We start from the raw sequence: 510,810 nt of genomic DNA on the forward strand, positions 1-510,810 counted from the left end.
TGTTCATTGTTTGGGGGGGGGGGAGTTCTAAGTGGCGCTGATTCGGGTGTTCGCTTAACTCTGAAAAATTCCTAGAACCGGCCCTGCCACAATACAACTATTATACACAATTTCCAGTAGGTCTGAATAGAAACTACCTAAAATAAAACGATAGTATCCAATAAAATTCACAGTACACATAATTTAACTTTCGTGTCCTAACATCAAAACTAATCGTCACACCTATCCTTTATATCAATTTCACTGCATTAATTGCTAAATAAATAAGCGTAAACAAAGAAAAGTAAAAACAATAACGGTTTGTTTTGAAACAGCTGTTTGGTTGAAATAACATTCATTTGAAAAAAAGAACTGGTCACATGTAGCAGGAATATAAAAAGTAAACACGCTACGCTAGTAAAGCTCTAATGACGTAATTGTCAATGTTTACTATCCATACCGTTATCAGTTCTATCCTTGATAATTACCCACCCTCATTGAATAAATGTAAATCGTAATTTCCCATATTAGTTAACTACAATATATTCATAGTTGAAATAAAAGTGATATTTTCACGTTTGGGGGCGCTGATATAGGCACCCCCCCAAACGATACCACAACTGAACACGATTTCATAAAAGGATGGTTTGTCTAACTGCAGTATCCTAGGTCAATGTTGATGTTGTATAAAACCCGGCTGAGGTTGTGGTGGTAATTTCAAATCGTGATTCCTGATTATTCTTGATCTTTTTATGACATCAATATTTCTGGGCCTAATCCAAACAGCAGACAAACATTAATTGTAAACAAAAAGCTACCATGAAGAATTAAAACATGTAAACTTTGTTATTTTTCTAATCTTTCCTTGAAAATTGGAACAGTATAATAATTTGCATTTATCCTTTTTTATTAGGATTCGTGTAACAGAGCCTCGATTTGTACTGTGGTTTAATTAATTTTGGCCTAAACTATTTTAAACTGTGGTCAAATTATCTCCACTAATCTTACTTATTTCCTATAATCAATGACAAAATAAGAGTAAATAAAATAACGTCATAGTTCCATAGTTTATATTTAACCAGCTGTTAGCTAAAACAAATTATATTGCTCTAAAACAAATCGAAGAATACAAAGATTGTTTTAAAAAACCATTTTAACATCCTATTATTTTACTATGTATATTTAATTAATCTGTCATCCTCTTACAGAAGAATTGAACGTAACAATGATTAGCATTACACATAGTATAAATAAGTCAACCCTAAGTATGTCTTTACATTTTTATCCAAATGCTGAATTTCTGACACAAAAGCTGAATGTTTACAGCTGTTATGTTAAGCAAATTATTTTATGCCAAAAGATAGTTTAGAATCTTAGCGTCGGCTGCTAGACTTTTTAAAAATTAATTCGACATTCCCTAGCTCTCAAAATTATCTTTCTTTCAACACAAAAATCATGAAAATCCGTCGAGTGGTTGATTCAGAATCGTGAAATAAAAAAACACTGTTTCGTTTTAATATTATAGATAAAAAGGGGTAAAAAAGGCAAGGGGGCAAAAGGCAAAGGGTAAAGGGGCAAAGGGTAAAAAAGATACAGAGTTTCAATGGTATCAAATAAACTTTAATACATAAATAATTTGTTGAACTTTTAAACAAAGCAGACTAGACATAACGATGGTATGGCAAAAATAAAATCACAAATGAATGTCTTTTATACATAGTTATCTTAAGTAAAAACTAAATCTGTAACTAAACTCTACATAACAAACTACTAATTCAAATATAACAAAATAAATTTGGCCATTAATTCAAATACTCTATATTAGAGTGTTCATGTTCCTGAAGCTAGAAACATCTAAAATATATTCTATTCCTCAAATCTGGGAATAACTGTTTTACTAAGTCTTCAAAAAGGTTGGTGAACCCTGCTTGGTACTCAATGTAACTTGTGGATAATTTTGTTGGTTTCCGTAACTTTTAATTAGGTTGACAAACATACCGGAGAACCCATATGTACAGGTTAAGTTTGCAAGGCGCGTTTGGCAAGATTTCTCTGGGTAACTCTGTCCAAAAATTTGGACAACCATTTAGACGATTATTATAGGTTACCGGTGTTTACAAGATAACCAAGTTTTTAAGTTTTAAACTCAGGGGCGGCTCCAGGAATAATTTTTTGGGTAGGCCTGACAACGATAATCAAGAAAGGGTTTGATCGGGGGACGAGAGGTTTGAACGGCTTTCCCGCAAAAAGAGGGGAATTTTAAAATTTAAATGCAAAAAAATTTGTTTGAATGCTCTCCCTTTACATATGATTAAATTTCTTTATTTATTTATAATTTTGAAATATCTACCAAAATTTTGGGTAGGCACTGGCCTACCCTCTGGAGCCGCCCCTGTTTAAACTTGATGAAAAACGCAAATAAGTTCTGAAATATTAATCGTATACAATAAAATAATTTTATACAATAAAATTACTATAATAAAATAATGTACTAGGTAACTTTCAATAAATTGATTTTTGTAAAACATTAAAAACAGTGTATGTGTTTGGTGTATACTAATAATAAACAAACCTTTCTTTGGTGAAATAAAGTGCTGTTAAAAATTTTAGTGTAGTGACTTATAAAACAAAATAAAAGATATACAAACCTTAACTAATATTAACACAAAGCTAAACTAACATACACAAGCATTCTAATGATCAGTCAATGATCGGTGATGTACAAAAACATGTAAACTTAAAAAGATATAGGAAAATTATTTTTACAAGTGATATTGAGTCTGTGATGTTGCTACAGGATTTTTCTATAAGTGACGTATCAAAGATGTATAAAACTATAGCTAAAATATACAACCATGCAAAATATGCGTAAAATACAGGATGGTTTAAAATTGATATCATGGTTTCAACACTACAGGGTGTTTTTTTAAAAACTTGCATCTTTATTTATGTAAAAACCGCAATAGATAGAAATATGCAGTTTGCGGGAATCATCTATTGACGTAGGGGGCCCAATTGTTTTGAATTCAACGTTACAATCACATTCCCCCCCTTTCCCCCCCTGCCCCCAACTAATTTTTTTTAAATAGCAAGGTACCGCTCGTGACATATCAAATGAAAGAGCATAAAAAAAGAAAATGTTTGATGAAAAAAAATTAAAAATCGGTTCATAAATTTGCGAGATATTCCCCCCCCCTTCCCCGGAACTTGATTTTTTTTTATAGCAAAGTACCCCTTGTGACATATCAAATGAAAGAGCATGAAAAAAGAAAATTTTTGGTGAAATTTATTTGTCATTTGATATGTCACAAGGGCGGGTACCTTGCTATTAAAAAACAAGTTATGGGTAGGGGAAAAAGGGGGGGATTATCACACAAATTCATTAGCCAATTTTAAATTTTTTTCCACCAAAAATTTTCTTTTTTCATGCTCTTTCATTTGATATGTCACAAGGGGTACTTTGCTATTAAAAAAAATCAAGTTCCGGGGAAGGGGGGGGGGGAAATATCTCGCAAATTTATTAACCGATTTTTAATTTTTTTTCATCAAACATTTTCTTTTTTCATGCTCTTTCATTTGATATGTCACAAGGGGTACCTTGCTATTTAAAAAAAATAAGTTGGGGGCAGGGGGGGAAAGGGGGGGAATGTGAATGTAATGTTGAATTCAAAACAATTTGGCCCCCTACTTCAATAGATGATTCCCGCAAATTGCATATTCCTATCTATTGCGGTTTTCACATAAATAAAGATGCAAGTTTTTAAAAAAACACCCTGTATATAAAACCTATTATCAAACTTACAGTATGAATAAAATGTTACTAAGGAAAGATCAGCACAACAGTTTTGAAAGGATGGCGCTGTGGGTTGTCTTCCTTAAAAATCAAGCGTCTACAAAAAGAGATAAGGAGTTTCTTTCGATTCCTGGCAAGGCAAAGGGCAGTTGTCAGTCACTTCTTCTATGGGGGGCCAATTTTTAATTGGGACCACAAGGAATTTGGAAAGGGTTACACCCTATATCGGTGTAGGTGGTCTCGTTTAACCATAATAAAGGTGCCAAAAAGAAAAATTACCATTTAAATTCCCAAAAAGGCAGTCTTGTTTTTAGGGGGTCAAATCCTGACTAAAGGGCACTCACTCTCTAGCTGTGTTGCCCCTAAAAGATGCACTAACAAAAATTTACCATTTCATTTGAATCTCAAGAGATTTGTTGTCCAAACCCTTAGATTCAATAACAAGAAACACTTCAAACCACATTAATAAAATCACAGAACGTGTATAATACTTTTTGGGAGAGTTGATTTTCCCTCACATTGGTTTTTTGCTAGCATAGACTCACCACATAACGGTGGGATGAATCTAGAATGATAGTGGATGAAGCAACGAATACAGGCTACTGAAGCTAGATAAGATTTGTTCTATCTTGCTTGGCGAAGACTGTATCGCAATGGAGACTTTAATTTATGGACAACCCTGGTATACTTGGAGTTTATAAAGAATCAAATAGACATGCTGCCACACTAGCTGAAAAATAATTGATGTAGACACTGCAGATTCTGTAGTGTATCTCTGAAATAATTATTCAAGAGTAACTCAATAAACAATACTCAGTACATAATTATTTGCTTATTGTCTTAAATTTAGACCCTATGAGACAATATACTAACAAATAGAACACTTAAAAGCCTTTAGGCAAAATTGTTTGTGTTGATTTTTCATTCAATCTTTTAGTGATAAAGTGTTGAAATTCTGTTATTCATTTTTAAACACCGTTTACTGTATTTGAGGGTTTAAGTCTTACTTTTACAGTGAATCACGGTTTGGGTAATAGCTTCTTCCTCATAAGGAAATTTGTTAACAATTTATGTTGCAGTCTTGCACGTTTCTTGTACAGAGCCTTTGGTAACTAGATTAACAATGTTTATCTATAAAAGGCTACAGTTAGCTACTTCTACATAGGTAAATTTTCTAAAATATATTCGTATTCAAGTCTTATAAAAATTTGCTCACCCTTTGGAAACTAGACAAATGAGTTTTACCTAATATAAAAATTGGTATAACTGGCTGATCCAAGACAAAATCTCTAAAATTATCAACCATACATGCAAATGTACAGTATTCAAAGATAACCTAACAATCGTGGATGACTGATAGATAAGGTTAGTCACTGAAAAAAGTCAGTCTCATAAAATTCACATTCATAATAAATGATTTAGCTACCTGATGGTGCATTACTAGTGCGCTCAATAGTTTAGAATTATTGCAATTGCTATGATATAACAATATAGTAGGTACATCATTAGCATACAATTACAAATTATAACATTTGGTATCTTGGTAATAGGAAACAATGTTTTACAACAAAAACAAGTAAATTCTTTTCACAGTAACAGCCACATTGAGGGATGAAGTTACTTTTGTGAAGAACAAAAGAGAACACAAGCAGCAGTAGATACTGCCTCAAAAAACTTAAAAATAAAAATGGATCAGAAAGAAGATCTGTAAATCATAATGGATTAGTAGTGGTCTGTAGATATATTGTATGGTGGTTTTAATTATTTGATTGTTCTTGTAAAACTTCATACACCTATATACTTTGTCATGACAGTTTTTAGAGAAGTAGTTTTGAAAGGTACCGTACTCAACAAGTTATATTTTGGTTGATAAAATTCAGTTTTTGGATAGAAAAAACTGACTATAAAATTTTACAGGATCTATACTAAAAAAACCAGGCAGACTTTGAAATACCGGACAATATAGCACTTGTGAGGGCAACTCTATGATGTCAAAAGATACCAAGAGGCCTAATTGTCTACAAAGTTCTGTGTCTTAGCCGATAAAATTAAGTAGCCTAAATTATATAGAAATATACATTCCATTTCCATGTCTAAGTTGCCCCCAGTTTAAACAAATCAAAATGGTCTTAGATTAATTGAGTCACTGACAGATTGTGCTGATATAAATAATTACTGATAACTGTAGGATATGCAGAGTTTTTAACCAAGTCAAGTGATAAGACAATTTAATATAAGCTCTGTGGCATATTTTATGTCATTTAACTATCTCAATAAAGTAGTTGCTCATTCAACTATATCCCTTTTTTGAATAAAAATTGGCAACAGCTGGTTCATTTAGATAGGATCAGGATATCTACTTCAGTATTCAATAAATAGTCAATGGTTGTATCACAATCACAGTTACACTATACAGTTTTAGGCTATGGCAAAGTTTAGAGTCAAACCTTATAAATCATTAGCGAGTTTTTGCATCCCTGTAAAAATCACGTTTAAGTTTAACGCTATCAAAATAGAGCTGATGTGTTGTATTTTCCAATGCTTAGATGTTAGGATTGTTTAATATGGTTGCGAATTGATTTTGTAGCTATGGAGGACTAATTTGTTGTAGTTATATTATAGTAATAAGTTGTAGTTAACTTTATCAGGTTCAGGAGCTATAACTGATCAAGGTTCTATGGGTTTTTACATACAACTTCTTTTAATAACGATATTTCATCATTTAGGGTGAATCTCAAACTGGTTTTCTATATTGAAGAAAATCTAAGCAAAAATTGAATAACGCTTTAAAAATAAACTGAGCATAAACGTCCAACTTAGGTTATGTTTAATTATTTACACTTAACAGCTGGTTTTTAACGGTACGATAAAACACTACCTTAAATCCCGTTAAATATCGGGCCTGCTATACATTATTGAGCTCGGTAAACGCTATTCACTAAAAAATAACGTTTAACACTTAGCGTATTTAGTTTAAGTATGTTGCAAAAACTCTCTATTATCATAGAATCACTTCACAACCCATCGTTAGATTTTCGGTTGTATAACAGGAGACACAAACTTTGCAGTATTTTGGAGCCTATTATGAACAAATAGCAGTTAGTGAACAATTAAAATGTTTGACAACAAACTGCTTTGTTCAAACATTGCTTAGACAAAGACAATTTTAAAGGATAAACTTGGAACACAGTTTGGCATATACCTTGTATGATTCAGTAACTACATAACACCTGAGAAAGGTCAAATATCACCAGAGTTGGTGTAAAGCTTGTATCATCTGTAGCAGTGAGTGAGACGGTATCGCAGAATGTAGTAAGTTACAACTTTGACTATGAGGTAGAGAGATGCTATAACTGAAAGACAGACCCAGTAGTTGGCTTCATGCATGGACAGTTGCTTCAAAAACTTCTCTGGAGCTCGGAAATGGCAATAGTCTACTGAACAGGGAATTTTGTCCCTGTCGTAACTGAAACATTGAGATAAAAGTTTACGTTGGACGAGGCTCAGAAACTATTATACTGTATAGCATTAAAGAAAATTAAGAGACATTTTCCAAAAAGGAATATTATGCGATCATTCCTTATCATTGAAGACTAATTCAACATTGAATTTGAAATAGAATATACATATATGAAACATTACAATTAAGGCAGTGAGTGTAACATCTTATAATTTCTAAATAATGTTTGTTTAAGAGTGTAGTGGGTTTTAAAATTTATTTCTCACATCATTGAAGACTAGTTCGATAGGTATTTTATTTTTAATAGTTAACTTTTACATCTGCCATATTGGCATGAACGTAATTTTCTGTAACATGAGTGCGGGGTGTTGATAGGCTACTACTTTTATTTCTAAGTAATTTTTTAGAGAAACGCAGTTTCATCATTTCATAAATTTTTATTACGTAATATACGTTTCTTCATAAAACTTTTGTGTAAAAATGCAAGAAACGTTATTTGAAGTGGTATTTCAAAACAATTCAGAGATTATATGCGGATGTCAAAGAGGTTTCCTTTTTTTATACTGCTGCCAAAGAACAGCTGACAAAGTTATTGTCAGAATAGTGCTTAGGATATTTAAATCCGTCCTTGACAGTGAAGCTTTGTTACTGACAGAGACAATTTTTTCCTTTAGCCAGGACCACTATAAATGTATTTAATACTTTACCAAACCAATCCAAAATTTAATATGCAGCATTGTTTAGAGCCTATTAAAGATTACAGTATTATATGATGAATTTTTTTAAAGTTTCTTGCATAAGTGATCAATAATTTTACCGTACTGCAGCTAATTTTACAATCACTATAAAGTTATTTCTATAAACTTTCTTGTTGACAAAGAGACCAGAAACCAACTTCTTATTATGTAGTGTGACGAAAAGACTAAGTAATGTATAAGAAACATTACAATGAAGGCAGTGAGTGCATCATCTTACAATTTCTAAGTAATGTTTAACCCTAGCAGTGGCCAATGTTAGAAGTGGGGAATGGCCAACCCATTTTGGCGATTTTGCAGACCTTTTTTTGAAAATTCGTAAAAATTCAACCGTACAAGTAAACCTAGCCAACCTCATATTCATTTTGTTCGGAAAGAACAGGAGAATCTAGAAATAGTAATATCATAATGATTTAGACAGTGTATTTTATCGATAAAGTGAAAAAAATAAAAAAATTTGAATTTTTTTTTTTGAAATTTCAAAAGCGGCCTTGGTATTTTTTTTCTACGGATTTCTTTATGGGAAATTCATTATATACATTTTGTAGAAAATCTAATTCCCTACATAGAAATATATAACATGTTAGGAAAATATTTTTTTTTATAAGTTTTTGGGGCGAAATATAATGACAAACGGAGAACCGAAAAAATTGAGAACCGTACAGTGTTAGTTTATGTTGTAAAAAGTTCTATAATACATGTGTATACTAATAATGATATATACATGTTTGTAAAGCTAATGAAGTAAGGAATCAAAAAAGTCATAAAGTTTATGGTAAAAATAATTTTTTACCTATAAACATACGTATATAAAATAATGTTTATATATTTTAGCGATTTCTCGAAAAACAAAATTCACAGTACTTAGTATACAACTTTTGTACCAAATTTTTTTACTTCAAACCAACATAATAATCTTGTAGTGTATTCAATTACCAACATAAAAATGTATAACATGTTAGAAATATTTTTTTTGTAGGTACGTAATAGGGACATAATAATACAATAACCGCAAAACCGCAAATAAGTGTAAACTATAGCCTACAGTGTTTGCTTGTGTTGTGAAACATTATGTAGGCTGATGATATGTAGCCTACATATTTGTAAAGCCAATGAAGTAAGGAATCCAAAAAAGTCATAAGTGTGATGGTAAAAAGTTATTTTCACCTATGATTATGTAGGCCTATCAATTTGAGAACGTTTTGAATTTTTTGCGCATTTCGAGAAAATGGAGTGTACAGTATTTAGTAGCCTATATAATTTTTTACCAAATTTTTTACACCCAAACCAATATAAACATGTTGTAGTGTATTCATTTACCTTTATAAAAATGTATAACACCTTGGGTAAATCATTATAACCCCTCTGAATGTCAGAATCGTCATTTTTGGACATGATGCTAACAAAATAGCCTACAGTAGTAGGCCTATTTAGTATAGGCTATAACTTTTTTACAAAATTGTTTACCCCCGAACCATTATAAACATGTTGTAGTGTATTCATTTACCTTTATAAAAATGTATAACACCTTGGGTATATCATTATATAGGTACAACAATCTCTGAATGTCAGAATCGTCATTTTAGGACATGATGCTAACAAAATACAACCTTTTATGAACACTATTCCACACAATTCAGTAATATTTATGCATGAAGATAACTGTTATACACACACACAACACTTCACTTACACTAACACTACGAACTAATAACATATTTAGTAATAAATCGCGGATAAAACTATTACAGCAACAACACAAACAAACAATGGCAATACAAGACAGCTGACAGACTGTGGCAGTAATGACTCACTTCCGTCGTCTACATCACTGTCTACATGCGAGCATACAGAAATAACCCTGAGTGCAGGGCTGCCACTCTCTGAATCTAAATTTCTTCCTCTTCAAAATGATATACTATATGACTAGTAATAATAACTTTCACTGTATATAATTCGTATTTTCCATACTGTCACCAGACGACTGTTGGCCATTTGTTAGAAATTTCGAAAACAGCTGTTTTCATAAAATCGTACCGATTGTGCAATCAATATTTAGTTATAAATATCACTACCACAATGAAGATAAAATCAATGGCTATCCAGTGGTATCACCCGCAACATCCCAAGACGAAAATTACCCGAGCAGGGTAATGCCAAACAAGACGTGTTTTGCCAGTTCCCAAGTGTCGGCTGCAAAAGTCGTACCGCGCCAAAATTTCATTTGATTTCTAATCGTCGTGACATTGTTATATACCTGCTACAGGGTTTGTTTATGTAATCAAATGAAAGTTCAGAATGTGATCTTTCGAATGGTATATATATTATTCTAATCTGAATTGATTGTAAGTGTTTTTTTTACCGTTAAAAAAATTTCGGCCCATACCGTAACCAGACGACTTTGGCCATTCTAAGCATCAACGTCATACCGTAACCAGACGACGGTTGGCCACTGCTAGGGTTAAGAGTGTAGGCCAACAAACGTACCCGTATATAGCTTGCATGAGCCCCTCTATAGCATACTTGAGGTAACTGATGTGAAACAACCACTGCAAGTAGTGAGGAGCGTCTGGCAAGAGCAGGAAAAACCCTGAGAATATCAGCCAAGGCAAAATTGCCAACGGTCCGAAGATCACACCCAGCTGAAACAAAAAGTAAATAGTTTTTCAAAACCAACAAGTTATCTACAGTTACCGTTCGTAAAAAGTCACAGAATTGTTAAAAAGGGAAGTAGTAAATCTTCTACAAAAACAAACACTACCTAAGAAATATGCCCAATGAGATTTCATGGTAAAATATAATTGTATTGAATTTCAAAGTTTTACTACTATTTTTTACAGAAATATAATATGAATATACAACTGGGCAGTTTATTAATCAAAATCTTGTGGTTAGCTTTCAAATATATGTTTCATTTCAATAGGTTTATTCAATGAAATGAGTGGTTTGATATAATGGAAGATTTTTTTCCTTTATTCTAAATTCTTTACAAGGACCATTAGGTGATATATGTTACAATTGATTTTGAGTAAAGTAAAATCCTGACATTGACTACAGGATGAGGAAAGGAAATGTGTTTGAATAGAACCATTTGCTAAGATTGTTATTGCTTACCTGCCATTATTTTTTTCAAAAACATGCGTGAAATGGACTATGGAGTTCATTTTGGTTCCATGAGAAATGGCAGGAATAGTCCAATCCGAATTTAAAAAAATCAAACTGTAAGAACTCACCTTGACTGACAGCGTGGCTCCAACCAACACACCGACAGCTTGAGAGAACAGGGTGACAGTGATGAACATGAGCAGTAACATGTTGAACCTGAACATCTCCAGGGGTTGTTCAGACATCACATACACTATGATACAGTATATGGACGTACACACCACCTGGATAACACACTATTAATAGTAATAAGTTGGTTGCAATTTTTTTCGGTTTGATTTTTAATTTATCAGACAGTTAGTTTCGGTTTCAAATACAGTAGATAGAACGACCACACACTTATATTTTAGCCTTAGTCACACTAGTTATAGGTTGTTTTGTGTAATTTGCTGTTGGTAATGATAGATTTTAGGATTTTTTTATAGAAAAGTTTTTATTTTAATGATAGTTCTTTATTATTAGGACTTGGTGTTGGATTTTTTTAAGATATGTTTGAAATAGTGTGAACACCTAGAGCAAAAGTGATCTGCAAGCTTAAGATGATTTCCAGTTCTTCATATTGGTGAATGGCGGTCGACTTTCACTTTTTTGACCATATTTTATCAATCGTGTGAAATACAGAGGTTGTGTTTGAACAAAAGTTAAAGAACACAAAGAAATACATCTTTTTAGTAGTGACAATATTCACCCTATCTCTAACGGTTATTGAAGAAAATTGAAATTATTATTTAATTTAAATTCCCATGTTATTCTTATGGAGAATAAGTAAACTTTTGTAGTTTGCTCGTTTGTGGGTATATTTCAATTGGCAAATTTATTAATTTTGTACTAAGCTTAATATTTTACCAAAAACACAATTTATTACCCTCCATCATGTAGCAGCAAACCTAGGTATTCACTAAACCTAATGTTATTTAAATAGATTTAATTGAAAATCCAATCAGGCAAATGGCAAGTAGCTTAGTCTGCATGTTTGCTGCAGCGGGTATATTTTATAGATGTTTTAGATAAAATTTTTCAAATTTACTTATTTATGCTTCCCGCCAATGCTCTTGCTACGTCCCTGCTGAAATGGTAAGCATAATAAGGTAGATATTTTAAGCCAAGTGTGAACGAAGTTGAGTATAGGATGAGTGGCGTGATCTTGTAGTTTTGTTAGTGACTAAAAGCCGACATGTTCTGTAGACACAGCTGGTTATTAATAGCCCATACAGCCAATGGCAACTAATGGACCTACAGTTTATAGTGGATTCCTAACCACATTTTTGCCTTGTAATTTACGAATTGGTCTGATTTTCAGGATAGTACTGTGGATAGTCGTAGTACTCACTAGATAACATAGGCAGGTACATTTTCATTGATATTGGGGTCTACATCTGCCAAATTTGAAATTCCAATATAAAATTATGTATTATTTCAACCAGGATCTCATCTAAGTATAATAGCAGGGCCGGTTTAACCCATACGCAAACTACACGGCCGCATATGGCGCCACAAAAAAGTGGCGCCGTGGTGCCAACGGAACATTTTTTTTTACGTGAACAACGTAATTTTGTTTATTTTTGCTCAGAGTTCAAGTATTCAAAGCACCACAATAAAGGCATTTATTCTGTTTGTACCAACAGCACTTGAAAATTTTGTATATTTGTACAGCACTACAACTCAAGGACTCAATGCCATTTGCAGTTTCGATTTGAACTGAGCTGACGCTCGGCAGTCGGCAGCGTCAGCGCCAGCGCGGCACCTATGGGTTTCATTTCACGAATCACTCATGCTCGAGATAAGCAAGCGCAGCACCACTTGTCTTGTCACAACAAGAAACTTCCCCTTTCTTTCACTCCTTTCTGCCTCTGATCCTAGAGCAGAGCACTACGTTGTATTCACGATTACTAGAAAAATACCGGTATGGATCATAAACATAAACAAATGACGTTGTTGGCCCGAATCCTATACTAATAGCATTGAACATATGTTTTGGCAGTTCCATTTAAGCAATGTTAAATAATGTTTATTTTCGGGCCAAAAACGTCATTTGTTTATGTTTATGATCCATACCGGTATTTTTCTAGTAATCGTGGTTGTATTGCACTCTATTAGTTGTATACGTAGGCCCACGATTACTAGAAAAATACCGGTATGGATCATAAACATAAACAAATGACGTTGTTGGCCCGAATCCTATACTAATAGCATTGAACATATGTTTTGGCAGTTCCATTTAAGCAATGTTAAATAATGTTTATTTTCGGGCCAAAAACGTCATTAGTTTATGTTTATGATCCATACCGGTATTTTTCTAGTAATCGTGCGTAGGCCTATACCGTATCGGTATCGTATTGGCATTGTTTTGATGATTCATGATTGTTGATAAGTAAATAAATAAATAAATAAATCTTTATTGTCACATAACGTTTACAAAATATAGCAATGCTATAAAACAGGTGACATTGTCAATACAGTATACAAATGCCTTAAAACTAAGGAGTTATAAAAGAATAAAATAAACTAACGTTATGAAAATAGAAATAATTGTTATAGACAAAATAGATAAACTTAAACATTGCATTTAAAATACCAAATAATTACACATCTTGATCACATAAAAACTCATCTATACTATAATATGTTTTCCTTAAAAGAAAATTAGTAAGGCTGCTCTTGAAATGCTTAGACTGTATTCTGTTTTTGAGCTCTTGAGACAATTTATTAAAAAACTTTTTGCCCATGTATGTCGGAGTTTTTTCTACTAATGAAAGACGATGCCGCGGATATTGAAAATTATATTTAAACCTAGTATCGTACTTATGCTTGACATTTTCACTAGATAATTTTTCAAAATTTCCCTCCACCATCAAAAGTGTTTAAAAAATGGTTAAACTCGGAACAGTCATTATCCCTAATTCTTTAAAAATAGGTTAACATGATGTTCTCCAAGGAGCAAATATCATTATTCTTAAAAACCTTTTCTGTATCTTAAAAATTAAATCAATGTTTGATGCAAAGCCCCAGAATTCAATTCCATACTGAAGAATTGAATAGAAGTATGCATAATATAACATCAAACGAGTTTTTAAGTCAATTGTGTTTCTTAAACATATCATTTGATAACATGCCGAATTCAGTCTACTAATCAAATTTTCAATGCTTTTGTTCCAATTTAAATTTGAGTCTACGTACAATCCGAGAAATTTTGCATAATCTTGAACACATAAATTTTGGTCACTAAACTCTCTTGCCTGAGCAGTACAAAACTTTACCAATTGGGTTTTATCTTGATTCATTTTTAAACCGTTAATATTGAACCACCGTTCCAATTCCGATAGGGCTTGTTTAACTTTGAGAGATAGTTCTGAATCATTTTTAGATTTGACAACTGCAGTTGTATCGTCGGCATATAAAACAAGGTTGTTGGAAACATTTTTAGGCAAGTCATTTATATATAAAATAAAGAGTAAAGGTCCGAGAATTGACCCTTGGGGAACACCAACTGTAATTTTTTCCCATTCTGATATTGATTTTTCATTATTTTTAAAAATTACTGTTCTTTGAAATCGATTTGTCAAGTATGAAGTCAACCATAAAACAGATTCTTTTGAAAAGTTATAAATTTTTAGCTTTTTTAAAAGTATATCATGGTTGACACAGTCAAATGCCTTGGATAGGTCACAAAACACTCCCATTGTGCTCTGTGACCCATCCAAAGCCCATGAAACCTCACTAATAAAATCTGATAAAGCTTTCATTGTGCTTAAGCGCTTTCTAAAACCAAATTGTTCATTAGCCAAAATATTGTTATTCTCGAGAAAGTTTGAGATTTGTTTGGATGCTAATTTTTCAAACACTTTTGAAAATGATGGTAAAAGGGAAACTGGTCGATAATTGTCCGGATTTTGTCTCTCGCCCTTCTCGAAGAGTGGTTTGAGCTCTGCATATTTTAAATGGTCTGGAAAAGTTTTTTTTTTAAAAGACTGATTAATAAATAGAGATAAAGGTTCAGCTATGAAATTAGAGACAGTTTTCATCAGATCGATAGGAATACCGTCCCAGCCCGCAGATTTTTTACTTTTGAGAGATTTTATATTATTAATAACTTCTTCTATACTTACAAAACTAAATTCAAATTGGTTAGGTTGATTTCCTGCCAATGCCTTGTCATTTTTAGCGCATCCTCTTCATGAGGTATTATGCCAATTTCTTTTGTGATATTTTTAAATTTTTTATTAAAGAATTCAGAAATTTCCTTGCCATTTTTTAGATGATTGTCATTAACCTTAATATCAGGAAAGTTTAAGTCACTTTTTTTACAACCGAGTTCAGATTTAATGATAAGCCAAGCAGCCTTACTCTTGTTACATGATTCTTTTATAAATTTAGCATTATACAATTTTTTAGCTTCATTGCATACCTTGTTGAAAGTTAACTTATACCTTTTAACATAATTAATGAAATTATTATCATTTGATTTCTTTACTAGTCTGCTTAGTTCCCTTTTTCTAATACTAAAAGGTACTACTAATACTAATACTAAAAGTCATTGAATAGTCATTTATTCAGTCTTTAAACAATACATAATTGTAATTGACATCGTCATTATTATTGTAAAGATATAAGATGCGATACTTATAGAATTAATAAAATTAACATGAAAATTCCAAAATATAGGCTGCCCTTAGTTTAACATTTAACAGGTTTAAAATATTTTAAAATAGGCAAACTTAACAAACTTAAATTATGAATGACAGTGGGTCTTTCTTAAAAAAAGCTAATGGTTATCACAGGTGTAACAATGAACATAGATTGACAAAATTTCTAACATTAGGCCATCACAGATGGAATATGGTAAAAAACATATCAAAATAAGTGAACATGAAGTATATGAAAATTAATTACAGTAATACAAAATCCTATGGTAAAATCCTAGCCTAACTTAAAAACATTTAACATTAGCAAAAAATGAGATCATATTCAAAAAATTCCTCAATTTTGTAAAATGGGTGAGATGAAAGCCACATAGTTAATTTTCTTTTAAAGACACTTAACGGCAAGGACTTGACTTGGGGATGAAGCTTATTAAATAATTTTATACCTAAAACAAAATGACTGTTTGCAGTTTTCTGTAGCCTACAGTGAGGTACGGTGTACATGTAGGGAGGTACAGTGAGGTAAGCGAATTATTACGAGTGTTTTAAGTTTAATTTATAATTAGCGCATTAAATAAAAAGAAAGTATAAACTGAATGAATGAGTAAAACATATTGCGAGTCAAAACTATGAAAACAATGTCAGAAAAAAGAAACCGTCTGGCACTTATCATAGAAAGCGTAAGGCGAATTTGGAAGAGGAAGAAAAAAAGCCAAATCAATGAGTAGACTTTTGTAGAAATCATCTGGTGGCGAGTCCAGTCAGCCCAAAGAAGCCACGATAGAAGACGGCAATGACGTAGGTATTTATTTATTGATTTTCCAAGGAAAGATTAAAACAAGCAGCTGATCACAAACGGCAAACATTACGTCATTGCCGTCTTCTATCGTGACGTCATGCTTGACGAGCATTACATTACGGCCTGTTTTTTTTAGTGTCCTTGGTTTTGCTATAGCTTATATGATGAGTAAAAGTGTATAAATGTCACATTTCTGCGAATAATAAACAGCCTTTTATTGCAAGTTAGTATTCTTCTACCTAAACTTATAAAAAAAATTCTTCCCAAAATTATTGGGGAAAAATTCACAAACGGTTAAGTTATGTTCATGGGTTTGGGGGGGGGGGGGATTCTAAGTGGCGCTGATTCGGGTGTTCGCTTAACTCTGAAAAATTCCTAGAACCGGCCCTGTATAATAGAATAAACACAAATATTTAGCACTCACCTGTATTGGTATATCAGTCACAGTCAATGCTATATAGTAGGATTTGGGGGAGTACCAACGGTTGAAGTGTTCTCGAACTATAATCGGCATTTCCAAAGGAACTGTAAACCAATCATTTAATTTAGTTAATGAGTAATAAAATCTGCTGTTTAGTAATACAAAGCGTCCATCTAGCAATCATTCAGTGGTCAGTGTAGAAGATTGGTACTTCTAATATTAACTGAAATTGCTGAGCCTAATTCCTTCTAAATAGACACTACAAGAAAAAAAATAAACTATACACCCAACAGTTTTACTTGACTATAATACTAGCTTAGCTAATGGTAATAAATTACAAATACATAAAATACACTTACAAGAAATGATCATGGTTGAGAGGGCAGTATACATGAGGAACATCAGAGAGAAAAATAACAACCGGAAGTTGTCAAAGACAAAGGCAGCGTCATTTCCGATGCCTAAGTAGAAGAAACCCAGCAGAGATCCAACAGCAAGATGGATACTGATGCGGAAATTTGTGTAGAACTAAAACACAAATCAACATCTTGTATCATTCCCATAAATACCAAAGGAGGTTAGGCTTCAATTAAAATATGGTGTAGATATGACTAAAATACTGAATTTCACACTGCTATGATTTACCTTGTCCCGAGAGATTATTTTGAGCATTCTCAGCACAAGAACTGAAAAGTGGCTGAAGCAAGAGCCTGAGTAGGAACTGATCTTCACCTCTCCTTTATCTTGCTGGCAGTCCAAGCTGTGACCTGTAAATGTAAAAACAATAGTGGACAATTTAAAAAAAAAAAACATTGATGTATTTGTTTATCCACGCTTAACTAACTTTGCCCCAAATATGTGTGATTTAGAAGAATATACATTCATAGTGGTATAAATTTCTAAAGGTTCAGGCTTTTGTTGGTTTTTACAAGAGTCCTAAAGCCTACAGACAAACATACTTATGGCAATGGTGATAAAGCATACAAAAAAACAAACAAGAGTAGCAAATTTAAAACATACCACTGGTCTGCAAAGCTGTCCTCCTCCAGTCCTTACTTTTACCGTTGTTGATTTTGTCTACTAACTTGTCCATGTAAGGGCCATACTCCCCCACTGACACATCCAGAACTGAAAACAAACATATACCCTTAAAACATTTACTTATACGAAAAAATGAGCAGGGAAGGACTTCACAGAGCTTGACTTCAAAAGGTTGTTAATACTTGTGCGTTTGAATTTATGTAGGTGAAAAAGTTTACCTTTTATAGAATTTTAGTTTAAACACATAGTCCAGTGGCTGAGTGAGATACAGACTTCTAAAATATCTACAACAAAATCCTTTGCATATTAAATCTGGTTTCTGGTCTAGCATGTCAAACATACATTACCAACTCACCGTGGTCAGCTAGATTGTGATACTCTGGACATGCGAGACCGAGGTCATCAAGGAATGCCGTCAGTCCCTTGGTGCCACCCTGGTAGACACAGCAGCCCCCGGCTATCACATACACGTGGTCTAACAGGTCAAACATGGACGCTGACGGCTGATGTAGCGTACACACGATGTTGTAGCCACTTGCTGTCAGCTGTTTTAGATACTGAAGACACTTCTTGGCAGTGAAGTAGTCTAGCCCACTGCAACACCAATTTTACTAACTCATATCTACTCTTACGTAATGTGGCTAAGTAATGTTTTAAAATAAACAGATTTTTTCAAATGTTAGTCAATAATAAATATACAGTTATGTAGATTTTGCATAGTGTGAAATCAGGGAATTTTATAGCATAATGGGATACTAGGAACTCTAATAGCATGTTACAGCAATATACAATTTAATAAGTTAAGTGTACAACTGAATACACAGAAAAAAGTCATATTATTAAGCAAGCACTATTTCTGTAATTAATTTACTTAAGTTTCCTTTTAGTGGGTTCATGACTAAAGGCCAATGAGAAAGTCTCTCACCTCGTGGGTTCATCAAAGAACATCAACGGAGGGTTGTTGACGAGTTCCAAAGCAATAGCTAGCCTCTTCTTCTCTCCGCCTGACAGAGTTCTCGTGAGGGAGTCTGACTTGTGAGACAGATGCAACGTTATCAAGATATCCTCAACCTGGCCAACAAATGGATGAGTTATACTTGCCAGGGTAGGAAGTTTGTAAAACAATCGATCAGAGAAGACATTATATCAAAATGCCAATATTACTAGCAACATGGAAATGAGAATCCGCGGAGGAAAGCTATAATTACTGACCTTTTTCTGTCATGAGGAAGTTGTCATATAAATCCTTGAGCTTAAGAAGGGTTACCAACTATCATTATTGATGGTACTTGCAGGATTGTAAATAGATATTTTGCAGAGTGCCACAGGATAGCACAACATAAGATGAATTGGCAAGGGTACCATAAAATAATAGGTTCAGATAGATTGTAGATTGTGTCAATCAGGATGGTGTGTATTAAAAGATTAGAGAAAGGCTCCCAAAAACACTGAGAGTCACACCACTAGATGCTAGATGTATTAAAATAATCCAACAGCATTCAACAGTTGAAACAACAGTCAGCAATCTGACACATACTTTCTCCCATTAGCTTGTCTACAAAGCTTATCAAGGGCAAGCAGTGGGAGTAACTATGTTATTTTAGAAAACTCAAAGAGTAACAAAAAGTCTTAAACACAATGCCCACAATACATAATAAAAAATGAAAATTGAAATTGCTTACAATAGCAAGTTTTTCCTCGAGTGTGTAGTCATTGCCCAATTTCAGATGGGCCGAGGTGACCATCGCTTCTGTGATAGTTAGCAGCGGCTGTAGGTTGCAGTCCTGCATGATGTATGCCACTTGCTTGCGGGATTGGCGCAGATCTCTAGCGCAGCCATTGTGTTCAATTTGGCCCGTAAAATCTAGTCTGGGGACAAAAAATGCACAGACTAAGTAGAGTCAGTTGGAACTACAACAGTGATTAAATGAAGAATTACTCATAAGCTTATAACCTATAAACACTTATGATTCTTTTACTCAGCGTTTTTTGAGGCCACTGCCTCAGAGTATTTCAATTTAAACGAGGCCTCAGAGTATTCCAATTAACACGAGGTAGGTCAACCGGCTTCCCGTGAATGCGACTTTGAAGCTAGGTACCAGTTGCTGTTAAACTCTGCAAAAAAATTGGACAAAACTTGTCTTTCTTTTAATCAATCTGTCTAACATTCTTCACAAAAAAATTAATAAAATTAGAATTATTCTTAAGTGACTAGGAAATCTACAAATTAATAGATACATAAGCAAAACAAAATGGGTATGAAAATTAGTTTTTAGATTAGTTTTTATAGTGTAGAATGTGACAATCGCGTTTGAACACATAATTAATATATACAAGGAAAAATTTAAAAACAGAAATAAGCTCATTAATGAACGAGTAAATTTTGACTCCAGTTGCACTTATAGAAACTTTATTGGCCAGTACTTCCGGTAGCCAATAGTATATAAGGGACACTATTGAGATTCTTGTCATTTGCCTATTAGGCCTGATTTTAGTCCAATCAAAATCGAGCACCACTTACCATCTTTTATATGTATTTACTGTCTTGTGAGTCAACATAATAAGTGTAAATACATTATTACAAATTTTATTAGACGTATAGCGGTGTATTTTTTTTCAATATATTACTTACGAATATCCAGACAAGATGTCCAATAGAGAACTTTTACCAGAACCTGACGGTCCAATGATTCCTGTAAGTTCATAAGCTCGAAAGTCTCCAGATATCGCCTTTAAGATTGTCTTTCGCTCTAAACAAATAAAAAATAAATTGTTACAGAATAAATTATCAAAATATCTGATATGTCTTTGAAACTAATCCATGCGCTTGTTTATAGGGTAAATGGCATAGTGTAAAATGCAATACATAGTTATATTTAGAGATGTCTGATAGCAATTGTTGTTTTGGTATTTAAAAAATATATATATTTAATAGTGTTTTAAGAATGGAAGATTGTTGTATCAGACAAATTTTATATTCTTAATAGTTTTTAAGGAGGGTTGAACAACACAAATCAAAAAGTGCCCTTTACCTAAACCGGGCATAAGATCTTGATATTGTATTTAGCTGATACATAAGAATGAGAAATTATAACTAGGCTATGTTTAATCTATATTTATAAAAGAGGAAGTTTGTATATATATATCCTATACTCTAATACGAGCAATGTTTGCTTGTATGTATGTACGTATGTATGTATGTATGCTTGCTTGCACCAAGATCTCGGAAACGGTTCCGACGATTTTCTTCAATTGTTGTAAATAGTTTATTTCTGGCCTAAATCCTATACTCTTAATACGAGCAATGTTTGCTTGTATGTATGTATGTATGTATGCTTGCTTGCACCAAGATCTCGGAAACGGTTCCGACGATTTTCTTCAATTGTTGTAAATAGTTTATTTCTGGCCTAAATCCTATACTCTAATACGAGCAATGTTTGCTTGTATGTATGTATGTATGTATGCTTGCTTGCACCAAGATCTCGGAAACGGTTCCGACGATTTTCTTCAATTGTTATAAATAGTTTATTTCTGGCCTAAAAACGAGTTTACTGCAGTTAGAACTGCCAACAAAAATCTAATTACGTAGAAAAATGAAAATGAAAATCACATTTTTTTAACATTAGTTTTATGGGTTGCTAGGTAACCATGTTGGCTGAATTAAATAACAAGTAAAAAGTAAACAAAAGACTTGAAGTTGTAGCATGTGTTCATAATAAGCCAACTACCCACAGTATACTAGCAAATTACAAATACAGTACAAAAGGATAAACATAAATTATTAGCAAAAATTATACTGTAGATTACTCGATACACTGTAGTCAAGGGTAGCAGTGAGAAGTCTGGGAACTGTTTATGACAATTAGTTTAAGGTATCTGCAATCCTAAAATGCTATGGGAAGGGAAGGAAACAGGTCCGCGACGGAGGAAGTGGTGAAGGAAGTAGTAAAGACAATCATAAAATGCTATGGGAATAGAGGGAAACAGGTCCGTGACGTAGGGAGTGATGAAGGAAGTAGTCAAGGCAAGTAGTCCGGAGTGTGGGAACTGTTTATGACGATTAGATTAAGGTATCTGCAATCCTAAAATGCTATGAGAAGGGAGGGAAACAGGTCCGTGATGTAGGAAGTGGTGAAGGAAATAGTCAAGGTGAGCTGTCTGGAGCGTTGGAACTGTGTATATTCAATCCTAAAATGCTACGGAAAGGGAGGAAAACAGGTCCGCGACGTAGGAAGTGGTGAAGGAAGTAGTCAAGGCGAGTAGTCCTGAGTGTGGAAACTGTTTATTACGATTAGATTAAGGTATCTGCAATCCTAAAATGCTATGGGAAGGGAGGGAAACAGGTCCGTGACGGAGGAAGTGGTGAAGGAAGTAGTCAAGGCAAACTGTCTGGAGCGTGGGAACTGTTTATGATGATTAGATTAAGGTATTTGCAATCCTAAAATGCTATAGAAAGGGAGGAAAAAAGGTCCGTGACGTAGGAAGTGGTGAAAGAAGTAGTCAAAGCGAGTAGTCCAGAGTTTCGGAACTGCTTATGACGATTAGATTAAGGTATCTGCAATCCTAAAATGCTATGGGAAGGGAGGGAAACAGGTCCGCGACGTAGGAAGTGGTGAGGGAAGTAGTCAAGGCAAGTAGTCCGGAGTGTGGGAACTGTTTATGACGATTAGATTAAGGTATCTGCAATCCTAAAATGCTATGGGAAGGAAGGAAAAAAGGTCCGCGACGTAGGGAGTGATGAAGGAAGTAGTCAAGGCAAGTAGTCCGGAGTGTGGGAACTGTTTATGACGATTAGATTAAGGTATCTGCAATCCTAAAATGCTATGAGAAGGGAGGGAAACAGGTCCGTGATGTAGGAAGTGGTGAAGGAAATAGTCAAGGTGAGCTGTCTGGAGCGTTGGAACTGTTTATGATGATTAGATTAAGGTATTTTCAATCCTAAAATGCTACGGAAAGGGAGGAAAACAGGTCCGCGACGTAGGAAGTGGTGAAGGAAGTAGTCAAGGCGAGTAGTCCTGAGTGTGGAAACTGTTTATTACGATTAGATTAAGGTATCTGCAATCCTAAAATGCTATGGGAAGGGAGGGAAACAGGTCCGTGACGTAGGAAGTGGTGAAGGAAGTAGTCAAGGCAAACTGTCTGGAGCGTGGGAACTGTTAATGATGATTAGATTAAGGTATTTGCAATCCTAAAATGCTATAGAAAGGGAGGAAAAAAGGTCCGTGACGTAGGAAGTGGTGAAAGAAGTAGTCAAAGCGAGTAGTCTGGAGTTTCGGAACTGCTTATGACGATTAGATTAAGGTATCTGCAATCCTAAAATGCTATGGGAAGGGAGGAAAACAGGTCCGCGACATAGGAAGTGGTGAAGGAAGTAGTCAAGACGAGCTGTACGGAGTGTGGGAATTGTTTATGACGATTAGATTAAGGTATCTACAATCCTAAAGTGCTATGGAAATGGGGGAAACAGGTCCATGACGTAGGAAATGGTGTAGGACGTAGTAAAGGCGAGCCGAGTGTAGTTTGGGAATGGATTTTTGTATCTCCAATACAGTACTAAGACTGCTTTCAGAGAGGACTAATGATTTCCCCCGAGCAAAGCTCGGTCCCCAGGCACTGTATATAATATATTTGAACGTTATGGACTCCGAAATCGCACGACAGATTGTAATGAAACTTTTAGGCATTATTAAGCATTATTAAAGGAAGGTTTGTGTGAAATTTGGTGCAGATCCGTCAAAAGGGCTTCGCCCCAGTGGCTCTGGAGTTTCCCATGTTGAGTACTTATATTTAAATGGAATTAAAGAATCTTAACAGCTGGTTCAACTAAACAATTTGAATCTGTGATGTTCAATAGCATTAAAAAGTTAATAGGCTTACCAACAGGGTGCAGCACTATTTTTTTTAATTCACGACAACAGCTAATTTGCAACTAAAAGGTGAGTGAGCGTAGCGAACGAACTTCAACCTGGGGGCGAGTTAGCGTAGTGAAAGAATTAAACCTGAAGGCAAGTGAGCGCAGTGAATGAGCTCCAACCTAAAGGTGAGTAAGCATAGCTAAGGAGCTTCAACCAGGACGTGATTGAGCGATCCGAATGAGCTCATCTTGAAAATGAAGGAGCATTTGACATAAAACCACATTAGGACAGGACAACGTCTGTCGGGCCAGCTAGTCTATGATAAAAATGTTGTAAGAACTAATGAATTTTAATTTGTTTTCAATGTAGGGAAGACCGCTTTTTTAAATTTAAGTAAAATTGTGCAGACAATAATTACTCAGGCAGATAATTGTACAGCTATTTAATATTACATAACCACTGTATGTTGGCTTGTAATAAAAGCTTAGGCTTTCTATTAGTGGTTTTGGCATCATACTTTTTCAAACATTAACCATCGATTACAATTTACCAAAAACTATTTGAGTGACTCTCTAAATCTACCTACAAAAAAACTATTGTTATTTTTTATGTTCAACACACTTTTAAGCTGTAAAAACAGTTTAGTTTTTTGTATATTATATTTCTACTTTAGTCAAACGGTTTTATTGACCACCGACCGGCACTAAAACTTTTTCTCGGCCTAAATTTGACCACCGCGCGGAGTTGGGCTGTCCCCCCGTAAATAATTGATTGATTGATAATTGAAACTAAATAAGTTAACAAACAATTACTGATAAATACAAAAATTCAAAATTGTTTATTTCAATGGAAGGTGTTTCACTGTTACAGTAAACTGAGTAAAACACTTGAAAGGCTGAAATAACCTTCATTCTATGACCTTGAAGTCATTGAGCAATTAATCATAGTTCATTGACATTAAGTAACAGTTACAGACTAGCATCAGAGTTTATTCCACTACAGAGTAGTAATGTTAACCGTTAACTAACTTATTTTTATTCGAAAACTAAACCAGCTATTCGTAATAAGCCGACGTTTTAACTAGTTTTTTAATAGAGATGATTCAGAAATGTTACTGTCAATAACAATGTTTAATTGTATATTCTGCATTATTGTTTTCTTTGGAATCAAATATTTTTGATTTTATTTTATAACAAGGACCTTAAGTTAATTACCTACCTTAAGTTAAGTTAATGGAGACGTTTTTTGTTTAGGATTTAGCACTAAAATACTCCTCAACATGCAAAAATAAAAATGTATTTACAATTTACTGCTGAATGTCAAATAAGTCCAACGAGATATTTGAAGTAAATGTGGGGTTTAAGAACAAGCTTTGTGAAGTGTTTGTGAGAACATTTTAGTTTCACAGTTTGTAGTACCTCTAAGACTGAATAACAAAGTCAAACACTTTATGGTTTTTCATACTTAGCATAATGATTAGGAGGGATGCTACCCTACAATAAAATTTGCATGAGTCATTGTTGGACAATTTTTGCAGGGGTCCAAACAAATGTAAATTTAAGCTGATTGCTGAACAGTGTAAAGTCTGAATATGAGTGATGTGAGTCATCAAGTCAACAACAAACCTTTCAACAAAAGTAATTGTTTGTAGCCTCAGCCTGTCAGTGTCAGCTATCTTATCTACTGTTGGCATTAGTCCATTAGATGACTTTGTGGAAGCCAATAACTATTGTTTGGAATCAGAATCTCATAACAAAACAGTGCTAAAGTAAAGGCCTAGTTTGCAATTTTAAGTAACCTCATAAGGAAATAATTTCAAGATAGAATAAAACTATAAAAATTTGTTTTAAAAGTTAGGGAAATCAAGAGATTTTTTTTTAAAGTAGACACATTAACTTAAGATAAATGATAAGATAGTTAAGCTATTATCAGTTTAGGACTATCATCTGTTTACTTCTGAAAAGCTCAAGGTCACATGTTTCAAAGATAGAAAGGACAAAACAGATTATTTTCCTTTTAGCGAATTTCCCATACAGGGAATAAGCTATTACCGTAGGTCTCATGGTAAGACCTGGACCTGGACCGATTTACTTTTTCGCTTTGATGTCCCTAGAGGCCAAAAACACCATCCGTTCAAATTCATATTTATATATATATATGTCGGTTAGCACGATATAACTCGAGCAAAAACAAGCCGATTTTGATGAAATTTGGCACAAACGTGTAAACCTACATTTAAATTGCGTAATCAGACTATGAGACCGGGGGGTTTATGGGGTAGACATTGATTTTTCCCTTTTTTAGCTTGAGGGAAATACAAAATTTTCCAAATTCTCTTCAAACCATTTTAAAGAGCTAAAAAAAATCAGTATATTGAAGTGTTTTGTGCAGTTATCAGTTAAATAGAAAATCTTAAAAAATTAAATTCCTGTGTTATTATTATGGAGAATAAGTAACCTGTTGTAGTTTGCTTATAAATGGATATATGTTGATCAAACCTGGCCAATTTCTTTATTTTATACTAAGCTATTAATATTTTACAAAAAAACACACTTTATTACTCCATTCCGATATTGGGTAGCAGCAAACCTAGGTACCTCTACTCGTCAAACCTAAGTTATTTAAATAGATTTACGTGAGGATGAAATCAGGCAAATGGAAATTCCCTTAATCTGCAGGTTTGCTACGGCAGGGTATATTATATTTTAGTCAAAATTAAAATCTATCTTATAAAGCCAAACCAGTTTCAATTGAACATTTACACTCTGCAGATGAATCTCTCAAATGGCAACTCTACTCTGTTGAACTAAATGCATAAAATATAAACTACCCAAACATCAATACTTGGCCACTAACTTCAGCATGTTAATGTCTCTCAAGCATTTTACTTTTGTAGTGGTGGTGTTTGGGCATTCTATATTTTGTTTCAATTTAAAATTATCATAAGACAATTTTGGTTTAGTAATACAAGTAGTTGTATGAAGAGTTTGTAGCTTTATTCCACAGTTATCAAAGATAACAAGCCCTCAGGAGGATTTAAATTAGAATTAATGATTAACATTGGAAGGTTGAGAGATTGTAGAGAGGTTACAGGGTAACAGATAAAAACTAATACAGTAATAGATTTGTACTTGTTCAACGAATAAAACTTTAAACAAATTATACTATTTTAAGGTTTGTTTAAAAAAAAAACCAGGCTTGAGTTCTATTATTTGCTTTTGCCATTATAAATATTATTATTTAATTACTCTTGTTTCAAACAAACAGTATTGATGACCATACTCATACAATGTTGTAGCCTATAAATATTGATTTCTAATGCATGCAGATACCGTAGGCCTACTCATAAAAAGTGTTAAGAAATAAATTATTACGACTAACGAATTACGAGATTTGCATATTGCAGAAACCATAGAGAAGTAGTGTAAAGTCCTGTAACATTTACCTATGAGTAACTAACTTATGAAACGAGCATGAACTTTCAAATCTGGTAAGTTTATGTTGTGCCAGAAATATAGGCCTACTTGTGATGAGCAAGTACGAGCTCGATAACAAATCACTGATAGAAATCTGCCATGAGTAGTTTAATTGAAATCCATTTTTGAATTGGTAACTGGAATTTATTTAGACTAGGCCTGCTTCATATGTATTAAATAAAATCATTTAATGTCACAAAACTTTAGTTAAGCCTGGTTTTTTTACGGGTTTAGTAAGAGATAGGCAGTAAGTTGCTGAATTGACTACGCCAAAGTAACTTACAGTTTCAAGTTAGACCTAGTTGTTTTAAGAACAGTTTTTTTTTTCACACAGATTTGAAACTGCTTAAATGAGCACAGTTTGCGGGCTGGTTTAAAACAAAGCCATTATTTAGCTTACCTTGAAAGTCTACTTATATGGTACAATAGTAGGTACCACACCCGCTAAAAATACTTAAAATCTATGCTACAAAGCTCCGACTTACCTTGGATTTTTAATTAATTTCTGCTAAAACCATTCTCAGAATAGGGTAGCCTACAAAATAATAATTAAGAGAGAAAATCTAATGGCCTAAGTTATATTTTTTTCTTTATCAGATTTTGAGTATTAATAAATTAAGGGGAATACATTGTTGGATTATGTTTCATTATTACTAGGTCTATTTGTGCTGATTCAGCTACATCTTGTCCCAACTATCATCCGCAGCCTAATGATTGTTCAAGCTAAATACAAAATAGTTTTATTTAACTTGACAGCAACGTTGCAAAAATGTTACAGGTGCATCACACGCAGGACTAACTTACATAGGCCTAATTGTTTTCATAGCCCCCTAGAGACCTATTTGTTGCGATTTTCTGAGTTAAAAGAGAGGTTAAATAAGCTTATTTTAAGTTGAGACTAATTTATTTCTTTGATGGTTGGATCCACAATCAAACTTTGACATCCAACTCTATAGAAGGTACGGTAACGTAACTTATTTTCAAACAATATAAGTACAGTATCGATTTAATCGAACCAAACTTAGTCTAACCAAAACTCTAAGGTTTGGTTACCGGTACTTAATCTATATCAATTCAATTGCAACAATTGTTACTTACTGAAATTGAGCCAGATATCATCTGTTTTACCGGATCCACTTAAATAAAACCATTTGTTTTTGTACTGTACTTTGAATCGTAATTTTCAAAGAGTAGATAACTTAGGCCTTAGTTTACCTAGCCTAGGCTATAAATCCAGAAAAATTCTGAAAACTTATTGCACACACTTGGTTGATATGACAAAAAAAGGATCTCCAAAAATCGTGTTTAAATGTTAAGCTTACCTCGGGTACAGTTTCTTAACTGGGCTATGCTAATATCGATTGAAACTATCGATTCGATTAGTAAACTTTCATGCGATTTTTTCACCATCAGCAAGTTTGGTTGGTTAGGTTAGGTTATGATAGTTAATTTTTATAATAGATATATTAAAAAATATCAATTATTAAGTTAATCAATATTTTCAATTCGATAGTTTCAATCGATATTAGTAGGCCTATAGCCCAGTTAAGACACTGTACCCCTTACCTCTTTTTATGGGAAATCCTCGATCACTAAGAGTCCATGAAGTAACAGTGTAATTAATGTCACTAAAATTAATACTAATATTGCTTGGTTTTCTTAATTTCAATAACAGTTTACTATCACAACTTGGTGTCTGATCTAATATTGATCCTGAAGAATCATTAAACTCCGATAAATCATTTAACTGAATAGGGGACGGATCAATGGCTTCTCCGGACATCTTAGAATATTTAATGAAAGAACACTATGAGAATTAATTATAGCTTATTTCAATTTTAGATCTTAAAACACAATACAAATCCATCCTTATCACTCAACTAGCCTAAGACACGTTCAAAATCAAAACAAACATCTTTCAGACGACACTATCCTAATCAGGTAAACATTAAACAAAGAGCAGCGATTGGAGACTGTGGATTGTGGAAGCAAAGAGTACGTTTGCGATTGGCTATTGCGCCCTGACTGGGAGCCATTTGGTAACAGATAACAGATGTTTTCAAGGCTGCAATGTTGCCAACAGTACCACACCTAACAACACTCTTGTGTTTTATCGTTTTATACCTTTAAACGGGACTATAAACACATAATACAAATCTGTTCAATTGAGGATCCTGGTTAGTGTGAGAATAAAAGTGAACAATACAGTACTTTGTTTGGGGCACCTCCACAGAGATTTTTACTTCTAAATTGTAATATTCACTCGCGTCATTGAATGTCCCATAGCCCATTGCCTCTTTACAGCCCCGAAGAACTAGGCAACGAGCCACATTTTAGCCGTTGCCACAGTGTAATAAGTAAGTACAGCCAGCATTAAGCTTACTGAAAGGGGTCCTGCGAAAAGTAAATAGTTTTTTGAATGTTTGAAACTGGGTCCAGCTATTCCTGATCATATGGCTAATAAAACAGCTGACATTACCACATTACTCAGTAACATAGCTACACGGATCATCACACTTCATTCTACACTCATTCTTCGCTCATATTTGGGTCAAAATACGCACCTAAATGGTGTCCCCATCAAATCGATAATGATAATATGTGACAGAGTTAAACGAGGGAGATCTATTCATGGTTTAACTTTTAGTTCATGACAAGTATTGGCTATTGAAATGGCCAAAATTAATATACTACTGCCTAGTCTAGTATTAATGTGAATTCACCAGTTCGCAATGTTGATATTCCATCAATGACTGGACACAGGAACTATCTTGCTCGAAGAATTTTTAAGTACTGCTGTAGCTTACTGGTATTGACAATAATAGCCCGCACTGAGGGTGAGGAAGGAACCTACAACTTTTTTTCGTGGTTGTAGCACATCTTTATAGGACCAGTCGTGACAGAGAGCAATACAGAACCTAAAAATAATACCCTTTTTCGTAGCTTTTTTAATAAAAGATACTCGCATCTTTGGGTCATAGAAGAGTGCTACGTTAATCAGGACTCAGGTGTGTCTAACAACTCCGTTGGAAATAACATGCCTCTACGTGAGTCATTGCAAAGTTCTATTTTGACTGAGACAACCTATTTCCCCACCATGGATTGTATTTAGGTTTGTCTGACGACTGAGTACGGTACCTGGTACCCTTTCTACTCACTTTGCTCCATTCTGCTTACAAACCTTGGCCGATTAATTCCAGTAGTCTCAGATAAATACCTACCTTAATAGCTAATACACACGGGTCACAACGGTTCTTTACACCTAAATGCTATTTTTTCTAGCTGATGTTATTAATATCATCCGATATCTAATTATATCTTACCATTGACTATTTGTTGCATGAATAGTCAAAGATCTTACTGATCAGAGTTGTTTTCATCAGTGCCAGTGAGCATCTGTTGACATCTAGTGTCAGTGTGTTTTTGGTCAATTATATCTTTCTGATCAGCTGTTTCTACTGAGCTTCTGTGGGACTCTTGCTTGTTGACAACTATGACAGTGTCAGTGGTCGGCCCTCGCATCCTCATCACGTACAAGGTCAGATGTCAAGTGGCGAGCTATCAGCTGATCAATTATATCTTACTCATCAGCTGTTTCAGCTAGCTTCTGTGAGACTTTGTTGACACCTGGCAGTGTCACTGTGTCAGCGGTCAGCCCTCGCATCCTCATCACTTACAAGGTCAGATGTAAAGTGGCGAGCTATCAGCTGATCAATTATATCTTACTCATCAGCTGTTTCAGCTAGCTTCTGTGAGACTTTGTTGACACCTGGCAGTGTCACTGTGTCAGCGGTCAGCCCTCGCATCCTCATCACGTACAAGGTCAGATGTCAAGTGGCGAGCTATCAGCTGATCAATTATATCTTACTCATCAGCTGTTTCAGCTAGCTTCTGTGAGACTTTGTTGACACCTGGCAGTGTCACTGTGTCAGCGGTCAGCCCTCGCATCCTCATCACTTACAAGGTCAGATGTCAAGTGGCGAGCTATCAGCTGATCAATTATATCTTACTCATCAGCTGTTTCAGCTAGCTTCTGTGAGACTTTGTTGACACCTGGCAGTGTCACTGTGTCAGCGGTCAGCCCTCGCATCCTCATCACGTACAAGGTCAGATGTCAAGTGGCGAGCTATCAGCTGATCAATTATATCTTACTCATCAGCTGTTTCAGCTAGCTTCTGTGAGACTTTGTTGACACCTGGCAGTGTCACTGTGTCAGCGGACAGCCCTCGCATCCTCATCACTTACAAGGTCAGATGTCAAGTGGCGAGCTATCAGCTGATCAATTATATCTTACTCATCAGCTGTTTCAGCTAGCTTCTGTGAGACTTTGTTGACACCTGGTAGTTTCACTGTGTCAGCGGTCAGCCCTCGCATCCTCATCACGTACAAGGTCAGATGTCAAGTGGCGAGCTATCAGCTGATCAATTATATCTTATTCATCAGCTGTTTCAGCTAATTTCTGTGAGACTTTGTTGACACCTGGCAGTGTCACTGTGTCAGCGGTCAGCCCTCGCATCCTCATCACGTACAAGGTCAGATGTCAAGTGGCGAGCTATCAGCTGATCAATTATATCTTATTCATCAGCTGTTTCAGCTAATTTCTGAGAGACTTTGTTGACACCTGGCAGTGTCACTGTGTCAGCGGTCAGCCCTCGCATCCTCATCACGTACAAGGTCAGATGTCAAGTGGCGAGCTATCAGCTGATCAATTATATCTTATTCATCAGCTGTTTCAGCTAATTTCTGTGAGACTTTGTTGACACCTGGCAGTGTCACTGTGTCAGCGGTCAGCCCTCGCATCCTCATCACGTACAAGGTCAGATGTCAAGTGGCGAGCTATCAGCTGATCAATTATATCTTACTCATCAGCTGTTTCAGCTAGCTTCTGTGAGACTTTGTTGACACCTGGCAGTGTCACTGTGTCAGCGGTCAGCCCTCGCATCCTCATCACTTACAAGGTCAGATGTCAAGTGGCGAGCTATCAGCTGATCAATTATATCTTACTCATCAGCTGTTTCAGCTAGCTTCTGTGAGACTTTGTTGACACCTGGCAGTGTCACTGTGTCAGCGGTCAGCCCTCGCATCCTCATCACGTACAAGGTCAGATGTCAAGTGGCGAGCTATCAGCTGATCAATTATATCTTACTCATCAGCTGTTTCAGCTAGCTTCTGTGAGACTTTGTTGACACCTGGCAGTGTCACTGTGTCAGCGGTCAGCCCTCGCATCCTCATCACTTACAAGGTCAGATGTCAAGTGGCGAGCTATCAGCTGATCAATTATATCTTACTCATCAGCTGTTTCAGCTAGCTTCTGTGAGACTTTGTTGACACCTGGCAGTGTCACTGTGTCAGCGGTCAGCCCTCGCATCCTCATCACGTACAAGGTCAGATGTCAAGTGGCGAGCTATCAGCTGATCAATTATATCTTACTCATCAGCTGTTTCAGCTAGCTTCTGTGAGACTTTGTTGACACCTGGCAGTGTCACTGTGTCAGCGGACAGCCCTCGCATCCTCATCACTTACAAGGTCAGATGTCAAGTGGCGAGCTATCAGCTGATCAATTATATCTTACTCATCAGCTGTTTCAGCTAGCTTCTGTGAGACTTTGTTGACACCTGGTAGTTTCACTGTGTCAGCGGTCAGCCCTCGCATCCTCATCACGTACAAGGTCAGATGTCAAGTGGCGAGCTATCAGCTGATCAATTATATCTTATTCATCAGCTGTTTCAGCTAATTTCTGTGAGACTTTGTTGACACCTGGCAGTGTCACTGTGTCAGCGGTCAGCCCTCGCATCCTCATCACGTACAAGGTCAGATGTCAAGTGGCGAGCTATCAGCTGATCAATTATATCTTATTCATCAGCTGTTTCAGCTAATTTCTGAGAGACTTTGTTGACACCTGGCAGTGTCACTGTGTCAGCGGTCAGCCCTCGCATCCTCATCACGTACAAGGTCAGATGTCAAGTGGCGAGCTATCAGCTGATCAATTATATCTTATTCATCAGCTGTTTCAGCTAATTTCTGTGAGACTTTGTTGACACCTGGCAGTGTCACTGTGTCAGCGGTCAGCCCTCGCATCCTCATCACGTACAAGGTCAGATGTCAAGTGGCGAGCTATCAGCTGATCAATTATATCTTACTCATCAGCTGTTTCAGCTAGCTTCTGTGAGACTTTGTTGACACCTGGCAGTGTCACTGTGTCAGCGGTCAGCCCTCGCATCCTCATCACTTACAAGGTCAGATGTCAAGTGGCGAGCTATCAGCTGATCAATTATATCTTACTCATCAGCTGTTTCAGCTAGCTTCTGTGAGACTTTGTTGACACCTGGCAGTGTCACTGTGTCAGCGGTCAGCCCTCGCATCCTCATCACGTACAAGGTCAGATGTCAAGTGGCGAGCTATCAGCTGATCAATTATATCTTACTCATCAGCTGTTTCAGCTAGCTTCTGTGAGACTTTGTTGACACCTGGCAGTGTCACTGTGTCAGCGGTCAGCCCTCGCATCCTCATCACTTACAAGGTCAGATGTCAAGTGGCGAGCTATCAGCTGATCAATTATATCTTACTCATCAGCTGTTTCAGCTAGCTTCTGTGAGACTTTGTTGACACCTGGCAGTGTCACTGTGTCAGCGGTCAGCCCTCGCATCCTCATCACGTACAAGGTCAGATGTCAAGTGGCGAGCTATCAGCTGATCAATTATATCTTACTCATCAGCTGTTTCAGCTAGCTTCTGTGAGACTTTGTTGACACCTGGCAGTGTCACTGTGTCAGCGGACAGCCCTCGCATCCTCATCACTTACAAGGTCAGATGTCAAGTGGCGAGCTATCAGCTGATCAATTATATCTTACTCATCAGCTGTTTCAGCTAGCTTCTGTGAGACTTTGTTGACACCTGGTAGTTTCACTGTGTCAGCGGTCAGCCCTCGCATCCTCATCACGTACAAGGTCAGATGTCAAGTGGCGAGCTATCAGCTGATCAATTATATCTTATTCATCAGCTGTTTCAGCTAATTTCTGTGAGACTTTGTTGACACCTGGCAGTGTCACTGTGTCAGCGGTCAGCCCTCGCATCCTCATCACGTACAAGGTCAGATGTCAAGTGGCGAGCTATCAGCTGATCAATTATATCTTATTCATCAGCTGTTTCAGCTAATTTCTGTGAGACTTTGTTGACACCTGGCAGTGTCACTGTGTCAGCGGTCAGCCCTCGCATCCTCATCACGTACAAGGTCAGATGTCAAGTGGCGAGCTATCAGCTGATCAATTATATCTTATTCATCAGCTGTTTCAGCTAATTTCTGTGAGACTTTGTTGACACCTGGCAGTGTCACTGTGTCAGCGGTCAGCCCTCGCATCCTCATCACGTACAAGGTCAGATGTCAAGTGGCGAGCTATCAGCTGATCAATTATATCTTATTCATCAGCTGTTTCAGCTAATTTCTGAGAGACTTTGTTGACACCTGGCAGTGTCACTGTGTCAGCGGTCAGCCCTCGCATCCTCATCACGTACAAGGTCAGATGTCAAGTGGCGAGCTATCAGCTGATCAATTATATCTTATTCATCAGCTGTTTCAGCTAATTTCTGTGAGACTTTGTTGACACCTGGCAGTGTCACTGTGTCAGCGGTCAGCCCTCGCATCCTCATCACGTACAAGGTCAGATGTCAAGTGGCGAGCTATCAGCTGATCAATTATATCTTACTCATCAGCTGTTTCAGCTAGCTTCTGTGAGACTTTGTTGACACCTGGCAGTGTCACTGTGTCAGCGGTCAGCCCTCGCATCCTCATCACTTACAAGGTCAGATGTCAAGTGGCGAGCTATCAGCTGATCAATTATATCTTACTCATCAGCTGTTTCAGCTAGCTTCTGTGAGACTTTGTTGACACCTGGCAGTGTCACTGTGTCAGCGGTCAGCCCTCGCATCCTCATCACGTACAAGGTCAGATGTCAAGTGGCGAGCTATCAGCTGATCAATTATATCTTACTCATCAGCTGTTTCAGCTAGCTTCTGTGAGACTTTGTTGACACCTGGCAGTGTCACTGTGTCAGCGGTCAGCCCTCGCATCCTCATCACTTACAAGGTCAGATGTCAAGTGGCGAGCTATCAGCTGATCAATTATATCTTACTCATCAGCTGTTTCAGCTAGCTTCTGTGAGACTTTGTTGACACCTGGCAGTGTCACTGTGTCAGCGGTCAGCCCTCGCATCCTCATCACGTACAAGGTCAGATGTCAAGTGGCGAGCTATCAGCTGATCAATTATATCTTACTCATCAGCTGTTTCAGCTAGCTTCTGTGAGACTTTGTTGACACCTGGCAGTGTCACTGTGTCAGCGGACAGCCCTCGCATCCTCATCACTTACAAGGTCAGATGTCAAGTGGCGAGCTATCAGCTGATCAATTATATCTTACTCATCAGCTGTTTCAGCTAGCTTCTGTGAGACTTTGTTGACACCTGGTAGTTTCACTGTGTCAGCGGTCAGCCCTCGCATCCTCATCACGTACAAGGTCAGATGTCAAGTGGCGAGCTATCAGCTGATCAATTATATCTTATTCATCAGCTGTTTCAGCTAATTTCTGTGAGACTTTGTTGACACCTGGCAGTGTCACTGTGTCAGCGGTCAGCCCTCGCATCCTCATCACGTACAAGGTCAGATGTCAAGTGGCGAGCTATCAGCTGATCAATTATATCTTATTCATCAGCTGTTTCAGCTAATTTCTGAGAGACTTTGTTGACACCTGGCAGTGTCACTGTGTCAGCGGTCAGCCCTCGCATCCTCATCACGTACAAGGTCAGATGTCAAGTGGCGAGCTATCAGCTGATCAATTATATCTTATTCATCAGCTGTTTCAGCTAATTTCTGTGAGACTTTGTTGACACCTGGCAGTGTCACTGTGTCAGCGGTCAGCCCTCGCATCCTCATCACGTACAAGGTCAGATGTCAAGTGGCGAGCTATCAGCTGATCAATTATATCTTACTCATCAGCTGTTTCAGCTAGCTTCTGTGAGACTTTGTTGACACCTGGCAGTGTCACTGTGTCAGCGGTCAGCCCTCGCATCCTCATCACTTACAAGGTCAGATGTCAAGTGGCGAGCTATCAGCTGATCAATTATATCTTACTCATCAGCTGTTTCAGCTAGCTTCTGTGAGACTTTGTTGACACCTGGCAGTGTCACTGTGTCAGCGGTCAGCCCTCGCATCCTCATCACGTACAAGGTCAGATGTCAAGTGGCGAGCTATCAGCTGATCAATTATATCTTACTCATCAGCTGTTTCAGCTAGCTTCTGTGAGACTTTGTTGACACCTGGCAGTGTCACTGTGTCAGCGGTCAGCCCTCGCATCCTCATCACTTACAAGGTCAGATGTCAAGTGGCGAGCTATCAGCTGATCAATTATATCTTACTCATCAGCTGTTTCAGCTAGCTTCTGTGAGACTTTGTTGACACCTGGCAGTGTCACTGTGTCAGCGGTCAGCCCTCGCATCCTCATCACGTACAAGGTCAGATGTCAAGTGGCGAGCTATCAGCTGATCAATTATATCTTACTCATCAGCTGTTTCAGCTAGCTTCTGTGAGACTTTGTTGACACCTGGCAGTGTCACTGTGTCAGCGGACAGCCCTCGCATCCTCATCACTTACAAGGTCAGATGTCAAGTGGCGAGCTATCAGCTGATCAATTATATCTTACTCATCAGCTGTTTCAGCTAGCTTCTGTGAGACTTTGTTGACACCTGGTAGTTTCACTGTGTCAGCGGTCAGCCCTCGCATCCTCATCACGTACAAGGTCAGATGTCAAGTGGCGAGCTATCAGCTGATCAATTATATCTTATTCATCAGCTGTTTCAGCTAATTTCTGTGAGACTTTGTTGACACCTGGCAGTGTCACTGTGTCAGCGGTCAGCCCTCGCATCCTCATCACGTACAAGGTCAGATGTCAAGTGGCGAGCTATCAGCTGATCAATTATATCTTACTCATCAGCTGTTTCAGCTAATTTCTGTGAGACTTTGTTGACACCTGGCAGTGTCACTGTGTCAGCGGTCAGCCCTCGCATCCTCATCACGTACAAGGTCAGATGTCAAGTGGCGAGCTATCAGCTGATCAATTATATCTTATTCATCAGCTGTTTCAGCTAATTTCTGTGAGACTTTGTTGACACCTGGCAGTGTCACTGTGTCAGCGGTCAGCCCTCGCATCCTCATCACGTACAAGGTCAGATGTCAAGTGGCGAGCTATCAGCTGATCAATTATATCTTACTCATCAGCTGTTTCAGCTAGCTTCTGTGAGACTTTGTTGACACCTGGCAGTGTCACTGTGTCAGCGGTCAGCCCTCGCATCCTCATCACTTACAAGGTCAGATGTCAAGTGGCGAGCTATCAGCTGATCAATTATATCTTACTCATCAGCTGTTTCAGCTAGCTTCTGTGAGACTTTGTTGACACCTGGCAGTGTCACTGTGTCAGCGGTCAGCCCTCGCATCCTCATCACGTACAAGGTCAGATGTCAAGTGGCGAGCTATCAGCTGATCAATTATATCTTACTCATCAGCTGTTTCAGCTAGCTTCTGTGAGACTTTGTTGACACCTGGCAGTGTCACTGTGTCAGCGGTCAGCCCTCGCATCCTCATCACTTACAAGGTCAGATGTCAAGTGGCGAGCTATCAGCTGATCAATTATATCTTACTCATCAGCTGTTTCAGCTAATTTCTGTGAGACTTTGTTGACACCTGGCAGTGTCACTGTGTCAGCGGTCAGCCCTCGCATCCTCATCACGTACAAGGTCAGATGTCAAGTGGCGAGCTATCAGCTGATCAATTATATCTTACTCATCAGCTGTTTCAGCTAATTTCTGTGAGACTTTGTTGACACCTGGCAGTGTCACTGTGTCAGCGGTCAGCCCTCGCATCCTCATCACATACAAGGTCAGATGTCAAGTGGCGAGCTATCGGCTAATTGATTAAGTCAATTTTGGAATGTGACTGTGCTAACTTTATGATCATGTATCGATGTAATTGCTCACTAAACATGCCGATAAAAATGTCGTATTATTTTTAAATGAATAGTTGTTAAAATAATCTTTTGCGACTCAGGCTTACTAAAGTATTTCATATAATAAATCAACTTATGTTGTTGTTGGACAATAAAGAGGAAAGGTACGAAAACAATAAATGTAATGAAAAATAAAAACACACCAATTTAAATTCTGTACTTAACTTTTGCAGTTTTCGGGGTTATCTTTGCGATTACTCCATTTGGGCAATATTCGTACCACGAAACATATTCATTTTCGAAGCCCGACGGTTTTATTGTTGTATTTTACCATAACGCTACTATAACACTACTATATATAACACTACTAGTGTAACTAGTGTAGTGTATTTATAACACTTCTAGTGTTATATAGTCAATAGTCAATGATTTTACATTTAAATCACAAAGAGAGCACACTATTTCCTAAATGATGTCTAGGGGCGGTGTGAGAAACTCTGTGTGAAATATAAAGGCCATAAACAAATCTGAACCGGCTGAGTAATTAACTTACTTATACTTTTAATTGAAATGGCGACCATACAAAATAGGTATTTTAAGCCAAGTAAGTTCATGAGCGAGTAAAGTTTGTTATGGTGAATGTTCCTCAACACCTCGTAGTTATGAAATTTATAACCTTGCAATTCAACAAGACCATTGGACTATTTTCATGCATTGAGGACCGAAAGAATTATTAGCATGGATTGAATAAGTTGGCGTAATGCTGTAATTGAAATGTTATCATTCAACACACTGCTCGTGATGAAACCCGATATGTCGTTTGACCAGTCACCACAAGCAATACAATAAAACACTTGCAATTTACACTACGAGTGGTTGGAAGCTGATTATAATTTGTTATGTGAATAACCCTTCAAGGATAAAAGATGGAAACTTTAGTAAATCGTAAATGTCTCTTAAGCTGCACACAATCCGAAAAATATATGATAATCAACAATGGTTTATTTTAATTTCAGTTTGAATGGTTAAAATTTAAGACGGTGGATTAATTTGGATTTAAATGTCACGTACCGTAACTGTTCAATTTAGTAATTTACAAGTGATTTCAACACCAGATTATGGGTTTAGAACGAAATTAGAATATAAAGAATACATTTTCTCCTCACATGAGAATATAACTCACAAGTCCTTCTGCCTCATCCTCGTGGTTAAAAAAATAATTAAATGTAAGCAATACATACAAAAGTTTTAGCTCATTTTTTTATTGAAGTGAAATGTTGAAAATTATTTTTAAAAAACTCCCAATGAAATAGGAAATATTAAGACACCTCTAGCAGCATATTGTGGATAAAAACTATAATAGGCTTATGCAACTACAAGTTTTGTGACTAGAGTCTCTTGTATTTTGACAACCCTAGGGATTGAAGGGTTGCAATTTAAAAGAAATGATTTAATATACAGTACATTAAATGTTCATTTTAACCATTTAACTTTAGAAATTGATATAGGCAAATCTGTTCACAGTTGTTCAGATACAATCAGGAGTATCACGAAAAATTCCAAATGGAATAAACAAAACCACCAATCACGCCAAGACCGTACCTCATGGTATTTTAAAGCAGAGAGCTTCTCCGAGTGAGGTCGAAAAACATTCAAAGAATTTAAGAGTATTTTCAGTTCAGGATTCAAAGTCTATGAATCATTATTACAATTTAACCAATAAGTAGCATTTGAAGGTTAGTAAGGGTCATCACGTTAGAACGCCCATAGGAATCACGATATAGGAACGCGTTTAGGAATCTATCGTTTAGGAAAACTTTACTTAGGTAATCAAAACGAGTAATTATAATGTATTTTTTGCTGTTACTATTATTTGTCGAAAATAACTAGGAAGTAAAAAAAATGTTCAAAGATTTCAAAACGCTGATGGAAACACGACAAAAATCAACAATAACGACGAATTTCTTAACAATAACACACTTGTCACAATAAAACCTTCCGATAAACCCTCCCTTGAAATTGGCGTAATCATGGTGTCAGCTGACCACTACAAAAACTTCAAAACTTATCTGAAAGATCAAAAAACGGTCAGTTGGCCGTGATTACGGGCACAATAGCCGTACGGGCTAGACTGAACAGCAGCAGGGTATTGCTGTGGCTGTGACGCAAGAATGGCGGTATACAATTGGTTAATGGGTGGTGTTATTGGGGCACTGTGGTCGAGGCGGAGTGCAGTGGGTAGTGTGTTTCGCGCCATGGTCACCGCCGCCACCCTGCTCGTCTTCTTCCTCTCTTCCGGTGAGTCCAGCTGGTTTTGACATTTGTAAATAATTACTAGATTCGAAAAATACCGATAAAATTCGTCTTTAACAGGTAATAGGTGTTATGGTGTAATTCACCATTCAAAGGGTCGTGATTTGTATTAACTATATAAATATAGACTGTTATTGTAATAACAGTTTTAAATACACCTGCTCAAAACTGTATTAAAGGCTGTTCAACTAAAATAGTTTGAAAATTAAAGTCTCTATACATTTTTTCCTTCAAATTTTGTGTGATTGTTAAAAAGTAAAAACTATTTTTATTTATTAGTAGGCCTACACACAACTTGGTATTTTTCGTCATAAGTTAAGTGGATTATATAAATTAAAAAAATTACATTAACTTAATCTACGAGTATTTTGGATTTTTTTATGGTAACACTAAGTGCTAAACCGAAATGGGAGAATTCGTTTGAATAAGAAACATACACCAATAACAGTCGGTCTTTAAATAGTAGGTTGGAAAACATATGTTATTGAAATAAACCAGGGTTTCTAATTCACTCGTAATCTTTTTCAATATTTACACTTGTAAAATACAATAGACTTGTTTATTGTAGTTCAAATAATGTTCTCTGTGTATACTTGAATTATTTACTATGCATCGTTGGATTATTTCAAGTGAATGTCATTTGCGTACATGGCTGCGTAGGCTAATAGTAACTTTCATATGTATAGCCTTCAAAAATAAAAACTAAGTTAAATTTCCAATGCAAGTGATAACGACAGCTATTAGTGTATAATTTATATATTTTATATCATGCTTACAATGGTACAATTATAAAATGTACATGTACAGTAAAACTACAATTATAATGCAGCTCGTGATTTTCTACAAAAGCTAAAAGAACTATATAAAGTGTCTAAACATCAACTACCGTAACGTAACATAGGTATAGCCACCTTAGGAGAGATTTGGTCTCGGGTCTTAGGATAGAAATGTAGATATCTAATCAGTGCTTTAAAAAAGGTTCAATACCAGCAACTAAGCAATCCAACGCTGTTGTAAACACAGCTAGTTTCGCCGCCTGTGTGGCTCCATCATCAGGTTGTACAAGGACGGTTTTCTTTCTTCACACGAAGAGCGTCATATTTTTTACACGAAAAATAATAAATAGACATTTAAACATCACACAAAAACTAATACGAGACATTTATGGTAACTTGTCAGATAAGCAAACAGACGACGCTTGTCCGGCAAAGTTTGACTCCAGACTCAAACTTGAACTTTTTTATTTTTTTTTTACTATTGAACTTTTTTAATATTATTTGGCAATCCGGAGGCTAACTCCTTGAATGAAGATATGCTTTATTTTTATCGTTTATTTAAGTGTTAAACTAACTAGACTACTTTACTAAAGTTTATTTCAACTGTACATATGATCAGAAAGTGGAAAACGAGCAATACCGAGCCAATTCTGTAAATTCTGTAGACTCTAATAAAATCTGATTTTTAAAAAATAGTTGAAATTATTTACGATGCATCACATTTGTTAATTACAGGTTCGTCGAGTGGAATTACAGTTAGCCTACATGTAACAAAAACGCGTGTTTCAGCTAGTACCTACATTAATGTACATTAACCATAGAATTGCATGCTAACATTGGCCTTGAGTAAAAAGTCAACGTCTCATCTCATGTCATGGGGTCATCGTGTTAATATTAATGGTGTGAATATTTGAAAATACCATAATTGACGTGAATGTTGTTTTATCACCAACTTAATCTACTTTAGTAACCGAAGTTAACTGTTAAACCGCATAAATGCCCTAAGTAATGTATTATTTAGGTCCAATCATTGCATTGATCACAAAAGTTGGCTATGGACTGCTTTGAACCAAATAACAATTCAATCAATTCCCGTGTTGAACCATATGTTTTCGGCATTTATCGGTGTTAATTATTGGTGGGGACATTGTTAGTTTGGTCTGTGAGTGAATTATCTCAGTCTTGAAAAGTTGTTCAAAAACTAGTCAACCACTATTTGACTGACTGACTTGCTACAATCGTTTAGACATGTCCCTTAGATCAAATATCCGACGGCATAAAAAATGTATGGTCCATTTTCCACATGAGGCGTCCGAACGCAACCATAAAGGTGACAATAATTTTCTCCAAAAAGTAAAACTTAAAGTTCCGTTTTGTTTTTTAAGGAAAAAGAAAATTACACGAACTTCAAGTGTGTAACATAACAATGAAGTGCTAAAAAGAAAATAATTAACAGAAATATAGAAATAACATGATACAAACGTGGTAGCCTAAGACACACAACCCATACAGCATCACTAGAAGAAGCATATATTTTTTCTATACTCTTATAAGAACAATGTTTGCGTGTATGTATGTATGCTCGCTTGTGCAAAGGTCTCAAAAACTGTGTTTTAAAGACTATCAAGTACAGTACCTCTCTGGAAAATGTCGGCTGAATCAGTCCAGTAGTTTTCATGTGATGGAACTTCAGAGTTATACACAAACACCCATACTTCGCATCATCGATGTATAAGTTATTATACATCGATGATTCGCATTTAGTTTACTCTGAAAGCAGTCTTGTATTGCATATTAGTATTGCAGATACATTAATCCATTCACACACTCCACACTGCTCGCCTTTACTACATCTTTCACCACTCCCTTCGTCGTAGACCTGTTTCCCTCACTTCCCATAGCATTTAGGATTGCAGATACATTAATGTAATTGCCACAGACAGTTCCCACACTCTGCACTGCTAGCCTTATTACTTCCTTCACCATTCCCTACGTCATGGACCTGTTTCCTTCCCTTCTCATATCATTAGGATTGCAGATACCTTAATCTATATTATTATACGCTTACTCCTCAGGAGGCACAGCCCTAGGAATCGGAAGAAAATTGTTAACGTAAGCATAGGTCGATATGCACATCAAATTAAAGGTCTTCACTAGTAGATTATAATGCCGTAAATTCAAGCTCAATCAATGGCAGTCGTTCAAAGATTCAAAATGGCAGATTCAAGAAATTTTTGAACGGCTGCCATTTTGCGCAGGATCAACCTTTTGAAGTGCGGTTTGCGGCATTGTATTCTACTAAAAAAGACCTTTCATTTGATGTGCATATTGACCTATGCTTCCAATTAAGATTTTCTTCCGACTTCTTGTGGACCGTTCCCCTGAAGAGTTATTGGATCACTGAATATGTGTTAAAATACAGTTTTATGCTCTGTAACTTTGTACCAAGTATTGTCGCTCTATCTACATTATTTTTTAAAATATTTAACCGTCTTCGGACTTTATTACCTCCCTGTATATTAAATATGGCCGTTAGTAACGATTCTGCAAACCCTTCCATTGTTGGTGGCATTGCCTATAGACTAGTAAAATTGTTGGTTAACCTAGAAGTAATTGTAATATAATTTATATCAATGGATTATTATGTAACTAGGTGTACAATGCAGTTGTCTGCTTGCAATATTGAGCGGAGCCAGCATATTCAATATCAATGATTTTTTTGCATTTTAAATAGAATGCCTATTTGCAGAGGTATCCAAAGTCAATCATAAGTCAGGATTAAGTGAATGAATCGTCTACTTGCAGGAACCGTATTCTATGTTTCATCTGGTTCTCCTAAATTAAATGTCTACTTGCAGTATCCAATGCCAATGATATATTTGGTTCGCATAAATGGAATGCCTATTTACAGATTCTAAAGTCAATAGTACATATGGTTCACGTAGACGGATTGTTTACTTGTAGTATCCAAACCCAATGGTACATGTAAATGAATAGTCTACTTGCAGTATCCTTAATAAATCAATGGTCCATTTATTTTGTTCACATAAATAAAATGCCTAATTGCAGTATCCGAAGTCAATGGTAGGCTTAGGCCTACTTCTGCTTCACTTATATGGGATGTCTATGTGCAGTATTCAAAGTCAATGATACGTCGGGTTCAAGTCAACGAATTGTGTTATATTTGGTTCACATTAGTGGAATTCCTATTTGTAGACTGCAAATAGGAATTGAACATGTTCCAATCAGATAGATATTCAAAGTCTACATTAATTGCACGTCTTGCTCACATAAAATGCTGTAAGTTATTTACAGATTCCAAACGCAATATGGTGCATCAGCCTAATTCCGGCAACCCTTATTATTGGTTTAAGTCCTATGTGGTCCGAATATTATTCAGATTTATACCTTCCCATATGGTTAATTACATGACTGTGCCAAATTTCCTGCAGATCGCTTAAGCCTGTCAGGTGGAGCCTGACCTGTATTTGTAAAACAAAGGCAGTGAGTGTAGTATAAGAGCTTCGCTTCACTCCGCTCAATAATTTCGATACTGCAAATGAATCATGGTAGGCCTAAGCAATACCTGTATTATTAAAAGGCAATAACGATTATTATTATATTATTATTACCCATTGTATGTAGAATTTGCTTTTCTTTATTTTTTTTTTCAATGTCTTCTTTCTTCATTATTAAAAAAAGAATCATTTATTTGTACAGAAGACTTATTTGCATTGAACATTCATAAAACTCACCAATTCAATTACCTCAATAACTGTTTACCAGTATTATTGTTGTGAGGGATTGGGGTTAGCCTCACTTAGTATAGGCCTATAACTTAGGTCTAGTTTTATTTTAGCAGTTAAAAGTAAGAAATTGTCGTCAACCACTTTCAAAATTTCCCTATTGTGCAATAAAATTTATCAATACAACTATTTTATTGTCTAAGTTACACCATTTAGTCTTAAACCTTACCTGTAAACCACGTGGTTGTGATTTCATTTCGTAAAACGATTTTGTATTTTTAGCTACAAGAACATTTTTTACAAAGTTTCTTGCAAATCAAGGGCGGTGTGATTTTTGTTGGTATAATTATGTTGTAGTGTTTTTTTAATGACCTCGTTTTATCTTCTCCTTCTCCAAGCAACATAAACTTAGGCCTAATTAGTTAACTATTCATTGTTGTTAAAAAGAACAGAACCATCTATATATTAATAGGCAAGCATGTTTCTTTAAAACCTTTTTTCTCAGCTCGTGTGCATCGTAGGGAAAATCTACGCATACCGTTAGAAAGCTATTTTCCTGTAGGTGTGCACAATCCCTTTATAAATTAAAATAGGCTCAAAGATAAGCACAAAAAATTAGTTTAAAAATTTGAAAAAATTAACATGGATTTTATGGGTTGCCATGCTGGTTACGAAATAACAACGAAATATAAACAGAAAATCAAAACAAATGGAAGAAACTCAAATCACATGTTTTATTTACAGTGTGGGGAGAAAATAGAGAAGTCTGTACATTACATATTTTTGGTCGAGTTTCGACCACTGGACGACCTCTCGTTTTACAATTAAATATAAACGGCATGGAGTTTAATCACTCAATATAGAACTGATTGTTAATCATTTCGTATTACATACAATATACTATAATATGCTCTTTAGTATTATCCAATTTTTTCTTTTGTACTGTATTTATCATGTGGTAGATTTGTTGACTAATGTTGAGGCTCTTGTTTACTTTTTAGTGTTTACTCGCAAATAATGACATGGCGACCAATTAACCCATAAGGCCCATGTTAAATTTCCAAAAGTTTGCATTCAAAATCTATACCACAACAATTAGTGACATAAGCTCTGCCAGGTCGCCCATTCTGCTGCTGCACATAGAGGTACAAGTATGCCTGATCACAATCCACATCTCCTGAGTGTTTTATTCAATATTCTGCTGACAACATTGGCCACAATATAATTAGACTAGATGGTAATGGAACTTTCCATGGCATGGGTATTATAGCTAGCGTAGTTCCAGCAGGGGCATTTTCTGAGGTTATCAAGAAACGTAATGTTTCCTATGAAGAGAGCTTAAGGACGTGGAAGATTTCCATTAGGCTACAGTGTATTCTTCTCAGGCTAGTAGAATGCGGTTTCTGAAGTTAAAGTATACATATCGTTTAATGTGCCTATGAGGTAATTGATCTAAACATGTGCTTGGTCATGAAAAATAAATAGTTTCCATGGTAATCATGAAAATAAATAAATTGGAATAAGAATTAACACTAAAATTTTATGGCCAATGGGGTGGAGCCCCAAGACATCGGATTTTCGAAACATGATTAGTCATTTTTGTGTTGTCCAAATTACTACCTACTCTTATGAAAAGTTTCAGCCCAAATGGTTCTCGAGTTTTGCGTTCTTACTGAAAATATATCATTGCCACACAATCTCGTTTGTGATATATATAGTATAAGTATTATACTACTAGCAGAGTACCCGTCCTTCGTGGGGGTTGGCAAATAAGTACATAAAATGCTTATTGCAGTTATACTCAATCTTTGCGTTTAAAATGTGAGAAGACACGGTTTGAGAAAATTTGCTCCCTTAAATTTACGGTATGCAATAGTATTACACATCTACCATAGTCACAATGCTCTACCACTTCACCTACACAATAGAGAAAAATAGTTATTAAGTATTGGCAAAATATCACAAATTATTCATGAAATTAAAAACATAATCATAACTGTAAACAATCCTACTTTTACAGTTCTCATTTGTATCACAGGTTTTTTTTGCTGCTTAGTTCAAATTAGCTTTTTTCATAAAATGCACTGAAATTGAATTAAAAACATCACTACTGAACAAGAAAGAAACATGTAGAAATATTAACAACAACAATAAGAACTCTCAGCTGGTACAAAACAATCATTGTTGCCAACTTAAAATCCATAACTCAACATTTCTCTGAATAACAATAAACTATTAAAATTTACTGACTACATTATTTTCTTTAAGAATGTAAGGACTTGTAACTTATTATATACCAAAAGTTGCGCAATTTAATTCTTTAAAATTTACTCATTTACTTATTTAAGCTACCTGTAATAGTTTAGGACTTATTGGCTAAAAACATAAATATTTACGGTAGCCATTTTGAAAAACCTTTCATACAAGGCCAACGCACCTCCGTAGAGTGGTAGACTTTTCACCATCGTTTTTTTCCAGCCATTTTTACATACAAATCCATTTACAGAAATTATATTACAATTACTTCTAGGTACAGGTAAATTTTAAGCTATTTTTACTAGTCTACTAATCGTGGTTCCTGTTATTAAGATGATTTATTGTCATAAAATGCAAGATTTGCACGTTCTAACACGACGTTGTTTGCAGCATGGGCGCAGATGGAGGAGGAGAAGAAACCAACCTACCTAACGGCCTCCGTAGGTGACTCTGTGGTCTTCAATTGTCCACTAGACTTCCCTCACGACGTGGAAATACCTTACGTGCTGCGGTGGAACAAAGAGGTAAACAACAGCTGATGTATGTGTTTTCAATAGACCTCATTCAACACTACGAGACCCATTGCGTGTTGTTGTCTACGCTGTATTTTTATTTCAGGATTAGTTTTGCCAACAGTGTCATTTGGAGGCTTCTGATTGGCCGTGGGAACACCATAACCAAAACGATACGATGGAACGACATCGGCCTCGGGGGTCTAGTGCAGTGGCGGTTCTAGGACCTTGTCAAGGGGGGGTCTTCCGGGGGTTCTCCCCCGGGAAAATTTGTAATTTTCAAAGCCGTTTGGTGACTTTCTAAAGCCATTTTTAACACCTAAAACCTTGCCTAATTGTCCATAAACTCCGCATTTCACCTGTTGTTTGTCATGAGCAAATAGACATTTTAAAATTTTAACCATGGCGATTGCATTCATGAATTTCAAAACACTGTAGACTACGGCCATATCCTCATAAAAAAGCCGTTGGGTGACTTTCTACAGCCAGTTTTAACGTCTAGAACTGTGTGCAAAACCTCCCATTTCCCCATTTTTATTTGTCATGAATAAGTAGACATATTTAAAACTAACTATGACGATTGCATTCATAAAATCTCAAAACATATTGTAGGCTACGGCAATATCGTCCTAAAAGCTGTTTACTGACTTTCTAAAGCCATTATTAATGTCTATATTTGTGTCTAACTGTCCAAAAACCTGCCATTCCACCTGTTATTTGTCTTTGTCATGAGCAAGTAAGTAGACATTTTAAAAATCAAACTATGACGAACTTGTATTCATGAATTTAAAAACATAGGCCTACTGTAGACTACGAAGCCATATCTCCTAAAAATAAGCCGTTTAGTCACTTTTATATGGTCATTTCTAACGGCTAGAACTGTACTCAATAATTATCCTAAAACCTTCCATTTCACCTATTATATGCTGTTTATATGTCACGCAAGCAAGTAGATACGTTTTTCAAACTTATGTTTTCTACTGTCCATTTCATAGATCTGTCACAATATGTACAGTATCGAATTCAGTACCAGTAATAGCATTGACTATACAAAACTTTAACATTAGTGTTTATATAGTAAATGGTAAAAGGCTACTGGTGCTACTGCTACCGCTGATTGCTGATTGATGCCTGTGGCCTGTGTAAAGTTAGTGGCTAGCAGACAATTTGACAGCTATGGAACATCAGGAAATCAGCTGTTTCCCCGTCCTTGCTCGCGCGCTCGGCGCTCGCCTTTGCCCTAGCATGTCAACAGCTGACTGCTGTAAAAATTGGATGATGCGTATAACTATAGTTCGGCCGCTTAGAAAACGACCTGCGCGCTAATGTTAAACCAATGCTGGAGGAGGTCGCTTTCTAAGCGGCCGAACTATAACTTTCCATTGTGTAATATTGTTTTATTTGCTGTGCTATTGTCCACAAATTTGATCTATGTGGAACTTAATACTACTCCTGCCATCGCTTATTAAGTTTAATAAAATCTACATTGATGTCTGTTTTATGACATTGCGTGTTTTAAGGACGAAATGTACGTTTAAATTTATTTTTCCAGGGTCCAAGGGGGGAACTTAAGCCCCTGTAGCCCCCCCCCCTTGGAACCGCCACTGGTCTAGTGGATAACGTGCCGGGCTGATAATCTGAAGGGGCCGGATATGAATCCTGCTGGTTGCACTAACTTTTTTTGTCTAACATTTTTTTCATTATCAGCAAGTTTTGTTGGTTTGGTAAGGTTATGACAGTTTAATTTTATAATTAAAACATTATAAAATTGAATTTGAGGCATTTATAATTTTATTTTATGAACATAACTATTTTTTCGATTAGTTAACCTTCAATATAGTCAATCAGAAGCCTCCAAATGATACTGTAGGCAAAACTAATCCTGAAATAAAAGTGGTGCGTTATCTACAGTAACGCCAAACACATGGTTTTTCCATATTATTGTTGACTACATGTAATAACATTGTTAAACCTGGCAGGTTCTCCCGTAATCATCAAATTAGTGGATTCACTTTGGCATCCACACTCCAAGCAACATTCACTGTCAATATAATTTTCATCCATCCACAGACAGACCTGACGGTGACGAGGAGTTGTGATAAATCGTAGTTAGTGTGAAGGATCAACAACTTCCTGTTTAAGTACTTGATACACGCGTGATTACCGTGTCATACATCATTAGCGTTAAAAATGGTCTTCTTTAAACCGGAGGAGATAGAACGAAAGGTTAGAGATTTTGAGAGGGGGAGGGGGGATTTGTCCAACTCCGTCACACCTTAAAGTATTACACCAGGGTTCGTATTTTAAGGCATTAGTGAACTATGAGTGATGAATGAATGAGGCGACAGCTTTACTGACAAATCAGCTGGTTATTTGGCCAGGATTATATAATACCCCCGCAGTAGCAAACCTACCATCTAAGCGAATTTCCATTTCATCCTGAATTGCTGAATATTTTCGATAAAATCGATTTAAATAACACTAGTGGAACCCCGTCGAAATCGACGGTTAATCTTGAGGTTTTATGTAAATTCAGCTAACTGAGATGGATAGAGTGAAGTCATCAAAATCTTAGTTAAATGAAGGGAGGATAAGCATTAATAAGTATGACGATTGTGTTTCCTAAAAAACGTGATTGATGAATTCGTTTAACTCAATATTTCCTACCTTTTTATCGGCTTTAGGTTGCCCTAAGGGTTTTTTAGGAGTCTTATAATTGTTTGTTCATGAGTTTGTTTCATACCAAAGCCACTTTCACTATATGGGAGAATGAGTTCATATAATTAATTAGTCTATCATGTTACGGAAAGAGTCAATTTTATTACTAACCACTAATTCCATCTGCTTTAGGAAAATCATTCAGATTGTATCCTGATCTATAAGTAATCTTCATCTTTGGTCATAAAAATACAGAATTCTATCAGCATATTAAATCAGTTTTTTGTTTGATAAAAATATCTGATTCTCTAGAAAGCAGTAACATTCTTACTTCGATCTCAGCAATTTTAATTCCTTCTCTTGCCACATCGACCCATGTATTTAATCATCCTGTTCTTACTTGATAATTCATTAACTTGTGGGGTAGTTTTTCCTTGGCCTTATAGATCACATAAAGCTGTGCATGTATTTCGTGGATAGGAATTAACCATAACTGTAGGAAATTTTATCACAAATCTTGAACATTTGCGGAACCAAATCCATAACCTAGTCCAGCCTTGGTAACAAATTATGCAAATGCGATGAGATGTGATGACACTGTTGTGTTTCCGAATGTGTTGTATGTAGTGAGGTTTAGATGCGTTGTTCGACCTAGCTACATGTGTACATCAAAGTAAAAACTGTGTACACATTTTTTTTAATACCTGAATTGACATTAGTTCACCTACTTTATCAAAACCATAGACTCCGTAGTTAGTCTATTCCAAAACTTGAACACAGCTCTCATCCTCAACGTACTCATCTATGACACAATTTTCAACCCGATTATCAAAAACTTGTATACCAATAAATGGATCTCAGGTCTTCTTGATAAATGAGTCTCAGGGTTTTCTTGAATTTAAAAATAAATGATAATTGAAAGTAGGAAAAAAAGGCAAGTGCCAACCTTACAATATATATAAGCTAACCCGATAAGGAATAGTTATATGTTCCTTTGAAATTGATATATCACACTTATTTCATAATTTAAAATTTTCTAAGAGCAATAAAGCATAGATTTTTGAACAAAACATTTAAAGCGTATCATAAATTCATAATTTTGTTGAAACTATAAAAAACTTGCCATGCAGTGGAGAATCCATTTAAAATCATAAATAATAATGTAAACATTTAAATTTGACAGTTTCAGTAGACCTTTGCATACAATTTTAATATTAACAGCTGGTTCATTAAAAGTAGTGTAAAATTATCCATATGGTCGAAATGTAAACAAAATTGCAGAGTGAACTTTAAAGGCCTCTGGGGCAGAGCCCCAAGGAAATTTACATCGTTTATCTTTTGAGGGCTCACCTACTGACCAATACATTTCTTTAGACACCCCTACCAAGTTTCTACACCCAGCCGTTCTCTCAAATTAGCTGTGACAAAACCCTCGTTTTCCTCCATAAGAATAACATGGGATGGGAATTTAAAGGCCACTGGGGCAGAGCCCCGAGGGAATTCTCCATGTTTCTCTTTTGATGGCTCATCTACAGACCGGGACCTTTCTTTAGACACCTCTACCGAGTTTCTACGCCCAGCCGTTCTCTCAAAATAGCTGTCACAAAGAAAAACAGTTTCAAATTAATATATAGATTAGGTTTAACGAGTACATAGGTTTGCTGCTACAGGGAAACTAATAAAGTGTGTTTTTGGTAAAACTTTGTAAAATGAATAAAGTTGCCAAGTTTGATCAAAATATATCCATAAACAAGCAAACTACAACATTTTACAATATCTTCCATAAGAATAAGATGGGAATTGTATTTTTTTTCTCAATAATAACATATTGTAAATACTGTATCACGATGATTGGCTGCCACAAAGGTGATAAAGTTCACAACACTTCACTACATTTCACGATTGCATTCGGGAGCAATAAGTTAATAAATTGCGACCTTTCTAGAGTAATCCTACCACCAGCACGCTTTATTTGTTCAATTGACAACACTTAATTTCATATTATCAAATTACTTAATGAGGGGTTGTCAGTCAGTCAGTCATAGTAATTACAGTTGTCTATTACCACAAGTGCACTCGCCCTCTCCTACATGCTCAGACTTACACATGTTTGCTGTGGCTAAATCCACCCCCAAACCCCTGTATAACCATGAGAAAGTTATTGCAATTGGTAGATAGCTACCGTAGAGTCAAAGACTTAAAAACAAACCTATCTCAGTATGTTTTTAGCGAATTTCCCTATAGGGAAGTAGCTATTACCGTAGGTGGCACGGTAAGACCTAGGCCCGGGACCGGTTTACTTTTTCATTTTGATGTCCCCAGAGGCTAAAAACACCATTCGTTAAAATTTTTATATATGTATGTATATATATATATATATATATATATACGTCCGTGAACGTGATAACTTGAGTAATTTTTGTCCAATTTTGATGAAATTTGGTTTAAAGGTGTAACGCTGGATAAACTTGAATGAGTCCGCGAACCAGCATGATCGGACCATGGGAACGGGATTTTACGGGGGGTTTTATAAAGTAAAAAATGGTTTTTCTCATTTTTGACCCTCAAAATACAAAATTCCCCAATTTCTCTCTAGATCTTTTTAAAGAGCTTAAAAAAACAAATAATTTAGTATATTATAGTGTTTTTGTACGGTTATTGGTAACGGAGACAATTCAAAAAATTGTAAATTTAAAATTCCCATGTTATTCTTATGGAGAATATTGTAAAATGTTGTTGTTTGCTTGTTCATGGATATATTTTGATAAAACTTGGAAAACTTATTTATTTTATAATAAGCTAGGAATATTTTACTAAAAATTACATTTTATTAGTTTCCTTGTAGAAGCAAACCTACTCAATCTTATGTTATTTAAATAGATTTAATTAAAAATCAACTCAGACAAATGGAAATTCGCTTAGTATACAGGTTTGCTGCTGCGGGGGTATTTTATTCCTATTTGACTTGTGGTAATACCGAACTTTCATGAGAAATACATAAAACAGCTGAACAACAACAACAACAACACAACACTGACATTTTACGTCCCCATCAAAAGCAACATTCGGAAACACTACGCGTGCATAATTTCTAGTCTATGGGTTTCTCAAGGTTGGATTTGACTTTAGACTCGCGTGAGGAGATAAGATGTAAAGTAAAATTTCAACATGTAATAAAGAAAACTCTTCCAAAAATTCACTTTTCCAAGGACGAGGCGGAGGCTCTGTTGATCGTTTACTACAAACTGACCAAGAGAAGACCCATGGACCGCAAATACTTCAGGGACGTCATGTTCAAGTTGTTTGACTATTCCAACGACGTGTTGATAGAGAGGATATACTCCGTCTTTGGAGATGCTGCGAATAAAACGGAGCTAACGATGGAGTCTTGGGTGCTCGGGCTGTCCGTCATCTGCCGCGGCACTCTCGAGGAGAAGATCAAATACTGCTTCACCGTCTACGACATGATGGGCGACGGAATGCTGAGGAAAGACTTCATGCTGATCGCGCTCAAGAATAACTTTCGTGACGACGAGAGCAAAGAACTCTTGTTGGACTTGATAGAAACTCTCGTGAAGAAAATGGACGTCGACATGGATGGAGTAATCAGTTACGAAGACTACAGAAATTCCGTGTTGAAGAACAACTTCCTGCTGGAGCCGTTTGGCTACTGTGTGCCTTCTAGAGCCGCGATATACACATTCCTGACCACCATGACTAGTCTGGTGACGACCATGCATTCAAACAAGACCAGCCGTAGCAACCTCGAACTGGTACCCTCTAAAACCAAGTTTACTAAAATGTAAAACACGAAGATGCGGAATTTCGTTTAGGCTACGTACAAAAGTTCAAAAACATCGGCGCTATGAGCTTCGTCACAATTGTTCTCTCCGTCCAGTGAAAATTGTTAAAATCCTCTACCTACTCTAAAAAATGCAAGCCTTTTTGCAATGACAAGAATTTTACTTTACCATTTCAACCACTAATCTTAGCTACCTAATTTATTATGTTTAGCAGATTAAGGTTATGATAGTCATCTTCTGATAATCAAAACCGTGCAATCCGAGTTTACTATAAAGTTGGTGGATGTGCCCTGCGATTGTAGAAAAATCATTTTTTGTTTACACTTATAGACTAATGTTGAATATGCCGAAGGAGCTAGGTTTGGTCTGGAAGATGGGACGATACTCGGGTAAAACCTGCTTTTGACTAAGAGCATAAATTTTGTTAAAAGAATCTAGAAATAGCAGATTATACAGTACCGGCATTGCTACCTGTCTCGTTTACAAGTACCATACAATTGTCTGACTACGTAGGCTAGTTAAAATTTGAAAATGTGACTTCATCGCAAACAAATTTCGATATCCCAACCACTCCAAAGGTATTGTGACAGCTTCTTACACAAACCATTAAAATCCACGTAAAATTATTCTTGAAGAGCTTGCGGCCACGAGTGAAGTGTTTTTGTGTCTCGGGAGCTATTTACCTATTTGGTTATTCTTCCCGCTTCTCCCCGCCTACGCTGTCAATCTAACCTAATCAGCTGCTTCCATGTGCGACCACTTCACTCTCTCACTCGCTCTCCTCTTTCTCTGTCTTCCTCCCCTGCCAAACTGTCACGGGCTAATCAAATCTGTCGCATGCCACGTTTGATTGACCCCCCCGGATATCATAATCTTGATCTTGCAGCGTTGTGTGGGCATTTGTGACTGATTTGCAGCCATAGACGATCTTTCTTGAGTCGGTAGGTTTTTAAAAAACTGGCCATGCAACAAAGATTTCTTATGCAGGGTGTGCTCACGCAATTTTAAGGAATAGGTGAAGGGACTTAATGATAATTTAAAAAAAAAAAAAAAAACAGATAATTTGAAGAGTGGCTCTGTTTTGCTGATTAGGCATACTACTATTCAAACTCCAGAGACCATTTTAGGTGTTTAGAAGAAAACATCCCATTTTATTGTAAAAATTCGTAGCCAGTGAATCAAAATGATTGTAGTTACACAGAGCGCTGATTAAATTGCCGGTTTTCTCAAATACACCATGCTTTAAAAACGCAAATGATAACTTATTGTGAACTATCGCATCTTTTAATATGTCGTATTCAACCATCAAAGTATCAATAAAGGAATAGATTTATAATTTCGACAGCAGCGCTTTTTAAGAGTGATGGTTGGATAAAAAATATTTATTTGAGTCAAAAATTGGCTATAGCTTTATATACGAAGATTGGATTTTTTTGTTCAATATCCATAGTCAACCATTTTATGCGTTATTATTTTTTATGTTAATACCTCTGTTGCAACAAAACCAGAGGCGTCAAACAATAGGCTATTTAAATTAATTTATTGAATATTTAATAATTTTTGTCTTAATAAATACCACTTACAAATTAACGCTCAATATCTAATATCTCAATATCTCTAATTGGCTAATTAAAAACAAACCATTTACAGTAGAGCAATAAGTCATCGCGTCATAGTGATAACAATAAAGTTGACTATGGTACGACGTTTAAGGTACATTTTTAAGTTCGAATACTACTTCGACTTTGGTACTTTGATAAAAATACTCATATGATAATGTGAGATCTATAATGAATTTTATTACTAGGTTAATTTCCATAAAAATTGCCTGTACAACGTCCAGCGCTCATCAACACTTCATTGTCATATATTTTCAATTTTAATCTTCATGGAGCCAACTATTTTTGATAAATTAATAATATATAGTAAACACAACAATTTTTTCCCTAAAAAGCAACTATAGTCAGACAGCGGAATGGATAGTGAAATCATTCAAACATATTTAAATAAGTTAACGCACCTTTTTTCAAATTTCATCAAAATCTGATAAGACAGTATCTAAAGGAGTTGTCGTACACACATTATTTATTAATTACCCTATGCCTTTTTGCAAAATCTATTATAGACTATTAAGTCTGGAGGAATTACCACAAATTCAGGAAACTGTCTTTAGCCGGCAAAATAATGTTTAACTGTGATGTTTTTTTATTGGTTTACGTATATGACCGGCGTTTTATGATTCTATGATTGTAAAGTCCGTGAGACAGGCGAAGGACTCTAAGGGATTACAGCCCTCCTTAAAAATTATCTAATATATACAAATTAGTTTTTTATAAAACTAATTCCCCCAGCTTTTATTGCATGTACCAGTTCAACTAGGGGTTTGCCAGCAGTTGACAGTTAGTCGGTGTACATTGTACAATACTGTACAATCGTCAGTTCATCTGCTTGGGGCTACAAAGCCTTTATTGAGGGCGTACACAACCATTGTACCATTGTACGTAACAATGGTCCCTCATGGTTGTTGCTTAATCTAGACGTTTCCGATCCAGCGTCCATCGATGTTTTTGATTACCAATTAGCTCAATCGTTATTTTTAAATTACAATTCCGACTGACGGAAATTAAAAGTGGGCACGAGAGGGTGCGGTGAAGTAGGCCTAGTGATGCAGATGGTCCATTATATGCAGATCATCGTAATATTAATGGGTCACTTACTGTGTATGCCAGAGAGAACGTAGATAACTCTTAAGTAATGGTTGATAATTATAACCTTTAACACAATTTTGTCACAAAGATTTTCTAGACGAGATAAAAAATATACATTTTATTTTGTTAGTGTCATCATACCATCTCCTAACCACGAGATAAAGCTTCATTTTGATTACTATGAAGACTTCCTTCATTTTTATGGGGTAAAAATAGGGTTTTCCCATTTTTGACCCTTAAAACACAAAATTTCACAATTTCTTTCCAGCCCTTTTTGTAGAGCTTAAAAAACTAATAATTTAGTATTTTGAAGCGTTATTATGCGCCTAATGGTTACGTAGAAAATTTCAAAAAACTGTAAATTTACAATTCCCATGTTATTCTTGGGATATAACAAGTAAACTGTTGTAGTTTGCTTGTTAATGAGCATATTTTGATCAAATTTGGAAAATGCATTCATTTTATACTAAACTATTAACATTTTACAAAAAAAAACAACTTTTTACCCTCCCTGTTGCAGCAAACCTAAGTACGTGTTAAATTAATGTTATTTAAATAGGGAATAAATGTGATATATTTAGAGAGGCATTTTAGTGTAAATCCAATCAGGCAAATGGAAATTCGCTTAGTCTGCAGGTTTGCTGCGGTGGGGGTATTTACTTGCATAATTGTAGTTTCCGTCCGTAGTCTAGGCAGGAATTGGACAGGTCAATAGGTTAGGTATAATAATAATAGAAACAATTTTAGTTGTGTGATTTTATCAAGTGAAATAAAACACAATAGCTAGTTTTGAATCATCTATACTATTATATAAAAATCTAATGGTGTCTGTCTGTATGTGTATTACTAATAGGTACAAAAACTACTGAACCAACTGGGCTTAAATTATACAAAAGTATAGCTACCATACCAAGGACCATTATAGGACTATTCACATTTCGATACTGACCGTAGGCTTTGTATTGCCCCTTTGGCTTTAAAAGTTACGAGGTGAACAATTTAAAAGTAAACATTGATTGGTCTCCATGGCTGTGATGAGAACACTAACAATGTTTGTTAACATTTGCTTTGACATTTAAATGTAAACAAGAAGAACTGCTAAACTGCATATTTCACAATTTCAGACAGCTGATACAAAGAAATTAAATATAATATTTTCCATAACTATGAGGTAGCCTACGTTTATTTTAATCTAACCTTTTATCACGGATTATTTATTCATTATATAAAAATCTAATGGTGTCTGTCTGTATGTGTATTACTAATAGGTACAAAAACTACTGAACCAACTGGGCTTAAATTATACAAAAGTATAGCTACCATACCAAGGACCATTATAGGACTATTCACATTTCGATACTGACCGTAGGCTTTGTATTGCCCCTTTGGCTTTAAAAGTTACGAGGTGAACAATTTAAAAGTAAACATTGATTGGTCTCCATGGCTGTGATGAGAACACTAACAATGTTTGTTAACATTTGCTTTGACATTTAAATGTAAACAAGAAGAACTGCTAAACTGCATATTTCACAATTTCAGACAGCTGATACAAAGAAATTAAATATAATATTTTCCATAACTATGAGGTAGCCTACGTTTATTTTAATCTAACCTTTTATCACGGATTATTTATTCTAAAACTATGTCAATGATTATAGAAAAAAAAATCTATAACCGTTGCTGTATCAACTCCGGCTCTGCTTTGGATTTTTTAAAGCGTCTAAGTTATGAAAATAATGTTATTGATATGTTTTCATGGAAACAGTATTAAAATTGTAGTATATATGTTTCATATGAATTTGGAGGCTACTTTAAATAAATTCTAACTGCTTAACATGTGTTAGATTAACTTAACATAACTTGCACATCACATTGTTTTTTATATGTATATTTAGGTAAATTGAGTTATTGTATTTTGCTAAACCTATGCTTAAATTAAACTAAAGAATATAATCAATAACTAAATTGTACGTTGATTTTTGTTTTCTAAAATCTGTTGTATATATGTAACTATATTTAATTATCAAATGCTAATACAAAATAATCTTATTTTATCTTAACATAGCTTTCAGTTAACATTTACTTTATTTGATACATTTATTATTTGTGTTTTGCCACACCACTGATTAAATTAAACCAAGAAAATATCATAAAACTAAGCAGTAGTCTACACAGTGTTCTTTTGTTTCTGAAATCAATGAATTATCTGTTACTATGTTTACTTAATGGTAAGTGTGAAAATGTAAAGGTAATGGACGATGGAACTGATAAAAAAACGAGTTTGTATATTAAGTTGTTTGTTGATATTTTTGTAGAGTAGAATCAGTGATGCAATGAAACATATACTGTATTTGCTATTACATTTTTTAGCCCTTGATGCTTTGATAATCATATTAGTTTTGTCTGCTGTCTTTAATGCTCAATTATTTGTTTACATTTTATTATAGTACCTATAGATATAGTTTCTTTAATATTTAAAAAAAAACTGTATTGATAAGGCACAGCAATATTTCTAAAGTTTATAACAGCTGACTTAGTTTTGCTAATGATTTATTGTGAGTGAAGAAACTGAACATGGAAGGATTTGTGATTTAATATAAAGAAGAGTGAAATTTAACAAAATGTTCATTAAAATTTAATAATTAGTATTTTTGCAACTTCAAAATTGAAATTTAAAATGTCAATAATCAATTAATAGATATGTAAGATGAAGGTAAATCATGTATGTCAAATGTTTTATTCGAAGATTTGGTAAGTATGTTTTTCTCATATCAGCCTACACAAGATTTAAAATTAATCAAAACCAAAATGGTAGTATCCACTATTTGCCAGATTTAAAAGTCGTATAACTTAAACGTTTCTATTAAGGCTATAAAAGTTGAATTTTGTTTCTAAAAGCGTTGGCGGATGTGTAACTATTATATGCAACAGATGTAAAGATTAAAATGTTTCTATTTTGTGACCTCTTCCCGTTGCAAAGCACGGGTACAACAGCTAGTAAGATATAAAATAATCCTGGAGCCGCCCCTGGCGGAAGCGAGTTGCATAATTCACTTAAGTGATGTAAACACGCTCTTGCGTAACGTAACCATTGACTTCGGTAACGTACAAGATTTTACCTAACCCGACTATATACAGGGGGTTAAGTACAATATTTATCATTATCCATTTCACTAATCTTCTAACGGTAACGTTCTTTTACAAAAAAAAGATAGGTAAGATAGGAAAATTCTTTAAAGCATAACAATAAAATTCAAGCGCACAGCTGATTTCTAGCGTTGAACGTCGTTGGCTCCATAGAGGTATATTTTTTAAGTAGAGCATTCAATGTTATTTAAATGGGTTTCATTACTTCACCGAGTGAGTTTTTGAAACTTGACTTCACTCGTGAAGTAAAGAAGGTGTATACATCACGCTTGGGATAGGGAAGTTTAACATGGCGGGTTAGGTAATAGTTATTTATATTACAAGCGTAGTAAGAGCGTTTTTACATCACGCAGGTCCGCGAGTTGCATAATTTACCTAAGTGATGTAAACACGCTCTTGCGTAACGTGTAACGTACAAGATTTTACCCTACCCGACAATATACAGGAGGTTACGAACAATATTTTTCATCATCAATTTCACTCATCTTCTAACAGTAACGTTCATTGACAAACAAAAACTAGGTTAGGAAAATTCTTCAAAATATAGTCTAACAATAAAATTCAAGCGCACAGCTGATTTCTAGCGTTGAGCGTCGTTGGCTCCATAGAGGTATATTTTTTAAGTTAAGCACTCAATGTTATTTAAATGGGTTTCATTACCTCACCGAGTGAGTTTTTTTCAACTTTACATCACTCGAGAAGTAACGAAGTTGTATACATCACGCTTGGGATAGGGAAGTTTAACATGGCGGGTTAGGTAAAATACATTACAAATGACATAGTGATAAACATCATTGTTTCGTTATTTTTGTATACGGCTAGTAGATTTAATATTTAACACAGCTGAGTTAGGCCACACTTAATGAAAAGAAAAATTATTAGAGAGCAGACAATAAGAAAAAGTTTAATAATGAAATGCTATAATGGATATAACCATTGTAAGTCACCGCTAGGTGCTGCTGCCGTACAGATTCGTAACAGTTTGCCTAATCACCGCTAGCTAGGTGCTGCTACCCAGGTTCGCAACAGTTCATCGAGTCACCACTACGTGTCGCTGAAATTGAATTGTCTAATCCATCGATGTATAACCACAACTTGACTTGATATAACAGTTTGTTATATATCGATGGTCTAATCCACACATTTGTTTATTCATTTACTAATAACTAATTTAAGCAGTATACAAATTTAGAAACAGAATTGGCTTAACCTATAAATAAAATTAGCTATACACCTATACTTAAGGGTACATCTCCATTTAAAGCCGTGCTAATTAACTAAGAACCCTTTTTAATAATTGACTGTCGCAGTGAGTGCCTGAGACCAATGATTGGCTTATAACACTAATATAATATAATACCTATTTCACCCAAATTGTAGAGTGGTAGGATCCACGTTTAACGTTACCTAACGACGGGAAAGGGCCACGGATGTGATAAGATTTAATTTAAATCCCATGTATGCTAAATTAAATGGTCGATTACATTAATTTTTTTAGAAGAAACATTTTGTTTCTCCGTTTTTGTCATAAAAGTATATATTTTTTTAATTTTAACATCTGTCCTTTTTCTCTGAGTAAAAAGCTTTGACTCTCGCAGTGATTATTTGATGGTTCTACAACACCATGTTGGAAGTAAGACCACAGTGGTCACCTTTAATACTTTTATCCGATAGTAAAATACATACGAAAGTAGGTATTTAAGCAAAGTATGAAAGGAGATGATGAGTGGTGCGATCTTGTTGTCTGTTAGTGTTTACTGACTTAGGCCCGACATGTCCTTTTAGGACCGATAATTAATAGTCCACAGCCAATGACAACTATAAAGGAGCCACAGTTTATAGTGTAATTGGAACCCCATGCATCTTAAGAAAGGTTAACCTAACCTCTACATAAAGAAAATTTAAATTTTATATACTCTTTGAAAAGCCGAGAGTTATGTCTCTTACCTGAGACCAATGATTGTCTTAAAAAAATATACTTACCACTACCTGTGTAATCTCAGTGCTATGGAGAGAGCGGAATTGAAAAGCTTTGTTAACCATATTTACTGAATGAAACATCTTTAATCGTTACTAGAGGTCAAAATACCTTATTCCGTCTTGGGATCAATGTCACCGACGGGCGCCAACCGGTTCCGATGGTTCCAACGCGGCAATGGGGTCGTCATCAAGCGTAGAGGGAACATAGAATCCACTCCGAAGAGGTCGTCGAAAGTCAAAATAAGTAACGAAGAACAATTAACGTATAAACAAATTTTTACAAAACACTTGTCACAAATCGATTGTTTACCGTCATTATTATCACATACGGCATGGAAATCACATAATTTATAATGCATACACATCCTCAGGGATTTAAATGGTAACAAACACATCAACTGTTCCAGCATCAGACGGTGTTTACAAGTAACGACGGGGTGTTGTCAGCCACAGAGGTATTCCAACAGAGAGTGAGTTTAGTGCCAGCTGGTTCAGTGTACGGCAAAGGCTCCATAAACCTAACAGCCATTAGGGAGACGGATGCCGGATGGTACGAGTGCCGCATCTACTTCCCTAACAGAACACCCAGCACTCGACCCAACGGCACCTGGTTCCATCTATCTGTGGACGGTGAGTATGAGAGGTGACATAAATGAATTATTGGCATGGAATTGGTTGTTATAGTAGAACCTCGTTCACACAACCCTCAATAATAAGACAACCTCAATTACAAGTGAATTTTTTAAATCCTCTTGAAAAGTTCAAAACACATAAATGTTAAATAAAACTCTACTACATCACTATTTCCGTCCAAGCGAATTAAGATGGGTACATGTTTTTTCAATTGCAACAACTCAACTCAGAATCTTTAAAACAAGTTGCTTTGAGAAGGCTCAGCTGATGTTATGGAGGCAAGATTGACGCGAATGACTAGTGAAAGGTTGCCCTTTTAATTTAGACATAGTTTGCATTACCTCAATTAGGTGGGTTAACTCAACAGGTAGTCTAACCAATGTGAGGGGATTGTTGCAGAGGACGAGCTAACTCAGTGCAAAGAAACAAAAACTAAATATTAAATCCAATTAAAAAAGTACAAAATATTGCCTCGTACAGTTACCGGCAATAGTAAGTGACTTCAAAATACTTAATTTTGTTATGTTGCTTACAAACCTTCAAATAGGTTGCTTGGATCTGGTTATACCCAGATAAATAGTAAAATGGCCACGGTACATAACGTCTCTTTTATATTGATAACATTGGTAATTTCAGGAGGTAATCTGCTCACAATACCTCCCACCAATCAGACCATCATGGAGGGAAAGGCAGTGGAACTCACCTGTGTGTCAAAGGAGGCAGACTTCTCCATCAGCTGGTATAAGGTAATAACGACATTCTTCTTAAGTCGTAAGTCAACCATTCAGCAAACAATAAATCCTTTGTAAAAATATGATTGCTGATCTGTATAAAAGGTGGCAATTCAAAATCTGTTGTACTGTATTTTTTGTTAGTTACAACGCTGGTGATATTTTGTATTTCATAATATTATACACTACTTAAGGAAAAAGAAATCCAAACCCCAAAGACTTCTTTGGTTCAAAAAATATATATGTTGCAGGATGGGGTGTTGCTGTCTGAGTTACCAGAACTGCTCGCCAGGTCTTGGGTGGCTCCACAAGGCTCTTTGACCATTAGACAAACCAACATGGCTGACTTAGGGCTGTATACCTGTGAAGTGGTTAACCAGATGGGGGAGAAACAGGCGGCCAGTGCTTACCTCAATGTAACATGTGAGTAGTGTTACGCTACAGCCAACCACAGAGCAAGGGAGAGGGAAGAATGAGGATCTAGACATTGCCTATTGGATAGAGCAGCCATCTCATGAACCACTTAAGCCAACTTTTATCCAGATAGAACAGTGGAATGAGCCACCTACACATATTGTTGATTTTAAAATTCTTATAGACAAATTACAAAATTATGGGTTTCGAGGGCCATCTCTACAATTCTTTTCATCTTACCTAAACAATCGTAAACAAATAGTAAGTATTAAAGGCAATACGTCACAAGAAAGGAATGTAAAATGGGGCGTTCCCCAAGGCTCAGTCCTTGGTCCACTTTTATTTTTAATTTATTTTAATGACCTTCCATTGGCAGTAAAGAGTCAAACTATTCTTTATGCTGACGATACAACATTTTTTCATGTAAACCCCAACCTAACAGAACTAAAAAATCTTGTCCATGAAACAATGCTAAAAGCATCAAATTGGTTTAATGCGAATGGATTTTTGCATAATGAAGAAAAAACCCAAAACATGATTTATACACTAAAACAAATCCCCACTATGAGTGATCTAAATAATAGCACAGCTGTAAAATATTTGGGCCTTCAAATTGATAATCAACTCACATGGAATGCTCACATCGATTATTTATCTTCAAGATTGTCTCGTGTGGTGCATCTTTTAGATCGTCTGGTAGATCAGGTTCCTAAGAAATATGTAAGGACGGCCTATTTTGCCTACTTCCAGTCAATCATAAGATACGGATTGGTGCTTTGGGGTGGTAGTGGTAGAATAAAAGAAATTTTGATTCTCCAAAAAAGGGCTTTAAGAGCTATGACAGGGACCTACAGAAACTTTGTCATAGTTACCTCAGTACCGTAATCATCGCAAACCTCCATCATTGCAAACCTCTTTTTATAGATCTGCAAATTCAAACTGCAGTAAATTTGTTCATTTATGATCTGATTGTTTATATATTAAAAAACCCTGAATATCTTCAATTTAATAATCACAGTCACAACACTCGTTTTAAAAATACTGCGCTGTTAGAATCCCATCGTCTTAGTAAAACTAGTAATTGCCACACAATTTTATCAATTAAAGTGTATAATTCAGTAAAAAATAATATAAATTTTCATTCAATTAACAAATTTAAGGCTATGTTTTATAATTATCTACTTCAGAACCCTTTTTATAGTCTGGATGATTATTTTAAACTGGGAGAAATTGTCCTTTAGTTTGGTTTTAATTTTTAGTTAAGAATGTGAATGGAGTTGAATGTTAATTGTAATATTTGGCCTGTAAGAGTATTTTGTTGTTTATTTTAAGACTTGGTTTGAAAACTGCAAATAAACTTTGTCAATGATATGTAAATGTATCCTTATGGCAAATAAAGATTGATTGATTGATTGATTGATTGGGCTACAGTTGAAATTGTACTTTCTCTCTCATTTTTCCAATGATATTTTATATTGAATACAAGATGCTATGGTTTACAGTAAAGGTCCTATCAGTTTGGCCTTATAAAACTTGGTGCAACAGAAACCAGTGATTAGATAAGGTGCACCAAACATTCACCTTCTCAATATCCCTAGTATGCTTCTTTAAAAGTGGGGATTTTCAGATCCCCATATCCTGACATTATGTCTGTTAAATCTACGCTGAACAGCAATAAGAGACTTAGTTTCAATGAACAACTCGACAACTGCGCCTTCACTCGAGGGTCCATCACAAAATGTTACTGTTTAGTTTGTGTTCTTCCTACAACAATGTAAGAAGGTACTGATGCTAATCAAAACAGCTGATTATAAAAATTGTTGAATTTTCCTAACAAATAATGAAAACTAGAAGTTTATACCTCAAATACAGGATGTGTGAGACAAAGCTAAAATCTATAAGCTTTTTTTTAGAAACACCCTGTATTTTTACTTTTTGACTCAATAGATACTATAACATGTTTACATTCCAGATCCAGCTAAAGTGGTATACTCTCCCCGTGAAATGTTTCTCCCCTACGGCAGACCGACTCTTCTCGACTGCCACTTCCGTGCCAATCCTCCTCTCATCACCCTGCGATGGGAGAAAGATGGTTTCCTCTTTGATCCACTCAATGTGCAAGGGGTCTTCTATCGTAAAAATGGATCACTCTACTTCGAAAAAGTAGGTTTGTATTTTTTGTTCTTTTATTTTATACTAGCAGTTACCCGGCGCGTTTTAAATGGTAATTTGTTCTTTACGGTAAAAAATATAAATGTTGCATTACTAACAGTTAATTCAGTATAAATTATTATACTAACTGATATCATATAAATACAATAATTATCGCATCAACAGTGCATAGGCTACCTATAAATATCCACAATTCCTGAACTCCAAAATAGCTGGATTACAAGACAAATTTTATATTATTTTAATAATAAATGAAAACTTACAATTTCCCCCCGTGTTTTATTTCTTCTCTATTCACAAGAAATATCAAAGATCCTTGATACTTCTATCAATAAACACTTTTCTATGAGTTACATATTCATAAATTTCTTTCTTACTCACAATTTTATCCAAACCATACCCCCAAAACAAATATTTATTTTAACAAAACAAAAAAGGTCACATATTTATCAATTCAGACACAAATATACTACCGTACATCATTCCCGGTGTTTAAAGTTATTTTTTCTAATTCACTGTTTCTAACAGCTGGTCTTATTTTATATCATGTTTACTTTTTGTTCAGTTTAAAGAAATACAGTCCACTAAAAACATCATCTAGTTTTTCTCTCTTAATTATCTATCTACATCTATCGTTCAATCTAAGTTTATCCATCAGTATCTAAATTCTTTAATCATTTGGTCCTTCTGACCCGGAATAAATAAGTAATTAACAGTTATTTTTTCAATTCAGTTATAAAAGTAATCAAGAAAATTTCCTGTTCTCAGTTGAAGTTATGTCCCTAGAATCCAAACTAGGTCTTCAAGCAACACGCTTAAAAATCTTAGAAAAAGCCACAGACTATTTCAAGGAAAAGGATATAACAACTATATTGAAGCCTCAAGTACAAACCCGGATTGATGTTATCGAAGCAGAATGGAGGAAATTCGAGAGGGATCACGAGAAAATATGTGAGTCAAAAGCTGACATACTAAAAGACCTAGCCTACATAAATGAAGATCACTACAGTCAAGCCCTTGAAGCCTATATGGTAAGCAAATCTGCATTGCTTGTTCTCTTAGAAGAGTTATCGGTAAATTCTCAACAAAATCAAAGCACATCTGATATCAATACATCTAGTTCTATGAGTAAATCAAATCAACCTATACTACCTAAAATATCTCTACCTCAATTCTCAGGAAGTTACCAGTCTTGGAAACCTTTCCATGATCTTTTTTCTTCACTGGTGATCCAAAATCCTAACTTAACTGATGTAGCTAAGTTACACTATCTAAAAACCAGTTTGTCTGGTGATGCTGCTCAATTGCTAACAAATTTCCAAATAACAGGAGAAAATTTCATGCCAGCTTGGGAAAAACTTGTGACTAGATATGAAAACAAACGTGTTTTAATCAAAAGGCATTTGGATGATATATTTAATTTAAAACCTCTAGAAAATAAATCTGCTAGTGGTCTCAATCACCTCATGTCTACTATCAATGAGTCTTTAGGTTCCCTCAAAGCGCTAGGATCTCCTACAGATAAATGGGATCACATCTTGGTGTACATGATTGTACAACGACTAGACCCAGAGACACACGAAGCATGGGAGATTCGTTACGGAGTCTCAACAGAACCCTCCACCCTAGAAGATCTTCAGACCTTCATCGAAGGTCGTATTCGAGCCCTGGAAAGTATTGAGTCACGAGCAACACCACCAAGCGATGTAACGGTAACTACACTACAATGTAAAGGTAAACCTCATCAAAATCTTAAAGTACATTCAGCACAAATTGTAGCAAAATCTCAGTCCAATATAGGAAATGATTGTCAACTGTGTAGTAAAGATCACTATTTAGCATTTTGCAAGGAGTTTCGTGAAAAAGTACCTAGTCAACGAAAAGAGGTTCTTGTGAACAAAAGATTATGTTTCAACTGTCTTGGTTCACATTTGTTAAAGGACTGTCGCTCAAATAAATCTTGTTTACAATGTAAGAAAAGACATCACACTCTAATTCATGACGCTGTTAGCCAGACTACAAATATACCTCATATAAAAAAGTCAAGTTCTCTCATCCCTAACAAATTCATCTCATCTACAGATAACACATCATCAAGCTCACACGTCTCCTCTAATCACATGCTTCCATTTAAGGAAATTAATCGACAATCTGTGCTCCTAGCAACCGCTCAAGTTAAGGTAATTGGTCCTGAGGGAAATAGTGTTATTGCCAGAGCTTTAATCGACCAAGGATCTGAAATCTCTTTCATCAGTGAATACTTAGTACAAACTCTCAATCTGAAGCGTTCATACTCCTCAGTATCTCTTGTTGGTATCGGTGGACATCAAGCCCCAACCACTCGTGGGATAGTTTCAATCAATCTTAGTTCTCTGTATGATACCAAAGTTAGCTGCTCTTTATGTTGTCACATCCTTTCAAATCTCACATCAAATTTGCCATCGATAACACCAAATCATTCATCGTGGAATCATATAAAGGGACTTCAACTAGCTGATCCTGCCTTCATGAAGTCTGAATCTGTAGAATTAGTCCTAGGAGCAGACATCTACACGTCTATTATCCTTCCTGGTCTAATTAAAGGTCCACCCCTCTCCCCAGTAGCACAAGCAACAATTTTCGGTTGGATCTTGTCTGGACCTACTGGAATGACGGAAAATAAATCTACCTCATCAATGTTTCATTGCTTGATTGAAAACAAACTTGATGATTTTCTTCAAAAATTTTGGGTACAGGAAGAAATTCCTCAAATTAAAGAATCAGTCAAGTCTCCTGATGATCAAGTATGTGAGGAACATTATCAATCAACCTTTTCTAGAGAACCTTCCGGTCGCTATCAAGTCCGACTTCCCCTGAAGGAAACAGTCAATCAGCTTGGAGAATCTCAATCGTCAGCCTTTCAAATTTTAACAAAGCTAAATACTCGTCTCTCAAACGATCTTGAGTACAAAAACTTGTATACTAATTTCATAGAAGAATACAAGGACCTTGGTCACATGTCTGAAACTATTGAAGAAATAGATTCTACCATTCCCATATATTACCTACCTCATCATGGTGTTTTGCGTCCTTCTAGCACGACGACTAAATTAAGAGTAGTTTTTAATGCCTCATTCCCAACTAGTTCAGGATTATCTTTGAATGACGTACTCTACAGTGGTCCAAAACTCCAAACAGAACTACCTGATATTCTCACTTGGTTTAGGCGCTATAAATTCGTATTTGCCACTGATATCGAGAAAATGTATCGCCAGATTCTAGTACATCCCAGTGATCGAGATCTTCAAAGAATTCTCTGGATGGAAAATGGTCATCTTAGAAAATTTCAACTACAGACTGTTACATATGGGTTATCATGCGCTCCTTTTCTCGCCCTAAGAACAATGAATCAGCTTATCGTCGATCACGGTGATGCATATCCCCAAGCTAGTGAAATGTTGACAAGAGGGAGATATATGGATGACATTTTTGGTGGTGCAGACTCGATTGAAGAGTGCAGAGAAGTAGTAAAACAGACTGACGAGCTTTGCAAATTAGGTTGTTTTCCTTTACAGAAGTGGATCAGCAATGATCAAAATGTACTATCATACATATCGGAAAGTAATTGCGAAAAAGGCAATTCCTTATTGATAAACAAATCCTCCAGTATACGTACTCTTGGACTTACATGGAATCGATTCAGCGACGATTTTCAGTTTCTTCCTACTCTAAGTCCAAAAGACAAATGCACGAAAAGAAACGTTCTTTCTCAAATAGGTCAGTTATTCGATCCCTTGGGTTTTGTCTCTCCTATTATCATAAGGTTCAAACACTTCATGCAACAACTTTGGCTAGTAAAAATTCATTGGGACCAACTTTTACCTAATCACTTGCAAGACCAATGGAAACTCCTTGAAGCTGACCTACAATATTTGCCATTAGTTAAAGTACCTCGTTATATTGGTCTTACCCAACTATCTTCGGTAGAAATTCATGGATTTTCAGATGCTTCTAAGCTTGCAATGAGTGCTGTAGTCTACCTAAGAATCGTTAATCGTGAAAATATCACTGTTAGTTTAGTTATTTCTAAAACTAAAGTAGCTCCTCTCAAGACAATGTCGATTCCTCGACTGGAACTCACTGCTGCTACACTATTAGTAAAACTTGTAAAGTATGTTCGGAAAATGCTCAACTTAGAATCTACCCAAGCATGGTTATGGACTGACTCTATGGTTTCCCTAACCTGGATCACAAATCAACCTTCAAAATGGAAAGACTTTGTGCGTAACAGAGTAAGTGTTATACAAGAGACAGAACCGCTCGCTAAGTGGAGGTATGTAGCAGGAAATGAAAATCCAGCCGACTGTGCTTCACGAGGTGTTACTGCTAAAATCCTTAGCAACCATAAGCTTTGGTGGACGGGTCCTCCGTGGCTGAATAAAGATGTTTATGAATGGCCATCCACGACGTTTGATCCAGCTCAAGCAGCGAAATCTGAACTGCGAATCCCTCAATCAACTTGCCACATTTTAAACTTTGAACCAGAACCAGAAATGCTAGAGCGCTTCTCAACACTGTCAAAACTATTACGTGTTACTGCCTGGTGTCAAAAGTTCATTGCCAAAACAAAAAAATCCATCCCTACTAATTGTCAATCTTTTTTAACTCCTCAAGATCTCAACTCATCCCTTTTGTTGTGGGTAAAACTCATTCAAAAACATGCCTTCAAAAATGAGCTTGCGCGGTTACAAAACAACAGACCTTTAGAAAAATCTAATCTTATAAGTCTTAACCCCTTTGTCGATAACACTGGTTTAATGAGAGTTGGAGGCAGACTTGAACAATCTTCATTAGAATATGATTCAAAGCATCCTTATATCCTTCAGAAGAATTCTAAGTTCTCAAAACTATTGATAGATGATGCTCATCTCAGGACTCTGCATAGTGGCACCCGTTGTACACTTGCAACCGTTCGTCAGAAGTTCTGGGTTGTTGGAGGTAGACCTATCGTCAAACGAGAACTGTTAAAGTGTGTTACTTGTGCTCGTTATCGCTCTCAAAGAGCTCAACAATTAATGGGGCAGCTTCCTCCTACAAGAACATCACCATCACGTCCCTTTTTGCACTCTGGTGTAGATTACGCAGGCCCTTTTGTAATCAAAACATGGCATGGAAAGAGAGCAAAAACCTACAAAGGTTATATTGCGGTGTTCATCTGCTCGGCGACCTCAGCTATTCATCTAGAGTTGGTTTCCAACTACTCAGCAGAAGCCTTCATAGCGGCTTACAAACGATTCACCAGCCGTCGAGGCATCTGTGCTACTTTAACGAGTGACTGCGGGACAACATTTGTAGGAGCTGACAAAGAACTGAAAAGGTTGTTTTCATCGTCTTCAGCAGAATCAGGTCAACTCAAATCCCTGCTTGCTAATGATGGAACTGAATGGAAATTCAACCCTCCTGCTGCTCCACATTTTGGAGGTCATTGGGAAGCTGGTGTTAAATCAGTTAAATACCATCTCAAAAGAGTTATGAAGACCCACCTACTAACTTACGAAGAATTTTCGACAGTGCTGGTACAAATAGAAGCTGTACTCAATTCTCGCCCTCTCTGCCAGCTTACAGAAGATCCAGACGATCTAGCAATCCTAACCCCTGCGCACTTTTTAGTTGGCGAATCTTTAACTACTATCCCAGAACCTAATCAAGAAAACCAACCCACATCAAGACTTACTCGATGGAAATTAACTCGCCAAATGTTGGAATCATTTTGGAAGAAGTGGTCTCGGGAGTACCTTCAACAACTTCAAGCAATATACAAATGGAGATTTCCTTCCTGTTCAATAAAACTCGGATCAGTTGTTCTTGTTGTTGATGAGCAATTACCACCATCAAAGTGGCCGCTAGCAAGAGTGACTGAACTTCATCCAGGTCGTGATGGACTTACCCGAGTAGCCACTCTGAGAACATCAAGTACCTCATTGAAAAGACCAATAGTCAAGCTTTGTCCTCTTCCAATTGAAGTCAGTGATTAATATTTATTGCTCCTTCGGTGCAATGGGGGGGAGAATGTTTAAAGTTATTTTTTCTAATTCACTGTTTCTAACAGCTGGTCTTATTTTATATCATGTTTACTTTTTGTTCAGTTTAAAGAAATACAGTCCACTAAAAACATCATCTAGTTTTTCTCTCTTAATTATCTATCTACATCTATCGTTCAATCTAAGTTTATCCATCAGTATCTAAATTCTTTAATCACCCGGTTATATTTTTGTAAGTGAAATACATTTCAACTATTATTACTTCATATCACAAACATGTATATTTTTAATTAAGAATAATTTTCTTCAGGTAGATGAGACACATTCCGGGGAGTACACTTGCACTCCGTTCAACTCCCTAGGCACTGATGGCCCGTCACCCCCCATACACGTTGTAGTGCAACGACCCCCGGTGTTTACAGTTACACCCCAGAACCTCTACCTGCGCAAGGTAGGAGACAGCATTGAGATACCTTGTGACGCCTTGGATGGCGACGGCACACATCGCCCAACCATAGTCTGGTTTAAGGTGAGAGTCAATTTATTTGAACCCAATATAAGTCTAAGTCTAAGTTTAAGTCTATATCGTTCGATAATAACCAGACTTTTTTGTTTTTTTTTCTGGTTGGGTTAGGATTCTCATAGTCCTGAGATTTAAATTCATTGTTGGAAAATTTTTCAAAGTCAGGTGTTTGGGGAGAAATCACATGTTAAAGACCTTCGTTTACAGACAGCTCGAACACCCATAGTTTGACGACGTTCCAACTGAAGAACTTTAGTTCCTGAAGCTGAGGATGGTGTTTTACACTGAAACATGTCCTGAACAAACTATTTAAGCTGTCTGGGAGAGTTAAGGCCAGTTAGTCTTGCATTATGTCCAGGGGTCCAGGGGCAGCTCAGGGGTTAAATATGGATTTAAAACCATCAAACCTCAGAGGGTAAGTTTTTTTACCTCAATCCATCCAGTTTTTACCCCGGTGATATGCCAATTGCCCAGGTACTGATAACTGGAAAATCAAAGAGATCAGCCGTACTATAGGTATTCAAGTTCGGTTTCCATGTCGTAATGAGAAGAGAATGAATCAGGGTCCAACTCCAAAGGAAGCTTCTCATACTGAATATACTAAGATGACTGGGACGGATTGACATGGTGGCTGGTGTGGATTAACGTCCGCACGAGTGGGTACTACGACTATCCGCAGTACTATCCTGATAATTAGACCAATTAGTATATACCAAGGTAAAAATGTGGTTCGGATTCCACTATAAACTGTAGGTTCCTTAGTTGCCATTAGCTGTATGGACTATTAATTAACAGCTGTGTCTAAGGAATGTCGGCCTTATTCACTAACAAGACTACAAGATCGCACCACTCATCCTACACTCATCTCCATTCATACTTGGCTTAAAATATACTTTGTATGGTTGCCATTTAAAAGAAAGTTAAGTAAAGTATTAAAGTAAAGACCTTGTTTTGCTAATTTTATCATCCATCAATAACAATTTATAAAGTGATGTTGTTGGTGCGGCTAAATATATCCTTTGATAAGCATAGCCATGGGAGTAAGTAAGTAAAGTAAATTGTATAGTGAAATAATCAATGACAATGAGAAAGGTCGGAGGACCAATTTTTGTACAAAAACTACAAGGTGAGGCATAATAACAAGCGATTTTAAAAATACTGTTAAATAAAAACCCTTTGTTAAAAAATTATTTTTATTCCACAATATTAAAAAACATGAAAAAGCATTTTCTGCAACAGTAAAATGTCAGTTATTTCTTGAAAATAACTCCAGTAAGATGGCGTCCGTTTAAACGTACACATTCCTCCAGCCGGACCTTGAAGTGACTCATCACATTTCGTAGCATTGCCAGTGGGATTTGACCAACTTCCTGCCGGATCCGCTCTTTCAGGGCTTCAATTGTTCTAGGAGGATTACCTTGGTAAACCTTACTTTTCAGATAACCCCACAAGAAAAAATCACATGCTGTGAGGTCAGGTGAACGAGAGGGCCATGCAATATCTCCATTTCGGGAGATCACACAATTTGGAAACAACTGATTGACAATATGCATGCTTACTCGAGCAGTGTGGGATGTTGCTCCGTCTTGCTGGAAAAACATTTCATCGTTCACTTCGTACTGTCCAAGTTGTGGAGTAAAAAAGTTGTCCAACATCTCTGCGTATCTCTGCGAAGTCACTGTCACCGCATTGCCTTGGCCATCTTCAAAGAAGTATGGCCCTATGATCCCTAATGAAGACATGGCGCACCACACAGTTACTTTTTTGGAATGCAATGGCTGCTGATGCAGTTCTCTAGGGTTAACATCACTCCAAAATCGAAAGTTTTGCTTGTTAACATAACCTGAGAGATGGAAGTGCGCTTCATCACTCATCCACAAACGGTTTACAATGTCCTCGTCTTCATTAATCAAATCCAAAAATTCTAAGCTGAACCGGCTTCTGCTTACAAAATCCGTTTCCTTTAGGGCCTGAACCATTTGGATTTTGTACGGGTGGAAGTGCAAATCTTGGTGTAAAATTCGTCTTACCGTTCGGTTTGAAATCCCAAGTGTAACGCTGTGTCGGCGAGCTGAGCGACGAGGGCTTCTGTCAATGGCGACTCTTACACGTTCAACGTTTTCAGGTGTGCGCACAGTTTTCGGTCTTCCTGTTTTCTTCCTTGTCGTTGACGCAGTCTCTTCAAAGTTCTTAACCCAATTTTTAATCGCACAGGCAGATGGCACCGGCTGATTCCGATTAATGTTGAAATGGTTGCGGAATGCACGACGTGCTAACTGGTATGAACTACCGTTTTGATAAAAGGCTTTGACAGCGTACGCACGATGCTGTGGGGTCCAGCGCTCCATTGTGACTAAATGCTATTTCGCGCCAAACGTAACTGATGCTATCCCCTCCACCTCCCTCCAACGCAGCTTGGTTCGCGCGCTTTTTAAAATCGCTCGTTATTATGCCTCACCTTGTACTTCATCAAGCCTCAAAAGGGCTCTCTCTCTCTATTTTCTCTATGTAACACAGAGCTTTTAAGAGTTTAAAAGAAGGTGCCACTTTGAACCATCAAAATGATTCTAGAAAGACGGAACACCGTTGCCAACTGGGCGAGCGTTTGTGACAGGAGGCAACCTGACAGTGACTAACATCCAAGAGAGTGACAGTGGACTGTACCAGTGTGTGGCTAGCAATGAAGCTGCCACCATCACAACGGAGACTGAGATCATGGTGGAGAACACGGCTCCAAGACCTCCACATAACCTCACTTCTGAGTCTACCACTACCAGCATCACAGTACGGTGGCTGGCAGCTGGCGGCCGAGCCAACACCGAGTACAGCATTTGGTGGGTATAAAGAGTGCTTGAATAAAAAAATTGTTGGAGCAAACTGACTCATAGTTTCTTCCATTGCTTGAAATTAAAATTGACCAACCTACTGATTTTGGTGAGAAACAAATTTTTTAATTAAAGAAAGTGAAGATACTACAATTGGTACCGGCATAGGCATAACGAAGTGCATGAAAATCTTGTGATCCCTAAGATGCCCTCAACAACAATCAGAAGCACAGAGAAAACATGCTTATGGAACAAGCGTGTGCTTTTAGTTCTGGAATGGTGGGGCTGAAATACACTAGTACCGAGCAAGGAAGAGCCTGAACGGGTATTGTAGCCCTTAAGTGTGTTGCATATTCTTTATCAAAGTTCCACTGGCATTGGAACGGAATATAAAAACTTGTTTTTATGGAGCAAGATAATTATTACAAGTTTTATAAAATATTTTAATGGTTCAGGTATCGACCCTCTGACGTGCCAGAGTGGCGTACCATGAGGCTACAGTCCCGGGGCTCCACAGAGGCGACCATCAGCAACCTACTGCCGGGGCGAGAGTATGAGCTGATGGTATTGAGTCAAGATACCCAGGGCGACGGTATGTTCAGTAAGGCTTTCCGTGCCAGGACTAAAGGTAAGGGTGTATCAATGAAGAATGAGGTTTGTTCAGTGAAAATAATTAACATTCTCATTGATATAATGTTGATAGTAAGTCACTCTGATGTTAGGTTTGGTGTAAAATACTAATAAATCAGTTGACGCAATCTACAGTCCACATGGGCGTGTTTGGCTATTGGGGCAAAAGTGGAATGCAGCTTTGGATTGGTAGTTATGCTGATATTGCGTATAACTCCTACTCTAAGTTGCAAGATTGATAAGAAAATTATCACCTGGTTAACACCACCTTTTTACACCCAGCTTATGAGTACGGTAAAGATCATTCAATATTCAACCGCAGCTTTTCCCATTCCCAGAGTAAAACAAGGGTTAAAGGATTCAACACAGTACAGTTACAACAAATAGTCTGGGTGTAAATAGTACTTAGTAATAGTAATCATGTGAGACTTGTTTGAACAAAAACCACTACAAGTCTAAATGTTTGTAGAAATTACCGAAAAATTGAGCTTTTCTTCAACTTTGTACGCAGAGAGATCTGCTCTACATTAAATAGACAATCAAAAACTTAGATTTCTCATCTTAGGTAGAAAACACTACTAGCTTTAAGAGTTTCTTATAACCATAGAGTTTATAAATAATGTTAATTATATTTACTACCGAACTAGTTCAAAAGCTTTCTGGTTTGTTTAATTTTTTTTTAACTTTCATCAGCTCCAGCGCCAGGGATCGTTGTCGATAGTCCTGCCAGTCCACAGCCGTGGCACACCCCTACTAACGCACCTATTGGTAAGAAAATATTTTAAGCTCTGTAAACATTTGATTTATTTAGCTTCAATTATTAAGAATTCTAGTTGTGCAATCATAAAATAGAAGACCATTCATAAAATATCAATTGTCATCAATAATCAGGTGGCAACCCATTATCATAAGTTCATGTTAATCACCACTAACCCCAAGTAGTCAAACTAAGCGAAGAAGTTAAGTAGTCGCTAGTAGAAGTGTTTTGGCCCATTACAATATTTTAAAAACTTGGATTTTCTGTAACAAATGGTATTTTTTATCCTCAGAGCCATTCCAACAGATCTCCCGTCCCGAGAATGTGCGGGTGGACCTATCACCCGACGGGTATCGGGTGGAATGGGACCCACCTGCCATGGGTGTAGACATCCTCTCACACTACATAGTCCGATGGTACAGACACGGGAACCAGCAGTTGGCTGAGACTATGGAAACTACAGACCACTTTGTTGAGAGTAAGATAAATGTGCAAGATGTTATACTTCGTTTTTTATTTAAAATTCTTGATAAGAATCTCATTTGAACCTTCCTGCAATTGGAAATACGTCTTGTGATTGCGAGAGAAAACGCATGCATAACTACTGGTACTTCCATCTGTAAAAAAAAATAGTTTACGGAGCAACTAAACAGGTACATTAGGTTAAGAAAATAAGTTTGATGTTGGAAATGTGATGTGTGAAAATATCTCTTACGATGGCATAAAACTTCTTCAATGAGTGGCAAAAGGGAAAACCATAAATAATTCTTGCATATGAAATGGGTGCATTTTGCATGGTTGTGATACTTTTATCTGAGGAATTATTAGGAACTAGGTGAAAACCGTCGAAATCGACGGGGACTTTCAAGGCTTACGCTAATTCATCTAACTGCAATAAATTGAGTGAAATTATACATTCTTTGAGCATTTAGCATTGTTTAAATAGTAATAAGTGTAAAAACAATAATGATATTAATTGTATTGAACCTTTAATTAGTATTAAAATCGTATTGGTGGATTTGTTGTAGTTAAAGACTTCCGCGATTTCATCAGTGATAAAGATAATCAGTGATAAAGATAATTCAAGCCATAAAGATTAATCTATGATTTTATTTGAGAAAAAATATCTGTTTGTTGAGAAGACACGTTATAATTTCTAAGGGAGGTTCATCCGTTACTGTGTAAGTTTGATTTTCCTTCGTCATGTCGCGTCAGTTCATATCGTAATTTTGTGCCAATGAATAACCCTCTAGTTTTGAGAAATTGGTTGTGGGGTTTTAAAGCTAATAAGACACTTCTGCACTTGTATTATTTTGTATTGTATTACACAATCGGAGATTTTTCCAATGATTGAAAACATGTATGACAATAATCTCATGAGATGATCTGTGTAGAATAATATGATGAATATAGCCAAAAGTGGTGAAAAAGGCAGACACCAACCCGTACAATAGATATAAGATAGTTCAATAAGAAATAATTGTAAGAGTTACTGTGATAAAGGATTTTCCACTGATTTAGTAATGGAACGTTATATTGCAAGAACATGACATGATACAGAAGAAAATCAATTTTAAAATCAGAAAATAACATTGCAAATACTTATTTTGGACAATTAAGAAACTCCAAATAAATGCGTGTTGTTTAAAATAAAATTTTAAAATTAACAGCTGTTTTATTAAAAAGTACTAGCAACAGAGCCCGTTGTAGTTAATAAATACAACGGTCCCTAGAAAGTACAGTAGTACATAATATATGCCCTTGTAAGTACCTGAACATTTTTTAAAGAATGAAATTGTTTAGAAAATAAACTGATTTTCTAAAAGAGTAAAATAATGAAAAACAAATACAATTTTACAAAAATATTTTATTTACAGTATTTCTTTGTAAACAACATTCTTTGTAAAGACTTCATGTGATTGTTTTAATAATCTTCCTTGTTCTTTGCCAGGGATAATTTTAATTTTTATGTCTTCAAACCTTTTAACCCTTGATATTGCAACATACAATTAATTGTCCATGGCTGAATACTGTTGCTGAAAGGTATATCCCAACTTTATCCAATGTCTGGCCTTGCGCTATGTTTATTGTAATAGCAAACGCTAATTTTAAAGGAAATTGCCGTCTTTTTAAAACAAATGGTAAATCTGTGTCCGTCTGTGCTAAGTCAACCCTTGGAATGAATACAATTTCACGTGCTGCTGATCCAGTTAAAACCTCTGCAATTATTTAATTGGGCTTGAGTTCTTTAACAATGAATCGTGTGCCATTACATAACCCCCGTTTTGTGTTAAGATTTCGTAGCAACATTATTACAGCTCCAATTTTTAAATTTAATTTGTATATTGGCATTCCCAATACACAAATTAAGGAGGTTGAGGAAGTTGCATCATCCCTGAGTGAAGTGTTGGTCAGACTATCTTGTTCTGTTTCTTTTTCATTTTCTGGTTCTCCATCCTTTTGATTGCTTGATAACACTTTTTTACCCCTTGGAGTAAATCTTTATCTATACTATAATTTGGTTTCTTCAATTTATTTTTATGAGCTGTTGATTCACGTCTGCCAGAACATGTTTTACCTTTTCTATATTTTTGATGCACGGCCACGTTTTGATTTTGGTAAGATTATATCCTCTTGATGCCCAGCATCCACATTTCCTGAGAATCGTAGTTTATAGATCGTTGTGCCTTCACCAACCGTTACAAAATAATCCAATTTCTCAGCATATATTTTGAATTGGCAGTCAAAAACTCTTGCTGCAGCTTCGATTTCGACATTACCGGTGAATTACCCATCTTTGGTCATCAAATTTCTGTATTCCATCGCGTTTTTTACTTCTAGTCTATATGTCTTATCCCCTACGACCAAAGGACAATAGTAGTCCCAGTTATTGACGACTTCATCAACTACTGTGGTTCGTATATCACTGTATCTGGATTGAGATTTATGGCATACAAATGAGACACTTCTAAAGAAACAGTTTCCATCACCAACCATGTAGTGAAGAGTAAAGTTATTCATTTTTAAACTAATGTAAAATATTGAGTTTATAATTAACATTTCAAAATAACAAATATTAAATACTATTTTAAACTGTAAATTATAAATTAAATTTGAATAATTTATAATTGACAGTTTAAAATAATAATTTTTAGTTATGAAATCCATACATCACTTAACTTACCAATACTTATTAATGGTACAGATTAAAAACATCACTTTAGAAACACACTTTACGGACCTCAACCACCAATTCAAATAGCAAACAACTAAATTTAAACAAAGAAAAATCAAGGAAATAACAATAAAACAATCAGCTGTTAAACTATCTTCTTACTAATATTATAAATGTGAAAGTTTGGATGGATGGATGTATGGATGTATGGATGTATGTTTGTGACAAGTGAACGCAAAAAATACTGGTCGGATTGGGCTGAAATTCGGCATGATGATAGCTCATATTCCCGATTAACATATAGGCATATTTTTATCCCAAAAATCCTTCCGGGCTCCGCCCCAGTGGCTCTGGAGTTTCCCATGTTAACCTTATGAGAAATGGAATTAATGAATCTTAACAGCTGTTTCAATTAAACAAGTTGGTTCTGTTCTATGATGTTCAATAGCATTAAAGTTACAAGGATTACCAACAGGGTGCAGCACTATTATTTCTTTGACAATTATGACAACAGCTAATTTGCAACCAAAAGGTGAGTGAGCGTAGCGAACGAACTTCAACCCGGAGGCGAGTGAGCGTAGCGAACGAGCTAACCTGAAGGCAAGTGAGCGTAGCGAACGAGCTAACCTGAAGGAAAGTGAGCGCAGCGAACGAGCTCCAACCTAAAGGTGAGTGAGCGTAGCGAACGAGCTCCAACCTAAAGGTGAGTGAGCGTAGCGAACGAACTTCAACCAGGACGTGATTGAGCCATGCGAACGAGGTCATCTTGAAAATTATTAAGAAGTTAAACGGGGCAAAGCCCGCGGGTTACAGCTAGTAGGTTAATACATGTGTTCCATTTATGATCAGATGATGCATACTGGCTAACCCATTATTACTACCATAATTTTTTTAGATTATTCATACCGGTAAACGTATTACTACCATAAATAAATAAAACTCAAACTTTACTAATTATTTGGAAATCTACACAGATTTTATTGACCTATTAATTAATTAAATCGGTCCAGTAGAACTGTAGATTTAGTTGTAGAAAGTTAACAAAAATCTCTCCAATTCAATATTCTCTCACCACAATAAATTAGGAGGTTGCTAAGCTTTTTTGCAAATAACTCTTAAACGGTGAGGAAATCGACCAAAGTGGAAGGTGATATTCTGAAAGAGAATAAAATTTGCTACAAAGTACTCTTAGGCGTTTTTTGAAAATATTCAAAAAAGGCAACCTAAAGTTAACTATAAATTGAAATTTTAAAATATTAACTATAAAAAACATCAGTTTTTTGTGTATTTTTGCTTTTTATTCTTTATTTACCACAAATATTTAATAAAATCAAACTTTCATAATTATTTGCAAATCTACACAAATTAGGCTTTCAAACGATACATTAGTTAACAAAATCGGTCCAGTAGAAGTCTAGATTTAGTTGTACAAAGTTTAACAAAAATATCCCTAATTCAGTATTTTTAACAACTAAAAATTTGGAGGTCACTTATATAATTTGACAATAACTTTTAAATAATGAGTAAATCGTAGAAAATGCACGTGATATTCTGAAAGAAGATAAAATTTCCTACAAATACCTTGTGTGTATTTCTTGAAATTATTTAATAAAGGCAGCCAAAAGCTGACTACAAATATAAACTTGAAAATAAAAACCTGAAAAAACAGTTTTTAATGTATTTTTGTTATTTTTATTTTTCTACCACAAATATTAAATAAAATCAAACTTTCATAATTATTTGCAAATCTACATGAGTAATGCTTTCCAATGACTCATTAATTAACAAAATCGGTCCGGTGGAAGTCTAGATTTAGTTGTACAAAGTTTAACAAAAATATCCCAAACTCAATATTTTCTCATTATTATAAATTCGGAGGTTGCTTAGCTTTTTTGCAAATAACTTTTAAATGGTGAGGAAATCGACCAAAGTGGAAGGTGATATTCTGAAAGAGAATAAAATTTCCTACAAATTGATACCATACACTTCTTGGAAACACTAAAAAAGGCAGCTAAAAGTCGCACCCAAATAAAAAGTGTGAAAAACCCCGTTTTCAATGTATTTCTTATGGAAAACATGTTTTTTTGAAATTTTTCACCATAAATCATAATAAAAACAAACTTTCATAATTATTTGCAAATCTACACGACCTAAGCTTTCCAACATTAATTAATAAAATCGGTCCAGTAGAACTCTAGATTTAGTTGTACAAAGATTTTTAAAACTGAATTATATATAGAATAGATTATCCACATAAAATGTAAACAAATCTGTGGAGGGATTTTTAAAGGCTTCTGGGGCAGATCCCTAAGGGAATTTACTTTGTTTTTCTTTGGATAACTCATCTACAGACCAATACATTTCTTTGGACACCTCTACCAAGTTTCTACGCCCAGCCGTTCTCTCAAATTAGTGGAGACAAAGTTTCCAATTAAATATTTAGATTCCCCCATGTTAATCTTATGGGAGAAAACCCAACTTTGATGGAAAATCCTGCTTAAACTAATTAAAATTTCAAAAAATGAAAAACACTTTGCAAAACTACAGATTAGGGTCATTTTTTTGACACTTTAATAATTAAAATCGGTCCAAAAATGAGGGAGGAGTTCTGTTTACAAAAATCGGCTTAGCGTATTATATATATAGACTAGCTGACCCGGCGAACTTCGTATCGCCTAAGTTATAGGTTTCCCCTAAGACAGACCGATGGAAAGAAAGTACCGTTACGTTTAATTTTCAAGATGATCTCGTTCGCATCGCTCAATCACGTCCTGGTTGAAGTTCGTTCGCTACGCTCACTCACCTTTGGGTTGGAGCTCGTTCGCTACGCTCACTCACCTTTAGGTTGGAGCTCGTTCGCTGCGCTCACTTGCCTTCAGGTTAGCTCGTTCGCTACGCTAACTCGCCTCCAGGTTGAAGTTCGTTCGCTACGCTCACTCACCTTTTGGTTGCAAATTAGCTGTTGTCATAAATGTAAAAGAAATAATAGTGCTGCACCCTGTTGGTAATCCTTGTAACTTTAATGCTATTGAACATCATAGAACAGAACCAACTTGTTTAATTGAAACAGCTGTTAAGATTCATTAATTCCATTTCTCATAAGGTTAACATGGGAAACTCCAGAGCCACTGGGGCGGAGCCCTTTTAAGAATTTCGAAACGGGAAATAGTTTACGTCCGATTCGCATACCTACAGAATTTACACACCAAATTTCATAACGATCGGTGAAGTCGTTCCGGAGGAGTTTGCAGACAAACACTGTGACACGAGAATTTTATATATTAGATTTTAAAATTATGTATGTCTAGTAATAAATAATTTTTGTATGATGTCTCGTATGTGTTGTATGACTGAGAATCTACTGTAGTATGCTCATGAATGTTTACATGCTATATCAAAAAGGTAGTAAAATGATATTTTTTAAAAAGTTTTGCAAATTATCTTTCAACAGTGGTTTCAGAAATCAATTTAAGACTATCAAGTAAAAGTCTATAGTAGACCTAATAAACACGTTAAAGTTATGTATCCATCGAAAACATCAATGTATGACCAGAAACAACCTACTATTAGTGATCAACTATATTAATATTCAGATGAAGTATAACTTGCTAACCCAAAAAATCATTGCCCAGTACCTCATTTAGAAGAACAGTCGACTTATGTCTTCACAGTAACAGCTGTAACATCCAGCAAATACACGGCAGACAGTGATCGTCTGACGCTGCAGGTGCCAGCGTACGGTCGAAACAAGGTAACTTTAAACATTTCCAAATAATACAAATATCAAGTATGGAGTCACAGTTCAGATAGTGGTTGTTAATTATGACGAAAATTCTGAACTAGTTCACCTAGTTTTTAATACACTCTAGTCTTAAGTAGACATCCTGTTCCCATGTCGAAGGTGAGGTGAACGAAAATCAACGAGAATGAGTTGATCCACTGTCGGAGTGTGCTAATGTCTATCAAATACAATGTTTTAGCCAGGCAAACCGAAAGAACACTTACTGAAAACAAGCGTCTGTTGTGTTACATTTATACTGTATCAAAGTTTCAATAACTGACAGTGTGAGTGTGGCTGGTGGCTCACTCTCTGAGTGACTAATTTACCACTGTTTGATTTGAATAAAAAATTGAATACCCTAATATATGAAAATCAATTTTATTAAACTTAAAATTGTCAGTAAAATAATGTTGTCTTCAGAAATGAATGAGCTGATAAATCTTAGTTATTTTAATTGACACCATTACGACAGGGATGTAGAATAATTTAATTCAGTCTTCCGGTGAACCGCATCAAGTCGGGTATTCATGAGTCTCGGCTTTGCCGCTGAGGATGCCTCATCGCAGAATGGGCTAAATATCTGGTTTTGTAAATAGTGTGAATGTGGATACCTACCAACTTGACGTGGCTCCCACCGGAAGATCGAGAATACAATTATGACACTGGGAGATTAAGCCTACAAATGAAGGTGTAGAATAAGTTCAATAGGACGCGTTGCAGAAAGTCAACAGTCCCGGAAGGTCAAATAATTTATACCTGTGCCGCTAGGTCAAAAACTACAATGTTTGCAGTGTCTGTAGATCAAAAATCCCAGTAAGTCAAATAGTACAGTCCGAGCTAAAAACGTGGTCTATGTTAAAGCAATTGACTTATTGGGAATTTGACCTAATGCAACAGCAGTTTTAATATAACGAAATAAGATAAAATATAAGTTCAGTTTCGCTGAGTCAACAGTGCCGGAAGGTCAAAAGTATAATCTGTTAAAAACAACGATAGTCCTCTCGACGCATCACTTCAATAATTTCGCGTTTTGGTGTACCTAAAGTTGTGCTAAAATTTTGAAAATTGGTACAGAGCTTCTTGGTTAGTCCTACTCGATGACTATTTTGTTGGAACTTTAAACTATTTACCGATCTAATTAATAAAAATTGATATGTATGGTGAAATAGTTTTAAATCGTGATTTCTAACATGAAAAAGTTAGCATGCGAGATTTTTGTTTATTTTTGGGTTAGAGAGGTTTTGTCTGTGGCAAAGTTGTAGCCAAAAGTGTGATGCGTAAAATATATTTTTTTGAATTTTTTACAATTAGTGGTTCAATAGATAACTTGGGTTGAAGAGGACGGCAAATTTAGCATTTCGCAACGCATGGAAAGAACTACATCGTACGATGCGACTGCTGAGTGGACTTTTAATTTACAGTTCTAAGAACAAGAAAAAGATGAATATACAGATCACCAGTACATTCATATTATTTATAAAACATCTTTCTGTATTACCAGCTTACATTTTTCACTTATTAGAATACATCATAAACAGGGTGTTAAAAATAAGCGGGGGGATACTTTACCTAGTAATTCCTTGGGTCAAAATAAACAGAAAATGAAGATTAATTTTTTTTCCAAAATCGTTTCGTTAACCAGATATCCGCCATTTTGTATTTTTTACATACAAATATTTATCTTTACACTTTTTCAACCGATGTTTATGAAACTTGGTATGTATGTTAAGGTAGGAAGAGACCCATGTTATAAAAAAAGATTCATCTCGATTCACCCTAAAATTTCAAAATTTAACACTTAACCACAATATAATATACTTTACTACACCACAATATTTACGTATCACCATAAATCTTTAATAAAATAAAACGTTCACATTTTTAAAATCCAAAGTAAATCAATATAATCTTTCTTTTTTGAAAAATATAGTAAAAAAAAATAAGGCGATGTTAAAATAACGACAAGCGAGTTTCGATCTGGGTGTTTCGGGTTTGAACCTAGGAGGATTTATCATTAATTAACATTAATGTTTAATCCTCCTAGGTTTGAACTGATTGAGAGGAATACATGAAATCGAAGGGGGCAGGTAGCAACAAATGCACTAGTACTTACTAGTGTCCAATTACAATTTGATGGATTTAACCAAAACCTTTTTCTATTTCACTTATTTTCAGTAGTTAAATTTCAAACGATACGTTTTAAATACATCATTTACATTATTATCATCATCATCGTTTGAGTTTGGGTTTGCGGCAATGTATTTTTATAAATAAAACCTTTAATTTGATACCAAACTTGACCTCTGCTAATATTAATTGACTGTATGGACTATTAATTAACAGCTGTGTCTAAGTATTATGTCGGCATTAGTCACTAACAGGACAACAAGATCGCTCCACTCCTCACACACTCATCTCCATTCATACTTGGCTAAAAATGCAAACATTTGTATGGTCGGCATTTCAAAAACAGGTAAAATAGTATTAAAATTGTATAAGAATTTTCTCTTAGTCTTTGTGGTCCATCCCCCTTAAGGGATAAAAAAGTGATAATAGCTTAAGACAGTAGATATTTATGGCTATTATTGATATACCAAGTCTCACTACTTTATCTATATTGTTTAAAAAAATATAGCCAATCCAGGACTTTTCAACCACACTGTATAACGCCAACACGAAATTTTTCCGTTGAACTCCTCCGCATTTCTTAGGCGATTTTGACCATTCATGTCGCATTAGAAAGAGCGTGTCACATACATTTGCAAACCAACCTTACGTTTTTTAAATCCCTTGGGCTCAGCCCCAGTGGCTCTTAAAGAACCCATGTTATGCCTATGAAGAACATATTGATTTAGCCTATTTATATTAGGATCAGCTCAATTAGTTGCTGTTATGCAATTCAAGGATATAATGTAGGCTACATTATTAACATGTTACTGATTTGTTTGAAATACTATAATTTACTATTTCAATTTGGATTTGCTGGATAATTTAATCCATTTTACAAAACAATAAAAATTAATGGACAAATTACTATATTTCATGAGCAATCATTGCAAGGACCGATTGAAGTCCTCATCAACCAAAAGAATGCCTACTAAAGCAAATAAAATTGAGACGAACATGTAATGCATGAAATCAGGTGGTTCTTAAGTATGTGAAAAAATGTATCGCTATTCAAAAACAGACGGAAAACTTGTAAACATATTCGTGATAATGGGTGTAACATGGCTACATTATCAATGGCAAACGTGGACAACCTTATACGAGTGTGAGTAAAGTCCGAAAACAACTCTAAAAAACAATAAGCAATAAATTGCAAGAACCGTTGCTTATATCATTGGGTATACACGTATCTACTGACGTGTATACTCAATGCTTATATGTATCGAACTGTTATATGTACATCGTGAGCATTTCCATTAGTTGTTCCATTTAGTTGTGTGTCCATTAGTATAATATTTTAGTTGGCTCTTTTAAAATCAGCGGAAATTGTAACTGTTATTACCCTTGAAATAATGTTTGTGTAGTACTTTGCAATCCTACCAATGCTTATAGAATCATACGATTACAATTTTCTGGTTTATGTCGCATAGAGTGGTGACTACTGTATCTAGTTTTTTGAAATTCAGCCGCCATTTTCCAAAATGGCGGCCAAATTTGAAATTTCTTATGGAACACCCTATATTTTATCATGTTTTCGGATAGAATAGGCAATTTAAAAACTTTTTTACCCTAGAAATTTTTTCGATAAACCCACTCGTTTAGGAGTTACAGCCTATGGAAAAATGACTTCCGGTGTACATTTTACATCATGTAGCTTATAAACAAGTAAGTTTATAGCAAAAATGCGAAGAGTAAAAAAGTCTAACAATTGCATCCACATTCCAATAAGACCATAAAATTCATTAAAAATATGAATTATATTATTAAAAAAATGGCGGCAAACTTGAAAAGTGGAAAAATATTTATTTTATAGTCTTTAAGGAATGTAGATGCAATTCTAAGCCTAATTTACTTTTTGCAATTTTGCTCTAAACTTACTCGTTTAGGAGCTACATGATGTAAAATGTACACCGGAAGTCATTTTTCCATTGGCTGTACTCCTAAACGAGTGGGTTTATCGAAAAAATGTCAACGCTAAAAAAGTTTTTAAACTGCATATTCTATCAGAAAACATGATAAAAAACTAAAATCATATTTTTAACTGCCACAAAAAATAAAGGAATGTCCCCATTTAAAGTTTTCTCTAATTCTTACCGTTTCCGATTTCCCAATGGTGGCCTCCTTGATTTGATCACCCTGTATATATGAATTTGAACGGATGGTGTTTTTGGCCTCTAGGGGCCTCAAAATGAAAAATTTAATCGGTCCCGGGTCCAGGTGTTACCATAAGTACTACGGTAATAGCTTATTCACTATATGGGAAATTCGCCAAAAACCTAATAGTTATATAGAACAATATGACATTCAACCAGCTGTTAGTTAAAACAAATTATATGGGACTAAAACAAATCGATAATTACAAAGATCCCTTTAAAAAATAATTTGAACATCCTACTATTTTACTATGCTAATTTAATTAATCTGCCATCCTCATACCTAACAATTAAATGTATCAATGGTCAGCATTACACATAGTATAAATAACTCAACCCTAAATATGTCTTTAAATTTGTTTCCAAATCCTGAATTTGTGTCACAAATGCTGAATGTTTACAGCTGTTATGTTAAGCAAATTATATTGTACTAAAAGCTAGCTTAGAAGGTTAGCGTCGCCTGCTAGACTTTTAAGAAATTAAAACTTAATTTCTAAAAAACTGGGACCCTTAATTATAATTATGGCTTCGACATTCCCTAGTTCTCAAAATTATCTTTCTTTCAACACAAAGTAATGAAAATCCGTCTACTGGTTGATTCAGAATGTGAAAAAACCCCCATTTACGTTTTAATAATATATATGATAGTTGGACAGGTTTCAACCCTTCCGAGGCGTAATAAATTTACACAGTATATGTGTAGACTACATTATAACTCATAAAATAGTTCTAAAATTAAATGGATCTCCTTTTACAAACGTATATAATAACCAGAAATTTTCAGATCGTCCTTGCGTGTATTTCATGCCACAAATTTTGACGAAAGGCTTTTCATTACATAAACTATACCTATTTACAGTGTTGACCAAACAGTTGGCAAGAAGCATTAATAGATAAGCTATGTACCAAATGTGATAATTTTAGCTCTATTCTAATTATGACAAAACACGTAGTAACTAAAAGCGAGTTTTGTTGGTGTAGTAAGCGTTGCAGGAGGTCTACTTTACACTGAATCGACGTTCACTTTTATTGCTTTTGATCTTCCGGCACTGTTGACTCAGCGAAACTGAACTTGTATTTTACCGTATTTCGTTATATTAAAACTGCTGTTGCATTAGGTCAAATTCCCAATAAGTCAATTGCTTTAACATAGACCACGTTTTTAGCTCGGACTGTATTATTTGACTTACTGGGACTTTTGATCTACAGACACTGCAAACATTGTAGTTTTTGACCTAGCGGCACAGGTATAAATTATTTGATCTTCCGGGACTGTTGACTTCCAGCAACATTCCCGTTCAATAAAGCAATCATAAACCAAGGACATTCAGCAGAACTTGGTAAACATCAGGTATAACTGACTAAGACAAACTTTACGAAGTTTTCCATCTGACTTCAAAACGTTTGCAGCACCCTTTCCCTCGACATCAACCTTTAAACTCCAACCATTCGTTAAAAAAAAAACTTGATTAAGCAAAACAGCCCCCCTTACGTAGATCCCAACTACTAAAACTGGAAATTCAGAAAATATTTATTAATAAACGGTATCAGCATTCTGACACATACTTTCTCCCATAAGTTTGTCAACAACCTTTATCATGTGTAAGCGGTGAGAGTAAATATACGGAAATGGGATTTGTAAGATTTTCTTCAGAATTTAAAGGACTATAACATACTAAATTTTTATCAAAATCGTTCGAGCCAATATTGGGAAAATATGATTTTCCATTATTTTATGGGGAAATAACATAATTTACAATAACTTTTGAACCGTAATTTTTACAGAGATGGGATTTGTACCATTTTGTTCAGAATATAAAGGACTATAACATACTAAATTTTTATCGAAATCGTTCAGGCCATTTTTGGGAAAATCTTTTTTTCCGTCATTTTATGGGGTTTTATGGGAAAATATCCATTAAAAATAAAAATTTCTAAGAAATGAGAAAAACTATCAAAATTGTAAGGATCATAACATACTATGTTAAATAAAAACGGATTTTTTTTGTCTAAAATTCTATTTTTTGTTATTTTATGGGATTTTTATGGGAAAATAACATAATTTACCATAACTTTTGAACCGTAATTTTTACAGAAATGGGATTTGTACCATTTTGTTCAGAATTTAAAGGGCTACAACATACTAAATTTTTATCAAAATCGTTCAGGCCATTTTTGAGAAAATCCGATTTTTCCGGTTTTTTATGGGTTTTTATGGGAAAATCCCCATTAAAAATCAAAATTTCAAAAAAATGAAAAAAACGCCTGGAGATACCATGGATTAGAACCTACATACCAAATTTCATCGAAATCGGACCACAGGTGTAGTCTCTAGCTCTGTACACATCCAGACACACAGACACACAGACACACACAGACATCACTTCGAAAACCACTTTTTTGGGTCCAGGGGGACCCAAAACGAATATATCCACTCAAAACTCAAACTCGAAAATTTTGACGAAAACAATACTTTCTCCATATACTATGGTATAGGGGGAGAAAGTAAAAATGGGCCGTTAACATTTAAGACACAAAAGATTTTGCTAAATGTTCTATTAAAAAGTCAGGGAACAATTAATTAGACCGAGAACATATTTTTTCATCTGTAATACAAGGTTAATTTAATCCCAACAAGAGTAATATATATATATATGCAAACAAATATTTCTGTTTGTCAAGGTGGCGACCATAGCGACTGTCATGTGCGTTGCACTTCTGCTTGCTGCCGTCGCGACTGTGTGGTACGTGCGACGATGGTATCGCAACAGTGGTGTTAAGTCGCACATCACCAGCACGTGAAAACACAACGCGACACACTCCGGGAAACATTATCTGCGGATGAGACTGTGACTGTGTAGACAAAGCCAGGGTAAACTAAGTTGGAGATTGTAATTAATGTAAGAAGCACTACGTTGAATAGAGAGAAACTGATTGTAAAAGTAGTTAATATAGGTAATAATGTAATAGTTACATTGAGGTTATACTTGTAGTCTGTTTTGCAAATTACTATGACCTTAACATCTTGCTGTCGAGAAAAGTCTGTATTAGACTTATGAAAATTCTTTCAGAACAATTTTATTTTATAACTTAGAATGTAAATATTTCTGATTCTGGTTTGGCAAAAGTAGTAAACCAACAAGTTGCATGATTTTGTTTTTAACTAGAAAAATAGAGCAAGAAGGTTTATGCAAAATGTATACGGAAAATCATAGGGTTGTGTAGAGTGTTGTTAATTATAACTGTGGTTTATTGATCGAAACATTGGCCTGTTAAATAACTATTCATGTTTCAACAAACATCATCTTACGAAGCAATGTACCATCAGAAGATATGGCTAAATTATCAAATTAATGCACTTCCACTTTTTGGACCACTAGAGAAATGACAATGCACTTAATTTGGTCTATCTATGGTTTGTTAAATGAGATCTAATAGGCAGTAATTGACAATGTTCAAATACAGTATTAAAATAACTCAATATTGTAAAAAAATGTCTTGTAAGTAAGTCAAAATGATTGAATGAAATAATCTTGGTTTATCTGTATTGTGAAACTTTGTAGCTTTGTATGCAACATTCATGTTTCTGAAATTCTCAATTATTGAATTCATAAGTATTGATAAAACTATTGATTGCCCAGCATCGTACACTCATCACTAACTTGTTCTTAGCCAAAAATATGCATAAAAATAGGAACTATGCAAAGGAAATATGCATAAAGGAAATATGCAAAAATATGCAAAGGAACTTGCGATGAAATGGAATTTAAATATGAGTTTTATTAAAATGTACTAATCATATAAATTACTTTAAGAGAAGATAAAAAGCATTTACATAGTATATTAAATTTCCTATATTTAGAATATAAAATTCCTTCTTACAAAGGACTCATTGCCAAAGATCTTAGTTTCTAGATCATTAAAATATCAATGAGTATCTAGTTTGAAACATACATTAGTTTTTAAAGTTTTGCCATTTAGTGTATAAGTTTTTGTAATAAAATGTAATTATGTATGTACGTATGACTCATTTTCCCTCCCATGTGTTATATTTTTACCATTATGTCTAGGTTCGATGCAGTTTTAACCTTGCATACCAGCTCCCTCCTACTTCATCCTTTGCTTGTGTGTATAACATGGGGTGAATCATTAAATATAATATTTATAGAACTTCATGAGAAGATTTACTGGAGAAATTTCAGTGAAAGAGCAGAGGTGGAACTTTATCTGACATTTATTTGTCCTCAATATACTCTTTCAAGAAGTTCTATATTAGGGCAAAATATTAGTGTTAGACTTTTCATTGTGCCTACTATGGAATAGTAATTTTCTCAGATAAGCTAGCTGAACCAGCCACTAAACTTACCTTTAAAATATACCTATGGTATTGATAACAGTAAGAGTAAGTGGGTTGCTGCACATTAACATTACTTTGCAATTTAAGTTGCGCAATATGGCAACAACGCTTGGTCAGTTTTGTGATCAAAATCTCACCTACAAACTAGTAAGTTTTTAAGCAAAAAAATGGGAGGCAAAGTTCACAAACTTTTCTGTAATCAAACATAGTAATTTAGAAATAAGAGATACAGGCTCCTTAGTAAAGTAACGTTCACTCTTTCACTGAAATATGAATAGGCATGCGTAGGCCAGGGTTGCCACCCGTCACGATTCTGTCAGGACAGTCCCATTTTGGTTCCTTATGTCGGTGTTTAAGCCTGTGTTAATGCGGGTGGAGGGGAGGCCATGACCCGATTTTCCCCAAACCTAAGGTGGCAACCCTGGCGTGGGCTACTGTAACCAATGATCAAAAAAACAATATGAAATCAAGCCAAAAAATAGTCTAGCTTATAAAAATCAAAGCTAGAGAATTGTTGGAGTCACTCTATAAGGTAGTTTGACATATAACACGACAAGCACAGAACTACCCTAGATATTAAAATCTAAATAAAAAAACTGCAATGGTGAAAGTAGTATGAATTTAATAACAGAAACAACAATGTTTTACTTATATACAGCTAGCACTCCTGAAGAACTACAGATCGAGATGAGTGGAGTTTCTAGCGATTTGGAATCCACGGCTTGAACAGATCACCAACAACGACTCTCTCTGTAAAAAATCAAAACAGTTATCAGCAAACTAACACATACGTCTTTTTTTAAATATAGCATTAAAATTGAACATCCTACTATTTTTATAAGGGAAAACAATTAATAGCGGGAGTAACACTACGGTTTCTAAAATGGGGAATGATGAAATTTAAATTACTTTTGAACCGTAAATTTAAAGCTTTTGGGGTTGTGACATTTTGTTCAAGGTTGAGAAGACTAAGATATCCTACATGTTAATACAAATCGTTTGAACAGTTTTTTATTAAAAAAATATTTTTCCATTATTTAATAGGTTTTTCCGTATAGGGAATAATCTATTACTGTAATTCTTTTTGTAAGAACTAGACTCAAAAACTATTTGCTTGATCGTTTTGATGTCCCCAAAGTCCTAAAACAACATCCGTTCAAATTCAATATGTACTGTATAGCCTAGTGTCCCGAAATGAGTACAAAAAAATTTAGGAATAGGCTTAATGGGTCCAAACAAACAATCCCATAAGAGAAGTCCTTGCCTTCCATCAGTGACCCCTCAAACTTTTCTGCCGGGTAGTGTGTTATTGTCCCCTTTGGAACTGGGGCGAAAAAAAAAACAAAAAACAAATATGTTAGGCCTAGTCAGATTTTTTGGTGATCGACGATGAAAGTTTAGTGGGAACAGTCAAATTTGTTTCGAAGAAAGGTAATAGGCCTAAGTATAAATGGCCGGAAAAGGATGACGTGGATGAAGTGCCATTGAGTAAAATAGCATAATAATCTTATGAGCCTATCTTCGATCAATGAGGGTACCGGTAATGTATTTGAGTTTTGATAAAAACAAGAGCACGTTCATATAAATATATTAATTAGTGATAGACAAGTCTCGAAATTTCAGGAAATTTGTAATGGGTCAAAATTATAGAGGGGTTAAGTTTTTATATCTATTATTTAATTATCAGTAGGCCTATTCCTTACCTGGTTGGTGATAGTGGCAAACCTATCATGGTAAGGTAAATAGGCTGTTCTAGGCCTATCCTAGGGTTGAAGTAGGGATAACCTCACTTTTGGCAAAATCACTAAAGACACTATTGTTGAGATTCACAAGTCACAGTATAGCATCGTTGTGTACAAAACGAGTGATAAGCCGTTTCCGTGTAACCCCCATGCCTAATATACACCTTTGGGAAGTACGGTCAAAGTTGTTGTTTAGGCTAGGGTGGTGAACCGCGATCACGAATACAATATCACGTACGTAAGATGCATACACTTTGTCGCACACTAAGCTACACGTCACGGGTGGAAATTATACTTTTTGTTTAAACCAGCAACGATATTAAAGTTCCGCCGTATAATTTCACAGTCGGCGTAGGTAAATAACAACATAACCTGTACCACTAGTCGGCTGTCTTGGCGTTGTGTTGTGAATCGTGACAGCGCCAAGTTTGAACTCGTGACGTCATCGATCAGCTGGGAATAGAATCAGCTGATTCCCCATCCCTAGAGGATTAGGTAGGGGGAAGTAGGGGAGATCCCTTGTGGGCTAGGGATGCGACGACATTCTAATCCTGCGATTGCTAGAGTTAGGATAGGACGTGACTTAGAGTGATTACTGTAGTGATTTTTGCCATTAGCGTGATTTTAGCTGAGGGTTTTATTGGAGATCCCTGGAGAATACAGGTAATTCACCGCTTGCTTTAAATAGTGTTTACTATTGTTCAGAGTTATTACTTAGCAATTAACCCTCGTTTTATTCTTTTAGACATAAAACTCATGGTAGGGTCTTTGTCGGGTGTTAGAACTTGTATAAGTCCGCTTTAGCGTATGCTAAGGCTCCCGTGGGTGGCAATAAAGAGTTTTAGGGATAAAAATTTCGTTTAATATTGTGTTTACAATATATATTGAGGGTGACGGGGTTTTATAGAATATTTTGCCGGGATATTCAGTAGGTGTTGAACTGCTGCGGCAAAGCGGGCAAAGTTGAACCCGTCTCTGCAGGTCGTGCAAACACGAGGTCGGGTGGAGCACGCTAAGTATATTCAGCTAAGTAATTCTTAAGTGTCGAGGTTGACGAAAGTGCAACATTAAATTGTTTCAAAATTTCATTGAACGGGTTTTCATTATTTTAAAATTTAATTTAATTATCTGTTCCCAGGTGTGAACGATGATGATGGTACAGTAGCGTTGTTGGTTACCGGTACTGAGTTCACACCTGATTCACACTACATTTTTGCGTAAATAAAAATTTGTACCTGTGCTAGGTTGTTAAGTTAATCAAATAAATTATTTTTATCTGAACCCTGGAAACTTCCCAGCACGCCGACTAGAGCGATCCGCTGGCGAGAGTTGGTGACGTCTTTCCCACTATAACTGCGGAATAGCGTATATATTCCGAGCGGGAAAAACGGCACGTTACAAATTTTAAATCTTGTTCTACAAGAAAGATTTTTTGATCAAGATTTTTTTGAGACGAGATCTAAAAAAAATTTAATTAAAAACGCTTGCACAAAGTCAATGCAATACTCGCAGTAATAAAGCGTGTTGGAGTTGCGTTTCCTTTACGAAATGGGATTAGGCCTAGTCATCAAGTGATAAATTATTTTTAGGTGAGGATGTTTTACCAACTCAGTATTTTTGTACACTAGACAATAATTGGCTACTTCAAAACCAAAATACAATAATATTAGCTCATACCTTTAGCAGGGAAGTCCTCTGGGTGAAGTTGGACGTAATGGCGGAGAATAGCATCTCGGTCAGCCCAGTATGCAGTTCTATAGGTTTGAATCCACCAACCAATGCCACCACCGATAAGCGTCACAGCAAGAGTTACTTGAGCACCTGTAAAAAATATTTTCAAATAACGTAAATTGTCACTTTATATTATAGTCTACAATCACAATATGCTGTATTGTAAATCCAGCCCAAATATTAGATCTATGTTCTGTAAAAAAACTCAGACTTAGGCCAGCCACAGACAGAACCTGGTGAGGTGCGCCGTGACAGAGTATTTTGCCCCAGGGAGTCATGTATAACGGGAAATGCACGGGCGCTTATGGAGTGCCACACATAGGACCGGGCGAGGCAGGTCAAGTCAAAAAGACGCCCACATGCACCCGAGGGCAAAATGCAAAGCTACCCAAAATTATGCCCCGAGGCAAGTCGCTGCCGGGCAGACCGCTCTGCGCATCTGCCTTCCCCAATAAATAAGATCATTCATTGTTTCAGTTTCAACCGAAGTAGATCCGTATCACTTTACTTCTTGTTCCTAGGTGTTTGATCTCCCCCCCCTTAAGAAAGTCATTCCGTATATTTCAGCAATTTTCGGTGGTTTCCACACCTTAAAAATATGTTTTAAAGATAGGACTATTTTATTGTTTAGTCTATTAGGATCGTAGGACTGGCTTAACTTATGAAGGTTTAGAAGAAAATTCCAGAAATACCATTGTAGGCCTAAGTAAACAAACCATGGTAACTTAACTTAAATAGACCTAGGGCTAGGCTTATGCTACAGAGCTAGGGATTTATTTTAATGATAAGTTCTGGTAGGCCTATTCATTAAAAAATATCCTAGAAACAAATATAAAGGCTAAATTAGACGGATGTGTGTAGAGATACATTTGCCACAATGATAATGCTAGACCTGGCCCAAGTTTAAGCCCCGGTTCACACGAGCGACATACCTAGCTGAGTAGGCTTTGACTAGGTAAGCCCGACTGGGTAGCGTACCACAGGATATTTAACACCGGTTCACACGAGCAACATGTCCACAGACTAGATGATAATATTGATATCAAAACCACTCGGATCCATAGCTGGTGCACAAAGGGAAGAATGCGAGCTGCAGCGCGACTACCCGATCGCTCGTGTGAACGCTCCCATAAGACTATGTGTACTGCTACGCCGCTCGACTAGGTGACTGGGTAGCTGCCACGAGTGACTGGGAAGCGGGGCCCCGACTGGGTTTTGGGACAGTCGGCGTCCTTGTCCTACGCTCGTGTGAACGGCTCTATTTGATCCTGTGGTCTGCTACGCAGTCGGGTTTCCCTAGTCACAGCCTAGTCGGCTAGGTATGTCGCTCGAGTGAACCGGGCCTTAGGCCTAGTCTCAGGACAGACAAACTTACTTTCTATCTAAGTACTAAGATAACTAAAAATGAATTAAGTTAGCTTACCTGCATAAAGAGGTCTTCTTCTAGTATAATTTCTATAAACAGCTGATGTGAATCCTGCTAAAGCTAAGGTGACGGGTAGGTATTTATCCTGCAAAAATGTTGGTTCTGGAATATTTTCTGGATCAAGTAAAAATTTGGGATCATCCGGAGCAGATTGAACAACAGCCGGTTTACTCGACATTCCGATGAATTTATTTTGGAATATTAATTTATTTAAATGATAAAATGCTAAAACACTATCACTTCAGGGTCATACAAAACAATTTTCGATGGATTGGCGTGCGATCGCGATCGCCTTTTGTCTTTGTCGTTGTCCTCTCCACCTCTCCTCTGCAGTGTTGCCACACAGCTCCGGTAGGAATAGGAATCCCTCCTCACAAGCATAAAAATTCCGCTTTTCCCTCACTAATCCGCGCACAATAATAAGTATAAAATACGTGCGTGGCACAATACGTGCACTCTGTAAATTAACCTGAGTCTAATAATATAGTGCTACAAAACAAGATTTACATAATTTTTTTCATTTTCACCTTTAACGAAATGTAACACTCAAAATATGTTACAGGATGTTTACACTTGATGTGTGCTTTCAGTACCATTAGCATAATTTTGAACAGATACAAAGAAATATTCAGTGAAAAAAGATAATGTTAAATTTATTACACAATATTTAATATAGACGACACACTATTAATTGATTCTGCAGCATTCTTAACTTTTTTGTATTTTCATAATCCCCCACTGAGCTAAATATATTCCTTTCTATAAACCAAGTCAATGCTTTAGCTCACTGTGCTCCCCCTACTACACTGTCTTCTCGCTCCTCTCTCTCACTCTCACCCTCTCTCCATCCCATACCTTCCTCTTCTCTTCTCTTCAAAAAACCAAAATAAACCATAAACATAAACCATTATTTTGTTTTACATTTAGGTTTCTTTTGTCACAAAGACAGTCTATTTCTATTTGGTTTAGGTCCGTAAGTTTGTTTAAATGGACTTAAGTTTGACTATGTATGTGTTTTGTGTTTTAGAACGTCTTCTTAATACATAAATGTGGAGAAACGTCTTCAGTAAGTAGCATAACCTAAAATTTTACAGTAGCCTACTACTTAAGTTGTTAGAATTGCAGTTTAATTAACTTAGACTCTTGATAAGTTATTAATACGAATTTGGAGGGTCAAGGAATACATTAAGTTAATACCGAACTTACTTAAAGTCTTCATACTTGACCGACACTGTTTGATAGATTGTCTCAATCTCATATGAGTTGTCAATAAAAACATAGGACTAAACTTAAGTATTTTTACACTATTTACATTTTACAGTGGCATGGTGAATATAGTTTATCCTTGACACAGTCCATCCAGAAATTCTGGCAGTGACGTAGCCAGGATTCCCAAATGGGGGGGGGGTCGAGTCACCGGGGGTCTGGGGGGAAAATTTTTGGAAATATAGGCCCTAAAATGGCCTTTTTCAGCTCTCATGGCATTGAAAATAACCAACTCCTTTGACAATAATTTGGCTTAGTACGTCCAGGCATATTTTTAAATATGTTAATTGAGACATTTAAAGGCCTTGGTGGATATTTTTTGTTTCTTATTACTAATTGGCTACGTGTTTATAGCCAATTTCTGTGAAAATATAAAATTGTTATAGATTATTAATCTAAGTACTGTCGTGTAGAATTTAGATTGTTACTAACTCATAAATGCTGTAACAGTTTCAATGACCTCTCAGACGCCTTAAGACGTAATTTTCTTAGTGATAGAATAAGTTAAAAATGAGATTAATTGAAGGTTTAGTTGGAACATAAGATATGCAACTCCCAAGGTGAAAGTTTTGTATTTTAGTACAATAACGATAGACCTAACATGAAATTATTACATTTTAAAGAATGAATTTTCTCTTTCCTTTAGCCGCCATCACATTCAAAACATCTTCTGCGGTGAATGGTACAGGATAATGAATAGCCATTAAGGCTAGTCCCGTCAGTCTCTCATTTCCCATCCTATTCCGTAAATAAGTCTTAATACGTTTCAACGCAGAAAATTACCTCTCAGCTTCACATGTTGACACAGGCAGTGATGCCAACACACATAGCAAGTACCTGATGTTTGGATAAAAGTTCTTATCACACGAGTCTATCACTGTCATAAGTTGAGTCGGCCGGTCTGACTTTTTGACTGAACTCCACTTTTGACACCACATGGAGTATTCAGCATTGAGTAATTCTTGTGAAACTCTGCTTTCATAATAAACATTCAAGTTTTCCAAAAGGTGGAGGTCTTGAAGGCTACAGTTTTTTGGGAGGATTACTTCAATTGAGGACAGGAACTTGCGGTTTTGATTGAATCTTTCCTCGATGTTGACAACAAGTTCGTCTATAGCTGGAATAAAAACTGCTCGTTTGAAGTAATCCTCTGGAGAGCTGTGGGGATGGTTGTCTCGTTTAGTTTGACTTTTAGTTTGTCTCGGAACTTCAATTTCACACTCCAGAACTAACTCAGACATCAATTTGGATCGCTCAAAAATCTTGTGAAACTGTTCTTCGTCTCCAGATCCAGCTCTAAGATCCTTCAGTCGGTTCAAAATGTCGTCACAATATTTAATTGCTGAAGCAAGCTCTTTAGTTGGACTTTGGAGGTAAAGAGAAAGTGGCAGAGTCAGGCCAAAAATGTATTCGCATACTAAAATAGAAACAAGAAAGCTTCCTTTCTCCATTGCAGCTAAGAGCGTTGAAGCGGTTACAGAAAAAGATCGGTTAAGTTCTGACAACTTTCTTAGGCTGGGGACTATTGCTGGAAACAGTTCTACAAATGAATTTACCGAATCTTGCCGCTCAACAAACCTTGTTTCACAAAGTTTTAGAAGCCTTGACTTTGTTGACTCAGGACAAAATATTTTGACGTTTTCTTTCAAAATATCTCCTGCTTGTGTGTTGTGCCTAAAAAAACTAACAGTCTCTTTTAAAACACCCAAACTGTTTGTGATTAGAGGAACATTGAGAGAGTCAGAAAGGACAAGATTTAAACGGTGACTTGAGCAATGAACATACATAGCTTTTGGAAAAAGCTTTGCGATTCTAGTTTGAACTCCACTTTTGCAACCACTCATTGTAGACGCTCCATCGTACCCTTGGCCGACCAGTTTGTTTTCTAAGTCAATACCAAGTTTTCTGCATGCCTCAATTATTTTTTGAGCAATACTTTCCGCACCTAAATCTACTAATGGACCAAATGTTACAAACTCCTCTCTCAGTGATGAATGTTCTTCATTTGTAACGTACCTTATGCAAATCGACAGTTGTTCTTGGCCAGAAACATCTAGAGTTTCATCCCCGATGATTGAAAAACACTCTGCAGAATTGACATTTGCTGCTAACTTTTCTTGTACTATCTGGCCACAAATACCTATGATTTCATTTTGGATATCTGGGCTAAGGTAGGTTGCATTTTTAGGACATTTTATCACGTGGTCCTGGAGAGTTGAGTCGTAAGCTGCTCTATGTCTAATGAGAGCTCGAAATTTCCCATCTTTATTCTTTGGTTTCTCAAGAGTCAAGGGTCCACTGTCATTGTCACCTCTTAAGGGTAGCTCTTGTTCTCCACACAATATTATTGTCTCTATGATTGGTAGAATGGCAGCTCTGTTTTGCTCTTTTTCTTTTTTCCTCCTGTTATCAAGAATGGTGGCTACATCTTCAATTCTCTCTTCTGCAACTTTCAGAAAATTGTCTGCAGAAATTGTAGCCAATTTGTGGTAGTTCCTGTTTGAATGGTGCTGGAACTTCTCAACAGCATCTTTCCATTTTTTGAATGGCTGTCCTACTAATGATGCCGTTCGAACAGATAAATCTCCCTTTCCCAAGCATTCTGAAGAAAAGAGAACACAAAATTTACAATAGGCTCCATCATTTAGTTTTGAATAAGCTAGCCAGTTCCATCGTTGCAGCCAGTTGTGTTGAAACTTTAGATGTTTTTTCTGTAGTTGTGTGGTAGGAAACTTAAATGTTGCATCTGGCACAAACAGTCCCTTAAGTATATTTAGTTTCTCTTCGTCACTAGTATTAACGCATTTATTTGAAGAATGAAATATGCTGCTTGAAATGCTTCCAATGTCCACTTCAGAGCAACTTACTTGTAAATTTGAACAACTTTCTTGTGAAACAGGTCCAGGAAGATCAAGAATGGGTAAGGGTGTATTGTCAATTTTCCCCACTTTCGGTTCAACCTAAAAAGAAGGCTAATAACTATTAGTAGGATTATAAATAGGTAATAACAAATTTAGGTCTTTATTTAAAAAATCTAAACACAGCTCAACCGTTGACGTGAGTTGAGTGAATTTCAATATTGTTTACTTATATAACGTTTCAACTGACGCTAAATCACTAATTTGTTATTAAGTTCAAAATTGGTGATTATTGTTTTGATTGCAGAATGTAATTTGTATGTACAACTTGGAACACTGAAATGACATCATATGTATAATTTTAACCATCACATTTCCACAACTCAATATGAAAAATAAAAATCTAAAATACGCCAAAAACTACTTAACACGTTGAGTGCTGAAAATCTTTAAACAGGCGCTCGCCATGGCAGTGAGGCGTTGCCTAGGCGCGACACTGAATCAGCAAACGCAATTGGCATTCAAATATTTCAGTCTGACCAATCACAGAAGATCAGTGGTGATTGTGCTCCGTTGCCCTGTGAGTGGACGTAGTTCACTGAAACACCCAAAGGTAGCAGCACTGCCTGGATCCGTAGCCACAGTACCAATGGTGTATCGTACCAAAAGCAATCCTATATCGTAGAATCTACCAGAATGGCTTGTAATTAATTCTTTTACAAGAATATTGTTGTGGCCTACTTGTAGCAGAATTAATGGTATAATATTTCTTTCAGTAAATATTACGTTATTTTCTTCGATATACACCACATTACTTTCAAGTTACGTTGTTCGAGCTGTTATACTACAAAACATAACCTAGCTTAACTCCTGATTTTACTGGAAGAAATTAACAATTAATTGTAACAAAGTACACAGTGAACTTACCTCAGATACGTTTGTATCATCATTTGATTTCCTTTTCTTACGTGTTATGAACTTATCCATAACTATTACCCAATATAAAACATAACAAACCACTGTACCGGACGGTGAGATACGATTCGGAGGGAGAGCGGCGTTGCCAAACTTCACCGAATAGCGTAGTGTTGCCAGATTTTGCTTCTCATACGAAACCATAGATTAAAGTTACCGTACTTAGTTGCTGTATTTAGGCTATATTTATATCTGAGCCTGATTAATCAGTTGGCTTACTAATCTGTGCCTTAAAAATAAGAAATAGGGAGTAGTATAATATATAATTTTACATTTAAGTTAGTAAAAAATATATATATATGGCCGGAAGGGGGGGTCCGGACCCCCCCCTGGCTACGTCACTGATTCTGGTCAATGACGTCGCAGCAGGTTTTAAGGTATTGTATATTTCAGGCTAAAGTCGTGTTTACTCCAGAGTTAATAACATTTGTTGATAACTTTGAGATAAATGCACCTGAATTATCAATAACATTTTGTGTTATTAACACAAATCCCGTGTTCATAACAAATATTTTGTTACCCACCAAGAGTTGATAACATTCTTTGAAGAACATTCTTCTTACACACCATAGGTTAATACCTACTGCGTAGTTAGTGCATCTTTTATTTAGGGTCTGACCATGTGCCTTATAGTAATTTCAAAGGTATTTTTTACGGGAAATTCCTTCCTGGTTAGTTTGAAAGGATTTCGGACAAATGCGTAGTATGACAACAGTTTGACTGGAGTCAGCTAACTTAAAGCTAGCCTATGTTAGGGTAGTTGCCCAAGTGAGCGAACCAATCTTACAACCTGCTTAGTGTTAAGTTTTCTGATTAATATATAATAGCCTAATAGAGTTTCTTTTTAGCATGGGTTTATGAGGTGACGGACCTTAGGAGTTAAGCCTAGTGAGCCAAAATGTTAATTTGAACCATTGATCAATGATACATTACAGTCGGGACCACGTAAGTTTGCAGTTGAGGGAGGAGCCTATTTACCACATGGTTTTGAATGAACCAATGAGAACCGTGCGGTGTTGCCAAATATAGGTAATAATACCAGCTGAGTTGAAAATTTTGCTTAGTATTTTAATTAGTGTTGTCAACAGGCGATGTGGCAACATTGCACTAGCCTTGTTTTGTGATTGGCTGCCCCCAACTGCAAACTTACGTGGTCCTGACAATAGAGCGTTTTCCGTCCCTCAGTAAAGAGCCGTCCCATCAGAACTGAGATAAACAGTTTACTGTAGGTACATAACTTAACACATGACATAACATAACTACCTATTCATTGAAACCTGTACTAAAGAAAAGATAGGAGGTGATGTTTGAAGATGAAATTCTTAAATATAGCCTACATAGATTAATAGTCAGCATAGTAAGCATGTCAAAATGAAGGCTATGTCGTAAATAAAGAAATATGGAAGCTAAAGAATACATGCGGTAGGCCTAGTTACTTTTGAGATGTTGTTATTTAGACTTATTTAAAATGAATAATCTGACTACATCACCGGGGTTATTTATCGTAGAAAGCACAGCCTTAGTAGGTACAGGTACAGGCATAGACAAATAGAATAAATAGAGACCGTCAGCTGTGCTGCGTTTAGCATAAGTTCTGGCGCCAACCGCTAGGATCGCCGTGTAGCTACGGCGCACACCGCTGCAGCGTCTGCTGGTTGTATATGGCGAGAAGCCGACAACAACAGCGAATCGATAAACAAACGGCACATCGCAGAACCTTCCTTTGACAGTCTATAATTATTCTATTTGTTTATGGTACCGGTATGTTAATCGTCATGGATGAATTAAAAACAAATCTCTTGAATTTGAGAAGTAAATATTTGTTTGTTTTGATTAATTTGATTCACATAATTCAGCTGATCGAATAACGTTTAAATAAACATTTCAAGTCAAAATTACCTGCAGGATGGTATAATAGATTGTTTTTACCTAATAAAACATGAATGATTTGTATATTTTTCCGGTGTAGTGAGTAAAAAAAGCTTTAAAATGACACTTCATTTGCGGAAATTGGTGAAGAAATAAGGAAGTTATGGCGTACCGACCAAAAAAGTACTTGAGAGATTATTTTATATTGATAGATTTTAGGACTCTGCACGTAACTTCACTTTTATTTTAGTTATTTTATACATTATAAGACTGGGACGGTGGCGTCACCCTGTAATCCAGCTACTAGGAGGTCACGAATTGTGGATATTTATAGGTACTGTGGATGCAATACTCCCTGGTGTGTATTAATGTCCGCACTAGTGAGTACTACGACTATCCGCAGTACTATCCTGATAATTAGACTGATTCGTTAATTAGAAGGGGAAAATGTGGTTCGGATTCTACTATAAACTGTAGGCTAGGTCCCTTAGTTGCCATTGGGTGTATGGGCTATTTATTAATAGCTGTGTCGAAGGAGCGTGTTAGCCTTAGTTATTAACAAGACTACAAGATCGCACCATCCTACACTCTTCTTTCACTCGTATTTGGATTAAAATACTCACATAGGTGCATCTTAAACCTTATAACCCCATCTTAAATAATTGTTATGTCTTGGTCTTTAAACTTGATCATTTTTATATTATGGAATTTAATTTTAAGATATATTTACTCAATACTAATTATGTTATCCTATCTGTTTTGATCCAAGAACCTTAAAGTGAAATACCAGCTTAATTTGAGTTAAATATTGATTATTAAGACGTAGCCAACCTTTTATTATTCGGACGTACCTAAAGCATGCTGCTGAATCACAAACAACCCAAATGGTTCCAAAAATGAAGAATTGTCGATTTCTACGGGTTTCGCCTGGTACATTTTAATTTTAAATAAAATCTGTATGACTTGCTCATGGGTCCAGCCAACAGGGTACAGTAAACTACTTGAATGCCTATTTAAATAATGTATAAAATTACTCTTATAATGTACTAGTGTAGGCCTACTTGAATTCTGATGACCATAATTTTACATCAAACTTAGACAAGAATACCTAGCCATCCAGTAGTTGTAAAAATCTGCTTGATATGTTTTAATGGGTTTTTAAGGATGGGTCAATGATATAGGAGTGAAAATTTAAAAACGTATGTTTTCAGGAAAAGTACTTTGCAAAATTTTTTCCCCTTTTTTCAAAACTTTTATTAGTTTTATTATTTCATTAACATTTGAAGTTTCATAAAATGTCCATGGTAACACAATATCTTTGGTAGTTTTTTTTTAAAAAAAGAGCATCTTTAGTGGAAAAACACAAAATCCTGTCACGACCATAACGGACGTTTAAATGAATATTAAAAATAGTTAATATTATTTTTATAACTATGTTTTGCTATAAACTAATTTACTTTTATGACCATTATACAATAAAAAGGTCACTGAGCTTTTGGTATATTTGGTCTTTCTAGAAAAAAATAAAAAAACTCAAAAAATTGAAAAAAAGCCAATAAAATCTTTTTAAGTTTGTATAACTCCGAAAAAAACTTACCTGAGACCCGAAAAATCGTTATGTTTGTATATAGGTGTGCTTCTTTTGTGTATAAAACATTGAAATATGACGATATTTTAATTTTTGAAATTTTTATGATAGAAATCATAAACGTGATGGTCAGGGACAAGCGGTACGGTCGTGAATTGTCTGAAATAATCTAAATATTTCTAAACAATCCTTCAATTATACTGTTAGTTATAATAAAAATATGTGTTTCAATTGAACTAAACTGTTCAATTTACAATTATATTAAAGTTATTGTAACGACCAAACACAATATAATCCATAAGGCTGGATTGGTTGTGAAAAAACCCGCGATGGTCGTGAAACTTTGGTCGTGAAATTACGTGTTATTTGGCTCTGTTCTGGCGGTAGCCCTGCACCTCATGTTCGAGGATACAAAGTGGACTTCTAGGTTAATCTAGCAATTGAAATATCTTATAAACAAAAATTAACACCATGTCTACTTCATCGAATGACTACGTACGGTCATGGACACACCAAAATTACAAAACACACAATCTTTCCTTTATTAATCTTGTAATTCCTCCTTTCAACTCGAAACGACCAGCACTACAATCCTGATGTACACCCCGAACTAGTCTCTAAAACCAACTGACTCCATCGACGCCAGGCTTGCCACTGTCGTGCTCCAAAGTTGAAAATTTTTCCCAAATGGTCGTGACGCCAAATCGAGGGACAGACTTATTTTGTCATGGTAGTCAGTTTGCAATGACAATAAAATTATAATATGCTCCTTTTTTGTAAGTTTAATAACCATTGATGACATAAAAATATGGCTTTATATATTTCGGCATGAATAATTAGTCTAAAAACAGCGTGAAAGTTGGAAAATGTACCCTAGGGACACGTCATGGTCGTGAATTTCGAGACTTTAAAAATACGAAAAAAATACCTAGAACCTATTTAAAACTAAATAAATGTGTGTAACATGTTGCCCCCATCCCAAAAAATATAAAAACACATAATAATAAACTACAAATCCAGTATCTACGAAGTAAAAGGCCAGGGACATGAAAACGTACGTTTTTAAATTTTCACTCATAGACTGCAGTGAACCTTTAAATAATAATTACAGTAGAATCTCAGAAAATTGTTATTTTGCCTCTAAACAAATACTGGTATAGTTTGGAAATATAATTTGATCCTTCAAAAGGTAGTACCGGTATGTTAAGAAGGGGTTTATTTATGTGTTAATTGGGTCAACACTGAAGATCGCTAATGAGTTTCCTAAAAGCATTGAAGATGTGGTATCCCACGACACGAGATAGAGCTTAAAACGTGACAAACTTGTGATGCTAATACTCAGTTTTTAAAACAAGAAAAGTTATAACCTTATACAAAATTTGAATGAAAGTTGCTGCAATGAATAGGAAAATAGCATCGAGTGCAAATTTCAATAAGAACAATTGAGGCAAGGTCAGCTAATTTTAGTCACAAAATTTAATCTGACACCCTCTGAACTCGTATTTCAAATTAACTAGGACTAGTGTACCTGTTGCTCGAATTCGAGCAATTGCGAAGCATGCAACTCAAAGATTACGGAAATACTCACGATCTACACAACAGTTAGATAAAATCAAAATCTTTTGTAAATATCTTATTTTTTTCAAAAAGCTGATCTTGTTTTTTTAGTGTTTTTAGTGTAAAAAAACAATATTTCTATTTATTTTACTTGGTTGTGTTCTATGACTTTTTCTATGTTTCCATTGTTTGCAAATCGGTTATTTCAATGATTGCTCAAGAAATTTAGCACAGTGTTAATTCAGTTTTGTTTTTAGCCTATATCAAATTAGTTAGGATTTATCGCTATTTTCCATTGTAATAATTACACCAACCCAAGTTTCGTCTACAGATGCAATATGCCAAAGAATATCACCTACGCACAATCTCCAAGAAGTGGTAAAAAAAGGCAGAAACCAACCCATACAATAGATACCTATAAGTTAACTCCATAAGAAATAATTTTAAAAGTTACTGTGATATTAGGATTTTCCACTCATTTGGTAATAGAACATTATATTGCAAAACATGACACGATGCAGAAGAAAATCAATTTTAAAATCAGAAAAATCCATTGCAAATACTGTACTTCATTTTGACAAATTCAATAAATCATAATTTAAATATTAACAGCTGTTGCATTGAAAAGTAGTGTAGAATTATGCATATGGTCGTAATGTAAACAAATCTGAAGAGGCAACTTTAAAGGCTTCTGGGGCAGAGCCCCAAGGGAGTCTTTCCTCTTTTGATGGCTCATCTACAGACCAAGACCGAAGACCTTTCTTTAGAGACCCCTACCAAGTTTCTACGCCCACCCGTTCTCTAAAATTAGCTGTGACAAAAACCCCGTTTTCCTCCATAAGAATAACATGGGATGGGAATTTAAAGGCCACGGAGGCAGAGCCCCAAGGGAATTCACCATGTTTCTCTTTTGATGGCTCATCTACAGACCAAGACCTTTCTTTAGACACCTCTACCGAGTTTCTACGCCCAGCCGTTCTCTCAAAATAGCTGTGACAAAGAAAAACAGTTTCAAATTAATATATAGATACTAGACTAGCAAGATACTGTGGCCTATCTAACAAGACCTTACACAAATAATAGACAAAATATGCACGGAAATCATTTGCAAAGGTAACACTAGAACTTACACAGCTTGTATCCTCCCATGAACAATCCTCTAAAGGCTTCGATGCCACAAGGATATACAGTGTAAATGTAGTTCATGAAACAAATATGTTGTTTTTAAAGAAATTTTGTAGGCAGTGGCAGCGATAAGAGCCCACGGGCCCCCTCGCAAGTTTGTTCACCGGGCCCCCCTCTCCTAATATTCTTTTAAAACATTAACTTATCACACGTATTACCACCTAAACTTGCACTTTAGCTTGGCATGGCATCTCCCAAGGCGTTCTCATCGTCTTCCATGATCGTGGCAAAATAGTGAATACTTCCCGTAGTACAGTACTTCAGGGAGCGACCTGGCGTAGTAGTTAGAGCGTGGGACTTCAGTCACTGAGGTCCCGGGTTCGATCCCCGCCAAGTCACCAATGGATTTTATCTAAGTGATAATGCCGCAACCCCTAGGTCTAGCCTGAAGTAATGTGAAAAACAATCCCAGGCTCGTGCCTAGCGTCCTAGGACAAAAAAAAAGCTACTCTTGGTGATGGGCAAATAATTTTTTCCGCAATCCCGGTAAAATCCTAGATATATCACTTGCAGAAAAAGAAACCTCATTATCGTCACCCATTGAAACATTTTCATCGTCACCCGCGAGGAAATGTTCTCGTTGATATTCGCAATCGCGCCAAAAGCAAAGGCCTAATTCTTAAATTTTTTTAGGATGATCCTCGCGGAGATACAAGTTTTTACTTTTAATTGGACATTATTTTATTGAGTACTGAGAAAATCGGCTCGAGCTTGATTTTCTGACTTTGTGCTTGATCTCTCAAGCTTGTAGGCCAGGCTCTGCTTGGCTCGAAAATCGACATTTTAAAAAAAAAAAAAACAGTTTCCAAAGCAAACCAATTTTGGACCGTTCCGATTTGGCCCGAGGCCCATAGGTAGGCCTAACTAACATTTTTTACCTGACTCGTAAGTAAACAAATCTAAAGTGTAGCCTCCTAATAGTAAGAAATGAAATGAAATGAAAATCCTTCTTTAGCATCAATGAAAGAATAGAATTACTTATTAGTTAGTGTCTTAGCCACCTAAGACGATTTGATCGTAAACAAATTGTCAAGTTCATTTAGTTGAATCAGCATAGAGGGCCCTCTCTGGTGTGACTCGTCGGGGGGCTAGGGGGATTAACATTAATGTTTTATCCTCCTAGGCCGGGGGCCACATTGGTTCTAAATACGGTCCTTAAAGCCCCTTCACACAGTCCAAGAGGACAGTTGATGAAACCTGCATGACTGATGACAATTCTTTTACTTAGGTTGGTAGAGAATTTATATCGATCGATCGGTCAAGTAATAGTGTCAGTTTAGCTGTTGTAAACTACTTGTCCTAGTGCTCTTACTGGTTTTAACAAATTTTTGTCATAAAAAAGTATGTTAATTCTCATACAAATATTGTTTTGATAGGGGGCCTGTGTGGCTGAGCCTGTCGCACAATGGCAGGCCCGTGTCCGGGTAAAATTTCCAAAAGATGCCGGTCAAGGCTCACGGGCCCTCCAGCAACGCTTACGAAGGCTATTGCCGCCACTAGCAGGGAGAGTATAAATGTTTGTATTGCTTTACTTTTATCCATTACTTTACAAACTGAATTGATCTATTCATTCAAGGAGAAATTATAAAAAAGTTATGCACATTAAAAAAAAATAATTAGGGGGAAGGTCTCTCCCAAACCAGAAATGATGAAATAGCCATAAACGAACAAACACAATACCAGATGGGATTGGAGAAAAGAAAGTACTTTTCTCCCTGCGTCCTTTCTGAGACTGGTGTTCTATCTGCCCGCATCAAAATGTAATCATGACAATGATCTGTATTAATGTCCTAGGTCATCTCCCGCTATTGTGGATAAATCCTTAACATCTCCTGCGATTGCGGCAAAACTGAGAGCATCTCGCGTACTTGCGGTAATACCTTTACATTCCCCTGTGGTAACGAAGACCATCGCCTCTCATGAGCGGCAATATCTTGACATTTATTTCCCTTTAATCGTAAAGACATCATTCCTATCCACTGATCGTCGCAATATCTTTACTATCCTCCACGGTTGCAAAGAAAACTTGATCCTATCCCAAGATCGCAACAAAATTAAGATCATTTTCCTCAATCGCATAGATATTACCATGTTGTTGTGACAAACAAAAATTAACCATGAATAGCCAAAATTGTGTTGCAAGTTCTAATAGAATGCATGTATAAAAAAAAAACTAATTCTACCTAATTATAGAAAAACTACCTATATCAATAACTTAATTAATGGCAACATGTTCTATTAAAATACAAGTGGTGAAATGCACCGCTGTCTCCTCTTCTGGGCACCCCTGGGCTTACATAAAGCTTTCAAAATAGCTTAACTTACCACGTTACCTTAAATAAATAATAAAAATCTTCATCAATTCTGCTTGCAGGCAGTGTTTTGTAGTGCAGTTGACTCTTGATAATACTTGGTAACTTCTTTTTGGTGTAGTCTGGAGTCACTTATAATGTCACCAGTAGGCAGTCTGGATATGTCAACCATGACAGTGTAGCCTACAGTGGTACTCCAAAGTAATCCATAACAAAATAATCCAGGTGTCATCAACATGGAATTTATTGGTACAGTGGTAGTCGAATATTCAACTTTTATGTTATGTCTAAAATGTTTGAGTGCGGCGTATTTGGGCCTAATGTTTTACGATATAATATTTTAACATATTACCTTTGCTTGTCTAAATCCATAGTTTAACATTTTGGCTGGGCTTTAAAACAGTAACTCAGACAAAAAGCTTCAGAGATAATATTGATTAAAGGCATCTACTTAGCAACCATTAAAATCCCTTATATTCTGGGATCCCCAATAGTCAAATTATTAGCGTATATTTTTAATAATGAGGCCTACAATATTTTAATACTTGCCTATTGCCTACTATTGAGGTATCCCTAGAGAAACCATATTAGCTTTTGCATATTGAAAATACACTAGCCTAGGCCTTTGTATCTACATTAAATGTATGTAGCCTAACTGTCTGAATACTTCTTTTAGTAACATACCAAATACTTTTTCCTAAAGTTAGCCTACCTGACAAAGCGAGCACTGATTAGACTATAGGAGGCAAATTAGCTAATTGCTGCAACTACTTACTTTTGCCGCACTCCAGTATTCCAACGAAACAATACAAAACAGTGTGCTTTTATTATGCAGGTAATACAAGTACGCTTGAAAATAAGTTGTTACCGGTACCTAACTCTTAAAAATTCCACGTTTATGATCAGCTGGTGAAAATAAGTTGGCAACTCTTAAAAAAGCCACGACTATAATCAGCTGGTGCAGCGTTTCCTAGCCATTGACTATTGGTACTACGACCTAACCTGTTGTTTTATGTTAACATTCTCAAATCAAATCAAATTAGGTAGTTTTACAGTACGGTACAATAATAGAACAATACGTTACATGGAATTATTCCCCCGGATAGACTGTTGATCTGTGATCGGGGGAAGAGTTCTTGTAAACCATTGTTAGGCAATATACATTGGTTTTCTATATTTGTTCAATGTTTGGAACACCCTAAAACGCGATTGATTGAAAAACTAATTATTTATATGTTTTATAGTACGGTAACTGGTAGGAGAAATATAATATTTAATGCAAGCGTTGCTGCGATCGAGAAAGATTCCACACTTGCCTGCAACTCGTGCGTAAACATTTCTCTCATATGCAGCAAAGTGCCACTTCGCCCACAAGTTACACTAATAGCTGCTATAAGCATTGACTATTGGATACAGAAGTTGTTGTATTAATAGTCAAAGCTATAAGTTACAGTAGGCCCTAAAATACAATTGATCCAAACTAATTTGGGACTCAAGTAACTTGAGGATTAATGAATGTCTGGTAATTTTAAAAACAGGAAACTACCCTGCCATGTAAAATAACTGATTAATTATAAATATTATGGTTGAGTTGTTTAAAGTTTGTGTTCCTTAAATGAATTTTAGGCGTAGGTTAGACCTATATACTGTAGATAAAGACCAAGCTGTGTTAGTTTTTGTGTTTTTGGCCAGGCTTCAGATTGAACATATTAACCCAGAACTTGGAATGTTTGGTACTGTAGCTATGTTGGATTTCAAAGGACAAATAAAAATAACTTTTACAAACACTCGATTGTTAATTAAGTTATATTTGTTTTTATTTACCGGTATTTTTAAACGTTTAACCATTAAGTTTTAGCTGCATCGAAAAAAACAACCACTTTTTAAAAATATTAGAAAACAATTGCTTAACTTACAGCACACATGTATGAAAAAAGCGAGAGGTTTATGGTTCGTCCCATTTCTTAAACTCCATACCATCTGGAGGTTTCACTTCAACTTTCTTTTCACCAACTTCATTCCAGTTTGTGCTGAGAACTGTACCACCACTCTCCAAAAATGATTTGTTCATAGCTTTCTTGACTTCATCACTTCCCTCAGTGTAAATTTTCTGGAACAGCTCATTGAGAGCGGCCTCGCCTTCGGCTGCATCATCCTTTAGTTCATTTTCAACCAATCTATCCCAATTGCGTTTGGTGTGAGTCAGAACCACTTCTTTACTCTCAGGTTTATTTACAGCTTCCAGGTCAGCCCAAGTGTCTTCATTAAGCTTTTTGAGTTTGAGCTCAATTTTGGTCGGCTTAACACGATGGACACATTTGGTTGGTACAATAGCTTTTGACAGGTTTAAAATGAATTTTTCCTCTGAAGGGAGATGAATAGTTACTGTCTTCTCTTCTAAAGATACATTTACTTGGTCTTCACTCAGGTTTTTCACGAGGACGTTAACTGTAACATGTGTATCGGTTTGGTACCAATCATATTTAATTTTAGGTTTTTGTGCTTGAGTTTCTGTTGCATTAGTTGAGTCCACGTCTGATTGACTGTTAGAAGCGCTCATGTTAATAAATTATGTTTATTCACTTTGTGTGTTAACTTACTAATAGATAAGGTAGGCTATATTTTTTGAGGTTATCTCAGCAGGGAGTACCGTAAGTTAAAGGTTTTTGTAACCGGGATCGTCAATAAAGAAATGTTAATCAACAAAAATTGACTGCTAATTTCGTTACTGCAGATTTTATGTGCAAAACTGTACTCACTGTAAACACTTCCTGAAATAAATATTCGTATTCAACTATTAGGCCAACCGTATTTTGTCAGGCAACTAAAACTGAAATCAAGTAAGTTCAGTTAACTAAGAATCTTCAGAAATGAAATTTTTGTAACACTGGCATATAACTTGCTATTTCTAAATTAATCCTCGACCTTATTTATCAATTCCAAAGATCTGCCATAAAAGCTACTTTCAGTTTATCAAACAATCATGATTTATGATTAGCAGAAACAAAACAACATTGAACGGTACGACGAGTACGGCCATCCATATTTGTCTTGCCCAGTGGTGCCACTAATCCACGGCGGAAGGGAAAAAGGGACAGAGAGAAAAGTCCCGCTCGTGGAGTAGAATTATTAGACCAAATTCATACACCTTCTTACCTTCTTTATGTATTACATTAACTTATCTTTGTTCATAAATAACTCCCAGGGTTTGTTATCTTCTTAAGTTTATGAAATAATATAATAAGAAATAAATATAATGAGAAACTATTTTCCAATTACTCTAATTATTACAAAAATATTCATTGCAATGCTTACAAGCTTGCATCGACGCTAGTAGCACCATGGTCAATTTTTTGCGAATTTCCGAAGTTTAAGTTGCTTGGCGAAGGTACCCTCATAGTAGACTTCTCATCCCATTGTAAATTTTGAAGCACGATTTTCGTGTCTAGTTCATGTACGTGACACATGGGCGCTAGTGTCGACGAAACTTTGTTTCTATTATTTTAGGGTTAATTTCTTAATTTGTGCTTTACTGTTTGGTTATATAACTAGGGGACAAGTTATTGTTTATGATTAGATCGTATTATTTGGTTAAAAGAGGTTGTAAATGGCTGTAATAACGGGAAACAAATTGTAAACAAAACACGACCTCTATATAAACCGTACAAGAACTAACAATAAAATTGTCTTCAGCTGTTCCATAAGGATGAGAAATCTACTAATGGAGTATGTTATGTTTTATAAGGGAGTATGTTTTATCTATGGTTTTATCTATGGTACCTTGCAGTTGCAGGGCTACTGGCTACTAACTACAGAAATTTTATGTAGTAGCCCTGGGTACCTTGTGAATGGCACGGCACGGTAAGTCCTAGACCCGGGACCGATATACTGGTTTATTTTGATCCCTAGAGACCGCCAAAACACTATTCGTTCAAGTTTTATATATGTATATGTATGTGTGGAAATTGTCCTACTGGTATATAGATTTTAATATATACGTCCTTGAACTTGATAACTTGACCAATTGACATATGCTGACATAGTTCTGACATTATTAAATAAATCGTCCATACGTCCTATATATCAATTTAAAACTCTAAATTAGTTAAGGCAGGCCCACTTTTATAAACGGACAGACTGGACATATGCCCAGGGGCGCCGGAGGTTTGGGGGCGCTCAACGGGTGCCCCTCAACCATCTCCTGCCCGCACTAGGAAAAAAGGGGGGTACTGCTTTGGGTTTGCCCAGGGCTCCACTGACCCTTAACGTGGCTTTGGGTTAAGGTTAGCTGAAATTAACTAAATAAAATACAGTAATACAAACAAATAATTACACCTGATTTTAATAAGGTAATACATTGAAAGAATGAGAATAACAAACACATAAGTACAGCTGAGGTATTTTTAACATTAGGCATATGAAAAGTTCCCTTTAGAAAGGAATTACGGCCTTAAAGGGCAATATATGAAATTGATAGTTTTGCGCAAGGTTTCTCGTCATGACGAACATTTTAATATGGTTTATGGGGCTGTGACTTTTAGTTTTCTCAAAAGTTCATGGGTACTTTGGGATTTATATATGGATCCAATTAGAAAAATGGAGATTCGCTCAATCTGCAGGTTTGCTGTGGCGGGGGTATTATTTTAGACTTATGTTTTTTTGTATCCTATACCCATTCCGTAACACAAACGCAAGGTTTGTTTGCACAATGTTCTTCTCAAATACCACAACCTCAGCATACCTACAGAATAAGCGAATTTTAATTTGACTGATTGGATTTTAACTAATGTAACTTATGACCATAAAGAATAATGTATTTCCCATGTAAAAAAATTGATTTAACAAGTAGGTCGACTTAGGTTTGCTGCTACGGTGAAGGGAAAAAGTGGGTTTTTGATAAAATGTTAATAGTAGAGGATGAAATAAGCAAATGTGTCAATGATATCTATAAAAAGCAAACTAGAACAGTTTTCTGTAGCACTTGTTGCTTGAATCGCAATAAACTTACCTTTAAAATTATAAGCAATTTGACATGTTATTTGAAGTTTACGTTTTGGCTATGCCACTCTAATAAAAACTGACATCACAAACTAGGTGGTGAAATTCCGGCCGCAAACTTTTTAGTTGCCCAACATGAGATGACTAGATTAAAGGCCTTTTCACACCGGCGTACTGGACGTACTGTACGTACAGTTCGTACAGTACGTACTGTACGCGGTCCTTTCACACCGCACAGAAACTTCCAAAACGTACACTTCTTCGTTTGCCGTCAGACAAGTAACACTGGCTGAGCACGTGGTTTGGAAGTGTTCACTGCGCATGTGCAAGCCCATGTACGCCACGTACGTTTTAGAAAAATCGCTCTCCGAGCGATTCACACAAAACCATCGCGTACGTACTGGACGTACAGTACGTTCTGTACGCGCGGTGTGAACGAGCTCATATGATAACATGGGCAGCGATTTGTTGAAAAAAAAGTACCAAACGTACAGTACGTCCAGTACGCCGGTGTGAAAAGGCCTTAAAGGTAGTGAATTTCATCATATCAAATTATGAAATTAAATTATAAAACCTAGAGTGTACAGGTCGGAATTTTACCCCTTCATGAGATTGGTTCTAAATGCACGGCCCGGATTTTTACTCCTGGAATCTTACAACCTGTCCAGATATAGGATTTGGTTGATGAGAATAATTAATTTTGTACATAACAGGTTTGTTTATAGAAATCATCGTATTATAACCATAGATTATACATAGTTAAAAAAATGTTGCTTTGTATATAGTATACAATACTGTATAACCATAGATTTAAAAAGTAGACATGTGTCTACTCCTTTAATCTATGGTATAACTTAAAACCGCATCTCAAAAACCTCTGCGTGTGTCTCGTGAAAGAAGTATCCCATCACTACCTCAGTCCAGGATTGGTAAAAGTGGGATTAGGGATGACCAGGCAGTGATTAGCGGCTATGAGAGGCGGGTTTTGCCTCTTTGGTCCGACAAAAAAATTAATTTCGTTATCGACCCATCGGACATCGAGGAACGGTCATTCGATATAACTCCGACTAACAGTTGTATAAAGAAGTGCGAAAGGCGTCTGGATTAAGTACGATCCGACAAACCTATAATTACGCTACTTTATCACCGCTTGACGCCTACGCGACGCGGCGAGTTCAAACATGGCGCTGGACTATTGTTTTGAGTGATTGCGATTTATCGACTGTATCCATCGGTTTATCGTATCGATCCTCAGGCAGTGAGAACGGAAAACCGCCACAACACCAACTAGCGGTGCATCACACTGTGGGTGCTGGGTGCTCAGTAACGATAGTGTTGATAATAAATTCAAAAGCGATGTCTAAGTTCTGTTTATTTCTGCTACTAGAGTTTTAGTATTTATTACATTTTGAAATCGGACCACCCCTATAGTTTAACCAATTTAATGTCGAGCTAATAAGAGAGAGCTATTGTGTCACTTTGTTGATACCTTTTATTTTTTTAAATTACGAATAAAATGTTTACTTTTCTCTGCGCTATCCTGAGATCTGTTCCGACTACTCTTTCAGGTACGACACAAACAGTGAATAAAAAAATCTAAAACAGATTGAACACAATTACGTACGTGTTGAGAGGGATGGGACATGGGCGAATACACTGAAGGATACTGTGTCGGACTCGTGTGATATCCATTCTAAAAATTAATTTGGAGTAAGGTGGTGGAAGACATTAATGATAGGGTTCTTCGCTTGTTGAACCTATCTCACTGCCGAACTCGTCTGCCACTACTGTCCGCGACTTGTTAAGTTGACTGAATGATACGTTCCGTGTTTAGTTTACCTGTGGGGTGACATTTCCAATAACTTTGCTTTTACGAAGCATTTGTGACTCGTAGAGTTGCTTTATGTAATTAGTTAATGTTAATGTTTAATGTCATGAGTTTAGTCGATTTAAACCGAAATATCCCAGATCTTCAGATTTTGCTTTCTTTAATCGTTACACATTGTTGAATATGAACAACACATTTAACAAACAGGGTAATACCGTGTTAATCAAAGGATCTCCTCAAATATTGTTCTAAGAGCTGTAAGTTGTAATGGCTAACAAGTATATGGGATATGAATTCAATACGCGGAAAGGAGTTAGTTGAATAGATATTAGACAATGCGAGGAACTCATATTGTCGAGATGTTTGGCACCTTCAGGCATACATGAGTGCCAAGTAGTAACCGTACACACACAACACAATCGTCCACAATGCCAATGTACCACTACTGTAGCTCGGTGCTATGAGCAACCGTAGCCATACGTGAAGTTAACCGGTGACAGGATTACAATGATGAAGTGTACAAACTCTTGTCTTTAGCTTTACAGTGACACAGGTCATCTACAGTTTTGGAAGTCTAATTGTTCGCCTGTAAGTTTATGGTTTGAATTGTTAAACGGTATAAATGCTATTGCCGTAGGAAAGCACAAAGAATAGTTATTTACAATAGAAATGTTTACGCACAAGCCGCAAGCGAGTGTTTAAAGTTTCTCGAGTACGGCAAAGACACTTTGCACTCGCGTTAATTATATTTTTCCTACAGTCACCCGACAAAGTTGGCTTCCTTGCACAGTACTGTATAGTACAGAAAGCTGCTAATTGCTGCATATTTATACTTTGCCGTACGGTTTATACTTTGTCGTACGGTTTATACTTTGCCGCACATCAGGATTCCAACGAAACAACACAAAACAGCGTGGTTCTATTATGCACGTAACCGGTGTACGCTTGGAAATAGGTTGGCAACACTTAAAGATAATAAGACTATGAGCAGCTGATTGACTATTATAAACTACGATTTAACCTGTCATTTCGTGTTTATAGTTTCGTTATTTCTGAACTTTCTGGAATTTTCTTTTAAACGTTTTTAAAACATTCCTACGATCTTATTAAACAAGAAAATACCTTTAAAGCATTTTTTTAGGCGCGGAAACCACTTCAAATTACAAAAACATACGGAACTATATTTTCAAAACGCGGAGCACATTTCTTGCCGGGGAAAAATAGCGGAGTGATACGGACCGGGTACTACTTTCTCTAGGGCACGGGCACCTATTTGTGTTGCCAGCTGAACCTAAAAACGTGTTGTATAGTGTTTGAAAGACTAATTATTTATATGCTTTAGTGACTGTAGGAAAAATATAATGTGTAACACGAGTGCAAAAGGCCATTGCTGCACTCAAGATCATTCCACACTCGCCTGCGGCTCGTGCGTAAACATTGCTCTCGTGTGCAGCAAAGTGCCACTTTACCCACTAGTTACACAAATAACTATTTCCTAGAGTTACTATAAAGCATAGAAATAATTAGTCTTTCAACGTATTACGTGCCTAATAAAAGTACACTGTTTTGTGTTGTTTGGTTGGAATACTGGAGTGTGGCAAAAGAAAGTAAATGCAGCAATTGGCTACTTTCCGTGCCATAATCAGTGCAAGGAAACCAACTTTGTCAGGTAAGTGTATGAAAATAACATATGTTTAAACTGTTAATGTTTACCTAATAATGTCAAATAAAGAAAAGTGTGACGATCGCGGATCCATATCTTGTTACTGTTGACGTTAACGATGATCAAATTCACCCAAATCTCGTCGGGTTTAATTTCCATCCGTGACTTGTAATTCGTCCGCCACTCGTGGTGATGGATAGGTGTGGGTCTTGGGTAACCCTTGTAATCATCCCAGGAGGCAACCCGAACATCACTCATCACGACAAACCCTCTGACACCTCGGTCTGGGTCGTTAGGTATTACTAAGTATGTGGAGTACGGTGGACTATGTGCTTCTCAGAAAATAAAATTTTGTCTTGATAATGGTGTTAATTTTGTTAAAAACAAATACCTAAATATGAGAAAATGGTTTTATGTTTGGATGTTGTGTACGTAGTAGAAAACTAAATTAACTTAGTCCAGTATTAACAATTTGTTATACTAAATAAAATATATCTTGGATAACTAACTTAACTAACTTTTGTTAACTTTAGTTATGTATACAGTATACAGTATACTCAATGGGTTCCCCTATAAATAAATTATCTTCTACTCGGACGCGTGATCTACAGTATCGACGCAACAACCGTAGTTCTATCTTTGCCGCTAGGTCGTAGCAGAGGACAAGAACAGCGTTGCAACAAGGTACTGTATATTATTATGATAAAATGTAGATATATAAGAAAGTTAACAAAGCATACTACGACTCCGATCGGCTGTTACAGTGTTTCCCATTTTGTTCAACGCTTGGATTTAACCTAACCTAAAACGTGCTGTTCAGTGTTTGAAAGACTAATTATTTCTATGCCCTGTAATAACTGTAAGACAAATATAACGTCTAACGCTAGTGCAAATTGCCTTTGCTGCACTCGAGAAACTTTCCACACTCGCCTGCGGCTCGTAAACATTTCTCCTATGTGCAGCAAAGTGCCACTTCGCGCACTATTGACACAAAATAACTATTTATTACAAGTACAGTACCATCACTAACCACAACATTTACAACTCCCTTTGCCAATACACATGTAAAAATTCTAGGAAGAGCGTGAGCCCTTTTGCGATGGTCCTGTGAGGGGCCTTGGAGGGACCGGGCCCTTTTACACAAAGCCCCTCAACACCTCGGGCCCCTCGGGGGGGGGGGGGGATGGTGCACCTCGGGCCTTTAGACAAAGTCCTCAAGAAACGGAATCCCGCTATGTCCCAGAAACATGTCCGGGGTGCCCCAGAAGTATTCCCACAACCCGGTCATAATATGAGATACTGTATATTGGATGACAAACTTCCATACTTGTGGTAAAGATACCAGAATAATGATACGAAATAGTCGTGATACTGGCTTGTTCATAATTATAGATACGTCGTGTACTAGTATCTATACTCAACCCCATGAGACATTATTGATAGCGTACTCAAGATACAGGCTGGTCCAGAAGCGCTGGTCGTTTCCCAGATGCTGCGGCAGATTACGTCTCGTCTAGTTTTTGCCCCACACCTGAGCCGTAGATGGGAGATAAGCAGAGAATGCGCTCCCGGCGCTGCCCTGATGGATTAATAAGTTGATGGTTTAGGACGAGGGTGTTCGTGGTCAGTGCAAGCAGTGTGTAACGACCCTGTTGGATCTTCGGCCGTAGACAATGTTTTACTGTGTTAACGCTAACACTCTCGAGGAAATGGGAATCCAAACCTATGAAGCCGAGTTCACAATGTTCATTGAGTTAACTCTACTTGCAAGGAAATACTCTGAAGTTTTCGTCACCAACATGACTCACTTAAATTCCTGAACAGCGAATAATGTTCATAAATCAAGAGTTTATAATCACCTAATGATTATTTAGCTTCTTATAACTTTCATCTTACAATCGAGACCGAGACTGGAGAAGTTTAAAAATGTGCTAAAAGATTACCTAAATTTCTGTATGTGATAATTAGTTTAGAAATGTTCTCGTAGATCCATTGGTCGTCCGAGAAATTTACGAAGACTTTGCACCAAGCAGCGTCCCGATTTTTATAGAAGTCTAACTAGAATGTCGAATTTTGTTCTTCGAGGTGGTTCGGAAGACGACCGTGTTTTTGAGTGGCAAAATACTAGCCGACAATTTGGATGTGTTGTAGTAATCAATCTTCGGAGCTAGCCATAATTTAACTAAAGAGAATTGTAACTTAGGTTAAATTGTAGCTTGTCTCCGAAGACGGATAGCTGCGTCGCATCCAAAACATCGACCAGTTCGACGAAGACTCGTCTCGGGTTACTCAATGTGAATTCTTCATTCGCAATAAGAGTGCGATGATAATATACTTTGAACACACTTGCTAGAGCCTATTCATGTTCCAAGATTGTGTTTTCTGGATGATAGTATCCATCCAAAGAAGTATACAACCGGACACGTTGCTTTGAACCTTGGCTGAATGAGAGCTGGGTTACTTTGTATTCTATTCCCGGGTTACTGTATCGAAATGTAGATACATTTTGTTTCTCCGTGGTTCAAATTCTGCGCCAGAAGACAAGCCAGTAGGCGCGAGTGCTAAGGGCGATATAATAGCTAATCATCGTCTTACTGTACCGCTGTAATTAAAGATCAATCGTTGGTGATTGCGACGTTCGGTGCAATCAGCGGCCTTCAGACGGTCAGTGCTGTGTTCGACATCATTCCACCACCTCACCAACGTCAGCCATCCCCAACAATAGATAACGACTTGAAAAGGAATAGTCGTTCCTTTGGCATTTAGATTATCCGCAGATTCAATAATATACTGATGTAGTTGCAATGCAATTTTAGGGCAACTTATGTTACAAACATCGACTGCTAAACTTTTGCTTAGATTGTGTTTTCAAATATTTCTTCACTTCAAAACAATGACTTAAATTTACATGTTAACAAAATATAAAATAACTAAAATGTTTTTGCCATTTGCAGTGCATATAACATCGTAATTGTAGTTTTATAATTGACTACTATACTAAATGAAATCCTTAGGACTTTCACCCAGATTTAGGCACAAATTACCATTGACTTTGGATGCTGCAAGTAGATTTCGAAAGATAGGTACTGTACAATTCTAAGACTTTATTTGTCATTCGGGGTATTTGTCTTTAGGTGCGCCTTTGTTAACACCTTTTCTCTTTATATCTTAAGTTTTACTTGACTTTTGAGAGCTCTTAAGCTTTTACGATTAAAACAAAGGGGACAATATAGTGACTTTACCGAGGGAATTCATTGTAATGAAGTGACGACATCAACTAGCAATATCGTGAGAACGTTGGCCACTGCAACCTGCAGAAGACAAAACAAACGTCGCCAAGAACAATAGACTGTAGCCTGTACAGTGACATGGCGAGGTTTATGATGATTGTTGTTCCCAGGCTACATACACTGTCGGACTGCAGTGACTCAACTCTGAACTCACTCTGCGCTCAGCAACTATTGCTAGGACTCGGCAACTACTGCTATTACCCAGCCCCCGGCTCAGCAACTACGGCAAGGACCCAGTCATAGTACCCAGCAACTATTGCTAGGACCCAGCTATGGCCTCAGCAACTATTGCAAGGAGCCAGCTCTGGGTTTAGCAACTATTGCTAGGACCCAGCTATGGAACAATGATGGGTTTAGCAGCTATGGTGACTCAACTCTGGACACTCTGGACTGGCTGGTGCAAGTCACCCAGCTCGTCACTTCAGGGTGATAAATCCATCAGTAGAAAACTGTGTTATTCTATACAGGTTGAATTACTTGCAGTATTGATGATGCCACAGTCTGTCTTTGTGCCGGTTAGCAACTCCCTGTTAAGCGTGCTTGGGTTTAAACATTCAAAACTCAATCATCTTCCTGTACTTATTGATATTTGATCATTTTAAGTTAGAAGTTGACATTACAACTAAAGATGACTCAGACTGAAAGGTACATATAACGTAACTGCACCGCTGGTTTATCACACCAATTGACTCAAGATTCAACTCCCGCAGTCTGTTTCCCGTGAGATGCGCCACTCCCAAGGGATGAAACCTCATAAACACGTCGCCAGAGACAATGGTGTTGTGTAATTGCAGGGTAAGAGTGTGAGGGGAGGTTCTCGCACCGCGGTCTGTGTTTTGACCCAATGACATCCGGCCAACCCTGAGGTTAGGTCCAAAATGGCGGTTTTAAAAAAATAGGTTTACCCTAGAATCAATACGGTTTTTTAAGACTTCACATGACAAATTAGATTTTGAACAGTTACCGTACATTATTGTGGTTATTCTTGAGAGTCTGGTCTGTGAAATTTTTGATGTTTGTCAACATTTCTTGACGCCCCAACTGACTTTTAAAGCTGATGGCAATTGTTTTTGACATAATCTCAGGATTGATATGCACTTAAATAAACAAGGTGATGTGTATGGCTGAGTTATCTTGTTAGACAGGGTTAAAGTACCTTAATGTATGTTCACCCTTAATGTACTCTTACTTCTTAAAATGAGACGCATTTTATTCTACGACATTCACGTAAAAATGGCCTCGTATGAAGTTTATTTGCACTGGTCTAAAATGCAACTTCTCGCCTGCAAGATGATTACTTAAAAGCTCAAAATCCCTACTGGTATGAAAATGTACTATCAAAGCACAGTAAACAAGACATCCAGGTGTCACTGTGTAACAACTCTATTGTTCCTCAACACTCGTCACATGTCCTGACTCTTTGTGGAGTACAATGGTACGTAACGAAGAGACCAATGGGAACAATCACTCCTGTCTACAAGTGGCGCCTCATTAGCAACCTAACGACAAGTGACGAGTACATAACCCAGAGTGACACATACTGCTGTGGGAACTCACTTGGATGTTCAGGTAGCTACAGAGCGACAAGTGACGATTACATAACCCAGAGTGACACATACTGCTGTGGGAACTCACTTGGATGTTCAGGTAGCTACAGAGCGACTAGTGACGAGTACATTACCCAGAGTGACACATACTGCTGTGGGAACTCACTTGGATGTTCAGGTAGCTACAGAGCGACTAGTGACGATTACATAACCCAGAGTGACACATACTGCTGTGGGAACTCACTTGGATGTTCAGGTAGCTACAGAGCGACAAGTGACGAGTACATTACCCAGAGTGACACATACTACTGTAGGAACTCACTTGTATGTTCAGGTAGCTACAGAGTGACAAGTGACGAGTACATTACCCAGAGTGACACATACTGCTGTGGGAACTCACTAGCATGTTCAGGTAGCTACAGAGCGACAACCCAGAGTGACACATACTGCTGTGGGAACTCACTTGGATGTTCAGGTAGCTACAGAGTGACTAGTGACGAGTACATAACCCACAGTGACACATACTGCTGTGGGAACTCACTTGGATGTTCAGGTAGCTACAGAGCGACAAGTGACGAGTACATAACCCACAGTGACACATACTGCTGTGGGAACTCACTAGGATGTTCAGGTAGCTACAGAGCGACAAGTGACGAGTACATAACCCAGAGTGACACATACTGCTGTGGGAACTCACTTGGATGTTCAGGTAGCTACAGAGCGACAAGTGACGAGTACATTACCCAAAGTGACACATACTGCTGTGCTAACTCACTTGGATGTTCAGGTAGCTACAGAGCGTCAACCCAGAGTGGCACATACTGACTGCTGTGGGAACTCACTTGGATGTTCAGGTAGCTACAGAGCGACAAGTGACGAGTACATAACCCAGAGTGACACATACTGCTGTGGGAACTCACTTGGATGTTCAGGTAGCTACAGAGCGACAAGTGACGAGTACATAACCCACAGTGACAAGTGACACATACTGCTGTGGGAACTCACTAGGATGTTCAGGTAGCTACAGAGCGACAAGTGACGAGTACATAACCCAGAGTGACACATACTGCTGTGGGAACTCACTTGGATGTTCAGGTAGCTACAGAGCGACAAGTGACGAGTACATAACCCACAGTGACACATACTGCTGTGGGAACTCACTAGGATGTTCAGGTAGCTACAGAGCGACAACCCAGAGTGGCACATACTGACTGCTGTGGAAACTCTCTTGGATGTTCAGGTAGCTACAGAGCGACAAGTGACGAGTACATAACCCAGAGTGACACATACTGCTGTGGGAACTCACTTGGATGTTCAGGTAGCTACAGAGCGACAAGTGACGAGTACACAACCCAGAGTGACACATACTGCTGTGGGAACTCACTTGGATGTTCAGGTAGCTACAGAGCGACAAGTGACGAGTACATAACAGTGACACATACTGCTGTGGGAACTCACTTGGATGTTCAGGTAGCTACAGAGCGATAAGTGACGAGTACACAACCCAGAGTGACACATACTACTGTATTCTCTGTATACACTAACTTGGCGTCTGGACCCTTGACTACCTGCGACCGGGCCGGGACCGTCCCTTGCTCGCTCACTTCTTGAGCAGCGGTTTCCATAATTAGTCACCTAGTCACACCCCCAATGCACTTATTAACTTTTTTGTGCGGGGCGGAATTTTTATTTTTATCTGTACGAGCAAAAAGTCCATGAATAAATAAGTAAAATGATACCAAACTTGACCATATTCTTATTACGTTTGTAGAACCTACAGGCATATGTACAATAGCTACTGAGGAATAGAAACTTTATTAGGGATAGAAATAAAACTGTAATATTGTTATGTATGAATTATTTTTAATTAAATCAGACGTGCACCACGAATCTGCAAACACAAAAAAGGAATAGTGATTTATATATTTAAATGTCCTAATATTGTTAGGGGAATAAAGTTTAAGAAGTAAAAACATGTAAAACGTGTTGAGGTGATGTAGTTTGTCACAACCTAATTCATATGTTTCTTTGAGTAGATCTAAGCAATCACATTTAAGACTATTGTAAACGTGAAACACTTTTAAACAGTACGTTTCATTAAGTATACGTAATGTTACGTGTTAAAAGGTAAAAAAACTAATCGTAAATGCGAGCGAAAGTAGCATTTGGCATGAAAAGTCAAAATTGCGTCATTTTGTATGGGCCAAATGAAACATAAAATAATCATACAATCATCATGTTTCTAAGGATATGGCAATTGTCGATAAAAAATTACAGAATTATGTGTATGTGTTGAGTAAATGTTTTTAAGCTAATTAAATTTCTGTATAAAGCGTAGGCCTACGACGGGCCTACCGTAGTTTTTCGGCAGATTATACATATTTCATCAATAACATTTCAATACGCGATTAATCTAATGACGATACCCCCACGTCAGAATCGTCAGAGGTCTTAGGACGTGAATCACTCATTTCCCGGAATCTTGTATTTATTTTTGCAGACCATCTTGTTTTGATATGTATTGTTTAATGGCATTTGCCGTAGAAATGAATAAATGAATGAATGAATGAATGGAAGACATGGGGGTAGGTTTAAAGATATAAATAACAATATCAGCGGTATGCATAATATGAATATTTTACCCCCCCCCCCACCCACTCGACATATTTTTAATATTAATAACATTGTTAGGTATTTTGGTAAAATTAAATACAATTATATCAACCATCAACCAGATAAAAATAATTTAAACGTAAGCTTAACTTAACGGAATATGGTCAAGTTTAGTATCATTTTTCTTAAAATTTCATGAACTTTTTGCTTGTGCAGAAAAAAAAATTAAAATTCCGTCCCGCACAAAAAAGTTCATAATTGCAGTGGAGGTGCTACTAGGTGACTAATTATGGAAACAGCTCCTCAACAGTGGGCGAGAAAGGTTTCGGCCCCGGTCCGTCCGCAGGTAGACTAGGGTTCAGACGCCAAGTTAGTGTATACAGAGAATAGGAACTCACTAGGATGTTCAGGTAGCTACAGAGCGACAACCCAGAGTGGCACATACTGACTGCTGTGGAAACTCTCTTGGATGTTCAGGTATTTACAGAGAAGATGGCGTTGATTTTCTGACTATCCGTGATTAATTTACATCCGAAATCGTTGAATTAACGTACTAAATAAGCATGATACCGACACTTGTTCAACACTAAATCTTTTATGCACTTTTATTTTTTATTTTTTTTTATTTTTTTTTTTTTACTGCGATCACATTGGGCCTTAGAATTATACCAAAAGTCATGGCCAATGGGGCAAGCAAGCTTACATTGCCAATTCCAACTGTTTCGACTATCTTCAAATGGGTTTCGGTAACCTCCACATTCTTACAATCGGCACTGGCCTCATCTAATGAACACTTGGATTCACACAGCATAAAGAACTGTGTTCGGATAGAGTTCCCACTTGGCACTCCGGCCGCAACTCAAAAAAGAGTAATGGGAAGATTGTCGCGGGCAGTGAAATTACAGGCGACCGGCTGCGCTCCCACGCCATCATGTTGTATTGTTGCAACCTGAGTGCTGAGCTGATGCTGACTGCCGAGAGCCGGGGGAGAATTAAAATTACATAAAACGCTGTCAAGGTCCTCGCCCCACAGTCTACTCTAAATCTGATTGCATTCCCGGCGCCGCCTCTACAGTAGTTGAGTGAAATAATCACTTCCCATATCAATACTGCAGAACGGACTAAAGTGTTGCGTTTGGAATACAGGAAAAGGTTTTTTTTACATTGCATTTTCCCGTTCATATAGGCTTCGGACCTGAGTGAAGTGTTGGTCGAGTACAAGGAGACGTGAACCTACGACATCGTTGCTTTTTGGGTTTACAGTTCGTAGCGCTGCCGAAAGTCACGAAATCATAATGTTTAACTGTTTCTATGTGAAATTATGTGCATAAAGTGCTGACGTCCTCGGTATTTAAACCATGTTTTGACGGGTTTATTCGTTGCAACTGAATCATTTTGTACCATAAACTAAGTCACCAATTCATTAAGTTTGATTGTTTCGATGTGTAATATGCATGACGAGCTGGCGTTTTCGTAAATTTAAATATTTCAAGTGTATTGCTTGTTTTGTTCGCTGCAACTCACAATACAACATAGATACATTGTACATTATTTGACCATCAATTCATTCCAACGAGGCATTTACAAATTGCTTGAACAATATTCTTTGCTTTCAGGTTGATCCAATCTGTGCTGAAGTCGACTTCAAGGTACGTTTTAGATTCCTGTGCATTCATATCTCCTAATATTGTAATGTATTTAATTTTAACCAGATAAGGTGACCGGGTAAGGTGTTTAAAATAACATAGTTTATCAGCTTCTCACCGAGGTTCCCTCCATCGATGAATTTATTATACATCGATGGTTCCCTCACGCTGTACAGGAACTTCCACTACAACCAGTGATGCGAAGACTTGCAGCAATGTTTGAAATCACAAATTCTACACCATATATCTCCAAATACCAGCGTCCATCAATTATCCATACCTATGTTGCACACCCATACAAAAAACAACACTCCACTTCAATCCATATGGACACCTAGTTCCTTATGGGGATTATCGAATAAAACTTGTTTAAAGGTATTCTTTTCGAGGTTTGCAATAAATTGTGATTAGAGGTAATACAAAATCAAGAGTATTTTAAACATGAAACTTGTAATAAAAAGCGACTTTCCTTGGAGGGTCTTGTTATTGACGTACTCACTGTATCACGTACAGTATTGTGTAGACACGCGAAACTCTTGCTTGTGAAACAATAACTGAAAAAACTAGAACATTTCTATAACGCACAATACATTTCTCAAAAAGGTTATCTCCCAAATCTGTCTACCCTTCCGACCCAATTGGGCGCAGCTGTGGTACAGCTACCGCCGCGCCCCCGCCCTACCTGTCGGATTAGGGATGGGACGGGGTGGCGACAAAAGAGCTGGAAATAGTTTGTTTCCGAGGAAGCGTAAGCGTGTCGGCTGTAAATATTTGGTCGGACTTGTCAACGCTCGGACAGTAGACGGTAGACAGTGGGTATGTTGGGGAGGAGGTGGGGAGTTACCGTTACAGCGCAGGTAGAGGTGGAAGTCTAGAGTTGCCGTGAGTAGTCACTCCGCCGCGCTACGGTCAGTCAGTCCAGTTCACTCCGAGTGATAAGTGCGTGGTGAACGTTATTGTGACTTGTGTTGTCAACCTTCGTTCAATAAACTTGCATACAGTGCGCGCATGATTTTCCATAGACCAGGAACATCAAAGGCTACTATTTTAAGGTTAGTTTTTTACTTGACAAGTCTTTGGGTTGTTTGGGATACCCCACGATTAGGGCAGTTTCAAAACTTGCATTTGACTTTGCTCGTTGTTTATTTACTTGTGAAACTTGTCTGTTGAAGGGGTTTCTTGTTGGTGTAATTTAATTTACATGTCTCGGTTGTAGTAATGGTTTAATAAATGGAGACTTAGAACAACTTAAATTGTTTTGTATTCGTTCGCAATACAGTAATCGTTACGTTAATAACTTACTGATTCGATTTCTAAGATTCAGTTTAGTGTATTTTGTAATTAGACATTTTTAACACTTTACTCTTGTGTTTGTGTTGATTTTTTTGTGCTTAGTACTTTAGTAGTCAGCAGCTGACCAAAAACACAGCAGTAGTCGAGCTCTTATCATTTAATGTTTTCAATTACAATTCTAGTCTTAGCTATTTTATGTTATTTTGTAGGACGTAGGGTTTTTATTTATTCAAACCTGTTTCATTTAAGATTTCATTCATTTACAGTCGTAATGGAAGCAAACATGTTGTATGATCAGTAAATGTTTATTCTTTGCTCGCTGATAAATGCTGCAAGGCATTATAACGGTTAATTTTGTAAAATTATTGCTGTAAATAATAATCGCAATTAGATATTTTATTGGACTGATACGTTATCTTAATTAGGCCTTTGAAAATAACTACACTTACAATTACAATCCAATAAATTGGTACTGTATCATATTAAATTAAATAAGTACAGTATTGGTACATTCATAATATCGGTGATGTATTAAATAATTTATTGAACAATCAATACATTTAATACATTACAAACACATTTAGTACAATTAGTACATTTCAATAAATTTGCATAATAGTAATTTCACTTTTATTATTGGCTAATTTATAAAATAGAATAGGTAGGCCTACCTAATATTTTACTTTGGCGAGTAGATTTAATTTTGCTAATCAAATCAGTGTATCATTATGAATTTACATAAAACGGATAAGTACTGCATTCTTAGCGTTTTATGAAGCTACGGAATCTTGTTTTTTGCGGTCCTTCATACCCTCTGTTTTGCAAGTTACTCGTTTTCCTACCCTTAGCAAAGGGATGAAGACAGAAAGATATAGTTTGGGATAGTTTTATAATTAAGAAATTTATTCTGCTTAGATTTGCGCCGTAATAATTTTAAAGCTACGTCAAGATTTTCAGGACGCTTAAATTACCGTAGAGGCCTGGGTATTTAAAATGGAAGACGAGTGAAGGACGAGTGTTTGACATTTTTGACAGCCACTACTAAAATCAGCTGGCTCTGTAATCTTTAAACTAGTTTAAGTGTCGAACCACGAAAAAGCTTACAGCCCACGAAAATTTGAAGAGAAACGGTATGGATCATAAACAAAAAGATAAACAAATAACTTCACTGGCCCAAATGTCTTTACGAATTGTCGTAGCAGTCGGTTTAGATGTGTTAGATGTTAAACTAGTTTAAGTGTCGAACCACGAAAAAGCTTACAGCCCACGAAAATTTGAAGAGAAACGGTATGGATCATAAACAAAAAGATAAACAAATAACTTCACTGGCCCAAATGTCTTTACGAATTGTCGTAGCAGTCGGTTTAGATGTGTTTAACTTACAGTTCCGTTTGAAAAGTTAAGAGGCTTCATCAGTATGGTAGCCAAGCCATATTAGATTTTAGTCCCATAAGAGCAATGTTAAATTTGAAAAAAATGCCATCATTTGAAGCAGTATGCCGGTGTTATTTATAAAGATATAGTTTTGAAAATGTATAATTATGTTCATAAACTACAAGTAGAGTACTACATTATGTAGAGTACTAGGGAGAATAAAGTAATGATATTTAAAAATTTTCTTTTTGTCTTTTCTTAATAAATAATTTGATTAAAGGCTTAACTAATAACCATTAACTTATTTAGTGGGGGGGAAATGGCAAAACTAAAATCTTCACTCCCTAGAGGCACAGAAAACGTACTACTATAACCGGTTATAGTAGTACGTTTTCTGTGCTAGAGGACCACTAAACCTAAATTTTAACACCTCAATCATTATTTTATCACAACAGGTTTTTTTAGAAATTCTGTTTTAGAAGTTAACATCGCTTTTATGGGACTAAAATCTAATATTGCTACCACTGGGAAGACTCTTAATAAAAACATGTTTACTTTTGGGCCAGTGACATAGGCTAATAATTTGTTTATGTTTATGATGCATAAAGTTTTCGAACCTCTTCCAGTTGTTCACAATATGGTGAGTACTACGTCAAAGACAAAATAGTGCACTTCTTGCTTGCCTGTCGCCTGTGACTATTATGTACACCCCGCTTCTAAAGAACTTTTTACGATGTTCCGTAGACGTTGGGTTGCAATTATTCACTAGTCTACTGTACAAAATATTGCCGTTTCCAGCAATAAAAAACTAGGTTTAAACCCTATAGGGCCTATGTGTTACTTATAGCCTGCCGGTTAGTGTCTCGCACTTTGGTGCAAGAGTCATGGGTTCGATTCCCCCGTTTTCCAGATAAATGGTGGATTTGATAGGTCTCACTAAAATCGTTTAGGATTTCTTATTAAATTAAAACGACAAAAGAATAAAAAAACCTTTCACGATAATTACTGTATAGGCCCCAATGAAAAAAACTTTTACCGAAGTTAAAAATCTAATTTAGCATCGGATGTCAACTGAATCGCGAACCACGACCTCTCACAGTTAATGGCGCTTGAACTGGAAACATTAAAACCAATTGGAACAGCGACTTCTCACGTTCAGTTTGCCCCTTGACGACCCGACTGCCAGTTTTTGGCCCATTAACCGGCTAAACACAATATCGTGCGCACCTCATAACATTATCATGTTTTCTGCTATCAGACCGAGGCCGTAAACCGGGGTTATTTAATTACATCGAAAACAAAACAGGTGTCGAGTGCGGCGCGCGGCGCTGCCAGTGGTACCAACTGAAACAAAAACACCGGCTGCAGTCAGCAGAGTTGCCAACAAAAGGAACACAACCGGCGCAGCTGCATGGACTGATCGTCTACCTGCCACACAATTATATATCGGCTACTTGGGCTCCTGCTCCTGTGCTGTCGGCCGACATGTGTTTTGGAATCGCCCAATACTTGTACTTACGGTGCAATTGTTTTTGTAAAAAGATTTTTGGATAAGCCCCAAATCTTTTGGAACGTGGTTGTTTCATATGAAATAATATGAATTTATGTAGCCATTGGCTTCGTGATACTTATTTAGGAGAAATATCAACTACATAGACCAGCTACCAGCTATAATCTAGTTTTTACTCAAGTATAACTTAAGTTCGTTGGTAGATCTAGGTCATTCCCTCCCCATGTTAAAGTTGATGCCAGTTTTAGAATCTAAATATTAAAATAGACAAAACAGAATAAGGTCCTCTGATGAGGTGTGCTGATGTGCTGATCACTTTCGGCTTCGACGATCACGCCCTTTTAACTAGGTCAAACATATTTTAGCATATTTTATGTCACTTAGCATATCTATGGAACACAAGCTAAGGGAGTTGATCGAAGATTGTATTCAACTACCCTACGTCTTACAGCTGATCAATATGGACTATCTGTAAAATAGGGAGGTAAAATAAACATGTGTTTGCGATAAGTTTAACTTTCTGTCAGTAAAAGAAAACACACGATTAATACGCACAGCTATCAAGTGACGCATTGATAAGCAGACCAGGATTACTCAGCGAGTGTGTAACATACGTTCCACCCCTTGTTTCCGGTGACCACATTCCTCAGAAACAACCGACATTATTTTCTCAGATGTGACTCATTATGGTATAATCTTCTCAGCACTCGTATGAATTAATTTTTCATAACTACTACAAAATTGGTCCTGGTGTTATATGGCAAATTAGTGCTTGGCAACACTCTGGAGAGAATTGTGCCACACTGTATACTTGTCGAACTTGTTTAGCTCGGTTTGCCAAAGTTCTATGCTTACTGAATCAATTTTAATAAGTTCCGTTAACAATTAGTGTTGTATAATTTATTTAGCCTTACATTTCGGACGTTCATCGGAGAGACTTTAACGGTAGGTTAGAACGGATGGCGCTCACTGAGTGCACCGGGCTATTGAACCATATGCTATTTTCATATTTTTCTTTACTGCAAACTGGTTCACGAATATAAATTGATTGATAATGCTCACAGTTTCACAAGATCTTGAAATATGTAATTGTAATCACTTACTGGAATCGGCTTTACACGTTTTGAACTTGTTTCATTCCATTCCATTTTAATAGCTTGTCAATACAATTTGTATATAGTGAATGGAATTGTTTCAGCATTATTACCCTAGTAAATACAGTTATCACAGGCAAAAATTCCTTTAAAAAAAGAAACAAATAAAAATTAAGAAAATAAGCTGATAGAGGAATAGCCTCTTCAATGGAGTAATGAGCAATTTCTTTAAGATAATTTCCAAACTTAAAAATCAGTTATGCCAATCGTTTTTTAAATACTTGGAATTAAACGTAAGAATCTTATTCCGACAAAGGTGGAATTTTTATTTGAAAAGAACAGATTGATGCGACTAACTTCTCTTATGGCGTCATTGTGGCATGACTGTGATCCGACTTTCCTTAGTAATGAGAGTAGTTTCAAAAATGGATGGAGCAAAGACAGTTAGCCTTTTCATTAGTCTTATCGTCGTTCTCAATATTCTTTGTTGTAAAATTATCGTAATCTTACGATTTAATTAAACAACTTACAGCGGTTGGCGACAGCCTCGTGGTGCCAGTGGAAACCGACTCCATCGCGCCGACGTCAGCTCTTGTGATACTATGTCACCTCTGGTGTTTGTGTTGTCGTTACCTGATACGTCTACAGTAGCCAGCAATCTTTCAACCCAGCCCTGGCTAGACGATGTTACGCAACAACAAAGACATAACACTCAATTCCACACTTTTTGGAACATTCATTCCAACAATATATAAATGGCCTCCCGCTCTGTACCGTACTGAGGAAAATCAGTAGTTCTTTGGTGGTTTGAAACTGTACCCAACAGTAAATGGTCTTGGAAAAACATACATTATAGTTAGTAGGTGCTCAATTAATTACCTTTCAATTCACAATTTTGAGAAAGTTCGATTTGATATCATTCCAACTGTATTTGTATCATGAGAATAGTTAGTGGGGTGTTATAGTTCAAAGCTGGACCAAACTGTAGGTTATGAATGATGAAAACATTAAATCCATAATAAACGTAAATGTGATCTTACTCCGCACCTCTCACGTACTGTATTCTTATGCCTCATATGTACACGAAATTCGTTGCCGCATAAGAGTAAGATGAAGAGTGTAACTTTAATCTTATACGTTTTCTCAAATATTTAAATATAAGTGCAGCACCTTTTCGGGTTTGTTTAATTCAGGAATGTATTTAATCCTAACATTCCTGAAACATCTCAAAGAACTCGTCATAAGATAGCGGCATCCTCGGCCCGTCGATACATCTTTTTGTTTATGCCCGTCTTAAAAATCCCACAGCCGCCGAACAGCGTGAAGTCGCGGTTATGTCCAAATTACAAGAAGTGCGCCCCCAATAAAATGCGGGAAAAGTATGGGGCCCAAGGTAGCGCCCTGCGGGACACCGACGTGCGACTCGGCGGCTCCCCTGAACACGGCCAGAGGCTTGTCACACAGATAAGTCATGTTGGATCCAGATCCAGTCTGTACTCGTGAGAAACCAGACACAAAAAGACCTGTTCAGTTTTCATATTGGTTTGGCTACACTAAAGCCAAACCATTACACTAAACATAAAAGGAAACGGAGGGAGGGAGAAGAGGAAGAAACATACACATATTTTGGCGCAAGGGACACGGGAAGGAAACTGGAATATACGGAACTAGAACATGGAACAATAAGCGATCACGCAGCCCAACAATTCAGTCTGCTCATCACGCATTGCATCAAACCAGAAACCAGAGGGAGTTAACTTCTTTGGTGTGAGCAATGTTAATCACGTGCCTGCAAGCGCAAACGAAGATTTCGATTTTTCTCATTGTGTATTGTATAGAAGTATGTTATTTTAAGTAATATTATTAGCGATATTCTATTTTTGTTAAAAAGATACTTTTATTTTGATACATAACAAGTTAAAGTTAAGTTTTTAATTTTTAAGAAAATGAAATCGTCTTGTAATCAGTTAAGTGGAAGACTGGACTCACTGATAAGATACTGATAAGTTTCTTTGTACACTGGCCACATGTACTGGATAAAGTGGCCAGTTAATTTCCAAGCCAATTTTGTATCCATTGTGTGTTTTTATTGGAGGAAATAAATTCATTATTTCATTTTCCTTTCCATTTAAATTCCTGCCTAGTTTATCCATAGCTCCTCTAGCTATAAGCTGTACGGGAAATGACTTGGCCTAAAGCTAAACAAAACACAATTATAAGAAAATGTTGGTTGAAGCTCTTTTGATGATTCGCGAAATTCTGCCACGTGTCGTGTCTCATCCAGTTCAGCAGCATACATTCCGTAGCATTCATCAGTAAAATTCCTGTGTGTTTCCTATCCGTGTCCTTCCCTATGTGAAGCCCATGCTTGAGTGATTTATGGCTAATGTTCCAAAATCTGCATACGCTTTTGCGTACTCAGTACTCTATTTGAAATATGTTTGAACAGTGGTCAGTATTGGTTTGATGATTTAGACGGGTGATATGCGGGATGTATTACATGATGTCGAGTTCGGACTGCATTCCACACCTCGCTCCTGTCTACTCCTCCCTCCGTCTCTACCCGCCTCTCATCGTTTCTCTTTTTCCTATTGGATCTCTTTTATTAATATCTATCTTCTTCGGGACCTGGCTTTGGTGCTACCGCCTCACTTGAGATTTCTGCTGCGCAATCGTTCAGTCTGGCCCGTAATTAAAAAAAGTCATTACTCATTTTTTTTAACGATAATTTTGTCGCAACATGATTTTGAATATACTTGACAATCTATAAAAATCTAAGATGAAAACACTTTTTACCCCCTCATACTTAATATATTTTTGACCAACTACACATTCATATTTGTGGTGTAAGGTGGCATCAGTTTCTTAGTGAATTTCTTGACATGTAATATTGCAGAATTTAACTCTGGAATATTGACGTAGTTGACTATTCATTTAGCATATCTTGGTCTTCAATTACGACTTTCTAGCAATATATTTGAGTATCCTGTAGTTACGCTAATGTGACGCAGTTAACTGTTCAGCTGAAAGTCTACAACTAGCGATTTATTTGCGGAGGTGGAGGTGGCACTTACTCATCCTAAATTCTTGCAGCAATATAATAAGAGGGAAACACTTTTTGGAGATGGTGTAACTAAACTAAATTCCCCACTTACTGGTTTTGCAGGTTACTGTAGTTGCTAGATACGGTATCCGGGTATTACAGTGACCAGTGACGTTGACGATCTGATCCATTATGTATACATCGCCCACGACAGTCTCAGCCGCAGAGTGGGCTGAAAGGCGCCAACCTCTCCATTTCTGGCACTCGCCTCTTGCATGGCTATTATTGTCTAGCTGCCGTTCATTGATGTGTCATCACGTCGTGCGTTTGACGGGTGGGAAATAGTGAGAAGTTTGAATCGGCAATTGTGTCCAAGAGTAAAACAAACGCACAAAACATCACTTTGTCTGGTCAGTATTGAGAATTATTTTCTATCGTCGTTCGCTGTAATTGCGTTGATTCTAGTTTGAAATACACGTTTTGTAGACTTATAATTTATACAGTACATGACAGTTGACAATAAGACGTATAGATAATCGCCGTATATAGCAAGTACGACTGCAAGACTGAAGATAATTAAACTACCTATACCGTAAAAGTGTATAGTATATACGACCTGTGGGTAATACCAGAGACGATACAACCTAAGACCCTACATAATTGTATGAGTTGTAATTAATACAGTTAGCAATAGGGCCTCAAAACTGCAGATATGTCTCGCTGAGAAGCAAGACTGTAAGAGTAAGAACAGAATGAGTAAGAGTTGGGTTGTAGCAATTACAATGACTTGCAACCACGCGGAATTAACGCAAGGTAAAATACTGTTTTTGTGTTATGATTACCGAGCTGTGAGTATAACCTTTTTAAGGAGGATCACTCTGTATTGTGTTTTTTTACCTACACACGTGTTACCTGCAGTAAGCAACAAACTTGAAAGCTGTCTATAGCATTACTGACAACCTCACCCCATAGACTGTTTCGTCATTGTGTCTTCGAAGCTCCCAATGGACTGGAGTGTCGGCCGCCGAGAAAAGTAGAGTCAATTTAGACGCATTCCTAGCTGAAACAGAAAGGAGAATGAAGGTCGGACCTGCCGTGACTGTCGAGAGTGGAGGTGCGCAAGAAGTGGCCACTTCCGCCGTCAGACATGCGCGGTAATAACGCATGCGCAACGCACCGCGCATCTCGATCGCCGCCGTAATTAATCCTTTGTCAATACCGGGTACAAATTGCGCGCTCATATCGCCCGCTCGTTACCCGGGCATGTCACTATTCCGTCCTGCCTTCCCACGGCCGCCGCTGTGTTCTTAGCGACTGTCTGAAAATGTGGCACAAGAAATGAGTAGTGGCATTTTTATGGGTTGGATTAAATGCTCAACTCGGCCACCTATCTTGTTGCCGGTATTGTCCGGCTGCGTCTGCTACGACGTCGGCGTACGTTCTTTTTGTTTGATATTTTAGTGCGAAATAAGTGTTAAGTACATACAATACATACAAGTGTTAGGTATATGCTTGCTGCGGGTGTTGAAATAGTGGTAGCCTACAGTATAGGTGTCAATAGAAAAATATGAAGATTTTGGTGGGAAAATTTTGAAGAAGTTATGAGAAAAAGCTATTTTAATTTATTCAAGCAGTGCTTAAAGAAGGTGACGCACGTAATTAAGCTGAATGGGAATTCAGGATGAATGTAAAATGGAGTGACATTATCAGTTGAATCTGCTCTTGATTAAGTCAGCTGTTTCTTAATACAGTGTGACCACTTATTAAAAGCCACGATCATGTCCAGTTTCACCCAAACTGTAAAATGGCTCTAAATCATATATTTCGATTTGAATAGCTCAATACAAACTTGTATTAGTTATACATTATTTCCTACAAACTCGCTACTTGAGGCTGTTGACGAAAGACGTGAAATAGTGAATGTGTTCAGTGTTCCTCCATCTGATAGATCACAAATACGTGAAACATTCAAAGCAATCCGTCGAACGATGTTAGAATTTACATCCGTCAGAGCCAATTCCAATTTCATGCATCGGAAAGCCAAGCCATCGCTGGCTGCCAATTTCCTCTCCTCATCTGTGGCTGTGATTGCCGCAGACCGCGGTCGGTCATTATTATCCGCCTATCGTTATCCTCCAATCACATGTGGTTTGGTCTGACGCCGCCGCCGTCCGATGCCTCGCAACTCACACCTTCCGCCGCCCCCGCCCCCGCCCCCGCCTCCAAGCTATCTACTCTAGGATCTCATCGGACTTGCAGCTTAAGTTGGCTAAAGCTTTATAAGATTCTCAGTCTTAATGTGGCAGTTTTTCCCAATTAATCGTATCTGACAGTAGGATAACTTTGCAAAAGGAATGAATGCAAAATGTTTCAGTTCTAAACAATCTTGTGAAGATCGATTCAGGAATTTAAGGTTCAAATAGAGCATTATGAATGGAGAAAGTACATTGGGGTCATCTGTTAATAGTCTCAAAGATCAACGGTCAACCAATCAAAGAGAATTCAGCATACGGAGATTCGAGTTTAATGCATTCTTGATAGGTTACATTAGAAATAAACAACATACTGCATCTAGTAGTATCCTTTATCAGAAAGCTTGATTAGAGAGCAATCGAAACACAGATGGTATAGTAGGTCACTATGGAGGAAAGATTTGATAAATCAGAAGGAGGAATTAGAAAACAATCTAAACACGTATGGTGCAGCAGGTGATTCTATGGAGGAGATATTTGTAAATCAGAAGGTGCGATTAGAGAGCAATCTAAACACAGAAGGTACAGTAGGAAATTCTATGGGGGAGAGATTTGTAAATCAGAAGGTGCGATTAGAGAGAAATCTAAACACAGATGGTACAGTAGGCGATTCTATGGAGGAACGATTTGTAAATCAGAAGGTACGATTAGAGAGCAATCTAAACACAGATGGTACAGTAGGCGACTCTATGGAGGAGAGATTTTTAAATCAGAAGGTGCGATTAGAGAACAATCTAAACACAGATGGTAAGGGGATTCTATGGAGGAGAGATTTGTAGGTAAATCAGAAGGTGCGATTAGAGAGCAACCTAAACACGAATGGTACACTAGGCTATTCTATGGATGAGAGATTTGTAAATCAGAAGGTGCGATTAGAGAACAATCTATAAACACAGATGGTAAGGCGATTCAATGGAGGAGAGATTTGTAAATCAGAAGGTGTGATTAGAGAGCAATCTAAACACAGATGGTACAGTAGGGGATTCTATGGAGGAGATATTTGTAAATCAGAAGGTGCGATTAGAGAGCAATCTAAACACAGAAGGTACAGTAGGCGACTCTATGGAGGAGAGATTTTTAAATCAGAAGGTGCGATTAGAGAACAATCTAAACACAGATGGTAAGGGGATTCTATGGAGGAGAGATTTGTAGGTAAATCAGAAGGTGCGATTAGAGAGCAACCTAAACACGAATGGTACACTAGGCTATTCTATGGATGAGAGATTTGTAAATCAGAAGGTGCGATTAGAGAACAATCTATAAACACAGATGGTAAGGCGATTCAATGGAGGAGAGATTTGTAAATCAGAAGGTGTGATTAGAGAGCAATCTAAACACAGATGGTACAGTAGGGGATTCTATGGAGGAGATATTTGTAAATCAGAAGGTGCGATTAGAGAGCAATCTAAACACAGAAGGTACAGTAGGAAATTCTATGGGGGAGAGATTTGTAAATCAGAAGGTGCGATTAGAGAGAAATCTAAACACAGATGGTACAGTAGGCGATTCTATGGAGGAACGATTTGTAAATCAGAAGGTACGATTAGAGAGCAATCTAAACACAGATGGTACAGTAGGCGACTCTATGGAGGAGAGATTTTTAAATCAGAAGGTGCGATTAGAGAACAATCTAAACACAGATGGTAAGGGGATTCTATGGAGGAGAGATTTGTAGGTAAATCAGAAGGTGCGATTAGAGAGCAACCTAAACACGAATGGTACACTAGGCTATTCTATGGATGAGAGATTTGTAAATCAGAAGGTGCGATTAGAGAACAATCTATAAACACAGATGGTAAGGCGATTCAATGGAGGAGAGATTTGTAAATCAGAAGGTGTGATTAGAGAGCAATCTAAACACAGATGGTACAGTAGGGGATTCTATGGAGGAGAGATTTGTAAATCAGAAGGTGTGATTAGAGAGCAATCTAAACACAGATGGTACAGTAGGGGATTCTATGGAGGAGAGATTTGTAAATCAGAAGGTGCGATTAGAGAGCAATCTAAACACGGATGGTACACTAGGCTATTCTATGGATGAGAGATTTGTAAATCAGAAGGTGCGATTAGAGAACAATCTAAACACAGATGGTAAGGCGATTCTATGAAGGAGAGATTTGTAAATCAGAAGGTGCGATTAGAGAGCAATCTAAACACAGAAGGTACAGTAGGAAATTCTATGGGGGAGAGATTTGTAAATCAGAAGGTGCGATTAGAGAGAAATCTAAACACAGATGGTACAGTAGGCGATTCTATAGAGGAAAGATTTGTAAATCAGAAGGTACGATTAGAGAGCAATCTAAACACAGATGGTACAGTAGGCGACTCTATGGAGGAGAGATTTTTAAATCAGAAGTAGCGATTAAAGAGCAATCTAAACACGAATGGTACACTAGGCTATTCTATGGATGAGAGATTTGTAAATCAGAAGGTGCGATTAGAGAGCAACCTTAACACGAATGGTACACTAGGCTATTCTATGGATGAGAGATTTGTAAATCAGAAGGTGCGATTAGAGAGCAATCTAAACACAGAAGGTACAGTAGGAAATTCTATGGGGGAGAGATTTGTAAATCAGAAGGTGCGATTAGAGAGCAATCTAAACACAGCTGGTAAGGCGATTCAATGGATGAGAGATTTGTAAATCAGAAGGTGCGATTAGAGAGCAATCTAAACACAGATGGTAAGGCGATTCAATGGAGGAGAGATTTGTAAATCAGAAGGTGTGATTAGAGAGCAATCTAAACACAGATGGTACAGTAGGGGATTCTATGGAGGAGAGATTTGTAAATCAGAAGGTGCGATTAGAGAGCAATCTAAACACGAATGGTACACTAGGCTATTCTATGTATGAGAGATTTGTAAATCAGAAGGTGCGATTAGAGAGCAATCTAAACACAGCTGGTAAGGCGATTCTATGGAGGAGAGATTTTGTAAATCAGAAGGTCCTATTAGAGAGCAATCTAAACACAGATTGTACAGCAGGATATTCTATGGAGGAGAGATTTGTAAATCAGATGGAGCGATTAGAGAACAATCTAAACACAGAAGGTACAGTAGACCAGTCATCGGGCAGGAATCTGGGCGCCTGCCAGCCAGCGTCTGCTATGTTAATGCTCTGTACGACCAGATCGACAATAGGATCACGCTATACTGCCACCATTATCTGCCTAATCTGAGATAATTGACGGCTTGCAAGTGGGAACTCTCCTGTCGGCTATTATAGAATCCTCATCACCATCGAATAAAATCGGTCGTAAGCCCCGGGTGTAATCTCCGACTGGGATATAATGTGTGGCTCACTCGCCTTGTTTAGGGACTGGTCGCTCGTTTATGAAGATTAGTTGTGAAAGTGATCAAGATTGGATTTTAAATCCACAGCCATTGTACAATAATGAAAGAAGTTATTGTTTTTTTTCTTTTACACGTGACTATACGCCGTGCATCATCTTGTCATCTTAATGCATTTGTCAATATGTTTTTTCTCGGTTTATGTTCGAATTGTTTAAAATTGGAAATTTATTTTTTTAGTATCATCATAGACGTAGCTCCAAATTTCAATTACGAAACAATCTTTTGACAAAAATTGAGTGTGTTTAGAAAAATAAACATAAAACTAAATGCAGGGATAAAACATTTCCGAGTATACCTAACAGGGAAAAACAAAATTATACTTGGAAAACTCCTTCGCCAGCCTTAGTCTCATTACCTTCATTTGTGTACTTTACCAGTGTTGCTTTAGCTTTTGGGTTCACTAAGGTCAACATTGTAGAAATTCACACGATGACAAGTGTTCCGACGTAAATTGTTCCGAAAGTTCGTCACGGTTTTCACCACGATTCCCGCAGTTAGCATAATGACGCCGATACAAGGACGCAAAGGCGCCGCGGCTCGGCCCAAACCCTCCCACATAAATCTGGGTTTCGGCCGGTAATTCCATATGATTGGCCGGTGACTGATGGTGCAGCAGGTCTCGTTGGGCACTTGTTTGTTTTTCACTCCGGTGTCGTGGAAATTGCGGAGCGGCGGCTGCGAGCTGCGAGCGCGGCTGTGGGCGCGTGGGTATACAACCGGTTACCTGCTAGCTGCCAGAGCGCTTCCCCCACCAGAGTGCGCGACCCGCGGCCGCGACACGCCGTGAATCAGCGGCGACAATTGCCTTAAATCTCAATTAAACCGGCTACCATTCTTCAGTGCTTTGTTTCGTAAAGGTCAGACGTCTTTGGTGCGGTTGGGCCAGAGTTAGATATCGGTAGATATAAATTTAACTGGAGGAAATCTGGCAAGCATTAGGCCCTACAGGCTGCAGTGAGCACTGATGCTCACCAGAAGCAGTGATTATAAAATTTAGAACGGAATCGCTACATTATAAAATGCAAAAGCTGTTGTCAGAATAAAACGGGCATGCTTATCATAGAGCTTGCACCATTGACTGTACACGTAGACATCCAGCTATTACGGTGCAATACGTGAACAAACCCGTGTACAGTGCAGCGATGGAATCTATATATCCGTAAATCGCATTACCATTGCTGAAAATGGCGGCCAAAGTTAACCAGAGTGATAATATTCAGTGATAATATAGCAGAACTTCTTGGGTGAAGTGGCAACAAAAGTGAGCTCGCCTCGGCTGTCAACAAAATTAGGAAGTCACCCCCTGTCAGATCCTAGCCCAGATCGTTCATCGTTTACCTTGAGATTTACTTTGTAGCAATGCATCACATCGTTGGTGTATTGTCATTGATTTGGTGGTATCTACCGATGCTTGGTTAAAGATTCTGTTTGTAAGACAAACATCGCTACAGCAGCACACTCTGGCGGTGGTTTCATCTATTAAGTTCACTTAATTCTGAAACTAGCTTAACATTTTAATGGTAGGTCTGCTTCTCTCTAGTCAAAGTTAATGATCGATGTTTATTCTGTAAACCCATACATAAAGGAATTATGAATATGGTCAAATTCGTCTCGAACTTTCCTTCCAATTGCTGACATGAAGATATTCGCTTGACCAGCAGCATCAGCAACGGTCTCGCCTGCACTAACATACGCTGTGTAATTGTGAGCGTTTACTCTCCGCCAGCTCTGCATAGCTATGCAAATGGGATGCAGTAATTTTAAACTGATTGTCCAGTTGTGTAATTGATGCAATCTGCAGACGTTACGACCGCCTCGGCCTGCTCATGACAAACGTCTGGAGTTACCTGCAGATCCTGTATCATGCTGGTATCATGCGGGAGTTGTGCTGTAGTACAGTCTGTGCTTGATCATGCACAGTCTAGTATTTCTGGACTTTCAGTTTTTCAAATTAAAAGTGCCTGACTAACATATTGTGTGATTTAATGTTTTATTACATTTTGGCACACTTAATATTTCAAACTTTGTAGCATAGAGACCGATTCAGAACGCAATTAGAAGTGTTGATGCAGAAATTTGTAATTGGAAGCTATGCTGGAAAATTCTAAGCAGCAGAAATAGGTTTGTGCTGTTAATGGGAATGTGGATTTCTGGAAAAATTCCAAGGTTTTTTTCCAGATGTTACAAAGTCTTAAAGTTACTTGAAGATCATACAACAAAGCTTGGGGAACATCTGAGTTGAAGTTTTCAACGTAAAAAATACATATAGGAAACGAATCACTGACAGCACTATTATTATTTTGTGCAAAGAACCATGGATAAATAGACTCTCTTAGATTCACTTTTTATTGTCGTCCTAGTAAATTATACATCCATATATTCAAAAACATTTTAAGTTTGTCGCTCATCCTCTCTTTACTAGTCGAGAAGTGAACTGTTTGAAATTCCGACAAAACGTTGTGCACAATTTGTTGTTCTCAGTATAGTTGGGCAGTATATATTAGGCCTATCGACAAAAAAAATACGGATTGCATTTATGACAAAACTGTATTATACGTTTAAAATGTTTAGTTCAAAATTACACAATCTCCTGATAACATAGATCTTTTACGTTAGTAAATAAACAGCATTTCAAAGTAAAATAGTATGTAGGCAAACACTGACGATCAATATTTTTGTATACAAACAATTTGTAACATAAACATTTCAATGACAGTTAGAAACCAGCTGTTAGTTAAACCACCACTAAAACGACTTTAACTCGTCCGTCGGCAAAACTTAATTTATAAAAAACTGAAACCCTAAACTAAAATTATGGCTTCGACATTCCCTAGTTCTCAAAATTATCTTTCTTTCAACACAAAAATCATAAAAATCCGTCAAGTGGTTGATTCAGAATCGCGAAATAAAAAAACCCTGTTTCGTTTTAATTTATAGTATACTCATAAGGTTGACATGGGGAACTACAGAGCTACTGGGGCGGAGCCCGAAGGGATTTTTGAGATAAGAATATGCCTATATGTTAATCGGGAATGTGAGCTATCATCATGCCAAATTTTAGCCCAATCCATCCAGTGGTTTATGCGTGATTGACCTTCAAACACACAAACTTTCACATTTATAATATTAGTAAGATTATGTTTATATTCGGTTTGGCAACTTTTCACCTACAGTAAGCACCAAATGTTCCCAAACCCAGCGTGCGGCGTGGCGGCGACAACGCTTTAACAAGGGGCAAGCGCTCCCTCTGGCGATATGCGTAATAGCTGTAATTTGTTCATCACGTTTTTCACTCAAAATCTCCATCAAACCGTCACACGACGGGAAATTTCGGTTGTAAAAGTCGCACCAGTTTGGAAACTGGAGGCGCAGACCCGGTCGTTAGGCCCGCGAGTTTTATGTCTACCCAGTAAAACAAGGAATCGGCATCAGCAGTTCATTTTGGTAGTTTGTGTTTTTTTCCTGAAATTAATTTTTCTCTCTTATAAGAAGTGTTTGGGGATTTATCATTGCTAAGTATTTTCGCAAAATATTGAAAATTGGTAATATATTATAAATTGGGCATTTAATCGTTACCAGAATTAATATGCGAAAGAGGTTTCTTACAAAAAGTAGGACCTGTGTCAGTAATTGTAATTAACAAATAACTAGTATTTCTACAACATTTTCAGGCATTTTCTTAAAATAGTAGCATACAATTTGATACATTTAAATACGCAACAGCAAAGACTTGGACCTGGGGCCCATTTACTTTTTAATTTACATGTCCCCTTCCTCGTAGCAGCAAACACAGCTTTTTTTTATCTCGATGAGATGGTTATAGAAATTCATAATACTGTTACCGAAAATAAATGCATAAGTACACACCTGCATTATTCTGTGCGTTGTAACTGTCGCAACTTGCGTTATTTTCCTATGTATATTTTCTGTAAAATGTTTTTTGTGTGCTTGTCGTTTTCAAAGCACTGATCGTTAAAGGTTTCTTTTCTATCCATGGAAATGCGTGATTATTTTCCTATGTTCTATGAAAACAGTAACACATTTGATATCCTGTGTCTTATGTCCCGTCGTGCGCAGACTTGCGCATTCCTGTTGTATTCCAAGTCGGTTTGGACCCCTGGCCTCAAGGTCGACCGGTCCCTAATGAATTAATGGATCCTCGACACTCGGGATTTATAATTATTTGAGATAAGGTTGACAGCTGTGATCGGTTCTGTTATTGGACCGCCGCCCATCCCTGATGATGTCATCTGCAGACAATCACAAATTGGTTTACAGATTAGTTCGTAAGTGAAGACGCAGGTGATTAAGATGTAAGTCGGCTTAGAAGTTTGAAAGATGACTGTGGGTTCAGGAAATAAAAAAGAACGTAATTAAGATTAAAATGTTTTTGTATGTTAAGATTTGTTTCTTGATTTGATTTTTGTGTAAAACAGAATATTTTATTATATAGTACCCAAAGTTAATCTTTTTGACTTGAGATCTAGTTTAATTACTTTTTATGTCCCACCTTCACGTCCAAGGATGCACAACATAGTGTGTCGCGGCATTATCACACAATTGAAAGACATTGGGGATTGGCGGGATTAGGGCCCGGGAACTCGGGGACCTAAGCCCCGCGCTTTATAACTAAACCAGTTCGCTCTCCCGAGTTGTACTACTACCACTAACATTTCATGTGGTAATGATAGGTTTTTTCAATTATTTGTATCAATATTTTGTATAGGTGAGATTCTTCAAATTTGAATGGACATGGCAATAGATAATGAGATGCATTCGAATAGGCTAGCAACAACACCCTACAAAAATGCCTCACTTTAGTTGTTTTCACCTAGACCAATAGTACCTAGTTCTAGTAGGCCTACTTGTTATTACCAACCTTCTTCAATTCAGCCTGTTCTCGTAGTTAGTTTATCTGACTGTCGGGTCTGGGCCAGATTATTTACCCAGTTATCACATACCGTAGTGTTATCGGTTTGTTGTGGCTATCGAAGTAGTTTACATAGACCTACGTGATGTTTCATTTACTGAGGCGCGTCTACATTCCTTACTTTGTCATCGTTTTTCCAATACTATTAACAATTCACGATTGTTGTTATAAACATTTGTAGACTTCCTACTTAAAGTTTAAAATAGTTAATTTCTCTTAAAATTAGCTACGGTTCTTAATAAAATATCCCGAATGCGTACGTTCTGTTGTACTGTATAATTAAATTTACTTAAAATATATTAACAAATCACTCTATGAATACTTTTTCTTTTGCTTCGAACAAAAAGACTAATATGTTTTATGTTTTTCAGGTATGTTCAACAGTTTCGGCAGTTTCCTGTGATAACTGGTAAGCGTATGCAGGTGTAACAAGGTAACACCTACAATAAAATCTTATCAGTTTCGTAGTAGCTAATTCTTGCTTCGCAAAGGTGTATGATTCAATAGTTATTTTCTGGAATTGTCCCTTTAAAACTGTTGAAACACTGTGAGTGTTAAATGATTCTGATTTTAGTTTACAATTTAAAGCAAGACCACCAAACCTCATCGGATTCTGAGGATTCAAGAGCCTTTTGTGGCGATGGGCACAACTGCGCATGCTCTGTGCAACGGGCATGCCCTGTGCAACGCGCATGCTCTGTGCAACGCGCATGCTCTGTGCAACGCGCATGCTCTGTGCAACGCGCATGCTCTGTGCAACGCGCATGCCCTGTGCAACGCGCATGCTCTGTGCACCGCGAATGCGCACTGCGCAGCCACAATTAACAGAGGCCGCGCACATACGCGACCCGCCGTTCCCCGAACCGGACCATTGTTACTTTTTGCCGCTCCGCTCGCTCTCGCTCTGCTATTTTTATGGCCCCCGCTCCTCTTTAATATTAATGCCTTCGCGGCGGACGGTTTGTTACCCCGCGCCATTAAAATTGTTCGATTCCACAGCGTTCTTGGGCCGGTACTGTTCGTAATTGATATTTAATGAAGTGTCGCACTCTGGAGGCGGTTGTCTGCTATGATGAACTTGAGCATTTCCTTAGTGTATCAGTTGAAGACAACGTTGACAACTGTAGAAAGAGTTAGTTGGGAATCTGTGTTCAGCGATTGTATCTGGCCACGTAAACTTTATAAAGGCTGCTTGCGCGAGATCTTTTTTATCGTGGTCAGAGTTCTGTTTTTTTCGCAGATAAAGAAATCTCCGGTAATATCCGAATTAGTTCAATAATTAGCGAAACTAATCCATGATGATTGGTAGGGTACCCTTATAATTACACGTTATACTAAACTGATGAGTGGGGACACTGTTTTTAGTGAAGGTTTGAAAAGCCTTCGCAAATTTATATTTGTCTCTCAACATTCAAATCTATTGCATAATTGAAAAATATCAATCGCCCAATTTCACTCCAATCCAATTTTATACCCATTTTTCCATATAGACGAATGGGATAATTTATGTGAAAATCAAATTGAATAAATAAATTGGGAAATCACTACGTAACGTAACATCGAAAGACTAAACATTGACTAACACAAGATATTTGACATTTAACATTTACTAAACGGCACGTATTATGTCGCAATGAGTTGTACAGTACTGGTCTAGTCATTGGTCTAGCCTTGGAATATGTAATTACTTAACGGTCCATTGTGGAAATGTAAATCATGACTATTATATCTTGAATTTCTTGCACGAAGGCAGTGTGCAAAACTAGGTGGTAGGCTTCCACGGAATGCAGAATCTTTTGCCTTCGGGAGATGTCTGCCTCGTCAAATCCTCGAAAATACTGACCGACGTTTAGGTCGCGTTTATCCATCTACCAATCAAACAAACTGCAATTCATCTAAGAATTTCTGCCAATCCAACGACGCCGTCATCTACCGAAGAACAGATTCGATTGTAAGCGTGAGTTTCATACTTATGCTTTGGTGGACTATACTGTCTGAATCAACTCTTTAAAGGTATCATCTGCTTTTGATTTTCTTCGATATCACTCTATAGGTAAGGTTACCATAGCGAGATTATCACCCTTTTCGTTTTTCCTGCAAACTTGATAACCCCCGTACAGGAATTTTCTATTTTACTATTGATGTATGAATGTCAACGCTTTCGGCGGCAAACTTCACCTGGGAGAAAATGCATGATTCATGTACAAAGAGAGCTTTGAAAAATCCCATTGATCAGACTGAATGGAAATGGGTCTACAGTTGGTGCAATAACTAGCGGCCGCCTTGTTGAATTATACATGTCCGTGGTGGACTAGCGGTGGACGTGCGACGTGCGACGTGCGAGTCGCGGCGCGTTGACACGTATACGGACGCGATGACTTCATTCTTCTATATGGACGTGACGTAAGTGTTTGTAAGTGTGAGTCATTCCCGAATGTTTAGTTTTGCCCACAGGAAAGGTTAATTGGTACTGGTTTTTGTTGTGCGGCCATCTGAAGTGAATTCGGATTGTTTCGATGTTTTCATTATCAGCGATATGTTTTGCGTTCTACGTTCTACTTTCAAGTTTTCTAACAAATTTTTTAGTTTGTTTATAAAAAAAAATGTTATAAGGATTTTTTAATGTTAAACTTAATTGCTTATACGTATCGTAGTTGACTTTACGTATCGTTTGAGGTAAAGGAAGTTTTAAAATTACCATCTTACTCAAAGAATATTGTGTTTTCACTTCCATAATTTAGTGTTGTCAAAATTTAACTTACCTATAAAACAAACTTATTGTAAGGGTTTTTATTCTTTTTAGTACTTTCTGCAGACGATGTTGATTGCAATTATTGCAATTGCAACCCATCGTACAAGACCTAATCTTCATGAAGTTGTTGAGATCTACAGACTAGATCTCCTAAAGTTTTATTGATAAGCTGAGGTTAAATTATCATGAGGAGCGCTAATGTTCACTGGAAGATTTCATCTATGCTAGGTACAACTCGTATTTACTTTGTCTACTATGTCGGTGGCTTTGTTCACTGAAACAGCTAAATAACAGTAAATGCTGCACACTAGAACTTGCATTCCTCTGCCAATAGACCTATCTAAGCTGCTAAGGAAGTATGATTATATTTCTTTAGTTAGCTCTGTTCACTGGAAGAGTTTATCTTCTGCTAATTACAATTCGAATTTCCTTTGTAAGACCTATCTAAGCTATGAGGTCTGATTCTCGTTCGTCATTTGACTCTGTTCACTGGAAGGGTTTATCTTTTGTTAATTACAATTCGAATTTCCTCTGTAAGACCTATCTAAGCTATAAGGCCTGATTCTCGTTCGTCATTTGGCTCTGTTCACTGGAAGAGTTTAACTTCTGCTAGTTACAACTCGAATTTCCTCTGTCACTGGACCTCTCTAAACTTTGAGGTCTGATTCTCGTTCATCATTTATCTTTGTTTACTGAAAGAGTTTATCTTCTACTAATCACAGCTCGAAATTCCTCTGTCACTAGACCTCTCTAAACTTTGAGGTCTGATTCTCGTTCCTTATTTGGCTCTGTTCACTGAAAGAGTTTATCTTGCACTAAGTACAACTCGGATTTCCTCTGCAAGACCTCTCTAAACTTCGAGGTCTAATTTTCGTTCCTTATTTGGCTTTGTTCACTGGAAGGGTTTATCTTCTACCAAGTACAACTCGGATTTCCTTTGTATGACCTATCTAAACTTTGAGGTCTGATTCTCGTTCCTTATTTGGCTCTGTTCACTGGAAGAGTTTGTCTTCTGCTAAGCACAACTAGACAGCGCTGCACGATATAGCCTTGTCTCGTAGCAAGTGCAGCGCACTGCGCAGGGTGGCGTACTACTACACAGCTGGCCCGGCGCACCACGCAGGCGCGGAATGTGACTCGGCGGCCCGCGCATGCTCCGTGCTCCTTCAGCTGACCTTGTCTACCTGCGCTCTCACTCTCCTTTATTCTAATATTTAGCTTCTCGGTCGGCGACCTCTCGCGGCCGCTGCCCACAGACACCCCCGCGCCGAAACTGACATCTGCATTTCATAAACACGCGGATAATTCGGTCCCGGCCCGGATGTGACAAACAATCGGACTCGAGTCAATAGAAACGTTTTGTTTGTTATTTTTCGACGTTGGTTTGTTCTTTGTCAGCTCATGTTGATGTTTCAGTTCACGTTTGATACACTGTATGTCCCGGATGTAAATATTGTTGTTCGTCGAGAGGTAAATTTTAACTGGTCTTATCGTTCCTGGGTTGATTAGGGTTTTTATTTAGGGATTTAAAATGAATTTATCACCTGTGATTCATGTGTATTGTTACAGGTGTAATCGTGTACGATGATGCATATTTGATCTCTGTAACTTATAAGAACTAGATGACGTTTGCAAAAATAATTGTAAACGGTAAAGTTCTAACGAGCAAAATGTCTTTTTTGTATGTTTTATATTTATGTTTCATTTTAATTCGAAGTTACTAGTTTTAAATGATTCAACCAGACTTTATATTAGACTACTGTATAAATTTATACTACTGTGTGCATGCCTTCATATATTATTGTAAAGTTAATTGAGAGTTTAATCTAAATTCTGAGTGGATGATTTAAAATTATTGTATACCTACAAATTTTCTTTTGGATACGAGAATGCTTGTGCACTCACAAGAAGGTAACCGATCAAGTATCCAATAGTTAAATAATTGAAATTACAGTACACCACAATTTTCAATCAACTTGTCGATTAAACTATCGAAAGGAGCTGAAATGTGAAATGTCATCCTATCAGAATTATAACTCCCATTTTTCTTATTGAGAAAAGAAATAACACAAAACCAAATTTGCCTGTCCGGAAGAATACAACCAAATGGCAAAGTGGGACTATCAATCATTGTCGGCGTCTATACGGATAATCCGACCAGACGCGACGCTCCGTTCGGATTATTACAAATCCGAACAGGTCATTTAACATGTTCTCATGGGCGTTGATTGATGATTAAACGTGTAGGATTGGAAAATTAAACAAACCAATAAAGAAGAGGCCTGCCATTTGTGAGAGATTTATTTAAGATTCGTTAGTTTTTAGACCTGAATAATTCAAGTAACCTATAGGCCTAATTCTTACTATTTATTTAACGTAACTAACAATTGCTTAGCTGTAGTATTCTTTAAGGTTTTTAATTTTTTTAGAAAAACAAATTTTCGGATTGAATACTGTAACATAAAACATTTACATTGTTACAATAGATATGTAGTCGGATATTAAAGTATTTCGATATCAAAAGTAATTATGATAGACGCAGAGGGTAAGAAATGAGTTACTTAGTTGATATTACTATCCTAAAGCCCTAAGAATTCACCTAAACTAATCAAACAGAATCTGCCAAATTAATAGTAAAAAATATGATCTGACCTTTGATTTATGAAGGTCGACGAAAGACCTTTTAAAATGTCGTAAGACCTGTTTTATAAAGTCCCATTCAGTCGAGAAATTTGGTCGCAGCAGGATTCAAGTCAGTTTGAATATAAAGTGGGTTCAAATTCCTCATGTAGTCTACTCTGTTATGTAATTTTATATGGTTTGCACCGGAATTCTTACATTTTACCCTTCTTACCGTATTATTTTATTCCGTGTGTCTTCCATCTACGTTGTGATGGAGCATGTACATATGAATTTTCACCTGTAAATTGGAATTTTATGAGCGATTCATTTATATTTTAAAACGTTTTAATTAGCTCGCTTTCTTGTCCGGTACAAATTTTGCAATCAATTTTATACTAAGTTCCCGATGAGCTAGAGACTTGAAACTTGAACCATAGCTCACAAATGGATGGCAATGCAATATTATATCATTTAATTTTCATATTTCCCTTGGGCTACGCCCCAGAGGCTTGTTTTTATTAACTCGCTTTCTTGCAAATTTTGATACTTCCCGGTGAGCTAGAGACTTGAAACTTGAAACATAGCTCACAAATGGATGACAATGCAATATTATATCATTTAATTTTCATATTTCCCTTGGGCTACGCCCCATGGGCTTGTTTTTATTAGCTCGCTAGTCACTTTCCTACAAATTTTTATATCAATTTTAAACGAAGTTCCCGATGAGCTAAAGGCTTGAAATTTGAAGCATAGCTCACAAATGGATGACAATGCAATATTGTATCATTTAACTTTCATATTTTCCTTGGGCTACGCCCCATGGGCTTCCAAATTATCCATGTTTACGTTTTGAATGAATGTAAATATATCAATTAATTTAAGTCAGCTGCAAATACTTAAATTTGACAGTTCTAAGAGCAGAGGTTAAGAGGTACAAGTTATGCTCCCAAGAGATTCTTTATACAAACATTTCAAAATAAAGATAACTAGTGTACTCGTTGCTCGAATTCGAGCAATTGCGAAGCATTACAGGCGTTATTTTAAAACGAATAACGGTCATAATTTCCGATCTCTTTATAAAAGTCGACTCAAAGATTATGGAAATACTCACGATATACAAACCAGTTAGATATAATCATAATTGTTTGTAAATATCTTATCTTTTTTCAAAGGCTGATATTGTTTTTTAGAGTTTTCTTCAAATTTTTCCCACTCATAGCCGCATTAGGTTCTCTATAATAATGATTATAAATGAAGAAAAAAAACATTATTTATATTTCTTCTACTTGGTTGTGTTCTATGACTTTCTTGTGTTTCCATTGTTTGCAAATCGGCTCTTTCAATGATTGCTCAAGAAATGTAGCACAGTGTTAATTCAGTTTTATTTTTAGTTGGCCTATATCAAATTGTCCAGGATTTCTCGCTTTTTTCCATTGTAATAATTACACCAACCCAAGTATCGTCTACAGATGCAATACGCCAAAGAATATCATCTACGTGCAACACGCCTACTCACAATCTCCAAGAAGTGGTAAAAAAGGCAGAAACCAACCCAAACAATAGACATTATAAAATTCCATAAGAAATAATTTTAAGAGTTACTGTGATATTAGGATTTTCCAATTGCAAATACAGTACTTCATTTTGACAAATTCAGTAAATCACAGTTTAAATATTAACAGCTGTTTCATTAAAAAGTAGTGTAAAATTATACATGGTCATAATGTAAACAAATCTGCTGAGGGGACTTTAAAGGCCTCTGGGGCAGACCCCCAAGGGAATTTACTTCGTTTCTCTTTTGATTGCTCATCTACAGACCATGACCTTTCTTTAGAGACCCCTACCAAGTTTCTACGCCCAGCCGTTCTTTGAAATTAGCTGTGAAAAAAAACCCGTTTTCCCCATAAGAATAACATGGGATGGGAATTTAAAGGCCACTGGGGCAGAGCCCCAAGGGAATTTTCTTCGTTTCTCTTTTGATGGCTCATCTACAGACCAAGCCCTTTCTTTAGACACCTCTACCAAGTTTCTATGCCCAGCCGTTCTCTCAAATTAGCTGTCACAAAGAAAAACTGTTTCAAATTAATATAAAGATCTGATTGCAGATATAAAGGTGTTTGTTAATAATGTAATGTCATTTGTTATTTATTTAGTATTCTATAAAGTAAACAATAAATTAAAAAGATTGATATATTTATAGTTAGTAGGTAGGCCACACATTTAATCTAAAACATAAATATATGAAAATAAACACAAATAAACGTTAGATTTCCCACATGCCTCTGTCTTAATCTGATATAGATGCTTGAAATAATTTTAACATCCACACACATTAAAAAATAAAAAGTAGAAAATAATTTATAAATAAAAAACGTTTTTAAACGCATTAAAAAGTAGAAAGTAATTTATAAATATTTGGAGAGTATAAATACTTGTAAGATTTAAAACGAAAAACGTTTGGGTGCATGTAATTGATAATATAATATAGTTCAATAGGTGAATGTAATTGTAAATTATCAAATCATAACTAAGGAAAATCCCTTTAATTTTAAGACGCAGTAAGTGTTGAACTTAAAACTCGTTATACAAGGTCGATAAGTATAAAAGAACCCCTAACACTAAATCATCGTGCATTATAGAGTCATATCTTAGATTCTTATTGTAGTAGCTGGGTGACTTTATAGCTCGCTTAGTAATCAAATGTTCGCTGGTTTGATCCTTAGATGTCAATAGCTTTCATAATTCGAATATGGACACAACTAACTTTGTGTCATTATTGGGGGGTTTAAAAATTATTGTGGCTAAGTAATGTGCTGCTGTCTGAGTTAACTTTTAAAAGTTATGTCACTCCTTTCTACACTGATCCTCGACACACTAGGACAGCATGAAAATGTAATGCTTTAGCATTTTGAATACTGAAATAAACATCATATCTATATGAACCAGTTGTTGACAATTTATATAGTAAAAGGTATTGGTTTTTATTTTTATTTTCTATGTCAGCTCTTCTACCTAACCGATTTTTATTTTGGTCTTCAATCAAAGGTATACACGCACACATTTGCCAAAAAGCATCATCATTCATTTATATACAGTACTGTGTATGTATAGCTCGACCAAAAAACATAAATTTTATTTTTTTCGAACTCTCACTTCAATTGAAGATAGCCTACGTATTTTACCAGTTCTAATGACATTATCCTATATATTTTGGTCGAAGAACCTTCAGTGAAATACGCTACCATCTTTCATTTGAGGTTATTAAGATCGGACATACCTGGATCACGCCGCTGAATCACTATAATCAACAATAATTCTAATTATTTTAGGACTTATCTGCACTGCTAATAATATATAATAGTGTTAATGTTGTTTAATACGTCATTTTTCATTTTAGTTATTTTATTTGGCTTGGTCTTAAAATACTCCTAGAAATAAAGGAGATTGATGATTTGAATCAGTTAAGTTCAAGGCACTGATTTAATCAATCAAAAATATATTTTACGGTATTACCATTATTGTGAATTTTATTTTGACCCGGGGTTTGCTGCTAGTATTTTATAAAAAAAAAAACATAGGTGAATGAGCTAGTCGAAGAGTGCGCTACCGTCTAAAATTCGATCTTATACCTTATATTTTGTGACTGAGATAGTTGATGTGACATAAAAGATGTTTATAGCCTACAATAAGTTATAGTTTATAATGGTAAGCATGGTGTAATCGACAGAAATCAATTACTAAGGTGAACGCAATCTGTTGGTGACTAAATTAAACTACCTCCATGTTAGCGACAACCATTACATGGGCACGGAATGCCAAGTTATTCAATGGTCAAGGGTTGGTTATGCCCAGTAGCTTACCCAACACCGGTCTTGACATTTTTTTCAGAAACGAAGCTATTTTATCCTCCTGTATCAATTACCCCTTGCACTTCCCTAATGACCCTGCCCCAACGGACTTCCCACGAGGTGAGGTGAGGTACCGGTTCTGCTGGAAGCCGTGTTTTCGGCCGCCGAACTAGAGCGGTTAGGTCACGAAGTTGTCAGTGTCAGTGATCACATGACACCCGCCGTCTCGGCGTCAGCTGACGGGGAGGTTATTTTCGCGGGAAACTGCCAGCTGAGGTGGTCCAGTGGATTAGAAATGAAGTTTGCTGTAAAGAGTTGACGATCTTGTTTAATTTTAACTTTGCATAAAACTGAAAGCAAAACAATTAATATCTGATTAACTAGCCAGTTCCGCGAATATTTTGACTCGATCTTATAGTTCGGGCATTGCTGACTAGGACTACATGTATTCTGCAGAGCATATTTTAAGGGATTTCCACTAGGCGACAGAGGCGCCGGACTTACCGGGGGGTCTGGGGGAATACCCCCATCAAAAAGGGGGTCCGAGGGTTCCCCCTGGAATTTTTGCATAAATTAAAGTGAAAATGACACATTTCTACGCATATTTTAATGAATTTTTCTATTATATTAAATTTATTTTAAGTCCTTTTAATCTCACTTAATTACGTATTCTAGAATGTTGTAACAGGCCAAGGCAAACTTCATAACCTCTTGGGCCAAAATCATAGCTCAATACCCAACTTTAAAATCTTACTAATATTATAAATGTGAAAGTTTGTGTGTTTGTTTGTTTATTTGTTTGTTTGTTTGTTTGAAGTTCAATCACGCATTAACTACTGGATGGATTGGGCTGAAATTTGGCATGATGATAGATCACATTCCCGATTAACATATAGGCATATTCTTATCTCAAAAATCCTTTCGGGCTCCGCCCCAGTGGCTCTGAAGTTCCCCATGTTAACCTTATGAGTATTCATATTTAAAGGGAATTAAAGAATTTAGTCAGCTGTTTCAACTGAAAAAGTTGGTTCTATGATTTGCAAAAGCATTAAAAGTTATAAGATTTACCAACAGGGTGCAGCACTATTATTTTTTTATCTCAATTATTCTGGAAGCCTACCTTCCAGCTTACAAGGAATGTTTTGTCCGTAAGTTTGATGATTACAGATGACACATCAGTGATGGACATAGCATCAGATGTGTTAGGACGTTGTTGCACACGGACTTGGAGGTAGTTAGACCACAGATGCGTGGGCAATCATACCTCCAGTGGCCAGTGATCAATCATATTCGCGGTGGGCAGATTTAAATAACCACTGCCAATCCGGTGATTAAGAGTCCTCTCGCGTTCCTGACTTATCTCTGATTGCCAAACTTATTTATTTCAATTATAGGTTCGCTTGTTTCTCGCCGTGTCTGGCTTCAATGGTGCCAGTTCCAATGTTGACAATTCATTACAGACAGCTAGGGTGTTCTGCACTAGGCTTGGATAAAGTTTTCGTTTTGAGATTAATAATAGGCCTACCAGTAGGTTTTTTCGATTTAGCCATAAAATTATTTTGTGTTTTCGCCAAATTTATTTTATATTCCCTTGAGTTTTTTCCACATGGGAATTTTTTTTAAGAAAATATAATATGGAGAATAGTCGAAAACGCATTCCATGTTAACTTTTTACTAGTTTCAGGTGTACTAGTGCCAACAGAGTGTGCTGCTTTTGATTAGTAATAAATTACAGAGGAAATAGAATTTTTACAGTAGGTATTCTGTGAGTGCATAATTCATGTAATGATCTATTTAAACGGTTTATATTGGTTGGATGTTTTTCCTATCCAAAAGTAGCCTATAGTGCTATCCAAGGGAAATCAGTTAATTCGTTACCATCCCAATAAAAATACCAGGTGTTTAAAAATGATAATTAAGAAATTAAAAGCTTCCTTTTCAATTTTTATTTTCAGTTTGTACACTAAATCTCAGTAGCATGGGCGATTTTGTAGGTTACTAGTTTTAATGAAATTATCGCCTACCACTTTATTAATATAGCGACATTCTTTGTGTACTGAGCTCAATATAAACGCAGTTGAAGTAAAATGGGTTGGATCATCAGTGTGTCTTTGTTACTTTATCATCTGCATCAGCATTTCTAAACCATAAACCGAAAAATTGCCAGGATCATTGGGTGAGGAGCAATTTTCAAGAGACAACAAATATTATTTTCAGCACAACTGCAAAAATAAATACTGCAAACCTATACAGATTTTATAACAGACCGCAGAGCTGGATTCCAAATCAAAACGAAACCACAAAAAAAATTTAACCGCGAGTAAAATTCGGAAATACTAATCACGTCTAATGATGTCAACTGTATAATCACCCTGGTATGAAATTTGCCGAATGCCTCCTTTCAACGATAAACCTAATGGGGAACAATCTGAGATGTTTTATGGATATGAAAAACTGACTATTGGAGTGCGGCCCGTAAAGTCGTAACGACCGCCCTTATATAGAGCGGGAGATATATGATAAGCTGTATATGGTGATTGGGAGGGTCGTAATATTTTATTGGAAGCGTGTTATTAAAGTGTATGAAATGTTCTGTCTGGTAAATTGGTGATAAATATTTCAATTTGGTTTACTAATTAATGTTTGTAGTCTGCTCGTTTGGCACATTTTTGGTTGGGTGCATGACCATATACACCATCCATTGTCTTTATGCTGTTGCATACAGTACCTTTTTTATTTTTTGCTATTGTCGTGAAAAATAATACGTAGTCTAGTCCGTCATATGAATTATACAAAATACAACTCTTTTGGTTCAATAAAAATATCCATAAATTGTCGACTATACATTAACAAATTACAATTTAGGAATTTACCAAATAAAATTTGAAAAATATCGTCCTACAATTAATATTAGACTGGAAGATTTATTGAATGCCAATCTAATGAAAGTGTATCCAATTGGAAAATTAGAAGTATTGCAGATATTTTAGAACATGATTTTATGGAGCAAACTATTAATGAAAACCCCTAAACACCATAAAACAGCAAAGTTATAACAGACTTTGAACAACCATAACCCATCCAGTTTATAGTTAGTTATTTAGTTAAATTTAGTGTACTGAAATATTATTTATTTGTAGTTTGTAAGTTTATTTCATGATACTGTGTCACTCTGATCATTCCTGGGACAGTAAAAAAACGGGCATTCTGGCATTTCTTACCTATAAATATAGTAATAATATGGCATCCAACGTGACCGACTCCACGCCATCTGTTCGTACTCTATGGTCAGTAGTGTCAATTGGTAATGACCAGACCTTGTGGTTATCCATGTGGTTGAACCATTAAAACATCCGTTTATGGTTGACCTTTTACGCCCAACCGTCTGACACCTACGTCGTGTTGCGACTTATGTTCTGTCTCTTTGTCTTCGGTTTATTAAAGATGCACCGAGAACATAAGGTAGGATTCCTTGGTAAGTCGTAGAGGGCGGGCATTAATTGTGCCAACTGACCTGTCAGGTAGTCACCAAACATAAAAGAAAGATCCAAATTAGAAGGGAAAATAGGTTTACTAAGAGTCTTGTCAGCACCCATTGGGATCCTTATTGGAGTTTTATAATCAATAAATGGATTGTGAATATCGTATATCAACATTGGTAGAAACGCTCAGCTTTTATTTTATATCCAAATTGAGTATTGAATAATGCAACCAGGCAGAAAAGTACACTAGGTGGAGACTGCAACGGTGCGTTTGACTGTGTGCGTCTTCGACTTACTGTATTTAGTTTGATGAGAAAATATTATTAATTTAAGTAATGTTACATTTTCTGTACTACGCTGAAGCAACTTTAAAGGTATTCAATAACTCATCGTATGAAAAAAATACAATTATCTTACACATATAATTCTTTATTGAACGCATATAATGTAAGTTTTTATAATATTTAGGATCAGTTAAATTTTCAGTAAAAACTTAAGACGCACAATTGTAAACACGCACACATATTTATTATTTTACCATAGTTTTCTATATTATTGATGAATTATATGATAATTACATTGATACAAGGACACAATGCTACTTGTCTTAACCTGAAAATGCGGGAAGAATGAGTTGGCATATACCTCGGAGTAAGATAATTTAATATGATAAACTTTAAGCTTATTAAACTACAACATTTCATCACTATGTTTAGTTTGTATTATATACATGTCATATTATATATATATACAACCTTTGCAGAAGAGTACGTCCTTAGGAGCGTGGTTGAGTCATTGCCAGCCTCAGTCTAGACTCTGACCTTGGCAACATTATGTATTGGCTGCTGTAAGTGCTGTAATACATGCTGAACCACCGTACAGAGTTGTATAACAGAGCTGGAGGCCATGTGGTCCCATTGGTACATAACATATGGATGTATTGACGGTTTTTACAGAAATATTTTTCGTTACAGTAGTTTGGTTTGCGATCCAAAATATCGCTTGCGATTTTAATTATATATATATTATTTACTTTTACTACAATATATTTCAGATTATTAAGAAAAGGGCTCGTTCTCGTAGACTTCACATAATGTAAATACAATCGATTTAAATGTGTGTTTAGTGTTTTTGACGTATGAGTGCGGTAACGCCTAAAGGTTTTATTTCGGAAATTATTGAACCCCCAAATAGTAGTGTACTTCATAGGTGTAGATGACGTTCAAGCGCAGTACAGGAATTATAATTGTAACTGAATTGGAAAAAACTCCTAGTTTTTCCTAGTGCAAACATTTTAAGTATGATAAACTATGGGTCAATAACAGCAAAAGTCTTTTGGTTTTAAAAACAGAATTATAAGAGTTAATAAGGTTTAACCCTCCTTTTGCATCTTTTGTTTTCCCCATAACTGTTAATTAACCGACCACAAAACACCTCCACGTATGTCAATAAATTGTGTCAAATATTTCATCGTCCAGTTTTTGGGTCTAAATATAAGCCAGACGTTATAGTCCAATTACATTTAAGTAGCCTGTCTTGTTTTCGAGCCCACACGTACATAGAATTAGAGGCTTTTAAAACACATAATTAACCATTGACATGGGTTTGCACTCTAAAGCTGCCCCCCCCCCTTGGTTTGGGCCTGGCTGTTGGCAGTCGTATATCATAGGTTATCGTATTGTTGACACTAAAGTAGACCTATAAAAACTGATGAAGGGTTTCATTTCTAACAGCCCAAATTTTGTTTGTTCATATGGGCTTTTTTATATTCAGTGGGCTACTGGAAAAATATAATTGCCTGATTGTTTGCTTGACTTTCCACGACGTTTTTGATGACTTTGGGGCAGTTTGACAATTAGCTGTCTATTAATACTAATATTATTTAACAAAAGGTAGAAGTTAAATATTACTAAGATCATTGGCGTTCCCTTGCAGAAAAGGTTAAACACAATAGTGGATTTAAATACTCATAAAAGTGAAATTTAGTTCACATGAATTTGATTTTATATCCAAATGGGTTGCTGAAAGTTAGCCAAAACTTTGGACAGCATTTCTTGCCAATTCCACGGCGCGCTCATCTCCGATTGTAAACAGTCTACTGTACTAGGAGCTGTAATAAAAAAATAAATAACTGAAAAGGAGTAAAACATGTATTCTGCAAATAAATGTGTTAACATTTTTTAATCGATATTTTATTCAATAAGCAAATTATTTCACTCTCAATTATAAATTCACCCATCACAGTAATTCGGGGTTGTGTACCTTAATCATAAGAACAAATTACTTTAAATATCTAAAAGGCTTTTTAAATTATGTGTTTTACACTTTTTTACAAAAATTATCTGTGGTACTCATTTACTGTATATTTTCATTGTATTCTTATTTTGGACAAATATACTCAACGATTATCATACACGCAAAGCCATCTGACACTTAAGTGTAGTCAAAAAACAAATTACAACACTATCACTAACAGGAAAACGTAAACTTCCTTTTGTGGCGGTTCTTGTCTAAAATCAACCAAGCATAGCAAAGTAAAGGATGTTGGTTCGAGAAAAAGGTGTGACTTCCTCAACATATCTTGACTAGAGTTTAAACTACAAACAAAACGATGACATTTTGCAATTACCTTGGACAGTCAGCCTTGAGAATTAAAATGTGTTTTTGTTTTTAGTTTGTTTAGGCGTCTAATATAAAGAACCTAATGGATTTCTTGTTCATCTTCGTAGGCGTTTCTTCTGTAAGTAGCATTGTCGGCCTTTTGAATTTGTGATAGATGTGTGATGTGTCAACTATCAACTTCTTTAAACTTCTGTCTTAGTTAGCTAACTTTTTATTGTTCCCGACATTTCCCTAAGCTTTGGTAATACATTTAATTTCTGACTTTGGATTGGAAAATTAGCTGAAAAAAGTGGGCCGGAATTACAAAAACGATTTAAAGGGCTCGTTTTAGTTTTCATTGTCTAAATCATCCAAGGAAAACATACATTTAAAATTTTATATCGAAAATTGCCGTTTGAACCGGATGAGAGGATGGTTGGCGCTTGCAGCCGTTAACAACAATGTTATCTGTAGCAGATCGGGGCGGGAATAGTTAATAATAACAGGTATTGGAACGGCCGCCATTGTCGGGTCACATTACGTTCTTATCGCCAGCTTCAATTACGGGCCAGATTTAATCCTCCATTTGTATTCATCACACGTCACAAGTGAGCGCGCCCGGCTGTGGATCTGGGAATTGGATCTGACATTGGTGGCCAACATGACGTTGCTTCTTACTTCGGACAATAGTGTAATCACTTCAGTTGCGTCTGACCAAAAAATCCCACCTCTTTAGTTGCTTCTGACCAAAAATTTCGCAATCTTCAGTTACTTCTGAACACAAATCCCACCTCTTTAAGTTGCTTATAAACGAAAATGTCGTAATCTTCAGTTACTTCTGAACAAAAATCCCACCTCTTTAAGTTGCTTATAACCGAAAATTGCATAATCTTAAGTTACTTCGGAACACAAATCCCACCTCTTTAGTTGCTTCTGACCAAAAATTTCATAATCTTAAGTTACTTCGGAACACAAATCCCACCTCTTTAGTTGCTTCTGACCAAAAATGTCGTAATCTTCAGTTACTTCCGAACACAACTCCCACCTCTAGTTGCTTCTGACCAAAAATGTTGTAATCTTCAGTTGTTTTAGAACAAAAATTCCTTTCTCCTCAGTTACTTAAGACCGAAAATTTTCCCTCTTCAGTTAATTCTGACATAGCCATCGTTTTCAGATACTTCCGAACAAAAGTTTCCTCTCCAGTTATTTCCGACAGCAAATTTTATTTCTTCAGATACTTCTAACCAAAATGTAATATATTTCGTAATTTCCGACATGTCACCTCTTCCAGTTGCTTCTGACCAAAAAAATCCTCTCAAACTCCGATAGTTAACCCTGCTGATTGTGCCATGGACGGTTATCTAACAAAATTAACCTTACCGATGCTGAATATACCGCATTATGGGATGACTGGTTGAACTGTACCGCATGCGCATGCGCTGCGCAGCGGCCACGACAATGACAATGACTGCGCCTGCGCCGCAAGAGGCAAGGTCACGTGAGCCGGTCGTCCTGGAATGCACCAGATGCAAATGTTCGGTCGCAGGACACTGTCCGACCACATGCGCTACTTGAATACCGATGTGAGACTATAGAATTTGAATAGTACAGTAAATATGTTTTCTTCAGCTATCCTAAACGTGGTTCTTTTTTACCTGACCCGCAAAGTAGCTAGTTCCTGCACTATTTTTACGTTATCACAGTAGTTTGGTTTGCCGCACTCCATATTTGCTACGTAACACTAATAGCTATGGGTGGTGTATGCCTAACCTAAAATTTTTTTGTCATAGTCTATTTTTAGTGTTTAGTAATCTCTCTAAGGCAACTATCGTTCATTTCTTACTAAAAGTAATTAATTCACTACCGATCCTTCTCCATACTTAGACCTGTATCGATTTTGTCAACTCGTTATGGTATAGGGTATCAACCGCTAATCTCTATTCCGTTGGCAATTTGTCTTTTGACTTCTTTGTAAGACTACCTTATCTGTTTAAGTTCTGCCAAAAATTTGTTGAACGGAATGGTAATAGTACTTGCCTTGTGATTAGAAGGTAGCCGGTTCGATACTGAAAAAATACACTACAATGAGCATTGACAGAACAGCTACCATAAACCACAAAACACTATTAACGACGACAATTTGTTTAAGCTGTTAACCCGTCACTTAATTGTTGACTTTTTCAAAGAAATACTTTCCTAAATGTGTTCATCAAGTGTACGAAGCTCAAACCACTCGCTGACAGTAATGATAATTCCTTTTTTACACATACGATGGTATCTTTCCCACTGTAGGCGCCAACTTGGACGCCCTGTCACCTGAGTGGCGCCACGGCGCCTCGCGGCACAATTAAATTGTCAATCAGCTGATCGCAGATCTCTCCTGGACTCCCGCCAACCCGCGATGGCCGTCGCGGTCATCGTCTTGGCAAGCTGCAACTCACTTGATGCAGACCAACAGTATATCGAAGGCATAGTTTAACCAAATACATACGTGTTTATACGTAGGCGTGGTTTGGAACACTTCTGTGAATTTGTCTTTGGAATTAACGTTAAGTTAGTTTAAGTGTATGACGAGAGCTTAAAGCTTTAGAAACGGCCTACAAACCTTGGTTTGAATCGCAACTACTCACTCGTTTACTAATAAACAATAGTTCATTGTTTCATTGATTTATCCGCTGAATAATGTATCCCTCTTCATTAAATAGGATATCGAACCATAAACTGATTCGTCCCCAATGTATCTTATCTTCAACTCTAGTGCTGTATGTTTTTAATTTAGTCTGTTCGGACTTATACAGTTTCATTGTTCCAGAATTTCCTTGAGCACCCCTTCAGCCTTAGTGCCTCAAGATGATTAGCTGAAGAGGTTCTATGTGTTAGTATATAAAAATATGCTAAAGCACTAGCTTCTCTTGAGGATTGCTACGTCCCACGTCATATTCTACGAGATGAGTTGTTGTTTGTCTCTCTCCTTAAAGAATTTGCAGTCTTCTACGAGTCCAATTTTCCGCATATTCTACATTGTGCAGATAAAAAGCCATGATATTATTCTTGCTAAGCTTAATCAAAGCACTATCTCTCCTGGCAATAGTTACCAAGTTGTTCCATGAACTAGATACATTTTGGAATGGTCAGTTACCTCCTTCCTCTTGATTTTCTCGACATCTCCTAGGTTTCTGTGAAGGTGGCCTATTCAAGCTTACCTGTATTTTCGGAGAAGATTTTTTCATAGTTTTAGACTCATATTTCGCAAATCAGGAGTTAAGCTACTCTTAAATAGTTCCTCAGTACATTACTAGTAAAGACACGTCGAACAGTAAACATCACGACAGCTGCTAACAGGCGCGCCATTGCAGTAATTGACATGCGCCGCGTTGACCGGACCGCAATGCGCATGCGCTGGGTCCGCGCAGTCGCATTAGCATAGCTGTGTACTGTAGTACCTACGGACCCCGCTATAAATGGCCTTGTTGGCTATCTACCACGCGCAATTAGTTAAGTGGGAATACGCGAGTTCGTACTTTTTTATGCCACTATAAGTTACCTACAGTTAAATTCTCAACTTAAAAAATTTAAAAGTTCGATTTGTCCTCCTTTTTAAAAGCTATGATGCGATTCTCACCTAATTTTAAGCCTATGTATTACGATTTACAGTATTTCCATAATCTCAAAAAATATCTTTGGCTCGTGGCGTTCATTTCTATACTTAAGTTCTTTATTGAATAGCATAATTATATATAATTTACTATTGGTATATTTAGTGATAACGGCATCAAGCCTTTCTGCATATTTGATTTATACAGTTCTACGCCCACACACAATGGTGTGTATTGCAAGACGAAGATTAGTGAATGATGAGTGTCGAAAGGATCAGATTATGTGTATGTAGCTTTGTTACTAAAACAAGCTTCCTAGTCGTAACGGTTTATCAAAAGCCCAACGATTGAGGACAGTTGGATCCAGTTTCGAACCTACATCATAAGCTACTGATATCTCAATATTGAAATGGCATAATTTTAATTAGTAGGTGATACACACTATGATAATGGCAATAGAGTAACCAATTGTCAATAGTTATTTTAACTTCTTATGTCTTGAATTCTTCAAACTGTATTTCTATATTTGCTAGTTTTTGGCAGCCACAGTACTTTACCAGCGTTGTCTGCCGATTTAAATTAGGCACAAAAATCTAGCATTAAAGCCTATTCGTACCCGGCTCCGTATCAAAGCCTTGATGACGGAAGTACGCTGGCGGATGTGATCGAAGCCTCACACGAAGCCTTATCACACAATGATCGCTGATACACCCTTGACTGCTGTGCCCAGGGTGGCCCGTCGCACGTGGCCCGGGGATGCCAAATCTTTGGATCAACCACTCAAATAATTCACTAAGAAAATCGAGTTTCTCAACTTTGTGACATGTCTTCCTTGAATCTACTAAGTTTAGTCCAGGCAGTTAAGAGATCTTCTGATCAAGTAGTGTAGTCCATTTTCGTTAGTGTCGTTTGCAATTGAGTGTGTAAATTTTTCACCTCTCACAAATAGAAATAAGACATTATAACCTCTAAGATAGAAAGGTCGTGCATTAAATGCGCCAAAGAGTTCCTTAATTGCAGCTCTTAAAGGGCCCCAAAAATGTCCTTTAGTTGCGCCAAGCCCAAGCCGTAGGAGTAAGTTGCCGGCAGAAGTAATGTTCTTGTTTACGTGTCATCCTAACCTAACCTAACTTAATCTAACCTCACTTAACCTAACCTAACTTAACCTAACCTAACCTAAACTAACCTACTCAATTTCAATTATACTGGCAAAGAGGACCGCCACTTGTCGCAGTTAATGAACGTATCGGGTGGCTCCCTGGAGCTGGAGTAGTTGGCGCAATTCAGGAATACCCGACTACCTGACTCAGGTCAGTTGGCGTAATTCAAGAATACCCGACTACCTGACTCAGGTCAGTTGGCGCAATTAATGTCCGCCCGATATACACACACCCATATGTCCACAGATTTTATGCTAAATCTATTCAGACTGACAGTATGTTTACTGTAAGGAGATTGCCTGTTTAAAGTCACAAACAGATATACAGTTTTGCATTCTAGGTATCCGGCGTCAAATCAGTCAATGTGAACAGAACTATTGTACGCACAACATATCTCGTTTTTTGCATAAGGACACTTTAATCTGTGATTATACTTAGGGCAGGTTTCAAAGTGTAAATAGTCAAGTGTAGGTTGTCGCGCTGTGTTAAAAAATAGTGTCTCAAATTTCAAAATAATGTTTTAAATACAATCCGTTAACTATGGAGCCGTTTTCGTCTCAATCTTGTTTTGAATCAAATTGACTGCATTTTTTAAATGACAATGGAACGTCTAGTCCCATTCACAGACAAATATGACTTGGCGTGTTTCACTCAGACGATACAAACAAATATGGAACCTTCATACCAAAATACATTTTATATCTTTCCAAACACACTATTTTCGTACCCATACGCGCAGAGACGGTTTGCGCAGACATAAATGTTTACATTGATGCACAACGCTACGCAACGTGAATAGAACTATAATTAGAGTTAATTGTGCTATGAAACAATCTAATTAGCGCAATGTAACCCTTATGGTTTTATTGTCATTCAATTAGTTATTCACTACAGACAGCAATGAATGTAATTAGACGTAATATGTCTTGTTATGATTGTTGAATAAGCTGAAGTGTTAATGATGCAATGACTAATTGTCTTGTTAATCAAAACTATCTCCTAAGGGATCAAACTTAGCTACAAAACGTGTACAGTTTATTATTAAATGATAAGCAAAAGATTGCTCATTTACTGTCCAGTCTAAATTCACCAGAGTAAATAAATAAATACTTTATTGTCTTGACAATATTTAAATTGTATCAACAGTACAATTAGGTTTAGTATTAAATGACACTCTTTTACATTTTTATGCCTTTTCATTGAGGTCTTCAATAGAGGAGATTGGATTTTCAGTAAGGATTTGTTTTAATTTTCTTTTTTATTCTTTTAATTTTAGGTTTTGAATATTAGTTGGTAGTTTGTTAAATAAGTTTCTTCCGTTGTAATAAATATGTTTTTCAAAAACTTTGTTTGGTGAAAAATAGAAGAAAATATTTGTAATTATCTCAAATCATAATTCTTCTCTCATAATTCATAATTTTTCCAGAATTTCTCAAAATTGTTATTTAAAAATAGTAACGTTTCATAAATATAAATTGAGTAAAAGGTCATAAATTGGTAATTTTAAATAATTTTTACAGGATTGGCGTAGTTTTAATTTAAAAATAATTCTTGATGCAGACTTTTGTAATTTAAATATTTGTATAGAGACTGGATTGAATAAAATAAATCTAATATAAAAGTAGTGCCGTTCCGGGACTTTTGGGTACTCCATTTTATTTTATGAAAGAAATTATACAGGCAAACCATTAAACAGTGTGTCCTCTTGTGAGTTAATCACGAGTGGCAATACGGTAATGAGCTACAATTATTGTTCAGTAAATTATTAGTGGCTCAATTAACCTCTTTGGAATTTTTAAACTTCTGTAAAATGGCTGTTCAGATTAAGCTAAGTCCTGATGAGCTTACCTACTCTATGTAAAATAGCATGTATACTTCCCTATTTATTATTTCAGTACATAACAAAATAATTTCAAGCCTTGTCCTCGACCGTTTAGCAACGCTTTTATCATAGGTTCTTTTATTTTAACAAAGTTCACTAGAGGAAACATATTTTATCTGTAGTCAATAATTTGTGAAAGGAATTTCATAAGACATGGTTCTGTCAAAGTTGTCAATGTGAATGTCCAAGTTGTCAGGGTCAATACTTCACACCGATACACACGATGTGTTTGGCAGCGCGTTGGCATTCAGCGCGAGTCAACAGAAATAGACATCGCACATGGAGAACGCGTTGTATTGATCTGATTAGTTTACCCACTTCCCGGGTGACAACAGTCTTTTAGGTGTAATTATAATTACACACATAAAAGAATCACAGGCATCATAAACACCTCAACCCTCGCTAAGAGCATAAGCACTACAAGCTTTACTAGCTCAAGCATTTTAAATTTCACCAGAACTAAATCACACTTTTGACTACTGTAGTATAACATGAATTATGCACAACAATGCATCACTATGAGTAGATCATGAACATTACAACAATGACTATAATAGTATTAATCATCACAAACTTTACTGGTATACATCACACAAGTTAACATTCTTTCGGTCTAGTTTTGCATTATTATGATTTAACCGATTCAACCCAATTATAAGATCATACAAACCCCGACACTAGATGAAATTGATATGTAGGATTGGTTTAAAAATTAAGTAGTTTCGGTAAACCCTTTACAAAACATCATCAATTGAAATACAACCATCTATAGTGTAACTGTGTACACTTTTTAATGTACGTATTTTCTAATGCAAATCTCCACGAATGTTATGTCCACTGCAGTTGTGTGGTGTGAACAAAATAGTCTTCTTGTCGTGGAATCTGACCAAGTAAACAGATCAACTTCTTACAGACGCTGACATCCGCACTGTGTACGGTTACAAGTAAACTCAGAGAGATTTTATTCACATTCTCATGATAAACCCGTTACTGTATGTTACGTTTAATCAACGTTCTTAGCACCTGAAATACCACCTTGGGAACTTATTCAGGCTATAGTAATAATCTGAAAGATCATATTGAAAAATCATTTACCGTCTTTGTGTGTTTGAGCGTCTGAATGATCAACGCAATCACGTAACCCTAGCTCTTGAGTATGTGAATTATCATATGAAATATCATATCCAATTACAGTACGTTTCTGTTTGCTTTAGCACCTAAAATATTACATTTTGATACTGAAGCCAAAAGTGTCACATTTTGTATGGTAGCTGTGAGTGTCAGTGGTTTGACCATGTTATTTCCCTCGGTCCATTACAGCGCCGCGCCGCCAACACAATGTCTGATATATTGAAGCCAAAAGTGTCACATTTTCTATGGTAGCTGTGAGTGTCAGTGGTTTGACCATGTTATTTCCCTCGGTCCATTACAGCGCCGCGCCGCCAACACAATATCTGATATATTGAAGCCAAAAGTGTCACATTTTGTATGGTAGCTGTGAGTGTCAGTGGTTTGACCATGTTATTTCCCTCGGTCCATTACAGCGCCGCGCCGCCAACACAATGTCTGATATATTGAAGCCAAAAGTGTCACATTTTCTATGGTAGCTGTGAGTGTCAGTGGTTTGACCATGTTATTTCCCTCGGTCCATTACAGCGCCGCGCCGCCAACACAATGTCTGATATATTGAAGCCAAAAGTGTCACATTTTGTATGGTAGCTGTGAGTGTCAGAGGTGTGACCATGTTATTTCTCTCGGTCCATTACAGCGCCGCGCCGCCAACACAATGTCTGATATATTGAAGCCAAAAGTGTCACATTTTCTATGGTAGCTGTGAGTGTCAGTGGTTTGACCATGTTATTTCCCTCGGTCCATTACAGCGCCGCGCCGCCAACACAATGTCTGATATATTGAAGCCAAAAGTGTCACATTTTGTATGGTAGCTGTGAGTGTCAGTGGTTTGACCATGTTATTTCCCTCGGTCCATTACAGCGCCGCGCCGCCAACACAATGTCTGATATATTGAAGCCAAAAGTGTCACATTTTGTATGGTAGCTGTGAGTGTCAGTGGTTTGACCATGTTATTTCCCTCGGTCCATTACAGCGCCGCGCCGCCAACACAATGTCTGATATATTGAAGCCAAAAGTGTCACATTTTCTATGGTAGCTGTGAGTGTCAGTGGTTTGACCATGTTATTTCCCTCGGTCCATTACAGCGCCGCGCCGCCAACACAATGTCTGATATATTGAAGCCAAAAGTGTCACATTTTGTATGGTAGCTGTGAGTGTCAGTGGTTTGACCATGTTATTTCCCTCGGTCCATTACAGCGCCGCGCCGCCAACACAATATCTGATACTGAGTCTAATTGATCTCCTGGCTATCTACGTTCTGCCCACCAATTAAACTGCGGCCCCGGGTCACACGCTGTCCTGGTGTGCCTTTGTTGTGAGCCTCACAACGTACCTATGTATAGATTATACAGTCGTATACGTCTTCGTTGCATGCCTTAGTCAATAGTCGTATATTCTACTTGTTCATATTGTTTTTGATAGAACTATATCTTGCTCTCTTTGACAATATGTTGCTCATCATTGTCGTCGTTGTCTGCTGTAGTAATGAAACCGTCGTACATTTAAAAACACATATTAACCTACAGCTGCTTCTTGAGTGCTTAAACCGTCAGACTTGACGCAACATCGTCGATTACTTTTAGAATGAGGTATCAACCTATCCATCTTACTATGTGGCAACTTATCTTTTGACTTATTCTCTTATAAGCTGTATAAGCTGACCTATAAGCTGTTTAATAGCATCTGGTGATAAGAGGGCCACACGTTAAACTTTGAATAAATTCCGTAGCTTTTTGATAGCTCTAAACTGAGCCGAGCTGTAATTTGGTCGTTGAGGATCCTGGCTCAAGAAACATTAAAAGACAGCTGATCTTCGTCAGTAACAAAGACACGTACTCCAATCTGCACTCACCCTGCAGTCATCAGCTTAAATTCGCATAATGAGTTAGTTGCCATCCAAATAAAATTAATAAGTATTTACGTCATGTTGGGCAAGTCGTTTTAAGTTGTGTTTGGTCAAGTTTGGTCTTCCAATTATTTTCCACTGGGCGTACCATGCAATTCGGAGTACTGATATCTTAATTTCTACCCTAATTTTTGAAGTTTGGGTAAACTATAAAAATCATGATTTAGAAGTATCGATAAATGATTGTGTGGAAAGTACGGAGCGCAGAAAAGTTAATCTTCCATCGCTTGCGAGATTTAAACCTCGCCCGCATCATTAAGCGCTTTGATAGGACGGTGCTAAACTACTGAAAATTTATCGCATTCCAAGAAAAGCTGTCAACGTAACGAAACCAGTCCGAATACCAGACACATCGTTTGGCCATAATACCTGCCGTAAATAGCGGCAGAGGTGCAGCGATGCAGCGAGTAGGTGCGACACGTGGGCACCGAACCTCCGAACTCGCCGAGGTTGCGATAGATAGGTCTAAGGTATTATCTGGCATTCCGATCACCTACACTGAAAAATCTACACGTTTACTGTGGTTGTAAATTTTCAAAAGTTGTAGGTCCATGATCTATAAAATCTGACAAATTGATATTGAGAAATTACTTTTGGAACCTCAACATAATAATCGTAAAAACGTTGTACGGTATTACTTTTTTAAGATTATTCTGTTAACACAATAAAAGTTGCCGCGATTCAATGAGTGTGTCAAAGGAAGCTCCTCATGGGCATAGAGTGAGGTAATGGCAGTTTAGAAGTCATCCTGTAAATAGACCGTTTACACATACGGTTTTGGATTTTATAATCTGAGGTGTAAGGAACCCCCATTATGTGTTGGAAGTTGACTTTGAAAACATCGGTCAATTGAACAAATTTTTAAAAGAACTAATTTACAACTAACTATACTGTCAATTTAAAATTTCTGTAAAATAATTACGAGCTAGTTGAAAATTGATTTATTTGAAGTTAATTTGGACCTGTAAGGTTAAATGCTTTTATAAATTTGTACACCTTTATGATCGAAAGATCGTTTTAATCTTCGCAGAAACGTTCTTTCAAGTTAAAGTTGAGTTGGTAAAAATTAAACTCAAAGTAGAAATAATTTGCTATTAGGCTGAATAAACCAAAATTTACACACTTTAGTTGTCAATATTCAAATGTCTTGTACATTGCGTTGTCGATGACTTTCCAAACCTCTATACAACGTTCAAATAACGTTTCTAAAACGAATATTTATAAACATATGTAATACAATCTGGCGTAATTTTAATGCCGACACTATCGAATGGAATCGTAATATGAAAGTGGGAACATAAATAGCTGAGCGGCGAGTGTACAGCCTTGAGGAACACCCAATGTAATTGATCTGATGGACTGGTGGGTCAGACACAGCCAACGCAAACCTTGTCCTACGTAGCCAATTAAACACGTACACTCCGCACTGTACACACATGTACGTACATAAACAACACACGTACACGATACATTCACACGACCATGTGTTGAATTATTGTTTGGGTTACTGGAAGCGAGGTTGAGGTTGATTTCGTGGAAATTACTTCATGTAAATCGTCTGTAGACTTTGTTTGGCATTTGGAATTGTTTTAATTGGGTTAACGTGTTGGATATTACTCTTAAAATATAAAATGATAAAAGATGTGTACTTCTCGATCCCTATACCTATGTAGGCTACTTGATAAACTTAAGTTGAAACTATCATAAGTCATTAAGTAAAATAGGTATAAAACCATATAAGAAGCCTAAATTATTTTTCATAGGATACTAAAATATTTCTTTGCTTTCCATAACTTGAAATATTTGTTGTCCCTTTTGTTTGGGGAAATAAGTAAATTTGGTAGACTAAGGCATTGTTGAATGCCACGAGAATGTTAACATGCAGTTTAGTTATAATGGTTGAGTCGACCGTTTTTTGTGTGCATATTTTGTGTTTTCTTCGCTCACAAATCTCGAATGTCTATTTAACTTTATTTTCGTTATAAATTAGATGAATCGCTGAAAATATAAAATGTTCAGAAAGGTTTATACTCCGTTCAGACAGCCGTGGCACCTGACGGATTAGGACACCCCATGAAAACCCATGGGGCTTCCTAATCCCTCAGGTGCCACGGCTGTCTGAACGCACTATAGTACCTACCAGACCAAACTTATTAACTTTAACTTAAGTTAGGCCTACAGGGTAAACTGTGTTGATCGCAACTTATTGTCTACATCCCTAGGAGACCCGAAAGTTGCACTTTTTCCACAAAAGCTGCGGGTTAAACTATGTGAACAATGTAAATCGTAAGTTGTCCGCTGTCGAGCCCAGAACACTCCCACCTATCCACATAAGTTACGAGGTAATGCGCAATTAACGTATTTATGGGATCTGTCAGGCGCGCGCCGGGATTCTTACACGCCATTTGTATGGAAATACTCCTCCTTACAAGTCCGGCCGAGCCCTAATTAATAGCTGGGATTTATTGACGTGACAGTGGGAAATGGAATTTAAATATTCTGTATGGGGTTACGCGGATTGCTTTTGGTCACCGGTGTTTATTGTAAGCTGAAAATTTGGACCGTCATGAGAAAATCATATTAGGTTATTTATGTATTGGTATCCAATACCTTGTTAATTCCCATACCAAAATTTACCTTGACGCTCGTCGTCATCTGTAAGTGTTTATATTGTTTGTATGTACCGTACATTGTATTTTCGGGCCAAAATGTCGTATTGATATACAGTATATTTATTATTTAGGGGTAGTATGTATGTTTTCTAACTGCGAAAGTATGTTTTACCGTTGAAGTCCATTTAAAACCTTATATCAAAAGTAATACTTAAGACCCTCACGAAGAACAACTGCCAGTCCGCCAGTGTTTTATTTTTTAGAACACTTTTTCAGTTTGATTGCTCATTATACATTTCACACCTTTTAAGTGGCAATGTACTGCAAATTCAACTATTTAAACATTGAAAATTTTAACATGTAGCTTGGTCATAGACATATGGATATTGGACGGTAACGAAATACTTTCTTTCAACTATTTAGTCGGATGCACTCGAAATTATAGGTACGAAAGTAGACAAAAATTAAATTGTTTCACAACAACACAGAATTGTGACGTTTAAGCATTAACCATTACAGATTGGTGTACGAATCCTTAAGTTTACCGAAAGTGTAAAAAACTTCAAGAATCAAGAGTCCTGAAACGCTTGCACTGATGAAAATATTGGCTAATGTTAGGGTTGTGTGTTGCTACAATACATCGTCAGAACAATTTTTTGTAACTAATGATTTTAAAACAATTTTTCTTGATATTTAATTTACTACCGAAATAAACGTGTCAGTGAAATTGTGATTGGAAATCCATTACCGCAGCGACAGTTAATCATCGTACAGCCGTATAACAACTAATGGTTGCCGTCAGTTCAGAAGCTCCTCTGACTAACGCTCTGGTCCACAGTTATTGATTGTCTAATTACCAGCCAAGAATGAAAACAAACCATTATCCTATGAGATAAGAGAGGTGAACGACGACCACGGCTGAGGAAAGAATCTGGTTGTTTACGACCCAGAAAAACCTAGGTTACTTGGCGCGATAGTCCGGATGTCCAAAGTTAGTGGACATTGTGGGCGGTTAGAGTAAATCTTTTCCAGATGTTATTGATTGATTTTTTAAAGATTTACGGTTATTGACATGCTAATGGGAAAAAGTATGTGTCAGATTGCTGATACAGTTTTTTTTAAATTGATTTCACCGATTAAAAACCTTCTAAAACGAGATAATTCAACTTTGAAATCATTATTTCTTTACGTCATTCTTTTTGTAATGAATTTAAGGTAATGCATATTTTATTATTTAAAAATATATAATCCCTCTGGTTATCGTACTGAATCCCCAAAACGTTTTGTAGTAATCTAAAATCTAGTGTTATCAATAATCAACAAAAAGTATTAGGGGAATTTAAGACATGACCTCATCGACGAATTTCTCCTTGATGACGTTTCCAATGGCTCTGTATGAAGTCAATATCCAACAGTCGCCATTCAACTCTTATTGATTACTTATCTAAGTAATTTAAATACTATGCTAATGATACAGAAGCGTTACCATGCGAAGTCACAACTTGGATTGTACAACTCTAACTTTTAGTCCCTTTTTTCAGCTACAAGTAAATTATTTTTTCCCTTTTTGCCATACTGCAACAGCTGTTTTCAATGCATGAGTTGTGGGACGAAAGCATTTCTTTTTATTATTTATAGGGTATACAAATAATCAGATATTAAATAATAAAAAAAATTATTTGGGTACATTCCTTAGAGGTTTATGAAACCATCAAACCAAATAGGGTCAACCAGTGAAGCATACAAGGTATTATTTACCACGTTAGAAGTACAGTACTCGAGTTTAAATCCCTTGGAAGCTTGGTTGACGGTAGTCACCCCCACCCCGCATGTAGTGGCAGTGGCCGGTTTCCACCCCCGGTATGTTAATGACACACCTGTGTCGGGCCGGCTTATCTCACGTTACGGCGTTGTTTCTCGCCGCTCTTTTGTCACCCGAGGAAAAGAAACCCGAAAGTGTCATTTGGAGGATCCTACCGATTACCGAAAAAAGTGTGAAGTGAAGATCACTGCTATCGGGTGACCTAATGTGATGTGGAGGTTGAATTTGATGAGATTCACGCCTACTAAACCTAATTTTTATTAGATTAGATTAAATTTCTACCAACACACAAGGGTGTGTATTTTAAGGTGAAAAGTGGCCGATTAGTGTTGAATGAATGAGATGGCATTGTTGTTACTGACTGAGATAAAGTGGTTCTTAACCCAGGCCCATGATCCAGGACAGCTGAGCCGAGTTTCGAACCATCAAAAATCTTCTGGCTTTTAAAAGGCTTGAACTGGCAATCCTCTGATTGTAGCGAGCACTACATCCACCTATCGTTTAGCTGTACAAGGACCATTAAAAAATAAAAAATAAACTTTACATACGGTAAGGAATTGTTTTTATCCAAGGATACTAGGCACAAGCCCGTAATTGTTTTTGACACAAAACTTCAAGCTAGACCTATTGGTTGCGGCATTATTACTTAGATACAATCCATTGGTGATTTGACAGGATTTGAACCCGGGACCTCAGGGACCTAAGTCCCACGCTCTAACCCTCACTTCCCACTTATAAGGAATATAGGCCTAACTTGAGCTTTTTCAAACAAATGTCCATTTTTCCATACTGTGGACGGTCTACAATGAAGGAAATCTTTAATGAGAGCATGAGTGACGTAGTAATTGTACATTAATTAAAGGTTAATTTTAGCCAAAAGGTGGTGGGTTTAAAATTACTAATCCAAGTAAACTTAATCAGATAGTATACTGATAACATTTTCTACCTTAAGTACATGTTATGCACAATCAGAATTGTAATACATTTCCATACTATTTGTACTCTCTTTACAAATTGATCACTTCCACCTCATGGCTGTGGTACCAGCATAGAGATCTGTGATATGAATGAATGTAATGAATGGAGCAGAGTGCCACCCATGTGGAAGTAGAGGGTGGGGGTTGTGGTGAGGGGTGAGTGTTAAAACAATGGACAGCATCATGTTACAGAGGGACATACCTACATAAAGCAGACGTTGAGGCTTCATGGGCAAAAGCAGGGTGACAGTCGAGAGTGGCGGTTTAAACTCTTAATTTGTGCTCTTGCGATTGAGATTTTCCTAGGAAAAGTGTATGTATAACTTTTTTTATGGCGTTTGGACTCAAATTTATAGTGAAATTAGAGCAACACATGTTCGCTCGCTTACACACAGTTATAACATATTGATCAGTAATTGATTTTTTGGTTTCAGGAATGCTTTCAAGAAGTGAAGGACCATGTATGCCTCTAGATACACTGGTGTCTACATAGCAGTGTACATGTCCCAGCTTGCAATACTGGTGCATGCAGGTAAATCAAGTTTTAAGTTCATTTATCAAACTATGTTGTGTTGTTTTCCATTAACTGCATGAGGAAGTTACTTCTTTTTAAACTTATCTACCCTGTGCATAAAATGCATTGGTTGATTTGGAGTGAGCGGACCTTGTTGCAGTGTGCATCAGCCACAAACCTTATGAAAACTCAAAAGTGAATATAATCAACAACATAATCAACAAGGTTCTGAAAGAATTCTAAGTCTTATTACTCTAGCACTTAAATGAGCAGTTATCCAATTAATATAACTTAGGCTAAATGCTATTTTTTTGCCCTAAAATAGTGTTAACTGTTTTAGTCAGAATAGTGTACGTTTTTCATGAGCATTCTGTACTAGTTGAAAAAACATTTAATGTGAACAAACTCATTAAAGAATTCTTCTTAGTTCTTTGACAAAAATGGACTAAATTAACACTTGTCAAACGACCTACTGCTAATAATTTAAATTTTAGATTTCATTATACTAACAGCACTACTTGGTTTGTTGAATGTGAAATTGTGGTATAATAGTTATTTTATTTCTTAATAGTTATGTTGGCAGGCTATTGATCTTACAGTTCAAATTTTCACATTGGTGGCGAAGAAAAATAAATCAGTTTCACTCCTAATTTAATCCTTCATTATGATCGTACAAAATATATATAGTACTGGTTTGAAATTCGAGAGAAAAATCACTTGTGTCCAAAGAGAAATGAGTTAATGATAGTGTATAAGAGTGAGAATTAATTATTGTAGTCAGGTTTCTCTTGACAGGTCATAATTGCAGGACAAAGGTGTGCTCTAGTTCTTTGTCTCTGTGTCAATGCATACCACAGTGATAACTGTAATTTGGCCACAATGGGTTCCTCTGACCCTGGTTTTGATAGGCTGTGTAATTATATGGTGCAGTGTGTACTCAGCAATGTCCCATCGTTCCTGGTTTATTTTTAAGTTTATGGTGCCTTAGTTTAGAGGTTTAGGTACTCTGCAATGCTCCATCGTTCTTGGTCTGTTTGCGAGTTACAGTGTGTCCTCTGCTAAGTTCCATCGTTTCGATCTTTAAGTTTATATTGTGTCCTCTGCTACGTCCTATAATTCCTGGTCTGTTTGTAAGTTTACAGTGTGTTCTCTGCTAAGTCCCATTGTTCCTGGTCTGTAAGTTCACAGTGTGTCTCCGCAATGCTCCATCGTTCCTGTTCTGTAAGTTTATATTGTGTCCTCTAAGTCCCATTGGCCCTGATCTGTAAGTTTACACTGTGTCCTCTGCTAAGTTCCATCGTTCTTGGTCTGTAAGTTTACATTGTGTCCTCTGCTAAGTCCCATCGTTCCTGATCAGTTAGTTTACATTGTGTCCTCTGCTAAGTCCCAGCGTTCCTGATCTGTTAGTTTACAGTGTGTCTTCTGCTAAGTCCCATTGTTCCTGATCTGTAAGTTTATATTGTGTCCTCTGCTAAGTCCCATCGTTCCTGATCTGCAAGTTTACATTATATCCTCTGCTAAGTCCCATCTATCCTGGTTTGTTTTTAAGTTTATAGTGTGTACTCTACAATTATTTATAGTTTTTGGTTTGTCTGTAAGTATACATCGCATATCCAGTAATTCTCTATTGTTCCTGGTTTGTTTGTTGGTTTACAGTGGGCTCTTTGCAATGCCCCTTTGTTCCTGGATTCTTTGTTAGCTAACTGTATGTCCGCTTCAGTGTCCCATCCCATGCCCCATTACAGTTGTAAAGTAGAAAATCATTTGCTTACAGTCTTAACTTAGCTCTGGGAAGGTAGATTTTTCACTTCTGAAGTACCTTTATGTAACTTGTTTATTTGTAATTTTAGTTACTGTTACGCAACATCTGTAAGTCCTTGCATTTATTGTAGTGGCTGCCTGACAGAATGTATTTGTTTGCAGACAAGAGTGTAGGCAAGGGTGTGGGGCTGTGGTTTGTCAAGTCCCCTGAGCCGATCGCTGTTCCGCCCGGAGACGATGTGGACTTTGAGTGCTCGCTTAATGTCGGCTCTGAGAATGTCCGGTGGAAACACAACGGCAAGCTGCTGCCAGAGGAGAGCGCTGCTGACCCGTCATCTACAAGGAGGACTGTCAAAGTCATTGACGACCGACAAGCAGGGGACTACCAGGTGAGGGATGGGATATTTGCTAAATAATGTTCATACTTGCTTATGGTATTCCTTTGGATTGTATTATTGACTTTTGGATATTGAAACAGACACAATATGGACAAGCTGTAGTCAAATTTGCATTACATCAAATTTAAGTTTGTTGAATGAACTACTATCAAAGACAAGAATCCAGTGGAAATTGAGCCAAGATACCTAGTTGCTCTAGTCTAGTCATAAAAACTTAAAATATTTATCAGTAATTTGGTTGCTAAAATTCCAACATGAAGATATTTTGAGTATAGGGTGTGCAGGGTGTGTAACCTTAGGTTATGTTCTGCTATAGGTAGTCATTTTACAAAAAATTTCCTTTGCAAAAAATAACCACTATATTTTAACATTTTGAGTTATTTTCTTTCATCAGGTCAAGATTTCATCCGTTAGTAAAGAAAACAGAAAATTCCTTAGCTTTGTAGAGAAGATTATTATTGTCAAACAGTATTACACTAGTAGTACTAAATATTAATAAGTTTTATTTTCAAATCTAGTTTTTTGTTAGAGGTAGTCTTGAGAAACTAAAATAAATGCACTATCTGAGGACTTGATAACAATAAGTGAAGTACTTGTCAGATGCTCTTCATTGTGCCAAGATTACATGATAAGTAATGTAGAAATCTTGTTTTACGCAGAGTTAAAAATGCTCTACAAAAACATTTGATGATAAAAAATTTACTGATCTTACAGTACTTAATAGTAAATTTTCTTTTAAAGTAGCCTTTCGGGAGTGGTATCATAGACTAAGCAACGCAAGTAGACTCCTCATCCCATTGTAAATTTTGAAGCTTGTTTTTTGTGTCTAGTTCATGTACGTCCACACTAATCGCTGGGGTAGACGAAATTTTGTTTCTATTATTTATTTTGAACACAGTCTTTATATTTTACAATAGGAAGAGAATTCAAGTTGCATGATTCAAAGTCAGTAGTAAAACTATGGTATTTTATTGTTCTATTATTCCAATTCTTGAACATATGTTTCGTGAGGTTTGTAGTACATTGACAGTTCTTACTCGACTGTCTGGCAGAGGCCCAAACTTGTAACGAGTTAAAACGGACATGGACACTTGTCCAACCACTTTATTCTTCATTTTTCAAAATAAATTAACCTGCTCAGAACCCGAATCCATTAGTAATCTAAATCAAATTCCTGATGTGACAAGTCCGGAATACTCCTTGTTAGTCCTGATGTCCCACACTATGTCAATCCTTCACATGTTGACTGTCAGAACATCTGTTCACAAATAACGGTGGGACCTTGTTTGTGGGACTGTTAGAATGTGTTAGAGGCAATGGAAATTGTTTGATAGTATTTAATATTTCTATAAATTGTTTGTTTTTGGTGTGTTGTGGTTTTATTCTTGATCCATTAATACAGAATAAGTTCTTGATCAGCATCGTATGTGTCATTAAATTACCTGAAAGCACAAAAAATACGTCAAATAACACTTGTAATAATATATTTACACTTATACTGTTTACTCTTAAGACAGTAAAAGATGGTAAGTGGTGATCAATTTCGACTGTATTACTGATAGGCTATTACAGGAGTAAAAATATCTAGCTGCGTATCAATGCTTGGTTATGGAATGTTTTCTTATGAAATATGCTGTTTATAAAAGAATTGTAAACTTGAATGGATCCTATCACCTGTACGAATTAACTGTACATTTGACTGTTGAAATATCAACTATTTGTTATGAAAACAGCAAGTAAGTTAAATAAAGGTACACTTAATAACACTCTTGATCAAATTGTAATTGTATTATTCTGTCAAATTTAATAACACGTACAATGCTGATAAAAAAAATTTGTTATAATAAAACACACATACTGTAGTTGAATCTAAACCTCACTGCTCAATTATACTGTATTTATAAAGACACATATTATGTATCAGCTTTAAAATTTAGTTTTAAAACAAATGATATAATTTGCTTTTCATTTTCATCTGTGTTTTTCCCTTTTGGTACTTAACAAAACTAGACTGACACGGAACCTTTATGTTGCTACTATGGTATGTATAGTAACAGAAAAGTCTCTAAATTCATAGAAAAGGTCGATTAAAATTACTAGTTTTTAAATCCCGGGCGGGTAAACCAACCTATATTTTTACTCAAACTGAGGCAGTTGATCCAAGGCTGAAAGAGGGTCTAGTCATCTGTTTTATGTTTGTAACACCTCCTGGTATATCCTGCATTGAACCATGTATCTGTACAGTGTATAGCCTGGTATGGAGCCTCTGCCCTGGCTAGTACCATCGGCAGACTAACGTTGGCCGAGCTGAAACAGTTCCCGCCTGCGTCTCCTCGGTACTTCACCGTCACTGAGGGCAACAGTGTAGTCATCGACTGTCCTGCGCCTGTCAGTTACCCTCCAGCTGTTATACAGTACTACTTCAACAATGTGCTCCTCTCTGGTCAGTATGCTTGAAACTTACGTTACATTTTAATTTGATTACTTCAAGGTATTATCATTATTGAACTTGGTTTTTTTCTGAATAAAACTAAAAAAAAAACTTTATTTGTGGTCTGTAGATTTTATTATTTTAATATAGATTATATTTTAATGTAGATGTAGATTACATTGTAAAGTTATTTCAAAATTTTTTTTACTGTGGGTTAAAAATTTACTACTGTGTAAAATTTTTTAGAGATTTTTTTTGTGGTTTTTCTTGTTATTATTCTTACATGTACTGATCTACTGTATTCCAAAATTGTCTGTTAGTACACATTTATGATTTTTTGACCTTTAAAACATTCAATCCAGTGTAAACATTATGACTTCTTAAAAAAGAAGGGTTCAGTTTTCCTAACGGTTCCAAACAAGATTCTGAGTAAAATTACATTGGTTTTAAATTGCTTTGGGTTAAAAGACCCCAGTCTCAAACTGCCAATCAATAAATGGCTGATTGGTCAAAAGCATATCTGCATCGTGTTTAAAAACCTTATGTTTTGTATCCATTAATAGTATCTTATAAATTAACCCATTAATCCTACAACATAGTTAGGAAAATCTCTTACAAATGATTGTTTTGCTAATTATGTGCAATAGAGGCATCTTTAATATGCACAAGAATTAGGGGATTTGGGACTGCTTTTCCTTAAAAGCATTTAAAATTCTCAATTGCAAAATACCACTGTTGTTAAAAATAACAAAACACTCTATAGTATTCTTAAAATAATTTCTGAGTAGCAGTAATAATATGTCATTTTGCTACTAGTGTTTTATGAAATGTGTGTATTGCAGAGTCATCGTCGCTGGTGACCACCAATTCTCTAGTCCTACACAATGTGACCAATGCTCAGTCCGGCAGATATAGCTGCAGTGCCTTCAACTACATCACTAGCCAAACAGTGAGTTTCTAAAACTAGTGTAACACATCACTGTGAATACATTGGTTCTGTTGTGTACTTAAAATCGTGTTTAACTGTAATCCGTTGTTCATGGGGATTTTGAGCCATTTTTATCAAGCATATACAGTAGAACCCCTCATAGCCGGCCTCGGTTTTAATGATTCTAATTTTATCTGAACACTTTTCGGAAGCCGATATTAAAACATATATCCCTTGGACACACCAGGATGCAAATTTTAACAAAAAGATGAGTGTAGGATGACTCTTGAATGGGATTTAAGCTTTATTGCTGACTAAGCTTACATGATTCATTAACACTTATTAAAAACTTTATACTTAAGGATAGCTTGGCCCAGTTGCGGACCGCCAAAGTAACAGTTTGGACTAAGACTTAATATGTGTATACTGTTTTACATTTTAAGGTGGTTACACTCAGATTCTTGTCCGAGTAGGTTGCTAAGCTATGTACTTGTGTCGCCAGGTTCACTCCCCGATGGTCACTACACTGTCTGTGATAGGCACACTACAACCTTCTCCTCCAAGGTTCCTATACACTCCCCAGGCCACGTATGTTGTGCAGAACGGTGAGTACCCAAAATAAACTATTAGTTCTTTAGTGTAAAGTTCGGTGTTTTTGTATATACGAGGATCGTCTCAAAAGTAAGTTACACATTTGTTTTAAATCACAGCGTCGAGCATTAGAAAGCTGGGAGTCGCGGGGAATTTTTATTGATACGTACTTGTCCAAGGCATTCTTTCTCTTGATTACTTATATATTAACTAAAGGAATTCACACTTTTATTTTGATCACACAAACATAAACATGAACACAGCTTAATATAAAAAGTAGAACATATGATCTTGAGACAATGTACATTTAAACAGTACATAAGCAAAATTGTCAATGTTCCAATACTCCCTTCACAATTTTGAAACTAAATGTCACAAAGTCCAATGTTTACTTTAAGCTGTGTAAACCTTACTCGATTGAGAGGTTTAGTAAGGATGTCGGCAAGTTGATATGTTGTAGATACATGTTCAACATCAACAAGTCCTTCCAAGAATTTTTCTCTGACGAAGTAATACTTAACTTCGATATGCTTCGTTCTGCGATGAAACTCAGGGTTCTTTATGAGTTTCACAGCACTGCCATTGTCAATTTTTAGAACAGGTGTCAATTGTGAGTGACAACTTATTTCTTCAAACAGACGTTTGAGCCATATTGCTTCCTTAGCTCCTTCACATGCAGCCACAAACTCGGCTTCTGTTGTAGACAGTGCTACAGAAAGCTGTTTCTCGCTTCGCCAGCTCACTGGACCTCCAGCATAACAACTGATAAACCCAGACGTTGATTTCCGAGTACTTTCCTCTCCAGCAAAATCAGAATCAGTGAAAACATCCAGATTACTGCACGGTGAGGACTTGTACAAGATACCAACATTTATGGTTCCTCGAAGATATCTAAATATCCTTTTGACACTCAACCAATCCGCTTGAGTAGGATGTTCCATATTCCTCGTAGCCAATCCCACAGCAAAGGAAATATCAGGTCTTGATACACAACTTAAATGCATCAAGCTTCCAACAGCTTCACGATATGGAACTTTTTCACTGACAGACTCCACTGGACCATTGTTTACAGGTCTTTCACATGGTGTAGAAATGGAATTCGAGTCACTCATACCAAAACGTTTTAATATACGTTTAGTATAGGCTGATTGACCAATCCATATTCCACTTGAACTTTTCTTGATCTGTAATCCTAAATAACTTTCAAGTTCACCAGATTTGATTTTAAAAACTTTGGATAAGCTTTTCATGAAGTAATCAATGATGCTATTGTCGGTCCCAGCTACTAATCCATCGTCTACATAAATAATCACAAGTAGCTTCTTCCCTTGATCGTTTTTATAAAAGAGACAGGGATCCGAGTTACTTCTCTTAAGACCTTGAGATTCAAGAAACTTTGTAAGTTTCAAGCTCCAACAACGAGGAGATTGTTTCAGACCATATAATGACTTTTGTAGTTTACACACACGTCCAGTTCCATCAGAATAACCTTCAGGTTGCTCCATGTAAACTTCCTCTGAAAGATCACCATATAAAAAGGCAGTCTTCACGTCAAACTGACACAATTCCAGATTTTCAACGGAAGCCGTACTTAGCACAGATCTAATGGTGTCATAACGTGCCACAGGACTAAACAGTTCATTATAGTCAATTCCTTCACGTTGTGCATATCCCTTGGCTACTAGTCGAGCTTTGTATTTTTCATGAGAACCATCAGAATTAGGTTTTGTTCGAAGTACCCAACGGCATCCCAGGACACGAGCTCCTTCTGGTTTATCCACCAAAATCCAAGTTTTATTTTCATGAATAGATTTTATTTCATCGTCCATAGCAGCCTTCCAGTCAGATGCATCATCCAACACCATTGCTTCCTTGTAAGACCTTGGAAACATCTGTGTCTCTGATTGAACCAGCATCAGATCAAAATTTCCACTGCTCATCCAACTTGGTACATTTTTCACTCGTTTTCCTTGTCGCAACACGTCTTTTGTGGTTTCATTTTTAGACAATACCACACACTCGTCTTGCTCACCTCCCTCCAAAACAGTAGGAGTTGCCACTTCATCAGTTTCCACTTCCGTGGTTTCATTTTGAGACAATACATCACACTGCTCACCTCCCTCCAAAACAATAGAAGGTGCCGCTTTGTCAGTTTCCACTTCTGTTGTTTTTGAAGTGATGTCAAAATGAACTCCATCGCTCTAAGATGGCTCATTATCAGGAGCAGTACTTCCTTGGGATATCTCAGATTGAAATATAACATCATGGCTAATAACAGTTTGCCGTTTGCTTGGTACATACACTCTGTATCCATCTCTCAAACCATGATACCCAACAAATATTCCGTCAATGCTTTTAGCATCCCACTTTTTCCGCTTTTGCTTCGGCTGATGTACAAAGCAGTTAGTTCCAAATACTCTGAGGTGTTGCAGACCTGGAACACTCTTACCCGACCACAATTGCAGTGGTGATTTGCCTTCTACAGGACTTGGTCCTGTAAGATTAAGGAGGTAAACTGCAGTATTACAAGCCTCAGCCCAAAGAAACTTCGGTAAGACTTTCCTCTGAAGCATAGAACGAGCAGACTCCACAATCGTTCGATTGTCCCTCTCAACAGAACCATTCTGTTCAGGGCAGTAGGGAGAAGTTGTACGTATCTTAATACCATACTCCTTAATGATTTTTGTAGTTTCCTTTGATAGGAATTCAGACCCGTTATCAAACAACATTTCTTTTATGATCTTTCCACCTTGTTTTGCTTCTGCAAGAAAGATGCGCATACAATCAGCTACTTCACTTTTATTCTTTATGAAAAATACTTGGCGATACTTACTGTAGTAGTCTTTAAACAATACAAAATAGCGGTTGCCTCCAAGAGAAGTGACCTCCATAGGTCCGCAGACATCTGTACTGATCAATTCACCAACCACCTCAGGACAAGTTGGACGAGAATGAAATGGACCACGATGAGATTTACCAAGAACACATCCATTACACAGACCCATGTCTCCAGTCACATTAATTCCATTCATCTTCAAAACTTGTTTAACATGGCGTTGATTCTGATGACCTAGCCGTTCGTGCCATAGCTGTAAAGAATCTTTCTTACATGCAAGCTGTACAGTGGGTTGTATAGGACAAATAGCACGCATGTTAAGAAAATATAAATCCCCATGCAAACGTCCAGTCAATGTAACAATACCATTTAGGGTAAATTTACATCCAAGATTGTCAGCAGAAAACACATGGTTCTTCTTCGCTGCCTTGCTGACTGACAACAGATGAGCTCTAGAATTAGGTACATACAAAACGTTTTCTACAGTCGTTTGAATTAGCTCCTTACCAACTTTAGTTTCAACAACAATGATCCCAGATCCCTCGGCATAACACTTTTTATCAGAAGCATTATCACTGAAGCCAGACATAAGTTGTGGTTCTGAAAATTGTGAATACTCTGTAAAATAATCTTTACACCACGTTACATGATGAGTAGCACCACAATCCGCAATCCAAACGTCCCGATTTGCAAAAGTTAACTCATTTCCGCTCATCAAACTATGTTTTGCAGACACATCCTTCTTATCAGATGTAGACTTCTTTTTAAGTGGACAATCAGGAACCTTATGCCCTTTTTGTTTACACTTAAAACAAAATATCTTAGTTACCTGCTTTTGATTCTGATTACTCTGCCCTTGTTTTTCTGTTTCAACCCTTGTACCCATGGGTTTTGAAACATATAAAGCAGTTTTAAGTAACTCCACGTTATCACGCTGCTCTATAGTGCAAAGCTTTTCAACTAGTGTTTTAATTGTTCTATCCTTAGATGGCATAGCTTCCCATACATTTCTGAATTCACGAAAGCTTGGCCCCAAAGTAGATAAAATTCTTGCAATTAAAACTCTATCACTAAGCTTTGATTCCTTTTGTTTCTCAAGTGCATCATTTAATTCGGAAAAATGTTTTTGAAGCTTTGCAACATGGGAAGCTATGTCCTCATTAGGATCCCGATCCCACCTAAAGAACTCTTCTAGCAAACGATCTAGCCTTTGTTCACTAGACTGTTCATACACAGATATTAAACAATCCCAAACTTCTTTAGAAGTCGAGCAAGTCAAAACCAGTGTAGATGGTTCATCGCCTAGAGATGACATCAGGTATAACATAGCAGAAGCATATTTTCTGTCCCAATCTGCAATAGCATTTTGCTCAGATCCAGAGATGTTAGTAATAGGTCTTACTTCAGATCCCATTATGAAACTCAACAAGCCTTGTTGTCTTAACAACAACTGGATAAGCATCTTCCATTTAGTCCAATTACTTGCACCCAAAAGTTTCTCTATACATATCTTTTCATTTGAATTTGCCATAATGTCTAACCAATTTTATACTTGTTCCAAGAAAAAAAAATCAACAGTTACATTGGCAAATCAATGAAGAAAAATATTATATAGCTTCTTTAAAAGTAATTTAAAAAAAAAATACCTTGTTTGTAGAATAGCCCATAACCTATTGATACGTACTTGTCCAAGGCATTCTTTCTCTTGATTACTTATAAGAATAAACTATTAAATTAATGAGAAACAAATTATATTAAAGAAAGGAATTCACACTTTTATTTTGATCACACAAACATAAACATGAACACAGCTTAATATAAAAAGTAGAACATATGATCTTGAGACAATGTACATTTAAACAGTACATAAGCAAAATTGTCAATGTTCCAATAATTTTCGTCTAGATGTAGTGGCAACACTGTAAACGTCGCGGCCGCCTACGGTGCGCGCCCCTCCAGTATTGCTCCGGCCATCATGGAGAAACCAATTGTTCCCACCGCCGATTGTGAAATCCGTGCAGTAATTAGATTTTTGACTGCAAAGAATAAAAATGCAAGTGAAATTCATCGAGAATTGTGCAGTGTTTATGGTGAAAATGTGATGTCTAGGCCAATGGTTTCCCGCTGGCGTCGCTTATTGATGGACGAAAATCGTTACACGATGAACAACAAAGTGGCCGCCCGTCGACTTCCCGCGCTTTGACTGTTGTTGAAGATGTCCGCAAGGTCATTGACACTGACCGGCGCTTGACATTGGATGAAATAATCACACAGCTTCCTCCAAATGTTGAAATTAGTCGTGCGTCGCTTCACAGAATCATTTCGGACGATCTCAGTTTGTCAAAAGTCTGTGCAAGATGGGTGCCACGCCTTCTTTCAGAAAGGCATAAGGAGCAGAGGGTTGATGCTGCTCTCCAGTTCCAAAAATTTTTTGATGATGAGGGAGATGGCCTATTCAACAGGATAGTAACCGGGACGAGACTTGGGTGCACATTTGGACACCCGAAAGCAAGCAGCAGAGCATGGTGTGGAAGGGAAAGGACGAGCCTACTCCAAAAAAGGCAAAAGTCGCCGAATCAGCTGGTAAGGTCATGGCAACGATCTTTTGGGACTCTAAGGGAGTATTGTTGATTCATTACCTGCCAAGGGGGGAAACAATTACAGCTGAACGTTATTGTGAAGTGCTACGTAAGCTGAGAAGGGCAATACAGAACAAAAGGAGGGGAAAGTTGACCAAAACAGTGTTTTTGTTTCACGACAATGCTCGCCCACACACCGCCCGTCAAACACGAGACCTTTTGGAATCCTTCCGATGGGATGTTTTCGGCCATCCACCTTACTCTCCTGACTTGGTGCCGAGTGATTTTCATCTCTTCACGGAGTTGAAGCGCCATTTAGGCGGGAAGCGCTTCGAAAACGAAGACAAACTGAAACGGGAGGTGGAACAATGGCTAACCAAAATGGCGGCAGAGTGGTATGATGCTGGACTAAAAAAACTGTTGCCACGTTATCAAAAATGCTTTGAAAAAGATGGCGACTACGTAGAAAAATAGTCTATGTATGTATCTTTTAAAATATACCCTTTTCAAATCAAATTTGGCTTTTATATTTATTTTGGAAATAGGTGTAACTTACTTTTGAGACAACCCTCGTAGTAGCTAATTAGATTTGGTTTTACATGTTTATTGAATGTTGCCAGTTTTAAAAGGTGTATTCTGTATGCATTTTTGTCACATAACAATTATATAATTTTCCAGGTACAAATGTGACCCTGGAATGTCTCGGTGTGGGAACCCCTCCTCCCTCAGTGGGCTGGAGAAGGGTGGGGGGATCCTTGCCCAAGGATCGGACGCAGCTAGTCACTGGAGGCCTGCGATTGGCCAACGTTCAGGCTTCAGACAACGGAGCGTACGTCTGTGAGGTGTCCAACGGGATTAACCCTCCAATAACACACCATATCACTCTTCAGGTTCAAGGTAACAGAATTATTTTTACTCGTAATCTTTTAAATAAATATAGATTAACTCATTGATTAATTGGTCTTTGAGATAATTGTATCATTTTACTGGCAAAATACTGGCCAACATTTCCGATGGGTTGCAGAAATTCACCATCAGGGCAAGGTAAAACTCAACTCAATTGGTTCCGTATGCTGTATTTTACCTTGCCCTAAAGATGGATTGGTGTATAAGAATAAGAATAAGAATAACACTTTGATTGTGGAAGATTATCTTTTAGATACCCCCACATTGATTTACTATCCTTATGAATCAGCTGACCACAAGTTTTAGGTTGGGCCAATACATATTTTTAGTAACAATTAAATGTATTGATGTCTTCTATTTATTTTTATTATTTGACAACTTTTGTACTATCACAACCAAATATAATTATGTACAGGTAAGTTACCATTATCATCATGTATTTTAACCAAATAATGAACAGAAAATTGTTCATCTCTTTGTAAAATTATGCATTCTTCTTCATTTAGGGAAGGGGATCTTGCATAGCCTACATGTACTCATCTATTAAACTAAAGTATGATATTAAATGTTACATAAACTCAGTTTAGGAGTCTCACGAGGTTGTTGTTACAGAGCCGCCAGTGGTGACTCGGGAACCGAACAACTCCGTGGTGGAGGAGGGAGGCCAGGTGGAGGTCGGGTGTGAAGTGAGAGGAACACCTCCTCCCTCCGTCACGTGGCTGCTGAACGGAGAGTCTCTGGACAACGACACTCACGCAGTGGTCAGGGGTGAGTCAAATATCTCTGTTGTTTAAGGGGTTATTGTAGACATTTCTCATCACGACTAGTGAAACAAATTTGTAGAGCGGTTTGGGATTATTGACAATTATTGGTCCACTTTAAAAATTCCTGTTCTTTAACCTTGATAATAAAGATTCATGTTGAAACTATTTGTGCAAAAAAATTAACCTGGTACTTAAAAAGTTCAGATTTCGCTAAAAATATATTATAAACGTATCAATGAGCTTGGAAAGTTCCAATCATGGTGTTACTATTTTCCTGATTGTTGACAGGACACAAGCTGAGGATCACTGATGTACAGAAGAGACATGCAGGTGTGCTGCAGTGTTTAGCAGTGAATCCCCTCGGCTCTACGTACGGAGCCGCAATGTTACAAGTGTCACCGAAACAAGTCACTGCCAACGCACCTTCCTACCAAGGTACCTCTTCTCATGCTCTAGTTTGGCTAATCAAGAACACAAAGATACTGTAATCACGCTCTTCATACTTATCTTTTTAAATATTCTTCTAAGGAGTAAACCTAACCTAACCTAACAACATAAAAAATAAACAAAACAAAAAATCTATTACTATAGACTCTTCTCTATTACTTAATTTCTTATAGTTCTGCTTCATCTTAACGTGCATCTATCAAACCTTGTATGCTTGTAGCTGACTAAGCTATATTCAACTGTCAATTTCTGTTGCAGAATCCCCAGAAGGAGTTAGTCTGCTGCCTCCCCTTCCTCCTGGCAGGACGCATCCCAAGAAGGATCACACAAGGAAAGGCAAAGGAAGGAGAAAAGACAAGAAACATAAAGGCTCAGGTTAGTGGAAAAGAATTGTACTAGAGCAAAAATACATTTGGGCAATACTAATTGGCTTATATTCTTCCTCGTAGAGTTTCTTTTAGAAGGTACCAAGCTATTTGAATGGTAAACTTTAGCTCTTCATCCATTTCTTTCTCCTAGGTTTTGAGGGAGATTAGCATAGTCGGGACTTTTTGTAATGGGTCCAAACCCTGATTTTGTTACTAATGACAACCTCTTGTTACGTAGCATCAATACATTCATAGACCAATAAAAAACAGCATGTCCTGAAACGACCCAATCAAACATGTTTTGTAAAATGCAAGATTAAACATTGTAGTATCCAAGCAGCTTTGTATGACTCAGTGTGTATTGTTTCAGTGTTGATGGTTCCTCCGACCAGACCCAACATTACCAGGCTGTCAGACAGGTCAGTGATGGTGAGATGGAGTGTTCCGCCCAACGACGGACTACCTATCCAATTCTTCAAGGTATGATGCTAATGCTTATGTCTATAGGGTAAATCTGATTTGTAGATGTAAAGTATCTGTTAAGAGTTAAAAAGAATGGGTTGTGGATTTAATTTGATAAGAATCAATTTACATCAGTATGTTGTATGCTTTGTATTTTTACAAATTAGTTTTCAAATTAATTTGGAACCGAGCCAAGCCAGGTAAGGTTTTCCATATGCAACTAAACCATACATTATTGAATTGGGATTATGGTCGTGAGAATTAGTTGGCTTACCCAACGGGTAATAATTTTACCATGGCCTTCAAAACTTGACATAGAGCTGATATACATCTAATAAACAATTCTAGCTAGCAGGAAGTTGGTCACCAATGGCACAACAACAAAAAAACCTTAACATTATATTCAACAATTCAACAAATCAAAATATTTGTTTATAGTTGGCTATTTGTGTTTTTTCTACCAGCATTGATTTTTTCCAATTTAGATAAGCCTGATATCCCAAAATATATTTGAAATAACTGGTGTAACTGGTGTGGTTGTATTAACTGTAAACTGGTGGAGAAAGTATCTGCCCCTTGATGGAAAGTGTTTTTAAAGCTCCTAATTTCACTTAACACCACACTTGACCTACTTGACATGGTTTCAGGTGCAATACAGAGAGCTGGGAGGACGAGGGAGAGGCTCACGTTGGATGACCAGCAATGAGGACATTCCCAGTCACATCAGGAGCTACGAAGTGGACAGCCTGGAGACTGATCATACCTACAGGTACACACACTAGTTGTGTTAATATCACGGATGCTTTAGGTTGCTTCTTCTGTGTTTCTATTGTATTTACCTCTGTAATAATGTGTAGCTTATGGATATTTTTTTCAAATTATTTAAACTTTTTAGATAAATTGATGTACATCATTCAGAAGACTGCAAAATATAGTTGAGGCAGTAACTCCTTGCTTGGATTTGAACCAGCGACCTTTAGATTTGAAGGCAAGCGCTGTAACCACTTTCTACCCAGACAATGATCAACTTTAATTAAAAACTCTTCAACAAGGTTGTTGTGAATCCCCCTTTATTCCTTGTGAATAATGAATTCCTTTGGGTTTATAAGTCCTGCATCTTTGATTTGTGCCTAAACAGGTTTCGCATCGCAGCTGTTTACTCCAACAATGACAACAAGTTGGGTCCAAACTCCGCCAGGTTCCACCTCCACCGAGGGTCACCCAAAGATCGTAAGCCTCTGTCCCCTCCTTCCCTCACGCATACGGAGGCAATCAGTCCCTCTGCCATCAAGATACAGTGGCAGGTATGTCTGTGTTCAAGAGTAGTCTATGTGTAAATTCTGTATAATTGTTGTCGTTATTCTAGATTTCAAAATACTATACAGTTCAACCTTGTTTAATTGAATTGTCACTCTTATAAACATCAACCTCTTTGTCACCTTATAAATTGGTTTTGATATTTTCACTGTTGGCGGTGCTGCAGTTTTTAATAATATACAGTGTATATGTGTTGATAAAATAATTCAATGTGTATTCACTGGTAAACCGTGTTAGATCTTTCCAAAATCATTGTAATTTTGCAGAATGTAGACTTTAGTAGGCCTAAATAAATTCCTGTTATTGGTCTATTCAGTTAACCATCCTAGTCCTGGTCAAATAGTTAACGATGGTAATGACCATTACTAACCATCAGACAATAATGAGCAGATACATGATTTTACGGTATTTACTCAGGGGAGGTATAGATGAGGTTACGATGACAGCTGTGGGCTTCTCATTAGCTGAGGGATCACCATTACCGTTACAATTTGGAATATTTCCATCGGCCTCGGTGGTCTAGTGGTTAGCGTGCCGGGCTGATATGCTGAGTGTCCCGGGTTCGAATCCCGCTGATGGCACTAACTTTTTGACTAAGATTTTTTCATTATCAGCAAGTTTGGTTGGTTTGGTCCGGTTATGACAGTTTAATTTTATTATTAAGTCAATCTCTAGTTTTATTTAATGAACAGAATTTTGTTTCTATTAATAAACTTTTTTTATATTATTTCATTAGGTATCAGCAAGTTTGGTTAGTTCGGTTAGGTTATGATAGTAATTTTATAATTAAAAAATTATAAAATTGAATTTGAGGCATTTATAATTTTTTTTATGAACAGAACTATTTTTGCGATTATTAGTAAACCTTCATTGCCAAAATATTCTCTACTAGAGCGCTGTTCGCGGAAGAATTTTGAACTAATGCCTCAATCTTACCTCCCCTAAGTCAGACCCTGATTTTACACATTCATTAGTTTCCCAATAATCAGTTATTGACAGCTGTGTCCCTTTTGAAATTCCTAATAATAATTGGATTCCTTGAAGTGTTCCTTGAAACTTATGAGATCACCAAGTGCCTATACACTATAAGAATAAAGGTGGTTTTTTAGATCTAATGTTTTTAACGAGATTAGCAGCCTATTTTACCTTGAATTTGAACACACATGGGCCACAGAGGCCTGTGGTTGGCGCATATCAAGCACAATCAGTCTACTACTGACTGAGCCACCGACTCACCATCCTACTTATTTTTTAATTTAATTTTTATTTTATTCATGAAGCCAATTATTGTACTACTATGTATATTGCTTGATAGGAAAATTATCTCTAATCTTGAACCATTCTAAGACTTTGTTAACCCACAGTACCTCAACTCCGTGATGGCGCCGGTGGATGGTTTCTACGTGTACTATCGGATGACCAGCAACGCCGGTGACTACATCAAGGCCACAGTAGAGGGAGAGAACACCAGAGCCTTCATAATCACCCATCTGCTGCCGGACACAGCCTACGACATCAAGATACAAGCCTTCACCGTCAACGGTGCCAGCGACTTCAGCGCCATCCTCACCCATAAGACTCTGAGTGAGTTATGTTTTGTGTTAGAATGTACTTTCATTCTAAATCAATGCTATGCAGAATTTGTAACAGAGTTGCGCCTTAAGTTTATTAAATTAAAATTGAAAGTCTCAGCATATATATAGCAACATTTTGAGGGACTGATTAATAGTGCATGTTCTTGGGACTTTGTATGACATTTCTCTTTGTATGAATTGATATTTTTGTACTAAATATACTTTTGCAAAAGCTTTTTGATGAGGAGAAGGGTTATATTCTTGTTCTTATTATTTTGTCAACAACGCTTGCTGTGGTGGATAACCTGTAGTTTTTTTTATACACAGAATTGGACAAAAAATTAAAATTAGAATACAAAACTGTACAGTTTAGCCTCTAACGCACACAGTTTAGCCTGTAACGGTTATCCAACCGTTATTTGTTGTAAATATTAACTATGCGAACCTTTGATTTACTATAATTTTCTGTTTCCTCCATTCAGAAGCATCAAGGAAGAGATCAACTCTTCCTTACGGTTTTAGTGATAATTTTTTTTTATTCCTGCAACTTGCACTAAGTCATATTTACTAACGAATCAGTAATTAAAATTCAATTTAATGTTTGTATGGAATTTTGAGATCTTTTAAGTCCGATGTATTATTTAAAAAAACCCCAATGAAGCCTAACATTATTCTACACCAATAAATTATCAAGTCTAATTATAATTTTACTGGCCATTTTGCGACTTGTAAGTTGTAAATCAAAGTTTTGTACTATCATTGTAGAAGACTTATCTGCGAATACCACATCAACGACGACCAATACACAAGTTGTCGAGAACCATCCAGACGACAGTTCCAACAACCGGCTGTACGTAATGTTGGCAGCAGTGTTAGGAGGTTTGACACTGCTCACTGTCGGGTTGGCAGCATTGTGCTTTTGCAAGCAACGATCCTCATCTCTGGACGATTCAGGTAAAAGACGTTTACTATGATGACCTACTGTGATACAATTCTCACGTGCAACATTCATGTTCCACACCTGCAGAAACTTATTTTATGCATCTACATATGGCTACACTTTACACCTACGAATGGTGACATAATACTTGTACAAGTAGACTGAACATAGTAACCTCTTGGACCAACACATATATGTTCTCAAGGAATATCTCTTGTAGAATTTGTCTATTGTTAAGCCAGTCATTATTGGCTTAAGACCCAGCATTATCACTGTGGTTTCCTAGTGAATTAAGTCACGTGACTTGAACCATAATAGCTCTTCACTGACTTTAGATCATCACACAGATCAATTATCTATGGTGACAGGCAAAGCTATGACTTGCAAGTCCTCTCTACCACTAATCCCTCATCTTATTTAAAGGTATTTTAAAGGGAAAGTCATATTTTACACATAATTCAACCTGTTGAATCTTTATTTTTCTACAGGGGAGTATATTTTATACTTACAGGGGGACTAGTTTTACATCTACAGAGTAGGGATGGACGGGTCCCGAAATTTCGGGAATTTTTCGGGAAAAAAATATTCCCGATTATCGGGACGGGATTACATTTGACTCGGGAATTTTTCGGGACGGGATTTGGTCCGATCGTCGGCGATTTCTCCGCTTCGCGAGTGCCGATAACGCCGTTATTGCGAGCGATAGGTCCGCGAACGCAGGAGACGAAGTCATTTCGACGATTACGCCGTGACCGCGGAGTCCTACCGACGACCGCGAGTCATACCGACGATCGCGCCGTGACCGCGGAGTCCTACCGACGATCGCGCCGTGACCGCGAGTCATACCGACGATCGCGCCGTGACCGCGGAGTCCTACCGACGATCGCGCCGTGACCGCGGAGTCCTATCGACGATCGCGCCGTGACCGCGGAGTCCTACCGACGATCGCGCCGTGACCGCGGAGTCATACTGACGATCTTGCCGTGATGGCGGAGTCATGCTGACGATCGAGCCGTGATCGCGAGTCATAACGACGATCATGCCGTGACCGCGAGTCATACCGACGATAACCCCGTGACCGCGAGTCATGACGACGTTCGCGCCGTGACCGCGAGTCATGACGACGATCATGCCGTGACCGCGGAGTCATAACGACGATCATGCCGTGACCGCGAGTCATAACGACGATCATGCCGTGATCGCGAGTCATAACGACGATCATGCCGTGACCGCGAGTCATACCGACGATAACCCCGTGACCGCGAGTCATGACGACGTTCGCGCCGTGATCGCGAGTCATAACGACGATCATGCCGTGACCGCGGAGTCATAACGACGATCGCGCTCTGACCGCAAGTCATACCGACGATCGCGCCGTGACCGCGAATCATACCGACGATCGCGTCGTGACCGCGAGTCATACCGACGATTGCGCCGTGACCGCGAGTCATGACGACGATCGCGCCGTGACCGTGGAGTCATACCGACGATAACCCCGTGACCGCGAGTCATGACGACGTTCGCGCCGTGACCGCGAGTCATGACGACGATCGCGCCGTGACCGCGAGTCATGACGACGATCGCGCCGTGACCGCGAGTCATGCTGACGATCGCGCCGTGACCGCAAGTCATACCGACGATCGCGTCGTGACCGCGAGTCATGATGACGATAACCCCGTGACCGCGAGTCATGACGACGATCGCGCCGTGACCGTGGAGTCATACCGACGATAACCCCGTGACCGCGAAGTCATACCGACGATCGCGCCGTGACCGCGATTCATGACGACGATCGCGTTATGACCGTTGACCGTGAGTCATACAGACGATCACCCCGTGACCCGCGAGTCACAAGTTTCTATAGGTACCTGTAAATTTATTGTTACCCATTTTTTGGTTTTTATAGATCAGTGCCACAAATGGTAAAAATTGATTTCGTATGTCTTTTTTGGTAACTGCAATACAGTACTTTCTTTTTATGCACAGAAAAAAATCCCGTCCCGTCCCGTCCCGAAAATCGGGAAGGAAATAAAAATCCCGTCCCGTCCCGTCCCGAACTAAAAATTCAATCCCGTCCATCCCTACTACAGAGTATTTAAAAAATTAGATTAGAGAATCCCTATATGCTGGACCTACAGATGGATGGAGATATTTTTCACTGATGTGTGTTCTTGTCTGTCCAGGCGCAGGGGAGGAGTGTGATAAGGTAGGGAGGGGAGAGCCAGGACTGACCATTCAACAGCTGGACCCTCTACCCATGAACGGGTTTGCTCACGGACACACCGTCACTCACAACGGCAAGATGAACGGGTACACGCCACACACCATCAACATCACCAACAATCCTCTGGCTGAGCCGCATCAGGATAAGGTATGTGTCTTCTACATCATTAGATGATTTTTACATTCCCAAAAAAACTAGTTAGGTTGAATTTAGGAATGGTTTATTTGAAACACCCCTCTTTGTTATAAAACTGTTTCAATGTAAGTGAAAGAAAGACTGCACTCTGGCACAAAAACAAACATTAGACAAAACACAAAGATATGACTATATCATGGTCACCTGCATTTGCAATCAAGAAAGGTTTGAGTTGGTAAGATTTAGATAAAAGAAATCTCTCAGCCCAATTCAAACCATCATTGATTGGGGAATGCTGTTACCGTGAAATTTTTGTTAATGTCTATGTATGGTGTGAAAATTTCTGTATTTCTTGTGCAAGCGTGAACTCTTTCTCATTTAGGTAAGCCAGTTTATCGTAAACAAAATCCTTAATACCTAGGCCCTTATGGTAAATGTTAAAATAACCCAATGTTAAAACAAGGGTTTTGTTGAATCAACTAACTTGTAGCCAGCTACAAGTAAACCTCAGTAAACCCTGGGTAAAATGAGACATGACTTTGGCTTAGATGAACTGTTGTTTTTCAGAATGTGATGGAGATGTCCTATATGAAGGGACAGAACAACAACTGCTCGGCGGAGAGCAGTGGCGGGGGAGAGGGGGATGAGCAAGCGTGGAGAGAGAGAAGTTCTGGAGAAAACTACGTCTAACTGTGATTTAAAGGCAACGAAAAGACGAGCCATATAATTTGTTAGGTTTTTAAACAGCAAAGCTGTTAGTATTTTAGTTTATTAACAACGGAATTTTATACGATAGTTGTACATATTTGTTAAATTGTTTAGTAACACTGTGATATAGTTTATTGTAGAATTAGCTTGTAAGGTCATTAAGTGTAACTAGACTTCAAGAAAGTATAGTTTTGTTTTAATTTATAAAGTTATTTTTATTGGAATGTGACAACTGTATTTATAATATTTATGGCCTCTGTATATTTTTCTATATTTATAAGGAAGTGTTAAACCAATAGATATTGGATTTATCAAACTTGCAATTTAAATCAAAATGATTAAGTGCCCCTATTGTTAGTCGTAAAACGTTTCAATTCTTTAGCTTCTAAATCAAGTTGTACCAAAAGTGTTCAAGATTACTAAAATATGTTGCTTGGATGTTGTTTTGGAACTATAAGTATTATTTAGATAATTTTTTTTCCAAACAGTATTGATGTTAAGATGTTGAGCATATTCCAAAGTTCAAACAGTATTAAGGCTAATTCATTATTTTCTTTGATTTTTAATGTGAATGAATAGAAAAAAATATGATTATCAATTTCCTACTCCTATATAATCTAAAAAATTAGATTCAATAACAAATTCATATTAATAAATAAATAGAAGAGGTTGAATTTTAAAAAGAAAAAAACTAATACCATGGTTCTTTTGCCCGTATTGTAGGCGTATGCCATATATAAACATTTGACATTAACTTTCAATGGTGCTATAGTATTCATTATCGATTGAGGTACTTATTTGGCTTTATAATAGAATAAAAACAGAAGGGGAATCATATTTACATAAACATGTGAATTCCTGTTAGCAATTCTACTTAATAACTCTTAAATGTGTAACAGATAAAAAACAAATGAAAAAATTGTGTTTGAAATAAGTTAGTGAACAATTATTAGATAAGGATGTAAATGTATTCAACGTTTATTTATCAAAATTTTTTTGTGGATTAAAACTTAAGAATGTAATTATCAAAAACTGACAAAGGTTCTTTCAAGGATAATAATATAACAAGTCTGTATTAGTTTGATAAACTAAGTCAAGTATTACAACAAAATTTTATAGGGTTGCATTACAGAACAAATTCATAACATAAAGTTATTTATGAAACAAAATAAAAGGGTTCATGTTGTTTCACAAAGGTATGTTTTTACCTTAAGCTTAGTTGTCTTTCAACCAAATCTAAGACTTTGAGTAAATAATGCAATTTTAATGTTAGGTATTGGTATTGTAATATATTGTGCAATATTTGAAGTGGAATGTGTAAATGTTTAAACTGTTGCTAATAATATTTTGTTTTTGTAACTTTTATATCTAAAACATTTTTCTATAATGAAGAAACGCTTTACAATATTTTGGTAGCTATAACCCCTAGACTGATTACGATAATGGATGAAATATTTTCAATGTCTATGTATTTTTTACAGTAGCATATATAGATAAAAACTATTTTGTAAAATTGTTTTGAAAATATCAGAGTAACTTTGAAAGGTATCACAAATCTTTACTATAAAGTTTAAATTATTAACAAATTTTATACAAATGTTAATTTTGTACATAAGAAACTTGTGAATATACTTAATATAAAAATTCATTGTGAATATATTTTTATACTTAAAAATATTTTTTTCAAATGTTGTAACATGTGTGTATTTTCCGTGTATAAAGTTTTCTGACACGTAACATAGTGCTATGTCAACAAAAACGTTAACTTATTAAAATTACTTTAGGTTAATTAATTGTGAAACTAAAGAGATGCAGTACCGGTAATCTTCCAGAAATCCAAGGTTCCTACCACCGTCCAGGGAATTCATGTTTCACTCTCATTTCCTTTCAGATGAACCTTTAATATTTGGTTACTTCACGTGTAATGTTAGTGCTATAGTCCCAGAAACACCAACTTAATGACTGGAGAAATAGAGAACTGAAAACATAAAAGAGGTAGAAAATAGAACTAAGCTCTAAATAACTCAACTGTAGTTTTTCGAGCAACCTGCTTTGAGTAAGGTTTGTCTGTATTACAGTATTAAAAGAGTGCCATTTTTTCAAAGAAGATTAATTAATTGTCAATGATTGATGAATAATTCAAACAGAAGCAGAATTGTAATCAATCACTTTGAGTCATAATTTGTATTTCTGTTGGAACTAATTCATAGTTCAAATTAATTCAGGTATCACCAATCACATAAATTCATTGCAGTTTTGATCACAAAACAATATACACGTACAGGTGTAGTTTTAATTTATTTGAGGTGTATTTTTAATTGTGAGTATAACTGTATACTGAAGGTAGATATTTTTATTGAAAAAATAATGCTCTTCATACTATTTGCTTGTATTAATCTCTGATGCTAAGTAGCTACCAACATTGTATAGATCTCAACATGTCTCAACTTAATAAATCAGGGTGTAAATAAGCAAATATTGAGTAGTAAAATACATTTATATTTGTTAATATTTTACAATTTTAACATATTAAAATTAGTGCAAAATTTATAACACAATATTTCTTATTTATAAATATGTTAACATTAACAAAATCAAATTTAACTATTCATGAAGGCTAAGCTTAGGACTGCCTAGTCAATTCTTCCAATTTTTCTCAAAACATAAAATATGGTTAGAATTTTTTTCTTTTTCTATTTATAATTGAATTTTTGTAGAAAAATATTTAAACTGAAAAGTACATTATTTAAGATAGTTGAAAATGTAAGACTATTAAGTATGGTTTCATTTTGTTTTGACAGTACCTAGGTGATGATTCAACCCGTTTTTAAATTATAAGAACAAATTGTCACTATTAACATATTTTTAGACAGTTTTATTTTGTAATTTTCACCCTGAGTTGTTAAGGATTGTTCAAGTTTCCAAGTCATTGGTCAGACTTATTGTGCAATATGAATAACATTGGCACATTACTTTGTTATAATGATCTGTAACTTAAGTAACAAAATATACACCTTTACTATATGAATTTCACCATAAGTAGTTAAAGCTAGTTCTTTGAATCTACTATCTTTTAATTTAAACATTTCCTTCAATGTGATGTGCCAGTGAGTTTTGTAAATAATGTTCCCGAAATGCAACTAACGTACAGGAATGCCTTGCCATTAGAATAGTAAGTACTGTTGTACTCCTTATATATGATGCAGAAAATACATGTTTTGATTAATTTTGCATTTTTATTCTATTTACCAAGTTTATAAGTTTACAGAATCTTCAAGTAGTGAGCACTTAAGATGACCAACACTGTGGGTTTAGTGACAAAGTCTGAGTCCCAAAGATAAGTTTTGGTTGAATCTTTAGTATTACCGTTGACTTTTACATATAGTAAACACATCAAGCTAAGTTACTGAGGGGTAACCATGCTTATCCAACAATCGGGTTGATTGTGAGTAATGTCTGTAGCTGTTTGATGGTTCAAAACTAGACTCAGCTCTCCTAGACTATTGGCTCCAATAGTTGATCCTGACTAAAAAGTAGTTGGTTTTAGTTGATAACGAGATTAAAAATATGATTTTACACTTACAACTCATATTAACAGATGCCTACTGAAGGTATGTTCTGAATCAATAATTATTTTAAGTTTAAGTAGATATCATAAGTAAAACTATTAAAGACGATAGCCTATCCCTTAAAATTTGATTAGCCGACTATTAATGTTTTACAGTAACCCTAAAGCAATTGTTTTCCTATCCTGTTCTGTCAATGGTTGCCTTCGATTTTTTATTGTGACAAATAACCTTCAGCTTAATGTGACCTTTGAAACCTTTACAAAAGGATCTCAGCTATTCATATTGTCAAAAAGTCTTTCATTTGTCCCAACAAATGTTAACGTGGATAAACAATTAAGTAATAGTGGGTGTTGTTTGGAATAAAAATATTGCAACACATCAGCTTCATTGGTACTAAATGTTTGAGCTGCGATCTTTACAGTCATTTTCCTATTCATATCAAATACATGCTTGTCACTCAATGTATTACATACTTGTAACCCTTAATTTTTGTGCAACTCGTTGAGATTTTAGAAATGTTTTAATGAAATGGGCCCAACACTATTACTCTCATATCCGCTAGAGAATTGTGGCAAAGCTTAAGCACACGAGGAGGGTCCGTAATTACACAAATATCATGTTCGATACCATCAACCTTAAAACAAGGCTTATTTGGGAAATGGCAGCCAAAATGTTTCATTGCAAAACATTTGTGCTAGCTCCATCAAATGTTACTGATTGAACATTAACAACATTAAGGTACCTAAGGCTTTTTTAGAATTTTTAAAAGAAATTTGAATTAGAGTAATCATTTACAACAAAGGCAATTTTAAAACCATCCAATTACATAATTAACATCCAGAGACTACAGCTTCCACCTACGAGAATAACAAATCTAACACAAACCTCCATTGACTGGATATGTACAAATATGGACACAAACCAACTCACTCCAGAAATCATCAATGCAGGACTTTCGGATCATACTGCTCAACTCTGCACTGTAAACTTCAACTCACACATCAACTCAAGTTATCCAGCCCAAATTGGACGCTGCCTAAAAAATAAAAACCTGCAAGACCTCAAGTATCTTCTCAGTCAAGAAAACTGGCTTCGTGTTACCTCAATAAACAATGCCGAAGAAGCTTTTAAAACTTTTAGTAACATAGTGAGAGTAGCTATGGATGCAGCCTGCCCCCAAAAGAAGATAAAAACACAAAGAAAACATAAACTAAAATTCTCTATGGACCCAGAAGCAGTGAGACTTAAAGCCGAATTTCTTAAAGCTCTAAGAAAGTTTGAGGTGACGGGAAATCCAGATGACAGAAGGGTTTCTATTGAAAATAAAAAGAACTATGACCTGTACTTGAAAACGATGCGGAAAAAGGTTAACTCTGACCAGTTGATGAAAGCTGAAAATAAATCTAAAGCTATCTGGGAAACAATAAACACAGTGTGGTCCAAAAAGGAAACATCCCTAAATGAAATAACCCTTCAAGTAGATGGCCAACTCATAAGTAATGTGACCCATGTTGCAGAGCATTTGAATACATTTTTTACACAAGTAGGAGAAAAAGCAGTAGAGAAACAAAAACACCTAAAGAACACAGCTCAATCTCCTGACGTAACTCAAACAGGTCCACCGTTTTCCTCCTTTCAAAGCACAGACGAGAAGGAAGTTAAAATGATTATAAACAAACTTAAAGCAAAAAACTCGTCTGGAATTGATGAAATCTCGTCAAAAATACTTAAGCATTGCTGCAATGAACTAGCACTACCATTGGCTGATTTGATAAATAAGTCCCTAAAACAAGGCATCTTTCCTTCACTACTTAAAATAACTAAAGTATACCCGAAATTTAAAAAAGGTAGCACATTAGAAGCAAGCAACTACAGACCAATTTCCCTCGTTTCCACCTTCTCCAAAATATACGAAAAAGTTGTTTTAAAAAGACTTTTAGACCACTGCACAAATCACAACCTACTAAACAACCTGCAACATGGATTTACAAAAGGGAAATCCACAACAACAGCAATAATTCAGATGGTTGAGTCCCTGATTGACAGCCTAGATGAAGGAAATCTAACAACAGGAATCTTTCTTGATTTCAGTAAGGCATTTGACTGCCTTGACCACCAGCTAATCATTAAAAAGCTGGATTCCCTGGGGGTATCAGGGATAGTAATAGAATGGTTTCAAAGCTACCTTACAGACAGGAGTCAGTTTGTAGAACTAAGGCACAGAGATAACAGCCTAATAAGAAAAACAAGATCAAATTTTCAACTAATAAATCGAGGAGTTCCCCAAGGGTCAGTTATGGGTCCGGTACTGTTTATTCTTTTAACCAACGATTTGCCGCAACAAATAGGAGACGCCTGCCTTACTCTTATGTATGCTGATGACACAACCTTAGTGTTTAATGAACCACTAGCTGAAAATCTAGAAGTAAAATCCTATGTGTCACTCAGTATGGCCTACCAATACTGCTATAACAATGATCTCGCAGTAAACACGTCTAAAACAACTCAAATAGCTTTTGGCCGTAAATCTCAAGAAGTGCCTCGACTCCCAGATGTAGAAGTGGAAGATGAAGCTAAGTTATTGGGCATCACACTCGACAAGAATTTAACCTGGACCCCTCATGTGGACAATATATGTAAAAAATTAAGTTCAACCATCTATGCTCTTAAACATATAAAAAATGCAACAGATGACATGACAACAAAAGTAGCATACTTTGCACTTTTCGAGTAGCATATGAGATATGGACTTGTAGCATGGGGTGGAACCTCTGCCACTTAACATGCAAAGAGTTCTCAGAAAACAAAAAAAGGCAGTCAGAATAACTGCAGGACTCCACAGACTAGACAGCTGCAGGGACGCATTCAGGTCACTCAAAGTACTTACCCTTGTAGCACTCTACATCCAGGAAGTTGTGTTATTTGCAGTAAGAAATAACCCTACAAGGCGTGGCGAAATGCACCAACACAACCTGAGAAACACCATGCAGTACAACCTTCCACAACATCGCACGGCACAGTTTGAAAAGAAACCTTCATACGCAGGAATGAAAATCTACAACAGGCTACCTCCAGATCTAAGAAGCAGGTCAGAAGATGACCTCAAACCAGCTTTGCATCAATGGCTCATTAATCGACCTTTCTATTCCTTAGAAGAATACCATCAACAGGTCTTTGAGTAAACAACACCTCAACCACACATTTAGAAAAAATTGTAAATTGACGCTACTACTATTCTTAATGAATGTGTAAATAAAGATTAATTGTCTATTGTCTATTGTCTATAATGTATCATTAAACTAACCACACTAAAAACCTGTCATTGTTTGTATGTAGCCCTTCCAGCGCCCACACCTACTCTCCTGCAGCGCACATGCTCGAAAATCAGACTACAGCACTAATGGACAGAGCGTGATCCAGTTGTTATTATGTCAATGGTAAAAATCTTCAGAGAAAACTGTTTTTATTCTTCCCAAATATCGAGTTTTTTCCCAAATCTCGAGGTTCTTCATTGGACTTCATTGGAAATTCTTTTAACCCTGAAAAAAATAATTATGTAAATACAAACCATCCAAGCAACCAAAAACTGGACAATGTGTTGCCAGGCGGGATTTTACGGGAAATTTTACTACCAACCTAAACCGAACCTACGCCAAATTAAAGTATAGGACCAGCACAAAATGCTGCTACTATTTTGACATGGCTAACGCTGATTGTATTTGGTTAATTTGGCTAAATAAATGACTTATGACTTATGGCTGACATAGTTTAGTTGATCCCCGATAAATGCGGAGGTCACAGTAGACCAACTTGTAACTCTCACAGTGACTCCGACTGGAGTCGTACGCACGCTGTGCCAGTACGGCATGACTCTGTTTGGAGTCGTCAGTGGCGAACGTGTTAAAAAGTATATTTTATGGAGGACTTTAGCCCCTTGACTAAAATATTTTTGGGTAAGTCTATTTTTTTAGGTTAGAGCTGGTTAAACTTTATCTATTAACAAATTCTTATGGATATGGTTGTAGCCGTGTAATATCTGAGATCAACTAACCTTGCCCAACCCATATGAGTTGTAGGTCTTCCTCTAGGACAGAGTCTGTGCCACTTATCACTTCACTCAGCCGCTGAGAGAGACGGAAGTATTCTTCTCTCTCCGTCTCCGTCATGGTTTCAGGCTGGCAAACCTCAAGGCGACGACAAGCATCCACCATTGCTGCCAACACTACCACTTTAGCGTGGTGAGACAGAGTAGGAGCTCGATCTATCTGTGGTATGTTACCGATTAGGACATATTACAATGATACAATTACTTAGTTTACCAAGCAGAGCAGATACTAAGTTATTAATGGGAAATTGAGCAAGGATTGTATTCCAATTGAGAGCTTCTTGAGCAGAAAATTATTTGAGGAGGAGGAAACAGCCTTCTATAAATTGTTTGGATAGCTATTGAATGAGATTAGAAATGAAATATTTTCAACCAACAAAAGCAGATTTTTAGATCGCAGTGCCCAAGAGTTCATTCCCCCAACATGGTGGCCCTCATTGATGCAGTGGCGGATTTACCATAAGGCAAACTAGGCACGTGCCTAGGGGCACCAGCCGTTGAGGGGTGCCCGCCGTTGAAGGGCGCCTGGCCGCGGCAGGCAGCGGATAACGTGACGGGTGGCGCGACTACGGGCGGCGGGCGCCAGGTGATTATCGATCGGTGAAGATGACTCACGTTCATGTCCCGACGTGCAGATACAGACATAATATAGACTGCGAGTAGCAGTAGCGAGCACTATACTAGCGTCTAGATACTCAGAGCAACGAGTCGGCTCACCGGAGCAACAGTCGTGGTGGGGAGCTGGGAGGAACGATGACGTCATATTACTTAATTCAAACCTTCACAGTGGGTAGCGCCAAAGTAGCGGGAAAGATGACATCATCTCATCACTTACTTCCAGCTTTACGCTTTACTGATTTCTCTATCAGTCTAAAATAATTTATTGGTATCTTCTATGATTTACATTTATGGATTAAAACTTTATTTTCTGAAGTAGGTATGAGCTCATCATGGTCATTCTTCAACCTAATAACTTCAATTACTAAAAATATGTTAATCGTAAGATAAATCTGAGAATTTAGACACTAGTAATTATTCAAAAATAGGCTACCAATAAGTTATTTTACAGCTATAGATCGATAGATAGATTTACAACAACATATAATATGTTGTTATTTATAGAATTACGATACAATATTATAAGATGACATAAACATTCTTCAAACAACTTTAATCCTTTCAGTTTAACGTTTATTCCAACCAATCGCTAAAAATCTATTTGCCATTTTCATTTGGTGTACCCATCGATATATAACAAACATTGTGTTTATATATCGATGGGTGTACCACATTCGGAATTCGGACTCGCTACAGGGCTAGCAGACAGCTAACCGCTAAGAGCGCTACCCATGGTGAAGGTTTGAATTAAGTAATGATGTCATCGTTTCAATGACGTCAATTCAAATATATATATGTATTAATAATTTCATAGAAATTATAAGAAAAACCAAAACAAAACCAATTTAAGCTGAATACATTTGAATTGAATTTAGTCAAGAACGGCAATGCGTTCGGTGATTAATTTAGGCTATTCATATTCATATTTATTCTTGTCTCAACAACAAAATATAAAATGTTTTTCTTAAAACCTATTAATACAACTTTAATATAAAGTAGGCCCTACTCATATAGTGACTATGTTTTTCCTGGAAAATGCATTAATAAGCATGCCAACAACCGGAAGTTTAATATTGCTTTTACGCTGAAACCTTTCCTCAATCGCGGAACACAAAGGGGCGGCCGGCCGAACGGGCCTAGGGGCGGCACCGTAGGTAATTCCGCCACTGCATTGATGATGGCCGTTATGTTGGTGATATTATAAGGACAAGTCTTCCAACACTATAATAATATATATATTTATATTAAATAAATAAATATAGGATGGAGAGGACACAGCTAACTCACCTGATGAAAGGTTGCAGACGAGTCAAAGAACACATAAAATCACACACATAATATACTTAATATTTCGCCTCTTTCAGAGGCTTCTTCAGAAGTAGGCCTAGATGGTAGTTACAAAACAACAGTTTAAATAGGATGACACAGTTTGAATTCAAAATGTCTGACAGGTTGTCCAACTGACACTGCACAAAGCACTAAATACAGGCACATTGCAATATTGTATTTACATATAATATGTATATTGAAAAGCAAATTAGATTTGTCCATGAAAATAAATACTTAAGAGTTAGCTGTGAGGGTGAGGATATGAGGATATTATCTAATGTTGAGGTTAGGTGGGGTTCTGGAGTTGGTCACAAACTGGTAAGCTAATTCCCATCTTCTGAGCATTGAACTATTGCATTGGTTCTTTGGCAATGATTATAGAGCTTTTATGGTGAAACAGTCATCAAATAGAAGTTGGTGGGATAAGGCATGTTGTGCAACTGGTTTTTCTTTGCTAGTTTTGACATCATGTCGATGGCCGTTCATGCGTTTTCGGAGAGTCTCGGTTGTTAGGCCTATGTACTGGGCTGGACAATGTGAACATTAAAGCTGGTAGATAAGGTTCTCTGAGCTGCAGGTATGATGGCCTTGGATTCTGTAATTTTTATTATGGTGTGTGCTGGTAAAAGTTTCTGTAGGATGGTGTATCTGGCAAGATTTAAATCGGTTTTCATTGCATGGGTATGAGCCCGGTCTTGGTTTCTCAGATGGTATTTTTGATGGATTTGGGAGTTTTGGGTGGACTAGCATATTCCTCAAATTTGGGGGTTGCCTATAGATTATGGAAGGGGCTCTTGAAAGTAGGTTTTTGGTTTGGCTTGAGGACTCTAGGATTTTGAAACCTGTTTTAAGGAGGTTGTTTAGTTGTTGCAGGCCAGGGTGGTAAGTGGTTATCAAATTTACTTGAAGATGGTTGGTATTTTTCTTTGTAGTTGGACGTGGGTTCTGAGCCGCTTGGATCTGAGATTTTACGATAGTGCTAGGATAGCCTCGGTTTTCGAAGGCTTTTTGAAGTTGGGTTTGGTATTGTGTACGGTCTTTCGGTTCTGAAATTAGGCGATTTCCCCTTAGGGCAAGACTGTAAGGAAGTGATCTTTTGGTGTTATTCGGATGACAACTAGAAAAATGGAGGTATTGTTGGTGGTTGGTCGGTTTTATGTGGATAGATGTGGTGAGGTTATTGTTCCTTAGATGAATTGTAAGGTCTAAAAAGTTTATGGAAGTCTCAGAGAAATCCCAGGTGAAATTTAGCGGTCCAAAACTGTTGAGGTCTTCCAGGAACTTCCGTAGTGATTCTCACCGTGGGTCCAAATTATGAAAATGTCGTCAATGTATCTAAACCAGCAGATGGGGAGGTGTTCACGGCTAGACAAAAACTTTTCTTCATAATTCCCCATGTAGAGATTAGCATAAGATGGGGCCATTCTTGTACCCATGGCAGTGCCCTTGATCTGTAGGAAGTGTTTGTCCTGAAATTGGAAATAGTTCTTTTCCAGAATGAATTTTATCAGTTGAGTTATAAACGAAGTGGTGGGTAGGGATCCTTTGGGTCTGTTTTGAAGGTAGTTTTCTGTTGCTGTTAGGCCGTAGACATGAGGTATGTTTGTGTAGAGTGAGGTGACATCAATAGTGGCCATGAGAGTGTTAGCGGGAAGTGGTTGTCTGACATTGTTAAGTTTTTGTAAAAAATCATTGGAGTCCTTGATATATGAGGCCAAGTTTTGTACTAGCGGTTGTAGATAGGCGTCTACGTATGAAGAGATACGTTCCGTTAAAGAACCTGATATGCCTGATACTATGGGCCTTCCTGGCGGTGGTGTTATGCCTTTGTGGACTTTTGGTAATATGTAGATTTTTGGGCAGATGTGTTCTTCTGGTATTAACAGATTTGTTGTTTCTGGGGAGATATTGTTGGATTTGGAGTGTTTGTAAATTATTTCCTTGAGTTCAGCGGTGTACTTTATAGTTGGATCTTCTTTCAGAGGGAGGTAGGTGGAAGAATCACTGAGCTGGCGTTGGATTTCTGACACATAATCAGATTTATTCATTATCACTGTGGTCGAGCCTTTGTCAGCTGGAAGGATCATGATATCAGTATTTGATTTTAAAGTTGAAATGGCTTTTTTCTCGGCTTCGGTGAGGTTATGGAGTGTTGTAGAGGTTACGTTGTTTTCGAAAGTGGGATCTGAGATGTTTTGTACCAAGAAGTTGATGTATTGTTCTATCGGATGGTCTGCTGGTAACGGTGGGGGATCCGAGGGTGGAGCAAACTTCGCTAGGGAGGGCGCCACACTGTTGGATTTCGAGTTGTTCAATGTTCACATTGTCCAGCCCAGTACATAGGCCTAACAACCGAGACTCTCCGAAAACGCGTGAACGGCCATTGACATGATGTCAAAACTAGCAAAGAAAAACCAGTTGCACAACATGCCTTATCCCACCAACTTCTATTTGATGACTGTTTCACCATAAAAGCTCTAAAATCATTGCCAAAGAACCAATGCAATAGTTCAATGCTCAGAAGATGGGAATTAGCTTACCAGTTTGTGACCAACTCCAGAACCCCACCTAACCTCAACATTAGATAATATCCTCATATCCTCACCCTCACAGCTAACTCTTAAGTATTTATTTTCATGGACAAAACTAATTTGCTTTTCAATATACATATTATATGTAAATACAATATTGCAATGTGCCTGTATTTAGTGCTTTGTGCAGTGTCAGTTGGACAACCTGTCAGACATTTTGAATTCAAACTGTGTCATCCTATTTAAACTGTTGTTTTGTAACTACCATCTAGGCCTACTTCTGAAGAAGCCTCTGAAAGAGGCGAAATATTAAGTATATTATTTGTGTGATTTTATGTGTTCTTTGACTCGTCTGCAACCTTTCATCAGGTGAGTTAGCTGTGTCCTCTCCATCCTATATTTATTTATTTAATCCAAGCTAAATGCTTTTTCCTAAAAACATATATTTATATTAGTGATCTGTCAAAACCATATCTAAAATCTCAAAACCAGTGTATTTTTATTGAATTCCTTACAAGACACAAACAGTACATAACTTATATTGGAGATATTGGCATTCAATAAAGAAATGTATAACTAAATTTAAATGTTCAACAAGACTTTATGTAATATTCACTAGCGCTTTTGGAGACCTAGTTTCCGAAAACGCTAGAAAATAAAACAAATTATTGGCCTTGTTGAACATTTAAATTTAGTTATACATTTCATTACAAACAGTACAGATAGAATTGACATTCACATTATACGATTCTCACAACCTTTTTTAAGCACTTGCTACATGTTTTGTTGAAGTTCCATAAGATGTCAGGGTAGACCAATTTCTCTAATTTGATTGTAAAATAAACGTAATTATTAATTCTAATTTTGTTAACCTTGAACAGACAAATTAAATGTTTAAAATTTTAGGTTTTAAGACTCAGGATTTGATTAAGTTTTGGTTTTGAGATTTTAAATTCCTGGTTTCGACCATCACTAACACTTACAGTAGCCTGTATATTGTTAACTTATTTTATAAAGTTATTTTATTGTATTCAAATTGATTACAGCCAGAGTGTTCTAGGCTACTTTAATACAATACCTAAAAGCGGTTACCAAAACCAGGATTGCCAAAGAGTGTCTAAGGAACATGTTGGCCTTAGTCACTAACAAGACTACAAGTTCGCGCCACTCATCCTACACTCATCCTTCACTCATATTTGGGTTAAAATACGCACATAGTGGCGTCCCCATCTTAAATAATTGATAAGAATTGATAATTGATACTCCATGCTATTTTTTACAATACCTGTTACTCACCTGCAGTTTGATTTGTTCATTGACCGGGAGTGAGTGGTTATAAGTCAATTCCTTGACAAATGACTCAACCTCTTCCCCAAACTGTTCCTTAACCTCTTCAAATGATGTGGTACCTTTCCCCACCACATCTTTAAGCAGTGCTGCACACAAAACGGACGTTTCTTCCACATCTGCATCTTGTGAGACGTGAAATGTTGTGGCTGAAATTTACAATAGTTCAATTTAAACATTATTACAAAGTACTACATCATTAGGGTTACTTCATTAACGTTCAAGATAACCGGAACCGTCCCAGATTTTAGCCACAACAGTCTCCCAAAATATTGTCTCAGGACACTAAAAAATCCCAAAAGTATATAAACAACTTATTGAAGTAATAATTTACTGTCGCCATCTCAATTTGGTTTTAGAAGAAATCATTCAACAACCTTGGCTCTCACTAAATTTATCAACTCAGTTTCGGAGGCTCTGGATGGATCACAGAGTGTTGCGGGGGTTTTCTGTGATCTGTCCAGGGCTTTTGATTGTGTGGACCATCAACTTTTAATCTACAAACTAAAAAACATTGGTATAAGAGAAAAGGTCTTAGGTCTTCTCTCAAACTACTTACTAAATAGAAAACAGCGCACAGTAGTTTACAAACAAAACAAACGGTTTCCGTCTAGATGGGATAGTGTCCATTATGGTGTACCTCAAGGTTCTATTCTGGGACCATTGCTATTTCTGATTTTCATTAATGACCTTGATTCAAATATAAGTGGTAGTTTATTTTTGTATGCTGATGATACTAATGTCGTGGTAAAAAACAATGATTTTCAGCAATTAGAAAAATCAATTAAAACAACTGTGGATGAACTAAAAAAATGGTTTTTCAAAAATGGTCTTTTAATGAATGATTCTAAAACCCACTTAATGCACTTTAAAATTAGAAATGGTGAGAAAAACAAGTTGGAGAATTTATCTTGTGGAGAGCTAAAATCAGTCAATACCCACAAGGTTCTAGGAATACACTTTGATTATAAACTAAAATGGGAAAATCATATTCAATATCTGTCCAAAAAGTTGAATTCGTTTAGGTTTGCACTCAGTGTAATTAGTAATACAACATCAATGGATGTATGTAAAATGGTATACCACGCCTACATCGAATCAATAATTAGGTATGGAATAGTACTTTGGGGATGTCAGCCCCAAACTAAAATCCTTTTTAACGCTCAAAAATCAATAGTGAGGACTATGGCTCGAGTTAAAAGAAGAAAAAGCTGCAGATCTTTATTTAAAGATATTGGTATCTTAACACTTACAAATCTTTACATACCTAGTTGAAATTGTTAAACTAATGTTTAATGATATTACAATTTTTGATGACTGTAAATTCAACCATACCTATCCAACACGACATCAGAACAAATTGAAATTTCCTCGGCATAGGCTTTCATTCTATGAAAACTCTCTAAAATACATGGCAGTAAAAGTTTATAATAAATTGTACAGCATTTTACAAAAAAATAATTCCAAAAACTTAGACCTTACATCTGTACATAAACTTCTCTTACAAAAACCATACTACACTGTAGAAGAGTTTTTTAAGGATACTTTTTAAACTGATACGCTGAATGATAAGGTCTTTTCTAGTTATATGAGATATTTTACTTATGTTAACTTTATTATTTTTAGTTTAGTTTTAGTTTTAGTTTATATTCTGACGACACTCCAATCTTTTGTACCTTGTGCATTATAAGATGTGATGAGTAAATAAAGAATTTGAATTTGAATTTGAATTTATAAAGTGTTGTGGAACCTTAGAAACAATTTATTTACTACCTGGAAACATTAAAGTTGCGAGCAGGGGGCCCATGGGGGGGAGGGGACAAACATAGGTATCCTGGTTTCCCGGAAATAAATTGGACACACAATACATCATACATCAAGTAAAAAAAAAACAAAGAATTGAATAGTTCATTTTTAAGGGACACCATTGACAAAAACTGAAGGAGAGTTCACTTACAAATATACTTATAACTTTTACGGCTGCCAGCAAAGAAATATTTAAAGTAAATACCCACAAACAAGATGATTGATGTACGGAACATTGCTGCTATCATCAAACATGAAATGTTGTCTATGTTTAATGGCAGCAAAATTAGCTGCAGCTAGCAAAGGTTTTAATTCATCATGGTTCGGCCAAGGTGGAGAAAATTTACTTTCACTCTGCTCCCGTTTTGTGATCTGGAAAAATGAAAATATAAATTGATTTTTCAAGCTGCTAAACAATGGAATTGCAAGTTGACCTTCCCCGACTAAATTGAAAAATATTGGCAGGAATTCTAAACATATTGAACACATCCTGCGTTTTGAAATAAAACTTAAAAGACTGTCATAAAAAAGGTTCATTTATAATTTGCCATTAAAAATTGTTACAGGTCTACTTTGTTTGTTTACAGCTCAACAAATTGCAGTATTATTTTTTATTTCTTTCAATGAAATTTGTTTTGAAAATCATAAAATCCCTGGCTGAAGCACTGCTGGAGTAACCCCCAGCTTGATTGCTCCAATGTTTAAGTGGTTTATGTCATTCCTTACCATGACTTGGGTTGATAAAAAGATTATGAATTCAAAGGTTTGTTAGAATAAATTCAAAGCAAACATGCAACACGTAGATTGGTTCAGGTTTTAAAATTTGCAAAATATCTATGTCTAGTGTCAACTATTGAGAAACACAAACAGGTACATATTTGACGTATTTCCAAGTCCTGGCTCCATTACTTACTACTTGAAACTACAATGAAACTATCGGTGTACGCTAGTCATTAACAGTAGTAGGCCTAATCAATTTTGTAATCGAAGCAATATGATTATCATGATACAGCGACAGACACCTAGACAGATAAGATTATTGAGCCACCACAGATTTTTTTAAAAAGTTTGTTCAGTAATGTTTGTGTATACTCTGTACTCATACTTACCAATCCTCTTTTAACAAAAATTACATCCAGTTGTTCTTCCAGCTTGGGACTGATTCCTCTCAAGCCTTCACAGACTTGGAACGCCCACTCAAAGTATTCACTTCTCCTCTGCTCTGACCAACCTTCAGGCAGTTGTCTCTCCAGGTCCCTCAGATTGTACAACTTGTCTGCCATCTTCACCAGCTTCCCTGCAGGGCTTGTTGACCGAGCATGAACTACCTAAGACAAAGATTCAAAAATGGTACATTTACTTTACATGAATCAATTTCATTCTATCTTTATCATCATCTTCTTCTTTATTTCATCAAATGTACAGATTGGTACATGAAATTGTTTCAACATGAGTTTTCTGATCTAGATTGCTAAAACTAGTGATTTTAAAATTAGGACTTTCCACGTTTCGTTATGAATTGAACGAGACCAGATGAGTCATCACTCAGGACACTATCTCAGATACATGCTGTGACAGGTGATGCGCGCTCCAGTCAACAACCTGACCTTGGCCTACTGGGAGGGGATTTGGCAACGAAACGAGGAATTTGTCCTATATTCTGATTACGGTACCCAACCTAACATAACCGCCACAGCGCGTTGTTCTAGGGTGGTCTCCGGATAATACCAAAATACCGAGTAAAACGCTGATTCAATGAAAAATCTTTTTAATGATTTGAAAAACTTGGTTGGATTCTTCTCTAATTTTAAAGTTTATGGAAGGTGGTATATAAATTTGTTTCCTAAATAACTAGTTTTTTTTCTCTTATAAAATTCCAAATCTTGCTGCACTACCAATTAGCGTGATCTTGTGTTATATACATGAACATTGTTACCTATTGCAATTTTATCGTTCATCAAAACAAATTTAATTGACTCATAAATGAAAAGACTGTAGACTGTACATATTTTAAGTAGGCCAATACAAAAGACTTTCATTACCAAACACCTTCCTTTTAGAATTAATTGTCTGGATACTACAATAACCTTGGACAAAATATAATAGGCAAGGCCATTGAGAAAATATGTTTTCTTAGGCTAGGCTTATAGTTTATATTTCCTAAAATATCATTTATATTTGCCGTTTTCTAGGCCTACATAAAAGAAGAAAACATACCAGTAGTATCTTGAGATTCAACAAACCTGTAGATCTTTGCGCTTCTGTTTGGGCAGAGATTTATCATCTGTGACTTCGTCAACGAGGTTTCCTATAAAGTCTCCTAACTTAGCTCTGATGACCTCGCTTGTGAGTTCAGTGTCTTCCACAGTGTCATGTAGTAAACAGCCTTGTAGCAAATCAACATTGGACAACCCTGCCTCTTCAGCTAATATATAAGCCACACCTGTCACAGATAAAACTACTAGGTTACTAAAATTACCTAGTAGCACCCATGAATGATACTATTTGCTGGTCCACAAAAGCACTGGACTACTGTCCAATACGGTAGCCTATCAATGATCACAAACACACTTTTAGTCTCTTTAGCAACCAGATACCGTCGAATTGTTTACTCTTCGGTAACCGAACTGTGTGGAAGTGTAAACATTCCATTACAAAAACGTAAAACTCAATAAATAGGCTACAAACTATCCTTAACTAAGTGTTATAAGGATGTTAAAATTTAGTACTTAAGGATAAATATTTGTTTGGCCTAGCCTATTACAAAAAAGGTGCCAGTTTTCTTCAGTTTTCGAAAGGAGTCTAAAGAGGTTTGTGACAGTGAACTGCGAGGTTCATTAACTTACAAATCAAAATTATATAAAGAAGATATAACTTAAGCTCTTCCTGGTCTACCTATTGGGTGATTGATGTAAGGTGTCTTCTCTAAATCCTTCCTCTTCTGCTCCTTATGAGCTTCAGTTGCAAAATTTAAACACCAAATAAACTCTTTCTGAGGAGTATTACGAACAGCATCCCGGACATAGTATTTAAGAGTGAATTTTTCATGGGCATTTTCTTCAGATTGGGTCATTGTGTTGTCTCCTCTAATCCATTTATGAGAATAAACCTTGAGGATGATCTGAAAAAATATGACAACGTAAATCATTATAAGTCTAGACCTAACTTATTTATACTTAAGGTAGGCCTAAATTGAACAATTACTTAGGCCTACAGTCATTCTAAAAGCTCACCAAATCATTAACTGTCGAGCAATAGATCATAGCTTTAATCTTAGTGAAAATCTGAATACGTTGTATAAGGCGATGAAAGCGATAAGACTTTTATAACCTAAAAGTTTCGTCTATTTAATAATTAGTTAATTATTAATTACTAATAGTTATCGTACATTTAATAATTATTATTATTACAATGAAACCACGAAAAATATTATTACTTACTGAAGAACCCCCTTCAAAATTCAAAGACTACTGGTTTAGTTTTTTACCTGTGTGGTGTAATAATTGTGTAGTGTAAATAAATAAATAATAAAAACAAAAATATAAACATAAACAACAACAAACAACAATCGACAATTTTGAATGTTTGATGTTTGTTGGGTTTTCTGCTTGGTTTTTTTGTCATCTCAGTAAGTTGTAGATTTTAACCATGAAGCGTCAGAGTTAACTTATTATGTCTATTTATATTTAGGAAGAATGTTAAAAAGATTAAAGAATGTTGTGGTATATGAGACTGTTCATCTAATTAGAAGTGAAAATGGCTATAGACTATCTAAAATGATATTTACTTAAAATCAGGCCTTGAATTAGTGTAGAGGTGGCTGTGGTACGATCCACTTGCAAACATTGCTCATATTCTTTCAAGATGATGAAAGAATAAGCGGTATTTAGTAAGTAGCAAGTCCCATCAATTTCCTATTTCCATTATGTTTAATGTATTCTTCCCTCAGCCGCAAACACCCAAGAGATTTGCTGTTGCTTTATGAATGTAAACACGGCCATCTTTAACTACAGGCCGTGGCCTGGTAGAATTGGCAACGTCGCAAGTGGTGTTGTTTAGTGACAGACATCCCATAAGATAACATGGCAGGAAGGTGACATTAAGCTTATTAATTCGCACTTTATTGATTTAAATTTAAATTTATGAACATCAATTTATTAAAATATTGAAAATAAAACATACAGAATTGAAAACCGAAACAATATTAATTAAAAATCTATAATTGTACATTTTAAGCGAAGTCAATATTGTCATAGTCCAGTAAACAATAGTTCGTAAATACACAAATACCATTAGCTGCTTTCAAACAAAACAGCTGTTACAACACCACTTGCGACGTTGCCACTTCGAAGGCCGCGGCTTGGAGTTAAAGGCGGCCGTGATGTAAGTCTGTAGCATCTGTAGCGTGATGACTCCCACTCCCTTTTTTTCTAATTTAACACAAAGACTGCGAAACATGAATGATGCAAGGTACACTGAGCTAAAATAATTGGAGGTAGCACTGCCATGGCAGAAGTCTGTCAAAAGCGTGTCGCTGATTTTGTTAGGTTGGTATAGCAGTGAGTTTTCTTATCATAGCAATAACATGGCTTCTTATAACTAGGTTGGTATAGCAGTGAGTTTTCTTATTCAATAACATGGCTTCTTATAACTCCCGCCCCACACAAACATGGCGGCTGGCGACACGCATCTTTGACATTCAGTGCTACCTCCAGTTCAGTGGCAAGGTACAGGTACGCCAAAATCAAGGCGTTTGCGCCGAAATACCATTCACTATACCACGAAAACTAAATATATTTATGGTACAATGGAAATATACAATAAAAGTTCTACACTTTATTCTCATATTTTTTAAGGAATTGTTCTTACATTGGTAATGAGTGAATTTGGTTTATTAGTTTTTGCTATTAGTATGAAAATTAAAAGTACAAGCAACATTTACAAATAAATCGTTCTAAAGGTTTTGTTTTATAATAAAGAGAGTGAAATATTATGTAGTAAACCAGTAAACATGAACACACTCTATACCGGTTCATGTTATGGTCAGAAACTTATCATAGGTACCTACTGGATATTGTTTCCAGCAAACTCGAATGGTAAACTCATAAGGGAACGTGTAATCTATGAGGTATTTTAGCGACGCTGACATCCCAGGATGGCCGTATTTAAAGTGAAGCGAAGGTGAACAAACGATGAGTATTGATTGAATAATGTTGAATGAAGGAGATGACAGCTTTGTCACTGACTGACTCAGTCAGTAACAAAGCTGTCATCTCCTTCATTCAACATGATTCAACACTCATCGTTTGTTCACCAGACTGACTAATTAATAGTGTCGGTTACTGGTTACTGTACTATGCTAATATTAACTGGTCCTTTAGCCAGAATCATATTTTTATTAAATGCACAATAATCAAAGGTCCGTGAAGTTGGCGTACCCATATTAAGGCAGATAAATCCCTAACCGACAACCTTAATATTTCTGCGTGAGCTACGTATGCCTAACGTCGTAGATTAAGTAAAAGTGTTACAACAGTACAAAACTAAGTGGATTCGTTATAGGGAATTGTTTTATATTCTATCAATTTCACGAATATCTTAACGTTAACATATACATTGTGTGGTACGCTTTGAATTAGAAGGAGTATACACTTGGCAGTTGTATAATCAAAGGGAATGTATACTTCTTTGAGATTTTTTTAAGCTCAGAGGTTGGAGTCGTATCGTATTTACATCATTTCCTTCTGCTACACTCACACCACTCACACACTCACACTCCCCTCCCTCCATCTCTATGACATCATTGTCATCTTCCAATTTTCCATTCAATGCATTTTCCATCATTGTTGTAGGTTAGATTATCAAAATGAGAAACTAAAGTTTGAAAATCAGTAATATTAGTTTTATTTATATCTTTTAATCTTCTAAAGATCTAAATCATGGTAAGCTTGACTCCAACTGTTTATTTAGACATATGAAATACACAATTTCCTGTTTTTTACATTCATTATCAAATACAATAATTTGAGGTTAAATCTGTTTCAGCATCATCAAATAATGTTTAAACCTTGGTGGCTTAGGCATAATGTTTCTAGTCTACTGCTGAAAACGACTTGCCGGCCCTTGACTAGCTGTTTACCTACTTCTCATAATAAAGTAAGAACAATAAAATGTTTTTAGGAACTTGGATTTAGCCTATGCTTTATTAATTACTAACTTAACTGGTAGGCCTAACTTAGAACTTTGATCTTAAGACTCCATCAACAATCGATATAGAAAGTTTGGATTTTAGTTAGGCCCTAGTATAATAATAACTTAGGCCTATTATTGAATGTAACAATCTATATAGCAAGTTAGAATTTTAGTTAGGCCCTAGTTTAAGTGTAGTTATCGATTTAATTGATCCTTTTTGTTGTTTAGTGATATATTTGGATAGCCTTTCGAAGTTCCGTCAAACTGTTATTTCCTACTCCATCGTAATTACCGTAGCCTACACTTAACTTATTGGATTTAAAATTATCTTTGTTTTCAATCGTAATCTCTGACTACTAATTTTGAGTAAGTAGGGTAAATTAATTATTATAAATTAAGGACTGTTACCTACTTATTTTAAACATTTCACTCATAGGCCTAACTTAGGCCATTCTGAAATTAAGTGGAATTTCCGCCCAAGATTTTTTGTTAACTTTTTTATAAAAGAATATTTATATTTTGTTATTTTTTAAAGTCTAATAACTTAACAAACTACTTAAATACATATACACCATTTTTAGAGGTCAAGAAAGAAAATAATAAAATTTAAGCTGTAGGCCTATTATATAAGTTATATGTAGTAATTATCCATGGGAGTTACCACCATGGAGGTTACATTTTTCTGTTTATTCAACTGTAAAAGTTGTAAATACTAATCTATAGGTTCATATCTCCAGAGCTAAATGTTATCTGAAAGATAAAAAAGTTAACAAACGCGATAAAGATAAAGATAACAAACGCGAAGAGAACGGTCAGAAACAATTGCTCGATAATTTGAGGTCAGATGCTGATGTCAACCGAGTCTTCTCAAGGGCAGTAGGCCTAATTATGTGGTTTAAATAACCAATCTAATTTTAGTACATTATTTAATATCAACCGGAATAATATAGGATTTTTCATGCGGGAGATAAAACAGGATTTGCTTGGTAGGGTGAGCGGGATTTTTGTTTTATTCTTGTGGAAAGATTGAGTTATTTTTATTCTTCTCCAACATTTAATTTGGAATAGCTCGATGTGCTGTGTTTTTAATTTTGTTTTAAAAGTATATTAATTTGTAAATTACACAAATACTAGTATTGTATACATACAAAAAGTTGTTTGAATACTAACACACAAACAAACTTGTCTTTTAAACGTACTAAAACTTATTTTTGCGTTGAATTTTTTAGGAGCGAGCCAACGATGATTTTTTTTAATTTTCCAATGAAAACCATGAATTCCGCATGAATTTTTTCTGCCCGCCATGGTGGCATCCCTGAAGTTAAAATTTTAGCATATGACATACCGGTACATTATTTGTTGCTCACATGGATTTTACAAGTATAAAAGGTTACCTTGCTAGAAAGAAATTCCAGTTTATTATGGCAGTTTATGAATGGCCCTCAATCCCTCAATACAATAATTAAATGTAAGCTAGGCCTGTACCTGTACATATGTGTGACGAAAAACTAAATTCTCAAAAATGCATAACTGTACTGTTGTTTGAGTAGAATAAACATTAAAAAATAAAGATAAAACATTATTTGATCTAGGGATTTTTTTCTTTGTAATTTCACTGGTATACACCGAAAGCATATGTTTTACCGCTATGGACACCCGTGCGTCACACTTACGTAACGGTCGGTAGTGAACGTCTTAAACCATCCAACATTTAGATTAGGCCTAACCACTTATAGATTAAAGTGAAGGATGCAAGAAATTTCAATTATTGAAGACATAGATACTTCTGTAAGCTTATCCAATGTAAACACACCTACATTAACTTGTATTAATTGGCCTAAAATGATTGTGCTATTTATTTTCATTTCACATTTAGGTTTCTCTAAATTATCTTCAGTGCCAAAGATGCTACTCAACACCCCGACGTCCAAATTTTCTTTCACAATTTGTGGAAAACATAAAACAAGAAATGGCAAAAAACAAAGAGATGAAGGAGAACTTAAAAAAGTTCAGAGAAGAAGCTCAAAGACTCGAACATTCCGAGGCTTTACAAAAAGCTAGGTGAGTTTTACTAAGCTGATAAAGTTCAGAAATATAATAAATGTTGTTCATTAATATAGGTAGGCCTTAATTAATTGCTAAAAAATCTTTAAACTTACTTTGATGCTTAAAGTAAAATAAGTAAGACAAAAAGATTTGTTTAATACACTAGGCCTATTGAATTTTATATCCCAATTTAATGTAAATAAATATTATTTGGACGCTCATTGATCAGTGCAATAAATGGAAAAAATTATCCGTGGGTATATTGAATTTATTAAGCTTGGTCCAAATAGGAAGCTTAGGCTGCAGGTTAGGGCAGTAACTGAAAGTCTGGCGTCAACTATATTTGACGATTGGTAGCGAACGTGTTAATGTATGTCTACACTTGTGAGAATGTTAAAACTTTTTTTAAGGAAATGGCTTTAACTTTAAAATATTGCCCTTTTACACCAACGTCTTGTTTTAAAGAATCACTATTTATAACCCAATGAAAAATAATAACTTGGTTCAGAACCAATTATCCTCAGAATTGAACCAGCAAACCGTGGTTTGATGCTAGCAACTTAAAAGATAAGCCGCTCCCGCTACCCAGTCAGTCATATACCTCTTAAATTCTGAAACTTTTAACTAGAAAACCATGCCATTCTTATGCTTTCATTTTTTATAAAAGGGAAAATAATTACACCCATCGTGCAATCAAACCCGCTTTTACATCTATTCCTTCTATCCACATTACACTTTTTAGTTTGATATGTATGTTATTTGCTTATAAATATGTATGATTCCAGACAAAAATACCAGACGGTTGAGTCCGAAGCTTCCAAAACTTCTGAAGTGCTGCGTGAAAGTTTGGGTTCAATCAAGGATAGAGTTCAAGAAACATTAGATGAAGTTAGCAAAACTGAAATAGCCAAAAAAGCTGGTGAGAAGTTTCAGCTGTTTTCAACTAGTTTTGTAAAAATAATATATTAAGAATTTGTTCTAGTGAGACAAGTGACAACTTCAACCCCATAGACATTCAAAGTCAATTTAAAGAATCTGTATCAGTATCCATAACCAAAACTTAGTATAGGTAGCCTTCAATAGTTCTTTGTCCACTGTAGTTACAACTTTGACTAGTAATACAACTAGACATTCCATCCCCCTAAGTTGTCGCCAGTTTTTTAAATCAAAATCGTCGTAGTTGATGTAAGCGACGGATTGCGCTGATCCAAATCACCAATTTCTGTCGAATACGCAGACATTTTAAAAGTTAAACTAATCTAATGACTTATTGTGAGCTATTAGCAACTAACTGTTATAACCCATACAATAAATGTTCAGATACAATAAATAAGGTAGAAAATAGAATTTTAGGTCCTAGAGCATTCTGTGACTGTGTCACATAACCAACTATGTCATTTTTCTTAAATAACAAATTTGCGACAGCTGTTCCATATAGATGGGAGATCTACTTCAGTAGGCTATCCAAAAGTTACAAAAACTTTGAGTTCACCATGTCTGTTTGAGACTTAATGAATGTGAGACTGGGCTATATTGACTTCTCACAAACATCTATCCCTTTTCATTGATCTCTAGTAAGATAGGACAAGATATATGCTTCAAAATAAAATAATTAATTTTCCATTGTTGTGGTAGGTTTAATTTATTTGTTTATATAAAACATTCTTGTTTGCCGGTTTTACTCTGAGCGGTTTCAAAAAATCTTCTCTGAGCTATTGTTTCAAGAAATTTGTTCAAATTTTGTTCTTTAAACTTGGTTAAAATATGTTTTTTAAGCCTTAAAACATGAAAATACCCAATTTTATAAAAACTATTGTGTAGAGATGAAATTTACAAAAATAATTTTTACATTTTACATTGAAGCATTGCTGTACAGTTGGGTTACGGAGAAAATTACTAAAACTGTACATTCCCTTGTTATTCCACAGCTTACTTTTATTTTGATCACATCTAGCAAAATTTTTTTAGGCTATCCTATGCTATTTACATTGGTACAAAAAAAATTGTCCCTTCCCCAAAGCAAACCTAAGCACTCGTTAGATCTAGGCTAATGTTAATTAAGTATAAGTAGGGAATATATCTGTTTCTGGAAATATTTGAGTACAAATTCAGTCATACTAATTGAAATTAACCTGTTTTGCAGGTTTGCTGCAGCTGGGTTGTTATTACCAACAATTTTCATTAAACTTATGAAACATACTATAACAAAAGTGAACATTACACAGTTGCCTGAAAGTGAACTATGTTTCAGGGCAAATCAGAGAAGAAATTGGAAAAACAGCAAAGGGAGCTGCTGAGTCAATATCTGAAAGCGGCCAAAAACTGGGGAAATCAGGAGCTTTCCAAACGATAAGTCAAACTGCTGCTGCCGTTAAACAGGAGCTTGATACGACAGGCATGCAGGCTTACGTCTACAGGACTCCAGTGAAGTTGAGGATGAGAAAAGATGTCAGCGAACTGCAAGACAACAAGACTGTGGAAGCCAACACAGATGCCACCGGAGTAGAGCTTCACAAAGATTCTAAATTCTATGAAAGTTGGCAGAATTTCAAAGACAATAACCCTTATGTGAACAAAGTGTTGGACTGGAAGATAAAGTATGACGAGAGTGACAATCCGGTCATAAGGGCAACGAGACTTTTCACCGATAAAGTGACAGATGTTATGGGAGGATTGTTTCAGAAAACAGAGCTTTCGGAAACGTTAACGGAAATATGTAAACTAGATCCTAATTTTGACAAGTCTGAGTTTCTCAGGGAATGTGAGACCGATATAATCCCAAATATTTTAGAAGCTATGATTCGAGGCGAGTTGGACATTTTAAAGGACTGGTGTCACGAAGGAGCGTACAATGTTCTGTCCACTCCTCTCAGGCAAGCAAAACAACTCGGGTACAAATTTGCTTCTAAAGTGTTAGATATCGATAATGTTGACTTGTATATGGGCAAAGTTATGGATCAGGGACCTATCCTGGTGATAACGTTTACCTCTCAGCAAATTCTTTGTGTCAAAGACTCTAAAGGAAATGTCATTGAGGGTGACCCGGATAAAATCCTCAGGGTGAATTATACTTGGGTTCTATGTAGGGACAAGACTGAGTTGAATCCTAAGGCTGCTTGGAGGCTACTCGAGTTTGCTGCACAAAGTTCAGAACAGTTAGTTTAAAATTATCATTGATACAATTATTTTTATATCTTTGTTTTAGAAGATTTCTTGACATCTATCCAAAACATAATTTCTGTTTAGAAAATCTCAGTCTTAGCACCCTGTATTATAATTGTTTATTATATGTAAAAATATATATATAGACTGTTAGTTATAGCTGAGTTGTGATTTGTCCCTAGATTTTACAAGATGAACTGTTTTTTTGCATCGATTAATATTTCTGTTTCAATAAAAATTAGTATTCATTTACTGTTCATTCCCATTTTGTTCTGTAATTTTTATACCTACTTTTTGTTTTATTTATTTTTTTGTAAGGACAGATCAAAACTCTAAATGGTGCCCCTTATAAAAAGGGACACCATTGAGATTCTTGTCATTCGCCTTTATTGGGTCTTGATAATGTTTGTAGTGTCCAATCGAAAAGGATCACCACTTACCGACCTTTATGTATCTACTGTCTTGTGAGTAAACAGTATAAGTGTAAATATATTATTACAAGTGTTTTTCGAAGATTTTAGGTAATTGTTTATTGTGTTAATGTTACACTAGAATTCGACTCAAATGTGCAATGTCAGCTTTCTAGTTCTTTGAGGGGAACATCTTAAAATATTTTGAACAATTTGAGCCAGTCTTATACACCTTCCTTTAAAATCAATTGGTATAAAAGATGAATGTGGATGAGTAAATTGCGTAGTGAGTGCATTTTTTGTAATAGAAGAAGTAGTGGAGAATGCTAAGTTAAAGGAAGTTTTGGAATCACTATATAAATAGTAAGAGAATTAGTGGTGAATTCCGCACTATAGTTCATGGAAGATTATGTTTTTTTTTTTAATACTTAAGGATGACTCACAAGTTTGAAACTGTATTGCTGATGCTGGAAGCAGAATTATCTACAGAGGATGGTAGAACGCTCAAAATGTCGTAACGAACGTCCGAGTCCCGCGCATACTGGATTGGTCAGACGGATCCGCCCACGAAAGTGTCCTGGGGTTCATGTTCCAGACTTTCTATCGGACATCCGGGACATCCCGAAGGTGCGGAACGCCATTGACTGCAGTGGGCGCATGTTCATTTAATTCAATGTTTTTAACTTCTGAAAAACCCCGTACCGTACCGACCCAGTGGACGGGCAGCTTAATGGGGAGTATGTTATTTTATCTATACCCCAGCACAAGGAGACTTATCATCCACAGTGGATGATAGAGAAGTCTACTTGTGTTGGGCCACGGCCGCCTTTAACTCCTGGCCCCAGGCCACGGCCTTTAAAGTGGCAACACTGGCAACATTGTCAGTAGTGCTGTTACAGATGTTTAGTTTGGTGGCAGCTAATGCGAATTTGTGTATTTCTTAAGAATGTGAAAGCTTTGGTTCCTGGGCTATGAAAATATTGACTCCATTTGAAATATACAGAAATAAGTTTCAAATTTATATTGTTTTGGCTAAGAACAACACCCTAGTTCAGTCCTAATGAATGATCCGACTGAGTGAGAGATCAACATATTTATATGTGTGTGTTTTTAGTTCTCTTTGGTATTGGATTTCTGGAACTGGATTGACCTGACTCGGAATTGACTAAAGCCCCCCACACACTACCAGACCAGACCTCCAGTCTCCAGACCAGACCGTCTGGTCTGGCGTCTGGCACTTGTCTTATCGTGTGTGGGGCTGTCTGCAGACCGATTTTCTCGGACCAGACTGTCTGCGTGTCTGATGGTTGAACCCTCAGACCACAGACGGTCTGAGGTTCCCCCACCATTATTTTTGTCTGGTCTGTGAGTGTGTAGCGCTGTCTGTCAGACGGCCGACCATCGTGACAATCTTCATCCATTTGTTGGAGTTCTCACCACGGTCTCTCAATTACGAATTAGGACCGTCTGGTCTGGGAGTGTGTAGAGCCGTCCAAGACGGTCTGGTTGCAGCCAGACGGTCTGGTCTGGAGGTCTGGTCTGGTAGTGTGTGGGGGGCTTAAGCCCCCGTAAATAGCTTAAGCCCCCCACACACTACCAGACCAGACCTCCAGACCACTTTGGCAATGAAGGTTTACTAATCGCAAAAATAGTTCTGTTCATAAAATAAAATTATAAATGCCTCAAATTCAATTTTATTATTTTTTAATTATAAAATTAAACTATCATAACCTAACCGAACTAACCAAACTTGCTGATAATGAAATAATATAACAACAGTTTAGTAATAGAAAAAAAAAATTCTGTTTAGGCCTATTAAATAAAATTAGAAATTACTCAATTGAAATTTTAATGACTTAATAATAAAATTAAACTGTCATAACCGAACCAAACCAACCAAACTTGCTGATAATAAAAAAATCGTGGACAAAAAGTTAATGTTATCAACGGGATTGGAACCCGGGACCTTCGGCATATCAGCCAGGCACGTTGACCACTAAACCACCAAGGCCGACGGCTACAGATGGTTTTGTCACGGTAATGGCGTTCACTCAGCTAATAAGAAACCCACAGCTGTCATCGTAGCCTCTTCTATACCTCCCCTGAGTAAATACCAAATACTGTCTGGTTTTCTGTCCGTCTGTCTGCTGTCATTGCTGTCAAATGACTCAAATGAAATGTCAATCAATGGCGGGCCAATCTCTATTCACTCATGAAATAAGGGACTCAATTTTTCATTAATGTTTTCTGCTGTTGTAAATTGATTATTAGTAGGCTTTAAAAATTACCTGATTGTTCGTTGCAATTTCAATTTCAATCGAATAGCCTACTAAGTACTAACGCCTATGAACCGGTTTACATTCATTTCTTGACGCAGTTATTGTTGTAGGTTAGCTCACTTATTTTCTTTACCAATATTATCAATTAGGATGTTTGTTTATAATGGTTACAATTTAATTGACAAATAGTTAAATCGCAGCCTGTAACTAATTTTTATGGTTTCACTTAAAACCATCAAAAGCAAATATAATGTCACTAAAATATTGTTCTACAGGATAAATTGAGTTAGTTCCAAGGCCTAGTTGACCAAACAAGATCAATTTCAGTTCTGTCATTTTGCAATAACTTAAACTAGGCTTAGCACTAGCAATTAAATCCACGTTTGCCAAGTAAACTTAATCACTTTTGAAATGTAACTTACCTCATAAGAAAATTGCACTGCCTTTTCAAATTACTTATAGACCTACCGGTACAGAGAACTTAGGCCTATGTGTAATTTATTAGAGTTGAAACAGTCAGGGTTCATTATAGTAGCAAGGCGTAGTTCACAAGTTTCCTTTAATCTCATTCTCACTAAATTAAGCTATTTTTCATGGTTTGTCAAGCTAGAACCCAATTTATAATTGTGGTTGGATTACTCTGGGAAGTCTGTAAGCTAGCCTTCCTGCAGTTGGCCCGGAGCTGCTGCATCTGGTGCCGACCTTTTCTCAATCCCTATTTATTACTCCTAGAAATCCTTGCATACTGTAGACCATTTTAGACAGTTAAGGGGAAGATTTTCTGGGTTCTTTTTTACCTACCGTAAATCAGAAACTGCTGGTTGTTTGTTCAAAGTTAGGGTGAGGTGGAGGGGATCGTGTGGCTTTGGTTCAAACCGCCTAAACTTTGTGAACAGAATATAGTAACCTACTGTATTTAACTTAGTAGATTATTCTCAGACTTTGAGTTGTTACCTTTTTAAATTAATTTCAGGTAGAAAGGTGTGTTTAAAGGTTGCCAGATGGCTACCGAAAAGAACAGACGGAGCACTGCTGCGCAGTACTTTATGGATGACGAAGAGGATGAAAGGAATCCTAAAACAACAAGTCAAAGGGTGAGTTTGGCTACTTAAAAAATTGTAACAGGTAATTTTTATGTAGGTTTGAATATCGGGTAATTATTTATCCTATTTACACTGGGATTTGATGTAATTTTGATATGCCTACTTACAGTAGGCCTATTTTTAACGCTGAATCCAAAAATGCAATCAGTTTTGGTCGGAGAGATTCCTAAGTGGCCGCAGTGCCGGATTTAAGGTACCTGAGGCCCTAGGCCCAATTACTCGAGAGGCCCCCAACCCAGTCGTGGAAATTCCGTGTGATCGCGGAAAAAAAACTCGGGAACATCGAAAACTGTAAGATGAAAGGTTAACTGTAAGAAAGGACCACGAGGTCCTAAGTTCACTTCAATAAAGAAGGATTTTCATTTCATTTCAACGTCTACCATGGATTCCAATCACGGGGACATCATCATTGACACCCGCGACTGCGGCAATTCGTGAACATCTTTTTCTGTTGGTCACAATTACGGGGACATCATCATTGACACCCACGACCGCGGTAAACTTTTGAACATCTCCCATGGGCCGCGATCACGGGGACATCATAATCGAAACCAGTGACTTCGGCAAAATTCGTAAACATCTGTTGGTCACAACATCAACGGGGATATCATCGTCAACACCCACGACCGCGGCAAAACTGTGAACATCTCCTATGAGCTTAAACCACAGGGACATCATCATTGTCACCAGTGACTGCGGCAAAATCAAATCGTAAACATCTGTTGGTCATGGGGATATCATCATTGACAACCACGACCACGGTAAAATCGTGACATCTCCCGTGGGCCGCAATCACGTGGACATCATCTTCTACACCAGCGACCGCGGCAAAATCCTGAAAATATCCTGTGAGCCGAAATCACAGGGACATCGTCATCGTTGTCACCAGAGGCCACGGAAAAATCGTGACCATCTCCTGTTGGTCACAATCACGGTGATATCAACATCGACACCTATGACCACAGCAAAATCGTTAACATTTCCCGTGGGCTGCAATCACAGGGACAACATAATCAACAAATGGAACCTGTGGGACCGTGGCAAAATAGTGAACATCTACCATGGGCCACGATCGTGAGGCCATCATCATCGACTCCCGCGACCGCTATAAAATCGCGAATTCTGTTGTGGGCAGTGATCATCGTTGTCACTTGCAATCGCAAATAGTTGATCAAAAATTTTTTTATAGAATTTTGTTTTGTCAATTCTTTGCGGCCCCCTTTTGCTTGCGGCCCTAGGCCACGGCCTAGTCGGCCTAGTGGTAAATCCGGCACTGAGTGGCCGTACAGTTATATAATTAATATGAAGCTTCAGTTTTGTTGATTTATTAACATATTTGTGGTATGGACGAGTCCAAGTTCTAATGGCGACTAACACTAAAAGGGGTGGAAGGTTTGTGGAGTGGAAACAGCTGTCAGTTGTTTACATTCTAGATACTAAACAGACAAAACCACAGGCGACGCCATGAGAGCAAAATCAGAGTTACAATATGCAATAACTAGATTTGAAAAAGAAAATGGACTTTGGTGCTGTTTATAAAGTGCTGCGCATTTTTGATATCCTTATTTCATTGTGTTTCACCCACTATTTCAATTGTGCAAAACCAGTCTGGAAGTTGCATAAATTAATGAGTCGGTTCATTATAACCTAACCTTTACCTTCCTAACCTAACCTCACTTCAAAACACTTAATACAGTCACGAATCCACTTAAAACCCGACCTACCTTCCTCACATGCCTAAATAAGAACTGATTATTTGGTTTGGTTTCAAAACGAATTGATTTGATTTCATTCCGCATTAGATCAAGTACAAACAGTTGTTTGCTCTTCTCACTCAGTCCTCACTCCTCACTCTTCACTCAGTACGGACCCGTCCAGACCACGCCATATTACCATCACCTTCAGTACCGCTCAATTATCCTTAGATTTGTAATTCTAACCTTCGTTTTACGGCCACTACGGCCGCTTAGGAATCTCTCCGACAAAAACTGATTGCATTTTTTGATTCAGCGTTAAAAATAGGCCTACTGTAAGTAGACATATAAAAATTACATCATATCCCCGTGTGAATACGGTAAATATTTGCCGAATATCGATATATAGGCCTAGGGATTATAGTTCGGTTCGATATATTAGGTATCGCATATGTTTACCAACGTAACATCGAATTGAGTTACAATCTGTTTAAATTTACGTTGTTTATGCTTTGTTTTAGTAAACTATTAATAATTTATTTTTGGGTTTCCTTTTTTTTTGCACCACCCGGTATAAGTTAGGCCTCTTGACGTTTAATCCGATAGGCTAATATATCGCAGATTCTCTGCGGAACTCTATCCTAAATATTTAGTAGCCCCTACTCCATTGAGGTGGATCTGGTGTGTACCTACCCAAAGGAGGGTTTGAGGTTAGAACTCCCTGTTTGCCCTAGATAAAAATGTTGGAACACATGTAAACTCAAGCAAACAAATTTTCCAACAAAATGGGCAAATAAAATGCCGGTAAGCAGCCTAAGGCTAGAGCAGTGCAAGAGAACTCTGGAGAGTAATTTCCCTAAGTCACCTTGTATGCGACCATTAACGAACGCTCCTATCCTGGTGATAAATCCAGAGTTGTGCAGGTCTGCCTTTTCGGCCGCAGGTTTTTTTTAAGATTAAAGGTTCAAAAGGTAAAAAAACAAAATACCTATAAAATTCTATTATTTAAACTGATGTTACTCACAGAATGACTTAAGGCCTATTTTTAATAGGCCCTAAACTAAAATAGAGTCTGAAATTTTTTTTGAATTTTGGCAAGTTTCTTAAACATTTTTAATTAGCCTAAAATTAAAATCATCTTAGCATAACGTCCTATTGCTTAGTTTTTTATCTCTCTTTCTGTACTTCATGTCGACGCCAGAGACAATGTATATAGTGTTCTCAAATATTACTTTTAGGGAAAGTGGTCCGAACCCATATTTTGGATGTGCAGGAATTGAACCCGTCCCTCCTGCACTGGAGTCCAATACGCTAACCACGAGGCTAGCAACACACCCTGTTGCCTAATTAACTGTTGCCCATAGACTCTTAAAATTTATAGTAGAGATCCCATATCTTGTACCAGCGTCACAATTTTTTATGAAATAAGAACGTACCGGTACGTAGTTGAATGAGCCATTTACATTGGCATAGTGCCTAAAATTCTTTTTTATCTAATTTTTTTGTTGCAGAGTTAATTAATGTGACATATAAAATTCCATAGACCTAGTTTACAATATCCAACCAGTTTTACTTAAAAAGATTTTGTCTTCGACGCAAATCATAGCCTTCTCCAATATAAGGCCGTGGTGAGACAAAAGTGGCAACACTGCTGTAAATCTTAAAAGCTGTTGCATTAATTTTTAATGGAACATATAAGCAATGTTTATGATTAGGCTACACTTTTGTTATTACAGTACTATTATTAAGTTACCATGGGATTTGCATTCCGATGCGACGTTGCCAAACACCAAAGCCGTGTCCTTGTACTAAACTATGTCTATAAAGAATAAAAAAACAACTTGTTCCATTTTTATTAGGGGAAGAAATGCCTAGTTTTATCTGTTGTCAAAGTCGAGAAAACCACAAAAAAGGTGCACATTCTAACAACGGTACTAGGCCTATATTTACCGTTAAATTGTCAGTGGAATTAATGACTTGTTTTAGGTTGTTGACTGGCTGAATGAAGCAAGCTTAACAGCAGCTAGCAATAAAGTAGAGCTGTTGAGCAAGGTACAAGAGGCCATAGTACACAAAGAATCTGCACTGTTAGACAACTTCCTTGATGAAATGTTAGCTTTTCAGTCTGACAGAAATTCCGATGTCAGAAAATTCATTGTTGGATTCATCGAAGAAGCAAGGTAAGCTTGTTAAATTATTGAGTTTGGTTGAAAGGATTTGTTGCTCAAATATAGGCTACCGGTATAGGAAATATATGTGAAATCTAAATAAAACTTTTTGACTCTTTCTAGTTTGATTACATATTTCAGCACGAGCTTCAGGTTCAAGTCTTTGTAGCATTCTTATCCATTAATCACTCAATAGGAAAAGTTAGAAAGACAATTTGTTTCCAAAATTAATATTTCTTAACCGTGTTATAGTTTTCATCCTTAATAGTTAAGCTTCAAGGCCAGGAAGTAGGCGTTAAGGGTACAAGCATGATAGTTCTTGTGCAAGGATTTTTTATGCCGGTACTTTAAATGCCTTTCCTGATGAATTGCTTACGATATAAATACCATCTATTAACTTGTTTTTTGCCACACTACCAGCAAAAAATATACAGGGTAGGTAATTAAAACACAACCTATGGCTACATCCAAACACAACGATGTGTAGCTTCGTTGAGAGCCTACTGAAGATACTTTTACTACACCTTTTTGAAAAAAACTTTCATGTGCGTGTGAGAGTGTTTGGACAAAATTACTGACCCCAGCTGACTTTACTCGTCCCTTTCTGTAAACAACAACTTTCTTGTCATTAAAGATTACAGAAACCAGTGTCTTCCTGTGTAGGGTAAAAAATTATTCAATATAAAATTAATTAATTAATATAAAAAAAATAATTTAAAATAAAAATTAATTTAATATAAAATTATTTAACAAAGTTTTTGTAGGCTAAATAACCTTATAGGAACTAATGCTTAAAATGTTTGAGTAGAAAGTATCTAATTCAAATTTCTTTTAACTTGCCTAACTGCTTTATTTCAATATTAAACATAATGCGATTCAGTTAAAGTACAGGGTGGCACAGAAAAACGGGTAATTTTGAAATAATCATAATAAATTAAGAAAATTGTAAAAAATAATCTTTAATGGTGAAAATGTGTTGGTCAAGTGTAGAAAATAAATAAGAAATGTTTGAAATAGGAATAAAGTTAAAAATAACATTTTAAAAATCGCTTCAGTAAAGGGCTGTCGTTTGGGCCTATTTGTTCAATTGAATTTGAAGAATGTGGCAAATCGAATGTCAACAGGCCTATTCGCACTTTATCGATTATCAAAATTTTGTAAACTTGAATCGCTAAAATTGGTTTATTTTGCTCATATTCACTCACATTTATCCTTTGGTATAAGTATTTATGGAGGAACATCACAAGCTAATTTAGACAGAATTTTAATTCTCCAGAAAAGTGCCATACGCATTATGTTAAATTTGGATTGGCAAGATTCTGTTTGGGAAAAATTTGAAGAACTAGGCATAATGTCTGTATATAGCTATTATATCTATCAATGTATATTATATACTGTCCAAAATTAAAATAATGTCTCACTGGTAGGGGATTCTCATCAATACTGTACCAGAAACAGAAATAACTATGCAACACCTTCACATGGATTAAGATTTTTTGAAAAAAAAACAATACAATGCTCTTCCAACAAAACTAAAGGACTATACAAGGACTACAAAATTTAAAAATAATCTAAAAATTTACTTTTAACCAATCCCCTGTACTCAAAAAATGAATATTTCCTCCTACATAATATATTAGAATAAGAACTTTTTCAATAATGATTATATCTTGTACTTTTTTAGATGCATTATGATTTTGATCCAATGTAATGACGCCATTCGTGCACATGTTTCAAAGTATGAATAAAGTTGATTTCATTTCATTTCAAAGACTTAGCATTATGCGACGCAATGTGTCCTCTGGGATTTTGGCGACACGTTCTTCGATCTGAGTCTTGAGCTCAATAAGATTTCTTGGCCTAGTCAGGTACACAACGCTCATTAGATGTCCCCGTAGAAAGAAGTCGCACACTGAGAGGTCTGGAGACCTTGGAGGCCAAATAGCGTTAGCATTCCTTGAAATGATGCGCTCCCCAAACAAACGTCTGCATGCAGCCATTGACAGATTGGCAGTGTGTGAGGCCTCCATCTTGTTGAAACCAGGTTTGCTGAATTTCAATATCTGGAAAAGCGTGAGGCCGTGGAGAAAAAAATGTCTCCAGCATATGAATGTAACGTTGAAATGTGACAGTTACAGTGGGACCATCTTCATCCTCAAAAAAGTAAGGTCCAATCACACCACAACAAGACACTGCACACCACACAGTAACTTTGGGACTGTGTAACGGACGTTGATGAAGTTCAGTGGGATTTCGTTGAGCCCAGTAACGCATGTTCTGCTTATTGACATGTCCATTTAAATTAAAGTGACAGACATCCAAACATTTGCAGCTGTTGCACTGTCACCATTTTTGTAGTACGCTCTCACGGCGACTGCACGCTCCGCACCACTCCACTGCTCCTTCTCAACTAAATGTCCATTACTACTTGGCGTCATGACTTCCGTTTCTCATTCCTACAAGACATATAGGTGTACCAATAACGACTTCAAAATTTCCCGTTTCTCTGCGTCACCCTGTATAAAAATTGAAATACAATATTAACATAAGTACTTATATTTAACCAATTGACCTAAAAATGATAATCTGTTTTTTTAGTAAAAAAGACTCTGATCTTCTACCAAGAGTGTTGCCGAGCTTACAAATGCTTTTGGCAGATTCAAGCGCCCAGGTTCAGAAGAGGGTAATACAAGCATTTAACATTGTTTACCGGAATGTTCTTGCTTGGGTGGCAAAAGCTACAACAGTGAGCGATGATATGAACTTGGTGTGGAGCATCCAGTCCAACATTAAAAAGATGATTATTGATATGGTTGACAGTGAGAATGACGGGTAAGTTTGTCTTTAACATCGTATCATGCATGATTGAAGTAGGCTGTAATTTATTTTTCCCTTCTTTGTGTAACTGTCCAGCTCGAGTGGTGTAAGGGACAAATTAATAACTGGTGGTTGGGAGCTTGAATTAATTTATTACAACACTAGATCACACACGGCAGAAACATTGATTAAATATGTCAATCGGGGTTCACAAACTAATCACAATGTTTAGATTTACGATCTGGTTATGATAATACAAAAATTTACATTGTTTAAAATAGGCGAGTGGACGGACGAGCTACCGCGTAATTAACACTTCAACATCTCACGCGCAACTAGTCAAAAATCGACGCAATGCTGAAAGCCTGCGGTGTCTCAGCCAATCATTTATTTGACAATTCAATTATTTTACATAGGTCTATATACAGAAATTTAATTTTAGCAGGTTAATTCGTCCGATAATGTTGAAGTAAAACTTATCCCATCGTAACCAACCCAAAACTGCATTATTATGGTTGTATAACCGCCGTAGCGCGCTGTATAAGGGTGGTCTCTGGATAATACCAAAGTACCAAGCCAAGAATATATCCTATAGTGATGAAACTATGGAGTTATATTAAAATTTAATATTTGTGAAGCCCCAGTTATTGTATTTCACCAAATATATTCATCTGTTTTGTTTTGTGCCAATAGGCCTAGATATACCAACATTTTTAGACTACACCCAACCCAAAAGCTCAGTTTCAAGATAGCCTACTTTTAAATTCCTTACTACTTAACTTATATCTAATTATAAGTTAGTTACCGGTATTTGCTAATTTAACCTAATAAATATTGTTTCAAATTTAATCTAGGGTAACTTAATGTACAATTTTATTATCTTGTAATTTTTTTTAGGATCCGTACCCATTCAGTAAAATTTTTGGAAACATTGGTTCTGCTACAAACATATCCTGAAGCTGACAGTTTGCGTAGAGAAAATGATTTTTCACTGGAAGATATCCCAATGGGATTGAAGATTGCAAGAAGAAGAAAGCTTGAAGAAGAAGCACTGTAAGTACTAGAATAAGAATAAGAATAAGAATAAGAAAGTTTATTGCCATTGACCAAGTTGTACATAGGAATAGGCATTGTCAAATTACATTAAATAAAATATTACTAAACATGTTCATATCTATAGGTAACAAAGATTGAGAATAATGATTGAGAGTTCTTGATTTACAGGATGAATGATTTGGCTTTAATTTTATAATTCATGAAGTCCTTAACTGAGTAAAATGGGTTAGCTACAAGCCAGTTATGAATTTTTGTACTAAGGAAACATATTAATCAGTAGTGTAATAGAAGTTTTCAATTAAGCTCAAAATTAATTTCCATGTTTGATTTGTTATGAAACCTCTATAAAATTTACAGAAAAGTGAACCTTATTATAATGATAAACCTGAACATTAAGTCAAGCCTAATACTACGTAAACAAGCAAAATATCTTACATTTTAATGAAAAAACACCAAATAACCAAAGATTTAAAATGAGGGCCCTTGTGAGCCTACAAATAAAGAACAAGTAAAAAGGTTGAAAAATCTTTTTAATTTTCATGTATTTTAAACCAACGATTATAAAAGCACATTTTAGTTGGACAATTTAACCATAAAACATTATACTGGCTGCTAAATCAGTTATGGTTGTGTCCAACCAACGTTGTAAATTCCAATTCAATCACTCAGCATGTCTCTGAGCAGGGTTTGTAATAATGTGTATGTGGTTGCCATGTTTTGAAGTATGGAGTCAGCCAGTTACACGATTTACTGCTTTCTTTGCTGCTTCTATAATTTTGCCCCCCACATCAGACATTGCTGCTTGATACTCTGATCTTTTTGAAATTTGTGAAATTGCAGTAAAAACAGGTCTTGAAATCTGAAACCAAAACATACGCTTGTTTAAAATTGTTTGTAGTTTTCACAGCTGTTAAAACTCAAAATTGTCACTATTTGCATGTTGCCTGGAGTAATTCACATGATAATTTGTAATTTTTATATCAATTCAATTCTTTTAGACAGTGATGCACACTTCTGTGTCAGTTTTAAACTGAATATGAATGAAGAGTGATTGTAAAATGGAGTGAGGTGATCTGTGTAGCTTTGTTACTGACTAAGACCAGCTGTCTCATTAACTTTATGCTCAACGGCCAAGGACAGCTTTTGGGTCCAGTTTTAAACCATCAAAAAGCATCCCATAAAGTCCTAATTTTGAAGATTCTTTTGGGATAGTAGTCTTGCCCCAATGGGAAAGGGTCAGCTCTGGCACAAGGAACAATAATGTACACTTCACACTAAATATCTCACTGTCACAGACCGAATTTTCAACCAAGGATGGTTCGAGTTGCTCATCGATCATTGTATCTAAATATGCATATTTCCTTCTAACTCAAACCTTTTTAGTTGAAAATGCTGTGAGTGACTGCAAAATATTCTCACATTTGTATGTAGCATAAATTTGTGTTTCTTGTGCCAGCATGAACTCTTTCATTCAGGAAAATCTGCAATACTAGTAAAAACCCTCATAATAATCCTTATGAGACAGTGTTATCAAATTCTTTTACCCCATGTCTTTAGCTTTTATCATCTTTTGGTCAAAATATAATGAAGAAAAATAAAAAACACTGTTAGATAAGGTATAATGCCTATGTGGTGAAAAACCCCTGTTTGTGAAGATTTTGTTGGCTTCATTCACTTTTATATCCTGTCTGGTGATATCCACATCCAGGACTCATCATGTACATTTAGATACATACACATAAGCTTCGTTAGTCATTCAGCTGATAGTTGTTCAGTGGGAACAACCCACAAAAATCAAGTCTACCTATCCTGAAGAAACGGGGCGTTTTTCTGGTTCCGTTACACATCGGACTTAATCCCCGGGACGATAGTGTGTAATATGTGTGTGAGTCTAACTGTATATGACGAGTACTGCATATCACTAGACAATAATAAAGGTGAGTGAAGCCCACACAATTTTTACAAACGAATTATACCTTGCCTAAAAGTATGTCATTTAAAAATATAAAAAACCTATACATAATAATCCAGAAAACATGAATATGCGTTTATAGATTAACAATATGTTGTTTCTATGGACAAAGCTATCCAAGGTATCTCACTTATTATTACACACTTATCTATTAGTCATATTAGGTGGAGAAGGTGTCACAGGTTATTTGGGTTATTTAGGTCGCAGAAGGTGGAGTTGTGACAGTAGTGTGAAAACCATAATAAAGCAATACTATTGGGAATTGACATACTATTTGTTTCTAAAAGTGGTTAAACAGCCTTAATAAATAATCTGCAACAGAAGTTTAAAATTTAAAATATATATAATAATAAATTCTAAAGTTTGTATTAGGTTTGTGTGACCTAAGTAGGCCGTAAAATGTTTCTATGTACTCACTGGAGAAGAAACTGATGTTAAGAAACTGGCTATTAATAAAATACATTGCCAGAAGGTAAACTTCATTTTAGCTTGATTTCAAACTACTGAAGATTTTAGTGTGTTTTTGCTCAATGTTTGTGAGTTAACTGATAATGTGTGTCATAAATTATGTTAATTAACCTGTCAAGTATGGAACGTCAGGTGTAAAATACAACACAGCTGTCTTGGGTGATAATTAATATAACGTAAATTATTTTTGTAAGGTAATCTTTTGTAGTTTTTAGAGAATGTTTAATAGTTTACATAGAGAATAAAAACCCCTTGTCGAGTATTGTTACAGTTTCAATAAGCTGAAATAGTAATACATAATCTTAAAATGGTACTGTACACCCCAATTTGTTGTTGTTCCAAGCAACTGGACCTTATGGTACAACCTACAATTTTAACAACTCTAAAATCATTGGAATGTGTCCAAAACTGTAAGTTACAAAATCAAGAGCTCCAACAAAGTAGAGTCAAATAATCAGTTGTATTTTATGGGTTTCTAACTCTAAAACCTAACATGAAAGAAGCTATCTATAAGTCAACCTATTAGTTTTACTAGGTTAAAAAATTGACGTCTTTGTCACTAAATCAGTAATTTATATTTAGCAAACTGTTGGTGGCCCAATTCAACTATCCACTTCGTCCATTTGGATTTTGAAACAGGCAACAAATTTAACTAAGCGATGAAATGCCTTAATTCTATTAGTAAAGATAGCATATTCTGTAAAGATTGGCGAGCTAGAGTGACAAAATTTGTGAAGACACAAAAACAAATTTTACTGTAGCAAAAACATCTTTTTAACAAATTCTCTCAAGACACATAGCTTACTAAAATAAAAAAATAAGCCACTTAAGTACCAGGAATCGATTTCCCATTTGAAATTTAACCATATAGGAACAAGCTTTGCCATATCGAAGGGAGTGTATAGTTATTTTCTTTCTTACAATATAGCTTTTGAGCTGCATATTTGCTTGGCCTTGGTATTCAGGGTTATGGATTTTTTTTCATTTGTCCATAAGGGAAATAAGTAATCCATAAACGTAGGCAAATCAGTTGTACAACAAGAAGCCACTAAATTATAGAATTAATATTCCTAATTAGTAATCATAAACTTATTACTGATTTGTTTAATTAAAACAATTGTTTTCTTGATCCTTTGGGTTATTTATGATAAGTAATTGTTTTTTGTAGTCTAACCCAACATTATTGTGTTCCAGGACCATATTCGACCTGATGGTCAAGTTCCATGGCTCTCCTCATATTAGCAGTGTCAATCTAATGGCTTGTATGGGATCCCTCACCCTCATAGCCAAGATGAGGCCTCAGTTCATGGGTAAAGTCGTGGCAGCCTTGGAGACTTTGCATAGTAAGTTTAATTTTACTTAACACTATCTACAGTATTTTTATTTTATTCAACCAACAAACAAACAATTTAAAAGATTCAAGCAAACACTAAAAATATAAACTATTATTAACTAAGGATTATACATGATATAACAATTTGTTGAAATTTATGTTTCATCCCATTAACAAGAATACAAGTTTAACAAGAAATCAGTAAGAAGAGGAGAAGATTGATAAGTATTGAAAATAATTTAAAAATAAATAATATTCAAGACTTATCAAAGCAAAAATTACAAATATTGATCAATAAGGGTAAGAGTAGCTCAGCGAGAGAGAGCAAAAACTATCGCAAAACAATGAACAATATAACCATACTTACTTACCTTACCTCCTTGGCCACTCAAACCTAAGAAGGTTTTTGGCCTCGCCAACAAGTTGCCTCCACTGCTGCCGGTCTGCCGCCAAGTCAAGAGATGCCCCCACTCTGCGTAGGTCCTTCTGGACTTGGTCTCTCCATCTCAACTTTGGTCTACCTAGCAGGCGAGTGCCTCGTGGTTGTCCATTGGCGATCTTCTTAAGCATACCATCTTCTTCCCTTCTTTCTACGTATAGCCTGCCCATCTCAGTCGTCTACTCTTCACTATGGCTACAATGTCCGGTTCTTTGTACAGTTCTCGGAGCTCTCGGTTTTTTCTTATTCGCCACATACCTTCTTCATTTATAGGTCCGAAAATCTTCCTCAAAATTTTGTTCTCGAAAATGATAAGTTTGTTTTCATGATTTTTAGTTAATGTCCAGTTTTCCGAACCATATAAAAGGACTGGTTGAATTAAAGTTTTATAGATTCTTAATTTTGTGTTTTTGGATAGTATTTTTGAACTAAATATTTTTGATACGCCCCTTTTTAATATAACCATACTAATGACTAATAATGGTTGATCAGGTCTTTTTCTAACTTAATAAAAAAAATTTTCTCTAACTGTGTAGCAGTCATTTTCTTTCTTATCATTAAACTTTGCCATTGCACTCCTTGTTTTCATTTTTGACGATAATAGGCCAACGTTGTTTAAAATGAAACTTGATGTGTTTTACTATCAGTTGGCACGAACTACACTGATATTAGTTTTGTAACTATAAAATTGTTTTCTTCTGTTATTTGGGTAGTAATTGGTAGACCAATGGCAGATGGCATGGTCCTCATCTGATCCTGCTTGGGATTGTACCAACAATTTTCCGATTTGAAGGATTCCCTGTAACCACTTGTAACATTCCCCCTAAAAATTAGTTTTAGATTAAGCCTACATTGATTTTACTTATTTTTCAATTAGGGTTACAAAGTGATGTCCCGTTCTAAAAGACGTTATGTTTCAGCCAATCTTCCGCCAACTCTGACCAAGTCCCAAGTGAGTTCTGTTCGGAAACATCTAAAGTTGCAGCTGCTGACTCTGCTCAAGCATCCTGCTGCTATGGACTTTCTACAGAACATTACCACGTTGCTGACCGACCTGGGCGCTACTTATCATGAGGTTAGTATTCTACTTCTGTGAGGTTTGTAAGCTTGTCGCTTACTAGCATACTTTTAATTTAGAGGTGGGCCGATACCGATACTCGATACCAAAATACTCTCGATACCAGCGGGATCGAGGTATCGTCGATACTCGATACTTGCCTGTTTTGGGTTCGATACCGATACTGACACTGAATGCGCTGACTAATGAATGAGTTCAGTCAGAGCGCCGAGCGGGTAAATTGCCGTTGCCGTTACGAATCCTAGCTGTTTGCCTACTTAGTTAAATATACTCGCAACTCGAGTCGAGTAGTAGAGGTTAAGCCGATTTCGTTGATATTTGACAAGTAAATAATAAGAAAGGAAAATGTATGAGTTTTATTTAATCCCTTAACCCCTTTCAATATTGACATACTAGGCCTAATAATAATCGGCAATCTAGACATCGCTTGCGTCATCCATTTCACTGACAGCGACAGCTGACACTGGGTGATAGTGAAAGGTAGTGGTGTGCAGCGAGTGCGATGCATTGAAATTTCAATTCGATTCTATAAAGGGATGTGTTGGTTAACGTCATCAATACCACCATCCATTGGTTACCACTTGGACATTGGTATCGGTTCCGTACCAAGACTCGATTGTCAAAAGTCGATTCCGATGACACCGACGCCCGACAGGGATAAATATTTTATTTTAACATTTATTAACTTTATAGCTACAGTATTAGTTTTGTAATCACGGTTAACAATTTTCATAGCCAACTTAGAAACTATCTAGTTCAAAACAGCGACGGTGCCGGTGACATTGTTTAGCTTCAGCTCATTGCACAACACAATCTACATTTCAAGATGTCAGACTCAACTCATGAGACAACCGGCGCGCGAATGTCCTGCCAACATGAAATTAATTATACTAAACAATGTCTGTATCAATAAGTCATCATTTAGATGTAGTTATCAGTCAGATTTTAGATGTTAGTTATCATTTAGTTGTATTATTTTTATTTTTAGTACAAAATAAATAACCTAAACACGTCGAAATGTTCAGTTTCCTCCCTGTATTATACGCATCAATAGAAAAATTATATTCAAATTCAACCATTAAACTTTAACATCGTCATTGTCGTTTGGTTAGGCTTGCTTTATATTGCGCCAAAAAGTAGGTCCATATTTATCTGTACTATCTACCTGATTAAAGAGTTTAGTGAAGTTTTAAGTGCTACTATGACACAATGCATTTATTGAAAAATATCATAAGCCTTAGTCCATGTAGATTTTGTAATGTTATAACGAATGGTGAATGTTGACAATAAAAGTATGTAACAACAGTTCTCATTGGTCAGGAGGCGACAATGCACTACCATGTCAGCCAATCGACTTTCGTGATTCAATGGAGCAAATGACGATTGCTTAGACATCGTTTTATATGCTTATTGTGGTTGGGAAGGGTATCGATAAATATCGTGATTCGAGATCCGATATGTATGTAGAACGTGTTCGTTTATAAATAATGAGTATTAAAGTATAAAAACTGGGTTACAGCTTACAGACAGGTTCAAAACATCGATTGTTCCGATCCATTTTTAACACCCCTCTACGGAAGTTATAGTGACGTCGTGCATAAGGGCCAGGCAGGCCGGTTCACAGTGAATCCACTCTGCCGAACCTATACTCTTGGTATAATCGGGAACATAGTCAAACACTTTTGTTACTAAATAAAACTATGGCATGTTTTATAAAAGCACTCTTAATCAAAATCTTTATTGTAGGCTAAAAGTAAAACTTATCTATTGCCATACTTTTCTCCTGTAAAAATTGACATGTGTGCTGTTTTAACACAGTCATTCCTTGACCACGATCGTTTTTACTCACTATAGAGAAAAGACTCTCCTTACAAAAAGTATTTATAGGCCAAGATGTATTTAGTTTTTTAGTATAACTGCAATTGCTTTTAAAAATAAATACAAAAACTGTCAAATGACTTAGATTAATACTTGTAGGCCTAGGCCTATTTATAAATTAGAGGAAACTTTATTAGATCTCATCATAGTCAAATTCAAACATTTACAGTGTTTTAAAATAATTAACACTCAGAAATGTTTGTGTGATGGAAATCTGCAAGCGACTGACGCAGAGGGTAAAGGAGGGCATGTGAACCAGGCTTTAGAGCAAACTTTCTCTTTTCCTACCCCATGTTCCGTTAGACGGTGGGCGGGGCTTCACACTAAATAAACAATCAGTTCATTCATTCACAGTAGAGAATAGTTTTTGCGGCAGTGACGTATGTCTCTTGTCTGCTCTTCATAGCTCACACGTAGATTTCTTTCGAGAAATTATAAGTGATAATCTTTATTAAAAATAAGTGAAAAACTGTTGACATTTTCAAGGAAGAAAAGTTAAGAAATAAAAGTGTTAAAAATAAAAAGGTTGTTTGATTAGTTATTCTGTATTTCAAAAATATCCTCATTTATGAATGTGTTTTCAGCTAGACTTGGTAACTTTTTCATAGTTAAACAAATTTTGAAGATATATAACTGTTTTTCATACAACTAGTGAGAAACTGACATTATATAGGAAGTTCGTTTTTACTCTCTTAGGGAAAAAACTTACAGAGTATTTGTAGGCCAAGATGTACGTAATTTTTTTAAAATTTATTGCTTAATGAGTTAACTAATTCAATTGATGCAATCTATATAAATAAAATTAGAGTTTTGTCTGTACTTTGCTCAGAATTATATACTTTTAGGTTATTTTTACGTTTTATACATTAAAGAAGCAGAAACGAGTCTTATCCCTATTTCTGTCTGTCTGTCTGTCTGTCTTTCCCTTTGTCTGTAACACTCAAGATGGCATTTTACGCAATCTTCTCCGTGAAAACCAGAGTACCTATCAAGATCCAAGTCATTTTAATGTATTCACTGGATTGGCGAGAGTGTCTTTAGTGATTTAAATATAGCCTCACTACTTTGTAAATAAAATTACGGACGTTCAAAAATGCAGTTTTGTGCGATTTTTGTCGAATTTTCGTTCAATTTTTATCACATAATCGTCTATGAAATAACGAACAGCTGTTCGGATCAAGATTATTTTTTCTAGCTGTCAATGATATGTTTACAAATGTTGTTTACAAATACCGCAACCATTTCGAATCACGCAAATCCCAACCAAGTGAGATTAAAAACGTTTTTCTTACATAATGGATTTAATTAATCGCAAGTGCAATAATATAGTCTAATAGTGTAACCGTAAATGAAATTAAATAGCTAGACATCGTCCAATTCGGAACCAGAAATTCTTTGAGTATAAAATGTTTCTTGAGTTTTGACAACCAGAAAGAAGACCTTGAATCAGTGTTGTATAGGGCTGGGACACTGAAATGATCGTCGCCAATAGCTTACAAAAAAGGTTTCCACTCATTGACGGCGCTTCAATGGCGGTTGTGTAAAGTGTAAAGTAAAAAATCACAACTGCAGTGGGTGATTGTAACAGAGGTTTAACAGAGGAAGCGCTAAACTCGCTTTTCCAATGTGTCACTTTCTGTTTTTACTCACCGTGTGATGCAATCGCTGGACCATACAGCCAATAGGCCCATAGCTCATATCTTGGGTACGTAAACCTACATATTTATTCATAACAACCTTTTTGACGACGATCCTTGATACCGGTACTTTTCCATAGAATACATGGCCTACCTACTTAAGAAATATAATTACAAATGACCAAAACCCCAACATTGTGTGATTTTCGTCACATTTCCTTCTAATGTTAATAGATATACTAATCATTGTTTAGAGAATGCGTAATCTATTAAATAACAAAAAGTTGTTTGGGTAAGGTTGTTTTTTTTTTCAAACTGACACCGATAAGTTTACGCTATAACTTTTTACGAGAAAATCCAAAAGCAAGAGATCAATAACCTCGGGACTAGATATTAATGTATTTAATTGGTCGGATGTACTATAGTTCTTAGGTAGGTTCTTACGTAGGTACTGGTTCTTTTCCTTAGAACCGTTGGTAGCTGCTAGAATCATTTTTACGTAGGTACCAACACATCACTGTAGTTTACAAATTAGTTATCGTTGGTGTTGCACCTTATTTATTAGAGCCGTCCGTATTCAATTTAAGTGATGTCTTAAGAGGCATCCACACCCCTTCTCGTTTTAGAATCGAACAGACAGACAGACAGACATTGGTCGCGCAACAGAGATATAGAAAATAGTGCGGCAGAGCACAGCGCAAGAGTGACGTGTCGGCCAACCCTCCTCCCCCCCAACCCTCCACCGTCATGGCTCTCTCTCTCTCTCTCTTTCTCACTCCCTCTCTCTCGCACACAACACAACACACTCGTCTACTGTACTACTGAGCTCTGCTAGCTAGTGCCACTGTCCTCCATGCCCTGCGTCCACACTAGGCCTACATTACATCTTTTTCTGTCTTTATTTAATCCTGCAACCACGCACGTGTTTTTCCTTGAAGTAACATTCTAAAACAGACTGGAAAAAATCTATTTTTTTACCTTGCGATGCTAATTCCCACCACAGTAGTATCCAAATAAAAACGAACTAGCATGCGAGGTAAAACACAATGTTTGTTTAAAAAGTGTAAAAATGGGGAATTAAAAATTTCAGCAATACAGTTCTGTAAAAAACAACTTTAATTATGTATAAACTCAATTATATGATATAGGCCTAATACTTTAAGGCAAAACATGTTTTAGAATAGTGCATAGGTTACATCAGAAATGTTTTCCCACGAAATGTATCCGAATATTACCAGGATGAAAATGCAATAAAACATTATTATAAACACAAACGAACAAATGTATTACATTATGACATGTTGTTTGGACAATAAAGCGTTTAGGTTGCATAATTTATATTTACATAATAAGAAAATGCAATAACATTACATTGTGAACACAAACAAAATACTATATAACAGCACAGTATATAAAAAAATGTGTCGTATACACACAAAAGGACCTTATACTTGAGAAATATATTACATAATTTGTTTCATAATATTAATAGAATAAGAAAATGAAAGAACAGATTATTGTAAACACAAACAAACTTATATATTAAAGTGTACAAAAAAATTGTTTGTAAACACAAACAAGCCTTTACATAGACTTCAGAAATATATCATAAAATGGACCACAATAGCAAGAAAAAAATTAGTAGGCTTAACTAACATTTGTAAATACAAAAAACCAAAATATAACACATTTCTATAACAAATATTAATATTGCAATTAACCTTTAGCGGGAAAATCTAATACTATTTTCGTTCTGTACGTTCTTAGTGTCATGTAACGTCCGAGTGATGATCCGTCCGCATTACTTTACGTACATATATCACACAGTGGAGGTACATATTCAAAAATGACAAACTTTACTTTTTTGCTCGTTTATTTGTCTTGTTTTTCAATTTTTCTTCCCTTTTCTCAATAGCGGCCAAAATGTAGTACGGATTTCTGATAGGCATACATCTTGTCTTCCTGGGGTCAATAAGTTCAGGTAAAATGCAGTTCATGTAAAACTGTGTCAATTTATCAACCATTTTCAATGACCAGAAACTATCGTCTCTTTCTATTTTTTCGATTTTCATCCCCTTAGGCGTCCAAACAATAAAATTACAATAGCTTCGTCTTGTGATGTGTAGTTGTCCTTGCATTTGGAAGTAGTAGTCATGGTTTACATTTATTTCTTTATTGCCAGAAGTTTGGTCTTCTTTCCAAAAGTTTGCAAAAACCCCTTTCTTTTGCTTGATAGCTTCATCTGGAGTCATATCTGCTGCTGCTGATGGACATTTTATTTCAATTATTCCATCATCACCCAAAAGCCCATCAGGTGAAGCTGCCAGAAAGGGAAGTTCTCGGTCGATGAAGAGGCCACATTCTTGGATCTGAAGACCAGAAGACTGCAGTTCTTCTCGGGCCGCTGCTTCATTTTCCCTTCCATACTGTAAACTAGCAGAATCCACCTCGTCACTATATAATAGTTTGGTAACAAGTTTGTCACATTTAGTGTGTGGCAGTCTCTTACAAACCGCTGCAAAGTTGGAGGCAGTGAGCAGTTTTCGCCTCTCCTCTCTCCACAAGGTGGATTCGTGCTGCAACCTAGTCGCCGTTTCGATTTGAACGATTTCCTCGTCAGTTTTATTTAAACTACTTAAGAACTCGATTTTCCTGGATTGAAATTCCTGTTCGTCAATATCGGGTCTTTGGGCGTGTCGCCCGTAGTGTGGATCGTTTGTTGGTTTTGTTGTTATCAAAAGCCGCCTTTTACTCTTTGTAGCTGATCGTCGTTTTATTGCAGCTTTGACAATTTTAGCTTTTCTCCTCTGTTCAAATGTCTTGGCGAATTTGCCCGGGCTGTTCTTATACAAACATTTGTGCAGTTTGTAGTGTGGCGTGTTAGTGTTGTGACTAACAACTGCTGCAGCGCAACGAGCCTGGTAAGAACCCTTCTTAGTGTAGTTCACTCGTTTTCTACCAATGAATTTCGCTACTAACGAGTTGAAGTGTTCGGCATAGTTACTGTTTACATTTACCAGCAAACTTTTGGCATTGTCTACCAGGGAGCCGACAGCTGTCATGATTTTGCTGTAAAGACCCATTTTCTTCAATGTTGGAATGAGATTCTCTTCTTCAGGTTTTTTTCCATTACAAAAGTAATTTCTGTCGGAGCAATGGAGGTGTTCTCCAAAAATGTGACTTGGGCCATTCAGAAGATCTTTTTTTAGTTCTACAGATTGGATGTTTAATGGTTTGTTTTGGTTTTTCCTATACTCCACAGCCTTCGTAACCGCCGACCTAAACTTTTTTCCAGCACCTGCAATCTTTTTTCTCATGTCTAGTGTGGATAACATCTCTCCCTTCTCGTTTGTGTATTTTGAGGTGTCTCTAGAAATGTCTTTGATTTTGTTACAGTAATTCCTTAGTAAATGATTGGTACATTCTATTTTTTCTATAGTCAGGTTTTCGTAGGGTCTCTCTTCCAGTAACTGTTTGTAAACACTACTGTCTCCATCAGCAATTAGTCTAGCATATTTGATGCCGTACATAGATTCGCTCTGCCTGAATCCTTCAACGATAATAGCGGCCTCCATGCTGCTCGATGAGTCACTCCAATTTCTGTAACAGGCATGGCTTGATATCTCTTCTCCTTTACTTTCGAATCTCGCACACGCTGTGCAATATTTATTTTTCACTCCTATGTAGAGGACTTTTCGAGTTCTGTACCCCAGGATAGCAGCCTACAACAAGGGCAAATCATTGAAATAAATCCAGTCGTGATAATATACTTCAGCCGTGAATAACATTAAAAATATCTGCCAAAGTTGTTATTATTATTTTTTAATTCAGTTTATCATTGAAATATGTATAGCTTTTCCAATATGGCCGACAACTTTATTTTTTTAACAATTAACAATTGTCAAGAACAATTCTATTTAGTATTTAAAATTCAGAATCTACTGAAATTTCCAATTTACCAAATTATTTTTTCCCCAAATACTGTATAAAAATCTTTTACTGTACTTGTAACAATTAACAATTGTCAAGAACAATTCTATTTAGTATTTAAAATTCAGAATCTACTGAAATTTCCAATTTACCAAATTAATGTTTTCCCCAAATACTGTATAAAAATCTTTTACTGTACGGTAATAAAATACGAGGTTTCATAAAGACCGGTTGAAAAAAATTGAAAGATAGAAATGTTTATGTAAAAAATACTAAATGGCGGATATCTGGCTAACGAAGTGATTTTAGAAAATGTTTCAATATTGTTGGGCTCTTTATAATGATGGAAACATTTCCCGGAGTGTGTCCTAGTAGAAGCTGGACACCCTGAATATAAAACAGTTGCCAATACCACATATTTGCCATACAGTTTCCTCAACCTGCTATTTCCCGACTGAACTACAAACAGCAAACACTTACAACTCCTGAAGCTGAGTTGTAGTTTGAGGATTTGTAGGACCGTTTTGCCCAGCTGGCATCTGCGACGACGGTGATGAGCGGCACGCCGTCTCGATCCACCTCGCCACTCTCCAGCGCCAATCGTGCTTCCTCCACCGCCGCCTCGCGCATCTCCTCTAGTGCTGTCTTCTGCCACCCTTCTGCAACCTGTGAACCACCATTACCCGAAACTTTACAATTGTGGTCAATATTGCCGTTTGGAAGGTCACATTGAAGTTGTTATCAACGTCTACAATAATATCTATAGGATAAGATTTAGTCCTGTAAGTTGGTATTATATAATACACTATACTAGCAGAGAACCCGTCCTTCGTGCGAGATTGGAATATAAGTATAAAATGCTTATTGCAGTTATGGGAGAGGACACGGTTTAAGAACATATGTTTCTTTTAATCTATACGGTAAGCTATAGTATAGCACATCTACCATAGCCATATTGTTCTACCACTGCACCTAAACCATAGAAAAAAAGTAAAGTACCACAGCTTTTTGTTGCTAGTTGGTTCAAATTATCTGTTCTCATAAATGCCAAAAAATAATAGTGCTGCACCCTGTTGGTAAACCTTATACGTTTTTAATGCTAAATATCATAGAACCAACTTGTGTAGTTGAAACATCTAAAATAATTTGTTAACTCATACTAATTGTCAATACGTACTAATTGACTTACCATAGAATGATAGCGGTCATAAGTAGTGTTGCTCATGCAGTGGATGTCCATGGATCCTAGCAGCTCCTGGAGACCGGAGTATCCACTACCGATGGACATGATGCCGGCCACCGCTGCAGTGTTGACGTCCATCTGCTGGTTGTTGTTTTCTTCAGACCAAATCACGTCACTCAAATTGCACATTTCACACTTAAACTTGTACCCAGATTTCAATCCGTTTGTTATTTCACCTTGGAAAACCATGTTTCCAAAATGGCAATCAAAAGGCCCGTCATGGTGGCTAAGCCGCCGGATTTCGTCGAAGAAATGTTTTATTTGCACAATGCGCCGGCCGGTCAATTCAGGGAGGTTTTCTCCAGCGGAAGAGGAAGTTTCCATGGGCAAGGGACTTAGTGTGTCGCCCGTAGTGTGGATCGTTTGTTGGTTTTGTTGTTATCAAAAGCCGCCTTTTACTCTTTGTAGCTGATCGTCGTTTTATTGCAGCTTTGACAATTTTAGCTTTTCTCCTCTGTTCAAATGTCTTGGCGAATTTGCCCGGGCTGTTCTTATACAAACACTAGCTGTGTACCCGTTCTACGCACGGGGATCTTATAATATTCAGTTGAAACCTTCTTATATAAAGAACAGCAGTTGGTTTGCATATTTTAAGATATGCTGGCCAAACTATTATACATAGCTTCATTTTATGTTGTTTTTTGTTGTTCCGGATCGGTATGACAATCAATAAAAGGTTAAATTACCTCTGTGTCTGCCGGTCGATCCTATAACGGTAGGCTTACTTTTATTTTTACTATCTGATCTCGTTTGCATGGCTCAATCACGTCCTGGTTGAAGTTCGTTCGCTACGCTCACTCACCTGTATGTTGGAGCTCGTTCGCTGCGCTCACTTTCCTTCAGGTTAGCTCGTTCGCTACGCTCACTTGCCTTCAGGTTAGCTCGTTCGCTACGCTCACTCGCCTCCAGGTTGCAAATTAGCTGTTGTCATAAATGTAAAAGAAATAATAGTGCTAGTGCTGCACCCTGTTGGTAATCCTTGTAACTTTAATGCTATTGAACATCACAGAACAGAACCAACTTTTAATTGAAACAGCTGTTAAGATTCAATAATTTCATTTCTCATAAGGTTAACATGGGCTTCCAGAAATTCCACGTCAAAAATCGACAAAAACTTGATTTTCAAGGGTTTACTGTTAAATATCTAACTGTCTCATATTCGATGAAATACGTCTAAAACCATCTCATATATGTATAGTATTTGGAAAATAAGTTTCAGGCGGGACAGTGCTATAGTTATTGAGGAGTAGTTGTAATAAAGTGCGTATTTTAGCGTTACCAAGAGAATGACAGATAGACAGACAGACAGACAGACAGACAGACAGACAGAAATTGAGATAAGGTTTGATTCGGTTTCTCTGACCTATGAAATGTAAAAATAACCAAAAAGTTCATTATTCTAAGCAATGTACAGACAAAACTCTAATTTTATTTATATAGATGTAAAAATAACCAAAAAGTTCATTATTCTAAGCAATGTACAGACAAAACTCTAATTTTATTTATATAGATTTGTGCAGTTTGTAGTGTGGCGTGTTAGTGTTGTGACTAACAACTGCTGCAGCGCAACGAGCCTGGTAAGAACCCTTCTTAGTGTAGTTCACTCGTTTTCCACCAATGAATTTCGCTACTAACGAGTTGAAGTGTTCGGCATAGTTACTGTTTACATTTACCAGCAAACTTTTGGCATTGTCTACCAGGGAGCCGACAGCTGTCATGATTTTGCTGTAAAGACCCATTTTCTTCAATGTTGGAATGAGATTCTCTTCTTCAGGTTTTTTTCCATTACAAAAGTAATTTCTGTCGGAGCAATGGAGGTGTTCTCCAAAAATGTGACTTGGGCCATTCAGAAGATCTTTTTTTAGTTCTACAGATTGGATGTTTAATGGTTTGTTTTGGTTTTTCCTATACTCCACAGCCTTCGTAACCGCCGACCTAAACTTTTTTCCAGCACCTGCAATCTTTTTTCTCATGTCTAGTGTGGATAACATCTCTCCCTTCTCGTTTGTGTATTTTGAGGTGTCTCTAGAAATGTCTTTGATTTTGTTACAGTAATTCCTTAGTAAATGATTGGTACATTCTATTTTTTCTATAGTCAGGTTTTCGTAGGGTCTCTCTTCCAGTAACTGTTTGTAAACACTACTGTCTCCATCAGCAATTAGTCTAGCATATTTGATGCCGTACATAGATTCGCTCTGCCTGAATCCTTCAACGATAATAGCGGCCTCCATGCTGCTCGATGAGTCACTCCAATTTCTGTAACAGGCATGGCTTGATATCTCTTCTCCTTTACTTTCGAATCTCGCACACGCTGTGCAATATTTATTTTTCACTCCTATGTAGAGGACTTTTCGAGTTCTGTACCCCAGGATAGCAGCCTACAACAAGGGCAAATCATTGAAATAAATCCAGTCGTGATAATATACTTCAGCCGTGAATAACATTAAAAATATCTGCCAAAGTTGTTATTATTATTTTTTAATTCAGTTTATCATTGAAATATGTATAGCTTTTCCAATATGGCCGACAACTTTATTTTTTTAACAATTAACAATTGTCAAGAACAATTCTATTTAGTATTTAAAATTCAGAATCTACTGAAATTTCCAATTTACCAAATTATTTTTTCCCCAAATACTGTATAAAAATCTTTTACTGTACTTGTAACAATTAACAATTGTCAAGAACAATTCTATTTAGTACTAGCTGTGTACCCGTTCTACGCACGGGGATCTTATAATATTCAGTTGAAACCTTCTTATATAAAGAACAGCAGTTGGTTTGCATATTTTAAGATATGCTGGCCAAACTATTATACATAGCTTCATTTTATGTTGTTTTTTGTTGTTCCGGATCGGTATGACAATCAATAAAAGGTTAAATTACCTCTGTGTCTGCCGGTCGATCCTATAACGGTAGGCTTACTTTTATTTTTACTATCTGATCTCGTTTGCATGGCTCAATCACGTCCTGGTTGAAGTTCGTTCGCTACGCTCACTCACCTGTATGTTGGAGCTCGTTCGCTGCGCTCACTTTCCTTCAGGTTAGCTCGTTCGCTACGCTCACTTGCCTTCAGGTTAGCTCGTTCGCTACGCTCACTCGCCTCCAGGTTGCAAATTAGCTGTTGTCATAAATGTAAAAGAAATAATAGTGCTAGTGCTGCACCCTGTTGGTAATCCTTGTAACTTTAATGCTATTGAACATCACAGAACAGAACCAACTTTTAATTGAAACAGCTGTTAAGATTCAATAATTTCATTTCTCATAAGGTTAACATGGGCTTCCAGAAATTCCACGTCAAAAATCGACAAAAACTTGATTTTCAAGGGTTTACTGTTAAATATCTAACTGTCTCATATTCGATGAAATACGTCTAAAACCATCTCATATATGTATAGTATTTGGAAAATAAGTTTCAGGCGGGACAGTGCTATAGTTATTGAGGAGTAGTTGTAATAAAGTGCGTATTTTAGCGTTACCAAGAGAATGACAGATAGACAGACAGACAGACAGACAGACAGACAGACAGAAATTGAGATAAGGTTTGATTCGGTTTCTCTGACCTATGAAATGTAAAAATAACCAAAAAGTTCATTATTCTAAGCAATGTACAGACAAAACTCTAATTTTATTTATATAGATTTAAAATTCAGAATCTACTGAAATTTCCAATTTACCAAATTAATGTTTTCCCCAAATACTGTATAAAAATCTTTTACTGTACGGTAATAAAATACGAGGTTTCATAAAGACCGGTTGAAAAAAATTGAAAGATAGAAATGTTTATGTAAAAAATACTAAATGGCGGATATCTGGCTAACGAAGTGATTTTAGAAAATGTTTCAATATTGTTGGGCTCTTTATAATGATGGAAACATTTCCCGGAGTGTGTCCTAGTAGAAGCTGGACACCCTGAATATAAAACAGTTGCCAATACCACATATTTGCCATACAGTTTCCTCAACCTGCTATTTCCCGACTGAACTACAAACAGCAAACACTTACAACTCCTGAAGCTGAGTTGTAGTTTGAGGATTTGTAGGACCGTTTTGCCCAGCTGGCATCTGCGACGACGGTGATGAGCGGCACGCCGTCTCGATCCACCTCGCCACTCTCCAGCGCCAATCGTGCTTCCTCCACCGCCGCCTCGCGCATCTCCTCTAGTGCTGTCTTCTGCCACCCTTCTGCAACCTGTGAACCACCATTACCCGAAACTTTACAATTGTGGTCAATATTGCCGTTTGGAAGGTCACATTGAAGTTGTTATCAACGTCTACAATAATATCTATAGGATAAGATTTAGTCCTGTAAGTTGGTATTATATAATACACTATACTAGCAGAGAACCCGTCCTTCGTGCGAGATTGGAATATAAGTATAAAATGCTTATTGCAGTTATGGGAGAGGACACGGTTTAAGAACATATGTTTCTTTTAATCTATACGGTAAGCTATAGTATAGCACATCTACCATAGCCATATTGTTCTACCACTGCACCTAAACCATAGAAAAAAAGTAAAGTACCACAGCTTTTTGTTGCTAGTTGGTTCAAATTATCTGTTCTCATAAATGCCAAAAAATAATAGTGCTGCACCCTGTTGGTAAACCTTATACGTTTTTAATGCTAAATATCATAGAACCAACTTGTGTAGTTGAAACATCTAAAATAATTTGTTAACTCATACTAATTGTCAATACGTACTAATTGACTTACCATAGAATGATAGCGGTCATAAGTAGTGTTGCTCATGCAGTGGATGTCCATGGATCCTAGCAGCTCCTGGAGACCGGAGTATCCACTACCGATGGACATGATGCCGGCCACCGCTGCAGTGTTGACGTCCATCTGCTGGTTGTTGTTTTCTTCAGACCAAATCACGTCACTCAAATTGCACATTTCACACTTAAACTTGTACCCAGATTTCAATCCGTTTGTTATTTCACCTTGGAAAACCATGTTTCCAAAATGGCAATCAAAAGGCCCGTCATGGTGGCTAAGCCGCCGGATTTCGTCGAAGAAATGTTTTATTTGCACAATGCGCCGGCCGGTCAATTCAGGGAGGTTTTCTCCAGCGGAAGAGGAAGTTTCCATGGGCAAGGGACTTGAGGACATTACGGGTGTTTGGTATGAAGGTGTGGTTAGGGGTGACTGAGGAAGGGTCTGTGTCTTGGGGGGAGTTACTGGCAGTGGTGCCGGTTCAGATGGAGTTGGTGATGTTGACGTTGACGCCTGGTTTCTATAAGCCGCCGTATGTCGCAGCATCCGCCACTCCGCCAACCTTTCACCTCCACGGTTTTTTTTTCGTTTTACCCTTTGGGGCCTCACTTTACGCACCATGTTTTCAAAGAAAGATAAGAATGGCTAGTCTACTTTAGTTGTATAAGATTATGTGTAGTGGCCTATACTAAATAATATTCAAAACACAACACAAAACAAAAACACGACACAGAAATGTATAAATAGATAGCCCACTATTTATACATTACACACACGATCTATTTATTTATACAAACACAATCTATTCACATAGACAGGTACAGAAAAATAATATGAGAATCTATAGTGTGTACTATGCGAGCGTCCGAGTGCTACTACAGGACAGTATGCCAGGTAGGAACTGCAAAAAACAATATTTCTTGCGAATTTCTTAGAACTGAGTGACTCATCCCTCACCCCCCCCCCCCACACTCTCACCCCAAACACAACTCTAATCAAGTTGAGACTGTCAAGTTTGGCCGTTCACTTTCCTAAAATGTCTAAGAATATTCGCAACTGCATTTTAGCTACTTGTTTATAATTTGGTTGGAAATAGGTGTGCAAGATTTTGTAGGCCTGCTGCGAAACCAACAATGAATAAACAGTTTTACGTAAAGTGATTAATCTCGCCATTGCCAATTTCAAGTGTTAATATACTGTATCTGTAAAGCTTTATTTTGTAGTAAGGCGTAGTTAGAAACATATATTGTTGCACCAATATACCAAAGCTATAGCACTTATAATAATAGTAAACGTTATTAAAATATCTAGGGAATTGTGCTTAAACTATATTTTTACTACAGTAGTACTCGCAACTTAGGCCTACCAATAAGTGTAGTGCTTCTATCACACCCACGATACGATGAATATCGTAGTTACTGTAGGGATAAGGCTGTATACGTCATTTAATAATAACGTCACGGAATAAACTACGTCATTCTTAGTATGAACAAAAATTACTGCGCGAATATATGGAAGCGCCTCACTTTGCCGCTAGGATCGCTCGAATCAGTGCGCATTCCGCGATGTAAGGGTTTGCGCGGTCCCATTTTGTGCCCGTATTTTTCAACATATCAATGTAATACAATATTATTTGAATAAATAATACTCTAAACTACTCAAAATGCTTTTTTAAATTTTGAAAAAAGACATAAAATAAGCGATATTAATATCCAAAGTTGATGATTTTCAGTTGACAATATAAAAAAACTATTTAAGTTATCGAAATTTCCAAAAAGCAATTCTAGTAGTTTGGACTTTTCTCGTTATGAATATATTTAGTTTATAATTTTCGCTCAATTACTGGGGCGTCTATATGGGACCGCGTGAAAGCTGTTTTTGGAAATTTGCGACTGGGTGTGGAGGACTCTTAACTCTGTATAAGTTTTGCTTTTTCTGTCTGGATTCCAAATCTTAGCTTACCCGGTATGCTAAGAAAATGATAACCTATTTGAGTAAAACATTTGTTGGGCAAACCATCATGAATTGTTTACGCCTTTATATTGTTTATGTATCAATAGTTCGTGGCCTTTTTTGGATTGTTGTGTGTATGTCTGTTGGTAACGCATTAATGTCCTTATTTCTCAGTGTTTCATGGAATGGACAAGAGCACCTTTGATACTGAAAATGTCAACCGGAATAAAGTGTTAAATGGTGAGGTTGAGGTAGTACTTTAAATACGTTTAAGTTAACCGATGTGGAAAGTAACTTTCAATTATAGGCCTACTTTAGGGCTACGCTTCATGGATCTATAAAACATTTTTTAGTTTAATCATTGGACATATGGACCATAACGATCCGGGTGACATTTAATTGCGAAGCATTTATTTTGGCTTGAACTGTCAGATACTGTATTTGCGAAGGTTTATATATAATAGTTTTGCCAGCATATCTGCAAATGTGCAAACTAACTGCTGTTCTTAATCTTAATATAAGAAGGTTTCAACTGACTACTATAAGATCCCCGTGCGTAGAACGGGCACACCGCTAGTTTCAAATAAATACAAAAACTGACAAATGACAGATAAATACACTTATATAAGCCTATTTATAAATTAGAGGAAACTTTATTCAATCTTATGCTTTAGTCAATTTCAAACATTAACAGTAGGCCTATTTACTCTATTATAATACATTTTACTCATACTACAATTTGCTCACAGCAAAATGCCCTGAGACAGCTCAGTAAACTAAGTAGGATAAAAGAGATATTTTTAAGTAGGTAGTAAAACTGGTTTTTGGTTTCTTTTAGGGGCGGTTCACGAGCTCGGGACTATCGTAGTCCGAGCCCAGAATCCGGAAATAACCGGTATTTGGGCCGCGACTTGAAAAATCAGGTTCACGAGCTCGAGACTATATAAGCCGCGGACCAAACTGATAGGCGGCACACAATTAGTGCAGGGATAAAACCCGGTTTTAAAAGTTGGGTTCACGAGTCCAATTACAGATAGTCCCGGCTCTGATCATTAGTCCCGGTGGGTTCACGAGTCAAGTCCGAGCCCAGATGAGATAGTTCGGGCCCAAAAGAACAATGGTGTTTGGTCTCCAACTCAGACCTGGTAGGAGGCAGGTTTAAGGTGACATCATGCGGGTTTTATCTAATTAGCTCCTTTATTTTTATTAATTTTTAAAAACTGATGTTTAAATCTGGTTCCTCATGAAATTCCGAACAAAATCATTACCCACAACGCCATATTAAAAAAATATGTAAAAATGGTAAAAAGGCTCATAAAACATTAAAACAATCATCAAACTACATAAAACGACAGATAAATTATGCACGGAACAAAGTAGTATCATAACAAAGATATTTTTACTGATAAACCCCATGTTATTACAATTTTAACGATACAATTATGCGTAGAGTATAAATATAACTAATCAGCCACAGTTAAACCACCGTTACCTAACATAATTAGAAATAGTTTTTTTGCCGTGGGAAACAACAAGCAAACCGTCAGTCGTTGAGTACGATTCGCGATGCACCGTCTTGTGTTGTACCGCGTGTGTATTGAATATGACTATGAAATATCTATACTGTATTATGTTAACAATTATGTACCATCACTCCACTACCTCGCATAGGACCAGCTCGTTATCATGACTAAAACCCTTTTATGACTTGATGAATTTAAAGATAGATTTAGATTGTCCAAAGATGCCGTCAATGGGCCATTTGAGGCGTTAACTCCAAGATTTTGCCGACAGCAAAATCCATTACAGTATTCTAAATTGAAAAAAATTTAGTTGCACTAATATTTTTGGCTGATGGCACTTTTCATCGAGAAACTGGCGATTTATTGGATGTTAGTAAAGCTTGGGTGGTAGCTATTTGTTTGGTAATGAAAGCAGAACAAATCAAATTTTCAGTTCGAAACTATGCTGAAAGAAAAAAATACAATGCTTTCTTAAATATTAACTCATTGTAATACCTATGAAACTGATATAAAAATCACAAAAACACAAAATGTAAATAAAAAACCATAGTAGTTTACATAAATAATATTACGAGCGAACCACAGGATATTATTTCAACATTTTACAGCTAGATTATTAAAGAGTGTAAGAATAACGGAAAGAATATTCTTAGATTACAACCAGCACACACATACGATTTTTATATCTAAATAGTCAGTACCTCTAAATACATTTTAGTTTCAATAATTGTACAATTTAAATAAGTTTAGTTAAAATTAGCCTATCCAAAAATCTCCATCCTAAATGATCGGGCATTTATGCAAAATAGGCATTCATCCGGTTATAAATACCCGGTTATTTTATGCCATGCATCTTAATTGAATTGCAATAATGTACACAGAAAAATAGATTTCGCTAAAGACTTCCATTATCTGATTTCGTACAAATGTGGCTTGTTGTGTTTATAAATCAATAAACTTTGATATATTATTATAGGCGAACTTTGAGACAATAAAATATGTTAAAAATAACATTTTTGGACGTTTTGGTTCAGCCTTTTTTCACGATCATCCTATTGTACGGAAGAATGAAAGTACCTTTGTCAGCAGCAGTGGCTTGACATGTGTTTCCAGGCTGTTTTACCAACGTCTCAACAAAAATTCCCTGCGAATCCCTGTCATTAGGCTCCGCTATGGATTTGGTCTCGACCTACAATGGGCCCGGCTTTCACATCATTAGGCTCTGACTCGTGAACCCATTTTTTGGTCGTCGCTTATATAGTCCGGGACCAACGTCTGGTCGCGGACTATGAAGTCCCGAGCTCGTGAACCGCCCTTAAGTTCCATATTTTTGCAATTGTTTTTTGCAATTAATAACAAACCTTTAACACCAACACATACATATTGTGTTTTTTTGTTTATGGTATAACAGTTTATAGTATTATTAGTGGAAGAAACTGTGGAAAAAAGATAGGTATTGGAAGTATCGGTATCGAGAGTACTTTGGTGGTATCGGAATCGGTATCGACAATTTTTGGTATCGGCCCATCTCTATTTTAATTCTAAGTCAAATGTGACGCATAGCGGCACGCTATATTTTATATCGTGTAAGCATTTTGCGAAGCCGGGCTGCATGACCATCTCGTTGCCTGCCGCGACTGCATTAACGCGCTATCCCCTCCTCCCTAGACTCTTGTCTCCTCCTTGCTCTACCAACCGTCAGGTGAAAAGGAAGCTGAAATTCGCCGACCGGGACTCTCATGTTACTGATAAGTTATTTACCATAATTATTTAGGACCCAATTAGGAATAATATCTGGCTAAGTCAGGAACCAAGCGGGGAGCCCTTCTGGCTCACCCGACTATTGAAATGAGGTACATTAACTCTTAGCTGAGATGGCTGCCTTCAGCAGCTATCCTTATCAAACCTGAAAATTGCAGCCACATGTTCTCAGAATGTAACTTATTAGTTATCAATCAAATTCTTACATATTTCACATTCAGTATTCACTTTACGTACTATTCCATCAACCTTGCAATATTTCTAAGTAATTATCCATGTTCAGTCCATAGTTTTTAAGGAAAGGTCTACAGTTAAATAAATATTTAGTTAAGTTAGTGTAAATCAAAGCTGGCTAGGCAGGTGTTCTGATTTGGGTAAAGATCTCCGCCCCTCTGGTCCCCAGCAATCTTCCTAATTTTATTGGTAGCAGATTCAGCACGCTTAAGTTAAGTTTGGTCCAGACATAGCAATTCCAACCCTATTAGCATTACCCTGTTATTCCCTCCGATTTTACGAATTCCCGCCAATATCCCATAACCGACATATAACGCCCCCGAACCCGCAATAGCAAACAATAGTCTCCCTCCTTCCTTCTCACCCCCCGGCTACAATTAGTAACCATATATATCTAACTGGCCTAAGAACTTAAAAATATTCCTTGACTTCGTCAGCGCTCTTAGCACGACGTCAGATGAAATTTAATCAGAATTTCGCTCTTGCATCGGACATCAGCCACCACTGGGGATGCCACTTTACAGAAAAGAAAAATATGACTTTTTGGTTAAAATTACTATTTTCTGCAAAATGGGTATTTAATGTATGAAATTTCTGGCCAAACATTTCATGTGACATTGTGGTTGATGCTGAAAAAATCAATGAAGTTCCTGGAGTCCTTGGAATAAATTAGTTTTACACTTTTTAAAAATTTATATAGAAATAGGATGATTTTTTACTCGAGTTATCGTGCTAACTGACACACATATATTTGAGTTTGAACGGATGTTGTTTTTAGCCTCTGGACATCAAAACAAAAAAGTAAATCATTCCTACACCTAGATCTTAATGAATCCTACAGTAATAGCTTATTCCCTTTATAGAAAATTTGCTAATACTCTTTTCAGGTTCGCTTTGATACCAGACTGCCACTTCACTACAGTATATGTATTTCTTTGTTTCATCCATAGAAAATGTGCTACAAAAAAAATAACCCCGCCGCAGCAAACCTGCAGACTAAGCGAATTTCCATGTGCCTGATTGGATTTACACTAAAATGTCTCCTTAAAAATATTACATTTATTCCCTATTTAAATAGCATTAGTTTAACGAGTACTTAGGTTTGCTGCAACAGGTAGGGTGGCAAAAAAGTGTTTTTTTGTAAAATTTTAATAGTTTAGTATGAAATGAATGCATTTTCCAAATTTGATCAAAATATGCTCATAAACAAGCAAACTACAACAGTTTACAATTTTCTCCATAAGAATAACATGGGAATTTTAAATTTACAATTTTTTGAATTTTCTCTGTTGCCATTAGGCGCATAATAATGCTTCAATATACTGAACTATTTGTTTTTTAAGCTCTACAAAATGGTTTGGAAAGAAGTTTCTAAATTTTATGTTTTTACGGTCAAAAATGGGAAAAACCAATTTTTACCCCATAAAACCCCCCATAAACCCCTCTTCCTATAGTCCGATCATGCTAGTTCGCGAACTCGTTCGAATAAACGTAGGTTTACACGTTTGTACCATAAAAATCGGATGATTTTTGCTCGAGTTATTGCACTAACGGACACATATATAAATATATATATATATGAATTTGAACGGATGGTGTTTTTGGCCTCTAGGGACCTCAAAACGAATATTTAAGGCCTCGGGTACGATACGAGCGGCGAGCGGTGAGCGGCAAGCGGCGAGCGGCAACCTGAGCGGCACGTAAGCGGCGGTGGTGGCCACGATACAAGCGGTAAATTTATAACGCTCGTCAAATTTCCCCAGATTTATGAGTCAGTTTAGTAGAAAATGGTAAACTATGCTTACCTGCAAGACGTATTAAAGCTATTGTTGCTATCTGACTATCATTCGCCTTTAAATACAAACTTAGTTTTTAGAAAAACCTTAACCCTAACTTGGTCCCATACTTTTCTGGTTACTGAAGTGTTTTAAAACTTCCTTGCCGGTCATTCCACAAACATTCCCTGGACTGCACCTCAGGTATCGACCCGTATCGCATGTTTACTGCTGTTTCACTGTCATTTTAGGCCGAACTGAAGCATGACTCACTTGAGCGGCGAGCGGCGTTTTCGCAAAAATCGGTTTTGACTTGGAACCATGAGCGGTGCCGCTCGCCGCTCAGACGTATCGTGGCCACCCTCAACAAATGAACACGCAACTAAATGAGACCCGATGTCAGAGCGGTGCCGCTCATGCCGCTCGCCGCTTGCCGCTCGTATCGTACCCGGGGCCTAAATCGGTCCCGGGTCCAGGTCTTACCATGAGTACTACGGTAATAGCTTTTTCCCTATATGGAAATTCGCTAATACTAGAAAATAGGCTATTGTGAACCAATAGTATGGATTGTTTTAGCCTACAGTTGTTAATTGAGACATTCATTTGCAGGTGATGAAATCATACCCAAAATCTGATGAGATCAGGAAACGAATAAAAAGGTCAGCAACTGGTGCTTTGGAGACAGTGGCAGCCAAAAAGACTAAGGTAGGCCAAATGAAATAGCTGTTGCATATAGTTGTTACATATATATTTGTAACAGTAGCCTATGTCTTGATCGTTTCAATTTAAAAAAAAAAAATCTTTAATAATTTTTATAGCTAATGACAATCATTAAGCATTGTTAATCTCAAAGAAAGAAATCTGTAAGTTTTGCTATTCATTGAGCTTGTTTCTATAAATTATCTTTGACACTTTAATCTTAATATATTTTTTATTGATTTATTTTTGTTACTGTCAACGTCTGTGGAATTTTTAAGGAGGTATAGAGGAGATACACAATTTGATGGAGAACCTAAATCCATCCAAAATAATAGTTTGATAAGAAAACCAAAAATGACAGCTAAATCCTTAACTACCATAATGGCCTCTTCGTACCACTAGTGATGCACATTGCAAAACAATGCTCTAAAAAAATTATAGCAATTGTAGCACCGAAATTTACTTTCGTCAGGATACTTTTGAGGGCTTATTTGACAGGTGGCAGACACTTCCAGCAGCACTCCTCCCCCCGTCCCTCTGCCAGCTGTTGTCACGGAGACAGCCATAGACATCACGGAGCAATACATCATGGAGAGGATGTGTCCTGAGCTGGCCACTGACTTGGTCATCATGGCGATGGTGAGTGTTCAGTTCAATTCAAACATACTGCTTCTTCTGACTCGAGAGAAAAGTTAAACATCTCATTACTGTAAAAACTTTGGTTAAAAATTTATTGCAGCTTATATTATATGATTTTTCCATGAAAACCCATAAAATAATAGAAATACATAATTTAAAAAAGGTTGATTTTGATTAAAATCTAGTATGTCATAGTCCCTGTAACTCACAAAATGGTACAACCCCCATTTCTGTACAAATGATGGTTCAAAAGTAATTGCAACCTAGGTTATTTTCCTATAAATATCATAGTTACCCCCAATGCTTACCAATGATAAGGGTGTATATCAAGCTAATGGGAGAAAGTATGTGTCAAATTGCTGATACTGTATAATATTTCTTGTGTTATATGAATGCAAATTTTCTTCTTATATTCAAATTTTGTTGTTGATTTTAACACACATTACACATACTAGGATATATTGATCGTGAACAGTCAAAACATCTAGTTTAACAAATGTATCTTTCAAGATAGTAGTTTTTAAGTAGATTCTTGGAACTATTTTTTTGAAGTTGAAGAACTTTATCTATTTTTTATTAGACTTCCCTCAATGAATGCCAGACCATACAACAAACGAGGTTTATACTGTATGCAAAAAATATTCTGTCACATAATAGTGACATAAACCTCAAAACCTGTAACCTCAAAGATTTTTTTTAACTAAAATGTTTAATTCTGACATTTCTTTTTGTGAGGCCAAAAATACTACTTGGCTGATTTTCTGACATTTTAAATAAAAGAAGTTTATTTCTAACCAAATAGGATTGAACTGTACCATAGCATCCTCTAATACAAGGCTGCGTCAAGACATGTGGCAACGCTACAGCCCTGGCCTACTGAAACACCAATTGCATTAATTTATAACGGAGCGTTGAGGAGTGTACTACTTTTGAAAGTGTTAAATTGTGAGAAAAACTACTCTAACTAAATGTACCAAAGGATTAACATGAACAAAGGAACCTCATTGTGGCCACTTGATAGCTTATTTTTAGAAACAATTGTAATATTTATTTATTCACCGAAATGATTCTGAGCACGGAGTCTTCAGTGTTTACATAAAGAACACCTTGCTTACCAGGTCTGACCACAAGCAACTTATCTCGCATAAATGTATTTAGACTTGTTAATCAATATTTTGAACCTACAAGAGAATATTCTCCCTGATGCTCAATGCTTTTGTATCCAGGACAATGTGCCAGACACAATGCCTCCGCTGTTTGCGGCCATCTACACTCCCATAGCTGCGGCCGGGACTCAGGGCCAGATCAAACACGTGGCCAGACTGCTAGCCACACAACTCAACGCAGTAGGCCTTGGCCCTGGGTCCGAGTATGCCAAGAAGTCTGGACCTTCGGTCACAGCCGTGAGTAATTATACAATATCTGATAGTGATGGTAGAATTCAGCAATTTTGAACCTTGAGTATGAATTCAAATCCTAAAAATTTTGTTTTTAATCTCAAGTCCAAGTTTTTTCCTAAAGTACAATGTAAAACCCTCTTTGAAAATAGGTTATGACTATTATTACTCCATTTAGTAAAACACTTCTAAAATCTACGATTTTCAAAACTGTACAAGAGAATCAACCAGATCATCTCCTGTGATCATTGCAACATTACCAACATCTCACTCTTATTCTAGCACAATTAGTTTTTCATAATCTCAGTTGATTGATTTCATAAGTTAGTAATCGGAGTTACTAACCTTAACCATAATATAGTAAGATAATTTTGTACCAAGAAACTCAATTTACATGTTTTGCCCCCAGTTCCGTGATGATGACGAAGAAGAAGAAGAAGAGGACAAGCAAAAGATTCACACACTTGTGCAGGGAGTGGTGGGGAGACCTACCCCTCTCGCCCCTCCACCGCCCACCCTTAACCTGTCCAACATCAAACATCCAAAGCGTAGGGCTCTGAAACTCTCGGAGATTACCAGGCCTATGGATGAGGTAGGCAATTGGCTTGGTATTCAAATGCCTACTGTAAATAGTTAAAAATGTACTAATAGAAATGAACCCTGGTAAAATGCAGGGTTAATTGCACTGTAGGAGTACTGCAACACTTAAACATCACCTGCCTCTGACTAAGTCGTTATTTTTCAAATGCACATTTTGGTTTTGGTGATCGTGGAAATATGCTCGGCTCGACTTGTCCTGAGCTCTCCCTGATAATAATTTTTGGCCCAAACTGATTCCTCAGGCCAACTGTATGTACAAAACGAACCGAAGGTATCAAAAACATGCCCCTAGTATTAAGGTTAACTTAGCAACCAATTCATGACCTTGAAGCTATGAAAAATGCGTGAATTTTTGTCCAGGAGTTCCGTGACAACCTTATCATGGTAAAATCAGGAGCTGTGTAAGTGATAAAATTATATATCTTAATCATAACTGTAGTTATTTGTCCGCAGAGGAAGAGGCAGAGAATGGCGGTGGATGCTGTCAGAAGAATATTACAAACTGAGAAGAGCGCAATCATGGGTGGGGTGTTCCCTCTGTACACCAAGATGATAGCCACTCTGGGAACCACTTCCAACGACGACGTCAAACAGAGTATGTTTAACATTGGTTATTGATATTAAAATTTTTTTGATTTCTTTTAGTCTTATTAACAGATTTTAAACCTTCCAAATAAGATACAGGCAGATACAGGACTGGATAGACAAGAACATAAGTTGTTTCAGTGTTAATAATTAACACTGAAACAATTTATGTTCTTGTCTATCCAGTCAATAATTATTATTCCTGGGGTTGGCATACAAAACTAGTACAGTAGACCCCCTCTTAACCGACCATAATGGGACCGGACCTAGGTCGGATAACTCAAAAAAGGTCGGAAATTCAGAAAGTATGCTATCCCAAAAAAATGATCATCTATTTTCCTAGGTAATATTCACCTTTGCAATCCCAATCACCATCACTTAAAATGCAGTAAGCTTGAAAAAAAAAATAGATTTACATAAAAAAAAAATACCAATAGATTCTATATATCCTCCAGTATATACCCATAGCGATATTACTCAAATAAACAGATTAATTGAAACTTATTTTTATTTTTCTCTGCAGCTATTCTGCAGTACATAACAGAAGACTTGCGCAAGAGGTTACACTTGGCTCTAGCCTGGCTGTATGAGGAGTACAGCTACATGCAAGGGTTCAACCGCCTGCCTCCTGCTCTGGAACACAAGGGGTATAACGCTGAGAAGAACTACAGCAGTCTGCTGCGTAACCTGATACAGAGCATCATCTACCGTCCGGACATCAAGGAGCGAGAGACGTCAGTTTTCAATTTACTTCTTCAAATTTTGTAGATTTTATTTTACAAAATGTATAATAAAAAATAGTATAAGATTGTAATGGACATGGACATACATACAAAATTTTGTGTCTTCACAAACTACAAAATAGGAAAAGTGTTATTGATATATCTCATGAAAACTCTTGTTAATGTACAAGATGATTTCTAACATTTTAAAATCTAGCTAGGTATAAAAAATGTTGTCCTTTCTCTAAATTATAACTATCTGTTTGATCACTACCCTAATTGTTTCTTATTGTCACGTCACATATTTTATTCCTTGTGGTTTTGGTTATTTTTTAAAAATTATTTAATAGTTATTAGTTAAAAATTAGTATTTTATGTATTTCCTGTGGGATGAATTAGAGACCTTTAGTAATCCATTTTATAGGAGCTAGCTATGACTTAACTTTTCCAGTTCAATGACACAGTTAAATTTTATCTGTGATTCTTCGCAATTGGCATTTTTCAAAGTTTTTTTAAGGAAATAGTCTTACAATTGCACATGTTTGCAGTCTACTTTGACTATGTAAGCCTACATTCTAGTAGAGGTGAATGGTACATGTTTCAGACTACTGTACAGAGTGTACCTGGAAGCTCCTCTGATCACAGACAACGCAATTGAAACACTCAAAGAGCTCTGTACCAAGGAGACTGTGTGCTTGGCTATTCTACAAGAACTGGTGAGTAGTGTCTGTGACATGTCAGGGCAGATCAATTAAATTGTTTAGAAATCAGATGTGACCCAGTTTTATTCTGAGAGAAGTCAGTAGCTTTTTGATGTTTTGGAACTGGATGTAGTTGTCCTTGATCACTGGGCTTAGTAAATGGTTCTGACTAAATCAACAGATGAGTCAAAGAGCTACACAGGTTGTCTCACTGCATTGTATACTTGCCCTGTATTCATATTCGCTTAAAATATGCACCTGAATGTGTGTCGCTGTCTCGTAACAATTTTTTTTAATAAACACTACGGAATCATTTAAATCAGCTGAAAGACAACATTTTGTTAATTTTTTGCTACAATTGTTTCAAGTGTAATAAGGCGTATTTTTATTCAATTTCTGTAATCTGTTACGATTAATCTTTAGTCGCAATGAGTATAGTACTGAAAGTGGGTTAACGTAGTGGTTACCCTGCAGGTTCACAATTAATTTCAAAACAAATTAAATCTTGGCAGTTAAGTGTATATAGTACAGTGTATCCTGGTATCAGAAATTTCATCTTATGGGCAATCCTGAGAATAGTCAGAAGCTTTTTGTTGGTGGTTTAAAACTGACCCTGTAATATTTACGTTGCAGGTGGTTCGACGACCTCCTCGTTTTCTCATCTACATCAATGCTCTTCTCTCTCATACTTCTCATGAAAATTCCGAGGTAAGTTGTTGTTAAGTAGAAAGGTTTGATCAGATATTAGTCACTATTACTGGGGAGGTTTTATATCGTACCGTAAATACCTACATTGGTAGAAAATCAACAAAAATGTTAATTTATCTCACAACTGGTGAAGTTTGCAATGATATGACTTAAACACTCCACTGTAGACAAAGTATGATTCACGTAGCTGGATGCTTACTGAGTGTAGAAATGGTCCTATGATAAGTATAGCCCTGCCTCATTGGCACCAATATGAAACCTCTGTTGCTTTTTGGTCAGCCCTTGTATAATAGATCTTTTTCAGAGTAGACCGAAGGGAAAAGTATCATTTTCAATATCTGGTGTGTGTAAGGTAAGATAACTGGACTCTGTCTGTATCAAGTAAATAAGCAGCCATGAACACTTTGAGGTTTTATGAATACACAGTTTGTAATTGGTTGTGGCAGGTGAGGGAGATGGCCATCAACTGCGTGGTGTCACTGTACAACCGCAACGACCTGCAGTCCATCATCGAGGAGTACGCAGTGTTCTACCTGACGTTCCTGAGGCTGCCCAAGCCACCTGATGTGCTGTTCGGACCTGACAAGGGTCGGCCGGAGAGAGCGGACAGCTGGAGTGACGAGGCTATCAGGGCTTGTCTCTACCTCTACCTGACTCTGCTGCCTGTCAAACAAGAGCTCATACACGAGTGAGTCTGATGTTTTGTGCTACTCGCTTAAGACCCTGCTGATCCCAGTAACAAAGCTATTATTTCACCCAATCAACACTCATCTTCCCCTTAACACACACACACTTGGTGTCGGCCTCGTTTAAATTAAATTACAATTTTTGTGGTAGTTTTTGTTTGTTACCAATTCAAATTACAGAATGATCACTTAGACTGTGATCTGGAGCCTTAAAAGTGATGAATATGAAAGGATATTTGAGGAAACCTTTGCAATCAGATTTTTTATTTTCATTAAAAACTACAAACTTAAATATTTTTGGACATTATTAGGGGTTTTTCTTACAATCAAGCTCCTAAAACGACTGAATGTATTATAAATTATTTTAATAAAACATAATAACACATCCATTCATATTCTGCTATATCCAGACCCTAACACTATCCCATCACGCCATAACCATCAGGATAAAGTGGGGTAGGAAATTCTAAATCGGCATGTTTTTACTTTGAAAGATTTGTTACAAACAATGGTCTTGAAATTGAAAGCATTGAAATTGGAGAATAGATGAGTCAGTACCGGCTTGTAGCTCTCTACTCAAAATATTTAAATAGTTCTAGAAATTTTGGCATTTAGAGATTTCTTGACAAACAACTGACCAAGTCAGGTAGACCCAAGAACAGACCCTTGTGACTGATGTGTGCAGGTTGGCAGCCACCTATGTACAGACGGGTGCTGATGTGAAGCGGACTATCCTGCGTCTGGTAGAACAGCCTGTGAGACAGATGGGGATGCACTCCCCTCAGCTGCTCAAGCTGGTGGAGGAATGTCCCAAGGGCTCCGAGACTCTGGTCACCCGGATAATACACATCCTCACTGACAAAAGTAAGCTAGGCCTAATGCACTCAACTATTATATTATATGATCTTGTGATTTTGATTTGTTTGTATTGAGATAGATTAACGTGTTAGTGTTGTTTATTGTTTGATGTAAACTGTTACTGGAACATTGTAAGGAAAATATGTTTTCCTTGTAGTCATGTTGGGAGAAAAGGTAACCCAGAAAAATTTGGATCTTCAAACACCAAGAGACCAGTAGAACAAATTGACTTAAAGTTATGAATCAGTGGTGGCGATAACAACCCACAGCCGCAAGTTTGTTATGATAGGGTCAGGGGTCCATGGGGCAAATATATATTTAAAAAAAGTTTTTGGCTCTGTTGATTTTACAAAGTAAACAGTGTCAAAACTTACAACAAAATTCAAAACTGAAAGATGGTAGCAGTGATCATATGATATGTGAGGTTCACTGTTAATAACCAACTTGTAGATAGATCAGTACAAAACTAATGTTGACTGGTGGAAAGCGGGTTGAAAGGCAACCAGTGGCAACTGGCCAATGGTGAAACAGTGTTGGCAATGTGAGTAGGGTGGTGAGTGAGTAGGGGAAGAGAAGGCAATTACCTTGACAGAGTTACGTGGGGTGCAATATTAATCCTTTTTCAGTGTTCCAATACCAGTTTTATCCAATTTCCCATATGTTTACACTAATGATCTATTAAACTCTTGTTCTATTGCTGTACATAAATATTTAAAAAATTAGAATATTCAAAAATTATTTTTGACACCCACATCATTCCAACACTGATTATATAGTCGTTTGGTGGACCGAAGGAATAATTTGAATTTAAAGAAGTGTTCAATGAAGTTCAAACTAAGCATATTCCAGTGTGATTAATGTTTGGTTTGCAGGTCCCCCCAGTGTAGAGTTGGTGGCTCGAGTGAGGGAGTTGTATCAGTCCAGAGTCTCAGACGTGAGGTTCCTCATCCCGGTGTTGAACGGACTTCCGAAACAAGAGATCATCGCAGCTCTTCCAAAGTTGATCAAACTGAATCCCATTGTGGTCAAAGAAGTAAGTAAAACTTGTCCTTGAAAATAACTTTGACATTCTCAGTATTTTTATTGTCTGTAGTCAAGACTTGTGTAATCCTGGAGAATATTGAGTCCTTCCTACATTTCTCTAGTTTTTTGGGTTCTCAGAGGTTTTTGTGATTGTAATATCACCTTAATTCAGGCCAACCTAACCTAGACCAATCAAAATACATTTTTTCCTTAATGATGCCTGGTTATAACATCCAAACATTTTAAGATAATCAATAATTTGTTGCCTTGTTATTTGTTATTGCTAGTTAAGTTTGACGATGTCTGTTAGAATATGTGTATATTGTTAAAGGAATAAAGAATTTGTCTATTGTCTGTTGTCATAAGAATATGTCAAAGAATGTTATTTTTAAAACATTAACAAAAGTTTATTTTTCACTATAAAAGGCTGCTCATGCTAACATTACTGTTTTTCTAGGTGTTTAACAGACTTGTTGGATCTCATTCTGAACATTCGTCTCCCATCAGCCCTACAGACTTACTGGTGGCACTGCATGTCATTGACCCGATCAAGTGTGAACTCAAGACTGTCATCAAAGGTCAGTCAGGTGTTTTATAGCCTAAGTGTTGCAAACACTAAGATTAAGATCGAAAGGGTGCTGGGTTTGAAAAATTCTTGGTTATTGGAAAAAGGGTAAAAATCCAATCTAAGGTGTGATATAGTTCATTATTCTTAAATATGCATAATTTACATTACCATATAATTTTAATACATAAATTCAAATTGTAACTATTGAAGCTGAATGTTTTAGTTCCTTAAATTGGTTGCTCGCAGGGTTTTAATAATACCTACTGTATGGTCCGGTACAACTTGAAACATTCATTTATTGTTTTACCAAGAAATCCGAACTGCCGGTTGTCAGGTACTGATTGTGTGAGTTTTATGTGTTTGTTGCGCAGCTACATCACTGTGTTTTGCTGAGAAGCAGGCGTACACTCAGGAGATCCTGGCCATTGTCATACAACAGCTGATGGAGATCACTCCGTTGCCCACACTGTTGATGAGGACGGTCATACAGGCCTTGTCTCTCTATCCGAGACTCATCGGCTTCGTCATGAATGTCCTTCAGAGACTGATACTTAAACAGGTCAGTCTCATGGTGTACGTTGTTGTAATATAGTTTATTATATATAGTAAAATTGTAATGATTCAAACTTCAACCAATCAGCTGTTCAGGCCAATTTAATTGTTGAGTGGTGCAATTAATGTTTGGTACAATGTTTGGTACAATGTTTCGTTGCATCATTGTCAGTGGCAATGAGAGGTTATAAACGAAAACATAACCTCTCATAGAAGTTATGAGTAGTGATTTTTAGTAATTTAAAACACTGTTGTAGGTAAAGTAGTGTACGCAACTCGCATAGTGTTAACGACACTCGTCTAGTAGTTTTTAAGGCACTGTCGTTAACACTATCTTTATGCAATCATTGCGTAAACTGCTATTTTGAATATACAAGATATTTGCAAACGCATATGTAACATTACTGTTGGCCAACAGGTATGGAAACAGAGGAAGGTATGGGAAGGATTCATCAAGTGTTGCCAACGCACAAAGCCACAGAGTTTCCAGGTGCTGCTTCAGTTGCCACCGGCGCAGTTGGCAGACGTGCTGGAGTCTTCACCTGACTTGCGCCAGCCGCTGCGGGAACATGTGTTGAGCTTCACGGACACTCAGGTGTGTATTACACAACATTGTACAACTTACTAAAATAATCATTTAACTAAGACGGTGATGTACTTTGTGTACGTATGTAAGTGAATACAGGATAAGTGTAGAATGTGGTGAGGTGATCTGTGTAGCTTTGTTACGGACTAAGCTTTTACAAGAGGATAAACAGGGTGTCTAGTAGTCGGGAAAATCGGGAAAGTCGGGAATTAGTCTTGAATTTCAAAATGGTCTTGAAAGTCGGGATTTAGTCTTAAATTTGATTTCAAAGTCGGGAATTTTCGTGATTTTGCCGCGATCGTCGTCTTGCGTTTAAGTGACTGCAAAAGCCAATGATGATGTCTACAAGGCCTCGGGAAATGTTCACGATTTTGACGCAATAGTTGACGACGACGATGACGTTTCCGTGACCGCGGGAGATGACTATGACGTTTCCGTGACCGCGGGAGATGACGATGACGTTTCCGTGACCGCGGGAGACGACGATGACGTTTCCGTGACCGCGGGAGACGACGATGACGTTTCCGTGACCGCTGGAGACGACGATGATTTCTGCTCGGCCGCGGGAAATGTTCATGATTTTGTCACGATCGCGGACGACGACGATGACATTTCCGTGACCGCGGGAGACGACGATCATGTCTACACGGCCGCGGGAAATGTTCATGATTTTGCCGCGATCGCGGACGACAACGATGACGTTTCCGTGACCGCGGGAGACGACGATGATATCTGCTCGGCCGCAGGAAATGTTCATGATTTTGCCGTGATCGCGGACGATGACGATATCATTTCCGTGACCGCTGGAGATGACGGTGATGTCTAAACAGCCGCGGGAAATGTTCATGATTTTGTCACGATCGCGGACGACGACGATGACGTTTCCGTGACCGCGGGAGATAACGATGACGTTTCCGTGACCGCGGGAGACGACGATGATGTCTACACGGCCGCGGGAAATGTTCATGATTTTGCCGCGATCGTGGACGACGACGATGACGTTTCCGTGACCGCGGGAGACGACGATGATATCTGCTCGGCCGCGGGAAATGTTCATGATTTTGCCGTGATCGCGGACGATGACGATAACATTTCCGTGACCGCTGGAGATGACGGTGATGTCTAAACAGCCGCGGGAAATGTTCATGATTTTGTCACGATCGCGGACGACGACGATGACGTTTCCGTGACCGCGGGAGATAACGATGACGTTTCCGTGACCGCGGGAGACGACGATGATGTCTACACGGCCGCGGGAAATGTTCATGATTTTGCCGCGATCGTGGACGACGACGATGACGTTTCCGTGACCGCGGGAGATGACGATGATGTTTCCGTGACCGCGGGAGACGACGATGATATCTGCTCGGCCGCGGGAAACGTTCATGAGTTTGTCGCGATCGCGGACGACGACGATGACGTTTCCGTGACCGCGGGAGATGACGATGACGTTTCCGTGACCGCGGGAGATGACGATGACGTTTCCGTGACCGCGGGAGACGACGATGATGTCTACACGGCCGCGGGAAATGTTCATGATTTTTCCGCGATCGCGGACGATGACGATGACGTTTCTGAGACAGCGGGAGACGACGATGATGTCATTGATGTCTACAAGGCCGCGGGAAATGTTCATGATTTTGCCGTGATCGCGGACGACGACGATCACGTTGCTGTAACCGCTGCAGTCAATGATAATGTCTAAACGTACGGTACATGGAAGATTTCATGAAAAAAAAACAAATTTGCTAGTTAGAATTTTTTATTGCTGCATTATTTCTTTACTTGAAAACACCACATTATCATAATACTACTTTATGACAAAGACAGGGGTTGGTGTAGTATTATTCAGAAAATTTGGTTAAGCTATAAAAATTGGTATCAGTATCAAGAATCGAGAATCGATACATTTTGGTATCAACACACACTAATTGTTGAAAAAACTAGTCTTGAAAAATCTGGAATTAGTCTTGAAAAGTCTGGAATTAGTCTTGAATTTTATAATGGAAATAAACTAGACACCCTGGATAAATTTCCCAATTCATTCAAGATTTCTTGGGTATTTCTCGTTCTATAAGAGGAGTCCTAAGAAAAACCAAAAGAGTTTTCGTCCAATTTGCCAATCATACATGCAAAACCACTCACAAAGCTAGTACCACTGGCCACTCCTATAGCCAACCATGCAGTTTATTCCCACCAGATCATCTGAGAATTATTTTGGTTGTAAATATCGGCATTTAGCAATCATCATAACAAACATTCTGTGTTTAAACCTGAGATTTGTGGTCATTGCCTTGTGTCGACACACTCAAACGCTTGGAAGTAAATAGTCTTTCTGATCGCCAAGGGTCAGATACACCTACACTCATGTAACTGTTGGTGACTTGTAATTCTACTCTGTGATTGACCTGAAGTGTATAATGTTCCAGAGAGCCTACATCCCTCAACCAGTGATGGACATTCTGATGGGAGGGATGCCAGCTCAGTTTGAGCAGTTCAACATCAAGCAAGAGCCTGTGAGTTTTGTTCAGATTTTTTACAACAGTATGATTTTTTAAGTTTAGCCCGTTCCTGTCGTGTTATGACAGTAGAACGTATTGAGTAGGCCTATTTCAAGGTTTTGATGACATTTGGTGACTGCTTTTAAGTTTGTAGCTCAGCAAATTCACTATAATGTTTATAGTATACTAGTCAAACAGTCAACAGAATTGTCACTGATTGGACATTACTTCTGTCAAGTAAAAATAAAAATAGAGGTACAAATTTGTTATTGAACTCCTACCACAATGTTCAAACAGTTTATTAGTGTAAAATAAACTGTGCCGTGTAGTGTAAAATTAGAATGCAAAGCAAGGTTGATCAATGATTATTTTATGCTGAATGCTGTAACGGAAAAATCAGATATATATGAATTCATTGGGATGATCAAATAAGATTTTTATCAAGATTGACTTCTTATCAAGGTTTGCAATAACATGTAATTAAGGGTTTGAAATCAATGGTATTGGAAAATTACTCTTGTTATCGAGGGACTTCTTATTATGCAAGGGATTGCATAGGAATTTGAAGAGAAGAAGCTTTATTTTGAGAAAGAAGTTTTACATACTTGTGAAACTGAAATTGCTAAATTCATAATGAATTAAATTAAATATTTCAATTCTAAACTTTTAGAAAGTCACTGTCACTCAATAAATGAAATTTAACGTTTATTTATCATGAATTGTTTCATTTCAGAGCTCTCCCCCGGACTTGACCATAGATATTAAAGAAGAACCTCCAGAAGAGGTCGAACCAGCACCTCCTGGGATGGACTAGAGTCAAGATAGATCAATGTTGTTTGAGAAAATAAATATTTTATACAAAATGTTTGTATATTTTTGTTGTAGACATTAATAGAAAAAATGAATAGTATATTTCCTAACAGGATAAGGATAAATTTACAGTTTTCTTAAAGCGTATTGGATTTAAGAAGTTTTTGATAGCAAGAATTATTTCAGTAATGCCAACTTTATAAAACCATAGTTACTTGCTGAAAGTTCAAAATTTATTTCTTTATTCATTACCCTCTGATTGTAAATTATTCCAAATATTTGTGTGGCTATCATTATTTAAAGGATGGAATCAAATTTCTTTGGACCTCCTCCAAAGTCTCCATTTTATCAAGGAATATGTAGGCCTACTGAGACTCCATATCCCAACCCTTTTTTGTAAGTGTTTTCTTCAATGTTTTATGAATACCTTAATTTTACCATTGACTATTCTTATCATCTTTTTTTATTATGTATGACCTTTACAACTATGTATAACTTGATAGGAGTTCACATTTGAAAATTTTGACTTACCCCAAACTACCCCTTTGGGGGACAAATTTACATTTACCAAAAAGGGTGGGGGATGGGACTTTTGAGACACATAGACAGCATATTTATCCCAAGGAGAGAAAAAACAACAGGTTCTACTATCTGTGCCACATTATCTGATAAGATACTGTGGAGATATCTAGATATTAGGAAACATGAATAGATACACAATATTTTGATCCTCCAGGGGGCTTCTTCAGAAGAAAAATGGCAATTAAAAAACGAAATTGAATATAAAGTTAAATGCTGTGAACTTTTTTGTCCATTTCTTCTTTATCCTTACTGTGTCATAAAACTAAATAAGTCTCAAAGCTTATAAACGTCTTATGTCTCTATAGTTCAGTCCCAGCAGTCAATTGGAATCCACAGCCCCCCTTTTGGTTCTCAGGGGACCCTCACAGTCCCCTGTTTGGCTATCCAGTAGGGGACCCAGATGACTATAGGTTTGGAACTCTCTCTCAACCATTGTCTGAAAAGACGTTGCTGGAGGAAATGGAAATTGAAAGACCAGAACGATACCTGCCTGGTGAAATATACAGGAATGAAACACCTAAAAGACCAGTTGAAGACTTATCCAAGACAGCTAAGTATGTTAAAGTCAATCAGTTGGCATTGGAAAGTGGATAATAGTTATTTGTGCAACTAGTGAGAAAAGTGAGCAATTGACTCACTCGAGAGAAATCCTTACTCACGAACCGTAGGTGAGTGAGGAATGGTTTCTCGAGTGAGGCAATTGTACTTTGAACTCGAGTTGCACATTATACTTTTCCTACAGTTACCATAAAACAAATAAATTTGTGAAGAAACATAACCTATTTTTACACAGAAGTGAACTTTTAATATAACATTTAATGTGAAGTGACAAGTGACAAATACAACAGTACAACAGCTGACCAGCTGATTTACAGCCTGTGCTGCCAACGTATTTCGCACGCAGACGACGTTGCCTGCATGTTACGCGCTCACTATTTCGTGCCTTCACGTTGCAAATCTGGAGTGAGACAAAGTAATTAGAGTGAGACAATGTTAACATTGTCTCACTGATGAGCGAATTGGCCACTTTGCTTTCTCAAATCAGTGAGAGAACATGTACATTGTTAGGTAACTGTAGGAAAAAACTATTCTTGAAGCTGTGTTATGAATAAAAAATGTTAATTTTAAGAAACTATTAGCTTACTCAAAACTAAGTTCCTCAAGACTGTTGCCAATTTAGTTTGACATCTACCGTGACACGTAGAAATTATTTTGTAGCTATTTCATATCATCTAGGGCTGACCAGTACTGTGACAGGAATTCTGGATGTGTTTGTTTATATGTTTACTGATCCATGAGTGGCAGGATGAAAATTTAAACGTAAGAAATGTTAATTTAAGTTGAACAGAAAAGCCTTCTAATTCTGCAATAATACTCTTTCTATTATCATTATTTATCAACCAAAAATAATTCTCAGTTGTTGGTTTTCTAACAGTTTATTTTTAAGAAGATAGTATTGGAATGTACTACTTAAATTACTTGTACTTTTTACATAACAAAAAATAGTGCATCAGAAAGTGTATAATCTACCCTTAATAAGAGAACATAAAATAATATATAATAATAAGCAATTTCCTTAAGTAGCTGCTTATATCATTTTCAATATTTATCAAATCTCGACAATTATTGTCATGATGAAATTTAGTTTACCTTACCAACCCAGGGTTTACCATTGTAACAGTAAAATGTTATAATACTAGCAATAGTTTCCCTTGTCAAAGAGAATTGTAAATTTTAAATAATTGCCTACTTAACTCCTTGCAGCTGCCCCAAAATTTGGACCCCTAAAGATCCCCTCTTTCACACAGAGTTCAAACCCAGTAGAGAAATGATGAATCCTCCTCTGCTGCTAGACGGAGTGCTACGGAGGAAAGCAGAAACACTCGAATCTTTTAGGATCCCTGAAAAACCTGTAATTGAACAGTCTTGTGAAGGGGTGGAAGACGCTGAGACTAAAGCGATAAAAAAACCAAACTATTCTGACATCCTACGACATGCAGACACAAGAACAGCTGATTTCAAATGTGAGCCTGAAGATAAAGTTGAGTTTTACGATGCTTGCAAAATACCAAACACTCAATGTAAAGCGCCTCCTTCAGTGATACAGAATGAGTGAGCTACCCATGAGATACAATTGAACTAAGAAAATCTCCAAAAATCAATATTTAAATCTAATAAACTAAATTTGTAGTTGTGTATGTAATAGCAATTTTTTTATATATATATACACAGAATGTTTGTGTCATTAAGATAGATTTTATTTTTAAGAAACACAAGTTCTTCATAAAGTTCTTTTAGGTACAAATAGTGTACTCATGTTATAGATTACCATGACATTGTTTGACATATCAAGATGTTGAAGAGCATGATAGATTGACCAATCTCACCCCAATTGATAAAGGGAGGGAGGGTTTTAGGACTTGAGTCATGAAGACGTTTTGTTGGCTCTTTCCCCTAGATTAAGTTTTAGGAATACAGTCATATTGCATTACCACTTCTGTCCAACAAAATTGTCGTCATATTTTGTTGGGTGTGGTTCACAAACTTAAAAATTAGGGCCGAAAATAGGTTTTGCCGGCTCGAGATAGTTTTTAAGCCCGAGACGAAGTCGAGAACTTAAAACGATAGAGAGATCCAAAACCATTTTGGTCCGTGGTACGAACGCTATTTTTCACCACACTATTACACCCTAATACCACTATTCACCACAAATAGAATGTACCCTAACAGTCAACACAACTATGTGAAGAAATAATTTGAGGAATCAGCAAAAATAATAATAAATAGTTGCTAGGCAACGGTGATATTGACTGTGTATTTAATATGCATTCATGTTTTATGAAAGTAAGCGGACAATTGATTTTGTGGCCCTAGGGATGTAAAAACCTGCTCGGTCCCCAAATGATGATGACAGCCATCGATATATAATACTCTACATATACATTATTATACATAGGGAGTTATTATACATCGATAATGACAGCTGGCATGGCCAGCAAAACGTAACTTTCAGCTTCAGCCACCAATTAACGTATGTAAAACAGCTAAAAACATCATAGTGTGGTGAAAAAGTTATTACGACATAGCTAAATCTATAGGCAAGCACGTTTCTATAAAACCTTTTTTCTTAGCTCGTGTGCATCGCAGGGAAAATCTAGATACATACTGTTGGAAAGAGATTTTCCTGGATATGTGCAGAATCCCTTTATAAATTAAAATAGGCTCAAAAATAAGCACAAAAATGAATTTTAAATTTAAACCAATTAACATGGGCCTTATGAGTTGCCATGCTGGTAAAAAAATAACAGCAAAATGTAAACAGAAAATAAAAACAAATGGGAAGAAATCCCAATCACGTGTCTTATTTACAGTTTGGGGCGAAATAGAAAAGAAGTATGTACATCACACAAAATATTTCATCGAGTTTTTATCACTGGACGACCTCTAGACAGATCATAAATAAGAAAGTATACGGTAAAACACTCATCTTGAAACTAAAAAATCACACACTTACTTAGGTAAAAGTTACATGGGCTTTTCAAATAGTTTTTCTACATATATTTCCTGTGGATTTTCAGTCGTGATAGGCCAAGAGAGGTAGTCAATGTACAAGCTATTATAACTTTCTGCGAGTATCAGTACTATCAGTGGCTAGAGAGAGAGGAGTTAAAAAAATGATTGTATGTTCTGACAAATTTAACATTGCTCTTATGGGACTAAAATCCAATATGGCTACCACTGATGAAGACTTTAGCACACTGAAACTATACAGTCAAGAAAAAATGACATTCTAAGCAAAATCTTTGACAAAAAGTCTTGTGTCTCCGATGGGATTTGATCTGTAATACCTCTTGCTGATACCTCTTGCACTTCAGCCGAGAACTCTATCCACAAACACGAAACACAAACACCGGTATAGTCCAGGAGCTGAGGGGGTTTGAGCATGCATGAAAGTAGTACAGTACGCAATGTTATTGCTGATTATTGTAATATGGACTGTGGTGATCAAAATTACGTATGTCGCCTATTTCAAAAGTGGTCGATAAGGTGTGGGGGAGGGGGCAAACATGGCGGTTTGCGCTATGCGTTAAAACGCTGATAGTTCGAAAACGGTAAAAGATAGAACATCGGTTAAAACGTCGTTGGAATTCTAAAAATGTGGACAACAATAATGGTTTTGGGTCCGAGGTCGTATCTCTATAAATAAACAAGTTATTGTATAAAATTTGTAAAAATGGACTTTTCGTGTAGTTTTTTAACCGAAAGTAGAATTAATTTGTGAGTGTCGCAAAGAAGTAATATCAAATATCTTTGCTGATAGTTGTAATATGGACTGTGGTAATAAAAAATACGCATGTCTGTGTTGATAATAGTATTGTTGATATTGTTGATAAATAGTAGGGTGATTCCTTAATTACTCGGCTATATATTAACTAGATGCATTTTCTTATAAGAAAAAAATATATTATTACGAATACATTTGGTTTAAAATGTAAAACACGGCCTCCAAACTACATATAATACTTGGGGTTTCGCCGCAATCAAATGCATAATACAGACTACCACTACAAATCCAATTTTAATTATTATAAAATTGTAGGTTATTATAATATGATTATGTAACAGATTCTTATTCAGTTTTGAAAGTTATTCAGTTCTTATTAACAGTTGTGCCGATATCAGCAGCACTGCGCAGCAATTATGACGCAACCTATCGGACGAACCTGTTGGCGTTTGGAGGCCGTGTTTTACATTTTAAACCAAATGTATTCGTAATAATATATTTTTTTCTTATAAGAAAATGCATCTAGTTAATATATAGCCGAGTAATTAAGGAATTACACTATTATTTATCAACAATCCATACGATTTTCGAAAAAAATAGCTGTACGATGTAGATTTTGTTAAACTTATTATTGTTATAACTTTATTAGTTAAGATACAACTTTTTACCCAAAGACCTTTTCTATTGGTATATTTTTTTTTATTAAAACGACGTTTTAACCGATGTCCTATCTTGTACCGTTCTCGAGCTACAGTCGTCTCGATGCATAGCGCGTTCCGCCATCTTTGCCCCCCTCCCCCCAAGTTCTCGACCACCTGAAAAGTAGGCGACATGCGTATTTTTTATCACCACAGTCCATATTACAACTATCAGCAAAGATATTTGATATTACTTCTTTGCGACACTTAAGTCCATTTTTACAAATTTTATACAATAACTTGTTTATTTATAGAGATACGACCTCGGACCCAAAACCATTATTGTTGTCCACATTTTTAGAATTCCAACGACGTTTTAACCGATGTTCTATCTTTTACCGTTTTCGAACTATCAGCGTTTTAACGCATAGCGCAAACCGCCATGTTTGCCCCCTCCCCCCCACCTTATCGACCACTTTTGAAATAGGCGACATACGTAATTTTGATCACCACAGTCCATATTACAATAATCAGCAATAACATTGCGTACTGTACTACTTTCATGCATGCTCAAACCCCCTCAGCTCCTGGACTAGTAGCTGATCATTACCAGCCAGCGAAGAAAGAAGCAGACGAATTTGATTACGCCAGTCGCGAGAAACAATGACGTCATCATCTTCATCCCGAGAGGCTCCCTTCAGCCGCGTTCGATGTCCGGAAGCCTAGTTGAAAGTTGAATTAAAATTAACTTGAAACCAGCTTTGATATTAAATAAAAGTTTTGTAATCCAAGTTTAAAACAGTGTAATTACAAGTAGGCCAATTTTAAAAATGGTTTTCAAACAAGTTTTAACTCCCTTTAATCATTGACTATATAGTCAATGCTTTAATAGAATACCGCAGTAAAGTATTGATGCATCTCTAAACTAGCCAATTTCAATTTTAAGAGTTTAAGATTTGTTTTAACACAATTTTTTAGTCTATTATAGAGGTGACATATTTTTGACATAAAAAATCGTTCTATTTACTATTTTCTGTGATCCTAGTAAAAATAAGGAGAATGTATTAAAATAAATATAATAACCACAAATCTTTAAATATAATACTAAATGTTTTGCAAAAACTAGAGTGCGGTTCTCGTTTGGGTGATATGGTGAGGATTGTTTTATTTTGATCAATGTTTTCGGAACATCGATGTTTTAACATCGATTTTTGCAGTACGATATATATCGAACATCGATCTTTTACCCAAAAACATCGATTATTGCTCTTAATAGGTTATCAGCGGTTATTTATGTAGTTTTTTGCAGTACGATATATATCGAGCATCGATGTTTTTACCCAAAAACATCGATTATTGCTCGTAATAGGTTATCATCAGCGGTTATTTATGTAGTTTTTTGCCAAACCTGAACCAGAAATGCATTGTTTGAGCTATAATATATTTTATTTTGAACAAAATTTTACATTAACGGTATAATTTAACTGACTAGATAAAGTAAAAATAGTCTGATCACAGGCCAACGAGATGGACACGGCAGACGACAGCTCGCTACAAATCACTCCCTGCTGGCCTGCGTGCTGCAGAAAAGTATAATAATTATTTTTACCGATTTATTTGACTTATTTTGCAATTTTACACCAACCTTATAATATGTAATATGAGGTTCATTTTATTTTATGTTAATTTAACATTTTGTTTTCAGTTAACACGTTTGTTAGATCAATAAAACATATTACTTAATATGGATTTGTTTTTATTAAACATTCTTATACTTATCGGTGGTGTTTCAAAATTTTTACAAAATCCAAATGTTTAAATATCAATGTTAAATAAACTAAAAAAACAATAAATTATTGTTTTATAGAGTTCTTTTGTTGTTAGAATGTTATTTACTTGCGCTACTAGCATTTCCCCTCTTCATTTACATGATTTTTCTCGTCGATGTTAAAACATCGATGTTTAGGACTCGATATTTATATTCCATCGATTTCTTTTGATCGATACATCGATGATTATAGAAATTTTTCCATCTCTAATACCAACCACCTACCACGAGAGAACACAGAATAGAAAATACCACTACTACTAAAGGCCCCGCTCGCACATCTGGGTCGCCGGAATTGTACCCCCCTGGAATTGTACCCCCCGGTGATCGTTGACGTCATTTCGACGTCACGCCTAGGGGGGGTACAATTCCACCCCGTACACTTTGATTTGAACGAAATCTAATCTATTTAATGTGGGCAAGTGATCAGTGAACCGGAAAATTATATTAGATATTAAAAAGAGCAGGAGATGTACGGCCCGGAATTGTACCCCCCTGGAATTGTACCCCCCGGAATTGTACCCCCTGCCAACATCAAAATATTTACGTACGGGGTGGAATTGTACCCCCCTGGAATTGTACCCCCCATCAGAAAGCCAAATGTGTACGGGGTGGAATTGTACCCCCCGGAATTGTAACCCCCTCTTGGACAGCTAGCTTGGCTTGTGTACGGGCTGGAATTGTACCCCCCATCCACTCGATAAACTTAATTGGTATTATGAAAATGAAGTACTAGAGAATGCCTTCTACGGTGACATATGTTGGATTTTCAATCCTGTACAGAATATAGTGATTGTACTAAGGAACTATAATTGTGGAGAGATTATCCAAAAATCTGGCTTCGCCACTTTACTTCGCCTCGGGCCATATGCATATATTATTAATTTTCTTTAAACCATGAACAACCTGATTACATCTATCTATCTATATATTTAATACGCGACATGAAACTTTGTGAACAATAAGGCTTTGTTGTTTTTAGATTTAACCCCACATATTATATACCAAAATGTTCGTCTAGGTGTGTAGATGTGCAAACAAGCTTTAGATTTTCGAAATATATCTTTTTAAGGGCATGGGCTGCCCTCAAAGTTCCTTCCATAAGGATAACATTTTGATTGATTTGAATGTTATTATATTCTGAAACAGATGTCAATAAATTAGTTTAAAGAAAAATAAATCCCAGTTGTTATGTATGGTTTTGAAATGTAAACAGTTTGCATGTTTAAAAAAATAATTATTATAAACCCTGCAAAGAAATTTTACCTATATAGGACATAACGGGAGAAATGTTTTATATTATAGTTTCTATTATACATGCCAAGGACCCAACGGAAAAGAAATATTGCCGGTCGGACACGGCGAGTCAACATAGCAATGCAAAACGTAAGGAGCCCAGGGGCCCTATTTTTGAAATGGTTGACTGTTGAGTTGAGTGTCGAGTCATTCTATTTCCAATCGTTTCGTATTTTTGAAACGATTGACGGTGGACTTATACAACCAAAACTACTCAACACCTATCGAGCTGTTGAGTGGAGGTTGACTGCACTTTCTTCTTCCTCTGTTTCGGCAAAAAATTACTCTTTTTGAGTCGACGCCATATTGTTTTGTATTGCTTTAATTTACTAATTGCGATTTAGAGGTTATGTATTTGTTGTCAATGTCTTAGCACCCAATACTTTATGCGATTGTTAATTTTATTTACTGTGTCAATACTAGACTATTTAATCTATTTACTTAGTTATAAGAGTATTTAATTTGTTTGAAATACACTAGGCATTCTAATTGAACTTATTAAAAGATAATTATTGTTATTAGACCTATGATTAAAGGTATTAAAGATTGTGGTAGAGAGAAACAATATCATAGTTTGTTTCAATACCATTCACCTAATAAAGGGATCAAATTAATTTAAGTTACGATAAGCTTTCAGTGCAATGGCAAATAGCCATAAGCTTTAACCTAAATAAAAACACAATTAAAAATAACATGAAACAAAACGATGAAGAAAACTAAAATAAGGTGATGTGTTCTGAAATAGATACGAAGAAAGCAAATAATAATGTATTTAGGATATGCCTAAACTTATAATGAGCTACACCATAAAACAAACAAACATCCATAGTAAATTTGATTGTTAATACTTATAAGTTTATATAAGGTACTTTTGCAATCACTAAGATTGCAAGACATAACCTCAATTTCTCAAGAACGGAGTTGACAGTTTACCTCAGTATCTCGAAATATGGTAGATTGAGATTAGCTGATACAGATTTTAGAGTAAGAAGAGATAAAATCGAAGATCACAAAAACTCTGCATTGTGATTGGTTTAAAATGACGTCATCTGAATTGCGGGCGGTCGTATGCTCTAAATTTCCAAAACGAGTCCAACTAGTGATTTCCAACTCACTTCCAAACTGTTGGATTTCAAAAATACCAAATCCTGTTGTTGGTTGAGTTGAGTGTTGACTGTAGAGTCAACTGTCAACCATTTCAAAAATAGGGCCCCAGACGAGGAGCTGGAACAGTTAGTGGCAACGTGTACTTACAAAATTGCACTGACTAATACAAGAATTCAGCAGCATTCACTTGGCGAGATGGCATTAAAATGTCAGAAATGTGGTGCGCTATATTTGAAAGAAGAAAAAAGAGGACGAGGCGAAGGATTTTGATCCTACTGCCATAAAGGAAAAGTGAATCTATCACCATACCGAGAAAGCCGTTACATCCAGACAGGGTGTCCACCAGGCCAACAAAAAAAAAAAAATCAGGAGTAATTCATGAGTAAAAAAATCCAGTACCGGTAGTTCAGTTCGTACTTTTCAAACTAAAATTTCCAATGTGTTCTGCACCAACTCTCGCATTGCTGTTTTAGTGCTAACACAGCTCGCTATTTTAGTCCTCGGAAAGAGCTTTCTCAGTTAAAGAAACAACATTTATGATTATTGTAATATTGCCTGACACAAGTATTCAATTTTTATATATTACTGATTAAATCATCCGAAAATTAAAAACTAATGCTTAAACCTGCAATTTATCAATAACTTCTTAGAAATAGTGATATTTCGATGTACACAAATTATTTGAATCTCTGTACAGACACCTGAAAAATAGATTCTTAATACTGATCATTTCTATTTTACCAAATTTTCTGTAATGACTACTACACCAACCCCTGTCTTTAGATACTTTCATATAGTATGTAATCTTGGAGTTATAGGTTGTTTCTCAAGTGAACTACAGAAATACTTAAGAAATAATTATCTCTGAATAATATAGTTTTAACGTAGCCGTTATTGTACAGAATGTCTTCTTCAAGTTAGGAGTTTTTGATTTATTATCCTGGCTTTCGTCCAAGTACACATCTTACAGTTAATACTAGGTAGTAAACGCAGCGTCCTTACTTCAGGAATAGACGCGTGGGTTTACATTTTGAATAATTAACTTATTCAAAATATAATGTTAAGCTACGTTTTTACATGTTTACAGAGCCTCTTTCAAGACTGTGTTTTAAACAATATGGTCATATACGTTGTTTTAATGGCTTTGCTATTATACAGACATAGTTTTCACTGAAAAATTGCACCCAGCAAAGCCAAAAAAAAAACTTGTGTAAAAAGAAACAGGGCCCGGCACGTACCACGGCCACCATTAACTACAGGCCGCGGCCTGGTAGAATTGGCAACGTCGCAAGTGGTGTTGTTTAGTGACAGACGTCCCATAAGATAACATGGCAAACAGGTAACATCAAGCTCATTAATTCGCGATTTATAGATTTAAATTTAAGAACATACAGTTATCAAAATATTGAAAATAAAACATATAGAATTGATAACCGAAACAATATGAATAAAAAATTCATATTTGTACATTTTAAGCAGAGTCAATATTGTCATAGTCCAGTAATCAATATTTCGTAAAAACAAAAATACCATTAGCTGCTTCCAAACAAAACAGCTGTTACTGTTAATCCTAACAAACTTTGCATCCGAGTCGCAAGCAGCGAATTTCGGCTTAGTTTTATAAATTTGAAATACTTACCTTTTAATTACTGCACATAGGACTGGGCCTAATAACTAAGCTAAACTAGTTTGTATACAATAACTATGCTAGAATGGAATGGTTATTTATTCACGTCACTCTTTTCAACGTAATTTAATATGACCATGAAAATAAGTTAATGTATTTCATTTTTGTTCATTCAAACATAATATGCATTATTGTTAATTCGGTAACAAATTATGAACAGCTATTACTGGCTATGGTGGACAAAATACCTGTTGTAAAATTTAGTTGTAGGTATCTGGTACAAAGTATTTCACGGTTTGTCAAAGTTTTAACCTTTGTGAATTTAAGCTAACCCATGAACAGTTAGTAGCCTACTTGGGAAGGTTAAACAATATTAATGAATAACGTACAAAGAAGTCTGTTAGGCCTCTCGCACTTGGAATGGCCTTAATTTGCAGTTTCTTAGGACATCCTTTCACAACAAGCAATTCATTAGGTGTCGGGTAACTTGGTTCAGTACACTTTCGTGTGATTCACCTCTAATATCCAACATAACTATTGTTTTGATTTTACTTGGTAATCATAATAGACAAGCTCCTGGGTGAAATGGGGGGGGTACAATTCCGGGCCGTACATCTTCTTCTGCGGTCACCAGGGGGTACAATTCCAGGGGGGTACAATTCCGGTCCTAGAAGAAGGGCTAGACTGCGGAGGGGGTACAATTCCAGGGGGGTACAATTCCACCCCGTACACTGGCCAAATAAAAGTGAGTTCTAACTGAGGGGGTACAATTCCAGGGGGGTACAATTCCGGTCCGTACAGTTTTTTAGATGCCAGTGGATTTAATCAAACCACTCGTGCATAACAATATCAAAGTTTTATGAGGGGGGGTACAATTCCAGCCCGTACATGCCGTTTTGGTTGAGAAAATGAGACGTCATCGTGACGTCACTAACCTGCAGGGGGTACAATTCCAGGGGGGTACAATTCCGCCACCCCGCACATCTTACGTAGTATTGTTTTAAAAGCCAATCATCGAACTTAGGTTAAAGTTACGACTTTCGGCTTTCCAAACAATTGTTTAATAAACCTGAAGATGTCACTAAGAAGCACGAAACAGCTGTAGTATCATAAGGGAGAGCCAAATGAGGTAGTCAATATACATGGTACTGAAAATCGCTGCGAGTGTCAGTTCTTACAGAGGTGTCTTAATCATTTATTAATGCTTTTAATCTAAAGAAATTTAGGTTAATTAATAGATAAATTTATAGACAACTTGTTTATTTATGTAACTACAGCAAAGTCTGTTTTTATTACTCTTTATAAAATTCAATTTGTTAAAAAATATGACAATGGAGTAAGGAATCAACTTAAGAGACACCTAGCGGTGACTAGGCGAACTGTTGCGAACCTCGACGGTAGCACATCTAGCGGTGATTGGCCGAACTATCATCTCAGTGCTTTACAAACCTGCAATGCCATTATGATAGTTTGTTAACTATGTGATTGTTATGCCACGTGTGATAATAATAGTATATTTCGTACCTAGGGCCGAAAATGAGGTTTTTGCCGGCTCGAGATAGTTTTTAAGTTCGAGACGAAGTCGAGAACTTAAATCGATCGAGAGCTGCAAAACCATTTCGGTCCGTGGTTCGAACGCTATTTTTCACCACACTATACCCTATTACCACTATTCACCACTATAATAATGCACACTGATAGTCAACACAACTACAACTTTAAGGTTATGTGAAGAAATAATTTGAGGAATCAGCAAAAATAAAAATAAATAGTAGTTAAGCAACGGTGACAATAACACAATTATATTGCAATGCTATGGATTTTGATTGTGTATTTAAAATGCATTCATGTTTTAAGTAAGTAAGCGGACATCTGATTTTGCGGCCCCGGCCTGTAAAAACCTGCTCGGTCCCCAAATTACGATGACAGCTGGCATGGCCAGCAAAACGTAACTTTCAGCCACCAATTAACGTATGTAATACAGCCAAAAACATCATAGTGTGGTGAAATAATTATTTTCAGTTATTAAACCAAAATATCACTGTTAAATAAGTTTGTTGTTTTATAATTTAATTGAAATGTTTGTTTTATAGTTTAAGATTATCTCGGGAGCAGAACCTCTCTGGTCTTTGGACAAACTGTCAAATAAAAGTATTTACAGCTGACTTCAATTGATATATTTTTATATTTACATTCTTCCAAAATGTTAACATAGAAAACTTGGAAGCCCACGGGGCATAACCCAAGGGAAATATGAAAATAAAAATAATATAATATTGCATTGCCATCCATTTGTGAGCTATGTTTCAACGGAAGTTGGTTTGAAATCGATTGAAAATTTTGTACCGAACAGACAAAAGTGAGCTAATAAAACGTATCATTTTATTTTCATATTTCCCTTGGGCTTCGCCCCAGTGGCTTCCAAATTTTCAATGTTTACAATTAATATTGTCTTTTTAATAAAACATTTTCATTAGCTCGCTTTTTTGTCTGTTCGGTACACATTTTGCAATCGATTTTATAAACTAACTTCCTGATGTGCTATAGACTTGAAACTTGAGTCATAGCTAACAAATGGATGACAATGCAATATTATATCATTTAATTTCCATATTTCCCTTGGGCTACGCCCCATGGGCTTCCAAATTTTCAATATTAACATTTTGGAAGAATTAGTCGGGGGGCAAACTGTATTCCGTGGGATTTTTTGTGAAGGGAATGTGTGACTATGTGGAATCTCTTTATTATATGTCACATAATGGTGTAGTACCGGGTGTTTACCCTCAAATTGCGGGATTTGGTTTTTATCACGTCGTAAATCCAAGATGGCCGCCATGTGTGACACCTATTCATTAAATTAATAATAACTCTTTTCAGAGTAAAATAATCGGATTTTAGTTTACACCATTGAATTCAGCCCAAAAAATCAAACAATTTGGTGTTTTGAATCATTGCTCTATGACCATTGGTTACTGAGATATTGCACGTGGTAAACACAGAACATTGTCCCCATGTTATCCTTATGGGAAAAAAATAAAATTGTATATCTCGCTTATTTCTTAACATATCTTAATAACAAATTTGTATGTGCTTCATATATTAGAGATCACCTTGAATATGGCCTAAAATCCCCCATTTTGACATTTCCATGGCAGCAAGCCTGCATACTCACTTCGCATGTTATTCTTATGGTCAACATTTTTGCATGCTTGTTCATGAACGTACTTTGAGAAATGATGATGTGTGGCTCCATTTTAATTATTTATTGAAGCATTTGCAATTCGTTGTGTAGGTCTGCTGCTACGGGGGTATTGTAGCTATAAACAAATCTCACAAATTATAGGTATAAAATAAAATAAAATAGACGATAGTTCTGGGTCATATGTAATTTCGTGTGATTTTGAATTAAGCAATTGTATGATTGGTGGTGATAGATAGGTAATGACATATAGAATCGTGTACTACCGGGTGTTTTGTATGAAAGTGTGGCCTAGCTGGTGTTTTTGGCCCGCCGTCTTGGATCCACCATATTGGATATTAATACAGTGCAATGTTTATTGTTGTGACTCATCATTATAAACTAGGTGTTTACGCTAATTTCAATTCCGAAAACCGTTTGTAAATATCCTTTTTCGTTTCGAAGATATATTGAAATGAAACCCCCCCCCCCATACATTTCTTACGGACGTATCGTACTTTGATTATTTTTCAGATTATTTTTTTCATATATCCAGTTCTTATTATCGCTTGCAATTTGTTCTAGTGTTAAAGTATTCAGTGATGTAAGTGCTTTTATTTAAGCTATCTATCATTAAAATCGGACGAGTTAAAGTTGAGCTATGAACCACAAAACAATATTAAATTTATTTTTTTCCAAATCAGTTTTTATTAAAAGATTTATATCTCGGGTTGTTAATACGTCAAAAGGTTCATTCTGGACTCAAATTACTCAGTAAGTGTTAGGTTTACAATTTTATTAATCACTAAATGAAATCTGACTAATTGAAAATGATCCATGGGCCTATATTTAACATTAATAATTATCTTTATTTTGAAATTTGCTGATTTCAATGCTGAACTATGTTTTTAAATATCTTTTTTCGTTTGGAAGATACATTCAAATAAAAACTCTCCCCCATACATTTCTTACGGACGTTTCGTACTTTGAACATTATAAAGATTATTTTTCTTATATCTCCAGTTCCTATTAACGCTTGCAGTTCGTTCTAGTCTTAAAATATTCAGTGATGTATGAGCTTTCATTTGAGCTATTGATCTTTAAATTCGGTCGAGTTAATGGTTACATGGCCACTAGCAGTAGACACGATTATTTGCTCGTGCGGGAGTCGGATACCAACCGTGTGCACCTACGGTCGCTACGCGGGTGAAAATCGTACACGGTTGGTAATCGTATAATGTGAAAGGGGCCATAAGCTCCAATTGCGATACAACAAATACGATTAATAACCGCACGAGCGAAATCGTATAGTGTGAAAGGAGCGTTAGAGTCGAGCTACGAACCCTAATATTAAATTTAACTTATTACAAATCTGTTGTTATTAAAAGATGTATATCTCGGGCTGTTAATACGTCACTAAGTTCTTCCTGGTCTCAAATTACTTCGTTAATGTTTAGTTTTAAATTTTATTAATCACTAAATGAAATCTGACTAAGCTATTTTAAAATGAGTCATGAACCATCATTTAACATTAAATTATTTTTATGTCCGAAACTCTCTTTGGTTAAAGACATACAGGGCTGGTCATCAGTGTTACAATTTTTAGACGTGGAACCTCTTAGTCTTATATGCCTCATCACTCATAATTTGCTTTGTACTTACACCAAACAAATGTTGTAACCCTGATGACCAGCCCTGTACGTCTTTAATTGCTTTAACCAAAGACAAATTTCAAAATAAAGATAATTATTAATGTTAAATATAGGTCCATGATTGACTCATTTTCAATTAGTCAGATTTCGTTTAGTGATTAATAAAATTGTAAACCTAACACTTACTGAGTAATTTGAGTCCAGAATGAACCTTTTGACGTATTAACAACCCGAGATATAAATCTTTTAATAAAAACTGATTTGGAAAAAAAAATAAATTTAATATTGTTTTGTGGTTCATAGCTCAACTTTAACCCGTCCGATTTTAATGATCGATAGCTTAAATAAAAGCCCTTACATCACTGAATAATTTAACACTAGAACAAATTGCAAGCGATAATAAGAACTGGATATATGAAAAAAATAATATGAAAAATAATCAAAGTACGATACGTCCGTAAGAAATGTATTGGGGGGGGGGTTCATTTCAATATATCTTCGAAACGAAAAAGGATATTTACAAACGGTTTTCGGAATTGAAATTAGCGTAAACACCTAGTTTATAATGATGAGTCACAACAATAAACATTGCACTGTATTAATATCCAATATGGTGGATCCAAGACGGCGGGCCAAAAACACCAGCTAGGCCACACTTTCATACAAAACACCCGGTAGTACACGATTCTATATGTAATTACCTATCTATCACCACCAATCATACAATTGCTTAATTCAAAATCACACGAAATTACATATGACCCAGAACTATCGTCTATTTTATTTTATTTTATTTTATACCTATAATTTGTGAGATTTGTTTATAGCTACAATACCCCCGTAGCAGCAGACCTACTCAACGAATTGCAAATGCTTCAAATTATAATTAAAATGGAGCCACACATCATCATTTCTCAAAGTACGTTCATGAACAAGCATGCAAAAATATTGACCATAAGAATAACATGCGAAGTGAGTATGCAGGCTTGCTGCCATGGAAATGTCAAAATGGGGGATTTTAGGCCATATTCAAGGTGATCTCTACTATATGAAGCACATACAAATTTTTATTAAGATATGTCAAGAAATAAGCGAGATATACAATTTTATTTTTTTCCCATAAGGATAACATGGGGACAATGTTCTGTGTTTACCACGTGCAATATCTCAGTAACCAATGGTCATAGAGCAATGATTCAAAACACCAAATTGTTTGATTTTTTGGGCTGAATTCAATGGTGTAAACTAAAATCCGATTATTTTACTCTGAAAAGAGTTATTATTAATTTAATGAATAGGTGTCACACATGGCGGCCATCTTGGATTTACGACGTGATAAAAACCAAATCCCGCAATTTGAGGGTAAACACCCGGTACTACACCATTATGTGACATATAATAAAGAGATTCCACATAGTCACGCATTCCCTTCACAAAAAATCCCACGGAAGCTGGAAATGTGCAGTTTGCTCCTGGACTAAATGTAAATATATCAATTGAAGTCAGCTGTAAATACTTTCATTTGACAGTTTGTCCAAAGAGCAGAGATTAAGAGGTTCAGGTTCTGCTGTCGAGAGATTCTAAAGTTTTTGGATCATAATTGTGAGAATAGTAGCAACAACTTCTGATTACAAGGGCTAGGTTATGTATTAACAGGCTATATGAAATATATTATTTATATGTAACAAGTAGAAAATAGTTGTAAAATATGTGGTGGGAAAAAATACTGACAGATTTATACGAAAAACGTAACGGCACTTACAAATGTTCTACTTTATACTTCGTTTAAAAACGTGGAAATTTTTAAATTATAAATTATTTTCTTATTTTTTAAAACAATAATCTCGGAGTTAGCGTTATCAAATAATAAAAATACTAAGTTGAGTTATATGATGTCCAATAGCATAGTTGAAACTTACATAACCGTTTTGATATTAAATAACAGTTTTGTAGACCTAATCCAAGTTTAAAACTTGGTGATTACAAGTAGGCCTATTTTAAAAATGTTTTCAAACAACTTTTAGCTTCCTTCAGTAGAAAACCGTAGTTAAGTTTTGATGCATCCCTATAGTTATTTGTGCAACTAGTGAGAAAAGTGAGCAATTGACTCACTCGAGAGAAATCCTTACTCACGAGCCGTAGGCGAGTGAGGTATGGTTTCTCGAGTGAGGCAATTGTACTTTGAACTCGAGTTGCACATTATACTTTTCCTACAGTTACCATAAAACAAATAAATTGGTGAAGAAACATAACCTATTTTTACACAGAAGTGAACTTTTAATATAACATTTAACGTGAAGTGACAAATACAACAGTACAACAGCTGACCAGCTGATTTACAGCCAGTGCTGCCAACGTATTTCGCGCGCATACGACGTTGCCTGCATGTTACGCGCTCACTATTTCGTGCCTTCACGTTGCAAATCTGGAGTGAGACAAAGTAATTAGAGTGAGACAATGTTAACATTGTCTCACTGATGAGCGAATTGGCCACTTTGCTTTCTCAAATCAGTGAGAGAACATGTACATTGTTAGATAACTGTAGGAAAAAACTATTTTTATTTTGAGTTTTAAAACAATTTTTGACTCTACACAACAAACAAGGAATCTAGTAATGTAATGTTCTTAAGAGATGACATAATTTTGACATTTAAAGAAGTTTTTTCTATTTACCTATTTTCTGTAGTAAAAATAAACAAAAAGTATTAAAATAATAAAAAAAACATAAACATCACAAATGTTAAATATATTAAACATTTTGCAAAAACTAGAGTGCGGTTCTAGTTTGATTTCTGTTAAACTATCTGTGATATGGTGAGGATTACTTTATTTTGTCGTCCATACTGATGAAGGCCCCACTCGCACATCTTACGTAGCTTTGTATTCCCCGCGGCGAGTGAAAAGCGGCAACGTCGCATCGGTGTCTTGGCGTTCGGTCGTTTTACCATTACAGTGAATGGAGGAGTCGCGTACTCTACGTACATAATCGCGTTTCTACTACCTTTAATCATTAGTAATGACATTAAACTTCTTACTACAGCATGCCAGATAGATGTGACGTGCCTGGATGCAAGAATAATTACGATAGCTCAATTAAAAATGAATAATACATACAGTGTTCTAAGATTCTACTTGATCCACCGCGTAAGCAACAATTGCATTCTGCTATTCTTCGATCAAATTTGACATCTTAAAAATATTCTCGTTTTTGTGTGAAGCATTTTTCACGAATATGAGCTTAGATTATATTTGTAAAAAAATGTAAGAATAAGACAATGATTCGTGTAAATATAGACGCGAGAAGCAAGTTTTAGGTAGTAATACCGTACTATTTCCTTATTTATTTGTCAAATTGTATCTTATTGATAAATGCTGTTGTTAAGTGATTAAAATAACTTAAATAAATGCCACTTCAAAGAAATAAGCCGGTGATTCTGTTAAGTAGGCCTACTAGTAAAAAAAAATAAGTAAACTTCTGCACCATCTAACAATAAAAGCATCATAGTCTCCGAATCCAGTCTGAATGTTGATGTGATAAAAAATTCTATTAATATTGTGGAAAGCCATATGGAGGCCTAGCTTCTGAAATCGTTTTCAAAATGGCAAACTTTTTTTAGTAATTATTCAAATAAAATAAATTATTTAGTCAGTATGCCTTCAAAATGAAAACTTCAAATTTTGTTGTCGCTAACTTATGGTTTCCTCAGGTAGACTAAAACATGGCCTAATATTCCTATTAAAAATTTAAAACTAATTTTATTTGAACAAATCGTTAGATGTTAGTCTCTACAAATCCCAAAAGTCTCTACAAGTATTGAAGTGGCAATAAGTTAGTCCTACTGTATAACCATTCTTGGTGTAGTAGCTTTATTTTGTAAAATTTAAGCACAGTCTGTCTAGTAGTTTTTACTATGTTGAATAACACACATATATACAGACACCACTATATTGTTATATAATAGTGTAGATTATCAAATTAACAAAGGAAATACATAAAGTCATCTATTTCCACATTCATCGCACTTACAATACGATAAATGCAACCAAAAACATTATGTTTGTATATTTTTAGTTTTAGACATGTTGCGGTATGTTGCAATTTTTCACTAAATTAACAACCTAGATTACAATTTTGTCTATTTTACCATACCTTAAAATCTACTAAAATATGTTATTGCGTATTTAAATACTTTCATTCATTGATACAGAGCAGCAATACTCTCATTGATGTTCATAGCCTAGCGCGTGTGAAGACGGACGCAGAGGGGGTGTGATTGCGGCGTTGCCAGTTCGAACGTCGCGGCCTTGTATTAGAGGTGGCTATAGTTATAAGCCAATCATCGAACTTAGGTACAAGTTACGACTTTCGGCTTTTCAAACAATTATTTTGTACTTTGAATAAATTGAACTGAATGTTAGAAATGAGAGCCAAATGAGGTAGTCAATGTACATGGTACTGAAAATCGCTGCGGGTGTCAATTCTTACAGAGGTGTCTTAATCATTTATTACTGCTTTCAATCGAAAGAAATTTAGGTCCATTCATAGATAACTTTATAGATAACTTATTTACTTATGTAACTACAACCAAGTTTGTTTATTACTCTATATAAAATTCAATTTATTAAAAAATTTGACAATGGATTAAGGAATCAACTTAAGAGACACCTAGCGGTGACTAGACGAACTGTTGCGAACCTCGACGGTAGCACGTCTAGCGGCGATTGACCGAACTATCATCTCAGTGCTTACCAGGGGTCGCCGGAATTGTACCCCCCGGCGATCGTTGACGTCATTTTGACATCACGCCTAGAGGGGGTACAATTCCACCCCGTACACTTTCATTTTAACGAAATCTAATCTATTTAATGTGGGCAAGTGATCAGTGAACCGGATAATTATATTAGATATATTAAAAAGAGCAGGAGATGTACGGCCCGGAATTGTACCCCCCTGGAATTGTACCCCCTGCCAACATCAAAATATTTACGTACGGGGTGGAATTGTACCCCCCATCAGAAAGCCAAATGTGTACGGGGTGGAATTGTACCCCCCTCTTGGACAGCTAGCTTGGCTTGTGTACGGGCTGGAATTGTACCCCCCACCCACCGGATAAACTTAATTGGTATTATGAAAATGAAGTAGTAGAGAATGCCTTCTACAGTGACATATGTGGATTTTCAAACCTGTACAGAATATAGTGATTGTAATAAGGAACTATAATTGTGAAGAGATTATCCAAAAATCTGGCTACGCCACTTTACTTCGCCTCGGGCTATATGCATATTTTATTTATTTATGCATATTTTAAATCACGTTTTCGGTAAATTACCACGTTGTAATGTTGAATCCGAGATCGCAAGAGATGATAACAAACAGCGTTGCCGTAATCGTGGGAGATGACGACAAATTTGCTGTGATCGTTTGGGATAACTGTGATGTTCTTGTGATCGCAGGATATACCCTGTCGCCTTCCTAGTGACTTAATAAAAGGCCAAGCAATATGGAATAAACGTTTACGAAATTAACGCTGAGCGTGATTCCCTCATGGACAAAGCGTCTAAATAATTTTATAACCCAAGCTGATTGATTTTTTTAAAACGATACACGCAGTGCAAATCCAAACAAACTTTATTTTCAAGAGGAGTCGCAAGCAGCGAATTTTGGTTTGGTTATATACGTTTGAAATACTTACCTTTTGATTACTGCACATAGGCCTAATAACTAAGCTAAACTAGTTTGTATACAATAACTACGCTATAAGAATGGAATGGTTATTTGTTCACGTCACTCTTTTCAACGTAATTTAATATAACCGTGAAAATAAGTTAATGTATTTCATTTTTGTTCATTCAAACATAATATGCATTATTGTTCATTCGGTAACAAATTATGAACAGTTATTACTGGCAAAGGTGGACAAAATACCTGTTGTAAAATTTAAAGGTATCTGGTACAAAGTATTTCACAGTTTGTCAAAGTTTTAACCTTTGTGAATTTAAGCTAACCCATGAACAGTTAGTACTTGGGAAGGTTAAGAAAATATTAATGAATAACGTACAAAGAAGTATGTTAGGCCTCTCGAACGTTACTCGGAATGGCCTTAATTTGCAGTTTCTTAGAATATCCTTTCTCATCAAGCAATTCACTAGGTGTCGGGTAACTTGGTTCAGTTCACTTTCGTTTGCTTCCCCTGTAATATCCAACATAAATATTGTTTTGATTTTAGTTGGTGATCATAATAGACAAGCTCCTCGGTTAAATGGGGGGGGGGGTACAATTCCACCCCGTACACTGGTCAAATAAAAGTGAGTTCTAACTGAGGGGGTACAATTCCAGGGGGTACAATTCCGGTCCGTACAGTTTTTTAGATGCCAGTGGATTTAATCAAACCACTCGTGCATAACAATATCAAAGTTTTATGAGGGGGGTACAATTCCAGCCCGTACACGCCGTTTTGGTCAAGAAAATGAGACGTCATCGTGACGTCACAAACCTGCAGGGGGTACAATTCCCCCACCCCCTTACCAGCAATGCCTTTATGTGATTGTTATGCCACGTGTGATAATAATAATTATTTTCAGTTATCAAATCAAATCAAATCAAAACATACAAAACATACGTATGGCATCTATACAGGGTGTCCCTCGAGAGGTGTCTCAAATCGATTACTGGAAAACGGCTTAACGTACAAGGATGAAATAAAATTATTTCCAACTAAATCGACCCCAAGGAATAACGTAAAAATATTTTTAACTTTTTTCAAATACAGGGTGTGCCAAAAACTGAGGGTCACTAGTTCGAATCTCGGAATTTTCAAATGGAAACATATGTCATGTTATACATCATTTTAAAGGTATTTGATAGACAAACATTTTGGCGAAAACCAAAATTAGTTATCTTTTTCCGTTTCAAAATGGCGGCAGTTTTTTTGAAAGAAATCTATATTTTTTCAATACTCTGTATTTCCTATACCAATGCATTTAGCACTTCTCCGGTTGCATTTTCTTACTCGTTATGAAATTAGCTTTACTGTGATATGCAACAAGTAACGGTTTTGTGAAATAATAAAAATTCCAAAAAAATTTATTTTTGAAAATCTGCAAATGCTCATTGTTCAAAATTTTCAAATAGCAACATATGTCAAGTGGCACATCATTTTATAGGTTTTTCAATTCCTAACAACTTTGTAATTTACACTTATTTCGTATCTCTTTTAGTTTTTGTGTAAATAACAAAAAACCTAATTTTCCTATATCAAATGCATGTTATTTGGGTTTGACACTAAAGGCTTCATTTCATTTAGTGTTGAACCATGTCAAACCCAAATAACATGCATTTGATATAGGAAAATTAGGTTTTTTGTTATTTACACAAAAACTAAAAGAGATACGAAGTAAGTGTAAATTACAAAGTTGTTAGGAATTGAAAAACCTATAAAATGATGTGCCACTTGATATATGTTGCTATTTGAAAATTTTGAACAATGAGCATTTGCAAATTTTCAAAAATAAATTTTTTGGAATTTTTATTATTTCAAAAAAACCGTTACTTGTTGCATATCACAGTAAAGCTAATTTCATAACGAGTAAGAAAATGCAACCGGAGAAGTGCTAAATGCATTGGTATAGGAAATACAGAGTATTGAAAAAATATAGATTTCTTTCAAAAAAACTGCCGCCATTTTGAAACGGAAAAAGATAACTAATTTTGGTTTTCGCCAAAATGTTTGTCTATCAAATACCTTTAAAATGATGTATAACATGACATATGTTTCCATTTGAAAATTCCGAGATTCGAACTAGTGACCCTCAGTTTTTGGCACACCCTGTATTTGAAAAAAGTTAAAAATATTTTTACGTTATTCCTTGGGGTCGATTTAGTGGGAAATAATTTTATTTCATCCTTGTACGTTAAGCCGTTATCCCGTAATCAATTTGAGACACCTCTCGTGGGACACCCTGTATATATAATTCCGTAAGTCAAATTTTTGTAAAGAAACTGTGAGTGACTGGATGGCCGTAGAAGGATGGGAGGGGTCTTATTTTAAAGGTCTTGACGTGAATTTTGAGGGAAAACTATTCATTTTTCTTATTTTTTTTACCATAAATTCGCAACAGAATAAAACTTTTCCCATTAAAACAACATGGGGTTTAATTTGTTTACATCTTTTGAAATTAAAACAGCTGTGCCACAGATTTGAAAACAGTGATCAATACACACATTTGGTTTACTTTTAGCCAGTCAACTATGAAATGTATACTATAATAAAACTGAAATATTGAAGATTAGTCGGAAAAACGTCTGCATTCTTTGTTTATATTTAAAATCATATACTCAAGTTTCATTTTTTCATGCTTTTACGTTATTGTCGTGTTAAAGGAATAAACGACATAGAATAAATATTCTGTATAAATAATCAAAGAGTCGAAATTAAATCTAACTTCTGTTTTGTTTTTATTTTTAAATCATATGTTCAAGTTTATTTTAAATGATGTTGTTTTCTTAAGGTCTACACATTTTAAGGTTAAGGTTGTGTAAATATATACAACTAAAATAACCTATAAATGTTATTGGTTCTAAAATGGTGTATTTGCATTCCTTCGTAAGTAAATTTTTTTAGTGCAGTGAATATACAACGTAGAGTAATCATATTCGATCATTCTTTTATAAAATCACCAGGGATTCAAGATGTTTTGGTATGTAGGCTGCTGGATATATATTCTTTTCATTATAAGTACTGTAATTAATATGAACGCCAGGGGAATACCACAAAGGCGGGGAACTGTTCATAGGAATGACAGTGCGCGTAGGAGAGCAAGAGTAGATAATGACGAACTTAATCAAGATATGTTACAACCCCTTTTTAGGAGACCCATGGTAGACGAGAGAAATGTAAAGATCCATGATGCAGGATTATTGGACCAAGAGTGCATTCAATGTAGTGCTCTTCATTTTAGAGAAGAACTAACGAATAATCATTTTATGACATGTTGCCATAACGGACTTATTAACCTTCCTCAGTCAAAAACTAATGTAGAACTTAAAAGTTTGTTTGAAGAGAGCCCACAACTGTATAAATTCATTCGACAATGCAACAGTGCGATGGCTTTTGCTTATTTTTCAGCCAGTAAGAAAGATATTCCAGGAAAAGGACCATACTGTTTCAAAATTCAAGGACAGATTTATCGTTCAATCTCAGATTTGCTGCCTCAACATGATGAAGACCCCGTGTATGGCCAATTGTACATTATTGACACATCAACAGCAACAGAAATTCGTCAAAGGCGTCGAGAAAATAGTGACTTAAAACCTGAAATATTGTCAAAACTAGCTGAAATTCTATTAGAAAATCCATTTGCACAAATTTACAAAAGAGCTTCGGAAGAAATGGTTGTACAAGGTGACAGTGAATTAGAACTTAGGTTTGTAGACAGGATAAATATGGATCGTCGTAGGTATAATAAGCCTACTGCAGATGAAATTGCAGGCGTCTTCAATTCATCTGAAGGCGAACCTCCAATGAATTTTTAAAATTCCAAACAGGGAAGCTTTTATTTATCCTCATTAACCACAAGACCAAAGCTACCTTAGTAAACCAGTATTTATTCACAAACAATGATATGTTTGCTGCCTTTTCATGTTAAACCACTGGAGTGATTCTAATTATTTAATTATTTTCTAATTAGCAAACAAAGAAGAACAACAAACTGGTTTTTACACAAAAGATATGGTGTAGGGATGCCTATTCTGACACATAGATAATGTTATTCTGAGTTTGTTTGAATACCGGTATTGCAAAAAGTTGTTTTACATTTGAGCTTTTTAGGGACTTATGTCCCTACAAGCCACTAGTCGTCATATATTTACATAACTGGACACCTTAAATAAATGATAAATTCGTATCCATCAATAGAGATTTCAAATGCCCTTTGAATTTTTTATCATTTAAACATTTTACATTATGTGGCAGCAAATTAAATATTTTCTTACCTAATTCAAAACTAGATTTACAGTAATTGGTAGTCTGATACGTAATTACATTGGTGAAGTCTGATAAAATGGCTCTGTCTGGTAAAGTATGAATGCACTGAATTGTTGGCAGGAATATTATTAAGATTTTCTTCAATGTACAACCATAGAATAAATAAACACAATATTACTTCATATACTTTATATTACTTCATCTATGGTACAACAAAGAATCCAGTAAATATAATCAAGGTATAGTTAGCACACGAAGTTTTCTAAACAAATTAGTTTTTTTACAATGAGTTTTTCTTTTTACTTTAAAAAGATTCTTAAAGCTTTCTTCTGCAAAATCAATAATTTTTAACGCTGCTGTCACATCCCCACTCTACAATTAAATACGATAGGTGACTCTGAATGTGAGCAAAGTATATTGACATCAGAACATCAAAATCAACAATCAACCTGAGACGTCTAATCATGAAAATACCTCAACACACTTTTTTGCACACACTGGCAACATGATTATTCCATTTAACTTAAAGTGCCGTTGACATGTTTGAACATGAAAATTGCATTTATTTCAATGTTAAGCAATGGCGGGAATTCCCGTCATCAGCACCCAACGTGTTAATGTTATAATAGGTTGCAGAACTATACCTAGAAATTTAACCTCTTCAGGTGTGTAGTGAGCACAAGAACTTACGTTAAATTTGAGGATTTGAGTTTTCTTCTCGTTGGGACACAGAAAATTTGCAGCCGTCCAGTTCTCAACAGTCACGTTGATATTATTGAGAATTTGGTTAGCTAAATTATCATTTGAGAAACTTATCTGAACTGCAAGGTCATCAGCGTACATGTATGGCGATACACAAACATTACTTAAAGCTACTTGTAAATCATGAACATATATTATAAACATAGTTGGACCAAAAATTTAACCTTGCGGAATACCTGTGTCAACCTTTAAATACTGAGAGGAACTACAATAAAAAAAAAATACTCATTGATATCTGTCTGACAAGTATGACATTACTAACCTAACTGACAGGTTGTCAAAACCATACAACTCAAGTTTTCTTAACCAAAACATCATGGTTTATAGTATCAAAGGCCTTGGACATATTATAAAATATGTCATTATAAAGTATAATATATTAAATACTATATATATTATTCTTATACTTATAATATATATATAATATATTATAAGTATAACATATTATAAAGTATAATATAATATTGGTATCAAAATCAATATCATAAGCATATATTCATAAAAACCACTAATGTAATGTTTAAATATCATACTAAATGTTTTTTAGAAACTAGTGCGGTTCTCGTTTGGTTTCTTGTTTATCTCTATTAGTCCAGTCATTGAGTAGTGGAGGTTCAACAAAATTGATTCAAAAGGTTTTTCAACGGATTTCATTAGTTTTATACCTCCAGACAACACAAAAAAAAAGTCTACCAAAATCTGACTTGGGGAAGTACCCGAATTATGGTATTTAAATTAAAATAATAATTGCTCCGTAAAAAAAAACAGATAAAAATATTATTGCTATATATAGGTTGTAGTATATCGTTTTTAATGTTTTGAAGGGTGGGGAAACTAAATATGCAACTTAAAATGCGATTTGACGTCATTTGACACCACAAAATGGCCGCCAAAATAGATTCATGGGGAAAAAACTAAAATAAAACTTACTTCTAGATAATAGTGTGCAGTATATCGAATTCAATGTTTACAAGGGTGGCAAAACCAAAAATACATCTTAAAAACTCATTAATTATAAACTTACTCAATTTATAATGACAAAACTACCACAAGAACGCACTCCATTGAGACATAAAATCAAACAAATTAAATATGATGTGACATCGTTCGGTGATTGAGCTGCTCTCACATCTCAGTTAGTGCTGTTATCAAACAGCAAACGCTAGAACTAGTTGATACTGGGGGAGAAGACGCCTGTGTATAAGCAATAACTACTAAAACCTAGAGGTTGTAGTAGAAATTGGTATAATGATCAGCAATTTTGAGTGATTTAGTTAGCTTGTGCCAATATTGTTATCGGGAGTGCTTTTAATTATCTTTGAACTTTCTTTCTTATTGCACTATGTTTAGTAAACTTTCAACATTCTATTTAAAATGCTCTTTGTTCTATGCTCTTTGCTCTATATGCTATAAATAAATCAGTTTCTTGTTCTCTCGTAACTAAGAAGTGTGTTCATTTTTTCTCTCACATATATTCTGTCCAGTTAAATGTTCAATTTCTTCTTAACATTAATCTCTCTTCCTTAAAACTATTTCTCATTATTCTTTCTGACTTTACTCTCTTTTATTCCATCAATTACCTTCATTTTCTTTAAATGCGAGTAATATTTGATTCCCTTCTATACATTCATCAATCGGTATCTATACTCCTACTTTGAGTCATTCACACTATGTAGCTGATTATAGGTAAGTCTGACTCATATTTAACTTTAAAGTACTTGTAGTATTTTACTATAATAGTATAGATTTTAGTGCTTAGTTTGAATACATAAGCTACGCACTAATAAAACTCATAACGAACAGTGTTAACCTTAAAACGCGTCGGTGGAGTAAGACGGGGTCTGTGGGGCAAGATGGACTACTATCCCATCTTACCTCCCAGTGTTTTAACCCGTTCTTTTTACTTTCTAGATTGATGAAGAAATGGATACTTGTGTGCTGTGCTTGGAGGTTATTGACCTGGACAACGCTAACGATTATTCAAAATTAACTGAAAAGGGTTGTATTGGCATTAATAATGCAAATAGACTGCGCAACCTATATGTGCCAGACATCATATACGATGAGAACTGTTACCTTTTTGTACACAAGGAGTGTAGAAAGAAACATATCAACCCTAAAGCATTGAAGGGTCAACAGAAACGACGTAGTGATTCAAGTGACACAACTGAGAAAACACTTCGATCACAGAGAACACCATTCAGTTTTAAAACTGACTGTTTTCTATGTGGTGTGTCTGTTGATCAACATGGCGGACATAAATATCCTGAAAGAAATATACTTCAATGGAGCCATGTGATGACGCTTGATTTTCAGAAGAACATTGAAGCGCAATGTGAGAAGAGGAAAGACGACTGGGCAAAGACAGTACAGGCACGTCTTTTGGCTATACATGACCTCCCTGCTGAAAAAGCTATATATCTCCGAGATTGTGCTTCACATTTTCGGTCAGGAATAAATATACCAGCGGCATACAGCAAACCAGGTCAACTGAAGAAACAGAAACTCGGTCGACCAAAGAATATGTCCAAGTTAACAGCATTTGAGGCATGGCCCCCACATTTAATTGTGGGCCCTGTTACCAGGATCTGGCCCGGGCCCCCTACCAACCGGGGGGTCGGGGGGGGGGGGGGGTATGGAATACCCCCAGCCTAAACGGGGGGTCCGGGAAAATTTTGAAAATGTCATGTATTTTAGTGAGTTTTTAAGGCAATCTAGGTATTAAATTTGTGAGTGGTAAATGGCACTTTTGCAGCCTTTTTTAAGGAAGAAAAGAGTTCTTCAATGAGTTTTATAAGACTTAAAATTACAGGAATTCAGCAATTAAAACTATTATATCAATACACAAAAGCTCCATGCCTATTAATATTTTGTCTTTTTTATTTCCCTGTAAAAGGGTTTGGCTATCTTAACTGCTATAATTGTATTTTGTAATATGGAGTAGGAAAAAAACTTACGTAAATCGAATTTAACAGCTTACACCAATGAAATCATATTTTATTCAGTGACAATTTTCATCAAGAACTTTAACAATACTACATTTTTTGGGAGTGGATGCCTGAGCTGCCGAACTTGCGCGAGTAGTCACGGAGAAAAACGAATGTACACGAGTAACGCCGAGAATGACCGATGCTGTCGATGCCGATGCTATCCAATCCATGCTTTAGTACAGTATTATACCGAGCGAATTGGGAAGAAAACTTAGGTCAAAATTATTACAATCTTTCATATTTTTAAAACTCCAAAAGTAAAGAATTTTTAAGTTTGTGTCAAATAACCTAGATTGCAATTATTAATTATTGAAAAATGGAAAATGGAATACCATACATAAAAGTGCAACAGGGACCAAATGTTGATAAAACGGGACAAATAAGCGTCCCGAGAGGATTTGTCGGGACGGACCAGTCCCCCTAAAACGGGACGTCTGGTCACCTTAGCTATGGTACATAGTACATGTCAATTTTTCAATGCTTTACAAATTTTATTTTAACTTATAACTATACGGATTAATTCTTGAAACTATCAGTTCAATTATAAAACCAAACTTTGTTTATTATGGGGGGAGTGAGGTAGGAGGGGCTAGGTGCCTGGCGGGAGGAAAGGGTAGAGGGAGTTTGTGGAGCCGGCCACTGGGGCCCGAGCTGGCTGTTCTGCTGTTGTATAGAACATACGCTCCTACGCACCTATAGTATTTAAATATAAACTACCTTAGAATCTAGAATTAATGCATTTTAAATTATTTAACTTTGTTTTTTGTAAAATATATATATATATATTATTTTTTATCTTCAATTTATGATCTGCTGTAAAGTGATCTTCAATGGGGGAAAAAATTTAAAAAAATGGGTAGGCCCGGGCCCCCTGAGGGCCCGGGCCCTGTGACCAGAGTTGCACCAGCCCCACCCTTGTGGGGGCCATGATTTGAGGCAGCCATTTCATACCTAGAGGAGAATGATGATGATACTATAACGTTAAATGATTTACATTCAGTTATGAAATTGAGGAGTGGACTAAGTGATGATGAACTGTACACTACAGCTCAGTTGAAACGTGAGCTGTTGAAGCATTATGGGAATAAAGTGTCTATTACTACAGCTAGGCAACAACCTAACATTGTCACTCTTACAAAGAATGCGAACAATATAATACACGAGGCACATGTAAATACTGCTAATGCAGATATAACCAACATGGATTGCTTGATCAAAACCGTGGGCCAATACATTCGATCAGAGATAAAAAATATGGACAAACATGACATGGAATACCCAGACAGTGATCAGATGTCATCAATACATAGAAATCTTGAATATCTTCCATCTTCGCTGCGCATCCTCCTGGAAACTATTATTAAGAGTCGAAACTCTAAGCTTCATATTGCCTCATTTGGCCAGGCAATAATGCAATCAACATGCCCACGTTCGTTTCTTCCCCCTCTTCAAGTAGGACTCAGTGTTACCCTAGAACACAAATATGGGCATCGTGATCTGGTTGACATGGTAAATAAACTTGGATTCTGCTCGTCATACACAGAAGCTACTAAGTATAGGCAAAATGCAGCTACTTCTCAGGGTGTTGACTTAACTGAAGATATTGCAAACACGTTTGTGCAATACCAGGCTGATAATGTAGACCATGCCAGTAAAACTCTAGATGGTTATGGTACAATCCATGTCATGGGCCAGATGGGAACATGTACGCCAGCCTTGAAAGTAACACGGAAGGTACCCCGATTGAAGGTAACAATGGATGATCTAAAGAAGATCTGCCAAGTTAAACTGGTACCACAATTAAACCCTAAGAGAATTCAGGACAAAATGATTTATACAAAACTTCGTGCGGTCAGTCATGACGATAACAATAGCAAACTTGACATTCTATGGCGAGTATCATTGCACTTCCCTAAGCCTCGACCGTTGTGGTCTGGATGCATGAAGATGCTACATTCACACATGCCACACCCTGGCAAGAGCTCAGAGTTCTTTCTACCCCTCATTAATTTAACACCAAGTGACCCAACATGTGTCAGATCGACCCTAGAGTACCTGTCTGATCATGCCAAACGAAATGGAGTAACACCAATCATTACATTCGACCAGCAGCTATGGTGGATTGCAAACATGATAATCGAATCGCAACCAACTGACAGCCCTCTTCGTCAGATAATTTTAGTTTTGGGAGGTTTTCATACTGAGATGAGTTTCCTGGGTGCAATTGGGAGCTTGATGGATGGATCTGGATTGGCTGAGATCATCTCTCAAGTCTATGCCGAGGGAAGTGTAGAGCAGATTATGTGTGGCAAAGCAGTTGCACGAGCTGTACGTGCTCATTTTCTGGTTGACAGTGCTCTCAATACCATAGCTACATCGCAAATGTACAACATTCCTGTACCTAAAATGTGTGAGGATAAGCCTGTGGAGTCACTCTCATCTTTGAGTGAACATTTCAGTTTATTAGCTGAAGATGTCGAAGCCCAGTTCAGTACTGAAGGAGATGCAACTGATAGTGTACTCATTATGAATACAGTTCTGGATGAATTGGATGAAATTGCTACGGAGGAAGTAAGTGTGGAAGGCGTTTCCCTTCTTGAGAGTGCTGGTGAGCTGATGTCAAAGGTTAATACAGGACAATTGTGTCTATATGAGGCCCTCAATTCCGATATAATTTCACAGCTACTTTTAACTGCAGAAAAATGGTCAAATTCTATGGCACCATACCGCACAGCCAAGCTCTGGATCATGTACATGCGTATGGTGAGCATACTCCGTTCACTCATCCGATCTGCTCGTACTGGTAATTGGAAGCTTTATCTTCAATCGCTTCATGACATGCTACCATATCTAGCTGCATCAGGTCACAACAACTACGTGAAGTCACTTGTTTTGTACCTGGAAAAGATGGACAATCTGGAGGTAACACATCCAGCTGTTTATAACTCATTTTTGGAAGGACTGTTTGTCGTGCGCCACAGTGATAGTTACTGGTCAGGTATATTTAGTGACCTTTTCATTGAACAGGTCTTGATGGGAAGTGTGAAATCGGCTGGTGGTCTGACTAGAGGACGTGGGTTCGAAGAATCAACCAGTCTGACCTGGCTACTATCTGCGCCTGCATGTGCTGAAGTAAATAAAGCCATGCAGGAGGTTACATGTGCCTCAAGGTCAGAGGAGTCACACATTCACAAAGATCTTACGCAGGCCAGGCTTAACCGTGATTCCAAAGACCTGCAGTCCATCATTGATTATCTAGAAGAAAGAAAACCATTCTCCAAGAATTCTGAGCAGCTTCGAAGCCTGTCGCGTGGGGTGATAGCAGAAAGGACCGTAGACGTTGACTCTGCTGAGGTAATTGGTGATTCTATCCTTGAATCTATGGTGGGAATGTCAGTTACAAAACATACATTCAAGAAAAGACAGCAGGTTAGTAACTTAGCCTCCTCCATTTATGTATGTGTTGATGGTGAAAAGCTTCAGATTGATCCGGCACAGCTATATCAGCGGCTTCTTATTGCAGGGGTTGGCACCATAGATCTTCAGACACTGTTCCAATATGAGTTATGTTCGTATCCTTCATCCCTTTTTGACAACAAACTCTTTATGCGCCTTGCCACCAAGTCTGAGTTACTAAACGGCCTAGTAAAGATGGTGCCAGCGTGTGATTTAAAGGAACTGCCTATCAATGTAGTTATGTATATCATCGATGGAGGTGCTCTCTTACAGCGCTTACCATGGCCAAAGTCGACATCATATGCAAATATTTGCCAGCTATATATTACGTTTGTTAAAAAACATTATCATACTTCTCTTATTGTGTTTGACGGCTATAGCGATGGACCTTCTACTAAGGATGAAACTCATCAAAGGAGGAGTGGTAGTGAGGTGGGTGTGAATGTGGATTTCACTCCAGATATGTTGCTAAAAATGAAGAAGAAGTCATTTCTGGCCAACACAAACAACAAGCAGAAATTCCTTCATCTCCTGGGATCAGAGATGACAAAGCAAGAAGGGATTCAAGTCACTCACTCATCTGGTGATGCTGATTATGATATAGCAATGACTGCTTGCACAACTGCTTTGTCACAGCCTGTAGTAGTTGTAGGAGATGATACAGACCTCCTCATTCTGTTACAACACCACTTATCAGTCATTAATCATGAGACTATCTATCTCCAAACTAGCACGAAGCTGATAGATGTATCCAAAATGAAAAGAGAACTTGATCCTAACCTGAGTCGCTCCCTACTCTTTATTCACGCTCTTTCCGGATGTGATACCACATCGAGACCCTGGGGAATTGGAAAACTTTCAGCCATGAACAAATACCACAATCTGAAGGAAATCGCTGAATTGTTCATGATTGAAAATGTCAAGCGTAAGGAAATTGAGCTGGCTGGTAATAAGGCCATTGCAACCATATATGGTTGCAAGAATGGTTCTGATTTGAACTCTGAACGTGCTTTGAAGTTCACGGAAAAGGTAGCCTCAAGTTCCAGTTATATGCCCCCTGAACGCCTACCACCAACAACAGATGCGGCCAGATTTCATAGCCAGCGGGTTTACCATCAAGTTCAGGCATGGCTAGGCATCAAGATTGATGCGACACAGTGGGGCTGGGTTCTATGTAACACAGCTAACAAGTCCATATTGAAGCCACACCGAATGGAACAGCCTGCAGCACCAGAGGCTCTACTAAAGATAATTAAGTGCAACTGTAGTGGGATGTGTTCCAAAAATACATGTTCTTGCAGGAAAAATGGTCTTCAATGCAACTTGGCATGTGGTCAGTGTAAAGGGATCACATGCACAAATGGGCAAACCCTTGATTTGAGTGAAAATATTGAAGTAACATAGTAATTTATTTCAGAGTAACAGTTTCTAAAAAGGTGACAAATGATAGATATGTGGGACTATTTTTTAACACTTCAGTCAATTTTAACAGTATATTATTAGCAGTATGAATTGTCGGCTGTATTTGTATTAAAAAGTGTGTTCATTGAAATCGATTTATTTCTTCACTATTATACCATTATTTTAATACAGTATCCTATGTAAAAATAATCCATGTGCCCCGGTACCCCGTCTTACTGTCTCATAATGTGAAATCTCATTTTAAGTTGCATGTTAGTTTACTGGTATTTTATAAAAGCTAAGATCGAAAACTAAAACCTAGTTCTAAAGATAGGCTATTTCTAAAGACGCTTCTTTTATTTACTTTTTTTAAATTTAATAATACGTACTATGCTGATCAAGAAGTTATTTATTTCTAAAGGTAAGTTTTTCAACTTTCCTCCATGGAGCGTATTTTGGTGACTTCCATCTTATGCTTTTAAATTAGATACAATCATATTTTAAGTTGTATATTTGGTTTTGCCACCCTTGTGAACATTGAATTCGATATACTGCACACTATTATCTAGAAGTAAGTTTTATTTTAGTTTTTTCCCCATGAATCGATTTTGGCGGCCATTTTGCGGTGTAAAATGACGTCAAATCACATTTTAAGTTGCATATTTAGTTTCCCCACCCTTCAAAACATTAAAAACGATATACTAAAACCTATATATAGCAATAATATTTTTATCTGTTTTTTTTACGGAGCGATTATTATTTTAATTTAAATACCATTATTCAGGTACTTCCCCAAGTCAGATTTTGGTAGACTTTTTTTTGTGTTGTGAGGAGGTATAAAACTAATGAAATCCGTTGAAAAACCTTTTGAATTAATTTTGTTGAACCTCCGCTATATATTTCTCTTTAATTACCGGACTATATCTGGATCTCCTTCTCCTATCTGTGATGTGGTTTTTTTGTCGCCCCTATTCAAGGCCTCACCCGCAACTCTTCCGTGGTCAGTTTGGTTTTGTAGCAATAATAAGTAATAAGCCAATCACCGAACTTAGGTAAGTTACGACTCTCGGCTTTTCTAACAATTCTTGTATCTACATAAACATACAGGAAACGTATGGAATGGAATCTCGAGAGCCAAATGAGGTAGTCAATGTACAAGGTACTAAAAATCGCTGCGAGTGTCATTTCTTACAGAGGTCTCTTAATCATTGATCACTGCTTTTGTTCGAAAGAAATTTAGGTTAATTCGTAGATAACTTTATAGATAACTTGTTTATTTATGTAACTACAACTAAGTTTGTTTATTACTCTTTATAAAATTAAATTTAATAAAAAATATGATAATGGATTAAGGAATTAACTTAAGAGACACCTAGCGGTGACTAGACGAACTGTTGCGAACCTCGACGGTAGCACGTCTAGCCGTGATTGACCGAACTATCATCTCAGTGCTTCACCAATCTGCAATACCATTATGTTATAGTTTGTTAAATATGTGATTATTATGCCACTAAACACAAAAATATTTTTATTCATTATTTATTTTTATTCTGTTTATTACTCAAATACTAAAAGAAATAGACAGAAGGTGGTATATTGGAAAGTTATCAATCTTTGACGCTTAAAATGATATGCTGTTTGACATACGTTGCCATTTATTTTTTTATTTACAAGGCTACTAACATTTTAAACATAAAATTTTGGTGAAAAGAATAATCATTTTGAAAATTATTACATGCATCATTAAAAAACGGTGTTTGCCGGGATTACAAATTTTCAATCGGAACGGAAAAATGTTTAGCGGTTTTGTTATTATAATCGATAGTAAGTTTATAATTGTTTTTTCTTAGTTTCTATAATCAACGGTAAGTGTGTAAATGTAAATGTCATTAACGATTTGCATTTGTTTATTGGCATACTTCTCTGTGGATACTGTAAGTAGATTGTTTAAATTTATTTCTGGTTCAATATTACACTGTTCACAGAAGTTTTAACAAAATAAAAATAAAATAATAACATAAATAACATTGCGGGTTCGCTCAAACTTGAGACACCCTGTAACATAGTAAATTTAGATGCAGGACACAAGTTCGATTTTTTAGGCTTCGTCTAACAACAAGTCTTGGGGAAGCCTTCGGCGTAATCTTATATTTTCTGTCGTTTCGCCAAGATTGAATGCCTGTGCTCCAGGAACATTGTTTAAAGAATTTAGAAATTTGAAGGAGGATTTTACAATGAAGGTCGAGACAGACTCTATTCCAAGCTCTTCGTGTAAATGGTCGTTTCTAACGAGCCAAGGAGCACTCACTGCAATTCTAATAACTTTATTTTTTATTACTTGACTTTTGAACAGTTACATTTTTTTTAAATAGCAAATGTCCAGATAGGTAATGCATACTGTAAGTAGACATGTCATTTACGTTTAACAGATCTACCATCGACTTTGGATACAGCAAGTATATATCCCATTGACGTGAATCGGATGTAGCATTGTCTAAGAGGATAAGTTACTGCAAGTATTCCCACTGACTTGATTCAATAGTCAATGCTTGAACCAGATGTACTATTGACTTTAGGTACTGCAATTAGACGTCCCATTGACTCTGGATGCTGCAAGTAGATATTCCACGTATATGAGCCCCAGCCAATTGTGAACAAACTTTTCGTGGCTGGGGTGGTTACATTACTCGACATTATTAGATTTATATACTTGCTCCGCTCGATATTGTATCAGTTACTGCATTACACCTAGTTAAAAATAATTAACAGTCTACATAATAGAAACTCTGCTTGATTTCAGTATTTTTCTGATATTTGTTGTTGCCGGGGCCCAAGACAAGTACTGTACACTACAGGGGGTGGTATATCTCCCGCGGTTTCGCGCCGCTCACGCTTTTGGCGGGTGTCGTTAGTTTAGAGCGGACTCCTGCACCACGATCACGTCCTATAACATTGCGTTTCCCTTTGTGCGATGTAGTTTGAAAACTATTTAATTATTTTAATTCCAGTCGAGTTTATATCGCGAGTCTGAAATAAATAATAGTTGAAATGAGGTTTCTTCTGCTTTTTGTCTTTGGGAGTTTCGGTGAGTGTTTTTAAAGTCGTAGTTTTTCTTTTTGACAAATTTTAAATTTAAGTAGTATTTTTTTATAAGCTATGACAATGATCTGATAGATATTGTTTTTGCTTTAAGCTTGAGTTTTTATTATATAGTCTTCAAACAGTAAAAGGTCGTAAATCAGATTTAAGAAGGGTAAACTGTTATTTAAACCAAACTTTATTCTTTTGTGGCATGGATAATATGTGCAATGTACCTACTGTAAGAATTCAGGTTCAACCATATTCAACTTGTAAATTATGTTACATATTTATTAAAAAAATTGTCTGTAAGTTTGTATGGGTTTTTGCAGTCGGTCTAGGAATCAGCTGTCAAATTGTCTATCGTCGAAAGTATATTTATTAAAATAAACTGACCTGGAATATCCATTCGAATTGTACGAGTAATTTAGTTCATTTATTCTAATTTCTTCAAACATTTTAGGTAATAAGCACACTATATTTGCAAATAAAGTTGATTTAGGTATGTCGTAACAACTTTAAAGTAGAAACCATTTAGTTGTAATACATCTTGCTTATGGGTACTTACTTGCGTCATTGTTTACTTCGAATAGTACATTTATGATTTATTTCTTGCTCACACTGTTAGAAGTACTCTATGTATACTATCAACTGCCTGCCATTTGAGGATAAAATCATATGTTATTAATTGTTATGATCTATTTACTTTCTTGTTTACTTTTTATCAGTTTTGTTCTCAACCATGTTAATAAACCATCAATTGTTTTTCATCTCTTTTATTTTGTAAAAACTAATCACTCATACTATCTATCATTAACACACACAGAATAATAATGCTTAGTGACTATCTTACTTGGTACACTGTAAAACCATGCAGAATATCACAAATCGATATCGTATTATGGTAGATTCAACATGATATTCTTGAAATAGTCTTATACTAAGAATGAATTTGTGTGCATGCGCTTTAATAAAAACAACAATGCATACTTTAGGACTAAGTTTTGACAACATTTTTTAACATATTGATTTTGAACAACTGAAAGAATAGACAAGTGTTGTGTACAAAATTAAAATTGAATTCTTAACAATAAGGGATTTTTTCCTTTTAAATACATGGACTGTGAGTAAAAACATCAACAAAAGAATGAGAATGAAGTCTATTCCTATACTTGTGTATGGTACCGGTATGTGTTTCAAAACGAGCCCAATTCAGCGAAAGGTTTGTTTCGGGCACGAATACACAAAATAAATCGTTTAAATTTTGCAAATTAGGCCTCTAATGCTTCCCAAGTTATGAGTTTAACATGTTTACATGGTTTTAAAAAATTGCAAAATTGTTCTTTAGAAATTTAAAAATGCAAATTCCGTAGAACAATTTACCAACAATTGGTTGTTCTGAAAAAGAACTATTTTCGGTTACAAAATGCAATTAAAATAAATAATCGTAGTATATGACAGTTACTCTTTTCGACCATTCTGAACCCTTTGATTCAGAATCAAAGTACTGTTGGGTACTACAGTATTTGAATCACATTCTAAAAGTGCGCGAGAAATATACATGACAAATATTTACAATTAAGAAAACAGGCAAACCGCTGAATAACAAAAGTTGTTTATATTTCAAATAACCTCGAATAAAGCCAAACAAGTGAAAATGTTGCACTGCCATATTGGTATTTGCGGGTTTAATTTTGCCAACAGAGCTGTGTCTTATGGCCCCTTGAACTGTACATTGTAACACCTATTTACAACAACAATGTTGGCGAGCTGAAATCCACAATATAAAATAGAATAGAAATAATTAAATAATTAAAATAACAATAAAATATTAAAATAAATTTAAATAATGAGTCCCCATATGCAACTAGTAGAACAATAAACCAGACTATTTTTAAGAAGAATGAGTGATTTTTGTCAGAGGAGTGGAAAAAATACTGAAATACTCACGAGTATAAATGTCAAGTTATAAATTAGCAGTTCTATTACCTACTTTTTGTTTTTATGCCATAACGTATTTATGCGAGGAGTAAAAATATTAACAATTTATGTCTTCTTGTAATTGTGTAGATATCAGACAATTAATACCGTAACCAATTAAGACCAAGGAGGGAGGTCATAGGGAAATGAGCCCAAACTATAATTTATATATTCTACTTCTATTCCATGGGGATAAATGTGGAACAAACTGTGAGATTAAATTTGACTATCACTCCAATATAATAACTCAAATTTGTTTCATTCCAACAAAATACTGTAATTTCATTATATTTTCATCTCAGTTTCTGATGTTCTTTAAAGTTCATTAGGGTATCAGTAAAATATCAGTGTTGTACAATACAGGGTGGTAAAAAAGTCCCAGGAAAGTTAAATATTAAAAAAAAAACAATGTAGACAGAGCTACAATACTTGGTATAAAGTTACAGGGCATAAAACTCTATTTTAACACATATTCAGTGATCCAATAACTCTTCAGGGGGACGGCCCACAAGGAGTCGGGAGAAAATCTTAAAAGGAAGCATAGGTCAATATGCACATCAAATTAAAGGTCTTTTTTTAGTAGAATACAATGCCGCAAACCGCACTTCAAAAGGTTGATCCTGCGCAAAATGGCAGATGTTCAAAGATTTCTTGAATCCGCCATTTTGAATCTTTGAACGACTGCCATTTTTTACTCAGGCATTCTTTTGAGCTTGAATTTACTTGATGTACATATCGACCTATGCTTACGTTAACAATTTTCTTCCGATTCCTAGGGCTGTGCCCCCGAGGAGTAAGCGTATAATGGCAATGTAAATTAAATGAATCTTTGAACAACTGTCATTTTGCGCAGGATCAACCTTTTGAAGTGCGGTTTGCGGCATTTTATTCTACTAAAAAAAAACTTTAATTTGATGTGCATATTGACCTATGCTTCCTTTTAATATTTTCTTCCGACTCCTTGTGGGCCGTCCCCCTGAAGAGTTATTGGATCACTGAATATGTGTTAAAATAGAGTTTTATGCCCTGTAACTTTGTACCAAGTATTGTAGCTCTGTCTACACTATTTTTTAAAATATTTAACTGTCCTAAGACTTTTTTACCACCCTAGGGATTCCAAAGTATCGAAGAATCCAAATCATCTCCTTTTCATGTTTCCTTGTTTCATGCTTTTGATCACCTGAAAAATAGACTGCCTTCCGGAAAGCTAGGTGTTGTTAAAGCTACCTCGTCGACCAACAATTGAACAGTGTAAATAGTTAGAATTTGCCACAGTTGGCCCATATGAGTGGAATACCTACATGTATCCGAAAGGCAATGGTATATTCTACTATTGTAAAACTTCACAAATTGAAAATGTTTTCCGTTCTAGAGTCAATTGATCCGACCCTGATACTGATGTGAACCGTGTATCAATTAACCCCTCGTAATAAATTGCCCGTTACACCACATGTCAACATGGGGGGGGGGGTCTCCTCCCTAAAATGTACCCCTGGGATTGGGGAGTGACGGGCAATGTCCACTGCTGGTACTCGCTGATGGGAGGGGAGACGACGGATTTCACAGACTTATTGGGTAGCTTGTAATGGGGATATGTGTGTAATGGATATACAAAACTGTTCGATCAGCGATTTCTGAAAGTTTTGCCTCGGAAACTGACCTTTCTAAACTATCTTTTAACATTTTTAGCTACTCACATGTCAAAAATTACTCTTTCAAGAGGTTGCTGGTCTCTTTTCCCTTGCATTTGCCGGTCAACATGGACCTCCTCAAAGACCTGAGCGTGAAACAAATCAAGCAGAGAAAGGGGCGATCTGATGTACAAAATTAAGTTTAACTGCAAGATGCAAACCACGGAACGTTGATACCTTGTTTTCACATGTCGTCACAGTGCTGACTGAGCCACCAATTAGAATTATTCCTGTCAATATTCTGTAAATGGACTACTACAATGAAATACATCTCTAAATTAAAACAGCCATAGTAATATAATTGAAGCACAATATAAAAATAAATATTTACATTGTAGCCTTTTGTAAGCATAGTTAAAGAGCAGTTTTCAGTTTCCAAACCAACCTTATGTATTATGTAGGTTATATGTAGGAATAAAAAAAAAACAAATAGAACACTGGTTAAAACTGTCTTACATAAGACTATTTTGAACCATAGAGGTCTACAGTTGAATGTTGTTTTTGACAAATTACCCATAAACCAATGTTTACTATCCATTATGGATATTTACGGTACAGTCTGGCAAATGTACGGTTAAAACGTCTACACTGGCTATATTTGTGGTACTTGGCCGTAAATTTGCATTTGTAACGTCGTGTGATTTTCCGTTACAGTTCTATAACATAAATCAGCTGATTCAAATGTGTGTCTAGATGTTAACCTGCTTGTGTTTAGATTGTTTACAACTTTTAACATTTCATCTTTGACTATTAATACAACAATTTCATCTTCTATAAGTATAAAAGAGGATGTTTGTATATTTGTTTGTTTGGCAGTGATAAAATCAGACACCGCTGACCCGATTGCCACGAAACTTGGTACATACGTGTAGAATGTCATGGAATAGGTTTATACACCATCAATTTCGTGATCCGTCCAATCGGCTCCGCCCCAGTGGCTCTGGAGTTTCCCATGTTAACCTTATGAGAAATGGAATTAATGAATCTTAACAGCTGTTTCAATTAAACAAGTTGGTTCTGTTCTATGATGTTCAAAAGAATTAAAGTTACAAGGATTACCAACAGGGTGCAGCACTATTATTTCTTTTACATTTATGACAACAGCTAATTTGCAACCAAAAGGTGAGTGAGCGTAGCGAACGAACTTCAACCTGGAGGCGAGTTAGCGTAGCGAACGAGCTAACCTGAAGGCAAGTGAGCGTAGCGAACGAGCTAACCTGAAGGCAAGTGAGCGCAGCGAACGAGCTCCAACCCAAAGGTGAGTGAGCGTAGCGAACGAACTTCAACCAGGACGTGATTGAGCCATGCAAACGAGATCATCTTGAAAATTAAGAAGTTAAACGGGGCAAAGCCCGCGGGATTATAAATAGTCAAAGGCAAGGGCCAGGTCCAAATTCACCAACATGTTTGGGGTCGTTTCTAATGTCCAAATTCACCAACTTTCTACCTTTAGCAGGTACGATATTTCTCCCGGCGGGCGGGGAAGGAATTCCCTCCGAATAGTTTGCCATCGCCTGCTCCGTCTCGTCTCGGCGAGAGTGTACTGTAACCTAACCTACCCTAACTTAACCTAACCTAACCTAACCAAACCTAACCAAACCTATCCTAACCTAACCTAACCTAACCTAACTTAAATAACCTAACCTAACCTAACCTAACTTAAATAACCTAACCTAACCAAACCTATCCTAACCTAACCTAACCTAACCTAACTTAAATAACCTAACCTAACCTAAAGCTGCCTGAAACAATCACAGCTTAAACAGTACTATTAGGGCTAAGCAGTACACTCTCGCCGAGACGAGACGGAGCTGGCTAGGGCAAACTATTCGGAATTCCTTCCCCGCCCGCCGTGAGAAATATCGTACCTGCTCCAGGTAGAAAGTTGGTGAATTTGGACATTAGAAACGACCCCAAAAATGTTGGTGAATTTGGACGTAGCCAAGGCAAGACAACGTCTGCCGGGTTCAGCTAGTACTTATATACTGTACTACAACTACTATGCAACGAAAAACCAGCTACATTTGCATTTCACTTGTAGGTTGTAAATAGTTATTATGAACTTTCTCACGATTCGTCCTCTTCTGGCGTAGTGTCACATGTTTTAATACAGCGTTTTGTACAGTTGGGTGGAATATCTTTAAAGACTAACCTATTTGGCTGCAGTGCGATCATGTGTTCATACGTGTCAAATTTTGAGGTTAAATCAAAACAAACAAACTGGCATGTTGTCAACAATTATGGGCCGTGTTTTATTACTTACGTAAGTATGCTCATTTAAGAAACGTGTTAATAATTTAGTATATTTCATTGTCCAATTTATTAGAAAAATTCAGTATTTAGGATACTGAATTTTACAATTGCACAAACAATGATCATTTAAAATTGAGTAATAGCATAGACAGTTACGTATATTTATTTTTTTTGAACGTATCAGTTTCTAATCTTCCTAGGGTGGCTTGGATTGAGGGAGGCCCTACGATTACAATTCCATCCCCTGATGTCTCAGAACGGATAAAGATACAACTGTAGACATTGACCACTCTGACTCATTCTATTAGCCCCCTCCCCCCCCAGGCTGGTCACCCCGGCTACCTCTACTAGTTACCAGGACAAATTGACAACCGGGATAGGATTACTCGTGTTAGTAGACAGACTTATTGATTCTGGATAAATGAGTTCTTGGCTAGATGTTCACGTTTAGGATCAGGTTAAAAATGCTCAAATACGTTATTGAGAAAACCTCCTGTATACGAGATACCCCACCGCAACAAACCTACAGACTAGGCAAATTTACGAGATACCCCGCCGCAGCAAACCTGCAGACAAAGCAAATTTCCTATTTGCAGTAGCAAATAAATCTAAAATTTGCCAGCAAACAAATTAGCGACATAAAAATAATACCGTCTTAAACAGTTTAAAAATGGCCCTTCTAAACAATTCTCAAGAATTTTGATTTTTCTTCTACAATACAATTATTTATCGAATACGTAAACTGGATACTGTGTCGAGTTTCTGTTTTATTTTAGTCTCCAACCAATACTTTTATCCACTTTGTACCAATATTGATATCGCAGCAACAAGTACAAAGTGGGACGGTTAGTGCTACAGGTGTTCCTTGTGTTTAGAGATCGGACAATCCGATTTTCCTACTTCAATTCTTTACCAAAAGTAAAGAGTACATTACATTACCGCCACTAATATTGCAATTTGAATGAATATGTTAACGGTATTTGGTCAACATAGTCTTAAGATTTGTACAAGTTAATATATTGTTATTATTGATGTCAACACAATAACCGTCATCACTGTCTCGTTTGTAAGGTTGCTAAACCCGTTTTTTACGTAAACTTAACATTGTTCGCATGATAATTGACTTTTAATGAAAGGATCAAATAGCATTCAGATTTAAATGAAAAGAAAAACTGCCATCAAGGTTGATCGTGTGAACGTATGGACGTGTGAACGTATGGACGTGTGAACATATGAACGAGTAAACGTATAAACGTATGAACGTGTGAACACAAGAACGTATGAACGTGTGACCGTGTTGAACGTATGAATGTATAAACATAAGAACGTATGACCGTTTAAACGTATGAACACGTGAACGTGTTGAACGTATGAACGTGTTCGCCAGTTCAACGATAACATCTTACTAAGATTCAGATTGGATAATTAACTTATATATAGCATAATTGAATTAGATTATACATTTTATTTTGTAACTAACAAACCAGGAACCAGTGTATTATACTCAATTCATTATTTAGCAATAGTATACTTTTCAATTAGTAAACTCTGTCCAAAAATACCAAAATTAAAATCTATCACTCCATCATTCTTCCAGTACTACTATATGGATCGGAAACATGGGCACTAACAAAAGAATGGGAAAAGAAACTTATTATTTTTGAAAACAAGATTCTCAGAAAAATATACGGACCAATTCAAGATGAAGAAGGCTGGAGAATTAGGAAGAATAGAGAATTGAGAGATGTGTATCACCATCCAGATGTAGTAGCAAGGATAAAAAGCAGGAGACTGAGATGGGCTGGACATGTGTGGAGGAGAGAGAACTCATCATTGATCAAAGCTGTGGACCAGAACAAACCAGAAGGCAGAAGACCACTCGGCAGGCCGAGACTGCGATGGAGGAGTCAGGTGCTGAAGGATGTGGCTGTTTTGGGCACTACTCCTGAGGCAGCGGTGGATAGAGAAGAGTGGAGAAGCATCGTTGGCGAGGCCAAAAACCTTCTGAGGTTTCAATGGCCAAGGAGGTAAGGTAAGGTATACTTTTCAATGCCCATATACACGAGCATGATCGTCGGGCATTCCTCTGGTATAGTAAACCTAGATGCGAAACCCTATAAGAACCACTAAATGAAGTCATTACTTGGCAGCCTATTGTATGACGGTTTGATATCTGGCTTTACAGCAAGTACTTAGGTACGTAACGATTCTGCATTTGTGTTTATGATCTGCACTAGAAACGATACTAACCGAAGTACTATACTTACTGTAGTGCCCATACCGATACCACAATATCTTGGATACTATTCGCGCTATTAGGTTAATAATTTTTGCTTTAGTTGTTTTCTTTGCGAATTTGAGTTATTCGCTGATGTGTGATCATGTGGATTATTACGTCTCGTGTAAATTACTCAACTAAATATAGTTGAAAGTAATATAGTTTAACTAAACTAACATTGGAGACCATTCGAACGCACGTTTCTAATACAAATCAAACGTGCGAATTATTGTAAAATTATTATTGGAATCTCTCTGAAACATGTTTTTTATCTTCAAACTATTTTATAGTTCATGGCAATGATTTAAATTTCTAATGCAACAAGCAACTGGCGAAATTAAACAAACATTTTAAAGGGTAGAGTTGGGATACAAATTCCTGTTATGAATTATCAACATGCGTTAAAACCTGCAAATAGGTTTTTAAATTGTAAAAAAAATTAACAGTCAAGTAATTAGCTACCCTCTTTAAATGCAAGTTGGCTCTGGTTAGGTTAAACTACTTTTTTTATTTGATTTATTTTTTGTAATAAACATACCAAATTATAGTTGCCATTTTTCATATAAATTAACACAAGGATGACGTTAAATAATAAGACCAGGGTGTGAACAGCTCCCTTTTACTCAGAGACTTTTCTTCTCCGTCATAAAAAAAAATACCCACAAACATTTGGGGGCTGCAGTGATAAGTTAGTGCAAGGTTGGTGTTGAACCAGTAACGTCTCGGCTATAAGCGTTTACCTGTGACACTGAGTCTGGCCGTATTCGGTACAATAATTATGCGAAACAAAGGAGAAGGAATCGCACAATTTACATGTGATGACACAAATGAATAACCACTTACAGTAATATCCCAAGTGCCGGCATTCATATGACAACCTCATCTTCCCCATGTTTATTTTCCTCCCTCACTTGCTGTAATTTCGTCATGTTTTTATAGCTTTTGGAACCCTCGCCTCGAGGAATACACAAACATTTTGGAAATATCAGAATCGATTTCACATCTATTTCAGCAACTCAGAAACAATATTTACATTGAGTTTGAAATTGATTTCGCTAAAACAAATAGTAATAGAAGCCAGTTTTACAAGGGCTCTCTGTGCATACTGTGGTAAATAGGTGTATTGAAATTAAACCGTTAGTTTATGGAATTGAATTTTTTTAAGATTTGTTTTACAAAAGATTATCACTGTAGTAATGAAGAGCTAGAGAAGGCTGAGTAGACGAGGTCTTTCTGAGTTTTAGTGGAACTTTGGGACAACTAACTATTACCCACAATCATTATTCTGAGTTTTGATTGAACATTTAAATTCACTGACTTTAAAAAAAAATGGGACAAAACGGAAGGACCTTATATACATATTTAAATTGATTCTTGATAAACCTTTTTTGTAGTCAGGTGTTCCAGTAATTTTACAAAAGGCAATATAAAACTAAATCGATTTTAAAATGTAGCAGGCAATTTAACAGCTTTTCCTTTATGGCTAAATTTTCATTTTTAGCAAAACCAAGTTCGCCCTAAATTTAATTTCGTCAAATTATAAAAATGAGTAAAAAATTGGAGGAATTTGAGTTAAGAAGTTCCCTTAACGTCTTAAACTAGTAAATGAGATGTGAGTTACCAATGACTGTATGCTCTTGAAAAAAAATTAAAACTGCTTATGAAAACGCTTAAATTGTAAAAATTTTTATTTACACGCATAAAAGAATTAGACCAATTCGTATATACCAAGGAAAAAAAGTGTTTCGGATTCCACTATAAAACTGTAGGTCACTTAGTCGCCATTAGCTGTATGGGCTATTAATAACAGCTGTGTCCAAGGAATATGTCGGCCTTAGTCACTAACAAGACTACAAGATCGCGCCACTCATCATACACTCATCTCCATTCATACTTGGCTTAAAATACCTACTTTGTACGGTCGCCATTTCAAAGAAAAGTATAAAGTAAAGTATAAAAAAGTTGACCTTATGGTTATTACCGGTGTTTAGTACTCTTAAAAAAATGTTTATTGACTCTTTTTTATAATGCTTATTAAAATGTAACATCAGTTTATAAACAACAACAAAATAAAAATAACAAAAGCGTTTTCCTCTACGTAACTCTAGACAGATCCATATTTCATTTAGTCACTGAGCGATGACTAAGACGTTTTCAGTAGGGTATGGACTAAATGAAGTGAAATAATGGCCAAAACCTTGCAACTTCATCTGTCCCCCCCTCTCCCACCGAAATGTTCGAGTCGCCCCTGGGGTAGTTTTAGCGAGTGGTCCGATGCTTTTATTGATCTTTGTTGATCAAACACAATCCCAATATTGCGTCAATCCCATACAATGGTACAATGGATTTGACAAGTATAGAATTAACTTTGTGCCGTGATGGTGTTTATTCTTATCCAAAACACATTAGAACGTGGGGTGAAAATCTACAGTTTGGAGTTGGATTACTTTGTGTTTTGCCTTGACATGATTTTCACTCTAAACTAGATACACTATTTTAAAACACATACTTAAACTTGTGTACCAGAAAATCCTTATGGGTTAAATCTTTTGAAAAATCTATCTGTTAAATTATGGATATCAATGATGAATGAAAATCTAAAAGGAAATTAAAATGCGTTTTAATGAACCAATAATTTTTCGGGAGGAATCCTATAAAAGTGAGTATTTGAAGAACAATACATTGTATGAGTTATGATTTTACTTATAAAATCATTGACACTATTTCCGTACATTATTTGTACCACGCAAATAATGAACATTTTGATATTTTAATGCATGAGGCTTGTTTGTAAGGAATAATTCTTTTAGAAATGCTAACCCTGGTATGCCAACGATCCTAAATATTTTAAAGTATAATTTTATAGAACGATCTTTATGGGATTCAATAATTAATTAATTAAACATTACTTGAAGGATGTTTACCAAGAGTTGTATAATTAGTAATACCATTCCTATCTCATTATGAAGAGACGATTGGGCGTTGGACGTGTAAAATACAGGTACCAAAATAGTAATGTACGCGGTTTTTTTTTCAAATACATAATACTTGATGATACAATGATGGAACAAATGTAATGTATCAATATGTTAAAAATATTTCTATTGAGTTTAAAGAAATAAAAATAATTTTATTAATTTGATGACCCTAAAATTTGTAGAAGTGCATACAAAAGAGCAAGGCTATAAAACACTGAAGCAATGTGGTGTTAAAATACAATTAAAGAAGTCAGTAAGACAAACAATCTATTAGCAATCAGCAGATATAAAGATATTATTGAGTGTTAATTAATTATGTACCACGTGCTCTCGAAGGAAATACAAAATACGGTCCACGAAGTATTATTAATGAGTTTTTTTTTAAACAACAGCGAGCAAGCACTAAGCCCCAGGCCTTTAAATAATTATCAAATAAGAAAGAGCATTAAGGGAAACATGAATTAGTAAATGACAAGAATGTATAAATGTTGTATAAATAAACCTCGTTCTACGCTTATAGGGGAAGTTTGGCAAGGGGAACTTTGAAAAGGGGGAGCTGACGTCTTTGGAAAGGGAACGATGAAACTGAAATGACATGGAAAAACATTTCAGTTTAGAAATATTTTTTACAATTATGTTATCTTGGATTGTATCACGATGAAAACTATGATTCTGAATTGTAATTTGCAGTGTATCTAATTTAAAAGTATAATAAAACGTCCAGTATTTTTACCTGTATATCATTTATGGACGCAAGGTGGTACGTAAATATAAATATTGAATTGTGGCCGATTGCGATTTAACACATTAATCATACATAATATGAAAAGTCCAAAGGAAAAAACGGGCTAACCCCGCGAATGTGAATTTTTCAGGAGAGCCAAAAGAAGGTTTTTCAGGAACTAATTGCCAGCCCGTTGGAAAACTATCTTTCATGTAGATTATAGAAGCTAAATAGGAATTTTATTAAATGTATGACCATAATTTGCCTTTTTACTAATAATAGTTTTAAGGTTAGGGCACATTTGCCGATTTCATGAACAATTGTTTACAATTAGCTTTGACTATAGATATCCGGGATTGAGTCATTTCATTCCCATGTTAATGTTGTTAAAAGTAGCTAAAAAATAACTTGGTTCAATTGAGCAACCAAGTACGGTTGTACTACTAGGTAGGCCTATAGGCCTACTACGGTTTAAAAATATAATTTCTTTTATTATTCACCATCTTGTTAATCATATTTACTGTCGAACCGAAATTGTGATCGAAATTGTATTATACCATTAACAACATACCATCTATGGTAGTGAATGATTATTCTGTAGTTGTTGTAAGTCGCAATGAATTATCATAATGTGACAACTAACCAAACAAAATAAGCTCAACAAGTATTTTTTCTCGGAGAAAAGGTTGCCTACTTAGCCTTCATTTGATGAGTGTCTTCATCTCAGTTGCCAATGCAATTCAGGAAGAACAGAAAGCTTAGGGCATTCTCACGGAACTTGGTATCATTCTGGCATTCTACTTGACAATTATGTCTATAATTATTCAGAATTGAATGCAACTCGTTATGATTTATTTGCACTACATATCATCATTAAAAAATCTTCGAGCCAACATCAGTAGTTTTTATTTACCCAGGAAACCTCTAATATTTAACTATATTTCCAAAAAGGACGTTCATACGATATTATACTTTAAGAAAACTGATCGATAAAAATCTTAAACGATGTAGGTTCACTAACAAAAGGATAATCATTTTCAAACAAATCAATTCCTTCAGTCGACAAAGTTATCAAAACTGATTATAAACATTAAATACTTCACATCAAAAACTCAGAAAAATCTAAACCGTTAAATAAAATGTGCCGCCATGGCACACTAGACGCAAGTCTTCTCTAGTTGGATAACAAGAGGGTAAAGTTTTCCCTTTCTTAAAAACAGAAGACAAGGTGATGTGAGGTGTGGAAAACAAGGGATGATCGCGACTGGCGCCTCTCCAACGACCCCCTCCCTCCACCCCCCCCCCCTACCATCAACCCTCTCTGGGAAACTCACCCAAACAATATTATAAACTGATGTGTAATACAGCGGAACATAAAACCGCTCCCCGCGGTGGCCAAGTTTCCAACAAACACATAAACCATTTGGATTTGTGACTGGTAATTTTTATTGGCGTTTTGATGAATTGCAAAATATGGGTACCTCGGAGCACAGAAAACCTCGGAGTGAAACTTTGTTTAGGGAAATTGTGGGTTTCAGCTGCCCGTCGGTGATCTTAAAGACAGCCAAGAACTGTCATGCTATACTAACACACATACACAGTATTAACTGCAGTAATAATGATAGTAAAGATGGCGATAAGATGATAGTGATGATGTGATTATAGTGACTGTGACAAGCCCCCAATGTGTGTGTCTAGCAATGTGTGGACATAAATTTGATGTACCATGTTAATTAAAATCCTACTAGTTTTAAATCTAAAACGGTTCACTTCTTGTTCATCTCAAACTTATTTACCGTCGTTTTTGTTGTCTTGGAGACGCCCTAAGAGAAATTCGGCACTAAAAAACTTCCCTAATAATCCCTCTGAGTATTTTTTTTTATTTAGTTCCAAAATAATAATTTGCCTGTAGATTTGATCAAAAATGTGTTTGTTTCAATTACAATAAAAAAATTAACGCCAGGTCAATAGCTACAAAATTATCCAATTAAGGAATTGATTAAATTGTGGGTGAATAGTTTTTAGGATGTCAAAATATGAAAAAACTGTATCAGAATTTTGACACATAATCTCTCCCATTAGCTTTTCAACAACCTTTATAACGTAAGCGGTGGGAGTAGCCTAATTAAATGGTGATATTTTATAGGGAAAATCACAAAAGTTGCAATAACTTTTGAACTGTAATTTTTACAGCAATGCGGAGTTGCACTGGTTTGTTTGGAAGGTCCATAATTTACTAATTTAAATTAATAAAACCAATAAAAACTAATTTTAATCAAAGTGGGGTTTTTCAAAAATCCGATTTTCCGATTTTAAGGATTTTTTTAAATGGGAAATAACATAAGTTACAATAAATTTTGAACCGTACTGTTTACAGCAAGGCTCTTTTACTGGGGTCAGAAGATTTACAGGCAAACTTAAAATAATTAATAACGAACTATATACAAACAATAGAGGTTAGTGATTTTGTAGTGCTTTCATCAATCGACGCATGTTTTACTGCCAAAGACGCCAGACGGTTGCATTTCTTCCATCCATCTAGAAAACTTAACATATCGTGGACATCGTTATCCAATAAATTAGTTGTAAAAATTTACTTTAATCACATTTAATCTTTATATTTTCTTAATCAAGCTTTTCATTTCCAGTACACCAAAACAAGCTTTTCTGGGGGTGTTTGTAGTTAAATAGTTTGTTTTTTTTCTAATACAGTAGCATCATGGGGTTAGTTGAGTAATAATGCACTAATAACGATTTTATTTTTTAGTCTAATGATTAGGTTTATATTTGATGGCAATATATTCGAGGACTGTTGTAACAATAACAAGAAACACAGAAAATAAACATTTCTCACCATAGAAAATGTATCTTACAGACGATGAAACGTTAACTACAAAGTAAAATTCATCAACAATTTTTCAATATTTCAACAATATTTTAAACGGAATATTATAAAAATGTGATAAATTGTTGCTATATCTTTTGCAATACAAATGTTAAAGCCAAAATGAGTAGTGAGGCATAGTGCAACTAAACAATATATGTTGGTTTAATTTCAATCTTTAAATAAATGTATTGCTGTTTCAACCCTCCACAGAGCACAGTAAGTAGGCACTAATTGTGTTGACTCGCCGTAAACGCGGGTTCGTGTTAAGTTCACAAACAAGCTTTTAACAGTTTTAATTGTTTGTCATGGATCACTCTTGGGTCGATTGTGAGTAGTGAGACACAGTGCAACTAAACAATACATGTTGGTTTCAATTCAATAATAAATAAATGTGTAAAATTGTCATGGATCACTCTTGGGTCGACTGTGAGAGTAAAATGGCCATGGATCACTCTTGGATCGATTGTGAGAGTAAAATTGCCATGGATCACTCTTGGGTCGATTGTGAGAGTAAAATTGCCATGGATCACTCTTGGGTCGATTGTGAGAGTAAAATTGCCATGGATCACTCTTGGGTCGATTGTGAGTGTAAAATTGTCATGGATCACTCTTGGGTCGATTGTGAGAGTAAAATTGTCATGGATCACTCTCGGGTCGATTGTGAGAGTAAAATTGCCATGGATCACTCTTGGGTCGATTGTGAGAGTAAAATTGCCATGGATCACTCTTGGGTCGATTGTGAGTGTAAAATTGCCATGGATCACTCTTGGGTCGATTGTGAGAGTAAAATTGCCATGGATCACTCTTGGGTCGATTGTGAGAGTAAAATTGCCATGGATCACTCTTGGGTCGATTGTGAGAGTAAAATTGCCATGGATCACTCTTGGGTCGATTGTGAGTGTAAAATTGTCATGGATCACTCTTGGGTCGACTGTGAGTGTAAAATTGCCATGGATCACTCTTGTGTCAATTGTGAGTGTAAAATTGTCATGGATCACTCTTGGGTCGATTGTGAGAGTAAAATTGCCATGGATCACTCTTGGGTCGATTGTGAGTGTAAAATTGTCATGGATCACTCTTGGGTCGACTGTGAGTGTAAAATTGTGCAAGATCTGTTATAATTTTACAATTTTAAGTACTCAGTGCACAGTAACACAAAGGAAAATCGAATAAAAAGTGAAGCACATGTTAAGGGTTGTATCAAACCCAGGTTTTACAACTACCCTTAAAACAGAGGAGTTCCAGAAATTCAAGTTGCAAAGAAGTCTCTCCAGTCAACAATAAAAGTTTCTCATATCATTACCCTGATATTGTTATGTTACCTTCGCAAGGACTTTGCATTTTGTGCAATGGCGTCGACGAATCGTCAGTTAGAGTCATTTGTGTTTTGGATTACTATATTTTACGTAAAAAGAAATCGGTCGCGAGACCGGGCCTTACCATGAGACCTATGGTAAATAGCTTATTCCCTGTATGGGAAGTTCGCTAAAAAAATCGAAACCGAACCAAATAAGTAACCACTTTTTTAATTTGTTCACCAACGATTTAGAATTACAGTATTACACAACGACATCAGCCAAATATTTTATATTGGACGTCGTGCAACAACTCAAAAATTATGGTTTGGACGTCGTGGCACTGAATAATATATTTGGACGTCGTGGCACTTGGACGTCGTGCAACACTCCCGTTTTTACAGTATTCAACACAATTTTTACGATCTGCATATTGTTCTTTTTTAATCCGGTAACCCAGTTTTATGTACAATCTGTTCTACCTTTAACACAAAAAAAGACCCTCTCATTTTCTGAATGTGATAACAACTCTAGTCTCTATCCAATGACAGATCCAGCCAAAAAATAATATTTCAATGACAAATTACATATAAATAATATAGCTTTCTTAAACATTTCACACAAATGTCGTTATTTGATATTTACCAGTCGGGATTGCACTGTTCTTTTGAGGAACATTATTACTAACAACTTGTGGAGCTTGCAGGATAAATTTTAATACAATTTAAAATAAAAACAATACCAATATTTAATCCATTTTTATATTGGTATTGTTTTTATTTTAAATTGTATTCATTCCAATGCCAGTTCTTCTTGAAGATCGGAATATACCTTAATGATACGACTTCCATATATTTAAAATAAAACTGCTATGATCCTACTTCCTACTAATATTATAAATGAGAAAGTTTGGATGGATGGATGTATGGATGTATGTTTGTGACAAGTGAACGCGAAAAATACTGGTCGGATTGGGCTGAAATTTGGCATGATGATAGCTCACATTCCCGATTAACATATAGGCATATTCTTATTTCAAAAATCCTTTCGGGCTCCGCCCCAGTGGCTCTGGAGTTTCCCATGTTAACCTTATGAGAAATGAAATTATTGAATCTTAACAGCTGTTTCAATTAAACAAGTTGGTTTTGTTCTGTGATGTTCAATAGCATTAAAGTTACCAAAATTACCAACAGGGTGTAGCACTATTATTTCTTTTACATTTACGACAACAGCTAATTTGCAACCAAAAGGTGAGTGAGCGTAGCGAACGAACTTCAACCTGGAGGCGAGTTAGCGTAGCGAACGAGCTAACCTGAAGGCAAGTGAGCGCAGCGAACGAGCTCCAACCTAAAGGTGAGTGAGCGTAGCGAACGAGCTCCAACCTAAAGGTGAGTGAGCGTAGCGAACGAGCTCCAACCTAAAGGTGAGTGAGCGTAGCGAACAAACTTCAACCAGGACGTGATTGAGCCATGCGACCGAGATAATCTTGAAAATTAAGAAGTTAAACGGGGCAAAGCCCGCGGGTTACAGCTAGTGGGTTATAAAAGGGTTATAGTTTGCACTTATATGGGTTATATATAGTTCGACTCGCGGCGTCGTCGCTACGACAATCTCTTGTTTGAGAATCAGATATGTCTAAAATATAATGTTATTCCGCAAAAGTAATAGTCTACAGAAATGACCCTCTTTTCGTTCATTTCCATTTGTATGTTATGTTATACATATAGCTTATTCTCTATCGAATATTCTTTAAAAACGTGAAGGGGGTTTTCGCCAAAAGATTCTGAATCAACAAGTTACGGCCACGGGTGTCTTAGTTCGATAACCCTTAGTTTTGATTAGGTCTGGGATAGTTTATGTTAACTTAAGCAACAGAAAAGTCAGATCTCACGCAAGAAGAACTTTCTCTGTATTAGGAGAAAAAAGAGTCATACGATGATTTATTTTTTCTTAGCCCACCTTTACACAAAAACAGCAGCAACAGTTTTTTGTATCAAGTGTAATTTGCATATTGTTTTGTTTATTTGGTTACTTAGAAAACATAAATAACATTGTAAACTTTAGAAAGAATGTTGACACCAAACTCCTATTTTATTTGACTAATGTATTAACTTTCAACTTAAAGTAAAGCAGGTAACCAACAATAACTTAAACTAGTCTAGGGATTTGACGACACCCCTAGGAGAGTGATAACACTTCATCTTAACCTCGTTGTATAACTAAGTTCATACATTTTTTAAAGCTATGCTAGGACTGCAAACTTATTTTATTGAACTCATATAACATTGGCCATTAAAAGTTAAAATTGGTTGGATTGCACTTACAAACAAATCTAAAATGCATATATGACTAGCTCGCATGTTCTACACGTTTAGAACTTTAAGGGACATAGCATACAATAATGTATTACCCTTAACAACGTGAACCATGCCCTCGCGCCTGCACCCAGACTAACGAAAAGGAAGCGTGATCCATGCGCAGGCCCGAGGAGCGGCTCACAAAACTTTACTTAACAAAATGAGAACCATGGATGGAGGCTCAAGAACAACACGCCATTTGAGAGAAACGAGCTGTAATTAACCATTTAAAAGAATAACACAACAACAATAATTAACAATAATACATGAATTAAATACTCTCAATTAAACTTTAAAAAATTTTGATACCCGTTTACCCTACTAACTTACAATTATTTCATTAATCATTTTCAAATAGGCTAAATTTCAAAAATAAATCTTACTAGCTTTTACCTTTCAAAAAAACTTTTAAATTAACAAATTACAACAATGATATATATAATGACTCTTATAATAAATTCATTTTATCTGGTAACTATAGAAACTTTAGGGGCCCCAAATTAGAATTCAATAGAATATTTAATAAAATTATAAAATTTAAAAAAGATCAACAAGTAGCCTAAAGAATTAAAATTTAAAAAGAATAACAATTAATAAACTATGTATAGGCCTATAACAATAATAATTTCAAATAGTCTCTTGGGTTGCTTTTTTTTTATAAATAAAATCAAAAAACATAACGACAGTGGGTAACTTGCGGTAGTGCGGTTGGGTTTTGGGCCAGGTCTAGAAGTTCAGCACCGGAGGGGGAACCAAGCAGGGCGGAGAGGGGGCCAAGGTCTACGAGGCAGCCATGAGTTACAAATTTCCTCCGCCAAGGTCGAAACGGTCCAGTGCATAGTCCTCCTCACGGGCCCCAAAAGGCGCGCGTGGCGCGATAAATTTACACCATTGCGTAGCAGAACAAAAGTAAAGAACAATTAACAAAACTGCTTTGCAAAAAATAAAGCATCGAAACAGATGTTAAAGGATAAATTTGTTCTGAAAATCCTCTGCGAGGCAAACGCCTCTGCGAAAATCCTCTGCGATAGGCTCTGACGTCGCTGAACCTATCAGTTGCTGGCGGAAAGAGTAAGAAAAACAAGACTCACAGCCTTGTTCGGGGTCGTGAAAGTGACAACGAAACACTGAACTAGCCTACTATAAAAAAAAACACTTGAACCATTGATCATGAGTCGTGACATTCGCCCGGTGGAAATAGTCACGGCTCAACCTCCCTCCCCAAAAGAGGACACTCCTCTCCAAAAGGGACAAACAAACAAGCCTCTCCCCCACTTCCTGAAAAGAAATTGACCTGAAAGACAACTCAGGTGTCTGTGGTGGGGAACGCCAAGGGACTTCCAAACTGAGGGGAAAACTCACCCCCAGGGTTTGCTCTGGCCAGAGCTGGAAAATTTTGTGGGGGAAATTCCTTCGCAGAACACAGGGGACAGGAGAAGTGATCAGGTTCTCTGGCCCAGTGCACTTCCCACCCAGACACAAGAGGAAAGAAAATTGCCTACGGAAGAGTTCCGCGGAAGGGCTTGAGATGAGAAATGTGCGCCCTCCGGAACACTTTTCCAGTCCGCGGATCTCCAAGCTCCGCCGTGACAGGCGTCAAAAACCTCAGGATGCGGTGGGGACCTGACCACCGATGACACAACTTTGCAGCTCTCTTGTCCACAGCCGAACTGGCTGGATGAGCTTTACAAAACACCAAATCCCCCACCTGGAAAGGGTTGTCTACTCTACCACGATTGTGCTTCCTCCGGACCAATTCCCTAGCTCTGATCAAGTTTCTCCTGGCCGCTTGCCAAGTTGCCTTGACATCAGCCGCTCCAGGAGGTGGCAGAAGGTCGCCAATTCCCCACACATTCGCTAACGGGTTGTTAGGCGGATAGCCTAGAAACAGCTCGAAAGGGACCGCCTTGTGACTCTCATGGTGAGCAGTATTGAAAGCAAACTGAAGCCAAGGGAGTTCCTGATCCCAGGTGGTCTGCTTGTCAGCATGGAAAGCTATGAGAGCGGAACGAAGATTGCGATTGAACCTTTCAGCATGAGAAGGCTGTGGATAGTAAGGGGAAGTAGTCACATGGCGGATTCCGTGCCCAAAGCACATTCTTTTGAACAGATGGGAAACAAACTGTGTTCCGTTGTCGGAAACAATGGTGGCGGGTATTCCAAAATGTTGGAAGAGGTGTGTTCGAAGTACCTGCACGGTGAGCTGTGCAGTGGCATTCCTTAAGGGAAAAAGCCAACAAAACTTGGAGAAGGCATCCACACAAACAAGTAGGAACTTATTTCCTGACTTGCTACGCGGGAGAGGCCCTACATAGTCAATGAAAACCTTCTCCAAAGGTCTTTCCGCCACCTCAGATGACAACAAACCAAACTTAGAGTTTTGAGCGGGCTTGCTCAGTGAGCACGTTTGACAAGAACGCACCCTAGCAGCAAGATCCCGATCCATACCCTTCCAGATGAACATTTCCCTAACCTTCGCAATGGTCTTGTGGATACCTAGATGCCCACCCACAGGAGAAGAATGAAAATACTCAAAGACCATAGGGATTAGAAGACTAGGCAGCACAACTTTAGGTTTACCTCGCTGCCGAGCGCGACAGCAAAGGGCACCCTGGGACAGAAAATATGGGGGGTGGGCTCCCCCATTTTGAAGCTCACCAATGATCTTTGCCAGCTCAGGATCCTTCAGCTGATGGGGAATGAAATCAGAAAAGGCGAGTGGAAACTCCAAGAGCACGGCACAACCCGGTTGCTCTTGGTCAGAAGGAGGATCGTCGGGTGAATGGTACATCCTAGATAGTGTGTCCGCAATCACATTCTGAGTGCCTCGAACGTGTTGCACTTGGAACTTAAGGGACGATATTTGGACAACCCAACGACCAATTTTCCCAAGCTGGCGTGGATGTGCAAGAAGCCACGAGAGTGCCTGGTTGTCGGTTTCCAATAAAAACTCCTTGTGCTCCAAAAAGCGTCTGAATTTATTGACTCCAAACACGACAGCCAAACACTCGAGTTCATACACCGAAGAGCTTTTCTTTTCGCAGGGACTCAAAGTGCGTGAGGCGTACGCAATTGGCTGCCTAACACCATCCACCTCTTGTGACAACACAGCCGCAATTGCGACGGAGGAAGCATCTGTTTGCAAGACAGAGTTTTGATTGAAATCCGGCATCGCCAAAACAGGGGGCTGCATGATAGCCTCCTTGAGAAGGTCAAAAGACGTCTGCTGCGCTTCACCCCAGACAAACTTGGCGCCCTTCTTCCGAAGCTCATTGAGAGGAGCCGCCAATTCAGCAACATTGGGTATGAAGCGTCGGTAAAAACCTACCATGCCGATGAACCTAGCAATACCCTTGACATCTCTGGGAGGAGGAAACTCCCTGATAGCCTGGGTTCTAGCGGGGTCGATGCAGACGCCTCTATGAGAGATAAGATGACCAAGGAACGAAATTTCCGGCTTTGCAAAACTAACCTTGTCAGGATTCACGGTAAGGCCAGCCCTATTCAATCTACTCATGACTTCTTCAAGATGAATCAGGTGATCTTCGAAGCTCTCACTGTACACCAAGAGATCGTCGAGGTAATTGAACACAAACTTGAACTTGACATCATGAAAGATGGAATCAAGGAGTCTGGGCCCCCACAGCAAGACCCATCGGAACTCTTGTGAACTGATACAAATTCCACGGAACGCAGAAAGCAGTGAGAGGTCGAGACTCAGGTTTCAAAGGAATCTGATGATAGGCCTGATTCAGATCAAAAACAGAAAAATACTTGGCCTTACCGAACCAATCAAACGCAGAATGCAAATCGGGGAGAGGCACAGAGTCGATTTCAATTTGCGCATTCAATTTGCGATAGTCCAAAACCATTCGGGACTTGCCATTGGGTTTTGGGACGAGAAAAGCTGGACTAGCGTAGCTCGAACGGGAAGGTTCAATTACACCATTTTCCAGAAGTTCGTCAATGATTTTTCTGAGAGTTTCCATTTTGGGTGGAGCTAATTTGTATGGGTGAGAGCGAACGGGACGGGTATCTGTTAGACGAATCTCGTACTCTAACAGGTTAGTGACTCCAAGCTTTGGCGTCAGCACATCTGGGAAACGAGAACACAAGGTTCTGATGGCTTCAGCCTCGCAAGTAGTCAGATGCCCTAACGGATCAATTGTTGGCTTGCTGGGTATCTCAGGCTCGACTACCGCAGCACCACCACCAATTTCATCAGCAAAAGATATTAATACCCGCCTCGCAAATCGGAAAAAACACTGACCTCTGCCTAAATCCAAAATTAGGCCAGTGTGCTTGATAAAATCCGCTCCCAAAATGACAGAGAAACAAAGGTCCTTAGCCACCCAAAAACTCCAAACCCAAGAAAAATGTTCAATTTTGAACTTGAAACGGGCTTCATAGATGATGGGAAGGGGTGAATTTGACGCAGTCCAGCAGATAGGGGTTTTTCGCTCAACTTGCTTGATAAGCCCAGACGATTCAAGTTTTTCAAAAAGGGACAAGGAAATGAGGCAACGGGCTGACCCAGAATCCACTAGGGCCTTCTGCACCGTGGAACCTATGAAGATGTTGAGACGTGGGCAAGTTGAGCGCGCCGCTTTCACGCCCATGGTAGCAAGGCCCGCAATCCCCCGCAGCAGAGGCTCGGTCACAGGCACAACACTCCCAGAAGGGGAGGCAACAGAAACATTAACTGACTTTAACTTAGACTTTGACTTACTTGAAACAACATTCAAATTATTGCCCTTTACATTATCACCAACAACCTCACAGGAAGGATTGGGCAATTTTTCCTCCTGTGAGCAAACTAGTTTTTTGGACCACGTCCAAAATTTCCACCTTGACGGCAATGCCGCCGAATGTGACCTGGTTGCCCACAACCAAAACAAACAACAGGTTGCCTCTGCCACTGCGGCGGTTCAGGACCCAACACTCCCACGGGTGCTACGACAGCATGATGACCAGCTAGGGGAAGATGCCCCGCCGCTTGGTCTCTCTGAAAATCAGCGTCCTGGACAGATCTCGAAAGGATGGAAAGTCTGTCCAGATCCGCAAAAGATGAAGGCCGTGGTGCAAAAACCAGACGGGAGCGTTCCTCAGGCTTCAACCCCTGAAGCACAATGTCAATGAGCTCAAGCTCACTGATCCCCAAACGCAAGACCCTTTCCACCGTGCGAATGTCCCCCACGTACTGGCTGAGAGACTCGGCTGGCTGCTGAGGACGAAAAACTCTCTCAACTTTCAGCTTCTCCATGACCCGACGGGGCATGAAAAGCTCCAAAACTTCTTTATGAAAAACATCAAAGGTGACGCCTCTGCGCAAACAATCAAGCAATCTGTCCCCCAACGGTTTCAGACAGTATGGAGCAATGAGTTCCATCAAAGTTGCGTCTGACATGCCAGGGTATTCACGCATGCGCAAAACACTCTCCAGAAAAAAACAAAGACCATTCACATCTAACCCGTCCACCGGCCGGAAACCACTCAGGACAGAGGCAAGGGGATGGGGAAGTTTGCCAAAGGAGTTAGAGATGGAAGGGGAACTATGAACTTGAGAAGGAAAGGGAGATGGGGACTGGACATTCAGCGTAGCCGCAGCCAAGGTGGACGTGTGAGAGGGGGACGGTGTGACATTTGCATTTGACATTTGAACATTTGCAGGCAACTGGAGCAGTGTACTTGGCGTAGGCGGAGCCTGGGGGGTACCCACTGGAGCCACAACTTCAACAACAGACTTTGGCACTTCGTTTGAAATTTCCAAAGAACGGTTGTCTTCAAAAATTTCGACTTTCTCTTTGACAGACTTTCCTGCCTTAATACTCTCCAAAATTCCTTCCAGCTCAAGAATTCTGGCTTCCACCCAGCTCTTGTCCTCATCTTGGATTTCAGGTTGCCCTGAAACCAAGAGCAGACGCTTACGCCAGTGCGTCAGCTGTGTGATAGCCGAACCCTTAGCTGAGCCCATAGGCAAACTACTCCAACTATCAATTTCCCCACTTAGCTCTTCCATCCTCTCTTTACATGCCTCCAGTTCCTCATCCAAACTGAGCGACTCAACCCAAGCTTGAGGCATGCTAGCAATTTGTCTGAACTGTGTACGCAAAGTGCGTACATCAGTTCCAGGAGTCTCCCCCCGGGACCGCACCTCGTACACCAGCTCCGGCTTCCTCAAATATTCCGGCACAATTGACGCCATACCGAGTCTCAACCAGTACTTGACTCAAAACAGACAACAAAAATTTTTTCACAAAACAAACACAGAAATTTAATTCCTAAGGCTTCTGGACGTTGATGCCTGCGCACCTGATGGGGCCCAAAAGAAGAACCTGCCCATTCATACCGCAAGTACCGCAAGAAAAAACAACAACAAATGACCCACGAACGTACACACACACAAACATACACCGATACATACACTAGACAACACCTAACACTTGTGTGATGGGGTGTACACACAAACCTTTTTTTTTTTTTTTTTTTTTTTTGACACATGACCATGCTTTTGACACTCTTGCTCCCGAAGGATGCAAGTCATTACCACCGATTCCACCCGGTGCCTCGGCCAAAGGGCGAGCTCCTAATAAAATGTGTTTACGCCCCACCACAACAACAACAAGACCTTTTTCCAAAACTGCCAGGCCAGAACATTTCCAAGAAACCAATCCATCCACGGCTCTTCAAAACAAAACAAAAAACAGAACGCGGACAGCGATCGCATCTCTAAGTATCCGAGTCGTGAAACCAAGTTTCACGACAAGGCACCCAGGACGCAACCCACTAACCACGCTCTGCTACCAGATGAACCATGCCCTCGCGCCTGCACCCAGACTAACGAAAAGGAAGCGTGATCCATGCGCAGGCCCGAGGAGCGGCTCACAAAACTTTACTTAACAAAATGAGAACCATGGATGGAGGCTCAAGAACAACACGCCATTTGAGAGAAACGAGCTGTAATTAACCATTTAAAAGAATAACACAACAACAATAATTAACAATAATACATGAATTAAATACTCTCAATTAAACTTTAAAAAATTTTGATACCCGTTTACCCTACTAACTTACAATTATTTCATTAATCATTTTCAAATAGGCTAAATTTCAAAAATAAATCTTACTAGCTTTTACCTTTCAAAAAAACTTTTAAATTAACAAATTACAACAATGATATATATAATGACTCTTATAATAAATTCATTTTATCTGGTAACTATAGAAACTTTAGGGGCCCCAAATTAGAATTCAATAGAATATTTAATAAAATTATAAAATTTAAAAAAGATCAACAAGTAGCCTAAAGAATTAAAATTTAAAAAGAATAACAATTAATAAACTATGTATAGGCCTATAACAATAATAATTTCAAATAGTCTCTTGGGTTGCTTTTTTTTTATAAATAAAATCAAAAAACATAACGACAGTGGGTAACTTGCGGTAGTGCGGTTGGGTTTTGGGCCAGGTCTAGAAGTTCAGCACCGGAGGGGGAACCAAGCAGGGCGGAGAGGGGGCCAAGGTCTACGAGGCAGCCATGAGTTACAAATTTCCTCCGCCAAGGTCGAAACGGTCCAGTGCATAGTCCTCCTCACGGGCCCCAAAAGGCGCGCGTGGCGCGATAAATTTACACCATTGCGTAGCAGAACAAAAGTAAAGAACAATTAACAAAACTGCTTTGCAAAAAATAAAGCATCGAAACAGATGTTAAAGGATAAATTTGTTCTGAAAATCCTCTGCGAGGCAAACGGCTCTGACGTCGCTGAACCTATCAGTTGCTGGCGGAAAGAGTAAGAAAAACAAGACTCACAGCCTTGTTCGGGGTCGTGAAAGTGACAACGAAACACTGAACTAGCCTACTATAAAAAAAACACTTGAACCATTGATCATGAGTCGTGACATTCGCCCGGTGGAAATAGTCACGGCTCAAACGTGAGTTACTAAACACTAATTAAATACCCCCACCGCAGCAAATCTGCAGACTAAGCGAATTTCCATATACACAGCTGGAATTCCACTAAATTGTTCCCTTAAAATTGTCAGATTTATTTTCTATTTAAACATCATTAATATTAATGAGTACTTAGGTTTGCTGCTACAGGGAAGAAAATAGGGGGTTTTTATTGAAATATTAATAGCTCAGTATGAAGTAAACAAAATTTCAAAATTTCATTAATATATGTCCATACACAAGCAAGCTACGACACTGTATTTATTCTCCATAAGAATAACATGGTAATTTTAAATTTACATTATTTTGCAATTTTTCCGTAACCGTTCGGCATGCAACTATGCTTCAATATACTAAATTATTTGTTTTTTTGAGCTCTACAAAATGGTTTAGAAAGAAATTGCAAAATTCTATGTTTTCAGCGTGAAAAATTAGAAAAACCCATTTTTACCCCATAAAACCCCCCATAAACCCCTGTTCCCATAGTCCGATCATGCTGGTTCGCGAACTCGTTCGAATAAATGTAGGTTTACACGTTTATACCAAATTTCATCAAAATCGGATAATTTTTGCTCGAGTTATCGCGCTAACGGACACATATATAAATAAATATATATATATATATATATAAATATATATATATATGAATTTGAACGGATGGTGTTTTTGGCCTCTGGGGACCTCAAAACGAAAAACTAAATCGGTCCCGGGTCCAGGTCTTACCATGAGACCTACGGTAATAGCTTATTCCCTATATGGGAAATTCGCTAAAAGCATAGTTGTAGACTATATTGAAGAGCCAAACAGATTTTTGATAGTGACATTACTGTTACATTCTTCAAAGTCAATTTTTTTAACCTTGTGAAAACTTAGTTACCAATTGTTGGGGGCGGGTTCAAAGGAGAGAATGAGAAAATTTTACTGAGTAGCGAAAGAGAAATTCAAACTTTAATTTACAAAATATATCTTAAATATGGGAACATGTCAGAGTAATACCAATTAATTAAATGAGTATAAACACAGTTACTTGAGATTTGAGTCCTTTGGTTCGGAAGAGATGCCTGACGGTAGACTGAAGCGGGGAGCGAAGATCACCAGGGGCGGACAGTCTTTGAATGGGTGAATCTTCTCCAGGAGCGGGTAGATGAGGGGATTCTGCGTAGCCGTAGAATCCGTAGATGGTAGAAGGCAGAAGGTCACAAAATCATTTAGAGGTCTTCCCGTCACAACACTTTGGTATTTTTACAAATTAAAAGGCACTCTCTGACATTTAGAAGGGGGAGATATTATAAAACACATACTTTAATAATTACATGTTAAACGTTATTAGTTCACTTTAAAACAGTCAAAATCTAATCTACTATATACAAGAGAATGAGCAAGGAGTACATGTTGACTCTGGGTTAACTAAGGCAAGAGTGGACAGTGCAGACTGGAAAAGTAGGTCAGATAAGATAAGCTATCTTTGGAAATCCTGGTACTAGTAGAAAATTCAAATATATTAAACTAAAACCAAACATACCGCCCACCTAAATGCATATTTACAAAATCGTACACTAAAAGGAAAATCACACAATAAAAATCGATCGCAAAACCTAATATTCAAGCGTTAAGCTAGGAATGGGTATCGGTAGGAGGTAAGGGTACCAGCTTATGGACAGGTCTCACATATGTTCCGTGAGGTGTCTTAACCTTTGCGGCTCTAACTGTAGCATCTGGTCCAGGGTATGTCTCAATCACTCTTCCAACAGGCCATTCCAGAGGGCTGCTATCCTTGTTTTGAAGGTATATAACATCTCCGACTTGAAGATTTGGCTGTGATGTAGTCCATTTATTCCTGGGTATCAATGTTTGTAGGTAGTCTTGAGACCATTGCTTCCAAAACGATTGTGCAGCTTGTTGTAGGAGTTGATATCTTTCTAAACGATTCATCTTAGTTTCCGTGAAGTCCTCTTCAGGTGGTGATAACAACGGCGTTCCTACAATGAAGTGTCCAGGGCTTAGGTAGTCTCCATCATTTGGGTCAGTGGTCATTGCTCCTATTGGGCGACTATTCAGAATTGCTTCAATTCTTGTCAGTAAGGTGTACATTTCTTCATATGTTAATATCAGGGTACCGATAGCTCGGACGAGGTGACGTTTTGCTGATTTGACTGCAGCCTCCCAAAGGCCTCCAAAATGGGGTGCTGCCGGGGGGATGAAATTCCATTTAATTTCTTTTGAAGCTAGGTGATGTGCTATGTCTTGATTGTTGTCTTTTAGAAATTTCTGAATTTGAGAAAAATAGTTCGCGGCTCCTTGGAAATTGGTTCCGCAGTCACTTGTTATTGACTGGCAGAGACCTCTTCTGGCAACAAAACGATCCAATGCAGCAAGGAATGAAGGTGTTGATAAACTCGTTGCAAACTCAATGTGTACAGCTTTTGTCGAAAAACAAACAAAAATTACAATATATCCCTTTTGGCGGGGGGATTTTCTTCTATTACTTTCTTTAAATTCAAACGGTCCAGCGTAGTCTAGTCCAACATTTAGAAACGCACGTGTGCTTTCAAATCTGAGTGATGGTAGATCCGCCATTTTAGGCATTAAAGGTTTTGCTTGGAACATATAGCATCTTTGGCATTTAAATATACGCTCCCTCAATAACTGCCGTACTCCTACAATCCAAAACTTTTCTTGAATGAGAGACTGTGTCAAGCGGGGTCCTGAGTGTAAAGCTAATGAATGATAATAATCACAAATGAGTGTCGCAAGGCGTGATGAACGGGGTATCAGAAAGGGGTGTTTCCTGGAGTAAGTTAAGTTAGCGTTTTTCAAACGACCGCCCACCCTGACGAAATCATTTTCATCAATGATTAAAGCTAAAGAGCGATATTTCTTAGAGCATGGTTTATTATTTTTCATATCAGAAATATCTTTTGAGAGATAGCGTTGTTGTGTAGTCTTTACACAGAGAGATAATGTGTGTTCCAATTCCTGAGGTGATATTGGTCCTTGTTTCTTAGCTATACCTTTGGCGTTACTTTTGACGTTATTGATGAACCTTAATACATAAGCAATTACAAATTTAGCTTTACTCAGGTTAGAATATTTTTCAAGCATTTCTAATACAATGCTGTTTTGGTTATCAACTGTTGTAGATAAACATTCTTTTCTAATCTCTGGCAACTTCTCTACTTCTTCTTCAGATGAACGGTGTAATGACCACGAATCAAAGGGAGTGTACAGAAATTGAGGTCCTTTCCACCACAAGTCAAAATTTACAAGCTCTTCAGGTGTCAAGCCGCGGGATGCGCAATCGCAAGGATTTTCTTTAGATGATACATGGTGCCACTGTTTTGGATTAGTTGACTCAAGTATATTTACAACCCTGTTTGCAACAAATGTTTTTAACTTGTAAGGAGGAGTTTTTAACCACATAAGAACAACGGCTGAGTCAGAAAACAATATGATATTCTGGGGGTCAACAGTCTGGGTTAGATGCGTACTAGATAATACAACTTCTGTTAGTAGTTGAGCAGCAGAAAGTTCTAATCTAGGAATGCTCATTGTTTTGAGTGGGGCGACTTTACTTTTCGCTTTGATAAGATGTACTGATATGTTATCCGAAGTTTCAGTTCGTATATAGATATTTGCTGCGTAGCCCTTTTCAGATGCGTCACAGAATCCTATTATCTGATTTGTGCTGTGAGGAGTTGTAGGGATGAATCGAGGTATCTTTAGGGTTGACAGACTTAAAAGGGTTGAAATAAATGTTGTCCATTTACTGCGAAGTTCATCTGGTAGGGGGTCATCCCACTCTAGTCCACATAACCATGTGCTCTGCATGATATGTTTGGCGTAAAACGTAGTGGGTGTTATCCATCCTAAAATATCATAAATTTTAGCAATCTCAGAAAGCATTGAGCGCTTGGTACAAACTACAGGGTTAAGTTTAATTACATAGAAAAATACATCTTCAGCGGGATCAAACTGTAATCCAAGTACTTTAACAGCAGAGTCGTCTTCGGAGCGTAGGGCGAGGGGATTTTCTCTACAATCAAGCGGGACGCTGTCTAATATTTGGTGGCAATTACTGGCCCATTTTCTTAGGGTGAATCCTCCCAATCCCAGAAGTGTAATTAGTTCTTGCTGTAACTGAAGTGCTTCTTGAGGAGAATCAACACTGGTACAAATATCATCCACAAACGTTTGATGAGTGATAGCTTGAGAGGCGAGTGGGTATCTTTTGCCTTCATCTTCAACCAGTTGCAGTAATACTCTTTGTGCCAAATAAGCACTAGATGTTACACCATATGTCAATACGTTCAGCTCGTACTCATCTATATCTCCATTGGGATTTGTGCGGTAGAATATGTGCTGAAATGCTCGGTCTGTGGGATTCACAACGATTTGCCTATACATTTGTTTTATGTCAGCACACACAACAATTTCATGTAGGCGAAAATTAGTTATTATCTCTCCTATGTCTCTTTGCAGCTTTGGTCCACTATACAGGATATCATTGAGGGAAGAGGAATTTGCATAGGGCTTAAAAGACGCATTAAACACTGTTCTCAACTTTGTTGTACTACTGTTCTCATTTTTTACACAATGGTGGGGAATTATATAAGGTGAGGGGTTGCTGGTGATACTCATATGACCTTGAGCTAGGTAATCATCCATAAACTCTCTATACTCCAGATAGGTTTCTGGTTTGCTTTTTAATCTGTTCTCTAGGCTGATAAGTCGTTTCTCTGCCTTATCTCTTGTGTTCGGTAGGTTGGGTGCATCAGGTTTTATTGGTAACGATACGACATAGCGGCCTGTTTTATCTCTGATATGTGTTTCTGTAAAATATGATTCAACTGCAATATCATCTGGACTAGGATACTTCACATTTTGAACAGCTTCTACCTCCCAGAACCTTTTGAGAGTCTTATCAACTGATTCACAACAGTTTAAAAAATAAGAACATTCACTTTGACAGGAGGAAGTGGCCACTCTACCACCAACTATCCATCCAAAAATAGTGTTCATTGCAGAGGGTTCACCTTTTATGATATTATGCGACTCTTTTATTATATCGAAATACAAATCTGCTCCTATTAGAAATTCAACAGGCGAGCTTTCATAGAACGTGGGGTCAGCGAGCTGTAGATTATCAAATCTTGAGATGATTGTAGGGTCAATATCAATGTTTGGCTGATCGGATGATATCTTTGGGACTACAACTGCTTCAGTACTCAAAGATATATGAGAGTTCTTAAGAGGGCTTATGTTACATGTTACTGAACCTTTGTTCACTGGGACCTGGGTGTCTGCAATACCTTTGATGGTTATTTTATTTTGATGTTTGGTGAGACCTAACTTGAGAACACATTCTTGAGTAATTAAGCTAGTTTGGGAACCACCATCAATAATGGCTCGGACTGGACACAGTTTGTTATTTTTATCCCTTATGCCGATAATGGCTGTGCTTAACATCATGTTTGAGGTGGAATTAGCATCAGCAAAATTACAAGTTTTGGATGAGGAAGGATTATGTATTTCTTTCATGTCATTGGGTTTGGTTTCTAAGCTCTTTTCTCTTGAGAGATAGGGGTCTGCAGTTGCATTAGTAGCTGGACGATGCAAAAGGCTGTGATGCTTGCCATTGCATTTAAAACATTTGGAGGTTGATTTACACTCGGAAATTGTGTGAAAACCAAGACAAGAAAAGCACAAGAAATGCTTTTTAACAAAATCATTTCTGTCAGATAAACTTAGTTTCTTAAACTTAGAACACACATAGATCTTATGGTTGGGTTCTTGGCAACAGGGACATACGCGACGCTTTGCAGTTCCAGTTAAACCTTTTTCATCAACAGTTGACAGCATGAAACTTTTAGAACTACTTGGCTTAGGAGATGTATTAGGTTTATTTTGCTTTAGCTTTCCCTTGGATGTAGTAATTTCTAGGATTTTGAGATGTTGCTGTACAAACGAAATTAGATCCTCAAATTCTGGTAGATCTTTATCAGAATATTCATTTTCAAATTCTTTGCGGGATGACGATGTTAGTGCATGTAAACCAATGTGTAACATTGTAAAATCAAATAAATTTGACAATCCAAGAGCCTTTAGGGCGCACAGATTTGCGCTAAAAATTTCCAAAAAGTTTGATAAGGTAACAGTAGAATCTTCAGTGAGAGGGCGGAAGGATAAAATCTTATCGAGATAGTTTGATGCTAAGAGACGTTTATTTTGATAACGATCAGTGAGAGTTCTCATTGCAATATCATAATTCTCATCACATATTACCAAGGTTTCAATGAGTGAAAGCGCATGTGATTTCAATAGACTGCGTAGATAAGTGAGTTTTTCACTTTTAGATAAGGATTGATTTTTATGAATCAAAGAAGTGAATAAAGCATAAAAATTAGGCCAAGCTGATAAGGTTCCATCAAATGGTTCAATTTCCAATTTAGGAAGGCGAGCTACCTGGGGACTATGGACAGGAGATTGCTTATCAGCAGATAAGTCAGTCTTTGTTTGCTGCAAATGCTTATCTACATTCAACTTTCGCCCAATGGTTTTAACATTAAAATACAAATCATCATAGGACATTGATGCACTATGAACCTCTACTCTATCTCCTTCATCTACTTGAGAGTTTAACAAACTAATACTGTCACTTGTTTGTTCAAACACAGAATAATCATCCTCTAATCTTTGATAACGTGATACAAAAGAATCAAACTCTGTATTAAAAGATTGTTTTTGCTGAGCAAGCTGGATACACTTTTTACCAACGTCATAGAGAGCTTGTAACCTTGCATAATACTTTTCTCTCTTTTTGACTAGAGAGTCGATTTCGGCTTTCTTTAAAGCTGCCATTTTAGCTGGTGAAGGAAATATAAGGGCTAAGGTTTAAGATAGGAATTCTACAAAAAAAAACCTAAATACTGTAAAACTTTTACTTAAATAAATTCTCTCCTTTGGTCTAACATTATAAATTACTAGAAATTCAGAATCCGGCTCGAAGGACCATTTTGTTGGGGGCGGGTTCAAAGGAGAGAATGAGAAAATTTTACTGAGTAGCGAAAGAGAAATTCAAACTTTAATTTACAAAATATATCTTAAATATGGGAACATGTCAGAGTAATACCAATTAATTAAATGAGTATAAACACAGTTACTTGAGATTTGAGTCCTTTGGTTCGGAAGAGATGCCTGACGGTAGACTGAAGCGGGGAGCGAAGATCACCAGGGGCGGACAGTCTTTGAATGGGTGAATCTTCTCCAGGAGCGGGTAGATGAGGGGATTCTGCGTAGCCGTAGAATCCGTAGATGGTAGAAGGCAGAAGGTCACAAAATCATTTAGAGGTCTTCCCGTCACAACACTTTGGTATTTTTACAAATTAAAAGGCACTCTCTGACATTTAGAAGGGGGAGATATTATAAAACACATACTTTAATAATTACATGTTAAACGTTATTAGTTCACTTTAAAACAGTCAAAATCTAATCTACTATATACAAGAGAATGAGCAAGGAGTACATGTTGACTCTGGGTTAACTAAGGCAAGAGTGGACAGTGCAGACTGGAAAAGTAGGTCAGATAAGATAAGCTATCTTTGGAAATCCTGGTACTAGTAGAAAATTCAAATATATTAAACTAAAACCAAACACCAATCGTGATGGAAATAACATATTATTGGTACTTGAGTTAAAAAAATTATAATTGCCGTGTAACGTACTTGTAAAATACAGATAGATCAGTAAAACAACATTCCTTTTCTGTTGCGTGAGTTTTAAAAGAATAACTACGAAACTCCGTAAAATTTATTGACAAACCGAAATTTAGGTTGTAACTTTTACCCGTGTTTGAAATAACGTAAATAACGTTATCGTAAAATATATTGAAAAAGGCCAAAAAAACTTGTGTTACAATCATCGTTGACATGTCTAGGAGTTTACTACTCACATTTTTACAGTTGTTATTCAGAAAGTTCTGAGACATGTCATAACAATAACATTAGCATAACTATCAAAAACTCTCGCTAAACGAGTTGTATCAAAGGTCGAGTCTGTGAACTCGGGGAGATCATACCGAGATTTTACAGTTCATTTTATTATCATCCATGTTTTATTGTGGAAGGCGCCAGGCAGATGTTTTAAATTGTTTTCTATTCTACTTAACTAAAGATTCACAATAAACTACACATAATAAACTTACTTATTGTCAACAACAAAAGCTTTGAAAATAATTTTAAATTTATTTTTTTTTAGTCCCTCCATTGAGTTTATTGATTTCTGCGTTCTAGGGGTAAAATTCAGAACTAAGGTGAATAAACGCTTTTTTTCTACTTTCCGGGTGTTAAAAATATCGTTTGCGCGTGTTTTATTTCAAAACAATTAATCCTTCCTCCTTGATATAAAAATAGTATATTATTGGTACACCTAAATGGCTCTTTTCGACACGAGCCCATTTAAAATTAAGGAGAATTTAATTATAATGTAATTATAATGATGAAGGCAAATCCGAACGTTAAAAAAGTGTAAGGTCTAAAAGACACTTTTGGTCCATGTAATGAACGATGGTGGTTTTCGTTAAACCACAGAAATATAATATAACTAATTCACTGAACAAAGGTTTCGTATTGCTTATTTTGATAATCTAGCTTTCATATTTCGTTTGTCTTATTATATTAAAGAAGACCTATTATTGATGAACCTATTTAACTATAAGGCCTTGTTCACCTTTCAAAAATTTGGTTAACAAAATAGAAATGGAAATGGAAATGGGAATAGGAAAGGAAACAGAATCAGAAACAGAAACAGAAACAGAAACTGAAGTTGAAGTTAAAGTTAAAACTAGATTAGTTTTGTAGAGAAAAGTAAATGGGGGTTATACGGGGTAGCTTTAGACGTGATATTTTATTTCGTCTTTGGGCCAGAAATTGTGCCTATAATAGTAGAGAGATCGGGGACACCCTGTATGTTGATCGAAACTACTTTCTTCGTCAAAAACTGTTTACAAAGAGAAAAATATACAGCTGATGCTCTTTCCAGCTGATTCGTGTCCACCCTAGGAACAAAATAACTGCTTTAACCCTACAATGCAAATATTAAATCACCTGTTTCGCATAAGTATGGCAAAATACATTTAATTTTAGGGAAATAGTTATGAATTTGTCATCGCCACCCTGGTCTTGTTTTGTAATTAACTCGGGTGATCAGAATCACTGAGCAGAAGGACGAGACAGGATTAATTTGATAGCTTTGTTTAATAATTTAATTACAAAGCTTATTCTACAGGCATTGCTATTCACCTTGCTCTGTCTTGTTCTTGATTACACTGTCTGATCACGGTTCAAATATCCAACAATTAGAATTCTACTTCAATACGGCTCAAAATATTAGTTGTATTGATTTCAATATTCCTTCTTTCAAAGTGTGACGTAATTATGGTACTATTAAAAGGAATGCATACAACTGAATCGTTAATATTAAATCTAAAATTGCATGACAAACTAAGAAAAGATATTGAACGATATTTAAACTATAATATAGTTATATAAAAAAGTACCTAACCTAGTAAAGCTGGATAAATCTGAAGGTATAGATGTATCTACAGAAACCTATTCTTTTTAATGTGTACTTATATTTAATTACATGGCTTATCTAATCACAGCTTGTATTCTGATATACCAAGATCTAGCAAACTTAGTCATTTCTTCGAATCCTCAAAATTAGGCTGTTTTTTAGATATATATTTTCAAAATGATTTTTCATCGTTCCATTAAAATTAATTTATGTAGTCTAAGTGCTTTAAAAAATTGTGAAAACATTTTGCCATTTTATCATAGCGAATATCCTATAGGCCTATGGGGAATACAACTCTCGTTTTGATGTCCCCTGAGGCCTACAACACTATCCCTTCAAATAAATTTATATAGTCTAACTGTCTAATACGATTTGGGTGGAATTAGGCACAAATATGTGTATGTTTACTCAAACGAGTTCGCAAACCAACATGATCTCATTATAGAAGAGGGTTTTATGGAGTGAAAATTGGGTTTTCCATTTTCGATCTACAAAACATACAATTTTACAATATTTTTCAAACCATTTTGTAGAGCTTCAAAACCCCAATATCTAGCATGTCGTACTTATTATGGTTACGGAATAAATTCTAAAACAAAACTATTTTATTCCATCGTATTCTAGTAAAATTTGACAACAAAACTTGTATCTCTTTCCCGTAGCAGCATACCTAAGCACTTGTTAAATCTTTACTTAAATTGGGAATAAAATATTAATTGTTTACTGAAATATTTTAGTTAAAATCCAATCAGACAAATTGAAATATTAATCTTCAGGATTGTTAAAGAGGGGTGTATTTTCTTAAGAAATTTGTCCATATATACTTTTTCGATATTTACATGGCAATAATACAATACTTATTTGTCCAAATTAATCTCCAAATTGTCCTTATTAATTGCAACGGCACATTTCGCACCTTACGTGCAATACCCTACGTTTTAGCGAATTTCCCTATAGGGAAGTAGCTATTACCGTAGATGGCACGGTAAGACCTAGGCCCGGGACCAATTTACTTTTTCATTTTGATGTCCCCAGAGGCCAAAAACACCATTCGTTCAAATTTGTATATATGTATTTAAATATAGATTTTGAAAAATAGTATAATAGGGCTACTATATATAAATAAAGATTAAACATTAATAAACTTAGTACCCAAGTAAAATTATTTATTAAAATATTTACTGACTATAGTTTCGGTTCTAAGGCCATTTTCAAAGTAAACAAAAATAAAATAAAATATGTAAATAAATAAATAACATATGATATTATAAATCTTTTCTAACTTGTAACATAATTTTGTCTTCATTGATTAATTTATATACTATATGATGTGTTGTACTTATTTCCATTAATATTTTCTCAATTTTGCTATTGTTTCATATATTGGATTATTCAATTTTCGAATCATTGTATTTAAAATATTTGATTTGTTATTTTTGTAGTAAAAAAAAAATTCATATAAATATTAATTTCTTCTTTTACATTCAATTTTTCTTTGTCTTTTTCAATTTATAATATTGTTAAGTTTTCTTCGATATTAGTAAACTTATGTTTGGATTTTAGTAAATGATCTGCAAAATTTGATTTCATTGATGTTTTGTTCTTCGATTTATATGCCTGTATATGTTCGTTGAATCTAACTTTAAAATTTCGATAGGTTTGTCCAATGTAGTAATTGTCACAGTCAGAACATTTGATTTTGTAGATACCAGATGCGTTGTATATGTTTGCTGTATTGTTTAGACATTGTATAGAGAAAATTATGTTACAAGTTAGAAAAGTTTTATAATATCATATGTTATTTATTTATTTACATATTTTATTTTGATTTTTGTTTACTTTGAAAATGGCCTTAGAGCCGAAACTATAGTCAGTAAATATTTTGATAAATAATTTTACTTGGGTACTAAGTTTATTAATATTTAATCTTTATTTATATATAGATAGATATATATATATATATACATGTCCGTGAACGCGATAACTTGAGTATTTTAGTCCGATTTTTATGAAATTTGGTTTAAAGGTGTAAGGCGAGATAAACTTGAATGAGTTCGCAAACCGGCATGATCGGACCACGGGAACGGGGTTTAACGGGGGCTTTTATGGGGTAAAAATGGTTTTTCTAATTTTTGACCCTCAAAACACAAAATTTCCCATTTTCTCTCTAGACCTTTTGAAAGAGCTTAAAAAAACAAATAATTTAGAATATCAAAGTGTTTTTGTACGGTTATTAGTCATGGAGAAAATTAAAAAATTGTAAATTTAAAATTCCCATGTTATTCTTATGGAGAATATTGTAAAATGTTGTAGTTTGCTTTTATATATATATATATTTTGATCAAACTTGGCAAATTTATTTATTTTATACTAAGCTATTAATCTTTTACAAAAAAATACACTTTATTAATTTCCTTGTAGCAGCAAAACTAGGTACTTATTAAACCTAATGTTATTTAAATATATTTAATTGAAAATCAATTCAGACAAATTGAAATTCGCTTAGTCGGCAGGTTTGCTGCGGCGGTGGTATTATATTACTTTATGATTTGGTCACATATTATCTGTTAATTGTAATGTTTGGATCAAATATTATTTTATAGTTTTTTTTTATTTATGAAGATTAAAAAAAAAGTTAAAATTGAACATTGAACTAATAAAATAAAACACAAGTACAGTACTATCGACGACGCCACTACCCAAACTGCAGCGTCCTAGGAAAGGTACATAACCCCATCTGGGTAACGACCTATGAGATACTTTTATTGTTATTAGCTGGAGATACTTGTAACTTTGAATGTCTGGAATAAAACTATCAAAAAAGTTCTGGCAAGGGAACGTCTTCTTTGTTCAAAGATATTTGTAAAATCTGGCTTGGTTATAACATTTCAAATGTCAGCCGTTTTATACTGTTAGCCCTTTGGTATTATGATTCGAGCTCGTAACGAAGGATGATTACGATTGAAAACTTATCTCAAAACTCTTACAATGGGCAATGATCTATGACAAACAATTAACAGTATTAAAGCTTGTTTGTGGACTTAACACGAACCCACGTTTACGGAGAGTCCACACAATTAGTGCTTACTTACTATATTATTGGCTCTGTGGAGATTTGAACCAACAATGCCGTGAAATTTTAACCATTAAAAGAGTTAAACCAACATGTATTGTTTATTAGTGGTGTTTCAAACTATTCATTTACTGATTTTAAAATTTTCATCAAGAAAGATTCAAATATATTAAATGATCATGATACTATGTTTGAACTTGACGAAATCTAATGTTTCATCTTTAGTATGTACAGTATTAGGCCTACAACAAAAGAATGTCTGTCTATTGGTAAGAAGTGTTTCAATTTTTCAATTACTTAGACTTATCGAACACGCTAAAAAACTTGAAATTCTGCATTTATAATAAATACCAAAAACCCCTTCGGGTCATCTTTTATTCTATTTAATCACAACAAAATTACAAAAATATTCTCGGCACACAAAAAGTACTTATTAAGACGAAATATACTTAATTTCGATTGTAAGTCGCGGGTGTTACAAGTAGAATTATCCTGTATAACCTGAAGCCTTTTGGTGCTTCTATTTCTCTTATTTTATGGCAAGTTTTACAGTGTACTCTTTTGATAAATATTCAGGGGCAAGTGGCAGTTAATACATAAAAGGTTTGGTTTGGATAAAGTATGTAGTTTAAAAGTTTTTGAAATTTCAAAAAATAATCAGGCAACATCAAAACTACCTTAAAAACTATGACTGTAGTCAACGATTTTACACAAAGAAACTTTTAACAATTAACAATTACAACACTGTCGTATGTGTAACATCTCAACCTACGCCCCTGCCATGTCCCTGCTCGACGTGATGACGGCGCCAGTCGCTGTTGTCTAGGAAACACCCTTGCGGGAAACTGCAGGGAGAAGGGAGAGAATTACACTCATAACTCCCACGTCAAACGATCCGTAAGGTGTGTTGATGAGGTTGAGCGATTTACAAAAAAATGCGAGGTAGTTTCCACAAAAGCGGAAAATTATAAAAAATACCTTTTGTGTTTTTTTTTTATGTACAATTGTAACTAAGAACTGCAGATTTTTCGGCAGCCTTCAGCAAAACAGTTGATACAATGTGTTGCAGGGCCAATAATTTATTCTAATGATCAAACTAGCTAACTTCTAATAATTAAAGTTGAGCAGCTTGTGTTTGTATTGATCAGCTTACAGATACTTTTCGATATTTTTACTTTAATAAACCCCCGTTTTCTTCTCTTCCATCAACTCAGACAAGTTTTTGCTGTGATGGATGAAGCATCTCCATTGAATAAATCTGTCATTATCAAGAATACAATACCAAACACGCCATTTGTAACGCCATTTGTTGGCTGTTCGTCTTAGTTTTCTTGTTTTCCAAATTTTACAATATATGAATTTAACTGAAATCTTAACAAACGCATTGGCTTTAGTTGTATAAATCGAATGGTTGTTGGCAACTAGATTAATTAACTAAACGGAAACTCTTACTCGTCGTAAAAAAATATTATTTACTTAAATTAAAATCAAATACGTCTAGTAAACCTAATCATATGAAAATATTTGTGGATGTGAATGTTTCGTAAGCTTTAAGTTAATTGAAATTAAGAAGGGACTCGTACTTGTTAAGTTGAATAAAAAACTGTACTTTTGAAAAGGGAAAACTATTCATAAATGGAAGTATTTCCATTGTAAAAATTCTGCTGATCCATAAATGTATGTAATACAATGAGGTCTTCAGCACTGTAAAATTGGGGTTTCACTTATTATTGTCTCAGTGTTTGTTAGACAGTATTAAATTCCCTTGTAAATGAATTGTATACATTACTGTAGAAAAATTATCAGGAGTACTACATGTTTTTTTATTATTTAAAATTAATTAATACAGGGTTTTATTTGATGTCGTAGTTATCAAACCCTCTTTAAAATTTGGAAGACTAAATCAAACACATTCATGCGCAAGGCCTTACTAATTACAGTAGAACGTAAGGAAAGTAGGCCTACCACTTCCTGTTCCTGTTGCTAACTAGATTATCTCGTTATTTTTGCAAATCACCCTCCTTTGTTGCGAATGTTCCATGTGCATCAAATTATGAGCAAATTTCCCCTTTCTACCTATTTCCCCTCCTCCAACGATTTCCCCTCTCCCTAAGTTTACTTGGGGGGGGGGGGTCTTACAAATTTAAAAGGTGTCGCCTATATATCATTGGTGGGTTTAAAAATAAATTAATTGAATTCAATTCGTTCTTACCATTTACCAAATGGATCACTATTTCAAACACTGCCATTGAGCCAATAACCAATAAACCATTACGAATTAAATAATAGTGAATATATTACGTAACAATAAAACCTCCATGTTTCATAAAACTTTACTTTTTGTAACTGTATACTGAAGTGAAAATTCTTAAACAATACCCACACACATTTTGAAACCATTCTTACAAAAATGACTAAAATATATTAACATAAATGAAACTAAAATCTAAAGATTGGATACCATTTATTTTTGCTAGTAAAAAATATTCCTAATAGAATTTTGGCTTGGGCAATAATTTATTTAGTACAGTAGGCTAATGTTATCATGATGAGGTGTTCAAATTAATTTGATTAAATGATCAAATCACAAATACAATCATAGTAAAAAACATAAACTATAAAATTGGGATTGGTAAAAGATTTAATCCATAAATTAATTTACTCATAAAATTGAAGCCAAGTAGAGTCAGCGTAAAACTTTAAAGATATTTCTCTGCAGCATTGATGTTTATCTTCAAGACTTATTCTGTCTTACTTTTTGGGGTCAAAAGTTAGTTATAACTAACTTATAGAGTATAAATACTCTTATCATGTAACAAATTTAACAAAACGTAAATTTATGTTTAGTATGAAATTCATTACAACTTAACATTTTGATCTCTTTGTAAAGTAATTTTTCCTTTCCTATCCAAAGCAGCAAAGTTTGCCGACTTTCCCTCCCCCTTCCCCCATTTCCCTTTTCACTCACCCTTCACTTTTTTCCAGTCACAACAACTTGTTTACCAGCAAGATTAATGTTACTTTGTGCTTGCTGCGCCTTGTGTTGCCATATCTTTTTACTGAAAATTTCCCTTGAAGTAACATAACTCGTTTAAAGGCATAAGAGGTTATTCTATACAAGGTTTCCGATTATCTAAGTTCTCAATACAGTTTTCTCAACTGATTACAAATATTTCAAACATCCTTAGTGCAACACGTGTAGGTACAGAGTATAAAATCTCACCACATGGTGGTGAATAAACACATGATGTAAGACAATTTCAAAAGTATTACATGAGACTTTTTATAGTATATTAACAGGAATGAAATCATTATACACGAAATTCTTTATGAACGAAATTAAAAAGTATTGATTTTGTATTCCATAAGTGAGAATTGCAGATATGGCTCAATCCAGCTCTCTTAATTTAAACCTTTTAAATGGCATCTCAATAGGTGCCTTAAACAGGACAACACTTTCATCTCATATTAAACAATATATGAATTCTTTTTATTAAGATAATTGTATATATCCTATTGACCACATAGATGTTTTTAATGACATATGAAGCACCTTACTATGTATTTAACATAAGTCTGACCAAGTGAGGTAGCATCAAAATAATGATGCTGCGCTTATTCGGGATGTCTGATTATCAGACCGACCATTCGGAGGGAAGTTTGTACGGTGTCTTACCTCACTCAGACGAATGCAGGAATGGTTCCCTCAAGGGCGATACCCCGCCAGGTAGAATCCTGGAATGGTTCCCTCAAGGGCCGTACCCCGCCAGGCAGAATCCTGGAATGGTTCCCTCAAGGGCCGTACCCCGCCAGGCAGGATCCTGGAATGGTTCCTCAAGGGCCGTACCCCTCCAGGCAGAATGGAAGACAGGACTTGGTCCTAATTCTGTTTAGTTAATAAAAACTCCCGTAGGTAAAATATAAAATGTCTTGAAAAATAGTGAATAGAAATCAATCTATCATTTATGAACAATGGTTGAAGTTCGTTCGCTACGCTCACTCACCTTTAGGTTGGAGCTCGTTCGCTGCGCTCACTTGCCTTCAAGTTAGCTCGTTCGCTACGCTAACTCGCCTCCAGGTTGAAGTTTGTTCGCTACGCTCACTCACCTTTTGGTTGGAAATTAGCTGTTGTCATAAATTAAAAAAAAGTAATAGTACTGCACCCTGTTGGTAATCCTTGTAACTTTTATGCTATTGAACATCATAGAACAGAACCAACTTGTTTAATGGAAACAGCTGTTAAGATTCATTAATTCCTTTTAAATATGAAAAATCATAAGGTTAACATGGGGAACTACAGAGCCACTGGGGCGGAGCCCGAAAGGATTTTTGAGATAAGAATATGCTTTAATGTTAATCGGGAATGTGAGCTATCATCATGCCAAATTTCAGCCCAATCCATCCAGTAGTTTATGCGTGATTGAGCAACACACACACAAACTTTCAGATTTATAATATTAGTAAGATAATTTTATTTCAACTTTTTCACTACTCTTTAAAATAATGTTAAGGTTAAAAAATAATTTTTGTGTCTGATAAAAAATATTTACAGCTCAATTTAAAATGTACTTTAAAACAATTAAAAATTGTTTTAAGTGTTTTAAAAGCTATCTCATGGCCAGATTTGCTTGCTACAATAATTCAGCTTCTTTTCATAGAACAATAGCTGATAGCATAAAACATGCATAAATCATCAGGAGGTGTCTGATCCACAAAAATTGTGTAGGGTCCTCAAAGTAACATTTAAGTGTCTGTATTTTTGTAAGAAATAAAATTAATCTGTAAATTAATCTGTAAATTATCTGTAAATGTAATTAATCTGTGTATGTAAGCTGTAAAGTTAGCTGTGCTTTACAAAAATCTGGTGTTTAAGTATTTTAATATAAAAAATACAAGATCCAAGATCCAAATCGGTTTTCATTAAAACTTGGAAACACTTAAAAACAGAGAATTAACATATTTTACAGCCAGATTCAAAAGAGCTTTTAACAATTTATCTTGGACTCAAGGCTTGCCAGTAGATTTATTACCCTTCAGAAAAGAACTTTTTGCTCCCTTCAATATAGCAAGCACCATTTATAGCATTAGCAGACATTGAACTAATGAATTAAACTTCTGTGAGTTGCATTTTGGGTTTTAAAAAATTAATGCATTTGAATAATTCTGCTATTCTAAATAAACTCTCTATAGAAATAGTCAATAGTTTTTTTTTGTGTTTAGTAACAGAGATCTTTAGGATTGGGATGGAAATATTTTATGATTCATAGTACTTTTTAAATGTTTTTGAATTCATGTAAGGAAGTGATATATTAACATGATTGGTTGGTTCAGATATACAGGGTGTTTCAAAAAGAATCATCCGATTCCTTAGGTTTATAATTTGAAAACTAATAATCATATTAACATGAGGTTAATTTTATATTAAAGAGTAGCAAATAAAGTTTTTTACATACCATTTACAGGTGCTTAATATGGCCCCCTTTAGATGCACAGCATATGTGCAGCTTGCAATAAAAATTTACTCGGGTGGAAAAAAATTGTGAACACAATTGGAAATTTTGAAAATAAATACCAATTTTTGAAAGTAGAGCGTTTTTTTTTTTTTTTGTGAAGGGGTGCGATGTTCGGAAAACGAGTGTCTTGTAGAAAATTTATTCCTGACCATGAAATATCTTTCAAATATTTGCTAGCTCTCTCAACGTTCTAGTTATAGCCATTAAAAAAACGCACTTTCTCGTTTTCAGATGACCACCACTTTGGATTTTTTTTTGGGGGGGGGGGAGTTAAAGTTTAAAAATGGGCTTTTTGGATATTTTCCGTGAAACTCGAGAACTTCGGATTCAGAGATGAGTAGCTGTGATTTTTCAAAACCGGATGATTCTTTTTGAAACACCCTGTATATATGTATATACTTGAAAAATTAAACAACCCATAACCAATTGTTTTGCAGATGTATCCTGAACATCAAAATATTCAGTCTAAAAAGTAAGATTTATGAAAATTGATCTGATCACAGAGATAAATCACTTTCGTGTGAAACAAACAGAACCAAACAGAGTAAACAATGTATGTGTGGGGAAGGGGAAGTGGTGTCAATATCTGGACCAATCAGAGGATACAAAAACAACCAATTGTAATCAAACCATTTCTTTAAGCATTAATTTACCAATCTTCAATTGATAACAGTTTGAATTTAAAATGATATGTTGGATTTATTTCACCAGCAATAATTTTACTTATCATCTTTGAGCATGAAGACTGTTTTTAATTTTTACTACCCTTTTTTGAATAGTGCAATGCCAATAACTAAAACATTAAACCCAAATTACATTACTTGACCGTCCATATTAACGATATTTTCTTCACCTGCAGAAAATAATTTTAAAGTTTAGAGTTGGAAACGTAAAATTAAATTTAAAAAATGTTTTATCTTTACAAAACAGGTGTAAATAGGCTCAACCCCTTTAAGTTCCTCCAGTTTCAATACTCACCCAATAATTTTACATTTTTACTTGAACCATTAAAAACAATAACTTTCAATATTTTGGAGAGGTTTCAAATTGTAAATCTTTAGTTTTGCATTAATTCTTAACAAGAGAAATACACATAGCGAGCACATAATATAAGTCACCATCTAGCTTAGCTCCTCATTAAACCCTCATTAGAAAGAATATAATATAATATGTTTACCAAAGTTCATCAGTATCATATCATCATTGTATTTAATCTACCCCAAAGAGTCCTTAACTTCAATATTACCCATAACTCCTTTGAAACTGCAAATTTAGGGAAATTCTCTCTCTTTCATCAAAACCCAGTATAATTACTGCTAAGCTGCTTAGTGTTAAGAAGAAACTGAAAGGCCTAATCAGCAAATATTTTGAGACTTTGGAATGTTTTTCAAAAGTAAACCTGGTATTGGTTTTTTATCTGTGTCAAAGCTAATGACTTAAATGATTCTTTTTTTATTTGGTACTGTGTATCATTAAAAGTTTTTCCCTACAAACCTTTCCGACTGTGGAAAATATACTCCTCAGGTTATTAAATCAACTAATTAGTAATCATCAAAAACTGCTTAACTCGCAGGGTAAAATCTCGATAGCATGGATTTCAACTGAAAACATGTCCACTTTTCAACAGAGTTAACTTAATTTTCAAGGGTAACTTTTCAATATCAATTATTAGTTTACTTAACCATATTCTGTAAGGTGTTCAGAATTTCCTCGGTGCCCTTTGGGGATTTGTTTCTTGCATCAAGGATATTAGTGACCCCTAATTTTACCAATAGACCTACTGTATTTAAAAGGTGTATATGGAGTAAGATTATCACTTTGATTAGACCAATTATCAACCACGCAAACAAAAGCTAATAGTCAAGATTGTCTAAAGGTAAAATTGCTAGGATGGTTGAAGAGATGAAGGCGCCAGATATTTCTGAGGCAATAAATTCAGATGAAAACAACACTTAATTTATTACATCATTAGCCTTCTTCGTTATCTCCTCTGGATCTTAAAACTTGACCATCTAAGGGTGTGTTTTTTGTTCATTTCCTGAGTTTCACAAGTTTATGTTAATCCATGCAGATACTTTTTGTCTTCCTTTGTTAGAGCTTACTCCTAAGTACCCAATTTTTATATTTGCTATTCTGGATAAATCAAAATATTTATTCTTTGTTCAAAATATTATAGTAGGGCCTAACAATCAAATTTGAAATTTACTTTCAACTGATTTGCTGGTCATGGCTCATTTTAGCGAATTTCCTACATTGGAAATAAGATATTACGGTAGGTCTCATGGTAAGACCTGATCCTGGAACCAATTAACTTTTCCGGTAGGTCTCATGATAAGACCTGAACCCGGAACCAATTAACTTTTCGGGTCTAATGTCCCCAGAGGCCAAAAAACGACATAAGTTTTAATTCATATATAGAGGCCTATGGCATATGAAAAATATATATAGGCCTATTATGTTTCCGATAACTCGAGCAAAATCATCTGATTTTTAATAAATTGGTACAAAGGTGTAAACCTATTTATTCTAACGTGTAAACCTGTTTATTCTAACGAGTTCGCAAAAATTGTATAACAATTTGTTACCTATCCTTAAAACATAAAGTTTTACAATTTCTCTCTTAACCATTGTGAAAAGCTTGAAAAAAAAATGATTTAATACATCTAAATGTTTTTGTGCAGTTAAAAATTCTAATAAATGTAAATTTTCAATTTCCACGTTCTTTTTAATATGGAGAATGAGTAAACTGTTATAATTTGCTTTTTTATGGATCTATTATGATCAAAAAAATCAAATCAGGTAAATGGAAATTTACTTAGTGTGCAAGTTTGCTGCGGCAAGGGTATTAAAACTTTTTTAATACAATTTTAAAACAGCCAGATGTAGGGTTAATAGGTTTTATTACCTACCTATGTTATTTTTGTGGTAAAGTATAGGCCTATCTCCACACAAACTTTACTGTCCCACAATCATAGCAGTAGGTCAGTTAATTGGTCAAGTCAATTTTCTGCTAGATAGGTACAAAATATTGTTAAGTTTTTCTCTTACTAATATTTATATTATCATTACTAAACAGCGTTAAGTATGTTAGCATGATACACAAATATTATTACCATAAATATAAGGCCTAATATATTTAGATATTGTTGTTCAACATCACTATGAAAAGCAAGGGGCCTGCAACAGACCCCTGTGGCGCACCCCAGCATAACCTGCACACAGTCTGAATGCTGAGCTACCACCAATGTAGGACCCGGGGCCCGGTTACCTAAGAATGATATTTTATTTGCATCCAACGTTAGTCAAAGGCATAAAAATAAAGGTGAAAAATGCCAAAAATAAAAGATCCAACAAGGTTTATTCACAGAAAAGATGAAAAAATAACTGTGCTACTGTATTAACTACTAATTTACTACTATATAATGAAAAAAATGTTCTTGAGCTGGATTAAGTCATCATTGTTCAAGAAACTGCTGTGATCGCTTCACCTTTGTTGAACTGGAATTTTTGAAGCTTACCTTTCACTTCCACGCCATGTTTTCTTAAAAATGTTCTCAAATTACTAGCTGTGTCGATTGAATGTGGGATGACATCAAATGTTTTGGTTCGGTTTTCATTCTCTTCATAGGTGTAGCCTTCCTCCTTGGCGATCTGTTTCAACCGACGTCTGATGTTTCTCTTTCAGCGGAGTCAAGATGACAAAATAACTGTACTACCGTATTAACTACTAATTTACTACTATATAATGAAAAAAATATTCTTGAGCTGGATTAAGTCATCATTGTTCAAGAAACTGCTGTGATCGCTTCATCATTCATTTTGAAAGTAATCAGTAATGAGACTGTAGCCAAGAATTTTTGCTCCTTTTGGCTGAGCATCCTCCTGGAGTTGAGTGAAATTACCTATAAGTTTATACAGGGCGTCCTCACCCTTGTTGAACTGGAATTTTTGAAGCTTACCTTTCACTTCCACGCCGTGTTTTCTTAAAAATGTTCTCAAATTACCAGCTGTGTCGATTGAATGTGGGATGACATCAAATGTTTTGGTTCGGTTTTCAATCTCTTCATAGGTGTAGCCTTCCTCCTTGGCGATCTGATTCAACCGACGTCTAATGTTTCTCTTCTGAACGCGTCCTAGCCTGTACCAGTTTGCTTCTTTCAGCGGAGTCACTGTAAGACTATGAAAAGTTTCTTCTGATTCGGGCACAGGTGGAATCAGTTTCTTCATACTCAGTATTTGATCTTCAAGTTGTTTTTTCTCAGTTTGGAGCCCGCACGTCAATTCTACAAAACCCGCGATCTTATCTTTAATCTTTTTGTTGTAATTTTTTAGCTTTTTTACCGTCTTTTGCAAACAATGGATATCCTTTTTGAGATCTTTTTTCTGATTTTTGAGCTGTTCTGTCTTAATCTGTAGGCGCCTTACCTGTACCTTAAGCTTTTTTTCTCGCTTTTTAACAATTTTCAGCGAAAGATTTCTGTTTTCGTTTTGAATAATCTCAGGTGAATCCTCCACTTGGTCTCTAAAGGGATGGTTCCGGTTTCTATCCAGTTGAACATACCTGTTCAAGATCTCACTTAGAAGAATAAGGTTATCACTATCACTCAATGTGGTATCCAAAACGAAATTGGTTTTGTATTTTTTTGTGGTTTCATCATACTTAAGCCCCATTAGCTCTAAATAATTCTTAAAGGAATAATCTTGATTGGCATCCAAGTGAGGAAGTTTTCTGATCAAAACGGAACACATTGATATCTTATCAGCCATTGTGCAACAATCAGATTTTCTTTCTATCAGTTACCTGGTATTAGAATTGCACTGGTATACTTACAAAATAACTATCCACTTATCCACTGGGCACAACAAACACTGATCCACTCAAATCAATCAATATTATCTTCTTGCAATATAAGTAATGTTTGATTATTGCGCAACGTTGCAACTGGGACTAATAACACAAACACAACACTTGACCTTGATCTGCCGCCTAATCTGTCAGTTCAGTGCGGCGCGACTGCAGTGTCAGTATCAGTGCACTCCCGGTGTGCTGTAGGCCGAAACTGGACTAGATTGTGCAACTACTGAAGCGGAGCTGTGGGTGCAGACTACCAAGGTCAACCCGGAACCCGACAGTGAGTGGCATTCCCTCCAAATCGGGTTACGTGCCTTGTATTGTAGAAATGTAGATCGCTGGATGGTTACATCCGAGATTTAGCCTTATCAGGTGTAAAGGACCTTGTCCAGATGAATACGTGATGATAACTTGTTTTATTACGTGTATGAAGCCTATTAGCTGTTACCCGTCGGCTTCACCCAACAATCGGACATACTTTTAGTTTTTTTACACTATGGACCCCCTAAAAGGACCACTGACCAGTTATTAACCCTTAAGCGCTGGTTTTTTACGCTGGAGTGCGCAGGGGGGTCTCTAGAGGACCCCCAAATAAAAATGGGTACAAAAACAATGTTTTTGATACTATCCCTTTAAACTTTAGACGTAATATCTATATTCATTTTCTCATATTGTTGCGTAAATTTTATGATCCTACGTAATTTTATGATGTAATGTAGGGTGTTAAAGAAGGGGAAATCACAGTTGAACAAGTTTTATTGCAAACAAGTATTATTTTTAATTTTACAGAAGAGTAACATTTGTAAAATACCCCCGCCGCAGCAAACCTGCAGACTTAGCGAATTTCCATTTGCCTCATTGGATTTACACTAAAACGTCTCCTTAAATATATCACATTTATTCCCTATTTAAATAGAACTAGTGCAACTGTTGCTCGAATTCGAGCAATAGCAAAGTATTACAGGCATTATTTCAAAACGAACAACATAAGTCATAATTTCCGATGACTTAAAAGAGTCGACTCAAAGCTAATGTCATATAAAACATAGTCATCAATCACTCCACTCCTAGTCCAAGAATTTTAGGGATAAAACTGCCATTCGACCTAACAAATTCGGACTAAGTGGAAACTTTGCACAGTTGTTTAGTAAGCCTAAATAAATAAAATATCAAAAGTCTCCATAAATCCCGGCTGTGCTTCAACCGCCATCTTGGAAAATGGCGGCCAATTTTCACTTTTTTGAAAATATTTCACTCAACTATTGGTATTAGAGAATTTTCGCAAATACAAAAGTTAAAGAACGTCTAAAAATACATCTTTTTTATATTACAAGGTTTGCTCTATCTCTAACGGTTATTGAGATAAATAATATAAGTATTAAATTTGAAATTCCCATGTTATTCTTAAGTAGGAAAACAAAATTGTTGCAGTTTGCTTATTTACGGATATATTTTGATCAAACTGGGCAAATTTATTTATTTCATACTGAGCTAATGATATGTAACATAAATACACGCTTTATTACTCTCCCCATAGGAGTAAACCTAGTACTCGTTAAATTTAAAGTTACCGTATTTAAATAGGGAATCTATCTTACATTTTTAGGAAGTATTTTAGTAATGATCCAGTCAGGCAAATGGACATTTATTTTTTGACATATTAACAATAGTTTTCCCTTATTAATATTAAAGTTTAGAGTCCACTCACTATCTTTTCACTACTATGTAACTACTTACATGGCCTACTTATTACTCCCGGTATAATTATTTTGTCAGTGAATATTAGGAAATCCAACCTTAAAATCCAGACTAAATGCGGCTGAGGCACGGCCGGAATTTGTGGGGACTTTTGCCATTTTCATCAAATAGGCTTAATGTGCTTAACTGTGCAAAATTTCAATTTAGTCCGGATTGTAAGGTTCAATATCCTAATATATACCTACAAAATAATTATACCGGGAGTAATAAGGTACCATGTAAGTTTTGAGTAGGTAGTTAATACATAGTAGTGACAAGATAGTAAGTGGGCTTTAAATCATAATATTAATAAGAAAAAAATATTGTTAATATGATTAACAAATGAATATCCATTTGCCTGACTGGATTTTTACTAAAAATATATCCTAAAAATGTAAGATATATTCCCTATTTAAATAACTTTAAATTTAACGAGTACTAGGTTTACTGCTATAGGGAGGGTACTAAAGTGTACCATAACCCTTAGGCTCACAATAACGCTTCAATATACTAAATTATTTGTTTCTTTAAGCTCTACATAATGGTTTGGAAAGTAATTGTGAAATTTTGTGTTTTTAGGGTCAAAAATGGGAAAAACCTATTTTTACCCCACAAAACCCCCATTCCCATAGTCCGATCATGCTGGTTCGCAAACTCATTTAAGTTTATCCTGCTTTACACCTTTAAACCAAATTTCATCAAAATCGGACAAAAATTACTCAAGTTATCGCGCTTACGGACACATATATACATATATAAAATTTTTAACGAATGGTGTTTTTGGGACATCAAAATTAAAAAGTAAATCGGTCCCGGGTCTAGGTCTTACCATGCCACCTACGGTAATAGCTTACTTCCCTATAGGGAAATTTGCTAAAACCATGGTAGCAGTAAATATGTCATGAATTAATACATTTCCTGCTTAATAGAAAATACTCTAGCCTACAAATAATTAAAAAAATTAAAAACTTGCTTTGCTAATATATGTTTTTTTTTAACATCCTCGTCCAGTGGTTGGTTTAGGAGTCATTTGAAACACACTTCACCAATATTTTACATTTGTCCCTGGCACATTGTTTTTTTTTTAAAGGTTTTACACTTAAATTTGGTCTTGGCATCTTTTTGTCGTGGGCAGATGGTGCACCGTGCCTTTTTCACTGGGAGGCTAGCTCAGTGAATTGTATGGTTGGACATCTCCAAACAATTGGTTTACAGATACTGTACTAAGTTTTTTGGCAAACTTTATTATGAAAATTATAAATAATAAATATGCTATAAAATTTATTAATACACTAACAACAAAAAAGTCTCATATCAGTAAATTTTCTTTTGTGGCAGCCACTTCATCAGTTGCGCTGAGTCAAGTGCGAGTGAAAGTACCAGACGCAGTGCTGTATGGAGAGCCGGCAGTGCTCCATTGTTTCTACGATCTTGAGACTGATTCGCTGTACTCCGTCAAGTGGTACAAGGTATTTTATGACTTCACTTTATTGCTTAGCGACTCAAAATACGCACGCACTCAAGTGTCTATCACTGTCTCGAAGAATAATTGATAATTGATACAGTAATTGAAGTTGAAACAGTTGAAACAAGCATACTCTCATAAAAAGATGTAAGGGGTGCTGCTAGTCAATTAGAGAGTAGAGTTTTTTTCCTGAAGGCCTAGTTTCAAATCCTGGTTATGTGGTAAGGATCAAAGGATCACCCAACTAGAAACTTGAAAAAAGTATTAAAATTCATTTTTCTAAACATTGTTAAGTGTTTTTTTTTTTTTGAGAACTAGGAAAAATCACTGCTAAAATGATCAGAACATTCGCAGAATTTATTATGTTATCCTGTTATGTTCTAGGGCCAGCAAGAATTCTACAGGTTTACTCCCAGAGAGAACCCTCCTGTGAAGATATTTCCCATCCATGGAATGCCTCAACTGCAAGTCCAGGTTAGGTTTACAGGATATTTTTGTAATTTGTTTTGTGAATTCCACAGCACATTTGAGAGTTTTAAGTAAGAGTATGTATAACATTATTAGCTTGTTGGTACCTATAAGGTGAACCAAATTTATAAACGTCATTTTTATTGATCAATTTGTATTGGCCATTTTAAAGACCACTGGGTTCAGAAAGCCATAGTAGGCTCAAACTGGCAAATTTTGAATTTGAAACTGAATACTCAAACCAATAAAAGTAGCTGAATGTAGGGCTTGCCCACTAAGCTTAAAAAAGTCTTATCATCGGATGCTCCTAAGAGAATTTAGAATCTTTTTGATTGTTTGTAAACAGACTCAGCTGTCACCTTGATCATTATAATGTCCTATTAGAATAATCAGCTGATCTTAGTCTGGAACAAACCTGTCTCTCATTCATTCAACACCCATCCTCATCAGTCATCCTTCAACTTAAAATACACACCCAAATCTAACCTGTTCACTCGGCAATTTTTCTTCTAAGTCATGCTGAAATCTACATGCAAACTTGAGTTTGACTGTTAAATTCTCTGTGTTTCACAAACAGTTGAGATCTGCATGTTTAAAAACCAAGATTCGTAAGAATAGTTGTAAGAAGGTTATAACATAGATTATAATCATCTTCTAGACCCCGATCTATATTCACTATCCAAGACCCTCATTTTGCCGTCTCTGAAATAATGCGTAAAACATTTCCAGGATCCAAGGATGTAGTGGTAGGACATTAAAATTTAAATAATCTCTCGTACAGGAGGTAGAGTCTAATAGAGAGCAGGACTTTGGTCCCTGAGGTTCCTGTTGAACCATCCTGCAACAATCCTGCTGATCACCAATAGATTTTATCTTAGTAATATTGTCGCGACCGGAGGGTCGCATGGAGGCATGGAGATGCCTTATAGAAAATAATGTGTAAAACTGTTCCAAGAAGCTTAGCATCTTAGGATGTAAAGGCAAAATAAAATACAATCTGTTGTACAGGAGGTCAAGTCTAATGCCACCCAGGTGACGCTTCGCAAGGTGTTGCCAGTTATGTCCGGCCACTACAGCTGTGAAGTGTCAGCTGATGCTCCGTCCTTCCAAACTGCTTTGGTCACCGGCAAAATGAAAGTCGTCAGTAAGTACAGACTTTATCTGTCTTTTTACTTTCTATACTGTACTTTAGAAAATTCAAACAAGTGACTCTACAATGTAAGGACTATAAGGATGTTATTTCTTTAAATTTAACTTAAATCTTAACATTTTTACATTGTCAGACAATCGCTATGAACTATAACCCTAATTTATGTCCATACAACATTTTTATGGTCTTCAGACTGTAAAGGCTCTTATAATTTGTATGTGACTAGCTCCACCTCGACACTCGCCCTCCCTGCATGGTTTGAGGCCGAGGTACAGAGTCGGGGAAAGACTCAGGGTTAACTGTACATCAGCTGAGAGTCTTCCAGCTGCCAACCTATCTTGGCTCATCAATGGACATCAGGTGTGCCAACTTAAACCATAAGTGCATACTATAAATATGTAGTATAACCAGACTTCTCATCCTATTATAAATTCGGAAGCCTGTTTTGTGTTGGTAATGTTTGAGTGTGTTACATTTAAATAACTTCTTATCTTATTCACCTATCAAGGGTAAACTTAACAATTTGTGCTTCCTTTGGATATGCTGTAGGATACAAACAGTAAACAAACCCACCCTTTTACATGGACCGGACAGGACAAACCTTAAACTGTCTTAAGCTGATCTTTAAAGATGATAAATCCACTATAGGAGCATGTTTTATCTATGATGTATTGGTAAGTAGGGTCTAATCTGTTTGCGTGTGACTTTTTCATTAAGTAACTCATTTACAGATCCTCAATATGTAAAATCTTATATTTGAAATTCAGGATAGTTGTGATAATGAAATACAGTGGAGGTAAATCCTGTTGATCCTAGTTGCTTGTTTGAGCAATGCATTTATATACTGTACATAGGCATATACTACTCAACATTCTGACTATAAATATGTTAGAATTAAAATAAATATTTAGAAATATTGTTTTTGCTTATTGATACATATAGCTTTTCTGTGGGCAATGATAAAAAAAGTTAATGGAAATAAAAGCCTAACTGATTTTCCACACAAGAAAAATGTCAAAGTCAAACTTAAATATTTACTTTTATCTGCTTAAACATCAAGGATCGTTTGTATAGGTAACGGCAGTCTAGTTTAATGTGTTTGTATTTGAATGTTGAAGGTAGATGAACGACATGCCAGAGTTTATCACACAGTTAGTGGTGGACTGGGAGACCTGGAGACTGTGACTAGCATACTTGAAAAGTCTCTGGTATCACAAGACTTCAACAGCAATAGCAGACTAAAAGTAATGCTGTATACTTAATTTATTTCTTTACAAACTTTTTAGCTACTTTTCTATACTTAAAATGTTTGATGATAGCCTCACTCACTTCCATGGCCATTTATGCCCAAGGCGGGATTTTGCCGCACCAACAACTGCTATCCATGTCTCTCTATCTTCTGTCTCTTCCACTGCTGCCTCCCTTCTCTGACGTCCTTAACCAATCCTCTTCTATTTTCTGAACAAGAAAATATTCTCAGAACAACACTTTTGTATAATGTGTGTCAAAAATCATAAATTCAACTATACAATAAATAGAAATTTGTCACTCTTCAAAAGTTTATTGTCTATGCGGAAAATCACTTAAATACTCCTTAAAATGTAAAAGTTTATTGAAGAAACCCCTTAAGGTGTATGGGCTGTAGCTAATAATTATAAGTTGTACATGTAAACTTTGTACACTATGTGCCAATAAACATGATTTGATTTGTACAGATTCGCTGCACTGCCAGTATACTGAGCGTGTATTGGAAAACAACAGAAAAAAGTGCAGAGTTAGAGAGGCCAAAAGATCCCCGAAAGGAACATCAGCCACAACATTCACAACCGAGCGTTCTGCTGAACCTTAAAACTGATGTTGGGACCATATCTGATGTCATGGGTGGGTAAAACAATGTTAAAAATGTACAAAATTATACGTTTACATATTTCAATTTCTCAGTTTTAGTGACAAAAATCTAAAAGAAAACAAAAAAACTGTTTTACTACCTACTGAGCTTTTACTGAGCTTTACCTACCTATGGGTGCGAAATTGTAGGATGAGTGAAATGTATTATAATAGAGTAAATGCTAGTTTGGCGCAGCTCTCACACAGACCAATAATGCAGTTTACTTGCTAGGTCTGGTTCATATTTCTTGTATACAGTTTTAGCCTAGTCAGTTCTGTAGTTTCACCCAGAATAACACACAAAACTGCCTTTTTCTTACTGTGATAAACAGGAGAAAATGTGGTTCTTCATATATTGTTTGCCACCCCAGTTTCAAAAACTTGGATTTTATTAGATTACTTTTGTTGTTGTTTCCTGTGTTCTTGAGTAGGTAAGATATATGTGTCACCCTATGCATTCCACCAGCTTGTAAGTCATCTAAAAAGTGTCTTCATATCACAAACTCTTTAGTCTATTATCAAAAATATTTACAAATGTGCGGTCACTCGTATTGCGACAGTATCGATCAAACGTGACAACAGACACACGGCAAGAGGACTTTCCAGGTTCACTGCAACAAACTATGGCAACACTACAGAAATCAAAATACACCCGCCTGACTGTAAACCAGTAAAGTCCAAACTACCCTCAACCGTCCAACACCCCCACCCCAAGAAATGAAACGGAGGAAGAATGATCTCCCACCATGACATCACTGCGTCCGTTGTCGCATTATTGGATCGACCCTAACACGATACTAGTGACTTGTAAATATATATACTATAATGTTAGTGATAAGAAGACAGCTTCAAAAGACCCTCTGAAGATGCCAAACTAGCTGGCGAGATGCATAGGGCGACAAAAACATCTTACCTATCCAAGAACACAGGCAACAATAACAGAAGTATTCTAAAGTGGTGTTTAGAAAAAATGTCACTGTACCGATAGTTATTAATAATATACATATTTCTCTGATGGGTAAAACATTTTTAGACTACATTGTGTCACAAGTGACAATGATGGAAATACTTACTTTTAAAAAGTTATGTGTCTAATATTTTTTTTTAATCAGTGTTAAATTTAAACCTATTTTGGAATTTTTCCAGAACATGAACCTACAAGAGTGACTGTATTCCAGTCTTCTAGTGGATGCATTTTCACCCCTTTTGTCTTATGGCAACTCCTCAACTCTATTTCTTGGACAATTCGCATGTTCCAATACAGTTTTACGCTGACATAAGACTTGATTCTTATGATTTTGTTGTACCTGTGATGTGTAGAGTAAAGACTGTTAGATGAAAACGTCGTTGATGTTAACATTAGTAAATATTGCTTTGCCAGCTATTTTTACAGTAAAAAAATTGACTTGTGTTCAGTGCCGGATTTACCATCATGCCAAACAAGCAAAAGTGCAATAGCCAACTTCAAAAGGGCAACTGAGCCGCAGTGTTTTGTACAAAAACTATTTTCTTCAACAGTTATATTTTCAAAGATTAATAATTTGACACAGTGCGGACAGCGATGATGATGCGCTGTGATTGTCGAAGATGTTAAAGATTTCACCGCGGTTGCAAGAGAAGTCCACCTAAGGAGTGGGGGCCAGATTAATTTGGCTTAGGGCTGCAAGTACGCTAAATCCGGCACTGCTTGTGTACATTGTGAGCTAAGGGTCGTTTCAATGTGTGTAAAAACTAACCCGATAGAAAATTGTTGTCATTGAATGTTGACTGTAGCTTATTGAATCCAAAATATTTGAATGTTTTGGTAATAACATTGAGTGTAATAAAAAATATTACTTTGAGCCAAAAAAAATCTTCATAGTGGAAAAATAAAAGAATGTAATATTAATAAGCATTTGAAGCAAACAAAGGCAAAAGCTTACTAGTTAATTAATGGCAAAATGTGTATTATTTTGTAGTATCATTGGTATATTTATTTAGGAACTGGGCAATTTTGAACTATGAAGTATTCTGAATGACTTTGTGTGATGTATGTTTACTACATTGAAATGTATGTGAGAATGAAATAAGACTGATATTTATGATTGTAACCGATGCATGTAAAAAAATGTACTACTATTTATTGCCACTATATAACTTGAGCAGTGTCTATTAATATAAGTGTGACAATATCAGTACAGTATCTTATATGTAATGAATAGTAGTCCTTCAGATGACATTAAGCACTCAATCAAGAAAATATGATATAGGATGGAATTTTTAATGGATTTTTATGATAATGAAATATCTGTAAGTGCCACTATAATAGTTTTGTTAACTTTTTACTAATATGAACAATACTTTTTAGCACATGAAGTCATGGAATGAAAAGATCAGTGAATTGTATGTCAATTAAATAAGTGTTGATTGGTATTTTCTATGTTTATAACCTCTTTATAACCAAATCTAAATTGAATTTTGTCTTTTCATTGAAATATTTATTTTGAGATGTTTGCTCCAACGTGATATCAAGAAATCTAAGGAGTTTGATTTACAGTATTTTGCTAATACAGGTTACTTTAATGGGGGCTTCAATCTTCCCAATGAATCTATTTATCAATTTTCATCCGGACTTTACACACTTCACCATAACGCTTCTACAAGGCAGCATTTAGCCATTAGACATTCCATCACCTTGTTTAAGTTCTTGCAAGTTTTTAAATAAAATGTTTGTGGGTTGAATTAAGCCCAAGACGGAGTATAGTGATGTAAATTACCGGTACTGATTTCAGTCTGATGTACCAGATCGTTTACCAAGTCAACCTCATTTAAAAAGATAATTTCAGGCGTCACTCACCTTTATGAAAACAGGAGAACTTAGTTCTTTGTCAAATGTCACTACAATTAATTGAACACTCACAAACACGCATTTAAAATACAAAAATAAAAATAAATACTAGACACAAGTTCTCAGTTCTGACGTTTTGCCACACCAAGTCGACGTACGGCGTTTTCAAGGTACTTCTCACACAAACTTTGTGAGCGCCTAACCAGGACTTAGTCCTTGGCCACAACTCTTAATGGATGTAAGACCAACAAATAAACAGATTTCTGGAATCAAGATCAAAACAGCAACCGTCAAACACATTACAAATCGTCAACACATGTTGTCACAAATACTGGAGACTGTGACAACATAGTTCCAAGGTGAATTTGTTTTGTAATGTAAAAAAACTTGTATTTGGGGAATAAAGTCATTATTTCATTATTCCAAATTTGTTAGAGCGACTAGTATTTTCTAAATACTTTTTTACAAAAAGGGAAAATTCAATAGTCTTATTGTGCAAATTGTGTTTTATTTTTAAGGACAAGTTTTAAAGAAAAATAAAGTTTTTAGTGAGAATATACAAACAATTAAAATAACTAAGCAGTACATGTACATAAATGTGAGATCATTGTGTTGCTAAAAGACTAGAACATTTTGAACATGGAATAAAAGAAAGATCACAGATCTACGCTGGAACGTTAGATGTTCTTCAAACAAATACTGAAGAATAAATAGAATGGACAAGTTTTAAATGAAAAACTTAAACATGTAAAACTGATACTTTTTTAGTATAAACAAAATGTAACAGTAAAAGAATTAGATGAAAGTTCCAGCTAAGACCAGCTCTGTACTTTTGTCTTCTACAGATGTAAATCTAAACAGTGTTGGGTGTGAGCTCATTTTGTAGCAGGTCCTTGTCCCGCAGTCTGGCTTGAGTGATGCAGTATTCCAAAACACCAATCCTCACGTTCATGGATGAAATGTCTCCTTTCACTCTTCCCATGGCCTTCTTGATGTTTACCAGCGGAGCTATAAGAGAAGTTTCTTTCTTATTTTAGGTTTCTCAATTTGTGCTGTGCTCTTTGTGCTACCAGAAGACAAGCAATAGTTTTAGCACAGTTAAATAACAAAAATAAATAGTAAATAACAAAGCGCACACTAGGTAAGGTGACCAGAAACCCACCTTATAAAGGTTTATAAAGGTGCTTATAAAGGTTTACAGCTGATCTATATGTGTGATTTGGGGTTATGATATATTATTATTTAATATATGGACGCTCACCAGGTGGTGGTCATGGTGCTCCGTAAAGTTTTAAAACAGATTGTTGCAACATTGCAACTATTGCTTAGTTGATGATTCCAGCTTACAGCCAACAATAATGTTTTTAAGCGAAACATGGATCGTTTGTAGAGGAGGGCTTTTATTCCGACCCCCAGATTCAGTTTGACCCCCCCCCCCCCCCATGGAAACTCTTAAGAGTGCTCATGTTTGTACTAGTAAAGCAACCATTTGCAGTTTTGAAAATCTCTGGCCAAATGGTAAGTGTCAATTCCTTAGAGTCTAAAAAAAAGTATACATAATGTACAGAAACATTGGTCCTGAGATTATAAATCAAAATCCATCTCTCTATTCCAAGTTAGCCCTGTTTCATTCACAATTTTATTTATCAGAGTAATCCTTCTGATTTGTGTAAATAAGCAATCACTTATAGTAAAATATTATAGTCTATAACCCACATCCGTCAGTCATGCTGGATCCTCGTTCTTCCATTTCCTGTTTGACAGACTCCAACTCATCTGTTATCCGAGCCAAGGTCTTCTGCCGCTCGGATACTCCTCCGCTGACCTCTCTATACTGCTCCGAGATCTTGGCTAACTCATCCTGGAAAACAACTCTTATGAATCTGTTTTGGTATCTATTTTATGAATTTACTAGCTGGCCCGACAGACGTCGTCCTGTCCTAATGTGGTTTTATGTCAAATGCTCGTTCATTTTCAAGATGAGCTCGTTTGCATGGCTCAATCACATCCTGGATGAAGTTCGTTCGCTACGCTCACTCACCTTTAGGTTGGAGTTCGTTCGCTGCGCTCACTTGCCTTCAGGTTAGCTCGTTCGCTACACTAACTCGCCTCCAGGTTGAAGTTCGTTCGCTACGCTCACTCACCTTTTGGTTGCAAATTAGCTGTTGTCATAAAAAAAAAATAATAATAGTGCTGCACCCTGTTGGTAAACCTATTAACATTTTAATGCTATTGAACATCACAGAATCAAATTGTTTAGTTGAACCAGCTGTTAAGATTCTTTAATTCCATTTAAATATGAGTACTCATAAGATTAACATGGGAAACTCCACAGCCACTGGGGCCCTTTTGACGGATCTGCACCAAACTTCACAAAAACCATCCTTGAATAATGCTTAATAATGCCTGAAAGTTTCATTACAATCTGTCGAGCGGTTTCGGAGTCCATAAAGGACAAACAAACAAACAAACATACATTGGATTTTATATATACAGTAGAACTCCAATTATCCGAACTCCAATTAACCGAATCTCCGATTATCCGAATCGCTTATTTCAACAATTTTAAAAACGTAAAGCTACAGTAATAATAAGTTTCGCAAAATATTAAAGAATTGTTACTAAACAAATTTAGCCAGTGTGTAATTTGGACTTTGATGGAACACTATTAACTTAAGAACATGTATAGAACACTTGTGCTATGAGCATTGTAAACTGTAAAAATGTTCTGATTTCATTAATTATTAATTAAAAGTTCATTTAGTACCGAAAATGAGAATTTTTCTTGGAAATTCCCGGAATTCCTGTTAAACTCCGATTATCTGAATTTTCGATTATCCGAATGGGGTCTGGTTCCAATTGATTCGGATAATCGGAGTTCTACTGTATATAGATTACCTCAACTAAACACTGTAAAATACTGTATCTTACTGTTAATTAGTCTGTTTATGGTGGTAGGAAAAATCTATGTTTCTCGAAATGTATGGCCATACTCAGCTAAAGCTTTGTGCGGCCATCTACAGTTCTCGGCAATGACGTACTTTGCACTCTTAATACACTTAGCTAATGTTCTCAATTTTGTAAATCTGTAGAATTTTAGGAATTTATATTTAACCTGTACAGTCCTGTATTGATACAGCAGAGGTTCCAGTTGACTGTTGAGGAACTTGTCTCTACTCTGTATCTTGTTGAGGGAGTTGCCCAGATCTGTGGAGAGATGTTGTAGTTGTGAGCTGGCAGATGACATCACCTGAGGGAGACATTAATCATTTTAGGATTTTTAGTTTGGTATGTATGCAACAATTTGAATATGTTAGATATTGAGAATATGGTTTAAAGAATAAAGACTTTATCAACGGCTTATATAAACTGGAATTTAAACAAAAGGTGGCTTAATTTAAATGGTGGTGGACGATTTCCCATGATGTAGGAAGCTTGGAAAATAGTGAGATATACTATTTTACACCTTCCTAAGATTGAGTGGAGACAAATGTAAAGTTGTGCCCAAAAGAACTAACTCTTCAGGGAATTTTTCAAAAATATCATTGATCATTTTCCATCCAGCAAGAATAACAAGTACAGTAGACTCCCTCTAGTTCGGCTTCGGTTGGATCGGCCGCCATATGGTCCGGCCCGGTCTCAGGGGGACAAGTCATATGTCACGGGCGAATGACCTTTGACAGGATTGAACTTGAATGTTTAGTTTCCGGCCATAGAAGTAAACAATTCATGTCAGTTTAGTTTACGGGTGCTTCTATGGGTGAATTGTTGCATATTACAGATATTACCTATTTAAAACTATGTTAGGGTGCGTACACAAAGAACGCCGGTTGCCGGCGCCGGCAAACCGGCAGCTTGCTCCTCGTGCTTATAAGCGCGGCAAAAGCTTGAAGCCGTACATAAAGAAAGCTGGTAACAAGCGCGACAAGTCAGTTCACTTTGAGCAGTGTCAAAGATGTCTTCGTCTAGTGATGATGTGTTTTTGGCGGAGAGTGTTCATGTAAAATCATTGCAAAGGAGGAAAGTCGGTGTTCATGTTAATAGACATAGGAAGAAACTTGGTGAATACCATCACTTGTTTCCGCAACTAAAAGGTGACCCACAACGGTTCTACACATACATGAGAATTCAGTAGCTATCTCCATCCAACACTTATCTACATACACTCTGTTCGCGTGCAACTTCTCCCGTTTATCCCAAATCGCCTTCTTTTGATAAACTTTGGAAATTAAATCATCTGTATCAACCATCGCGCTATGACACCCACCAACTGCACAGTACAGAGACCACTCGCGGACTGAGCCGGTTGCCGGAACCGGCTTTTAAGAATGTTCTCTTCATACTTGTTTGCCGGTTGACGCCGGCAGCTCGCGCTTGTTGCGCTTTTTGAGCCGGCACCGGCGTTTACTGTGTACGGGCACACTTGAAACCATGTTAAGTTCTTCTCGAGCCGGGACGCGCTTACAGCCTTACATAACCTCAAAAATACCAAGAACATTTTTTATAAATAATTTTTCTTCGGTCTAATATGTTGAAATGCAGAGTATAATTAAATATTTTGGACCACTTTTTTATGCAGTAGGTTCCCCCATTATTGTTTTTGAAACACCACGGTTTATTTGACAAATATAAATTAAAGCAAAACAAAAAAATAGCCATCGTTAGCTTCAAGGTCAAGCTATCCGCTTGCACTGACAATCATCTGGTCACACAAACTGATGTCTGCTGTGCACTTGCTTGCTATCTCACAACAGTTTGTGATTGGGTGATTAGTAACTATGGCAATTGAATGTGTGGATGAAGAGAAACCAAAGAGGCAAAGAAAGAATAGAAGAACAAAGAAGAAAGAATAAGCTGTGTTTTACGTCATCCATTGTTATCTTTATCATATTTTACGACTGTCCTTATTATCTTTAAGACTAAGTACTATAATTTTATGCTGTTTTATGAACTGTCTAATGTTTTTATCGACATTCTTATGTTCTGAAACAACATTTAGTAGTAGCCTATGCTGACTACGGTAGCTTGCAGTACTAGGCTTTCTATTGTTCTGTTCTTTACGTGATTTATTGCTGTACGTACAGTGTTGAGTAATTTTTGTTTTGATTGAGTAAGCGTGATTTTAAACGTTTCAGTTTTTTTTTTACTGAACCAAGGTTATTGACTTAACATATCACGATTGCCCAATACTATCATTTGTATTTTGATTACCGTATGTAAAATGCACTAAATTAGTGATGGGCGATACGGGTCAATGTATCGATACTGCGTATCGGAACGTGGTGTATCGATACGTGTATCGTATCGTATCCTCATGTATCGATTTTTATATGTATCGGATAAAATATCGTATTGTATTGTTTATGATTAAAAAAAAAAAATAAATATCTCAAATATACAAGCTGCATAGACAAATACTATGTTACTTACAAGCTTGTAAAGATGGTTATAATAGGTTATTAATAACTTATTATATTATAGGACCTTCCTGTGTCTTTTTATTTGTATCAACCATACATACATAACCTCCAAATTCCGGTAAACCCTCAAATTGGAAAACATTTTGTTATTGTTTTCCTAGTTTTTACGCAAGGATAATGAATTGAACCAAAAATTACTAATAATGATGGTGGGTATGCCACTTACACATTAAATAGTATAATATGGACAATGAGGGTCCCCACTTCCATTAATGGTGGCCCTAGTTTTGAGGTTATTTGCAAAACATAGATGAAAATACATGTTTTTATCAGTGTTTTTGAAGATGCTAGGGTAAAATATCAAATTTCCACTACTACTTTTGAGGGGAGGAAAATGGGAAGACAAATTTCTTACCGTAAAAATAAGATTTATATTAATAAATAAACAATACGATATTCGATACGATATTGGCTATAGGTGTATTGATACGGGCATATCGATACACTCCCACGTATCGATACAAAATATCGATATTTTACGGTCCTTGTATCGATATCTGTATCGATACGCACATCACTACACTAAATCCGGTTAGTCCGGCCGTTTTGTAGTTCGGCCAGTGGTCCGGTCCCGAGGTGGCCAAACTAGAGGGTGTCTACTGTATTAGAGTAAGGAAATACACCCTCAAAGTCAAAAATAATCATAACTTTTTTGTGAAATCTTTAACTACTGTACCTCCTGCAATGAGCTCCGATATTGCTTCATCTGCTCCAAATGAGCCCGCCAATCTCTTGAATCTAGAATGAATCAAACACTCATCAAACGTTCAAGATAAATAGCAAGTATGTACATTTCATAGTAAGTTTCATAGTAAGAAACATATTGCAAGTAGATATGTCAGATATGACGTATTGTTTGGGTATTGATCCCCAACAGATACTTGACATAAAAAATGAAATCACACATTCACAACCAACTGACCTCAGCCCAGAGCTCTAGACTCTAGACAGGGGACTTTGTCAGATAGTAAAGGATGAGTAATAATGTATAATCATGGACTAAGCAACACAAGTAGACTCCTCATCCCATTGTAAATTTTGAAGCTTGTTTTTTGCGTCTAGTTCATGTACGTCCACACTGATCGCTAGTGTAGACAACATTTTGTTTCTATTATTTTAGGGTTATTTTCATGATTTGTGCTTTACTATTTGGTTATATAACTAGGAGACCAGTTATTGTTTATGATTATATCGTTTTATTAGGTTAAACGAGGTTTTAAATTACTGAAATAACAAGAAACAAATTGTAAACAAAACATAACCTCTACAGTTGGACGTACAGAACTAACAATAAAATTGGCTTCAGCTGTTCCATTAGGATGACTAATCTACTAAGGGAGTATGTTTTATCTATGGTATAATCCTTTACATTATTAGTAAGTACATAGTACTGTGTATGAAAAGCAAAACGTTTTAATGTTCCAAACATCTGACTAACCATTCTAATTACTTGCACAATGTACAGCGATTGGGTCTGATAGTATCAAGAACCATGTTGAAAATAGAATGCTAAAGTGTTTAATACATATTATTACAGTACGTAGTTACGTATTAGTTTGCCGGAATAGTACCTCAGGTTTAAGCGGACCAAAATGCTAGACTCAATAGAACCTTCATGATCTCATAAATAAGAAAAAGGAAACTCTGAAATTAAGATAAGCCAGCACGCGATTAAACTTATCACTTTTAAAGGCTTGTAACGCAAACAGGAATTCAAGTGTCTTAATTCATATAAGACGGTACTATTCAGTCTTTCCCATGTTGACACAGGGATACCTATCAAATCCATTAATGTTTTGTATCAACCAGGTCGTCAGCCATTAAGATCAAACTCAAAACTCAGTTAAGTCACTGAGGAAGTCTCTGCGCAGGAAAGGCGACATATTTGGTGGTAAATGAACAAAAGGATAGAGGCAGAAATGGTTTGATTCTGACACTGGTTGTAAATAAGTAAAGGACAATATACAAGATGTATCCATTTGCTTGGGTTGATGCCTAAATATGTAAAAATGTTTTGTTGACAAAGAGGTATAGTTTTTAAACTACAAAGCACAACCACAGTTTGTAAATTCCTTACCAGATTTAATTGTTACTTTCAGTTTTGGTAAAACTCGTTCCAATTCCAATCGCCACTCCTCGCTGTTAGTATTAGATTCCAACATCTCTTCTTGTTTTTGGGACTCCAACAAACTCTGAAAAACAACCACCTATGCAATGAGCAGGAGCGAATAACTTCTGTTTTGGAAGCTTGAATGGGTTACTCAATAAGGAGAAATATGGAGTAAACTTGAGATAAACTCATCAAAGCTTAAATGTGTGGATCTATAACTAAATTACTGCAATGGAATCATTTTGTTTTGTGCAATGACATAATGTGGTACAACAAATGATTCTGTTAGTGAATCTCACAACTGTTCTATTTCATGGTTAAACCATAGATAAAACATACTCCCTAAGTAGATTTCTCATCCTAATGGAGCAGCTGAAGACAATTTTATTGTTAGTTCTGTACGGTTTTCTGTAGATGTCGTGTTTTGTTTACAATTTGTTTCCCGTTAATACAGTCATTTAAAACCTCGTTTAACCAAATAATACGATCATAAACAATAAATTGTCCCCTAGTTATTTAACCAAACAGTAAAGCACAAATCAAGAAATTAACCCTAAAATGATAGAAACAAAATTTCATCGACACTAGCGCCCAGCATGAACTAGACATGAAAAACTAGCTTCAAAATTTACAATGGGATGAGAAGTCTACTTGTGTTGGTTAGTCTATGGTTAAACTCAAGAAACAGTTTCATTCTCAAATGAGTGTCGGCACATTCCTTTCCACACAGTAGAATGAGACAAGTTTAAACAGTTAAATTTTCTTTTCTTTCATAAATCAACGAGGCAGATGAATTATTTCCCATTTCATTTAATCAAAAAAATATGTGCAGCTTCAACTTGAATTGGTTAAAGTCAAATATAAAAGATAATTTTGCTAACAAATATTCTTTAACTAAACAGGTATGATTGAAATGGCAAATTTTACAGATGGGTCTGGTATAATGTCTCATAAGCTTACAAACGGAAGCTTTTCTTTTAGCTAGAGAAATGAAAATAAAAGCTATTTCTACTCGTCCTTTCAACAACAATCAGCTTTAAAATCACTAAGCAAGACAGCTGAGGTACAACATTCATACTCACTTTATTTACAATAATTTATAAATAAAAAACTTTTTTAAACAAAACGTTTTTAAACGCCCTAAAAAGTAGAAAATAATTTACAAATAATTTATAAATATGTTGAGAGAGTATAAATACTTGTACGATTTAAAACGAAAAACTTTGGGTGCATGCAATTAATTGATAATAATACATTAGTTCAGTAGGTGAAGGTAATTGTAAACAATCTATTGCATGCACCCCACGTTTTTCGTTTTAAATCGTACAAGTATTTATACTCTCTCAACATATTTATAAATTATTTGTAAATTATTTTCTACTTTTTAGGGCGTTTAAAAACGTTTTGTTTAAAAAAGTTTTTTATTTATAAATTATTTTATACTTTTTAGTTTTAATGTGTGTGCATATTAAATCTATTTCAAATGTCTATATCAGATTAAGACAGAGGCATGTGGGAAATCTAAGGTTTATTTGAGTTTCTTTGCATATAATTATGTATTAGATTGCATGTATGGCCTACCTACTAACTATAAATATATCAATCTATTTGATTTATTGTTTACTTTTTAGAATACTAAATAAATAACAAATGACATTATTAACAAACTCCTTTATATCTGCAATCAGATTGTTTATCGTTATTTTGAAATGTTTGTATAAAGAATCTCTTGGGAGCAGAACCTGTACCTCTTAACCTCTGCTTTTTGAACTGTCAAATTTAAGTATTTACAGCTGACTTAAATTAGTTGATATATTTACATCCTTTTAAAATGTAAACATGAAAAATTTGGAAGCCCATGGGGCGTAGCCCAAGGGAAATATGAAAATTAAATGATATTATATCGCATTGTCATGCATTTGTGAGCTATGTTTCAAATTTCAAGTCTCTAGCTTATCGGTTACATCGTTTAAAATTGATATCAAAATTTGTAGGAAAGCGAGCTAATAAAAACAAGCCCATGGGGCGTAGCCCGAAAGGAAATATGAAAATTAAATGATATAATATTACAATGTCATCCATTTGTGAGCTATGTTTCAAATTTCAAGTCTCTAGCTCATCGGGAAGTATCAAAATTTGCAAGAAATCGATTTAATAAAAACAAGCCCATGGGGCGTAGCCCAAGGGAAATATGAAAATTAAATTGTATAATATTGCATTGTCTTCCATTTGTGAGCTATGTTTCAAGTTTCAAGCCTCTAGCTCATCGGGAAGTTAGTATAAAATTGATTGCAAAGTTTGTAGCGGACAAGAAAGCGACCTAATAAAAACGTTTTAAAATAGAGCTATTTCAATCTACATGTAGGCTTTTGCAACAGTGGCATTTCAAGAATCAAGAATCAAGAATTTATTTGCCATTAGATAACACAGTTACAATAGGCTTCGTCAACATACAATTTTTGTATAGAAAGTCAAAGTAAACATTAAAGTCAACATTAAAATACATGATTTAAAAATTCCTCAGTTGAATAAAATGCCTTATCTTTAAGCAACTTACAAACAGTGGTACAAAATTTCTTAAATGGTAACATTTTTATATCTAAAGGCAATTTGTTGTAAAATAAAATCTGATGGTAACTATGACTATTGAAATATTTTTGCAATCTAATACTAGGCCTAGTTATGTGGTCTCTTTGTCTAGTGTTATAGGAATGGACAGATGAGTTTGTATTAAACTTTTCAATATTCTTCTTGACAAAACAAAGATTGTGAAAGAAAAACAAACTAGGGAGAGTACCAAGATTAGGGAAAAGGTTACGGCATGAGGCCTCTGCATCTAAACCAAACATTGCTCTTATAGCCTTTTTTTGCCAAACAAAGGTGGTTTTGGCAGCAGCTGAATTTCCCCATAATCTGACACCATAGTTGAGATGGGTGTGAAAAAGACCATAATATATCATAATAATTACTTCTGAGCACACACAAGACCTTAACTTTCTTAACAAACAAGTGACACGTGACAATTTTTTACATAGATTATTTACATGTTCCTCCCAACACAGCTTACTGTCTAAATAAATACCAAGAAGTTTTACAGGTTTTAATAAATAGTTATCATCTAATACTAGATTTAGCTGACTGCTTAAAGTAAATACAATGTGTTCTGTTTTACTTTCATTAACATTTAATTTGTTTGCTAAAAACCATGATTTTGATTCCTCCATAGCTATTTGTAGTCTGTGTTGAACAGTGAAAAAATCTACATCAGAATGTATCAGGGTGGTGTCATCCGCATACAAAACAGACATCACAGAAACGTTTGAACTGTAGTCATTAATAAAAACTAAAAATAAAAAAGGGCCTAGGACAGAGCCTTGCGGCACTCCGACTGTAACTTGTAAGAAATCAGAATCATTATTATTACAATTAACCATTTGCTTACCATTTGCTAACCATTTCAAGAATCCATAGTGGTTTTCAGCATCAATTCAGCATCAACCGTGTTTTCAATTGTAGATTTCTGCCAAACGTTTTGATTTACTGTCAAGAGGCATCCTCAGTGGCTTTATCTGAGACTGCCAAAACCACCATGGATTCTTGGAATTTAAACTTCATAATTACTAACCTTGTTGATGTTGGTGATGTTCTGTAGATCATCGATGTGCAGCAAGTTGTCTTCATCATCATCTGAATCCTCAGCTGCCATTTCTTCTTCAATCTTCTCCAAGAGAAGTTCAGCTTCGTCATCTATAGGCTGCTCTTCAGTTTCCACTTCAAGAGGGGGTTTTGGTCTAAAATAATTCATCACATACAGATACTGGTAGTGAACTGTAATGATGTCCAAGAACATAAATATTTATTTGATTTATTTACTTATTTATTTGTAGAAAGTGGGATACTGGTATCTAAAAGTTGGGTTCTTGAACTTAGCAGTGATTTATTGCAAGACACTGTTCAATTCTCAAAATGACTTTGACTTAACAGTTTGTGCAAATTATGATATGTTGATACATATTTTGGTATTTTATTTTAGCCTTGTAACTTCTGTGCTTTACGTATAAGGTCAAATATCTATCAGTGATTTTTATTTTTATTTTATGGGACAGCCAGATTATTTATTTATTTTTATTTCAAATAGAATTTGTTGCTGAGACTTATACTATTCATACGCAACTACATAGACACAATTGTCATTAAATAAATTACATTTCTTTCTCTAAACACACCATGTTTTTCATGTTTTACAGATTTTATTCACTTTTGAGTATTTAGCTGGACTTATATCATTGAAGATTCAAAAATTACATTATATATTGATCAATACGAGTAATAGCTATTTACCTTACAAGTGTGTAGTAAGAGCGTTTTTATATCACGCAGGTGAATGTTGTGCACCGAGCGGAAGCGAGTTGCATAATTCACCTAAGTGATGTAAACACGCTCTTCCGTAACGTTTAAAGTACAAGATTTTACCTGACCCGACAATATACAGGGGGTTACGTACAATATTTTTCATTATCCATTTCACTCATCTTCTAACAGTAAAGTTCTTTTACAAATAAAAGCTAGCTTAGGAAAATACTTTAAAGCATAACAATAAAATTCTAGAGCACAGCTGATTTCTAGCGTTGAACGTCGTTGGCTCCACAGATGTATACTTTTTTAAGTTGAGCACTCAATGTTATTTAAATGGGCTTCATTACTTCACCGAGTGAGTTTTTGAAACTTTACTTCACTCGTGAGGTAAAGAAGTTGTATACATCACGCTTGGGATAGGGAAGTTTAATATGGCGGGTTGGGTAAAATATTTTACACAATGTACCACTTACTTATCACAATATTAATTCTTACTTTTTCCAAATAACCTTAGTGTGCTCCATGGCTTTATCAGCCAAGCTGTTGAGAATGTAGATGGCATAGCGACCGTACCCTTGCTTTAGCTTGTTGGGGGCAAAATCCACCGGAATACCCTGCGAACATAATACATAATTATGTTCAACTTGGTTTAGAGTTTAGACACTTTTTAGACTTTACTATATGGTTATTTTTTTTCTATTGTGCATCTACTACTACTACAGATGTGACAAGGTATTTTTTCTCTTTTCTAAAAAAAAAAATAAAAAAAATTCTCTCTGATTGAGTAAATATTTGGACATAATTATGATGTTGCTAAATCCCTAAACTATCTTACAAGATCCCGTGTGGCATCCAAAACTACAGCGATGGTTGAGTTAGGATCATCGTATTCCTGGGGTTGTTCAAACTGACGTCCCATTTTACGCACCAACCAGGCCGCTAGTGACGTGAACATGAAAAATTGTTCTCCTGGATTAGTCTGCAGAGCGAAATAGTATCTGAAAACATTGGTAACATTACTACTGCTCTAAAAGTATAGAAGTATACTAAATATTTTTATCTATAAGTTTTTTTACTTCACTATTAATCAGCTGTACAAATATACTTTAATATTGATGTAAAATAATTATGCAATCAGTCAAATCAGTCAGGATACTCCATGACGTAATATAATTTTGTTGAAAGTTTTGTTGTATCTATAACATGGATAGACTAGATAAAAAAAAGATGATTATGAAAGTTTTTTTTTATGTTCCGCAAGCTGCTGGACACTGCCGGCAAAAACATCAAATCTGTCATTCCAACATTCGAATGTTGAGGACGTAATCAGAGCTAAGACTGCTGAGTGCTAATGCTACTAATCAGAGCCCAGACTGCTGAGTGCTAAAGCTAGTAATCAGAGCTAAGACTGCTGAGTGCTAATGCTAGTAATCAGAGCCAAGACTGCTGTTTGCTAATGCTAGTAATCAGAGCTAAGACTGCTGAGTGCTAATGATAGTAATCAGAGCCAAGACTGCTGAGTGCTTATGCTAGTAATCAGAGCTAAGACTGCTGAGTGCTAATGCTAGTAATCAGAGCCGAGACTGCTGAGTGCTAATGCTAGTAATCAGAGCCAAGACTGCTGAGTGCTAATTCTAGTAATCAGAGCCAAGACTGCTGAGTGCTAATTCTAGTAATCATCAGAGCCAAGATTGCTGAGTGCTAATGATAATAATCAGAGCCAAGACTGCTGAGTGCTTATGCTAGTAATCAGAGCTAAGACTGCTGAGTGCTAATGCTAGTAATCAGAGCCAAGACAGATGAGTGCTAATGCTAGTAATCAGAGCCAAGACTGCTGATTACTAATGCTAGTAATCAGAGCTAAGAATGCTGAGTGCTAATGCTAGTAATCAGAGCCAAGACTGCTGAGTGCTAATGCTAGTAATCAGAGCGAAGACTGCTGAGTGCTAAAGCTAGTAATCAGAGCCAAGACTGCTGAGTGCTAATTCTAGTAATCAGAGCCAAGACTGCTGAGTGCTAATGATAATAATCAGAGCCAAGACTGCTGAGTGCTTATGCTAGTAATCAGAGCCAAGACTGCAGAGTGCTAATGCTAGTAATCAGAGCTAAGACTGCTGAGTGCTAATGCTAGTAATCAGAGCCAAGACTGCTGAGTGCTAATGCTAGTAATCAGAGCCAAGACTGCAGAGTGCTAATGCTAGTAATCAGAGATAAGACTGCTGAGTGCTAATGCAAGTAATCAGAGCCAAGACTGCTGAGTGCTAATGCTAGTAATCAGAGCCAAGACTGCTGAGTGCTAATGCTAGTAATCAGAGCCAAGACTGCTGAGTGCTAATGCTAGTAATCAGAGCCAAGACTGCTGAGTGCTAATGCTAGTAATCAGAGCTAAGACTGCTGAGTGCTAATGCTAGTAATCAGAGCCAAGACTGCTTGGTGCTAATGCTAGTAATCAGAGCTAAGACTGCTGAGTGCTAATGCTAGTAATCAGAGCTAAAGACTGGTGAGTGTTAATGCTAGTAATCAGAGCTAAGACTGTTGAGTTATAATGCTAGTAATCACAACTAAGACTGCTGAGTGCTAATGCTAGTAATCAGAGCTAAGACTGCTGTGTGCTAATGCTAGTAATCACTAATTAGAAAGTTTCCGGCTCAATCCTGAGAAAATTCAAAATCTTGTTTAACGCTTCAAAAGTGGAACCAGCTGTCCTTGTTCACTGTGCTTTTAACCCTTCGCGGACGGATATATCGGCATATGGGTTGGTTTGTTCTGGCCGGGAAACGGATATGTCTGCCTTATCATCAGACAGCCCTGGCTAGTGTTTTTGCAGTACCCAGATGTCTCAAGCTACCAAGGCTCTACTTCCCGCTACTTTTTATTTGAATAATTTTTGCCTGTCCTAGGCCATAAAAGTTGCCTGTCCCGGAGGGGTTGATAAATGATCCTGGTAAAAGAACCAGCTGATATCTCAGTAACTATCTAAGCTGTCATCTCATAATCGTTCAACACTCATTGTTCATTCATCTGTGCCTAAAACAACTGATAAAACTGACGCCCTCTTGTGTTGGCGTTGGAAAAATTCTCTATTCTTTAACATAGGCCTAAAGGGAACAATCTTGTATTGCAAAAAACCCAGACATTTATATCCAGAACATTTAAAAGGTAATGTCCTTAGATATGATTTGGCCCTATGACTACTGAATTTTGTTAGATGTATAAATCAATCAAACGTTGCTGGGCAGAGAATATATATATATATGAAGATGACACATTTAAACTAGCCATTAATGTGCAAGACGGCTGTAGCACTAACTCATTTGGAGCGTCTATACAATGTGATGTACAAAATTTGTTATTACTATGGTAATATGCCAGTGAATGTGGTGTTGGTCCATTGTTGGGTGCAGCGCCTGCAGTCTTGTATTTTGTTTCAGGGAAAGAATGGAAAATATGTTTATGCACACACGTGGCTAGTCTAGTGTGGGGCTCCAACGGGTTTAAGACCCAAAGACTACCGAATGGGAAATATGTTTATGCACACAGGTGGCTAGTCTGTAGTGTGGGACTCCAATGGGTTTAAGACCCAAAGACTACCCACTATAACCTCCTGGGAACACTTGTTCCACTTCATCAGAACTAAGTAGAGTTTACCTACGCCCAAGGGGCTTACTCCCGTGTGTAGCTGTTTATTGCTTACACACTGTACCAATTCCTGACAGAGTGCGTATGCCTATTCCCATACCTCAGAGCCTTAGAGAAGCACGGACTGGACTGCAGACATCAAGAGTCTTCTCCGGCTTGACCAAGGACCCCATACATTAGGTCGGGCATACACAGAGTAGTGATAATCCTAGCAGCCTTGTCCACAGTATGGAAGATATGGTCCCTCCATCTCAACTAACAAGTCCACTATGACACCAAGTACTTGGGGGTTTGGACAGCTACGTTCCCCACTCGTAGCGGAACTACGGTTTCAATATCTTTCATAAGGACGACGATCTCTGTCTTGATCAGCCGTCCAGGCATTTACTAAATGCATGTCCTGGTTTGGTTTCAGTTGGGAAAGCTCAACGTTGCTGCAGCAATGAGGGCTGCGACTTCATCGGCGTACCCATGCTCTCCTCTGACATATCTGAGAGCTGTCATAGGGCGCAGCCATGTTTTAGAGGAGGCTTCATGTTAACAGTTTTATAAAATCTCACAATTATTGTCACAAACAAGAACCGGGGATCTTTTTATAATGAAAATCAACTGTAACAGCCCTCCCTAAGAACTTTGAACTATCTTTAAGAAAGGTTTCTAGAAATACCATTTCTAGAAAATCATTGTTTGATGATTTAATGGTTTTTCGTGCTTGAGCACAATCATCTGTGGGAATAACGGTGATAAGTATGAATGGAGAAAGAATATTAGCGTTTATAGTTCCTTAGAAATTTTAGGGTTCACACCTCAATTTTAAGATTCAACAATCACGCATTGACAATTGCTGAAAAATGTTGTGTTATCAGATCAAAATATTTGATTAAAAGTTATTATGTCTTATTAGACAGCAAACCAGATTAGGTGCTTCATTTCATTTCAAAAACTCCACTGAAAGTTATATTTTAGTTTTGTTGAGGGAACAAAGGACAATAGCTCTTTTTGGACCTTTTGTAATAAAAGACTATTAATAAAAAGCAGAATAAAACATGGCATGGCTTTCACAAGTGATCTTCTCAAATTGTACAAGTAATTTGTGTATTTGAAACCAAGCTTTTCAACCACAATAGCAAAATATACATACATTAGGCAAATATTTGTGCTAGTTTAGTACCTGTTAAGTGGACGCATTTTTAAAGCTTTGATGAACTCTTCGCCGTATTTTAAAACTTTCAATTTATCCATGAGCTCCTCCATGATGATAAAGGGCTGGTAAGCCTGTGACGGATCGGTAGGATCCTCCAAGGCAGACCCTCGAGATGATAATTGCTCCAGATCCATGATTCACCTGAGAAAAGGTAAATACAACACAACACTCTTTACAGGATACTGGCCATTTTAAATGTTGCTAAACATTTATTATTTATAAATACCCCCGCCGTAGCAAACCTGCCAACTAAGCGAATTTCCATTTGTCTGAATTGATTTTCAATTAAATCAATTTAAATAACATTAGGTTTAACAAGTACCTAGGTTTGCTGCTACAGGGAGGCTAATAAAGTGTGGTTTTTAGTAAAATATTAATAGTTTAGGATAAAATAAATAAATTTGCCAAGTTTGATCAAAATATATCCATAAACAAGCAAACTACAACATATTACAATATTTTCCAACATTTTACAATAACATGGGAATTTTAAAATTAATTTTTTTTTATTTTCCCCTGTACCAAAAACCGTACACCGTGGGAAATTTTGTGTTTTGATGGTCAAAGATGAGAAAAACCATTTTTTACCTCTATAAAACCCCGTTCCCATGGTTCGATTATGCTGGTTCACTAACTCATTCAAGTTTATCCCGCCTTACACCTTTAAACCATATTTCATCAAAATTTGACAAAAATTACTCAAGCTATCGGGTTCACGGACGTATATGTATATACCTATATATACAAATTTGAACGAATGGTGTTTTTGGCCTCTGGAGACATCAAAATGAAAAAGTAATTCGGTCCCAGGCCTAGGTCTTACCGTGCCACATACGTTAATAGCTACTTCCCTATAGGAAAATTCGCTAAAACCGAACAAATTATTGTAATTTATAAATGCAATCATGAGTTATGGGTATCAATCATATTGGGTAAGTGACATTTTTCAAATGTGCAGGAAACACGATGAAAACTCGTTAGTGTAAGGGAAAGTACCAGGTACTCTTGTCAAAATTAGAACAAATAAGTATCGTACAAAATCAAATAAAACCTACAATACAAAAAATGTGTCAAATAAAACCTTAAATTATTGTAACTTATTTTCCTTTATTCCTTTCAAATTTATATTTTCCTCAACTGAAAAACTAGCTTGAAAGTACGAGTAAGAGTGTGACAGTTTACAAAAAGCTAAATATGTTTTACATAAGATTGAAGGAGTGTTAACCAAGCGCAGTGTTACTTTTTCTAGCATTTCGTAGTACAAAACCATCTTATTGTGACTAAAACCACACTTCCAACAGTAATATTGAAAGTTGTTAAATAATGTCCTCTAAAAACTGGTTATTTGTATTTTCTTGATTCTTAAATGTATGCAACGAGGTATTAGAAGGATTTAATGAAAACTAATATGACTAGTCTCAGCAAGCTATATTTACAAAAATATAACATTTACAAAATCATAGAATTTTTGGAGGTCATTGTTGGAATCAAGATACTTTAATCTTTGGAAAATTGTTTAAATAGTCGGTAGCCTTAATTTGGTTTAGGCACAATGGAACACTGTAAAAGATGGTATAAAACAATAAATTATACTAAAATATAAATAAACAAATTTAAATTTCCATAAGTTACGGTAGGGCCTACCCTACCCATAATGAAGATACTACTACTTTTTTTACTATAACCTCTCCTTACACAAGGCCACGGCGTTGTGTGGCAACGTCTCGCCAGCCGGCCTATTGCCATTGTAATAACATTAATAACATCATAAATATTGCACATAAGCTCCATTAAGAATTGATGAGACTGCTGTTTCAGTAGACTGGGATTGTGTCGTTGCCAACTAACGTCTCTTTGCAGCCTTGTATTAGAGGTGGCTATGGTTATATGACACTTAACCATTTAAGTGTGAAACTCCAACATGTCCTTAATGACTTAAATAACACAGGGGCTCTACAGTAGGGCCTAAATACTACAGCAGAACCTCTTTAATCCGAACTAATTGGGACCGGGGGTAGTACGGATTATTGAATAGTTCGGGTTACAGAACATGTTGTTTTTACATGACAATAGATACAACATGGCTAAATTGGCTCTTCGTTGTTACAGGAAAAGTGAAAAAAAGTGCTTTATAAAGTAAAATGCAGTGTTCATTTAATACCGTAGTAAACATAGTGAATAAACAGTACCTACTGTACATTAGAATAGAAACAATTACTGTGCGTACGTATAGAACTACTGTACTGTGTATGGAGTACATGAGGCGTTCGGATTAGTGGACGTTCGGATTACGGGGGTTCGGATTAAAGAGGTTCTACTGTGTACAATACTTTTTAAAGAGTAATACTCTAATTTGATCGAAAATCGATAAATGTTACCAAAACGTGCCATTAAAAATACCGGTATTTAAAATGATTTTGTCTTTAAAAATTAAGATCTCAAAGCAATGAAATGGTTGAAAACAAGGTTATTTTTAAAAAGCGTAGAAGCCAATCGAATAAAAAATATTAATGGGCAGAAAAGAGTTATTAAAAATCAATATAACTTCAATCATGGTAATACGGTCAATGACTTTTATATATTAGAATGTTGGAGATTACAACATAAACTATGGAGCTTGACACGGACAGTAGTAACTTAGATAATATTTAAGAGTAGGGTAAAGAGTTTCAATTTATGTGGGCTCCTGCTTAGCTAAATCATAGCTTTGACTAATAGTCAATGGTAGCCTAATAGGGTTTATTAGGTAGGCTGTGATGTTATTTAGCTTTCCAGATTGGCAATAAAAAGATGAGATTAAAATGTAAATTACAAGACTACAAGACCAAATTGATTGCGCCAACATGCTGAGGAATTAAGTTTTTAAGGGTGAGCTTATGTTTTGACCAAGGGTTTGATAAATAGCATTGTTTTATACTCTAATCAAAAGTAGGCTGGGCTAAAAAAACTGTCACATTTGCAAGAGATTTTTACAATAAAACCTTCAGTGTGTACAAGTTTTAAATCATTCAAGTTCTAAGATGACTTCTAATCTGAATCAGAAGACTCTTCGTTTTTCGGTGCAGTATTTTTTAGCTTGCTTATAATTTCTTTTGCTGGATTGAAAACTCCATGAGTTTGCTGATTACAAATGTAGCAACGTGCTGACTTCTTATATTGAGTGAGAGCACACTTTTCACAAAAATAATGCTTGCATTTAGTAACAATAGGATCTGTAAACGAGTCCCTGCAAATAAAGCACTTAAAAGGCAAGTTGTTCTCATCATCATCAATTTCATATTTTGTGTCATCTTCATCATCTACAACCCCTGATGCCGCATCTGTCTCTATTTGCCATCCAAACTTGTAATCAGAACGATCGTGTAGAAATTTACAGCTATCACCAAAACCACAATACCCGGTTTCTTTATAGTCTTTACAAATATCGGGTTGGTAGTCCCACCGAACTGTACTCCTCAAATGTGCTGGAGCTCGAATCGGTCCTTTTCTAACCATGCCACTTGAAGCATTGCCTTGGGCGGTGTCTCTCTTTTCGTAAAATTGAGTATAGTTTGCCATACCTCTATATATGCTATCATCTTCTTTTCCTTTAAGTTCTTTGTTGATTTTCAGTGACCGTTCAAATATTGCCTGAGCGTCCCTGTCAGTTTCAGTTTCAATCTCCAACACTGCTGTTGCACCTTGATCGGAGGGCCCCTCAGGAGCAGCTGTGCGTTTAGACCGGTAAGAAACAGTGACTTTGTCATCATCACTTGAGGACTCGTTTGCTGCTGAATCAGGTTTTATCACTTTCTTGAAATTGGACTTTTGAATTAAAGGATTTGATTTGTCTTCTTTCTTATCTTTTTTAACGACTGTAGTTTCATCCTCACTACTGCTAGAGTCTTTACTTCTTATGTTTCTTGATCTTACGTTTCGTTTCCGCTTGAAAAACAAACAGGTTTTACCATCATTTCCAGAGTTCTCTTGGTCAGTTGATTCCATTATGAGATTAAATATTAAGAAATAAATGTAGTCTAAGTTGGAATTTCCAAGATTGTTAAGCGTACAATTGTCTAATTGTACTAAAAGCAATGAGTTGTGCAGTGAGCCTAACCTAGGCTTAAGCTAGTTCTATACCATAGAGTGAGTTACGCAATATTAACCAATGAATGCTTGTAAATAGATTGGTCACCTTTAGATCCTAGCCTACAGTGATGTACCAGAACTAAAATCGTTTAACGTTGAAATCAAAGTAAATAATTTGAAATTGTTCACTGTTGATGGGTAACTTTCAGGTTATCTTCACTGGTACACTTTACATAAGCCTTGTTCACAATTATTGTTCTTCTCCGATTATATTGGACTGTATACGTTTGACTGGTTTCATTTTGACAACATAGCATTTGGCAAAATTAACAGTTAGTTGATCAAAATTCAAAAACAATATAAACAGAAATCAATTATCAAATATGACAACCACACTTAACACTAACACTAACAACTCTAAGCTCCTCTCCTACATCCGTTTCAATCGCGGATTACTCCTCTCATACTGCGCATGCGTGAGTAAACCGTTCCGTGGAACTGTGACATATATCAGATATCAGATTTATCTGCTACAACGTGTACAGTCTCACTCACACAGTACAATGAATTGAATATAGCACGGTTGTTCCTTTACTTTTACCAACTAGTCTGCGCTTTGTTTTTACTTTAGTATACTTTCTGGTTCTTGCTTATATGTTGGTTTATTATTTTAGGATCTCATGTGCAAGTCCACCCCCTCACTTCACGGTAATTTTATAATATTGACTTACTATCCTAAATTGCTGCCTTTTGGTTTGAAAGAATCTTACTGCATTTTAGATCACCACACCATGTTCTGAGTCAGCTATATCACCATTAAAGTACTATATCTGTGATATCACAATAAAAAATTATGGATCTAGGCACAGCCACCTCTAATACAAGGCCGCACCGTTCGAACTGGCAACGCCGCAATCACACCCCCTCTGCGTCCGTCTTCACACGCGCTAGGCTATGAACATCAATGAGAGTATTGCTGCTCTGTATCAATGAATGAAAGTATTTAAATACGTTTAACATATTTTAGTAGATTTTAAGGTATGGTAAAATAGACAAAATTGTAATCTAGGTTGTTTATTTAGTGAAAATTTGCAACATACCGCAATATGTCTAAAACTAAAAATATACAAACATAATGTTTTTGGTTACATTTATCGTATTGTAAGTACGATGAATGTGGAAATAGATGAACTTTAAATATTTCCTTTGTTAATCTACACTATTATATAACAATCTCATGGTGTCTGTATATATGTGTGTTATTCAACATAGTAAAAACTACTAGACAGACTGTGCTTAAATTTTACAAAATAAAGCTACTATACCAAGAATGGTTATTCAGTAGGACTAAATTATTGCCACTTCAATATTTGTAGAGACTTTGGGATTTGTAGAGACTAACATCTAACAATTTGTTCAAATAAAATTAATTTTAAATTTTTAATAGGAATATTATGTTTTAGTATGCCTGAGGAAACCATAAATTAGCGACAACAAAATTTGAAGTTTTCATATTGAAGGCATACTGACTAAATAATTTATTTTCTTTGAATAATTACTATGAAAAACGTTTGCCATTTTGTAAACGATTTCAGAAGCTAGGCCTCCATATGGCTTTCCACAATATTAATAGAATTTTTTATCACATCAACATTCAGACTGGATTCGGAGACTATGATGCTTTTATTGTTAGATGGTGCAGTAGGTTACATATTTTTTACTAGTAGGCCTACTTAACAGAAACGCCGGCTTATTTCTTTGAAGTGGCATTTATTTAAGTTATTTTAATCACTTAACAACAGCATTTATCAATAAGATAGACAAATAAACAAGGAAATAGTACGGCATTACTACCTAAAACTTGCTTCTCGCGTCTATATTTACACGAATCATTGTCTTATTCTTACATTTTTTTTACAAATTTAATCTAAGCTCATATTCGTGAAAAATGTTTCACACAAAAACGAGGATATTTTTTAGATGTCTAATTTGATCGAAGAATAGCAGAAAGCAATTAATTGTTGCTTACGCGGTGGATCAAGTAGAATCTTAGAACACTGTATGTATTATTCATTTTTAATTGAGCTATTGTAATTATTCTTGCATCCAGGCACATCACATCTATCTGGCATGCTGTAGTAAGAAGTTTAATGTCATTACTAATGATTAAAGGTAGTAGAAACGCGATTATGTACGTAGAGTACGCGACTCCTCCATTCAATGTAATGGTAAAACAACCGAACGCCAAGACACTGATGCGACGTTGCCGCTTTTCACTCGCCGCGGCCTTGTATTAGAGGTGGCTGTGATCTAGGTATCAATAAAAACTTGAAAGTAACATACTTTAAAGCTAGAAACATAATTTGTAAATTAAACTTGAATATTAATAGATTATTAGGCGTATACCAAGCTAGCCTAGACCTATCTCAAAATATCTACACTAATATTATGTTAGTTATGCCAGTTAAATATTTACAAATTATTGATACTTATTTTATAGTTTGTGCTGAAACTAAGTAGCCTACTTGATCGCTCGACAATGTATGTTCGGGTCAGGCCTGCATAAAGTTATAAATTAAACTCTTGTTTAACAAATGTAGTGACATTGACTGTAATGGAATAAAGCGTTTGGAATAATAAAAGGAATGTGAGAAGTTAAGTTAGGTTCCTTTATTTTGTAAATTTGTAACACAGAGGACAGAGATGAAGTTGGCCTGATCTAACGGACGGTTTCAGTCTAGCTGTCAATGTTAATTTTCAGAATATACATATATACGTATATGTTTACCATTTTACTGCATCTAAGTTATCTTCTTATGTATCCAAATGGCCGCGAGTGGAATTGGATTGGATTGGATTTTCAATATTACCTTACCTGTGTCATCATCAATGTACTAATATGGGTTGGTTAGGTTAAAAGTAGAAATAAAAATGTATAGAAATTTTACAACTAAGGAAAATAATAACCTAAATTCCACATTACGGTATCTAGTATATAGGATCTATATAGGTGAACCCTGTTTTTTCCTTCCACCATGGGTGAACCCTAGTTGAGTGAGTTGGCGTTGGCTTTGTTTGACTGGGAGAACAAAGTGAGGTTAACCGGTTGCAGTATCCGTTCCTTCCATCGTCATCGAACGCGTGTCACTTGTTACAGCTCCCATAGTCCCATGGAACAGTTTGTTTGCGCATGCGCATTGGAGAGGAGTAATCCGCGATTGAAACGGATGTCCTCTACAACCTACCTAGGCTGCAGCAGTGCAGCAGCAGCAAACACTGCAGACAGTACAAAAAAGGAATTGATCTTTCTCAACTTCATCTTCGATTATAAGACTGTATTTATAAAAATGTTGGAGGGGATTAATGCATAATTTGTTAAAGTAATACAATGTACAAATTTTATTTATTCATGACGAAATCAGAATTTTATAAATATATACATAGGCCAAATTACAAAGATACTTAATATGCAATGAAACACAAATTCGATGAATGATGATTCCCCGATCCTCAAGACCGTGGAGAAGCATGGTGGAAGGAAAAGACACAATTTTTCCTTCCACCATGGTGGAGAAGCCTAAACGGTAAATTACCTCATTACCTCCTCATTGGCTTGATACCAGCATAAGCTGGATAGGCTGCGTCAATAATTACAGTTTCAAAAATAAAACTAACATTTACAATAAATGGTAAATGGTGTCATGCCACCTTTAACAATGTGAGTGAATGTGAGACGACGCAACTACTTGCCACCACACTTTTATCAGAGGTGGTTTGGTTGGTTATCATCAGGGCTAGAGATATGGTTATCATTGAAATTAATGGTTGCCATGCACGCTCTCGACAATCTGTCACCACACCACGACAAGGTGCCAAAATGTCATAAGTCATAAGTCCAGTGTGATCCCGAGAAAGCAAAAAAAAAAAAAAAAAACAACTCTTGGCTAAGGGTTACTACAGCGTTTAATATTGGGTCGCTGATGGTTTTAGTTTGTTGGTTTTTCGAAAGGACTATAATTGGTAGACCTATAGTTTTATCGAAGCAATTGTTTATAGTTTGTTTTTAATTTAAGTTTTAAGATACTGTATTAATTGACATGACCATTACAAATTTTGCAGGTATTTGTTATTTTGGTTCAAAATAAATGAGTTATTGAGTTATTATTATTGACGCCGATGCCATTCGGTGTACAAACCGCAACTTAGGAAAAAATGGATTTATACACGAGGGCTTTTCGTTTTCTATTGTTTGTTTTATTGTTATTTAACCGACATTAAAACTAAATAATTAGTATATAATTATTACAAAAAACATAACTATTCAATTCATAATAACTGGAAAAAATCAGTAACATTTCCGAACAAAGCTTTTTTATAGTATAACATTTTTGGAGTTTTTGGCACTTTTCGTGTCGTTGGCAGCATTGTAACTAGGTCAAATTATTATTCTTGCCTTGCCACCGTCGTGCGTAGTCGTCGTCGTCGTCTTGGCTTGAGATTGTGTTGTGTCAGTTTTCGCGAGTCTTCTGTTTGTATTGTGTAGAACTTTAGTTTCTTTTGTCCTGCTTCAAATTTTCTTTGTTTGCTATTTGTGCAATGTTTTAATTAAATTAGTGTATTAGTACTTCAGTGCAGATTGTTTTAGTACTGTGTAGTTATCTCATATTGCAGTAAATGGATATGTAAATTGAAGTGCAGGACTCCTATCAGGTACGAAAATCCTCTAAAGCTGACTAATGAACATGCCATTGTTGATTCACAGCGTGCTCAAAACTAATTCTCATTAGTCTTTATCTTTGGTATATTGCTTAAATCCATGCTATGAACGCCCTTTATAAGTTTCTAATATGATGTCCCAATTGTTTCTATATATAAAATAACAATTTAAAGACAACATTTTAGAAATCGATAGCACGCTATGTGTAAAGACGCGTTTTCTTTCTGTCAATATAAAAATATTCCTTAATCCTTGTAGCCTAGGCCCTATATTGTGTTTTATATCATGACGAATTCGACACCAAAATGAAAATGTGCCCACACTTCTAACACAGTTCTTTCATTGGGGATTTCACTTGCATAACATCTTAGGAGGCCAGTTTGGCCTAGGCCTATAACGCTTAAGCATTAAAAAAAAAATGTTTTTTTCTATAATTTTATATGACTGATGAATTTTATAGATCCAAGTAATGCAGATTTGTATATCTAGAGTCAGTTTTGGAAATGTCAGAAAAATAAGTAGGCTAACTTACCGTAGGCTACTTATACCCTATTGTTATCATTCATCCGACCCCATCATGAATTTGAGGCTGCACTCATCTGCATGTATGTGATTCATGTATCTGCCCTACACGCATTCAAATGAATATATCGATTATTTAATTCGATATTTAATGTTTGGTTAATTAGGTTAACCTCACCTAACTAAATGAATGACATAATCAATATATCAAATAATCTATGATATATTTCATTCGAATGAGTGAAGGACAGATACTAAAGTGCAGCCGAATTTGATCTTAGAAATGCCTCGTTTCATTGAGTCAGTTTTTATGATTTAGTTCTTGCACATGAACTAATTATTGGTGTACACAGTGTTGCTCAGGGGTTTCTTTTTACAATAATTAGCCAATGCTTCTTGACTCAAACACGGTTTAGGCCTAAGTTACTTTACACTACTTTATGTACTAAATAATGTTAGGCTTATGTATGGGCCACAAGACTCTGCAGTTGGCGGCAGCCAATACCAAGACCATGCTAGCGCGGTGTTGCAACATCCGCATGTTGACTATTGGGGGCCGTGGCGACACTAATTAAAATATAGGCTATTTTACAACAATATTTTACTACTAATATTTTCAAACCAGCTGGTATGTAACTTAAGTTGACTTAGCCTAAGTCATAAATTCCCACCATGGAAACAAATTTGTATACCTAGTAAGTAACTTACTACATAATATATTACAGAAATAACCAAAGCAAAGCATATTAATATGGTACCGTACTTAAAAGATATTAATGTAAAAATTGTTTAATCAAATATTAGATTCGGCAACATAGCCTGGTCCTTAGCTCCTTCGAAGTCACGTGGTAAATAGGCTCTTCTCTCAAATACAGACTCTCGTGGCCCGTAGGCGTACAATAGTTGCTATACAGATAGACTTTACTTACTTAGACTGAGGCAGCCTGGCGTATACATTTAGATTTGGTTGTTTACCTATAGGCCTAACAATGACTTAGTTTTGCCTAATTTTTAGACTTAGACTAAACTATTTTATTTACTTCCAATGGCACAGAACTTTTTTACTGAAATTCCAGTAGGCCTATCTTATAAGTTAGTTATTTTCAACCATACAGGTCACTAAAGAATAATAGCCAATTATACTCAGTATTTATTCTTGACTATTACTGTACCATTATATTAGGCTCTTAGTCATAAGGAAGCGCTCATTATTCTCAAAATATGTAATTCAGCTGTAAAATTGGTGTAAATCTTTTGGCCACAATTGAATAATTAAATAATTACATACAAGTGCTGTTCAAAAAGTTAAAAACGTTCATAGGTAGCCTACCAGAAAAATATTGTAGCCTAATAGGCCTATCTTAAGATACATTTTAAAGAGCAAGTAAATTAGGCCTGCTTGGTAGTCTACCTACTTTTTTGCATAGCCAACAAATACTGTTCATAGGTAGGCCTACATCACGACTGGTGTAATTTTCAACTAGGCCTACAGCATAGGCCTAAATTTTAAATTTATAGACTTCCACAATGGGCAGAGCAATGAAACTTTTGTCACGGTGGTTGAAGAGTCCCTAAGGAGACAAATGTGTTGGTACTTAAAAGTATACGCAATTGGCATGCGCCTGGCGGTGTCAGATGGAAACGTTCTTTGACTTTATAGGCTTACCTCCGTAAGTAGTCCAAAATTGTGAGTCTACCTACAACCGCTGCCGTGCCGTGTCATGATAGCGCTATCGTGTTATTTCGTGTTTAAATGTTCCGTGTCCCGTGTTGTATTTTATGTTTAAATTATTTGATGTTTTTGATGTAAAGCTCCGACGATGTTGCAATGCAACAAAACATGTCAGCTTTGATCAACATTTGAATTAAGACACAATTTTGGACTACTGACGGAGGTAAGCCTATAAAGTCATTATTCGTAGTTCAGGGGCTATCAGAATGAATAATAACGTTCTTTACTTCTAAAAAACAATACAAGTGTTCATGTACTTAGACCTTCAATATGAAGTATAACTTACATACTGTATATAATGGTAAAAAAAGATACAAGACATTTTTCACAGATAATAACACAACAGAACCAATTATGGCTTAACATTTGATCAGTGATTATTGCAGTACTTCTGTGCTTTTATGTAAAATTTTTTTATTCCAGGGTTTCTGACGGAGCTTGCTACAGAGGAATCAAAAGAAGGTAAGAAATATAACGTGCTTAAAATAGTCCTCCTCGCCTATACCTATATCAATGGCGGTGTTCATTGTGCCTGTGTTCTACCTTTTAAGCAAACTGATATTTGCACCCCCACCTTCAACTGCCTTCATACAACATTTAAAACCATTTACGGATTCGTATTAACTTCAGACAGATCTGGATAGTCTATCAATTATGGGACCTGCGATCTACAGGTTGTCATGTTAACAAGAGATCTGGATTATTAAGTATTTGGTGAGTCGGTGGCTCAGTTGGTAGCGTCACGGACTTCGGGCCCAAGGCAGCGATGTCATTGGTTCGGATCCTGGTCACTGCCACTGCAAATGCAAGGTTAAAAAAGGCCGCCAACCTCTTTTGTAAAAAAAAGTGTGTGTTTTATTGCTAAATGACCAGCACTGGTAGACCCCCGCCGCAGCAAACCTGCAGACTAAGTAAGTGAATTTCCGATTACTCTGCTATATTTCCATTTAGATAATCCTTTTAAATTGTCAGATTTATTTTCTATTTAAATAACATTAGTACTTAGGTTTGCTGCAATAGGAAAGATAATGTGTTTTTTTTTTTTAATATCGATAGCTTTCTATGAAATAAATAAATTTAAATTCCATTATATGAACAAGTTAACCACGACAGTATTATTTATTCTCCATAAAAATAACATGGGATTTTAAATTTACACTTTATGGAATGTTCTCCGTAAATGTTAGGCATAATACAACAACACTGCAATAGGCTAAAGTGTATTTGTTCAAGTGTAGATGAAATAATTAATATTTGAAGTAGAACCGATTGCTGATATTTTAGTTTAGAGAATTTTGAACCATTATTAATAACAATTATCATGAATCTTTCTCAAACTTGCCTAAATATCATAAACTTAAAACTGAAAAAAATAAATAATTTAGGTATTCTATAAAAAGTTCTGAGTTATAAGAAGAAAAAACATTACTGGATTAAGTGGTAGACTAACATGCCGTGTTATGTAGCTTGTCTATCGCCATAGCAACGAAGCCTTTGAACTTCACTTTCTAAATTGGCTTTAAATAATGAAGAAGGGTGGCTCATGCCACATAAATGCAAGAAGTAAATTTGATTTATCAATTACAAATTCATGTTAGTTTTGTCAATTCCTGTCCAAAATCACAATTCAGGGAGTATCTGACGATGGTTTGGAAGAATATTAAGAATAAACAACACAACAGATGTATCAAATATCAATGTACTAGGCCTACTGCTTTAGTTTGAAATGCAAAGAAATACTGTCATGGCAATCTTTGAGACTAAGCAAATTTCCATTTTCCCTATAGGGTGTTTCTTTGTATTATTTTATAACTTCTTTTGGGTTGTCAGTTTATTTTCTAGTCTTGCCATTGATGAACGGTTCCAAAACAGCACAAGGCTAATGCTTGCGCATGGCGTAACCAATGTCGCATACTTTCAATGTGTACAAGCTTCCCACACGGTAAAAACAATTTTTGAGAATTTAGCGGCATCCTTGCCAAATCAAAAATAGACCACATCCCCCCCCCCCTGCTACACACAGGAACCATGTGGTCTGATCTGACACTGTCAGAGTTATGTAAATCATCAGAAAAATAGTGAATTATAGTGCTCGCCTAACAAACAAAATGTCACTGGTTCGATCCTGAGAAAGGTCAGTAGCATGGATCAAAACTAGACCCAGCCCGCCAGCTGTTCCTATGGGCTTTAAATATAAATGATCGTGGCTAATGAAACAGCTGATCTTAGTCGGTAACTGCAGGTTTGTGACACACTTCCATATATTTCTTGGGTTGTGTTCATCAACAATGTGATAGCTAAATGTCCACTTGTTTGTGTTTTGATTTTTGAGTGTCATTTACACAGTAACAAAGCTTCACAGATGGTCTCACACTCTCAAACTCCGTTAGCCGGCAATCTCTAATTAAATCATTACTTTAACCCATTGGAAATTTAGTCAAGTGTGTAAGTACAAGCTCAGTAAACCTTAAATGCCTAGCCAAACCAAAATAAGCATGTTCAATGTAGTTTAAAATCCAAATGTATTACTTGTGTAGCTAATGGAAATGCCCTTATCTCTAATTCACATAGAGCCTCTGATGTTTATTGGGACAGTGCTTTGCTTGATAGCCCATCTATCCATCACTGAAAATAGCTCTGAACATAATGTAGGCCATTGCTTGGACCTGGCGATAGTACTATCTGTATGTCTCATGTGATAAATACATGTTGATAAGTTAAATCTGTTCCTCTTGTACTTTCTTTTGATAGTGTATTGTTTGCAATGACTAAAAGTTTTTAAAACTGTTAAATAGGCCTAATCCACAATTAACTAGTATTTCTTTCTTCTTCTTCAAACTTAATTCCCAGATATAGTTGTTTTTCTTGCTTTTACGCAGCATTACTACAATATAATGCTGTCAGTTTTTGTTAACTAGATTTATTATTCTTATTTTCATTCTTGTAAAACTAAAAAAAAGTAACTAAAATTAAATTGTCCCCTTATACTATTTCCCAAACTATTCAAATAAAACAGTAAAGGAAACAATACCAAGATTCGGTACAAAAAAGTGATAATGAATGTGTTGTCTGGTCGTATCTGCTCGTTAACGTTAACTTGTTATGTAATTGGCTAGCTGATTGGCGCAACTAAGTGCATTATCACTGAAAGAAAGTCAACCCTGGCTATAATGGTCTTCATGCGGCAACAGATTATGGCTTCCTTTGTTATTGTGGTGCAATGATGAGCAATCAATTGAAACACGTTGAGTAGATGCAGGAAATATCCGGGAAGAACATTGATGTTGAGAATGTCCTCAAGTTGTACTGCCTGCTGTTGCTGTTGCCAACCGGACTTTAAATAGTTAAAATAATGTTACGAAGTAAACGCACAATTTTAGAAAACTTGAATCTGTAGATTACCACGTGTCATGTTCAATGATTGTTAATTTGTAGCGGTTTTTTAGCGTAGGCTTAAAATACGTGACAGCTGATTTAAGCGTTGATCGGTCATGGTGCAATTTTATAACGAGAGACGTGACGTTTAATTTTAGCATGTTAAACTAGAGGTCTCTTGTTATAAAACGTGTGTACTGCCCTTTTCATATACGATACCTTGTGTTGGTTTAGAGGCAATATTCTAGAATATTTAGTTTTAAAAACACTTGTAATTTGCATTTACCAAATTATTAGCCTACTACTACAGTACTTATTACCGTTATTTCTAATCGCTATTACTATTTACTATTACCGAGTCCCTAAATAAATTTTGAGATCCGTATCACAGCAAATGGGCAGACTAAGGGAATTATTAGTTGATCTATTTTACTAAAATAGTTTCATAATTTAAGGGTACTGTACTTACATGTTTATATACACCTCGCTGTAGCTCGAATAACAGTGGTTCAATATGTGCTTTGTTTTGCTGCTACGAGAAGTGCAAGAAAATGTGGTTTTGATTACATTTCAAAAGCCAAATTTGCTGAATCTAAGTTGATTTTCCTATATAGCTCGGGAAAGCTCAAGCGTAGTTTTCATTGTAAACATTAGGTTTTGGTTTGAGGCTTGATAATTGGCGTTCAGACCCACATAATGTAGCGTTTGACATAATGTTTGTGGATATTGACTAATCGTAGAGCTGCAAGTCTGTGACAGCAGGTGGTATGTGTGGAACGAACGCCAGGTTTGCGGTAAGTTCAGCTCTAGCAGTTCTCGGGTCGTGAGAGAAAGTTACAACGGGACCGCTTCATTTTAATGCACTTGTTTGTATCCGATCCCTGGCCGATTTTCACGTTGAATATCAACGAGTTTATTTAAACAAACATAGATATTTATATTGCAGCAGTATCTTCAAAGCAAGCTGAAATTCAATACGTCCTTTTTAGACCCCATAGTTTACAAGGTATTGCAAACAGTGAGAAGTAGTCGAAGTGTTTAGGTTAAGATTTGTATCTTGAAATTGCTCTAAAAACGTTAACTAATTCTATAAAACTATTAACGTTTTCCATTTCTCAAATTTTTAATCTCAAGCCTTTTAAAATAGCTATACTTAGACATTTGTGATAATTAACGGGGTTAACCTCAAATTAACTATAATTTGAGGTTGACAGCATTTTTTCAATAACCAATTATCAACTGAAATGTAGACGCCACCTAGTGAGTGAATGATGAATTTAGAATGGAGTGAGATGTTACTGGCTGGCTAGTTTCATTAGTCAGGGTAATAAAGACCAAATATCAGAAACAGCCGGACCCAGTTTCTAACCATCAACAAACTATTGACTTTAGATGGATCCAAAAACCTTTTGATTGGCGAGCTCCATAACCCCTCAGCTCCCCAGCAGTAGACATTTCAAATTTTAAAGTATAATTAGAGAAGTAGATACACTTTACTGGTTGTTTTCTAGCCGGTAGCCAAGTGTGAAGTAGCACGCGTCTGTTGCATCTCGCGTGTATGTATTTTAATGACGTCATTATAGTCAATGATGATGTCCGTAGAGTTACAGCCTGAACCCCCGTGCTGACTTTCCACTAACACGTCTAGGCTACGTAATGATTTTGTATCTCTAAAATATTAAACTAAAGGTTTAGTTTGGACACTGCGAGTCAACTTCTGATCCTATTGTACAATCGGATTTCTGATTGTGTTTTATGTGTGGTAACGCTGGATTTAAAACTGGCAAATCAGAGTAGGCTACAGCTAACAAGAAGGCGAATTGTATTTGAAAACAACAGTCAATAATAACTGGTTCCAAAAATGTACTATTATTATGTACAATTGAAGATTATAAGTGAGAACGAAGTACAGCTAGCTGGTCCTAGACTACAACTGATTACCCTAAAGATGAAAAGAGCTACTTAAGTATCGACATGTTATTGTAGGCTATATAACAAAGCATCCGTTTTGTCATATAATAGTACAGTATAACGAAAAAGTACAGGACTAGTTTATAAGTTGAATAATAAAGTACAGCGTCTTTCTCGTGGCTCGTGGTAACAAGACGTTGTGTGCTTGGCTTAGAATGGCAGGAAATTGCCAAGGAGTGTTATAAGTTGCGTGACCAGGTTTTACCTCATAGTCAGACATTCTAGTGATAATTGTCGTAAAATCACCAAATTGGTTGTTTTTGTAGACACCAAGTTTGAAGGCTGTCTTTTCCGTCTTTTCTGAATTTCAGAAGTCAATTTATCATCTTGACAACTTTGTCGCCAATTCATTTATTCCATAGATGTTGTTGTTGAGTGTTAACAGTGTTATTGTTGACAACAATGTATACATTCGTTAATAGTGTATACACAAGTTGACTTGTCACGTAGGTGGTCCTTCAGTTTAAGGTGCCGTGTGCTTTGATTGAACCACCTTAAAGTTTACTCAACAACTAGTGAGGATGATTGAAGTAATGTTTCTTTTACATTTGGACATGTCGATTCAATTACCTTTCCTTCAATTAAACATGTTAAACAGCTGAAGACACCAATACGGCTAGTTTTGTTGTTAAGTACATGTTTCTTGTTATTTAATTATCTTTAAATAAATTCAAAAGTCAACCGAACCCTATTCTAACTTATGATTCTTACATGTTTTAAATTCGGATTCTACCTAAGCCTAATAGAAAATACCCCCGCCGCAGCAAACCTGCCGTCTAAGCGAATTTCCATTTGGCCGAATTGATTTTCAATTGATCTATTTAAATAACATTATTAGGTTTAACGAGTACCTAGGTTTGCTGCTACAAGGAAACTAATAAAGTAGTGTGTTTATAGTAAAATATTGATAGCTTACTATAAAATAAATAAATTTGCCAAGTTTGATCAAAATATATCCATAAACAAGTAAACTACAACATTTTACAATATTCTCCATAAGAATAACATGGGAATTTTAAATTTCCCATTTTTTTAGTTTTCTCCGTAATCAATAACCGTACAAAAACACTTTGATATACTGAATTGTTTGTTTTTTAAAGCTCTTTAAGAAGGTTTAGAGAAAAATTGGGAAATTTTGTGTTTTGAGGGTAAAAAGTGAGAAAAACCAATTTTTACCCCATAAAACCCCCCATAAAACCCTGTTCCCATGGTCCGATCATGCTGGATCGCGAACTCATTCAAGTTTATCCCGCCTTACACCTTCAAACCAAATTTCATCAAAATCGGATAAAAATTACTCAAGTTATCGTGTTCACGGACACATATATATATATATAAATCTATATATATATATATATATATATATATACATATATAAAAATTTGAACGAATGGTGTTTTTGGCCTCTGGGGACATTAAAATGAAAAAGTAAATCGGTCCCGGGCCTAAGTCTTACCATGAGACCTACGGTAATAGCTATTTTCCCTATAGGGAAATTCGCTAAAATGCAATGTGAAATTGTGAAACTAGGCATAAAGATACATTCACTTCAGGTCAGAAACGTCGCTCAAAACATATGGTACATGTTGAGGGGAGGTCATATGCTACATGGCAGACCATATGAGACATTAATGTTATCAGCAACGATAGCTGGAGAGTTATCTGTTATCATAGCGCGGTCAGACGCCCAGCATTGATTTCCATTTTAATTGCGAGCATGACATTTACATGCACTGCGTCGCATGCTGTACACTCCACAGTCTACATTGCAATAACAAACTCTCCAGTCTATTGTTGATCTACATCTGTAGTGTAAAGTGTGGAATGTAAAATAATAAGGTTTAGTTTAATGTTTGGCAAGGGAATAGGTTTTAGGGTAGAATTATGAATTTGATCTATATTTTCAAGAACTGTGTATTATTATTATTAATCGTGATTGTTAAAGTGCACTTAATTTTTTTTGTTAAATATTTACGAACTTTGTAGAAATATGGTGAAGAATTATTGTAACTTTTTACCGTAATTTAGATGATGAACCATTGGAGAATTATTACTAGTTTACATTCGTTCATTATGGGCTATTTATGAAATAGATCGTAGAATATTTTTGGAATACTCTGGTAAACAATATATTTAGTAACAACATACTTGGTCGTCGAATATTACGAAATAGAAACAGTTTTTTTCTGCTTTGGCTTTACATAGATAAAATGTTCATTTTTATACAGTTTGTGACTATAACTTCAGCTTAAGCTGACATAGATGTTTGCCTAAATAAAATAATTGAATATTTTTAAAATAATAATAAGTACTACTGTAGATAGTAGATGAATGTGTGTAGGATTTTGTAACGACTGAAAATGGACGATCAGATAATCATTCGTTAAACAGAAGAACGCAATTTAGACACAAGACTAGACAACATTTAGAAATTTAAATGTTAAAGTTACATCATGGACAAATAGAATTAAATACATACCGACAGCCGTGATGCATTTATTATATGTTCTGGCGTCCACTGCTAGGATCGCCGTGTAGTTACAGCGCCAAGCTACGTAACTTCACGGCACTCCTAGCGGTGGACACCGGAACTTATGCCAACCGCTGTACTGCTGTCGGTCTATATTTAATTCTTTTGGTCTATGGTTATACTGTAAATATTAAAACACGGGCATTCCAAACCAAACGTGACCGCTTGCGGTGCTTCATTCGCAGGTTAGCATATTAAATGGACCAAAAACCACTGTTCCCCTGACCTGGAACATTGATTCCGACCGTTTCACGCTATTGTCGCAGGGAAATTTGTTACCCTTGATCGCCGTCGAACAGACGCCATTCTGAAACTGAACCGTTATGTCGTTTGTACGGTCTGAAAACTTACTTAGGCTTACCAAGTGTAGACTGCGCATTATAGAACAAATTGCGATGATTGAATATTCCGTAAAAAACTAGTTTTATTCATTCACAAAATTACAGAACGTCGAACGTCACACTTAATTGTAGGCATACAGTAATCCGTTTGGGTTAGTGAGCTGAATGTTTCCTGTTATCGTGGAACCAAGGCTGAGTGGTTGTAGTGCTCATATTATTATCAGAAGATCGCCAGTTCGGTCCTGAGGTAACTCCACGATTACTAGAAAAATACCGGTATGGATCATAAACATAAACAAATGACGTTTTTGGCCCGAAAATAAACATTATTTAACATTGCTTAAATGGAACTGCCAAAACATATGTTGCTATTAGTATGGGATTCGGGCCAACAACGTCATTTGTTTAAATGTTTATGATACATACCGGTATTTTTCTAGTAATCGTGGGTAACTTTAAAACAGTCCTGTCATTGTTGATGGTACGATACTGAACCCAGCTGTCCTTGATCATTGGTCACATATATTACGAAACTAAACAGATGATCATAGTAAAAACAGCTACACAAGTCAACCCGTTCAATTATAAACTGATTCTTGGTTCATATTTGGGATGGAATACGCCCTGAAATTGATCTATTTTTTGACTAAAACAGTCTAGAAAGAAAAAGAGTTAATTCTAACGTAGTTCACGTATACCATACACCTAAATGCATAGCTTAGACGATCTTAGACGACAAAACCTTATGGCTTGGAGGTTTGGATCAAAATAACGTAACCCAGCAGTTTCTTTATTTTATTAGTTGACGGCAACGTTCGAGGACCAGTGTTGAACCATTCTTAGCCATCTCTCAGGATTGAACCGGTGACCTTTGGTAGGTGAATGTATTGACTGCAGGTCTGCCAGACAAATGAAGTTGAAGTCACCGAAGCACAGACGGTAACACGGTCATAACGGGAACAGCGCTGCAGCAGTCTAGATTCTAGAGATTCTACCAGCTGCATAGCGAAATACAGTACTACTGTACAGTAGACAAACTGTTCCATGCCTCTACTGAATACTGTATATCATACCTCCTGTTTATATGTGTTTTCGACGCTGTTGGAATTTTTTAGTTTTTTTGTAAGATAGCCTAAACTGCGGCCCTGTTGTTATCTTGACCTTTAATTAGATAGTTTCATTTTTTTACTTAAAAAAAAAAAAAAAAAAAAAACTGAGTCATGAATCGCTCGGGATCGACCCAGCGACCTTCAGATTTAAGGTTAGCATAACAACTCGGCTACGTTTACAGTATATTGATTCTTGCATTAGTTGCAAAAACAATCATCGTTGTTGTAGACTACTTGTTGGGATTTTATAGGGAGAAATGTGCTGATTCGAATGATATAACTGTAACCGCGCAAGGTGTAGCAGAAAATGTAAATTATCTAATTAAACTTTCGCCTTGTTGTATTCTGGTATTCCAGACGGTACATCGGATAACCCCTTAGACGAAAGACTTATGGAGGATTAGAAAGGTGCATGGCAGTAAAGGATATGATTTTGACACTGTCTCTGGAGCGACGTAGACTTCTTCCTTCCTCCCTCCAATCAAACCAATACCACTGCTTTATACTACTGATAATTTATTTAATCAAAACTCGTCCATAATCAAATCCAATCGTTTGTAGTAACCTTACAACACGTGTAAACGTTAATGAAACGTTAACAGACGGGGTTTGGTAATTAGCATAACGGCAACAGCCCGACGTTAACGTTACGTCACGTCGCAATTACGGGTTTCATCAGATATTATATCCGACTCCTCCCCGGCGAGTTTCTACACCGAACTGCTTTCTAGAAATCGCAGCCATTTGCACATCAGACATGGTATGACATTCTTTGTAACGTGATGTCTGTCACATCCGAGAAATGTACTACTTTTTTGGTGTTATTGTGTCGATGGCATTTTAAGTTTTTTAGTTAGCGGTCTAATTTTTCAAACATCATGAATTGATAAACTACAAATTATATCTGTGTCCAGAATCTAACCAGGTACATGTTCTAAAGAGTGTTTCGAACAGCTATCTGACATATACTTATCAGACAGAATCAACCAGGGATGAATGTTGCCAGCTAGACTAAGTGGTCAATGGTAAAAGGATGGGTTTTCTGTGCGTATTTATGCGGGAATCACAAACATTGCAATAACTTTTGAACCGTTATTCATACAGCGTTGGGGTTGTGCCATTTTATTCAGAATTATAAAGATCAAAGAATACTAAATGTCAATCAACATTTTCAGAGCCGTTTATGTTAAAACCATATTTTTCCGTTACTTTATTATTTTTAGGTGGGGGGGGGGGGGGCAATCTTTCCAACATTTTTTAAAAACCTTGGAGATACAATGAATTAGTACCAATATTCGTCAAAGTCGAACCACAGGTGTTGTCTGTGTAGCTCTGAACACATCCACATCACTTACAAAACCATTTTTTTATAAGCCAGGTGGACCCAAAGTGGATATATCCACTAAAAACTCTAACTCTAAAATAATTAAAAAATAGCGCTTTCTCCATATACTATTTTTTTTATATATAAAAGAGGTTGGCGGCCTCTTTTAACCTTGCATTTACCCGTTCACATACACTAAGCGCCCGTGCGTGGAACGTTTACAGCAAAGCCAGGAGTGAGCCGGTACAGTACAAGGTGAACTGTACTCACAGAGAAGTTCTCTGTGCTGTACTGATAAATTTTAGTGGCAGTGACCAGGATCCGAACCCACGACATCGCTGCCTTGGGTCCGAAGTCCGCGACGATACCGACTGAGCCTACGACCACAGAAAACATACTACTTATGACTCACTAAATTCAACCAACCACTATGTTTAAGGAGAGCGAATAACATTTTAAAAATCCCGTTCAACCCCTTTTCATGTGACGTGGAAGTTTTAAACGTTACACAAACTAAGGGTTCAATGAATCATTGTGACTCGTGTCCCAAAATAAACGGGACAATGTGTGTGTTAATCGGGCATTTTGTCTATGGGGATTTCCACTCAAGCCTTCTTATAGAACCTCTCACATCCCTTCACCACCCTAGATGACTGCAGGAATACGCTAAGTTAGTTGTCATATAACCGTGTTGCGTTTCAGTACCTCAGATAAGCCAAAAACTCCATCAAAAGCTATCAAATAGGTAATGATGACACGTTTCTCGATATTTTTGCCCAAATGGTTATTACAATGCATATTAAATTTAAGAAATGTTGGCCAAACACTGTATACAGTCTATTAAGGGGATTTAAAACTGGTTCTGGCGTCCACCGCTTAGAGTGCCACACTCCTAGCGGTGGACGCCAGAACTTATGCTAACAGCAGCACTGCTGTCGGTCTGTTTCAATGTTACAGTACCACAACATCTGGCAGGAATCTTCAATTTCTAAAGAGGTAAAATGTAAACCTCAACATTTTCTCTTCCAAGACGTTTATTTAATTTTTGTTGGTTGTATTCGCTCCCTACTATTCATTGTTCTACGTTACGATTCGTATTTTTAGCAAACGCTGTGTTGATAATCTTATCTTTGTGGTGTGTAAATTGTGAATCATTCAGGAAATGACATGTTCATGTGTTATCAATTATTTACTCAAGTCTGCGTAATTTTCAGGAAGTAGGACTTGTTAACTGACTTCTAACAGTGCCGAAAAATCGACGCGTTTTGTTTTTAGATTTACTTAGGGCCATCGAAACGACAAGTCAATAAGCAGGTACAGTAAAGTAGAACGACGAAGATTGAATGCAGAGTAGGAAATAGTTTTGTCCGTGGGGGGTCTATCGGGGGTCTATAATGTATTGCTGTGTGGTTTAATAATTGAAATATTGCATGAGGATTCCTAATATTCAGTTAATTTTTTTTTAGAAACATCACATGCTTTCTGGCTACTGCATCGTCGTCGTGTGAGTATAGTTTGCAGAATGTAACCTTGATAATACTAACACTTATGTAAAAGTTACGAGACCCGTGTAATTTGTCCTTACGTAAGGTTGTCGCCATCAACTTCAACTTGAAAGGTCTTTGTTGTTTGTAAGCGATTATACTGTTGAAATACAGTTGTCTGGTTATCTTCGGGACATATCATTTTCATTGGGAACTGCACTAACTGTGGGGAAATCTTAATATTTAGCTTTTGAAATTTACTCTTGCTTAAAATAATATTAAAAATATTATCGAAATAATTAAAACCAAAGAAGTGAGAATTTGTAAAATTCAAGGTAAACTGTTTGTATCTTAGCGAGTAAATTAATTAATGACAATATTTAATTTATTAATCAGACCTACAACTTCTCTGGTGTTTAAAAAAAAATTTAAAGGTTGAAGTAAATAATGGTTTGTTAAACAGTTACAACACAATAGCACTTACTGTACCAAGCGAATTTAACCTGACGATAGTAGCCACTAATTAACCATTTGAGAAAGTAATATACAATTGTTCGTTTTCGTCCCTTCCTAGAATTTTCGTCAGTTATTACCATACAAGGAAACCACAGTGGGGTCGCGGAAGCAATGTTTTGTATAGTTATACACGCAGACGATGAGACGTTGCATCATTGTTGGGTCATGTGACATTAACACGTGATCACCTTTTGTATTGTCGCCCGACGACATGTGTTGTGAACAGTATGCCTACTCAGACTTGCATCACGTTTGTAAAGTAAAATAATAGTCAAGTAAGTACAGTAATTGGCAATTAAGATTCAAGCGACAACCCCTAAATTTGACAAAATCGAAGTGTGAAGTTTGTTGGTGTGATAGAATCGATTTCGTTGGCAAAATATGATGTTACGCCACCCCAAATCACAACAGGCCAGCTAATAGAAATAGCTAATATTCGCCAGCTCAAGTTGTCTATTGTTTTTTATAGTATTGTTTTTTCCTCAACAAAGTCCATGCTAATTTTTTATACTGTATTCAATTTAGTGCTTATTACTGTTATCTTGATGCAAATACTGTTTACATTATATTTGCTATCAAACTAATCATTGGTGTGTTTGTAGTCTAGGTCCGATATTGCAAAAGATTGACTATCAATTATTTTCACAAAAATTGGAACGCCTCAGTATTGTTGGTTCGCCAGTGTTGTTGGAATTTCACACAGAAACACCAATTAACTATCGACTGTTAATGAGGTTTACCATATTTTGGCGCCTGCTGTTATTTTGTGCGCAGACTTTCTGTTAAAATACCGTTCGATAAAAATCACTATGTAATCGTGTTATTCATCCTTGTTATGTGAAATTGTATGTTTTATCTATAAAAATATACCTGGAAAATCATCGAGTTTTTTAATTATTAATAAATTGTAAAAGCAACAATGATTAACGACCACTGACTGACCTTCTATACTTTCAACGAATGCCTAATAAATGATTCATGGCCCAAAACAGTCTACAACGCCGAAACCTCTACAAATGAGTTAGGACGTTAGGAAATCTTAGATTTAACCCTAGGACCAATGTTTCTGTGGATATCAGTTCTCATTAAAACATCGCATTAAATGTACATTTTTGTTAATTGTCGTACACGTAGGAAATAAGAAATAGCTTTTTGTACAGTAGTTTCAAAACTGCAATGTCATACTCAGTGTACCCATGCTTTTTTTTTGTGTTACCCAAGCAACTTCTGTAGTTGTTTTGTTAATGTTGAAACCTTTTACGTTAGTCTGTATACTAAAACAATTCGCTTTAGCTGAACTTAAACAATCCCGAGCTCGCCGAATGAGATATAAGTTTGACAATGGCTGGCCTAGTTGTGCGCATTATTGAATCTGATAACAATAATCGGCCACTCGGAGTTAGAACCAGCTACTGCCAGCAATGCTATAGGAACAGCTGATTGCTGTTTACCAAATGAGGTATGGAAAATAACGTCAATGGCTTTAGTAAGTAGTCTTCGCATCCTATTGTAAAATCTGAGGCGCGGTTTTGTGTTTTCGTATTGGTAAAGATGACACAATTTTGTTTGAAAATCCCTCAGTGTAAACGCAAAATAAAATATAACCTAATTACAAAAACGTCATACAAATTAACACTACACTCTTGGTATAGGTCGAGCCCACGTCCAACGTCGTGCCTTTTGTTGTGCTACGGTAGTTTAATTTTAAAATTATGTATACTTGTTAAACAGTAGGAACAACCACTCATAGAATCATTGAACTATTCCGAATCCTACCGGTTCGCGTTGACTGTTTAGACTGATTATATACCATGATGTTCCAAGTCTTAAGAGACAGTTTGGGTTGACCTCCGGGAGGCCTCGAGCCTCGCTATTTCTGCCAGACGTGAAGAAGCCGGGAGGTCTCCGGCGAAACGTCGCGCAAGGTCAGTCCATTGGGACCTGGAACCTTCCATGGTTATAACAGGAAAATGCCAGTAGACCTTTGTATTGTATATGAATCATCACAGTGAGCGTGTCACTTGCATTCCAGTATTTGCCTACTGATTTCGCGTCGGTCAGTAAATTTGATGGTTGTTTCCATGTGGATTTTTTACTACGGCGAATCACTGTGTAAATCTTACTTGCATTCCAGTCAAGTATTGGCTAACATCTGTAAATTACTTTGGTCAGCAGATTTGTCGGTTTTATGTACTGTATATGTTTACTTCGAGTACGACCCAGAGAAAAAAGTGTTCGAATATGATGAAATATGTCTTACAAAACTTATCAATATGTCTACACTTACACTGTAAAATATCAAAAGGCGGCAAATGTGTTTGCAATTGTGATGTTGGTCGATTTCGACCAGCTATGCTGGTAACAATGACGTCCAATCGAAAATTGGAGAAGTCCTTTACTGTGTGTAGAAATATAAAAAAAGTATTGTAGACATAATTTATTTCATCCGTTAAAAGCAATTTCTTATATAAAGGCTTATTGATTATCAGATGGCATTGAAAATTTCAAGTATTTAGTTAACCTCAAAGCGTTTCGTTGGTTCAAGTAGTTTCCGGGAGTGTACTCCTGTAAGGGCCGGCGCGCACTATCCCGACCACGACCACGACCACGACTCCGACTGGTCGGATACGACCAGTTTTATAATAGGAATAAATGGAACAGCGCGCACTGGTCGGCTGGTCGGACCCTGGTCGGGCCCTGGTCGCACGACCAAAATTTTCCAGTTTAGTCGGGCCCGACCCGCTGGTCGTTGCAGCCAAAAATAGCACACAATGTAATGGGACGACGCGCACTACCCCCGACTTGCCTCCGACCCGACCAGTACACCACTCAACCCCCAGTATTCCTAGACCAATCAAACGGTGAGCACTAGTTTTTTGCGCCGGTCTGTAAAGTGACTCATTTGGTAAAATGTCGCAGGATTTTGACACTTTTGAAACCTGTCTTCATATTGACGTAGCTCTTCATAAAATGTTGCAAAATGCCCTTTCAGACCTGACAATTAACATTGGATGTACCCAGTATAGTTTCTTCTTCCGCTTAACGTACTTACAATACAAATGCGCCATAACAACTACTTCTTCAACAATCATCTTGACACTGAAGTTTGTAAAATATTCGTTGCCTTGGTCGGGTCGTGGTCGGGTCGTGCTCTGGTCGCATGGTGAATGACAACCACTGGTCGGGCGTTTGGTCGTGGTCGTGGTCGTGGTCGGGATAGTGCGCGCCCGGCCTAAGATCGCGCGGGCCCGTGGTACGTCCATGGTCCAAGGTCGCCCGCGTCATCCGGATGTGATTGGATCGTTCACCTGGCCAACCCCCAGCCTCGGGCTCTGCCCTACACGGCCATGTAGTCATCCATACGCTCCTCTGTGATGGGAAATTACCCAGGGAAAATCGTAGTACATCCATAATAGTTCCTCCAATCATGGCGATTTCACTTTGATAGATGACTACAGTAGGATAAAATTCGTGATAGGTATCTAAATGTTACATGCGGTATCTTTTAAGTCCTTCCTCGAAATTCAGCCTGACCTCAAAAGTTTGTTTGTATAATCTATTTATGTACCTATATTCCCAAAGATCAAATTTTGTGAATAATTCTACAAGTTGTTGGATTGTAGAAACCTACAAGACATTAACGCATTCTAAGACATCCCCCATTGTATTATAATTATGCACACTATTAGGATACAGTTTTTATTCAGTAAAATAATATATTAACACCCAACCATAGTGTTTAATTCGTGCCGTTGTCGGAGTGATTTGTAACAAAACGTCCTGTGAGCAAGAAAAGTAACAAAGGCCAAAGACTATGTCAAAGCGCAGCAAAGGGAAGGGTTCGTAATGATTGAGGTGGTGGTGTGGAGTTATGCCAACCCACCCTCAACCTTCCCCCACCACTGTTCGAGGGGTGAGGTACTTTACCAGCACACTGCACACTATAATCAACAGAAGTGGCATGCTAGCTGATTAATACATCCACAATAGTATATGACGAGGATGTGATACGATTCGTCTTGCAACATTTACTGGATAGGCTATATGACAAATCAAAATTATTTTCTTTGACAGAGTTCTTTAACTAGCTCAGTAAAACACAGTAATTTTTACTCATTAAGTATAACAAGTTTTGATAGTTGAATATATCATGTCCGCTTAACTCCTTTAATGTATGTGTTTATTCTAACACTTGTCTATGTTCCTTCATCTTTCACAAGCATTGTGCGTCCTTACAATTTAAAACACTCAAACGCATAGAAATGTTGGTGTTTTTGCAGTGTTAAGATACATTCACGTGAACGGTACAACCTCAACAACAAGATCATATTGTCGAGACATGTTGTATTATATTTCAGTCGCTCAAGTTATATTATTAGGGCATTAGTTAAAATGGCAGAACCTGTGAACTTAACTAAACATTTTTTCCTAAGCTTCTGAACTTAATAACTGTCAGACTGTTTCTATAGACTGACAGTGTATTTTCAGAACTATGAATGACCCAATCTACATTTGATATATTTTACTCGTTGTTAAGGTAATTGTTGAACTTCCCCTCGGTAGTGAATGTACCTACTTCTTCTTTAAACGACTCGACGTCATCATTTGACGTAACTGCCAGGTATATGTCAGCTCAATTAGAGTGGGTGCCTTGTTTGGTAATGTGGGTGTGTTGTGTAGTCCTTGACTATGTGCTCTCTGTGACGCACCGCAAATAAATAAACACGACTGAACAACGCAAACTTTGCCAAATAACGCAATATATGAGTAAATATGTACGAAGCTACCAATAAATGCACACATACTATCAAATATGCGTTAAAGTTCAGACAAAGTTCTCAAAACACTATAAAATCAAGCACAACAAATCCAAAGTACGCACACTTCAGTTTAAATACCCATGAAAACGGCCAAAATACAAACAAAAACCACCAATAAATGCCGAAAGTGGCAAAATGAGCATAAACACTACCAATATTCGTAAAACACAAAGTATGCTCTATCTAACAGCTTGCTGAAGTGCGCACAACTCCAACAAATACAGCACGTATTTGCAAACGTGCACAGACACAAAGCACATTATAAATCCGCCAAAATTGCGCACAACCATAAACTAAGCACAATATGGCCAAGGCGCACAAGAACTACCCAAGTACGCAGACGCACGTGCGGGTAAGATTATTGGTGTGATGAAATCAGGTCACGTCGTGGTCGAAATTTAAATGTGAGTGTGAGAACAGCTGGTTAGAGAGAGAGAGAGCGCGCGCTAGGTTGGTTTGATGGTACTTGAAGGGAGTTGGGTTAACTTTATTAGCAGCAATGTACCTACTTCATTTCAGTTGGTTGTGACGTGTGCGTTTCCATTTTTTACAAATATTTGCTTACTTTCCAGGTTCATAAAAAAACACAGTTTAGGATATGGGTTTAAATTTATAATCTTTATTGTGGAGGGAAACGTTCAACTTAATTGCAACAGTCTCGTAGAATAAGCCAAGAGTGTACTTCATCCCATACGATTGTACATGATGCAACGTGTGTTTGCCAATGCAGAGCAAGTTGCCAATATGCACCGTGTTGGCGCGTTGTAGTTACAATTCAGTGTTTTGTTAGTTTAATATTATACAACTGTTGCTGTTGGTTTATCTACAGTCTACAGGAAAAACTAGCGTTATTTTTTCGAGCTACCTTTAGTGGGTGGGCATTAATTGCGCCAACTGACCTGAGTCAGGTAGTCGGGTCTTTCTGAATTGCGCCAACTACTCCAGTCGGGTCGCCGGAATTTTACCCCCCTGGAATTTTACCCCCTGGGCAAAGCTGACGTCACTATGACGTAGTAACCTGAGTGGCCAAAAGTTTGTTCGCGGCCGGAATTTTACCCCCGCGGATTTGGAAGTCTAATGAAAATAGTCAGAGCGTGATTAATTAGATTAGCGATAAAAACCGGAATTTTACCCCCTGTCCATATAACTAGCGTTTAGGCAACTGATGATGTACGGGCCGGATTTTTACCCCCGGATTTTTACCCCCCGGAATTTTACCCCCTGGCTGATTTTAGAAATTGAATGATTGATTTTTTTATTTCTGTTTTTAATTAATTGTAAACATTTCATTATTTAGTAGCCTACCTTTATTTATTTATTTTGTAATCTCAACTAAGTAAACAGAATTCGCTGTTTTATTTTGATCATGTTAACCAACAGTTGGCTTCAAAGATCGAATCCTGACACTCGAATCTCAAAATTAATATTAAAACCCTGTTCGATTAGTTAATGTTACATATAAATTAAGATAGGCTACTTAATAATAAAATGTTTACCATTAAATTAAATGTGAATGACGATAATTAATCATTCTCACTAATTTATATCTGGCCAGGGGGTAAAATTCCGGGGGGTAAAAATCCGGGGGGTAAAATTCCGGGGGTATTCCGGGGGTAAAAATCCGGGCCGTACATTCTAGGTTTTTATAATTTGATGTGTTCTGATTAAACTCACAACCGTGAAAATATATGTTTAATTCCGCGTTTAATCCATCGAGCTGATGTCGCGAAACTCAAAAGTTCGCGGCCGGAATTTTACCCCCTGGTTTGTGACGTCACGTTTGCCCAGGGGGTAAAATTCCAGGGGGATAAAAATCCGCTACCCCCTCCAGTCTACCCCAGAGAGCCACTTGATAAGTTTATTAACTGCGCCAAGTGGTGACCCTCTTTGACTTTATAATAGAGTAGTTTAGGTTATGTCAAGCTGGGTAGGATGACATGTAAACAGGGTTACTCTTTCTGCCGGCAACTCACCCCTACCTGGCTTGAGCTTGGCGCAATTAAGGAACTCTTTGGCGCAATTGATGCGCGACAATCCTTAGTATCCGCCGTCCAATAGCTGATGAACGATAGCCATTGCTATGTTCGTAGTCTACAGGATTAGTAAGCATAATTTTGTGATACGAGCAACTCTTCGTTATTACAATTTCAGTCGTATAGTAGCTGATGATGACTATTGCTATTGCTATTGCTATGCAGACTACAACCTATGCAAACGCAATTCTGTGACACATCCCGAGACCCCTCGTTATTGCGGGTTCCGTTGTCCAATAATAGATAATAGATCTTAGTATTGATATTCTTGTATCTTCTGTCTACAGGATAGGTCCCTAAACTTAGCTCCTTCCTGAGCTCATCAATGCTGTCTCCGATCTCCAATATGCCGTGGCAATTTGTTTGTTTTGCTCGGCCACCGTCGTGTATTCAGCAGGAAGTACGGTCGTCAGTGCATCCTATGATAATTGCCAGTCCATTACCGTTACGGCACGACACGGCACGGACACGGCACGGCGCGGTATCGTTGACCGTCGCACTCGCAGCGCTGAGGTGAAACTGTACTTTCACTATACCCCCCTCCACTGCACTGGCAATGTAACATCCGAGACATGGCGACGTCTTATGGCTTTGACAGGAGTTCATTACTATATTATGTGGTTTCTACCAATACAAAAAATGGAGACTTTGTGTAAAATTGGGGAACGGGAGAGAAAAGTGCGTTCGAATGACTGGCTAGCAACACAACAAAAGTATACTTTTTAAATACTTATGTATCTGCGAAGTGCATCTGTATCTGTCTCACGAGGTATTTTATACGTGTAGCCCACGTAAAACATATCCGTCCCTTTACAGCTGAAAATGTAAAACCTCTAGGCTTCACGAATTAAGACATTTATACTATAACTGGGCTTTAATTGAACAAATTGTTTGTGCAAAATGAAAGGAATATTATGCTGTTCTAGCCATATTCAAAGGGTGTAGAGGTTGTCATGTAAAACACATCACACAATTGTGTGCCGCAAACGAGGAAGTAAACACTAGGAAGTATTCCCATTCCCACAAACTATGTGCGAACCAAAATCTGCTATTGAAGTTCAAAACAAGAGCCACTCTAGTTACAAAATTGTAGCTGAAAATGTGGGCAATCGAGTTGAAAAGTGGATCCAATAAACAACGTTGACTGGCTTTCCCCAACTTTCCAATTAAGTTAAACAAACGTTGTACGTCAGTGAAGCGATTAATTTGAACGGAAACTCTTGTTTGGTTAACGTTTAATACTTGCTAGTTTTTTTATCGGTTACATTTTGGGAAGGCCATATTTATGTCTCACATAGTTGAAAATGTTGTATATGTTTTTTCTGTTAAGTTTAAAGTTATGTTTAATGACGGGGATTCGTATTCAGTATTGGGAGAGAACTAAATAAGAATTTAATTGATTAGAATTTTATGTCTTGGGACTTTTTAACTTATAGCATTAGAGGTATTTAAAACACCACTCGATATGTCTTCACAACTGGGATTTTTGTAAGACGAGAACTATTCTATTACTTTCATGAGAAGGGACTAAGATGAACAGAGATGTGAAAGGGAAGGTCTACGATTGGTGATGTAAAGTAAGGATGTAAACAACAGAGAAAAGTAAGTAATGTACGCTCTTCTATCAGTGACCATTTAGATGTTAAGGTAACCACTACTGTATAACCATGTATAGATGAATCTATGGTAATATTGCGGCTTCAACGCTTAGCACACTTCCTGTAAACAATTTATAACATAAAGCTTTTCTCGCAATTTGATAGGAGGGTGATGGGGGACGAGTGGAACCAGCCAACCCCCTCTTGGAGTGGTTTATGGGGTGGTTGGGTTTCAAGTGATTGCTTAGACATTGAGCAATGAAACTTGAATCTTACCCTCCACCGGAAGTAAAACCTTAGGGTGCTGCTGAAAGGGTTAAACAAATAGAAACACTACATCCAGGCAAAATGTAGATTCTATAGCGCTGTGTCACCTATGTAGTAGCGCCAAACGTTTTGTTAACTTGTGGTTTTTGTTTCTTTAGGCCATACTTCTTATATTCTTACGTAGGTAATTTGTAGGATTGAGACAACGACGTTTCCCCAAAGTCTAACTAAGTGTCAGTCCTTTTTATATCAGACTTAAAAGTTAGTTGGCTGATGTCTGTCAGGAATTCATTGTGTTCTTGAGAAACCCCTTAAAGATTGCTGAGTGTTTACCATCCTCTTGATTAAATTGTGGTGTAAAAAATATAATTTAGTTAATCTGTACATTCTATCGCCATTTAAAAGCCAGGTGAAACACGTTGGACCATTTTGACACGAAACTACACAATACTTATAGCCTACAAAATACTTCCAAATAACCAAAGACATAAAGTTAATGACTAACCCTACAAGTTGTTAAGGTTGTAAAGCATTATTGTAAACACCCTGTAGTAGACGTAGTGTTACTATACCATGGTTGACGGTTGGTAGGAGAGGTAGGAGGTTTGGAATATTTCAACATATCGACACCACAATATTGTGTCGCGTCTCCTAGGCAACTTCCAGGTTCGATATCATCGTGCTAATCAAAGCATCACTTGTGTATCTAACCACCATGACGTGCAACTCGTCCGCCAGCAGTAGTGTTACTATACCATGGTTGACTGTTGGTAGGAGAGGTAGGAGGTTTGGAATATTTCAACATATCGACACCACAATATTGTGTCGCGTCTCCTAGGCAACTTCCAGGTTCGATATCATCGTGCTAATCAAAGCATCACTTGTGTATCTAACCACCATGACGTGCAACTCGTCCGCCAGCAGTAGTGTTACTATACCATGGTTGACTGTTGGTAGGAGAGGTAGGAGGTTTGGAATATTTCAACATATCGACACCACAATATTGTGTCGCGTCTCCTAGGCAACTTCCAGGTTCGATATCATCGTGCTAATCAAAGCATCACTTGTGTATCTAACCTCCATGTCGTGCAACTCGTCCGCCAGCAGTAGTGTTACTATACCATGGTTGACTGTTGGTAGGAGAGGTAGGAGGTTTGGAATATTTCAACATATCGACACCACAATATTGTGTCGCGTCTCCTAGGCAACTTCCAGGTTCGATATCATCGTGCTAATCAAAGCATCACTTGTGTATCTAACCACCATGACGTGCAACTCGTCCGCCAGCAGTAGTGTTACTATACCATGGTTGACTGTTGGTAGGAGAGGTAGGAGGTTTGGAATATTTCAACATATCGACACCACAATATTGTGTCGCGTCTCCTAGGCAACTTCCAGGTTCGATAACATCGTGCTAATCAAAGCATCACTTGTGTATCTAACCACCATGAAGTGCAACTCGTCCGCCAGCAGTAGTGTTACTATACCATGGTTGACTGTTGGTAGGAGAGGTAGGAGGTTTGGAATATTTCAACATATCGACATCACAATATTGTGTCGCGTCTCCCAGGCAACTTCCAGGTTCGATATCATCGTGCTAATCAAAGCATCACTTGTGTATCTAACCTCCATGTCGTGCAACTCGTCCGCCAGCAGTAGTGTTACTATACCATGGTTGACGGTTGGTAGGAGAGGTAGGAGGTTTGGAATATTTCAACATATCGACACCACAATATTGTGTCGCGTCTCCCAGGCAACTTCCAGGTTCGATATCATCGTGCTAATCAAAGCATCCACTTGTGTATCTAACCACCATGACGTGCAACTCGTCCGCCAGCAGTAGTGTTGTGATTTTGATAGTATACTGTGTACGATTTACATTTCATTCGGGTTTAGTTCCCGTCAATATACGCAGTATAGCATACAATAAAAAGGGTTTTACATCATCTATGGTTTTATTTCATTTGCTTTTGAACTTCAATTAAACCACGTTTCTAGGTTTTCATACCTAGTTATTGAGAATTTTTTATTTGACGTGTATAAGAATTTCCGGTGGTTTTAACACTATTTGGAAAAACATTGGCTGCAGACTTGCTGCTACGGGTTATTTGTAATACCTTTTGTCAGTTAAATGTTCAGGCGTTTACTACCAGCGGCGTTGTACAACGAATTGTTCACAAAACGCGTTGTCACATCGATAGTGTTCGGTGGACGGCAACACGGCAGTGGCGCGACGCTCTATTGAACTCTGAAGGTCGAACTGTGATCGATTATGCATCCGTCGTCCACCTTCCACCATACTCTACTCTCTAGTAGCGAGCGTGTCACACGTAAATTATTGTAAATATCATGTAAATAAACACGTCACGAAAGTTACAAGGCAATATTATTGGTAAAACTGTCATAAATGATCACACACTATTGGTCAGGTCACGTGTGCATGATTGCACAAAAACAACCTTTGTTGACAGAACGACACATTTAAATAACCACACTAAACCAAACATCAGAGAACAGAACGTCACATATTATAGATAGATGCTCACACTAGTCACACTATAACAAATATTAGTAGAAAGTCTTATACTAAAACAAACATCAGGCAGTCAAATGAAGTTTGTTCATCAAAACATCAAACTTCTGTTTGGTCGCTACTGAATGTTGTTGAAGTAAAGAATAAGTTATATTATTAAGATAACCTACCTTACCTGTCTTCCTGAATACTGCAATGCTTCGTAAATAAAGTGGCAAACCCGTATTACAATAACATTACCGTAATTCGAATTCCTTTGATCTGATAATTAAAATGCTGCATGATTAAACTTTCAATATTAAAATCAAGAAAATATTATAGAAATCAATTGGAAATTAAATACAATTAAAATGTACTCTTAAGAAGGTAAAATGGCACATCAAATCATCAATACGTTATTCATGCTGATGATGATATTCCTTCATCATAGAGTCATGATTCATATTGATGATTTCATTTTGGTAATTTCGCATGTGCATGTAACTTAACTTGCGATAGTGGTATTAGGCTGAAAATGGTTGTGTTTAGTGACGATAACGTGATGTGACTAATTATACCGTACTTGTCGAGGATTGGCGTTGGAAATTAGAAATTACCCAGCGCTTCGATGATGAAATCATGAGCAATCATCAATCATCATCAATGAGTGAAACAAGTGGTTGAAGTTACTCTGGTATGGTACAGTTACAGTTATTAGGCATACAGTACTGCTCTTGTTGCTGTTGCTGTAACTGTTACTTGTGGTGATGATTGTCAATGCTATGAAACTTGATGATGTTTAGACACATTAGTTTTTACCTAAGGGTGAACTAAACCTGTAGAGTATTTAACATAATAAATCATAAACATAATTGTATACATTGAAGCAAAACTAACTAGTGACTAATGGTTGTGGAGCAGCCGATTTTACAATTTAATATCGTAACTAGTGTACCTGTTGCTCGAATTCGAGCAATTGCGAAGCATTACAGGCGTTATTTTAAAACGAATAACAGTCATAATTTCCGATGACTTTATAAATGAAATGAAAAATCATTTATTTACACAGGCAAAGTTAGGGCCTCATGGCCCTTTCTTACACCTAACCTGTACTTTAAAACATAGTATAAATATTTTAACATAATCAGCTTGAATACAATAAAACAAAACAGAAATCATAGATACAGAAACTTTTATAAAAAATCAGTAAATTTTAAAAATACTTACAGACACTCACTCAGACATACATAAGAGTCGACTCAAGATTATGGAAATACTCAAGATGTACATAGCAGTTAGATATAATAAAAAATGTTTGTAAATATCTTATCTTTTTTCAAAAGCTGACCTTGTTTTTTAGTGTTTTCTACAAATTTTCCCCACTCAGCCGCATTAGATTGTCTATAATAAGGATTATAAATGGAAAAATAAACATTATTTCTATTTCTTCTACTGTACTTGGTTGTGTTCTATAACTTTCCTGTTTCTATTGTTTGCAAATCGGCTCTTTCAATTATTGCTCAAGAAATGTAGCACAGTGTTAATTCAGTTTTTTGTTTTTAGTATATCAAATTGTCCAGTATTTCTCACTTTTTTCACCAACCAAGTATCGTCTACTACAGATGCAATACGCCAAATAATATCGTCTACGTGCAATCTCCAAGAAGTGGTAAAAAAGGCAGAAACCAACCCATACAATAGATATAAGCTTTGACTATTAATAGTCAAGTTAACTCCATAAGAAATAATTGTAAGAGTTACTGTGATATTAGGATTTTCCACTGATTTGGTAATAGAACATTATATTGTAAAACATGGCACGATTCAGAAGAAAATCAATTTTAAAATCAGAAAAAAACCATTGCAAATACTTTATTTTGACAGATTTAGTAAATCACAATTTAAATATTAACAGCTGTTTCATTAAAAAATAGTGTAAATGTATGCATATGGTCGTGATGTAAACAAATCTGAAGAGGGGACTTTAAAGGCCTTTTGGGGCAGAGCCCCAAGGGAATTTACCTTGTTTCTCTTTTGATGGCTCATCTGCAGACTAAGACCTTTATTTAGAGACCCCTACCAAGTTTCTACGCCCAGCCGTTCTCTGAAATTAGCTGTGATAAAAACCCGTTTTTCCTCCATAAGAATAACATGGGATGGGAATTTAAAGGCCACTGGGGCAGAGCCCCAAGGGAATTTACCACGTTTCTCTTTTGATGGCTCATCTACAGACCAAGACCTTTTTTTAGAGACCCCTACCAAGTTTCTACGCCCAGCCGTTCTCTCAAATTAGCTGTCACAAAGAAAAACAGTTTCAAATTAATATATAGATTTTTTCAATTATTTCGTTTGCGTGTTCTGTAACTGATTTGTGTTCAAGGATTAAGCCGTTTAGTTTTATTGGTCCGTGAATTACTATTTGTGAATTATTGTAATGTTTGTATGTGTATCTATCGGATTAGCCTGCTAAACGTGTTTTGCTTCAACTACAGCTGGAAGTAATTAATTTTGTCAGTCGTTACGGTCGAATAGCGGAATACAAGGCGAAGGCACTCTCTCTCTTCCAAATTTACAATCGTGGTCTCGTGGTGTCAAATATTAGTGTGTTGGCAACATCCATAGGTTGGCAGCGCTGTAGAAACTTGAAACAGCTGTGCCACGTAACAGAATGCGCATGCGTCGAACACAGCTGTTTCGCAGTTTCTTCTTCTTGTTTTGTTGACCTTCACTCCTTACTTCTTCCGTTTCGTGTGTTTGTCTTCGTCCTGTATTACAAGTTTCAACGTAACGTTGCCAGATTGCAAAAGTGTGCGTAGTATGAATCTCTGAGATCACGTGTGACGCATTCGTTCGGGAACATTCCTATTTGAAGACCGTCCAAAATCCAAAATGTTTTCGTGTTCGTATCGTCTGTTTTGGTGAATCAGTTGTTGTTGCTGGTCGTTGTGTAGAGGTTATCTAGTAGGCCTAAATCATGAGTCGTGAATTAATATTGTTTGGTATCAAGGCCTAGTTGTTTCCATTACCATTGCCATTGAATTTGGATAGTGAAAGGGTGAAAGTAAGTAGACTTCTCATATTAATGTGAAGTAAGTCTTATTCTACGTGCAGTGGGTTCAAGTGAGGCTATGAGAATCTCCTGTTTTTTTTAAGTGAATTGAGTAGGCTAATATTAAAAATATAGGCAGGCTAACCAAGTTATTGCAGAGTTCCTATACGTTCATATTCTTTGGTTGGCTAACAATAGTAAACCAAATAGGCCCTAAGCCTATCAACACACTCTTCATAAACTGCCAAAACTATAGGCCTATTTCCTTAATTTATTCAGCATTGCCTCCAGGATTGATTTAAGACAGTATAAAAATAGGTTCACGTACCTTAAGTCGTCATCCTTGAATAGTCTTTCAAGCGAATAGTTTTAAATCTGACGCTTCATTTTCAAGCCTTGTCGGCTAACTGAAGATTATTGGAACATGATGTCCTCATCAAAATACACAAAGAAAACAACACCCACAAATTCATTAAATTACAGAAAGATATGCGCCCGGCCATAACACACACGACTCAACTAGGCTACCTAGTCATATAGATGAGCTTGGATTTTTTTAGGTACTCTTTTTATTAACCTAAATTAGATCTAGTTTTATAAACAAGAGTGTATATAGGTAGTACCGGTACGCTTATCAAAAGTAGGGTAGTCCAAGTCATTCATTATACTATTGTTGTAATCACCTAAATTAATTGTGGTTTTATATAAGACTTACGATGGAGTAACTTACAATATCTACATTTGTATGATTGTGTGTTACAGAGTCAGCCATGGCGGAGGTGGACCCAGAGACTCTGCTGGAGTGGCTCAAGATGGGTCAGGGAGATGAGAGGGACATGCAGCTGATTGCTCTAGAGCAGCTGTGTATGTTGCTGCTCATGTCGGACAATGTCGACCGCTGCTTTGAAAGGTGATTAATATTTGCATTAGACCCGTTTAAAAGTTGACTATTTGTACAGTTAAGTCCCAGCATCTAGTGATCTGGAACTTTCAATAATCGGTATCGAACTTAAGGACTACAAAAATTTTGGAATTCTGTTTTTACGCAACATATTAGTAAGTTCGTCAAAGGCTGAAGTGATGGGCTCAGTAGTGAGCTGTCAGAAGACTGTCCAATGATTTACTTAAGATGTTTAGTAAACCCGAATCGCCAAAGCACCAAAAGTGCAATATTAGTGAGTGTCTATTGTAGCCTACTTGTGTTTTACTCCCCCCTACAAAAGATGAGTTTGCGATGCAGAAAATATTAGCCTAGTAGGCCTACCTTAGCTATGAACTCCACCCCATTATATACCGCAACATTGATTTTGTTTTATTTTTCTCATGATGAGACATAGAAAATATTTAGCCAGACGTGTTTGGATCTACAAATCGGCTTTAGGTAAGCCACTGCAATTCATTTTAACCTTAAGTACCGGTACTAATATGTGTTGCTAAGCTGGTGGGAGGGCCCACCTTAAATTACCTTTAGGTGATCTTCCCTCGTTAGTCTTGGGTGGAAATTGATGGCACTTAATAACTTTAAATAGGGATTGCACACAACACATGCTGGTTCATACACTAGTATTGAGATGGACACAAATTGTATTTTTTATTTTTAGGCTATAGGCCTTTAGTGAAATATAGAAATATTGTGGTCAAAGATAAAAAGACAAACGTAGAATTTACATGACCAACCAGAAATAAATATGAATTATGAGATAATGCATATTTTCTACCACAAATGTTAGGATATACTTTACAAGCAATAGCAAAGACACTGTGAATGATTCTTCAGCTGTCCACCACGTTCGTTCCTGCCGGCCTTGTGTCAGATCTTCCTGGACGAATGTGCGCCAGACAACGTACTGGAGGTGACAGCTCGTGCCATCACATACTACCTGGACGTGAGTGCAGAGTGCACTCGGCGCATCGTAGCTATGGACGGCGCAGTCAAGGCCATCTGCAATAGGCTGGTGGTCGCCGAGGTGGCGTCTCGCACTAGCCGAGATCTAGCAGAGCAGTGTATAAAGGTGAAGTTTGTAGAAAATATTAAAAAATTTCAGTTGACATTTGTTTGGGTCTGAAATATTTCTTTGGAGTCTCATAAAATCTTCATACATCTGTGATTTTATGAAATCAGCAACCCAATTACTCAATTCTTCATATGCTTTAACCGAGTACAATGTATTTAGGCCTAACACAATTTTCAAGGTTTGAATATTTAAAAAATAATAGCCACATTGATTAATTGTCAATTCAATTCAATTCAAATTCTCTTTATTCATTCACAGTACAAGTTTTTATACAATGAATAGCGTCAAATAAATATTAAGATGAATTATGCTTTACTTATCGCTAAAACAATCATTATCTTTTCAAAACAAATTTTAAGCTTAAGAATAATAAACAAAACAAAATTAAATCAAATCATCTTTCTAAACTATCATCTATGATTTCTCTTGAATTCCAAAATTCATCCAAAGAATACAAAGACAATGAAAGGAGATAATTTTTCAATCTTTTTTTTAAAAACGTCAAAACGTTTTTCCTCTATTATAACTTTAGGTAAATTAAATAAGAATTTTATGCCAATGAAACTACATTTCTTCTCAAAAAACTTTAATTTATGTCGTTCAACCTGCCTAGTATGCCTTAATTTATAGTGTCGAATATTTGTACTATTAGTTTGGAGGTTTAATTTTTTTACATGTAATATAGTTTCATAAATATACAAGTCATAGACTGTCATAACACCTAATTTAGAAAAAAATGGTTTCATTGATTGGCGTTTATTTTTAATTTTGAAAATAATTCGGAGTGCTTTTTTTTGATGATGAAGAATTTTATCCAAATTTTTCTGGGTAGTTCCTCCATAAATTGCTATACCATAGGATATGTGAGAATTTATTAATGCAAAGTATATGGTTTTTAAAGTATCAATATCACACACCCTTGACATTTGTTGCAGGGCGTATCTACCTTTTGACATTTTATCAATTACATGCTCAACATGCAAATCCCAATTTAGGTTTTGATCCAATATCAATCCGAGAAATTTCGTGTACTCCACTTGACTCAAGTTTGAATTATCAAGGTAAATATTCGGGTTCAATTTACATCTTGATTGTTTTGTGGAGAATGATACAAAATTTGATTTACTGTAATTTATTAGGAGATTTTTGCTACTTGAGAAATCATTAATTGATAAAAGATTTAGAAAAGATTTCAGTTCGACTTCCTCTTGGGAATTGCCTGTAACTGTGATGTTGGTGTCATCAGCATAAAGACACACTGAACTTCCTCCATCGACAGCTAGTGGGAACCCCCTCATATAACAAAGAAATAAAAGAGGGCCCAAAATAGATCCCTGGGGGACACCATATTTAATATTTTTGTATTCAGAGTAAACATTTTGAGTATAAGAGTATTTATTATTTGGATGGCAGAAATTATGCTGTATTTGGACACATTGTTGCCTTCCTTGCAAGTATGAACTGAACCACTTAAGCTCTTTATTATTTATATTTAAGCCGTGAAGAATTTCTATCAATTTCTTATGTGAAACAGAGTCAAATGCTTTTGAAAAGTCGAGAAAAATTCCAATTACCTTCTCATTTCTGTCAATGGAGTCAATTATTGATTTAATAAAATCGATACCAGCAGTTATCGTAGATTTTCCCTGTCGGAAGCCATGTTGCTCGGGATCCAACAATTTGTTTGATTCAAGGAAGGTTAAAAGCTGGTTATATACTACTTTTTGTCACCTTTGTATGTACCTAAGTGTTGGTTTTCTCTGACAAAAACTTTTTCAGACTCTCGATAGACTTAAACAAAGTCAAGAGGTGTAAAAAGACCTTGAAATAAATGCTTGTGCTTTAGTCAATGTCAATTTTATCTGCTACAGGTGCTGGAGTTGATATGTTCCCGTGAGGCAGGCGCAGTGTTTGAAGCAGGCGGCTTAGCCTGCGTGTTGTCCTTCATTCGCGACTACGCGTCTCGCGTACACAAAGATACGCTACACTCTGCGATGACCGTGGTGTCACGGTTATGTACCAAGATGGAGCCAGCGGACCCCACATTACCCGCCTGTGTACAGGCTCTCTCTACACTACTGCGGCATGAAGATACACACGTAGCGGACGGAGCGCTCAGGTGCTTTGCTTCACTGTCGGACAGGTCAGTTTGTGTGTAAACTTGCCTGATTATTATGGTTTTTTTAAATCATTGATAGTATCTTTCAATCATGTGGTTCAGCCCCATCATTTGTATTATTATTATTTGTAACTAAAACAAAATTACCACTTTAAAGACCCGTAAGTCCCACATTATCTGTCAAAATCAATTGTCAACGATACATTTTACTTTCTTATTTAATATCTCATTCAATGTAAATAAGATTTAAAAATTTGTATTTCTCTTAACACTCTACTTATACTTATTGGTTGATTTTCCTACAAGAATCACCGATACAACTAAAACTGCAATAGATAATGTTTTTACAAATTTAGATAGCAGCTGTTATAAAATTACGGGTATTAATACACAACTTTCGGACCATGATGGCCAAATAATTGAAGTTTTTACTAATACGAAAAATAGCCTGAATAATTCTTCTGTTTATTTTGAACATAAAAGAAATTTTAATGATAAAAACGTCGAACAATTTATATCTGCTTTACAACATGAGTCATGGCTTAATCTTTATTTATGTCCTGTGGAATGCAAGTATGATGTTTTTTATGAAATATTTATGCATTATTTTAATACATTCTTTCCATCAACTCTCTCAAGACAACATACTAACTGTAAGTGGATTCCTAATGAACTGAAGTTGGAAAGACAAAATATTATTAATCTTAACAAAGCGGCTAGAGAGTTAAATTGCAAAAAGTTGTTACATGAGGCTAGAGAAACAAATAAGCAGTTTAGAAAGAAATTGTTTTCTTCAAAAAAACAGTATTATAAAAGAAAAATTGGTAGTTCTGACAATGTTAATAAGGCAACTTGGAAGATTGTGAACTCTGAAGTAGGAGCCAAAACTATTAATAATCATAATATAAACCTAGTAGTAAATGATTATGTATGTTCTGACCCTTCCCTGGTCTGTGGCCAATTCATAAATTATTTTGCTGATATTGTAAAAGAAACTGAAACTTTCAATAATATAAATACATTCCAAAAAAATGTTGATGACACACTGCATCCTGTACTTCCTTTAGATAAAAGGAGCTTTAAATTTAGCTTTGTTGATGAGAGCGACATTGATAAAATTATTAAAAGTCTAAAAAATTCCTGTAGTGCTGGCTACGATGGTATTCCTGTGGTTCTTTTTAAAAAAGCGAAATCAGTCCTACTTAAACCAATAACTCATCTCATTAACTCATCTTTGATATCAGGAATTTTCCCTAACAAACTCAAAATAACAAAATTAAAACCGCTATTCAAAAAAGGAAACAGACAAACAGTATCAAACTATAGACCGATTGCTTTGCTGCCTTCAATTTCAAAAATCTATGAAAAGGTTGTTTATAACCAACTGGTATGCTTCTTTGAAAATAATGGTACATTTGATGACTGCCAACATGGATTCCGAAGTGGCAGATCTGTCATAACAGCTGCCACAGCTTTCATTGAATCCATCGTTGATAGCTTAGAGAGTAAATCTAAAGTGGTAGGGTTGTTCATGGACCTCAGTAAAGCTTTTGATTCAATTTCTCATGAGTTGTTGCTTTCAAAGCTCAGTAGTAGTGGACTAAATAGTACTGCTTTGAACTGGTTCAAGTCATATCTTTTTGATAGGAAACAATACGTAGAACTGAGTCACTGTAATAACAAAAATTATAAAATTTCTTACAATTCTTGTACTCGGGAAGTAAAATATGGGGTGCCCCAAGGATCGATCCTAGGCCCTCTTTTATTCATCTTTTATTTGAGAAATTTTCCTCAACTCAGTGATTTTAGCAAGCTTTGCCTATATGCTGATGATGCAAATTTAAAAATAGCCGCAGGAACCTATGCTGAACTTGAAGCCAAGGCCAATTCTGATATATTATTACTTAACAGTTTTTTTAATTCGAATAATTTGCGTTTGAACACAGATAAAACTAATTTTATGTGTTTCCAAGCAGGAAAAACTAAACCGCAAAATCTGCCAAAAATTGTAGTTAATAACAACATAATTCAAAATAAAGACCACATTAAATTCTTGGGATTAGAAATTGATGAAAATTTGAAGTGGAATCATCATATTGATCAGTTACTTTCTAAAATTTCATCTGGCCTTTATGCACTAACAAGATTAAAACCCCTATGTGAAAAGGAAACTTTAAAAATTATATATTTTTTGTACATACATTCAATCATATCATTTGGAGTTTCACTTTATGGTGCAGCAAAAAAGAAAAAATTAAAATCAATTCTAAAAAAGCAAAAGAAAGCTATTAGAATTTTGTGCAATTTAAAACGCAGAACTTCAGTCAAAGAATATTTTAAAACTGAGAATATTATGACTGTTTATGGAATGTATGTCTATGAAACAGTATTATCAGTAAAGGACAGATTTAATGAATTACAACTTATTGGAGACTATCACAATTACTTCACTAGAAATCGAGAAAACCTGGCCACAAGCTCACATACTCTGCAACTTTTTACGAAGACACCTAAATATGCCGGTTCCAAATTTTATAATAAACTTCCTAAAGAAATCAAATTAGAAACTTCCAAAAATAAATTTAAATCAAAATTGAAAAAGTTTCTTATCAACAAGGCTATGTACTCCTTTGAAGAGTTTTAGTTCTTTAAGTTATTAATTGCTCTGTTTCATATCAATTGAAACTTTTGGTTTTAAAATAATTTTATCTATATTTTTAATTTTGATATTTTCATGTATAAACTTTCATATTGCACTGCTTGTTTTAATTTATTTGATCTGAAAAGCTATTAATATTGATGGTATGTTATTATGCCATGCATGATAATGATGAGTATTTTAGTTAGTTAGTTTTATTAAATTACTCTTGACGCCATTCCTGTATCTATGTATTGTACTTTAATGAATAAAGTTATATGAAATGAAATGAAATGAAATAAAGTTATATAACTACAGGGTGTCTAGTAGTCGGGAAAGTCGGGAATTAGTATTGAATTTCAAAATGGTCTTGAAAAGTCGGGATTTAGTCTTAAATTTGATTTCAAAGTCGGGAATTTTTATGATTTTACCGCGATCGTCGTCTTCCATTTACGTAACCGCGAAAGCCAATGATGATTGTCCTCACGGCCTCGGGAAATGTTCACGATTATGCCGCGATAGTGGACGACGATGATGACGTTTCCGAAACCACGGGAGACGACGATGACCTTTCCGTGACCGCGGGAGATGACGATGACGTTTCCGTGACCGTGGGAGACGACGATGATATCTGCTCGGCCGCGGGAAATGTCCATGATTTTGTCGCGATCGCGGACGACGACGATGACGTTTCTGTGACCGCGGGAGATGACAATAACGTTTCTGTGACCGCGGGAGATGACGAGGACGTTTCCATGACCGCGGGAGTCGACGATGATATCATTGATATCTGCTCGGCCGCGGGAAATATTCATGAGTTTGTCGTGATCGCGGACGACGACGATTACGTTTCCGTGACCGCGGGAGACGAAGATGAGGTTTCCGTGACCGCGGGAGACGACGATGATGTATACACGGTCGCGGGAAATGTTCATGATTTTGCCGTGATCGCGGACGACGACGATCACGTTTTTGTAACCGCTGCAGTCAATGATGATGGTTAAACGTAGAGTACGCGGAAGATTTCATGTAAAAAAAACCAAATTTGCTAGTTAGAATTTTTTATTGCTGCATTATTTCTTTACTTGAAAACACCACATTATCATAATACTACTTTATGACAAAGACAAAGAGTTGGTAGGTGTAGTATTATTTAGAAAATTTGGTTAAGCTATAAAAATTGGTATCGGTATCAAGAATCTAGAATCGATACATTTTGGTATCAACACCCACTAATTGTGGAAAAAACTAGTCTTGAAATATCTGGGATTAGTCTTGAAAAGTCTGGAATTAGTCTTGAATTTTATAATGGAAATAAACTAGACACCCTGTAACTACCTAGTTGTTAGAATTGATCAGAAACTAGGGAATTGTGTAACCTATTTTTTTCTGAAATGGTTTTAAATCCATCATACCAAACAGTTATGCCACAGCCTTACAAAATCATAATACTTAAGATGTACATAGCATTTTAGCTCAACTGTAATTTCCCGTGATTTGCAGGTTTACAAGACGAGGAGTAGACCCTGCGCCACTTGCTGAGCATGGTCTAGTCTCGGAGTTGTTGACTCGTCTGTCCAACGCCGCAGGGCCTTCGCAGACAACTGTGTCAGGACCAAGTGAGTATTGACAGTGAGAGTAGGAGCAATAAATAATAATAAAAAGAGATTGTCATTGATGGGATGTTCCTTGTATAGCTCAAATAGCCTAGTTTGTGTGACTTATTTAAGTGATAGTATGGGACTTAGTGGATGTAGCCGTTTTCATAGTCTGATGATTGGTTGGTCAAAGGTTAGGAACAAAGATCTTGTAGGTCGTAGCGTTAACTATTAATGGAACGAGACATTCCATCCCCACCGCTATGTTAAAGTTGTCGCAAATTTTTTAACCAAAATTAACGTTCCGTTGAGCCTCTAATAGAGTACTATAAATTACTAATTTCTGACGAACACAGGAAATCTTTTACCAAGACAAATTGATAGGAGGGTTTAGCATATATATAGGGAATATATTATATTAGAAAATACTTTTTTTCCCAAAGCAAACACTACGACCACATGGACTTTTCTTAATATTGTACATTTCCAGGGTTGTTAATGGTGTAATGATACAGGTACTCCTGGAGCCAACACAAGTACCAACACGACGGAGACTAAGTCTCCAGCATCAGTGTCCACCATCATCAGTCTGTTGTCAACACTGTGTCGTGGATCCCCCAGCATAACACATGTGAGTAGGCAAATCACCACACAATCAAAATAACAATCCCGCTCGCCGGGTCAAGAAAGTTCTGTTTCATCCCTTCAACATTAAAGAAACCTATACTGAACAATTTTTGACATTTCATGTTAATATAGTTCTTTAAACCTTAAATTATTATAAAATTATTTTCTGAATACATAATTAGGTTTGTTGTTTGTAAAGAAGTGTTGGTTAAAGTACAGTTTAGTTCATTGCAAGTAGTCAAGTCAAGTTAAAGTAAATCTGCTTATATTTTACAGGATTTGCTCAGGTCAGAGTTGCCTGATGCTATTGAGAAGGCCTTAAAAGGAGATGAAAGGTAAGAATATGGCATTGGTCAAAACTTGATTGGGAATAATGATTTACTATCATACTAATTTTATATTAAAATATAAATCAATCTACAGCCTGTAGAAAGATAGAAGTTGTACTTTCATGAAAATATATTTTACATGTGTTATTTTTGTGGCTTTGCAATTAATTTGATTTACCAAATAATGGTGTTATGAAGCAATATCTTAATTACCAATTAATATTGAAAAAGGTTTGTATACCTGCTTATGGAAATTCGCAGTTTGTTGCAACGCACCTGGTGTTGGGATCGCCTTGGTGTTAAGGTGGGATCGCCTTGGTGTTAAGGTTGAGAGCTACAGCTATCCCCTCCACACGACGTCAAGCGTTCGTTGTGTGAACCAAATCAACGGATTTGTTTTGACCATGAAAATATTACCACCCATTAAAATTTGACCTGATACAACATAATAGGCTAGATCTACTGGTCTGGTCTACGAAGTGATCCAAAGATAGTAATAAACCTTTACATTTAAAGTTACATGGGCAATGCAATGTTGAAAAATAAGAATATTTAATGTGATTTGGAAGGCGGTCAGTCTCAAAATGGTCTTAGCTGGCTTATCAGTCAAAATACTGAACTATTTCCCTATGTTTTATTAGGTGTGTGTTAGACACTATGAGGTTGGTAGACCTGCTGCTGGTGTTGCTGTTTGAGGGCCGCAAAGCCCTGTCTCGAGGAGCCAGTGGAGGGGGAGCTAGTGGTCAGTTGCTGCCCAGACTGCGTAGGATGGACTCTGCAGGGGAGAAGACTCATCGTCAGCTCATCGACTGTATCCGCAGCAAAGACACCGACGCACTCATCGAGGCTATTGACACAGGTTAGTTTACAATTTCTCTCTTGAATTTTATTATCCTGAATATTTAACCATTTCATGCAACAACAAAACCTTATTGGTCCAGCCCACAGTGGATATTAGAGCTTGTACTGTAAATACTTTGGGCAGTTTATTGGAATTTGTTGCTGAATTAAGTTTTCATCATAGCTCAGTGATGCTAATTCATCGACATCTTGTGGGTTTCCTTAAAATATAACCAATATGATTTAAGCTCTTTAACCTGTAAATTAAAGTATTCTTCAATCAACCTTATAGAATGTGTTAGAAGTTAGCTAATTAAACTTGTTTACAGGAATTGAAGTTAATTTCATGGATGATGTGGGTCAAACTCTGCTCAACTGGGCTTCAGCTTTCGGCACCCAGGAGATGGTGGAGTTCCTCTGTGAGCGAGGCGCTGATGTCAACAAAGGTAAGGAGATACTGTATCTCCTCTGTATTAGAAAAAATCTTAGTCCACTCTTACACCAGACACAGTGTAAATTTTCATTGTAGATGGTTTTTAACCAAGAAGATGGTAGAGAAGTAATTGATTATTGGTTTTAGACCACAAGACCCATTATATATTTAGATTTCAAACAGGTTTTTATACCCTAAAGTTTCCCACAATTGAGTAAGTATAGGGTTCACTGAGTTTGGCAAGGGAACCTACAGTCTCCTGTACCAATACATTTTCATTTGTCTTATAAAAGACTTTTTCTATTTTCACCCTTTATAGTGGAGAAAATAAATTCTCTTAGGACTTCTGAGATTAAATTGAATAATATGATTCTGATAGCCATGATTTTAGTATAGGCAGATTTCTCTTGTATATTTATATCTGTACAATCCTTTTCCACTCCTTGATGGGTCCACATTATCCCTTTCATTTCCAGACTCCTCATTATTATCCTCTTACTCAGTCAAACACAATGGAAACCATCTAACTGTCGCATACTCAGGCCAGCGGTCGTCGTCGCTGCACTACGCCGCGTGTTTCGGCCGCCCAGCCATAGCCAAGGTGTTGTTGCGCCACGGGGCGAACCCTGACCTCCGAGACGAAGACGGCAAGACTCCTCTCGACAAAGCCAGAGAGAGGGTGGACGAAGGGCATCGAGAGGTAGCCGCCATCTTGCAATCCCCTGGTGAGTCTGAACTTGTAAGAGACTGGAGACTTTTTAGATCAAGACAATGATGAAATGTATATTTACCTAGAGTGGCATCAACAAAATTTCACTACACAATCATGGTTGTATAGACCACTGATGTGTACTTTTCAGTGTTAGAAACAAAATCAATTCACTGGTAACACAGTCTCGACTAACGCAAACTAGTCATTTGTTGTCAGAAGACTTCTTTAACTATAAAAACTTTATTCTCACGTTAACCTCTTGTACGCTACTGGCATAGAAGAAAAAAAGAAATTAAAAAGCAGGTGTTAAAATAGTAAGAAATTGTTTTATAGGATAAAAGCATAATAATTTGAAATTAAACTAGCTAGCAAATACAATATTAGTTGGCGAAATAGTTGACTTTAATTTTTTTTTCAAGCTTATTCCTAAAATATAGCCTAAAATAAGACACATTGGAAAAAAAATTTTAAATTGTATCCTCACTCATCTTCCAATCCGGGCCTCCAACTTATCTGTTTGACTGAAGCTCATATAAAAGTACGGTCTTTTGGTCCAGGTGAACTTTAAGCTCAGCTAAGCTTTGTTTTATCTTTTGAACTTGTGGGAATATAGAAAAAAACCTAAAAGGCTAAAGAAATAATGTAGCAATTATTTTATATCCGCTTCTGTTTTAAAAATTGAAGAATTTTCTCCACTCAACTAAAAGATAGCTTCTGCTATTATATATTTTAACAAAAGGAAGATTGGAACTTGCTTCAAGACATTGGTATGATAGATGTCAATGGTGTTTATATAACCACATCAATCTTATCTGCAGGTGAATGGATGCTGCCAGTAGACAAAGACAAGAAGCAGGACACTGTAGAAGCGGAAGAAAGCACTGAACCAAAGGGAGACCCGGAAATGTCTCCTCTGTACCTACGAAGACTGTTACCAGTATTTTGTAACACCTTCCAATGCACAATGCTCGCTAGTGTCAGGTAAGATACATTACTAATTACTACTGAAGATACTATCTCATAACCGCTAAAGCTTTGAGACGGTTCAAAACTGAAATTGCTGGCATTTTTTGGTGCCGTCATTATTGTTTGCAACAGAAAATATGAAAGTCTCCTGGCAAAATCACGAACATTGTTCACATCCTTTGCTTTCTACTTTAAAATATTAACAAAATGTTCTTACAAGAAAACAATTTAAACTTGATCGGTATTCTTCCCTTACGAGTTCAGATAAATTGCCATTCACATTGTTAGATTCTCAATAAACTTTTGAAACATTTAAATAAGAATGAAGTGTCACATATTCATTTTACTATTACAGTGTTTGGAATCCATTATCTTTCAGTTTTGTTTGCTTAATAAACATTTAATTATTACTTGTATTTTTAACTACAAGCAAGTATGTAAAAATTATTTGTATTTATGTTTTAAGATTCCGATTTTTAATGTTTTTGTTTCGATTTTGAGATAGAAAATTAGTCGTTTTGACCATCACTACTGAAAATCTTGAAAACTAATACTTACTCGTATTCCATTTTAGGAAAGCGAGTTTAAGCCTGATCAAGAAGATGGTCCACTATATCCAGCCGTCGCTGTTGGTCGAGGCATGTAGTCCTGAGTCATCCACATACAACCTCGGCACGATGCTGGTGGAGGTGATAGCCACCGTTCTGGACAATGAGGTAAGTCCAATATCTCTTCCAAAAGTTTAAAAATTGGGTTTAATATCAATGTATTTATAATATACAATATGGATTTAAGGTGCTCGCTGAGCAGAGTATAGTAATTTAAATACTCAATTCAATATTGTTTTTGGACAACTTTTTTTTAACATTCATGTTCCTTAAAAATTTGAGTTGAGCCGAATACTGAAATTCTCGCTCGAAATTACTTGACCAACAGTATTTCTATTGTTTTTTTTTTATGATTAGTACCCCGACCTTTCGTCGTCAATCAAGATGCCATCTTCAGGGCGACTTGACTCCTGCACTATGAAGTTTTAAGTGAAGTCAAGTTGCTCCGAAGATAGCCCTCAGTATTGAGACCGAAATGTTAGAGTAGTAATTATAACAACTCTTATCATGTTTTATTTTGGATCTCTTCAATCTTGGTAAGTTTGATTGCTCAAGTGTATTTTTGGTTAAATTAAGGAAAAAGACGTTTTTACTTGCAGCTACCAATTGGTTGAATCAACACATCACTCAGTATGAGCTTGTGTTTAATTGATTCGCTAAGAGATATTAAAGGCTTTGTATCTCAAGTTAGGTTTTGAAAGTAAAGTTGAAGTAGGCCTACTAAGTTACATTTCAGGTTGAGAGTTTAACTTAGAAGACAAAGGCCATGTTTTAAGGGTTTTTATTTTAACAGGCTTATCTAATCTATGGCACAAGGAACACTAAACTTTACGCAATATAAAACAAAATGGAACGTTTCACTGTCACTGAAAGCAGTATTTTCAACCAGAGTTGGTTTGAGTTGAAAAGAGAGATGTCTTCAGGTCCCAAGACATCTCTCTTAAGTGACTGTGAATGTTCTAACTGTTGTGTAGTTTGTAAAGTTTTTCTTTCTTGAGTAGATAATGGATTCTCTCCCATTCTGGTAAAAGCCTGCAATCTAAAAAAAAAAAACTTAACGTTTTCCTAGTTGTCAAATTTGCCTGCCAAATACGGCTGTGGAATCAATGTTGTGTATGTTTTCTAGCAGCAGCATTTTAAGGCAAAGACATTACACTTTCCTTGACCTGTGATATTCAATTGCGGAATAGTTTTATGTGTCAAGTTTTAGTAGTCTACTGTTCCAGTTTGTCAACTTTAAGACCTTCTCAAAACATAGATTTGTGACGTTCTACTCAAATCTTTTATCCCAAGACAAAAAAATGCTAATTAGCAAGAGAATACGTTTGAATTTAACTAATTTGATAGTCTTGGTTTTAATTTGAATTTTTGAAACCCATCGTTCAGAACTTAATGTAGGACTAACTGAACTAAACAAATTAAATCCATTAACTGTTAAAAAAATAACTGTATCAATTCACTGCATTAGGTAACAAAAATAGTTAAGGAGCATGTCTATTTTCCTCTTCCAGGAACTGATGTAAACCTTTATGTCCTACATAGTGTGGGACTTACTGCTCCTCCAGCCAAGGCATACAGCCCCTGCTGAATTTGACAGATGAATAACACCTATACCTGACCCTATGCCGAATAAACGCAGTCTTATTTGGCAACTAGGAAAACCAGGCTTTTTTGTTGAACATATCAGTTCAACTTCAGTTGAACTTCAGTTAAAGAATCATGTATCAATACTAAAACTATGCCAGATAGTGGGCAATAGCAATGGATAGGCGAGGGTACAACAAGCATGTGGTTGCAGATCACTTACAGTTGGCCGTGTAGCGTAGTGAACGTGGCAGCGGTCGACCCCAGGCCGTGCTGGGGCCGTCTGGTGCTCCGTTGGGACCCACACACCAAGTTTATTATCGATAAAACAACGGTAACTGGGGAACTACATATGTCCATACTCCTGGGGCGGATTTGACTGTTTGAAATTGAGAGGCTTTTAAAATATGTGTTTTGTTAAAAAAGGTTTATTGTTGTAACAAACCATTAAAAGTAGAATATTTTTCTAAAATATTTTTAGCATTTACGTCATCATTACTTTTTTTTATCCCACCTAAGATGCTTAATGATAATAATCCACTTGTAACATATTTAAAAAAGCTAAATAACAGTTAAAATAAAATTTGATTTATGACAATTCTGGTAAAGATGGATTTAGGCCAGGATTTTTAAGTATTTTGTGGTGTTCAGGTTTAACTACAGACAGACTTAACGAACTAGGTGACAAAAACAGATAAAAATGTACAAATGAACTCAACGAATTTTTGAATCTACTAACTTGTTCCACAACAAATACTACTAGGTCTACTCTGATCATTCCATGTGTTTATTTGTAAATTTTTATCTATTTTAGTCAGTAAGTTGAGCCTGCTTGTAACCTATCCACCTCAAAATCCTTGATATAGTTAAACAAATTAAAATCATACAGATTTGTTTTCGATAAAATAATTTTTTTTTACCATTAAATTAAATAAATGTGGTGGAGAGCCTTTTTGAATGATCTTTAGAATAACTCTATTTTTCCCAAAATTAGCTGTGTTTTGTTTTATTCCTTTTAAAGGTTAAAGAAGGCTTTATTTTTTTTACTAAATATGCTAAAAGTTAAAAAAATAATTTGCAATGGTTTAAAGTTGATAAAACAGTTGCAGTATAACGTAATACCTATACATGTTGGTGGTATTACAAGTAACTTTTCTTTATTTTACATATACATATTTCACCTCAAATCAAAGAACTGCATGCAGCGCATCACACATATTAGGGTAGTTAACAATGGATGTAAACTGCCAGTTGTGGTCTACGCAATAGTTTGGGCAAAATATGAATCCTAGTCTGATATAGTTGTTTTAAAAAACAGTCTCAACAAAATTATATGATCTGACTCTAGTTGATTGTTAATTCAATCCTAAATTTTTAATTCAATCCTAAAGAGAATTTCCGGACCCAATTGTGATTTTTCTAAGGACTTGTTAAAAATATTAGCTTGGTATAAAACGAGTTATAAATTTACGTTAGTCCATCTAATCAACTCAAGTCTAGATTTCTTATCTCTTTCAAACTATCTAGCATGAACCCACTTTGGGGTTTACACACATTAACTATCCTAATACATGTGGTAGTTAACCATCTAAAGCCTCTCATTTCATGGCTAAGTAACTCGTTTGAAGTTCCGTAAGGCCGTAGGTTTTGTCCGCGGACTCAGTGACTCATAGATCTGCCACCATATTGCTTCTCGTTTCCACAAACATTGGATTCTGGGCACATGTGGGTTCCCCCCTGGTGTGCAGTTTTTTGTCTTGTCAGTTTTCTTGGGTGTTGTTGACGGATTAACACTAGGTCTAGGTTTGTTCTTGTATTCACCAAAATATTGTCTGGCTGTTGCGATTGTAGAAATGGAAAATAGAATCTGACTAACAGCAAGAAAAGTCTTAAAAGTTGTACTGTATAATTGTGGTTAGCAAAATGGTTGATTGGTTTTTGTAAAGGTTAGGTATGAACTAAGTGTGGATTTTTACTTGCTACTCTTAGTCGTGTATCTTTTTTACTAAAGGTTTTGGATGAATAAACTGTGTTAAGAAAATTAATAATTTTTAAATCGTGTGTCTTGAAAATGTAACATACAATTTAAAAAAGTCTTAAATACCCATCCCCCATATATACATTGATTTATTAATTCTATTGAAAAATTCATGACAAATCAAATACTGTACAAGATGTTACTTATTACAGGTTTGATAAATGGGGTGATTTTTGTGTTGTTAAAGAAAGTAAACTAAACATTAAGTGGTTAAAATTAGAGGAAATAATGTGCTTCAGGGGGGTTACTTCTTGTGTTTTTTGCTGTGTGTTGTTTCAATTTTCATTAATTTGTAAACCTAAGTACAGGGTGTATACCCACCGGGAAGACCGGGAAATAACCTTGAATTTGAAGGGACCTGGAAAAAACCGGGAAAAAGCCGGGATTTTTGGACCGATTCCGGGATTTTTATTTTTGCCCCAGTAGAAGATTGTAGTCGTAAAATGAGTCTTGCCGCGATTGCGGGCGACGACGATGACGTTTTCGTAACCGCGGGAGACGACGATGATGTTTTCGTGACCACGGGAGACGACGATGACGTTTTCGTGACCGCGGGAGCCGACGATGACGTTTTTGTGACCGCGGGAGACGACGATGACGTTTCCGTGACCGCGGGAGACGACGATGACGTTGACACGGCCGCGGGAAATATTCATGATTTTACCGACATCGCGGGCGACGACGATGACGTTTCTCGATAACTGCGAGAGGCAATGATGATGTCTACACGGCCGCGGAAGATTTTCGTCATTTGCCGTGACCGAGAAAGACGACGATGATGATTTCTACACGGCCGCGTGATATGCTCATGATTTTGCCGTGATAGCGGCCGAAGACGATGACGTTTCCGTGACCGCAGGAAACGACGATGACGTTTCCGTGACCGCGAGATCAACGATGATGTTTACACTGCCGCGGGAAATATTCATTATTTTGCCGAGATCGCGGACGACGACGATGACGTTTCCGTGACCGCGGGAGACGACGATGATATAGACACGGCCGCGGGAAATATTCATGATTTTACCGAGATTGCGGACGACAACGATGACGTTTCCGTGACTGTGGGAAGCAATGATGATGTCTACACAGCCGCGGGAAATATTCATGATTTTGCCGAGATCGCGGACGACGACGATGACGTTTTCGTGACTTTGGGAAGCAATGATGATGTCTACACGGCCGCAGGAAATATTCATGATTTTGCCGTGACCGCGGACGACGACGATGATGACGTTCCCGTGACTGTGGGAGGCAATGATGATGTCTACACGGCCGCAGGAAATATTCATGATTTTGCCGAGATCGCGGACGACGACGATGATGACGTTCCCGTGACTGCGGGAGGCAATGATGATGTCTACACGGCCGCGGAAGATATTCGTGATTTGCCGCGACCGCGAAAGACGACGACGATTATGTCAACATGGCCGCAGATGTTCATGATTTTGCCGCGATCACGGACGACGACGATGACGTTTACGTGACCACGGGATCAACGATGATGTTCACACTGCCGCGGGAAATATTCATGATTTTGCCGAGATCGCGGACGACAACGATGGCGTCCCCGTGACCGCGGGAGTCAATGATGGTGTCTACACGTCCTCGGAACATTTTCCTTATTTTGCCGTGATCGCGGACGATGATAATGACTTTTACGTGACCGCGGGAGTCAATGATGATGATGTCCACACGGCCGCGGAAGATTTTCGTGATTTTGCCGCGATCGCGGATGACGATGATTACGTTTCCGTGATCGCGAGAGACAGCGATAATGTATACATACCGCGGGAGATGTCCAGGATTTTTCTATGGTAACGTGATGACGTTTACGTCACTGTGGGAAGCGACCACACGACCGCAGGAAATATTCAGGATTTTGCCGCCGTAGATAATAAATGTGTTCATAAAAAATTAAGATAATATTCAGGTATTGCTGCTATCGTGAGAGACGATGTTTCCGGTAGCCTTAAATAATGCTGATAATGAAAATGATTACTATAATAAGGATTATTATTTTTTCAACACTAGCTCACTGGACTTTGAAACAAATTTTATGTGTATTGTATACTTTATGCTGCAAGTCTTAAATTGATTATAGTTTAAGTGGAACCAAACAGATACGCGGGAACCTGGAAAAACTTTGAAAAACCAGGAAAAAACCTGGAATTTCACTTTAATAAAATAGTATACACCCTGTAAGTAATATATCCTATTGTTTTATTAAAAAAATATTTATGTTTTACATATTACTCTATCCTTATATCTTAAATAAATTGAAATTTTTATTATTTAGGGTCTAGATTGCTGGTTTAATCTTTTTGGATTAATGAGTTTCATTCGGCCTACTTAACAAGTATTTACAGTATTGTCTGCTAAATTTACAGTACTTTCCAGTCTTTGTATTCATGATGAACTTGCTAATAGGTAGATCCAAGTTTTGACCATTGTTATTCTTTTATCAGGATGACGAAGACGGACATCTTGTGGTTCTACAAATCATCGAAGACTTGATGACCAAAGCCAAGGATATTTTCCTAGATCATTTTGCAAGGTTAGGAGTGTTCTCCAAGGTTCTTCAGTTGGCAGGACCGCAAGAGTCGTCCATAAATGAAACACAATCCATTTGCAAAAAAGACGACATGGTATGTTGGATTTCAATTTTACAGTGTTATAAGTATTGATTTCAAAGAGGAATTATTTTATGGTTTGTTTTTAAAAGTTTTATTTGAATGAAAATGTAAATAAAGCTTAGCTTTTATAACGATACCTAAAACATTGCTAAATATATTTAAATGCAAATAACAACATTTCCTTTATCTACTTGGTTGTGGTTGTTCAGGAGCAGTGTGAGCTGATGGAGGATACCAAGGAGATGTTGCCAGGCAAGGCGTACCACTGGAGAGACTGGTGTCTGTGCCGTGGCCGAGACTGTCTCTACGTCTGGTCGGACGCTGCCGCGCTGGAGCTGTCCAATGGCAGCAACGGATGGTTCCGTTTCATCCTTGACGGCAAGTTGGCCACCATGTATTCCTCTGGCAGTCCGGAAGGTGGAACCGACTCTACGGGTGAGTTGGATTTCTTTATGTAATCTTCACTGTCTGTGTGGTAATATTATAGTGATTACAGTAGAACTCCAATCATACAAATCTTGGATTATCCAAATCGATTGCAATCGAGGCGAGAGCGTAAATTGTTTATTGCTATGGTAAAAGCTTTGCTTGAACTCAGTTGTTTTACTTGGTGCTTGATCACTCTCGAGTTTTTATGTGATACTCAGCTCTCCTCATCAATTGAGATGGTGGAACACCAGTACCAAACCACATATATCACTGATAGTATGTGTAATATAATCTATAAAAAACAAAAAGTTCTACTTTTGTTTCAGTATGTCTCTAAAATGGTATGAATTTGATTTAATTTTACTATTTATCAGGAAAAAATCTTTTTTTTACCTGGTAAATGGTATTTTATTTTACTACTCAGCGATTTTACTTAGATAGTTCAATATCCCAAATTTTCTAAATGTATTCGGCATCATAAAGGGGATTGAAGGAGTTTTGGGATAAAAAAGTTTTTTTGTTTTTTTTTTTTTTGCAAATCATAAACTAGGCCTACCGGTATTCAAATTTTCCACTTTTCTAATTTATTGTATCTTAATGCAAAATGTATTTATTTTTGTAACAGCTTAAACAATATTACAATAAGGGAATAGAGTTGGGTTTTATTTAAAAGAATTATCACTTAGAAAAAGCTTACCTATAGACCCTGTTTTGACTATTAATATTGTAGACTCTTTCAAGGTTTGTTGATTAGTGTATATAGATATTAGTTTAAAACAATTAATTCTTACATTAATACTTTGTCTAATAAGTCCATTCTCATAAGTGTAATAAATCAATGCCATGGCATGTATTTATTGTGCTTGTTCATGCCTCAACTCTAGTTTTAGTCTCACGGTAAGGTTATGTTGTTAAATGTTAAAACTTGTTCAATAATGTATTGTTAAACACTAATACAATCTAATTTCTCATGTCATCTCATCACTTGATGCTAGATGGTGTGATTATTAATCTACTAATACGCTTGTGTTTGGCCATTGCAGGGAAAACAAGGAACTCAGAAACCTTAGCTTCTGATGGTAAGTACAGCTAAATCATCATCCTCCTTTTGACATAGTTATGCTTGATAGATAGATCTTTTAAATGTACAAATAACCCTAGGTTATTGATAACAATAGAACTGTTCAACAAAATACTCAGTCAATATACCAATTAAAACCAGATTGGAATAAACTACGGATTTCCTTTATTTTTTTGTCATTTTCTTGTCAAATCAATATGGTTTTAGAAAAGAAAACTTGATAATTGATCCTGTAAACAATTTCATTGAAACAGTAACGATTGCCTCAATTGGAGAGAACGTGAGCTAAGCATATTTCTCAATCTCAAGTTTTTTATCACTCTCATTGTTTTTAAATCTGAGAAAACTTTCTCGAAGAGAATTGTCTAAAATAAGTAAGTAGCCTAAGCTACATATATCAATTCCTATTTTCTTAATGTATTTCCAAGCCAAGTTCACTTCCCGTTCCCTTCAAAAACTAAGGTATATTTAAAAACATACCAAATCCAAAAATAGCTCAACGTCACTTCATTATAGATGAAGGCCCATTATTGGTCACTGTCCATAAAAATTACTGATGATTCACCTAACAAAATGGTTTACCCCTTGAAAGAACCACATTTTTGCCATAATATCTGCTAGGATCTTTTCATCACTAATTCTCACATAATATTTGCACCGATAAAGCACCTATTCCAGTACCTATTAGTAGACCTATTCTTGCCCAAGCTTCCCTTTTATTTTTACATCACATATACTGTGCAGTATATATAAACTTGTACGGTGTGCAGAGAATCGCGGAGAGTTCCTGGACAAGTTGCAACGTGCGAGGGCCCAAGTGAAGCCCAACTCTCCTAGTCAGCCGATACTGTCTAAGCCGGGACAGTTGCGGATAGTGGTGGGAAACTGGGCCTTGTCCAGCCACAAGGAAGGGGAACTCATCATACACAACTCTGATGGCCAACAGGTATGTATTATGACATTTATGGTAAAAAGAAATTTTTATCACGATTTGTTCATGATTTTAAGGAGGGCCTTGTTCTAATGTGGAACTGAATTGAAATATATGAGGGTAATGTTTACAATCCAGACTTGGTTGTTGCTGAAATTTATCTTTATCTGTATAACATATCTGTGTTGTTGTCAACTCCATTACATCCGTTGGCCAACTACTTGCGACACAACAGACAGTCACTGGGATAATATGACGTTCATGCCTTTTTGTTGCAATATGAATCTATGACTAATTTAAAAGGGTTTAATATCCTGGAACATACTGTATTTGCTGGAGTAAATGCTCATGAAACTGTATTTGTGCATGAAAACCCCGACTGTCAAAACACTGTGAACATCGTCTGCTGTCACAGAAAATTCTTAGCATCTTCCGTGGTCAATGCAAAATCATACCCACCTTCCCAGGTTAAGGCAAATCTTTAGAGCCAAATCTTGAATATTGTCTGCGGTTATGGCAAAATCGAATGCATCTTCCATGGATATTTCCAGAACATTTTATGTCATCTCCCACAATCATGACAAAAGTGTGAACATCATATATAATAGTGACAAAATCGTCAACTTTTGATCAAGCATCTTCTCAAATGTTTTGTGCAATCATAGAAATATAGCTTGGGCTCAGCCTGAAGTCATTTTTGGCCCAAATTGATCTCTTAGGCCAAATGTTATTTTGACTCGACCTAAAAATAATGGGTACCTGTAGACCCCTAGTTTAAAGGTACACTTAAAGATCCAGAAAATTTGTTTTCGTACAAAAGTTCTATGGCCACCATTCGTAAAAGGTCACAAACCTAATGAATACAATTGGATTTCTTCTAGTTGAAAGACATAAACCTAATCTGCAGGTAATAAAAGTTTTAGGGGAATATACATTTTTGTGTTAAGTTGATATGAAAGCCTTTTATCATTAACCCTCCGAGTGTCCATAGTTTAGGCCTTAATGTCCACCTATTTTTGGCCCCTTTGCAAGGTTTTATTAAAACGGATCTGAGAAGCTTAAAACAATGTTAATTCTAATGTTCTATATACCATTTTGTTTGGAAAATCATGGGCTTCAATATTATATATAAAACATAAGGAACATTTTAAAAAAAAAAAAATTTTTAGGTAAAAAAAATATAATTTCGAAAATTTTCAAAAAAAAAATAAGTTCGCGCTCAATGAAATTGTATAAATTATAGGCCTATAAATATTTGAAAATAGCCACTTTGTTCTAAATTTAATGAGGATTACAAATATATAATCATATAGCGAGGTAAGTTATCAAATAAATAAGTTATGAGCGAAAAACGGATTTCAGTACATAGCGTTTAGCTAAGAATGCATAGCCTAACCATAGCTAGGAATCTGGCTGATAATTTACATCAATATCACTACCTACTTCTTCAGGATCATCAACCAGCACTTCAAAACCACTTAAATCTTCTTATAATGCACCACGTATATCACTACTTTTGATTTTTAACACTAAAACAATGATAAACGTAATAAAACACATCAGTCATCGGTCCGGGGGAACCTAGCTGTTTACAAATACACGCACGTCAGCTGTCTGCTACAATATTTTCGGAACTAAAATGAATAGCGCTTAGAGACAGACCTCTGGAGAAAGCTTAGAATATTACGGAAAGAACGATACCTAACTCGATCCAGTTCAATCCGATTCAGTCAGTCATAGAGCCTTCGCCGTAAACGATGTTTGTGCGTCTTAAAAGCGACGCGTGACCCTACACAAAGTGTGTTGTGCGTCGTTTTTATGACGCGTGACACTCGGAGGGTTAAATAAAACACTGTATGCATTATTTGATACATAACCAACCAATATCTACTTCCTTAAATTATCAATATTTATGTTAACTCTCAAGCAGAAGTATTGATGGTGCAAATGTTCTCTTTACAGCAAGCTACAATCCTCAGAGAGGACTTGCCCGGTTTTATCTTTGAGTCTAACCGAGGTACGAAACATTCCTTCACTGCAGAAACTTCCCTTGGGCCTGAGTTTGCTGCAGGGTGGACTGGCAAGCGGGGGAAGAGGCTCAGATCCAAGATTGAGGCAATGAAACAAAAGGTATAGTTTACAGTGTTCTTAAAATTAATGGTCAAGCAAGTTTTTCTCTTGATTTTTTAAAACTGTCAACCGGTAAGTTTCCATTTTTATAAAATTCCTTTACAGGGTTTGTGCCTGGAAGATCCCCTTAGTATAGTTAAAATATTAACGGTCCAGCACATGTATCCTATGTGCAAACAATAACTAGATTTGTGCCTACCTTATCTGCAACAAGTTTTAATCTAAATATTTAAAAATTTAAGTTTGTCTTTAAGTAGATTTTATTTTGTAACCGTACAACATGCAAAGTAATTCAATCCAAGTAGCTAGCAAGTATGCAAAACGGTTTACTGCCTGCCCAAATAGACTGCTGAACATTGTTTATGACTATTTAAGTTTTCAGTAACCTCAACCTATACCTCATTAAACAAATTGTACATGGAATGTTCCAGGTGAAAGTTCAGGCACAAGACATTTACGACAAGTACTTCAAAGCAGCTCAAGCTCAACCTCGGGGAGTTGTCGCTAAACTGGGAGCCATAGTCGCCCAGATAGAACGAGCATGCCAGAAACAAGTGAGTAACTTTCACAACAAACACTACTTTTGACTACATTTGTATATTACGCATGCTTATAATGTTTGACCACAACCAAAGACTGGACAGCATATATTATTCTCCCCCTTCCACAAACAGAACACCCTACAAGAACAAAGACTCTACTTCTGAAGAAGGAGCTAGTAGCTCAAAAATTCTGTTTTTATGTGTTATTTGTGCATTTTCATATATTATCGTCAGTAAGGTAACTCTGCTGTTAAAAATTTCCATTCAAAAATCCTTAAAACCACTGGCCTAAAGCCATCTTTTTTAAAAACGTTATTTGTATAATAGGATATTTTTTCCGGCCAAATCATCCTCTGGCCTGGGGCTCGGTCCTGTGTTGGCTTGATATGAAGAGTTCTTTTGTACTATGACCTACTTGGACTTTAAAGCACTTTATTCTAATAATCACAATCCTGACTAAGTGCCTTTTGCTGAGAAGTGTTTAACTTGTGTCGGTCCTGTTCTCAGTACATGAGCAACCGAGAGAACGGTTCAGGTTGGCGGGAGATCCTGCAGAATGCACTGCAGGAGCTGACAGGTCTGCTGCAAGAGGAGGGGCTGGTGTCGTCCTATGAGATACACAGCTCTGGTCTAGTACAGGCGCTGCTGTCTGTTGTGTCCACCAGCCCGTGGGACCAGGCGACTACGCCTACCAAGACAAACAAGCTGCAGAAACAACGGGTGTCCGTGTTCAAGAACTGCTTTAAGGTGGGTAGCAGCACGTTCAGAAGCCTCATGGGGCACAAGAAGAAAATAAATGTATTTATGTTAATATTCTTAAGTCTGGAAAATTCATGGAACTATTGCACTAATTGTCTTGCATTATATGCTGAAACTATTAAACTAATAGCTAATAAATTCTTGAACTCAACAACCACAATAAGTACAGTTAATCTGCAATGTTTGAGTAGCCGAGTGGTTATAGTGCTCGTTTTCAAATCTTAAGTTCTCTGGTTCATTTCCAAGCTCAATGTCATCAGTGGATCCCGATGCTATTTTTCATGAGGCTATCAATTAATGATTTCATCTAACTAAAAGGTCAATGTTAGATACAAGACCAGAGTTTGAACCGTTCCTTAAAAAAAGAAACCTTAATAATGTTAATGACACGGATAGGCTAAACGTAAATAAAATAAAGTTTGCACATTTAAATCCCCAGGAGTGGTGTGTGCTTTGGTTCAAGTACCGTTCCAAGTTAGTGAATCTTTCAGTGTTGGAAACTAGTCATATTGCCGAGTCAATTCGGTGTTTCATTGCAAAAGCAAGATGTTCGGGTTCAGGAAATGTTTACAAAAAGCAATGTCTACAAATGTCTACACAAGCGTGTTGGAATCTACGAGGCATGTTTTTTAAGTAAGTACCGTTTTTAAACTTCTCCGTTCCAGCGCTGCGATTGGCATTTTGGACATTTGCGCTGTATATGTGCATCTATTGGCAAGCCCTAGCCGGAAATTCGACAACAATCGGCCGTGTTTACATGCGGTATCGAGCATTCAAAATAGTGCCCCCAATTGAGAATGCCGCCGACTGTGAAGTGCGCGCTGTAATTAGATTTTTATGTTCTAAAGGTGTGAAAGCCATTGAAATTTGTCAACAGCTTAGTGAGGTGTATGGCGAGAACATTTATGAGTGACGGAATGGTACACAAGTGGGTAAGGGCATCTAAAAGACGGTCCAACCAACGTTCATGATGAGCAACGCACTGAGTACTGGGGACAGTGACGCTGCCCAGTGCGTTGCTCATGATGGACGTTGGTGGGGCCGTCTTTAGATGCCCTTACCCACTTGTGTACCATTCCGTCACTCATAAATGTTCTCGCCATACACCTCACTACTCTGTCGATAAATTTCAATGGCTTTCACACCTTTATCACTTAAAAATCTAATTACAGCGCGCACTTCACAGTCGGCGGCAGTCTCAATTGGCGGCACCATTTTGAATGCTCGATACCGCATGTAAACACGGCCGATTGTTGTCGAATTTCCGGCTAGGGCTTGCCAATAGATGCACATATACAGCGCAAATGTCCAAAATTCCAATCGCAGCACTGCAACGGAGAAATTTAAAAACGGTACTTACTTAAAAAACATGCCTCGTAATTAACATTTTTAGGGTTAACAGTATCTACAGTTTAAATAAACTATTGTAGTATTTTTCAAATTCTCATAACATTCCCTACATGGCAAGGTATAAATTATTAAACAATTTTCCAGTTTTTTTATAACAATTTAACGTACTAGAAAATGTCTTATCTAAATTGTAAGTAAGGCCTTATTACAAATAAATTGAAGGCATTGCTTATTCTTTGAGAAGTGCCAACTTCCTTCCCTACAGTTATTTGTTAGAGAATACATCAGCAATGTATCACTTTTCTTTATTCCAGGACAAAGCTGGTGAGAATGGTAATGTCAACACTGCCATGATTCTTGTCCACAAGTTGGTGTCAGTGCTGGAGTCCATAGAGAAGATGCCCATCTACTTGTATGATTCTCCAGGCTCCTGCTACGGGCTACAGGTAAATATCAGTGTTCTTGTTGTCTAAGTTATTATAATAGTATTTTGATTATTGTAGATGGCTTTTTGAACATTCTAAGAGTAATTACTATTATATATTTTATTTCAAATTAAGCTAATCTAGTTGATCTCAAAATCAGATCTTAAATCCACCAAAGTTTGGAAAAGTCTTGATGTTAAGGTTCCTTTCACAAGTTTTAAGATTCAAAACTTCTCAAAGGAGTTTAATTTATTTCAGTGTTTTTTCTTCTTTGCAAAAAAAAATAAAGATGTTTTTTATGTTAAAGTGTATTAATCACATATTCATATTGGTCAAGGAGTTCAATTTCTTTCAGTTTTGGATACCTTAACATTTTACCAAAACATTTTATTGTTACCTGATTTGTTTGTAATCTTAAAGAAATCAAGTAAAAAGCTTTTGCTGTGAGATACAGGATTTTTTAAGTTTTTTGTTTTGGTATTAGTATTCAAAACTTCTGTTTTTACAATCACCAAAGCTAATTCTCCCTAAGTACCTTTCATTTGCTCCTTTGCCCTTAAAATCCGTATGTTCATGTAAATCACCTTTTAAAGCTTTTTATTGCAAACCTTTTTTTAATTTTTCATGTGGTGTATGAAAATATTTTTGTCCTGCTAGTGAAATGTTTCATGATGAATAGTTGTATTAATTTCCAGATACTCACTCGCAGACTGAGGTTTAGACTAGAGAAGGCATCCAGTGAGTCGTCTCTGATAGACAGGACTGGCCGATCTCTCAAGATGGAACCTCTGGCAACAGTCTCACAGCTGGAGAGATACCTGCTCAAGATGGTGGCCAAGCAGTGGTATGTGTATGAATATCGGGACTGGGCATTCCTTTATTAAAGCGTGATTGATAAATTAACACATTTCCTTTAATAAATTTAGTTGAATTAGTGATAAAAACTGAATAATTCAACACTCACCCACCCAAATAGCCTAAATGTTATTTTTTAAGTAATGTATTACTGTTAACTCTCGTGTTTGGACTACTCCGCACAAAAAATGTTAATATCGTTTACACAATAAAAGTAAAAATAGTTAATGGTGAAATTGTTTACTAAAGTTTAGTACTTTATGAATCTATTATTTTAAAAGAAATCATAGTTTTAGCTCCTTAATTTTTAGAAATTTAACACAGGGAACAGATAAGAATAAACTTGAAAACTTTCACCACATTTTACATCCTTTTCCATTTTTCCCCTTAAGTTTTTTACTTTACCTTTTATTTTACTTTTGCCGCCACTTTAATCAATGAAGGTTCTCGGCCTTGTCAACATCTTTACTATTTATCTCAATCTTGCAACCCCTCTGGCATTTCATGCCAAATTCTCATGTCTTTGGCTCTTCACTCTTCTTCATTTACCCCTGCAATTTTCATTACCATTCTCCTACTTCTCCACTCCAATCCATTTTAAACCTACTTTTTTCTTACCTCTTTTCTTACCAAGTTTTTTCTTTTCTATTTTTTACAATGTCTTGTTACTTGTTTGTAATCCTCATGATAACTATTGTTTGGACAGGTATGACTACGAGCGATCTTCGTTTGCGTTTGTCCGAAGACTCAAGGAACAAGGAACTCGTATTACATTCCGTCACCAACACGACTTTGATGATAACGGCCTGATCTACTGGATTGGCACCAATGGAAAGTGAGTCGCTCGCTTCTTTATAGTTCATAGCCCTTTCTGTAATATACTTTTAAACATTATAGCTGCTGAATGATGTGTACAGAGTTTTTGTGTGGCTGATGAGTAAAGGGTTGGAGGCTGCTGAGTCAATGTGTATCAAATTTGTAATAATATGATGTAATAAATGATTTTTACAGTGATGCATTTGTTCACTGCCAAACACTGTTTTAATGTTTTCTGAGTCACAAATTCAAATTCCAAATAACTTGAAAAAAAAATACAAAGAAGAAAAATAATTTTTGAACTCACTATCTTTTATTAGTTTAGTGTTGATTTTGGGGAGCAATCTGGTCTAGTGGTAGAGTGTGGGACTTAAGTCCCAGAGGTCCCAGGTTTAAAGCTTGCCAATCAGTAATTGATTTTGTCTAAGTGGTAATGCCACATCGTCTAGGCCTAGTCTAAAGTAATGTTCCGGGTTAAAGCCTGAAGTGTAAATTTTGGATTTTTATAACAGAGTAGGAGTAGTCAGAGAATTTCCTTTATGTTTTATTGACTAACTGTCCTTGTTGTTTTTCACATTGGGTCAGCATTGTCACCTTCCCCCCACTCCTATTATTCACAAAAGCAGGCTTTGTAGATGACAGCACTTCGTATTGCTGGACAAAAAATATGAAATCCCAATTTATGAGAGAAACCTAGTGATCTATACTTTTTATTTGTACCTTCCTTCCAAAAAAGTAAAAGATAAAACTTATAAAGATGAAATTTTACACAGGACGTGTCCAGAATGGGTAAACCCTGGCCAGTATGGTCTGGTGGCAGTCAGTTCCTCCGACGGTCGAAACCTCCCCTACGGCAGATTGGAGGATATCCTCAGTAGAGACTCGTCCGCGCTCAACTGTCACACCAATGACGACAAACGTGCCTGGTTCAGTGTAGACCTGGGCGTGTGGCTAATTCCATCAAGCTATACACTCCGTCACGCCAGAGGTTACGGACGGTCAGCACTACGTAACTGGCTCTTGCAGGTTTGTAAAGGTTGTAGTATGTTAAAGGTTCTAGATATCCATGATCTTTTATAGTGCCCAAGGATGCCAGAGGTAAACCACATAATTTGTTAATGCATCTTCAATAATTTGTATAACTTGTAAATTTTATAATTTTACTACACAACAATCCTTTAACATTCCCTTATAATTTTTGTGCAGGTGTCTAAAGACGGCAGTAACTGGGTAACGTTGTACACTCACGTGGACGATTGTTCACTCAATGAGCCTGGCAGTACAGCGTCATGGCCTTTGGAGCCTTCCACAGACGAGACGCAGGGCTACAGACACGTACGAATACAGCAGACTGGCAAGAACTCATCTGGACAAACACACTACCTCAGCATGTCTGGACTAGAAATATACGGAACTGTCACTGGTGTCTGCGAGGATCTTGGTGAGTTAAAATATTTAGTGAAGTAGTAAACAAATGGCAACTAGGTAGATGGATAGTTATAAAGTACATCATTTTAATTTTTAATACCCAATACTGTATTTGTGATTACTAAAAAGAAAGTTTGAAGAGATCATAAGAAGTCAGAAAAATTTATAACTAAACCTTAATTCTGTGTTGGATCTTACTATCCATGTATACCTCCATTTTTGTCTCTCCTTTGTCCCCTCTTGATTGGCTCATAACTTCCTTAAAACTTAGACACTTGGTCACTCCATTTAAGTCTGCAACACTTCAGCAGTTTGGTTGCTCTAGTGATACTCTTTTATAATCTAGTCCAATTCATATTCTCTTATGACCTAGCCCCATTAACATCCTGTTTTTACTATTTTCACAATTCCTTGGTCTTTTGTGTGATTCCTGAAGCTCAAAATTCTCCCTTATGCGTCACTCTCCATTACCGTTGATTGGTCCAAACACCCTATGTCAAATGTGATGTTCCTTTTCTCATTTGGTTTTATAAGTGTCCAGCCTTCTACCCCATTCAATATCCTCAGTTTGTTAGGAGTCTGCTACAAAACTCGGTTTTATTGTTTTAGTGATTAACACAATCTCTGTCAACAGGTAAAGCGGCCAAGGAGGCGGAGGCTAACCTACGCAAGCAGAGACGAATGATGCGCACCCATGTACTGAAGCAGCTGGTGGTCGGAACCAGGGTGGTGAGAGGACTAGACTGGAAGTGGAGAGATCAGGACGGCACGCCACCTGGCGAGGGAACTGTCACCGGGGAACTGCACAATGGTTAGTGGCGGATATAGTTGATATAGCCAGTGCTCGATTTGTGGGGGAATTTGGAGGAAGGGAGTTCGGGTACCTCTCTTTTGGAAAGTAGGTACTAATCAAATTAAATAGGTTACAGTTCCGGCACCTCATTTTTACAAATCGAGCACTGGATATAACAGTGATATTGTGAGGTAACCAATCACTAAAACAATGATACAAACTGTCAGATATTTAAATCACTTTAAAATATTTAAATCATAAGATAATCACTTATTCAAATTGGCAAGTATTCAAGTTGTCAAATTCCTAAGATATTGTGAATCATAGTTCCCTGAGATAAATTGATTAGGAAACCATACATTGAAAAAATCATATTTCTCTAAGTCGAAGCCTTTGGCATAAACTGCCTAGGAAGAAGAATAGAGATACTTACCAATTCACTTGGGTCATAACAGACCCAGGCAGTTGATATGGATATAGAAAAAATTAAGAATATTTTGATTCTAACTGACAAATAAACAAATTTGTAAGGACTACTATTGAATTTTTAAAGGTGTCCTTTTCAGTTTTATTATGAATATTTTTATAGATTGTGTTAGGTACTCTGTTGGTCTGAGAAATATTTGTTTCTATTTTTTCACCTTTTCAAATGAAAATGTATATATAATAAAATAAATAACAATTTTAACTATATTTTTACAGTAAAATGTGTTTTTTTTATAAACCTAATTACATTAGTTTAAGAATTTTTAAATTTTAAGCTGCGAGCAATACTCTATTACTTTTAACAGAAACTGTTAATAGAAATTAAATAGTGATTGTTTCAAAATGAAGTTTTCTTCTTGACAGTAACCAAGACAAACAGATACTGTAACAATCAATGTTGAACTTGTGTAAATATGTCTTACTGTGTGCATGAACCACAATAGTTGTTGTGTTGTATAAAGTGTATTTATTTTTATTTTAGCACGTAGTTAACAGGTGTTTGCTTCCACAATGACATTGCATTTGGGTTTGTCGCAGTGGCACTTGGTTTCCGCTTTGATTTATACTTTATCGACCCATTCATTTTGATTCTTTTCTTTTGACTAACTATCACCATGCGGCCCTACTAAAAGTGTTTTGTGTGTAGAGATAGTGTAATTTGTTAGTTCCGGCTCTCCCTCGCACCCTAGCATGAGTTGGACCCCGTTTAACCCTGCTTGCAGTCTGTGTGCACCCTTCCTCAAAGTCAAAATACATAATATAATGAGGTAAAAAAATCATGTAAAGCGTATCGGAACACTGTAAGGCTTGAAAAATCATTAGTTTACTTCTTGATCATCATTGTCCGTGTTATTAAATTTGCAGAAAGTAAATAAAATTACTTCTATTAACACTCTTGAAACATATTTACACGTATAGTGTTAACTCACAAGACAGTAAAAATTATAAAAGAGGGCAGCTAAGTGGTGATCGATTTCGATTGGACTCTCCAATCATCATCAAATAACCTAATAGGTTATTATGACCTAATAGGCGAATGTCAGCAGTGCAAAACAATATTCAGTACGGTTTTTATTTTGGGTTTGGTAAAATAAAACTGTGAAAATCTTTCAAAACCTATTTACCATGGTTTGACACTTTGAAGTTTTTATTAAGGATAATTAGTTGAAAAAACTATAAATTCAAACAAAGTTTGGGAACTGCTATATATATTGCAAGTGTCCTAAAAATTTTGACTACCTATAATTGAGTCCTCGTCTCTAACCCCTTTTTTCGGTTATTCAATTTATTTCCCATAGCCTACATAAAACTAAGTCAGTTTATCTTTTAAATATTCCAACTTTTTATTTGGGTATCACTATGTAAAATGGTCTTCACTTGAATTTCGATGCAACTACTTTTACTTGTAAATTTCCCTTGAACAGTCTTGCTAGTTTTAGCACTGTTATTCACCAGTTTTGTTAAAATAATTTTTAGTTTCATTTCATTTGTGCATGGCTCTAACGTAGCTAGTAACTCCCTGCTTGGTTTTTGGTGCGAAATCCGTAACTGAGAGTCGTTAATGACGCAACTCACTTTGGGCAGGTTGGATTGACGTTACTTGGGATCACGGGGGTTCAAATTCATACCGAATGGGTGCCGAGGGAAAATACGATTTGAAATTAGCGTCAGACGCCGATCCCAGTGCCACTAGCGCCAAGCCTGCAACACCGACAGGTAAAAACACCCCCACATCGTCTTAAACATTACGATCTACAGTCGTAAAGTCAGTAAATATCGTCAGAAAACCTCTTATGAAGTAATGTTTTAAAGGAAAGCCAAGTGACTGAATAGAATTTTTTTTAAAGGTGATTGAGTTCAGCTATCTTGCCTGAGAAAGTATAGAGTCCATCTGCAGTAGATACATAATTAAGGTCACAAAACACAAAGCTGATATTTCACTCTAATGTACGTCTTCACAAGAGAAGTAGGTTGAAGAAAAAACCTTGTCACTGATACTATTAAAGATATATATACACACAAACAATGAAATTAGTTTTTTGTATTAACACCCTTAATATGATTTTTTTTTTATCTACCGGAGAAGGAGGGTTTGGGGTGTTATCTTAAATTGAGATAAGGAGGATTTATGAAGTCTGTACTGTAATGGGAGGCAAATTTTCTCAGGTAAGATAGCTCAACTCTATCTCTTACAAACATCCCACATGAAATAATACTTATTTTAAAACACAACATTTTAACACTCTGTCATTAAAGAACATATTTTCACTACTCACAAGTAAAAAGTAGTAGTAGTATGCTAATCTAAAGTGTTTGTACAATAACATTCCAATTGAAACATAACAGGTAAACCGTACTGTTTCTTAAAGTTGTATTATTATTAAGTTATAAGCATTTCTATAAAAATTTAAGGATTAACTATGATGTTTATTGTTGGTTGTAAATGATTTTGCAGTGAATTTTGGTTCGTGAAACCAAGAATTGTTTGGCTTCCAGATACACAAAATATTGTTTGGTCCATACTGATGTCCACAGTTCATATATTAAAATCTTACTTTGTGTATCCAATAATTTAGCCTCATGCTTAATTAGCTACAGTATATTGTAATTTTGTTAAATTTTGTCAGGTTTTTAATGGTCTTTATGTCTTAAGCAATAAATGCTTGTTGATTACCTAGGAGCAAAATTAGTACTGTAGCCCAACAGATTGGCTGGAAAACTGAATTATATATTTTAGTAGTTTTCACCTCAACTAAAAATACGGGGTGCCCTAAAATGTTTACGTTCATTTGAGGGCTTAAATATATAGTAGTCACACAAAAAGAAATACTCAGTTCCATGTAGGTATATAATTACCTTTTTTGACACCTTATGGCTGTATATGTGACAATGATGTATGATTTGTTAGGTAAGTGGTGTAAGAACTTCAACTCGAGCAATGAGAGTAAGAGCAGTGTGTTGACGAGTCGCAAGTCCAGCTCAACTCCCAGTCTTCCAGACGCTACGGAGAATCAGTCCAAGAACTCTGTGGCCAGCACGGAGCAAGCGGCCTCGGCAGACAACCTGGCCGCAAAGGTACTTGTAATTGTGAACACTAGAGGTGTGTGAGCTGCTTAATTTTCAAGCCATTCGAGCCTGATCCAAAGATTGAGTCATTTGAACAAAACATGTCTACTGGAAACTATTTTTGTATGTTTCAACTTATAAGTTTCATTTAACAAGTTTCAATTAGGATATCTCTGAAAACGTTGCCTCTGTTGAAAACCTAAAATTAATAATGATTAATATTTCAATATTTTAAGAATTAAACTAAAAAAATTTTTTAAATTTATTATTCAAAAGTAATTTTGTATTTGATCTCAATAAATACCTCTCATACAAGTTGGCCTCCTGAACATCACACAAACCTTTAGTGTACCTGAGTTGTAACCAGTTTGTTGTGACTTGTACAGCAAGCCGCCCAGGCGCTGGCGGAGAGTGTGTTATCAGTTGCGCGTGCCGAGGCCATTGTAGCTGTCACCAATGAGAGTCAATGCTGCTCCACACCGGCCAATGAACTGTCCGTCGTGGTCCACACATTGAGAGACTCACACACCACGGCCAGTGACTTGGCCACCATAGTAGAGACTCTAGCTCTGGAGGAGACTCAGAGACTCAACACTGGTAAACTATGTTTTAATGTTTTCATTCACAGTTTTCAATATGCAGACAGTTCAGTCTATATTGTGTTATCTCGCATTGGATTCATTGATTGTACCTGAATTTGTAATGCTGTAAAGTCTAAATGATGTTGGTCTTGCTAAGTCAGTTAAAACCAGTTAAGAAATCAGAATGTCTTTACAATTTGTTATAGCGTGAAGTGAAAATTTTGGATGTCATAGATTTCTATGTTTTTGTCATTATAATAAGTAAACTGGTTATACTTTGCTGAAATCTGTGAAGCTTATTTTAAACAAAGTATATTAATTAAAATATCAGTAGTTATAAAACAATTAATAATTCTAAAGGGCAAATTTAACAATTTTTCAAATATGTAAGCAATTTTATTCTGTTGCAGGTAATACTCAAGCAAATAACCAGCCTCTGCATAAAAGTGAAGAGAACAAATCTGGTGCGTCAGAAAGCAGCAAGAACCCATTGTCATCTGGGAAATCTCTCTTCAGAGCTAACAAGGTACTTTCTTGCAGAAACTTGATTTGAACTTGCATAACTTGTTTTATTAGAACAACTATCAGACTTGGTGATTTGACATGGTGATTTGAAAAGAATCACCTTTAAAAAGAACCTAATCAACTACTTTTAACAAGAACCGCTTAAAAAACAATTAGTTCACCAACATTTACTGACTCAAGCCCTTTATCAACGATCAGACTTAAAACCAGACACAAACAAAACAATTTACCGAGAAAAAAACATTCAATAAGCATTCAACAAGTGTTTAATAAATTTATTTTAACTAACACTTAAACACAATCATTAATCAACTATAAGGTAAAAAACATTCAATCAACAAACGCTAAAGCAAACTATTGGCCAACAAACATATATCATAGATTAAACTTAATCGGTTTAGATTAGTCACCCTTCCAGCTGAAGACAATTTTAGTTAGTTCCGTCTTTTTCTTGTAGGGGAATTTTTTTGTGTATATTTTTTGCGTTATTTCAAAACTAGTTTAACCAATTAAAACAATTTCATTATAGACAATATCTCGTCCTCTGGATTTATAACCTAACAGTAAAGCAAGTCATCAAATTAACCCGGAGAAAAATATTTTATGTACTTACTGAAACGTTACCAACATGAACCACACAAGTTTCAGATTTCGCTACGGATGAAAGGTCTACATGTGTGAATATGCATTTACTAAAGCAAGGTCTAAATTAACAAACATCTATCAAACAAGCACTCGGTCAGTTCAGAAACAAGCCCTTAGTCAACGTTGATCAATCAAAAACCAGTTGATTACTTTTACCTTATTGTTATATCACAGCTGGTGGGATCGTCCAACTCCATGCTGAGTGCGGAGGAGCAGTCAATGTTGACTTTGTCTGACGCTGTCGAGGTGGTGGATAAGATGAGAGAAGGTGCTGATCTGCTGAGGAACAACACCAACAGCTACCTCAGCGGTGAACTGGTGGCCAACTGTCTACTGGCCAACAACTCTACCACGTCAGGTAAGTCAAGCGAGGATCAAGGTTGAATACCTGTTATACTGTTGAAGGGCCAAGGTACTGAACCTAGAGGTTAGTTTTCAATACCGAGTATTTGGGAAAATCCTCTTCATCCCTTAAGTTATAAAGAGTCGTCGTAAACACTTACACGAACACAAAAACTAGAGGACCCATGATGCTCCGCAGCGTTGAAATAAATATCATTTCCAATAAATAATCAAATTTATGATTTTTTTATTGAGTAATACAGTATTTTGAACTTAACTGATTCAAACCATCAATAGCTCAAATTAAAGCCTACAATTTACTGATTATTTTGAGCCTAAAACATGAATAATACTGGAAAACAACCTTGGAAAAGAAAAACCAAATTTAACTCCCATAAGAAATACATGGGTATCAAATTTTGTTTACGTATAAGCAGAGCGGGACTGTAGAAAAATATATGCCGATGCTTGATGTGAAATCTGTGCGTGCATACCTTCAATTTGAGACCAGAAAAACCAAATTTTTTAAACATAAGATTTGGCCAAATTAAAATTTTGGTAGGTTTACATTTGGTGTGGCCGGCAGAAGTTAAGGGGGATGATGAAGGGACTTTTCCAACTACTTGGTCACTAGACAAAACTGGATCACTCGACACTACAACAGGTATTTAACTTTTTTATTTGCATAAACGTGGTCTAAAGACTTACATTATTGAAATTATCGTTTCTCTTACCAATTTGGGACGTTATTTTGCCAACCTAATGGCTGTTAAAGCAAAATTAAAACTTTTGGGAAATATTTAGTTTTTTTGTGTAATAATTTTATACATCCAGGAAGGCCTAGTGATGGACGAGACTAGATTTTTCACTTTGAGACGAGACGAGAAAAGATTTTTTTAATTCCTGCGGGACGGGATTTTTTTTCGGGACGAGATTTAATGAAAAGTTATATAAAAAAATTTTATCTATTTTTTAAGTTCAGAAATATTTGCAAGTTTAAAATACTTGGCAAAAAATAGACAAATTTAAAATCTTTTATTAAAAAACATTAATAAAAACATCAGTATATAATAAAATATTAATAAGGCCCAACTTAAAATAACTCTTCGGCATAGGAAACATGGAGATATCAGTTAGTATATAGTTCAACTTTGAAAAATATCAAAAACAACAGTATTACTAGTTAAGTATCAAGTAAAAATGTTTAAGTCTTGTGTTATTTTTATAATGATTTGGAGTGACTTATTTTGGCTACGTTTACAGTAGTAAAACATGTCTCACACTGCTTTAGTTAACTTTTTTTAATTTTAAATTTCAGTTTTAAATTTTTTTTAATTTTAAATTAAATTTTTGTAATTTACGTTTTGCAAAGAACTTTGCAGTTTTATTTTTAATTTTTTTAATTTAAATTCTTTTTTATAAAAAAAAATTAAACTTTTTTTAATATTAAATTTTTTAATTTGTAACTTTTTTTAATTAAAAATTTTAAAAATTTTATTTTTTAATTTACAATTTTTAATTTTTAAAAATTTTAAATTTCTAAAAATTTAAATTATTTTAAATTAAAAGTTTGCAGTTCAAAGTTTTTTGTTTAATTTTAAATTTATAAAAAAAATTTTAATTGAAAAAAATTAGTTTTTTATTTATTTTTTTTTTTTAAATCTTGTCTTGAAAATATCCCGTTAGTATTTCAATCCCACCCGAAACTTCGAGATAAAAAAATCTCGAAGTTTCAGGTCTTGTCCAGGATCTTTTCAGTACCCTATGGAAATCATGTGTGATTACCGCAAGACGTGTCTTGAGAGTTTGGGTGATTGCGGGATTTGATTTAGATGTGTTCTTTTAATATTGAGGCATGTCATTAGTTCACTAAATCGCAGAGACAATAGTGATGTCACCACAATCACAGATTATGGTCATGTAGATTACGTTAAATTCATGCGAGGGAAATATGCTGGCTTACTTTTACTCTCACCAAAGTAAATAAAAAAAAAATATTTTTACTGTCATCAACCTGTATGGTTATATACCTTCTTTGGATCCTTTGTCAGTTTTCAATCACACTAAAGGTTTTTAACCATTTTATGTTATTCAGTGTATTGGATATCATTTTCAGCTACGCTCAGATACAGTTTTTATCCCTATTTGTTTTAAAACAAAACATTGAATTGTAGTGTCAGTTCATAAGTTTTATCCTCATCATATAATGTAAATGGCATCCTCACATTAGAGCAAGAATTAAACATTTTACACCACTAATTTTGGTTTGGATCTAATGCATGTTGGAGGATTTGTGGTTAAAACTAATAAATATGTTAACTAAACTGATCTTCATCATGCATTAAGTTCATATATCATTGTTTTGATCTAAAAAGCATACTCATTTTTTCATCCGTCTCAACTTACTCTAGGTTTTGTTTTTTTAGAACTAAAATACCCGCCGCAGCAAATCTGTAGACTAAGCGAATTATATGTTTGTCTAAGTAATTCTGGTAGTTAAAATTAATGATTTCAACTCTGTTGTAAGATCATTGTATTGATTTTTTTAAAGTAGGTATGTCTTTTAGTAATTAAAACACTTCCCACAAGCATTATCTATTTTTCCTTTTTATTAGGGTTTTATGTTTGTTGTTTAGTTTTTTTTTTTTTTTAGGGACATTTGTACTATAAAAAACTAGAGATTAATTACTTATTAAATCGCAAAAATTATCCTATTGTCAAAAATCAACAAAGAACTAGCTCCCTCTAAATACTTTCAGCATTGGCTGTTCATTGCCAAGTCTCTTCTGCAAACGATACTTATTATAAAGGTTAAAGTGTTTCCCCTTGAAATTTCTCATGAACTGGAGGCATTGGATTCACCCCGTTCTGTGATTCATAGCCAAGAAATCCGAAAGAGAAAACAAAGAGCAGAAAGATAACGGACGGGGTCCGTCGTCTATGAGTGTGAGCGTTCCCAACTTAGCTTCCGCTACCAACTCCTCCTCCATGGAACAGTCTAATCCAGCTGGGTTGTTGGAGACGTTCGCGGCGATGGCTCGGCGACGGACAAGCAACACACAGATAGGCAGAGTGGAGGGTAACCACCCTTCTCCCTCGACACACACACCCGCAACATCATCACCATCTAGCGCTGTGTTCCCCCGCGCGCCTAGTAGTGTCACCAGCCTGGTACGGCTGGCGCTGTCGTCAAATTTCCCAGGTCAGTAGAGGTTAACGGCTCTGATCACAAATTGGTTGTTTTTTTTCTTGAATTGGTTTTGATGTTGCAGACAAAGGTGAAGAGTCGTCGGTGGTGTAGAAGATAATTCAGATTGTTAAAATTGATTTATTGCTTTGTGGATAGTGTAAATTTAAATTTTTCACTTAATTATACGGTCGACTTTTATGCATCTTGACTAATGTGGCGGACATCCAGTCCGAATCGAGAGTCGTAAATTTTGCTGTTACGACGAGCGGTTTCGTCAAAACACACGCTAATACAAACGGGGTTAAAACTAACTGTAATAAAATACAGTTGGCTACTGTACTGCATGATTATTGCTACAGATTTTGCAAAGAACTCCTTAAAACGCAAAATGTGATTATCAGAGGTCTGATTATTCGAGCCGCCGGGTTAACCGAGACAAATACAGTACTGTATATAGCCGTTTTTTCAATTTTGTTCCAGGTCCACAGTATTGATAAACCGTGTTCTCAAGTTTTAATAGAATTTTTCTCTAATAATAAGATATAATTTTAAACGCCGTGTTATCCGAGTTTTTGATTATCCGAGGTAGTCTCTGTCCCATTTATCTCGGATAATCGGACTTCTTCTTGTACTGTACCGCTAAAAAAAAACCACGATTGCCAAACCGGACTAGCGGGAGTCCGGACAAGGCCGATCCAGATGAGCGAAAGCCTACTCTACTTTAAAAATGTTAAGGGAACATAAATTACCTAATTGGTAACATACTAGAATTTATCATAATTTCATCCAATCGTTATTCTTAAGCTAAAATTTAAGCCTTTGAAACAACAAATATTTTGCACAAATCAAGCGATATACTCGAGTGTTACGATTCTGTCTCTGCAATTAAGCTTTGCTTTGAAAAAAAAAATCAAATCAAAAGATCCTTTATTCAAACAGTAGGGGAAACCGGGGCACCTTGGGCCAGTTTTATATATTTGCTATTATAATTTATTAATGACTTTACTAAATGCAAAACTAATATTTTTATAGTAAAGTACCATATTTCATTGATCTTAACAATTTTTTTCTGATTTTTTTATGAAAAATAAAATTTGTAGTCATTTTTTTTAACTATTTACATAATGGCCCACTCTACCCCACAATGGGGTAGGGTGGGCCATGAATAAATATTATGCCTTAATGTTGAGAAAAAACATTATTATTCAAAATACAAAGTTGAAAACCTATGAACATCATTTAACAAACATTAACAACCCTTTAGAATTGAAAATCTTTTAAAATTAGAAGTCCTTTGATATAAAAAAATCTTTAAAAATGATGCCTGTTTCAGCAATCAGACTACCAAAAACAAACATGTGCTTCTAACTTCCCTCCAAATAGTTGTAGACTCTAGATTTTTCTCCTCAGTGTGACCAACCTAGAGACCTTTCAAAAGAAAATTTACCTGGTTTATTGGAAGTAGTTCAGTATATTATATTAACTATGGCCCACTGTACCCCAGTTTCCCCTACATTTGTAAACATGAATTAATTGTGTCAAGTCAAGAATAAATATAACTATAAATTTGGCATATTTACAGCACTAATTTTGCAGAGGCCCCCAATTTTAGTATACATATTTTTTATGTAATATCATTGACTAATGGGTACTGAAGAAGACATCCCATCTATAAGGATCAGCTGTTGCGAATTTTTATTAAAAAAGAACACAGTTATGTGAGCCAGTCACAGAATGCGCTGGTGTCTAAAATTCCATTTTCTGCCTTTTTTTGGTTGCAACCAAGTTGATAGGCCATAACATTTGCTATAGCGCACAACACGTCATTCCATTAGTTTGACTTGGTAAAAAAAGTGTGTGTATTCGACTGAAATTCGTAATTTAGATAAGCACAATCCATCGGTGGCTTACATTAACTATGACGATATTGATTTAAAAATTTGCAACAACATAACAAATGGAGTTGGAATGTCTAGTTACATAAATAGTCAAAGGTAACGCCTATATTTCTCAAATAAATTGATTTGATGATTTGTTCAAATAAATCAATTGGATAAGTGTTCTCTTAACTAAAAGTTGTAAAGATTTTATAATGATGATCTTAGTGCGTTTTAACGTTTATTCAGAATTTGGTTATAATTTTTTTTTTAAATATCATTTTACTATTAAATTAAAAGTATACTATGAACCCTTTATGTTTTAATGCCTAAGTACATCAAGTCACACTTTTTCATAGAGTTCATATTGGTTTCAATAAAATGCCTATCTGGGTAAGACTCGGCCGATAAATCATGTTTATGATATAGGTAAAAATACATTGATTTCATTAGTATACCTTTTGTTTATATTAAATACCAAAGAGTTAGTAATAAAATAAAAAGATATTGCTTGAAACGTGAACTGTTCAGTAAGCTCCAACTAAGCCATTAGATATATTTTTATCATTTCATAATTCTATCATGAATCTTTCCCTTGCTTATTTAAGCAAATTGCCTATCTCTCGTATTCATTTGTACTTGGTCGAGCGAGGTAATGTTTTAGTCCTAACCATCATAGCTATTTGGGTTTTGTACTTGCAACGCTAATTTATCTCATCATACCAAGTCTGGATTTGGTGACTAACATTTATGCTTTGTTTTGCAAGATTGTTTGCTTAGTATTTTTTTATATGATTAGCAAGAAACTTGTATCACAATTTTTTGTTTGTTGGGCTAGCATGATAACTCACAGTGTTTTTCATATTCCCAAGATCCATTTGACTAAGCATTGAGTAACCAAGATTCTTTCTTTGGTTTTAGTCTGAAAATTTTAATCTTTTTAAATATATTATCATATAATAACACAATATTTGTTCATTCATAAATAGAACAGAGAAATACAATCTTAACCGTGATTCTAATATCCTAATATCTTAACCGTGAAGAACTTTACAAACCAACTTCAGCGAATATTTTCTTCAACCAATTTTTAACAGCCACGAAGTTGGATTGACCATAATTTTATTCAAATCCAAAATTACTCCTAGTGATCCTCAATAATTTAAATTAAATTGCATAATGTACCAACAATTAATTTGTAGCCAGATTTTTCTTGACTTCTTTAAACTGTTTAACACTTGTCACCATGATCATTGCAGCAAATAAAAGAAAGGTCTCAATCCAACATCATTTATCTTTATCTGTCTATGACACTACTGCGCGGGGCTTCGGTGCCCGAGGTCCTCGGTCAAATCTCGCCAATCACCATTGGATTTTATCTCTGTGATAATCCCCCTACCCTTTAGGACTAGCCTGAAGTAATGTGTAAAATAGTTCGGAGCTAGAATTAGCATCCTAGGGGAAGAAAGAAAAACATTGTTCCTTATTGATTGCCCCTCAAGATGGTTCTGAAAGTATCAAAATATAGGTCATGCTTTCAGTTTTATATATCTGCATAACAATTTTATTTTCAAATATTTTTTACTTGGGTGTCTTGTCATTTTTTGAGGAAGATGGAGGTTATGCTCCATAACAACTTTACGTGTGTTGCTGGCCTAGTGATTATCCCAGACTTTGCAGCAAGAGGGTCAGGTTCTATTAAATCCACAAAATTTTAAGTGATTCTGATTGCTTTGATACTTTTATTCTTAATGCAACTAGATTTTTAGACACTAATAACCTAACGACCCTTGAGTTTTAGAAACATATTTTAACTGTTAACAGATTCTTTGCTTTGGACACCCTTTTTCATTCCCCTGGATCTGACCTAGCAACTATCGTTTTTTGTGGTTGTAGGTGGACTGCTCAGCACTGCCCAGAGTTACCCCAGTTTGACGTCCAGTGGACCTACAGGTACCAGTTGTGGTATTTCCACCACGGCTACTAGCGGCCCTCAGTGTCTCAGCCAGGCTCTCACCATGAGTCTCACTTCTACCAGCAGCGACAGCGAGCAAGTCAGTTTAGAGGTGGGTCTTTGGGTCTCCTTCTTTCAATAAAAATTGTTGCTTCCACGGTTTGTTAGGCTGAAAAAAAATTAGTTTTTAATTTTAACAAATTATACAGTATAGCTGTATCCACAAATCTCACTTGATTCTTCGGTACACGAGGCGAAGAATCAGCCGAGATTTGTGGAGCCACGGCAGTAAGTAAGTATAGAGTATAGCAGTCCCACAACTAGCTCTCCAGTCATCAGCTAAACCCGGCTCATCTGATTTGCCCCCAGGATCATAAATAACCCTGTAGATTAGTGATACAAAAGATCTGTGGGTATATTTAATATACTGGCAAAGAGTTCTGTGCAGTGTAACTTATGAACTATCCAATAAAAATCCAGACTGTCATTTTGTTGGGTAGGCCTACTATGAGCATGGGAAACACGAAAAAAATTAAGAAGTTTACTGAAACATACTGAAGAATTTCACTAAACTAACATACAACATTTTGTAAGAAAATGTAGTAAAACCTCAATTTTGAGCAATTTATTTTCAAAAATATTTCCCTTAGAGGATCCCAGTCCCCTTGGTGAGAAACCCCTTTTTATAAAATTTCCTGGCTTACCAGACTTAACTGTGTTTTAAAAAACTAAACAATTATTTGTTTTAATAATTGTTTTTCTTTAGACTGGAACATTCAACCTTATATGTTGTAGAATAGTTGAACTTACACAGTCACTTTCAACAGGATTTCCTAGAAAGCTGTAGAGCGCCGACACTTCTAGCAGAGTTGGAAGATGATGATGAACTTCCCGATGAAGATGAGAACGATGATGAGAATGAAGATGACGATGATGACTATGAAGAGGTCATGGTTAGCAGAAACTTGCTCTCCTTCATGGTACGTACTTATTTTTATCTTCATCCTACACGTAGTTGTAGCTGTTTTTTCAAATTTGATCATTCAGTAAAGTTAAATGAATTGTTGATTGAGAAGTGAACATTTAATGTTAATTATTATTTCTTCCCTTCATTAAAAAATTGGTAAATTAGTTTTTTTCATATATGTGGTAATCATTTTGTATAGGTAGTAAATTAGTCACCTGAAGTGTTCACTTGACATAAAAAGATTAGTTTACTTATATAAATAGAAATTAATATTTCCTTTTCTATTGCAGTTGCAAAATAATACTTATTTACTTCAGGATTCTAAATTTTGATTTAAAATCATTCTTTCTGTTTATACTATTTTAACAGAAGATTTTAAATTATAGCATTATGGGGATAGCAGCTAGCTTACCTCAGAAGTACTGGATAAAATACACAGAAAGAAGACACTTAAAACTCACAATATTTTGTGAGACTTTGTCAAGTTTAAAGAGAGTTTACAACAATGAAAATTGGAAAGTAACTCAGAATGGCATCAGAAAATTGTTTGTTCAGTTATTAAAAGTGTACAATTACTAAATGTGAGTGTTCAGATAGATTACCTGTCTCTTTCGTGTTTTGCGTTTAGTTTTGAGTATTACAATACTAGTCAAAAATCGTACCAAGTAATGTTAGTGGTAGCTCAGTGATGCAAAATCACATTGCTGCTCTTGTGCCTAAGTTAATGGCACCAATGTAATGTTGTGTCAGGAGGAGGAAGGGTACGAGTCTCGCAACGCCGGAGGCAGCTCCAGTGGTGGTGGAGGGGGTAAGAGACGCTCGTGGGATGACGAGTATGTGTTGAAGCGTCAGTTCTCAGCCCTCATACCTGCGTTTGACCCCCGACCCGGCCGCACCAATGTCAATCAGGTGGGTTTAGACAAACTCATTATGATGTCTTTTATTGAGATTCAGAAAAGGTGGCTCGTTGAACGAGATATTTTGTAACAAAACTTTAATGGAATGCAAAGTGGTTGTTACTGGAGTTTTCTTGTACTGAGGATAAGGGTAAATTAAAAGTACAAGACTTGAGAGTCAAAAATACACTGATACTTTGTTCTGGCTTAGGACTTCTTCAGAGAATAATCCCACTAAGGAAATGAGCTATTTACCTTAAACATTCCTTTAAAGTACTGTCGGACTTCAAAATTTGCATGCAATTCTTGTAGACGTCCCAGCAGTTATTGATAAAAGTTCATATATCCAGAATGTATTCATAATTAATCACATTACTTTAGACGGCAATATCAGTTTAAATGGTTACAGAAAGCTTGATTTTTCTAGCAATAAAATCCTATGGAATTATTGTTCAGAATTTAGTGTTGGATAGGTTTAACAACTAGTCTTACCTTACTGACAAAAATAGATGAAAATGTGCAACTAAACACATAGAATTTTTGGAGTACTAGCTCCTTCTTCAGTAGTAGAGTGTAATTATTTTTCGGGTTGAATGCTGGAAACTTTATAGATGCCAATGAAGTATGTTTTACAATTAAATTAATAGTTTTAGAAAAAAAAAGTTAAACCTTTGCAATATTGCTTATTATGGTTAATTCTAATCAAAGTTGGTGTTAAATAATCGCATGGTTTTTACAGACAACAGACCTAGAAATTCCTGCGCCAGGAGGTGAAGAAGAAAGCACCTCAAGTACTGCGGCGAGCGATGCCACTCCACAACCCAGACTGCAACTCACTCTGCGAGGACCTAACATTCCAGGGGTGAGTGCAGAATAATTAGCACTTATTGTAGATAGGGGGGATCAAGTGTGCCGTAAAGTAAGGAAATTTAGCTTCTCTTATGGTCTGGTCAGCATTTATTTTATAATCAGGTGTAGCTCGTTTGAGTGTCACAAGTTTTTTATTTGTTCAAGGTTTATGTTATTTATGAGATTTTAATATTGGCCAAAGTATTATGATCTTGCATACCCACATATTTAGTTTGATAAAGTAGTTTTTTATATGCCAACATGACAATAAAAACTTTGGGTTCACATTTGCATTATTTACATTTTCTTTGATTACATTTTAATAAAGTTGTTAACTGCATCCTGCCTCAGAGAAAAAGAAACTACGCCAAAGGTAATTTTGTAAAATCAATTGAGCTATAGTGGTAAACGTGCAACTTAAACTTGTAATAGGGTGACAGAAAAACACATCAGTCTCTTCTGCATCCTTACTCTAGTCGGGAAAATTGAGCTACTTTTTTTTTTTTTTTTGCGTTTCACATGAATAAAGTCAGCAAATTGTCGTATTCTTATAATTCTACCTTTATTAATTTGACCGGGTGTTTCATCAACTTCATCAATCCCTAAAACAGGAATTATCTATACAGGGTGAATTTTAAATGAGTTCCCCCCCTACTTTTTTCTACATTTCTTAAGATATCATCTCCGGACCACGTCAGATCATTGTTGAGTAGTAAGTACTTCATTTTGACTGGGTGTACATTTTTGGCCGCCATCTTGGATCCGCCATATTGGATACAAAGTTTTTTTTTTTCAAATGTAAAGGTAGGGTTGTGACCCATTATTTCAAACAAGAATTTTACGCTGATTACAATGCCGCAATTAGTTTTTAAAAATCTTGATCCGTTCTAAAGTTATGAGGACTTTTTATAACTTTATTTTTAGCGCATTTTAACATTGTGCATTTACAAACTAAGACCATAATCTCAAAATAGTGCTAGATAAAGATAAGTATACAACACCATTCATTGTTGACATACTTTCACTTGGTTGTGACGGATGTAGTTTTTTCAGCCGCCATCTTGGATCCGCCATTTTGAAATGTGATCAATTAATTTAAATATGAAGGTGGTGTTGTGACCCATCATTTTGAGCTACTTTTTTTATGCTGAACTCAATGCCGCAATCCGTTTTTCATTTTCATCTTTGGATTTTGAAATATTGAAATTTTAAATAAGAGTATTTTAATATTTTATCAAGAAAGCTTGATAACCAAAAACGGATTGCGGCATTGAGTCCAGTATAAAAAAGTAGTTCAAAATGATGGGTCACAACACCACCTTCATATTTAAATTAATTGATCACATTTCAAAATGGCGGATCCAAGATGGCGGCTGGAAAATTTACATCCGTCATAACCAAGTGAAAATATGTCGACAATTAATGGTGGTGTATACTTATCTTTATCTAACACTATTTTGAGATTATGGGCTTATTTTGTTAATGCACAATGTTAAAATGGGCTAAAAATAAAGTTATAAAAACTCCTCATAACTTTAGAACGGATCAAGATTTTTAAAAACGAATTGCGGCATTGTAATCAGCGTAAAATTGTTGTTTGAAATAATGGGTCACAACCCTACCTTTACATTTGAAAAAAAAAACTTTGTATCCAATATGGCGGATCCAAGATGGCGGCCAAAAATGTAAACCCAGTCAAAATGAAGTACTTACTACTCAACAATGATCTGACGTGGTCCGGAGATGATATCTTAAGAAATGTAGAAAAAAGTAGGGGGGGAACTCATTTAAAATTCACCCTGTATATCTAATTACAGATATACCTTTGCCTTGTCTATAGTATTGATTTGTAGGTGCAAGACGTAGAGATTGCCCTCACTGACCCCAACTGGACTATATTCCACGCTGTCCAAGAACTGATACAACTGGCCGACCTGGGTAGTCGACAGGAGAAGTTGAGAAGGATATGGGAGCCAACTTATACGTAAGTACTCTATTGGTTACAATATATGTTCCAACAACCAGATGTTGATTACCATTGTTAGCCAGTGTATTCGTGGATAAATAGGACAGTGATTTGTTTAACATTGTGGTCAGGAGCTAAATATTTTACCATCTAAGTTAAATTTAAATCAGTGGTTTAGTCATAAATTTTCCAGTGTGGGAAAGCATGTCATCGAAAAAAAAAGCTCAGGTCTCCTTAATATTAGGATGTTTGGAAAGAAACAGATCGGAATCGCCGTTACCATGGGTTCCTGCCCCACTACACCACTGATATGAATAGAATTCAAGAATTGTTTCACAACCAAGCTGACTGGTTTGGATTTGATTGTAGCCTGTTGTTTAAAAATAGCATGGCTTGATTTTAAAGGGAACACTCCTAGCCATTGCCAACCTATGATTGTTATTTGTCAAGTCAATAATTTATTTTCACAAAACGTTCACAGATCCAGCATAGCTGGGAAACAGGTGAAATGGTCATATACATAAAATACATAAAACTATAATAACTAAAAAATATGCTAAGAAATCAAATAAATACATAATTTAAAAAATCATTTACTTTATAATACACTCTGTTGAGCAGCAATTTGGCAACTTCGTTTTTGTATTTTTCAAATGATTCTAGTGATTTAATATTTTCAGACAGTTTATTAATTTTTGTTTAGGTTTATTTTTATTTGTTTAAGGTTATTGTTGTTGTAGATAACCCAACAGAATCCGATAGTGAATTGTAGCATCAACCACATAGCCAGCTAGACTTTGCTGCCAGGCAGTTAGTCCATAATTTGAAGAGGCATCCTCACTGGCTAAGCTTAGACTGGCTGGATAGGTTAACACAAAAACATGTGGATTCTGATGACACTGGCTGCATAAGCCTTCAAATGAACATGACCCGACAGTTAACGTGTATGACACTGTTGACAGAATCATCTACCGAGAGCAGAAGGAGAGTGTGGAGGAGGGAGGCGACTCTACGCCTGTAGCATCTCTCATGTCTCACACACACGCCTGTGCCTCCAGTGTCATGTCACCTGCCACACCTGTGCCGTCGTCGTCCTGTACTGTGGAGGATGTACTGCAGCTGATGCGACACCTCTACGTCATCAGGGACAGGAAACATCACTTCGGTCAGTCAAATCTATACAAATTGTATGGTTAAATGTGCCCACATTAGAGTCCATGAGCTTATATTCCCATTATCCTTAAGTCACGTGATTGGAATATCAGCAAAATGTATTATGTGACCTTTGTGTGTAGGCTTTTACAAGTCAGGGCATTAATTTTCTCTGGGGGACTATGAGAAACCATGGACTCTATTTATTTTGCCAAAAGATGCAGTGTTAAAAAAAAATGTTCTTACTTTTGGAATGTGTTGCTAGACTTGTGGTTAGTGCTCGGACTCCGGTATAAGATGAGATGGGTTAAACTCCCAGTATATCTTACAAAATTTAAAGCACTTAAACCACATCCCGTTCTTCAACCACTTCTCTTGACTTTATATTTTTTTTTGCATTTTCTTAGACGTAGACACCAACGAGGGCCCTATCACTCCAGAGGAGTTCACCAGCAAGAAGATCACCAACAAGCTGGTACAGCAGATACAAGAGCCACTCGTACTGAGCTCTGGAGCACTGCCTGCTTGGTGTGAGGAACTCAACCACTCATGTCCGTTCTTGTTCCCGTTTGAGACACGACATTTGTACTTCAGCTGCACTGCATTTGGCGCGTCCAGGTTGGTGTTCAGTGCTAGTTTAAGTGATGTGCTGGTTTATTATTATATTTGTTTTATAGTGCGCTTGAAAGAAATTTATGTTCTTTTTAAATGTCTACACAAATTAAATCATTTATACTAAATATAAACAACAGAACAAAAGACTTTTAATCAACTATCCTCGCTAAGAAACAGCTAGTCTTAGTCAGTTATAAAACTATTCAAAACATTTTACACTGTTTTACTCTCAAAGACTCAACCTGCAACCATCTCAGTTGGTAATAATGATAGTATCTTTTTATCAACTCATGTATTATAGACTATTTGTATTATAAAGTCTCTGACATATTTAACTATCCAAAAATAAAGTAATAAACTGAAAATGTTAACAATTTTAGATTAAAAGTTCCCTTTTCCTAAAGTGAGTGATCTCCGCTAGTGAAGGACAAGACCCGAAACTTCAAGATTTTTTTTATATCGAAGCTTCGGGTGGGGTTGAAATACTAATGGGATATTTTGAGACAAGGTTTAAAAAAATTAATTAACATTTTTTTTAGGGATGGACGAGATTGGATTTTTAGTTCGAGACGAGACGAGACGAGATTTTTTATTTCTCATAAAATTTCGAGACGGGATTTCCCTTCTCATACTCAACGGGAAATGCACGTTCAAAATTTTTACCTGATTTTGTAACATTGTTAGATGACTGTTTAAATACAAAAATAATGATAATAGGCAAGAATATTTACAATATTTTATTAAAAAACATCAGCATAACATTTTTTTATTAATCACGCCTAGGCCCTAACTTATTAAAAATGCCTACGATTAGGAAACATAGTGATATCAGTAAGGATAGAGTTCAACTTATCCTAAAATAAAATAAATCATAAAATAAAAGCAATATTAATTTTTATAAAATAGTTATAGTTACTTGTTTTGACTTTTTATAGTAATAAAACATTCCTGACACTGCTTACACTTAACAAAACTTTTCAAATGTTATTAAAGTAATATTATTAAAATAATTAAAGTAATATTTACTTTAAAAGAATTTATTAAATAAAAACGCCTTCGCAAAGGAAACGCAACTACAACACGCTCCTGTATTGCGGGTATTGCATGGACGTTTCTGCAGGCGTTTTTAATTTTTTTTTTTTATTTTTTTTTTTTTTTATTCTCGTCTCGATAAAAATCTCGGCCAAAAAAAATCTCGTCTCGTGTAACGAGAATTAAAATTTCCCGAAATTTCGAGACTTGACCATCCCTAATTTTTTTTATTTTAAATTTAAATTTTGTAATTTTTTTGAATTTGATTTTTTAATACAATTTTTTTAATAAAAAAAAAATTAATTTTCATTAAATCTTTTTTTTATTAATTTTTTTTTTCATTAAAATGTTATTTAATTTAAAAAAAATTTTAATTTTCATTAATATGTTATTTAATTAAACATTTTTTTTAATTTTCATTAAAATTTTATTTAGGCCTAATTTTTTTATTTTAAATTTTTTTTTTTATTTAAAAAAAATTATTTGAAATTTAAAAAACTGCGAATGCTTTTCTATTTAATTATTTATTCATTACATGGAAATATTGCTTCAATTGTTTTTTAATTTTTTCTTTAGACAGCAAATGATAAGATGTTTTGTTAGTGTAAGCAGTGTATGACATGTTTTACTACTGTAAACATAGTGAAAATAAGTCAATCATAATCATTCTAAAAATAACAAGACTTAAAAATTGTTACTTTATACTTAACTAGTAATACTGTTGTTTATGATATTTTTCAAAGTTGAACTTTATACTAACTGATATCTCCATGTTTCCTATGCCAAAGAGTTAATAAGTTAGGCCTTATTAATATTTTTTTATATACTGATGTTTTTATTAATGCTTTTTAATAAACAATTTTAAATATTTTTTGTAAAGTTTTCAAAACTTGTAAATATTTCTGAACTTAAAAAGTAGATATTAATTTTTTTTTTTAAATTCTTATTAAATATTGTCCCGAAAAAAAAAATCCCGTCCTGCCGGAATTAAAAAATCTCGTCTCGAAGTGAAAAATCTAATCTCGTCCATCACTAATCTCCGGTAATGACAACTTCAGTTATCCGGACCAGTTTGGACCAGACTCCATACATATAATAGATGGTTGGATTTTTCAAGAACAAATTAATTAAAAATAAACATAAAGTAGTTTCTAATAAAAAGATGATGATTTTCATTTTTACTAGGGGTTTGCGGGTCAGACTTTTTTGGTTCGGGTCGGGTCGGGTCGGGCCAATAATTTTGGTCCTCGGGTTTCGGGCCAAAATCGGGTCGGGCCAAAAATTATTAATTACCGGATTTTTTTCTTTTAACTCTGTGTTTATAATATTACTTGAAAATAAAATATGAAAAAAGATTGTATTTATGTATATTATTACATGTTCATAACTTATTTACAGCTTAGGAGTTGAATCAACTGCAAGAAAGAAGAAAATAATTTTTTTTATCAAGCCATTCTTTCCCATTTTCATAACTGTTGAAATATCTAAATAGTTATATTACAACAAGTTTGAAATGGAACTTAATATAAAAGGATCATAAACAAATCAATTAACCTTATCACAAGTTTAGGGCCTGTGGACTGGCTTCAAGACTGCAAGCAAGAAGAAAATAAAAATTCTATGTTTCCACCATGCAATATGAATCATTCATTCCCTGCCTCCTAACCTCCTAAGTATAAAAACCTCACATTTACAATAGCATTATTAGTTACATCATCATAAATAAAGAATTATCTATTATTGGCATTTAGGCCTACAGCTTTACATAGGAATTAATTTTTATAGTAATAGGCTAAGCAACATGACAAGTGGAGAACTCATTGAAGAAAAGATATTGTGTAAACTAATTTACTATAACACTCTAAAACAGTAAATAACACACATACATTGTTTATGGTATAGTTATAGTAAAGGCTGTACAAATTGCATATCATGTCATACACAGTAGTATAGACCTACGGTATTGCAAGAGATTAAAATCCTAAAACAACTGATTTTGGTAGCTAATAAATGAAAAGAATTAAAAATCCATAAACTCAAGTCAAACAATATCACAATTAATTAGGTAGCCTACCCGAAAAGGAACTCTTAATATAATTATAGAAAATTATATTAAATCAAGAGAAAAGAGTTAAATGCTAATTTGGCAAAATAAGCAGACAGCACAGAAATTATAGTGCCCTAATTAGCAACACAACTCAATGTTTTTATACTGTAAGTCAATGTTTTTGAAACTGTAAGGTCTTTTTCTCGGAAGGAAGGGTAGTAGAATGTAAACAAAAAACCATGAATCACACTCACAGCCAGGTCCGGGCCGGGGACACTCAAGGTTAAAGACCCTCCCCCTCCCCTCCCCTCTTGCACAACCCGACTCGGGGACACTCAAGGTCATAGACCCTCCCCTCCCCCGCCATATTACACCACCCGGTTGTCCAATTGCTGACAAAATGCAAGTAACGAAACAAGGAAGTAGAAACAAAAAGATATATTATTTCTTTATTAAAAAATATAAAACTTGCAGATAATTTCCAAAGAAATTAATTCATGGTAGTCTGTGTCTTGTAAATATTGTATTGGATCTTAGAAATATCCTTTTTGAAACTCAATCTAACTTAAGAAAAAATAATTTTCCTGATAAAAACTTTCATAAAAATTATAAAATATTTAGGCCTAACCTCTTTGTAGACTTGCTGATACTTGATACTTTTTTAAAAATGAAATGGTAACCATACAATGCAGAACCAGACGATCAGAAGTGTTCTTTTGTTTTGTTACTGAATGACAAAAAGGACAATAGGAAAATAAAAGAACAAGATCAGATCTGTACACTATATCAGATATTTCTTTTGTTTATAATTTATTATGTAAAATACTAAAATATATTTTAAACTAGGTATGGAATAAACAATAAATAATTAAACTGGTACCTCTGGATAAATAGTCTTTCTTTTGACTTTGTTTTCTTTGCACTGTTGCGTCACGGCTTTTGTCAGTAGACGACTGGCTCTGGCTAGTGACAGTACGGCAATTGCTCTGTTGTGTCTTTGTTCTTAAACCATCGTGAGCAAACTTAATATTTAATTCGAATTTTAACGTATTAATTCCTCTGTAATAATATATATAAGAGTGTTTCTTTGAAAATAACTTATTATAACTTTGAAAATAATAATTTAATTTTTTTTTTTTTGGCCCGACCCGATCTTGGCCCGAACAAATCTCTGACCCGACCCGGTCTCTCGGGCCTTCCGCTGGCCCGACCCGACCCGAAAAAATCGGGGACCCGCAGACCCCTAATTTTTACATCATTAATGGAGAACACAGCACAATTTTTCTGACCGACTTTGTTCATTTTTTCTTCTACTATTTGGTGATCTGTATGATTGGAATGCAGATAGTTGTAGTTGTACTGTTAATTTCAAATTTTATGACTATTCTCACTAACACATGTCCTTGGCCGCAGGTCCATCGTGTGGCTGCAGACTCAGAGAGATGTCACTCTTGAGAGACAAAGAGGTCCTGGCTTATCCCCCAGGAGGGACGACCCTCACGAGTTCCGTGTCGGGCGACTCAAGCATGAGAGGGTCAAGGTACCCAGGGGCGACCAGCTGTTACCTTGGGCAGTGCAGGTCATGAAGGTGCACGCGGACAGGAAGAGTATACTGGAGGTATGCTGTCCTGGCTGAACATCTATATCTGATATTAGTCAGTTACATAACTGTCAGCTCGTTTAACACTCTTTCTTCACTCAGTCGTCTTTAAATATGTAACCTGTGGTGTCAGTGTCGTATAAATCTAATTTAGTTTGTGAATGGGGAGCGAGCTGGTCTATTGGTAGGCGTAGTGGTTTCGGTCCCCCAGGTGCCGGATTCAAATGACTAATGGATTTTATCTATGTTCACGCTTAATAACTTTATAGTTGTGATTAGTAGTCAAAATAGAAACTCAAATCTCAAAACCACTAACTGTTTTGAAAAGAGGTGTAGTTTAGAGAATGGCAGGCTGAAAAATTTCAAACTGAAAAAAGTGCCATCGTTTTTCTGTCTTTATTGTTTTTAACCTTTATAAGAATGTGTTTATTATTATTTTTTTTTACAAGCTTTTTGTCATTGGTCATCATTACTAGTGACATCTTAGGTACCAACATCATTCTTTTCTTTTTACATTTATAATGAACATTCTCTCAAAAAATTTTTTTGTTGAAAATGGACTCAAAATAAACTTGTTCTTTCAACTATTAGTGGGTGTATTTTAACACTACTACTATTTAAGTGGGCCTCTCTCATATGAATGCCTTGTGCAGGTGGAGTTCCAAGGAGAGGAAGGCACGGGTCTAGGACCCACATTGGAGTTCTATGCCCTGGTTGCTGCTGAACTACAGAGGAAAGACTTAGGTTTGTGTTTTGCAATTCTTTCAACAACTTTGTAAAATTTGTACTTGAATGCAAGGTTTTGACACCTTAGCCTGCCACCTGTAAAACATATTGGAAAATACAGTCAGACTGGTAGTGGGTAGTGCCATTTTTTAAGTCCACGTTATTAAACCAAACCCCCGGGTTATCCAATACCCTGATTAAAAACTTAAAAATATCTATGCAACAGAAATTGTCTGCTGAGGCGCAAGTAGTTGGCCCGGCTTAGCCAAATCTAATATTGTAGATCTCCTTGAATGGACATAGCCTTTAAATTCCTACCATCAATTAACAAAAGTAATATGTTTTCCAAAATGGATTTGACTCCATTTATTTTGCTTAGTGAAGGTTTTGCTGTATTTACTTTTCTTATTGATTATCTGTGCAAATATTTAATAAGTTTTTTTTAGCCTTATGCATACTAGTAATAAATGAGGTATTGTTTTGACAGGAATGTGGCTGTGTGATGATGAAGTGACGGAACGTAGCTCTGGGCTGGACCTGGGCGAGGGGGTGAAACCTCCCGGATACTACGTCCGTCGTCCTGCAGGACTGTTCCCAGCGCCACTACCTCAGGACTCACCTGCTGCTGACAGAGCAGTGCAGTACTTCTGGTCAGTACATTGTGTTAGGGATGTTTATCTACATGATTTTTACTAGGGAGTGATCTCAAAAATGTTAAGAAAGACTTTTTTTCCATTTAGGACCCAGATCAGTTGGTTGTGAAATCCACCACAAAAGTAAAAACTTTGACAAACAAACAAAAATAACTCAAATCAAATTGTTTATTAAGCCAGAATTTAACAAAATGTCACAGTAAAACTTTGTAATTAAATAACGTTTGAGGCACAACACTGAGACTGGTGAAAAATAATAGAACAGAGTAGACAATAAAAGAATTGTTGGAATTTGCATTATACTTTTCAAATTTTACTTGTATCTCAAATGCCTTTCTCTTTTGTGAATAATAACTTTATTGTCCTAACCTGTATTGAGTGTGCAAGGGTAAAGACTAAATGCCAGTTTGTTTCTGTCCACCAAAATTAAGGGATCGAGAAGAGACTTGAAAGAATAGTAGTTGGTTTAGAATGGATTATTGAAACCTGATTGATTTATGCATGATCGACCAAGGTGAATTGGAATGTTTATCAGTAGTACAATTGAAATATGATTACAGGTTTCTAGGAGTATTCTTGGCCAAAGTGCTGCAAGACAACAGACTTGTAGATCTGCCATTGAGTCCTGCCTTCCTCAAACTGCTGTGTCAGGGAGAAGTAGTCAACAACATTAATGAAAGGTAGGTTTTTGTGTCGGTCAAAATATTCACACTATTTTTCTGGGGGGTTGGAGGAACTTTGACCTGTCAGCACCCTTCACTTCAGTCCATCCTTGTATTGGCAAATGCTATACACTGCAGGACACCTGTTGCTTGTATTTCCTTTGGCCTCTTTTTTTTTATAAACTAGTTTTTAGCCATTGTTTTTTACATTAGTTCAGGTTAGGCCTAGAGGTTGCTGCATAATAACTTGGATAAAATCCATCGGTGTTTGGCAGGATTTGAACCCAGGACTCTCGGAACCACTAGATCAGCTTGCTCCCCTTAGCCTCTTTCAAATAAATTAAATACAATAGAAGCAAGAGCCGAAAAATCTCTTTTGGTTCAAGTTATGAATTAAGTTCACCACAACCCAATTAGGCCTATTTCTGTCTACAGTTAGATTGTTCAATAATTAAAACAGTTTCAAATTAATATATAGATAAGGAACAGTAGTGGGCATTATTTTATTTGGTATCAGCTGTCATTGAAAAAGGTACTTCCTCTACGAAGTTATGAACAAGTCATTATCAATGTTTACTAAAAAAAAAGGGATTTTGACTGGATTGTTTGTAAATTTCAATGCTTTAAACACATGTGTTTTTCCTTGTTTCAGAATCGGACTGTTGCCCAGGAGTAGGAGTATTATTACTGATGAAGACCTTATGATGTCTTCACTGATCTCAGAAGAAAGTGAAAAGGAACTTGAACTTGACCCTCCCAAGATTTGTATAGAAGAAACTAAACCTTGGTGAGATTTTTTTTTAATAAAGCTAAACATGTTTTTCAAATGTCTCTTAAAAGGTGTTCTTTGGTTTTTCTCTTCCTTCTCTAGTTTTAAAACTGTACATTATACACACTAATCATATTTCATTGCCACTGACTTTAGGGAGATTTTAGATAGGAAAAAGTGTCTTTCTTTCCGTGCTTGTCCTTTCAGGGTAAGACCTTTCAGGAAGGCTGATATACCATTCAAAATATTTACAACCTTACAATATTTAATCAAGATTTTTTCTAAATTATTTTAGTTTAAAACTTATCAGTCATAACCAACATGTTTGCCCAAAATATTAATGAAATCTCTTTGAAATGTAATATTCTATCTGACAATGCAAGTTTAATGAAAATATATTGTCAATTTTTCTATTTAGAGGTCAAAAATGTTCAACAGATACACTGAAAACCTAAAAAAAACCTATTTTTAAGTATAACTAGAAAACGAGTCCCAAAGTTTTTCAGGGTTCCCGTGAAACACCCTGTATATTTGATTATATTATTTCAAGCACAATCTATTAGAGCTACCTGCTGAAGACAGATGACATTTGCAAATTAAGTGGTAACAATAACAAATTACCTACAGACAAGTTGATTAACCTGTCTAATTTTGGTTTCCTCTGTAATTTTTTTACAAATATTTATCTATAAAGATTACTATATTTTACTAAAGTGTATTATTGCTGTAAAAGTCAGAAACAACAGGCTTGTCTGTAGCGCACAGAGAAACTCGTTTATTGATAGATGTGAGCTTTGTCCTCAGTTACTCCTTATCACAATATTGTCTTCCTTGGTCTGGATCAAGTCTGCCTCACTATACTTCCGTTTTCACTTTTACATTTATAACTATCAATGACAACTATCTTTGTATATCTCCCACAGAACTAGCCAACCTTCTAGTCTAGACTAAATCAACCTGTTCTTGTTGCTAATACTGTTACATTTCCATCCTGTGTGTAACATGTGTGGTTTTGTGACAGGTTCAGTGGTATCCTGGCTGTGGAGGACTTGTACGAGGTAGACCCGGAGAGAGGCAGGTTCCTGAGGGAACTACGGGAGTTGGTCGTTCGCAAACAGAGGATAGCTCAAGATAACACACTCTCACCGGAGACTAGAGCACGTCAGGTACAATACAATACAAGCAAATACAACAATCTGGGATCAAACTTGTAAATATTGAAATATTATGCAGTCCTGAAGAAAATGGGATTGTACTGGTCAAGTGGTAGATCCGAGGTTCAGATTCTCCAATCACCAATGGATTTGATCCAAGTGATAATGCTGCAACGCACGAGTCCTAACCTGAAGTAATGTGTAAAACAGTTGTGGGCTAAAACCTACGTTCTAGGATGTGAATAGTTTGTTGTTGAAGTTTGGATTGTTATCTTACTTCAATAATTATTATTTTAAAGAAAATATATAATTGAACTGATTTGGTCGTTGTTTAGAGTGTTTGTTGTTGTTGTTTGTTATACAGAAACTGCTTCTGTATAACCTTTAGTTGTACTTAATGAAACATTGATTTGGCAAGTGTATTGACTTTGGCTATTGAGTAATTTGTGTTGTTCAGTTTTGTAGTTTCTCAATGTAATTCTTGTGGCTTCAATGGAGTTTGTTTTGTAAAGTTCTATAAGTTCTTTCATTTTCTTTAGTTGTACTTGTAAGACCTGTTCCTCTTTGTTTTCTTAAATCTTAGTTCTGTTTGTTTTCTTAAGACCTGTTCCTCTTTGTGTCCTATAGACTTCTTCTATGTTTTCTGAACACTTGTTCCTCTGTTACAGATCCAGAACCTGTCGCTGGTGTCCAGTGATGGCAGCAGACTGGAAGATCTAATGATTACCTTCAATTATCTGCCTGGCAGTAAAGTCTATGGCTTCAATTCTGTAGATCTCGTCAACAACGGAAGTGATATTGAGGTTTGTAAAACAATGTTAATTTTCATTTAAAATCTTAATTGTTCCATTTATTTGTTGTGTTGTTAATGGCTGAGACTTTCCAGTTTTTAGACAATTTATGAGCCATACATAACTTTTTGATAGGATAGAAGTTGTGTCTGTGGTAAAATTGTAAAATTTTCAATGAAAGTTTTTGTGTTTGACTTTTGAGGACCCACATATTAGGCAATCACTATTTCACAAATAACGTTGAGATAATGCTGTTTTTTTGTATCCCCATAACATTAAACCATTGTATGTCTTTTAGGCCTTTGTTACTGACTTTTTCTTTAGCATATCTCCTGTCTTTAAGCCATGTGGTTTAATGTTGTAAATCAGTCGTTCAGAGTCTAATCAAGAACTCAGGCTGTACGTCCACCTAGAAAACTAAAATGACAAAGGTAGCATCACAGACTTTGGGCCCAAGGCAGCGATGTTGTGGGTTCGGATTCTGGTACCTACCACTACTTTTTATCAGCACAGTTCATCCTTGTACTGTTCCTGCACACCCCTTGCTTTGCTGGATACGTTCCACGTACAGGTCTATAGCCTATGTGGACAGGCAAATGCAAGGTTAAAAGAGGCCGCCAACCTCTTAAAAAATTAATAGGTCTCTCAGGCGAGCATAATTTCTGTTGTTCTGTAGAATTTCCTCCTCTAAAAGCGGTGCACTCGTTTTAATTTAATGGAGAACAAAATGTTTTAGGTTGGCTTGGACAACTTGGAGGAATATCTTGAACTGACAACTCAGTTTATCCTAGAGACAGGAATCACAAGACAAATGGAAGCACTGAGAGCTGGCTTCAACCAGGTAATTGCATTATATCAGTCAATATTCAACCTAACCACTCAGTTTTTAATTGCTAGTCCAACTGATAGATGTATTGTTTTCAAATGTGTAAACTATGAAATGTTGATACTATGGAAGGTTATGCATCCTTTAGCAAACCATGTAGTTGTAAATATGAACATAAAATTTGAGTGCATATCCCTCTAGATATTTTTTTATTTTAATTTGATGATGAAATTGAGAATTCAGTCATGACTATCACCAGCACCATAAGGTATGTAACAGGTGTCCTACTGTGTGAGCACTAAAACTCTCCTGTCGTTCAATGTTGATTGTTGGTTATGTCGCAGGTGTTCCCTCTTCGTAAGCTGCATGCCTTCACCCCTTCAGAGGTGAGGGTGATGCTGTGTGGAGACCAGAACCCTCAATGGACCAGGGAGGACCTGCTCAACTACACGGAGCCTAAACTGGGTTACACCAAAGACAGGTAAGCTCCCGGGAAAGTCTGTAATAGTCCAAAGTTGGCAAATTGTACATTTCCTTGACTTTTGTAAGTAGTTTTTTGTTTTACTTGCCTCTAATGTATTTCAAGTTCAAGTTACCTTCAAGGCAGGCAACTATTAGTATATTTTGATTGGTAACACATGTTGCAGCCCTGGTTTCCTGAGGTTTGTCAACGTGTTGGTCAACATGACAGGAGAAGAGCGCAAGGCATTCCTTCAGTTCACTACAGGGTGTTCGTCCCTACCTCCGGGTGGGTTAGCCAACCTCTACCCAAGACTGACTGTTGTACGAAAGGTGGGTGAAGCTGCAATCAATTAAAACTTTCGAGTGAAATTTTGACGTAGAATCTCCATTATATTTAATAAAGTTCACTGTCAATTATTTAAGTTGCTAGCTGTCAGTAAACTAAAATCAAGCAATTGAGTCCCTTACAATTTTTAAAACCTAGCCCTTTGTATCAAATGTCTTTTTTTTTTTTTTTTTTTATAAAGAGGTTGGCGGCCTCTTTTAACCTTGCATTTGCCCGTCCACATAGACTAAGCGCCCGTGCGTGGATCGTTTACAGCAAAGCAAGGAGTGAGCCGGTACAGTACAAAGGTGAACTGTACTGATAAAATGTTATCGGCAGTGACCAGGATCCGAACCCACGACATCGCTGCCGTGGGCCCGAAGTCCGCGACGCTACCGACTGAGCCACCGACTCACTATAAATCTATGTCAAATCCATAAATCAAGTACCTTTGTTTCCACCACCAAAGGTTTTGTTTTTTTGGTGTACGAAGAGTTATTTTTTAGTACTCTCTCCCATACTCTGTGTAATATGAACCAGTAGGGTGTAAAGTTTACGAAATGCTGGATTATCAGGAAAAAAAATACCAAAAGTAAAAACTAAGATTAGCCTATAATATAGTGCATAATCCTTTTAGCGAATTTCTGTATAGGGAAGTAGCTATTACCATAGTTGGCACGGCAAGACCAAGATCTGGGACCGATTTAAATTTTTGAAATTTTGATGTCCCTAGAGGCCAAAAACACTATTTGTTGAAATGTTTATATATGTCGCCTATGTCGCAATACAATTGTATGTAAATACAGTGCTCGATTTGTAAAAAATTAGGTGCCGGAACTGTAACCTATTTAGCGTGATTTATGCAAATATTTTTATCTTCCCAAAAGAGAGGTAACAAAACTCTCCGCCGCGAATCTAGCACTGTGCATGTATAGACATCCCTAAACGTGATAAATTTTGGTCCTATTTTAATGACATCTTTTGCTCGAAGGGGTAGAGTACTACAACAGACTTAAATGAGTTCTTGAACCAGCAAGATCATGGGACAAAGTATTATGGGGCTTTGAAATTGTCAAACAAATTTCTTTTAAAATGTTTACCCATAAAACATGAAAATACCCAATTTCCTTCACAGCCATATTGTAGAGCTTAAAAAAAAAACTATAGTTATTTGTGTAACTAGTGAGCAAAGTGGCACTTTGCTGCACACGAGAGCAATGTTTACCTAAGGAATGATCTCGACTGTAGCAAAGGCCTTTTGCACTCGTGTTACACATTATATTTTTCCTACAGTCACTATAAAGCATATAAATAATTAGTCTTTCAAACACTATACAACACGTTTTTATGTTCAGCTGGCAACACAAAAAGGTGCCCTAAAGAAAGCAGTCCCCGGTCCGTATCACTCCGCTATTTTTTCCTCGGCAAGCAATGTGCTCCGCGACTTAGTTCTGTATGTTTTAGCGAATTTCCCTATAGGGAAGTAGCTATTACCGTAGGTCTCATGGTAAGACCTAAGCCCGGGACCGATTTACTTTTTCATTTTGATGTCCCCAGAGGCCAAAAACACCATTCGTTCAAATTTTTGTATATCTATATATAGATATATATTTTAATTTAGGTGTTCACTTAATAGGGCTGCTGATATATTAAATATTTAACCCTCCGAGTGTCACGTGTTTTGGCCTTAATGTCAGCCTATTTTTTGCTCATTTGCAAGGTTTTATTAAAACTGATCTGAGAAGCTTAAAAACAATGTTAATTATACTGTTCTATATACCATTTTGTTTGGAAAATCTTGGGCTTCAATATTATATATAAAACATAAGGAAGATTTTTTTAAAAAAATTTTTTTAGGTAAAAAAATGTATAACTTTGAAAATTAAAAAAAAAAAAATAAGTTTGCGCTCAATGAAATTGTATAAATTATAGGCCTATAAATATTTGAAAATAGCCACTTTGTTCTAAATTTTATGAGGATTACAAATATATAATAATATAAGGAAGTAGATTTGCAAATAAATAAGTTATGGGCAAAAAACAGATTTCAGTACATAGCGTTTAGCTAAGAATGCATAGCCCAACCATAGCTAGGAATCTGGCTGATAATTTACATCAATATCACTACCTACTTCTTCAGGATCATCAACCAGCACTTCAAAACCACTTAAATCTTCTTATAATGCACCACGTATATCACTACTTTTGATTTTTAACACTAAAACAATGATAAATGTAATAAAACACATCAGTCATCGGTCCGAGGGTAACCTAGCTGTTTACAAATACACGCACGTCAGCTCAGTCAGCTGTCTGCTACAATATTTTCGGAACTAAAATGAATAGTGCTTAGAGACAGACCTCTGGAGAAAGCTTAGAATATTACGGAAAGAACGATACCTAACTCAATCCAGTACAGTCCGATTCAGTTAGTCATAGAGCCTTCGCCGTAAACAGTGTTCGCGAGTCGCTGTAGCGACGCACGACACTATACAAAGTGCGTTACGCGTCGCTGCAGCGACGCATGACACTCGGAGGGTTAAGTAAATAAGTACAACTGAGCACCCTGAATACTATATTTTATAAAAAGAAGTGACATGTTTCGGACATTAGTCCATTTTAAACTTCAAAATACATTGAACACTTAACCATTGTTTATATTGTTTGTTTGTAAATAAATATGATTTATATATATACAGATGGTTTATAGAACTAGACAGGATTTGGAAAAACTTTTTGTTACTGATTATTTAATTTTAAAATTTGGTCAAAGATTGGGTTTCTTGAAGGAATTTGGCTATTTAAAATATGATTTGGATTTTTTAGATTTTCTTCGTATATGAAATACAGGGTTATTACAAATGTTGTTCCTGATTTTAATTATAAATATTACTGGTTTAATTTGTTTCAAGACTATTTTAGTTGGTACCATTGGAAAGAAAAACTCATAAAGTTTCATTTACATTGGTTTGGGTGCATATCAGCTGTTTGTCAAGTCAATTGTTGTAAGTGTTGTGTAATGGCTGAATTTGAAGGCAGGAAAGCTTTTTGCCAGTTGGAATATTACATTAACCAATCTGTTATTAGTGTGAGACGACACTTAAGAACCAGGTTTAACGATTATCCTCCTAGTAACCACTATATTGTCAAGTGACACTTGAAATTTATGAGAAATGGCTGCATTTGAATGTTATTTGTAGTAGGGCTGAACTTAACAATGTGCTGCCTGAGATATGGAACGAGCTCGGTGGTCCGAATAATGACACACCCCTGAACTGGCCTACAAGATCTCCGGACATCACCCCCTGTATTTTTTTCTTGTGGGGATACATCAAAGATAAGGCGTACACACCACCATTATCAGATAGCATACTTGAGATCCAGCAACGGATTATCAATGCTATCGAAACAATAGACCTAGACACACTTTTCAAAGTCTAGCAAGAGCTTGACTACATTATTGACATCTGTCGTACCACAAGGGGTTCCCGTATCGAGCATTTGTAGTTCTGTGTATCTGTGTCGAAACTTTTTGAGTTTTTTAAAAGTTGTAACCATTTTAATTCTTTGTACAACAAATAAAACTATAGTTTATGTATGTATGAAATCATGAACATCATTTGTAATAACCCTGTATTCTTCAGTTGAATATTCAGATGTAATTTGCCTTTTTGAAGGAAATGAAGAGGAAAGTAAAGAGTTTTTAAAATATTTGAACACATTGTCCAAGAAAATAAAATTTACCCAAGAAATTAACGATAATGAAATAAACTATCTCGACCTAACTATTTCAAAAAACATAAACAAACACGATTTCAAAATTTACAGAAAACCAACTCAATCAGACCTAATGATACCATCAAATTCTAACCATCCTTGGAAATACAAACTATCTGCTCTCAGATCCATGCTAAATCGTCTTTTGAACATTCCAATGACAAAGAAAAATTAGAATTAAACAAAATTAAATACTTAGCATCAAGGAATGGATATAAGCAAAACATTATCTACAATATGATTAGAAACATCAAAAGAAAGAAAAATCAAAATCAAGAAAACAAAGAAAGAAAGAAGAAAGAGAAATTCATTAGTATCCCATTCAATACAACTCTTAACAGGACTACAAGAAAAACTTTTCAAAATTCTGAATACAAAATTGGCTTTAAAACAAAAAATAACGCTTTCAATATGATAGCAAATAACATTAATACAAATAAAGAACATCAAGACATCTATGACAAATCTGGCATTTACAAAATTAACTGCACTGATTGTGGACACTTCTACATTGGTCAGACAGGACGCTCTTTTAAATCTAGATTCAAAGAACACATTCAAGCTCTTAAGAGTAACAACAGAACATCCATGAAATCAAACTTTGCTGAACACCTTTTATCGACCAACCACAATTACACAAATTTAAAAAACAACATGAAAATTCTAAAAGTTTTAAACAAAGGAAATCAAATGGATTCAACTGAAGAATATTTCATATACGAAGAAAATCTAAAAAATCAAATCATATTTTAAATAGCCAAATTCCTTCAAGAAACCCAATCTTTGACCAAATTTTAAAATTAAATAATCAGTAACAAAAAGTTTTTCCAAATCCTGTCTAGTTCTATAAACCATCTGTATATATATAAATCATATTTATTTACAAACAAACAATATAAACAATGGTTAAGTGTTCAATGTATTTTGAAGTTTGAAAATGGACTAATGTCCGAAACATGTCACTTCTTTTTATAAAATATAGTATTCAGGGTGCTCAGTTGTACTTATTTACTTAAATATTTAATATATATATATATATATATATATGCAAAATAGAAAAATAGGGCTACTATATATAAATAAAGATTAAACATTAATAAACTTAGTACCCAAGTAAAATTATTTATTAAAATATTTACTGACTATAGTTTCGGCTCTAAGGCCATTTTCAAAGTAAACAAAAATCAAAATAAGATATGTAAATAAATAAATAACATATGATATTATAAAACTTTTCTAACTTGTAACATAATTTTGTCTTCATTGATTAATTTATATACTATATGATGTGTTGTACTTATTTTCATTAATATTTTCTCAATTTTGTTATTGTTTCATATATTGGATTATTCAATTTTGGAATCATTGTATTTAAAATATTTGATTTGTTATTTTTGTAGTTCATATAAATATTAATTTCTTCTTTTACATTCAATTTTTCTCTGTCTTTTTCAATTTCTAATATTGTTAAGTTTTCTTCGATCTTAGTAAACTTATGTTTGGATTTTAGTAAATGATCTGCAAAATTTGATTTCATTGATGTTTTGTTCTTCGATTTATATGCCTGTATATGTTCGTTGAATCTAACTTTAAAATTTCGATAGGTTTGTCCAATGTAGTAGTTGTCACAGTCAGAACATTTAATTTTGTAGATACCAGATGCATTGTATATGTTTGCTGTATTGTTTGTTATAGGATTGTTGGTTTTACTGTGTATGATTTTAAAAATGTTATTTTTTGTTCTGTAGCTTAATTTTACTGGGGTATGTTTGAATGTTTTCCTGATTGCTTTGTTAAAATTGTTGTTGTATGGGACGCACATGAATTTCTTTTCTTCTTTGTGTTTCGAATTGTTTTCTAAGTTTGATTTTAATTCATTTCTTTTCTTAATTTTCTTCTTGATCATATTATCAATCATTTTGCTTCTATATCCATTTTTTTCAGTCCTGACAGGTTAATATATATGTGTGTCCATCCGCACGATAACTTGAGTAATTTTTGTCCGATTTTGATAAAATTTGGTTTGAAGGTGTAAGGCGGGATAAACTTGAATGAGTTCGCAAACCAGCATTATCGGACTATGGGAACAGGGGTTTATGGGGGGTTTTATGGGGTAAAAATAGGTTTTTCCCATTTTTGACCCTAAAAACACAAAATTTTACAATTTATTTTCAAACCATTTTGTAGAGCTTAAAAAAACAAATAATTTTGTGTATTGAAGCATTATTATGCGCCTAATTGTTACGGAGAAAATTCAAAAACATTGTAATTTTAAAATTCCCATGTTATTCTTATGGAGAATAAGTCAACTGTTGTAGTTTGCTTGTTTATGAACATATTTTGATCAAATTTGGAAAATACATTAATTTCTTACTAAATTAATTTCTTTACCACAGCACCTTTTAACATTTTATATAAAAAAAACTTTTACCCTCCCTGTTGCAGCAAACCTAAGTACTCATTAAACTAATTCTGTTTAAATAGGGAATAAATGTGATATTTTTAAGGAGACATTTTAGTTTAAATCCAATCAGGCAAATGGAAATTTGCTAAGTCTGCAGGTTTGCTGCGGCGGGGGTATTTGTAATTTGAAGTGGTTTCCGTGCCTAAAAAATGCTTTAAAGGTTATTTTCTTGTTTATTAAGATCGTAGGAGTGTTTTAAAAACGTTTGAAAGAATAGTCCAGAAAGTTCAGAAATATCAAAACTATAAACACGAAATGACAGGTTAAATCGAAGTTATAATAGTCAATCAGCTGCTCATAGTATTATTATCTTTAAGTGTTGCCAACCTATTTCCAAGCGTACACGGATTATGTGCATAATAGAACCACGCTGTTTTTTGTTGTTTCGTTGGAATCCTGATGTGCGCCAAAGTATAAACCGTATGACAAAGTATAAACCGTATGACAAAGTATAAATATGCAGCAATTAGCAGCTTTCTGTACCATAAACAGTACAAGGAAGCCAACTTTGTCGGGTGACTGTAGGAAAATAAGTTTGTATATTGAAGCGTTGTAACATTAAACGTTATGGAGAAAAAGAAAACTGCTGTAGTTTGCTTGATTATGGATGTATGTTTATCAAATTCGGAAAATTTATTTATTCAATCCTATTATTTATTTATTTAGTCCTGACAGGTTAAATCGTAGTTATAATAGTCAATCAGCTGCTCATAGTATAATTATCTTTAAGTGTTGCCAACCTATTTCCAAGTGTACATGGATTACGTGCATAAAATAACCTCGCTGTTTTTTGTTGTTTCGTTGGAATCCTGATGTGCGCCAAAGTATAAACCGTTTGACAAAGTATAAACTGTACGACAAAGTATAAATTAGCAGCTTTCTGTACTATAAACAGTACAAGGAAGCCAACTTTGTCGGGTGACTGTAGGAAAATAAGTTTGTATATTGAAGCGTTGTAACATCAAACGTTTTGGAGAAAAAGAAAACTGCTGTAGTTCGCTTGATTATGGATGTATGTTTATCAAATTCGGCAAATTTATTTATTTCATCCTATTATTTATTTATTTAGTCCTATATCAGCCTACCATTTTGTGAAAAAAAAACTATTAGCTCTCCCCCTAGCAGTATACCTAGGTACTTGTTAAATCTAATGTTATGTAAATGGGGAATAAATATGTCTTGTTTATGGAAATATTTTAATTAAAATTTGTACAGATAAATTGAAATTTGCTTAGTCTGCAGGTTTGTTCTGCAGCGGGTGTATATCATATACAGTACACTTTAATTGGTAGATATGCCTGATTGGCAGATTCTGGTAATAGATTACTGAGATTGCCCTTTAATATTTGTAAAGCTGTCTAAACTGTTTGAATGGCCAAATTAAATAACTATCCCACTGATCGCGTCTTCCTATCTACATCGAGCATCACAAAATAATATTGTACCTTGGTAATAGATTACTGAAAATACCATATTATTTATGTAGTGCTGTCCGAATTGTTAGAATGTGTGAGTGGAATAACACTGATCGTTTCTTCCTGATACTTTAATACTTTCTTATTATACTAGCAACAGAGCCCGTTGTAGTTAATAAATACAACGGTCCCTAGAAAGTACAGTAGTACATAATATATGCCCTTGTAAGTACCTGAACATTTTTTTAAGAATGAAATTGTTTAGAAAATAAACTGATTTTCTAAAAGAGTAAAGCAACGTCTTTTTAAAACAAATGGTAAATCTGTGTCCGTCTGTGCTAATTCAATCCTTGGAATGAATACAATTTCACGTGCTGCTGATCCAGTTAAAACCTCTGCAATTATTTAATTGGGCTTGAGTTCTTTAACAATTAATCGTGTCCCATTACATAACCCCCGTTTTGTGTTAAGATTTCGTAGCAATATTATTACAGCTCCAATTTTTAAATTTAATTTTTGTATTGGCATTCCCAATACACAAATTAAGGAGGTTGAGGAAGTTGCATCATCTCTGAGTGAAGTGTTGGTCAGACTATCTTGTTCTGTTTCTTTTTCATTTTCTGGTTCTCCATCCTTTTGATTGCTTGATAAACACTTTTTTACCCCTTGGAGTAAATCTTTATCTATACTATAATTTGGTTTCTTCAATTTATTTTTATGAGCTGTTGATTCACGTCTGCCAGAACATGTTTTACTTTTTCCATATTTTTTATGCACGGCCACGTTTTGATTTTGGTAAGATTATATCCTCTTGATTCTCAGGCATACTATTGTCTATCAAAACATCGTAATGCCCAGCATCCACATTTCCTGAGAATCGTAGTTTATAGATCGATGTGCCTTCACCAACCGTTACAAAATAATCCAATTTCTCAGCATATATTTTGAATTGGCAGTCAAAAACTCTTGCTGCAGCTTCGATTTCGACATTACCGGCGTATTCCCCATCTTTAGGTCATCAAATTTCTGTATTCCGTCGCGTTTTTTTCCTTCTAGTCTATATGTCTTATCCCCTACGATCAAAGGACAATAGTAGTCCCAGTTATTGACGACTTCATCAACTACCGTGGATCGTATATCACTGTATCTGGATTGAGATTTATGGCATAAAAATGAGACACTTCTAAAGAAACAGTTTCCATCACCAACCATGTAGTGAAGAGTAAAGTTATTCATTTTTAAACTAATGTAAAATATTGAGTTTATAATTAACATTTCAAAATAACAAATATTAAATACTATTTTAAACTGTGAATTATAAATTAAATTTGAATAATTTATAATTGGCAGTTTAAAATAATAATTTTTGGTTATGAAATCCATACATCACTTAACTTGCCAATACTTATTAATGGTACAGATTAAAAACATCACTTTAGAAACACACTTTACGGACCTCAACCACCAATTCAAATAGTAAACAACTAAATGTAAACAAAGAAAAATCAAGGAAATAACAATAAAACAATCTAATACATGTGTTCCATATGATCAGATGATGCATACTGGCTAACCCATTATTACTACCATACAATTTTTTAGATTATTCATACCGGCAAAACGTATTACTACCATAAATAAATAAAACTCAAACTTTACTAATTATTTGGAAATCTACACAGATTTTATTGACCTATTAATTAATAAAATCGGTCCAGTAGAACTGTAGATTTAGTTGTAGAAAGTTAACATAAATCTCTCCAATTCAATATTTTCTCACCACAATAAATTAGGAGATTGCTAAGCTTTTTTGCAAATAACTCTTAAACGGTGAGGAAATCGACCAAAGTGGAAGGTGATGTTCTGAAAGAGAATAAAATTTGCTACAAAGGACTCTTAGGCGTTTTTTGAAAATATTCAAAAAAGGCAACCTAAAGTTAACTATAAATTAAAATTTTAAAATATTAACTAAAAAAAAAATCAGTTTTTAATGTATTTTTGCTTTTTATTCTTTATTTACCACAAATATTTAATAAAATCAAACTTTCATAATTATTTGCAAATCTACACAAATTAGGCTTTCCAACGATACATTAGTTAACAAAATCGGTCCAGTAGAAGTCTAGATTTAGCTGTACAAAGTTTAACAAAAATATCCCTAATTCAGTATTTTTAACAACTAAAAATTTGGAGGTCACTTATCTAATTTGACAATAACTTTTAAATGGTGAGTAAATCGTAGAAAATGCAGTGATATTCTGAAAGAAGATAAAATTTCCTACAAATACCTTCTGTGTATTTCTTGAAATAATTTAATAAAGGCAGCCAAAAGCTGACTACAAATATAAACTTTAAAATAAAAACCTGAAAAAAAAACAGTTTTGAAACAACTTTTAAATGGTGAGGAAATCGACCAAAGTGGAAGGTGATATTCTGAAAGAGAATAAAATTTCCTACAAATTGATACCATACACTTCTTGGAAACACTAAAAAAAGGCAGCTAAAAGTCGTACCCAAATAAAAAGTGTAAAAAACACCGTTTTCAGTGTATTTCTTATGGAAAACATGTTTTTTTGAAAATTTTCACCATAAATCATAATAAAAACAAACTTTCATAATTATTTGCAAATCTACACGACCTAAGCTTTCCAACGACCCATTAATTAATAAAATCGGTCCAGTAGAACTCTAGATTTAGTTGTACAAAGATTTTTAAAACTGAATTATATATAGAATAGATGGCGACCATACAAAGTAGGTATTTTAAGCCAAGTATGAATGGAGATGAGTGTAGGATGAGTGGCGGGATCTTGTAGTCTTACACAGCAACCAGTTAAAGTGTACTGGACAAGAAAGTAATGGGTGACAAAAATAGTTTTTTTTTTCATGTTTCTAACTATTATGTTGCTAATGTGCTGCAGGTGGATGCTGGCCAGGGTAGCTACCCCTCTGTCAACACTTGTGTCCACTACCTCAAACTACCAGACTACCCTACAGAGCAGCTACTCAAGGAGAGGTTACTCACAGCCACCCGAGAGAAGGGATTCCACCTTAACTAACTCTGTTGTACAAAGAAAATTACAATTTGTATATAATATTTTAGCATCAATAATGCAACTTATTAAATTCAAAACTATATTCGTCTTTTGTAAGGAAATACTACCTTTCTTTGCTCTTTTCAACTCGGTGTAAGATGTTTAATTTGGATTGTTTAGCGTAAAGAAGTTCCTCCTGTGATTTATTTCTGTCAAAATATATAGTTTTTCTTACAGTTCATTTTTTGTACAGCGAGATAGGTACAGTATAGGTTTAACGCTTAATCATCTACAATTTACGCTTCGGTTTTCTATAAGTTTTTCGTTTTTATCCTTGTGCCTTAACCCCGCACTCGCAGTTCTGTTGACACTTCTCTGTAAATAGTTTTTACTTTAAGATTTAGGCTAAGTTTGCCGCTCTCTGGGTGGTGTTCGATGTAGTAGGCCTAGTAACAAATGTTAGTCCATTCACTTCCTGTGTGAGGGTCTGCAGTTTGTTGTGCGTCGAAAATTGTGATCTACTTATGGCTAAATCCTATCTCACTTTAAGATATAGAGTCATATGTATAAGGAGAAATTATAAGTTGAATAAAGCTATTACAATTATTAAGTACAAATAGATGTTTTTGATTCCCTGTGTTGCTCATAATGTTGGAGACATTACAAACCTGTAATCAGTAAATCTAGTTTTTTTACAGCACCACCAAAAAAATAATCAACTGGACCTCTAGTAAACATAAACCACTAGTTGCAAGGAGGGAGATGGAGGTAATTTTATTTTCAGATGGAGTCCTCTCCCAAGGTGTAGTAGATTCTTCGGACCCTGTAAAATTGTTGTTGGTGGATGGTCCAGATCTGCTGACAGTGTACATGATGGACATGGTGTAATGTGGATGGTAGATGGATAGAGTCAACTGTCAGAGTGTAATTGGTTGTGTAGGACGTGTTGGACTGTGAAATTTTTGTGGATGACCACAGACGTAAGGTCGACCTAAATTGATTCGAGACTCGACACACAACCGACGCGGTCTACATGTCACTATTAACTAAAATAAAAGTAGGCCTACCGTGTATTTGTATGTCTTATTCGTAATGTATATAAATGTAAAGTTTGTGTACGTGTTTCAAAACTTCAAGACGCACCCAATGGGGAAGATCAAGATCTTATATTAGGACTGATGATGGCAATTTATTCTGCCGAAATGCATCTCCTGTAATAGGATACAGCACATAAGGATCAACTGGCGGACACAGGTAATTTAACAGCTTAGTTCACCTAAATCTCTCATTTCAAAAGTTTTCATGAGCTGGGCTTTGATGTAATTGCGGTACTTTTGGTTCTTCGTAGCAATTAAAATGTCATCTACATATACAGAGATTATTGATTTGCATCCACCTACTGTTGAAATGTATAGGCCTATACAAGGATCAGCTTGAGATGGTGTGAATTTCAGTTCCTTTAGTTTTTCATCAAGCTTCATATACCACTGTCTTCCTGATTGTTTTAAACCATAAACTGCCTTTTTTAGTAGACAAACCTTTTTGTTTGGAGAATTTTTTAAGTCAGTTATCATTTTCTTTGTTTTGTTAAAAAAAAAAATTCTTTTTCTTGAAGCTTTGTTTAATACAAATACTTTTGATCCAAATACTTTCAAGTGTCTTACTGAAGGCTTTCTTCCAGTCCATTTTTCATATGGCGTTAAGTGTTCAGTAGCTTTTGAAGGGCATCGATTTCTTATATAGTTAGATGTGTTAATAGCTTCAGCCCACATATATCCTGGTAGATTTGATTCTATCAGTAAACATCTTGCCATATCCAATAATGTTCTATTTTTTCTTTCAGCCAAACCATTTTGTTGCGGCGTGTATGGAACTGTTAAGTCTTCGCCTTATACCACTTTCTTCCAAGAACTTGTCAAATTCACCATTACAATATTCTTTGCCGTTATCAGTTTGCAGAAGCTTGATTTTATTTCCTGTTTGATTTTCCACCTCATATTTATATTCTTTGAAACGTTCCGTCTTTACTTTTCAAAAAATATACATAGCAGTATCTTGAATGTTCATCAATGAATGTTCCAAAATACTTATTTCCTCCAGGTGTAGTTACTTTCATAGGACCTACAATGTCAGAATGTATGACTTCTAGCAAGCCTACATTATTTGCAATCTTTCTTGATTGAAATGGTGTTTGTGTCAATTTTCCTTTAATACAAAAGATGTTTCACATTCTCCAATTTTGTCTTTCATGTTGAAGGTTAATCCATTCAAAGATTCATTTTTTAAAGCTGTTTTTTAGTCAACCTCGTTTAGATGACCTAACTTCTTATGCCAATCTATGATCTCAGGGTCTTTTGTATAGTTTGATTTTTCATTTACCATTAGGCCTATAGATTTTGTACTTTTGACATAATATAGACCACCCTGACGTTCTGCTGCCACAATTACATTTCCTCTTTGGTTTTGGACGACAGCTTTCTCTTTTTCAAAAATCACTTTAAATCCTTTATCTTTTATTTTACTGACACTCATTAGATGTGTTGCCAAGTCTGGTACAAACAGAGTGTTATTCAAATGTACGATTTCAGAATTTTTTAATTCTAGCGAAACCGTTCCTGTTCCAGAAACGTCAGATGTCTTTCCTTTAGAAGCAAGTTTCAAAATTCCGTTTGAATTTTTGATATCTCTGAACTGTGATTTCTCTCCACACATGTGTGATGTACATCCACTATCAATACACCAAACAGATGAAGTAGAACCTAAAATGTTCAAATTTGAAGAGAAACATTCAGCCTCTGCTTTAAAACTATTTCCCATTTGTTTGGATCTACAGTTGTTGGCTTAGTGTCCTAATTTTCCACATCTAAAACATTTAACTTTGAAACCTACTTTTGTAGTGTTGTTCTCATCTTGTTTCTTATGACTATAAGTGTTGTGAATACCTTTCTTGGAGTTGAACTGCTTTGTTTTGCAATACAATGCATCTTCATTATTCGTACAAGTGTCTTTTGACCTAGCTTCATTCTCCTCAATTACTTTTATTTTTAAATCATTAGGAGAAGGTAAAGTGTCTCTAGACTCAATTGCTACCCGGAAATTTTCAAATGATGATGATAAGCTGTAAAGTAGCATAATGCTAGTAAATCTGAATTATAATGATGTCCATTTCTTAAAGTTTGTCAACAATCTCCATAAATTTGTTGACATGATCCCTAGGATCTTCTCCATCTTTCATTTTATGAACTATTAACTGCTTTAATAATGTGGCTTTCCTTGCAGGACCAGAACTTTGGTAATTGTTCTGCAGGCAATCCCATAATTCTTTGGAAGTTTTGCAGTTTTTTACTCATTTCAATTCACTAGGTAAAAGGCATTCTTACCTCTTACCCCATGTAGCACAGATGGTTGGGCCAACGTTGGCCAACTGTGGGACAGTTGGTCGATGGTTGGTTGGAGCTTCCACAACCAACCAACCGTTGTCCAACTGTATATCTCGTAGTTGGGCCAACCAATATTTACAACTGTGGACCAACATTGGTTCATTGTTAATGAAATACATTAATATGCATTGCTGGGTATCATACATCAAGCCAACCGTTGTCCAACCGTTTTTCACTCCGTTGGACCAACAAAAGATACTTTTGTTGGACCAACAATGGTCCATAGTTGAGTTTACACGACTTTCATTCTCTGGGTCTAGCTTTCACAACATATTTATAATAAAATATCTGGTTTTACAATACCTTTATCAGTTCCAAAAGTTTTTGGAACTGATAAAGGTATTGTAAAACCAGATATTTTATATATTACAGTTCCGGCGCTACAACAATGAATTTTAATAATTTTAATAATGCAAATATTTTTTAAATTAATATTCTTTAACTTATTTGCAACAATTTAAGGGGAAAGAGTAATTAATCATATAACAGGCAATTATAATAGCATTCAATCTAACGGTAATTAATTAATCATTCAAATACCAGTATCCTCTCTAACTCCAAAAAAAAAACTACTTATGATGCCTTAACAGATTAACAGAATCATATTATACTGTGTAGTATCAAAAATGTTTGAAGTATTGCGACCATTGCAACTGTCGGCTACTCTTTCACCACTTGAAAACTCTTTATATCAGCAATCACAGATAGCTCAGTGGTAAAGTAAGAGGCTCATAAGTCGAAGGACCCGGGTTCGAGACCCGTCTTGGCCAAAAAATTTTGTTCTAGATTTTTTTCAAAATTTGTTTTTATGAACTATTTAATCAATTTACTCAACTAATAATTATGCTTTTCGTACTAAATCTTTATTATTTTGTGTGAAATAAAACGGTTGGACAATGGTTGGCTGGAAAACAGTTTAAAGAGGTGACATTTCTACCGTTGGCCAACTGTGTGGCTCCACAATTTACCAACGTTGGCCCAACCATCTGTGCTACATGGGACCAACTTCATCCTCAGGATACATATTCCATTAGGTTTTGTTGGATTAATATAACTTCAACTTGAATTTTCCAAGTGTCATAATTATTTCGTTTCAAAGGTTCAATTCTATAGCCAAAACTCATTTTACTTATTTTTAAGCACAGAATACTGTAAAATGGTTATTTTATTATTCCAAATGGCCTATAACTTTTGTTGGTGAAATTAAAGTTAATGAAAGAATAAATTGTCATAAACTCTTTTTATTTTCTTACAAACACAACACAACACTGAATTATTTTGTAAACAACTGCATATGTAAAATGTAAAAACATATGATGGTCCATCACTAATCCAGACCAGATGAGTTGGGTTGCAATATTCAACAAAAGTTGAGCGGCTTCAATTTTTGTGTGGCACTTTATTTGCCCTATTGGGATGGTGGATGTATTGGGTCTAATGTCAGAGTGTAATGGATTTTGGCTGGTCGTGGTGGCCTATAAATGTTTAGCAGTCACAGGGAACTATCATCTAATGTGCATGGTGGGTGGATAGGGTCAACTCTCAGAATGTAATGGACTATGGATGGTCGTTGTTATATGTATATCATATACTTATAGTAGTGTATAATTTAGTGTTGTACATGTGGCAGCCTTGTCTTGTTTAGAGATTATACAACTGAAATCTTTGTTTCCACCTTACCCAGTTCGGGGCCAGTTCTCTGGTACATTCCCAACAGTGGACAGTCTCTAGGTGGCAGCTATATTTATATTTCAATCTGTACTTACGTGACATGTGACATAATCCATCATGTACCGTACAAATAAACACAACCACGTTTCGCCTATAAACCATGCTGTTTCTTGAGGCAATCAACCCTAGTCGGTATTTTAGATAGTCAAACAAGTCACTTTCAAAGTTACCTCAGGTCACTTTTCTTCTATAAACTTTTATTACTTCATACTACAGTAATTCAATTTTACTATACACTTTTACTTTGACACCATAAAATATTTAGATTATACAGTATTAGTAATCTATTATAATATAAATATTATATGGCTAGTAATAGTAATCTATTATAATCTAAATATTATATGGCTAGGCTAGAGGGGTTTAGGCTCTGCAATAAGTAGACATCTTGAGGATTTGAGGGCGGAAGAGTGTTAGTGTATATTCTCAAAGACGGGGCTGCCACATGTACAACACTAAATTATACACTACTATAAGTATATGATATACATATAACAGTCGTGATGGCCTATAAAAGTATAGCAGTCACGGGGAACTGTCATCTAATGAGGATGGTGGATGGATGGATAGGGTCAACTCTCAGAGTGTAATGGACTATGAATGGTCGTGATGGCCTGTCAAAGTTTATCATCACGGGGAACTGTCATCTAATGTGGATGGTGGATGGATAGGGTCAACTGTCAGAGTGTAATGGATTTTGGGTGGTCTGTCAAAGTTTATTAGTCACGGGGAACTATGTAATCTAATGTGGATGGTGGATGAATAGAATAGAGTCAACTGTCAGAGTTTAATGGATTTTGGCTGGTCGTGATAGCCTGTAAATTTTATCATCACCGGGAACTGTCATCTATTGTGGATGATGGATGGATAGGGTCAACTGTCAGAGTTAAGGATTGTAGCTGGTTGTATGGTGACTGTCAAAGTTTATCATCACGGGGAACTGTCATCTAATGTGGATGGTGGATGGATTGGGTCAACTGTCAGAGTTAAGGATTGTAGCTGGTTGTATGGTGACTGTCAAAGTTTATCATCACGGGGAACTGTCATCTAATGTGGATGGTGGATGGATTGGGTCAACTGTCAGAGTTAAGGATTGTAGCTGGTTGTATGGAGACTGTCAAAGTCTATCATCACGGGGAACTGTCATCTATTGTGGATGGTGGATGGATAGGGTCAACTGTCAGAGTTAAGGATTGTAGCTGGTTGTATGGTGACTGTCAAAGTTTATCATCACGGGGAACTGTCATCTATTGTGGATGGTGGATGGATAGGGTCAACTGTCAGAGTGTAATGGACTATGAATGGTCGTGGTGGTCTGTCAAAGTTTATCATCACGGGGAACTGTCATCTAATGTGGATGGTGGATGGATTGGGTCAACTGTCAGAGTTAAGGATTGTAGCTGGTTGTATGGTGACTGTCAAAGCTTATCATCACGGGGAACTGTCATCTATTGTGGATGGTGGGTGGATAGGGTCAACTGTCAGAGTGTAATGGACTATGAATGGTCGTGGTGGTCTGTCAAAGTTTATCATCACGGGGAACTGTCATCTAATGTGGATGGTGGATGGATTGGGTCAACTGTCAGAGTTAAGGATTGTAGCTGGTTGTATGGTGAGTGTCAAAGTTTATCATCACGGGGAACTGTCATCTAATGTGGATGGTGGATGGATTGGGTCAACTGTCAGAGTTAAGGATTGTAGCTGGTTGTATGGTGACTGTCAAAGTTTATCATCACGGGGAACTGTCATCTAATGTGGATGGTGGATGGATTGGGTCAGCTGTCAGAGTTAAGGATTGTAGCTGGTTGTATGGTGACTGTCAAAGTTTATCATCACGGGGAACTGTCATCTATTGTGGATGGTGGATGGATTGGGTCAACTGTCAGAGTGTAATGGATTTTGGCTGGTCCGTGGTGGCCTGGCAAAGTTTATCATCACGGGGAACTGTCATCTATTGTGGATGGTGGATGGATAGGGTCAACTGTCAGAGTGTAATGGATTTTGGCTGGTCCGTGGTGGCCTGGCAAAGTTTATCATCACGGTGAACCGTCATCTTATGTGGATGGTGGATGGAAGGACGCGGTGGTGTTAGTTATCTGGTCGGTCGTTAGATGGCGCGGCTGAACGCTGAGGAATGCGCGGAGAAACTCCAAGGCCGAAGGACATGATCAGGCATCCTGCCATCCTACCCGGCGCGCCACGAAATCCCTCAAACTCCGCGGCTTTATTGAGCGGAAGTCTGTATGATGCGTAGGTATTTTGTCTTTTTATTTGATTTAATATTTTATATTACAACTACTCTTTTTATTAGAGTGGAACACACTCTTGTACGTAAAAAACACAAATGAATTGTAATTAATTTGAATTGAAAATTCTAGTATAACTACGAATTGATTAGGTATGATTATGCTAGGTATTTGTCATGATAAATAGAAGAATATACTAGAATAGAATAGAATAAATTTATAGCCGAAAACATTATCAAAATGTACAGACTAATGTCAATGTAAAAATATATAACAAATATATAATTGTTTAGAAAAAGTCTGTGGATATTTCTTTCTTCTTAGGCTAAAACTAACCAATACTGATAGTACCGTAGCTATCAAAAATAATTTGTTAAGTTTTCTTAATCAATAATGATATCACAGAAAGTCAACAGTTAAACAATAAAATAGAGAACAAAATCACTAAAAAGTTTGATTAGTTTGTTGTTTAGGGATACTAATGGCACGCTTGCGTCAACTACTGCCAATGCAGATCCTTGTTCCGCGCGACTTTATGGAGAGCGAAAAATTATCCCGGACTTTATGGAGAGTGAATAATTATCCCGGACTTTATGGAGAGCAAAAAATTATCCCGGACTTTATGGAGAGTGAAAAATTATCCCGGACTTTATGGAGAGCGAAAAATTATCCCGGACTTTATGGAGAGTGAAAAATTATCCCGGACTCTATGGAGAGCGAATAATTATCCCGGACTTTATGGAGAGCGAATAATTATACCGGACTTTATGGAGAGCGAAAAATTATCCCGGACTTTATGAAGAGTGAAAAATTATCCCGGACTTTATGGAGAGCGAATAATTATCCCGGAATTTATGGAGAGCGATATCCCGGACTTTATGGAGAGCGAATAATCATCCCGGACTTTATGGAGAGCGAATAATTATCCCAGACTTAATGGAGAGCGAATAATTGTCCCGGACTTTATGGAGAGCGAAAAATTATCCCGGACTTTATGGAGAGTGAAAAATTATCCCGGACTTTATGGAGAGCGAATAATTATCCCGGACTTTATCGAGAGCGATATCCCGGGCTTTATGGAGAGCGAATAATCATCCCGGACTTTATGGAGAGCGAATAATTATCCCGGACTTTATGGAGAGCGAATAACTTCTTTTATTTATATTATTTTTAGTCACTCCGTTATTTTGTTGATAGTAATTGTTATTGGTGTACCTATTCAATTAAATACGCAACCGATTTTTAGAAAATCTCACAGGGCAAATCAAAAATGTCACACGAAAATTGAAGCCGCTCAACTTTTAACATAATAAATTAAATATCCCAACTTTTATGGTGTAGGCCCTAAGGTTATGAAAATTGTCCAAAATATGAAATAGGACAGTACTACATAAAACCCAAATGAACTTGATATATTTTGTTTATACTACTGTAAACACATTACACATTTAAATCAACACTTGGAACATATAGGCCTATATAAAATATATGTAAAGCAATAATGAAGTTGTTGTTTCTTTTCCTAGAAATTTATAATACAAAACGGAAAACCTTTATAATTTTCTATGTTGAAAAAGCTCTTCATCGGAATAACATTTAATTATGCAACGTATAACTTTTAGCACATTTTATTATCTTTGTAACCAATAGAATCAGAAAATAAATGTACTTTCAAGTTTTTTCTTTCCCTTTGAAGCCAAATGTAGGCCTAAGCAATTTTGTCATAAAATGTTGATCATGCAAAAATATATGTTGTAGTGCACAAACTGCGTTTCCTATTAGAGGGCGAATCTAGATTTGATCTGGTTTATGAATTGAATTGACTAGATCGTTGTTTTGTTTGTTCCAAATATTGAAAATGGCATGAAATTGGCATGTGTATGAAAAAGAAAAATGTTTAAATTTTTTCAGGATTTATCCTCTAAGCTTTGGCTCTGGATGTTTTTCATTGTCGCTTCTATATTATTCTTATGGATACAGTTAATATTATAATTGCCAAATAATTTATATATAAACCACGTTTGAAAATGTTTTGTCGGTGCTTTATTAAAATGGTGGTATTTTAGAGTTAATATACCTATTGTATGTATATAGCAAAATCTATAGAAACAAATTATTCTTTTTTAACGTTCTCTTCCCATTGCGAAGTATGGCGGCTAGTAGGCCTAGTTGATAAAATAATAACAAAATAGGTTAACAATGAGTTTTTATGGAACGCGATTATTTTATATAAGCGCTCTCTTCTGCAACATAAACGATTTTACTTCTAAGTTACAATAACTGACACCGACACCTCTAAATCCAAAAGGTGTCAACCTGTACTTCTATTTCGTAAGCACGGACGTGGATTATTAGAGGTCATAAGATGCTGAATCTATTAGATTGCAATCTCCCCGTCAGGAATGTACCTTCCGCTCTCTTTCCTCTTCCAAAATTACTATTTCGGAATGCGGCCGGGAATGTACCTCTAGACCACTCTCTATATTTCTTGCCCACCACATCATAACCATTCATGACTGGCGCCGAGGAAATCCCGCAGTCGAAATTCTTCAAGCCGCTCTTTACGAATCAATAAGGCCGAAAAAATGCTGCCTTTGGAGATTCGGTGCGATCGTCGTGTGACGCGTTGAGACTATCGGTCTGGTTTTTGCTCGTACTTCTGGAATGTCAC

The 510,810-nt window shown here is 36.2% G+C and overlaps 13 protein-coding genes across 19 annotated transcripts; 7 read left to right on the forward strand and 6 right to left on the reverse strand.

Annotated features, from left to right (window-relative positions):
- Positions 1-3,780: 3,780 nt before the first annotated feature.
- Positions 3,781-29,335, reverse strand: LOC128987065 (ATP-binding cassette sub-family G member 1-like). Of its 2 annotated transcripts, XM_054407745.1 has the most exons (13): positions 29,298-29,328; positions 28,951-29,167; positions 20,686-20,803; positions 19,736-19,922; positions 18,979-19,124; positions 18,409-18,647; positions 18,033-18,140; positions 17,658-17,779; positions 17,372-17,540; positions 17,016-17,116; positions 11,221-11,376; positions 10,475-10,629; positions 3,781-7,238 (listed from the first exon to the last, which is right to left on the reverse strand). In XM_054407745.1, the coding sequence occupies exons 2-13, from the start codon at positions 29,165-29,167 to the stop codon at positions 7,046-7,048; spliced, it is 1,911 nt and encodes a 636-aa protein (XP_054263720.1). In that variant the 5' UTR covers positions 29,298-29,328; the 3' UTR covers positions 3,781-7,045. The 2 variants fall into 2 exon arrangements, with proteins under 2 accessions (XP_054263720.1, XP_054263719.1); XM_054407744.1 differs by having other exon boundaries at positions 28,951-29,335.
- Positions 29,336-40,592: 11,257 nt separating this feature from the next.
- Positions 40,593-92,262, forward strand: LOC128985998 (protein borderless-like). Its single transcript, XM_054406044.1, has 13 exons — positions 40,593-40,671; positions 47,855-47,988; positions 62,680-62,902; positions 63,542-63,651; positions 63,888-64,059; positions 66,023-66,213; positions 72,553-72,771; positions 75,337-75,599; positions 76,046-76,218; positions 76,914-76,988; positions 77,270-77,455; positions 83,785-83,903; positions 90,935-92,262. The coding sequence occupies exons 1-13, from the start codon at positions 40,629-40,631 to the stop codon at positions 91,052-91,054; spliced, it is 2,028 nt and encodes a 675-aa protein (XP_054262019.1). The 5' UTR covers positions 40,593-40,628; the 3' UTR covers positions 91,055-92,262.
- Positions 53,661-54,588, forward strand: LOC128985997 (calaxin-like). The gene has a single exon (XM_054406043.1). It carries the CDS (start codon positions 53,733-53,735, stop codon positions 54,438-54,440), a length of 708 nt encoding a protein of 235 aa, XP_054262018.1. The 5' UTR covers positions 53,661-53,732; the 3' UTR covers positions 54,441-54,588.
- Positions 92,263-93,214: 952 nt separating the features above from the next.
- Positions 93,215-97,830, reverse strand: LOC128986880 (NADH dehydrogenase [ubiquinone] 1 subunit C2-like). Its single transcript, XM_054407470.1, has 3 exons — positions 97,506-97,830; positions 96,029-96,172; positions 93,215-93,359 (listed from the first exon to the last, which is right to left on the reverse strand). The coding sequence occupies exons 1-3, from the start codon at positions 97,684-97,686 to the stop codon at positions 93,310-93,312; spliced, it is 375 nt and encodes a 124-aa protein (XP_054263445.1). The 5' UTR covers positions 97,687-97,830; the 3' UTR covers positions 93,215-93,309.
- Positions 97,831-98,410: 580 nt separating this feature from the next.
- LOC128987841 (interference hedgehog-like) lies at positions 98,411-203,053 on the forward strand. Of its 4 annotated transcripts, none has more exons than XM_054408879.1 (18): positions 98,411-98,574; positions 128,674-128,706; positions 178,379-178,476; positions 180,382-180,608; positions 182,862-183,060; positions 183,891-183,997; positions 184,479-184,581; positions 190,661-190,879; positions 191,501-191,656; positions 191,941-192,087; positions 192,358-192,474; positions 192,838-192,947; positions 193,577-193,698; positions 194,068-194,233; positions 195,611-195,830; positions 196,586-196,774; positions 198,944-199,131; positions 199,687-203,053. In XM_054408879.1, exons 3-18 carry the CDS (start codon positions 178,404-178,406, stop codon positions 199,807-199,809), a joined length of 2,466 nt encoding a protein of 821 aa, XP_054264854.1. In that variant the 5' UTR covers positions 98,411-98,574; positions 128,674-128,706; positions 178,379-178,403; the 3' UTR covers positions 199,810-203,053. The 4 variants fall into 4 exon arrangements, with proteins under 4 accessions (XP_054264854.1, XP_054264856.1, XP_054264855.1 ...); XM_054408881.1 differs by lacking the exon at positions 98,411-98,574 and adding an exon at positions 119,545-119,613; XM_054408880.1 differs by lacking the exon at positions 98,411-98,574 and adding an exon at positions 120,229-120,291.
- On the reverse strand, positions 112,909-114,123 carry LOC128987844 (protein SGT1 homolog). Its single transcript, XM_054408885.1, has one exon. It carries the CDS (start codon positions 113,676-113,678, stop codon positions 113,064-113,066), a length of 615 nt encoding a protein of 204 aa, XP_054264860.1. The 5' UTR covers positions 113,679-114,123; the 3' UTR covers positions 112,909-113,063.
- Positions 203,032-218,682, reverse strand: LOC128987842 (uncharacterized). 3 transcript variants are annotated; one of them, XM_054408884.1, is made up of 8 exons: positions 218,620-218,682; positions 218,028-218,253; positions 217,376-217,575; positions 216,242-216,460; positions 215,342-215,504; positions 213,276-213,475; positions 207,448-207,661; positions 203,032-206,935 (listed from the first exon to the last, which is right to left on the reverse strand). In XM_054408884.1, exons 2-8 carry the CDS (start codon positions 218,203-218,205, stop codon positions 206,844-206,846), a joined length of 1,266 nt encoding a protein of 421 aa, XP_054264859.1. In that variant the 5' UTR covers positions 218,206-218,253; positions 218,620-218,682; the 3' UTR covers positions 203,032-206,843. The 3 variants fall into 3 exon arrangements, with proteins under 3 accessions (XP_054264859.1, XP_054264858.1, XP_054264857.1); XM_054408883.1 differs by having other exon boundaries at positions 218,573-218,642; XM_054408882.1 differs by lacking the exon at positions 218,620-218,682 and adding an exon at positions 218,366-218,430.
- Positions 218,683-220,943: 2,261 nt separating this feature from the next.
- On the forward strand, positions 220,944-226,791 carry LOC128986186 (mitochondrial import inner membrane translocase subunit TIM44-like). Its single transcript, XM_054406382.1, has 5 exons — positions 220,944-221,074; positions 221,178-221,288; positions 223,201-223,385; positions 224,156-224,289; positions 225,622-226,791. The coding sequence occupies exons 1-5, from the start codon at positions 221,072-221,074 to the stop codon at positions 226,533-226,535; spliced, it is 1,347 nt and encodes a 448-aa protein (XP_054262357.1). The 5' UTR covers positions 220,944-221,071; the 3' UTR covers positions 226,536-226,791.
- Positions 226,792-229,130: 2,339 nt separating this feature from the next.
- On the forward strand, positions 229,131-277,686 carry LOC128987036 (symplekin-like). Its single transcript, XM_054407699.1, has 23 exons — positions 229,131-229,331; positions 230,195-230,315; positions 234,005-234,198; positions 236,785-237,018; positions 237,901-238,056; positions 241,694-241,842; positions 243,192-243,346; positions 264,610-264,705; positions 265,198-265,338; positions 266,565-266,741; positions 267,145-267,327; positions 267,789-267,930; positions 268,444-268,654; positions 269,247-269,358; positions 269,977-270,051; positions 270,498-270,739; positions 271,423-271,601; positions 272,468-272,628; positions 273,076-273,196; positions 273,558-273,745; positions 274,157-274,333; positions 276,754-276,840; positions 277,559-277,686. The coding sequence occupies exons 2-23, from the start codon at positions 230,223-230,225 to the stop codon at positions 277,637-277,639; spliced, it is 3,354 nt and encodes a 1,117-aa protein (XP_054263674.1). The 5' UTR covers positions 229,131-229,331; positions 230,195-230,222; the 3' UTR covers positions 277,640-277,686.
- Positions 277,687-315,357: 37,671 nt separating this feature from the next.
- On the forward strand, positions 315,358-374,006 carry LOC128985634 (junctional adhesion molecule 2A-like). The gene is made up of 8 exons (XM_054405363.1): positions 315,358-315,505; positions 367,976-368,106; positions 368,487-368,576; positions 369,579-369,714; positions 369,947-370,080; positions 370,839-370,964; positions 371,436-371,601; positions 372,754-374,006. Exons 1-8 carry the CDS (start codon positions 315,469-315,471, stop codon positions 372,885-372,887), a joined length of 954 nt encoding a protein of 317 aa, XP_054261338.1. The 5' UTR covers positions 315,358-315,468; the 3' UTR covers positions 372,888-374,006.
- Positions 374,007-374,933: 927 nt separating this feature from the next.
- Positions 374,934-395,679, reverse strand: LOC128986824 (intraflagellar transport protein 57 homolog). Its single transcript, XM_054407372.1, has 10 exons — positions 395,398-395,679; positions 391,191-391,364; positions 387,216-387,378; positions 386,876-386,994; positions 385,650-385,815; positions 381,992-382,106; positions 380,591-380,652; positions 377,550-377,684; positions 376,151-376,295; positions 374,934-375,442 (listed from the first exon to the last, which is right to left on the reverse strand). Exons 2-10 carry the CDS (start codon positions 391,355-391,357, stop codon positions 375,288-375,290), a joined length of 1,227 nt encoding a protein of 408 aa, XP_054263347.1. The 5' UTR covers positions 391,358-391,364; positions 395,398-395,679; the 3' UTR covers positions 374,934-375,287.
- LOC128986825 (E3 ubiquitin-protein ligase RNF113A-like) lies at positions 392,635-395,404 on the reverse strand. Its single transcript, XM_054407374.1, has one exon. The coding sequence runs from the start codon at positions 395,205-395,207 to the stop codon at positions 394,251-394,253; it is 957 nt and encodes a 318-aa protein (XP_054263349.1). The 5' UTR covers positions 395,208-395,404; the 3' UTR covers positions 392,635-394,250.
- A 4,125-nt stretch (positions 395,680-399,804) lies between the features above and the next one.
- LOC128987322 (E3 ubiquitin-protein ligase HECTD1-like) lies at positions 399,805-501,339 on the forward strand. The gene is made up of 51 exons (XM_054408103.1): positions 399,805-400,001; positions 402,686-402,724; positions 429,954-430,101; positions 430,969-431,203; positions 433,078-433,349; positions 437,467-437,582; positions 438,077-438,192; positions 438,465-438,523; positions 439,159-439,376; positions 439,687-439,803; positions 440,333-440,515; positions 441,321-441,483; positions 442,043-442,184; positions 443,875-443,994; positions 448,167-448,346; positions 448,544-448,769; positions 449,807-449,842; positions 450,615-450,790; positions 452,738-452,905; positions 453,337-453,459; positions 453,955-454,194; positions 455,871-456,002; positions 456,677-456,825; positions 457,543-457,671; positions 458,426-458,678; positions 458,859-459,093; positions 459,715-459,891; positions 461,944-462,075; positions 463,268-463,434; positions 463,812-464,022; positions 464,417-464,532; positions 465,351-465,534; positions 468,400-468,720; positions 472,482-472,651; positions 473,367-473,519; positions 474,257-474,415; positions 475,142-475,264; positions 477,105-477,235; positions 478,180-478,382; positions 478,777-478,987; positions 483,477-483,681; positions 484,317-484,407; positions 484,877-485,039; positions 485,603-485,722; positions 486,357-486,491; positions 487,495-487,639; positions 488,296-488,430; positions 489,155-489,259; positions 489,589-489,725; positions 489,892-490,036; positions 500,609-501,339. Exons 3-51 carry the CDS (start codon positions 429,962-429,964, stop codon positions 500,744-500,746), a joined length of 7,905 nt encoding a protein of 2,634 aa, XP_054264078.1. The 5' UTR covers positions 399,805-400,001; positions 402,686-402,724; positions 429,954-429,961; the 3' UTR covers positions 500,747-501,339.
- Positions 501,340-510,810: the final 9,471 nt, after the last annotated feature.

The sequence above is a fragment of the Macrosteles quadrilineatus genome, unplaced genomic scaffold (genome assembly GCF_028750875.1).
Source record: "Macrosteles quadrilineatus isolate MER2022 unplaced genomic scaffold, UCM_ALF_1.0 Scaffold_2__2_contigs__length_208266976, whole genome shotgun sequence".
Classification (NCBI taxonomy): Eukaryota; Metazoa; Arthropoda; class Insecta; order Hemiptera; family Cicadellidae; genus Macrosteles; species Macrosteles quadrilineatus.

Coding starts and splice junctions, on each gene's coding strand:
- LOC128987065 (XM_054407744.1), bottom strand. CDS start 29,167: ATGTCCGGAGAAGCCATTGATCCGTCCCCTATTCAGTTAAATGATTTA. Junction 20,804..28,950: donor AGGATTTCCCATAAAAAGAG/GTAAGGGGTACA, acceptor TTATTTGTTTAG/AGCGAAAGACAATCTTAAAG. Junction 11,377..17,015: donor TGACTGATATACCAATACAG/GTGAGTGCTAAA, acceptor TGTGTTATCCAG/GTGGTGTGTACGTCCATATA.
- LOC128985998 (XM_054406044.1), top strand. CDS start 40,629: ATGGTCACCGCCGCCACCCTGCTCGTCTTCTTCCTCTCTTCCG. Junction 40,672..47,854: donor CGTCTTCTTCCTCTCTTCCG/GTGAGTCCAGCT, acceptor CGTTGTTTGCAG/CATGGGCGCAGATGGAGGAG. Junction 76,989..77,269: donor CCCTACTAACGCACCTATTG/GTAAGAAAATAT, acceptor TTTTATCCTCAG/AGCCATTCCAACAGATCTCC.
- LOC128985997 (XM_054406043.1), top strand. CDS start 53,733: ATGGGTTTCTCAAGGTTGGATTTGACTTTAGACTCGCGTGAGGAGATA.
- LOC128986880 (XM_054407470.1), bottom strand. CDS start 97,686: ATGTCGAGTAAACCGGCTGTTGTTCAATCTGCTCCGGATGATCCCAAA. Junction 96,173..97,505: donor AAGAAGACCTCTTTATGCAG/GTAAGCTAACTT, acceptor TATTTTTTACAG/GTGCTCAAGTAACTCTTGCT. Junction 93,360..96,028: donor AGAGGACTTCCCTGCTAAAG/GTATGAGCTAAT, acceptor GATTTTTTACAG/AGAGAGTCGTTGTTGGTGAT.
- LOC128987844 (XM_054408885.1), bottom strand. CDS start 113,678: ATGAGCGCTTCTAACAGTCAATCAGACGTGGACTCAACTAATGCAACA.
- LOC128987841 (XM_054408879.1), top strand. CDS start 178,404: ATGTATGCCTCTAGATACACTGGTGTCTACATAGCAGTGTACATGTCC. Junction 191,657..191,940: donor CACTCACGCAGTGGTCAGGG/GTGAGTCAAATA, acceptor GATTGTTGACAG/GACACAAGCTGAGGATCACT. Junction 194,234..195,610: donor CCATCAAGATACAGTGGCAG/GTATGTCTGTGT, acceptor GTTAACCCACAG/TACCTCAACTCCGTGATGGC.
- LOC128987842 (XM_054408882.1), bottom strand. CDS start 218,395: ATGATCTATTGCTCGACAGTTAATGATTTG. Junction 218,254..218,365: donor GCTCGACAGTTAATGATTTG/GTGAGCTTTTAG, acceptor ATATTTTTTCAG/ATCATCCTCAAGGTTTATTC. Junction 206,936..207,447: donor ACTCATATGGGTTGGGCAAG/GTTAGTTGATCT, acceptor TATTTTTTTCAG/GGTTAAAAGAATTTCCAATG.
- LOC128986186 (XM_054406382.1), top strand. Junction 221,289..223,200: donor TACCTACTTCTCATAATAAA/GTAAGAACAATA, acceptor TTTCACATTTAG/GTTTCTCTAAATTATCTTCA. Junction 223,386..224,155: donor GAGGCTTTACAAAAAGCTAG/GTGAGTTTTACT, acceptor GTATGATTCCAG/ACAAAAATACCAGACGGTTG.
- LOC128987036 (XM_054407699.1), top strand. CDS start 230,223: ATGGCTACCGAAAAGAACAGACGGAGCACTGCTGCGCAGTACTTTATG. Junction 237,019..237,900: donor GTTGACAGTGAGAATGACGG/GTAAGTTTGTCT, acceptor AATTTTTTTTAG/GATCCGTACCCATTCAGTAA. Junction 266,742..267,144: donor CTGGACCTTCGGTCACAGCC/GTGAGTAATTAT, acceptor TTTTGCCCCCAG/TTCCGTGATGATGACGAAGA.
- LOC128985634 (XM_054405363.1), top strand. CDS start 315,469: ATGAGGTTTCTTCTGCTTTTTGTCTTTGGGAGTTTCG. Junction 368,577..369,578: donor TGCCTCAACTGCAAGTCCAG/GTTAGGTTTACA, acceptor TCTGTTGTACAG/GAGGTCAAGTCTAATGCCAC. Junction 370,965..371,435: donor ACAGCAATAGCAGACTAAAA/GTAATGCTGTAT, acceptor TGATTTGTACAG/ATTCGCTGCACTGCCAGTAT.
- LOC128986824 (XM_054407372.1), bottom strand. CDS start 391,357: ATGGATCTGGAGCAATTATCATCTCGAGGGTCTGCCTTGGAGGATCCT. Junction 386,995..387,215: donor TGGATGCCACACGGGATCTT/GTAAGATAGTTT, acceptor TTATGTTCGCAG/GGTATTCCGGTGGATTTTGC. Junction 377,685..380,590: donor ATCGGAGCTCATTGCAGGAG/GTACAGTAGTTA, acceptor TGTCTCCCTCAG/GTGATGTCATCTGCCAGCTC.
- LOC128986825 (XM_054407374.1), bottom strand. CDS start 395,207: ATGGAATCAACTGACCAAGAGAACTCTGGAAATGATGGTAAAACCTGT.
- LOC128987322 (XM_054408103.1), top strand. CDS start 429,962: ATGGCGGAGGTGGACCCAGAGACTCTGCTGGAGTGGCTCAAGATGGGT. Junction 440,516..441,320: donor CGCCATCTTGCAATCCCCTG/GTGAGTCTGAAC, acceptor TCTTATCTGCAG/GTGAATGGATGCTGCCAGTA. Junction 478,988..483,476: donor ACTGCATTTGGCGCGTCCAG/GTTGGTGTTCAG, acceptor CCTTGGCCGCAG/GTCCATCGTGTGGCTGCAGA.